The 438391-nt window shown below is 49.4% G+C and overlaps 15 protein-coding genes, 1 long non-coding RNA gene and 1 other non-coding gene across 48 annotated transcripts in view; 7 read left to right on the top strand and 10 right to left on the bottom strand.

Moving 5' to 3' along the window:
• Positions 1 to 11664, bottom strand: part of TPRN (taperin) — an 18051-nt gene extending 6387 nt beyond the window's left edge. The window contains exon 1 of the mRNA XM_075170478.1: positions 9511 to 11664. Coding sequence (XP_075026579.1) covers positions 9511 to 11664 — 2154 coding nt within the window. The remainder of the gene's footprint in view (positions 1 to 9510) is intronic.
• Positions 11665 to 20462: 8798 nt separating this feature from the next.
• NSMF (NMDA receptor synaptonuclear signaling and neuronal migration factor) lies at positions 20463 to 68424 on the bottom strand. 2 transcript variants are annotated; one of them, XM_075170484.1, is made up of 15 exons: positions 68318 to 68424; positions 59462 to 59523; positions 47716 to 48195; positions 43068 to 43143; positions 40303 to 40371; positions 35996 to 36048; positions 33844 to 33933; positions 32072 to 32193; positions 30352 to 30435; positions 29241 to 29274; positions 28623 to 28693; positions 27405 to 27484; positions 25663 to 25765; positions 25185 to 25260; positions 20463 to 23362 (listed from the first exon to the last, which is right to left on the bottom strand). In XM_075170484.1, exons 1-15 carry the CDS (start codon positions 68422 to 68424, stop codon positions 23265 to 23267), a joined length of 1605 nt encoding a protein of 534 aa, XP_075026585.1. In that variant the 3' UTR covers positions 20463 to 23264. The 2 variants fall into 2 exon arrangements, with proteins under 2 accessions (XP_075026585.1, XP_075026586.1); XM_075170485.1 differs by lacking the exon at positions 40303 to 40371.
• A 17097-nt stretch (positions 68425 to 85521) lies between these two features.
• PNPLA7 (patatin like domain 7, lysophospholipase) lies at positions 85522 to 202946 on the bottom strand. 7 transcript variants are annotated; one of them, XR_012676760.1, is made up of 37 exons: positions 202794 to 202946; positions 202060 to 202094; positions 199422 to 199487; positions 198911 to 198998; positions 198201 to 198283; positions 195359 to 195447; positions 194828 to 194968; positions 193274 to 193433; positions 192131 to 192211; positions 186917 to 187045; positions 185443 to 185523; positions 184699 to 184843; positions 184055 to 184147; positions 179356 to 179456; positions 178314 to 178460; positions 174019 to 174096; positions 172974 to 173179; positions 167615 to 167746; positions 166263 to 166386; positions 152994 to 153107; positions 141673 to 141733; positions 139319 to 139468; positions 131133 to 131196; positions 130450 to 130618; positions 129120 to 129302; positions 128395 to 128513; positions 111214 to 111370; positions 108027 to 108143; positions 104191 to 104260; positions 102083 to 102199; positions 99909 to 100057; positions 98365 to 98517; positions 95523 to 95630; positions 89845 to 89929; positions 86819 to 86922; positions 85808 to 86112; positions 85522 to 85686 (listed from the first exon to the last, which is right to left on the bottom strand). XR_012676760.1 is itself a non-coding variant. In XM_075170486.1 (36 exons), the coding sequence occupies exons 2-36, from the start codon at positions 202090 to 202092 to the stop codon at positions 85606 to 85608; spliced, it is 3978 nt and encodes a 1325-aa protein (XP_075026587.1). In that variant the 5' UTR covers positions 202093 to 202094; positions 202794 to 202946; the 3' UTR covers positions 85522 to 85605. The 7 variants fall into 7 exon arrangements, 6 of the variants coding, with proteins under 6 accessions (XP_075026587.1, XP_075026588.1, XP_075026591.1 ...); XM_075170486.1 differs by lacking the exon at positions 85808 to 86112; XM_075170487.1 differs by lacking the exon at positions 85808 to 86112 and having other exon boundaries at positions 202060 to 202097; positions 202806 to 202931.
• On the top strand, positions 129285 to 130453 carry LOC142091368 (uncharacterized). The gene is made up of 3 exons (XR_012676761.1): positions 129285 to 129342; positions 129772 to 129974; positions 130094 to 130453. It is a non-coding gene; the product is annotated as an uncharacterized LOC142091368 (long non-coding RNA).
• A 101-nt stretch (positions 202947 to 203047) lies between the features above and the next one.
• MRPL41 (mitochondrial ribosomal protein L41) lies at positions 203048 to 203721 on the top strand. The gene has a single exon (XM_075170497.1). The coding sequence runs from the start codon at positions 203179 to 203181 to the stop codon at positions 203584 to 203586; it is 408 nt and encodes a 135-aa protein (XP_075026598.1). The 5' UTR covers positions 203048 to 203178; the 3' UTR covers positions 203587 to 203721.
• Positions 203722 to 205609: 1888 nt separating this feature from the next.
• Positions 205610 to 218163, bottom strand: DPH7 (diphthamide biosynthesis 7). Of its 3 annotated transcripts, none has more exons than XM_075170495.1 (9): positions 218105 to 218163; positions 213779 to 213915; positions 213250 to 213337; positions 212407 to 212501; positions 210601 to 210767; positions 210015 to 210087; positions 209129 to 209194; positions 208757 to 208929; positions 205610 to 207686 (listed from the first exon to the last, which is right to left on the bottom strand). In XM_075170495.1, the coding sequence occupies exons 3-9, from the start codon at positions 213307 to 213309 to the stop codon at positions 207064 to 207066; spliced, it is 1257 nt and encodes a 418-aa protein (XP_075026596.1). In that variant the 5' UTR covers positions 213310 to 213337; positions 213779 to 213915; positions 218105 to 218163; the 3' UTR covers positions 205610 to 207063. The 3 variants fall into 3 exon arrangements, with proteins under 3 accessions (XP_075026596.1, XP_075026595.1, XP_075026594.1); XM_075170494.1 differs by lacking the exon at positions 218105 to 218163 and adding an exon at positions 216660 to 216751; XM_075170493.1 differs by lacking the exon at positions 218105 to 218163 and adding an exon at positions 214459 to 214679.
• A 1082-nt stretch (positions 218164 to 219245) lies between these two features.
• Positions 219246 to 228988, bottom strand: ZMYND19 (zinc finger MYND-type containing 19). Its single transcript, XM_075170496.1, has 6 exons — positions 228853 to 228988; positions 228524 to 228583; positions 226959 to 227065; positions 221682 to 221822; positions 220534 to 220714; positions 219246 to 219454 (listed from the first exon to the last, which is right to left on the bottom strand). The coding sequence occupies exons 1-6, from the start codon at positions 228901 to 228903 to the stop codon at positions 219311 to 219313; spliced, it is 684 nt and encodes a 227-aa protein (XP_075026597.1). The 5' UTR covers positions 228904 to 228988; the 3' UTR covers positions 219246 to 219310.
• Positions 228989 to 236826: 7838 nt separating this feature from the next.
• On the bottom strand, positions 236827 to 239731 carry RPL12 (ribosomal protein L12). The gene is made up of 7 exons (XM_075170512.1): positions 239576 to 239731; positions 239372 to 239445; positions 238893 to 238991; positions 238116 to 238197; positions 237562 to 237648; positions 237010 to 237122; positions 236827 to 236920 (listed from the first exon to the last, which is right to left on the bottom strand). Exons 1-7 carry the CDS (start codon positions 239610 to 239612, stop codon positions 236915 to 236917), a joined length of 498 nt encoding a protein of 165 aa, XP_075026613.1. The 5' UTR covers positions 239613 to 239731; the 3' UTR covers positions 236827 to 236914.
• Positions 238347 to 238475, bottom strand: LOC142091578 (small nucleolar RNA SNORA65). The gene has a single exon (XR_012676846.1). It is a non-coding gene; the product is annotated as a small nucleolar RNA SNORA65 (small nucleolar RNA).
• An 84-nt stretch (positions 239732 to 239815) lies between the features above and the next one.
• LRSAM1 (leucine rich repeat and sterile alpha motif containing 1) lies at positions 239816 to 268402 on the top strand. 9 transcript variants are annotated; one of them, XM_075170507.1, is made up of 27 exons: positions 239816 to 239951; positions 240320 to 240676; positions 243312 to 243490; positions 244371 to 244554; positions 246111 to 246167; positions 247827 to 247871; positions 248333 to 248410; positions 249278 to 249346; positions 250089 to 250173; positions 251422 to 251543; positions 252705 to 252795; positions 253754 to 253884; positions 254542 to 254571; positions 255628 to 255750; positions 255835 to 255974; positions 256433 to 256477; positions 257513 to 257583; positions 258367 to 258466; positions 259389 to 259476; positions 260214 to 260288; positions 261792 to 261872; positions 264161 to 264256; positions 264745 to 264843; positions 265661 to 265792; positions 266221 to 266302; positions 266607 to 266755; positions 267288 to 268402. In XM_075170507.1, exons 4-27 carry the CDS (start codon positions 244483 to 244485, stop codon positions 267411 to 267413), a joined length of 2187 nt encoding a protein of 728 aa, XP_075026608.1. In that variant the 5' UTR covers positions 239816 to 239951; positions 240320 to 240676; positions 243312 to 243490; positions 244371 to 244482; the 3' UTR covers positions 267414 to 268402. The 9 variants fall into 9 exon arrangements, 7 of the variants coding, with proteins under 7 accessions (XP_075026608.1, XP_075026606.1, XP_075026610.1 ...); XR_012676762.1 differs by lacking the exon at positions 239816 to 239951 and having other exon boundaries at positions 239958 to 240676; positions 267288 to 267873; positions 268073 to 268402; XM_075170509.1 differs by lacking the exon at positions 239816 to 239951 and adding an exon at positions 245146 to 245245 and having other exon boundaries at positions 239958 to 240676.
• A 2749-nt stretch (positions 268403 to 271151) lies between these two features.
• Positions 271152 to 300027, bottom strand: FKBP15 (FKBP prolyl isomerase family member 15). Of its 6 annotated transcripts, XM_075170499.1 has the most exons (30): positions 299841 to 300026; positions 298197 to 298306; positions 297792 to 297882; positions 297091 to 297160; positions 295743 to 295817; positions 294516 to 294614; positions 293890 to 294039; positions 292814 to 292882; positions 291297 to 291440; positions 290695 to 290840; positions 290166 to 290214; positions 289381 to 289500; positions 289019 to 289118; positions 288172 to 288275; positions 286510 to 286603; positions 285583 to 285692; positions 285079 to 285189; positions 284312 to 284406; positions 283523 to 283625; positions 279937 to 280108; positions 279295 to 279431; positions 278811 to 278966; positions 277957 to 278109; positions 277501 to 277593; positions 276930 to 277040; positions 276320 to 276427; positions 275342 to 276111; positions 274768 to 274858; positions 274205 to 274290; positions 271152 to 271342 (listed from the first exon to the last, which is right to left on the bottom strand). In XM_075170499.1, the coding sequence occupies exons 1-29, from the start codon at positions 299894 to 299896 to the stop codon at positions 274216 to 274218; spliced, it is 3762 nt and encodes a 1253-aa protein (XP_075026600.1). In that variant the 5' UTR covers positions 299897 to 300026; the 3' UTR covers positions 271152 to 271342; positions 274205 to 274215. The 6 variants fall into 6 exon arrangements, with proteins under 6 accessions (XP_075026600.1, XP_075026599.1, XP_075026601.1 ...); XM_075170498.1 differs by lacking the exon at positions 271152 to 271342 and having other exon boundaries at positions 272847 to 274290; XM_075170500.1 differs by lacking the exons at positions 271152 to 271342; positions 289381 to 289500 and having other exon boundaries at positions 272847 to 274290; positions 299841 to 300027.
• A 78-nt stretch (positions 300028 to 300105) lies between these two features.
• Positions 300106 to 328923, top strand: SLC31A1 (solute carrier family 31 member 1). Of its 7 annotated transcripts, none has more exons than XM_075170520.1 (7): positions 316508 to 316547; positions 316769 to 316830; positions 317696 to 317841; positions 321334 to 321492; positions 323686 to 323758; positions 324151 to 324319; positions 324988 to 328923. In XM_075170520.1, exons 4-7 carry the CDS (start codon positions 321379 to 321381, stop codon positions 325187 to 325189), a joined length of 558 nt encoding a protein of 185 aa, XP_075026621.1. In that variant the 5' UTR covers positions 316508 to 316547; positions 316769 to 316830; positions 317696 to 317841; positions 321334 to 321378; the 3' UTR covers positions 325190 to 328923. The 7 variants fall into 7 exon arrangements, with proteins under 7 accessions (XP_075026617.1, XP_075026616.1, XP_075026620.1 ...); XM_075170518.1 differs by having other exon boundaries at positions 316517 to 316547; positions 317696 to 317811; XM_075170516.1 differs by lacking the exons at positions 316508 to 316547; positions 316769 to 316830 and adding an exon at positions 300106 to 300185 and having other exon boundaries at positions 317696 to 317811.
• A 1965-nt stretch (positions 328924 to 330888) lies between these two features.
• On the bottom strand, positions 330889 to 331562 carry CDC26 (cell division cycle 26). Its single transcript, XM_075170522.1, has 2 exons — positions 331376 to 331562; positions 330889 to 331298 (listed from the first exon to the last, which is right to left on the bottom strand). Exons 1-2 carry the CDS (start codon positions 331454 to 331456, stop codon positions 331122 to 331124), a joined length of 258 nt encoding a protein of 85 aa, XP_075026623.1. The 5' UTR covers positions 331457 to 331562; the 3' UTR covers positions 330889 to 331121.
• A 299-nt stretch (positions 331563 to 331861) lies between these two features.
• PRPF4 (pre-mRNA splicing tri-snRNP complex factor PRPF4) lies at positions 331862 to 340216 on the top strand. Its single transcript, XM_075170513.1, has 14 exons — positions 331862 to 332014; positions 332757 to 332934; positions 333130 to 333316; positions 333535 to 333622; positions 334417 to 334496; positions 334763 to 334856; positions 335795 to 335889; positions 336203 to 336261; positions 336891 to 337014; positions 338046 to 338135; positions 338432 to 338554; positions 338709 to 338816; positions 338903 to 339021; positions 339193 to 340216. Exons 1-14 carry the CDS (start codon positions 331943 to 331945, stop codon positions 339384 to 339386), a joined length of 1611 nt encoding a protein of 536 aa, XP_075026614.1. The 5' UTR covers positions 331862 to 331942; the 3' UTR covers positions 339387 to 340216.
• Positions 340154 to 353566, bottom strand: WDR31 (WD repeat domain 31). The gene is made up of 12 exons (XM_075171005.1): positions 353550 to 353566; positions 352771 to 353061; positions 349750 to 349784; positions 347346 to 347418; positions 346438 to 346567; positions 345903 to 345977; positions 344679 to 344823; positions 344493 to 344593; positions 343813 to 343880; positions 343165 to 343306; positions 342431 to 342593; positions 340154 to 340948 (listed from the first exon to the last, which is right to left on the bottom strand). Exons 1-12 carry the CDS (start codon positions 353564 to 353566, stop codon positions 340788 to 340790), a joined length of 1401 nt encoding a protein of 466 aa, XP_075027106.1. The 3' UTR covers positions 340154 to 340787.
• A 5719-nt stretch (positions 353567 to 359285) lies between these two features.
• On the top strand, positions 359286 to 396354 carry HMCN2 (hemicentin 2). The gene is given in 79 exon segments (XM_075170980.1): positions 359286 to 359572; positions 360455 to 360525; positions 361512 to 361670; positions 361901 to 362023; positions 362376 to 362547; positions 362892 to 362998; positions 363195 to 363315; positions 363413 to 363676; positions 363847 to 363991; positions 364282 to 364403; positions 364498 to 364770; positions 364878 to 365019; positions 365638 to 365765; positions 366024 to 366137; positions 366292 to 366441; positions 367139 to 367333; positions 367714 to 367809; positions 368187 to 368311; positions 368606 to 368750; positions 368894 to 369006; positions 369260 to 369416; positions 369626 to 369788; positions 371308 to 371435; positions 371572 to 371680; positions 372047 to 372216; positions 372807 to 372902; positions 373021 to 373197; positions 376014 to 376133; positions 376304 to 376465; positions 376825 to 377106; positions 377719 to 377886; positions 378054 to 378167; positions 378364 to 378450; positions 378949 to 379140; positions 379594 to 379767; positions 380165 to 380278; positions 380582 to 380724; positions 380900 to 381050; positions 381280 to 381498; positions 381762 to 381875; positions 381939 to 382126; positions 382321 to 382417; positions 382679 to 382840; positions 383246 to 383359; positions 383478 to 383609; positions 384097 to 384240; positions 384343 to 384502; positions 384857 to 384981; positions 385065 to 385248; positions 385433 to 385530; positions 385841 to 386113; positions 386211 to 386401; positions 386480 to 386561; positions 386846 to 386982; positions 387109 to 387250; positions 387490 to 387637; positions 387898 to 388025; positions 388156 to 388312; positions 388419 to 388540; positions 388763 to 388927; positions 389016 to 389123; positions 389212 to 389346; positions 389649 to 389783; positions 389904 to 390094; positions 390464 to 390677; positions 390847 to 390981; positions 391052 to 391242; positions 391330 to 391411; positions 391559 to 391807; positions 392601 to 392750; positions 392956 to 393093; positions 393280 to 393401; positions 393499 to 393736; positions 393859 to 393921; positions 394008 to 394136; positions 394263 to 394580; positions 394834 to 394953; positions 395204 to 395330; positions 395458 to 396354. Coding segments are annotated over 79 exon segments (12177 nt in total). The 5' UTR covers positions 359286 to 359337; the 3' UTR covers positions 395801 to 396354.
• Positions 396355 to 397392: 1038 nt separating this feature from the next.
• Positions 397393 to 426028, top strand: ASS1 (argininosuccinate synthase 1). 4 transcript variants are annotated; one of them, XM_075170523.1, is made up of 16 exons: positions 397393 to 397442; positions 399554 to 399716; positions 400435 to 400546; positions 400998 to 401066; positions 401320 to 401508; positions 403894 to 403950; positions 404410 to 404484; positions 407792 to 407862; positions 408227 to 408257; positions 411998 to 412088; positions 413922 to 414006; positions 415106 to 415170; positions 419299 to 419430; positions 423441 to 423597; positions 425141 to 425206; positions 425733 to 426028. In XM_075170523.1, the coding sequence occupies exons 1-16, from the start codon at positions 397397 to 397399 to the stop codon at positions 425785 to 425787; spliced, it is 1464 nt and encodes a 487-aa protein (XP_075026624.1). In that variant the 5' UTR covers positions 397393 to 397396; the 3' UTR covers positions 425788 to 426028. The 4 variants fall into 4 exon arrangements, with proteins under 4 accessions (XP_075026624.1, XP_075026627.1, XP_075026626.1 ...); XM_075170526.1 differs by having other exon boundaries at positions 397414 to 397442; positions 399652 to 399716; XM_075170525.1 differs by lacking the exon at positions 397393 to 397442 and adding an exon at positions 399159 to 399317 and having other exon boundaries at positions 399652 to 399716.
• The last annotated feature ends 12363 nt before the right edge of the window (positions 426029 to 438391 follow it).

Consider the following 438391-nt stretch of genomic DNA (forward strand, 5'->3'; position numbering starts at 1 on the left):
CAGATTCTTGTTGCCATAGCAAAAATTATTATTTATTGGCTAGGATTTGAACAGTAACAAGTAATAGAGTACCCAGGAAAGAGAAACCAGGGTAAACATTGCCCAACAAGCGTAAATTTGGGTAGTCATACAGGGCTCACTTAGAAAAGAAAAAAAAAGACGCCCTTGTTTCAGGGGAATCACCCTTTAACTATATTCCAGCAAGGAGAGTCAGAGTCAGCATATTGATCCCCATCCCTGCGTGGTGACAAGAGGGACATAGCAATTTTTCGGTAACGCGCTTATGCTACCCAAGTACTTCACAAGATCCAAACAGCTGAGTAGCACCAGGGATCAAGATTTGCTCTTTTCAGGTACTAGTTTTTCTCTAATCATCCTCTCTTTCCCAAGCAATATAATCCTGAAGTGACGAAGTTAGGGACTGCACTGACGTCCCTGCCAATGTGCTGCTGGGTGTGATGTAAAGCAGCTTTTCACACCTGGTCAATCAAACGCCTCCTCCTTTCTCAGCAACAGCAGCAGGAGGGTTTCAGCTGATATCTGCAGGAAGGGTGGACAACTATTCAGCATGAATACAAAAGAGCGAGTGATTAATATCTCTGAGAGAACAAGCATGAACAAAATCAGTGTTTTGAGGAATCTTGTGCTTCTGTGCAGTCTAACATAGAGCTTTGCTACATTTGCTGCTGCACTGGTTGTCTAAAGATTTGGTCGACGAGACGAAAGCACGAGACATCACACCAGATACCTGAAAACTGCAGCAGCAGACAGCTGGGAGTGCGTCAGGAAGCCTGTTGATATAGGCATCCCATAGAGGTTTGCAAGAAACAGCCCCCCAAGCTGGGCAGGAAAACTCCCCAAGCACCAAAACCCATTTGGTGGAGGCTCTGCCCAACAGAGCTCAGGATCAGTGTGAAGAGGAAGGTCTCCTCACAGAACAACCTCCCAGCTCCACGCTGCCGTGGGGTGAGAGGGAAGGTCCCTGCACAGACAAATAACTGCTTGTGAGACTGGAAACAGAGGGTAGAAGCAGGTATTTTATGGTGGACAAAGATCCCCAAAGGGTTTACCCTGGTCTTTCCATCTGACCCAGTCTGACCATTCTCACTGATCAGCAGATTTAGTAAAAGGAGGTGGAGGAGCAGTTCATAAATGGTCCCTCTGCGGCATCCTTCATTTTTTCATTACAACCTGCAGTCAATGATCTAGAAAACCCCCGTGCGATGCAGTTTTCTCTCTGAAACTTTTAGATAAAGGATTTTGGGGAAAATGAGCCATTTCATAGGAGTTAGCCATGAGCTTATCTACATGCCTGTACTCGTCCTGAAAATATGGTCATGTGTCAGCCCAAACTTTTTAATAACTCCAGGCACAATCTCTATGTGCAGCAGCCTGGAATAGTACCCTGGGGGCTGCAGTAGCATTAGCATATTACCAAGGCATTTGCTATCATTTGGGAGAAGATAAGGAGCTTTTGTACCTCTAAAGCCTTTTCTTGACACAGAAAGAAAGGGTTTTTCCCTGACAGATACCCCTAGGAATGGAGGGGACTTGAGGCATAGTTCCTGGATCAGATTAACCCTGTACTGCTATGGCTGAAGCAGCCTAAATATGCTCAGAAAACTGCAGATGACACTTCAGAAATGTACATTTCTGTCATTCTGTACAAAAAGATGATGTTTGGGGCACAGGAGTTGGCTGCTCCACCATAGGCTCACTTGGTCATGCTTTTCCAAGAAGTGTTTCCTAAGAGTAACGCTGAGTTTTGCTCAACTATTAACTGCATCACAGAGTTAGTTACTAAAGATTTACAGCAGTAGCGTGTCAAGGAAGCACTGTGTGGCTGGCAAAGGAGAGATTGCCTCCAGGATCGCATCCCAGCTCCCAAGGCACATGGCAAAACAAGAAAGTCTCCATTTACAAGGCAACCCACAAAGCCAGCTCTGTGTAATCAATATGCTGAAGCACATGGTAGATAGGAGCAATGCATGGAGATTTGAAATATTAAATTCCTTGTACAAGACGTGGGGAAGTTTCAAATTCCTGATGAGAAGTGACAGGGCAGGGACAGTCCCGGAGAACACTGCAGGGCAGGCAGCTTTGTTAACTCTTCCCTTGACCGTGTCGGATAAGAAGAGATTCCAGTGCCCAAACAACCACAGGGCAGTTGGAGTCCCAGTCTGACACGGTACAAAGCAGCTATTCACCCAAGGATCCCTTCATTCCTTCGCACAACTACAGACAGAGGAGCCAGAGCCTTCCACAGTTTAACAGGCAATTCAAATATTACTTACTTGGCCCATAAGGATTGGACAAATCTCCCTACCTATATGAAACAAATCTCATCTGAATACACAAAGAGAGCAGGCATAAACAAGATACAATCAGTGTCAAGACTTGGTATCTGCATAAACAACGCACAAAACTCCTAAACAGCAGAGGATTCTGCTTTACAGGCAACCCTGAGCATACAATTTGTGGCTACAAGGCGGTGCAGCGCTGGGAGATGCCACCCACAAATATTTCTGTGCAACTGAGACTGACCAGAGCGATCCAAACAAATACCTCGGTTTGGTGCAAATGAAGTCTCCAGCTGGAATGGGACAGATGGAGCATCGTTTCCCAGGAAATATGGGGAGGTTGGGAATAGAATTACTTCCCACCCTGGCAAGAAGCTCATTCTAGACGTCAGGACCAAAAGGCTTCAGTGATGTGAACAGTATCAGCTGCACGACAGAGTTCACGTCTCTCTTGCCCTTCTTCTGTACTACTAATATGCAAAAGATACTTCCTCGAAGAGAAGTGGCTAAGTGCAGCAAGTTCACCATGAGGCTTACGGATATGCCCTCAGACCTGCATTTTCAGGTCTGCAAGCTATACATTTCCCTAAGCACGCAAGTCTTTTGCTCTCATAATGTCTGAGATATTTTCTTCAGCTTGCCTATAGTCCTTCAAATGCCTACAAAACAGCAGCTCCGTCCTGCCAAGTTCCCAAGCTCACTGAAGGGCACTTCTCAGAAAATACCAGCACCAAGTTCCTTCAGTCCAGATTTTCCCAGGATGTCTGTGAAGTTTCTGTGTGATGCAGATGCTTCATGTGATTCTTCCTACACAAACTGTCCAAACAGGGGTATCGTTAGAGCTGTAGGGCACACCCACGTCCCACTGCAGTCACTAGGAAGAGTCTGGGTTTGTAAATAGATTTTAAATCGCCCGGGTTTCACTCAGGAGGGGAGCGAGCACAACCCCAGAGGTGAAGGAGATGCTGCTGCAGCAGCTCTGACCGAGATTTCCTTTATTGCCACTGAACCTGGAAACAAAATGTTTTAGTTTTTCTTACCATTTCCCACGTACAACCCAGACAAGCAGGACTTCTGCCCTAGCCAGCCTGAGTGTGTACTTCCCCAGCTCTTCTCAGGAACACTGTGACCACGTTCTGGAACAAACAGAGTGGGGAGGAAAACCCAAAACAAGCTGAGTACTTGAGATGGAGGGAAATTATAAACCATCTCCAATCTGGTCCACAGATTAAGGAAACCAATTAACATAACGTTAACTGTAATCCAAGTGATCGGAATTCAGAGCACAAAGAACTCCAAATCTCCTCTCAAGCTCTGGGGCAGGCTGAGCCCTGGGCACGTCCTAACCAGCTTCAAACGCAGGCTGGTCTCTTATTTGCGTAAGCGTTTCTATTTTAGCTCTTCTGTCCCGTTCCCCGTGCTGCTGACAGCGTTAGGCAAGCAGGGGACAGGAGGAAGAGAACCGGGGGGAATTTGGGAGCAGCTCAGACTGTCGCCGCAGCACGAGGCGAAGCATGGGAGCGGCAAGGCCATGGAGAATCTCAGTCACAGAAAATGTCCCACTATGGAGATGAGATAAATATGACTCATCTGCTCTGCCAGGGGTTTAGTACAACAACGTACCAGTGCTTCAAGGAGCTGGCAGGCAGCGGGGAAACAAAAACCAACCCACTTCCCCACCGATAGCCTCAGGTGCAGCTTGTGAGGTGGTTTAAAAACTATAACCGCAACAAGATCCTGATTTCTAGAGTCTTCAGCCATCAACATCATAGGCTAAAAATCAGCAGAATTAGAAAAGGGCAGGGAAATTGCACTGTCTGGGTGAAGCAGCCTGCTCACATCTGACAGCTAGTGGAAATCACCTCCGCAGGGAGGGACCATGCCTGATCATCCAAGACACGTATTTTCTGAGCAGGGCTTGTCACTGCTGACCTCATCTACCAAAAATTCAATACATCCATGTCAGATACATACTACAGCCCCTCCCTTAAAGGTGGCAGATGTATTTGCTCCAGCAGAGCACAGCCACAAGACAGAAAATAGAACAGGAACACGAAGCTCTCCGAGAGCTAAATAACACAAATCTTTGCCCTGACCCCTCCAAAACACAGAGATGAGGGAATCTAAGTAATTTTTGCAGAGGGATTTTTGCTTCTACCACCAGGTTAATTTACTTGTGTTATGGTTAATTTACATATGTTATACATTGCAAAAAAGTACTTCAGGCAGTCACCGGTATTTAGATTCCACACTGTGCAGACTTGCTCCAAACAGGTCTGGGCAATAGTTGGATGTGTTCATCCCTGCCAACATCTCGAGCCTACACCTGGTTCTCACAGGAGACCATCTCCAGCAGAAGTGAACAGATGGAAAGCTACAGAGCAAGAAGTTCAGCAGGTTAGACCAACAAAACTGCTGTCCAATCCTGCCCATGATGAAAAGCTGCGGGATGTTTAGAATAATTTTTTAACAGACATTTAAGTGGGCATTTGGAAGCCATATTCAGGCATTATGCAGCTCAAAACGTTAGAAAATGGACCATGCTAAAGTCCACGTAAGCCGGAACTTTTTGAAGTTCAGCTGAAGCTGAACATCTTTGAAGACAATTTTGCAAAGAAGTAGGAAAGCATTAGACTCCAACGGTTTGGATCCCACCAACTTTATTCTTGTAAGCCCTGTTCACAGAAGGCTGCAGCTCACCTTCCAGCACTCAGCAAACTGCCAACTGTAACAATTAAAAAACATTAAAACCATCAACAATCTGTTGTCTGTTGGCTCTCAAGTCCTGTTATTTACAGGACTTTGGGTGGCCTGGCCGGAAGGATCCCCAAGAAGTACCAGGTCCTGGAGAGGACAAACATACGGTGACTTGGGATGAACTGCAGGAGTGACAAGACATAAGGAAGGAGCACAATTCTATACACACAGGACCTTCACAGCAGAGTCCAGCTCTAACAAGATAAGAACATGACGCCTAAAGACAGACGACTACTTCTCAGGACCCCAGCTGGCTCGGCAGTTTGCAGTCCTTCCCAATCACTCGCTCCAACATGCCAGTCACACGTTTTACAGAAACCTAGATTTCTATCTTGCTGACAACATTATTGTACGTTATTCTGGCAGGTAACCAAACCAAGATTGATTCTTGTCAGCTCAGCCAAGCTAGATTTTATCCTCCAAGATCCCAAAGATCCACATCCTGCAGCAAAGCCTTCCCTTCCTCCTGGGGCTGCTATCAGGCTGAAGCGTCTTTACTTCTTCTGTGGTAATAGAATACAAAGATGAGCAGTGGACAGAGGTCACCAACAGTGCTCTGCATCCTCTCCCCGACTCCCCGTTTAGAATAAAGGTCAGTAGGTCTCCTTCTGCTCCTGCGCACGTATCCTGTCCTCACCGTCAGAGCGGACAGCTCAGCCAGCCTCTTCCAGCAGCCGCCCCGCGCTCCGCTTGAAACCCAGCACATCCGTTCCAAGCTGCAAACGTTCACTTAGTTTTCAAACTGAAGTCACACCCCCACTGCTTTATCTGAACTAACCGTGATATCGCTTGGAGAGGTCTCAAAACAGCCACGGAGTAGATGAACAGTCCTGAAGGGCATCTTAACATCTCTAGGAGGACAAGAGCTCAAACTCCCTGCCCACACGGGCAGCCAGGTCCCTGGGACGAGCACGGCTGGAGCTCTGCCCTCCACCTGCAGATCTTGACCGTGTCCCATCGCACACAACCCCATGTTCACCTTCACAGAACGGTCCCAGCGCAGCAGCTCTAGTTGCACAAGAGAGCTGGGAACCCATTTTTTTATTCTGACACAGGAACGGCATTTCTCTCTCTCCCCTCATCAGCTCAAGATCCAGCTCCAACCCCAAAACAAACAGATGCTTCACATATTTGAAGTGTCTGGAAGGAGCAATAAAGCTATTTTTCCTGAAAGGCCTTGAACACCAGTCCCTCAGGCCACAGCAAAGCCACAAGTCCTGCAGCCGCCGTCAGCAGCCGTGCAGCCAAAAGCAGGGGGCTGGAGCTCCCTCCACGCAGGCCAGAGCAGCGCTGGGACCCACTCCCACCCTGTCCCAGCCACCCTCCCACTCCAAAAAGCTACAGAGGACGTGGACTGGAGGACGTGGACTGAGTCGGCTCCATTTTGCTGGCATCTCTACCATAGCCAGGCCATCAGTGGCCAGACACGGGGACAGAAAAGGGAGGACGAATTTCCACATTTGAAGAAAAACACAATTTGCATCTCACGGAACAGTCTAACTGCCACGACCGCCTCTCTCCCTCCTAATAAATCATTAGCTCCGACTGTAAGCACAGACACCTGCTGATCTGCAGGAACGCGGCATTTCCAGGCCGTGCTAGACCTGCTATTTCTCCCCCCCAGATTCCTGCTGGGCATCAGCAAGCGGATGAAGTTTTCCAAGTCATTGAAGTTTCACTAAACACCACTTTTTTGAGCCTGGAGCATACTTAAAGACCTTTCAGCAAATCCAAGGCAAGGTTTGGAAAGGAAGACGCTCAGCAGGAGGTGGGCTCATCCAGCAGGTCTGCCTGGAGAGAATCATCCCAAAAGGCCCAGGTAGCTGCTCACTGAAACCAGCATCAGGTTTAATTTTGATACCCCCAAAAGAGAAAGGGAGATTGGTTTTACCAAAGAACTGCAGCTTCCAGCTCACACGAAACGTCTGTTTCTGCCCAGTTCAGGCCAAAATCAAGTTTCTGAAAACCCTGACATATCTACAGATCAGAACCCTTGTTTTTGGCCGGTTGCCTTGGCAACACGCAGCGATCTCTTGGGAAGAAACCAAGGAATGCGTCCTAATACTAGCTCCTTCCTTTTCAGGCATCAACATTCAGCCTTACTACCCAGAGTAAAAGCCACAAACATCCTCTAAGTTAAGAGTAAACAGAAATCTTTCCATTTGCTACAGCACCAGCATCTTCTAAACCCTGGCTACGAAGTCAAACTCCATGCTTGCCACCCCTGGCAGGAAGGGAACTGAAAGAAAACCTGCTGTTTCTCCCATTACATTGCCACATTTAACTGTATCCAGAAACTTGTGTCTCTACTACTTCTCCTTAAGCTGGATCTTATTTTCTGAAGGCTCCCCATTTGTTTCAGCCTCCTGAGCTCTGCAATGTAACAGGCAGTTCCTCCTTTGCCTTTTAATCTCTCTCTTCTCAGAAACTAGATCTTCATGCAAGTTCTCATGCAGGACATCCCCCACATGAATTCTTAGCGAACGCCATTACAGATACACACGCACCTCGCAGTATTTAGCCTACTTCATCTTCAGAGTGCCTGCAGAGTGGGATAGTTAATGCTGTTAAGCTGATAAGAACACAAGCAGAGAAGCTACACGACCTGCCCAATGTCACACAAATCCAACACTGAACAGACACAACAGTTGTCAACCAATTCCAAAGAATCATATGGTATTTTAGGTTGGGAAAGGACCTCTGGAGGTCTCTAGCCCAGACTCCCGCTCCAAGCAGGTCTGACCTGATCCATTGCTCAAGGTTCTTCCCAGGCAAGTTTCAAATACCAGGATGGAGATGCCACCACTTCTCTGGGTTCCTGTTCCAGCGTTCGACCAACCTTTAAACAATTCAGTCGCTGCACTAGCCTTGATCTCATCTCCCGTCCTCCTTTTTGTACTGTTTAAGGACAGCTTCCGTCGTGTACCACTTAATTGTTTTTGCTTACTTGAGGCTTTATTCTTTTACCAGCAAGGCTGCTGCCCCAACAGCACCGCCCTGCACAGCAAAATCAGCTCCACTGGCTGCACCAGAAGCCGGGCTTATCTAGGAAAGTCTGTCCCACAAGGTTTCATGTGTATTTTCTGCTCCATTCTAAGATTCCCCATAGCTGTAACATGTCTTCTTGATATTTTTGCCATTTATACCACACAGCTGATTTGGTGTAAATCCAATTAATACCCCAAACTGCACAGAGGCAAAAAAACAGCTGTAATGAGCGCCATCCAGCAGGTATTTAAACAGCAGAACAAATCCAGTCTGCTTAAGCATTTCCTTGTAGGAGGACAAGAAAAAAAAACACTACAGGAGCACTGAGCGAGAATCAACACTCCTGTTTATTTGCTTATTCTGGATCTCCTGGCGCTCATGCTCCAGATCTGCTACCTGCATTAGTCATGATCAAATTAACACAGACTGTATGCTCTTATGAAGGAATCTAACAACGTTAAGCCACGAGAAACAGCACTCCCTGCCTCCCTTCTAAATGAGATGCACCCTATTCAAAGGATTTCCTCAAATTATAATGCTCAGTGCCTCAGGCACCCATGTGGATTCAGTCCATCAAATATTTAGTCCAATTTAGGTAACGGAACGTCAAACAACTCTTCCCGCTATGGAGAAACATGTCACGTCGCAGACCTAGAAATCGGGATTTGTCACCTCAGCGTGCTGCTTTCAGAGCCGAACAATTCACGCCTACTCCTCCGGCACAGCAAAATAACTCGCTCTTTCAGCATGACTGTGTCTTTATCACACCCAGATGCGTTTCACCACGCCATACAAAGATTAATTCTCAATTTAAGGCTCACAAGGATCTAAGTTAGATCCCAAGCAGTGAGAAAACCTGGCATTCGCTCCAAAGACACTTGGAGCAATCGATATCTTGCGGATCTTCAGAGATGTAGCTGCACATCCCGAACGAGCAGCCAGGTGGTATAATCCTATCAAGGGGAGTTAAATTGTTGCTGATCTCTTTCTGCCTAATAGAGACCTAATTCTTGAGCCTCTATCAATAGGTCACTAATGCGGGGAAGATGCCAACTCCACACTGTACTGTGTCACAAGCCGGGCAGTGACCATGGGGAGCTCAACATGTCCAACACGCGCCAGACACAGCGAGCAGAGCTAGAGAGGGGGCAAGTCCACAGCCATTCAAACCACGCGACCCGCCTCAATTTTCTAAATACCTGAAATATTTTACTTTCCGTTATCATACCCCCAAGAAGTGACTGTGGGAGAGGCCCTGCAGTTATGACAGGTCATATCCCACCCTCACCTCCTTGGTAGAACAGCACCCAGTGCCCCCTCCCTGAAGGCAAGCCTCTGGCTCTCAAAAGGACCAGAAAAACGCTGCCCATCTTCCCAGCCAGTGCCTCATGGAAAGACAAGCCAAAAGCAGTACCAAGCTACTTTCAGCCTGGCTGTTCAGCGCAGAGGCACCCCAGGCAGTTACCTTCTTGCGGCGGGAGCCCGTCTTGCTCATGCAGGACCTCTCCAGGGACAGGTACCCCCCGATCACTTCGATCTCGTTCACCGTGGGGTAGCGCTTTTTATGGGACATCCCCGCTTGGGGCCCATCGGCGCTCTCCACGGCTTTGCCTTTTCCTTTGCCCTCCTCCTCCTCCTCCTCCTCTTCCTCCCGCTGCAGCCTTCCACTGGCATCACTGAGAGTCTGCAGCCCCGAGGCAACGGGCTTCCTTTTGGGCACAACAGTGAAGGTGCTGCCTCCCCTCTGGGGGGGGGCAGAGTGTGGTCTGTAGAGGGGCACGGAGGAAAACTCCATTTCCAGGTCAGGGCCAGCTCCTCCAGGCTGATTCACCAAGCTTCCCGTCCTCGCAGCTGAGACGGCCCTGGGAGAAAGCTCCCCGCTGTCCGGCTCCACAATGTCATCGATGTAAGTCACTGGTACCAACGGATCCAGAGGCACCAGTGGGGAAGCAACAGGCTCTTCCCGCTCTGGGGCGGAATCCCTCGGGGGCTCCTTTGGTGCCTTCTCTGAGGGCGGTGGCCCCGGCCTGGCGCTCTGGGCTGGGGGCAGAGCCGGGCCACCCTCCCGGCGGGGCACGAAGAGGAAGGAATTGCGCGAATTCAGGCGCAGCTTGGCCAGGGCCTGGGCCTGCAGGTCGTGGGCTGGGATGGCGGCCAAGTCGGGCTTGGGGGCCGGGTGGATTTCGAAGGAGTCCCCAGCCCGGGGGGCAGAGGCGGAGAGCGGCTGCGTAGAGCTGGTGGCACTGGGGGCCAGACTGGCACTGGGTGGGGGTGACACGGCCGCTTCGGCCTCCTCCGGCTTTGGCCTCCTGGCGTTGGCTCTGGCATGGGAAGCGCTGGCGGATGGCACTGGTGGCCCCTTGGGTGGCGCGGGACGGCCGGAGGGGACAGCGCTGGGCTCAGGGACACGGCTGCCGGGGGGCAGGCCCCGGGGAGTGACAGTGAAGGAGTTGGAGCCGATCTTGTGGAGAAAGCAGTTGACCTGGGGGGCTGCGGCCTTGGGGGCGGCTGGGACCACCTGGGGGGCTGCAGCCTGGGGGGGAGCCGGGGCTGCCTGGGGGGCCGTGGGTTGGAGGGTGACAGCCCGGGGGCGAGCCGGGGCTGCCTGGGGGGCCGTGGGTTGGGGGGTGACAGCCCGGGGGGGAGCCGGGACCGACTGAGGGGCCGCGGGCTGAGGGGGGGCAACCCGGGGGGGAGCCGGGACTGGCTGAGGGGCCGCAGGCTGAGGGGGGGCGGCCCGCGGGGGAGCCGGCTGCAGGACAACAGGCTGGGGGGTGGCCGGCACCGCTGGCGGGGTGGCAGCCCGGGGGGGAGCCGGCAGCGGCTGGGGGGCGGTGGGCACTGCCTGCGGAGATCCCGGTCCCGCCTTTGGGGCCGAGGCCCGGGGGGAGCCGGGTACCACCTGCGGAGGGGGCGGCCCGGCCCGGGGGGAGCCCGGTCCCACCTGCGGAGGAGCAGCGGCCCCGCCCGGCACGGCGCCGGGCCCGGGCCCGGTCAGCGCCTCCCCGCCGCGGCGTCGGCGGCCCCGCGGCCGCTGCCCGAACTTCTCCAGGAGGCGGCTGACGGTGCCCGGCTCGGCCGCCTCGGGCGGCTCCGGCGGCTCGGCCACCTCGTAGATGACGACCTGGTCAGCGCGGATCTCGGCGAGGGCGGCGCCCCGGCGGGCCAGCAGCTCCCGCAGCGGGTCGGGGCGCCGCGGCGGGGAGGAGGAGGCGGCGGCGGCCGGCTCCCGGCGGCGGCCGGGCAGCGCGTCCCCCTCGGCGAAGCAGGCGGCGGCGTCGGGCTGGGACTCGATGATGAGGATGTTGTCGGCGCGGATGGTGCGGATGCCGGGCATGGCGCTGTACAGCTCCAGCAGCTGCTGCAGCGGCCGCGCCGCCCCGGGGCCGTGCCCGGGCAGCCCCTGCCGCAGCCGCCGCCGCTCGCTCTCCAGCCGCATGAAGGGGTTCTCGCGGAGCGGGCCCAGGCTCTCCGCCACCACCAGCCGCTCCCCCGCCGGGGGCTCCGGCTCGGCGCCGGCCGCCCCGGCCAGCTTGGCCCGCTTCCGCTCCAGGATCTCCCGCTTCCAGGCGGGCTGCGCCCGCGGCCCGGCCCCGAGCGGCGGCTCCGCGCTGCTCATGGCGGCGGCACTGCGAGCTGCCGCCGCCCGCCGCACCTGAGCAGGCCCCGCCGTCGGCCGCGGCACCGCCCCCGGGCCGCCCTCCGCGGGGCGGTGGGAGCGGGGCGGGGCGGCCCCAGGCGGGGCGGGCGCCGTGGCAGGGCCTGCGGCCGGGGGCGGCCTCGGGGCGGTGCGCAGCTCGCAGGCGGCTCCCTGAGGCGCTGGCGGGGGCCGTGCGGCCGCCCCGCTCCCCGCCAGCTTTGGGGCCGGTGTCAAAGAGATCCGCCGCTGCGGGGCCGTGGCAGACGCTGTCCGGCGGGGAGAGCCCCTCGGGGCCGCCTGGAAGCGGTTGGGCTTTGGTACGGGCGGCATTACCCGCTTGGAGGGGCAGGGAACATGGCTGGCCCTGCCCCCGGGGCTGGAGACCCACCGGCCTCCCTGCTGCCCACGCCGCCCTCCCCTCGCACACGGAGCCCCCAGGCACTGGGCTGCCGGGGTCGGGGGCACAGCTGGGGCAGGACCCCGGGGGTCTCCAGCCTGCCGGGAGCCACGGTGACCAACCCTACCCAAAAAACCGTAATCTGCTCTTTCCGCCCATCCTGGGCTGGCCCGCGTGGCGCCAGCCAAGGAGGACAGGAGCAAGAAACACCTTTCGGGGTGACCCCACATCAGCTCGGCTGCAGTGCGAGGAAGAGCTGGTGTCTGGACAGGAGCGGGCATGGCGGGCAAGGAACAAGCCATTGGCAGCAGCGGAGCGTGTTAAGGAGTGCTCTGGAGGAGACAAGTGGGGGTTTCCATGGCACATGGCAGTGGAGTGGGAAGGCTTTTTTCCCACCAGCTTCGCTCTTTGGCGATGGCTGCTTGTTGGGCACAAAAGCACAGGGAAAAGTGCTGCCGCAGCGTTATTTCCAGGCAATGCCTGTTATCAACCGCCAGCAGGTTTCTTTGGGAAGCCTGTGCAATCAGGAAACAATCGCACAACAGCTCAGGACTTTCCACACCTCCGATAACGCTGTGTGCCAAAATCCTCGGCCCAGGAGGCGCGGGGGACGCGGCACGCCGTGACGTAAATAACCTTTGGCCAGAACTTGCTGAAGTCCCAGCCTGCCCGGGAGCTGCAGAGCCGCACCCCGCCATGCCAGGCTGCTTCAACGTGAGCGAGTTCACCCCGCTCCAGCCGGGCTGCTGAAAACACAGGTGTGTTTACGGGAAGGAGCACCGTATCCTGCTGATAAGGCTCTTACCTTTGCACTCCCGAGCCAGAACAGAGCAATTGCACCTTCTTCAAATGATACCTGGAAACGATCCTACTGAAAATAGTATTTTGTTGCCAAAGCTGCGCGCGTGCCGGGAGCCGTGCGATGCCCAGATGTGCTGTGTGCCCCGAGGAGCTGCTCAGCTGCGAGCCAGCAAACCAGAGCTAAATGGAAGGAGGCAGCTCTCTGCAATTCAGCTTAAATAACACAAGGGCAGTTTAAGGTTTACACATGACCTGCTGTACTCGGCTAAAGCACAGGTCCACGATGCACCATCCCGTGTCCTGGACCTCACCAGTGCCCACAGTGGGTGCCCAGGGTTGAGGATAAAGACCGGGCAAGCGCGTAGTGACATTTCCCCGCCTCTGGTGACTCATGGCTCAGGCACGTACAGAGCCAACAATGTGCCTTTGTACTCAGGAGATCTCAATGGATTTCTCTTTCGTGGTCTTGTCTGGTTGGCTTTTGAGTCCCTGTAAAGCCCATAAATCCTGAAATAATGAATCCCACAGTTTATCTGCACCTGGTGCAAAGAAAACGCCTCCCTTTGTGGGGATTGAACCTGACATCTGCTAGTTTCGCTGCATGCCTGCCTGCCTTTGTAACAAAAAAAATAAATCCAGCATTATTCATCTCCTCCCCTGCCAGTCAAGATTTGAGAGCCTTCTATCATTTCTGTCAACTGTTTCTTTCCTAGGCTGAGTCAGTGAAACAGCGTTAAGGACTGGACAGTGAAACTTGACTGGCAAGCGAGCGCTTTGGAGCTAATCCCCGGCGTCACTGTATTTACACCCACGGCTCACTCGAGTACTGCCCGAGTGCTGTTACTAAGAGGTTCCTGTGAACCCCGCTTAGCTCTCGTATTTTGGCACAAAAACTAATGCTCGATTACAAAACCCAAGTGTGACGATGGCAGGGGACAGGACCCGGAGGATGTGATGGCAGAGTGCCACCGTGTAGCAGAGGCGTGAGTTCCCAGTGCCCCGGCAGCGTGGCTCCGCGGTAGCGCCAGGGCACAGCTGATGTGGCTGCAGAGCCGGCAGCGGGATGCGGCGTGTACGACACGTCAGTACCAGACGTGGCACACGCCGCTTACAAAGGAGGTGAGGCTGGCAATGGTAGGATCTGCTGGGACAACCCCAAGTACAGCCAAGTGACCAGGGAACAGGGAAAAAGGAGGGCCCAGCAGGACTCAGAGACACGTGAATTCACCTTAAACGCCCACAGGACATCTCAGTTCCTTGCCCTTTTACAGGGCAGAGTTAAACTCTGCCTGCACAGCTCCCGCTCTGGGTTTGTGTCCATCACACCACCATACGTCACAGAGCACGAAGGGAGAGGGAAGAAGGCGAGAGGTAAAAATAATCCGTTTTAACTGGGCTTCTGCAACAAATTTGACTTTGTACCCTATGACACTGATTTAAAACCAGGAGAGCGCCAACATGGAATGGTTCCAGGATAAAGAATAAAAACTGTCTTTCGGGGCACCAATGACTCTGCGAAGGCCTCGAGAAGAAGAGCGGCCAGGTCTCTGGCCAGAAGCTGTCTGCGCAGGTGGTGGTAAGGGGGTAAAAGTGATTTCTGTCATCTGGCACACTGCTGAGATGGATACTGCACGTCCCACCCCATTGTGGAGGATACAGAAACAAAGGCTGAGAGATCCCAGTCCTGAAGAAAAATGCCTTAAATGAGAGAGTTGTCCAGCCGGTTTTGCTCTGCCTCTGCTCAGAGGGGCTGCAGTTACCACATTTAACTGAACAGGCAGGCGACTGTCAGCCTTGGAGATAAAGGGGAAAATTGCAGCTGGGAGTTCAAGCCAAACCTGCTCACTCTGGAAATTAAGTCAAACAGACCTGTGACAAAGAAAGTGGTTTATGGGAATTCGGTGCCTTCTGCCCTCCTGAGAATGTGCTTTATTTTGGAGCTGGTCTGTTTTCCCCAGAGGGATTATCAGGCCTTTAGCCTCCCTTGAATTTCTCCAGGGCTGTTTCCCTGTTTGTAGGATGGTGCTCAGGGATTGGCCTTGCTCCCAGGAAAAGGTGTAATGCTTAATGCTCCGTAAGTTCCTTAGCAATCCAGTCCATACTCGCTAAGCTGCAGATAGTGCTGGAACTGTGAATCACCCCATACTATCCCCACCACTGGATTTGCCTCTCTCAGATGGTCCCTTGTTTAAAGCATCAAGAGTTTTTACCTTTCTCCCCTTTTAACTGCCCTGTGCCATGCTGATTGCCGGGGCACGGCCCTCATCCAGGCCTCTCGCACCTCTGGAGCTCTGCTCTTGAGTTTTCAGCATTTCCCTGGCTGCTGCCATTCAGAGATGCCCAGCGCCTGTACCTCCCTCGCCTGCCAGCGCAGGAAAGCATCTGCCAAGTGGCATTTCCTGGGTCTATAAACTGAGCCAGAGAACAACAACAACACCACCACAACAAACGAGAGAAAACCTGCTTTCCCAGAAACGTCTCTTTTTATTAAATCATGTCTTAAAACCTAGAAACATTCATGTATTTGAAACCTGGTTATCATACACGAAGCAGCAGATAAGTCTCAGAGAAACATGTTAACGTAGGCAGCAGAGGTGGCAGAGGTCTCCTGCGTCACGGCCAGGGTTGCCCCACGCCTGGGCAGCAGGCAGCCACCCAGAAACCACCTCGAAGCCCGGGGGGAGTGCTTTGGAGTAACTTTCTCCTGACTTTTCCAAGGAGCCAGCCTGCTGGTCCAGGGCCTGCTGAGCACTCGGAGCTTACAATCTTTGTTTTCAAAACTCTCTGTTAACTTTAAGACAGTTTTGGCCCCAAACCAGCATGTCTCAGGTTGAGCTCGCTAACCCAGAGGGTCTCCTGGGGCCAACGTTTCAAGCTCCTTATGCATCTGCCTTCAGCTTCCCGATGGGATGGGACGAGTGGAAGAGGGACCCGACTGCTCGGACACACGGCGGGTGGGTACGTGCAGACGCAGCCTCGCCTGAGCTGCGCAGATGGATGTGGCGAGGTCACCCTGCACTTGAGTTTGATTTTGGAAGGAGCAGGATGCTGTCAACTCCCTCTGAACACAGCTGAGAGTAAAGGCAGAATCAGACCACAGAGTGTTTTATCTTCACATGGTTTGTCAAATGGTTGATTACTATTCACACTGGGGTGGTTTGGGGTTTTTTCCCCCATTACTTTGACAACTATGCTTATTTCTTTCTGTTTCTCATTTGGATGAAATAAACTTGCTGAGATATCTCAGAGCTTAGGAGCATTACCGGATATATAACCTGTCCTTCCCCACATTACCAGATCCATTTTCAAAGCCTGCACCGTTACCTTTTCCACTTGTCACTCACGCATTTGGTTTTCTTTTCAGAAAACCGATGATGCCCCCCTCGCTAGCGGCTCTGCAGCAGCAAAAGGAGGGCTCGCAGCTGAGCAAAGGAGCTGGAAATGAAAACTGGTGCCTGAACTTGGAGGAGAAACAGTAAAGACTCTAAAAGCGCACTGACTCCCAGCCCTGTGAGATCTTGTTTTTTGCTGCGGCTGTTGCTTGATACCAGAGCTGAAGTCACCCCAGTTCCAGGAAAAGTGTTGTTAAAGAACAACAGGAAACACACAGCGGAAAAACTACAGCCCCTTCTTGCTCATTCGGGTACGACTCCAGCCTGGTTTCCTGGGATGGGGAACACCAAATTCACTCGGTTTCCTCAGTCATCCCTGTCTTAACACCTAGCAAAATAATGTCTCATTTAGCATAGGGGGTATAGCCAGCGCAGGGGAGCAGGATCCATGCTCAAAGGGCCTTGCTTGGCTGTACTTATTTGCAATGTTTTTGGGGCATTTCAAATGTAAGGGCAAAGATACCTGTCCTTGAATTTCCAGCTCTGCACCAGCTCCAAGTTAACAGGACCTTGTAGTGGGGACTATATCGCTACAATTGAGTTTTAGCACTAAAATAATAAATTAAAAAAAAAAAAAAATCTAATAACCCCACACTTTCTACTGAAGCTTTTTGAATACCACCACTGTGCCTCTGTGCTGGTCCTGAGCCAGAGGCCAGGGTGACTGTGGCAGTGACCAGTCCCTGGCCGGCTGCGGCAGCCTCCTCAGCACCCAGTCTCCCCAGGTACGAAACGTTCCCCAAGTACCCCTCAACACGTCCCCTGCCCCACCACGGGAGGAAAGCGCCACTCAGACACACAGAAACCCCACGGACACCAGGGAGCCCGGCAGGGGCTGCGCCCGCAGGTTATTGCCGTACGTACTCGGTGAATCACAGGAGGGGCCACCCCGTGATCGGGTGAAGGCTTGGCTTGGCTCCACCGGCTGCTTGAGGGTCTCTGCGAATACGTTCGCTTTGCCCAAGGCTTAGCAATGCAGGTGAGAGGCTCCTCTGGCTAAAGGTTTATAGGGCCATTACTGCTGTGATTAATCACCAGTTCATTTGGATGCGGAGATAAGGAAGAAAGACTGCAGTGCCCAATTAACTAACTAAATATAGCCTGTCTCCCCACTATCGTGAGGTGAGAAACCCTAGATGGGTCTTACCTGTCCTTAAGTATGTCAGTTTTAAGGATACTCTAAAAGCAAAACAATAATGTGAAAAATTATTAGATTGTATTAGTTCTTTAAAATTTACTAAACATTTATGGAAAAATGTAATTTAGTTTCCCTTCAGGATTCTTTACATTTAATGTCCACAATGTTTATTTGTTCCAGTTTTTAAGTTTTTCACACTGACTGGCAGTATGACGGGCTGAATTTATTTCTGAATCAAGGCAGCTATGGGTTCCTATCACTCTTTGATAGCTCATGCACAACGTTGGCAAGAGATTGCGCACTGGCATTTTAGGCAGAGACAGCAAACTGGTATCTTGCTACTAATTCTGCCGATTACACAGCAGGGGAGTAACAATGATCACAGTCAGGTTCACGGTCATTAAACCACTCATTTACTCACTCAGCTCGAGTATAGGATATTGTTAGCAGGCTGACTTGTCATCAAGACCGTAACAGTTTCCAGTTGACTTTGGTTTGTGTTTCCACAACTGAGAATTAAAAAAGACTCCCATGGAAGATGCAGAAAGCCACGGATACTCTGATCAGTGCGACAAAATACAGGATCACAAACAACTTTTTACAAATGGTGTGGAAAATTATATTGCCGCTCGATATCCCTCGGGAGGGTATCTACGTGGCATCCTTCAGGAAGGGCTGTCTGTATCATCAGCTCCAGGGAATGTCACGGCAAAGCCCAGAGTACAGAGCGATTCAGCTTAACGTGTACCTGCAAATCTGCGTCCTGGTACTGGCAGCGTGGCCCGATCGCTCGAGGAAGGATGACACAACCCAGCACATCCTCTGATGCACGGTTCCGGCAACACACGCCAATTCCCAAGGGCCCTGGAAGGATTTTTTTAGTCATACAGTAACATACCTTATCCCGGACCAATACATTAATAATATATAAGTGTGACTCCTAAACTGGGTTTTGATGGGTTGAATGTTTACACTTACACCAAGAGAGCAGAGCCAGCCTGTCGTTCCACCTCCTGTCTGGGCCGGGATTAAGGACACACTCCCATTTCCAGATCCTGCCAGGCTGGCTATTTAAAATCGGCATTTTCCATTCTTTCAACTAACCCCACTTATGTTGCCTGAAGGTGACGAAGCAGCGTTTGCGGTCACTCTGCCAGCAGAGCCTTGGGAACAGGAACTCCCAGCCACAGGTCACTAAGGCAGTCACGTCCCGAAACAACAGCAGCTATTTGTGAAACGGATGCATGCCAGGAGAGATGCTAACACAGCACGGACAACAACAGTAACGCTGCCGGGGCTATCGAGGGGGAGCATCTCCCCCAGACCACGGGAAAGAGCCTGTGTGCGGAGAGACGACGTGAACACACATACATGTGTGCTCCAGAAGCTGCTGGAGCACGAAACCTGTGCCGAGCTCCAGGCAACAAGTCCAGGCTGAGAAACGAAGAACAGATTCATTTCCAGAGTCCCCTCCGCAGAGGCAGCGCAGAGCCCCGCCACGGGCTGTGGCTCGGGCGGCTCTAGAGGCACTCGGAGGCAGAAGCGCGGGGGGTCCCGTGGGTGCGCGCAGCAGAGTCCTTGCACGCGGCAGGATGACTTGGCTGGTTGCCTTTTGCAGTCAGATGTTTTGCTAGAGCTACAAGGATTTTTCTGGTTTTGGTTTGTTTGGGTTTTTTTTTTAAATGCAGGAAGGGATTACCTGCTAACTCATCCGTTTCCCACCCCAGGCCTGGAGGTCAGCTGCAAAGGGAAGTTGGCAGCTGCAGCATGAGGAGAGGTACAAAAAGCTGTCTCTCAGTTTTTTACCTATTTCTATGTCCCTCAGGTAACTGAATTTTCTTCTTCCCTTTCCTTCCCAGCAAATGAGAGGAAAAGAGAAAACCCTCTCTGGAAAACCCTGTAAAAGGCAAGCGCCACATCCAAAAATGCCACACACACCCCCCCGACACCTCCCCAGGCCTCTACAGCTGACTGAATACGCTCTGCAGGCACCAAGCTGTCGGGGGCTGCTCCCAGCGCGTGAGCCAGGCTGAGGAGCATCAGACGGGACAGCTGATGCACTTGCTGCCCACCCTTCTTCTCTCCTGGAGGTGACAGTCCCAGCCCAGGCCATAATGCAACCAGCAGAGCCTCTCTGCTGACATTCATCGGGCCAGGGAAGGGGTTTGAGGGCACCTCCAATGCTGCCTCATAGCAAGAGCACCAGAAACTCCCATGCGTGGGTGGGGTGAACAGCCAGGGTTGGCACCCAATTTAGCTATCCCAGTTTAAGTTGCTTCTCTCCAGGGTTAACCAGGTGCCCACGTTTCTCCTGCCCTTGCTAAAAGCAAATTCAGACCACACAGGAGCTGCAGTAGCCGTTCCCCGTGCTGGGGCTGAGTGTAACGGTGCGACAGGGCTGCTGATCCTTTAACAGAGCAGACGGGGACAGGAGCTCAACCGCACCGTAAACTGCTCACTTGAATTACCCTCATTAGAGGTGAGCTCCACCAAGCCAATTCAGACAGCAATTACCAACCGCGCGTGAACAAACTGGTTTCAGGGCTTCAGCCAGACACACCCCAAGAGCAGGTAGTTGAGAGCTGGAAGGAGCAGGCAGAAGTGGAACGACAAATTGTCCTGTGTACTCAGCAGCCACCGCTCCCCCCGGCAGAGCCCTGCCGGCGAGCCGTGCCCCGAGGCGCTGCCCGGGCCTGTCCTCGACATCCCCGGAGAAGATGCTGCCGAGGCGCTCGGGGTGCGGGGAACGGGCGCTCGGCCTCTGCGGAGGGGATGTCCTGGCTGTGACCGTGCTACGCGCTGGCGACGAGCACTACCCAGAGGTCATCCTTTACAGGCTGCTCCCACTGAGGAAGTTACAGGTTCTATTTTTAACTCTAAAGTTTAAATAATTACAATTTTTTTTTGTTGTTTGCATCCTATCCTCTGCTGATCCCTTCCTTTCCCAGCAGCCACTTGAAAAATTCAACCAGTTAAAAAGGGGAAGAAATTTGTTTTCCTCTTTCAGAAATGGTTAACTTCAATGACGCTATTCGCAACAAAGGACTTTAAACATCAAAACTCTATTGTCTTTCCAGTCACCGCTTTTAGAGTATTTCATCTCTTTAGTCAAATGAACGCTACAAAGGAAATAATATGCTCATGTCATAAACATCACAAACTTTGAGGAATATAGATCTTTGGAAAAGAGAGAAATGCATTCATCGTTTGTCATTATACTGTACTATAGTCAACTGCACCAGTAAAACAGTCCGTAATGTTCATTCAAACATACATCTTCCTACAGAAATTATGCAACTGTACAATCTACCTTTCTACTTCGCACCCCTAGTTCTACAAGTGGTCAATGAGGATAGATATACAATAGTTCTACAGAGAAATCACTGAAGTGGATACATAAACGGGCCCTTTCGGAGTTAAGTAAGATTTTCAATAGTTCCACAATGCTACATTCATGCTACCAAGTTCACTGAATTGGGATTTTACTTTAGAAAAGAGAAAGGAAGAAGTGTTTGTCTCCAGTTAGGAGCATAACCATAGGAGGTAAAAGGGTCAGAAAGGGAGAGAGTTTTGTGTCAGCATTTTAATCCTGCCACTACCATTTCCTTCTCCAAATAACACATGACCTCGTGCTTTCATCGCATCTACAGCTCCCACCTCTCACAAGCACAGCTGGCGGAAGCTACCATCCTAAATAATAGATAATTGGCATAAATTTTGTTTTCTTTTTTATATCTCGCATTTTCTTCCAAAAGCTACAGACCGGCACCTATTATCCCCTTCACTACACGTCTGGAAAACATGACCGAGTCAAGAGGACAAGAGTCCAGCCAGGATGAGACGTAGCCACCGAACCTCCCGAGGTCAGGTCAGCTCAGCAGGGCGGCTTCCCAACAGCTCCGAACCAGAGGGGGAGGCAACAGCCCACACCTATTTGATTCAGTATCTTGCTTTCAATGACTTTAAACCGTCTCTCTCCACCTATTCCTCTCCTTACTTACTGTATGTACATTATTTCTTCAAAAGTTTTGCTATAAAACTGCTACAAATGTACAGGGTTCAGCAGTTCTAGCCAGAGGCCTGCTGCCCAAAATTACAACCACAGATATGTCACGGGGGAAGGAGTACTCTACAGATCAGAACAACCAGTTCTTTTTGTAAGTATTTAAAAGAAGATTTGTACATATATTTTCCTTCACTTCACAATCAACTAATTTTAGATACCAGGAAATTGGGAAACCAAGGTAATCCTTCCCTGTTACTTCTCCAGTATATTTTACTTATAAAAGAAATAACTCGTATCATCTCCCAGAATTGCCAGAGTGACCTACACAGACTGTAAGTAGTATTTATCCTCTGAACAGGAGAGTAGAAGATGAAAAAAACCCTTCCCAAAACAAAAAGCAACCCCCTGACCTAAACAAACAAAAAGTAAATATATTCCAAAATATATTCTCAAACATCAAGTACAAATCTGGTTTCTCAAACCACGGCTGCTCTGACAAAGCTCTGGGTTTTCTCTGTCCTACACAGGAAGGGACGTGAGCAGCTCAGACCAATAAACAGGTCTTTTTAGCACTGGAAAAGAGATGGTTTATGCACAAACAACTGGCAATCGAGTGAACATAGGGAAGATTCAAACTCATGCTACAAACTCGTGCTATATTCCTCCAGAAGCATTTCTTCCAAACGCCTCAGTGAACAGTCTCCTTGGAGGGTTTCCGATAGTCGTGTAACCGCGCTGCTCCACACAGCAGACTAGAGAGAGAACTCGTCTCTCAACACATAGCAACACACTGGCATGAACAAGTAATTACCATGGCTATTAATTTCTAATTCATTTTTATACCATAGTGAACCTGACGGAGGTTTCTCAGCCAGGTACCATATTTCTAACCTAAAGTATTTCAGCAAAACTAAAGTCCCATAGTTTTGCAAGCAGCAAAATAGAAAGTAACAAAGTTGTGTCTAATTGGAGGAGAAATATACATTCGTGAGAGCACACACAATTAGTGCAGCAGAGCTACTCTGAAAGTAACGAACCAAACCAGATTAATCAATGCAGCAGACATGCAGGGTCTGCTAAGTTATGTTAAAATCATGTTTGCTGGTGATTAAATATGTCTACAGAAGATATATTACCATTTTGAATATATTTTCAAGCAGACCAAAAATACCTCATCTATTGGTTACTGGTGTGTTATTTTTAACTAATTAAATATTGGGAGGGATTTTACCCCCCTCACTATAAAAATTGCACTTACTTTCTATTAAACGAAACAAAACAAAAGTTAGATTTCAATTCTATATTCCAGTATATATTCACATTGAAACTGGATCGTCTTGACCTAAGCTTGCAGGAGTGGGTGTAGCAGTCCTTGCTCTCCAAGACCCCCAGCACAGAAGGTCCCATCAGTACAAACCCCTCCTTCCTCTGTGCTCTGGTCACTTCTTCATTGTAGTGCACGGGTAATTGATTTTATTTTTGTAAGAAAACCTGAGCTTCAAAAGTCTTTAAAAGGACCTGGAATCAAATCTGGCCCATTCTGACCCAAAACAGCTCAGTTCTGCAAGGAACTCCATCCTGTCCTCGTTTCACTCAGCTCCTCCTGAGACACCACGGCTCTGACCTGAGGCGAGCGAGGTGTCAAACCCTTTCCCTCCAGTCTCTCTTGACCCAGGAGACTTTCCTCCCGACACACTTCTGAGGGCTCCTTCTTCCCTCCCTTTAGCACTGCTGCCTCCTGTAGGGCTTTGAAGGGCTCCCCGTGCCAATAAAAAAGTCTCTCTGCAATAAGCATGACTTCTTGGACACCGGTGATTAACTTCCTCTCGCAAAGTCTTCTCCAGCTCATAAAATGTCATCGTAATCCAATAGTTTAGAGTGCTGGCGGGTCTTCCAGAGGCGGTAAAGGCGGAAGTCAAAGTAAGTCTCAATCATTTGCTTACCTAGAAGTGAAAGGAAGCAGAGGGGTTGCACCCTGCAGCACACGGGACAGATGGAGAGGCCGCAGCAGCAAAAAGACCCCAACCCACTTACAGGCAGGGGCACAGCAGAACCCGTCCAGATGCCTCATTTGGAAAATACCGACATTCAGCCAGGGCACGTGAAGGTGCCCGTGAGAAGCAAACGTCTTTTTAGATCTCCTGAAACCATGAAAGGCTCCTTAATAATGCCCTGGCAGGGTTTGTCCATGGGGGCGGGAACTGAACACAAAGTCTGTCTCCAGACTTTGACCTCTCTGCACTGACCGCAGCGGGGGGGCCAGGGGTGTAGAGTATCAGACAACAGCTCCAACAGCCTGCACGAGGCAACCTAGCGCAGGGACTTCAGAAAATTACAAATCAAGAGTAAACTCATTGTAAAGATTTGTGGGAAACATTAAAAATAATTAACATGGAAAATTCAAAATAGTTTGGTTTTTGTTTTTTTTTTAAATTAACGTGAACAGGCTGTCTCCGTCCTGCAGAGCTGTCTCTTCTCACAGCAATGACCTCAACAGGACACACCAGTGCAAGTTCTGCACCGCTGGTGCCTCTAATTGAAGGTGGGGGGGGTCTCACAAGGCAGTCCCAGACTGAAAGCCATGGACAGGGCTGGTGCTGGAGGCAGCGAGTGCATTTGAAAACACAAGGGCGAACAACCCTGGATTCTGAGACAGGGCTCAAGGAGGGGATTTTCGCTCTTGAGGCCTGATTAAGATTAGTTTCAGATGACTTTGTAAGGATTAGAGAGGGTACACTATTAGTGCGTCCCAGATTGCTCAAGGGGATAAATTCAGACGTATTCTTCAGCCCAGCTTCCTGAAAGATCAACTGCTTAAATGCAGGCGCACAGAACCCGCTGCCTTGCCTGCCAAGCTGCGTATAAACCCAGGAATTTCCCTGCAAGTTGCTTCTTGGCACACATGTACGAGCATGTTCGCTGTAGGATCTGTGCAAGCACTGCATAAAGCTGGGTCCAAACCTCGACAGGACATGCACAGAGAACTCTGCACAGCACGAATATGCTCAACTCCCATACATTGCTATGACAGTAAGTGGGAGTTAAGAATAACCCATCAGTGCTGATGCCAGCTGTGAGCAGCAGAGGAAGTATCCACAGTGCTTATAGCCTAATGCCACATGTTTTTATCTTCCAAGAGAACAAAGTACCAACAGCAAAGATAAAACAAGGGCAACTTCAGAATAAGTTGACTATATGTCGCTCATGCAACTGCACCCATAATTACTTAGATTGACCAAAGAACAGGAAAAATTCTACAGCCCTTTGAAATATCTTGAGCTACAGGCAGAAAAAAGCAAAGCAGACTGAGATATAGAATGGCTATAATGGGCTGCATCCCAGTCACTTGTTAATGACACAATTCACTTGGTACCAGTAAGAGATCCCTGCACACTTGGTTACAGAAAAGGTTCTGCTCCCATGCGCATCTCCCCCATGGACTTCATATGCTCTAGTAATGTGACGAATCTCCTAAACTCAGCCTGGAAAGCAGCCTATTATTCAGGCTACTTTGCCACCGCCAGTATCCTGAGAGAGGAGGGCTCTGCAGCTTCAGGCACAACAGACAGGATAGCTGAAATATGAACGTGGAGGACTGCAAGGGAAGACCCAGGTTCAGCAAGCGAACTACACAAGGTGCTTACAAGCAAAAGGATGACCATGGCAGGGCTTAAGGGAGCTCAAAATTGCTTTTTCATGAAGATGCCCACTGAAGGAGGCAGGCTGATCAAGACGACATGTGTCTTTGTACAGAAAATAAATTACCTTGAGCTGATAGTTCAAGTGGAGACTCAAAGGCAACCCTATAAGGATTCATTAAGTTTTTCAGATTCTGAAATAGCTGAAAGGAAAACATATCGAGAGTTAGCAGCTGAAAACAAAGATGAACTCCAGGGCACCCAGAATTGCCCATCCTTGTTCCCTACCTCTAAAAAACCTTCCACTACATGTCCTTTAAAACATCCGGCTCATCAGTAAATTAAGCGCTTTGAATGACTGTTCCCCCCAAAGGTTTCAGTATCTGTCCCTTCCTGCACGTCACTTATTGTTCCTCCCGTGCTCTCTGGGGAAGGCACAATCCATAGGGTGCTTCACCCATTCACAGCCACTCATGGGACAGGATGGCAGCATGTTTCCACGCAGCAGAAGAGGAAGGTTTGGACTTCACCATCTGACTATTGACTCCCTGGGCTTGGTGCTACTCAGCAGACATTCCCAGAGAGGTGACCCAGGAAGCTCTTACCTTCTCCCCATTGGGGTTTCCAAGAACATAGCAGCCCATGATGTGAATGATATTTGGTTCAGGATTGACTTTACTCATCAGCCGGCTCAACCTCTTCCAGAAGCTGGAAGAAACAGGAAAAAACAGAATAGATAATTTAAAAAAAATCTATCTCCTCATATGCATGAGTAATCACAAGGATGTGTGTGCAGACACTGCTCAGAAGGGGCCTGAGGCTTGTAGCCTGAGGAGCAAGCTGCTCAGGAAGAGCCACTCGTTCTTAGAGCAGGGGCAGAGCAAGGACCGAAGGAGCAGGTCCAGGTCATGTCCTAGAGAAGGAGGAGTGGCCCATTGAGCCAAGGGAGCTCCAAGGTGAAGAGAAGGGAGCAAAGTCCACCAGGAGGGCTTTTAGACTGACAGTTTTACTAAGCATTCTCTTTCTGTAGCAGTTTCCTCCAATTTCCTCCCTCCCACTTCTGCCAACAATTGCCCTTTCTAAATACGAGTATTATCAGTGCACTGATTCATTTCCAGGGCATGAAATCAGCAGAGAACAGCTGGAGAAGTTGTTCTTCTACATAGCCGGAGAAACAACACCAAACCAGGCTGTTCCATGCTAGCCAGTGCTTGGTGCTGCTCACCAGTCAGACCTGCTTTACATTTTGTGACTACTGACCAGGCACGCTGTGCCTAAGGGACATGAAACACAACCACCTCCCCTGTGCAGTGGGTTAGAGCAGACTTCTGGTGGGCTCTAAAGCCCAGCAGTTCCCCTGTGGGGTCTGCGATCAGATTGCAGCGTAAGCTTTTCTCAGGACTCCCTCCCAGGCACGTACAGGTTGGATGGAGATGTTCACTTCCAAGCGTCCAAGTTTTCAGCTATGTGTTCACAGCTTTCTGAAAGTTCCTGAATTACCAACTTTGGACCAGCCATGCCTGGAAGGCGTTCAGAAGCGTGTATGTGCACACGTGCCTAAGAATTTTATTGACAGTGTGTGTGCGAGAGCATGAGAGCGCAGAACAGATGTTGATTTTAATACTCATTTCTCATGCCAACAAAAAGTTGTGTAGGAACAGGTTGGTATACATCCTCTCCCCCACAACGAAGCACTGTTAGCCAAGTAAGTTTGAGCACAAGCGAGCAGGCAGCAAAACAGGCAAAGCTTAACTCTCTGCAAAGAGAAGCAAAATTGCCTCAGCAACCCTGGCTGACAGGCTGGCATGTTAGCAAAAACCCTCCTCAGTAACGTGCTGGACTTTGAGCAGGCTTTGCAGAGATAAATTCCATTTTCCCCTGCAATTAGAAGGGCAGTTACCGGAGACTGTGGGGGGAATGGTTTGGATTTCTGCCACTAGCCGCCTGCTTAGAAATGCTATCTCAGCCACTTCTGAGCAACAGAGGCACGAGGTGCATGTTCTGCTTTCTGGGCAGCAAAGCCTTTGTTAGGAGAGGAAATTTTTTTTTTTTTTTCCTCTTTTGATAGTCTGTAGTCCAGAGAGACACTAAACAGCAGATAAAAGCATAAATCTCCTGGTGACGTGTCACAGGGCCACACCACCCCAGGGACGAGCTCGGCTCCGTCATCTTTGCAACTCCCCCTGAAGGAGCTGTAAGCTGCTATTAGGTCCTCCTTCAGGCTCCTCTTCCCCTGATCCCCCACCCCAGCTCCCTCCACCTCTTCTTCCAGGCCATGTGCTACAAACGTTGAGCAAACTCAGCAGAAAAATGCTACGCGCGTCCAGAACACAACGCAGCCACTCACAGGATCATATCTTCCTCCTTCTCCACTTTGGCGAAAGTGGCAACTTTGTTCTTTAACAAGTATAAGTGACCGGGACCTCCCTGCAAGAGAGAGACAGACAAATGCAAACCACTTTGCACAGGCCCTGAAGAAACAAACCCTGGATGTTTCTTGTCCTGCACAGCCGTATCCAGAAGTGCCACAAGGGAGCAGAGCAGACATGGCTGCTACAACCTCCGTGGCAGGCACCGCAGGCACTTGCTCAGGAAATATTCACATATGGGGAGTACGTTGGGGGTTGGATTCTCCGTTTTTTACTGTTATATGCCCACCTCACTCTAGAAAAGCACAATAATAGACAAAAATCTTCATTGTGGGTGGCTGGAGAGGAATAGGGAAGACAAGAAAGTCCCTTTCATTTGGGGATGCTAGGGGACTTGCCGTGGTGGGCAGACGAGAAGCTGAGCAAAGCAGGGACAAGCAGGCAAGATGTCACTGTAGAAGAACTGGACTTTGGCAGTAGCAGGCACAAAAAGATTGAGCACAACATCAGGAAAATTAAGAGTCGCAATCTCCGGGTCAGTGTGCTGCAAACCCTGCTATTTTGCAGCATTAGGCACGTGGGAGGGAGTTCAAGTTAGGTTACCTTCCTAACTTCTCACTTCAAGGTTCCTTGCACAGCTGCCAGGGGAGTCCGAAGCTGACCACCCTGAGGAACAAGAGACTTGGGAAGGAAATCCCGAGGAAGCCCCAGATCCAGCAGGGCCTGAATCTGTCCCACCCACAGCTCAGCAAGCCTGTACCCTGACCCTTCTCCCGCGTATGCTGGCCTCCAGCTCCGAGCTGTGCCATCTGCCGGTCTGATCCACAACACCCACCACTGTCACTGTCATGCTGAAGCTGTATGAAAACTATAACCGTCACACTGCAAATGCTTGTCCCTTTCTCCAAAATCCTCCTTTTGAGGTCTGCACTAATGCTGGTTTGCCTGGGTTTCCTTGAAAGCAGCTGAGAAGCAGCCCAGCTCGGGAGCTGGCCACACTAAATCAGATTTTATTTCCTGCTGTCACAGCAACTTGAGACTGCTCAGAGTCTGGGGAAACGAGAAGTGAAAGCTGTACACATGCAGTTACTTTAACAGAACCTGACTTTGGAATATCGGTTCCTCTATGTAATTTTCCCTGTAGAAAAAGACAAATTTGTAACAAACCACCCAAGCATTTAACAACTTTCATGTACCTGGCAAAATATCAGCATCTTCCAGATTTTGCAGCCTTTCCGATAAATGTTAAGCTTCTTCTCTATTTCCTCTGCAAAAAATGTGTTGGAAAAGATGAACCATGGAGGAAGTTAAAAATTAATCTTATTTCTTCTCACTTTAGTCCTGAAGGCAGGAGGCTGAGCTGTGAGAGGTGCTCAGCACCTACATTCCCACTGATGTCAAAGCAAACCTTTAGCTTTCGTGCGGTGGAAAGCAGGAAAGCCCAGCATATCACAGGGCAGACAAGGTACGGTGCAGCGCCAGACACTGCTCTATAGTTAGTGACCAGCTGTCCTGACCCTCTGTTAATGCTCCTACTCACCTACAATGTACGACGAACTGGTGTCTTTGCTGCCCTGTGCCTCAGCTTCCCTTTCATAAACCGGGAACTTGGCATAGAAAATGGGCTACAGAAGTGAAGTTTTATTACTGCAGCACATCCAACAGCAGCTGACTGACTGTCAGGTGTCACTGGGCTGATAAAAACACCTTTCTGAGTGGCAGCTGAGGCACAGGGCACTGGAGTGACTTTAACATATTGATCAGTTACATTTGCAACAGGCAGGAGTTCAGAAAAGGAAATAACACTCACGTACCAAGGATGTCATCAAAGGTGGCGTGTTCATGGTCCTGGAAACCAAGAGAGAAGACATATCATGGTTCGCTGTCAGTACACCAGCTCCCATAACATTATTAAAGTCTCTAATATTGCACACGATCACATTCCCAGGCAAACACATGCTCTAGAGCACGATTATACCAACTGATGGCTTCTAGACACATCACAGTAATTACCACCCTAAAACACGTCGCAGCAAAGAAGCTGAAGACTGAATGGTCCATGAAGACCAAATTCATCCAAAGGCTTGAAGATGAATCCTGCAGACTAGTCCAAAGCACAAACCATCAGATGTAGTCAGCATCAGCAATGCATATTTGCCTCTTGACCCATGTTTTGTAGCCAGCCTCTGGCTTTACACATGTCCAAGCTGGCTAACAAACAGCCACACTCCCAACACATCTGCCTCTGGCCCAGCAGGGTCAGCAGGACAACAGTACAGCTCTCAAAAGGAAGAGAGAGGCAGCAAAGCTAAACCCCCCAGCAGCAGTGCCTGCTGCACATGGAGACTGGGTTTTCTGGGCTGTCAGTCCAACCCTTCCCTTTCAAATTAAGTGAATATATTAGGAAAAAGAGACCCATGACTCCTTGCTGGTGTTTCAGACACCGGCTCAGGCAGGACTGCTAGTGAAAAATCAAGGTTAAATTAATGACTGACAGGGATGCACCACTGTACATAGGGCGATGGGGTTCATGGTCCGCTGCAGAGCTCATCAAGTCTAAGGGTGAGCATAAGGAGGAGCCCTAAGCCCGGCAACACACAGCTCTGCTTGTGTGCTCAGGCCTGCCCTGCCTTCCCTTGTTAATCTTCCCATGCTGCCCAGCTGTGCCTGCACAGTCTGGCAGCCCACATGTGCAATTTTCACTCCGCCTTCCTCTTCCACCTAGACCTGAGCCCCCACAAGCCACCCCAGACCCCAAATCTGGGTTCAGCACAACCCGTAGCCCTTTCCTGACAGCTTTTCCAAATCACATCAGTGTTTCAGAATCACTGTAACAGGAACTAGGGATAGGGACAAAAAAAAAAAAATTTTTCTGTATGAAGCCTGCTCCCACACATCCAGACATAACAGAAGTGATATACTTACGTAGAGAATGGGGATGATAGAGGGATCGTCCCTGCGGATAATTGTCGGGACATACTCTGCTTTGGGCACCTTGGAAGAAATGAGCTGGAAGGGGAAAGAAGAAGTGCAACAGCGTGAGAAGAAGCCAGTAGCGTCTGGGCAGAAGCCCAAAGACCATGATAACAGCGCCCTGTTCAGCTGCTCTCAGGCGTTACCCAAAATAGCAGCTAATCCAGCCTATCTGCATCCCTGTGGAAGGTCCTCCAAGCCTTTGGTCCACTAAGGAGCACCCCCAGGCCTGCCAAGTACCCCCATGTGTCGCAGTTTCCTCGACCCCCAACAAATGAGCACACAGCTCTGCCTAAAAGGCAGGACTGAGTCCGAGATAAGAGTTTGTAAAGGGGAGACCCGTGTGCACAGAGGATGAAGCAGCTTGTGCGTCAGCAGGAATGGCTGTATCCCTGTAAAGATCACTTCCGAACAGCCTTCCTCTGTGCGAGGGTCTGAGCTTCTGGCTGTAGAGGATTGTTTAAACTGGCACACGTAGCTGGTGGTGGGACGGCTGCATGCCTGAACAGGAACCAGCCAAGGGATGAAATGGCATCAGGAACAAGCAGGCACACAGCCGTAGGATGTCAGGCAGATGCAGGTTGCCTGGCACCTTTGGCTGAAGCTTCAGCACGACAGCCTGAGAGGATGGGCCTGCACCAGCACAAGCCAAAGGGCTATGGGAACAGGGGCAATTTGGCTGTGCTGTGATTTCAGGCACCTCTGCTCATCACTGTGAGAGTGGAGCACGCAGCCGTGCTGGTGGGCCTCTAAGCGCAGCCTGGATTCCAGCTTGGGCTGCCTTCAACGCCCTCCCTCCTGGCAGGCAGCATGTCCTGCTTCGGCCGCACGGGAGTTAATGTAAAGTTTCTGAAGAGGCACAATGTACAGACTCCAGGGATGGACACTCCTCACATACATCACACTGGAGGTGACAAGGGCTGAGCAAACCCAGGTGTTGGGTTCCTCGTGTTTGGGTCTCACCTTGTCTCTTTGCCCTGAGAGTGCTTCAGGGCTGAAACTGCAGACAGCCTGGGAACACATACAAAAGCAGACTGCCTCCATGTCCTTCACTCTTCCCAAGTCTTAACAGGACCCATTCGAACACAGTGCTGCTGGGCTGGACTGGCAATGCTGCCCTGAGAACAAACTGGAAGCTTGAGACCCCATTTTGCCTGAGTACTTGTGCATGTGGCCAAAGAAGGCATGTGTCAGAACCCGGTCCTGTCTGCCAAACCCCAGAGCAGAGCAGGGGGGAGCACGGGGGAAGCCTTGCATCAAGGAATGATAAAAGAGCAGAAAGCATCTCAAGGGATGACATTCGGGTCCAAAGCAAATCAGGCAAGTGACAACAGGAGGGAGGGACTGCTGGGACTGGTGACTCAGGCCTCTATTGTCAGGGTTGTCGAGACTCAGGCTAACTTGATTCGGTGTTTGTGACAGTCCTGCTCTGATTTGGGGTTGGACTACAGGTCCTTCCACTTCTAGTTTTCTTTCAACACATTATCCCCAGCAGTAACAGATGCTGAATACCATCTCATGTCTTGGCTGATCTCTGAGTGACCCTCATACACACATGAAGAGTTGCCTATACAAAAGACTTGCCTCTTCCCATGAAGATCCTAAATTTAGCAGCTCTGAAAGGACAGACAGAGCCTAACTAGATACAGGTAGCTGAGTTGGAAACCCTCACCATTATTTTTGGTGGAATAAAGTCTTCTCCGTCACATGCCATGGCTTCAAGTTCCTTTTCTGCTTCCCAGTTAAAGTCAAAGTCGCCATCCAAAGTGCCGCAGGAATCCTGAAGGTCATGGCCTGCCAGAACACATTGTGCATTACAAGGGCAGAACAGCTTGCCTTCCCCACTGGATCCTGTCTGGCAGCTACCTCGCAAGAGGTAGCACAAGCCATGAGACTTATGTCCTCCTTGCTTCCACAGAGTGACAGACATCACACTTTGGGGCTGGCGTCTCTAAACAGACAAACACTTAACGAATGAAGAGCACACACATAGAACCTGGTATCACATATCACATAACTTTTCATCACTCTCGCAGTCACCAAGCTTAGCTTTCAAATGCTAATTCACAACAGTCACCCTGTCATTTCAAAAATGGAGAAGGAGACAGAACACAGGCAGACTCTCTACACTTTAACATAGCCAAGCTGATGAGCAAAAGTCCAAAGACTTCAAAGCCGGTCCCCTTGTAATAATTACTGCTCTGACTACATCTTCTGAGTGATTATAAAGAAACTCTGCCTTCTTGGTCAAACTGATCCTGGCAGAGAGGTCCCAGAGCGTGAGCACAGCCGTAGCAAACACAGTAGTATTACAACACTATACTTGAATTTGCTCTCCAAATTGACCTTACCTGTTGGCCTTCAATGCCTCCTGGGGAAAAAAACATCTGAAAGGAATATAATTGACCATTAAAGGTTAAAAATAGAGATGGTTCCCTGAAGCCAGGGACTGAGGAAAGAGAACTGAGATGCCTCTATTTGTGCCTTTTGGGATGTCCGAGTGTCACTGGGCAGTGCCTGGAGCCTGTCTGAACCATGTCTTTTCCATTCGCCTCTGAGTTAGCTGAGGGAGCGGGGAGGAATCAGACTGCAAAGGAACAATCGGGTCATGTTTTGAACTTGGCCTTTCATACGCCTCCCCCTACAACCTGGTACGGTGTCTTCTACAGCTAGCAGGGCTGGATCTCGTGCTTACCTGGTAGGTCAGTTCATCTCATTAGTGAAATTCGTTTACAATACAACCCATTTCAACATGGGCAAACTCATATCCACCAAGTCCCCTGCCTACAGGATTTCAATAAAATCTGGGTAAAACAGTCGTTCCCTTTATAAAAAGACAGTGGGAAGATGCTGGCATTTCCTCCTGTAAATTAACACAGCAGCATCTCAGTCCCCACCAGCAGAACATCGCAGCATTACTGGGGATTCCCAGAGGAAGATCAGACTGCCCCAGGCTATCAACTGTGCAGCCAGCACGGCCAGGAAATCAAAGCTACATCTCATGGAGCACTGCAGCTGTGCTCTCGAGCTATTCTAGCCTAGGAAAGAGCTCAGAAGGGGCTCTTGCACGGGAAGCCAGGCAGGTTAGCTCCACTATGGTGAATGTAGCCTTGGACTGGTGTGCTTCCAGGTAGGTTGTTTTAGTCCCAAGCGAATAAGGGATGATGGGAACAGAGGGCTGTAAGAGAGCTGTACCACTGCGTATCCTTCTTTGGCAACGGCACAATAACATGAGGTTAGATGCGTTGTGCTCTACAAATAAATATAGGTACACACAGATGAACAGGTGCATATACCTGGAGTGTTATTTGCTCAGACCTCGTGAAACTAAAAGAATCACAGATGGGACAAAAGGGCACAGAGGAGTTACTCCAGTGGGACTCCAGTCAACACCTCAGCTGGAGGGTTTGGCCACAGGAGAAGCTCAAAGGACTCAGAACTCACTTTCTCGAGAGTCATGGAAGGAATCAGCTTTGATGGGAGTCGGGTCACTCCAGGACCTGCTGAAGCTCCTCTCACGCCGTTCGGCAAATGCTAGGATAAAACCAAAGCATGACATTAACAGACTCCAAAGCCACCTCTGTTGCTGCCAGCAAAACAAAACATCCAGTAGATTTCCACCAAAGCTACACATCACGGACTCCCCTGTGCTTGTTCTTCCACTTGCCAAATGTGAGTCCTTTCCACACAGGAAACAAGGGTCTCTCCTCTAGACAGGAGAAGACAAAGCGCCCACTTTCTGAGCAGGACCATTATGGAGTACGTAAGACAGAAAAAGGAGGACACTTGATGGTCTCTCCTTAAATGCACACTGCTCAAACCTCAACTTAATCAAAGCTATTTCAGTGTCCCACTGTAAATGCTCTGACTCAAAGGCCTCACAGGAAGATGTACTCAACAGCTAACGACACAGACATGACCAGAAGGCGGCAGCAGTTCTCCAGTCAGTTCTCCCTTCACATCTGTTTTTGGGCTCTCTTCATGTTCTACTGACATCCCAATCACAGCTGGACCAAACAGAGGGGAGCCTCTGGAAAGCTCATGCTTTCTAAATTTTGTTCCAAAAGAAGAAATCCTTCAGTTTTTGCTTGCCCGCACTCTTGTGAGCACACCCCCCTGCTTTTTTTTTTCTGCCCCAAAGGGGCATTATATTGTTTGTACTGGCATTTCCCAAGCGGAATCCAGGGAGCTTGGCCCAGCTGGCTGCACTGCCAGCAAATTCCTGGGAACTGCCGACCACAATGTCTGACTTGGCTCTCACAGGGGCTTGCCATTACACCTAGATTAATAGCCACTTATAGCCACTAATACCTATTTCTGGTAGCAGACAGAGCAAGTTTGCTGCAGTGTATCTAGTAACAGCACCTCATGTCAGCGGCACAGGAATTCACTGCAGATCTGCATTACAAGAGCTGAGACGTAACCTGTCCTCTGCTGCAGTGTGTCCAAGCGTGGGTGTCCAGGGAGACAAATCACATAGGAAGTTCTTCAGGTGATCTCCATCCTCAGGTTTCATTTAAAACCAGGCATTTAGCTATTGTGCACATGAAGAAAGCTTTGAAAACATGACCCGAGAGTTACCAAGGCAGAGAGGCATGCCTGAACTTCCAGACAGCTCTAGGGGGAGGTGAGCCCTGTTCATTTCAGGCAGTGCTAACTCAGATGCCAATAAAGACACTTTAAAGGGCAATGCTGTTTGCTGTTCACTTCCCACAGCATATGAGAAAGGAGAGGAAAGAATGCAAATTCAACTCGGCAATGTTTTGCTGTGGGCAGTCTGTACACGATGCCTGGCCAGGGGGTGGGAAGAACAAGCTGTTTCCTCTTCTGGAGCAATCCTCAGCTCTCGGGAGCCAGTTACACCATTCGCAGCCCATTTCACAGCAATAAGGGAGCTGCCCCAACCAAGTCATGGAGGAATGTCGCCTTCCTCAGGAAAGGGAACTGCCGTTTCCCAGGCCTAAGAGGTGATTTCTTCCCCAGTGAGGCATAACACTCCCTTATTTCCCCCTTGCTCCAATCTCTTCCCTGTTCCTCTTCTCTCTCCCTTCTACCGTCCTCTCAGCTCCCACCGGACAACTTTCCACCACGTCCTGCTGCAGAGATGGTGGTGAGATAGGGGAGGAGAAAAGAGAAAGCCACCAGTCCATGTGGCACATGACTGTCCCCAGGGAGCCAGCTGGTCCACAGCTTCAGTAAGAGGCCAGGCAGCCCTCGTCAGCTCTGCTGAACTCTCAGCTCTGATTCTTCTCACAAGCGTCTATGCTGGTGATAACCGAAAACCACACACGTGGGACAAGGACGCTGCAGCTCTCCTTCCACTCCTCGCACTGAGGCCACAGAGATCTCCAACAGCCAAGGCAGACGGTCCTCGAAAATAGCTTAAAGGCTGCTTGCAGACATCCGTGTGTCCTGGAGACTTGCAACAACCTGGCCTTCTTTTTTGTAGGGTAAAAAGGCATCAGCAGGTCAAACCCTTTCTCCAGCCCAATGCTAGGTCCTTTCTACCCGCATCTGCACGCAACATAGGGTTCCCTGTGTCCCACCAGCACAAACCCCAACTCCTCACAGCCACGTCTTACAGGTGCTCACTTACTTTGTGCTTTAACCCTTCGGCTCCCCACCATGCGGAGGTGCTTCCGAAAATTCCTGAAAGAAAGGCCAAACAAAACCTCTGAGAAAGGTAATATGAAGCAACACCTGGGCCCAGCAGGACAGAAAAAATGAGGAGGAAAAAAAAAAAATTGGGGAAGACAGCGTATTTCCTTCTGGGCATTCAAAAGCTGGAGACCAGGTTGCCAGCCTGCACCTACTCAGTGCTGGGGATGGTTATGTTTGTCAAGAGTGTGGCTGTTTCTTCTGAACTCCCTGGGCTGGTGGTACAGGGCAAGTGAGGTCCTACAAGGCAGTCCCCTTCTCATGGCCTGCTTTCACTTTCTTACAGCTAAGGCAGCTGTGCTGCAACTTTGCTGAAGACACTGCCCCTGCCCATGCTGGCAATGCTCCCTCTTCTCCTGGTAAGCAGCAGTAACTGCTCCCCTCTCTCCTTTTTCCACATATGCTTCAGCAGGGAAGTGGGGTGCCCAGGCTCTGCCCTGCTAGGCAGCATGCACACACCGTGCTCATGGCTGTGCTCATTCCCAAACACATTCATAGCAGCTGCTAAAATCCCACCCATGCTGTTAGCAACCATGCAGCCCGTACTGCTCTCCAGGGCAAAGAGCTGGGAAAGACTGAAGCAGCATCTTCCTCCTTGGATAGCACTGTTCAGCAAGGCTGACCGTCCTCACGGGCCTGCTCTCTGCTAATGCGCCTGCCTAACCACGTGCTTCCCTGCCCAGGACTCACAGGCAGAGCTCAGTGGGGCTGCAGAGTACACAGCGCCAGAGGAAAGCCCACCAGAGGGTAAGGTTCGGGGAGCAGTTACACTCTGCAGTCAGGTCTGTGTAAGACAGACCATCCTGGCCGCTCCTGAGAGACCATGGCAAAGGGACTCTTCGTCCAGCCCCTCCCAGTGCAAGGGACCTGTTTCCCTTAGTTTCTCATCACTCACCTAGACAGGAACCAAGCAGGACAGGAACCAAACAGGACACCAGAAGAGACACAGCGAAGAAGCAGCACGTGGATTATCAAGAAAAGTGTCACCCCTTCATGAACCCTACTTATTCAGGGTGACTACACCCTGCCGTGCATCCCCATGGCCCCCAGGGATGTCAGGGAGCCCGTGTACCAGCAGCCTGCATGGAGCGAGGGAGCCTTCCTAGATTCCCTTCTGCCCCACCAACACACACCACAGACATCAAGCAACAGAGACTACTGCTGGTGAAACAGGTAAAATGACAAGTCGTCTGGCTCACACACAAATTAGTGGGATGAGTAAGGACATGTTACAACCATGCAGATGCTTTAGCAAACTAATTGGACTAGAAGACACTTCCAGCACTGACATGAAGTTGTTCAGAGAAAGTCAGATACGTCTACTCCTGTACAGAGAGATCAACACAAACACAGCCCTCGTGGGAGAACACTTAACCCACGCCACCTTCTGCACTGTCCCCCACTTTGGCCTTGGATCCCATGTTGTCATCAGGATCCAAATTCAGCAGCTCAAGAAGGAAAACGAGCAGCTGGGTAGTGAAGCTGGGAGCAACATTATTCCGTAACAAATTTCCATCTGCACTTGGGCTATTAATGTTATTTTCCAAAGATTTATTTTAGCTCTGCTTGGGTACGTGAAGATTCACTGCTGTGGATCAGACAACTGCCCCCTTTAGACAAGTAACTAGAACAATTTGCTTCGCTAACACATGCTGGACTGGCTCCATGTACAAAGCCTTCTGGGGTGCATGATGACTGATAACATGGGCCGTCTTACTGTGCATTAGATTCAAATCCAAATAAATACAATATTTTAAGGAGCCAGGGTCGTTCTTTACACAGAAAGGTCTTAGACATATGTTGTAACACATCAGAATGAAAATCTTTATTGTCCATTGTGAGACCGAGATCATATCAGACGCTGAGCACCAATGTTAATTGCCAAGGCCACTGTTACATCCTTTGGGCTTTTGGCATTTTGGAGTAAAATCAATTTTTCTGTTAAATGCTCAGTTGTCCTCTCCGCAGAGGAGCTCCGCAGGGGGGTAAAGCAATCTTTGCTATAGAAGAGTGATGCTCCCAGCTGCCTAGACAGCTTGGTCTCTCCCATGAGTGTGGGTTGAGGGCAGCTGTCTGGATACATCTCCTAAATACTGCTGAGAGCAGCTCCAGGGAGAATCCAGTTGTTCAAGGTAACCATCGCACTGATGCTCAGAGAATGGGACAAAGGCCTTTTTTCCCCCCTCAGCTCTTCTAGAAAAAAAGCATTTTGGAAAAGAGGTGCGAGCTTGGGACTGCCTCTTATTGTGGGCGTCCTGTGGCCATCTAGATCCTTCTGAGGGCTTTTTGCAGCTGTACTGGTCCTCAGGCCCCTCTGTGCTTGCATGTTAGCACAAAAGGACTGGCACAGCACCTCTGGGGGAGCCACAATCTGCTCTGAGACCTGCCCAGTCTTCCTGTCTGGCTCCTGCAATCGCACCCAGAAAACCCAGTGTTATTTGATCACTAGCAAGATCTCTTCATCAAAATTCAACAAGCATCCCTCAAGTTACAGTGATAAAATCTCCTTATTACTCCCTTTTCTGCACAGCCCTCCTCCTGACAGGCTCCAGCTTGCCATGCAGTCCGCACGACCCTATGCCACCTCCACGGTATCCATCCCAGCCAAAGGGTCTCCACGACACAGCAGCCCCACTCCGCAGCTCTGACTGCAGCGGTTCATTCGCACGCTGCAGAAAAGCCTTTTCATTATTCGAACAGAGCTCAACCACAGAATTACTGATGTGTATCAATACTCTGCAAAACTCCCAACAGCACCTCTCACGTTCTCCTCCCCAGCTCCTCCCTGCAGCCGTTACAAGGTTCAGCAAACCACCGGGCGTCACTCACTCTCGAGGCAACATCCATCGCACCAGCACGTGCCATGCCACACAAACCAGCCTCCTGTGCGCCAGGCACACAGGGCCAAGCACTGAAGGGGCTGTGCGATAACAACTGAACTTCCGAAACACCTGAGGCCATGAAGGGCTGCCCAACAAGCATCCAAAACTGCGGAGAGGCTGGGGCCCTCCTCGCTCCCTGGAGAAGAGAGCAGAACACTAACTGCCAGCAATCCTTACAGCTGGCCGGGGTCTGCTTGCATGGCACAGCCAAAAATATTGACAAAAGCCCATCGTTGCTATCCTGTCTCCTCTCTATCACAAGACGAATGCAGATGGGCTCCCACTGTACAATCCTGCCTAGACCTTCAGTGTCCGCAGGAGGTGAGGGGACGTGCTGGCTGCTTAACACAAGGATGACATGACTCTGTCCTCTATCCTGACTACTCAGCATCACCGAGGTACACAACTCCTACTCCTGTATTTGTAAGCCATGTGAACAAGCTGTTTTCTAACAAAGGTTTGCCGCTGCCTAAAAAATTCTGAGAAATCTCTTTCTTTTTAAAGATACACTGTCTATTTATTTACGGCATCTTTAGTTTTGATTCTTATTTCTCTTCATTATTGATGAAAGAAACCATCACCCTGAAGTTGCTCAAAAAAAAAAAATTCTTCCTGGCAATTTCCCAGTTAAGAAAACCTGATGTTTTTCTCCCACTGTGTTTTGAACAGCGCTGAAGTGATTATGGCAGTTTTTAACCAATGACACAAATGCTGTGTTATCCTTCTTAGTAGGCTGCCAAAATACATGAGCCTCAGCTCATTTAAAAAACCAGAACTGTTCTGATTAAAACAGTGGCTAAGTGATGTGCCTTGTGAGGCCAGCAGAGGGAAACCAGGACACTTCTGTAATACCTGGACAAGGAATCAGTCCCCATCCCCTTCTCCTTCCTTTCTGTTCTTTAAAAAAAGATTAAAGAAATAGACTTCTGGTCACTAGAGATGTTAATTTTGCCTAGGTCTCAGATTTCCGAGGTGCATTTCTAGATGCAGCAATAGCACATAAAAGTATTCAGTTAACCTCAAACAAATTCCAAATATTTGGGAGAGGGCTGGGGAAATTGCATCTTTAGGCTTTTTTATATATATTATATATTTTTCTGCCTGAGACACAGATCCTGTATATTATATTTGGAAGCTTAAAAGAAACTTGACAGTGTTCCTTTAAGAAGACGGAGATCAGCTATCTTGAGCACTGCAGCATCGTTCACCTCCACATTTCCAACACAGCCACGGCTCGTGTCCCTACGAAGAACAACACAGACAGGGACAACCACGTTCAACGTCATCAAGCGTCACTAATGACACCCGAAGGGCCCATGCAACACCAGGTAAGGTTACGGCTGTGGGAGAAAACGGGCCCTACCTCTGTATAACAGCTGCAGAATCATTCTCTCGTTTCCGTCTCTTCCTCTCTGCGTAGCCCCTGAACGCCCTGGGAAACCATTTTAAGCCATTAACCAACTACACAGCTTTGAACTGGAGAGGACATGAAACACAGACAGGAAAGCTCTCACCAGACAACAGAGAGAGAGAGGCTGACCGAGGAAGACAGCCAGCCCTTGCAGGACTGCGTGCGAGTCAGGGGCTAGGCAAAAGACTCACCAAACCAAAGGTCCTCACTCTCTAGGGTAGGTGGCTGGACAAGCAGTTATTCCTAAAGCAAACATAAGAGTGGCCAGAGCACGGCCCAAAGAATGGGGGCAAGCAGCCATCATCCTTGCTACGGAGGAATGGACCTAGGAGACTGCAGACACAAAACCTCTGTATCCCAGCATCAAGAGGGACAAAGCATGCTAGCAACTGTAGTCGCCATTTCGAAGATGAGGAAGGTTGCGGTGTGATCCACGTAGGCCTACCAGGTGCAGCCATCTAACCTCTTGCCAGCTGACAAACAGCCCTACCATAGGGAAAGCAGAAGTGAATATGATGGACAGGAGAGGAGAGGAGAGTTTATCCAGGACACCAACAAACAAGGAAATTAAAAAATGAAGATTATACTTACGAGATGCTAGAGATTCCAGGAGATGCAGGGGAAAAGAAAGAGAAGAGGAATTCATTAGTGCTCAGCCCTGGCCAGCGTTCTGAGGGAATTCTCACTCCAGAAGGAATATTTCTTGTTAGGTGGAAGGAAATTGCTTTTTAAATTAAACATTTCTCAGTGGTGAGACTCCTACTTGACCGAGCTAAATCCTCCCTGGGGCAGCGTTGGCATGTGGCTTGGATGCACATTAAGCTCTGTGTAGACCCAGAGAACATGCAGATGTACAACTGACAGCTGAACGTGGCCCGTCAAGCTACGACGGGAGCTCAGCATCATCTCCCTTCTGGAGCAGGGAGACCTTCTCCCACAGTGACAAAGACTTGTGAAGTCAGCTCACGCTGTCTGTCTATGAAGCAAGCACGGTGCGCTGAAAACACTAGAGCAGAGGCCAGGAGGACAGAGGCACCTGGGGGAGCCATTCCAACCAGCTCAGGGAAGTGCCCTGAACTTTTGGAGATGTTTCTGTGCCATTTCTAGAGGCAGCACAGAATCTCCAGAAACGTTACACAGGGAGCTACATGAACCAAGGGGGCTGTGCTCCTCAAGGGTTTCCTTACGGCACCATTCCCCAAACCAACCTCACTTTGGCCTCCAACAGCTTCAAGCCTTGTAAGCCCTGTCATGGGCCACCATCTTGCAACAAACCTTGTGCACGGCAAAGATGACTTCAGATAGCAAAGGATGTGCCTGAAGGCAAAGGAAATGTCCTGATTTTGGCACGGTTTGGTGTGTCAGATCAGAACTGTAAAATACCATTCGCTGTTACCAGCCAACATTTCTAAAGAGCAAAGCATCTGTCAAATTGCCCTCGGACTGCCCACAGGCCCTGTCAGCCTGGTGCCCAGGAGCATTAACCAGCTGGGATGCCACTGGACTTACAGCTCCTGAAGAGGAGGCAGAGGGACATAGAGGTCAGGTAAGAGAGGCAGTGCCAGGGCGATACAGAGAGAGCAGAAGCCCATGGAGACTCCTCACTCCCACTGTCAGGGTGGGATTAGCATCCCACCACCATGCATCAGATTCCACAGACTGGCACCAGGCAAATGTCCCCCCCCTCCGTGCTGTTCCCTGTGCTGGGCAGGTGGGTCACACCTCCAGGTGAGCTGGAGGGAAAGGGCATGAAGATAACTGTTTTTTCTGGGGGATGCAGATCCCTTCCAATATCTCAGCAGCCACCCCTCTCCCCAACGCTGGATCCAGCCCTCACTGCATCAGTCCTTACAGGTCTGATCCAGTCTGGGTTATCCCAACATCAACAATCAACCTCTTTTTGGGATTTGGGAAGGGAAAGGTACATGGGAAAGAAAAAAGAGCAGAGAAACAGATTACAAAAAGGACACCAGATAGGACAAGGAGAAATAAAGAGAGCAGTAGAACTGAAGGTGACACAGACATTGGAAGAAGGACACAGGAAAAAGGTGACAAGGCTGGCGAAGGGTCTTAGAAGGCAGAACAGCATCTCATTTCCCTCATTGCTTGCCTTGGCTTTCCAGCCAGGTAGGAAATACTTGAAACCAGGAAGATGGTATTTCCTGACAAGCTCGGTACAACCTGGAAATGAGGCTTCCCTTATTCTCTTCAGTCCTTTGAGAACTGCCTCCTCCCAACGCACAGCAACCAGGGACGTGGAGTGTGGAGGGACAGGCTGTTCCTAACTCAGATCCCTTCACATTTTGCACTCCTCTGGAGTGACGGACGGAGGGCAAGCCTGGAATAACGCTCTCTCGGGGCAGTGGCTGCAGCAGAAGCAAGTGGTGGAGGGTCTCAACTGGTGCTCCCACAGGACCCTCGCTCTGCAGAGGCAGCCAGGGACAGGGCACAGCATCACAGAGAAAATAAGGGAAGCAGAGAAGAGCTGGGTAGCCCAAGGAGTTAAAGAAGGTAAAACCTAACCAGTGGGAGTAATAGGACAGAGAACTAATAAGTGCAAAAAAGAAGTTAATAAGAAACAAGGTTTTCTCGCTCTCTCACCCCCAGACTGCAGTGCCAAACTTATAACTCAATTGCTCCAGGCTCTCAGATACAGCTTTGAGTGGGCTGCGAACTTCAAGATACACGATAAAAGCTACAGCAGTAGTTTCACTTACGCTTGCATAGTTGTGGTAGCAGTTTGAAAACTGAAGAGGTTCTCTTTTGGGAACCAGGTTCGTATGGGGACATCATCTGGAAGAGACAGAGCAAAACCTGAGAATCCAGCGGGCAGAGACATCATCCAAACAGCAAGACTTCCCAAGATCTTTCTCATAGTACTTTTCTTCAGCATCCTGCCCTGCACTAAACAGGAGAGTCTCCTCCTCCTCGTATATATGCACACTACCACCGAGTGTTTTGTAAATTTGTGCTAAGCCTTTTTATCAGGCTACTAATGAAGAATGAAAGCTCTGTCCTAAGCGTGGAAGATTAGAATAATCCAGGAATTACAGAAGAGACATTTAACAAGAAAAAAAATGGGAAAGAAACATTTTTCATTAAAAGCATTTTCCAGCCTCTGCCTTTTCCTTAGTACCATTAGTTTGAAATGTCCCATTCATCCAGTTCTTTCTGACATGGCCTCCCGTGGAAGACGAAAAGCATTCACCTTCCTCTCTTCACAACTGTAAGCCTGAGATAGACTCTCTTTTTCTACCATTGAAGTTTCAATAAAGCCCTCACACACCTGCTCCTGATGAACCGGCCTTCATGAGTTTTTCTGGTTTTAGAAGTCAAACCGCACATCAGCTATACAATCTGCAGATAACTCTGTCCTTACTTGGTCCCTTATGTTTGTAAACTGCCCCGCCTGAACCAACTGCGGATTATTTCCTAATTCCATTGCATTAGGACATCGCATCATCTTCACATAATGACCACTAAGACAAAAAGCAGGCAGCAAAGTCAGTCACTAATTATGTGTGTGGGATAGTGGTGACCAGAAGGAGGAATCTGACCAAGAAGCAGCTCTTACTGAGAACTCTCAGGCTGGAGTCAGTCAGGTGGGGAATCAGAGGCGTATTAAAATCCACTGACACAACACGTGTGAGATCTCAGTGGACTGGATCCCTGGGATTTGGGGCTACCTGATTTTTCATCTTGCTTCACTCCCAATTTGTGGCTTCTTTGCTTAATGCCTTGCCACATGTTGCTAATCATGTGTCTTGCTTCACTCATTCAAGTTTTAAGATCATTAGCAACTACATCTTAGCTGTATCTTAGTCATTAATATTCTGGCATTGTCAAGAGTATTTTTCTTATTCACTTTCATTGGCCAAAACCAAATCAAACCCTGCATGCCTACTGCAGACATAATTACTACGGATCAGACATCTTACCAAATGTTTTGTACAGATCATCATCTACTACAGACTGATCCTGCTGTTCCCTGAAAGTACAAGAAGTGGCTGCAATTACAGACCCAAAAAATGCTAAATGCATCTGGGGAGGCTTCCTTTGAAGTGAAGCTTCCAAGAAATCATACAGAAAGCTGTAACAGACACTCCTTCTCAGCTAACAGTTTATGTCAAGCCTTGTATAAAGGCACCCTAAAGAAATACGTATGTTAAATGAAAACTGCATTCTAGTATGCAAAATACTTATTATGAAGTTCCTATGTCTGCTCTCCTCCAAAAAACAGATAGAGAAGAAATGCAAAACAGCTCAGACTGTAAATGAATTACTTGTTTGAAGTCTCAAACCCACAAAAGTGGTGAAGGAGAAGTTGTACAAATTCCTTTTTAGCCAACAATTCTGTACAGACTTCTCAAGGACTATGCATCTCAAAGGACCGACAATCTCTATTTTACAGCTTTTAAGCCACTAGCTTTGATTCAAAGCAGAGCTTATGAACAACAGCTAATACCTTTATGAGGCTTTGCCTGGACAGTTGCTGGAAGCCTTCCCTCCTTTTCTCACAGACAGGAGTCCACATAGGAAAGATGTCACCCCCCTACCCACAGCACTCAATGGAGAATAAAGGATTTGTGATCCTTCAGAGGCGCCTCCTTACCAGCCAGAGGTAGAACAGTAGCAGAGAAGCACACAGCTGTGGACAAGGGAGCACAGCTCAGCTTCAGAGCTCATCCAGCTAATTAAAATTCAAATTATGAGTATGGCTATTTTGCTTCCGGAAGCAGGTAGCACGCCCCTTTTTGGCCAGGCAGAGCATCTTGTTCTCCTTTCTTGTTACCATCAACCGTGATGAAATAGTCAAGGAACCATGGGCCTGGGTAAGAGTGGAGGAACACCACCACCACGTTCAGCATCTCCAGCCACTTGCCAGGCTGCATGCAAATCTCAGCACCTCTGTCCATGAGTGGATGTGTTTGTATCAGATGCCAGGAGCAGCACAGGAGACAACAGCTTGTGCTTCTCTGAAATGGTGTTAGGCATCATAAACTCAGCATAAAAATCCATATTAAATTATGCCAATCTGGCCTAACTGCCGTGAGTATTGGGTTTGCAGCAATAACATGTCATGTAAATCCAAACAGAGAAAGCAGCACTGTAAAGTGAACTTCTGGGGAAATTAGTCTCTCTCTCTCGCCTCCATTCATCTCTGCTCTGTTTTCTCTCCTAGCCATGCATGAAGGACATTCCAAGAAATACTTCTTGCAACCGGCAGCAGTTGTGCCATTCAATTCTCGGTTTTTCTCTGAGTAACAACGCTTGCATAAAGAGCGCAAACGAGACCAAGCTGAGAAAACTTTCATTCCATGATGCCAGTGCTATGATGGGATTTGGTCTCAGAGGCGCAGCGCTGCTGTGCAGCCACACGTGCAAGCACTCCGAAGCTTGAGACAAGCACCGAGGGTAGCTGCTGCCTGCTTGTACGAAACACGAAATACCCATGGAGGCATCTGCAGGTTCAGCGCTGTCCACTTAGTTTCCATTTAAATAACTACTCCAATATATTTTCAGAAGGGCAATCTCCATTTCACATTGATAACTGTCCCTAACAAAAATTGCTGCCTACTTGAAAATACATATTATAAATCCCAAGGCCCAGAAACGGAATGTGGCATCTCTCTATAGCATTTGCTAGGACATGTTTACCAGCAGAGACGTTTAGCTCCAGCTATGAGGAGTTAAACTCTTCCATTAGTGATCTGGAGCTTTCCTTTGGTTTCTGTATCAAGGAACCTGCTTCAGTCCCACAGCGCAGAGCACAATTTTGATTTGTTAGGAAAGCTTTTAACATAGAACAGGAAATCTTCACTTTCTAAATTCAGTACACATCATGAGGCTGCAGCTGATTCAACTCAGCACCCTGATCTCCACAAGACTAAGCCCCTGGGGTTGGTGATCGCCATTCCTGAAAGGCTGGGACTGAAATGGCTTTCTTTTTCTCTCTTCCCACATATGGGTGTCATCATATGCAGAGCCATCATTTAGCAGGTAAAACACCGTTAATCATAAAACCATAAAAGGTTTCCATACAGGAAAACTTTTCTTGCTCCTTTTCTTGCATTTAAGCAATAAAAACAATAAAGTCTAAATTTGCACATGTAGTGTTTGATGCGAAGGCCAAAAATCACAGGGAGCAAACAGAGAAACAATGCTTAAAAACTATGTACAGGAATTAGCGGGACTGTAGGTGTTCTGCACACTTGATAGTCAATTATTTTCTAATTATTATTCTTTAGTATTAGTCCACGTATTAATTTAGTCACAGGATTTCAAGCATCTAGGCATGAAAACATGGTCGAGAACTCAACCTTTCTGTGATTTTGCCTCCAGTAAATATCACTATGGTATTTACTAGAAAACTATGAACCCAGGAAAGATGTACAGTTTGATCTCTACAGTCCTTATACTCAATTTATTTTCAAGGAGAAAACCTTGGCCTTTCCTGGCTGGACACTCTGTTCTAAAAGCCTTGATGTGTATTTACAAAAAAAATCAGACAAATTAGGTCAGACTCTCTGCCAGCCACACATAGAGCTGACAGGCAAAGATGGACTGCGTACTAGCTTATAATTCAAAGCACAGAGATTGTGACATCTATTTGATTAATAGTTAAGTTTTTAAAGACAATCAGGAATTTTTTAATGCAATTGAATAATTACAAGCCCTATTCCCTGAAAACATTGAGCAAATCGATAGCGAGTGGGGAATAAAGTCCAATATCATGTTATTTGCTAGTATTTATGGAAAGACCGTGAGGTGGCACTACATGAGGGACCCTGCTATGCTGCTTCCAGCCACACAGACAAGCATTTCAGGGATGCACCAACGTACAGAACACGGAACCTGAGCTGAGCTGAGGCTCCCTCTGAGCACCCCGGTACGTTCACAAAGACTTCCCCTGCCTCAGCCCCAGAATGAGGCAGAGGGGGTCCCGCTCTGAACTGCCTCCTGGATGAGCATAAATGCAGGTGCTTTGACACAGCCCCTCCTCTCTTGCTCTTCCTTCAACAGAAAGGGAGCCCACAGAGATCACCCTCACTAAGCTACGTGAAGCTGTCATGAAAACCACCCAGGTCATCTGCTGCTTATACGCTAGAAACGGAGACAATGGAGCTTGGACGAGCTGGCCTCAAACTGAGCTCAGCTTATTTCAAACTCCTCCTTTGACAATCCCTTTCCACGGACGCTAGCGCAAGGTACCAGCAAGGCGCCGAAGGGGAAACACTACGGGGCCCAACTTGAGGCACACGGCAACGAAACGTCCATGCTGGGATGAGATGGGTGTCACCCTTCACCCCTGTGTCAATGAGTCCCTTTGTGTCCTTCCAGCACCCAGCACTCACCCTTACTTACCAGACACTCGATCGACACTATACATCCTCTCCAGCCTTTTTCTGTGCCACCCAGTCTCACCGGATTGATGCTGCTCCAGGTCAAAGGAATGCTGGGAAGGGGCAGCCAGACGGGTGCAGTTTGAGCACTCCTTGGAGCCCTGCCGGCTGCCTGGCCAGCCCTTGCAATGCCTGCTAACTCCGTGAGAGCCGCCAGCGCTGTGCACTTGGTGGCCGTGGTGGCATTCCTCTTGGGCAGCCCCCTTCATCACCACCAGTTCCATACTTTCATTCTCATGGTCCGACAGCATCGGCCTCTCGCCGGAGATAGTGTAGACTCGTGGCTTCGGTCCCTCGCTTGGCATCTTTTCTGCCTGCTCCTCGGAGAAGCTCCTCTCAAACTTGCCGTCTGAGATGACGGAGAGCCTGCGCTTGTTCTGTGCCGCCTGCTGCATCTCAGGGGAGTCCTCCTGTCCAATGTAGGAGTCTGCTAACAGGTGATCTGAAACAAATGGCACACTTTCCTTAAAACCAGAGCACCCCAGACACCAACAAATTCAGGAGACTCTTTGTTACTGCTGCAGAAAGGGGAAGGGGGAGAGAGATACAGAAGGTTCCCCCAGGAACCTTTTCAGATGAATGCATGCCCATAGCCTTCTAAACCTCCAGAGCTGGTACTGAAATGAGAGATATTTCTCACAAATGCACCCAATATTTTAAGCATGTGTGGCCACCAACCAAGGCTAGAAGCAAATGCAGGTCTCACTGCACAGCCTGAAAACGCTTACGTGCAAAACAGCCCTTGTCCAGCTGCGCAGTTCTGTCTGCTTCAGCGGCTTTAGCCACGCAAGGGCTACTGAGCTGGCGAAAGTCTGCAGGACAAGGACCAGCACCAACTTCTCTAAGAAGGGACAAACTCTGAATGTTTTGTGCACCAAGTTACTACTTTTTAGAAAAAAGGAAAAGGGGAAAACCACCACGGTTTGGTTCCCCCCCACGCCCGATTTTCTGCCAATTGGTTCGACATGAAAGAAATGCAAAAAGACTGCAGCTGACAGCTGCAACCCAGCGTCCCGCTCTCTGCGGCACCGCTGGCTAGCAGGCCTCATCATGTGTGCAGATGGCCGCAGCACAGCCTGCGGAAGCTGTCCTGAAGGAAAATGCAGCCGCTCCCTTTGTAGGGTAGGAAGATCGAAAGGAGAGAGGCCCATGAGTGCAACTATCTTTGGAGCCCACACGCTGGATGAAGTGCCAGGAAATCTCAGCATTTCCATGGCAATTCCATGCATGAACCCAACAGTAGCTCCCACCCACCTGCTAATCCTTTTTTCAAGTGGCTGTTAATTACCTCTTACGCTTCCCATCTGAAGGGAAGCAGCTAGGGGACTGCTAAAAAGGCTCAGCAGGGAATGCATTATTCATGTGACTACTACCCCAGAAAAAATAAAATCATTAGTGTCCAGCACAGGCAGCACATTTTAAACAGAGGCAGAAAGCAAAGCCAAGCCTTTACTTCACTAGATACTTAATGAACATCTTTCCTTTAGCTACTGAGCCATGGCCTGGAAGAACTCAGCAACAATCTGAGGCTTGGCTACCCTTTAGCTGGCCATGAACAGAGGAAGGAGGAAGAGACCTATCGCAGGACGAGTCTGATGTTGTATGTGTGCAACATGGACCTTTCACTGCTGCCACATTCTGCTTCCCATGAAGTGCTCTTGCGCCCCTCTTCCTTGTGCCCTTGGGAAGAGCCTTCCCAAGCTGAGGACGTACACTTTCAGCTTCTGAATCTGAAGCCCATCCTGGATTGTGCTCACATTGCCAAGGGCCTCTCCCCTTGCTCTGTTTGCAGCCGAGACTGAACTGAATTTAGCTGGTACTGGTACAGTGTGTCACCCTTATCTCATTTTGCTGCTTCAGATACAACGTCCTCCAGCACCAGTAGGAGATAAATACATCTCTGGCCGCTCTGCTCAAGAAGTGACTGTCAGGACCGTTCAGGCTGACACAACTCAGGTTCGTTTCACTTGTCTCCTAATGAGACCTCACAGTCTCCAGATACTGTAGCTGGCAGTGTGTGACTCCTTGAGCTGACCAGGAGAAGAAGCCTGTAGGAGTCCTAAAGAAAGAGCTATGTCTCTTGAATCTACAGCTGATGCTGTCTTTCCAGACTTCACATGAAGTCCAAAATGCATGCCTAGGTGTAGCGAGGAGTCCTGCACCTCACTGATACTGTCCAGGTAAAATATGAAAAGTGGGCAGTGGTCTACTTCACCCATGGTCTCCTGCATATCGGCACCTCCCTCCAGGAGGAGAGCCTGATGGACTACAAGGGCCACCACCAGAACAACTGCAAGCCATTCAAGTGGAAGAAGCTGCTCCACCAGCTGTCATTCAACAGCTTGTCCACTGAGTCCTACCAGCTGCAGGATACGGTGTCATGGACCAACCAGTGCCAAAAGTGTTCACAGGCTCCAAATTCTCTCCAACCACTTGTCACCCCTCAAGAGGCAACAGGCCACCACATTTGTTCTCCAGCAACTCAGACTCCCTCCAGTTCCAAGACTAACTCTAGAGTGGGCAGGTCTTGGGAAAACACCACCAAATGACTCTTCAAGATCGGCCAAGAGCTGTGCTGGCTAGTAGTGCCAAGCACACCATTTTTTAAATTAAAAACAAAGGCCAGTTCTAAGTACTCGTCTCAACTTGTCAAACTTACTAATCTGTGTGGGCACAATGATGCTACATATTTCTTAAGACACCACAAAATAGTGGCTGACAGCTGCCCCTGTTCCTCCTGAAATGAATATTTCTATGGAAGACGTATAGCCTCAACAGAGCAAACACACAGGATTGTGCACCTTTACCCACACACTGACAGCACCGCAATTCAGAGATCTGAGAAATTCTGAGCTCTGGTATCTGTGGATAAATGGAAAAATGAAGTGCCCAAAGTATAGTATGTCTGAAAATGCTGATGATCACAAGTGCAGAGAGACCAATTCCAGTCTCTGTTTTATAAGCATTGAGGTCTGTTCAGCCCCATAAAATTTACAGACATGTAAGTGGGACATGACTGGTTTCAAGTAAGAGTCAATTTTTTACTGAAATCATGGCAGAGTTACAATTCTCGACTGGATATATCTGACATATACTACCTGTTTGATCTAGCATGCAAAATGCAAGGATAATCCTTTCTTCCTACCTTACTCGTCCCTTACTCAAGGTATCTAGGAGTTTTCATGGTCTACACTACAAAGGCCTGTCACCACACCAATATGCTTTCTCTTTGTCAAACAATTGGATAATCATTTCTTTTCATTCAATTTAGCACCTTCAGTAACTACACATTGGAGAAGCAACTTCATATGCAAACCGAATGTGAAGCTTTATTCAAGTCTTCTAGTTAGTAAAGAATTTATCTACAGAAAAAAATTAGTATGGAAGGAAAAGAGATTCAAACATCCTTCATAATGAATTATTGGCGCCTAAAAACGAACCTGCACCATTTCAGGGAGCAAGTCTGCGCTAGCATTCACACACGTGTTCACGTACACCAGCAGCCCGTTACCAGTTGACCAGTTCCCTTGTCTGTGCTTGCAGTGAAGTGGATTCAGGTGCCAAAGCACTGCACCTGCTTCCACTATGGCATTTTAGGTTAATAGTTTGCTTCTGTTAGGAAAGAAGCTGGTCCAGAAATCAATGCTGAATTAAATCTGAGCCACAGGGATGTTCAGTGAAGAGAACCAAGAAAGAGTAACAGGGGACTTCAGCAGTAACTGGATTTGCCTTCTAAGAGTCAGCTGAAGCAGACTGCTGTTAACACCCTCTGCCTGGTTACTGCTGCTCCATTTCATTTCGTTTTCACATGGCTCTTGCCACCTCTCCCACAACCAGCTGCTCCATCAAACCGCCACGCCAGCCCAGGACAGCGTGACTTGGGAAGCCTGGCACAGCGCCATCCTCTCCAGCCATCCTCTCCATCCTCTCCATGAAGCTGACCAGGTAACAATTCTGCTCTCCCACTTGCTTTCATCAGCAACACCTTTGTCTCACACAGCTGCAAAGCTACCTTGGAGCAGACAAATCAGGTTCCTCAAACGGATTTCTTTCCATCTAGGTTTGTGCTCTACATGGATTTATTGTGCCTGAGATACTGAACAGCAAGATGAAGGGAAGAGGACCAATGTGTAGATCGTGTGTCTGTTGGTAACAGAAACATCCCAATCATGTCTTCATCACTGCCCTGTCTACCTGGGCTAAGTCTAACAGCCTGTCCTGAGCCTGGGGGCTCGACAGGCCAGTCCCAAGGGCCGATCCACTTCTCACTCCCCTTCTTATTTACTTGAACACGTCTCTGGCTTCACTTGCTCCTCTCTGATACTTCTTTCTTCACCTTCCATGCAACACTGCCCAACACAGTCATTAAGGAATGCGTATCACCAAAGGCATGACCACCGACAGCAATGATAATCTGTACCGGTTAATTTGACGTATCTTGGGAAAGAAAGAATCCACGTTCTCAGTACATGTAGTTCCTGGTAATTAGGCACTTACTACTATTAGATACTTACAATAATCCTTTCTCATCCAGTAACTAACTTGAGCACTAGCTCTGACCCAGGTAACTAAGGAAAGGACTTTCACATTTTCTTCCGCTGTCATGAAGTTTCTCGAGAGGAGGTAACATGCTGGGATAAGCCTCAGCTGACTGATGCCCATTCACAGCAGTGGAGGGACTCACCGAGCCAAAATCTTATCTGATGCAGACTGCCTTGTAACCCCATGGGATGAGAAGTTTATAAATCAAAGCAGAATATAGCCACAAGGCATAGAAAGAAGCTTAAAAAAAAAGAAGTCCCAAATTTATTATTGTATTTAGCAGCCAAACTGATGATTAAAGCACCTTAGATTTAAAACCTCAGCTCCAGCATCAGAAGCAAAGTGGCAAAGGGCAATCCAGATAAACCCTATTAAAAAACGATCTGTCATCTCAGAAAAATAAATTTCAGAAAAAGAGTTCTCTCTGTCCTGCTCCATCTCAGCTGGACCTCTCTGGACCTGATGTTTATGGTACCAACTTTAAATGAAAGAACTGTCTCGGCCACTGAAGATGAATGGAAAGACTTTAGGTTTACATTATACGGACTTAGAGCATTGTTCGTAGTAGGAGGAATGAAGTTAATGCTTTTTTTACTTTACACCAGGAGGAGTCCAGGTGATATCCTCAATGACGACAGCAGACAGGTCACTGGTTACAGCCCAGGGCATTCCGAAAACAGTAACATCTTTTCAAACAGCACAGCTGAACAGTTTCTCTTGCAATTTCAGTTCTGAGATGTCCCGTATGCCTGCCACTGACCCTCAGGTGTGCTAAGAGGCCATCAGGTCCTGTTCTCCTCTGCTCCTTCTCTGAGCATGCATCGGAGCCATAATGCCAAGCTCCCTACCATGTCAGCTCTGTCCTTCCCAATGCCAACGTACCGCAACGTGACCCCGCCAGCACAGGGCTCCTGCCTCCAGAGACAGGCTGGCAGCCGACCTCGCAGGTCTGCAGGGTTGAAACGTAGTCAAGAAATAGGCATGGTAAAACCCAGGAAATTTGTTCAAAATATTGAAGCATGAGGAAGGAAGATAAGAATGGAGATACAACAATTGAAAAAAGGTCACAGTGGCATTTCAGCCGCGCAGCTGCTTCAGAGTCAAGCGAGCGAATGACATGCACAACGCTCGCTATGGGATTACCCGAAGCCTGACCAAGCCAGCCCCGCCGTGACTTTATCGGGCACCCTGACCCTACCGCTCCCGAGGAAGGAACGTCACACGCTTCTCTGCTCAGCCACAGAGAAAAGGCAAGGGCCGCTTCAGTAAGGGAGCTGCTCTGCTCACTTAACTACGACAAAATGGTTCCAATTAGTCTCCTGCGCTGAAATGGGCCTAACAACAAACAAACGGAAGACACTGTCAACATTATGCCTCACAGATGAGTAACCTTTTAGTCTGGCCTGTAACATTAATGTGAATAGATGAAATTGTTACTGTGAGACACGACCCAAAGGAGCAAGTGGCAGCTCCACCATGGGCCTTAGCATTTCCATGGTAACACTGTGACCTACGTTTTTATTCACTTTACAAGCAAACAATATATTCCATGGCAAGTTTTAAGATACACCCACACCATACCTGTGCTGGCCGATCCTGGAAGCAGCCTGAAACCCTCGGAGATGAGATTTCACATCCCTGCTCTGCCCTGAACTCAGGCTGCCAACAAACCCCTCCGGAGCATGGGCTCTTTCTACAAAGGCCACCTCCACTGCTCAAGGCCAGCCACACCACGTCAGCACCGGGATACAGCGAGAGCTGGGCCAGATGCGCTGCTGGGGACCATCCTAGGGACAGGGAAACATCCTCCAGGGAAAAAGGCAGACTCGCTGCTTACCCTGAATCAGGCTCCACTGGCAGCTCCACAGTTTGAACATCGGCAAATCGAAGGTTCCTCTTAAAGCATTGTATAGCTGCAGCCTTACTTCATGGCTTCATAAAAACCACAGCTTGCAGGCCACTTGCTTGGACTGAAGCACCTGCAAACCTCACGCTGGAGTTTCTCAAGCCCCATGTCAGTTCCTGGCAGTGTCAGGAACCTCCTCTGTTGCATGGCTGCTGCCCTCCACACGCACTCACACCCCTTCTTCTGAAGTGGCAGAAGCCCAGGGTGCAAACACAAGTAGTTGCGTCAGTGCAGTCTCTGCACGTGGCACAGGAGCTTCAGCAAACGCGTTTGCTACCCATTGCTGTTTGGCTTGGGGAAGCTCACAGGTGCCCTCCTCTCTTTACACACTCAGTGTTTTCACTGATGGCTGAAACGTCATGCAAAAACAAAGGAAAAAAAGTGAAGATGACTTCTTTTGAGCTTAAAAAGAAGCTTCTTCCAGTTTTAGGTAACTATCCCCTTTGGTTTGTACTGATGCAAGCCAGTCAAAGTAGCCTTCCTGTTTCTGCAATAACCACAGACCTGCTAGGCAGCTCTGGCCCAAGGCTCATCATCCCTGCAGCACCAAGCACACCTTATATACTTGCGAGGATCTTTCCCTCTCTCGTTTCCAGAGCCTTTCACACGCAGCTTGCCCAGAGCAGCCAGCCTGCAGCAGGCAGATCGGCACCGCACCCTACAGCGACAGCCCCAGCACTCCAGCAGCAGCAGTAGCTGCCCTCCAAATAACCGAGCAAAACAGAAACTGCCTGATAAAGAAGTATCAGGAAAAAATCCAGCATAACCCCCTTCCTCTCCTCAGCACAGGATCCTTGTGTCTGAATCCCATCTCACCGGGATGCATCACTGCTCCCCCAGAGAGGAGGAAGTTTCTCAAGCGCTCCACTTGCTGTCATTTTTAATTTCACTGCCCCATGCCCTCGGTATCTTTTTCCTCTCATAGTTCCAGTACATGCAGATAAAGAAATCTAAAGCAGCATCTCAGTGTGGGGCCTCTGACATCTAAAGCTGGGAGAAAGGGACTGTGGGAATGTCCAAAACTCTATCCCACAAGCACTGGTGAGACTCTAAGTGATTCTTTCTTCTACATTTTGCTCTCTGCAGCCTTTTTACACTTCCTTTTCACAACATTTCAATCCTTTTCCCTGTCTTTCTTCTAGGTCTGTCCCAAGGGACACCCACTCCTACACTAAAACCATGCCACAGACAAGATGGAAAGTCTTTGGAAGGTACCAGAAAGCTACAAGAGTCAGCCAGGACTCTGGCAACAGCCTTGTAATCAGAATGAATGCTGAACATGGGAGAGTGCCCTTCTTGGGAACCTTCCCAGACCTTCAGCCTGCGTGAATAAGCCAGCAAGGAACAGAGGCAGGAAGAGAGCAGGAGATGCATTACCACCTCAGCACCAGCTCCTTTAACAGATCCATGTCCTGCCAGCTGCAGCAGACTCCAACCCTCCCTTTTCTCTAATTCTTCAGAATATCTTAAAGATCAGGAGAAAAAAATCTGAGTGATCCCAAGGGGACAATCCCTTCATTCTCTGCCAACAACTCATACCCCGTCAGCAGGCAGCTTCCCTGTTCCAAAAGGGAAACAAAGAGAAGAAAAATCTGTATTGCCATTCACCCCTCCTGTAACCTCGCAGAACATGGTCAGACCACTCTGAGCCAAGAAATAGAGGAGAGATAAACGCACCCGCCAAGTCACCTGTAAAAACCTTCCCCAGAATAAGACATCAAAGAGTTGCATAGGGATAGTGACACAATATTTCTAAGCCACGAAATTCTCAGGTCTCGCATCAGGAAGAATCTCCCTCCCCTCACCTTTTTCTCACTACATTACACCCTGCAGTACCCCGCAATCGCCTTTACCTCTTACTGATGTTCAATTCCATACCCATTGCCCTAGCGAAGGAAGCGAAGCATGGACAGACTGCAATTTTATTGAAAACAGAAGGTGAACAAAGCCTTGCAAATAATTCACCCCTCATTAAAATGCTCAGTCATGGCAGCTGGCTCATCCTGCCGATATACAACGCCTCTGTAGTTCTTCATTACCACTCCCCAGTTTCTCAAAGCCATTCTGCCACACACACACACAAGCTCTCCAGAGGAGCCACCAGAAATAGACTCCGGGGTGTAAAAGTTACCACCAAAGAATAAGCTCTTTGATCAGTTGTGGAATGTGAAGTAAGAGGTGGGATGCAAAAGCCGTTATACCACCTCCTTTCCTTGGAGTCCAGGGACTCTAAAGATAAAAAAGTCAAACCAAAATGGACGATCCTCAGAGAACAAAGTGCAGCAGAAATGGAGTAAGTTGGGACAGTCCCTGCACACTTGGCATCTCCGTCCAGATGGTGGGTCTCCTGCGTCTGCCTGGGGACTTACAGAGCTCCACCCTTCTGCCGAGGAGTTGAATTAGCAGGTAAAGCAGCAAAAGAACCAGCATCCCAAGGATTCACACCCACCTCATTTTCTGCATGAGGATTGTTCTCTGCAGGGAGAGAGGAGGATTCTAGCTCCTGGATCCACAGAAGAGGAGGATCCTGCCCTTCCCTCCTCCATTTACGCCTCCACTGTCCCACTGATGGCTCTGCCACCTTCCTGCTCCTCAAAGACCACAACCCTTTTCCCTCACTGCATTCATCAATGACTTTAAACCTTTCTTAAACCTTTTTTTTCTGGACTGTAAACTATTGAAGTCAAGGCCTGCCTCCTTCCATTCACATTTAGGCTAGAGCCTTAATCCCAGCTGCAGTCTGCTGGCAGTGCAGGGAGCACCCACATGTACAGCTGGGGTTATTACAGCGGAAAGCAGGCCTATCCCACCAGGTAAAGACACGCATGGTGAAAGCCCAGAGTGCTATGAACAGAGACATACATGCGCCGAGGACTCAACTCTTCAGTGTGCTGGGCTTTCTGGAACTAAGCCACCAACACACGCAAGTAGGAATTTAACTACAGGATATGGTGGGCTTGTACAGCCGTAACACGGCCTCTCCCTGCTCTCTTCAGCCAAGCTGATGAGTTGGAGCAGATTCAGGTACTTCTATATATGTGCCACATCTTCAACTTATGTAGAAGAGACCCTTCATTTGTTTCACTGGAGTCACTGGATGAAAGCTAATCATACAGCTTAAGCGCTCTGCTGAGCCAAAGGTGAAGCGTTCAGAAAGCTGCAAAAGCGGTACTGAGATACACAGAATTTCTGCAGGAAGTAAGGAGTTATTGGACTCTATTATTGGACTACTGGGACAAACAAAAGGGAGCCAAATTTTCTACTCTCAATATTTTTATAGGATAGGAACCTTCCTACCACAGTTATTTATAAAGAAATGTTACAGATTGTGTTAAATTATACACTGCAGAATTTCAAAAGATGACTTAAAAAATGATGATTCTTTTTTTCCCTCTTCTATAAACATTTAGAGTAATTTCTAGGGAACTTTATTTATTTCCAAGTCAATATTTAAGGATCCCATAAGGATTGTGGTATATCCATGTGTACCTCTCGCTGCTTGATTCTTACCTGCGGCAACTAAATTCACCTGGATTCAAATACGATCTCAAGCCTGATACACCAAGGGGGCAGCGGGTATGAGAAGGCTTCCCTGGAGAGCTTACTGATATGTTACAAGCACAGGGAGGGCTTAAGCGCTGGTCTGGGGAGCCTGACAGTGGCGCATTATCCAGAAGTCACATCAGCTCCATTCCCGTGTTCTCCTCATCTACAGTCAGAGAGAGGAACGAGCAACGAGGAGCACCCATAAGGCCAAGTAAAACAACAGCTTTGTAACTGCGCATCAGAGAGGCTCCTACTCCTTGGCTTTGACCAGGGCTCCCCAGGTCTCAGGCACCCAAACAGATCTGCCGTTTCTCCTCACCTCCATCAGAGATTCTCTCTCTGGCCTGAATGTGACCCCACAGGCACTACGAGGGCAATACAAAGTGAGCAGGAGACAACACTTCTCCCTGTTGGAAACTACTGCAGAAAAGGACCAGCAAACAGAAGCAGCTGTAAAAGTGATCATGATAAAGGATGCTTTTGCCATCCCGGGAAGCCTCCTCAGACCTGCCCGGCCTGTCTCTGCACTGTCTGTCCAACCCCTTCCTTCCCTCTGCCTCACAGACGCTTCGTCTCAGCTGCATTAAACCCCAGCCGTCTTCTATCCTTCCCTTCCTACCACCATGGGTTGTTCTTAGAGCAAATATTGTAAGTAATGTGTCACTGGAGTTTCTCATGCCTGAAAAAAATCAAAGAAAACTGCAGTGCATTGTTTTAAAGCCCTTCCATTCACAAAGTTAGCACAATTCAGCCAAGGACGACTTGAAGGTCATTAGAACAGATCCGAGAAGAAAGGCAGGGACTTATTCAGCTGGCTGTCAAAGACTAGTGTGATTGGGCTTGCTCTTTAAGCAAGAGGCATTTTCTGCCTGTACAGGTTTAAACACACACACTTACAGTTTACATACATCACTCTACATTACATTCTATTTAATAACTTTATCCCCTGCAAAACAGTTCAACGCTACCCAACAATCTGCTACTTGTTCACACAAGATTTTCTGTGGATTCCACAGGATTTTCTACAGGTTTTGTAATGAATTTATTGTCTGCAAAATGTTTTCTTTCCTCAGCGAGAAGACACAGCCCTGTTAGAAGTCAAGTGAGCTGCTCTTGTGCTCTCTTGCCCATCAAGCAGAACTTGTCATAAGCTGACAGGGACAATATCTGCATCTAAAAAAATTAACACATTAGCTAGCACATGCTGGTGTCCTCCACTAGACAAAGCAATTCTCATTTTAACCCCTGTTGAAGCAAACCCTGGGAATAAATCCAGAGGTTACCTTTGCCAGCAAAGACAGATTGCTGCACATTCACTTAAGCACTTAACACACTGTAACTCACCCTTTTTTATTCCCCAGTGAAAGCAAGACCTAGGAGTGACAAACCAGTGCAGAAGCCTTGTGCAGTACAGTCTTTCACTTCCCAGCTGAAACTTCTTCCAAGGACATCAGCTCTATGGGTGAATTTATGACAGGGCACTTGTCCACTAACACTGAACTTGTCCCCACAGCCCACCCAACCCCTGAGTCACCACACTGCCTTTTCTCCTCAAGGGCTTCACAGATCTAGAGGGCGACTCCTCCTGCCTCTCTGCTGCTGAGATCTCACACTAACCCTTTAGATGATAAATAAATGCACTTTTATTCTAAGGCCTATTAATAAATAGGTGCATGCACACACAGATATAAACAAGGTATGTCAATTCTCTTACCTGAGCCGTTTCTACCTTCGGGATGGTTTTGTGAAAGATATTCTCCAAAAGCCCTTGCCGCTCTGCATATCCAAGCATCACAGAAAGCAGCGCAGGAGAGAAAGAAAGAGATGAGTAATGGTTAAAGGCCAAGGAAAGAAGGATCAGTTCAATACACTGCTGTTTTGCTGCAGCTGCCCTTCCCTCATCTTCAGGTGACACCAATTTAAACATGCTGCAATAGCAGTGGGGGCTTCTTGGTTAACACACCTCAGTTTTCCCCAGCCAAAGGGGAAAAGTGAGTTGGACTACAAGCCCAGGTCTATTTTAGTCTTTAGCTTCTCTGTTAAAACTGAAAAAAATTGAAATGCACCTGCATTAAACTTGTTTCTGTGATGCACATAGGAACTGGATCACTGTCTCTAACCACCCTGACCTAAACCCCTTCCGGCAGCCCAGGGAAGAAGGTATCTCCACCCCAGTCCCAACCACCACCCCAGCCTTCTACTCTGGTTCTGAATGCTCCTATCTGTGAGCTATCACAGCTTAGACGTTAATGCTAATACCCATTTTACCCACCTTAACCCTAAGTTCTCAAGCACCACCTATGTCAGCATTTGGATTACTGGACAACCTTATTTGAGAGACCCCCACAACACGCCACAAAAGCAGTTCCTGGTTCTCTGATGGATTCAGGTCCCGTGGATGACTGAGATTTTCCTGAAATATATTGAGAATCAAGCAGGCAGGGTGAGCTCAACCCTTATCACACATCAAGGCCTACATACGAGAGCAAATCTATGAATATTCCAACCACGGAAAAGCTTTCTGCTTTCAACCCACTCAGGAAAGGAACCCTTGGTCAAGGCGTGCATTCCCTGGTATATAGTAAATACAATCTCCAGTCTCCTATTGCCAGGACATTTGTAACATCCTGCTGCTGTGCTTGTTCTCCTGCACCCAACAGACCTGTGACTGAAGAGAGCTAATCCCAGCTTTTCCCCAGCCATCCATTTTCCCCAGGTTTGTAGAACAATCTCTCCAAGGTCTGCAGCATCACAATCAGGCTGATATTTGCTAATGGACAGTCTAGGGTGGAGGCTCACAAACAATGAGATGAAACAACCACCTACCTCCTGGCCAGCCAAGGCAACAAAACCCAGCAGCCAAGCACTCTCAGCCTGCAAGCACACCAGCATCTCTTGGGGGAGGAGACGAAGACTTGCTGCAATAGGGAAGACTCTCCATACCAAAGCATCACATCCACTGTCCTCTTCCTTCAGAGGTGCTCAACCTCAGAACACCCCTCTCCAGTTCAAGCTGCCACAAAAGGCCACGCTCATAACAGCCATTAATCATCTAAATGGAAAATGGCTTTGACCTCCAGAACGACCTTCTGCTTTGCTTCGCGATAGAGCAGCATATCCCAACCTGTGTAGCCAGGATTTTCCCCCACTGCTTTTATACACCTCCTCCCAAAAGGGAGAAGATTAACAAAGCTACAATATACCTCCCAGAGCGACTAGAGCTGGAAGGAGTGGGAAGTCCATTTGTCATCCACAGCCAGCAACAGGGGATAGATATGAACGATGAAGAAAGAGTAATTTAATCTCCCTGGAACTAAATTTCAGCACAGCCAAATGCAAAATGCTTTGGAGCAGCACAGCTGGAGCTGTGCAAGAAGCAAGGTTTAACCTTCTGCATCATTCCAGGTTAACATACAGTGCTGAGGTTTTTTTCTGTTTCCAGATTCTTGCCTGTCGAGTGCCAGGCTGTACCTTTAGACACTAGCATGGGATGGCAGTTGCCCAAACTGTCTTCCTCGATGCCTAAGCACCCCCAGAGATGGTCACGCAGAGGCTCTGTCACATGGGGGAGCTGTACAATTAGCACGCAATCCCCACTATGAAGAACAAAGGGATGACCATCATGGTCCACCCATTCAGGAGGACAAGCGGCTCATGGATGTTCCTTGCACCCACTACCTTTCTGCAAAAAGCAGGACTTGGTCCTAGGGCAACACACACATGTAAAGTTGGGAGCTGGAGTGTGGCAACTTCAGGGAAGTGGTTGAGTCACCATCCCTGGAGGTGTTTAAAAGACATGCAGATGTGGTGCTTAGGGACATGGTTTAGTGGTGGACTTGGCAGTATTAGGTGGACAGTTAGACTCGATAATCTTAAGGGTCTTTTCCAATCTAAATGATTCTATGATTCTAACATCAGGCTATGCAGTTGCAAGAGCACTCCTGAGCTACTGCTGCACTCCACCTTAGAGGTGGTTAAGGCACAACCAAAGCCACAGCTGATCTCACGTAGCACTGGCAACAGCCCCGCTTTGAGCAGTTGGCTGGGCTCGAGACTTCCAAGATCTCTTCCACCAAGACTTCTGGGACTCCAAGGTTTCCCATGGAAATGTCTGTCCTTGCAAGGCATCATCAACACCATTCACAAACAGGGCACTTACACCCTTGGGAAAGGCTTTGAAGCTTCTCTTGTGCATCAGCAGTCATTCTATGTAGAAAAAATAACGAGTATGTTCTTAGGTAAATTATCAGTGAGAGAACATGGTGATTTACACAAAAAATGATGAAATACAATGATAAAATTTAGTCTGTAACTAGTTCAAAAGCTCCAAGAGCATGTTAGTCCATCTATCATTCTCTCCATTCAACTCGCTGCCAATGCCCAAAGCTGATCTGTCTGCCTTAAAATCTGAACCAACGCTTCACCCTTAGCTTGCAAACCACAGGCTCAAAAAATTAGTACCAAGCACTTCCCAAGACCCAAACTGCAAATGGCTAACATGGAGCCAGAGAGAAGCACTGCCACCCTCCACCCCACCTTGCTCCACGGTCAAAATAGTGTCACGTAGAATAAGAGCCTGAGTTTAAAGGTGCTCTTTAAACTCTCCTGTTTCCCCAAGCAGATGAGGCAGGATGGTAAAATCCCAAGTGCCAGAGCTCGCAGAGAACAGGCGATACCCAGACCTCTCCTCGCAGGTCAGAAGCACGGTCAAGAAGCACAGAGCTATTCGAAAACATTGCTGCCCGGCCCAGGCTGAACTTGCAGTTCTGTCACTACTCTTCCGCTTCCACTGCTCTCAGACACCGCAGGCCAACCTAAGAGCAAATGAATGCGGATGCTTGATCACAGTTATCTAGCGACAGCTAATAAGGCAATGATGCCTGCACAGTACAATGTGCATCGGGGGTTTTCCAGCCAATTACACTGCAAACTTCAGACTAATTTTTTTGCCTATTATCTCAGTGGTTCCCTTCTACATTCCTGCTCCCAAGTGCCACCGGCTTCTCGTTGGCTGTGCCTCAGCTGATCTCCCACAGATGTCTGCATGTGCCCTTTGCCAAGGGGACTCTGCTAGCTCCTTATGCCTCGTCTCCCCTTGCCAAGCCTTTTGTGTTCCTTCGCTGCCCTCACTGTGCTCACTGTCACCACAGTTTACCAGCATCTGCCCATACCGTTAACATGCCATTTACCCCCACTCCTTGGCTACCCACTGACTCGATCAAAATAAAGTCAGAGCAAAATTCAAACAGATGGTAGCTGCTCTGTTCATCCCATTCTTTTCTATTTCTTTTATGAACACGCTGTATTAATACAAGTCACACAATCGTACTTTTCTCTCAGCTCAGTTTTGCCTCCACTATCACAGCCAACGTAGTTCAAGTCCCATCAAGCCTTCTGATGGCATTGGACAGAAAACCCTTCAGCTGGGCTCAGAGTAGAGACAACTCAGGATAATTTAACCGGCAAGAGATAAAAAAGGAAACTTGTTTCACATAAATGAGATGAAGTACAAGGTGCCTTACAGATACATGGGCCAATGAGCTATAACCCTGAGTGTATGAAACTGCAAAAGCTGCATACAAATGAGCAGGTAGTACTGAGAGGTAATCAGCTGATGACATGACAAGTTTAGCCCTGACTCATCTAGAGAGAGGTTTTCATTTTAGTAGCAGATCAGACCTGCATGTTACGCAGTCAGCACAGCTTGATCTAACAAAAGGACATCAACCAGGGACCATAACCTTGGTACGCTGCGCTACTGAGTCTAACCAGTAAAGACAAGACTGCCATTGCCTCAGAGAAAACATCGCCATCTTCTCCGGCTTCTTCTCCATCAGAATGACTTCAAGAGCGCGGAGGGTGGGATGGGGTAGCACAACACAGGCAGCAAATGCAGCTGCCCTTCTGAGGGCATTTTTCAGTACTTGCTGTGCATTAGATGTCAAAGCTGGACTCAGGTCTGGAAGAGAAACTGACTGAGATTTTGTGAAGAAGCATAGATTGTCTAGACATACATTTGCTAGGAGGAAAGCCGCCAAATAACAAAGATCTCAATTACAACGTAATGAGCATGCCTCTGAAATAATCACATCAACAGGATAAAAAGGGCCATGATGCATACTAGCAGCTATGAGAAATTGATGCACACAAATTTATGCAATCCACCAAACTGACACTGAACTGAGTGAAGAAGTGTGTATTGAAACATTCAAGACCTGAGATAACTCCATTTAGAGCATAGCAGCAAGCTAAGCAAAACCTGGACTATTCAGGAGTATTACATAGAAAAATAAAGAACACCCACCACCTTCTCATGTTCCTTCAGAAGTAAAGCCCAGAGGAACTGCAGCAGGAATCTGTTGTGACAGCATCTCACAGTGCTGCATCTCGGAAAAACTGGAGAGAAGAGACCTCCTGCACCATCAGGACCTACGCCCTCCTACAGCAGCAATCCTGCTCTTGTCACTAAGCAGAGAGAGGAACACCGCCAGCACATCCATAGTTAACAGCTCAGTCACTAAAGACTGTTGACACCTACGTTGTTTAAACCTAATAGTAACAATACCCTGAAAAAAATTAGTTTTCCAAAATATCTATGTAGGGAGATGGTAGCTAGAAAATTTTAATTTTAAAATTTTAAATTCTCACTCTCAAGAAAGGGAAACAGGATGTCAGCGATGGATCTTAAAGTCAAAGACCCCATAGTCCTGGAGGAATTTATAGTCAGAAAGCTTGGACAAGAGGAGAGAGAACAGAGCAGGAAGAAGTTAAAACAATAAGGTAATCAAAGCATGAGAGAGTTCATACCACTCACAGGAAAATTCACAAGCAGAAAAAAGGAATCTAGACTCCATGAAGAACCCCGATCTAAGCCAAAAATGGCTCACACAGTAAGAAACCTGGGATAAGGAACGCATTCAAGTACCTCAGCATTTTGTCAGTGCAAGATTTACCCTTTCACAGCAACTAACGCTTCGTGGCCTTGTTTAAACCTACTCTCTAGCCCTCTCTAGTCAGTAGAGAGAGTGAGATCAAATTCTTATCTCTCTGTGGGGTATCTTGGACCAGACGCCAAAGTCCTGAAATTGGGTAAGATGAACCACACGCTCGACTCAAACATTCCTTGTGCTAACTATAGCAAGGAGAGATGGTTCTGGAACACCCAACAAAGTCTCACGTCTGTTTGCTTGCACTATCACACGCTCCCAAAGAAAAGCTGTAGGCAGAGTATACAAAGCAGAGCTGCAGGAAAAGACTTACTTTATTGCCACATTTGGGGTGCCAGTATTGTTCTGTAGGCATCAAGTCAGCAAGGACAAAGAGAGCTCATTTCTAAAGACTTTGGTTCATCTATGCCCTTGAAAGTGTGCTGAGGAAGCCAAGGAGCGCAGGCCAGGACGCTGAAGAGAACCTGCACAAGCCCAAACCGCAGCAGCCGGGGAGCTGTCAGCGGAGGGGCAGCACCAAGGTCATGACACAAGGACAACTGCGTCATCCCTGCCTTCAGCACTGGTGCCCCAGGAGCTGCAAGGCAAAAAAGCACACACAGGAAGGAAAACACAGTACGACAATGAGATCTCACATACAAGCACTTCAAATTTGATCAAAGCACTAAGCCACAGCCACTTTCCGGGTGCCCTACACAGAATCAGTGCACAGTTTGCTGCAACTCTCTCAGGAGAGGACAAGACTACAGAGACCAAAGTTGGCAGCATCGCAGGTGCTCTCAACAATGCTAGCACAGAGCAACTATGCCATTATTTTGTAAGAAGCTGTTTAAAAGACCTAGCACACAACAAACTGCATGGAGCTTAATTAATTCTCCTGGGACAGGAGACTCCCCTGAGTCGCTCTGCAGATATTTTAATTCAAGAATCTAGGGAGCTTGCACCTTCTGCTTAGATCACATTACTCACAACAGCAAACAAACGATGCTCCCTGCTCAGTAAAATGGTCAAATGCACGCACACACTCTCCAGCCACGCATAATAAATGTACATCAGCAGCCACTTGGACTTGCAGCGAATTTCAGGAGATGATTTTTCTCTCAAAAAGTCAGGAGAAGTATGAACAGGGCAGAGCACAGGAGGTGCAGAGAAACAATCCCAGGGCATCTCCTCCTGCAGCACAAGAAGAGGATCCCACAGCTGCCTACACAAAACCGCAGGGGACCTGATCATTGCAGCAGTGCTACCCACATAGGTGAGCCAAGTCCCCAACCCTCTTGGGAAGGACAGAATAGTCTATCTTTGTAGACTTATCTGCTGTCCTGCAGAGCCTCCTTGCTGTACGTAAGGAAGATAAGGACACGAGGGATACATGGAGGAGGACCCAGGACAGAGCAGAGGAGCTGTGTGCGATGTGCTCCGGGAAGCCCGGAGGAAAGGGGGCTTTCAGCAGGTGGGTCATCAGCACTGTAGAAATTCTGAGGGTGGCAGAGCCCTCACGAGGCAGGGACTGAGACGTGCCTGGAGTGGTAGGATGGAGGCACACCACCAGCACCTTCTCCATGCAAAGAGGCAATACAGGGAGCTCCTCAACAAGTTCTCTGCCCTCCCCAAAGGCTTTTTCAACAAGGCATTTCTAGAGCAGAGCATAAACAGGGAGACACATAAGAGCACCTGTTCCGGGCCATAGTCTACATGACCAGATATTCCTCGAGGACTTTATGTTCCCCAGCCCAAGTCCACTCAGCTAACTTTTCCGGTCAAACCACCACAATTCACACGGCCAAGAGAGACCTCAGAGCTCCCACATAACAGTAGCAGCAGCTTGTCAGTAGTTACAGCGGGTATGTAGCAAACCAGAATCCCAGAGACGCCTCCCGGACTCTACAGAGTTGATACTACTTGAGTAGCATCTGACCATCCTGGTGTGAGCTAAAAGGCCGTTGTGCTCAAAATATGTTAGTTGGTCTCAAACACCCAAACTACCATTTGAAATCTTACTGATTACCAAATATGTTGTTTGTGTGACTGGCTCTCTAATCCTACACCCAGAATCCCATTCCAACAGTTATGGTGCATTTTGTGTCATTTCTGTATATCCATGGGGCTGCCATCTGCCGAAAAGAATCCCACTTCCAGAGCCGTTGAAAGCGCTCACGTCTTCGTTACTGGCTATGAACAGGGTGCATCATAACAAGGGGAAAAGTTCCAGGTTCTGCCCAGACAGCTTTCTCCAGAGGCACTCCAGACTTTGAAGGATGGATTTCTTTACAATGCAAACACACAGCAATATATAGACATCTTTGGATCTCTTCACTTCAAGCCGTAAGACTATCTTCCCTCCTGGCACAGCAGAGATGCCGTAATGCTGAGTTACAGTCACAGAGAGGTGACTGAGATCTCTCAGCAGCACGGATCGAGTCCTACACATGACTCCGGGTTATTCGAATGCAATTTTGTCTAACACAAAGGAGGTGTTATATAATGCAGCTGAAAAGTTTATTTCTTCCTATTTTTTTCAGCAGCAAAGAGCTAGTCTAGATGTAGCAGAGACACTGACAGACCTACCCCTTTGCACAGTTGTGCTGTAGGAGCATCCAAAAAGCTGCGCCAATGCCCCCAAAGAGTCACCGGATGATTGCTGTGACACTTGCACTGCAGCGTGGGAGAAGGGTCGTTTCTGGGCAAAGGGCACTGTAGCAAAGCTCATCTGCGATAGCTTTTTAAACTTAAGTACAATCAAGCAACATATACATTTTCTAAGATGTCCCATGCTTGATACTAGAAAGCACTAGGACCAGACAGTAAGTGAAATTCTACACTGTAAGACAAAATCTAAAAACATAACAGGCAGAATATAGAACCCAAATCTTTTAACTGGTCAATGTAGTGGCTTGGGACACTGACGGAGAGGGCAGATGTGGTGGATCCAGATTTTCATGCAATAGGTTTTCCACTCAAAGGAGCGAGACCCCTTGAAGAAAGCTGCTGACTTTGCCCTCGGACACGCAGATGGCATTTCAGGTGATGAGAAACCACCGAGCAAACCGACTGTGCTTCCAGCTCCCAAAGATTAGAAAGATCCAGCCCTGACAAATCCACTTCTGACCTGCTGCTTGCCAACCTAGCAAATAAAACCTGCGGATGATGTTAGCCGGGCCGGCAGCAAGAAGCAGAGACACCTTTGGAGACAAATCACCTCTCCCAAGGCCGAGGGTCCGCTGCGTGCGGGGGGAGCGCGGTCGCCCACAGTCACCAGCCAGCTGCAAGCGGGTGGCTGCTTTTGGGGGGCCCCGCAGCAGCCAGCGAGGGGGACTTGCCAGTCGTGTCCTGCAGCTGCATGCCGGCGGCCCTCCAAGCTCTCCTACCCCCGGCTGCCATTCCCCAGCCCCGGGGGGAGAGCACCCCGCCCCGGTGGCCTTGCACAGCCGCCACGCCGGCCCTGGGGGACAACACCCGGGGTCGTGACCCGCAGGCGGCCGCCTCGGCTCGTCCTGAGGGCCTCGGCGCCTTCCCCCGACCTCGGCGCCCCGCGGGCCGGGCGCCCAACACGGCCGGGGGCGGGCAGGGTCCCCGGCACCCCGGGCCGGCGGGGCCCGCTTCCCCGCTCCGCCGGCACCCACCTCACTTTGGCCGCCACCGACGACATGGCCTCGTTCCTCAGCGTCTTCCTTTTGGACACGGCTGTGCCCATATTCGCGCAGGGGGGAGCCGCCGGGGGAGCGCTCATCGCACGACCCCGCGGCTGCCCATGCCGCGGCGGGGCAGGGTGCCGGGCCGCGCCGCCGCCCCTCGCTGCCGCGCTCCCTCAGCGCCCCGCCATGCCGCGGCGCCCCCCGCCCCGCCCCGCCGCGCTACCCCCGGCGAGTGCGGCCCTCCGCCGCGGCCGCTGCCTCCTCATTGACTGCGGCAGGAGGGAGGGCCCGGGCGCGGCCCGCCGCCCAGGAAGCGCCGCTATATTTGGCCGGCGGCTCCCTCCTCCGCCCCCGCCTCCTCCCGGCTGACATCATGGCGGGCCGGCCGGGAGGGGGGCGCCGGCCCCGCCTGAGGGGCCGCGGCAGGCGGTTACCTCGGCCCGGTCACCGCGGCGAAGGGCGGCTGTCCCCCGCCCCGGCGGCGCAGCCATCGGAGTCCCGCGTTCACCGCGGTCCTGCCCTCCTCCGCCCGCACCTGGGGTGGATGTCCAGCCGTGTGCCGGCAGACACGGCCGGTGGCGAGGGGAGGCCGGGGGGGATGCGCCCTCCGGGCTCCCGTCAGGAAACAGACCTGCAACCTGCAAAAAAAGCAGTCATTTTGACATAAAACTACAGCCTGCCTGTGTCGGAACCGGTGAAAGGGTTTAGGCACAGTTTATTTTCCACAGCTGGGTGCTGTGGCGGCGGCGGGGGCAGTAGGTGGGCGCCCCGGGGTCCCACTGCTCGCGGGGTGGATGCGGTCACAAAGGTGGGGCCGTCGGGTTTTCAACACGACGCCTCTGGAGGGATTGACACAAATGCCCGTTCTCCTCCACTGGTTTTGTCCCTTGTCCCCTCAGCCCGTCGCTGCTCACCACCATCATGCCAGAGCGGGCCCCAGGGAGCTCCCCTGGAGGCAGCAGAGCCGTGAGGCAGAGCTGGGCGTCCAGACACCTCCTCGTCCCCAGTGTCACCCGCCAGAGCAAACGCCTTCCTCGGGGTCATCGCTTGAAAACGAACCCAGCGCAAGGTGCTGGTCGGCCACTCAGTCAGCCAAGCCTCAGAGAATTTTCAATTCATAGAACCGCAGAACTGCTTGGGCTGGAAGGGACCTTCAAAGATCACCTAGCCCAACGCCCCTGCCATGGGCAGGGACTTCTTTCACTAGATCAGGTTGCTCCAAGCCCTGTCCAACCTGACCTTGAACTTGCCAATGATGGGGCATCCATAACTTCTCTGGGCAACATGTTCCAGGGTCTCACCGCCCTCATCGTAAAACATTTCTTCTTTATGTGCAATCTAAATCTACCCTCTTTCGGTTTAAAACCGTTGCCCCTTGTCCTGTCACTACAGGCTCTGGTAAAATGTCTTTCTCCATCTTTCCTATAAGCCCCCTTTATATATTGAAAGGCTGCAAGAAGATCTCCCTGGAGCCTTCTCTTCTCCATCTGAACAATCCCAACTCCTTCAGCCTTTCTTCACAGTAGAGGGGTTCCAGCCCTCAGATCAATTTCATGGATGTAGGTTTTGATCCCTAGGAGGGTTTGGAAAAGTGCTTTTCCTTGAGAAAATATTTTATAAATCTGCTTTCAGGGCACCTGAGTGAGTGGGGGCAGCAAGTTTTTAAATGTAATTCACAATACCTACAGAAAAAGCGCTTGGGTGGTCCCCCTGGCTCTGCGAGAGCACGAATCCCAGGAATTCAGAGCCAACACATTCAATAATATTTGACAGAGGGGTAGAAGTTTTATAGATAAACTTCCTACAAGCTTTGTGAAAAGAGGCAGCTGAAGGAGGGAGTGACAGACAGACAGACAGACACACCTTGTCTTGTCTGTACCTGGAGAAAGGCTGCAGCATAAGCTCAGGTTTCACTGTGCTTCAGAGACCCTGCATGGAAGACACCGAAAGTTTGGGAAAAGCTTCAGTCCTCTCTCTCCATAGACGCCAAAGTCAAATCTGCAAGAAAACAGCTGAGGATTTGAACAAATTAAGCCTAACTATTTGGTCTATTAATCTACAAATTGAAGAACAAGGTAATTTGTGTAGAGAGCAGAAAAAAAGATGAATAAGGTACCCAACTACCCTGGTGTGTGTGGACACAAGGAGCAGGATGTAAATACCTCATTAGCTGGAATTTTATCATACACTGGGGAATTCACTGTGAATAACAAACTTTCAGAAATGGATCTTTGCTTAGACCCAAGCTGTGAGCAGAAAAAGTGCCATGTGTGTAAAATAAAGACATCACCCTGCTTTTTAGCTTAGACCAGCTGACCGAAGGAGAGGTGCTAAGTGACATTGGCTGCTCCATCGCTGCCACCGAGTGAGCTGGCCTCCGTGTCCCGCTCGCTCCGCAGAGCTGCTCTTGCGGATGAGTCGCTCCTCTTCCCGTGGGGTTTTGTATCTCAAGCAGGATGAACGCAGCTCTGCTGTTACACAGCGCTGAACCGAGTGATAAGACTTCTTTAAACATTACAGTCTCGATCCCATGTGCTAATATTGGGGAACAGATTTTAGGGCAGGTGCGCCTCAGTCCTGTGTGTTGGAAGCGCGTGTGGCAGAGCCGATGCACGCTCGTTTAGCCTTGCTTTGATGCCTAGTCTTGCTTCATGCCACTAGAAACACAGAGACACAGAGATCTGAAGGTGCGCGCACAGCCAAAAGAAGGGAGAAAAGAGAAATACGTGGGAATACTTTAAAAATAAGGTCTGCCTGAGCCTTTTGACTGTGCTTCCCCCCCTTTTTTTCCTGCATAATTAGAGGGGAAAAAAAATTATTTCTGTGTTTAAATATTTTGTCAGTTGTGGCAAATGCTATTCCTTAAAAATGCAAACAAAAAAACCAAAACAAAACTAACAGACAGGTCTACTCTATCCCCGACATAATCTGCACCAGATCTACCTGCAAACACCCCAAAGTTGCTCACACTGACATTTTTTCAGATACAAAACAAAACGCAGCATCACTGCATTGGATTTCTTCCCACAGAAGATGACTGCCATTAAACTTCTACTCATGACTATCCCCTCCTCCCCCCATGTTTTGTGGTACAGTCATGTCACCAAAGAGTTTCTACAACAGAAAATGAGAGAAAATCCATCTTTTTAGGGATGCACCTTAAAAAAACTGTAGAGAACTTGAGCCATGTAAGCAGTGACAGTCTGAGTGAAGCACTGTCCAGTACTGTCAATTCCCAAAATTAGAAAGCAGGGATGCCTCCATCTTCATCCTGCTTTCAGACCACACTCTGCCACATTTGTGCCTCTTGGAGCTCTCTCAAACTCTCCCTTGTCCGTTCCATGGCAAGGTCTCGCTCTCTGAGGCTGGGAGGGTCCAGCCCAGTGTAGGGCTCACTTCAAAGGCACGTTGGCTGCTCAGGGCTTGGCCGGATGGCTTGTGAAGACCTCCAAGGATGGAGATGCCACCACCGCTTCGGTCCATGTCCCAGGGCTGCACCACTCTCACAGGGAAAGATTTTTTCCATATATCTAACGGGAATTTCCCTTGTTGCAACAGGTGCCCACTGCCTCTTGTCTGTGCTCCATCGCTCCATAGCATTCCACGAGCACTGGTCCATCTCCCTGCAGTTTCCCCTCTTGCTCTCTGCTCCTTCCCTACCGTCATTTAGGGTTTCCTCCCTGCCTTTGGGTTTCTCCCAAAAGAGAATTTTGGGTATTTTGGGGGTCTGGGTTACTCCAGTGCAACCCAGAAGAGGAGGCAGCAGGCCTCCGGCTCATTACAGCTGGAGACATGCCTTTGCTTCGTGCTAGGAAAAAAGTCAGGCGAGCCAGGCAGACTGTTCCCCATCGCTTCTCCATGGCAACAGGGCTTCCAGACGCACGCACGTAGGCAAACGGGCCGAGGAGGCAGGGAGCAGCACGGTCCCTCTGCCCGAGCCCCAAACCTCCACTCGTGGGGCTCTCTCTGCTGCACTCACGTCATCCTGGGGGAGCACACCCCAAAACAGCTTCCAAAATAATCATAGCTGGTCAGAGAAATGCTTCCCTCCTTCCACCGGTGAAGGTGCAATATCCTGAAGCCCAAGCCAGGCAAAATTCATCCTGGCCAGTGCTGATTTTTGTCCATATAAACGTGTCACACTTCAAAAATCTGGTATCTCAGCATCCTGTGAAACCAAACAGCGCATCTCTGCCTAGTGGGAAACCCAGAGCCTTAGACCTGGTCAGGTCTAGGTCTTAGATCAGAGGTGAGATGGCCCGATGATTCTCAGACTTCAGGGATACAGCCTTTTTCATATTTAGAAAAGCCGCTTTTGTCTAAACAAGCAAAAGAATGTATATCCTGACAATTTAAATGCAAAAAGAGATATAAGGCAAGCCAAAACCAGTCACAGGAACAACCTGCAAAAGGTAAAGCCAAACAATAATAAATGCTTCTTCAAACACCTCAAGCACAGGAGGCCTGTTGGAGTCTGGACAGAGTCAGAAGTTGGCCACAGTGCAAGAGGAGCATTCGTAGGAGATAAGGTCAGAACAGAAGAACAATGAATATTTTGCATCTGTAGTCAGTGAGGAAAAGCTCAGAGAAGTTCCTGTGCCAAAAGTCATCTTCATATGGACGTGGCATTGGATTTGGCTCATATTCAAGTGTCAGCAGAAGAAGTTGAGGAATAAATAGCCGAACTAAAGAGTGCAAATTCACCATGCTGAGATGGTTCACCTCAGTGCTCAGGAACTCAGAGATTAAACAGTTTAATTACTTAATTGTAGCATGTAATCACTGTGCCTAACGTAGCCTTGGTGTCTGAGAGCTTCAAGGTGACAAATGGGAAGGGTTTGGGGTTATTACAGACCATGAAGTCTGAGGTCCCTCCTGGGCAAACTGATAGAAATTGTAATAAAGAATATGATTAGTGCATAGTTGAATACATCTGAAATACTGGGAGGAAAAAAAAAAAAGGTGATTTTCCTTGAATAAAGGAATGCCTCATAAATCCATTACAGTTCTTTAAAGGAGTCAATAAGCCTGTGGTATAGTCTGCCTGGATTCCCAAAAGGTTTGTCACAGGAGTTTCTTACAGAAACGCAGCTATCATGGGATTAACAGAAAAGGCTTGAAATAGATAAATAACTGGTTAAAGGAATCTCAAAAAGTAGCTATCAATAGTCAGGCTCCTAAATGGCCTGGGCTGAGCTCTTGCACGAGGGGGTTTCCCGGGCACAGACGTTGCTGTGGCTGCCGTTCAGAGAGACGGGAAGGTGATGAGGCTGCGGGATTTATTTTGCTACCTTCTTGCCGAGAGCAGTGCAGGAGCCTTAGCAGCTTTCTCTGAGCAGACATTAGAGATGGGGAGGATGGGCTTCAGCCGGGCACCGTCGTGCAACAGCCCCTCTGGCCGGGCAATGCCTTTCCCTGCTCCCGCTGCACTGCAGCACCAGTGCTGGCACAGCCCGTCCCTAGTGGGAGGCATCACACTACTTAAAGAAAATTATGTTGCTGGCCTTTTCATTACGTTGCCCAGCAAACGTTCCCATGAAATACAGGCCTAATTATCTACCCACATTCAGATTACTCTAAGATGCAATTTCCTTCTACTCTGTGGAGTTTGCTTTCCTTCTGTGGATTTCATGATTGAAATACACTCAATTAGCTATTACTCTGCTGACTGAGATCTTGAGCTGCCTTCCCAACAAGGCTGCTCCGTCCAGGTCTCGCTGGCATTACAACAGCCAGGTGACACAAGCTCACACGCGCGCCACAGAGATGTCTCACCGCTCAGCCACGCCTGTTATTTATTACATTTGCACTGCAAGACGCTGGGAAGCCCAGTCAAGACTGAGGGCTCGCAACGTGAAGCCTTGAACAAACCTGCCTTAAAACGTGGCCCCAGAAGGCTAAAAACATTTTCTAAAATGCAAGACATGGCTGGCACCAGGTAGATTGGAGCCAGGCAGACTCAGTCCCGTGCATAGCCTTGTTAATATGCATGTGCACCAATTAATAAAGTAATAACAGTAATAGTAATAGTAGTAGTAGTAGTAGTAGTAGTAGTAGTAGTAGTAGTAATAATAATAATAATAATAATAATAATAATAATAATAATAATACAGTTCAGACACTTAAGGCAGGACAAGAGCATATCCAACCCCACCAACCATGTAGACCTTTCCATCCTTTCCCAAATCCCTCTGTCCTTTCCCAAACTCCACCTTGAACACAGCCAGAATGTTTCCCATCGCTCCTTCCCACCCCCTGCATTCCCGGCAGTCCCCACGCTCTGTCTCGTACCAGCAGAAAACCTTTGCTCCTTGCTGCCAAGTCAGTTTTCTGGCCATTTACTGAGCCCAAGAGCTCCTGACACCGATATTGGGCAATGATGTAATGTTCAAAAACAGGCAAGCGGAGCTGCCAGAGAGCCCAAACAAAGGAAACGGCACCAGCACGGGAGATTGCTGCCGCCTGTGTCCGTCCCTTGGGTGGGATCATTTCAAAAGCGTGCTCCTAAACCCCTGCGAGGGAAGTCACTCTGCCCAGGAGAGGAAGAGGCTGGATGAGACACCACGTTTCTGAGTCAGGAGAGCTGACAGGAGAGTGGGCATTTCTAGGGCAGCATAATATTGTATTTCCTCTTTTTTTCTGGCAATGATACAGCAGGTAGAGAGAAACAAAAGGAACGAGCATTGGCTATAGCAGGAGGGAGGATTTGAGCAGGACGGTAACATCATTTCATTCCTGTTGGCTAAATTAGTGGCATCAAATAAGCCAGTCCCACAGAATAAACTACAATAAATAAAACCAATCGCTATAACAAAAGAAACAACAACGTGAATATTTCATACAGGGAAAAGATTCCTTAACTTCTCCACAGGAACGTGGAAGCACTGGTGCGAAGGCTCTCTGGAGGTCTCTGGTCCTGCTGCCTGCTCGAAGCAGGACGTCGCCTACGCTAGAGCAACTCTGCTTGGCCAAGTTGTGACGCTCTTGCTGGACGGGGATCCCCCTCCCCAGGGTGATGTGTTCCTGTACTGCACCACCCTCCTGGTGAAGGGAAGCTGATTTTGCACCTACCAGAGACAGGTTTTCCTCCCAGGGTCCTCCAGCACCGGCAGGGACCGTTCAGCAGCTGTGGAGGTGCAGGACTTGGCCCTTACAATGAGGTTCCTCAAGGTCGGGATTCCCGAAACAGCTCCAGGAACAGATCTGATGGTAATTGATTGCTTAATGATTCAGTGATTACTCAGTTTTTGCTCCAGCCACATCTCAGTATTTCATTGTTTGGCAAAATAACAGTTTGACTTTATCCTGACATTGGTACCAGGAGAAAAGCTGATGTTGTTTGATGCGTTATATTTAAGATGGAAGAAAAAATGTTGCTACTAAAGGAAAGTTTGTGTGACTGTGTCCCTATAAACACCTCTCTCCTGAAGCTCCGCTCCAACCCTACCCCGCACCATGTCCAACCCTTGCCGTATCTCCAGGTGCTGGGCACAGAAATGAAACCATTTCCAGCCGTCTGGCACATTTACCATTACTCTTGGCGAAAGGGCTCAGGCAGAGCCGAAAAGGCAGCACCCTCGCTCTGCGCAGCCCGGGGCACGGCCGGGCCAGCTCCCTCCGACACGGCGCTTCTGCCCGTCGCGAGGCTGCGCCAGGGAGCGGCCGTCCTGCGCGTGGGACGGATCCTGCGTGGAGCGAGGCCGAGGAGCAAGGAGAGAAGCGGGTAGGAATATAAAGGGAGGATGACTCAGAAGGCTCAGCTGGAGGATGAGGAGGGATGCATTTAGCCTTTCCCTCTTGGTGGGCGGAAGGAAACTATTTGCGATGGTTGTGGCAGAAGGAGTGAGAAGCTGAAAGGGAGGTGAGGAAAAGGGGAGAGCTGGGCTTTGCTATATCGTGTGCATCGCAGGGCTTTCCACGGCTCCTCTCTCTGGCCTGCAGTACATACCCGCGTCTGCGCTAATGACAAGAGCGGCTCTGGGCGGCGCGGGGAGGTTCACGCAGGGCTGGTTCATCGGCAGCTCCTGGCCATGGCGAGGGTGGAGCAAAATAGGTGCCATCCGCTTCAGCTGGGGCATCGCACAAAGGCGCAGGCGGTGAAGAGCCTCTGTCGGCAAGGACAACAAATTCCACAATTGCAATTAAAATAGCCCAAGGCACCGGAAAGGAGAGGCTACGGTGTGTGCGTGTGGTAGGAGGGGGTTATCTGTCCTGCTGTCCCTGCCCATGTCCCACTTCCCAGCTGTCCTGCAGGGAGGAAGAAGAGCAGCCCCCAAAAGTTCGTAGTGAAGTCAGATGGGTGCTGAGTGAGATTTGGCAGGAGGCTTGGGATGGGCAGCAGCTGAAGCGTCACCGTTCTGCAGGGAAGGACCTGGATGCTGCTGCAAATCTTCAGCTGAACCGGAGCCAACAGCGTTGTGCTCGTGCGGAAAAGGTGAACGTCACAGCACGAGAAATAATTCGGAAATGTGCCATCGTGCGCAGGCTGCGCAGGTCTGGTACGACGCCATTCGGAGGACCCGGCCTAGCTCCGGCTGCGGCGTTTCGGGGTGAATCGGGCTGGATGGAGAGAGGTCAGAGGGAGCACCGCGAGGGGTCGGGTGGTGCAAAAGTGCAGCCTGTGAGCAAAGGCTGAAAGCGGGACCGATTCACCCCAAAAACTTAAAGACTTGGGGAACCCACAGCAACACCCTCCAGTTATGTACAAGGCTGAAGGCAGGACAGGGCAAGAAGCAATGGGATTAAACTGTGGTGGGGAAATTCAGGTTAGACCTAAAGAAAAACTGTTTAAGGATAGTGACGCCGTGGAACAGACGGGGTGCTCCAGTGCGGGAAGAGCCGCTCAGGTGCTATCGGGTGCGACCAGCCGGAGCAGAGCCTCCCTCGGGCACCGGGTCAGACGGGATGATCTCGGCTCCAGCCTGCTTTGCCAACGTGCCACGGAGTCACGTAACTCTCCCGTGGACTGGTATCTTCATCACTCATGGAACCAGCAGCTTCATAAAATTCATGGAGATGGTGACAATTATGAGGAAAATTGAAGGGGGAAAAAACCAAACCCTGTGGAGTGGGAAATCAGAAGTTCCTTGCGTAGAGCTTGCAACAGGGCAGAAAAGCTACTATTGCAGAGTCAAGAAAATATAACTTTGGCTGAAAGCCCATCCTGTAAGTTGGTAACCTGAAAACAGCAACTGGAAGCAAAATGACAATATATATGAAGAGGAAGAAAGCAATAGATACCAATCAACGTGCAGCAATCACCACAATGAGCTATGGGGCGGAGATATTGATAGAGGAGGGTAAATGGACAGAGGAAAATCCATGCCTGGCAAAGCCACAACCAGTAAGAAGTTGTTCACTAGATATATTAGAAACAAAAGAAACGTTAATGATGTTGCAGGTTCGTTTCATAGACTTGGAGAAGCATAAAAAGATTTTGGTGAGGAGCAACCTTGGGTGTCTCTGGTCCAATCTCCTGCTCGGAGCAGGACCGATGTCAAAGCAACACCACCTTGCCCAGCGATCGCCCAGTTGAATTTTGAAAACCTCCAAGCACGGAGAAGTCATGGCGTTTCTAGCTGTGGAGGTGCATTGCTAGTGACGAGGCCCTCAGGGTGTCTCTTCGGCGTTGAGAAAGGATGGGAATGTAAGACATGAAGATGATGAAATGCTCTGTGGTCTACTAACAACCGAGAGCATCGCGGGTGACATCTGTGGGGTTTCTAAATCAGCAGATCCACGTGATCTGCACCTGGGGGTCCTCAAGCAGCGTGCCGAGCTGAGCTGCGTTCACTCGCTGCTGGAAAGTTGGAAGCCTGGGGAGACGCCAAGTTTGGCAGGATGCTAACGTGGTGCCCTGGTTAACAGTCGGTTGGTCCAGCGTGACATTCAGATTGAAAAATGGAGAGAACACAGAGGATTCAATTAATACAGAATTCAAGGATTAAAAATACACCCATCAGTGCGGCGTAATGGAAAATGTCTTGTCGAATGAGCCTCATTTCATCCTTTGAGAAAATTACAAGTTTGTAGATAAAGGTTACCATGTAGCCATTATTTGCTTAGCTTTTGGCAACGTATTTGACTTAATATCATATGACACCCTAATTACAAATTTAGCGCTATACAATCTCAATAAAGCCCACATTAAATGGATGGAGAGCTGCAAGCCCATCTCCAAAACAAGGAGTCATCAGTGAACAGAGATGATTTAGAGGGATTCTGCAGGAGTCGGCCCCAGCCTGACACTAATCAATGTTTTCATCATTGATTGAGAAATGAGCACAAAACACAGCTGATAAATTATACAGCTGCTGGAAGCAGGAGGACTGGCAGTGAATAATTACGACAGAGAAGTTATACCGAGCAACTGGGATCTTTTCTGTGCACAAACCCATTTTCACTTGGCAGTATTAAAATAGGCCAGCTTTCAAACAGGAACGAAGGAAATGTTTCATCCAAAAAAGATGGGATGGAAAGAATCTAGACATCATCAGGGGAAGAAAAGTCAGAGCCGATTGCTTCTGCAGCACTCCAGCGGCGCGGCGCTGGTCCCAGGTGCAGAAATTGGAGGCGGAGGATGAGAAAAGCAGGACTGTCCTGCCTGTGCTCTTCTGCAGTGCGAGGAGCTGTGGTCAGAGAGGGGATGGCTGAAGTCCCAAAGGAGACAGACGAAGTCCCAAGAGGGGACAGACAAAGCCACCAAGCTGCAGGGAGCAGCCACATGGGCTCGGTACAAGCCGTGGGGCTGGGGACGGGCTCCAGCCCCCAACCTACACCAGCTCTACCTTACAGCAGGGCAGGGACCCGGCCACGCTCGTCCCAGCAGCCACTCGTCCCCATCCTCTTGGTGTCCTCTTCAAGTGTGACTCTAAAATGAAAGCACTCTAGTTCCCAAGAGAAAAAAAATTGGTTTCCCGAGTTCTTGCCTCAGGCTTGGGTTACATCCGCCCCCCTCGCCATTACTTTCTGCCACTAATTGTTAACACATCTATAATAAAGGGAAGCTGAGATGGTTTTCCGAGGAAGCAGATGAGGAGGCTGGAGATGAGACATCCAAGGCTCGCGGGAAGGTCTCTGCAAGCAGCAGGGGCCCGGTTGCAAGTTGCCTTACGATGACTTATTTACACCACCACCAGTAACACATTTTCTTTGGCAAATTCTGGACCTGCAGCCCCAGAGGGGCTTTTCCATCACCTGCTCCTAAATCACCCCTGGCCCCGGCAGCCCAAGGGCCCTGGTGACCCTCCTGGATGGGGCCAGGATCGGGGCATCTCATGGCCAAAGTCTGACCCGGCGAGGCCATGGCCTTTCACAGCTGCTGGAGTAAACGCTGGGCTCTGCCGGTATTTTTAGCTCCGTCTGCCGCATCGCTCGAGTTCACGGCGTGACCTAGTTTGGCAAGGCAAAGCGCTCGCCCCGCTGGGCCCTCGCTCGGCCGCGTGCTGGGGAGGACGCCGGCAGCCCCGGGAACGGCTCCCCCGGCGCACGGTGCTTTGCATCCCTGCGGATCGGCACAGCCAAGGCAGGGGCAGATTTTGGGGAGGAGGAAGAGGGTCCCGCGGGGGCCAGGGCTGCCTGCGGCAGGGACACGTGCAGGGCCCCCAGGCGGGCGCTGCTCTGCGGGGACTTGACAGGCTTTTTGTTGGGGCTCTCTGCTTCCACTTTGTGCTTGCCTCATGCAAAACCAGCAGCTCCCAGACCGACGCAGATGCAGCCTGGATTTGGGTCCCCAAGGGAGCTGCCTTCAACAACTCAGCTTCCCAGCCAGCCAAACTGTTTAGCCGGCCCGGCGGGTCCCCTGCGGAGCCCCATCCAGCTTGACTCTGGTGATGGGGAGCGGAGCTGCTGCGATGCCCGGTCCATGCCCAGGCTCTGGTGTCCCCCCCGCCCGCAGCTCCGGCAGGGACCGGGCTCAGCCCCAGCATCGCGCGGCAGCTGATGCATCCGCCTTGACCTTCTGCAGAGCCTCCCCCGGCAGCCGCTGTGCTGCCATCCCGGCACTTGAGTGGGTGCTACCAACCACACCAGCCAGGTACTATTTGAAGTCACCCATCCCCTGCCAACACTTCGAAATCCCCTCTCGCCATCCCGGCTTCACTGCGAGGGACAGGAGTGGAAGCGCTCTTCTCCTGCCACCCGTTTCGCACCGAGGAACGGCCACAGCGCAGACACCATCTCCATCAATTGTGGCAGCTCTTGGGCATTTAGAAAACCTCTTTCCTGACACTTGGAGTGCACCGAAAGCTTCATCGCTCGCAGAAGAGGAGCCCCAGAAAGAGGCACGCTCACCCCAGTGAACTCTGCAAGGCTCAGCTCTCCCCTCTGCTTTCAGGGACCAAAATCTCCTTCACCACCGGGTACGTGTCCCAACAGGAGCTTCAAAGGTGGCCGCTGCTGGCTGGGCCGGGCAGCCCCGCACCGGCGCTCTTGGCCGTGGCCCGGGCACCGATCCACGAGGCCGGCACAAAACCTCCTCCTCGCCAGCTCTTTCCCACCTCATTACCCCCGAAATCCCACAGGTGCACCGCTTTGCCAGCCCTGCTCTAAAAGCTTTTCCGATCTTTGCTTCGTTAAAAGCTTTCTATTTCCAGCGAGGAAGCAAGCGGAGGGGAGGAATTTTACAGTCACCAGGTGACTTAGTGCTGTGGCTGAGCCACGGGGCAGCAGTTTAAGGGATGTCCCGACCCGGGCTGGCATCCCCCAGCTCTGCAGTGGGGAGAGAAGTCGCCCACCAGCCACGTCCAGCTGATTCAGCACCTAATTCAGGAGAGGGACAGCAGCAACAGCCTGCTCACATGCTGGAGGAACAGACCCACACCAGCTGGAGAGGGAAAAGCACCAAGACAGGACTGAGAATGATGAAGCCAAGGACGACAGAGCCGGCACACACGTCCTTCCCTGCCACATCAACCACACGAGAGCCAACATGCCGCGCGGCCCCGGCAAATTCTCACTCAGAGCAGAAACAACCCTTCTGGCAACGGCAGTGACCGGCTGAAAACTGCCACCGAGTGCCTCTGCCTCGAGGCAGCCGTTAGTCACTGCGAGGAAATTCAGTTTTGCAACTCAGCCCATGGCCAGGGCGCACACGCAGCCGAGACGGAGCGAAAAAAATTATATTGCAAGTGCAGCTGCAGGCACGTGCAGTGCCAAAAAGCACCCCGCGGTGCCTCCCGGAGCCTGGCGGGTGCAGGGCACCCTGGCAGCCAACACCAAGAGCAGGCGGGGCATTTGGGGCCCCCCGTGACTGCCCATAGTGGTCCACGCAGCGGCAACGCGCTCAAGCACGCGGCCAGAGGTAGAGCACAGAGCTCACCCCGTCCTGCCCAGGGACGCGTGGGCAGGTCAGGGCTGCTCAAGCGAGGCACCAGCCTTATTCGACATATTCCTCCAGGGCTGTGCATCACATCTGATGTGCCTTCTTCAAAAAAAAAAAAAAAAAAAAAAAAAAAAAAAAAGTGTCATTTATGGTACATTTAAAATCAAGGCGCATTTGATCCCAAATTATACACCGCTTGAGTGCTGCAACGCAGAGCTGTGCTCATCCCTGCGAGGCCAGCGTCACCCGCCGGCACTGCTAAGCCTGCCCTCCCTGACAGATACCCCAGCTAAAGACACGATTTCCAAAAGTAAGTATTTCCAGCAGTATCATGAGCGTTTGCACCTCGTGGGTACCAGTCCCGGGGTGTCCCACGCCATCCCGGGGGCCTCAGGCTCAGCACGGCGCGGTTCTGTATTGAGGCCACATCGGACCAAAACGTCACCGCTCCCCGATAAACTCGACTGCGTTTCCAGAGCTGGAGGCCCGGCTGCTTTCTGACGGGAAGCGCATTGCTGTCCGTAACCCCCCAACGGAGCGAGGCTTAATTAAGAGCCGTCCCTGCTGGTGCCGGCTGCGGCGGAGAGCCGTGACGGTGGCTCTGCCAATTACCTGTGAAAATGCCACGTCTGCGCTAAGTAACGCTCAGGCCCCTGGTGCATTCCCAGGGCTTGAAACGCTGCTCAGGGCTGCTCCTGCAGCGTGCAACGTGTCTCCAGGAACAATCCCAACACAAAATTAAATAGATTTATGGTCTATTCACTTCTCAAACCAGGATGAGCATTAATAACACTTTGATTTTGCTTTTCCTTATTATTTTTTTAAACAACAGGCAAATGCTTTTATTGCAATTGCTAGTGCCACAGTTTTCCCTAAAAGCCTTGATTTCGGTAAGGGAAGGGGGTTTGGCAGAGCTGACTTGCCCAGCATGGATGTCCCCCGGCTGCGGCGAGCTGGCCACGCCGGCATTTCCCAGCTTTCGCACCCGGAGCAGCTGTGCCCCATCCCTATTTCCCCAGGCAGCTCCCAGGCATGGGGTGCCGGCGCAGGCGTGGATGCCCTGCCAGCTCCCGGCACCTTTCAGCACTATTTATACCAAAACCCAAATTAAGGCCGTTGGGGAAAAACAGGGTCAGACCCACCATGACCCGAGGAGGGGATGGGGACAAGGAGCGCGGACACAAACCCCACCAGCCCCAACGGGAGAGGAATCAGCCATCGGCCGGGAAGGGACTGCTAATGGGAGTCTGCCCCTGGTGCCAGCAAAAGCCACATCACAAAATCACGTTCATCAAACAAGCAATGTCTTAATAACCCTCACGCCTCCTGCCCCGGCTCCTCCGGGAGGCCACGGTCCTGCGGCATCCCGTGGCCGCGTTTCGGCAGGGCTCTCAGCATGGTGGGCAGCCGTGGGTGCCGGCCCGGCCTCGCAGAGCCTCTGCAGGAGAGGAAAATATTTGCTGTATTTCTCTTTTTTTGATTTTATTACTGGCTCTTACTCACAGCAACAGTAAATTAAACCCAGAGGCGCAGTAAAGCCCCTGCATCTTGACAGCTTAAACACAGTCCTCAGGCGGCACGCAAGGAAAATCACACGTCGGAGGAGGTCAGGGGAGCACGAGTAAATAAGATGAGATTAATTTTGGAACAACACGCAGCGAGAATGACGTCTGCCAGGGAAGGAGCATCGCAGGGTCCCACTGCAGCCCCGGCCGTTCCTGCCCCTGGAGCAAAGCCCGGAGGGGCTGCAGAACACAACCGGCTCCGCACAGGGCAAGAAACCCGAGAAGCCGCAGCAGGAGCCATCGCAAACAGCCGTGCATGAGCCAGAGCCGCACAGCACGAGATCAAAGCTCTCCCCCTGCCCAGGAAATGCTTCCCAGAGATTTTGGACAGGTGCTTCCAGCCGCTACGTGGGCGAGAGGAGTTCGTTTTTCTTCCCAAATCCCACTGGAGCTGTCTTTAAGAGCTGAACAGCTCATGACGCCGCGTTAACGAAGCGACTAAGTAAGTTCGTGCCTTGCGCCGATGCATTTGCAGTAGGTCAGCCCCAGGGCGCTGCCCCATGGGGACAGGAGTGCCACCGCTCACCGGCGTGGGAGGTCGGGACAGCCCAGCCATGGCGTCTCTTCGCCAGGCGTGGATGGCGGCTGCGCTGTCGGCCCTTCCCCTGCAGGGACTGGGGCCAGAGTTGGAGTCCGGGAAACAAATTTCCCCAAAACGCCCTCCCTCCTCCATGGCTTCCCCTTCCAGCGGGTGCCTGCTTCTCAAATCACCGACTCGGGACACGTCTGTCCCCTCAGCGCAGCAGCCACGGTCACTGGCAGAGCCCGTGGGCAGCACAGGCTGCGCCCGTGGGCATTTCTCACCCCGGTTCTCCACGCTGGCTGCTTGGATGAGCTCAGCCCAGGCCACCGAGCGGGACTGGTGCTTGACCTGCTGCAAATCCATCACGGGGACAGGTTTCTGAAAGCTCGTTCAAGGTTTTACCCCCAGCAATCAGCAACCACCAGACGTATCAAGTCAAAAGCTTTGAGGAGAACCTTTCCCATCGCAGCTACCACTCACGGCCACGGTTCCTCAGGACCTTGCTGCGATCCTGCTACTTCATGATGGCTGGCGTCAGGCTTGTTGTGGGAGCAGGCTCCGTGTCCTCTTCACCTGAGATGAAACCTTCAGGCCTCAGCAGCTGTTTTGTCTCCTTCAGCAAGGCCAAATTCATCCAGCTTCTGGTCAGACTTTACCTTTTGGGGGATGTAACACACCCGTGAAGAAATTGCAGAGAGAGCAGGCGGTTTCCAGCCAAAGCCAGCACCCCCGGGCCGGCCAAGACTGGGAGGAGAGTGGCCCGGGCTAGGACAGCGGAGACAGGCAGAGTCGGGGCTCTTCTAAATCGACCTTCTCCTGCTGCATTTCTAGCAAAGCAGAGGGGCTGTCGCTGTAGAGCCTGGGGTATGAAGGGGTGATCCAGCCCCAACTCCAAGCGGGCAGGGACTCTTTAAAACCTCCAAACACGGAATTGCACACCCAAGAGCAGGGTCATTAGGATGCAGCTGGGTGTAAGAGCAGGATGGGGCTGAACCACCGATAGGACCCGGCATTGCCTGACCGGGCAGCTGGGCCGACCACAGCCAGCAGCAAAGCCAGCTGGAAAAACAATTTTGCTTTTAAAGTTGTACCGTAATTGTCTTACATTCCTCTACGCAGAAGGAAAGATTGTTTTAATGCCCAGGGCTCAGCTAGGGAGAACGCAGCTAGGGAGGAAAGTTGTGATCAATTATTTAGAAGAGACTTTCAGTCTCACATCAAAGGTTTATTTTCTGTCTTCGTACGTCTGAACTAAGTGCCATTTCCCCGTAAAACAGAGCACAAAGCAAATACAGCGACTCTAATTAGCACTCCCAGTATTTTTCTGTTTTCTGCGACTCCTTCAACCTATGCAACCACGAGCCCCGCGGCTCACACTCAGGCTCCAGGAGAAAGTCTGGCTGCCGGGAAGTTTAGAATTAGCATACAACTCTCGTAAATTAATTACCTGTTGGAAGAGAGGGGAAGAGCACACAGCAGGATAATATCCCGTCATTCTTTGGGCCTTCACAGTAAAAACGGCGACTAGAGCATACAGCAGCAAAAATCACGGCAGCATTTAACTGCACGTTCCCAGCACGTTTCGCCTCTGCCAGTCTGAGAGGGATTAATAACCGGCTCATACTGGCACCTGTACGGGGGAGTATGGCACACGTCAGCCCTTCACGGGAGGTCCAAAGGGGCTGGGGCGTGATGCAGATATTTGTGCTTAGTGCTGGCAGCTGAATGCCCCATACCCTGTCTGGAGAAGGACGAAAGCTTGCTTAATTTGAACTAGACACCGTTTTGGTTTTTTAAAATATTTAATAAATAATCACAGCTGATGTAGGCAGCAATGGGATTTAGCAAGGTCAGAATCTTCGCAGAGCTAGCCTGGTTCTCCCGTGCTGCTTGCTTGGCCCTCCACATCGGGGACATTCCTGCGCTTTCTTATCTGCATGTCTTCATCCTGAAGAAGAAAAAATAAATAAATAGAAGTGCACAAATTCATTCTTCAGCATCCTCTCTGAGCTGCATAAAATCTGTCCTCTTCCCCTCCACCTCTTCTTTGTCCACCGACCATTACCCACCGGAGATCAGCCCAGCACACAAAATCTTTATGCCATCGCTCCAGCTCCTCGCTCAAAGCACCGAAGCCATCTCACATCCTCAGGTGGGCAGCGACCCAGGCCAGGCACCTTCCCAAATTGCTCATGTGCTCCCACTGAGAAACTGTTCATGTCCAACACAACGGGCAGCTTCACCTTTTAAACCTGCCGCCCACTCTAGCCGGAGTAAGAGCGGCAGGGATACGACCCTTCCGAGGTTTGCTTCTCAGGCTGTGGGCCGCATCGTGCGAAGTCTGGCCTCAGTGCAGGTTTTCCTCAGGGTGGACCTGATGTCCCACAGAATCAAACAACTTTGGTTGGAAGGGACCTCTGGAGGGTATAATACGATTTTCTGCTCCAAGCAGGGCTAACTCTAATGCTAGATCTGGTTCTTCAGGGCGTCTATTTGGTTTTCAAGTATCTGCAAGGATGGAGTTTCCAGCACCTCCCTGCACAGCCCGTTGCAGTTCTCAGCCATGCTTACTGGGAAACATTTCCCCCTGTACCCAGTGAGGATTTCCTATAGCACAAGTTGTGTCTGTCACCTCTTGTCTTTTTGCAGCGCATCTCTGCTGCTGTCTTCTCCGTAACCACCCAGCAGGCAGCTGCAGACAGCAGTCAGATTCTCTCATCATCTCCTCTCCTCTGAGCTGGAGAAAGCAGCTCCCTCAGCCTCCCCTCATCCCTCAGCCCTCCAGCCCTGACCCACCTCGCGAGCAAGCCCACGGAGCTGCGTCGCCAGGTTTTAACCATGGCCAGGTTTTGCCACAGACAGCACCACTGTGGATGACTGACCTGAACAGGGTGAGCAGGTGTCGTTTAGGGTCTGTACTACACGAAAAGCAAACTTATTTCTGCACAGTCCTCCGCAAGTCCCTTCCAGGTGCTTCTCTCAAGGACCCTGCCTGACACCTCCACCCACACCCACCGCACGCCATTCGCACGGGGCTCAGCAACAACACAGGCATTGCCTGGTTCCAGGGCAGTTCGTACCGAGTCAGAGTCTTCTTCAACCTGGTTGCTTATGAAATTGATATAATCATCCTTCTGGTTGTCCAGAATTTCTTCCTCGTACTCAGTCTGGTAATCTGACTCATCTAAAGAGAAAGGAGAGAAGAAACACGGGTTTTAACTAGCATTCACAGAGCAGAGAAAATTGGAAAAGGAATGATAGCTATCTCCGTCGAGCACCGGTGCAGGGCAGGGTGACTGCTGGCCAACTCTCCGCAGCCCAGGGAACTGGGACTACGCAAACACAGGTATCGGCTGTCCAGCCAGATCACAAAATAAACCGTATCCTGGATGTGAATTGGTGTCCTGGAGCCCGCTAGAATCTAAAGAGCCTGGAGCAAGAGCAGCGAGATACAAACCCTCCATGTTACTCTGGTGGGTGCCAGCTGCCCAGCCCAACGGGACGCAAACGCTGGCAATGGGGAGATGCTCCCTGCTGAACGCTCTTCACAGAATAGCTGCCGTCTCCCACCCGTCAGTCCAGACAAGACCTATAGAACACCTTCAGAAGACATGCCTACGAGCTACCAATCCAAACTCCCCTGCACACTGCGGTCACAGACTCACTGGAAACAGGGTCTTCCAGGCACAGGGCGAGCTCTTCCTGCTGTGGAGATGATAATTACGTGTCTCACATCTCTGGTCCACAGGGGACAGTGACATTTACACTCCCCTCCTCTGCACCGGGGACAATCACCTGCTCTCGCTGGTAATCCAGCAGATTACCATAATGTAGGGAAGCTCAGGAGCTGTGCACCCTGAGGCACAGCAGTCAGCAGCAGGACACGCCACCAAGCCCCCAGCCCCGAAGCCTGCTCCCAAGGAACGAGATACATCAGTGCAGAGTCAATGCCTCTTCCAGCACCTGGAGATCCCTTCAGGGTCTGTAAAACAGACAGCAGGAGAGTCACCCGCTGACAGGACTGACCCTCTCCCACATCAACTCCACACTCGACAAACGGGCCAGGGCAGACGCCTGTCACCAGCCCCAGTACATCACCCAGCGCGCCAGCCGCCGCTGTGAGCCCCATCCCGACCAAGCGTGAAACCAAGGCACGCGGGCGGCGAAACGAAGCAAGCGGCAGTTGGCCACCTTCCTTTTGCACGGTTTCTGGCACGCAGTTTTTCAGAAGGCAAGCTAAGGCGTTAAAATGGCAGAAAGTCATTTTTGTGTGACGCTAGTTTTTCCGCCACTTTCGTGAGTTAATTCAAGTGTGCTTTGAGTTGCTGAAGCAATACCTGTTTTTCAGCCCACTAGTGAAGAAAGTGGCTCGTGTTTAAACCGGATTCTTGATTAAGTATTTCTTTTGGGAACAGTCAATAGCATCTGCTCCACGCTGAAGACAACAGCACAGTCTGTTCCACAGCATCTTCTTCTAGCACGATAACTACAACCAACTGCTAGAACATGAGGATTAAAGACATTTGGTCTTATTTTTTATTTTTTAGTATTTTTTTTACTGTGGATCAGAGAATTAGCTTTAGTTTATATTAAAAACACTACTGATAATCTTTGATAAAACACACCAGAGAAACTGGAAACTCATCTGAACAGCATCAGACAGCACAAACCATAGTTTGAAGTTTACAGCTCCACTAAAACTGACTACCATCAAAACCAAACTCCTTGATTTTCCAAGCACTATTCGCAAGGCCACCGCCAGGGAGATGTCACCCTCCATCTGAGCTCGCCTCGGTGCGGACCGCTTCCCCCGTAGCTCCAGATACCTCTTTAGCAAAAGCGATGCCATCCCGGAGGCACCGAGGCGATGCCACGTTCAGAGGAATGCCTTTACAGCCACTGCCCACCAAAAAACGGGCAAGGTCCCTGCAGGCAGCGCTCGGAGTCACCCACAACACGAATATAAAGGGTCCTTCAAGACACGGCGCCCACATGTGCGACTCTCTCTCCTGCCATCCTCCCCCTCCTCTGGAGCCTCTACAACCAACAGCTTTCAGCACCCGCGAGGAGCACGCGGCACCTGCCCGTCCTGTCCCGGGCAGCCCCCGCACAGGCCCTCTTAGCCCAAAATCTGCCACTTCGACTTCCTGAAAGACGTGTCCCTTCGTTACACTCGTGTTCATGGCCTCACCCAGCAGAAAGCAGGTCTTCCTAATGGGGGCGAATGATCAGAAACGATATAAAGGAGGAAGATCGGTCCCAGTACACCGGTTAGATCTTAGCAGGTCTCAATGCCTGTGCCTTAAATAACCATGTTACATGAACTCTTCATTCTTATTCACAATGGCTGTTTCAACCACATTTGATTAATAATTTCTTCATAAGGCATATGATTGCAATTAGCATTTCAAATTACCACAGGGACATCTCTACAAACAGTCACAGATGGGAGGACTGCTAACTTTAGATTTCCCTCTGCAAGAACAAGAATCGGGAGGAGGGGGAGAGACTGTTTATAAAGAGCTCTACCACCGGTAAACGCTCGGAGATTTCGGGCCTGCAAAGCTCTGATCCTTTTTGTTAAGTGAGCTTCACTTATGGCACGTACAGCGAACTGCTGCACAGCGCACGGCCGAGGCGCAAGGCACTCCAGGGCCTTTGTGTAAAGATGCGGGAGCCGCTACCTGTTCCTCATTACTTCACTAGTGCTCCCCGTAACAGGAGAGTACAAAAAGCGATGGAGCCGGTGAGTCACTCCAGATCCTACTCATAACAGCAGGGAAAGCTTTAAATCAGCCTCCTCCCGTCTCAAAAGGACGCGGACCAAAGAGCGAAGCCATCGCGAGGACACGGACCAGCACAAGGGGAACGAAAGCCTGTTTTTGCAGGAGTTGCCACACGTGTTACTTCACTCAGGCTAGGCTAACTTGAGCAGGGATTACTACCACCAGGAAGCCACGCTGGACCCCACCGGTACCGGGCTGGCAGCAGATGTCTCGCCGCGGCAGGAACATCCGACTCCCACCCTCTCCCGGAGGAGGCAGCGGGAGGGGGCACGCCGCCCTTCCCAACGCTTCCGCAGCGCCAGCCCGATCACCCGACTCACCGTCTGCCACGGGTGCTTTCACGGGCTCGATCCGGGACACAATTTCTGCCAGGTCCGTAAAAGAGGTGGTGGGACAGGTCACATTCTGAAACACAGCATTAATTTTTAGGTATGTTAACAAATATACACAAAAAATCCGAACATTTTTATTATATGAAAATTATATTGAACAGACAGAAAGCTCAGACACCTAAATTCTCCACAATTGCCCCCTCAAAAGCCATTACTGATCAGTGAGTAGTTCACAGAACAACTCCCCTGATGCAGGTCTGGTGGCAGAGACAGGATTCCCAAGTGCAAACAGTGGGACAACCTCTAATGGCTCCTTCTCCATCCATGCAACAAGAAGCCTTATTAAAAATTCAGCAGACTATAGAAAACACCACAAAGACAAGAACCAGAGGGGCTGGACTCGTGACAGACAGTGCTTGTTTGACTTGTTTGTTCTCCATCACTGTTACCCCCCGCTATAAGTGGGACCGGCTGGGCCCGATGCAGCCCCCAGGGAGCTTTCGCCTTCCCTGGGGAGAAGAAGAAGAGGCCCCAGTGCCCAGGTGGGACACAGCACGTGGCCCAGCCCTGAGCCCGCAGAGCCACGCCGTGGGACGCTGCACGGGCAGGCGGGCAGCGGCCCGGGCGCTGGGGTGACCGGGACCCCCCCAGGGACCCCGGCAAGCCGTGGAGCTGGAGGTGCTGCAGCAAGAGCCTGAGGGACATGGTCCACCCGCAAGGAGAAGTATCTCCCACTGTAATTCCTCTTTTTAATAAACCCTTTCTATTTTTATTCTGTCTCACCCAAGCAGTGGGTTGAATGTTCTCTATTTTGAGAAGTTGCCTGCTCCAGTTTCTCCTCTAATAAAACCGAACTTTGGCATTTAAGAACCATTTTGGTCTTCCCACATGCCATGCTGGGAGCAGCCCTACCTAACCCCTCGGGGCCAGGCACAAGGTCACCAGATGGAAACCTAAACACCTCTCACCTTTTTTTAAAACCAGTGATTTTAATTAGTACAATAGCAACCCCCACCCCCGAGGAGAGAGTCAGGGAATTGCTGGCAGGGGACATGTTATCGGCACTGCGCTGCCGGGAATTGCTGCGACAGCCGTCTTTCTAAACGCCCAGACCTGCCCACGTGCTTCCAGACAGGGCAGTTTCCTAACACAGGGTTTTTATGAGCAATTATTTGCTCTTCTGGCAAGAGCACTGATACTATGAATCATACAATCCCCGTGGGGGTCACAGCAGAAGCCCGTTACAGCTGCAGCAGATTGCTCTCAGTTGACCTTTAATCCGTAACTAACTTTTGATGTAATTTAGTACAGCTAAAGCAAGGTGCTGATCCAGGACAAACAGCTGGTGGGGAGCGGTGGACAGAGAAAAGCCCAGAGGGAATTAAAAAATACCTGTATGAAATGAAACAGCAGTAGCTTAGGACACACACTTTAAAATACACAGAAGTCAGGAAGCTCAGAAGCTCAGTTTGACCATTAAGGAACCATCAAGAAGGGTGAGTCAGTCCAGTCTCATTTTGAACATCCGACCTGAATGGTCCCAGTGAAGCGTTTGCAGAAGGCTGTTCCCCAGGATAGGGACAAAAAGAATCTACATCTTCATTTTGTGCCATATGACTAAGCGAGGGATATGTGCAAACTCTGGCCACCGAGCAGACACAGCAATGTTCGAGGCCGTTGCCTGTACTCTAAAAACGTGGACTCTTACCAGGCGGACAAAGGGGCTGCACCCCGCGCTCAGGCAGACAGCGCCAGGCTGTCCTTGGGAGCACGGAGCAGACAGGGACTGACTTTGGAGGCGACGAAAGTCCGGGGGCTACATGAACAGCTGAACAAAATCCTGCAGCGACCGTCACCAAAAGGTGCTTCGGGAAAACCACCATCAGCTCACGTGCTCCCGCAGACAAGTCGTGAGGACAGACGAGTATGAAGGCAATCGTTAGTGCGACCGTACCCGTGGGAGCATCTGTTTCGGTCGCTGACATACAGCCGATCCCGCGTAAGCCGGTTAGAGGACGCTTGCTGAGGCAGCTGCACCCCAAAGTCTTAGCACTGAGACTGGAACACCACTTGTGGGAAACCAGGTGCCTTCCCACGCTCGTCTGATGCTTTGCAAACAGGAATTTAATGTTTAAATACTTCCTCTTACTACTTTTAAGGACAAAACCACATTCCCATCAGTTAACACGAGGCAAAGAAGCGTCTCAGATTCATTTGAAACCACTCTAAAACCTTTCTGCTTACAGGTTTTTTTTTTCCCAAGGAGGAAAGTATTCTCTTTGGCACAATCTTTATTAAATAAATTAGAGGAGAAAGACAGTTACTATTGTAGTCTGCTAGATTATATTTAGCTTTGACTATGAATAACACTTCAGTAGACAAAACTTCCCCGAGGAGATCCAATTAACGGTACTGCATTATTCTGTGCTGGGGAAGAGTAAGGGTTGTTCAAGTGAAGTTTATGTAAGGTTCCTGTTGTCTCAAAAATGCTGAAGACACAAACAAGATAAACAGTGACTGAATGATGAAAGCAAAAGAAAAGTATCTAAATGATTAAATATCTGGAATTTTTAAGTAAAAATTCAGTGCTTACAACATGGAAACAAGATGATAAGAAACCACGCTCAGCTCTCAGACATTGAGCACTCCAGAAATAGCTGAAGAACAAAAACATCAAAACCTTCGCTAATGAAAGGCAAGTTAAAATATCAGCTGTTATCCCTGGAAGACAGCAGAGCTAAAGGACTTAAGCGACTCTAATGGACTAAGAAAAAAACAAAAGACAAACACCCTAGTGGAAGCCTGCAATACTTGTTATTTTATAGAAATAAATCTACTGAAACAAGAAGTCAGATGAAAAAAATCTTGGTTTTTACTGGACTCCAGAGTTTTCAGAGGAAGAGCAGATGATCTCCTAGGTTCTCGGGAGTACAGCCTGGAACGGAGCCGTAGCGTCAGTTTGGGGGAATGCACAAAGCTGCATGGTTCCCGCTCCGTAAGTTTGTTGACTCACTCTCCTGAGTGACCCACTAGTTTCATACTCTTGGCGTCTCAGCAATCAGCACTCTCTCCTTGTTATCAAGTGCATACCCAGAAATTCAATGACAGGCTATGCCTACAATGAGTACGTGACATATTTGATCTCCAGGACAGTTGAAGGGCCATAAAAACCAGGGTAGATTGTGATAAATGTTCAACATGCTGCTTGGTGCACAGCTGTAATATCATGATTTAACTGAAATATTAGCCGGAATTACTATATCCCATATAATGGCCAATTTTAAAGAAGTCTTCTTTAAAAGAAGCATTTGTTACAGCAATGAATATATTGGAGCTTGTTACCCGCTGGTGATAAAAGTCAGAGGATGAAATAGGACATATAACCATTTCTGAGACACACACATTTTCTCTCCCTTGACTTCTCCTTATGACTATTAACACACATAACAAACACATACCAGCTTATAACTCGTCTGAGCAGAAGGTGTCAGAGGCAGAATGGGGACCCGCCTTCCGCAGCTCAGACTAATGTATCTCCTAGTCCAGGTCATGTTCCCAGGAAGAACCAGCTGATGAGTTCTGGGGCTCCTCAGGCTACTCAGCTCCCCAGCTCAGTCCCTCTGTGCTCCTCCCATAGCCACTCACCCTGCCAGGCAGCTTGGGTGGGATTCATCTGACGATAGGAAGTCATCAGCGCTAGTCCCCCTCGGCTCCCTTCACGCGGACGGAGCCGAGGGTGCCATTCATCTTATCCCAGTGGAGCCGTGTCATCAAGTGACTCACACCCTACAGAGGCTCATCTCTCTCCGGTGATAAATGGGGGTGTAGGGCAACTAGCTCAGATGTGGGTGTCATCCACCCGGCGTTGCTGGACTAATGCCCGTGCCTGCAAGTACTGCCCTTCCTCTCCCTTGCTCACGCCATCTCCCTCCTAGTGAAAGTGCTCTACCTCCCACCTCTGACAGAGCTGCAAATCCTCAATGTCATTTTTCACCTCTACTGACTTCCTTTAGTGAGGCTCCCTACAGTTATGATACATTTCGGCCATCACTTAAAATATTACTGCTCATTTCCCTATCTCTAAAAGACAATAAAGATGAATTACTGGGTAAAACATGAAGCCTTTCGTAGCACTTGGGTTTTAAATCAGAGGAACTCAAAGGAGGGTAAGGATAATAAGCCAATATATTATAATATTGTACCCAAGTCCTCAAAAAGGTGATAACGGTTTAAAAACAACTGAAACTTCCCTGCCAAGAAATTCAGTCAGCCCACTGAGTTATGAACCAACTCTAGAAGCTGACCTCAATCCTTAAACTGTAAAACCATGAGAATTTTATGCTACTTTTAAGTAGAAATCTTACCGGCACTGTAACCACACAGCAACACTGCGTAGCCTGTAGATTTACCATAATCAGGCATTTACCAAACCGTACATTAACTGCTCAGATGTGCTGAAGCGAGCAGAACAAGGTGCATGAAACCCAGTACCTCGACAGCGCTGCAAGCTTCTGCAGAGCCTTAATGACGGCTCTACAAAATGCCTTTTCTAATAGGAGTGAGGAAGGAAAGCAACAAAGCAAGAAATCTACGGCTTTGGAAGGACTTTAACTCTTGGCTAAAAACACATCTGTAGCAAGGGTTTAATTCAGGTTTTCTGGAAGCGTCTGAGAACTGTTTGAGTCACATCCTGAAAGCCAGCAATGGCAGAGATCAATGCCAGCGATCCCAGTTCACGTCCTCTGTGACGAGCATTGGGCAGCTGGTGGCAGAGAGCCATGCCCTGGCAGACCAGTTTCTACTAGCAAGAACAATATCCAGGTACTACCTAAAGTTTGTGGCACAAGAATAAATGAAAAATAACTCTTAAAAGGTTACTTGTGCCTACCCAGCATTACTCAAGGAGGCAGTCCACGTGTGCATTCAAGCGAGGGGAACAAATGTGGCCCATCACCTGAAACCACAGACCATCCTCTCTCACAGGACCTGTGGGGGCACAGTCACAGCCCCCCCCCAGCGCTCGGTGCAGAAGGCAGCTCAGCCAGCAGCATTTAGTGCCCTCAGGACTGCTGACGCGCACAGGGAAGGAGAAGAGAAAGGTGGGCATATAAACACATACGCATCAGCTACGCGTCTCAGAAAACGCTGGTTACTGGTGAGCATCCTGCCCTCCTTCAAGGACATTTGTGTGGTGAACGATTGCAGGTTACAAATATGGTATCAATAACCTGCTAGAATGAAACAGCAACAGGAGAGCCGCCCTACAGAGCGCTACATCGGTTCCTGGGGTTTCAGAGACCTCGTCCTACTTGCTGAGGAAACGGATGGATCTCTGCACAGGCATGCATCAGGTATTGGGGATGGACAGGCAGACACCAGGGCTTGGGTTCTGGCAGAGCACACTGTGGCCACACTTCTACCTCACGATCAAAGAAGTGCAGGACCTCATTCATCCAGGCTATGGTTCAAGGAAAGAAGTTTCTGAAAAACTGATCATACCTTTTCTTGCCTAAAATACAGTTTTAACTAATACATGCATGCTCACAATAAGGACTTGAGCCAATCGATCATTCTCCTTCATACCCCTGCCCAGTTTCTGGGCAGTACACAATCTGGTGTGCACCAAGTAGCTCGTGCAGAATAGTGCATTTAAACTGAACACTTACGTCAGTTTTGGATTTGCAAGTCTCTTGCCTGTCTCTTAGCATCTTGTCACGGACTCCACTCCTGCACCAGACATTAAATACTGTTTTCCCATGCTGATATCCCACTTCCTGGAAAAAAGAGAGTGAGGGGAAAAAAGGTAATTAATAGCTGAAAAACTATTATGTCACATCTTTTACAAACCAGTAGGAAATCTAGAGGTCTCCCCAAAGCCAGGATGTACTCCTGCTACCTTCCAGCCTCAGCTACATAAGCTGTTCAGCCGAAGAATTAGGGGAACGATTAAGCAAACAAGGTGCTATTTTAAGTCCAAATGCTAACTTGACTTTTGACCCCACAGTATGCAATGAAAAGTGCCACCTGACACAACTATTTTTACAGCAGTGGCTTCAAGCAGGCTATTCACAGAATAATGCCATATAAAGAGAAGCTTAGGACGCATACGTATACGCCCTTCCAGTACTGACTCTTTCTTTGGAAGAAGGTAACACCACAAATTAATTTGTGTCTTCTCCCCTCTTGGCTCAAGAATAGCTAAGAAAAGAAAACTTTTCTAGCAAAGAAAGGTTACCGTAGGGTACCCGGTTCCAAAATCTCTTGCAATGAGTTAAGCCAGACAGCACTGAACAAGCAAGCATCAGTTCGCTGGAGCAGAAATGATGGCACAGGGACACCACCAAACCCACAAACTCCATGTTCCTCTAATTTATAAGTATAAAGTAATTTGTGCTTGGAATAATAACATGGCACTGCGTCACGAGCATGGAAACAACTGGAAAAAATAAACCGATTGCTCCAAGTTTTACTCTTTTTCTAACAAGACAGTAGAAATGGTGTTGAAAAATCAAATTGAAAGGACAGGGCAACAGGGGTCAGGAGTCCTGGATCCTAGGTCTGGCTCTCGCACTGGCAGCATGCACTAAACCGCAGGCTTCCGAGTGCTGGAAGCAGCCCTGGCTGAGCTGATATTGTCTCTCCTCTGGTTTTTGGACCAGGGTTCAAAGCACGGGAGGCACTCAGGCTGGAATTCACCTCTCATAATCTATCGTAGCTCCTCAGCCCCGGGTGGATGTGATTACTCAGGAGGAAAAGGGACCTGACAGATCTACAGCTAACTGGGTCAGATTGATCCAAAATAACTGCGAGAACCTGAGCTTCGGGAAATGACATGCAGCTGACTTACCACTCTAGGCTGATACAGAAGAGGGGTTTTGACAAGAAGAGGGGATTTTTGTTCTTTTGAATGTGCTGAGTGGTTATATGGTACCTATTTCTATTTTCTGTAAAATCCAGGTACAGAGCTGAAAAAAAACCCCACTACTTCATAGCCTACAATGGTAAAGGAATCCCTTTCCTTTAAGGTCAGCACAGTTTAAAGCTTTCCTGTGGACAAAAGTTATTTAGCTACACTGCAGGGAATGAAAATGCAGGAGGGTGCTGCCCCTCCATACCTGCAGTGTCTCGTGCCAAGAACTTGCTCACAGAAAGTGACATCTTTGAGAAACCACACTTTTCTCAAGTTTTATTCCACTGAGAAAAATTTGCCTGGCATCTTTAAATCTCTTTAATGACACCAAATGAGACAGAACAATGATGTGACAGCTTACATGAACTACCGGACCCGTTCATCAAGGTTTTCCAAATGGCCAGGGCACTACATCTAGCGAATAGTATTATTTATCGGCAAAGTCTTAGATCCACCATTGACAGACAGCACTGTTTGTCCAGGAGCTAAGAGACACCAAATATCCTTGAGAAAATATTTACATCGGGGAAATCAGCTGGTGGTTTGGAATAGCTGCTGTTTGGTCCTAAAGAGTCTCTCAAATGAGAATCTGCAGGGCTTAATGGTATTACTGGTTTTGTTTAGTATTTATAAGACAGCATTAGAGGAAATCAACCTGCAGCCTAATGAGTACTGTAGGTTCTCATTATATCTATAAAGGAGATCAATTTAAAGGAAAATTGGTGGTGGTTTTTTTTTTTCCACCCTAGGAGAAGAGCAAAGCTACGCAGAAACACCTGGAGATGGAAGGTACTTGCATGGCTGAAGCAGGCAAAGAATGGAAAGAGACAGTAAAATAACTTCTTGACAAGAGACAATGAGCCAGAATTGCTATCATTACCTCAACCTGGGCAGAGACGTTTTTGTTGTCAATGCTGAATTATGGCACTAAGACAATTCAACTGCACATCTGGAGTTCTGATACATAGACATAGTTCTGATACTCCCATGCTGGTTTCTGATACATAGACAAACAAAACTAAATCCCAGAGCCCTGTAACCTGGCACTACCCTTTTTACAACGTCCTTCCACTGACATTGGTGCCATTTTCCTGATACTCTATCAGGTGCAGAGGAATTGTAGATTACATGTTTTATTAATAGAAGTGTTGAAACGTTAACTGAGCCAGATACTTTAGCACGTTGCCCTCCATTTCAGTGATTCACAGCCTCCCCTACAGACTTCTTCAACTCTTTCATGTGACAACGAGCTACATAACGAAGGGAGAGAAGTGACACCATTTGACAAACCCCAACTGCCCAAAGCAGCTCAGACAGCCAAGAGTTTTTACCAAGCAGCTGAGCAAGAATTGTCATGAAAAGGAGTGAGGCAGCTGATCCATTCACAGGTCATTATATAATCAAGATTACTAACTCTGCTGTTAATCCCATCTCACGGTCATGATATCATTCCACAGCACTATTTAGCATCAGTTATTCATCTGTGCCAACTGACTTCTCTTACTCTCCAACAGCTGAGGCACTAATTAGCACCACAAACCAGCAGATTTCTGTGGAACGGCAATACGGGGGAACTGCCTTCCCCAGGATGCACTTACACAGATTTCATCGAATTTCCCGAAGTCCAGGGTTCCGTATCGGTCAATGGGGGGCCGGATATACTCGCAGTAATCACTGTTCTTCACCATCTCCAGCTGCCGCACGCAGCACACATATGCAAGCCGTGTCTGGATCTCTGCCATATTCAGCACCTGCCAACCAGGCCAGGCACACCAATCATGATTAATTCAGAAATTTTACTTCAGAATATATTCTGTTTTCATAATGGAGAAAAAGCAAGTTATCTATCAATTTTTTTTTTTTCCCAAGAGCGCACAGAAGCCTGCTGAAGCCTTCACACATCAGCACCTCCATCTGTCTCCCAGGCAGTGTGGACAGCTAGCCAATGAGTCTCCATAATCCACAGCAGAAAGGGAATTGCCTTTAAACATATTTCTGCAGTTCAAGGTTGAACTGAGTCTTTCATTCCAGGATATAGTGGTACCTTAAGAGAGAGATCGGTGCGGAGGTGAGAGGGGCACAGTGATCCTTCAAGGCAGAAATCAGTGACGATCTCTGCAGTACCAGGGCAGAGATTTCGCAGAATGGTTGAGGTTGGCAGGGACCTCTCGAGATTGTCTCGTCCAACCCTCCTGGCTCAAGCAGGGCGCAGGTTGTCCAGGACCACGTCCAGCTGAGTTTTGAATATCTCCACAGATGGAGACTACAATCTCTCTGGTTGGCCAGTGTTTCACCACCCCCAGTAAAAAAAGTGTTTTCTGGTGTTCAGAAGGAGTCCCATGTTTTCATGTGTGCCTATTGCCATTTGGGCAGTTGTAATATTTCACTGGGCACTACTGGGAAAAGTCAGAGTCTTCCATTTTCCCCCACCAAACACACCCACTACATGCTGGGAGCAGCACGGCCCACTCTGCCAAGGCACAGCAGGGCACTCCACAGCTGCACCAACTCCCGAAGGCCACTTTGCAGGGACATGAGACCTTTTCAGGGAAGGGAGTTATTACAGAGGAAAAAATTTAGATTACAGAGCAGTACCCACAGCTTGTAGTATTTTCCCTAACTTTGGGAAGAACAAACAAGTATTTTACTTCCAATTCCAACAGGGAAACACATTAATTGTAGTTGGGACAGCAGAAGAATAAGTAACAGAGTTGCCCTGACTGCATGCAACAAGAAAAAAAAAAAAATCATACTCTGCAGCCCAGTGTTTAACAGTAGTAATAATGTTAATTACTGCCTAGTGCCAATATCTCCCTAAATCAATAGGAGACAGAAACACTGAATTACTTTTATTGGTAAAATTCGTAAATTCTGACTTTATTAAAACTTACTGCACCTCTAAGAAAAGGTTTCATTGCTCTAACAATTCTACCATCCCCTTCCCAGACTTCCCTCTCCCCTCTCCCATCTCACTGCCTTCCCTTTGGTGTCAGGGCATTGCCCAGCTTGTTTTGTCCATAAGTAAGAGCTCAAACCAAAGAAACAAGACGGTCTGTCACCACGCTTGCTCCCTGAATGAACAAGGGGAAGCTTCCAGCTCTGTACATAAAAACAGCTGCCATTTTAATATAGTTTGCAATACCTTGACTTTCTCGGCCAGTGGATTCCACCTCTTCCAGAGCAGCCACCAGCCAGACAAGCAGTCACCGTAGTTGGTGAGGTCTGTCTCATCCTGGCTCCCCACATCGATCGCAATCACCACCTTTGCGCCCATGGACCTCGCAACATCAGCTGGTGGGAAAGAAGGTCGTATCAGTACCAGGGCTGCCAACCCTGGTGCTGCTCAACCAAAGCTGACGTACATACTGCTAGGGAGTATATAACCTGACATTGCACTTGCCACGAGTGTCCCTGAACAGCCTCAGATATAAACATTTGCAGCAACTCTGCCGAGAGACCATTTCCCCAGGGAGGCTCCTACCCCACCTGCTCCATTTTAACGGAGAGATCCCAGCGTGCTGCCTGCTCCGCACCGACCGAGCCCCTACGTAACCTCAGGGTGAGTTCCCATTGCTGAACTGCTAGGAAACACCATTTACGGGGTAGGTTTTCCCCCAGATCGGCAGGATGACCTGACTCTCTCTGAGGCCATGCTGTCACCAGGACCAACGTGAAGGCAGCAGCAAAACTGTACAGCAGAGAGCCGGGGAGAGGAGGTGGGACACACACAGCTCCGGTCCACAGTTACACCACATCAGGTGTAATGTGAAAGAGCACATTAAACCCACGTTAATTCTACCTCGTGCAGCATTTCTCATGAGAACAAAAGATCTGGGAGGCCTCTGGAGAGAGCAAGTGGCAGCAGCCTTTAAGAGGAGAGTCAGCAGTGCAGGTGCCAACCCCGCAGATAAAAAGTAATAAAGGGAAGGAGCAGCACAGGAACCAGACAGCAAGGAGAGGCTGGGAGGACTTCAGTCGAAGAAAAGCTTTGGGATCCAAGAGAAAGATTCATATTTGGAAGTGGGAGAGCAATGAGGCAACACTTCCTACTTCAAGGTCAGTAAAAGGATTAGCTGCAGCCTTTGGATACGGGCAAGGATTTAGGGAAGTGCCAAGGGAGGGAAGAGAAGGACACGTACCTCACAGAATGAATTTGTATTGCTTCCACACCCCCAGAGTCCAAGATAGTTGCAGTTTCCAGAATAGTTATGCGTAGGAAAACCACAACTCTGAAGAGCCAATTTAGATGCTTAATTTAGACACTTGTTTAAATCAGATCTGTCCTGTTGGATCTATATTCCCGGGCTCCTTCAGTCTATTGTATCTTTTCCACCCAGTGTCACCTGCGTGTGTGCTCTTTGCCCTCTCCAATATGCGCAGGTGGAAAAGGTGCCTTGGCTTGCAATTCATACTTTTGCTTACAGACACAGAGAACGTCAGATGCAGATTTTGGGGGTCTATTTTGTGTTATTTCCATTTCTGGTTTTTAGGCAAATACAACCCCGATGGAAAAATACACTCTGGGTTTATCTTGAACATGTAAATGATTTAGGTTGCTCAGATGCAGAGTCTCTAGCTTAGATTCCTTCCTCTTTATTTGTACAGAATTATAGTCACAAACTGCAGTGACACCACATGTCTCTCTTCTATCTTGGCCACCCTCCTGAGCCACCCACCTTCCAACGCTTTCTGACTACGATGACAACCCTGACATAAAACACATCCCAAACACACACGAGTGAATTCACACACCGTGGACCCTTTTGGGTTCAGTCCTCAGAACACCCCAAACTCCACATCACTCTTTTGAACGCCACATGATTCCACCTCTGCCATGCGCTAGCAGCTAACCAAGACACTGATGCCTGTCAGCTGAACCCTTCAGGCGCTGGGTGACACCAGTCTGAACAATGAAGAGTTAATGCTGTTGCTTTCTCAGAATTATTTCTTATTCAACTGATACTTTTTGAAGAGAAACTCAAAGATAGATAGAATATATGTTTGCAGTTTAATTTCTGCTCTCTCCTTTCAGTGAGCACTAACATAAATTCAAAATTACCTTGGAATTATATGTTCATAATATGTCTATTAGAAAATACTTCATAACAAAAAATAGTCTTAATAAAGGCATGATAAAACAAACACCTAGGAAACTGAGAACAATGACTCCTGGTAACCATCATGAGATTAAAGGTATCTGCAATATTTCTCCTTGTTTCCTTTTTTGGGGAAAAAAAAAAAAGAGGACAAAGTTTTGCAGGCTGTTTGATGGGCTGTGTTCTCGGTAACTTCTTCCTAACTGATCTGTGCACCTACCAGGAAGATTGTTGATATAACCTCCATCCATCAAGAGATGCCCATCCTTTGGGTCGCAGAGAGGAGGCATATACCCAGAGAGGGACATGCTGGCACGGACATACCTCCACAGAGAGCCTGCAGGAATGAGAGGGAGGGAATGGCAACAGCATTAATTACTGCACTCATTAAAATAATCGGGAGATAGAGGCTCTCCTGAGAATACCATTGGAAAGTTATTAAAGCAGTTTATTATTTTCTATACCACAATCCTGGCTAGGGGGAAAAAAAAAAAAAGAAACAAAAAAAAGGCTATTCAGACACACTATCAGTCAAATGCCTTAGAAACCACAGTTTTGAGCCCATGCCTCATATTTATTGCTTTCAAGGAGATTTCAGCGTATGTCTGACTGTGGGAATCATCTTTAGTGCTTTGTTGAGCTTACAGTGATAAGAAAAGGAAAAGGCTTCTCCTGGGGACAAAGGGATAGAAGGAATAAGCAGGCTGAAGTGCAACTAAAGCCATTATGTTCTACAGAGACCCACAAAAACCAGGCTTGTAGCAGGAGCTGAACATGAAAAATATATGCTGTAGAAGCCCAAAAATTCTGTTTTCCCTTGCTCTAATAAGCAAACATTCTCACTTGTAAAACCAGTGAGTACATGGTGGTGATCTTAACTCTTCTTAGGACGCTTCTGTTAATAGTGCTGTAAGGAAGAAAGTTATTATCTTTTAAGCTGTTAGAAACAGAAAGTTTAATCAAGTAGAAATTGATTGGATCTATTTCCTGTAAAACATTCTGCTTTAAGGCCCTTATTTACTGATTTCTCTCCTAACATTTGCATCAGCTGAATTGAGGAGATACTGCATTTCCAAAGAGGCCAAGAGTCTCGTCTGAGAAGTGAATCTTCTCAATAATTAACTACTTGGTGCTTCAAACAGCAACTCTTTCCAGCAAACTGGGAATTGATTTTTTTCTTTTCTATTTAAAATATATAACAGTTCTGTTCCTAATTATAACCTATGCACTCCTACTGTTTAGCACAGGACAATACTGGCAGATTTGGGTTTTATTATTAATAGTTTTAGTTGAGTTGGAACTTCCATCCAAGAAAAATGCTGACTTCTGGTGTTACACCCTGCAGATGAAACCAAGATGGGCAACTGCAGCAGCTGGGAACTTCTTTCCCCTCCTTTCAGTGAATTCTGGAGACAACCATAACCATTCTCCAGCTGATTGCTATCCTTAAATTAAATTTCCACAGGGACAAGCAGCTGGATGGAGTGAGTTTCCTGACTTAAGTTGGCTTAACCTGCTGCAGAATGGGAATACAAAACCTCTAAGAAAGGTTAATCCTTTGTCTGCTTGTTTGAGCTCCCTTGGTTGTCCGCGGTCAACAAAGCCCCGGTGTCAGTATAATTTAGCGGTTCTGTAACCCCCACCCTAAGGGCAGGAATGGAGAGTCCTACCTGCGCCAGCTCAAAGGACAAAACATCAGAGACGTGGCAGCAGAGGCTTCAGCCACCCTCGGGGTAGCTGGTAAGCTTCTACTTTCTTCACTGCAGCCTGAGTCACTGCACCGTTACCCCAAATAGACAAAAGATAAAGCAAGTGTCCCACAGGGCTGCCACCACGTCCTGACAGCAGAGCAGACAGCTCGGATCTTTCTCCTCTGGTCAGTCAGTAAAGTACGTTACAGTTTTCTACCAGAGAAATAAAGAGGACTGGACACAAATGAGAACCTAACCCAGCTTCTGCTTCAGGCACAGGAGTCTTTTATTGGGGAAACTGCTTCATTTACGGGGAATTTGAATCTTAAAATGTTTTGGATGCATTAGTTATGATTTATGGCTAAAACACCTGCACTTCATGGGAAACAGAATGGTGTCAATGGACCCATTTTCTCTCTGAACAGTGAATACAGCATCTCATTAAATTTCTTCCCAACAGCTCTGTTCCTTGTGATCTGCGTACCACCACAGTTTGGTGCTCAGCAAATAACAGAGAAGGGAGAAACAAAAGGAAAGACAAATTCAAAGGCGAGGAAAATTCCAGGAACAAGCGGTAACACAAAGTCTCGCATCATTACTTATGACCTGCCGCCCGAAAGGCTGCCTACACACTTACCATCCGTGTGGACCCTCATTGCTGAGGCAGTGATGTCGGTTGTGATCGTGAAGTAAGGAATCCACAGATCCTGCAACAAAGGAGGTCCCAATTTTACTAAATCCATAACCTTGCACTTAAACTAAAACCCCTGTCTAACACAAACCAAAGCAACAACCTCTGTAGAAAGAACTGTAGACACAAACGCCTGCATGGATGGAGAAAAACCCGTCAGTCCTGTATTTAAGTTCATAAATTTCTTTCTTATGCAAACATTTCATGCAGAACCAAGGCAGACAAAAATCCTTCCTTCCTTTTTTTAATAGCAAGAAATGTCCAGCGTATACAGCAGCACAGAAACCTCATCACTCAAACCAGGAGTTCACCTGCTTTCTGATATCTGTTGTTCTTTCAGATGAAGTGTGGGGGTCTGATGACAACTCTTATATAAAGAGATCCCTAGGCTGTTTGGCTCGCCTTTGATGTATTTGGCTTTTACCTAGTTCACTAAATACCTGCTGCTTTTGGCCTCCCCTGGAGACATGGCATTAAGTTAGAAAGACCTTTGATCTCGCCCAGTACGGTCATTCTTGCATTTCACCCAACTGTTTCCACTCAAAGTGGTGTTCATCCACTACACAGAGCAAGTCTTCCACAACCGTATTCACATGGATGAGCATGCAACTACTTAGTTCCCCGTGAACCCAACTTAAGACTGTAGCGGGCAGCATCTTCCTTGCCTCAGTTCCTGAGAACCAGAGCCCAAGACAAAGAGAGGGAAGAACATGAGTCATGGCCTCTTGACTAAATGACTTTCAATTTGTACCTTGTGGTTATGAAGCTAGTCATTTCAGCAGGAGATGGAGCGCAATGCTGCTGAGACCCAAAGCTGCCTGGAGTCAAAGAGAACACCACAAAGCTTTGCAGCATTACCTACAGGAACAAAGGATCCTGCAAGGTAGATCTTCAAGAAGATCCCAGAGGTTACCTGAGACACTGCAGGGTAAAATAGCAGCGAGGAGTGTGGTACATAACCTACCTAAGAAGAAGGATGATATACAAAAAGAATGGCCTTGCTGAGTCCTTTACAAGTTTATTCAACAGGGGCTAAACCAAACCAACAAGCCCTGCTCCTGGCAAGGGAAGTTCTCATTTTTGTTTCAGCCATGTCTGTACTCCCATCCCACTAGCTGGAAAAATGAATGGGAAGGTGGCCTTCCAAAATGAATGGCCGTCCAAAAGCATTGGAGTTTGCTGAAGAGAGGATAGTTTTGGAAAGTCTCCATGGTGTCTAATGAAAGGGTTGCCTGCAAAGGGGAAGGAGGAGGACTTGTTTGAATTGAACTTATGCCCAGAGAACAACAGCTGATAGTTCTCTGTCAATCACACAAAGCTGAAAGAAGACTGAAGAGGTAAACCTGCTTTCCCATCCATCCAGCCTCTTTGCTCATGGACAAGGTGTCTGGGCCTTCAACTCAAGCCAAACAAGAGTCTGGACCCCAGCTATCAGTATGAGCTGAGAAGCACTCCCTCTCTGGTCAGTCTGTATTTTTGGTATAAGTTTCTGTGCTGTTCAATACAAAATTCTGAACTGCCAAGAAGGAGGTTTTTTTCCTAGTGAGTTTAATCTCTTAAGCAGCTCTGCAAAGATGGTGGAATTGGGGAGGACTAACAGATGCTGCACAAGTACTACAACCCATCTGGTATAAATGCCATAGGAGGGCGGATGAATAAAGTGTGACTACGAGAGTATTAGGGGTGCCTTTCCTTGCTAAAGATATTCTCATGATTGCAGATCTCAGTGCATCGACGACATTTTAAGTAAAAATAGGGGAACGGGGAAAGAAGTCTATCTGACACTTCCTTTCATATTCATGCAAACACATGCACGAAGGAAACTAAACCAAGACCTATCACGCAGTAATAAAGACTGCATTTCTCAGATATCGTTTCATTTATTTTGGAGACAGAGCATTATTTAAGTCTGAAACAGGACTTGATACGACTTTCTTAATTCCTCACACCTGAACCTTCAGCTGAGATGACTTGCAAGGCACTTTGTGCTCTGGCATGGGAGATAAAAATTCCAGAGCCTGGTGCTCTCCCAGAAGGATGGGTAATTTCAGAGGTGCAATTAACTATTTCTTAAGAAATATTGGATTTCTGCATGCTTTGCCGGAGGAACTTGCGCAGGCTGATTTCTTCTGGCGGACCGCCTTTGGCTGACATCTGTAGCAGCAATCACGGGGGTTGCTGGTAACCAGGGCTACCCCACAAACAGCACTGCTGCGAATCAGGAGACACCTACGTTACAAGGGTTGTTAGAGAGCAAATTTAAGAGAAAACGGAAACCTCCCTTTCAATGCCAGAAATAACGGTTCTACGTAAGTGCTTCTGCTCCCTGGCTCTGATGCAGAAGAGGGATGAGGGCACATGTGAGAAGTGCAGGAGTGCCACCTCACAGCTCTGGGTAGTAAAACAGACGATCTGGCCCAGTGCTTCCTAATTTTAAGCTTTAAGTACCCACCCCAGCCCCTCGGGTAGGAAGTTCTCAGGTTCTGCTACCGTCACTGTGGATCCTCCCAGGAAGGAGCAGTTGTGGCCAAGTATCCAAACACAACCTATGTCTGTAAGGCTATAATTAACTCTTGTTAATTTGTATTTCCAGTTGGAAATCATTGCTACCCACCCCACTCCAAAAACACTCCAACTACTGAGAAAAGATGGATGTTTGCAGTTCGGATGCTTTGAAATAATGCTTTAAGAAAACATTTGTTCAAGGCTTAATGTGTCTTAGTTCAGCTTCTGGTACTTTATAAGCTACCCTTTACACTTTGGCAGCTTTCAATTTCCGTGTGTCTAGTGACATGACTGGTTAACTTGTGCTGATAACATGAATTGCAACGAAGGGGTAACTGCCTCTTTCCTTGCAGAGCTACACAACATTTCTCCTTATTTATCTGATGGAAGTCTTCCAACGTGAGGAAATCCTCAGGCACAGACTGAAGGGTTTAGCCTATGACACTCAGCACGCACGCACAACGATGCCGTTGTATGCCTCAGACCTGGATTTCTCTTGGACAAAACCTTCCTGTGACTGCAAGGTTAGAACGGATCATACAATTACAGCTGTTAAAAATCATAAAGAACTGCTGCTGCCCAAATAACAAATAAAAATAATTCCAGTCTCAGAAGGACTGAGGTAAGATTGCAAGACTACCCAAACACTCTCTAAGTTTGGTGATCTAGAAGACAACCACTGACAATGTGCTTTATAAATTGCTACTGCTGAGGGTCGGAGGATAGGTGGGATTCTGAATGTGGCTCTCAGTTCAGGTAGACCATACAACATCTAGCAATTACAAAAGGTCACCATATGCAAACAGGAAACAATACACTTGGACGTTATTGCAGTTTTCAATAGGCTGTTCATAAAAACACACTCTAGCTTCAAAAATAAAATTAAAAAAACCCAAGCCCATTGCTATCCTCTTCGAGACCTTCTTCTGGTGTGCCCTAAGGGTCTCTTAGACCTGATTTGCAGAAAAGTAATGATAAAACAGTCCCAGCAACTCTACTTCAGTGACACAATTTTAACTTCTTCTCTCAGACAACGGGATCCCTTTGTCAAACAGAACAGAAGTAGCTACAAATAAGCTACTCCTTGTGTTTTCTAAATCCACCAAAATGAAAGAATAGGCTTCTTCTTATATTCATGTAACATCACATTCACAGTTTTAACATGTTTTCAGTCATCCCACATCTCCGCATCTCATATTAGCATGGAAGAAAGCTATTTCTGCTACAAAGAATACAGTGACTTCATTTACTACACATAAAGTGAATTAGCAACTTACCTCTATCTGCTTATCTTTGAAGATGCTATTGATGCTGTTGTTAAAAGCTGCTCCAGAGAACATAGAGGTTATTGGATATGTCAAGTCTAGAATAGTCTTAAACACTGAGTTCATAACCTAAAAAGAAAGGGGAAAAAAAAAAAAAGCATTTCAAAGGTAACTATATGCAAGAATCCATATGAAATGTATGCATTAATGTATGCAATTCCAGATTCTACATCCAACACAATGGAAGCACTGCTATTGTAAGTACAAAAGTTGTCAAGGGGACAAAAATACAACTACAAAAACTACAACCAGTAACTCCTTGTATGGTGTCATACATTTAAAACGAAAAGCAGCAAACTTTGTAGCCAGTTTGCAATAAGGCTATGAAAGAATGTACATTTGCACTGCTTCCCTTCTACCCGTAAGTCAAAATGTCCCTCTAAAGCAGTGTGCACGGGCACAGGTTTCTGCTGTAACAAATGCATGTGAATGGTACAGTTTAATTCTTGATTATTTTTCTTTTAATAACAGAAAGATATTATTAGTGATCTCCCTCTTCATTATCCTTTTGAGTTGAAACTTCAGCTTGTTTAAAGTTTTCCACAGTGCATGTGCAGTTCACCTGTGTGCACTTCACTTAATTTTTCTTCCAGTCTGAAGTTTTTGATAATAAGTGTAAGCACTTACAAAAACGTGTACGTGATTTTCTGGGACTGCAACGAGGTTAACTCAGTCACACTTTAAAGAGCTTTAAACACACTTTCTATGTATTAGTGTCAATTATTTTTCATTCCGAAGTGAGTTATTGTGCTCTTCACCTGCTGCTTGGTAGCCAGCATTTAGATACTACTATGGGCACTCATAAGCTAGAGAAACCAAATCACATTAGATTTCCTAAAGCACTACAGATACCTACTGTATGACATAACAGCGGCAGGCACTGTCAAATGTGTCTCTTCTAAACACACGTATACCATAATTAAGCTTTCATGGATTCTTCCCCCCCCCCCCCTCCATTTCAAGTGCATTACATCTGTGTGCTAACCTACAAGATAAAATGATGAAAATAGAATCATAGAATAGTTTGGGTTGGAAAGGACCTTTAAAGGTCATCCAGTCCAATCCCCTGCCATGGGCAGGGACATCTTCAACTAGATCAGGTTGCTCAGAGCCCCGTCCCACCTGACCTTGAATGTTCCCAGGGATGGGGCATCTGCCACCTCTCTGGGCAACCTGTGCCAGTGTTTTGCCACCCTCATTGTAAAAAATTTCTTCCTTATATCTAATCTAAATCTACCCTCTTTTAGTTTAAAACCATTCCCTCTTGTCCTGTTGCAACAGGCCTTGCTAAAAAGTTTGCGGCCATCTTTCTTATAAGCCCCCTTAAATACCTAAATTATATGGCATTATGGCCACTGTATTTGTCCTATAACCATGCTATTGGTCTCAAATTCTAATAAATCCTAACAAAATTCAATGTCTAATATATTACATCATACTCAGTTAAAATGCAATAGAAGACCAAAAAAGCCCAATGAACTCATTTGCAATTAAGAAGGGTTTCACTGGACGAAATATTTCTATTACATGAAGTATCTTCTCTCCACATGTTCTCTATAATGTAACACACAACTTAACAGACAATATAGCATTGTACCCAGGCAGAGACCTACAGCATGAAACAGCCTCTAAACCTGCAGCCTATTAAAGGATCTGTGATCAACATCTGGCATTTGCTTTACTCTAGCAATGATTTAGAGAAGAGCAGGATTAGGCTACATTGTCATGTCCAGCTGCTTTTAAATATACATTAGGTATCTGCCCAGAGAATACATATCCAACTATTAAAAAAAAAAAAAAAAAAAAGAAAAAAAGATCCTTAAAAACAAGTATATAAACAGGAAAGGTGGGAGAACGTAAAAGCCTTAGCACAAAACCAATTATGAAGCTGTCACCTTCATTCACATCCTCATTTTAGGTTCTGATGGGGTGAGGACAGTGTGCCAACCTAACTATAGACATGCTACCCACAGATTCAGAGTTAAATGGAATTAGTTTTGTACTTAAAATAGGGATTTGGTCTCTGACATTACTTAGAATGATTAAATCAAGGAAAGAGGCATTTACAGAAAGTCCCTTATTTAATACTGAAGAAAAATCTCTCCAACTCAGCACCAAACATTGGGCTATCCTTGTTGTGAATGATATTTATAATGCCGAGCCTCTACATTTTCCCTACAATTAATGCTCTGAGTAATCTTGTACATGAACAAAATACTTCTAATTAATAGTTATTTCTTAATATTCTCATTTCTCATAACTAGAAGATGCCCTTTTAGCAGACGCTGATGGCCAACAGCCTCCCTCAGCCTTCCACTTACCATTCTCAAGATAAATTAAGTTAAAGATCACTCTTTGGAAAGGCAGCCAGAGCCTTCTGACTCTTCTCCACTTCATACTTCTCTACTAACCAACAGCACAAGGGCCAACACCAGTGTCTCCAAGAACGACGCAGCTTCAGTTCCCTACAGCACAGTGATGGGAGGCACAGCCTTAAGGCATCTCTACCAATTCTCTTAGGAGAGAGCAGGTATTTTAGAATTCTTCATTAACTTCTCACGAACTTTCATTTCTACAGCTCTGCTGCAAGATGAGCTTTCTTAAAAAGACCTTCAACCCTAAAATTATTTTTAAAAGCTACCCCATGGTATAAGGCAACTTCAACAAGGAAGTATTTAGTTTAGAGAAGGATTACCTCTGTCAATCAGTTCCACTGAAAAATGACAGCATGTGAGAACGAAAGAGAGAAAATTATACAAAAGAGAAACATTTGTTGAGTTGGAAAGGAAACAGATTCCAGCACATAAAAAGAGAAGATAAAACAAAGATAAACACAGGCTAACACACTTAGACAACATCACTCTACGTTTATAGTGTGACCAGAATTTGTGCAGAGCAAAGTCAAGCATTTGACTCCAGCCTCCTTGGGTGCTCGCATCGCCTGCCAGCGTGACAGCGAGCAGCTTTCCCAGTTCACTCCCTCGCTGCCGGCCAGGGGCCCTTTTTGTCATACAGACACTGAGGTGCAGATGGCTGCACCCTCCTTGGGTGGCTGCTTGTGCACTGCTGCCTGCTAAGGCTTGTGGTTAAGCTCTTGCGCTCCATCTGAGAAGAGAAGTGCAATATTTCCAATGCTTACCATGGCCCACTGCCTAGCTTTGATCCTCATCTGACTGTAGCTGCGTTCTTCGGCGTACAAGGCACTCATAAAAGCACCAATAGATGTTCCTCCAATCATATCTACGGGGATGCCAGCTTCAGTCAGCGCTCTGATAACTCCCACTTGGGAGCATCCCCTGTGCCAAGAAAAGGAAAAAAAAAAAAAAAAGAAAAGACAAGACATTATCAGTCAAACAGCCATTGAAAGAGCATAAAAACATGAATGCCACCTTCTAAGGGAATGTGAGTGTGCACTAGCTAAACTGCCAATCTATTGCTAAACAAGCTTCAATGCCAGAAACAAACATTATGAATGCAGAAATATTCAAACAGACTCCCTGCGGATCCTAGGAAATACAGACCACCCAGCCTGACTTCAGTATGAAAGGCAGCGATACGAAAACAACAGCCAAGAATCAAGCCAGTGGATATGCAAGGGAAAAGTCAACATGGCTTTAAGGGAGCAATGCATCAAAAAATCTAATAGGGTTCTTCCAAAGCAGCCAAGAACGGCTGGATTTCAGAGACCTTTCCACAAGTTTCTTTTCCAGTGATTCTTCAAAGAAACTCAGCCAGCCTGGGATCACGGAATGGGTCACCACATGGATTAATAATGAATTTCAAGATGGAAAACAAAGAGCAAGAAGAGACAAACAGTGATGAGAAGGCAGAAGTTTCGTCTGCACACAGACCCAGGAAAGGGGCAGATGAGGAGGCGACATCTGAGGATGATGCAAGTTCCTTCAGGACAGTAAATGTATTCCCTGATTTACAGAAGTGCAGAAAGAACTCGGAGCAATGATGGAGTCACGTGATAAACAACAGATGAACCTCAGTACTGATGGGACAAGAGGGAAACAGAAGTAGCAATGCCACCACAGCAATAAGCTTTTAACTACCTCCGCTCACACACCGAGATTTTGGAACCACTGTGGATATTCTCTGAAAAATATTAACCTAGTGTTCAGTGCAAATCCAAAAGCCAAGTCAGAGAAACCGGAATAAAACAGTAAACATAAGAATATACATCCATGATGCACCAGGATTTTGAAAACTGCAAGCAAGCTCAGACTTCTCACAAAAAAAAAAAAAAAAAAAAGCAGAACTAGAAAATGACAAAGAGAAGCACAAAACATGACCAGAATATGGAAAGGACTTCACGTGAGAAGAAACTAGGCTCAAATCTGTGACTGGGGAAGATCATGACTAAGGGGAGACACACAGGGCCAGCCAATGATACCACCATGCAGAAAGTTTAATGTAAAGGAAAGAATTTGCACACAGACACGTGTATGTAAAGCACAAATTAAGGAAACCATTGTTACACATGCTGAAGAGGTCAAATCACAGATGGATTTAAATGCGGACTGGAGGAATCAAAGGTATCAGGCTGTCAGTGGCTACTAAACATGAAAAATCAGAGGTGCAACCTCGCGTTCAGGAAGCTCACAAGCTGCTAATTGTTGCAAATACTTGTTTCTGAAGCAATCGCTACTACCTACCATCAGAAAAGGTAGGTGGAACATTTGATCTGATCTTATGAAAAGCAATCCCCTAATGGGAGAGGGATCCCTGTCCGCTCTGCAGAACCATTACAGAAGCAGAAAAATTACCAGCGGAGGCTGATTGCCTTCTTATCAGTACAAAATTATGGCCTCCAGTTTCAAATGCTTTGTCCAATTAATATCAGGTAAGTCAATAACTTCATTCCACCTGGATGGATGCTTTGCAGTCTAACCCATACAGCTGTAAAATCCTCCTTTTCCCATTTTCATCCCATTTTTCTGTTCCCCCACGGTTTGCTCTATTTCCATCCTCTTTCCCCTTGCTGTTTACATCCTATAAATACTTGCTAACAGCTGCCAAGTCCATCGTAGGTGTCATTTGGCCAAGCTATGCTGAACACATTCTTTCCATCTAAATAAATCCCTTCCAGCTGCTGAAATGCTTTGAGACAGGTTCTCGGTTATACTGGTGTAAATGACTTCAATGACAGATCTGCGCTGGTGTAATCCAAGAGCAGAAAGTGGCTTGTTCGGCTTTCCTCTCCAAATTCTCCTTCCCCTGCTTTACTATTGCTTCTTCTCATAAGATGCTCTAAGTTAAAATAATTCTATTTTCATCCCTGCCAGAGCAGCCCATTGTTTTTAGGCTTTTAGATCGCAGCTATTTTTGCAATCTGCTTCTTGTGCCTGGCACTTACGGCTGCCTTATCCCTGCGTGTAAGTCACGAGCTGACACTGATGTTTCGCTGAGGAACCGACCTTACACTATCCAACCTGCTTTCTGGAAAAAGCCTACATCATGTGGATTTGTTAAGACATGTCAAGTACTGTAAAGCATTTCCTGCTTGGAGGGCAATTTTAAACTGGCCAGGACTAGCTCCAGACTGGACTGTCTCCCTTTAACCTCTTCCGAAACTGGATCCCATTCATGCGTTCATGCGTCCATAAAACACAAGGGATTTGATGTGATCACTCTGGATTTGCTTTTACTTTGCTCTGTGATGTCCATGAATAAATAACAAAAGATTATTATTACTTCTGTTGGCAAGCCTCTGTGTCTTGCATTGCAGAGTCCCTGGCAATAATACAATCTTCCAGCTAAATGTGTAACAGCCAATTATCTCCAACAGATGCATCGATTTCAAAGCACTGACCTGCAAGATAGCAATGAAAGTACTTTTCTTGCTCAGAAAGGGACCTCCTACTGACTGCCAGACTAAGTCATGTTTCATTTATACACGACTACAAAGCTGATTCTTCCAGTTCCAGCATCCTGAACAGCTTCATGGTTGAATCCATTTGTGCAAACTAAAATCCCGAGGAAAGGCAAATGTGCCTGAACCCACCTAATTTCTCCACGCACCACCCAGCCTCCTAAAGATATTCCTTCTTCTTAACAGTTTTTTCCCCTCCTTACAGCTTTAGGCCATCATTACCCCAGCAATGCTACTACATGAAACTTCTCAACAACTCCTCGCAGGTGGTTCTCTCTTGGCCACTTCTCCGCAGCTCTCCGCGTACGTAAACACGGGCAGGCTGCCAAGGGAAGCCGTGTGCCGGAGCCGGCGCTCTGCCAGGCAGCAGGCATCCCGCTCGCTGACAACTTGCCGGCGCGTCAGGATAGCCGGTGTGGGCAGCTCTCATACTACAACTAAAGAGGGAAAGAAATTGAAGCCAGGAGCTACATCCCTGTTAACAGTCAGAGAACTAGCGCAAAAAAAAAAACCACAAACAGGGATCATGCGCTTCATGTAATACCAGGCGCAATTTCACAGGAGATCTGTCCCATTTTAGGGCAATACGTGAAAATACAAGTGTTTGGCAAGAGAAGTACAAAGGACAATTGCTTGTGGCAACGCTGTATGTACATGTCCGTGCCAGAGCACTTGTGTGGAGCGGAGGAAGGGAAGGGGAAATCTCCGGTTACCTGGCTGACACCGAGCTGAATGTCACTTACTCCGGAGGTAAGGAGGAACAGGGGAAGCCATCCAGATACGGGGAATGAGCTTCTCAGATGCACAGTATGTTGCTGGAGCTGCACATGCAGCTGTCCTTTGCCTTAAAGCCGCCTGACGGTGCAGCTGGATGGAGCATTTCCCCTGCCAGGATTAACGCCTGTCCCCAGGACAGTGACAGGGACTCCTGGCACCAAGGACAAATGACTTTCAAATAATTTGTACCAGAACCCAAAGACTTGCCCAAGAAGTGCAGAGTCTATATATTAACAAAAACTCTTTTCCATCATGTATCACTCCCTAGTTCAGGCCTGATTAATGAGTGCCCTTTGCAGAGAGAGAGGAAACAGCACCAACCAGTTTGAGGAAGAACTGGAAATAAGAGCCACGCTCCGTTTTCACCCCTGCCACTGCCTCGCAATCTGATCTGAGCCAGGCAAGTCGCGGGCTGCTCTGTGCATCAGCTGCCCTGCAGTGCCGCTTCCTGCACTACTTACCAAGCTTGTGCTTGCAATATGCTTCAAAAGCCTCCAAAAGCAGTGCCGTGCTTCCTAAATTTCAAGCGCCATCTCTTCTTTGTACTAATGATCACAAATAAGTGACCAGGAAGCAGGGAGAGGAATTACGGGGTTGAAGACGTGCTTCCTTGAAATAACACGGCACAGCAAGCAGAGAGCACAGACTTTCTGCCAGAAGGTCTCGCAGGAAAATTCCTGCTCCTGAAACAAGCCCGTGCTTTCATCCCTCGGGGAAATGCCACTGGCATGTGACTGTAATGCACGAAGGCCAGAGCACAACTGATAAAAGAAAAATTCTTCTGCGAGACGTGCATGTGTCTGCTCCACACGTGCCTGCCAGAGCTCAGATTAGATATGACTCTCGGGAAGAAGCGAGCAAACGCAGCAGGACAGTTCAGATTAAAGCGTCAGCAGGAATACAAGCTGTTCTCTGTGCTCAGGTCAGGGGGCTGAAGAAAATACAATTAATACAAAAACAGAGACTGTGCACCAATATTTTCTCCACAAGCCACGCTTAACATATCAATAGGATGTTGTCTGTCAGCGCTAGGAAGAATAAACATGATACCGTGAGCACACAGAGAGGGGACGCTCGTTTTTCAGACCGTGACTAATGGAGCAGCAAGGCAAGGCTGCAGCTTGAACATGCTGCACACCTCCGAAGTCCACTTCAGTTTCAGAAAGGAAGAGAAAATACAGCTCAGGTATTCAGCCTCCCCAGCACCTTCATCAGGATGAAGATCTCTCTGAATGCACTGAAGAGATGTTATTTCCTTTGGTTAAAAGCAGGATTAAGGTCATGGCTGCTGCAGAGCTCTACCGTGTCTCTAACGAAAGCCTCCCTGGAGCAAGACACACGGTTTGCTGCACCACCTTCCTGACGTAATTAAGTGGCAAAGTAGGTAGAAAAACAGAGAAATTGCCAAGGGGACTTTACTGAGCTCCACTAGAGCCTAACAAACCTGAATGAAGGCTCCCTCATAACCTTAGAACTCCTAAAGAAATAAAGCTATACAAATAAAAACAGCTTTTCCTTCATATAACAGTTTTAAATCAAAGCACGTTATGAGCAGTTGTTAGATCACCCAGTTTACGGGGTAAGCACAGATGAATATGTATTTACGAATCCATTTCAGAGACGTGCATAAGCGGTGCATCGGACAACGATTCCCCCAACAATTTGAAAGTGCTAGAAATAAACTGAAGCTGACTGAGCTTCCAGCCCGCGGGAACGGACAGCACGTCCCGAAACACCACCAGGTACGGCACGCGGGCTCACCTGCACTTCTCAGACCGGGATCCCAAAACTGGGGCTGGTTACCGAATTAGTGGGTCTCAGCCTAACACATCCAGCTACATCCACTACAGAACTGCTATCTGAATAACATCTTTTGTGGTGGTGGTGTTAGATACCTTCTCAGAGCTATGCTGGAGGTGCTCATTGTATTGGGGCAGGGGGGAAGATTAGATGTTATTTAAATGAAGGGCTATATAAAGCAGTATCTGGAAATGTGAGATAAAGAGAAGTTTCTTCTTCATATAAAAATAAGCATTTTTTGGTACATGTTTTGTTGTTAATCCTGACGTTGAGTGGCACGGTCACTGACTTCGAAATCAAGCAAGTCGTCTACAAGTTGCAACCGTATTATCTCCAATTTGGCACCTTCAGTCTTTTGCAGCTGCAACAATACATACAAACATCACTTTGAGAACTAATCATACTTGTATCTTTCCAATTATTTCCCAGCTTTTCCGACCATAAAACTTCTCGGTATCATAAATTTGCCAGAATACTTACAGTGATTGAGCTGTCACCTCAAAAAGATAACAGAAACCAGACCACTGCATTTCTGCTCCTGCTGTACTACTTGCACACTTATGAGGAAGTTTCCAATCAGGACAACATTAATTAATTAATTAAGCCCCATTTCTAAGCTAAATAGAGGCAATAATCCCACATTACCTGGTTCTCACCCCAACATCCAGCTACTAACAAGATCCTTCCCAGCAGCTGCCCTGAAGGAAGCTTTCTCCCTTCCACTGCTCATTTAAAACTGTCCCCAGTTACACACGTATTGATCCAGCGACCTGAATTCTTCCTCTCTTCCCCTCCATTAGCAACAGCCTCGTTTCATCCTCCCACTTAGCTTTGCCCTCAGATTCCCACCATCTCCTTAACTCAGAGATAAGGAGCCGTCTTCCCCTTCGCCTTGCCATGCTATAGAGATTGCACATTAACCCTGCGCGCTCAGGGCTACGCAGGCATGTTCGGCAGAAAAAGCAACTCCTATTTATCACAACAGTGAAACTACCTTCCTGCAAGAAAAGCCAAATACAATGTCCTTTCACTACTGACCTTGTTTCTGCTTTATATACCAGCTTTAGAACAAGCTTTAAACAGAGAGATTTGTGCCTGACAGAAATAAATGAGCAAAAATTGTTCAGTCCTTCCCGGAGGGCTGTCAGGTCTACCCACTCCTGGGGTGTGAAGGGATACATGAGTAAGCCATCGGAGGGGAGAAAAAACACAAAATAAAGCCAAAAGTAAATCAGAAAATGCACCAGGGTTTTTGTTTTCTGATCCCACCTGCCAGCAGCTCTGGCAGGCGCATGCAGGAGGAGGAAGGAGGGAAGAGAGGCTGAATGGCAAACTGCACCCCCCATCACTCTCTACTTGGGAATGCCAAACAAAATCCTGTCTCTTACTCTGAGCCAAGAAACAATTCAGTTATCTGCAAAGATAGATAATTTTATTTGGAAAACAAATATATCCTCCTTCCCCCATCCCTTTGAGACTTATTTGTGAAAAGTCTTAGAAGAACCCATTTTGAGCACAATGGAAGCTGCAGAAATAACACAAAAGAATAGCACTTTAAAGATTTTAACTGTGATTTTATTTACAACTTCTCCAATCTCCTCTTTCTTAACAGGAAAGCTCATTGCCCAGATAAGGTTAGACAGAGATTCCTAAAAATCACAGCAATTGCAAGAGCTTTACCATCTTCCTGAGAGCACGTGGACTTGCCAACAGAGCATTACAACTGCTACATGGAAAGCATTCCCTCAAACTTGCAGCTCTGTAACACAGCACATGTCTTTTCAGCTGAGAAAAAGAGGTGCAAAACTAGTAACAAGAGTTAAACCACAACGCCACTATCTCCTTGTTTAATTTCATCTGTATATCAAAGTACTGCTATGAATAAATGAGTTTGGTGGGTTGAAGACTGGAGATCAGGACAGGACAGTCCAAATAAACCATATGCAATTAATTTTTATTTTTTTAAGTCATAACCTTGAAGTAGATGGCTCCCGAGCTCCCGCTGCTTGGAGGATTTAATAGAAGCCATTAAAATCTTCAACCTCCATGGCAAATGGGAGCAAATGAGCAATTACATAGCTGCTACAGATGGGAAAAAGAAAAATCAGATCATTAAGCATTACGTGGGTGCCAAGTCACATGAACACGGCTTTTATGTGCATGTGATGACCCAACACAACTCACCGAGCAATTAACATTCAGATCTGGTAATAGCCACATGGTTCTCTCTCTGTTTAAGACAACCGCACTCTGAGGCAGAATTTTGAACTGATGCATAAACACGATTAATATGGCTGAGCTCTCGGGCAATACACAAGATGGTCCGTCCCTGAAGAAAACAAAGCAAAGCCTCTTAGGAGCAATTACGCTGCAGTCTGTTACCAACCATTTGCAAACAGAAACTCTGAGGCCTTCAGTACAAGTTCACAGCCATGTCTCATGAGGTTTTCTCAACAAAAGCAAATACTCAGAACTTACCATTTTATTTTTAGGACTTGCGTTTTGTTTGTTCAAACAATATACTCTAGGGCTGACCTGGATAAGACTCAAATTAGGTATCCAACATAAGTTATCATCTTTTCCAAGGAAGAGCCCACATTGCTTATCTTTCTCCTTCAGCCTCTACAAAACTGCACCAAAAGTAAAACACCAAGTCAAAGGTGTAATTTTATCTTTAAGGATAAAGTGTTTAGACTCTTCTCTGTTATTTTAGCTCCTGGATATTGCCCTGAAATCAAATCTGCTTTTTGAAAGACACAGGGAATCCAGAAGCCTGACTGCGTGGCTGACACTGGAATTCAGATTTCGGTCTCGTTTATCCGCACGTGGCAATGGATGCTCTTCTCATGACAAAAGCACAAACACGCAGGGCACAGGCCACTTCTCCAAACACCTCTATGAATAATCACAAGCTCTGAAGCCCCCACACATCAATCTGAGCTTCAAAAAGGGATATAATAAAGAAAAATTAGAACTCCACTGTGCACTGAGATACAGATATCTATCTACACACACAAAAACGTATTACAGGTCATCAAATAGCTTCCCTTCCTCTGAAATACACCTACCACAGCAGCAAGCTAACCGTACGTGAAGGAGGGGGAAGACTGCAGGCTGACTAATGCAAAGGTCACGAGGATTAACCTCGGGGCTGCCAACTTTCTGCCCTTCCAAATGTCAAAAGACAGATTTGGCCTGGTGTACAAAGGGATTACTTTGAAGAAAGGGAACTGGAGGAAGGATATTTCAAAATATCATGACACAAAGCAGATTCAGCCTCTTCTGTATCATTTTGATACTTCCATACTGCAGAAATCTTGCTTCATCAGCTGTTAGTGGCCACTGACAGACTGCAGATGCTGGATGGTAAGATTCATTCTTCCATTTAAAAGAAGAGAAGAAGCATTTTTCAAGTTTCTTTCATATTTCAGTTCCATTTCCTGACGCCCTTTACAGCAATATCAGGATGAGGAATGGGATCCTTTTAGCGGTGCATACTTCAAGACCTGTCTTGCTATAGAAAAGGAAAGCAGAGTCCTTACATGCCATCTCAGTATCTTGAGCAAGCAATTGGAAATGAAGCATGAATTTCATGGATGCTGCCTGACCGTATCAGGGGGAGAGAAAAGGAAAAAACAGAAATTGCAAAAAATCCTCATTCTGATCTTGCATAAGTAGAAATTAGGGAACAGCGTGAACTGAGTGCAGAAGGACCCAATCTGAGCCAGACTGGCTCCTAACAGGACTGCCAGAAACCAAGCTGGAGACAGGGATCTTGGCCAAACTCAAGCAGAGCCCAGCACCGCTGACCGCCGCTCTCCACACCACCAAGGCTGCTTACCTGCCTGAGGACATTAGCTCCACGAGATCACACATCACCACGTCCAGCCATTAACCTTCCCACGATACCAGGAAACCAAACGCACACCCCCCAGCTGATTAGGACCCGGCACATCCTACAGACTCCGTTTCAGAGGCAGCTACGCAGGAACCTGTTGGCTTCCATCAGAGCCCCTCTCCCACAGCATCTCTGCACTGTGGGAGAAGACACCAGAGCTGGCGCTGCCCAGAATTGGCCAGGGACTACAGGGTTTGCTTGTGTGGGATCTCTGCTGCCCAAAACAGGCAAGGGTACTCTCAAATCTCAGCAGCCCCTGCAAAAATGCTGACCATGTCTTGGCACTGTACCCAGACAACACAAACAGGGTTACCAGCAGCCTGGTTATTCCTCAGCCACTGCGCACTGGAATAAAGAGTTAACTTTATAATACTAATTGGGCTGGATAGCAGGTTTCAAGCAAATTCCCCAGACACATCCAACCCATGAGACGAGAGCACAAATCCATACACACTTAGAGATAACAATACCTTCCTAGAACCCCAAACAATTCCTAGTGGTAATGGTTTATACTTCTCTTCCATTTAAGTGCTTCAGAGCAATTTATAAAGGGTGACCTGCACAGATGCCAAAGCTGAGATGGCAAATGCCTCGTTTTACAAAAGGAGAACACAAGTTATAAGCTTTTAAGCCATTTGCTCAAGCCCATGCAACATCAGGAGCTGAACACCAGCGAAGTGAAATCCTGCCTGCCCATTCCTCACTTCAGTGATTTAACCCTCAATAGTTGCAGTAACTCATGACACCACGAGCACCTCGGAGAGGCTGTTACTGCTCTTTCAGAACTATCCTAGCCAAGGTCAGATTGTTTCAGCAAGAATTTTGTTTCATAATTTACTTCAGAACAAGTGTTTTAACAGACTATGTTTTTTGAATACTGCAAAGAATTAGAATCTAGTTTTTACACATTTTTCAAGCTGTCAGTCCTCCATTTACTGTGAATTTTAAGCACTGTGAGATAGAGATAACAAATGAAGGGGATACCTGTACTCCATTATAAGCCACTGAGAACAACCTTAAACATTGCTATCAATAATCTATTTGCAAAACGCAGTGTGAAGCTCACACTGAAGCTCGCTGCATGATCTAAGAATTAATTCAAAGCCAAGAGCATTTCTGTTAAGTTGAGAAGTAAAGACACCCCCCGGTATGGTAGAAGCAGTTGGCAAACTACATTTTTTGCAATAGGTCCTTTGAGAGAGGACTTGAAAGCAAAGACTGAGAAAGGAACTAATGGACGGATATAAAGAAGACAAGCAGGAATGACAGTGGAATGAAAAGGGTGTGAAGAAACTGGGTAATCTTAGGGCTTGGATGTGTCAGAAAGGGAAAACGGAGACCTACAGAGTAACAGAGACATGGCCAGGTGGAAAAAGAAAAAGGATAAATAGATTATATATGAACTAGATAGGAATGGAAGCATGGAGAAGACATCATTAAGCAAGATCTCAAGATGAGCATTACTTTTATTCTCCAGCACAAGGAACTGGTAAAACCAGCACATTTGGGCTCCACAGATCCCTATCCCTCATACCTTGGGGTGCCCCTCATTAGACTCAGTCTATGCAAAGTTTTGAACCCAGCAAAGGAGCTGAAAGACATTTACTGTGAGGAACAAGAAGAGTCCAGGAAATTCCCATGGGATTTTCTTTCATCCCTTCTGTAATCTCTATATTGAGTATGTTTCGGATCCCATAGGGAAAAAACACTGCTTTGTGTTCTTTATGACAGTATTTTCAGTGCACGCCTCTGGAGGTAGCTTCTGAATTCAGGCAGCCAATTCCTTCCCTCTCCCGCCACACATTCTTTTACCAGCACATTGCCTGGGTGCTTGCGGTCAAGTTTAACAGTTAAAAAAGCAACTCCCCTCATGTTTGCAGTTACTACCCTGTATTTGAGGTACAGTAATTGATCTTACGAGCCCACCATCTCCATTTCAAGTACTGCAGCTCTGCAGTGGTAGTTTAAGACAACATCCACGCATACACGTCGCCTACTGATAGAAGTAAAAAGCCTCATATCATTAGTTATCTGTCTTAGTTGAGGAATAAGAATTAATCTTCCTTAACTGCTGGAACTGAATCCAAAGCACCTGCACCATAAAACTTCACGCAGTCTCCCCAGGAGATTCTGTTATTGCCCAAGACTGAACATCAGGGTTTCATAACCATAACGCTGCTATCACCTGCATCGCAGGAAAAGAAGCTACAGCATGGGAAGTGCATTGTCTGCACCATGTAAGCAAACCGTCCATCCCAAGGACAGCACTTCGTCATTGGAACATCGTTTCCACCTCAAATTTCATCACACACTGAAAGCTGGGCTATGAGATGTCAGCTCCACCACTGCACTACCAGCCAACCTGCTCTACCCCATGGTGTCCAAACCTCAGTCCTGACTTAGGAGCCTTCACTTTTATTACGCCCTAGAAGACTCACTAAGCTTAGACATCTTCTGTGCAGTCTTTCCTATTTTCAGGGAACAGACATGCTTCTCTCTGCTTTTGTGGACTATGGAGCAAAAGATGACAGTCCAGAAGGGATCTCAGTCACTACATAACTTGCACAGCTGCAGCTCCAATGCTCTCCTCCACGGCAGCAGCACTGGAAATCAGACCTTCCTGTGCTGGCGTTTGACCTTGGTCTTTGGTAGAGCTAACGACAGCCCCCCAAAAGAAAAGGTTTTATTTCTAACATCCCTTCCTTGCAGCACATTGCCCCAGTAAGTCCAACTGTTGCGTTACCATGTTATGCTGCTGAGGATTTGCATATCCATTAATTTTGGCAGCTTGTCAACTTTTCCTTAACCAATTCAAGCAAGGGAAAGAAAACAGTGACTTCATAGCTTCTCTCAGAAAAAAGCTGATGAGAATTTCACAGGAGGTGAAAGCATAATTTCTGTTGCCTGCAGTGTATCCTCTTGCCAAACACTGAAGATCTGCATCGTCCAATGAAGAAGCAAAAGTTTCTCAGAGTTAAGATGGCAAAATCCAATTAAGTAGGAAGCATCAAACAACTAAATAACAGGGTAACCACAAAACACCTCCTGTCCTCAATTATCATGGGAAAAAGACAGAATGAAGAATCAGCTTGCCCTCACCTGGGATGAGACCACAAGATTTTTGTACATTTTAAGGCTCCTCTCCAAGTTAGAATAACAAACGAGACAGGAAAACAAAACAAACCCTAAAACGTACTAGTATCTTCATTAATCATTTCTGACTCCTCACATGAGCATACTGCAAATTCAGCCTCTGCACTTATGCCAAGTCTGATACCACTTAATTGCTGAGACTGTAATTCAAGTACTGCGTTAAGGCCATGGAACATCAGCGACACGTCCCTTCGGCTGCTAAAGGCAGTTGGGAGCTCCCCAGAAGGCTCTCGGCCCCAGAGGAGAGTGATGGGCAAAGACACTATGGTAGGAATACAGTATCTTACAGCACAGCATATACTTGCTTTCAAGTGTTTTCCATGGATAGGCCAGGTCATCAATACCCAAATTCAATTCCTTTTTAAACAAGATGGAGCAGGGGGAGCACTATAGGGTTTGTTCATATGCAAGGGCTCCTCACCTCCTAGCCAAACTTGCATGCTAAAAGCATGCATTAACATTCAGAAAAGGAATATGATCTTCTAAAGTTCTCAAAATGACTGTTTCAAGTTTTTCCTTATGTTATGTTGGGAGCTTTTCATCAATCCTTCTCTACCATGATTGCTCAGAAACACGAAGGGGCACAGTGACAGCTGGGAAATCTCTCAACGTGCTGTCACATTAGACCCAGCCTTCAAATAAGGGTTCCTTGTACCTGCACTGGGAGATGCACGTGTGCATCCACCACATCCTACAGTGGGTGTGGGCGTGCCCTACCTTCTCCTTGCTTGACCCACGTATATAGGACAACCTGAGCTGTATGTCTCTCGGTTCTTTCCAACTGCAGAATGCGGTTTTGCCCAACCTGACTATGCTAGGGATTACTCATAAGCTGCAAGTCTTTGTCCCAGTGCAGACTAAGCATAAACCAATTCTGTCTTTGCACCTTCTGGATGAACAGCAGTGCCAAGGGATCGGTGTTTGGTGGCAGAGAAGGTAAGCAAGACTGATAAGCAGGTTTTTACTCAGACTTGCCTGAATGAACTGGAGTTGCAGCCAAACGTAATGGATGCAGCGACAGTAAAACCTCCTTGTTTCATTCCTCGTGCTATCAGTGGTCTTGGAGTCAAACACCGAGGGTGCAGAAGGCAAATGTGATTTCCTGAGAGTAGAATAATTATGAGTTCTACCTCTTGGGCACTCTTCTAGTCTTTTCATCCTTGGGTAAAGCCATCAAATCGGAAGATAAAGCCAGGCTTTAAGGAGCACAGAGACCCAAGTCAGGCTCAGCGCAGCAGTGAGTCAACAAGTGACCAGGGGGTAGATGGACCTGCACATTTGGCCTTCTCTAAAAGCACAGAGTGTGAACGCCCTGCGTATGGCACAGGCTTCAGGAGCACAGGCAGACAGACAAGGCAACAAGTGGGCTCATCAGACACAAATATCTCCGTAACAAGAAAGGCATAACTTGCTTCTCCTACGCTGCTGCTTTTATCCTCCCTTTTCAAAGGACCAGAGCTGAAAATAAAGAAGAAAAGGCAGAAGGAACAAATTGATGAAGCAGGCCAACTGCCCAAAATGAAAAGGCGTGAGCCTGAGTCAAATCCTTAGAGTCAGCATGAAAGCGCTGTGGAAAAAAACTACTTAACATATCCAGAGCTGAGGTGAAATAATAAGCTAGAGGAAAAAACTAAATGGAAAAATGAGAAAAGAAAAGATGCCCTGATGAAATATCTACAAATATCCTTCAACAGCAGCTCCTCAGGGAAGGGTTAAAAGCTCTGCCTGAAGGAAAGGGCACAGTGTGCTGCAGAGCCCCGTCCACCCGTGCGTCACGTAGCAGGGAGATGGTGCAGACTCCACGAGTACCCGCTGGTAAGGGTCTCTGGCACCACCTGCGTTCATTCCCAGCATGAACGTGCAGCTGATTATTATGCCTTATTTTACATAGCGCATCCAAAAAAGGCAAGTAACTTCTTTTAACAATAGCTCTTTCCTTCTTAACAAGCATATCTTAGGCACATCATGTATCTGTATCATGCGCGTTACTGCAAATACAGCTTCTCATCAAAATAACCAAACTGGAAGAGGGCTAACGCTTTGTATTTTCCCATTGTGCCTATGTGGAATAGGCACGTTGGACCAAATTCACTCCTAGAATAATGACATTACAGTCAACAAAGCTTGTCATCACAATTTTGCTTAAGTCAGTCTTCTGAAACAGCATGATCCGTTTTTTTTTTTCCAAAGCCCTAGGGATTCCCAGATACTTCTGTATTAATTATTTACTCCCCATAAATTTCAGTTTTCAAACAGCTTTACTAAGACAACTATAGAAAACCAAAGAAAGGGTGGGCTGTGCGTGGGATGGCTAAAGGTCATGAGCACGATTTATGGGAGGGTTTGTGCCCTTGTCGCAGGGTTTGATGTGTCATTATTCTTGTAACTGCATTTCAAAGGTATTATTTTTCTAAACGCAAATCCCCTTTCCTTCCCTCAAACTCCACAATGTTTATAACTGAAATTAAGTTAGCACTTAACAAAAGCAAAACACTGTAATTTTAGGACTGTATCACTTCGATTTGTTTTATTTTTATACTCACCAGAGAAAGAAAACCTTTAGTTCCTATGCGCCTTTTGTCATGACAAACCACAAAGATAATTACTAGGAAGCTGCTCTGGTAAAACCTCCCAAACTAACTGTCACTGGGAAGCCAGACAAACATTCCCAAAATAACACCTAAATAATGGATATTATTGGAGTCATAGAACACAATATCTTTAACAGAAATAACAACCAGCCAGCACCCTGTAACTATTAGCTCTCTCTGTTTTTTGTGACCAGTATGATTCATGCTTCTAGAACAAGGTAGGAGGTTTGTGTAGTATATTATCCCAAAGCTACGTTAACTATCAAGAGTCTGTGCAGCGACCCATCAAGATGTTTTTAGCCAGAATGGGCTTTAATCACAGGATGTTTTTAGGTACCCCCTGCATAATCTCTTGAAGTTCCCTTGTTAGTAGAGATAGGGACCTAAGAACTTACTTTGACCTGTGCACCTTCCAAAGGCAGATTTTTACAGAGTTCAGAGTAACTTCATGTTTTCCCCAGAGTTTTAATTATATTCTTACTTCACAACCAATCTTTCGCCTAACCACAATTTAATGACAATTCAATTACAGAAATAGCATACAAGCACCTTTCCACTGGAAGCGCAATGCTGACACCATCCACACGCCAGCCTGAACCCCCAGAAAAAGCATTTTAGACCATGATATAAATAGGGTTTCAGAGAAAGAAGAAATCATCATATTTATCCATTCTGCCATTTAATCCTCTTAAAGTCCTCCATATTGCAGAAATGAGCAAATTAATGGCTAATGGGACACGTTCACATGGCTGAATGGGTGGTGCGCATCCAGAAATCCTGAAGTCAACACAACAGCAGTGCAGCGGTGCGGATTTGCGGAGGAGGACAACACAGGACCAACAAACAGGCTCAATAATCCTGCTCTTTCTTACCTCTGCTCTTGAAAACCAGCAGGTGGTAGCGTGCAAATTAAGTAGTAGAACAAAAAAATAAATAGTTTGGCAAAAATTACAGCAGTGTTTACAGAAGGAAGAAAGGAAAGGAATGAGCAAAATGTGCTGCCAGAAATATAGAAGTGCACATATTTTAGCATGATACAGGCTTCAGTAAAAACAGAGATATCAGATAGCTTGTAACAAAAAAAAACACCACCAGGAGTGCTTTGCATCAGTGGATTAGAAGCCTCCTGAGATACCCAGATTAAGTAGCAGCTCCCCTCCTCTGCTTTACTTTGTGTCTCTACAGGATAGTGTTTATCTCAGAAATGAAATACTGAAATCATCTTAGGTGAGGAAACTGTGAAAGCAAGCAGGATAAAGGTATCTTTGCAGACACTCACAGAAACAGGCAAAGCAAAGGCTGTCTCAGCATCAAGTGACTAATCTTAACAAGCTGTCACAAAGGAGCTCTAACCTTTACCGTAGGAAATGCTCCCCCCAAAGCACGCACTGGCCCAAAGACAAAAATGTGATATTTCCATGGCTTTAAATAGACAGACTATATGCACATTATATTTTTTATTTTTGAGAGCAGTATTTCAAAGCACTGTTTTAAAGAAAGGCTTCAAGAACACGGTGATGAAGACAACAAAGACGGTGCTCTCTTGAGACAAAGGGCTACTAAATTCTGTCTCAACATAAAATTCTCAAAGTAAAAAGGGATTCCAAAGAAAAATATCAGTAATAATTTATTTCCAAAGCTCACCAGGAATTCAGATGGAATTCTAATAGAGTGTTCAGCACACACCTTGCCCCCATGTCTGCAAAAATACAATCTTTCTGTAAAATAAGGCTGTCAGAAGTGTATTGGTACCTGGGGTTTTGAGTGATTATAAAGAAGAGAACATTTGTCCATTAGAGGACATTATTCCTCTTGCTGCGCAAGCTTTGAAGAGCTTTGGGGGCCTTTGAAATATTGTGAGCCATTTTCTAACATAAGAATCCATAGGGGAAAAAAAAAAAATCCATAATGTAGGCCAACAAAAGAAAGAAGAGTCATATTTAGTGCCCTGGTCATGTCCTGGTATTAAGCCCAACTTATGAGAGGTCTCAAGAGGTCAGAAACACTCGTGTTCCTTCTGCAGAAATCCAAGCACAAATCCACACAGCAGGTTAAGTTTGCATACGAAAAGCAACTCCCCAGTGTCTTCCCCAAATGCGGCTTACAGAACAGTGCTAATTTTACAGGATGCCTGTTAGCCTGGAGAATCTGTCGCAGCCCAGTGACAGTGGTGCTCTAGGATCTGGTAGCAGTGCACCAGCGTGCCCTGGACAAGCCACCTACCTTGCTCCTCCGCCCCCAAGGACCAGCGCAATGGCGTTTCCAGTCAGAACACGAGCCAGGCGAGAAAAGTCAGAGTGACGGTCTGGTGGTTTCTGGCATACGCGTTCGTACATCTCTATCTGCAGAAGAGAGGCAGAAGATGGTAATTCTAAAGGCACAGAGCCTACACTACCAGCCAACAAGATACTGTTAAAAAGTGGATAGCTGTTCTTCAAGCGAAAAGAGGGTTAATGAACTACCCAAACAGTTCTAGGGATCATATGCATCTCTCATACTTTCATAGCAGCTGGGAGAATTTCATCGTAGTACAGTATTTTCTTTGTAGCTATTTCTTTTTCTTGACAAAGATTTGAAGTTACTGGGAAGCATCCCAAGTCTGCCTCTGCTTTACCTTTAGCATGATTTTCACGAGTATGGGGATCATCCCAATGAAAAGGACTCTACCACATGTACACACCTATCAATATGACTTTGAGATTGTATTTTACTGTCTTCAGCCAAGCCAAGTATGCATCCATAGAGAAGATATGGAAGATAAGCCCCTTATCGCTATGTTTCCTATAGTAAATTCAGGCAAAACAGATTTAAGAGAACGCTATCTGTGTAACAGTCAGTTGCACATCAGAATATCATGTAATAACATTATATCAGATTACCTTTGATGCATGGAATGCAAGTAAGGTACTACAGCTAAAGGACCAGCCACCAAAGCAGGAATCTCTTACCAGCTTGGGCAGGCTTCTTTTGGAAAAGACTCTGCGTGGACAGCGGAGATGAAGATGAGCAGAACACCAGCTCCGCATGTTGAGCCATTCCACAGTTCGGGAAGGGAGAGGCCCATCCTCCTTATGGAGCAGGATGAGCTGCTTCTGGGCTCGGACCGCGGTGTTCTCCAGCATCCTCTCCAGCTACAGCACATTATACGCACCAAAGGAATGGGGGCGTCAGGTATTTACTGCTCCAGTACCAGTTTAACAGAATACTGTATTGTGAAATACATATCTATATATACACACACACACATATATATACACACACATCTGACCCCTATTCCTATCTGAATCTGCAGGCAACTATGCACACTAAGAACCCTCAAACAAGATTGATTTAGACAACTACGCTGTTAGCTGTGGGCTTACGTGGCACACAGAACTCAAAGTCAGACAAGGACTCAAATCTGACTACTTAAAAATGAATGCTTTTCACCTAAAACATAAACCATTAAATGCACAGCACAGACACACACTGTTCATGCAAAATGAGATTGCTTCCCAAGTCATACTTAAGCCTAAAAATGTTCAGCATGTTTTGTTCTTTCACTTCCAATCAGATCGCTTTTTACTCCTTGCATTCCTTATTTTTTTTTGGTTGTTTTAGGCAACTGATGGTGACTGGGTTTTACTGTGCTTCCTGCCTCCCACATATAGTCATGAAGAACCAACACAAAGTGACACACAAGAACGCTGCAGATGGTACCAGTCCCAGGCTCTCTGGAGGTCAGACTCAGCACTTCACAATCCTAAAAAACCCACTTGTGACCTCATTCTTGCACAATTTATGTGCCTGGACAAACAACTTCGGTAATAAAATATCAAAAATAAAAATAGAGAGCAAGGGGGAAAAAAAATACAGCTTACAAGCTGTAATAAAATATATTAAATTATTCATACAATACAATTATTTATCTATTTTTTCCTAGGCACACACCATGAATTCCACCCAGGCAGAAAAGAATTTCTCTCTCTATCTGGATATCCCGCAAAGAAATTCTGGACAGAAATGCAAAGCTTCAAAGCAATTTGACTTTTGAGTTACCACTGGCCAAAACGACTCTTCAGAGGATAAGAACTTAGCTGGAAATACTTCTACGTAAGACTTGCCGTTTCAGAGGATCGTCATTCAATTCTTTTTCTATTTATAATACACGTTTCTCAGGAATATTTCATTATTTATGCTTCACTGGGTATTAAACCCAGGAAAATTCATGAGTATGAAACAACCTTCTTCGATCTGGACTGTTAAGACTGCAAATATGAGAAGCAGCTATTTCCACACCTCTCCAACAGTAGGCTCCTGGTCTCCCAGTCCGACGATCAAGATGCAGTCAGCCTGCCGGATGCAGCGCTGAGTCCAGGGAGTAAGGGTGCTGTCTGCCTGGTAGAGTACGATACGGTGAATATCCTCCTGCTGTCCCAGCCAGCTAGTTAGTCGGTATTCACGGATACTGGGGACAGAAAAGAAAAAAACCAAATTCAAAGGGGTTTATATCATAACTCCTAATGTAGACAGAAATCTTACATGTCAAGCACAAAATCCGAAGGGCGTCAGAGACCTGCATCTCTTGCTCGTCCAGTCTAAGAACCTTATCTGCCCACATTTCAAGGCTCATGTTTTCTTTATTTCTCCATTATTTATACCATTAGATATATACACAGAGGAAAGAGGATGCAGTGATGCCTAACTTCAGTAAGACTTCCATGGCACCCCTAAGAATGAGGGCAAATACCCACTTGGAGCAATTCAGCTTTTCCAATTTCACAACTGAGAAAGTAAGTATGGAAAAAAAACACCCACATTTGAACTAAATACTCTCAAAACATTGTTGTCTCAAATACCTTGATGAGAAAGCACAATATGTATTAGAACACAGGATTTTATTCCCAAACACTGTATATTTATATACAGACCAGCACAGTATCCTTCTGCATTTTTTCATAAGTAATAATGAGGGCAGGTACCTATCCAGCGCGGCAGAACCAAGTCGCTGTTTGATGTTATCACTGGTGAGCAGCAAAGCAGGACCTGGAAGAACGAGAAGTTTCACGTGTGAACACCTGCCATTCAGCTCCTGACAAACTGTATTGAGAAAATGTAGCTATAACAAATGCAGTTCTGTGAATTTGCTTTGAAGATCATGATGGAGCTGTGCATTGACCAGAGCTGTTGTAGAAGAAAGAGCCAGCACAAAGCCTTCACAAAAATTTTCACGCTTATGTACAGCAACATCTTCCCATTCTCCATATTCCCAGAGCTCTGTTGCTGCATTAGTGGCAACCTACCAGCTCTCTTTTATCGCGTTCCTCAGTGTCATGTAGGATGACAGTTTCTGCTGCAGCTGCATTTTCACAAACACAACGTTCAGAATACCACGTACCTTTTGCAACCATAGAAAGCCCAGGAATCTGGTTTCAAAGAAAAAAAGCTATTTCACGAACCTATTGAAGTACAGAAGTTGTTCATCCTGCACTGAACCAACTCCCCAGATGAATCCTAAAGCTCTCTATAGTGGTACTACTACTTATTCAGGAACCTATACCACTACCAACCCCAAGGAGAAAGAGACTTCCATATCTGCAGGGCACAGTCCGATTCACGCTACTTCCACTGTAGAGATAGGTATACGCACACATCTGGCAACAACATTGTATCTGAGATGAATTTTGGTGCACATAAAGTTTCTTGCAGGCACTTTAGTTTATTTTTCTTATTAGCAATTCTAATTGCTAATCAGCAATACCTGCCATATGTGGTGGAGGTTGCAGAATAACTGCAGCTAAATACAAAAAAGCAAAGAAAACTTAAGGGATTAACCTCATACCTAAAGAAAAGATTATCTGTCTCATATTGAGAGGGAAATTCACATTTACAAAACATAAAAGAGCAGTCGCTTTGTATTAAAGTTTTCATAATGTAATCCTTCATTTTTTCATTAATAAAAGAACTGAAATTTATGTACGAAATAACAAAACACTTAATTATGTGAGGTCTCTCAAGGCTTTAATAAAACAGCATGGCTTAATGTGTTTAGTAAAAATCAAGGAACCACAAATGAACAACATGGTAAAAGGTCGCAATTTCACACTTTTATAGCTCAAAAAGCAAAACCCACAAGTACAGTACCTGGAGCTGGCCATCCTGACCTTCAGGGCCCACCCATTTACCCCACAATGCTCAATTCCTCCTTCAAAGACTTCACTCTGTTTTAACATACTTTAGTGTTAGACTAAAAAAACTCAAAAGTATGATTTTTCATCTTGTATTTTCAAACATCCAAATAATGTTTGCTCTTTGTTACACTGCCAATGAAGGAAGAGCAAACAAAAATGGACAAAAATATCCCGTAAGTGGAGACCAAAAGATAAAAAGTAAAAGCTGGTAAGAAAGCACAGAAAGGAGGATGACTTGAGAGTACAATTTAATTTCCTCATCCTCCAATAAAGTTTATGGTAGTTGGTTCCCATGAAAGGAACAAGTCCAAAGCAGAGGGAATTAGTTCATAATCATGTCAAGACCTGAACTGGTTTAACCTGCCCTTCACTCCTGCATCTGTGCTGCTCCTCCGTTTGTGCTCATTGAACCGCCTGTTTGCAGGGAACAGACCCAGTGCTCGTGGGGGTTTTTACCACTTAATATTTTGAGAGTGTAGATTCTTTGATCTGGTTCACCATTCAGCCTCACAAACAGTTGGGCTAGCACAGCTCTGGATGAGGTAATGGGATTAAGAGAGGTCTCCCAGAAGAAATACTCCTGACATTGCATGCTATGAAGACAGCAAGGGAGAGAGGGCAGGTAAATTCTGAAAAAGCATTCAACAGCAGAGTTACCATTTGTGTTCATTAATATGTCAAAGTCCTCAGCAAAATAGAAATGATATGTAGACCAAATATTCTTCCAGGATATGTGACTTACAAAGCTTTATGACAGCGCTGGAAGTTTACTAGGTGCAGACGAACAGCCAGGAATGTACAATGAGCTGAGGAATACAGTAAAAATGTCAAGTAAGAGACTAACGACAAGGAGGGCACAGAGTGCTCCACCTCCGCATTTGCCTGTTACCTCCCTGCACACAGTCACTGAGATCCACGAACATCAGCAAAGGCGCTTGAATTGCACCGTACTGATCTGATGCACGGGGGGCACGTGCCCTAAGGGGAAACCATTAAACCCAGCGACCCAGCCAGCCAGAACACCCTTTATACAAGGCGAGAGGCAGACTTTGTAGAGCTGGGCTGCATCTTTATGTTAGTCAAGGTGATGGTTACTTGACCCACAGGTATCTTGAATGGGAACAACACATCCTCATCAAGCATCAAAAGAGCCTTGGAGAGGCATATGACTTCAGAAATCATGTCCGCTCACCTCACTTTTGTATTTGGAAAAGAAGCAGTTCACAGTATATGACACAAATACGAGCGTACAGACAGACACACAGCTGTGCCGGCTCAGGAGGAGTCTGCCCAGCATCTCCTCTGCACACTGGCAGCGCGGGATGAAGATGCCCAGACCTTTATTCATCTCCAGCACAGAACGTGGCGATGCTTCCAACAGAACCAACTCCGTTTTGCTTCAGAAATAACAGCCATCTGCTCTACACTTCCAATTTCTAGCAAACTCCCAATTAATCAACCATTAAATAACCCTCCATTAATGTGATCAAGAACACCAACATCTGCGTTCTCAAACGCATAAAACAGAATGACCAAAAGTGTTATTTAAACTAAGCTGCTGAGAGCAACAAAGTAATAAAAATCATTCTCAAGTACATACCCCTCAAACAGCCACACCGGCAGGCAGGAATGGCCAAGATGACGTGTTACCGCATCCTCAACGCGCGTTATCATAGTTACACACCATCATCTAGTGACGCCCTCTCCACACCTGACATCAGCCTCGCAGTCAATTTACAGCTGCAGTTGGCATCATGAAAACGTCCCGCCACCCTCCAGCACCCTTCAGGGACTGTTCTCTTCCAGTAGGACTAGACACGGGGTGAATAGCTCGAAGTTAAGAACACAGGAGAGGTGATATGAGGTAACATTAAATATTTAGCTAAGCCCAATAGTGTCTCTCTGACTGCAACCAGCAGCAGATTGCTGGGGAAGAGTATTAGAGCAAGGAACACTTAATGACATTCTCCGAGCCTCCAGCAATTCGCAGTTTATGAATTTCTCAAGCCAGAGGTGGCGACTTTTTAATAGCCCCTGGGGGGTTTTCTTTCAGCCAACCCACTGAGATTCTGAATCCCGGCTTTTATGCGCTTCAGGTGAGAAAACTGCATGGCAGCAGTGTTACCCCCAGGCACAGAGGATCATAATTCATGGGGAAACCTCGAATTCAGGTGGATGGAGCATCTGAATTGGTACTCCAGAGTCATCTGTTTTTCAGCACAGAACTACGATTCTGTGAAAGAGAAGTGAGGAGAAAAAAATGCTGGCAAGTATCAGAGGTTTAGTTCATTTTATCTTTTAAGAATAAAAGACACTCAAGAAAAGGGTTGAGACAGCCCTTCAGCAAGGCTTCCAAGCTCAAATCCTGCCCCAGTAAGGAGACATAAGCACCACACATGAGACACAAAACTCTTCCTTTCTTTCCAAAGATGAGCATGGTACTCACTTTGGTAATTTTTTTCCACATACTACCAATTTCGTAAGATATGCAGGAGTGGGAATACAGATATCCTAGTTCTAAATCTAATAAAACATGGTCAAAAAGTTGCCCAGAGAAATCAGAGGTCCAGAGATCAAGAACTGATCACTGGTGGTTAGAAATGGTTGCAAATCCACTCACCTGGAAAAAATACTCGCACAAAAAGATACATCCAAAACGCACTGTGGAAAACTTTTAGCACAGCAAACTTACTTGCCTGGACTTCATCAAAAGAGAATTTATATTTGGCCTAATAAAAGTCTACAAAATTATGTGTTAAAGAGACAGAACTGAAAAATGAGTTTGATGTCCCAATGCCAGAAGATCTCGCCCAGCAAAAAATACCAAGTTGTGCCAGGGTCCAGGCACCACATTAAACACTTAACATTTAAATCTAATCTGTGTGTAAAGAAAGGAAATTCAGGCAGAACTACAATTAAAAACTCCAATAAATTTTTCGTAAAGATATTTCAGTGAGCTTTCCAATACATTATACATTTTTAGAAATTAAAAGAAAGCTTATCTTTAAAGAGCAGAAAGGAAGGAGAGAGACACATATGTTGGGTTTGAATCCCTCTCTATTTCAGTTTGAAATTATATACTATCAGCCATGTGGTATCATTTAGCTGGTCTCAGTAAAAGAACAAAAAAATAGTTAGGCAAATACTTTTTAAAAATCTGAAAACTGCAGAAGACCTTTTTCATAAGAGATACTCTCAGCTCTAGCAGGATTAAGGGGAAAAAATATTAATAATAAAAAGAGACATCACAGACCTTGACCAGAATTCATCAGTGTCGTTATCCTAACCTGAAACTTTGCACAGCAGTAAAACTTGCCCACCTTCATGTCACTCCAGTTCAGAAGTGGAAAATACTGTCCCTGCTTTTTGCAAGTTTTATACTCTACACCCTTTTCTTTGGAGACCCAAAGACCAACATTCAAAGAAAGGGCTTTTACACTGAAGCATACAAGCAAAGCGAGTGAGGACGCATGCCTCCAGTTCACCCTGCAGGACTTTCCCGCTCTCTCCTCAATGCTCAGGTCATATTTTACGTTTATAATGTCTCAAGATGAAGGCTCATGCAGAGTTACTGCCGCCAGATACCAAGTAACCGCTTCACCGTCCAGCTTTTAACAGAACGAACGCCATGGAAACATGAACATCCCTCAGTATTTAATTGGGACACAATCACACTGTCCAGAAACAATATCTGAATTACCATAAACCACAGAAACACCGAACTTCCAAGAAACCAGCACAAATTGGTTGGATAAAGCTGTGAGTGGTACCATGCGTTGATGTTCCCTGCGTGCAGAATGCAGCATAACCTGGCCAGCCAGGCCAGCACGCTCTGGGACCCATTAAGCCCAGTATGGAGAGCAGTCTGGTCATGTGAGGTGTTCCCATTGCAAATTAAAAAAAAAAAAAAAAAAAATTGGAAAAAAAAAAATTAAACCCCCACAACAGAATCAAGCAACCAAACCAGTAAGTCTGCCTCATTACAGGCAAAGTGTTTTGGGGGGTAGGGGGGAAAGGTTCTGAATACATTTCCAGTTCTTGTGGATAATGTATATTAATTCATGGTGTTATGAAGCTTCCACTATCAGACTGAGATATTCTATTTGTCATTATTTTTATACTCCTTTAATAAGATGGAAGCAGTTAAAAATTACCAAAAAAAAATCCTGTTAAATAGATTAATCTGCAACCAGCTCAAACTCATAGCACTGCCAATAGCCTCCTAATGCTAGTTCCAGGAAAAGAAAAACCATCCTCTAATCTAATTTTACAGGCTGTGGTACAACCCAGTCTGCACCCCGACCACTCTCCCCAGGATGAGGGGCAGCCTCCTGTTACTGCCTGCATCCTCCTAATTTCTTCTATTCTCTTGTCTCCAACCTGCAGCAAGGGGACTCGAGGCATCACTGCAATATTCATCTAAGTTAATATTAACAGGAAGAGTAAGGAATTTTCTAAAATAATATATTAAGTTGCAAAAGAAAGCTAAAACCAACTGCTTTCACCCCACATATTAAGGCTACCCTCCACTGCTCTGGAACATATTTCAAGCCCTGAGCAATGAAACAATATGGACCAAATGTTAAGTCAAGTGTTAAATGGCAACATCTGATTACAATTTACAACTAAACAAAAAGTTTGTTCTAGAAAAACCAAAAGGATAAACAAAAAAATATGCCAATAGCAGCAAATCTATACTGTGAAACCCCTTATTTTCAAAATTAGGAACACAGGCACTGAAAAAGACTTCCTTATGAGAAAGATTTTCAATTAAGCCTTCTCAAGCATATTAAGTAACACCTCTCACTTCCATAAATAGTTTAACATCTAATGGCAGTTCACACCCAAACCCCAAGTGCCAAGCAGCCAATTTCAAAGTTAGAAGCAGGTAAGTGCTCCGGTGGCAGGGGCTCCAAGCTCCCACGCACCAGCTGCTCACCAAGGCCCTAACGCAGGTCTTTTCACATAAGGTTTCAATTTCCTCACGTGTAAAACAGACACAGTTCTAATGGTCAGGCGAATACCAAGACAATCTAAAAATAAACCAAAATTTTGCTTCACAACACTGACTACTCATTTCAGTTTTTGATGTAAGAAGTCAGAAGAAAAATCATTCCAGCCCCTTTCCTCATAGCAATGCACCATCTGGCACATCACTCAGAGCACTTTATCACGCACCGATAAGAAATACCCAAACAATTTATAGCCATAGGATAAAGGAGAAAATACAAAAGCTACCATTAAGGAAAAAAAAAAAAAACCAACAAAACAAACAGAGAGAGAGAGAGAATGCTGTTTCTCCTAAAATAAAACCAAAAATACAGCTTGCATGAAAAAACCCTCAGCACTGTACAGTATGTAAACACGCACAGTAAGGCACTGGCAGAAGGTTAACCACTGTCTCCAAGTGTTGTGGGGCTGAATAAGCACTAGGCTGACCCGACGAGCAGAGGCTATCAAGGCCAGGGAGCTTGGTCTACCAGCTGTGTTTTGAACCATATGGCTAGCTGTGTTTTCACACAACACTTTCCTCTTCCCACTGCAGCCGTCTGCTCCATTTTGGCAAGAACTTCAGATGCCAAGGTTGTATAGTACCATCTATAGCTGCCAAGCACTACACAGGCGTCAGTTTAGGAAAAGAAAAAAAAAAAAAAAAAAAAAAGAAGGGTGAACGAGGAAAGACCAAGTGATCATAACAAAACTCCTCATTTGTTACGTTCTAGTTGCTTTCAACTAGAATGGTTATTTTTATTCCAAACAGTCCATCTATGTACTTAAGTTTTTGTTTGTTTTATTTACAGGCTCTTAGCACTGTCACACATCAAAACAAGCTGGCAGCAATCCATAAGAAGTACCCATTAGCAATATAGCTACGGCTGAGATCTGCGCTCCGTTATGGATGTAAAATTTTTCTGCCATCTCAAAATAAGAGTAATCTTCAAACGCCCACAAATCAGTACTCACTGTAACACATCTCCACCATAAGCTGCATACAAATTCATACTTCAAAAGGTGAAAGAGTTCAAGCATCAACAGCTTTCTCCTGTGCCTGCTCACCTAGAAGATTTTTTAAGCAGAATAATAAGGGCCAGCTCCAGATACCCATAAGGTCAAAAAGGAAATAACCAATAAATATAAGTGGTTGTACCTCAAGCACTTGTACTTTTCAAAGTAATAAGCTGTGAGATAGGAGACTAACAATTCTTCAAAGGACTATGGGAGATTTACTCAAGAGATCTGCAATAGTGTACAGGAATGAGAAGAGGATGTTCAGGAAATGTCAAACTGTAGTACAGAGCGTGAACTGAATTATGAATTGAATACATGGTTTTGTGAGCAACTGGAACTTGCACACACAACTTCACCAATGAATAAAGCAATTAATGACTCAACTGTGAGCTGAATACATGGTTTTGTGAGCACAAGACAGACAAAAAAGCTGGCAACAAATGGAACAATCATTTAAGACTTAAGTTTGGACTTCCAGTGCCAACCTGGATCTCCTCCACAAGCCTCTTCCATCAAGTCTTATGCTTACCACTCACTGCGCTACCTCAACAAAAGAAAACTGCGTAAGAAATCCTTTGCTAGATGGAACTGTACAATTGAGGAAGCCTGAAAGACTCTCACATGAGAGAGAAAGAGAGAGAGAGGAGAATTGGACTCTCAGACAGGCACTGGTGGTGGGATTTGCCCACTGGAGTGTCTGCAGCCTTAGGAGTGAGGGCAGCCAAGGCGAGAGGCCAGACAGATTGGCTGGTATTTCTGAGTTGTTTTCCACTAAAATTAAATGCACATTAGGGATGGGAACAGAGAAGCAAGAGATCATGAAAAAGACTGATCCTGAGCACTGCTGTACTGCTACCACCCCTAATGCAGCATGAATCCACCTTTGACTAATGACAGGTACCTGGCCGTACCTCTCTAAAAAGACGAAGCATTTTCCTATGATGCAGTAAGATGTAAACACTTCTTACCCACAGCACTGAGAGCATGCTTGAGCTCCAGAGTAAAAGCCGTAAGCGGCACCTCTTCAGACACTGGCATAATTGCTACTGTGGAGAGATTGCTGGCAGGATTTCCGGCATCCCACTTGCTACTCGAGCTGTGTAATCCAAGAGGATGACCTGTTCGAAAAGAAAAAACTTGCCATCAGCCAACCCAGAAAGCGAGGTGTCATTTCATTGTTTTCAACTGTCAGGCAGCAAAGAAAGTGTCACTGAATTGCTTAACCTAAGATAAATGTAACGTCCTCCATATCACAAAAAAGGAAAGAGTTCTCACATATTTCATCCATAAGAGGATGAAGATCAATCTCCATCATTTTTGGCTGCTGACATAGCATGCATGGATAAAAGTCAGGCAATGTTAAAAATATCTGGATGCCAGGAATAGGTTAAAAACAATGTGCATTTACCTGACCTGTTAAGAAAAAGATAAAAAGGCACTCTGAATCACTTTGAAGGGCCACAACTTTGGAACAGGCATTGATTTAGCCCACAAGAGGAATTAGCCTAACTAACAAAATCCCAAAACCTGTTGTCAGTATCAAAATATTCCAAAAATTAACATTCACTTTTTATGGTATTCCTGATCAAGGAAATAAGTACTTGTTTTCAACAAACAAAGTTCCTACGGGGAATGTGTATCTCCACCTATTTTCACTTCTCTCCAAGATGGGAAAATGTGGAGCTTTACAGATACGTGCTTAGGCATACTAAAATAAAATATGGAACCTATGAAGTAGCTGCAAAGTAACCGTGGAAGTATCTCCAATATAATATGGTAAGCTGAGTAAGGACAAAGAGTATGGGCAGAGGAAAGCATTTTTTGACAGACACATGCAATGCATGTGACAAACATCTTCCTAGATAGCTTAGAACAGGAAAAGATCAATGATAGGGGTGTTCTACAAACTGTTCTTTTCATTTTGATACTATTTCTTTTCTCTTTAACTAAGCCTTCCAGACAACCTTACTTTGCTGCTAATGCCTATCCACCCAGCTCCAAGTACACAATAAACTTAGTCATCTCAGTTAGGATTTAACGTCCTGCTTATCTCATTTCACCCAGAAAAGGCCTAAGATGCACCATTAAGATGAATTCTTGACATGGACATGTGGAAGTATTTGATATACCATATGAAAACTCACTCAAAGTCTATATGCAAGATCAACAGAACCCTGCAGGACACACAGAAATATCAGATAAACTTTTTTCAAATATATTCAGTGACTGAGTTATTCATTTCAAGTCTTCTAAAATAGCTCTGCACAGAACATTAAATAGTTTTTCCACTCTTTTTGGCAATCTTCAAGAAGATATTTGTAGGTTCAAACGAGTTCATCATTGCTCAACTCCTTCATCTCCACCAGTCCTTTCCTCCTCCAGACTTCAATGGTGATTCTCTGATTGAACTCTTATTACTGTCACTAATTTTCCTCCCATTTTCTGCAGAGCGCATATTGCCCTATTTCCCAAGCAGTGCGGACTCTGCCCTAGGCCACAAAGGCATTTCAGTGTGCTCAAAAGTTTAAGTACAATTATCACTAGAGATTCGTACACAACTGATTGTGTACAGAAAGCTGAGCACGTAAAGAAAGAGCGGACTTCAAGATTCACTCCCCAAGACTGCTCCAAAACATGACAGTTGGCTACCTCATTTTCAGTCTCCTTGGAATACCACAAAAACAGCAATAAAAGGAATTAAAAAAACCCAACCAAACAAAAACCAAACAACTCACCCCACAACAACCCCACAATACCCTCAGTAGTTAATGTGCATCTGTTTCCTTTTAAAAGCTGCTCAAAATTTGGAAAATTTCCTCCTACTCACTTCAATCAGTAAATATACTTTGTTTTGCCTCTGCCACATACACAAAGCTTAAGAACCAATCCAGAGCAGACCATTTCCTCTCAGACAATTCATTAAGATAATGCAAATACAGACATATTAAGTCAGTCTACAATGCAGATGCCACTCAGCACGACTATCTGATTCAAGTCTGTTACAGCTGCTATTTCCAATGCTCCCTTTGAGCTCTTCTCTTGCAAGAAATTTCAAGGAAATTTCACTGCACATATGCAGCAGTACTTTTCTATCTCAATTGCAAATCATTCCATTCCCATACTTAATTAGCCATGCTCCGCCAAAAAAAAATGTGTACACACATATATCTCAAAAATCACCATTCACTTATGACAACAGCTAAAATATTTAGCGACGAATTCTCTTTTCAAGTATGCACTTTCTGTCTCCAGATTTAACGATGTAAATCTAGCTCCAAGGAAGCACCAGCATCAATGAGCGTAGTCCAGGAATGAGTCTTACCTCCCTGCTGAAGGCTGCCAAGAATCTTCTCGCCCAGCAAGTGAATAAGTCTAGTCACAACCTAGCAATGGGAAAGAAAGAAAAAAGAAAAGAAACAAACATTCAGGAAGAATGTACTAAAACCAGTGCATCTAAATGGATACTTTCAAACTTCTGTAAGTTGCTATCTCAAGTTGAACCATACAGAGACAAGGTTTTATAACCATAGCTTCTTTCCTGGCTGTAACATATGGTGACTGATCATTTGTCTTGATTTCTTATACCTTATTTTACTCTAATCTGGAAAAAGAAGAAAACAAAACAAAACAAAAAAAAGGCAGTATTTAACTTGCTGTGGGAACAGAAGAAAAAAATCCAATTATTTTGGGAAACGTATCAAATTGCATTTTCAGCAATCCTCTTATCTCTCTGCAGTGTGCTTGCACAGTCACTCTGCCTATCCCATGGCTGTTGCACACCTCCGCCTTCTGCAGGTACTAAAGGCTCAAAAAGGTTCAAGTCTGTACTCAGATACCCCACACGATCTTGCTTCCACTTGACCCCCTGTGAATTAGTCACTGTTCACAGTAATCAATTTAAGACATCTTGAATAAAAGAGATAAATACACAATCTAAACACCTGCACAATCAGAACAAACTATCTAAGAAGTTGCTTTTTCCCCCTCAAATCGTGTTTGCGTTGTACCTTTGAAGGGACAGATTTTTCTTCCCCAGCTTTTTTTCAACAGGACTTACATTGATATAAACCAATATTCAAATAGCCAAGCATATCTGAAAACTGACAAGCTTATCTCCAACATTAACAATTAATAATTCCCAACAGTGGTGCAGCAGAAGACTAATAATTGCAATACCAAGGAGTGATAGACTTGGAAAATGCATCGTTTAATCTGAAAAGCTATGCGCAAATGTTTTACCAAATAAGGAAAAGAGATATTTAAATGCATTAAAAATTAATAGAGCAATCATTAGATACTGTCCCCCAGACAAATAATTCAAGGTCAAAATAACTCTAATCTTCAGGAGGACATAAAAACACCCAAAACCCACACAACAGAAGTTGTCCAAACTCTTAACAAGCTAAACAAGCAGCAGCAAATGGCTACCTTGGATTTTGGACAAAGACACACTGTTCCCCTAAGAACAGGCACTTCAGGATGCATCTTTCAAATAAAAGACCATGTAAGCATCACGACAGGTCAGCATGCCCATCAGAATCATTTATATATCCTGCTTTAAAAAAAAAATACCATAAATTGTCCTAGACTATGAAACTCCACAGCTTTACTAAGCGCCAGTATTTTTTAAGCATCTGAAGGAGGAAGGGAGAAGAGCAAACAGGTAGCTTCCAACACAGTGCAACTTACAGTGGAGCAAGGAGTAAGAGCTAAACAAAGTTATTTGAGCGCTTTCTATCCCATAGCCATAACTGCAAGTCCTTAAAGATGCCACATCAACCATCTCCTCAGTGATCCAAGATCAACTTCTTTAATGTTTCTCTTATTTGCACCAATAGTGGACACAATTGTCCATACCCGCTTCGCTGAGAGCACCGATGCAGCACGACCGCTGCTCCTAACGAGGGCAGCTCCCGACGGCAGGCGAGCTCTCAGCCTCCTTCCTTATCCTGGAATCTCAAACAGGATCTAAAATGCTTCCATTTGTCCAAAGTACAACAAGACCTGATGATCATCCAGCCACCCAGCCAACTCGTTACCACTTTAATAACGCCAAGATCTGCAGTTCTGGGATTCCATTAATGGTGCTGGGCGTAGCTACGGAAAATTGCCCCAACTTCGGGGAGCAGGGAGGGAAAGAGGGAATTCTTAATAAAAATTATGAGACTGATTGCCCTTCCTAAGGGAGATAACCCGCCTCACAAGAGCGTTCGCTATTCCCAGCTCACATGCATTCACCTAACAACCTGTATCTGCACACTAGGACTTTCCTTAAGCAGTTTTGGAAGGCGTTATGAACATTTTACACTTCTGAACCACTTTAAAAATCAGAATTTTAATTACTTACTGAAACCACCTCCTGTATTTATAACTTTTTCTGCTTTACAGACAGCTAAGGAGAGCTCCAGCTAAGGTAAAGAAAATGTCCAAGGTTAATGACGGAACTAAGAATAGAATCTATTGGTCTCATTTTCCAGTTGGCTGCTCCTATTACCAGGAAATATTATTTGTCTTGTTTGCTAAAGCAAACCTTACAGCCTTGGTACGTATAGATATGGAAAAATTATTTCCCCGGTGACTTTGTAAGACAAGCAAATTGCTAACCATAACGGGATGAGTCACTCTGCCGCAGTCATGGCAACGTCGAAGGAACATCAATTTGGGATCGGAGCAAAGAACTGGCCTGAAATTTCTTTGGCGTTTTATATTACATACACTAAATTCTCGTTCACAAAAAGGCAATGTGTACCTTTAAAAGAGACTTGTCCATCCGTCTGAGGGAGAAGTCAATATAAATCACATCTCTTCATCAACAACAGACCCAAGCTTCAATGACTGACCTGCACCCATTACTGTGCAGAGCAGCTCTCACCAAATCCAGTACAACTGGGAGAATTAAAAAAAAGATCACCCTTCAGGTTTCCAAACCCCTTTATTCTAACCCCTCCAGTAACATGGCACAAGAAGAAGGAGCAGCACAGCTAGATACAGCCCAAGAGACTATGACAAGGAAGCCAGGGAACCCAGGGAAGGACCTGGGGTGGGCATGGAGGGGGCTGGTTTAGCCGGGGGAGAGGAGGAGGAGGAAGCAAGCAGAAATTAGCCCTCGGGCTGGGAGGTCATGCACAGGGAGTGCAGGGAAACAGAGTTATTCCAAGCATGCCCGGCGGAGACAGAGGCAGGAGAAAGGCTCTGGCAGGCAGGCACCTGAGCAGTGATTCAGCAGTCGCTTATTCCCACCCTACCTATTTAGCTGTATTTCGTAGGAAAAGCTCTGGGACTTGGAAGTGAGGGTTTGGGCAGAGGGGGAAGGCAGGACCTCTGGCAGCACTGCTAGGAAAACCTGACTGACCTGGAAGAAACACTGAGTTTTCAATCCTCTGGAGGTGCCACAGAGCCTCCACCGCTGCCCCCAGCACAGTTGAGCCAGTGATGGACTCAGGTACTGTTTTTCCAAAAGTAGGCAAGACTTCTACCCCCTCTCCCATGCCAACGCCCGTCTTTCCCAAGCACGGTGCCAGAAGAGCGCAGAGCACTTCCCAGACATCTGTACATGCAAAATCGTCTCGTTTCCGGAGTGTCACTGTCACCCAGGGCTAGACAGCCTTCACAGCACAGTCGGCAGCGTCTGGTGTGCTCATCCCTACGGCGCATCCTGGATTTTACAGTCTCTTCTAGCACCCATCTGCCCAGCCCTGCAAACACATACCCCGCGCTCCACAGACACCGAGTCGCAGCCCAATCCACTGGCACAGAATCCACAAATTTGGATTTAAGGTTTGAAGAAAAATCTGCACTGCAAAAAGGCAACGGGTTGGAGTGCAGACTTATCCGAGAACACCAGAAGGTTTCTAAATTAGGTGAGAAACATTAATTGCCTGCAAAGTAAATGCAACTTTTTGACCCCTTGTTAGAGCCAAACTTGTTCCAGTTTGTGAGGAAGTTGAATTTATCATTCCTCACAATTAGAAACTGCGCTAGCAGTGAGCGGATCCCGCTCAGTTAATCACAGTTAATCACTTAAAACAGTAACGAGAAGCAGAGACATCGATGAGGCACTTCTGTTGTAGGCCAGGCGCGAACAGAGCGGCATCGCTGAAATTGCCACACGCAGGTTAAACTTGTCCTGGTGACACGGAACGCGCTTTCCTACCCACTGCTGCCACCTCAAGCTGCAAAATGACTCAGAAAGCTCACAAGGCTTTGCCAGCAACCTAAACATACACCTATAAGGTCTCACAGCGGGAGTCTGGACTCTGGAGCCATGGAGCCTGCCTGGGTCGTAAAGACAACTAGGTTAACTTTCAAAAAAAAAAAAACAACCAAACAACCAAAAAACCTGAAGCAAACAAATATTCACTCTCCTGAGCTTATGCAAAAGGCTTTTCAGGCCAGAAGGAAGAAAACTAACCTTACAGGGCTAAAAAACTGAGTATTTCTCTATCTCAAAAGCTACTTGGGATTCCAGGTGCATCAGTACCATTCTCCAAAAGTCCCGAAACTTCTCCTGCTCTCGCAGACCCTACTGCAACTGTAAATTCGTAAAACCTGTGCCAGGACATTCGAGACACGCATTTTGCAAGGGAAATAAAATGTTGTTCCTCCTCCTTCCACCTACTCACCTTTTCAGATTAACTCGCCAAGAACACTTTTGTGCAGGGCAAAACAGGATAAAGAGTATTTCTCTCTCTCAAATGGCGTTGGAGAGCACTTTCCTCAGCACAATTCCACCTCTCTGACCCAGCTTACCACTTACCACCTCATCTACCTAGAAACATGCTGTCTTCCTGGCTGTTTCTGAATCAACTCCATCCCCAGTAAGACCCACTCGAGCTCTCTTAGCAGCCTCCAATCCCCCCAGCTCCCTCGTACCGAACGTGAAAGTCTGCATCTGCTACAAAGAAGGCGCTGGGAAACTGTTAATTCTCCCTCTGCTTAACTACTGTTAAATTACTCAACAGACCTGCAGCCTCTGCATTGCAGGGCAAGGACTAAACTCACATTCCCAAGGGGACTGTATTTGCCTATTTTAGGATGACTAATTTCATTTTCAAAACAAACATCCTTCAGCAATGGGGCCAGGCAGTATTACAGCTCTGCATCACCTGCTAGCGATGGTGCAAACGCGCAGCGACTACTCCATCCATCTCAGGTCTTTGGTGTTATCCTGAGCACCACTTGCTTCACAGCTACTATAATTCCCACACCAAGTCGTTACGGTCACTCTGCAGCGTTGTATTTCCTATAATCCTTTTAAATATTTCAACCTATTATCCACACCTAGCTAATCTTCCAAGGCTGGGTTCTAGTTAAAGTTTTTGTTCCTATTCAACTGTGAAACTTAAGAGTTGCGTTTCAATAAACCCTTTTGAAAGTGATTTTCATGAGAATTCAGTTGTAAAATACTTTCCGATGGATATTTATTTCATTCTGCGAATAGTACAGATTGCCTGGCAAATTGACTATCTGCCAATAGAAAACGATGGTACCAAACAAAGCTTTTTCCCATCTTAGCTAACTTTCAACAAAGCTGACTTAGAGAAATCATGGGAAAATTCCACAAAATCTACACCAATATCCAAATTCACAGTAACAAGTAATTGATGTAAAAGGTACTGTGTAGTAGAAATCCGTCTTTCTCAGAAGAGAAAAAATAAAATTAAGAACAAAAACGAAACAATACATTCATCAACTCTGCTCCACGCTGCACTAAGGCTCAGGTTTAATTGTACGCTATTTTAAATCTAAGCCACAAAGTTCCTGTGCAAGAAAGCAAAGGGCCAGTCCCTAGGAAGGGCAGCACCATCCCCTGTCAGTGGTGTCTTCTTGCGGGTCCCTGGTTTAGGAAACCAGCCTTGGCTGAAGTAGGGAGCAAGCCTGACATGCCAGTCTGGATCCTGTACAACCAACAGATATACAGCCCTACAAATCGGAATGCGGTTTTCCTTCCAAGTCTGTTCCGAGCCTTTCTAGTGGATCCTCTACCATCACCCAGATCCAAAAGACCAGTATTCTCGCAGTGAACAAGACGGCTTGCAGGTGAGCTAAGGACTTTCTCTGGTGACTTCAAAGTTTGAAAATGAGATACTTAATAGTTAAGCCTTTAAAACTTCAAATCAGTCACCCAATAGGCCACCTCTAAATTAAATATGTTAAATAACAATTTATCGGTACCTTCATAGCAAGGTATTATAGACCTTCACACACATCTGTGATTTAGTTAAAGGACACGTAAAAGGGCTTTCTACCACACAGAGACCCAACGTGAATAAGCTAGCACGGAAAACAGGGATGCCAAGGGTTTTCTATTCTACAGAGTAAATGCAGTTGGGGTAAAATAGTAATAACAGCCATTTTATCTATACAAAATCACATAATAGCAGGTTCATTTCTGTGGAGCTGTTTCCAGGAGCTGAGATTATTCTCTACCAGCTTTCTTAAGGGCTTTTTTTGGGGGACAAGGGAGGAGGAGAGGTAAATTAGATCAACTTGAATAAAACCGTGGCGTTCTTGAAGCTTTAAATACACTCTGCTTGTCACAGAATCAGGGAGCTTAGCAAGGGGTCTCCGATTAAAACTTCCAACAGTTTGAGAAACGCTGTGACAAAGCAAATCTTAAATGCTCACTTGCAACAATTTCTGGCACCTTTACAAATGCCATTAAAGCATACAGAAGAAATGAAGCTTTATCCTGGGGCTGTTTGAGCTTCTAATGCTTGTGATCAATTGTGTCTTGAAGAAAAATGTCAGTCCCGCATCACTGCTATGACTAAGCACTCACTCTGGCCCGCCTCATGTCGGGCAGCTACAGTTGGTGACCACGCTTCCATGGAACATTTTTCGTCTCTCCTTTTCACATCCACTTCTCCTACAGTCAAGGAAAACTTACTTTAATGGGCCATGAGAACAAATAGAGAAAAATCTAGAAGCACGGCCTCTCCTGACCTATTCCACAGTGCCACATCAAGCTTAAATAACGTGATGCACAACATACACAATGCCTGAGGGAAGCGTTTTGAAAAGAGGGCACATTACCGAACTCACTTTTAAGGCAGATAACGCTAGGGAAGGCTTCATTCACTTCAGAAAAGCTCTGGTTAAAATACGCATACAAAGACAGCAGAACTCGCTGTTCAAGATGGATGATGGGTTCTGAATATATTTAAACCCCAAGGGCAGACTTAGAGAATTACAAGAAAGATGCAGAAAAACTCCGTATTTTCTAGCATGCATTTCTAGCATGCAAAAGGTCTTGCATTTCACCCCCCCACAGCTCCTAAGCGATTTCTCAGTGCAATTTCCATCAGCTACAGCAGGTCTAAATTTCAAGTTAGAATTACAAAAACAATTGCAGCTCAGTAGAGGCAAAGATAATCTATGAAATGTGATCCAAGTTATACACTGATGTTAGAACATCTCTGTAATCTGTTCAGAAATTCTGCGCTCTCGCTACTGCTTCAAAACTGCTTTGCGGTGCCAAAAATCGTGAGCTGATTCTCTGTCCTACTTTTCAGAACTGAAAGCAGTGATGAAAATAGAAAGCATCAATTCCCTTTCACTCCTGCAACGCTGAACAGCTTCAAGCAGCACCAGAAGCAAGCACCGAGGCTGTCAGAGGAGCAAATGCTCTCGCTGGCCGAGTGCCCTGATGGCTACGCTGGAGCGCTGTGGCCCTCGGGCATCAGTCCCGAGAAAACAAAGAAGTTTTGCACTGTGGACCACTTTCAATTGGGAATGTCTAAGATGCCATATGCAGAGTGACTCAAGGTTGGGATGCTTTCCTGAGAAGCTAGAAGATGCAGATTCGACTTCTGCAGGCTGAGCAGGACCTAGAAGTCAACATCTGTCATTTCTGGGCACATACTCTGAAATTTTGGCTGTTACTTAGAACTGAGATTAGATTGCCCGTGCTCACCCATCTGTTTCATCCCTCAGAGTAACAGGAGCTATAATGGGCCACACCAAAGATCCCAGCAGACCAGCATCCTGTCTCTGACAGGACCAAAGCAGATGCCCAGGGGAGAAGACAAAACAGCGGGCAAGCATACGGTGCTTCCCCAAGGATCAGCTGTGCGATTTTTCCAGATTGTACATCACAGCTCAAGGAACTTGAATCACTGTACGGACTAATAGAGCATGATATCCCTCATTTCACGTTGTTCTCATTGTCAAGCACCACCCACGTTTACAATTTTCTTACCCATCTTACCCAGGTAATATTTTCTTACAATGCATTCCATGACTGGTGAAAAGTATGCAGGATGAAGTCCCTCCACTAACTCCTAGGATTAAAGGGTTCTTCACCCTTGACAGGAAATAGTAAAGCTCAAGGGCAACTAATTGAAAGGGTAATTCAATCTCAGGAATTGCCCAGTTCTTGGCTGTTAAGATACACACTATTTAGGCTCTACGAAAGCTGCCAAGAGGAACACCAAAGCAAAAGCAGTTCTCCCTGGTGTGGGATTCCTCTGAACTAAGAGAACATTTCACCTGACTCAGGGGACAAGCACACATGTTTGATCACTATTCCACAAGTGAGACTCAGGTTAACTTAACCTTACCAGTCGGTTGGGGAGCATGTGTTTGACAGAGGCAGAGTTGCTTTTTTGTTTCCTAAAAGATGGTTTTCTGATTTGCAGAGGACTAAGAGGGAAACCCTCCACCACACTGCTGAATCACAAGCTAGCTCTTTCTACCTACTCAATTATTTCAAAACTATTGCACCTGCTATCCCTTCATTACTTTATTACTTTTGGTTGGATGGGGAAAACAACATCATAAATCCTGTGTATAAATCACTCTACTAGAATAACGGGAGAGAAAATATGACAGAGAGAATTCATTTCGTTCATCCCTCTGCTCAGCACTAAGCACTACCTCAAAAGATAATTTTTTAAGAGGTTATAAAGACAAGTAACAATCTTTTAGCCTTTCTAGGGAGTAGAATCAGCTTTTTCTTAATATCCAACTGCTGCAATTTCAGTACACTACCATTTGCTCTATTCCAATATGGCGAGTATCTTATGCCCTTTCTATCAGAAGACAACTTTATACATTTGAAAATAGCTACCAGGTCTACCTTTAACCTTTCACAGTCTTTTTGCCTTTATAGGTTAATATTTCTAAACACCAGTCAGCCGCCTTTCTGTCCTCTAGACTATCTTCATTTGGTCTGCCTCTTCCTTCAAATGTCCTGCCACAGGCTGGTACTGAAGCTTTTCCAGTATCGCAAAGAATGCAAGCATTTCTTCACTCCAAAAAGCATTCTGTTAATATAGATATTTTTTTCGCAACTGCATGACATTGTTCAGGCATGGTCAGCTTTTGATCCACCAATGCCTGAATTCTTTTTCAAAGAAACGGCCACCCAGACCCTTTTTCTCTGTATGCAATTTATTAGTTTCCAGGTCAAAAACTTCTCCCCAGTATTTTAACTTTAAAGTTGACTTTGTACTTTCTACCTGACTTCAAACTTTCCACCCTCTTGTTTTCCTCCATCACTTCAATTCCCTCTCACTTCTGTCCTTCCTCTCTTATCTGATGGACCTAACAGACAAAAAAGATACAAGAACTTTGAGATCATATATAAAAATATTTTACCTTAGGTTCTCAAGGCAGTCTGAAGGCATTAGCTGCATAAATCACCAACTTCAAAGTCTATCTTACACTCCTATTTCTAATGCTTGTTCTAAAATAATCCAATAGTAAAAATGTAAGCTTTCACATTTTTGATACCAGTTTAACATCTATTTAGAATTTGGAGATCTCAAACGGCAGCAATAATGTCTTTTTCTAACAACCTTTTTTGCAACACATTTCCTTAAAAGATCTATTTTAGCATTTTGTTTCATTGCAACTAGTTAGCCAAACTATACGCAAGTCTAGAGAAAACGAATTCCATATTCAAAAAGGTCAGGAATTTGAGGCTGATAGGCTGCACTCTTTAGACATGGGAAGACATTTGAATTCTATTACAAATAAATGTTTTGAATTGTACTATAAATGTAACAATCAAGCTCAACTTTAACTGCAAAGCAAAAAGATTCACATCTCCACAGAGAGCACTCTTTAGGGGAAAATGATTCTGCCGACTGATAGAATAGGCAAAGGGAAGAGAGAGAGAGAAGAGACACTGAAATCAATTCTTGCCCTGAACAAAAGGGCAGAATTAGAACACAGCCTTTGTGCAGATCAGCATTCAAGGCATTACTAAATATTACATGTTCAGTGCTTACTAGTAATTTACCGTTTAAATGTTTACTCGTAACATTTAAAAGCATCCATCCATTATGTAAGGAGAAAGACGCATTTAAATTCCACCCGGCTCATTTCCTCACTTCCTGATCAGTGATATTTAAATATTAAATATCTAAATATCACTATTTAGATACTAAATATCTTGAGAGTGATATTTAAAAGGGCAGCTCAAGACAGGATGCCATGCTGTCGTTACGCGGTTTGTGGCTAGTTATGTACAGAAGCTGCACACTGCTACCAGTTCATAAATCTGGGCAGGAAATCTGTTCCATTAAATAGAGGACAGCAGAATCAGAGAATTATTCAAGAGAGATCCAGAGAACAGGAGTGCCTTAACAACCCACAACAGAAGTTCAGAAGGCATTATCCTTACAGGGAAACCAGGAAGATTATTTTTTATTGACATAACTTCTGAACACTTACTGCAATGATGAAATTATCCTAGCAATAATACAGACAAAAACCCCACAGTTTTTGTAACATGAGAATGCATGAATACTTTATATTATACAGTTTAAAAAAAAAATAAATAAATCAAAAACATTATGGGTCCTAGGAAAGCAAAAGAACACAAGTATTTTGATTGGATTTATTACTTTTGCAGTTTTTTTTTAAGAAATCTGGTAAAATAAGTTTATATCTTAAAGACAGCAAAAAGAAAGATCAGAAATAATTTGAAGTAACAGCATTAAAGAATTGCCTTTAAGGCTAGTGCAATGATTTAGTGCTTAGTATAATGTCCCTGATGCACTTAGGGACAAAAAAATTAAATTTCAAGTCCGTCAGTCTCCAGATTTTCAGGAGAGAGTTCAATGTCAAGTGAATTAAAGAAGATGGATGAGTTGATTGATTCAAAGGGAGCAATCACAGTCTTCAGGACACAGACAGATCTGGCAGATGCAGAATGAGGACCGATAGCCTAAAATGCAAGGAAGAGGAAAACCAACCCCCAAGTATCAATGCTCTGGAAGTAAAGATACACATAACCAAGTGCTGACTTTGAGTCCCAGTGAGCAAGACAAATGCATAACAACATTTTAAAGTGATTTTAGAAGTCAAACTTTCATTTACTATGAATATATGAAGCACTAAGTGATTTCCACTTTGCATTTAGCAAATGCTTTTCCACTTTCCTGCATTTAGCATTAACTTCTTCCAGATATACAAAACAGCCCGGCAATAAAACACGCTAAAATTGACTAGAAGATAAACGAAGAGAAGCTGGTGAAAGTCTGCTATAGATCAGATCAGGCAGATAAAGAGAACATCATGTTTTCTCAGTATTCATCAATCATACAAAAAACCCAGAGGACTTGGTGCTAATGGAGAGTTTTAGCTCCTCAGACATCTTTTGAGATAGACAGAAAATACTTTTAATTTTCTTACCTGGGGGAATTTGCGTTTGATAGATGTCAGTGCTCCCTCTGGGAGTTTGGCAAGTTCTGAATCTCTGACTGCGTGTACTGTCGTGGCTCTAGGTTGATGGGTTAATGCCTCTACCTGAAAAAGCGCATAGCCAAAACATTAAAGATAATTCACAACATGTTGCAAAAATCAAATGTCAGGATGAAGAAACTGAACAATTCCCAAGAACCAGACTGTTATACTTGTTGCTCACACGCATTCGAAACAGAAGGCTATTTCCCCCCAAGGCACATCCATCTGCAAGAAGTATTAGCACCTATTTAATCCAAATCTCTCGGGTGCACACTCTGCTGTTGGCAAGTCACAGTTTTTCACAGAATTAGAACCCATAGCACCAGACAGACAGCATTACAAGAGAAAGTTTTGTTTGATTTTTTGCAAGCTCTCACACACTGTACATCTCCAAAGTGAGGATCAGAACTGCTTTTAACGCTTGCCAGAACAACAACCAGAGGCACACAACGGACTCACCATCACACCACCACTTATATCTTTTAATCCATCATTTTTAATTGTGATAAAGCCAACTAAGAGAAAGGAAAACCCCACTTCTCTACTGCTCTTTCTTCTTTCCTCAATACCACCCTGAAATACTTTCATTTTACTTTCAGAAGCTGAATGCCGACAACCTTGAAATAATCAAGACTTCCTAAAAATAAAAGAATCAAGACTTCCCAAAAATTAAGAAAGGGATGAGAAGCAAATCAGCACATTTTGGCCAGAAGTGAGCTTTGCTTTTCCAGGTTTGGGGTGGTTTTTACATATGCATGTGTATCTGTGCCATGTAAACAGGAAAACGTGTGACAGTACGCACCTACCCAAATAGCACCCAATTATTTCACCCAGAAACATTTATTTTATTGACAGTGAAGTTTAAAGGAGAAAATGATCACGCAATGAAAATTAATGCAGAGATATTCTCCTTTACGGGGAGAATCTGACACAATATAAACAAAACCGGGTTCTAAAAGCTCCGCAAAATGCAGCTGTTCCCCAAATCCCCAACTGCACCATCTGCAAAGCCCTGGATCCGCCACCAGCTCTTATTTTGTTTTGAAATGCAGAAATCAAATTCCCTGGTGAAATATCTTCACATGCTTAATGAGATAGCCTGCTAGGCGAGATGGCATCATTCAGAGCTCAGGCGTGAGCAACAGGCAGTGTTTACTGGGTTTAAAATCCATAGATCAGTCGTTTTGGAAAAAAAATTGTTGTCACTGTAGTAGCTGTAATTACTAAGGTTAAAACACAAGCAAAAACATTCCTCAGTCTAACTGCAACTTAGAATAAAAACAAACATGACTTTTCATTTTAAGTTTTCCAGTAGAAAAAGAAACAGAAAATATATCAGCTTATAATTGTTTTGTTTTGGGGTTGGGGGGTTTGATGTGCGTTTTTTGTTTGGTTTTGGGTTTGTTTTCAGAATTAGTTCCAAAGCTTATGTTTACAGCAAATTCCAACACAAGCAATGCTTTTATTATAGAACTAGGGGATCAGACACACAAAAAGTTAGTGCAATGTATATAATGCCCCATACAATAGCTGAGCTGTGCCAAGTGCCCAGACATGTACTTCTGCCCACAGTACAAGAAAATTAATTTAAAACACGCAACTCCATGACCCCACTTCCAACAACAGTGCCTTCTTGGAAGACTACATGTGCACAAAATGGACAATTCAGACAGCCAGAACATCTACCTCTCAAAAACTTGCAGTTAGTCCAGAAAGCTGAGATCAGCCTGTTAACATTAACTCTAGCTAGTACAGACGAGTTTAATCAACACCAATTGCTATGCATAAAAAACTGCACACGTAAATTTAAAGTAACTACATTTTGCAAGACCTAGCCTTTGTTTTTTGTTCAGATGCCAGGGATGTTTTGTTACATAATCACATTTTAAACTAATTATATAGAAGGGGAAAAAAGGTCATGCCATCTTTGTACACACATTTACGGAGAACCAAGTCCCCTTTAGGTTCCCCAAATGGTTGTATAACATCTTCTGTTTTATCTCTCTCCCCTATTACCAGCTTTTTATCACAGCTTTTGGCTCTGTAATTTAGCTTCCTTATCCTGAAAGCAGGTTAAGGCTTTCAATTGTTAAAATAAAACCTTTCCTCTCAGCCAGTCATTACCTGATTGAGTCTAATTTGTAAAAAGAAGAAAAACACTCAAGGTGGCTAATATAATTTTCCACTCTTTTTGTGATATATGAGTGCATAAAATTAACTCCAAAGGGCTCACAAGTCTTTCAGAAAAGATGAGATTTGTAAAAAAGGGAATTAAATTTTAACTTTAAGACAAAGCCTCAGGGTTGTTTATTTTTTCTCCGAATTGTGACTTTGCCTTTCCAAATGGAACCGCACCTCGTCCCTAGGCAGATCAGAGGGGAGATGGAGATCTTTTTCAAACGTCCTTTACAAGGAGCCATTCAGATCTTCAGAGCAAGTGGCATTTGCAACACCACCAGTGTTACAGACCCCCGCAATTGCAGGGAATTTGTTGAATGTAATTCCCAACTGATTACTGAAGTTGGATCTTGTACTACTCTTACATACAGCTACTATATAAGTCTTGCCATTAGCTTTGATATTTTCATGCAAATACACCCTGGTATTCTAGCATGGTCCCAGACACCGTACACCAAGAAATTCAAATTTTGCTTTACCCTGGATATTATCATGTCAGTTCCCAATCTCTAATTTTATTAGTTATCCCAAACTATTCATAAAATACTTCCTCTTCACTGGAAGTGAGAGGGCTCTCATTCAACGTTTGGACCATCTGTAGGATTAATCTCAATCTTCACTACATTCTCACCTCTCCCTCTTTACACGCTGTGGTTATAGAGCCTTCTTTGCACTAGTTTTAGATTTTCTGCACATGGGAATCTGCCACATCAAATAGGTATTTGGCTATTCTCACCTTTTTTGGAGATTAAAAACATATTCTAACATTGAGCGTAGTTCTCCCCTGTAAATGATACTTTCCTTCTTTGTATTTATTCTTAATAAACCATTTGAGATGTCATCTATTCAGAGTTTTTTCTTCTTGCTTAGAAAAAAGAGAAGTTTTATACAATGTGAGTACTTAAAATCATTTCAGTCTTAAGCCACATTCAAATACTTGAGCTCCTCTGTCCAGCGAGCCTTTTGAACAAGTTTTCTTATTTTTCCAGGTTTGTAAATAGTACAAGACTTAGGGATCTAGTTTGAACTTAAATGTGAATAAAATCCACCTGTGATCAGAAAATCAACCCCGTAAGATTATTTCCTTGGACATAAAAAAGAAATTTAACATTTTGATCACCCACCACAGCTGCAGCAAACAACACAAAGACACCTCCATAATAACATTAATAATACTATTTCTTGAAACATTTGGTTATTATTATCTTCCAGTCTTATTCAACCTGACCAGGGCTTATATTTGTACATCTGTATGTATAATCACCCAAGGCTCTCTTTTGAGCTCCTTCCCAGACTACCGTTATCATCATTTACCCACGCCAGCATGAATACAGCTACAACATTTGCTACAGTGCAAGGAAGAATCAGTGGACTCTTTCCCGCTGCTTTTCAAATTCAAGTCAACATGCTATATTTTGCTTGAGGCAATAGTACAGCTCTGGTTCTTCCCCCGTAACATCCATTCCCTCTCCTTAGTAACAAGCCTCTAAACAAGTCCTTTCCTCTTCTCTTCCAATTTTTAATTCACCCATATGCCATCCTTGCTCCTCCCCTCTCTCTCAAACAATCCTCCAGTTTTCCTGGAGTTCATTGAAGGCTTGAGCCCATCACCTCTTCTGCTCTATCTGGACTGGCTATTCTTCTCTTTGCCATCTTATTATCTAGTGTGGTTTGCTTTTCCCACGTTGTAAACTCAGCAAACCTACATTACACTTTGAAATCTGTCTCTTTTTGAAATCCAACTGCTATGCCTTATTTTAGCAGTCATGCAAAAATGCTAAATGTTCCATCCATCACGGACCTGTCTCCGAGGTCTTCCCCTTGGCTCCTGGTATACAGCAAGCATCAATGTCTCCTCTCCACCTCCATCCTACCTCCTCTCTACCACTCTACATCCTCGAGAATCTGTCCATCCATCATTGCCTTTACTTCCATTTCCTCTAAGAGCTACATGAAGCAATGTCTCGAATGCTATTAATAATTTGCATCAAGGAGCACATATCAATTTAGAGTGTTACATACTTTGTGGTTCTTGTAATTGATCATGGATATTACCATAGGTGATGGTCCCTCCTGCACTGTTGTAGTTCTGTTGCTCCTAACATTAACAAAAAGAAAAAAAAAACCAACACCCAACTATAAATAGACCTATGCTCTTTTTAGTGTTTCAGTTAATTCTGACATATCATTTCTCATATCTTCTCCTAGTTCAGTATTAAATAGTGACAAAAACATGTACTATGCATCCATCGCGTACAATGCACATGATTCACAACCCTAGCTTACATGTCCTTTACAAAGAAAAAGTGTTATTGTAAATCTTTTAAAAGGAGGGGAAAAAGCAATTTATATTCTCATGACCTCTTTTGACTTCATTTTCAACAGTCATCCCTGACAGTTCTTCTTACAGCTTTCCAAATTACACAGTTGGAAAGTAAAATCTAGAAAGCGTCGTCTTCTGCAAGTTGGTCTAATTATTCCAAATCCCTTTTTGAGCTACATCCAACACATCACTTTGAATATTTGCTTAAGTGTGTGCATAGCCCCAGTGCAATAAGCACAGCTATTCTCATGCTTAGCCTTAAGCATCTCTGAGACTTCACGGAGGATTTGCCCAAAACTAGGGCTGTTTTATGTTAGTCTCTTTGTTGGCAATAAAACATTCCTTCTCCATACAAATTCAGCCTCACTTTAACAAATTATTGGGTGACTTTTCTAGTAGTCAGCAAACAGTAAAATGCAAATAATTTCAAAATACAGTTTCTTCTGTAGATTATTTCTTTCCAAGTGAGTTTTCAAGTCTGCCCATAGTACATAGGTCCAGTCTGAGTTAGTGACACAAGTCAACAGGACCGTGTTTGTAGTCACTGGTCCATTCTTCCTGACCTTCAACCACTGGCACATTTACACGCTCTTGTAGCTCTTTCTGTGCATTCCCTTCCCATCCACGTTTCTTTTCATAATGTGCTGCTTTCAGTTTCTCTTCCTTCATAGCTACTATTCCACCCCAGAATTTTTTATTCTCTCATACATTTCCTTCTCTCCTATCTATCTTTTCCTTGCTATCAGCTCACAAAGAGCAGAAATCTTTCCACAGCAAGGGTACCCTGCATTTCGGCCCTTGCACTGATACCCCCTGGACACGATGCAGTAAGAGAGAGCAGCAGCCACAGAAATGAAAGCATCAGTTATAACGAGACCCTGGGAAGCAGGTTAGAACCCCACAAATTATTAAATTATGTAGCTTAAACTCTTCATCTTCCAAATCCTCATTCATGAAAGCCACAATCACCACCTGTCAATTAGCCTGGTACTTGCAGGCTCAAGTTTTCATGTTCCCACAAGACGCTTTGGCAAGACCCAGCAGCCCACAGACGAGCGTGCCAGGGAGATCGGTCAGGACACATCCAGCCATGCTTCAACAAAAGCAGCATCACGTCTTACAAAACAAAGCGAGAACTCTGATAACAGTCAAAATAGCCAAAAGGCATTTTCTTCTGTTCAACACAGGCATAGTTTCCAGCAGCACCAGCGGAGGGCACTGACTATCCTGAGCAGGGGTGCAGCAATTCAGACAGACGCTTCCCAGCACGACTGCAGTGCCGCTGCCAGTACGCACCCTGCACAGACACCCCGGGTGCCCACTGACACGACAAACGGCTCGGAGGTCTGTCTGCCAAAACTGCCTCCTCGCCCTCTCCTGACACAAGGTCCACCCCGAGCCGCGCCAGGCGCTACGCAAAACCAACAGCTCACCCGAAGGCACTGGGGAAGGACCACTGCAAGACAGCGGCAAACACAAGGGACAGGGATGAAACACACTGTGGAAGGAAGCGTAGATGCACCCGTGGAGGCATAAAAAGAAGAAATATCAACACTGACATCTGCTGATAGTTTAGGAGGCTCAAGGAAAGGGATAGGCAACAAGTCAGAGGCACAGGGACCAGGTAGCACACCCGTAGCTCAACGGCCAACACAAGCACTGGAACAGCACAGGCACAAAACAGACACACGCGCGCGGATCTTCACAGCAGTGTTTTTGCTAGACCAGGACAGGAGATGATGCTGCTGCAACTGAAGACAGCAATGTAATACATCAATGTTACATGAAGGGCAACCAAACGCTACGCGGAACAATTTTTTTTCTGGTTTAAACAAGCTGCTCTCAGATCCTTCTGCAGCTCATTTGCATTTGAAGCAGCAGAGGATGCTAATCTCCAAGGTGCTTCCTCCAGCCATCCGTTCGGAAGGATCTGAAACATGAACTTGTTTGTATCAGAAAAGGACAGAAGAGGAGACACTGCTGGAAGCAATGAATGAGTGGGAAGAGCAACCAGACAAGCTGCAAATCGATGCTATTTGTGGGAGCAGTGCCAGCGGATGCATGCAGTACACCATGTACTCTTGAAAGTTGTTCTAACAACCACCTTCTGCAATATTTTGTGTGCCAAGTTAACCCTGTGACTGAGGACATCCAGCACTTGGGCTGTGCAGAAAGAAGAATCCAAACCTCCCTCTCTCATTTTTTTATATATAGATATAAAAAAAAGACTTAGATACACATATGCACAGTCATACATGGAAGTCTTACTTTGTATATCTAGATGTGTATGTGTAAGTATATATATAAAAATTAAATAAGACTGAGCTTGTACCTTTTGTAATTAAAGCAGTGGGAGTCATGCTACAGGTTTTCCCGAAAGGGCTGAGCCTGCATTTTGTAGTACTGCAATGACAGTCCTGTTGCAGTAGTGAACGTCATTAAGGGACAGAAAAGGGAAAGATTTTAGCTGGGGAAGGGAATTGATAACAGTCCTACCTAGTGTATTTAAGTTTCACTCCTTATATACATGTGGCTATAGAAAAGATGGGAAGTTGCATGCACATTCTGCTCCCCTAATCCAACATCACAGTCAAAACAACACCAAAAAACATACCAAAAGCTATCTGAAACACACACACAAAACACCCAACAAACCCATCAAATTTATCCAGGTTGTTTGAAGAGTATCTGCAAGTGCAATGCCACTTACAGGCATGCAGCGTGCTCCTCTTATGGTGAAATTACACCTGAATGTCAACAGTGGAAGAAGAGATAACAGAACACGATGACCTGCTCGAATACTTTCCAACAAGGGAGAGATCTGATTGCCTTTGAATCAGCTTCACACCACAAGAATACCAAACCTGGCTGGAACTTTAGCAATATCCTTTCCCCATCCTTCACTGCTGACTCTTCCCCCATAAATACTTTCTGTCGCCTCTGCTGGACTCTGCTTCCCGCTACTCACTGGCCTCCAAGCATTTTCACGATGAAGGGGATCACACTTACCCAATGACTCTTACTTAATGATGCTTGCCAAAAAGAAAAGTTCTCATCAAGAAAAAAAAGTCTCTTTTACTAACAACTTGCTTATGCATTTTGCAAAGGTTAAAGGGGATGCAGTATTAACTCTTGCCATTCACAAGCCAGTCTAGTGCGATGCAGCATTTCTCAAAATGGAAGGGAGAAAGGAGCAGAAGGCAAGGAAAGTGCAAGACTGTCCTGAAGGCGGATCAGAAGTTGTATCAAGAGTTAGTTGATAGCTGGACACTAGCAATGATATTATCATAAGGGAGTTCAGCTGGAAGCAGGAGGGAGACACAAAATAGCTTAAGGAATGACAGTTTGATGTATTAAATCACCTGTCTGAAACCCAGCAGGTCACAACTTCTATCACCATCTGTCATCAAAGATCGTAATACTCTCTAAAAAGAATTTGGCTAAGGAGATAAAGCTTTCTGCAGTTTTATCTGTGGCAGCTACAAAGCCAAATGACTTACCCACACAACATTAATGCCAGATAATTTAACGCCCAGATCCTGTCAAAACTGTGCCTGTGGTTTTCCCACCCAGTGATGAGACCACTGAACTGTACCACACCAATGTTCAGTTACGAATGGTCTCTTACCTTCATCAGCTGTTAGAACTTGAGGCAAATTGTTGTGGATAAAAGAAAAAATTGTTGTGGAGAAAAACAGACAGTACTCAGCAGCTCACACCGTAAGTGAAGATGCTCGTAGGAAACCGAGGTTCAGATGGCTCAGATCAGTGACTTCAATTCAGCCAAGAACACCCTCAAGACGGGTTTGGAAATCAGGATATCGAGCTTCTAATTTCAGTATGACGCTAATTCAGCTGTGCAAATGTGAACTCATTTCTCAGAGCTTCCTCTGTCTCACTTCGCTGCTGGTAAATACTGGGGGTTTTGTTGTAGTCTGGTTTGTGTTTTGGTTTGGTGTTTGTTTGTTTGTTTGGGGTTTTTGTTTGGTTGGCTTTGGGTTTTGGTTTGTTTTGGGTTTTTTTTAAATAAAATTTCACACCTAAGATGCTGCTAGGCAAATAATGATTTTTAGTAAAGTATTACCAAGACCGATGGTGGAAGAGATGGCAACAGAACACCTCCTTTCAGAACTACGTCTTACAGCTCAGTTCTTGAACCTCATCTGCCTCCAATTTCCACAGATACGGGCTGTGCAGAGAGAGTGCCTGAGGCGCCACTAACCTGAAATCTGTTTTTTTTAGTGACTTAAAGCTTTAGAAACGAAAGAATTCACAGTCTAAAAAAATTACATGCAACTAATCACTAATCGGCAAAAAACATCCACACAGTTAAAAATGACAAAGTAAACCAGCCTTAACATAGTAGAACTTGCCCAGTTTTAGCGTGGTTGTCAAGGGTACAATGATACTCAGCTGGCTTTGGTAGTGTCAAAAGACAATGATAACATTAATCCTGATAAAGAACAAAAGCCTGACAAGCGTAATCCTGATGCTGGTGTGTTTCCTTTGAGGATTACTCAGCAATTAAAGATTTCTAACAGTTAGTGTTACGTTTCAAAAGGACAATGCTCCAAATCCCTAAGGAAATCAAAAGCCATTTACAGATTCTTCTTGGGTTTCACCTTTTTAGAGAGAAAAAAAGCCATGCACATTTAACTGTATTAATGAGATGAACAGCTTAACATCTAAAAACACTTAAAAGAGACATTATTTCTAGAATGTAAAGCATGATTTCTTCCACAGCAGAACTGGTATGCCGCAGCACTGGCAGATAAGGATTCCTTTTCTGCAATTTATCACTTGTGCTGCCCTGCATTAAAAGAAAGCGTTAGTGCACAAATGCCTTTCTGCACTCCTTTTACTGTTTTGCTACCCAGAAACAACTGGGTATAATCCTACTAATAAGAAGGGGTATTCCGGTTGTTAAAAAGAAGCAGAAAGGATCTTGAATTAACCAAAACGTTGCTGCAACTTTCCCTGCTCAGTAGGGCATTTTTGAAAGCCGACTGGTTTGCTGGTAAGATGCTGCAGACAATATCAGGCAGGTGGCTACCAGTAAGTCTAACTATAAACTATGTAAGAGCCCAGCTTTTAAAAATATTGTAAGTTCAGCAGCTGTCACTGAGGCCCCTATGAACTGCCTGGCATTTAGGCATCTTACCAACACTGCAGCCATTCTTCAGGAACCCACTTAAGACGAAGTGTTGACTTGCATAAAAAGCTAATTGCATAGAAGATTGTATCACATCCAGATACTTGAAGGGAGCAGGCAGTATACTTTTATTCAGCAGAAGATTATTCTACAAGACAGCGCTGTTGGTTTTTTTCCCTTCTCCTCACCCACTAATGTCCTTCCAACAATACAAAAAGCAAAGAACACCCATCTCAACAGATGCTTGGGGTTGTGATCCTGCAACTCATCTGGGACAACCTATTTTGCAGGTTGTAAAAAAAAAATACTGAATAACTGCCCCAGTTTCATCAGCAGTGCTAGGCAAAACACTAAATGTCAAAGCCTGGGCCAGTTTGTCTGATATCGATAGGCATAACAAATAAACGAATGAAAAGGCATCCTCTTTCTCAAACAACAATGTGTTAATGAGATCAAGGTAACAAGAGTAAAAACTACAATTTGCAGCAGTTAACCAAGATCAGAACTAAAGCAGCTACATCAGGAGAAAAAAAAAAATGAGACCCCAATATAAGCATTTTAAACAAATAACTTAGTAAAGAGAAGCCCTTTCACTCTATCAACACACAGTGGGCTTTTCTGATTTCCTCTGGGGTCACCTGGGCATGGTAGAAGTGACTCTAGAAGAGTTAACTTGCATTTTACCCTTCAGCTCGCATAATGGTTTAATAAAATTAACATTTCAACATTTTTCCATAAGTGCATCTGTAGCAAATGGCACCAACAAATTAAAAGATTCCCCCCAAAATGGGTCATATCATAGTCTCTAGACAACAGGACTTCTGTCAACTCTATTTCAAGTGGTCAACTGTATTTCAAATGGGAGGGATTTCTCCAACAGATTCATCATTGTCCTTTAAAAACTACCTGGAAGGCCTTCAATCAAATTTTGACTTGTGCTTGAAAATTAACATCTTGTCTGAAACCTTCATTTTTCAGTGCTTTTCTTCTGAAAGCAGATACTCATCTCTTAGGCATATGACACACAGCATTTATAAAGTTCTGAGATAAAGGCAATAAACAAAAATACATCAACTACAAGACTCTTGTATTTAGTTAGTGCCCACAGTTCAGAATGACATGGGGAGTCTTGGAGAGGGTTCAGGGAGGAACATGCCATCAGTTGACCAAAATACCAATTACAAATACCAACTACTAATTTCATTCCCTGCAAGCACCCAGAACCCTCCAATTACCTTACTTCCAGGGAAAAAAACCCCAACCCTACAGCAGGCTTTTAAAGGTTTATAACAGATCCTGCAGAATAGGATAAACAAATCTTTTTAAAAGAAAAAAAGTCATTCTACTAATGCCCTCTGCAAAGAACGGCTACATTAATCTTGGCAATCTTTACAAATCCTCCCCCATGTTTTCGAAAGACAGCCAGAGCATCGAGATTCGTTCAACAAATGGCAGCATGAGTCAGTGGGCCTGGGAGCTCTGGGTAGGAAGGAGCAGATGACGTCCACGGAGTCACAGAAGTCTTCAAATGATTCATGTCATAACATGGATCCAGAAAAGCGACTTATGGTTGAGACATAAACTATGGGTAAACTGGGTAATTCTGTATCCGTGCCTAGGGACTCACCAGCAAACGTGGCACTGTTAGAGCAAACACAGCCCAGTCCATCCCCCAAATCAACCTCTCTCCTCTCACCAGATAAGCGGTTGAGCCAGACGAAACATTATGCCAAAACCAGCACTAGTGCTCGTACAGGACGTAGCGTTTAGACCGTACGCTCCACTCAAACCTGCTTTCAGAAAGTAGAACAGCAGCTCTGTTGTTTTAACCTAGAAAACTCCAGAAGGTTGACAGTGGAGCTGCAGATCACCGCTGGTGAAAGAAAGCCAGGAAATGAGCAGGAAAACGCTTGTACGTGTCAAAACTGACAAACCCTTATTCACACACTAAAAGGCCTCATACCAGCATGATTAGTCACGAAAGACCTCAGCTTTTGTTCCTATCAAACCATGTCATTTTACCTTTAATGAGGTATCCCAAGGAGGTAGCTCAAAAAAGAAAAACCAAGAAAGAAAATTTAAGAGTGTGCCTAGCAGCGAAAATAGACCTGCTTCTCCAAATGCAGTCCCAAGCCAACAAAACTCCTCAGCCAGAAGTAGACTGATCCTGGGAAGATATCCTTAAATACTGTCCACATACAACTCAATGAATATGGTGCAGTCACCGGTCCCGACTACCTTTGTCTTCTGCTGGGAGTATCACCAGAATTGCCTCTTATAGGCTACTGCAGACACTTCTGAATGATACACAAATTATTTTAAAGCTACTGGACAAGTGAAAGCGAGCTGTGAATACACATTGAAGAGGCCCAGAGACTTCACCCTCCTTACAAGAAAACTTTTTACTTCCCTCAGGAAAAACAACTCAGATGTTAGGTCAGCTCCCAGCCTCACACCGTACACCAGATCTCCGCCACAAACACTTGACAATACAGATACCAGTCTGTGACCCACTTGCCATCAGAGACAACTGGGTCTCACATGCTGATGTTGTTCTCCAGCTCCAGCTCCAGAGAGAGAGTCCTCCGTTATAAACGGAGCCAGTGATCAAGAAAAAGAGGCAAGGTAGCAGCGGAGAACGTCTTACACCAGTGGGTAACAGTCAACTGCTGGGTCATGCCACTTTCAAAAACCTTTTGCAACCAGCACAATCTTGAATCAGCCCTCTAGAGGAAACCAGCCTTGTACTCCTCCTTCCTCTTCCTCTTGATCTATATAAACAAGGATTTCTTCCCATACTACTAATAGCAACTCTCGTGCTTTCTTTATTCAGAGGTATGCTAAATCTGGCTATAAACAGATACACATTAAACGTTTAGTTTTCAGCTCAGAAAGCAGAAGAGGATCTGAACAACAATCTCAGAACTTCAGAAACCTTCTAATTTTAAATATAACAAGCCATGCATATTTTATGACGTAGGACTCCCATTTCAGTTTTTCAACTATGTCTGAGAAACAACAAATGAACATGGGAGAGAAATTAAATATGGATAAATACTACAATTTTGAAATCAAAAGTTGCTTTAATACCTTTTAATAACTGCGCATTCCCTGACCAACCTGATGCAGCTCTGAAGTTAGCTCTGCTAACTCGGAGGGTGTTGGACTAGACACTTCCAGGGGCCCCAGCCAAACTCAATCTTTCTATAATACTAAATTTACTCAAATCACTCTTTAGTGCACACCCCTGCAATTCTTCCTGAACTATTCTAACAGGCTGCTCTCCTCTCAATGTGAAAAAAAGTAACCCGTATCACAAAAGAGCATTGCGCAGGGCTTTTTGGTTTGTTTGTAACTTTTTTTTATGTGTCTTTAAACTACACCTAATAATCCCATTCATGTATTATTAGATGAAGCTTCCAAGTAGAAGGGATTTTCCATCTTTTCAACTTGTGAAAGCCCTTAACTAAGATTAACAATTGATCAGAGCAAGATTTTGTTTGTTTAGTGTGGAGTCAATACCAATTTCTCAGCCGAACAATTCATTTTTGAAACTGGCTCTTACCACTCCAATTAAGTCTCCTCGGCCATATTCACCCGTCAGGTGCTTTTTTCCATCATCCATCCGTATGACTGAGCGAAGTCGACCATTCAACACAATGTACGTGCAGTCTGACTTGTCACCCTGCCTGCAGAAAGAATAACCAGTAATGAGGAGTAGTGAACCATCTTTGCTCAGCAAATGCATCTAGAGTCTTTCAATAAGTTGATCATCTTCCCCACCTGGCTTAGAGGACATAGGAAAATGTTTAACCAACAGTTAAACATAACAAGCAAACAAGAAACTGAACAGGCATCTGTTAAAAGGTGACTTGGAAATACATTCAGTGTTTAAATATGGACAACTGGTTAATGTTAGGTCTGGAAGCAGATGACCAGAATGCAAGTGGTCTCTAGGGGAGACAACAGGCTCGTTACTGGTTACAGCAGGAGCTTGTTGTCATTGGAAGGTCAATATGGATGCATAGAGAAATTCTGCAGGTCAAAGAGAAAAAACCCCGAGTGGCTCAGGACTTGGATTCTTTTTAGTGCACACATCTTAGTCTATCAGGAAGGTTTTGCTATATCAAATTTGCATGGTTAAGAGTGCTGTTTGGCATGCAGATTTCCAGCATAACCTAGTACACGGATGAAATGCCATACTTTTGGTAGCGGAGTTAAAACCAATGCAAGGAATTATAAAAGATTTTGACAGCTATGACTGCTTTGATGCACAAAGTAATCCAAAACTTCCATTAGCATTAGTGCTGCAGGTATAGTTATAAAAATTAAAATTACAATTATATAGAACAGGTACTAAATTAGACCTTTATTCTCCTACCACTGCAGCGACAATATAATGGCTCAAATGTATCCTAGTACAAAAATCAAAAAAACTCAGTTTTCCCAAGGATAACTTTTGCCCCTTAAATATAAAGTGCAGTGCCTAATTTCAATTTACTATTGAATAAGCCTAACTGAATCACCTTTGAGTTTTGTTGTTTATTTTAGAAAGGCTGAAAAACTCTTTAAGCAATAGACGTTCACTCTCTTAACAATGCAGAAACTACCACCAGAACATACAACTGTGTCTTGATCCATTATGTCACTTTAAAAGCTTTCTGAGAAAATATAAAGGATGAGGAATAATATGAAAGAATTTTAATAACACCTGGAGACAAGACACTGAAGCAATGTTGACGGGTATTGCACAAAGAAAATAATCTCAAAATAGGCAAACAGATAAACCTGATGGAATGGTTGATAAATTTAGTCCAATGAGCTTCTTATTCTATATAATCACCAAGGGAGCACAGCTCCTTAACTATGAAAACTTAAATATTCAACAGACAACATACAATTTTGTCCACATCCCACCTGTAAACAGCTCGTCCAGCCTCAACCTCCATCCAATCCAGGGCAAAGTCAATTTGCCTAACAAATGGGGACATTCTCTTCACAACAGTGTGGGCCACACCGAGAATTACGCTTGGCTGCTCCCGCATTATCCTAGGGAAAAAAAAAGTAATAATGTTATTCAAGTACTTCCCCAGAATAGGAATAGATACACACAGGCACGATACCCCAATGCAGCTGTTGCCAATGCAACTGGGCAGTTACATAGGCACTAATTCAGAAGTTAGTACATACCCATATATACACTCCACTCTCGCCACAACCACGCTACATCAGTGATAATTTGACAAAGTATGAGGCTGGCCAGCCTGCCAACCTAGCCCAAATTAAACGTCACTCAAAGTTGACACTGTCCTAGTAGCAGTAGGACTATGCTAGTAGAGTGCTAGCTAGTCCTGCAGCCTGGCCCAATTCCCGTCTTTAAGTGAGCAGCGGGATGGATAGGAGCTGTGCTAACTCTTGTTTATGAGCCACCCTCCAAACCTCCACTTCTCCAAGGTCTCTTATAACTCAGGACAATGTTTATACTGACCGGAAGATTGTCCCTCCCGGCCGTTCTGCACCTCTCAGTCTCTCACACGTGCACGTGCTCGCAGTTTCCCCTAGATTTTATTTCAGGTCAGAACCTTATATGTGAAGTCTGATGCTCTTAAAAATAAGAGACCTGCTCTGTATTAGAAATGTTCCCTTTTCCCTGTTGCAAAGGCCACAAAGAACTGAAACATCTCCTAATAAAGCTTCTGATCTTCATTCTGAATCTTTTGAGTGATGCTTAAAATCTTTAGTAGTAGAGCTACCATGTAATTCAATACTTTTCCCAAACTGAAAAACTTTGAGAATGTTCTGCCAGTGATAACTGCAAACTCGACACTGACTGCGAGGCCTGAGGGAAATCACTCTCACAGACACCTGATAACTGCTCATGAATGTCTTATTTCTCATTCTTTTTAGCCTAAAGATCACTGCATCCTGTTACCTTGCGAGTAAGCATTCAAATTCTTCCTGAAGCACTATTCCACAGGAGTGAACTGATCACGCACATCTCTAAGCGGTGTACCTGTTAGGACATCTTATCTTTTCTGTTCCTGCACAGCATCAAGAGCAATTGATGGCAGACTACTAAAAAATAGTTATTTCACAAGAGGCAGCACAATTCAGAAAGAAGTAGGTAAGTGTATGCAGACCCGGTACGTGAAGTGCACGCAGATAGAGATGAGGGAGCTACATTAACGCCACACATGGGCAGAAACAAAGAAGAGAAAACAATAAATACTTAGTATGTTTTCTGCATCAATGTTCCATCAATCAATGAAGATACCGGACTGCCATAAGACAATCTTCTTAGGAGACCCTGCGTACGCAGGAACTCTCACTAAGCACAAAACGTGAGCTTCATATCCAACCTCGCACCCTAAAAAATAGGGAGGAGGAGAGAAAGGCGTGGAAAGAGCACTGTCAGTCTTTGTTCCCTAACTGAAATACAGTTCCTTGTGGACCACTGTAACTTGGCAGAAATGAGAGAAAGCCTGAGTAGAGATCCATAATCCTAGAACGTGGTAATAAAAGCAAACTTAGCAGGAGCCTGGATGAAGCACAGAAACTGCCCTGAAGTTTCTAAAACATCAGATCTCTCATTCATGAGTCCTACAGCTGCAGCAAGAGACCCAGAGCTAACAGCGACTACGGGTCAAGGGCAGCACACAGGGCTCTTCAGGGAGCTTTCATGTTTATCTCCTCTCCTTACCCAATGCCTCAAATTACTACTTTTCGCAATAATGAAGCTTATAATTTCTTCGGCAGAAATCCCTGAATTTGAAACGGAAGAGATTCGTAGGCGTATATCCCTATTCCGTATTGAGCTCATCACACTCACACCTCTGCACTCATATGTGCTACCAGGCAAATTAAACTGAACACCAACTCTTGCATTTAGCACAGTTTAAAATCCAGCCCTCAAAACAGGACTACAAAAGAGCAGAACACCCTTCCTCTCCTGCTCCTCTTCTCTTGCCCTGAGGTTTCCATGCCCCCTCGCCCCCATCTCCAACCCAAGATGCCTACAGACCACCTTGGTTTTGATAAGCTATTATTGCACGTGAAAACAACATATTATCTTACAGAAGCTTTAGCACACTAATGTAACTTGGAGCAAAGGACAAAGGAGCTGGAAAAGGCACCCCAGGATAAGCACTAATAAACAGACAGCCCTAATCCCCCAACGCACACAAAACACCCAGCCCTATCCCCCTCCTCAGCTGATCTAAAAGTTAAATAAACCCCCTGAAAACTCCTGAATGGTTTAGCTCCTTGTTTTTACACTACTTGCTTATTTAGCCCTCAAAGTCTCCTCCCACACAGGCTGTCTGCTATGATCAATAAAAGCCATTTACTCCTCTACCTCCCTCAAGATATGTATCCTAATACATAATGCCTTCAAAATGTAAACTACTAACAGGCTGCTTTTACTTCCATCTGGAGCTCTCGGCTATTTCACTGAGTGCTATACAGCTGCTAGAAGAGTATTAGCCATGGAAGGTAAAAGCCTGCCCTTACGCACAAGAAGAGAAAAGCAGGGGTTTTTCCCCCATTATCAGCCAGGTTTCCTTCCTTTCACCTGGGTGTTTTCCTCTTTGCTCTTCTGCTTTGCACATGCCTGACACTGGGAAAATTAAAAGCCAAAGCTCTGTATTACAGAAACATGGTCCTGAAAGGATCCTCAGGGTTCTTTATTAGAAAGCTCACCAAATACAGTGATGAAAAGGCTAAACTACTGTCTGTGAAAGCCTGGGACTTATGCAGATATTTTTCTGGATGCGGATGCAATTTGATATTCAGCTTGGCTGGCAATACAAAATAAAAATCAAAGCATTCCTGCTAATCTGGCAAGCGCACATGATTAAGACTCTAAACTGTGAAATTTACTGAACCAGAAAATGTGGCAGAGTCCCTGGTACTGCAGAGCCTGAACATAGTCCCTCAGGAGAGTCTGGTGACAACTTGATTACACCGTTCATCAGGAGACACCAACAGTTGCAGCGTAGGCACTGCACACTTACTACATCAGTTCAGCAAAACAGCAAAGCATTTAAGGTATATACTATATAATTAGCTTGTGTCACCCCTATACTTAAACTCTTCATTTACAGATAGTTATTTAGTCATGTTAGTACCACGTAAAAGGCTCCTGCCCCGAAGTTTCAGTGAAAAGGATTTAACCTGTTGTCCAACATCCAACATGCAATTCTAAACCCCGAGCTACTTCCATTACTGTGCTCTTTGCCTAATGGCAACTATTGACCATGTTCTTTCTGCTTCGCCCTCTCATTAATTATTGAGAAAAAACACATATAGTGTTCCAGAGCAGCTCAAAGAAAGAGTACAATATTTGACAAGAAAGGAAGAAAGGAATTTTGGAGAATAACGGAGGTTCTTGTCAAATTTCTTCTGGTCGGTAAGTAAGATAAGAGCAAAAAAAAAAAATTAAAAAAAAAAAAATCATTCCCGTGAGATTCCGAGCAAAGGAGAAAGCCTCACATTGTAGGACTATGAGCACAGAATTTGGCACAAAAAGTGGAAAATAAATTTATTTCTAATTTTATCAACAAGTTTTTCTTTCTCATAGAGTTCAAAGCAAATATGAACAAACTTGAAGAAACCTCATGCTTTTCAAAGACTTTCTACAATGACACTTTTAAATACGGGAACAGGAGTTAGAAGTGATACAGAATGTGAGTTTCAGGAGAAATTGTGAAGGTGGAATGCTGGAAGATCACAGAGACCGTAAAATGCAGAGAACTGGCAATACACTTTTTAAAGGAGAAAAAGAAAGATTTGCAAAGGTCCCAAAAATGATGAAGAGGTGATACAGTGATGGGTTTGAGATCACTGACTGGTAAGGAGTTAATGGAAGCAAAAAGATAAGTTGGAATAAACAAGAAACAACTCGATTCTCCAGAGAAAAGAGAAAACTCAGGAAAATGAGCTTAAGCAAATGAGTCAATCCAGGACTGAATATCAAAACTGAAAAAGAGGAGGAAAAGGTAGAATCTGACTGGTTGGCTGAGACAACAAAATGAAATTTAAAGTAAAAAACAAATGAGAAAACAACAGTAGAAAAAGAAAGAAAGAAAGAAAAAGCAGGAGTTTAGAAAAAATAGATCCAATAGTGCATGGAATGGTACAAGTGGGGAGCATCTATCAGAAATTAGGTCAAAGAGTTGACATCCACCGCACAAACCTGCAAGAGAACAGCTAATCAACCAAGCACACTGCTGAGAACAGTGTGTTCAGTTTTATTGCATGCAGCCTCTTGCCTGAGGTGAGAAACCAAAATCATAGAATAAGATTCTGTGGTAGAGTTGATTAGGAATACAAACAATTATAATTATTTAGAAAGTAAGAAGTACACAGAAATGTACAACATAATAGTGGCCTAGAAAACACGACCTCAGAAAGTCCTACACATAACACAGGAGTGATGGCACATTCCAGCAGAAGTTGAAAAAGGAGATCAGAAAAGGAAATAGAGATATTTGACACAAATTATGTGTGTGAACTAATAGTAAGTCTTAACAATAGGATCACGGAATAAATCAAGAGCATTAATCATTAATATTGGACAACGAGGCTAACCACAGTCATCATATCAGGTTTGGGTGCGTGTCTTCTAATTAAGAAATACCTATAATACCTTTATAAGAAATACCTATAATACCCTTTAAGCATTAAGTCACAAGTCATGTACTACTTCCAAGGTCCAGAAAGAAACCTGTCTTGCACAGGGGCATTATTCTTTGACGTATTCTATTAGAGAGCATTGAAAACCTACAGTTACACCAAGACCAATCATTCGTAACACATCCACCAGCCTGGGCTGTGTTTGGAAACAGAACTGGGGTGGTTCTCCAGCAAAAAGGAATAATGAATCTAAGAGAAAGGGCCTGGCAAAGAAGCACTTAACCCAGCAAAGCACAGGCTCTGGCCAGACTTTCTTGTTTGGATTATGAAGTATATGGGTCTTGGGTCATAAATCACATCCCATTGGGTTAAGTGCTTTATAAACCTGGCGCAAAGGAGATACCACCATTTAATATTACCATGTTCCCTGCATTACCACTTGCTGGAGAGAAAGCTACCCGATAGATGGGTCAGAGCTGATCTGAGCACTTAAAACTCTCACATAAGCTATCCGGTTTGCTACAGGATGTATTGTAGCAGTACTATGCCACACATAAATCCACCACTCCCATTTGTTCAAAAAGGCCATAAAAAATTAAAAAAAAAAAAAAAAGTCAATATATGTTTTCATGGCAGAACTCACTCATAGAAATGGGACTTGGAAATAGACAGGAAGCTGCAGTCTCGATTGGCCTTGATGGTGAAAATCAGTGGTTCCCCAGTCAGGACAGCGAGCTGGCCTACGAGTTCTCCTGGATGGGTAATGAACAGACAGGTGTCCTCTTCCGAGTCTATCTTCCATTGGTACACGTGAAGCATCCCCGAGACCACAAAGCGAACGTTAACATCCTGGAGAAAATGGAAAAAGAGCTCAAAAAAATCCCCAAAGATTTTAAAAGCAATTATCACAGTGACAGAACTATCATGACCAATCTGTTTTCCAGAAAGCTCCTTATAGTTTTTGAACAATTAGGTGATAAAATAAGACACAATAGTGAATTATTAAAAGCAGGTTATGAATATTTAAAACTAAGCAGCCACAATGTTGAAAAATGTGTTTCTCTTGGTATGGTTATGAAAAACGAAGTCTGCATCTCTAAGATCTCAAGAAATAACAACAGAATTGAGAATGGAGATAATGGGGTAATCACAACAGCAGCATGAGGGACATCGCAGTTCAGCAGAGCAGACTACAGCAGTACCATAACTGGAGCTGCCCCTCATCTGCTTTGCATAAGCTTGTCTATTTACACAGTAGTATTATAAATTAATCTCGTTATATCCTAAATATACTTTGCTATACACAGTAACACTGGATTTCTACTGTACGGGGGGAAAAAATACCTTACTGCAACTGAGTGACGTCACCGAAAGCCTGCATGGAAAAGGGCTGCCCAGCCTCCATACCTGCTCAGGAAGGATGGTCGTATGATACCCCATACCTTCTCAGAAGGTACGTAAGAGCTGAAAAACAGGTACCAGATTTCCACTCTGGCTCTGGCTACACTGCTACTCTGTGTGGACAGAAAGGCTGAGAGCTGGGATTGTTTCACCTCAAGAAGAGAAGGTTTGGGAGGGGTCAAAGGGGTATTTTTTTATTTATCATCGATGTGTAGAAATACTTTATGGTGGGGGCAAAGACCGAGCCAGACTTACATTCTCTCTACTCTCAGATGACACTCGCTCACCTGATCTCCTTGCCTCGACAGCACAGTCCCAGCAGTAACCTGATGCAGCGTCACTTTGCCATTCAACAACGAAGGATCCTGGAGAAGAAAGAGGCGGAGGGTACAATTTACTTGTCGGTGCACATGTAAAGATCTGAGAATGTGAGGAAGCATTGAAATAAAGCCAATAAGAATAATAATTACTAAAGACAATGTAATAAGTACTTGAATCTCCCTATTTTAAAAATAGGGTGCATGATTTTTATATTTTTCTACCCAACAAATGTTTCTTCCAGAAGAAAAAAGGTTTCATTCATTTCCATTGATCACAGACTTAGATTCTTAAGTATTTTATATTTGTCAGTTTTGCCCCCAGACTCTTTTAAAGGTCTACAACAAAAAGAGACCTATATCAGCTGGCATGAAAATCATGAAATATGAAGTTATTTTCAAAGGAAGGTGAAATCAGACAAGACTGTTTACATCATGGAGGAATCAGACAAGAAGATCTAATGCTCGCTTTATCACAGCCCTTTCCTGGTCACACAGCTCAGCTGTGCTGTGCATGCATAGCAGATTTTCATACACATTGTAGATCAAAAGCTTCCCCAAAGTAATGAATTCTTATGTGCATACACGTTTGCACAGGAGAGTGGGAATTTTCCTCCCGACCGAAGAGCATGCGGGAGGGAGGGTCTTTCGAAAAGCCTGCCCGCAGTTTGGACCCAACCCCAAACCCTTGCAATGGCAAGGAGCTGATCTGGTTAAGTGCATCAGCTGATCAGAAGATTCCTTCCCAGCTCCAAAGCTGGTCACCACCATAATCCTGAGTACGTAACGCAGACAACCACCGCGCACAGAGAGAATTTCCTTTCACCCCAAAGAACTGCCCATTCAATTTGGTGTCCCATGTGCAGTCAGTATCAAATCCTAATGCTTCAGGCCACTTTTGCTTCAGCAAAACTTTCACCCAAACCAGCAAATCTTCAAAAGCTCAACGTTTTATTATCATCATCCAAATGGGTAGGGGCAAAAATGTAGGCTCAGTTAGGCGATTCTTGCTTTATGCTAAAGAGTGACAGTGCAGTCCTGGCGTCTCGCAGCTTAACCTCTGCAAGGCAAAGCTGGACACTACTGTGTCCGGTACTTTGCCACAGAGGTAGAACCACTAAAACCAAGAGAGCTGCATGCACAGTAAGATACAATTCAGTGCAAGCAGCATAGCAGAATCTGCCCATAGTCATTAACCTTATTGCCGTGGGATAACGGTATAAAAGGGATGTAAACATTTTACCATTGTAATTGTTATGCCAGGTTTATCTCTTTTCATTTTCAGTTGAAAAAAAAATAGAGCAAGTGAAATAATCAGAATTATTCTTTACACCTACAGCTGATAAACAGAACAGATTTTCATCAAAAAATACGTTTATTCAAACCAATCTGTTTCATGGGAACATATCCAATGCAAAGAACCTGACAAGCACCTGTCAAAATATTTCAGTTCAGCAATATCAACTCAACTAATTTCTATGATGTTTTTTCTATATTTATACATTTATGGTTGTATAGTATTACCTATACTTAAAGACAAACTTTTAACTGCAAAAGTATCTCACAGAAAGGGAATGCAAACTCCCTAATGAGCTCTACTTACCAATGGCTGGTTTTGGCTGCATTGGCTCTAACAAAAATTGTTGCAAAGATTTTCTTCATGTCTAAGACTACTTAAGTATTGGAATAGATTGCACACAAAGCTGTGAAGTCCTCATCATTGGAGATCTTTCAGAACAGGTTAGACAAAAACCTGCCAGAAATGACTTAGCAATATTTGATTCTGCCTTGGGCATGAAAAGAGACTGAATGACCTCCCAGCAGTCCTTGAAATCCTGCTTTTCTAGTGCAGGGTAGTGCTATTACTACCCTGATTAAGCAACAAAGGAGTTGACAAACAAGATCACAGACAAGATCCATCCTGTCTAGTATCTTCTCTCTTGAATGGGCAAGACCAGCAAACCCAAATTCAGCATTGCATAGTTACAGGGTTTGAGCTAAATGACTTTGCACTGATCTCCTCCAGCCTCCTCCAGCCACTAGCTTTTAGAAAAAGAAGTTGCTAGCACAACAAAATCCATTTGACAGAAAGTTTCTTTCTTTATGTTACTACAGTAAGTTAGCAGAGGTTTATGATGCAGAAGTGAAAGCACAAACCACTTATAAACAATACACAAAAGCAGTAATTAACTGGGACAGACAAATAATTTTTTTGTCAAAGGAAGCGATGCAATTCCTTTATAACGCATGCAGAAGATATGCCCTGCAACATTGTTTGACTCTCATAATAAAACTGCAGATAAAGCTGAAAACATGTAAAAATTGTATGAGAGAGAAAACCACTCATAACAGAGACCCAAGGAATTCAAGTTATTTAAAACAAAAGAAAAAAAAAGAAAATCTTAGTTCTTAAATCAGATACCTAAGGGTCTTTGAAATAATACTGCCTCTCTCCTATAGTAAATTATCCCCTCCTCTCTCTCTCTTACAGTCTCATGAAAAAAAAACAACCACCAAACAACCAAAGAACAAAACACCACCATCTGTCATCAAAACATCTAGATTTTATTCACACTGACTGGCTGCTCTGAAAAATGACATCTTAAAATGCCTCCAGCCAGCTAAGAAGTAAAAGATCTGGGCTAATGTATTAAGAGAAGAGCTTACAGAATTCATCTTCTTCCTTAATGTAAGTAGTATGGGACACAAATATTTTAAATACAGTAAGATTTTTCATCCATTGCCTGTAGAAGAATCAACTTCTGCTATCCTCAGAGAAAAAATAAACATTGACCTCTAAGTGAGATTTCTAGCATTTGGCTACATTCCATGAGATTCTTATTTGCTTGTGAAAAACTGAGTTGTTATAATATTGAAGTTTGAAAAGCCTACCTTATTTCATTATTATTTAGATCTTCATGTTAAAAATGCTGCTTATTAGATGCTGCATTTTAAGGATACTGTTCCAATTAACTTCAACTCTAATCTGTTTACTTGCTAATTACTGAGAAATTTATTCTAGATTGGGGAAAAAAAAAAAAAGGGCTGTAATCGGTAGCTTCAGTGATCTTGGAATTTTTGCTTGTGATCCAATAGGTCTAAAAAGGAAGACATTGGCTGTGTATTGGACACAAACTTTTGTCACAAGAGGCGTCTGAGGCCAGTCCTATCAAGAATAGAAGGCTGAGGAGAACAGATGAAAGTCCTACTTTACTCTATCTGTAACAAGAATTTCTTCTAAAATAGTTTGCAGCCTTTCAGGAAGATATAAATGCCTGAAAAAAATGAAAATTAACGTAACAAGACAGTTAAGACTCCTGCAGACTATCAGCCAGTACTGCACCCCTTAGGCAAATTGGCGACAACATAAAGCACGTATGTCGAGACTCACTACTGGTAGCTGAAAGATCATGACCAAGATTTTGAAGTTGCAGGGGGAATAATTTGGAAGTCAGCAGGGAATGTTAAAATCCAAAAGTAAAATCTTTTAAGTTCTAGCAAGCGTCGCTTGGTGAGAGCTCTTAAGGCAGAGGAGGCTGCAGCAGCTGTGCCCAGGCCTCTGGCAGCATCCACAGACTTGAGGTATTGAAATACATGCTGTAATAAAACCAGGATATCTGTAACTGATTTAGACAGATGTACAATTTTCCCAAATTGTCTGATTAGCTGCACGAACAGATACACCTCTGTAATGAAATGTAGCTGGAATCATAGGAACAATGAAAACAAACATTTTCATTCCTTCTTACAACAAGAAGGTGGTAAGCAGGGGCTGAGCTCAATAATGATGACTGCGAGGGCACCAAGCATTTAACTTGGACTGGGCATGGCACAGTCACTCAGCTGTGAAATGCACTCATAGCCAATGGCCAAATACAGAGATTCAATTCCAAAAATCAAACGAGGCACTCAGATGCTATGCCAACAGGATTAATAGATTCAGCAATCACTTGAACACCTTTACATAACTTCTTCACGCAGTATGTGAGAGCGTGAAATTACAAGGCAGCAGAAATTGCACGTTTACTTCTCAGAGGGATAAATCCGTACACAGTGAGAAAAGATTCATGCAGTGCATTTCAGCATGGTCTTTTCAAATGGCAGAATAATTCAGATTTATTTCAGTCCTCCTAATAATTTCAACAGACTAGAGAATAAAACATTCAGATAGTCTACAGTGTACTAGGGAGACAATTTACTTTTTAGTGCCTGGCAGAATGAGATGAAAAGCAAAACCAAAGCCATTTCTTCCTGCAATAACTTACATCGAGTTTCATCAAGGTTGAAAGGTCTTTCTTTGCTGCTTCAATGATGGCATCCGTATATTTGCTACTACAGGAATCTTGCACAGCACTGTAATGGAAAACTGCTGAAGGAGTTTCTGTCACCGTCACAGTCTTCTTCAATATCGACTGCAAAGAACAGAGGTACACAACAAGTATCAGTTTAGATGTTATAATTGGCACCCACCCAGCAAAAACTTGCCGTATCATCTGTATTCTCTATCCACCACAACGGGTGGCCTGAAAAAAAAAAAAGTGAGGTTTCCAACAAAGCAACAGCTTGCTAACTTCATTATCCTTGTATTTTTCTGCAAAGCTTGACAAGTCAAACAAAGTTACTCATCACAGCTTGCAAAAGGGAAGAATAAGAGACTTTTCAGAAACTGGGCAGCTGCCAGTTCGATAGAACTAAAACTTGATCAACACCATATACAAAGATGGAGGAAAAGATAAAGTGTCTGTCAAGGTCACGCTGAGCCATAGTTTCTCTTCAGATTTTGGTTTGCAGTTTTATAATTCAGGAGCATTTTTGTGCTCTTAACTTCCAAGTCACTATTCATAAAAAAGCAGACCACAAAAAGAAAAACAGATTTATAAACATGACTGAAAACCCACAGGAAGTTCACAGGCTGATACAATTTTTTAATTCCTTGCTGCAAAGTAGTTCTCACAAATAAAGCATGGTCTGACAAATTCACCTTTCCAAATAATCCTTTTCATGAGTCAGAGGAAGGCAATACCTAAAGTCAAGAAGTTGCAGCAGTGCTTTCCCATTACTTGCCAAGGGAATCTCCACAGAGTTTCAAGATCTGCACTAAAAAGCCTGAACAGTCACCAAAATCTACTGAAACAACTCTAAGTTAAAATACACCAACACAAGACACCAAATATCACATCTTCTACAGAGTTGCAAGGGCAGCGTTTCGAAGTAAAGGAGAAAACATTTAAATTACTCAAAGAATAATAATGAGTAAGGAAGTGCAACGCCAGAAACATGCTGGAGTCTCCAAAGGAGAAGACCTACCTTGCCCACAACAGGACTGCTGGCGGTGTCCTCCAAGCCAAAGTGCACTCTGGCTCTTTCATATGCCATGTCCATGTCTGACTTTGCACCGCTGGAATTATCTATGAGCAATATAAAAATCTTTTTTTAAGCATCTCCTTTATTACAGTTTCTCAGAAATAGAAGTAGCAGATAGCACACAACATTGAGCAACTTTTTGTCTGTTTGTTTGTTTGTTTCTGAAGCTGAGGATAAAATAGAAACTGGCATCCTCATATTCTTATTTATTTCCTAGTTCCTTTTGACCTGGAAGATCTGATGGGAACTTTAAATCTTCTCATCTGAGCTCATGTATACAATATGTCCCAAAATCCCCACATCCACTCTTGTACAAAGTACAATAATTATTTCAGGGTAGACAAAACAGAGTCATTCGGATCTGAAGATTATCAGGAAGAAGCAAATCCATCAAACAGATTTTCCTCATTGTTTTCAGGAAATTATTTTTATTAACCTTTTCCCCACTAAACCAATGAACTTTTCTTGTACCCGCTATATTGCAAGAGCTTTCATAGGGACAATATTATGATCAGCAACTTCTTAAAGTCTCTCCATAGAAAGCATTGCCCCCTGATGCCTAAAATAATTTCAGATCTTTTCTACGACTTGTCCAAACTTTCAATGCATGTCATGTGCTGAGAGATACATAAGGAATTCCCTTACAGGTCTCGCTTATTTAATTCATTAATTTCAAGTCCCTAACAACTTCTATTCCTTACTTCCCAATTTTAATACATCTTAATTATACTAGCTCCTTGGCTGTCCCATCCACCTTCCAGGAACTTATCTGAGATAATCAATAATGCAAACGTAACTGGGAAACACTTCCTATTTAATTACCTTGAACAGAATACCCACATATCAGCCTGATGATTTACAGATGAGTTTAAGAATCAGCAGAGATTGCAATTTCCTTTAACAAATAAACATATAATAATTTCTATCATATTTCTATGCCTAATATATCTCAAAAATATACTGTATTCAGAAAAGTTTAAGTTTTCTCCCTTACGCCTTTTTCCTTCTGTTACGACATTGTTCCTATACTTCCGCTTTTTTAAATACAAATTGCTGCTCAAAAATAAGATGGGCCATTAGGAAAAGCAGTTGTCTTTCCTGACTGTTGAATTTTGTTCCCTAATAAACTCTGAAAGGGCTCAAATTTTTAATTCTGAATTCCTCCCCCATCCCCCCTCCTACACACACACACACTTGAGTTTGCCCAGGATTGCCCTGATCTTTGGAAAATTGGCTTTTAGGAACATGGAGCCGCCCTACATTAACACCCTTGTTACATACGATCATGTGAAAATATTACCCTCCCATGAACAGCTGTCTACAAATTTAATTTTAAAAATACAATTATTTTACTTCTGAAGGAGCTTGACTCCTACCTCCACCCCAGCTAGGACAAGGAGAGAATCCTACTGTCCCAAGGATTCCGATCTACCTCAGAGTACTCTTTCCCATGTTATCTACAAATATGAACAAAGCTTTGCATGCAGTAAATCCACATCTGCCACTGGGGTCATAACATCATTTAATGATCAGCCTCCAAACAAGAAACCCGACAAGTTGACGCAAAGATTGTCATCAGCAAAACTTACAAACCATAAGACAAAAAAAAAAAAAAAAAGAAAAAAAAGAAGAAAAAAAAGAGGGAAAAGCTGTTGATGCTACTAACTGAGTTTCATACACACTGCAACATTAAAGACCCTAAATTAGTTACAAACAAAAAAAGCTGGGATAGTAGAAATAGCAGCATGGAACTCCATATGGGCTGATTTGACTACCTGTCAATTATACTGCCCCACAAATCACAGTGTCAGCATAATTACTAAGCCCCAATACACCAAGTGCCTTCTAAATCTAAACACACACTTCTCAGGTTAAACCTAAATAATCTGATAATGGGCACGTAGGCATGAAAAGCATCCTCTACATAGCTTTGCATATAAAAAATCGGAGAGAGGAAAAAGAGGAGGCATGCTAGGAGTGAAAGCTTATGTCTACTAGACTTCTGTTCAAAGTAGGTCTTCATCTCAGTCGTAGGTATAAGCTTCCCACACCATGATTAATTAAACTGTCTTGTTGCTCAAATGGGAGTTAGAAGGGATACAGCAGAACAAGCTTTAACTAGAACCATTGAGTCAAAAGAACAGAAGGCAGTGGGAAACTCAAGAGTGGAATGCAATCCTGTTTGATGAACACATGCTCGCTGTATCCCACACACTGCTGGTATGGAAGTCACTGCAAAAACAACAGCAACTGACATAGTTCCTGGCAGTATTTGAGCTGCCTCTTTCCTTCCAAGTACTCGCTCACTGAACTACCTGCTTTTCCTAATGCAGGTGGTCCTACGCTCCTGCATGTACGCTGTAGCGTCACGGCTTCAGTTTTGAAGAAGGAAAAGCAGCTTCTCTTCACTCTTGATAAAAAATCCCCAATGAACAAATCAATAAAAGATAACTGCTATTTAACCTTAAAAAAATTAAGTTGGGAACACTTACTTCCAGGAACAATAAAACTGATGAAGTTATCACATACAAAAGATCCCATTGTTTTATTTCGTTCATCTAATTCTTCTGTCCACCAGCCCAGATACTCCACATGACTTAATTACATCTTTCTCCACATAAAGGGTTAGTGTACTTAAAAAGTAGACTAGCCTAAGTTGGCAGGATTGTATTTCCTCATCTACACAACTGCTATGTTTCAAATTAGATAGCTATACAAAAACAGGAAGAACGAATTACACCCCAACCCCAGGAGCTACTGAGGCAAAAATGTTCTCCCCAAAGTCATTTTTAGCAGTTTTTGTTAATTCTAATGAGCCAAGCAAATCAAAGAGATGCTGGGATAATAGCACCTGTATAACGCTAATAACAGACAGTTCTCTTTTTTCTGAATCAATAATAAACATAATCAATATTCCCATGGAGTCTGAACACACAGTAGGTAGTGGAACAGAATCTGAAGCAAGATCTTAATCTTTTCATTACAGACATCAAGATACTTTCTGTGCAAGCTAAACAGTGACTGTAACCTCAGTGCAGTGAACAGAAATCAGCTCCATTAATTGGGGCAAATCATAATTACCCAATTAGATAGGCTCCTTCTGTCAGTAAAAATTAATTTTCTCTCTCTGCTAAGCTCTGTGTACCCTGACATAACTCTTATGACACATGAAAGGAGAAAGGAAGGACAAATGGACATATTCGCTGTTAAGTATGCAGGGATCCTTCCACATAAAAGCTTCTAAGAACATGCATGGACTCTACCTTAAAAGTGTTACAGGGCTGCATAGGCCTGTTCTCACTGAACTACTTTATTTAGCTGGAGGAAAAAAGGCTCTGTTCAGAGTAAGCATTACTGAATTCACCACTGAACCAAGCCTGCTGGTACACTTTATAATGCATAGTGCAAAACAACCTAACGCATATGAAAATAAAGCCAAGTCTTGCATGGGTCACTTCAATATTTTCTCTTCATTTGTTTCCCGGTTCAGGAAGATGATGTACTTATCACTAGCGAAAATCCTCCTTCTCTGCCACATCCATCCCTCTGGACAGTAACACAGAAGTTATGAAAAACTGGGACATTGTACATTTGCATAGCAGCAACTGAAGGGAAAGTGAATCAACTCTCTATTGTTGAAAATGAAGCAAGTTGTAAGAAACCCTACTACCTGTTCTTCTCTTCTCTACATACACCAACTTAACTCGATAGCAACAAGGGTTAGAAACCTTACATTGGGAACAGCCCTCAACACTGAGGGCTCCCTCAGCCTGTCTCCCTCCTCCCTCCTTGTCTCCATATTCTCGAACCCCTCATAGTATGTTCTTATCTCCTAAACCATTTAATAGTCAATGTAAGCAATACATGTACCTTCTAATGTATCCAGGGTACCTTTATTCCACAGATTAAACTCTATATGAGTTTCTCTATTAGCAATATCTCCATAATGACTACAGTATCTAAGCATGACCTTACAACTACCTCAAGATGGGTTAGTTTGGTACTCGGCTAACGGAAAGAGATTCCTTCCTTTTATGTTTCACCCAAGAAGTTCCAGTGTCTCTACCTTTGACATAAAGCTAACCTAAACAACTGGCTCACAGGAAGATGTCTACAGTGGAGATGACTGAAGTTCACTGAAATGAATACTGCAGCATCAAAACAGCTCAGCCTCATAAATGTCTCATCAGAGCATTCAATGATAAATCACCTTTATTAGCCACTCAAAAAACATTCCTCTAAAAGCAATAAAGCCATGTAATGTGCTCTTTGGGACAATCAGCCAAGCAAGAATCGAGTGTCATCTTTTGCATGAAAAATGATACCATATCATCATAACTCACTTTGTTTCAGTTATATCAATTAATAAGGCTCTTCATTTGCAGGTCTCTCAGCAGCCAAATTACTGTATGTTCCCCATGGCTAATAAAGACAGCAAGGGAATGCTCTCTTAGATAATAGTCCATTTGTTACTTCAGAAAATAAATTTTTGACAAATGAGTTAGGAAGCAGTACTACTGCAAGATGATTATCCAACATAAACAGGAAGATTACCTAACCCAATGCTCCAGAGGGCATGTGTCTTCCCCCATATGATTAGATACATTACATATTTCCCACAATTTTGCCAAGCACTACTTACTAGAAGCCTCTGCAGACCCTGCACAGGGAGGTGCAGAAAGGCTTCTTCTGAAAACATGCTCAGAGTTTTCTGTACCAGAAATCTTCAACGTATCTGAAATTTAGAAACAAGTTACGCGAATGTGAACACATGATACTCCCTAGTAAAATAAATTTCACTAACAGCAAGAACCTCTCCCTACCCACTTTCAAAACTTAAAAGGCTGTGTTAAAGGTTTTGAAACACCAATGTTAAACATTGTTTAAACCTGCTTCCCGCTTTTGATTTAATTAAAAAAATTTTTCAGGTTCAGAGGCAAAATTCAACTCAATCTATTTTCCTAAGTTCAGCTTCCATACTGACACTTCAACCCAAAAGCCTAGACATATCCAGCAATTCTTCTGCTACTAGAGTGCAGAATTTTCACAGCTCCCCCATGAAGTCAACATTAGGAGCCACTTCTTTTTCCCTCCCCCTCACCCCTTGATATCATTAACAACACAGTAATAATTTCCTATTAAAGCTAAGGACTATCCAAAAACATCAAACCTGAAACTGGATTAAGATAAACCCCAACTACTCTAATCAAATAAAAAACCTCTGATGAATAGTACAATTAAAGAACATCACAAAGGACAGTTACTACACATTTCCAGAAACATTACCTATTTCCAGTGCTTCCCCAGCCTTTTCAAACTTTTCTGCACGATCTTCCTCTGATACATTAGACACTTGTCTTTTTACTGCTTTGCTCGCACTTCCTCCAGATGTTACACTTGCCACAGAGATGAGTGGGATGGCTTGGCTCTGCTGCAAGCAGCAAGGTGAAAAGGCAAACATAAACCACACACCCACGCATGTTAAACAGGACTGGAGCCTGTATTGACCCCTGGGGTACTTCTCCCAGTCGCGGTTATCAATCAAAAACTACCAAGGGTGGCCTTGCAATGATATCTGCCAGCTCCCTCAGCACTCCTAGGTGCATCCCCATCATGGCCCATGGACTTACATATGTCCATTTTGCTTAAGTATTCCCTGACCTGATCCTCTCCTACCAAGCGTACATCATCCTTTGCACTGTTATAGGCACAAGTGACTCAGTATCATTAACACATCAGGACTTGCTGGAACATATGCATGTGCACAGTGATGCACATACACCAGTTTGAAGCGATGCACTTCTTCAAACTGAAATTTAAGCTTGTCCCCTTCCCCCCAGTTCCCCAGGCATCAGCACAGGCTGGACTTTATGGGCTGGTTACAGCAAGTACCTTACTTCTCAAGTACTGTCATCATTAAATCAATATGTAACATTTACTTTACGATCTTCTGAAAAAGGGAAAACCTCTCTGTGCCAAGTCACAGATAGGCTGCATAGTAAGAGCAGACAAAATGTACCCCAAACTTACACAGTTGAAGAGCTCAGTAGTCAGACCAAGGTAGTTGTGCAAAGCGAGGAATGTCACTCTCTGCAGCCTTACCATGATGATCTAGAAATGGCAAATCAAGAAACAACAGGAATGGATTTAGCATTCTCCCACACTCGTTCTTGCATTTAGATACAGTTATGTACTAGAGTACCTAAAGGCACTTCATAAAATACGGACTGTACCCTAAACTGAAATTCCTTTTTAGCAGTTGATAAATTGAGGCAAAGATAGATCCAATCATTTTGATTTACCGAAGACTTCATAATCATTTGATGGCACAAGAATCCAAAGCCTTACTTCCAAACACCAAATATATGCTTTTTGCTTTCTGTAAACATTAATAATGAATATGCCTTGAAATAAATGCATTTGCTTCCATTTTTCCCCCCGCTCATTAAAAAAATTATTTCAGCTTTCCCCATACAGAGCCTGTGCTACTGCTCTACAAACACTCTAAATTAGCACAAGACATCACTGCCACCTGACCTTCCTCTGCCCTGGCAGCTTATTCCCACTCTTAAGCCATCCTCTCTTTTGTATCAGCTCTCACACAGCAAATTAAATTGGTATAATGATCTGTTCTCCTCAACCATCAGTATTAGGAGGTTCATGTGTCACTCATAAGTCATCCAAATAGCAGAACAGTTTGCAAGGACAAAAAAGATTTAGAAGGGATAGTAAAACAAAAGGACAGACCAGAATGACTGATCAGGTCACGTGCACCCATTTGACTATTACACCTGTGGGACAACGCGCCACTTGGCAAACTCTCCAAACTGAAATCAATACACTAGGCCCTGCACTAGCTTCCACTTGCAGGATGTACAAGACATACTTGCAGCGCTCACTTGAAAACTGTCTAAGCTCCTGCAAAGCAAGGGAAGGTGAACTTAAAGCTAATACAAAGCACAGCTCTTTCCTCAGGTTCTGACAATTGCTTCTGAAGTGGAAATTCACATGTCAGTCTGAATTTAGTGAATTTTACAACGCATCACCCTTCAACAAACAGCTTCTGAGGGTACATCAGTCCTTTTTCAGAATATGCAGCTGTCTTCTCCATGGCTTCTAAGCCATTTTGAAGCCTTGTTGGTGCATAATCATAATGCAGAGCCCATGCCAGCACATTCTAGTCCACCAGGACCCATGAGCTTACAGTGCAGGTCAGGCTGATTCGAGAGGTTATCACATGCGAAACTGATTCAATGTGTGTGTGTGTGTATATATCTAAAAATTGTTTCTTCCTGTACGTGATTAATGCTGACATCATTAAGTCTAGTGCTCTAAGAGCGAGAGGAATAGCAGAACTAGTGCAAATCTTGAAAAGAAGCTATACTGAACAGTTCCATATCTGCAAAAGGATGATGAGCTTGCTGAATTTCAAAATGTCTTCCTTGTAACTTTGAAATTAGAGTGATTTCCCACCCCCCCAATTCTACTTAACAACGAAGCTTACCTGTACCACTCTAACAAGAGTTTCAGGATATTTCTGAAAGACATCTTGAAAGGCACTTGCTGGAAGTCGCAATATAGTGGACGGAATGGCTGCTCGGGCTGAGACCGTTTTATAAGGAGCAGGGTGACCCTAATAGAAAGTTTCAGAGACACAAAGTTAATCCACCAATTGTCTGACCCAATCCTTGCCAATCGCTTCACAAATTTCTACTTTGATATTGTATATGCTTCATCCGACCACAAAAAGCCTTGAACTCGTGCTCCATGACCTACCGGCGGTGTAATGAGGGCAGCACGGTCAGGTGAATTCACACCAACAATTTCACTAGCGTGAAACAAAGACAGAGGTAAAGAAATAAGAGTTACAAGAAGGTATATCAGGTAAGGGGAACTGGCTAGTTTGTCAACTCTGTTGCAGTTCTATGACAGACAAAGCCAGGCTTCAGAAGTATTTCAACTTCCAACTATTCAAGACTGCAGAGAAAAGAGGTTTTGTTGATTTCATTACCTGTACTGGTGACCAAGCTATTTGCTGCAATAACAATCATAGACTCACACAATCAACAAAAAATGTATAGTAATTACATACGTAATGGAATAAGACAAAAACCAGGCTGACTTCTTGTGTTCTAAGATATATATATGTACCTTCATATATATTCATAGATATATTTATGAAATATTCCAAATGACAAAGCCAAACAGCTTCTCTTTACTTGAGATAAACTGGGTCTAGCCCATCCTGAGTTGCTCAAAGAACAGATGGAGAATTAACAAACCAATGAAAGATAAAACTGTAAATGGGTAGAATACAGAAATTTTTACACTGGAAGGCAAGCCTCTGGTTTAGGATTTTCCCCTTAAACCAATTTTAACAAAAATCTACTGCCAAACACTTGGATAAAAAATGCCAGACAACATCCCTTCTACCCCACCAGTAAATGCTGAAAAGAGTATCTATAGGTCATGAATTCATTTACTAATATATGAAACACTGATTTATCCAATATTTCTAAGATAAAACGAGTCCTTTTGTGGTATGAAGCAAGAACTAAGGAAGAAATGGAGTTTCTACTTGAACACAGTCACCTTACAGCTTCTGAAGCTTTCATTCCTCCTGAGCAGCAGAAGGCAAATTTTTCCAAACACTAAACACACAGATGCTAAATGCTGATTACAAACGGAAAAACTTGCAAGTCTTCCAGAGCATCAGACAACTAAACACAATCACTGCGAAAGAATTTCTGCCTAAAAAACACAGCAAAACCAAACCAGATACATTCTGTACAACTACAACCACTCTGGAAAATAAAGCTACAGCTCTGTCTGCCTTGCTGGTCTGGCAGTCACGATGAAGCAGGTTCTAAAATTAAATTGAATTAATTGGAACCAATTTCTTAATTATACCAACTTCAGCTGACCTTTTTACAAAATCTGGGGATGATATTAATAGCTTTGATTTTCAAGTTCCTAAGGGATTTGAAATTTTAAACATCTCTTTGACCTACAGTGCAAAGCTACCAGGCGTCCTCAGTTTTCCTGAGTTTCTTTTAATTAAGTAGAGAAATCAACAAATTACATTTCTGTGCCTTTTGCTCTACCAAAAATAAATGCAACAGGCCAGTTTAAAGCCTGGCTTCAGACGAAGAAGTTTGGAATTCTCCTTATACTCAAATGTGAAAGAAACTTTATATAGTCTGCTTTTAAGTACATACATTGCTATACTTGCCATCAACTGTATTTCCTACCAATTTCTATACCAAATACATAATAAAAAACTAAAGAAATCTATTACATCTTTAAATGCTTATCCTTTGTCCAGCAACAACTTTAACAGTGTTCCATAACAGTTATTCAAAAGGGCAAAATAAGCACTGTATATCACATCTATATGGTCTACATTCTACCCAATAAAGCGTTTGGTGTTTTTTTCTGAACAGTGCTTGTTTGAGGACAGATCAATGCTGACAGTCTCTCAGAAAACCAGTTTAAGGATAATAACGAAGAGTGATGCAGCAGCCTTTTTCTCCACAGAACAGCCTATCCCTCCAGTTTTTCAGCATATAATGTTTGCTTTTCAAAATCCCTGCATGAGAGCAGCCTGCTTTTGAAAGGGCCAACCACCACGTCTAATTGGTCTGGAACACGCTAAAAGCTGTCAGAGGAACGTGAACAGGAAACGTTCCCATAATTGTCATTCTCTCAAATATAATGTAATCAGCCGCACACAAAGAATACCATGTTTAAATTATAATATTTTACAATCACACACTGAGGTCACAAGGAACAGTTAAGTTATAATCAGTAGTGAAGTAGGGGTTTTTCAACAGAGAACTTTTTGTTCTCAATTCGGATAACTATTTACTTCTGTCTTGCTCTAAGAGCTGTGGAGCAATTAAATATTGTAGGTGACAAATGTCACAGCTAAAGTCGTAGCTGAATCCAGATGACAGCCAATGGCCAAATCCAAATGAATTTGGATAAGAAATCTGCTACGAGAGACACAGGTGCCTTACATTCTCCCACTTTGAGTGGTGACTCCTTTTTGTACCCAAAAATCTGACATATTCTCCCTATTCCCATTGCTTGGATTTCACCTTCCTCCACACTACACCGACACTGCTGCAACCCAAAGTTCTTGTAGCAATCGCAGCAATCAATTGCTTCTTTATAACCTCATCTATCTTGTCCGCTGTCATTAAAACAGACTTGAGCCCTGCAGGCTCACCTTTATCCAAGTGTTTTTTCAGCTTCTTTTAATCCTCAGACTTTCATTTTTTTTCTCCTCGGTCACTGGCAATTGATCAATATTCCTCCCAGTCTCTTCTTTTTCATTCCAGCTATGCCACCTGCTCACCGTTTTCCAAATACCATCTCCACATGGAGGACGAAGAGTAAAACCCAAAGCTCTAGCAATCAGCATCAAACGCCATCTCTATTTGTCCCATTTAACTCTCAATGAAAATTCACCACTCAGGAAACAGATCTGACTGCACATCGGGTCGAGTGAGCACTCAGCAACAGCTTCTGAAAACACTCGCATGGATATCACCAATGTTCAGTTCAGAGACTTCTTTAACATTTGAAGCAGTATCAATTCAGAGTCAGATTAACTACAACACAGAATTGTTCCAAAATATCAGGAAAGGGCTAGCATCCACCTGGATTCAAAGCCTCCGATTTCTCCTTTGAGTTTTGAGAAAGCAGCATTTATCTGTTCTCAGAATAAATGAAACACAGAACAAGTTCTGCCTCTCATGTCACAGCTGGTATCTTTTTATTTAGTAGATCTAAGGGGACTTTTCAATTTAAAAAATCGGAAAATTAAATTAGAAAAGTACCTCTTGCGTGACCTTTATTCTAGATCCAACAAGAAGAGGTTGTCACTTCTTGCAGCAACCTCAATTTTCTTGTACAACTCTCAACCAAGTGGGGGACCAGCCTGACGTCACGTGTTACAAAATCAGTCAAAGGAATCACAAATTCAGCTCAGACAACTCAAATCCTCTCTGAATACATTTCTTTCCTCAAATCAGCTCCGTGTGCTTGGTGATACAGTGAAACTTAATTAAGGTTATGGTATCTGCAGGAAGCTCTAAGACTCATTCGCTAATTTGGAATGCCACTGAGAAGTCTCCTCTGTTTTGATCAATGCTACTTTCTCTCTCCTTGCCCATTTTCATGCTACTCCTACACCTAAAGTCAGCAAGAAGCATAAGGAAGAGGAAAAACAGAAATCAAATAACCAGTTCACAGAGCTGGGAAACAAGGGAGAAAAGAGAGAGTTGTAAAAAAAAAATTTGCAAGGTTTTTGGTTATATACTCCTCTACATGCTGATAACTCTTTTCAACACACTTTCAATAATTTTTATTTTCTGGTTTACCAGTGGTATAACTAATGAGAAAGAGAAAAAAAAAAGATAGAATGAGAAATTAAAAAAAAAAAAAAACACAAAAAACACAACACAAAATGAATGGCAACCACCCTTTAAATAAACAAATCCACAAACCATTGTTATACAATAAGGATTTCTCCTTGTTTATTCAAAAAGAATATAGAAAAAGAACATGAACATGACTAGTATTCATGTTCCCATACAATGGTCCTGCTCTTTAGAATATTAAGAAAATTTACTGGTGGAAGTAACAAGGGCAAAGATACCTCTAAATCTGCTATTAATACGGATTTGACAGCAAGAACTAGACTTGTACAGTCCAAATTATTCACGTGCCATTACTTTCTACAGAAGAAAGTATGACCAAGCTTAAAAATTGTTTCTCACTTTTGGTAGGTTTTATGGAAATTAGATAGATAGATAGATAGATAGATAGAAAGATGCTTGCATCTAAAAGTGACAAAGAACACTTTACAAAATCATTAAAACTACTTACACAGAATAACAGTACCTTTTAATGAAAGGAGACAGCCAAGCACAAGAGAAACATGATACAAGGTCAAACATGAACAACTTATTGATTAGATTATCTTCATCCTCCTAACTATCAAAATTCTTCAAGCAAGCACTTTAAGTGCTTGCGTATTATCGAAGATGATGAATTCGCCACCTACAATTTAGGTATTCCTAAATAGATGCACTGTGACAATTTCAGCAAAACCATCATTGTAATTCCAACTGAAACAAAATCGATGCCACTAATTTGTGCAATTAATACGACCAGCTAGCATTTAGCTCATCTTGTCGCCTGCCGAAGAGCACAACATTCAGATGGTCATCAGCAACATTAACATATTAGGAAAAAATTAAATCCATCAACTGGTTTCACAGTATAATTACAATAATTACAACTGTCAGATTTATTTTCATTAGACTAAATAAAAATAAATTCAGTAAGTAACAAATCAAACAGTGTAAAACCCTGGACTTCTGGGCCCTAACCTGGTCCTCCTCCTGACTGCTTTGTGACCTTGAGCAAATCAAACCATACCTCACTTTTCCAGCCATAAAAGAATAATTCAAATCCTACTGCTTATCAGAAATAGCCAGTGTTACACTGTCAAGCGTACATATTTCGCAACCAACTTACATACCGCAGAGCTAAGTTTACAGCTGTGAAGGCCTGGGAGGAGGCAAAGAATTGGTCAAAGAAACTTTCCACTCCGATTCTTTCCTAGCAATATTCAAAGTCTACTTCCCCCGACAGGCTCCGTGACATAAAGCAGCACTGCAGAAAACCTGCACGTTCAAGAACTTACCGTGATAACATCAAGAATGCTGAGAAGGCTGTGGACACTGTCTCCTGCCAGCACCTCCTTAACAACCACTTCTGTTCCATCCTGCAAGTGTAGGATAGAAGATTACTGCAGGCTCAGAGTTACATATTTGGCATATATGGAGCATTTCAGAAGGCTTAACTTGCTCTCATTCTCCCAGATAGTCTGAACAGCCCTAACAGAAATGGTCCCCCATTATAACCTTGATGCTTGTTTTCTCTCTACTCTGATGGAAATGTGCTAATTCAAACCACCAAAGTTTGAAACTACCATTCTAAAAGTGATAAATTAAAAGAAATTAAAAGCCAGTTTTATCTAGGGGGAGATGTGACCTGCTTGTCTTTGCTATGTAACAACAACAACAACAACAACAAAAGCTTCCTTCACTCTGAGACAGAATTAGCTCCCCTTATTGAGGGATTACATGTCAAGAGGTGCTACAGAACAAAGAACAGCAAAATGCAAAAATATACAGAAGTCGGCAAATTTGGGATAATATACAAGCACAAAACCCCTGCATTTTCAACCATCAGAAAACTGTTCACATGTTAAAGCTAAACTTAAAGTTCAGTCAGGAAGAAGGAGAAAAAAAAAACAAACTAAATTGGCAGAAGGGATCGCAAGGGCTAGCACTCAGCATTTTAAGACTCACCTATCACACAAGCCATCATTTCTTTTCCCTCTCTACCCAAAAGTGAATCTGAATCTTCCATCTCCCAGGCAAACCCACTAACTACCATGCTAGAATATTATGGAGTGAAGCGTACTTGGTCTCGCCTGATCTGTACACCTAACTATTTTATATAACTACCATCCAAAAGGAGAATGTTTCTAATGCAATGCAAAGCCAGTCTTGCACCCTGTCTTCCCTCAATAACTATGCAACTAGAGTATGTGAGGACATTTCAGAATGCCTGATCAGCATTGCGTTTCACTCTCTCATCTAAGACGACAGCTCAAAACCTTGATCTTTATAAATATCATAGCCTTGAAGGGTTGGAAGTAATCCTTTCTAAATCACTACAATTCAAATGTCTAAGCTTAATCAATACTTAATGATGCATGCCAACCTATATGCTATGTCGACAGATTGATCTCAAGAACCATGGATCAGTTTATTCTTACACTTTCTTGAATGCAAACTTCCAGCTTGCCATCCTGCACAACGTAGATGCTGTTATCCAGCTGCCCAGGACGAAAGATGTATTCACCTTCATGCAATTGCACAAAAACCATGTGCCTGCACAGTTCCAGGAAAAGAGGTTTCTCAAAGTGGCCAAGGACCCTGCAGGAAAGAAAATGAGATATTAGCCTTTTTCCCTTTTCTGCAAAGGGGAACTTAAAATCGTCACTGCCTTTGGAAAATTCTTCCTAAATTAGCAAAGCCCCCAAGCACGAATAGCAGAGGAACCCCAGAGGCAGTTGTTGCATGGCAGTTCAACAGCATGGCAGAAGGAGCAGAGCTCCCCAAGACAGAAGTGCAAGAGCACTGGGAAACATTGAAAACTGTAAATACTGGAGTTCCTTTTTGAGTAGCACTCCGAGCAATGCTCAGAAGGAAGTATATCCAGTCTTCCTCAAGCAAATGCCAGCATGAAGAGGTGTTCGTTTGAAGGGGAAGAAATATAAAAACATGCAAGATTCACACATTGCATGAGAAAAGTTACCCTATGGAACTTCTCCTTTTCACACAGCTACCCTGTCCACATAACCAGAACACATGAGAAATACTGAAAACAAAGGGAAAAATTCCTGTCATCTGTACGTATTTGTAAGTTTGGAATATTCCATCTCCTGCAGGTAACATGCAACTGGACCCCTGCGATACTGAAACTAGTCAGCCACTACCAGGCAGACAGAAATACATGTCTTAAACCTGATCATTCTGTGCACGGCACCAGGAGGGCCCTTCATACAGCTCCATTAGCTCACATTTAACAGGATCAATCAATCACATTCTACTGCAACATCAATTAGTCATAGGAGATCACAATTCCACAGTAGAAAGTTTAGATCATTTAAATAGCAGTTTTATTACAGTATGTATGACCTTCAGAACTAAACTATATCATAATTGGGAGAAAAATGAACATACACAAACAAAACCAAAGTTACAGGTCTGAAGACCTCTCCTCTTTGCAGTGTCAGCAATATAAACACTTGACTGAATGGGCACAAAGACCATCCTTTCCTCTCAACCCGCCAAAGAGTTGTGGGGATTAAGTTGACTTTGATTCTGTTTGCAACCTCTTTAGCCAGAGAAATAAGAGATTCTGCAGTTTAGAGAGTTGTCAATATGGTATCCAATCAACATTTACTAATTATGATGTCTTTCTCTACCAAAAAATTGGCTGATATAGTCTAAAAGGAAATTTTTAAAACGTACTAACAGAAATCTGTTCATGTTAGAAAAGCTTTATTATAATTATCCCCAAATTTAGGCCACTAATCTACGTCCTTTTTTTTTTTCTTTCTTTTTTTTTTTTCCTTTTACACACACTCAATTATTTTCTTAATGTTTCTAGAAAATTAGAAGTCATTTATTCTTTCCTCATGCTCAGATGAACTTTCAGTCAACTGCTTAAAGATTCTGACCATGCATAAAATTTAAGACTTGACATGAACTGCCAAATATCCGTCAAAACCAAAATCCAAACTTATCTTTCCATTTAACATTACCTAACATTTTTAAGCATGTATAGGACTTCCGATGGCAAATTGGAATTCTTTACATCAAATTCAGTCAGATCTGCCTCTAGCAAAGAAGGAGGTGGCTCTTTTGGCTGTAGAGTTGGACGCTCCTTCTTAATACGCAGAATCCTACAAGGAAAAAGACAAGTCAAAGTTCAGGAAGTCTCCTTATTTGTCTTAAGTATGGGCTGTATACTGACACCATAAGTTGACTGCAATGCACACCATGCCAAGTTACACATTATCAAGTAGATAAAACAATAGCATTCCAAATAAAACAATAGCATTCCACCCTCCAACTGCTCCTTTCCCACCTTTCTTCAGCAACACTAGAGACAGTGCTTTGTGCATAAACTGCTCCAATTCAGCAAACTTCCCAGCAAAATGCAAGGCTGACGCACAGCTGACAGGACTGTGAAAAAACAGCAGCTATGGAAAAGCGCTATGCTAGGGATAGGTTCCACGCCACAAACAAAAAAAACCGCAAAACCAGCCTCCCCTTCCCAAAAGCCCAAGTACCTTTTAGCCAAAGATAAAACTTTTGCCCGCTTCCGCATCCTTTGGCGAGGCATAGTGTTCCCAACCAGAGAGTCTGGAAGAGTTGTAACCTAGGAGGAAATAATGAAAACAAAAGCATTTACTAAAAATACCAAAACAAACCAAAAAAAATCCCAACCCACTAGTTCCCACGCTGCAAAGGCTCCAACTTAGCTAGCAAGTCATCAGAACATGAGCAGAGTGAAGCACTCGTATAAGACCTTAGAGGATTGGAACAACACCTACTCCAGGATCACTTTCTTTCTAGAAAGCAAGGGGACTATACTTTGATTTTAATAAGCAACGACTACAGTGGTAATGGATGGTAGAGGGAAAAAAACTCTTAACTATACAGTTCTCACTCAGCAACACTCAACATCAGGCAGAGAAGTAACATTCAAAGCTCCAGTACTCCTACGGAAGTCTGTGATGCTGACAAATCAGAGCCTGGTTCATTTTTGAGCTGGCGACAAACAGCAACACAGACATACAGCAAGGCTTTTACTTGTTTTTAACAGTTCCTAAGTGCCACCTTCTGGAGAAATGCAACAACTGCAAGACCAAGAAAAAAAATCTCACTAGTTACTTTGAAAACATTACTAGTTCTCTGTTTGTTTCTCAGGGAGTTTAATCCCAGGAAAAAGTTTCTCTCACACACAGAAAAAAAAAATTAGTTTGGAGACTCACTTTTGGGGGTTTTTTTAGAAAGCAAAATCTTGGTATTTTATCAAAAAGTACATGAAGTACAATCAACAGTAGTTAGTTTGTAATATTCTATGTATTATTCAGGCCTAAAGGCAAAAAGCAAGGTCTAAAACCCCAAACCAAAAAGTACCAGAAATGATTTTACCATGTGGAATTCTAAGCATTCTTAGAATGCTTAGAAGCATTCTGTGTGTTACATACAAACAACTGCGTTAAAGAACATTAAAATCAAGAAGTTGCTGGCAACACACACAATTTCTTTTCATTGGGGGCTTTTTTGACCAAGTTCTACATGAAGCCTGTTCTGCAATGCAAAAGCAAGGTTCAGGGAGTAATCTCCTCCTTCCACAATGAACCGCAGCCCCAGAACCAAATATTAAAAACAGCACAGTGTCTAATTATTAAGTCCAAGTATTTGAATTCACCTCAGCGAAGTTTAGCAGTGTGTGAGCCAGAGGCTGCAGTTCACAAGAGGAAGTGTTCTTCAACAAGCAGTGACTGACAAAGCAAGGTTACTTACCTGTACCTTATTTTTTCTACAGATGTTGTTTTTAAGTGCCCTAGCAAGGTGAATGCACACCTGGACTCGAGCAGGTCATCCCACAGGGCACAGCTAGGACATCCCACGTTCTGCCTTCGGTCCCAAAAGGGGCCAGTCCCAATCCTGCCTCGCAGCTCCCCTGGGTTGGAGAGTCCACCAGACCCGCACCCTGGTTCTGAATCTACAGGACAGTGGGCAGGGAGCACTTATCGCAGTCAGAATTAAATAGCCTTCTCCTTCTTCAACCATTTCTATCTACAGATACAAGCAAGCAATAACCATTTGCTACTCTGAAAAGGGGTCAGAGTCCCCACCTGAGTAAGAGGCAGCTTTCCAGAGTCAGGCTTTATCAACATCATATATACTAAAACTGCGCATGGAGTTCCAAGAAGTTGCTACATAGATTTTGGTATGGGAAGTCCTGAGTAAGGAAGTCACCTTGAACTCCAGGACATATTACACAAGCTTGTAATGAAACTAAATGCATAATCTCTGCACTCACACAGCCACTCATGGCACCTCTGAAAAGATGAGTTCTTTTGACCATGGTGGTATTGTCAATAAGAAAAAAAAACGAATCTCACATTCCACATACACTAAGTAGCTTCAAGGGAAGCATGTATTTTGAGGAGAAAGACAGGAAGATTAATCTCCTCTGTTAAATGAAATCCAGGCAATCAGTGGTGAACACCTGGCATGCCTACTAAGATTAACCTAATCCAGTAAAGCAAATATCTGTCTTCAGATTTCCTCAAGCCTTCTTGTTGCAATTTCCCAAGAAAAGCCACTTGCAAAGACAAAAGTAAAAAACAAACAAACAAAAAATGGAACTAAATATCAAACAGGCAGCCATAGACTTGAAGGATTTAACCAACTGATGCAGAAACAGATTCCCGACTGATAGAAAATTCTTGAGGAAACCTTTCAGAGTAATAGGACAGGAACCTGAGGGCACCGGTGGTATTCCTTGTGACAATCCAAGGCAAAGAGGTCAATCTTGAGATAAACCCCTCTTGAACAGTCTCTAATGAGTCAGTTTGACAAGTCCTACTTGCAATTCATAACAAGAAAACAAGGGCTCATATGCCAAAGTGCTTAGTGCTCTTCACAGGTAGACTGCAGAAAGGTAAATTCGAGTATCTGCTCCGCAGATAGACTCACATGGGAAAGAAGGTGTCAGCTTTGAATGTAATGGCAGTACTGGAAGTCATTATCTGAAAGGGACAATCCTGAGGCACTAAATATCTTGAATACAATCCTAAATACTGAGAAAGACAGATTACTATAGATATATAAAAAACCATCAACTCTATAGTGGAGTTAGATTTACCCCTACCCTCAATGTCTGCAAATATTCTTGAAAGAGGTAAGGTCTGGCCAGAAAGAGAAGCTATTGCTGTTCCATCAGCAATTCAGGCAGAATTCCAAGAGCTCTGAAACATCCCCAAAATTCCAGTGAAATTTTACAGGTTGAAGGCCTTGGGCCAGGCTAAGCAAGTGAAGCATTTCAAAGTTTACAACACCTCCCAAACTGGATTTTAGTCTTTACTTCCCTCCCACCGTGGCAGATGCACTTACCTTTCTCATGATCTTCCGCCCATAGAACATCACTTTGTCTCGCTTGCGAAATCTGTACTGAGGCACACGTGGCTGAAGTTGTTCTGAAGAAGAGAACCATCACATCAGAAACCATCTGCAGCTCTACGCTAAGGGGAACAAAACTGAGCACAGGCTGCCAGTTTTGCTACCTACATAACAGCTGCGGCTCTGTCTACTAAGCAGCAAGCTCTTGTGGCCAGCGTTTGAAATTTAAACCCACACAAGATGCCTCATTATCCACCTCTGGTTAGCCACGCCAGACTAGGGAAGAGCTGGCTTGAGGCTCTACCTAATCACTGAAGGAGATAAAAAGGCTCTCTAAACAGATACAGGGATCAGGTAATTTTAATCTCACAAAGGAAACCTCTAATTCACCCGTTTCTCATTATTATAACAGTGAAATCACAGTAGGGTTGAAATTATTTGCATGCCAACTGATACTAAGGCTACCATACACGAGAGAAATAAAAACCTCCAGCATCCTGCATGTGACAGTCATGAATTCTATGTTCAGACCTGGGTAAGCGAAGCAACAGAAGTTCTCCATCCTTTTAAAGCTGTTTTCCTGCAAGAACCACTACCTTCACAGCAAGCAATTATTACAAATAGGCACAGAATCTACCACATATTGTTACAAAAATACCGAAGATAACTGAGAAAACTGCTTTTAAAAATACACAGTTACTTACTAGATTGTTTCACTCTTCTGTAGACGACAAACACAACAACCGCTATAAGTAATAATGCGACTGCAGCTCCAATTGCAATTCCCGTCAGCTGTAAGAGGAATTTAGGGGGGAAGGAACTTAGTAACTTCTAAAGTTGAAAAATAAAGTACTTTTTGGAGGGCTAAAGAACACTCAGCTCATCAAGATGTGTGTAAGTCAACCACATTCATAAATACCTAATTTTTAATTAAAACATCACACATGCAAGAAGTTTAAACTACATCAGTGTCTCACTCATAAGCTCACATGCAAAATATTTAGCATTTTCCTCCCCAAAGATCTGTGAGTTGATCAACTCAATGTATGTGGGATGAAATAAAGGAATTAATTCCTGCCTCATGCACAGCGACAGCAAAGAAACGAACACTCAGACTTTGACTGTGACTTAGTAGAGTTCCTAGAACTTACGAGAAGCTACACACTATTTATGCACACACAATCTTTCATCCAGTTGATTAAAGCTATACATTACCATAGTAGTCTGTATTCTGTCTTCTACAAACTGAAGAATTCGTGTTCCACCTGCTGGTAACACAGCCTAGCACCAAAAGGAAGGCGAAATTAGTTTCCCACAACTGGCAAAAAGCCTCCATAAAAACATCTCAGTGCCTGGTCTGGGATGTACAATGCAACTTGATTGTATTTTCCAACATCTTTCTTTCAACTATAGCCGACTTTGCAAACACAAGACATTCAGCGGAGAGGGGTCATTAGTGGAGTTCTACATTGGTGTCAGTTCAACGCATTCCTAAATAGTCCTCAAAGAGTAAGGTGATAACTTTTTTTGATGATTCTATGTTATTCAGAGCAACAAGGACTAGAACTGAATGTAAAGGACTTTATGAGACTGAGAAAATAACTCATAAAACAGCAGATGAAATTCACCATAAAAAGAAAATTATGCACATGGGAAAAGCTCCAACCTCAGGTATACAGTCCTAGGACCTGTGCCGACTATTGTTATTCAGGAAAAAAATCTGGTAGTTACAATAGTCTCACAAATACCAGCTCAAAACTTAGCAGAATCGGGGGAAAAAAGCAAACCAAATATTAGGAACAAGTAGGAAACAAACCAAGTACAAGGATAGATATGTCCCCGTGTAAGTCTTGAACCTTACAAGTACCTGAATCTTAAGTACTACACGCAGTTCTGGTCCCAGTTTTTGCTCTCAGTTCCAGATCTGGATAACCTCTTAATTTAGCTTTGCCACCAAGAGAAAAATGAAGCGCACGCCGAGGGTCACCAAACGAGCCTCTCTCATGGAATTCGTTCCAGTTCTACAGAGCAAATAAAACTCCTGCCTAACCACTCAACTCAAACGGATTGCTGTCTTAAGTTTGTCTTCTTAGCTTGCTTTAACACAGCCTATCGACAATTTATCTTCCCAACGTTAAAACTAACTCTATCACTAAATCAAACTAACTCTATCCCTACTATTATCAGACTATTATTAGTGGGATTGTAGTGGAAAGTCACAAGAATTTGAAAAAAAAAAAAAAGTTGAAAATTTGTTAGCAACAAATACAACACATTCTGGTAAAATGCAGCAAGTTCTTGGTGTAAGTCTATTGTGGTCACTTAATTTATTTCTCCTTGACAGTGGCAGGGACACGCACAGTTCTGCTACGACCCAGGCCTGTATGATCTCAAATAACATCAAAACCAGTAGTTGCCAACTAACAGTCACGTTGCTGCTACATGAGGAAAAGAAACAAATTCATGAGCAAAAGAATTAAAACATACATGCACACATGGAGCCCTCATGCGTCAATACAGAAAAACAATGAGGGAAAGGAGAACTTCAGACCTCCAAGGAAAACTGAGAGGTTCTTGCGAGGTTTCTCACAAACACCGGTGAAAACTTGATATTCCCCCCACATACTCTGCAGGGTATCTTTTCAAGCACTGACAATCCTTCCGGAAAAGCAGAGAAGGCAAGCAGGCAGGTTGCAACCGTACAGACTCTTGAGACACAAAAGCAGTTATCGTTACATGACAGCATCTGAGATAGGTATGAGGTCACGGTGAAGTCATGAGTTCTATAAGGGCCCTCCCATCAGTCCAAGACTGCAGGACCTCTCTTAGGAGGGCTACAGCCAGCACCGAAATTCAAGGACTTCATGCGTGGCTCACACACCCTCAAACAATTCCTGGAGACAAAACACATGTGGAACAACCCTGGAAAGACCCTCGCTTCATCAGAAAATGGAGCAATGATATGCTGGGAGTATCTATTAGCATAAATAGCATTTGCCTGCTTTTTCCAATGATGTTGAAATTTCATTAAGAAAATGAGAATTAACAAAAATACACAGCTACATAAATAACGCTCACGCTCATCCAGAGTACCAAGCACAGAACAAGCAGCCCTGCTGAAAGTTCAACAACTTCACACTGCAATCAAAGGCAAACAGTGAGACATATCCCACCTAGGGAGGGGTGGAAAACGCTTATCAGCGCCGAAAGCAAGGCCTTAAAATCAGGATTGCCCAAAACATCAGACTTCCTTGTAGCTCATAACTACACGGGTCCACATGCCTACGTCTTGACTACAGATACTGGATCTTCACAAAACAGTTTTTAACTGCATACGGGTAGATTATATGTATTTTTTAGTTCTGAGAACAACTATTTCCTGCCATGGGCCTTGCCTTTACTATGAAAAGCACCACGTGCCTTGTTGGACTATGAGTTTCGTATTTATGATTAAGAACAAATACAAGAAGAGCTAGCTGCCTCAGAATTCTGCAATTCTTCCACCTTTAGGTGAAAAACGTACTGTTGAAGCAAAAGGTACTTAAATTGTTTCATTCTGCTAACAGCTTTGAATATGAAGCAGCGTGTGAATGGTTTGCAGTAAAAAAAAAAACCACAACACTTTTAAAAAAAGTAGTAATAAAAACGTGCGCATAAAAACATAAAAGAATGGGACCAATCTTCAAATTTTTGGAAGGATAAAACTCTTAGCAGGAAAGGATCTTTCAAAGTAAAAGCACTGCATCTAAAGATACTACCCAAATGTTATCAAACTAGGTACAGTAGCTCTCAGCTTCTGGAAATAATAACAAGGAAATAAATACGTCCAAAATAACAGTAAAGCATATTGTACCTCAAGGCTGGTGCTGTTGCCTTCTTCATCCATGTCTGGAGGTACAGCAGGAGCAGAAATAAAGAAAAGAAAAGACCGAGTTAAGAGATGACCGCACTTTCTAATCCAAAGTCTTTTTAACTCTGCAACGCAAAGCGTACCAGCACTGCTCTTCCAGTTTGGCAGAGCAAGACAATTCAGGGGGAACAACTTTTTTTTTTTACTTCATTCTCCCTTTTTCTCTGTGTTGAGCAACACAAACCAGCAAGTCTCCAAGGAAAAGCAGAGCTACAGCAAGGACAGCTACTGCAGTCCTCTGGGGAGCGGCACGACAGGACTTCACTCGAACGCCCAGGGCGCCCACATCCCAGAGGCACACACAGAGCGATCGCGGGCTTACATTTCTTTAAGGAAAATGCAAATACTGGGTTTCAACCGCACGTCACTCGCTGACACGGGGACACTCGACGCTTCTGTTCCGGGGGAAAAGCCCTGCAGACACAGCGGGTGGGGACAGACCCCGGCCCAGCGCCGGGCCCCCCGCCGTTGCTGCCGCCCCAGCCAGGCCGCGCCCTCGGCCCCCGCCCGGCTCCGCTTCCCTCCTCTCGTTAAAATACACCACGGAACACCGACGTTAAAAAACCGCCTCCCGCCCATGCCACAGGGCCTGCAAGGCCCGGCCCCCCGCCGCCGCCCCCCACCGACCCACGGGCACCTCGCGGCGGGAGCGGCCGGGCCGGCCCGGGTCCCCTCACCTGCCACCGCCACCGCCGCCGCGCTCGGGACCGCCCAGGCCGGGGCGGTCACCCCGCGGGCCGGGGGCGAAGGTCGCGGAGCGAAGACCCCACCCGCCGCCCTCCGCGGAGGGGGAGCGGCAGGCCGCGCCCTCGCCTCGGGCTCCTCGCTGCTGATTGGCGGGAAAGTCCCCACCCCCGCGCCGAATGGCCAGTGCCCTTCGCAGGTTACGAGAGGCGCTGCGGATTGGCTGGCGCGTTTCGGCCAATGGGAGCGGGCGGTGTTGGCGTGTGCCGAAGCGAGGCCGCAGCGCGCCGAAGTGAGCTGCGCGGGGCGGCTGCCGGTGCGTGAGGGGGGCGCGGGACCGGCGCGACCCCGGCTTCGCTGAGCCTTCGGGTGCCCGGCATGGGGCTGCTGACCGAGCTGGCCCGCGGGCTGGTGCGGGGCGCCGACCGCATGTCCCCGTTCACCAGCAAGCGCGGCCCCCGGAGCTACAACAAGGGCCGAGGGGCCAAGAAGCTGGGCGCGCTCACCTCCAACAAGAAGTTCATCCTCATCAAGGAGATGGTGCCCCAGTTCATCGTCCCCGACCTGGAGGGCTTCAAGCTCAAGCCGTACGTCTCGTACCGTGCCCCCGAGGGCTCCGAGCCGCCTATGACGGCCAAGCAGCTCTTCACTGAGGTGGTGGCTCCCCACATCGAGAAGGACGTGAAGGAAGGAACTTTTGACCTCAACAACCTGGAGAAGTACGGCTTCGAGCCGACACAGGAGGGCAAGCTCTTCCAGCTCTTCCCCAAGAACTATGTGCGGTAGGGAGCAAGCAGCGGGGCTCCCGGGGCTGCTGCGCCGCGCTGGAGAGCGTCGCCATGGCGTGAGACACGACCTGCACCAGCAAATAGGGGACAGGCTCTGTCACTGGCTATTAAAAGCAAATCCTTCCACTTTGTCTTTCTGCAATGTCTGATTTAAATTGCTGTGGAGAAACTGGCGGTTAATTTCCCATCCCTGATTAAGGAAAGCATTGCTTGGGTCTTGCACTGTGTATATAGTTGTGTTGTGTAAGCGTGCGGGTGTCCTGCTCTCAGACAAGAGCTGATTGACCAGGCGCTGATAATTAGCAGGAGGCAGTTTCTCTCTGGGCTGCTGAAACATCATTCCTTCCCCTTCTTTCTGGGAACAGAGGAGGACAGCTCTCATCTCCTGGGGAGTCTGGAGTTCCGTGGCTGCAGAAGCCAAATGGCGTACCCCAGTCGGAGAGCGCTGCCACCACTCGCACCGAGTGGCAGTTGCAGCCCAAGAGGGAACACTTCGACGGATTTAGCCCCAGCTCAGTGAAGTGTTCCACTAAACCAGGAGTGAGACCTCCAACAGGCAAATCCAAATCCGTACCCTAAACTCTCTCGCTGAGAACTGTAGCTTATATCGAATGCCACAATTATTCCAGACTTTCTCTAACACTTTCTGTTAGCGTAAATCAAGGTACAGTTAACAGGTACTGTTCCTTAGCAGCACAGCTGCCTGAAGTTGCAAGATAACTGCTTAAATTTGAAACGTATGTCAAGAATTGTTATTTTTGGACATATATTCTTACAAGAGCAGTGTCTTTGCTGTTCATCAAATTAAATGGATACAAGTGACATTTGCATAGACAGTTGTCTGCAACTGTTCAAAGTAGAAACTGCTGAATTTTAAATGTCTTTGGAAATAACATGTTTTCTTCTGACACCCAAGTACTGGAGTCTTTGAGCAAATGATTCTTCCGTGCGACAGTTCTGTGTCTGGGGACTGTAGCCCTCCCAAGAAGTACTCTGTTTTTTTTTTTTCCATGAGGTTTTCCAAATATGAAGTAGGGCAAAGCTTAAGCATTAGAGAATTAAATCATAATTAAAATATTCACTTTTGGAGAAAGGAAGCATGTTTACCATGCTCTCAGTGAGCATCCAGTCTGTAATGAAGACTGACAGATGAGTCCTTGAAGTTTTAAAAAACACGTATTTTCAGGGCTGGATAGGGCTGTGATGGCGAGGAGGGCATGCTGCGCTGGCTTCCACTCCTTAGTGCTGCAGCCCCAACCAACCGCAAATGAAGTCGGTAGCACACTTTGGCACAGAAGGTTCGAGAATCACATCCATAGTGGGAGTGAGGGAAGGCGCAGTTTTTCTAATTAATTAAGCCCGACCTTCATTTTTCACTTATTTTTAAGCTCATCAGAGTAACGGTTATACGCAAGTGGTTGTTTTCTGCCTTCAGCATTGGATGCTGTTGCTGTTGGCAGCGGCGGTGCTTTGCCCCTTCCTTTCAGCAATGTCACTTTCTTGGGCTCTGCCTCACACCTTCCAGAAAGGACAACTGTTTGCAGTTGGTTGGAGGAGAGGTGAACGCAAGGCTGGGGAGCTGGAGATCCTGTACCCTTTGATGCTAATACCAGCTTGAACGAGTTGCTTGCCTTGCCTTCCCTACGTGAAGGCAGATTATAATAGGAGACTCCTCATGTCTCGGGGCAAAGCAAGGACTAACGTAATGCATAGATCAAGTGCCTCAATCTGGTCACGTTCTGCGACACTGCTCCAGCCTCGCTAACCTCAGACTGTTTCCTCTTAATCTCACATTACAGCCTTTTAAGACAGAGTCATAGTCAAAAGCCATGTCGCTACAGGGATACACCCTCGGTGTTCTCACTGAGCTGGGAGGAAACTGGATTGTCTGACTCCCAAAGAACACTCAACACCACCAAACGCCCTCAAAGAGACTGAGCCATCACGGGACAAGGTGGAAGGTCCTCACAAGGACTAACTGTGAAGGATCTTTTAAAATCAAAATGACCGAGAAAGATAAATCACTTGTATTGATTTTATTTTAGAAACATCCAAAAATAGGGTGGTTTTTTTTTTAACAAAAGCTCTCATTCACAATACTAATATGAATCTTCATGTAACAGTGCTCAATGTTTTCTAAAATACACCCTCACCCTTGAAAAAGGAGTTTCAAAGCAGTAAAATTCTGATCTGCTGTACCTCATTTTAGATGCAGCACTGTTACAGATCAATAGATACCTGTTGCTGGTGTTTCTTTCCCTCCAGGCAACTAATTCTTTAGGACCCTCAAAGAGAAACCATGCAAGCTAGAACTTACTTACCTAGTTTAAGCTGGTTTTTTGTTTCTAGGAAGATAACAGAGAAAGCATTCCAGAAACAGTGTTTTGCTGATATTTCACAGTGAAAAAGAAAGCTAATGGAGCAACCATGAGAAATTCTGCAGCCATCCCTGGAGGTAGTTAGGGCAATGTTGTTAAGATTTTGGTTTCTGTACTTACTTATTTTGAACTTAGAAGACATCAGGAAACACTGCTTGTACTTTTTGGAGGTTTTGATCTTAAAGCTGTTCACCTTTACAAAACTGAAATATCTTGACTTTGGACCTAAATGTATGTCTCACTATGGAGAGCAGAAAACATGGGTTTGATACCAAGAGGCTTTCGGGGGTGGTTAAGTATGGCACTAAAACATAGCGGGGCTCGCTACACAATTCAGGCTAAACCAGATTGTGCTTAGCTTGGGGAGTGATAAAGTGAGATTGCAATCAGGTGATGAGTCTGGTGTAAAATTAGGCTGTGCAGATACACCAGAATCCTTCCAAGAAAGGCCCTGCTCAGAACAAAGCTTCCCGTCACTAACTGCTGTCTGTCATACCGGTCAGTCTGGATTTCCTTCTAAAAAAGAATTTCTCTCTACTGAAGATCACTATGAGCACATTGCACTGTCAGTATCTGGACTGTCTTTGACCATCTTCTCAAGGTATATACTAGTTTACAGATCACGCGGCAAGCTACACACACAGCTAAGCCTCTACTCGTGGGCTTTTCTGAGACATTCAGGAAACCCCTGACCATGTACTGTGTGTTTGTCTACATGTAGCAGCGCAGACAAGTTTGGTTTGTGATGGAAGGAGGAGAACGGGCTTAACGGATCAATCATACAAATGCCAACCAGCCTTGAAGGGATTCAAATACAAGGTACAAACAAGCAGCCTTTGAGAGGAAGGCTGTCCTACTTTGAACTAGTACATTAAGGGAAAACTAAATAAATGTGTCTGTGCTTGACCACACACCTCAAAGCAAAGGCCTTCCTCAGTGCTGAAAATAAAACACCAATAATTCCATCAGTATCGGCCTTAAAAGACTCACAGGCTCAACAATAGAACTGGAAAAGCCCAATGGAAATTAGACAGGGCATTAAGCTCAGATGTCACTCTCAGTGCAGGAGTTTTCCCACCCCTCTCCCTTGGGACTGGTCAATGCAAATTTTCAACTGTTCTTTCAGACGGAGATCTAGTACTTGGCATCTCCGAAGGGGTCACCAGGCTCATCTCCCACTTCCAGACATGGAGGATATTGTCATAGAAAGAACAAGTTGCTACAATGCTCATTTCTTTTGGATTGTCTAGAGACCTGGTTGAATCACTGCGTCTGTCCAGGCCCATTCCGCTGGGTCTCTTCGCTCCTGAGTCAGAACCGCTGGCTGACTCAGGATCTCCCCCTCGGTCAGGACCCCCAGCCAAATCTAAACTCCCCTTTAAATCAGAGCCCCTAACCAGGTCAGGATCCCCAGACAGCTTAGGACTCCCTTCTGCTTTGAGCAGCAAGGCAGGGCCTTCACTCTCCTCATCCAATATTACATCAAAAGTAGCTGTAGGAGACTCATAAATTATCTTCAGGTTTTGGACCTGCAAATTTAGTCTCTCGTCTCCTTCCTCTGATCTTCCCACAAGCTCCTCCGAAGACTGGCACGCAGCAGCAGAGACCTGTGTTGCAGTCAAGGAATCCCTCGGACAGAGCCTTGACCAGTCAGCCCCGTAGGCCAAGGAATTGTGCAAGACATAGGATGACAGGATGATACATTCCTCCATGTTTTCCGCTTTAAAAAAATAAAAATACAAAATGAGCAGAAATGAAGTTGTGAAAAGGTTTGTTGCAGACTGCTCAGAAGCCATTCTAGCATTGGCTGTGTCCTACAGGAAGAGTTCTCTGGTTATTGCCTTATTTGTAACAGAGCTAAGCATTCTAGGAGAAATGAGGTTCTGGCTCTCCTGACAATTTTTTGGCCACTTCTCATTTGCCTTGATTTTCTCTGGTTCAGTAAGCAGATAGGAGATGATTTAATGTGCATTAATGTGCATCATTATTCAAAATACCTAAAAAGGCTCAAGAAAGACAAGGCAGATCACACAGTGATCCCCACTGAGCCATGCATACAACTGCTAAGATTGCCAGACCAGGTTCTGGTTATTCATAAATTGCAGATGTGTTCTTCCCATGAGCTTTCAGCATTTGACTCTGATATTGAATGGACATCAAGTTCCTCCCTTCCCTATACAGCAGAAATGTTATCCTCATTTCGCAAGCTGTGGATCTGCCCAAGGCCTGAAGAAACCTAGGAAGGCAACCATTTTATGCACGATTGTATTTGTAATGTAAATGCAAACAGGTTTTAAATCATGTAAATACCTTCTGATTCACACAGAGAACTTATTCGTGTTATTCTAGATTAACCAGACTGCACAGCACTTCCTTTCTGAGGCAATAACCAACTCACCAGCAGGTCAGTCACTTCTGCTGGCAGTAGAGCATCACCTGACATTCAGAAGAACCTCTTTGAACCATCAAGATGAATACAAACTGGAATGGTCACATCATCAGGTAATGCCTTTACACTGAGACAAACAGGCTTTCTTCCCATGAAGAGGAGTTACGAGAGATTTACACATGAATAATGACAGTGCCTTTGCACAACCGAACAGGCCAACAGCGAGGATAGGTTTGGGAAAGCTGGAAGAGTTACCTCAAGTTGGAATAAAAGTTGATGGCTATTAGCAACATCTAGATCTTTCTAGCAAGCTCAGAGCTGGAGTTCCCCCATTAACCGGGAGGTAGGAAAGGAGAGCGGCAGAGCCGCGCAAGAGCATCTCTTTTCCACTGAACACTCACCCATGCTTCCGCGGCAGTCAAGGATTTTGAATCCACTCTGCATGCAGGCTGCTAACAGCACAAAATCACAGGTTGGGTGCCACTTCAACCTCCAAACTCCACCTTCAACATGGGTGTCTGCCAGCGGCTGCTTCATGTTCCTGGTGTCCCACAACAGCACGTGCTCGTCATAGCTGGAGGCGTATCACAAATAAATATGCACGCAAGCAGCAAAGCTGATTCAGCGCAGCAAGTACAGAAGAAAATTAGGAAAGTTGCATGCTCTTCACCACACTGAATGTCTGAAGAGACCACACCTTGAGCAGCAGTAGCGCATTCAAAAGAACAAAGGAGGCTGGTCACACTAGTGAAGAGCAGCTAGAAGGGATTTACCTGCCAGTAGCCAGAAGATTCTCCCGGTGGGGGCTGCACTGAATGCTGCACACACCCATTGAGTGTCTGCAAAAGAGTAACATACAGCAGAGGGAAGAGACAGCAATGTATGGTTTGAGAAGGGATTCTTCCTTGAATTTCAAGGATTTGGGGTCCACATAACTACATCAAGGTGTCTCAGGAAAGAAGAGCAAGGTGAACTCAAATTTCATCCCAGTGAAACACACAGGCAGAGTTCCATCTACACAGTCCAACAGCCTTTCCAGGGCAAAACTCACATAGCCTCTCAGCACAAATATTTTCTAGCAATAGTTGTACCATAAACTGCTGTTCAGAGCCCGTAAGAATTTCAGCACAACTCCATTCCCACAAGACTCTACTCCCTATATTAGTATTTCCATAGCAATAATCCCCAGTGTATTTTAAGGTTACACATAAAATTTCACTGGAGAATTGTGTATATAGTCATATTCTAAAAGATATGTTATGCCACCAGAAAAAAGAGATTACTTCAAATGAGTGAACAGTGGAGAATAAAATATTTTCTAAAAAACATTCCATAAGATAACCAAACTTAGCAAACACAAAAATTCCCAAAATAGAAGTGTAAATCAGGATCCTTCTTTTAGAAAGAAGCTACCACCATCTTCATGTATGGAAGCAAGCTGTTGGTTTATTATATTGAAGGACACAGAGAAGAAAGTTTCAACCTGAAATTGTCCTGATGAAAAAATCTAACAGAAGTCTCCATTTCCCACGGGAGGCAGAAACAGGTCTCCACTGTCACTGCATGTCTCTGAATTCAGTGGCTTGGGAAGGGACATGGTAGCACCATATGTTCATACACGATAGCTTTAGGGTCCAGCTGCAGACACGGCTTGCTTACCTCCTGCTGGTGAAGACAGGAGTCTCTGGACTGCACCTGGTGTCCCAGCCCTTCAGCAGGCTGTCATCTCCTCCTGCACAAAGACAAAACATTGTCACCCTGAACACCACCCAAATGACCAGTGTAGGGCACTGAGGCAACGCAGTTAACACCGCACTGATGCTTTTCAGCCCTAGGATCACAGCATTTAACAGACATACCAAACATCAGTTGAGGTTCACATACTCGGCACCACAGAAGAGACATGCATTAACAATACCCTCACTTTGCTAAGCAAAAAAATTTAGACGAAAAAAAGACTGGACTCTAGAAGTTCTCTGCTCTCTTTTGCACACCGCAAGAGATTAACATCTTTTTTGCCAACAGCCAGCCAAAGTACAGTTTAAAAGGCACAGCTTCTCCTCATTAACTTCAACTGCTTCCACAATCAAGAAACCTTTTACCCCTAGCAGAGGCCCCAACTCTTACAAGCGGTGTGATGCAAGCAGCGTACCCAACCCTGGAAAGTAAAATCCCAAGGAACACATCCCTAAACAAAGGGCCCCCTCCCCAATACCCCCAAACGAGATTCCCAGCCCTTACAGACCTGAATACACAATATCGGTGTCCCAGTAATTAAAAGCAGCAATCCAGGCCTCAAATTTGTGAGCTTCCCACTGGTTCAGGACATGCACAGAAGGAGCAGATTCATCTATGGAGAAAAGATTCAGCTTCCCCTCTGAATCACTGCTGATCACTCTCAAAGGACATCCACTACAGTGGAACACGGAGAAAACATTAGCAATTACTGAAACTCGTGTCCTAAGAAGCTGTTAAAAAATAGCAGCCAAAGTATAGACAGATAATGTAACATAATAGTCTATATGTTTGATTTAACTAAACATTTATAGAAACTGGTAGTACAGTGAAAGGAATGCACACATTTATACAGTTCTTTTTAGCTTCAGCCCATCACATCTTAAAATCATCTACATCAATGATCCCCATTCCCTAATCTCACAGGAGGAGCAAACCCTCATACTCATGTGAGGGAAAGAAAACCAGCCTTGGGTCTTTCTTTCTCCTAGATGCATAACTTGACTTCGCACATGCTTGGTATTACATCAATAAACAAATTCTATGTGAAGAGGGATTTTTTTCCCTCCAAGTCAGACTGACAAGGACCTCTCAGAGTCTTTTCTCTCTTCTGGAGCATGAAGAAATGTTTCATTTCCCTGCTATCACGGGTGTCTGAAGCACTGGCTAATCCTGACCTTTCCTGCTCTCTTCCTGTGGCACAGTATGGTTGCAGTTGGTGGACACAGTGTACTTCGAGCACTGGCAAAAGTTTTGCAGCTCACAATGCACAGATTTTCTGACGTTCCTTGACATGAACTAGGTACCTTCTCTTTGATTACCTGCAACTGTAGGCACTGATTTCGTGACTCGGGGCTTCCTTCCAATTCTACATCATATGCCAGTTACTAAATCGTACTGAACTTCCCAAATTTCCTCACAAGAGAGACAGGGTCACCCCCTCCCTACAGAGACGTGAAGGCTGCACATTCGGCTTCTAGAAGGGGTTATTTGTCTCTCAAGTGACAACAGTGACAGGCTTTAAAGGGACTTTTCATCATGGCAACAATCATTTATCTTGAAGGGCAGAGGCAAGGGGAAGAAGGAATTTAAGGAAGAAGAAAGTAGAACTGGGAATTCTACTTATTCGTTAAACAGCTTGAATTAGCAAAAGCTACTAAATATTTGCCCTATAGCATTAAGCACATGACTACTTGATTCCCTCAGTTTCCAGCCTCACACCAAAGGCACTACTCTGTTTTGCACTTAACTTGCAGAAAACATATACCCTACCTCTTCCAGGGTACAGCTAATTCATGTTATTTCATGCAGTGATGCCATTTCTGAAATCAAATGTATGAGCATTTGAGAGAGGAAGGAGCCACTTCCAAACCAATTCTCTCCCATTTCTCATTAACACGTTTAAACTTCCTACACTTGCTATTATTAGCGCTTCTTAAACAGAACTTCACACTAAAATTTCAACCGTTCTAAGAGCAGAGTTGGATCCAGTGGATTCATCTGCATCCCATTCTGGTCTTTCTTTTAGCAATGTCCCTGGCTCACCTGCTGCCATTCACCATAGCACAACCTCACATTTGTTCTTAGTTTAGGCTCTGTTACAGTGGCCACGGTATGTGTTCCTGTTCCTTTGTTACCCTTGCTCTGGAAATAGCAACTTCCAGAGAAGGTGCAGGGAGACAGCTGGGACCAGGAAAGTCTTAAGCCACTTCACAAAAAGCCACCAAAGATTCATTCATCAAAGTCCTCAACTTATGCCTGAAAACTGTCGCACACACAATGACCTTCACTACCAGCCTTTATCTCCCATCCTCACCATTGCTCTCGTCCTGTGGACCAGTCTAAAGACAAGGCCAGACGCTGTGCACCGAGATCGACCCTGAAGCATGGCTCCAACATGCAGCTCTTCTTCTACTGGAAAGAAAAGGAATGGGCTAAGGCTGTGAAGACAACAGTTATATTGCACTTGTACTGCTTACTCCTACAGGTGTTTTCCAGAGACTGATGAGCATATTAGGGTCCCACACTAAAGAAAGACGAAACATCCCATAGCAACGTACAATCGCTTAGTACTAGCTGAAGGGCAAGCATATGCATACACAGAATCCCCACCCTTCCACTACCCGTCTCCCACCAAATCGCTCTTAAACTTTGCTTCCTCTCAGTGAGTGATGAAGTGCAGGAGAAGTGATGCCCGGACAGTTGAACTCCCTCATAGACGGGCTTCTGCTTTCTTTGCTTTGTGGGAACGGCTCTCTTGATTACTCCCTTCTCTCACCAACTGAAAGAAACCCCTCTCTAAAATTCTTCCCTGTTTTTAACAACTTTGCATCTTCTGCTGTGTTTACCAGTTAGTCCATGCTTATTCTCAGGTGACAGTTTCCACAGTTTGCTTCTGTTCCCCTCATGCCTCTCATCTCCTACACTCTGCAGGTGGGTAGAGCCTAGCCAGTCTCTCTGGTGCTATGAACAAATTTGTGGGATTTATAAGAAACATTATCGGAGGACAAAAGAAGTCTTTAAAAAGCTACGCATACGGAGGAAACCATGGAAACCATACAGCTTTCCTACATATCTCCAACACCGCTAATAAATCCAGAGATGTATTAAATCTGGCTTAAACATAGCTTCAACAGCAGCAGGTGTTACAGCCACCTACCTCGCTTCCAGTCAGGCGGCAAAACTCCACGGCGCCTGTCGAGTTTGCAATGCCAACCATGGGATGTTCTGCAACGGGAACGTGGCACCTAAAAGATCAAGTTAAACAAGTCTTGAATGTCCGTCTTTCTTGTATTTAAGGAGAAGAGCAAAGTCATAACTTTTATTCCAGGATGCACAAGGAGAAGATACTTGACAAAAAAAACTCATGAAGAAAAACTAAGGCTCCTCAAGTTCCCACAAACCTGCATAGAGGGGATTATATATAGGGGAAATCTACTATATATTATTATATAAATAGAAGAAGTCCACAGTCACTGACCAGCTGTTAATAAATAAGCAGAAGAGCATAACAGAAATGAGTGCAGCCTTTGCTCACTGGAGCAAACTGGAGAATACTTCCCTCCAAGAAGCCAGGGACAGTTTAGTTAGTAAATATTACTGGTGCTGCCATAGCAACATCCAAAACAGGACCCCAGAGGGGCAGAGCACGCTGCTGTGAGCTCCAGGCCTCGATGGGCCAGCATTACCATTTGATGTCCAGGATGGCGGCAGTGTCAATCCTCTGGATTTCGGTCAGTGGGATGTAAGGCTGATCCTCGTTGTAGTGATACAGGTAGAGGCGCCCAGTCCGGTCACAGGCCCCATTGCTTCCTCGGGAGTCAGTCTACATCAAAAATTGGGAAGAAAAGGGTAGGCTTAGCAGTGATTCTACCTCCCCCAAACATCTCCCCATCCGAGATCTTGCCAGGAGCGGCCGGGCTTCCCCCCAGGGCAGAGGGCTCCCACTTTTCAAGTCCCTCCCTGAAGGTATCAAAGCTGCCACAGCTCCCTCAGAGCCAGCCATGCTCACTGGCGGGGCCCACTCAGCCCCACATGCTGCAGCCACCTCAAGCCAACCCAGCTGGGACAAGGCACGGCCCCACAGCGCGGGGACTGACAGGGCCAGGGCCGGGCGCAGGGCTGAGGCAGCCGCGGGGCACCCGAGGCGCCGCTGAGGCACCCGGCAGCCGGCGGAGGTGGCCCGCGAAGGGCGGGAAACCACCCCGGCTCCGGCTGAGATAGCTGAGGCGGCCGGAGGGACCCCCGGGCCCGGCTGAGATTGCCCGCGAAGGGCGGGAAACACCCGCCGAGCCCGGGCGCGGTGGCTGAGGCGGCCGGGGGGTGAAAGCGAGTCCCGGCGCGGTGCCGGGCGGGCGGGCGGGCTCACCGCGGCGGGCGGCCGGAGGTGGTAGGTGCCGCAGGCCAGGATGCTGTGCCAGCCCTCCACCGGGCACCACTCCACCGCGTCCGCGCTGAACTCCGTGTCCACCACCTGCAGCGTCCGCGTCCGGCACGGCGCCGCCATCTCAGGGCGGGCTCATGCTGCGCGGGGCGGCGGGACGGCTCCGGGGACACCGCGCCGCCGCGCAGCGGAACCTCCGCCCGTCTGCTTCCCGGTCAGGGGCGGCGCGGGGCGGGCCCGGCTCGGCCCGCCGGCGGCTCCGCGGGCGGTGCTGTCCCCGCCCGCGCCGCCGAGCCCGGCCCCGCCGAGCCCGCCCCGCTCTCGGGGCTGCGCCGAAGCCGCGCCGCTGCCCAGCCTGGCAGAGGAGCCCTGTGGCCCAAGCCGGGCTTGTTGGCACGAGCAGCTTAACCGCCCTGGGATGAGGCTTTTTCCCATGAACTCGTCCAAGCTCTTTCCAAAGGCAGTCTTCTGGCACCCACCGCATCCTGCGGAAAGGGGTCTGCAGCTCAAACGCATGGTAGGTGAAGGACTGCTGCTCAGTTTTAACCAGCAGCTGCTAGTTAGAAGATCAGCGTTAGTATTCCTTGGCATCCTCCCTCTGCCACTCTTAAAGACCTTCCTCATATGCCTGTCACTCATCTCTCTTCCAGAGTAGAGACGCAGTCAACGTAGCTGTGCCTTCGCAGAAGCTGTTCCAGACCACGGAGGGATCCTGTTCCCTGCCCTGAGCCCTTCCCCTTTCCTTGCAGTCCTCCCCGAGACGGAGGGCGAGAACTGCACGCCCAGGACGCGGCACGCAGCCAATTTATGCCGTGGTGCCGGTCTCTGCTCTCCCGTTCTTTCCTTGAGCCTGGTTTGCTGCTGCCATTGCTGCTGTTCCCCAAGCAGAAATTTCTGCAGGACTGTGTTTCACAATGCAAAGGTCTCATTGCTAAGTGAAAAGAGTCAGCTAAGGACTCGTCTTTTGATATTTTCACATAAGCAACACTGTATTTATTGACACTGAATATCGTCTACCAATCTGACTCATAAGGTCCTTCTGCAATTCTTCACTCAACCTTTATTATATTATTATTACACTGAATAACCACATCAGTGGATGTTGTCACCTTCCTGATTCATTACTTTTTCCCAATTATTTTTTAATATATTGGGCATCTAGCTGTCGACTTCCCTCCACCAAAAAAAAAACCCTCCCTTTAACTCTTCCTTTCCTGTCTTTTAAACAGTTGTTTGTCCATGTGACATTCCCCCTTTTCCCACATCAGCTTTTTTTCTTTAAGTGCTTTGAGCAAAGTCATGATCAAGCACATTTTGGAAGTGCAAATATTGTGTTGACTCCTCCCCAATATTAGACATCGATGCTGCATCATAGCATCTATGAATCTAAGTGCAAGTGCTATGTTCACCCAGCTGCACGTTCCTGACATGAGCTGGATTTGCCACTTTGCAGCTGTGACAGAAATCTTTCTCCAGACTCTCCCAAAGGGTCTGGAAGCCCATAGGATCCTCCTGGAGCTGGCTTACACCAGGCAGATGTTCACCCACTCCTGGTGACTCAAGATCAACCAGTGTGACCCAGCAGCAGGAACTTTTTCAGGCCCAGCATCCCCATCAGCTGCACAAGATGCCACGTGCATTCACAAAGTCATGGCAGCACGGCTGGTGGCAAGGCCAAGCCAGCAGGGCTGCACTGGCCTGAACAGCCAAATTCTGTCTCCCAAAAGCAGACGAACCCTCAGATCCTCAAGCAGCTTGACGGGCATCACAGCTTAGAGATACATGGCTGTACAACAGGCTGTGGAGGTGCAGAATACTCTGATGCCAATCCACTGCACTCATTCTCTCTCCATACTCTTCATAGCCCAGCAAGTCTTTTCCCCCAGAAATCTTTTGGAGCTCCTCTTCCAAACAGATGTTCCTGTCTAGGAAACCTAACTCATTAAGCCTTGTTTCGGTCCACGGGTGAATCAGGGGTGTGTACAAAGAAAGAATACTCCATGCTTCAGAGAACCAAGGAATACAAGATACAGATGCATGGGTTTTTCCCCTGCAGGAAACATCTTAGATGGAGAGTATCCCCATCAGGACAAGTCCTTGAAAAGTCAGCTCATTTACCAGTAATGCATAGGCCTGCTCCAAGATAAATGACCACGTCCTCTAACCCTGTGCTTTTAAATACTTGCCCATATGAGGATATCCATGTCAGCCTGGTTTCTTTAAGAGAGGAAAAGAGGTCCTTTACAAGAGCTTCATCCTCTGAAAAGCCATATAGGCTATATGAAGCAGAGCTGCCATGTTCAAGTGGAACTGGTTCCTTTCTGACACACCTTACAAAAAGGGAAGATCTCTGTAAGTTACAAAGATCTTCTGCCAGAACCGTTGATCACACAACTCCCCACACCAATCAGGAAAAACTGTTCTGCAGGCAGTGACATGCTTACTGCAGCCCCCTTGGGACCCAAGAGTCAAAATCCCTGTAGCCACTTCCCTCCTCTGGCACAAGGACAGTCTGGAATCAGAGGTTACACACTGAAGTCAGAACCTGTGTTATTTCACCAAGCCCTTTCAGGATGTCCAGGCAACTTGTTACTTTTCATTCGGTTGATGGTCTAACAGATACCTAATCTAGTGGGCATCTTCCCTCCCCACCTGCTTCACCCCTTCCTCCCGTCCCCTTTCCTCCCCATTCACTGGTATCAGGATTGCCCTGAGCACCCACCTATTTTTGCAGACTCTTTAGCTCGAGTCTCACCCTTCCGTCATCTGCTGCTCAAGAGGAATCTACCCATTGCCCCATCAGGGCTTCCTCTGCAGTCTACCTTTGTCCTTGTTTCTCCTTGCAGCAATATTACAAACATTAGGACTAACCATGGCCATTTTCCCTGCTCAGTGCTGCAGAAGTGTTTAAATGCTCTAAGACTGCACTTCAGTTTGCTAAACATGATTACTGGTAATGCAACAGAAAATTGGCATGACAAATAGCAGCCTTTTGAAAAGGCAAGGAAAAAACAGTCCATACTTCTGCCCTTTTCAATGGATTACCTCGAATAAAAAAAAAATATATTCCTTATGTCCCATTTTATATTCACCAAAAACTGTACAGTTCATTTAAAGCAAATAATTGAATGTTTCCTTAAAAAAAGTATTACCCATTACAGGAAAATTTCATTAGGTCCTGCTTGATTTCTTCATACTTAAGGGCATTTTAGGCTGCCTGAACAGAAAAGTTAACAGTATAACCATGAACTAAGAGTTGCGGGTTGACAGTGTGCCTACCAAGTGAACTTCCAGCAGGAAGCTTCAGAAGTTCTTTGTTATTTCCCAAGATGTTTAAAGCCAAAGTATGAAAACCTACCTAAATACTAATAATTAAGAACTTCCTGTGCAGATATTATAAACATAATACAATATTGGAAGTCCACAGCAGTTCAATTTTTCTAACAAACTGAATACAAGCAAGACCAACATTGCAACATGAAGTGGCAAAGTGAATCCTGATTGAAAATTTAAATTCTTAATGGCTTTTACAAAAAAATTTTAAATACCTATTTCACTAAGCACTCCGAGAAAGGCTCTGCATTAAGCATTCAGCAGCTCACATTCTTCTACTGTGAAGTAAGACTAATACCTGGCACTAAATTATCCATTTAGTTCTTCAGGAAACTCAGTTGATATTCCTTATGTTTCTAAGGCAAAAATGAAAAAGAAAAAACTTTCAGATTATACATGACAAAACGTCTGAAAAGAAAAACAGGCATGTACTCTGCAAGTCAAATCCTCCTCCCTTATTATTTTTACTCATTACTACATAAAAAAAATCAAAAAGTGATTCTTTGATTGATGGCATCTCTTTAAAAAATGAATAAATAACTCAAATTACCAAATATTAGATCATTTAAACATATCTGCACATGACTATAATATTTGCTATGCTTACAGGGAAGCCACAAGGGCAACCACATCCACACACAGCTGACTACCTGAGCTTCCCTACAACTACTTTATATACAAACGTTTCATAACAAGAAAGCTAATTCAGCTTTCTAAAAATACTGGTTGCTTAAATCAGAATCTCCAGCAGCCCTTTGCTGAAGGCAGCGACACGCTATAGCTTGCCTGTATGCACAGATGCACAGATCCCAGATGGTCCCCTACACTCCGCTCCAGTTCCCGGTGCACTGGTTCCTACTGAGTAGGTATTTCCAACGTCCAAGTGTGAGTGTGCTCTGAAAGCAGCTGGAAGGGAACGGGAGAAAGCTAGAGAGTAGACAATGATTCATTCCAACCTTTACTTTGTGTGCCTTTTTTTTTTTTTTTTTAAATGTAACTTCCATGCAGAGTTCTCCAGAGTAACTGCTGATGTCGGAGCCTGCCTTCTGGCCTTGGCACAGCCACAGACACTTCTAGCCACATGGGAGGAAAAGCTTTTGCTACATGACTTTTTTTTTTTCTTTTTTTTTTTTTTTAAACTCTTAGGCCAACAACGTGTTCTCATCTGAACATTACAGTTAATGAGTCCTATCAAGAATTTCTAACAAAAACTGTACATGAGTTTACAAACGTATTAACATATAAATAATGAGAAGCTTCCTGCCTGGAGCCTCCACAGTAGTCTTTTTGCTTGAGAATATAATACTGGAAGGGTAGACCCAATCCCTTTCCACAGCACCAGTCAGAGCTGGCTTAGCCCAGTCAGCCGTTCTGCTCAAGCATCACAGGGTTTTTCTTCTTCAGTGCCTCTGGCTTCAATAAGCAGTCTGTCATTACTGTGCAAAAGCAAGAGTCCAATGCCTTTGAGAAGGAATCCTGCTGCTAAGAGGCCTGTGCCACCCGGTCATCGTTCTGGTCCGAGCTCTTGCTGGAAGGTCCGTTTCTTCTCCCGACAGTGTTTCTTGTGAGCAGGCCAGTCTTTTTGCTGGCATTGTGACCCACAGTACCTTGCTACCTGGCATCGGCCACAAATGTTGAATTCACGTAACTAGGAAGAACACAAGACAGCGTTAGGGAGCCTGCTCGGTGCCAAGGAGCACCCCTACATCATTTCCCAAGTAGGCTTATGATCAAGTCTTTTGCACCTATCACAAATATGAACATCCCACCATGAGTGTCAGAGTATTTTGAAGCAATTGCATTTGTTGATTTTGCAGTTGCTCTTGCAGAATCATATTACGGGCTTAATAGACAAAATATTTGAGCACTTCACATTTATTCTCACACTGCTACTGTTTTGCCAACTTAAGTTCTGTTTACAACTACAAACATCTTAAATTCAGAAATGATTAGGAGGGCTGCACAAGCTCAGCCAGTGCCAAACTTATGGTTATCCAGGAAGCTTTCGTATCCAGACCCAAATAAAAGGTAAAGCTCACTCTTTTTCAAATGGAGGGCATTTAAGACCATTTTTGCAAACGTTCCCTTCCCCAAAGAAAAAAGTGGAACACAATGATTTTACCCTACTCAGCATTTGTTATCACAAGAAAAGCCCTTCCTATTCATAGATAAAGACATCTGTCTGACAAAGAGGCACAAGCCCTTGGACATCTCATCCTCTGCCATTCTCTGACTATGTACGCTGCTTCATTTCATCTACCTACAGCAAAGAACTAGAACCAGCTTTCCTCCCAGTTCTCCCCTGAATAAAGGCCACTCAAATCCACCCTCTTCTCACGAAAGGTCAAGCATGTTATTTTTTTATTCCACTACTGCCCAAAACCTCTTACAATGCTTCCTCCTCGTCTTATACAGCTGCTTGCTCACTCCAGCTCTGGGTTCCTAGAGGAATGCTTCCACCTGTCTTTTCATACACTCAGCAGAAATTACACTCCTCCCAGTAAACCACTAGGTCACTTATTGTCCCAAGTCAAAACTATATTCTCTCAAACTGAAAATTATCGTAGGGTCTGAAGATTCATGCGAAAGAAAACCTGAGTTAAAAAGAATTATTGCTTTTAGCAACTGAATGGCACATGTAAAGCTTTACATTTTAAGGGACAAATCCCTGGACGCACGTGGTAGTCCGAGTCATTACGTGCTTACTTTCACCTCTGCTGAACACACCTGTTTTTCAATCATTGTGCATGGGGGGTAGTGACATTCATAATATGTGCATGAGTTCTCTTCCTCCTCCACAACATCCCCGTTAGCGTTGTAATATCGTGTTACATTCAGTACAGGAAACTGCTCTTCTATAGGATCTGTAGGAAGCTGTTGGATTGCCAGCCAATACAGACTTTGTTCCCTGTAAAAAACAAGTAGAAGTTCATAATAAGCATACGGGGAAACCGATTCTGAATTCATTAACAAAGTAGGTAGGGTTAACATTGTATTTAGCCTGTTAAGCCTCACACTACATAGACTTCTCAAATCTTTTTAGCGTTATTTTAGCCTAAATGCAAAAAAGTTAGAAAGTATCTATCAAGAAACATCTACATCCAGCAAAATTATTTCTGTGTAAATGGCTTGAAGTCTGTTTCTTGTTCTTGAACTCCCAGAAACATGCTAGGATAGCATCATTGCCATTCATTACATCTCCTCAAAATCAGTTTAATAAGCTCTGAACATACCTATCTTACGGATGCTGCAGAAAAGTGTCTAGTGTGATGTTAAGTCTGTAAGTCTCCCACCAAAAATGAACACACCTGCATTACATCATAAATTAAACAAATCCATCCTGACATTAAGAGTTTAATGTAACATTAGTGCAACATGGCATGTAGGAAGTTCCCACAACCTACTAAGTGAAAGGTGATAGAGGCTGATCCCAGGACCTCATTTTGTTTTCAACCCAAATATACGATTACAAGTGTAAGCATTTTGCAGCTGCTGGCTTCTACAGGTTGTGTTAGAATTTCAGTGCCTGAGGACAAGAGCCACAAGCCAGTAAAATCTGCAGACTGAATTTGGCGTGCCCAGATGCCATCACTCAAGCAGAAAGGCTTACTGTTATACCGCGGTGATAACGTCTGGCACAGCAGGATCTCTGCATAATACCACGGGCTTAGATGGTCCCTTCACAGCTAGCATGAACAGTGAGCATTAACTCTGTTCCCCAGGTGAGGAAGCTAAGACGTATAGCGATGTGTAAGTAGCCCAAGGTCAAATAAAAAAGGCTCTGCCAAGATGAAAATCACTAAAGGAAGGAGACACAACAATTTAAGATATTTTCAAGTTTTTTGATGGCAACCCCCTGCCAAATACTGACGTACCTTTGTTTACTAGAGATTTCTTCAGCTTTGGGTTTCCAACCCCAAGGAACTAGGCGCAGATTGTCTAAGCGGTTGTCCACTGTCACTGAATTAAGATGTACCACCTGAAATCCAGGAGCAATCCCTCCCCGGTGTCTTTCCCTGGAGGAGACAAAAACAACTTGAAGGTCAGTGATGAACAAGACGCCATAGCTAAAAAGCAAAGGATCATACTAATTCCAGAAGATACGCTGCATTCTAGCCTGCTGTCTGGCATCACTGAAACAGTCGCAGTAAAACTTGGGTTGCCAACAGACTACAGTGGCTACTTCAGATATATCAACTCCCAGAAGAAGAGACTTGTTCCAGGAGGTTATTTCCATTATAAATGAGTTGAATCAAAAGACAATCATGGTATATTTTAATTGTAAGCATATTGCAAAGAAAGTTCCAGAGACTACTACTCCAGTTACTGCAAGAGCATCTATGTAATTATTGTGTTCAACAAAGCAGACTTGAAAGGTGCCAATACTGGTTTATTATTTTAATAGGAAATTCTATTAGACACATTTATGCAAGTTTGGCACTGATGTGAAGTCACAGAATTTGTTATTTATGAAGAAATGTCTCTTAACAAGCAACAGGACAGAGGTTTCACCAAGTATACAAATGGTTTTTAGACTCTAATTGTGCATAACACATAGAAAGCCTGCAATGACTCCACAATTGACCAAGAGACATCTACTGAAACTTGCTCAAAACCAAAGCAGGACTATTAGCAAGGAGGATGGCTGCACATTAAGTCCTACTGCGATTCTTCCCTATTGCCTTCTAACAGTTTTCATTTCCCATTCCACCTTCTTCTCATCTCTCCTTTCTCTATTTTACGAAGTATCAAGTTCACTGTCAAGCCCCCTTGCCTGGATGAGTTTCCGTATCACTTCTTGCAGGAATCCCCATCCCACCTGAAGTCTAAGGCTTGGACAGAAATTGTGTATGTCTGCTATGCCATGATTAATTTCACAGCACAGAGAACATACTGGCAACAATCAAGAAGGACAACGTAAAATTGACCGCTCTGTACGAGGGTTACCCAGCATTTCCTTCTAGGAGACTGTTCCAACAGCTACTTACAACTTTACCCGAGTCTAGTTTGGATGCTGCTTCCAACTTAGTGTTTACTGAACATTTCAGTTCAAATGGCTCATTCAATTTTGAAGAGATACGATTTGCTCAAGTTAAAAAATTCCCACTTTTTTTTTTCCCTTTACAAAGCCCTAGCATTATCCAGCAGAACAGGGAAATTCATTTCAATGTGACTGACAATGAAAAATGTAGTCTTTTGTTTTCTTTGTCAAAATCCATCCAGATATGGTTAAATCACACACCTTGGGGGAAAGAAAAACACTTGCAATTCGCATATGCCCCCAAACTTCCTAGAATTTAATTTAAGGAATTAAAGTAAAATTTGGAGAGGCTACATGCAGCACCCGCACACGGCTCGTGCTCCAACTCATAGGCAAAGCAATTCTTCCTGTAACGGCAGCTCTGCACGAGAACAGAGCATGGAGCCTCCTGCTAGGGAGTCTTTTGGGCCTCCGCAGAACAGGGAGAAGCTCTCCCCTTTGAAGGTGAAAAGAATAAAATCCTTCTTGGGGAGAAAGGGGGAACCAACCACACAAAAGCAAACAAACTATGGAAAGGAGTCTGCTGAAACGCCCTAAAGGAGGAAAAGCTACTTTTGAGTTGTTGAAGGCTACCGGAGGGTCTGGCACGGAAATCAGGAATCCTGAGGGCTACAAGTGGGAACCCAGAAGGTACATGGACCCAAACAGACGGAGGTGAGCATCAGTTGGATACGGAGTCAGGGAAGGAGTTAAGGTTCTTAGACTGAGACTAGGACAAAGTGCCAAAAGAGAGATGGGATAGATATGAACAAGGAATCTGGGAGGAGGAGACAGAAGTTCAGAGCAAGAGCAAACTGTGCAGGGGGGGAAAAGGGAGGAGGGGAGTCTAAGACCAAGCTAAGAAATATTTTTGAAATGGATTAGATAACGAGACTTTAAGAAAGGCTGGACTTGGGGAAAGAGAGAGGATTACGAGAGACTGTTCGTGACACCAGGAAGCCACAGCAGAGTGGCACATGCCTACCACTGCTCCTACAAAGTCTAGGTCTGCACCCACAACCCTCCATAAGCAAGTATTGGTAAAATTCACTAGCACAGCAAGCCCACTTTCCTCGATTTGTATAAACCCACATTTGTCTACATTGCTGTCAGTTTTTCTATTACCTCAACTGACAAAGGTCTTCAAGTAAATGTGGAAATGGGTATTGCTGATGACCGGTAAAAGTGTTAACACAAGACCCCTTGACTGAGATGCCAGAATTAGCACTAGCAAATTCAGGATGGTCCCTTTTCTCCATACGTAATCAAGCAACCTTTGAATGCACAAGCATGTACTACTTCTCTCCCTAGACCTGTGCTTCAAAAGTGTGCAGCATGGATCATCTCCAGAAGTTAATCAGAAATGTGCAGTGAAGGACAGGCTCATGGAAGAACCTGCCTTCTCCTTGCAGAAGGAGACAGAGAAGAAACAGCCTCAGTAACACAGCCAACTCTTCTGCAGAGCTGTAGCTTCTACCTCCGCCACCACACCTGAGTTCCTACAACATGCCAGGCAAAACACTTAAACCAAAAGTTTTCAGAGAGTTAACTGGATACTGTTCTTTTTGTATTTCAGCAGCTAACTTGAGAAGTGAGGCCCGTAATAAAAGTGCCAAGTACAGACAACAGCAAATCGAGTCAACAGGAGCCGTAACTGAGTAGGTTATAGGCAGTATGATGGTAAGTGCTCTAAAAAAAAAAAGAAATCAGGTTTTAGATGTCTTTTTGAACACACAGTTAGTGATACTTATGACTAATCTCCTGATGCTGCTGTTCCCCAGGGAATATCACTACACCCAGCCAAAATACAGCAAGCTGGGATTTCTATACAGGGAACAGGGCGAGAAGATGACAGACTTATTCTGCAGGTCCCTAGCAAGAGACATTCAAATCCTGCTTTGCAGGAGCTAACAGTCCACCCTGGAAACACAGCAAGCACAAGAGAAGCTGCATGAAGTTCTTCCTGAAAGAATATTTGCAGCAAACGTGGGTATTTTTCAGATCTTGGTTCCCATTTAGTAGTGCAGTTCACTCTCCGCAGAGGTCAGCAGGAGGGCTTTGGGTGAAAAGTGGGAGAAGGTCCCTGTCATTGCTGCAGCTTCAGTAGCTACCAACTTCCTCTTTTGAGGGCCATACTATGTGAACAATGATACCTGCTTAACGAAATTAAAAAAAAAAAAAACAAACTTACAAAATTTAAAATCTGCTTTGCTTGCAATAGCGTCCAACACATGTCTACTCACTTTGTCTTAAACAGAAGCACACAATCAGGTTAGTTTTTTCAGAGTGAGCTGATTTTTGGGGGTATGTTTGGGAGAGAACAGTTAAATTACACTCCTATACCTGCAGTAATTCAAGTTCTTTGCTTTTCATTTACCCAAGAAGTAAGGCTGGCACTGAAGTAATGACTGCTACTGCCCATCTCTCCCGTCTTTCAAAGACTCCTAAACCTTCAGCATTACTCCTTCTCGCAAAGGAAAGGACCTGCCACTAAAATACATTTCTGTTTTGTTTTCAACACAGTCCCCAGTGCAGGTAAGTAAAACTGAACAATGCGCCTGTTCTGTTCAGGAGGAACACATACATAGAACCTGTAGCCAAAAGGCTTTCTAAAGACATTAGGAGACTCAGTCACAAAGGTATACCAGCCTGCATTGTGTTAGTTTGTAATTAAAGATCACAGCAAAACGTACACCCTCAAAGGGATCAAACTGAATTTACAGAAACAGCTGAAATATCTCCTATTTTCTAGTCAAAGAATTTGGTTTTGCAACTTCAGAACCGTAGCTCCACTTGCCTGACAGTTTACGCCCCACCTTTGTGACTTTCAAAAATCCCTATTACACACGCAATCTCAGATTTTTTAACACCAGTGTGTTAAACATGCTAGAGTGACACAATTTAAATTACTTAACTGAATATGTTAGAATTATCTCCTAATTTAAGTAAAACAAACCAGAAGACGCAATGACTGGGCTGTGTAATAAGCAAACAGCTGGACTGTCATCATCTATACAGCCTTCAACAGTCAGCTGGAATAACTTTAAGGTGCTGTTTAGTGCTACTTAGAGACGACAATTATTACTGTATGAGGTTCACAGTTAGCAGTAGCTGACAGTGATTTACCCCACATACTGTAGCCAACTTCGTAATAATTTTCAAAGTTATATGTGCAACAAGATTAAACATTAACAGATGCAGGTTAAAATCCATAGTTAATTAGCAGATTGAAAATAATAATAACGGTCTCTGATATTCTTCCTTTCTTCCTCCTCTTGTACAGAGACTAGTCTGGGGAATAAAAAGTAACCTGGAACAACAAAGAAAGCACAGCTGTATCTTGGGCACTGTGACTACTAAGTATAGTTTATGGAACTGAGTAGAAAACATGCTTAATTTCTCAAAAAAGGCTTTTAAAAGAAATAACAGTTTTCTTTAGCATATCCTATCTTTTCTACAAACCCATGAGCATAACTGGAAAGAGCAATGTATTAGCTCACCAGATGAACTAATCCCTCACAATTGAGTAAGTTGGCCCCTGAATAATCTCAACTGGCAGCTACAAAGGATATCAAGCAATGACTTTTAGAATATGGAAAATAAGACGTAGCAGCTGATATGAAGCACCATCAGCACCACTTGAGGCAGCTTTCCAGAAGGCCAAACAAAAAAACCTGAAGTTTTAAGTTATCAGAGGTTCTCTCTCTCGCCAGTGCTCTGCCAATTCTCACTGGTGCCAGTAAGACATACCTGATTAAAACACCACCACTCAAAAGGTTAGTCTTCACCTATTAAATGGAGCCAGGCCCCTGCTCCCCCACCCCTGAACTGAAGTTTTAGTAGCATTTCTCAGATTTAAACAGTCTCTACTGGAATAATACTCACCTATCACTGTTTTCCCTGGGAATAACGTTTTTACAGATACTCAGCTGTTTGAAGGCTCAGTGCAAAACCAAACCATAATAAGATCTATCAGCACTCCCTGTGCGGGGTTTCCAACTGAGTGTAGCTGCAAGCCTCCTAAGAAGACTTAAAATACTACAGGCAGAGAAATAAACAACATACAAGCTGGTGGCAGCAAACTCCACCTTAGCGAGCCCTTGAAGTATTTAGTTCTCCTTACGATACCTACCAAAGCAGCTCATGCAGGAGACGGCCAGATCCCCTTCCACGATTTTTGTCAAACGCGTAAGCAAATATTTTAGCACCATTTCCATCAGCATCTACCTCCATCCGAGCCTAGAGAAAAGGGAAAGGCTTTGAGAACATCCAACACCGAGTAGCAGAGCACATGCTCCACTGGGATACGGGAAGGACCCAATATTTAACACTTGTCTCCTAGAGGTCACTTGACCTTAATGGAATTTGAGTTCTTTCAAACCTCCAAGGAGAACCAACCCGCTCTGCTATTGTAGTTTATGAAGATGGGAAAGGGAAGAAAGGAGGCTGCACACAGCAGGAGTCCCACTTGGACAAAGAACAGCAACAATCCAGTTGTGAGCCTGTAGGGCCAGGATCCATTCTCCGCTCTGGCGCAGATTTTCTGTACAGCCATCAGCAAGCCACCAAGGCTTTGTTTTCAGTGTTGCTTTACACCAATCTAATTAGGGGTTGCTAGTGAAAGGAGTGGTCCTGCCCTCTTTTCTCCACTCCATAACTTTGTGTTGGCGCTAATGCTCACGAACTGTAGTAAGGATGAGACAAATTTAGGATACTCGCAGTGTATTACCACTCTCAGTGATGGTACACGTTTACAGTGAGCTACCACAGAAGAGGAATGGGCAAACACGGTGTTTTCTGGTAGCAGCATTGCCACAGCACTTCAAACTCCTAAGAGCAGCTCTGAAGCTGCACTACAGGCACTAAGCAAAAGATTGTCCCTCCTCCAAAAAAGCCTTAGTTGTAGAAGATTTTGTAATCAAGAATTCTTTCCCTTTCAAAGCCTTGGTAGAATCCACTTATCCTCTTTCAGTAGATGTTAAAACATTTTTTCTGGTCCCATAGTAAGTTACAATAAAAGAAGTTTTTTCTCATCCCAGACTATGTACAGAGTGAAAATTTTTAAAGTTTGCCAAACCAAATAAGGGAAGACAAATTATCGGTTCTCAAAAAGTATACAAATAGAAAGCTGAAAACAAAAAACTACATAATAAATTAATTTGTTTTAAACTAATGCTCGTTTAAAAGGAAAAAACAGAGCTTTTCCTGCTTGAAAGCATTCACGTTGGTATTTCAATGACTTCAAACTTTTTTTTTCCCCAAAGCAGGAAAGTTGTGGGGCTGAGAACTCCCATCAGCAGTTTTATTTAAGCATGTCACACAGAAAGAAAAAAAAAAAAAAAAAACTTCAGCAACAGATTGCAATTACCTCCACCCCCAGGAACACTGCAAACCGGTCCCACAGCACAGTCCTCGCAGGCACCGTTGGCCCGAGAGGCGACGGCAGAGGGGCCCCGGCGCCCGCAGAAGGCGGCGGGAGGAAGGGGGGGCTGACGGCCGGTTCAAGGGGTGCAGCGAACTCGCGGTACCGCGAATAAAGAAATACGCAAAATACAGCAGCTAACGCGGAGCAGCGGCAGAGCGCGGGCAGCGCAGGCGGGACGGGGCCGGCGAGAAGCGGCACCGGGGGGACGGGGGGAGCTGTGCGGGGGTGGGGGGGGCACCGGCGGGGGAGAAGCGAGGGGAGCGACGGCTCACCTCGAAGGAGTAGCTCTCCACCAGCGGGATGTCCTGCTCGTCGATCAGCGTGTACTTGGTCTGAAACACACCGCGGCCGCCCGCCGTCAGCGCGGCCGCCCGGCCCGGCCCTCCCCTGCCGGCGGCACCGCCGGCACCGGCCGGACTGCCCCGGCCTCCCGCCCCCCGCGCCGGCCACGGCGGCAGCGCGGCCCGTCAGCACCGCTCCCGGCCGGACCCCGAGCCCCGGCCCCGCCGCCCCCCGCTCCGCCCGGCGCGGCCGAGCCCGGCCCGCAGCGCCCGGCCGCGCCCCCCCCGGCGCCCTCAGGCCGCGGCCGCGGCGCGCTCACCTTGCCGGCCACCCGGCCGAGCCGCACGATCCCCAGCTTGAAGTCGGTCATGGCGGGGCCGGGCCGGGCCGGGGTCGCCGCCGCCCGCGCTCACCCCTCAGAGCCCGCCGGCGGGAGCCGCCGCCGCCGCTGCCACGCGCCGCCGCCTCGCGCACACCCGGGGGGGCGGGGCGCCGCACCACCTCCCACCCGTCGCCGTCCGGCCAATGGCGGACCGCGCCGGCGGCGCGTCGCTCCTACTACGCCGCCGGGTCGTCCAATCGACTAGCGGCGCGGCGCGAGGTCACGTGGGGGAAGGGGGGGGGACACGACGGCGCGCGGGCGCGGGCTCCGGGCGGGAGGGGGCGGGGGGCGTGGGGAGGTGCGGGCGGTGACGTCACGTTCGCGGGAAGCTTTGTGCCGCCAACACTGGAGAGCGCGAGCGGGGGGGGCAGGGCTTAAGGGGGCCGCTCGCGCCCGCCGCCCGCTTCCCGCCTCCCCCACGGCCTCTGAGGGGACGGGCAGCCCGGGGCTGCGGTCCCCCACGGCCGGGGCCCAGCCGCAGGCCGCCCGGCCCTGCCTTTCCCCTCAGCGGCCGGCTCCCGCAGGAAGTTGAGGCCCCTCCGCAGCGCCCGGCCTGCCGCCACCTCCTCCTCCGCCGGCGGGGGATCGCTGCCCGGTGGCACATGGGGCGGTGCTGCTCGCCGTGGCGATCCGCAGCCGCTCGGGGAAAGAAGGGGGCTGGGGAAGGAGCCCTGCTCCACCCGTCGTTGCGGCGAGGGGGCTCCAAGGAGGTTTTGCTCTTGGTTCGTCCGCGGTCCTCGCGTGAGCGGGATGAGCGTGCTGTTATTTATATCCGTGATCCAATTGTGACCAACATCTAAACCACAATAAAAATCGCCAGCACCGAAAAGTTAATCCTTATTTCACAAAACTCAGGGCAAGGGGTTTGCAGAGCTTTCCCTCCCGAAAGCTGCAGCCGGAGCCGAGCGCCTGGGAGCCGCCGTGTTTTCCTGATGTCGGCTTCTTCAGCCAACGCTTGAAAGATCTCACGGAGGGAATTCAAAGTGCAAATAAACGGATAAAGCAGCCGAGGAGGGCTGATAAAGCAGCTTCTTACGTACAAATTTACAAATCTCTAAGGCAGAATAGGACGACTGTGTCCTGAACAACATGAATAACAAGGAAAGTGGGTTTAAACTGGTGCTAGGAGCATCTAAACGAGACAAATGTTAAATCTAAAAGTGAATCTTGGAAAACTTTTCTGAATCTTTCATCCCTGAGATGGAGCAGCCCCACAGAAGAGAGGTACACCTTAAGGCTGTAATGGTAGACCGGGGGAATTAAACACATGGAGCTATTTGGAGCAGCCCGTCATTTGCTCGTTGAGCCACAAGATCTAGGGAGTACCTAATTCTGCAAGCGCTGCATCCACAGTTTGAGCACAAACTTGATCTCTTTAGACACGACAGCGAACCAGACAGGTGAAACTTCGCAACAGGATAGGCAAAAATAATTGTGTTTAATGAAAAAGCCAATCAAGTCATTGAATTCGAAACAAAATACCTACGTGGTAAAAAGAATGTTTTGCTTTTTAAAGAATTTGTAAGGGAAAAAAATAAATAAAATCTGTAACAAATTGTTAATTGGAAAGAAAAGGAACGTGTAGCGAATTAATGAATGTGCGCATTGGTTTATCATGGGGATCACTTCATGCGTTATGATTGTGGGTTGTGATGATTGTGGCCATACCTTTGAAAGAGAAAAAACCAAGAGCCCATGGTAGCGCTGTTGCCAAAAGCTAGGTGTTTGCTGTTCAGCACACAGGGCCTTCACGTGGGGTGGAAGGAGCTCTGGTTCTCCATGGCACCGCTCTTCCACGTGGTTTGGAGACACACTGAGCAGGAATCGGGGGTTTCTCATTCAGCGGGTGGGGAGAAGAAACGGTCTGGGCCAGGGGGAAAATCAGAGCGGTGCTGGTGATGCCGACGTGCTTTGAGGTTTGCCTCGGGGTGGTTAATGAGACCCCAGGGCCGCAGTGCCCAAACTCGCCGTGCCCTGGCTGGGGAAGGCAACCAGCCCCAGCTGCGGTGGGAGACCTGGAGGACTGTGGACCTCACAAAACGCCGCTGTGAGGTCGCCCCACGATGAAGGGCTCCCCATGGGACCAGTTTACCGTCAGCCCTTCCAGCACTGAGGGTTATTTCGGGCTGTGCATGGGCATGCAAGGGCATCACAGCAATTTGGGTTCACGATTTCAGCACGGAAAAATACTCTGCATCTTCCTTCCCCCAAAAATCCCCGCAGGATTTGTGGCATTAGCTCCCTTTTGGAAGTTTGCTGTCAGTGCTACTTGCATGTAGCCCCTGCGGGGACACCAGCCTGCCCGACTCCTAGGGAGGGCGATAAGCACTGTGTGCTGCCCTGCTCGGACGTCCACAGTGGAGGTGAGCCACAGGTGTGTGCTGCCTGAGCCCCATTTCCAGCCAGGGTTTCTGCCTGCAGCTCCTCCAGAAAGCAGGCTCCTCCCTTCCTTTATGCCAGAAAAAGCTCTCTTTCCTATTTGGTCCTTTTTTCCCTTCCTTTTGATACCTTCTGTACTTCCCATGTTGCCCCCTCAGAGCGGTTCCCTGCCCTCGGGGACGTTGCAGAAGGGCACAGCCTCCCCGAGGCCACAGGAGATGTGGCAGGAGGTGATGGATGGAGACCACCTCCCCTCCCTTGCGAAGAGCAGGGTATCTCCCCAGCACTCTGGTCTTCTGCTAGCCATGGAGGGGGCCACGGAGTCAAATTCCCCACATCCATCGTGGGGATGGATGTACTTGCCAGCTGGCTGAGCACCATGGCATAGGGCTGGGCGGCAGCGAGAGCCAGCGTTCGGCCCCAGTGGCACAGCCACGCTCCGCCTGCCCGCCGCCACATCGGCTGATCCACCCTGGGTCAGAAACAGCAGAGCCAAGAGGAGCCCCTCTAGGGAATGGTTCACACCCCGCCGTGCTGCTCGCGAGCTTGGACGGGACCCGCACCCCCCAGGAGGCAATGGCTCCCACCCGCCGGGCGATGCTGGATCCAGCCCTCCCTTTCCCACTGTGCCCACGGTAAATAGCGCTTCGCTTTACCGCATCCACCATTACGGCATGTGTCGCAGGCGGGTGGGGGAAGCTGGCCCCACGGGCCTTCGGTACCCTACACCAAGCTATAACAAAATTCAAATTTTCTATCCGAACGTTTAATAACGCAGGAAGACACGAATCCCAAAGATTTGGCTTTTCAGGGCCTGTTTTGTCCCAGGGAAGTGAGAAAGCTAATTCTTAAAGCGCACAAATCCCTTATGCCACCAGAGCGAAGGTCTCCTGGGAAGGGCTCAGCGCTTCTCAATGTCCCTTTCCCTCTTTTCTCCTGAAGGTGCAGGTCGCCAGAGTGGGAAGAAATCCTGTCTTTGGAGCACAAACACAGTTATGAAGAGGATGAATTTTAAATGTGAAGTTAATGTAGGTTGTTACTATCTTTATCAAGCCCTTTGCCTCCTTTCTAGGAAGCCTGGTTTGGAAAAGATGAATTATTGGCAGGGTAGTACCCTCCTTCCAAGCACTACGTTGCTTCTGCCCGAGCACGTGCCCTAAGGTAGCATGGGAAAGGTTATGTATCCTGCCCCAAGAGAATTTCCCTTAAGCAAAAGAAATCCTTTTTCCAATTATTTCCAGCACTGCCAAGTGGCGGAAAACCCACAGCGAGTGTGTGTACTGGTACAGAGACAGCCCCGGGCACCCACGAGGCTGACGGCTCCTGAGACTCTCGGGGTTCACACCAAAGCAAGGGGTCAACAAACACTTTAAACCTCTTTAAACTAAAATTGCTGCTGAAAGGGGTGCTGCAGTCCTCTGCCAGGCTGTCCTACCTCAGGCAATGTAAGCATTCGTGCAGCTTTGTCGTGGAATCGCTGCATAACTTCAGCTGGAAGGGACCCAACCATCCGCCCAACAGGCAGCCAGGCCAGCGTCAGGCTGAGCTTTGTGTATCTCCAAGGATGGAGACCCCACCGCATCCCCATTGCAGCCTGTGACTGCTTGTCACAGAAGGTTTTTTCCCCCCTATACCTTGTCAGAATTTGTTGCAACTCATGTCCTTTGAGAGGTGGGGAACGTGCCAGGTCACAGAGCGTGAGGAACCACACCTGACCCTGGTTCAGAGAGCATCCAAGCACTGTTCCTAGCTTGAAACGTGGTCAGCTCCAAGCCAAAGAATTAAAGATGGCAAGTGTCTGGGATTTCAGCCTTGTTTCTGTTTTATTCCCCGGTTGCCTCAGAAAAAGGCCCTACAAACAGCAGGAGAAAAAGCAAACGAAAGAGCAAAGCCACAAACTCTCCTGCTTTCTGCTTCTATCAGCTGAAGAGGCTGCACAAAATCCTGCACTGCCTGCAGAGGCTGGGGCAGGCGGGGAGCCGAGAGAGGCCAGCAAGGGCCTGGACCATAGGCAAAGCTGCCCAAGATATAGCCCATGCTATAAAGGAACGGACAGACCCGTAACAGTTTGTGGGCAAAACCTTGTGGGTTCTGCAGGGAACCACAATTTCTGGGCCAGGCTTTGGTTACTTTTGCTTTAGGAATAAGTGTCCAGCTCCTCCCTCCACCCTGACACTCATGGTTTGGGATGTATTGTAAAATTGGTGTCTGCCATGGCTGTTTCATCTGATAAAAGCTAATTTTTTTTTTTTTGTCATGCTTTTCCCTATTTCACTACAGGCAGTCTTCAACCTCTGTGGCCCCCAAGTCACCGGAGCAATGTACCCGCATTTCATCAGGGAACAAAGGACAAAACTGGATCTTCTCAGAAATCATAAATGCACCGGTCAGCCCGAATTCCTCCACCCGCACATCCCCTCTCCAGCAGTCACTCACCTTCCGCTAAACTGCCAGCCCGGCCTTTCTCCAAAGATCCTGGCAACTCCTTTGGTGCCGTCCTGCATGTCCCTCCTGCCCATGAGCTCAATGCAAAATTACAGAGTTGTTACATCATTAAACGTTTCAGACAGCAGGACCATGGTGGAAAACGGATGTGATTTGCCATTTCTTCTGGCTGGCCTTGACACTGACCTGGCATTTTGGATCTTGCAAGGACAGGCTAGGAGACTTCTGCTTTCCCAGTGTCCACCTTTGTGAAGTTTTACCTGCTCCACTAGCAGGTACTTTAACAGAAGCAGAGCAGATATGAAATTGAAGTCTTGTCAAAGCAGCAGTTTCTTGTTAAATCATGTGCCGATACAGGCGATTTCTGAAGATCCCACTGCTAACACAATGTACTTTTTATGCTTCACAAGCAGTACCAGATACATTCCCAGGGCATGACTCTGCTGTGTGCCGAGAGGCAGCACTGAAGACTCAGCCCAAGCCATGCTCCTGGCTTAAGCCAGAGCAAACACCAAGGCTTAGTTTCACCAAACCAGCTCACAATTGCTCTGCATCCAAGTAGCCTTCAACTACAGCTGCTTAGGAATTGCAGTGCCTTGTATACTAGAAAATATCACATTACTTGTATATACCTTAGAAGTAAACATTACTACAGGTGCACACCTCCTCCCATTCAGTTTGGGATGGAATTTATTTGGAGACTTAAGTTTTCCTCTTTACAGAGGCTCCAGCTCATTCAGCACCTGGTGTGTCTGACACAGCAGCAGAGGATTCCCCACTACAGCCAACTTTACCCTCCTGCTGCACTGGCTTCTTCCTACAGAAGGATTCAGGCAGATCCTGGTAAATAATCCAGATCCCTTTCAATGAATTTTAGCAGCCCAGCCAGCACATATACCATACTCTCCCCTACACACCCCTGGAAGTAATAGCAGAACTATTTTTTTTCCTCCCCCAATTCTTGCAATGCACACTGCTTGAGAGTCCTGCTCGCTATAGTAAAGTTCCAGCGAGGAAGTTTTCCTCCGGGGCTGTAAGTACCCTATAAGAATAGCTTTGAGAGTTACTGGCAAGAAAAAAGTTGATCAAGTACTGTCACCACCTTGCAGAGGAGGAAAACATACCTTGCAGCACATTTTTCTGAGACCAAGGCTCATACAACTCAGCATCTTGGGAAGAATTTGATCCCCTTTCCCTTCGGAAAAATGGATCTAAATTAACATTCATGACTTTTTTTTCCAGGATGCTCTGCTAGGGCTGAAGTAAACTGCAATCACAATGTCATTGTTAATAGGGCTTCTAGTAATACCTCAGAGTCGGCTAAAGCATTCTTATTAGCAGGATAATTTCACTTCACTTCTAATAGAGCTTTCAACAGCCTGAAAGACCACGTCATCCCTTGCGCTGTGCCTCCCCAAGGGAAAATCCAGCCTTCGCTGGAAATAGAACAAGGCTTCCCCAGGATCTTTGGAGAACTTTGGTTCTATCCACACACCCCCCAGTTGTACCACTGTAACAGCTAGACAGAGCTTTCAGGTGTGAGAACCAAGTGCCAAATACTGTGAAGTACGATTTTCACCATCTAGCCCAAAACACACAGGAACCTCTCCCGAGGTTAAATGTGCTATAGGTGAGCTTAGAAGAGGTTCCTTACATCCTCATTGGATGAGATCCCTAAGATGGTGTTTGCAAGGCCCTCCTTAAGAGTTTTGCCAAAAAAAAAAGCTCATTTGGAATAAGCAAAGATAAACCTTTTGCTCTCTCCTCACCTTGCTTTCCAATAGCTGTACTTAACATCCCTACCCCAATCCATACGTTAATGGGCAGGGACACCTCTGACAGATTTGCTATCCCAAGTGAGTGAGTTGCCTTTCCTTCCAGAAGATGCTATTAGCAGGGCAAACTCCTTTTGCCCCTGAGCAGCAGCTCTTCATCACCAGGTTAAGCCGGCGCTCCTGCAGGGTGCAGTTACTACCAGAAACAGCCGCAATATTCACTGCTGAACACAAGTTTTGTGGCTCAGCAGGTTTTAGGATCAGTTTCTTGAAAAGCAGTAGCACTTGATTTACAGAATGCCCATGCAAAGGGAAATACCAACACTTAAACTGCTGCTTTTTCTTTCAGAGAATACACCAGGACCTGGAGCATACGATGTAGAGAGAGGCTATCGCGCTTGCTTACCCCGCTCCCCCAGTATCACCATTCAAGGAATCAGGAGACCGAAGAAACATGAGACCGGGCCCTTTACAACTCTCTGAAACAGAGAGGACCACAGGATTTCACCCATAATCAAGGGACTTGCTCCTCTTCAGTGATGAAAAAAGCACAAAAGAAATTCAGCTCAAGAACTAGAGTGTGTGTGCTTGTCCTGGTCACCAGAAGAAAATCCACAATCTCTGCTTGAAGGCAGGAGAAAAAACTGAGTGAAGAATCTGGTCCATTCTACAATAGAAGCCCCAAAATGCCACCAAGGCCAGAGGTTCCTCCCAATAATGACGGGCTAGAGGCAAGGCCAAGCTACATACTGCCAGGCACATGAAGCGCCTCTCCCCTGGCTCCTGCGGTCCCTGGGAATGCTGACTGGACAGCCACACCTTGGATTTCATTTCAGACAGGGACTAGTCAGAGCCCTTCCATCCCACAAGCACATGCAGCTACACCAGCACAGGGTTATGAGGCAGGCAGCCTGCCAAGTTATTTTCAAGCTTCAGTGTGTGTTTGTGTCCTGGCTGTAGTGGTTCAGGGGAAGCTGGACCTGTTACTACAGCACTCACCCTAACAACAGGCAACACCCGCTGCTCTGAGCTGCACATTTGGCACTGGCAAGAACAGAGCTCACAGAAAGCAAAGGCCACAAGTGAGTGATTGCTCTTTACTGGAGTGCTGGCTTGTGGCAACTCCACTTCTCCGAACTCAGTGTTGCTGCAAGCAAATGATTTCAGGGCAGCAAATAGGAAATGAGCATCTTCTAGCTGAAAAGTTTGTATAAGGACCATCACTTTGGTTGATGCAGAGGGCAGGTGGTCCCCAGCCAAAGCCCACTCTTCATGCAGCGTGGGACAAGGACAAATTAAGCCAGCAACACTGTTAGCAGATAACTGGGTCTTTTATTGAGTTTTTAAGGTGCTACAGAAGACTTAAGGAGCCTTCATATGGCAACTTCTTTTCTGCAGTCTCAGCTCTGTTGAAAGAAGCAAATACAGCTCATTAGTAGAGAGCCTTTTAGTAAATAGCCTAATATAGCAGTTTCAGTCAGAGATGGATACCTACAGCTGGGCACTCAATTGCACCGTTATTGATGTCATCAATGATATCATGTGGGTGCCTGCCATCGATGCTGCAGCCCACAGACTGGGCAGTTCCAAGAATCTCCTTGATCGTCCCTGCAGTGGGAAGATACAGCTTGTCAGTGCTTCAGCACAGGAAAAGCTTTGAAGAACACAGAGAATGCAACTCCTCACAACCCTCAGCCATCTCTCCTTCCCTTTGGAGTTCACAGGCCGTAGCCACGGGGCTCACAAGCAGGACAGCAAGCCCCTTTAGCCACACCTCGCATACTTGTTTCCAGGGAACGCACCAGAAAGCGCATCTGTTGCCATGTACCTTTCGCCATCCTGTACCACCTTTACCAGAAGGCGTGAGGCTGGCTCACACAACCAGCACAAGGCTGTGCCTGTGGTGCTCAGTGCCTGAGCAGCCAAGCTGCATGAAGAGCTCCACCACCACACCACAGCTACGGGGCCCTCCCAGGAATCAGACCAGAACCTGGCTCAGGCACTCAGAGCAATCAGAGGGAGGACTCAGTGCAACCCCAACACTTACCCGAGAGCTCTCGAGCCAGGGATCTGTGCCGCATCTGCCGCGCAATGTTCACTATCTCGTCAAAGCTGACGCTGCCACTGTGCTTAACTGTGAAGGAAAGCAACACCACCAGTAAGTTCATGTAAACACAGGGCACCTCCAGTCCCCCATGCTTCGTTAGAGAAGCACCATTCCCAGCACTCAGGCCACAGGGAAACCAGAGCTTTAACAACTGCAGTGGGGCTGCAATTAGCCCGCCTGTTCCCAGACAAAGTTACACACAAGAAGAGTAACTCTAAGTTGGCGTTTTCTGTCAACTCACCTCTGGACTGTACTAGACAATGCATTACAAGACGGGTACAGTGGCAGGTGGCTGTTCTACCCCATCTTCCAAGAAACTGAACTGCTGGCGTACAAACTGTGTCTGTACTCCGACATCTAAGGAATTCCCACGGCCCAAGATACAGCCCCACGGCACGTGTTTGCCAGCTTACGCTGAATAATCTAAGAGGCAGGTACCTGTTCCCCTCTTAGCACCAAGCCACATTCAGAACTAAAGCTAGATGAAAACTTACTGTTTTTCTGCTTCTTTCTGTCACGAGGAGGCTCCTTCAGAGCTTTGATAATCAGAGCAGAGGCAGAAGGAACAACTTCAATCTAAATGAAAAGAGATTAGTTCTACCCCCCCTCCAAGCAGAATTAGGTAGTCTATGAAAAGACTCAACGAAGCAGTCAGTGCCTGGAAAGCTACTGCCAGAGCACTGCGGTTTTGGTTAGTTCACAAGGCTTTTTTGTGCGACGCAGAAACTTGTTCCCAGCCTTTCGGCACAGGCCTCCCCACAACCAGAAGAGGACTGCTTCCTGGACTGGGGCTTCCTCTCAGCTCACCACTGGAATATACCAGCCATGGAATTCAGGACAGGTATAGTGGCAGGTGGCTACAGGACTAGGTAAGGAGGGTTTTTTTCATTTCTATGTTGCTTGAAATAGTTTTTCCCTGGTCAGATATTCTGTAGAAAGAACAATTTATCAAGATAAAACATCAACTTCTGCACGCGGGCAGATCTCTTCCCATTGCTCACAGGCTGGGAACCTTCAGCCTGGCAAGCCCCAGCACTCAGACAACCACCGCCAGATTCGAGCCAGAGGTGCTCAGAAGGCTGATGCAGGTGTTTTAAGGTCTTTCCCAGAAGACCCCCACACAATTCACTGTGTGGAACTCATTTTATCCACCTCGGAAGGATGAAGGGCTGAGTCGACCCTGCCGGGATTTAAGCTCGTGGTTCAAGCAAGCAGAGCTCATTTGTGCTTGACGCTTGCACCACTAAGCCGTCCCTTCTGGCGTTTAGTACCTGAGCTTGCCTGTTCTGGATGGTGAGCTTCACCGTGATCCTCAGCCCCTTCCAGTCCCCCGTGGCCTTGGCGATGTCATCACCAACCTTTTTGGGAGACTGAGGAAAAAAAGACACATTACAGACACAAAAAAATATCGCCTGGATCACAGCAGAGCACCCCCGTACTACACCGTACCCCGCACACGCCAGAGTTTCTTCTGCTGCGCTGCCATATCGCTAAAAATCTTCTTTTCTCCCGGGCCGAACGGCGGGGCAGCCGCCCAGCAGCGGGCGCGCACCGGGACACGCTTCACCCCCCGCGGCCGCCTCACGCCTGCGGTCCCACCTCTCTGCCCCGTCCCTCGCCCAAGCGACCGCGCTCCGGGAGCGGGGGAAGCGCCGCCGCCCTCCGCCTCAGCCCCACGAGGCCTCCCCCCGCCCCGGGAGCCGCCCACGGCCCCGTCTCCCCCCGCCCCGCCCGGTGCCGCGGTACGTACCAGACCGAGCGGGCCGATCTTGGGGGCCAGAGCGGAGGTGGCGCCGACCTCCCCGCCGGTGCAGCGCAGGTACACTGCGGGCACAGCAACGCGCGTCAGCCCCGCTCCGCCGGGCCCGGCCCGCCCTCACGGCCCGGGCCCGGCCGCTTCCCACCCCCCCTCCCTCCTCCCGCCGCATCCCGCCGCCCCCGGCCCGGCACGTACCGACTTTGATCTCGTTGGGGTCGAACTTGGGCGGCATGGCGGCGGCGCGGGGCGCGGATGGCGGCGGATGGGACGCGCTGCTGCCTGGCGCGGCGGCGGAAAGGCGGCGGGTGCCGCGTGGGCACCGGATATAGCCGCCGAGATCTCGCGAGAGGGCGGGGGGGCGCGGGCCCCGCCTCCGCCGCCGTGCCGCCGGTGTGGGCGGTGGGCGGGGCGGGCGGCCTTCCCCTCTGGGGGCGTACGAGCGCTGCGCAGAACTCTATGGTTGGAGCGAGGCGCTCTGGCCGCTTTTCTCGATGGTTCCCCGTGGCCGGGAGGTCACATGACCCCTGCAGGGGGCGGGCGGGGAGGTGTCGCATCATGGCGGCGGGGAGCGGTGAGCGAGGCCGGGCCGGGCCGGAGGGCGGGGGGATCGGCCCCCGGGGCCTCGGCAGCGTGTGCGTGGCCCTTCTCCCCTCAGCGCGGAGACGCGGGGCCTGGCGGGGCCGGGTTTCGCGGCGGATCGGCGGGCGACCTCTGCCCCTCCCGAGGGTCCGAAGCTCCGTGTGGGTGTGAGATCCCTCAGGCAGCGCGCCGGCTCCTCAGAGGGGCGAGGGCGAGGGAAGGCACAGAGCACCGTGCAGGCGCTTCTGCTGCCTCCGCAGAGGCGACCGGGGGTTTGGGAGCAGGTGGTGCCCGAAGCTGCGGGTGTGTTTGTCGCAGGAGGAGAACGCTGCCCTTGCTCATTGTTGCTGCTTTCCGCAGGTGCCGGGGCCGGTGCTGGCAGCGCTCAGGCCTTCAGGCACAGATCGGCTCCATTCTGGCTGATAAAGGAGTAAAGAAGAGGAGGAGCGAGAAAGATAGACTATGGAAGATATGTGAAACCTGGGAGGGGGACACTGCAGGGAATCCCTAAAGAGAAGAAGAAGAAGAGAATAGTGATAATAAGGGAAAGAAAGGACTGAGAGGCAGAGCTGGAGCTGGTGAAGAAGAGAGGAGATTTGTTTCAGGAATTGCCAGGGGAGGACCTTGACAGGATCGAGCAGAGCCTGGTTATTACAGGGGTGTGGTACAACTCTCATGACAGCTCCCCAGCACAAAAAGCAAACGTGCTGTGGGAGAGTAAGTTACAAAGCTGCAGTTCACCTTCTGTCTCCTTCCTGAATCTTGTTCCAGTGCATGTGGGGCTGGAGGGCTTGCTGCTACCACTGCTAGTCGCTTGATAACCTTCCTCTCGGTGAGCAGGACCTGCTGCCTGGTGACAGCTCTGTCCTTCATGACTAGGCGGCATCTCTGCAGGAGTCCCACTCAGATCCCGACACTGACTCACTGCTGCATTGCTGTGCTCCTGAGCATGTTTTCCTAGGGAAAATAAAATCTCTCTTTCTTCCAGACCCCCATCTCGTCTGTTACAGTGCCATGTCATATTTATGATGTCCAAAATGTTTCAGAAATTGGGCTTTGGTTTGGGTCTTTTTATGTAGCCATGTTGCTGTTTCGCTTTGATTACATTTTTTTGTAAAATTAGTGTTTTGTTTTTATTTCACTCTTGGTATCCAAACAGCTGCAGACTGTTAAACACACAGTGGACATTCCCTTGCTTTTTCTTGCCCTGTGTGTGTGTGGCTGCTGCTTAGGCAGGCAGAGCGGGTGCCTGCAAAGACCAGCCACTGGCTGAGAGAGTTGGGGTTGTTCAGCCTGGAGAAGAGAAGGCTTTGGGGAGACCTTATTGCAGCCTTTCGGTACTTAAAGGGGGCTTATAAGAAAGACGAGGACAGACTTTCCAGCAGGGCCTGTTGCAACAGGACAAGGGGGAATGGTTTTAAACTAAAAGAGGGTAGATTTAGACTAGATATAAGGAAGAAATTTTTTACAATGCGGGTGGTGAAACACTGGCACAGGTTGCCCGGAGAGGTGGTAGATGCCCTTGGAAACGTTCAAGGTCAGGTTGGATGGGGCTCTGAGCAACCTGGTCTAGTTGAAGATGTCCCTGCCCACAGCAGGGGGCTGGACTAGATGGCCTTTAGAGGTCCCTTCCAACCCAAACTATTCTATGATTCTATGGTCTGTAGGGATGTGGGATTTGCAATTCATGGGTGCTCACTTAACTGCAGGGTGGGTGCTGTCACACATAGTTCTTTCAATAACTTAATAAATAAAAATTGCATCATATAAAATGGGGTCACATGGCAAAGGCCCTTCTCGTTATTGACTGCTCAGCGCTAGTCTCACTTAAAATTGATGATGGTCAGCAGAGCACACAAAGCCAATGTCACAGAGGGAGACACAGCTTTACTGGTGCAGATTTGATATGTCTTTTGACTAAGGCAATTTTTGACATTTAAAGGCTCTTCAATCCATTTAACAAGTCTCTGATCCTTCATCTTTTGACCCTGATACGATTTTTTCCCTGTTCAACTGTCTGTCCTTCAGCCTTCATGTCTTTATGTATTTTCTTGAGTGAAATTTTAATGATTTTCCATTATCCGCATGATTAATAAAAGCTGTAATAGAGACAGGTAAGACATGACAAGGGAATGCATAAGTCCTCAGTGAAGAGTTGAACGTGTTCAGCAAAGTTACGGATATCTTGCTGCAGGCACCCTTGTCCTTCTGGTTTCTCATCTTTAAATTTCCTTCTTTTGTTCCTGTCTGTGATGGCTGACCCTTGCTTATGGCTCTTGATTGCTTTTCTGCATTTCCAAACTGTAGCTCCTGACAATGAACTTCCCTTCTTGCTTAATCTTCTGAATTTTTGCTCTTCCCTCCCCTCCTAGGGGGAGGTGAGTCCGAGGGGCATTTCAGTAGCCTGGACTTGTTGAAAAGAGAGCAAGGTGGGATGGCAGGGAAAGACCCATGAAACTGTTAGGGTTTGATTCTAATGCACAGAGCGAGTTTGTTTGTAGCCGCCTTTTGCTGTGTCTCTTGGCTTGTTCCCGCAGAGCGGTATGACAGCAGTACAGCGAAACAGGGGACGTCTTTGCTTCCTTGCTTCTGGAGTGAAATGAAGGGTAGTTGCTTGGATGCATTTAGGCTGAAGTTGTATTTTGCTTTTATACTAAGGATTTATCTACATAAAGCTCTGTTTAGTTTTTGGCAGATGTCCATGCGTGTGGAACATCTCTGGCTGTATCCTGTGGCTACATGCTTTTCAGTATAGTTTGAGACCAATTTGTAGACACCGAGCTGGCAGAGAACCATCTTTTTTATGTACAAGACATGAGCTTCACTGAGCACTAAATTAACTGCATTGTATAGCTGTGCTATTTACTGGTGAACTTGCTGGTGAACTGGTGAAGTATCGACTCTTTTGTTTTGTTTTTAAAATTAAAACAATGTTTAAAAAAGTCATTGCAAAGTGAAATTTCCAATACAAGCTCTCAAGCAGCCTCAGATGAAACCCTTTTCCTCTGTGATTTTATTGCTCAGCTGGTCCCCATCCCTCTTTTCCCCGCATCCCAGCTGGTACCCATCTAATTACCAGCTGGTCTCCCCATTTAAAGACTGGCCTTAGCTTTCTGCCCTTCCCACAAAATCCGCCAACACACTCCCTTTTTCTCCCCTGCTGGTTCAGTCCTCTTCCAGAACTGACTCCGGTTTCTGCTACCCCTTCACCCACCTCCCGTTCTGATTTCACGAGGCATCTTACTGAGATCCACTCTTTCCTCTTTCCCGTTCAACTTCTCTTCCTTTTACACGTGAATCGGCTGGTGTCTTTGCATACAGTCCAGCTGAATTACAAAAAAACATTCTCCAGCTCTCAGTCCTGTAGTGACCCAGAACAACCATTTTGGGGAAGATCCGGCTGCCCTGTAAGCCCGGGATGGAGTACAGCAATCCGACCTGGAGACACACAGCCTGGGAGAAGCTCCTAAGTGCTCGGGAAGGCAGACAGCTCACCCCGGCACCTGGCTGGGGCAGCAGCAATCGGTTCTGGTTTGTAGTCAGAGTTTTTTTGAAGTTAGGTTCTTTTACCTTTGCGGGCAGTTATTAGACTATTGGAAATTGATTTGGCTTTATTTTATTAAAAATCTGACTTTAAGCTATTAGGTGTTTAAGGAGAATCTTTTCATCTCACTGTGTGACTAAAATGGGGAAAGTATTCCTGTGCGACTCTGCTTCTGCCTAGAAAGCAAATGTCAAGTGTTTTGTTCACTTGAGACAGCCACTAAAGCTGAGAAGCAAAGTTGAGCTTGGGCGTCCTGATTCCGGTGTCTGGGGTCCCCGTGACGTCCTGGGAAGCTGGGATGGGCTGTGTGATGTGACAGAGGAGGCTCTGCTGTACTCAGTAGTCATCAAGTCCCTTGCAAACAGTTAGCTGTATTTTGAACTGTACTGGGGTCTTGTTTATTCTCACCTGCCCTGGAAGGGGAAGGCAGCTGTGTTGCTCTTGGGATCAGGAGTGTTTCACATTTCTAGACTAGCTTTATTCTAGAACATTTTACAGTTGCTTGTTATTGTGCCAGAATTGACTTTGAGTTTAAATAGTTTGGTTTTTGTCCCTGTGGCTTGATCTTTTGATGCAGTTAAAGCTTTTTTTAGTTCCTATCCTAGAGGGGACCCTGCATTTTCGTGATCACTCAATAGCCTTTCTCTCTACATGTTCCAGCTTGACTTAATTTATCTCGCACAGGGATGACCAAGACAATCAACCCGTCTCAGAGACATAGCAGTGTTTTTGCGGCTCGTGTTAACACTTCCACCATGGGGGTGTGCTGGAATCTGCCTGTTTGATCAAGCCAGAGAAGGGCTTAAATAAAGACAATTGCTGAGACAGTGTTTTTTTCTTTCTTCTTTGTTTTCCCCCACTTATTAGAGCCCAGTACTGTAGTCCAAGCTCCCCAGCAAATGCATACTCCAGGAGCCCTCTGCCTTTATTTACGCTGATCATTTGTACCACTGAGACGGAGCTATAGTCAAAACTAAAGATGCCACTCTTCTTCCGTAAGAAGAAACCCAGCGATGATGCTCGGAAGCGCCTTGAATACCAAATGTGCCTGGTAAGCAATTCTGAGGTCTTTTCTGTTCTCTGTGTCTAGTCCTGGGTGCCAGGTGAATCGGTACGTCCCCTGCATTACCAGTAATCGTGTTACTGATCTCGCCGAGACAGCAGGTTGTCTTCCTAATGTACATCAGAGAATTCCTGCTTTCCCGGTCTCCCTTTGCCCTCCCATGCACAGGTCCCCTTCGTGCCATCTCCGTCCCTCTCTGCTGCTGTGGTTCCACGTAACATCCTCCACCCCACCCCACCTGCCAGCCGGCATATGGGACCCCATCCCTCCTTTCTCCTCCATGCCCCTTCACTCTTGCAGATCTCCCAGTTTGCTTTTCCTACCAAGGAACCTGTGACATCCCCTTTCCCATCATAATTGGCTTTCCTTGTGCCCCTCTTTTGCTTCTTATTATTATTTCCTTTATTCCTATCATTCAGAGGATTAACTTTTTGGATGCTGCTGTTTGTTTTCCTGGACTAGGATTTGGCCAGGATCCCCTGGGGTAGATCCTCACATGCCAGCGAGGTTGGCTGCAGATTTAAAGCTGGCTTTCTGAAAGCAATCTTCTTTTGAGTTATTTCACCTATTCTGCTGTAGGAGCTGTGGACCAGTGCTGGCATAGGGGATCTGCTCTGCTCTACCCCAGAGGCACCTGCATTTAAAAGTGACAAAATTATGCCTGTTGGATGTCTGTAAGGTATTTTGGAAAGGAAGGCTTTGTTATGTACCAATAATGAAACCTGTTTTACTGAATTTATTCAGTTGGAGGGTTTCTTTTCAGCTCCTGTGGGGCTGGGGAGGGATAGCTTAATCTGTGCGTTCTAGGATTAATTCTGTATTGCATGTGCTTAGTTTAGGGTCAGATATCCAGTTCTGAAGACTTAACAGAGGCACTAACAGCAGGTTTTATGGCCTTGTGCAGTACCTTTTATTTAAGAAAATAATTCCAGAGATGCAGTGCTGCTCACCGTGAGGTTTGTCCAGTTTCATTGCTGTTAGCAACTGCATTGGATCTAGTTGATTTGAACATGGAAAACCACTTTTGTACATAAGCAGTGAGTCCTTGCTCCTTCTTACACAGCAGAGCTGGCTCTGCAGGTCCATGGAAGCAAAAAGGCAATAGCAGGTTATTTTGGTTTCTGTGTACAGTTCAGAAGAAGGTCGGTCTGCTGGGTGAGACGTGCCAATGACGCAGCAGGCTCTTTACAGGCTAGGATGGCACTGCTGTTGTTCCTAGGAAGTGCCTCTCTTGAGAACCCATTGTTTCCTTTCCATATCCTTTCAGTTAAAATTGCAGAATTAGAATGTGCTTTGGTTCTTTCTGCAGAAATTCATTTATTGTACCAAAAGAGCTTTTCTGCAGTTTGGTTTCCCAGTTGCTTTTGCTTGCTGCAGTTGTAGCAGCACACCCTTTGCTTCTAGCATCGTCATTGAATTACATAGCCGTGGCAGAGAACTGTAATTGCATTTTCTAGGGAGGGGACAGTTGAGTAGTTTAGCCAATACGCAGCAAGAGGCCACGTATTTCTATAATTCTCTGGGTGCGTATCTTCTCTCTCCAGGCAAAAGAAGCTGGTGCTGATGACATTCTTGACATATCCAAATGTGAACTCTCAGAGGTATGTTCTCCACAACTTCCAGTATTAGCTCACAGGTCTGACTTCCCTGTCGGCTTCTTGTTACCAACTGTCAGATTTAGTATCATGTCTATGAGCCTTGAGACAGAAATGGCCTTTTTAGCGTCTGCTTCTTCCTATGTCTGCTGAGCGCTGGCTTTCAGCTGAGGGCTGCTTCTGTTTTTTTTGTGGGAGATTGCCTGTCCTACCTGATGCTTCCACAACATTTCTGTCCTGAAGAGGGAATCCTTTTTCATTTAACAAGATGGGAAGGGCAGAGTGGTCTCATATTCTCCACCAGTACGTTGGTAGGAACCTGGTTTGGGACCTCATGCCCTAATTTTGCAAGTCATAAGGGAATTTGTTTGCCAAAGGCTGACAGTTTCTAATCTTAGAGCTACAAAGTCTGCCACCTGCGCTTATTTTTCTGTATAAGTGAAAATCCCTGGTTCCAAGCTGCTGGTTAAGGATGCAAATCTCACTTCCAGTTTGGCTTCTTTTATGGCAGCCAACAAAATTAGAAACAAGCTGTCTGCTGGAGTGTGAGCGGTTAGTGACAGATTGCCAGGATTTCAGAGGAGACACAGCTTTTCATTCTGGCAGCCAGGCAATTCTGTTAAGTAGAAGCCCATTTCTATTTCACTTTCAGTTTTTGTTCATTGTCCTGTGTTTCTAAAACACGTTGGTACCTGTGTAACCGTTTGTCACAGGATGCCTTTGCCAAACCAGCTAACAGATATTGCGCTGCTCTTTGGGGAGAGATTTGGGACCATCCTGGAGAGGATAGCTGTCTGCTGTGCAGTATGAAATGGCTTTGCTGAGACTTTGGGATGTTTTGTTCCAAGATCAGAAGCCAACAGCATCTTGTGTGTAGGTTTGCGAGCTGTGTGGGACAGTCTGCGAGCCAGTCTGGGTAAAAGGGTGGCAGACAGAAGATGCACACTGAGCCAGCTCCATTCACAGCTGCAGCTGGTCTTGGATCCCCAGTGGCTCCTTTTGGATTGGTACCATAAAACTCTGCCTTGCTTGTTTTCTTTTTAGCCTTTGTCGTTTCAATAAATAAAGTGAGCCATCAGTTTGGTCTTAAAATTAACTCTGGACAAGAGTTTGGCCGATGCCAGTTCCATGCTGCAGAGCAGGTCATGGTGCTCAGAGCCTTGGCTGGCAGGGGCTGAATTTGCTGGAATGTCCCTTTTCTGACTGCCCCTCTCCTGCAGAGCCCAGCACTTACGAGGACACTCAGTCCTGCCTGTTGCTCACCTTTCTCACTCAGCCCACTGCAGCGTGTTTGCCAAGGTTGCAAAACCATAGAATACATTTGTATGATGACTAACTGAAAATATGCCTGAACTCTTGAGTCACCCGCACATTGAATATTAAATCGCGCAAGACTTGGACTTCTGCCTAAACCTCAGTCTGTTCTGTCTGTGCACGACACTGTCGTATTGTGGAGAGACACTGTTTAAATGGAAGAGCGGTTTAAATAGAAGCTAACCGAGAAGTACTGGCATCCTGGGCCCAAACCAGGGGCCAGTAATTTTAAGTATCACTTGCGTTTTCATTAAAGTTAATTATTCACACTTCAGAGGTGGATACTGTAGAAGTGCTTACAAAGATAGTATCTTGAGAAGTCTGACACGACTATTTTTTAATTGTTTTTAGGTTCCTTATGGGGCCTTTGCAACTTGTAAAGTCTTGCAAAAAAAGGTAATGTTGCAATCAGAAATTATTAGATAATTCTATTATTATGCTTGAGTATTATTGTTGCATTTGAAGTGACTGTATGGGGTTGTTTATATGTTGCTTCAGAAGAAGTTTGCTTGTAATGAATTTGGCCACTTGTATGATACTACACAGAGAGCAATTTGGGTAGGACTAATCCTGTCTGTGTGCTTTAGAGCTAACTTCTGTCATGAAAGATGAGGTGATTGTTTCTATCTTAGCCTATCTAATGATATTTCTAATGCAAGAAACTGGGCTCTTGTTTAGATCTCATGTTAAATGTTTGACCTTCTGTGAAAATCCACTTATTATTTTAGTATTTTATATGATACTGAATAAGATATTAAGCTCTTATACAGCCTACGCAATTAAATCTCAACAAATGTGCTTGTTCTAGACAGCAGTGTCTCTTGTATTCATGTTTCAATGGGATTTTTCCTCCCCAGGTGCTGATTATTCATACGAATAATCTGACATCTTTAGTTCCAAAGTCCTGCAGCCTTCTGAGTCTCGTAACTGTGAAGGTAATCGTGATTCTTAACAGTTAATCTGCAGCCTGTTTTCCTTGCGTTCTAGCTGCATTAAAACACACTAGCCCAAATAAATCCTTTCTGTCTGACTGTCTTTGCCAAGAATCGGTAACAAGGTGTGAAACCTGCCTTTCCTAGGTTTACCTCCCAGGTAGACAGGTAGCAGTCACTGAGCGGTTTGTATAAAATCATAATCAGTCCCAGGACTCATTTGTCCTTTTCATAATCCCACACTTCCCCCCTCAACAGCCTCTCACGGTGGTCGTCAGTCAGAGCTGAGTGTGTTACGGGGTAGATCCATCTCTCTTCTGCACTGGTGGGTCATTTGAATGTGAATGAAACTGGTGATGGGTGACCATGTGTGATGGGGCTGTACCTGTCATATAAATGCTGAGGGCTTTCAGCTCCACCACCCTTGTGCTGTCTTTCCACGAGAGGCAGAGTCGCTCCCGCAGCTCACCTCTCCCCGAGGAGGAAGGTCTCCAGGCATAGTCCTGCCCTCTCCCTGTGCAGCGCTGCTGTTGGAGCAGTTCAGCTCACTGACCCTGCAGAAAATGTCTTTTTCTGCCAGGCTGGCTCCATGGAGATGATTTATCCAGTTGGCTCATCCAGTTTTGTGGAACAGCTCCTTTGGTGTCACTCCTCTCCCTAGTCTTTTGTTTGTTTATCAATGTATAGAGGCTTGAGTTTTCAAAAGACCTACAAGAATTAAGTGCCTATGTCTCCTTGAAAACTTAAACCGCTTTTCAAAGCCCCATTGGAAAGGAAGTAATTTTCATTGCTAGATAATTCATGACCTTTCCTTCTTGCACCATGACTTCTTTTCCCAACCTTGTTTGGTGAAATCATCTACTCTTCCAGGTTCTAGACCTGCATGACAACCAGCTGGCATCGCTTCCTGCTGATATTGGTCAGCTGACATCTCTTCAGGTAAAAGATTTGCAGCTGCACCCCAAGTATCTGTAAAGGGCATGTTACAGGACAGCAAGAATATGGGGTTACCGCTATTTCTTTTATAATTAATCACAACTTAAATGATGGTGCTCATATTGTCAGATCTATCTCGTTGACTGTCGCTGTTGAACTGGCTTGTTGGAGAGGGAGAGCAGGAGAAGAGCAGAAGGGCAGGCATGCTGAATTATATAGTCCCAGCTTAGTGCAAGGGCTGCCAGTCCAAATGGCTCACACTGCCAAGCGCGTGCTATAAGCAGCAGAGCTGGGGCTTCCAGTCCCATTGATTTCCCAAAATATTCAGGTTTTACCATTCTCCCTGGTGTGATTATGTTGAGAATGCAGTGCAGCGTGTCGTAGTGCACGCTGAGGGTCCCCTCTGCTCGGGGTGCAGCTTTAGGTTCAGTCACTGCTCCCCTGTGGGAGCCGGGTGGGGGAGCGCTGCCCTGGAGGGGAGGACACTCTGCTTCCCAGCTCCTGCATCTGCTTCAGCTGCTGTTGGTTGTCAATAGGGTTTCTCATTGCTTGTGGTAGCTAGACATACCTTGTATCCAGGGCTTCTGGAAAACAATTTTTTTTTTTTTTAACCCAGAAAGTATTGTCTAAAACCAATTTCAAGTTGTCCTTCTGGGCCTGAAAGTAGTCCCAACAGCATAGATGTGTAGAAGACCTGAGACTTGTATAAAGAATATCTTGAATATCTTTTCTGTTAATACCTTAGGTCCTAAACCTTGAAAGGAATCTTTTAAAATGTCTTCCACAATCTATAGGAGACCTTGCCCAGCTCCAGATGCTCAATGTGAAAGGTATGGCATATGTTTCTTGTCGGTGCCCTGGGCAAAGCACCATTTATGATCTGGGTCATGTTGAGCTGCATTAGTAATTATTCCTTTCAACCAAGGCAAGCACCAAATGGTTTACACTGTGAGTGCTAAGGAAGAACACCAGAAAGATTTGAATTCAAATAGTTGGCAAGGCAGGAGAAATCACCTAAGCAGAAAATGGGTCAAACTTGATCCATATGATGTTTTCGTTCAGCCCTTTCTCAAAGGAGAGGTCGTTGATCATTGTGCCCGATCTCAGCAGCTGAAAGCTTACTTGTGTTCCTGCACGTGGCCAGATGTCCGAGCCCCAGCTGCCTCATTCCCGCAGCAAGGAGTGCCGAGAGGGCTGGAGGCACGCGTCTTCCTCCGGGAGCACGAGACCCACCTCGAGCTGGGAGCGCTGCGTGTGCCCTGCAAGAGGAGTCCCAGGCCAGGGTTTGTCCCCCTGTGGAAAATGGTTTAGACCAACCCAAGAAATCTGTCTGTGCAGATTCAAGTGTAAGAAAAATAGGAGGTCTTTGGCAGAAGCAATTCGGTAAAGCAAGTAGAGCAGTCAGCCTGCGTGCACTGAATTACAGAGCAAGTCCACTGACACCCGGGGCTCGGTCCTGGCAGCCAGTGTAACCTCACCAGGTTTGCACAGCCCTAACACACATACCATACCTCTTTTCAAGACTCCTGGGCATTTTCCAGTTACACAGTGCCATAAATTTGGGAGGAAAAGGAGACTTTCTTACAGGGAGCTGTTGCTGAAACAGGGAAGAAAATGGAGGGCGAGGAACTTGGAAGTGCAGCTCAGTTCATTGCCCTATCCGTCTGCAGCACCTGGCCTGTGACCCCTAGATGTGCGGTCCCACACTCAGTCCCGTTTCTCGCGTCTCTGGTACTTGCACCGACGGGAAGAAGATTCCATGTTACAAATATTCTCCTGATAAAGAGCACAGATCCAGCCTGCAGCAGTGACCTCAGCTGAGCAGGTCGTTTTGGCATGAGGAACCACTGCTGGACCTGTGGAATTGGGCTGTGTGCAAGTAGATGTTGATCCCCATTTGCCCTGGTTGGCAATGGCAGTCTTTGGAGTCCTCCTGTGACCCTTGCCAGCCCCGTCCCTGTACTAGAGTACAGAAAATGAGTCATACGTATGATTATGGTTTGGTGTTCCAGCAGATGAACTTGCTGGGTCCTGCTTTGGAAAGGTTACGTGGTACTAAATGGCTTTTCTCTCTCTAGGTAACAAGCTGAAGGAGCTGCCCGCTACTGTGAGCGGCTTGCGGAGTTTGCGCACTCTGGATATCAGTGAGAACACGCTGCAGGAACTGCCGCGGGTGCTGGCTCACATCCGCACGCTGGAGGTACCCACCCAGCCAACCGTGTCTGTCTCTCCCCTTCGCAGGTTGCAGGCTGCTTCCCTTCCTCCTTGCTCAATACGATAATACATTTAGCATAGAAAGTGAATTTTTAGGGCTTGGGCAGGACCCGCTGTGGGGGGTTGTAACAGGGCTATATATAGTTTGTGGTGTCCAAAATAGCTTTTTCGTACCCTTCCTGCTTTGATCTTTTCTGATCACTTTTTGCTGTGGCTTAATAATGACAAAAAATCCACCGGGAGTGAACCCCCAGGTATTTTCTGCTTTGAGAGCACGACTGTGCCTGTGGGCTCAGGTTGACTCAGCTGCTTTCCACCAAGGCTGATTCTAAATGAGCAGATGGGATATTTCTGATGAGTTTTTTGCCTCCGTTGCTGGGACTGATCTCTGACTCATTGTCAGCCTCTGTAGGTTTCTGGCTCCCTGGAGTGCACATCCAAAATGGGACAAGCGTCAAGATTTTTCTGGATGCGTTACCTTCTGGCTGCCAAACTTGTCAGTACTAAACTGTGCAAATGTCAGGCAACAGGGCTGACTCAGACACCAGCATGGAGGATGCGAATAAATGCTCTGCTGTCTCGAACACACGACATTCTCTTGTGGGCAGTCTCTGAGATGAGGGATCTGTGCAGCTTGCTCCCCTGTACTTGACAAAATCATTCCTTTCTGGGCCTTCCTGCTAAGCCCTTCTCTACAGGAGGCAACATTAGGTCCTTTTGGTGGCCACAGAAGGACAAATGAGCAAATGGTCCTTCCACTTGTTCTTACCATGTATCACCATCCCTTCCATGCATCATGCTTAAGGGCTCCAGCATACAGAAATGAGTAGAAAATTTCTGTAATGGAGAAGTGCCATGCCCTCTTGTACTTAAACACAAAGTAGATATGTCTGCATGAGGGAGATGTTCCACTGAAGGACCAGCTCAGATGTTCCACTGAAGGACCAGAAGAGACAGTGGAATGACCTCTGAAAGTTGTCAAACACCCAGCAGAAATTCAATACAAACTCGTATTTATGTCAGAATTTAGGGTAACATGAAATTATCACTCCATAAGTGAAGTTTTGGGGAGCTGCAAGGATAACTGCAGTTGGACTCTGGCTGGGCCACCAGAATAACCTGCAGCTCTGTGTGTTCTCTTTTGGAGACGCTGACCTTGGATGCTTCTTCCATGACCTACCCATCACCTGATATTTGCAGTGCAGGTACAGAGTCCATTCAGCAGTTCCTCTGCAAAGGTAAGCAAGAAGAGTCTGTGGATGGTAGTGAGAACTTGGGGGACTGCGCTGTGCTCTCATTAGGTGCTGTGGCGTGTTCAAAGATTGCATTAATGAAGGACAAACATGGGGTTGGCTCTGCTTGGGGTGGTTTCTGATGCTCTGCACACGTGGCAGGCAGGTCAGTGAGTTATGTGTCTTTGCTGGCAGACAGCAAAACAGGAGTCCTTCCTTGAGACTTGCTTCTTACTGTCACACTGAAATTTATAATGGTTTTCTTAAAACACCAGAATAGCTAAGTCAGAGACTGTCTGAGTGACCATAAGAAGTCATTGCATCTCCCTGTGATTTTATTTTCTCGTGTGTATTTTCTCAAGGGGGAGGATTAGGCATTGTCCATGTCCCCTTGTCCCCATGCCTTGGGACAAGGAGGTAGACTCAATAGTCACTCAAGGTCCCTTCTACCCTCATTTTTTATGAGAAAGGACTTGGGGCTGCAGACTGATTGTTTGTCAAGAGAAAGATGAAACAAGATAGAAACTCAGGGGACAAAGATAATGTACTGTGAGTTTGTAAACACTGAGTTTAATACAGACAGGAAGGTTGGGAAGAGGTTTTATGCAGGGGAAGTGCCTTGCCAGACGTTGTGCTAATTCCTGAAATAAAAGGACAGACAGAACTTATTTTAATATGGGCAGTAACGTTTGCAGCCCTGCAGAAGTCAACGTGCCTGTACCTGTGTGAAGGAGCAGGTTAGCTTTGATCGTCGTCCTGGTGGGAATGGGGTGGCACTATCTCCTCTCAGATCTTCTTGACGTTAAGGCTGCCTGAGCTAACTGAGCTCTTTTGGACACCCGTCTGTATTTCGGGAGAGGGAGCACAGTTGGAAGCAGTCTCACACACCAGCCAGCCCTCAGCTATGCTGCCAAGGAGGTTTTTAAGCACCAAATGTTCTTGTTTTGTGTCTGATACCTTCCAGAGTGTGGAATTGCATACTACCCTCCCTCGCAGTATCTGCTCCCTGCGCTGGAGAGTGATGGAGGAGGAACATCAGTGGATGGGGTGGACAGGGCGGTGCATAAGTACTTGGAGGAGGAGAGCGAGTGGCAGGTGAGGCTCCACTGCCTGTGAAGTTGTGCAGGAGGGTGTTGGATTTGTCTCTCTGCTCCATCAGTGGATCTCACAGCACTTTGCACATCATCCCTCATCACCTCCCCCGCCACGAGATGTGTCTTTTAGGATCAAGAGAGCATCAGTGCCCAGAAGCAGGCACAGCACTGTGGGGGCGGTTGGCTCATCTCGTCCCTGACAGTTGGGGATGGTGTTACCACTGCTGACTCCTGGAACACACATCGTAAAGAACTGTCTCTGTCCTTGAAAGCAATGGTGCAATCAAGGGACAGGGGTGGCAACGTGACATGGTGTATGCAGCATGGTAATGTGTGGTTTTTTGGGGGGACAGCAAACTGCAGAAGAACCTTGTGATTCCCAGCCAAGTGCTAGGCATGTCCAGACCTACCTGGGAAAGGTGAGGCTAGGCATCTAATTATGATAAGCTGTGCTAATTCCTGTGCTGTTTAGCAAGTACAGAGTAAATTTCTTTGACCTTGGAGAAGCATGAATGACTGGACTTTGTGGCTATGTTAATCTTCTTGTGCCTTTTTTTGATGTCTTTACTCAATTAGGGGAATATATGATGTGGGCTAATAATATCTAAAAAAAATTGCTCCTGGGAGTAAATGTCTGCTGATATTGCTTATTTTTCAGAACAAATTCTTGGATTACGAGAAGAGGAAGGTAAGGATGAACCCCTGCAAATGTTTTGTCTGCAGAATAGCTCCACTTTTTTTCCTTGTTTTCCCTCCCTTTATCGAGTTTCTCAGCCAAAACTGAATGTTTTGAGAACTGAGTTCTTGCAGAAACCCCCCAGATCTGCTCACTCCTCACTGCAGAAGACAGGTGGGAGTGTGGGGGAATCTGTGGCTGACTCGTCTGACGCACACAGCCGATGAGCTGCAGTCTCTCTCGTGCGAGCAGTTCCAGTTTAAATCAGTCCATGTTTGCAGAGTTGGATCTGGGGGCTTTCACACCAGGTGCCTTTTTTCTTGCCTGTCTGTGCTGAAAGCTCGGTCTGTTTTTCACGTGAGGTGGGCAGACGTGTGTGAGCAGTCCATGCACAGGCTGCTCAGTACGTCCCTGCCCCGAACTCCAGCCCCTCTGTGACTCCTACCTTGGCCCTTTGGCTCATAGTGCCACCATTCCTGCTCTCTCCTAGCGTTCCTTGTTTCTATCCTCCATTTCCCTCACCTGGCTGCATTTTTAGTTTGCTTTTCTTTTTTTTTCACTGGTCTTTGTCTCTTCCTCCATGCAAGGCTCACTTTGAAATAATCAGAAGCTCCTGTCACGCAGTTCACCTCTCCCCTTGGCTAGAGCTGCTCGTAGCTGGCTGCTGCCTTCCGTCTGTTGTCTTCAGACAGGGAATCCCCTTGCCATCTGGAATTGAACACAACCTTAATTTTGGGCTTCCCTCTGGGTGTTTGTATTGGCTGTTTCAGTTGTGTGTGTTGATGCCCATGGACTTCGGCTTTGTGACTTTGAAATGAGTTGTGGGGAGTTTGGAGACTGTCATAAAGACAGCAGCAGCTTCTGCTTCACAATTTTTCGGTTCCTAAGGAGAGAATATTTCCATCCCCTAGTCAAGCCTCCTGTTTGCCATTTGGCTTGCTTTCTTGTAGTCGAGGGGATTACTGTGCCTCGTTTTACGTTTTTGCCAGAATTTGTTCTTGCTTGGGAAGGAACAGAGCCAGCACTCTACTGATTTCTGGCATTCATCTTTCTTCTTGCTCCTCTCAGGAAAAAAAAATGCAGGAGAAGCTGGAATTTGAGCGGCGCCTGAACATGGGGCAAAGAGAACATGCTCTGCTTGTTCAGCAGATCAACAGTCAGAAGGATGAGATACTGCAGACAGTGAGAGAGGTAGGTCTCCTCTGGGCAGGCCAAAGACACTGCTTTTCCTAAACTGACCACTTTCTCCTTTGGTTCTCTCTTGCTTTGGCCTAGGACCAGATGAGGCTGGAGGAGGGTCTGACGAAGCACCAGCGCTATTTGGAGGAGGAGCGCCTGAAGCTGCTGCAGCAGTTGAAGCAAGCGGAGCAAGGCATTGCCAGCCGTATCCAGAAGCTGCTAGAGGACAACCAGAGGTAGAGTCCCAGGGTGTCTTGCAGTGATCCCTGTCCTTCGGGGCGCGTGTTATTTTGTCCCATTCTGAGCAGTTCATTTTGTCCGTTCTGAGAGTTAGGGAACTGGTCGGGATCCATGTCTGTAGGTGGTGCCTTAGCTGTTGAACTGCCAAAGTCCCATTTAAAGGAAGTGGAATTTGACACCTTAAAAAATGGTGTTTCACACATACGTGTGCTGTTGGAGTTTTGCAGTGCTGTGAAAAAAATTTGAATTCCTTATGGAAGGTGCATATTTGAAGTATTTGAAGGTACCACTGCCTAGATCTGCTGGATCTCCTGCTGGGCTGTGCTGACGCAAGGTTACCAGCCTGTTTAAAGCTGCTCTTCTGTGCATGAGAAACAAAGTCGTTTTCTGCCCTCTGAGGGAGTAGGATGTCCTGCTCAGCTTGATGAAAACCTCTTGGTTTATCTTTTTTTAGGCAAAACCAAAGTTCAGACATTCTGAAATCCTTGGAGAATGAGAGGTGAGTCTCTTGAAATAAGCTCTTTGGAAAAGGGGCAAGAAGCTGGGAAGAGGGCTGGGACCTTCCTTTCAGAGCCACCAGTCTGAATCCACCTTAAGTCAGGGGAGGTTCACCTCATGCCTGCAGCTGGTCCTGGTCACTGTTGGAGGCAAGACACTGGACTAGATGTGCCTGGTCTTACCCAGTCTGGCAAACCCAATGGGATGGTGATTTTACCTCTTTTTCATCTCAGAATGGTCCTAGCTAAGGAGTTGGGGAACAAGACCCTGTATTCCACTATCAAGCACCAACAGAAATCCTACATCTGTTGCAAAGACAGGCATTTATGAAGATGGTCCAGTAATGTGTGCAGGCTGGGAGGAATATGTTGAAAGCAATGCTGCCATTCAGCCAACTCTCTGAGCTAGCTTTGCCACCAAAAGTGGTTGTCCCCAACTCTCCCCTGCTGATATGCTGCCCCCTCCCTTCAGCCAACTCTTTGTGCTGTGGCGCAGTAAACTGGATGGGGACACTGACCTGGCTGAAAATATTCCCTTTGTATGTCAGATAGTTTTCCAGCCACACCAGTTCCTGATCTGTTAAGTGGCGTTGTGTGTGTTTATGCTGGGACAAGGACAGGGGAGGTGGGAATGGAGGCCAGGCTGCTGCTTTCAGTGGCACTGCTCACTTAGGTCAGCTTTAAAGTGCTTGTCAAGCCTCAAGAGAAAGGAAAGCAAAAAAAGGGACTGGCACCGTGTTTGGTGAGAGTGTATGTACGTTGCACAGATGTTCTGTTTCTCAGAAAGATCAGCCTTCCAGTCTAAGAAGCAATTGTCCCCATGGTTTTGAGCAAAATTTATGTTGTCTCCCATAGACTTAGAGGTTCCTTCCCAAGAAATCACTGAGACTTTTCTGTCTCTGATAAGCACATGGCTTTCCTGAGCAGGTGGCAGGGTGAATTTGCCCAACCTTTAGGCTCTGAGCTGGGTGGGTGGAGGAGAAGTGAGATAGTGCTTGTTTGAAGGAGTGGCTGAATTGTTCGTGTTTGTTCGGCAGAATAAGGATGGAACAGCTGATGGCAATAACACAGGAGGAGTCGGAGCATCTACGCAAAAGGGAAGTGGCCTGTAAGTCCGGACAACTCTTCGGGGTGGTAAGGTGCAAGAAAGACCTGGTTCCTCTGGAGATGCACTGGATAGGTGACAACCACGTTGGAGATGCTCTGTCACACATGCATTCTTGCTGTGTTGCTTGGTGCAGTGGGGCAGAGCTGCAGGGCGTAGTGTTGCACGTGTACTATAGCTGACCCACTGCTTCCACCTGCAGCTCACTGCCAGTTCTCCCTGAGGTGCAAGCCAGGCTCCCTGTGTAGCTACAGCATGTCGCATGAGGAGTTTGCGAGACTGGATATAAGCACACAAAGTGCCTCAATTTCAGAGGTACCAAACAGATGTTAACTGATCAGGTTCGTGAGGCAGGAGGCATATGGTAAACAAGAATGGTGCTAGGGAGCCTTTTCTGCTCACGATGACCATGAACAGATCTGCTGGGGTTGCAAGGGAAATGATGTGTGCGTTGTCACCCCAAAGACGCTGGGTTACTCGCAGTGGGACAGGCAGAGCTGCAGCCCATCTGAGGGTTGGTAGGCAGTGACTGGGCTCCTCCGAGCGCTGACGAGACGCAAGCACAGGCAGAGTGGAGTTTGCTCAGCTAATTTCCCAATAAATAGCTATGATTCTTGCAGCTGAATGAGTCTGCTCTGAAATGAATGAAATGGAAAAAAGCAAGAACAGGTTGAAAATGAGAGAGAAGGCACTGTTAATTGCAAGTGATTGTAGCAGCAATGGTAGATGAGCGCCTGTTCTAGACACCTGCTTCTGACGCAGACTGACAGCACTTCTGTCTCCCAGCTGCCATGCAACAAATGCTGGCCGAGAGCTACAAGAACAAGCTCATCCAAATGACCTACGAGTCTCGTCGGCAAGACCTTGTCAACCAGGCCTGCTCCAGGTACAGTGGGAGATGTCTGGGGCTAGAGGTACTGTTGTAAAGTCCCTTTCTTTCCAGCAGTCCCCTGTGTAATTCCCATATATACACCCAGGAACTCCTGCAGCCACTGGAATGCAGCAGGACAGCTGTGTAAGGGCAGGTGACAATGCAATTTAAAGAAACTGTCAAACTTAATTAAATGAGCCACCTTCTAACCACAAGAATATGCATGTTAATCGTACTTTAGATGAACTATCACTTTTTTTACACTGTTTATTTTACTTTATACATTCTGCTAAATATGGAGGATGAAATTAGACTGGTGGTCTTCCTGTTTTGTTAGCCAGTTCAGTGTCAAACTCTAGCACAGAACTCATTTTCTCACCTCCCAGGGTTGTCTCAAGGATGCTGTCTGTATATACGTAGGACTTGTTGCATTGCTATAGGTACAGAGAGCATTCTGGCTCACTCTGTTTACAAGAAGGTGAGAAATTTCAATTTGGCAGTGTCTGGCACTGAACAGAAACAACCTTGTGTGCCTGTGACCTGCCCAACAGACGGCCGTGGGCAGGCAATTTGCAATTGCAAGTGCAGGCAATATATGGCCGCATTGTCTGGATCTCCTTCATCAGCAGAATACCAACGTGCAAATTCTTCACCTGAGCAGCTTGCTGGGGCGGCAGCAGCCCCTGTTTGGAGTTCAAGCTGTTGCAGATGCAGGCAGCGGTGCTTCTGCTCTGGCTTGGTCTGTGGTGCAGGTTTGGTTTGGTTGTAGGGAAGGAGATTTTAAATCTGCCTTCAGCTGTGCAGTGCCATGGCTCTTCACCCTTGTTTAGTAACAAATTTCTCCATTCCTGGATTCCCTGTTGCCTGCTTTTCCTCTTGTTTGCATCAAAAGTCTCAGATCCAGCAGTAACTCCATGGCAAATCCATCTTCTTACAGCCTAGCTGAGATGGATCAGAAGTTCCAACAAATCCTGGCTTGGCAACAGTTGGATCAGAGCAAAGCTGTTAGTCAGATCTTGCAGGAGGTAGGCAAGGGAGCAAACTGCTTGCGGGGGGGATCAAGGGAAAGCAACTGCACGCGAAAGCAGGATCGAGAGCGGATCACCGGAGCACAGGAGCAACGGTGGCTGGGCTGGGCTGCATGCAAAAGTTGTTTTATTTAACACTGTGTGCTAAACTTTGAGAATCTCTGGTATTCTAACAAACTGACTTAGGTGGTTGAATGCAAAAAGTATTTTTTAACTGGACAGAAAATTTTCAGAAAAGACAGCAGCACAGACCGTGGGAAGCAAAACTGGTCTGATGATTAATAGAGAGGATTTTGAGACAGAAGTCCTGTCTCTTTGGCAGGCTTCCTGGGTGACTTGGGGCAAGCTGCCTACAGGAAGCATTTACAAAGCCTCTGCTCCTTTTGAATACCTCATTTTGAACCTGAGACCTCTGCAGCTCATTTTTCAGAAGTGCTGGGCAGCCATGCCCTATGGCACAGCCTGGGTGCTGCTGAAAATGAGAGGTGGGGTTCATACAGAGCATTCAAAATGTGTGTTTGAAGAACATGAATATAACTTCTGTGTCTGTCTGTAAAGTGGGTTTTACCTTTTGGGACTGTGGGATCTAAGTCTTGATGTAATCAGGACACTGTTGCCCAGAGTGAGCGCTGCTCAGGTGCTTGTACATGAGTCACTGCAAGGTAACAGGGTTTCTTAGCCCATTTGCAGCTGCATCAGCAACCTCACTAAGCAGGATTTTGCCTGTCCCTTAGATTGAGATGCAGAAAGCTGCCTTTGAAGCTCTCCAAGTGAAGAAGGATCTTATGCACAGGCAGATCAGGAACCAGGTGAGTCAGCAACAGAAGAAGGAGCAACCAGCTACTCAGCTCATACCGTCATTTGATGAGACACTTCTGAGGAAGATCAAAGCACTATGAGCATAGAGCAGGGTCTGGAGGAAATGAAGAGCTCTTGTATTGCGAAGAGCTCTGTAACAAAGCTTTGGGCAGTGTTGGTTAAACTACAGTCTCCCAGCTCCATAGGAGGGAGTGTCAATGCAGGTTTTAGATTCACAGAAGTAGTGGAATTGCCATTGCTTCAGTCATCTCAGCACTGATGTGGATGAAGTGCTGGAGAGCGGTCACTAGAGGACAGACCTGCTTTGGCTCTGTGGGGGTGATCTGCAATTGCAACTACGATTTCCTTCAGGTTGTGTACTCAGCAGGGCTGCTGTTTCCACATGAGTCCACTGCATCTCCATCCAGCACATCAGAACTGCACCCTGAGCCATAAGTTCACCTTTTCTTTCGCATTCTCAACCTGCCTTTCTGAGCTCCATTCTGCAGAAGGTGCAATGCAATAGTCGGGGGGAAGAGCAAGAGCTGGTGGAGAAAATAGCGGTGGTTGATGCACGAAGATGGGTGGCTGGTTTCTGACACAGTGCTCCAGAATCTTCCCTATCCTGATCTGACACTAGCAGAAAAGTCTCAGGTCAGGAGTTGGTGGATAAGCTTAAGAGCTTGGATATATTGAGTCACTCAGTGACCAATCTCTGCTAGAAGCCAATAGATTGCGCATGGACAATCCAGGAGATGAGTCTACAACTCTCCATTGCTTGAGTTCAACCCTGCAGTTTGCTCGCACTTGCTCTGTAAACAAGGGGAGTTTGTTCCTTGATACCATGGCTGGACCTTTTACTATTGAAATCCAGCCCACCCCACCAGCATCCTGCGCAGGCAGTGAACGGGCAGGACCCGTGGGTACCGCCTGCTGCAGAGCCCTGGTGTCGGCAGGAATTTCGTGGTCGGTGGCACACATGAAGCAGCGTGGCCTGGGGATGGTAGATGGCCTGGCAGATAGGTGAGCTGGGCTCTCATCTTGGCTTTGCTGTGGGATCTTGGGCAACTCACTTCACCTCTCTGTGTCTCAGTTGCCCTGTCTGAAAGAGCACGTATCGTTATGGGATTTGCTGGAGCATCTAGAAACCAGGACCCTGCCCCAGTTAATCCGCAGTTTGAGCAGTGGTGCTAGGAGGACCTTGACAATCAGTTGCTGCCTTCCAGAGTGGCTGCAAAAGGTTTGGCTGAACAAACTGATTGCAATGTTCTTCTAGACTTGAACAGGTGGTGTTTAGAGTAGAGAGACAGAGAGCAGGGGACACAGCTCCTCACGCAAAAGACAGAGAGCAACCCTAAGAGCATGCATCACAGAAGGGCATTAGCAGGTTTCCCAAACTTCTGGGCAGCTTTGCAGTGCCATCCCTCCCGGGGCAGCAGTTAGACCTCATTTTAAAAGAGCATAAATTACAGTCATTTCAAATGTCAGTAAAAAATGTTTCATCTTCTGTTTAGATTAAATTAATAGAAACAGAGTTATTGCAGTTGACACAGCTGGAGTTAAAGAGGCAAGAACTGGACACAGAGACGCTGCAGGTATGTAGGGCTCTGGGGCTGCCCCACCACCCTCTCTCTGCTCTGGGATCGCAAAAGCTCCACTTGCTTCTTTTGCTCCTTGCAGTTTCCAGGTGGTTTTATGCTTAGTCAGAAGGGATGTCCTTACCCACAGGACACCACAAAACCCTCTTTGTCGTGGTAACGTGGGAGCATTACTGCTGCTCCTAAACATCTCGATGCATTTTCAGGGGAGAGACAAACGAGCCGGCCCTGATAGCAATGCAGCAGTTCCAGGTTTGCTGGGTGGGGAAGGACTTTGCGATCCAGTTGTTGGCTGTCCCAGAAACACCTGCCTGCCGCGCATCGCATGTCTTCTTACATTGTTGTGTTGCGTTTTGGTTTTAAATACCTGCCAGTGATGGCTGTCGGACCTCCCCCTTCATTTCTAAGCCTCGTCTCCCAGGCTGCTCTGCCCCACCATCCCACCATTCGATGGGCTGACTTCATCAGCAGTCACACATTGAGGAATATCAAGTTTGGCTTAGGCAGCTTGGCTTTAAATTTTGTTATTATGCCTTTGCATCAGTTGTTTTCTGGTGTGCGCTATTTGCCAGGTTAGGTCACCTGTTTAGTCAGCCCAAAATCGGTAGCAAGCACCGTATACTTTCCAAGAGTAGTGCACCCAGCAGGCTGGTCAGCGCTGACTTAAGACAGGATTGTCTCTAAGCCCTGTGCCGGACACCTTGAAGTTTAAGATTTGGGTTATGTTACCTTAACTCATGCAGCTCCTCCGTATAACGCTGCAGTGTTGGAGGCCTGATGGTGCGGGATTGCCCAAAGTTCGTGCAGGGAAGACCAAGGAACCCCAGGCAGATGTAGTTCAAATGACACAGGACTTGGGTGATTCCTGTAAGGTGACCACAGGAGTTCCAGAGGAATGCAGAAAATGGGGCTCTGCCCTAAGTATCCATCTGCAGCCCAGCGGGCAGCACAGTTTGCAACTTCAGCCCTAGGAAACAAGGTGTAAGACAGCTTCATCTCTCTGGATGCCCCCCTGCTGTTTGGCAGGCTACGGCCCAAAGGTTCCCTGCTGGGATTGAACCCCCAGTGCACGGGCAGTGCCCACAAAGTGCTTCGGCAGAAGCTTTTCTGCAATCGTGCTTGATACCTCCCGTGCAGCAGACAGTTGCTTCCTCCCCCAATACACAGGTGCTTTAGTAATGAACTCGGTAAATCGGGAAAAGCAGGAAGAACCAAAAACACCCTGAGAAAGGGAGGCATTTGCACAGGTCTCTTGCAAGGTCAGTTTGGGAGAGAGCGATCCCAGTGGGGTGTCCGCAGTGCGGGTGGGCAGGAGAGCTCATCTCCGGGTTAGCTGAAGCTGCCTGAGTTTCTCGTCTGGAGCAGCTCCCACGTGTCGTTAGTTGTCCCTCTGACCTCTGTGGAGGTCCTGATGCAGAAGAGCTTTCCTGCCTCCACCAGGGCAAAGCATCTCTGATCTGCTAATGGTGGGTTTTGCCTGTGAGAGGCAGGCGTTCCTGTCACCTGCTTAAACAGAGGACCTTGTCCCTGTGTAGGGTCCAGGAGCGAATCAATGAAGGTTTCCCCACAGCTCTTCTTTAGGAGGTCAGCCCTTTAACAACATGTTGTCCCTTTGTCCATGGACATCTGCAGTCCTTGTGGCCAATGACTACTGGCCTCTGCTCAGTTAATGATCCTCCCAGCAGGTATGAGCTAGCTGGGACTGAACCATGCAGAGATGCCACATGGTCTGATGTTCCTGAGACAATTAACCTCTCATTTCCCAGCGGTGTGGCTGCAGCGATGACTTGCCTTGCCCTGGTACCCGGTGGCGCTTGGTGTGAGACCCCGATGAAAGCAAGCTTCCCAAAGGCATGGGGAGGTTGCTGCCTTACCTGTCCTGCATACCTGCAGGCTTCTAGACCTAGTTTCAGGTGGTCTTTCTCAGTTAAGGAGGAGGACCGTGAACACTTACAATGCCATTGCCTGGACTTCTGATGGAGTGGTGAAGAGCTGCTGCAGGCCAGCGCGGTCTGGGGCTGCCCGGGGTGTGCTGGGGGTTGGCACCGCCGGATAATGGTCAGTGCAGGACTGAAAGAAATGGGTGCAGCTTGGGTTTGCCGTGCCAGCTGCTAGGAGAGGATTCAGGCTGTCTGCTCAGCTGGGCGAGAGCCTGTGGAGCACAGGGCGTCCACATCTGCTGGGACTGTTTTGGGTATGGTAAGTGCTTTGCTGGAAATCGGGCAGGGTGATTGCTTGCACCTACACGGTACGGAGATGTGGATGCCAGAGTCCTTCTGTTGCAGGGGGTGATCACAGAGCAACGCCAAGCACTCGGCTACCTGCTGCAGCAGCTGCTCAAAGAAAAGAAGCAAAGGGAAGAAGAACTGCGACAAATACTGGTAACAAAGTCCCCTAATTAGGTGCTGTAGATGAGGAAGCGCATGGGCTAATGTAAGCTCTTGGGGGCACAGTTAGTGCCACTCCCTGGTGCAGCATGAGGCACCATCATCATCATCAATCTCTCCCGTCAGGAAAGGGAGTTGTAGGAGGGGATGAGCACAATCCCACAAGGGCCCTGCGTGTGGTCTTGTAATCCTGAAGACCTCCAGAGTCTCCTGAGCTTCAGGAGACCAGGCTCCAGTGTCTGGGGCAAAGGGAGCGGAGGGGACGCACAACCCTAGACCGGCTGTGGGGGGTCAAAGTGGGACCCGCCTGCAGAGGGCCAGAAATGCCCACCTTGCCACAGCTGTGCCCATTGCAGTGCTCTGAACTGGCTCTGCACAGCCCAGGCTGTTGGTTTCCCCTCCTGCACGTCCAACACAAGCTTCTCTAAATACTGCTTGGCAACGTTATCTGGGGCTGTTGAATGAATGAGTTTGTTTTTCAGCTGGAAATGGAGGCAAAGAGCGAAACCAAACAGGAGAACTACTGGCTGATCCAGTACCAGCGCCTGCTGAACCAGAAGCCCATCTCCCTGAAACTCCAGGTCGCTGCTGCAGTTAATGCTTTCACTGTAGCTGTGCTCTGCTCTGCAGAGCGTTGGGGGAGCGAAGGCAGCCCTGGCTGGACCACAGGTTCCGCTAAGGCAGGGAGCAGGGCACAGACCCCTCGCACAGGCTGACAAGCCAGGAGAGCCCCCAGGCTGCCCTGCATTTAGCCATCGTGCTCTGAGCGGGGCTGCCCAGCAGCCCTCTCTCATTCCTGTACGTTGGAGGTTATGGGGCTGCCCGGATCTGTAAGGAGCCAACACCTCAGCTGTCTGCAGCGGGAGCTGCCATCCCACCGTCAAACTGCTTGCCAGGAGCAGGGGACTCAGTACCTTCCAGGCAGGGCTTTTTGTTCCAGCTGAACACCCAAACAGCTCTGCTTGGCTCCCCAAATTCCCCTGCAAATCTGTCTGAATGCAGCAAATCCTGTCCATTCCTGCCCTAACGTATTGAGCCAGGGACTTCGTGGTGTTAAAACACCCATGGGGCTGGGCACAGAGGGATGGATCTGAGCTCTGCCTGTGCTGCATATTGGCTTGAGTTTGCAAAGCAGGCACTGTTGCAGACACCGGCTGCCATCGGTTATGTTTCATTCTTCCCAAAACACAGCGTTTTGAATTGTACTCATAAAACACCTAGGGCCAGAGCTGCTCCGGCTGTTGGGCTTTTGAGCTTTAGTGTCTCTGGGGATGCAAAATGCTTCGAGCAGGACAGAGGGCAGGAATGAGCACGCTGCCTGCCCTTGCTGCCAGCCTTGCTGCTGCCTGTCCCCGTGCCTTGAGAGCGAAGTCTGGGAGCTTGCCTTGTGTTTTGCAGGAGGAGGGCTTGGAGCAGCAGCTGGTGAACCTTTTAATTGAGCTGTCGGCTGAACAGTACGTGCCAGTCTTTGCACACCATCGAATATCCTTGCAAGCGCTCAGCACCATGACCGCCAGTGACCTGGAAAAGGTACGAGACAGCAGATACACAGTGCAGGACAACACCGACTGAACCTGCCCTTGCTCCGAGCCTGGCTGTGCTCGTGGCTGTGCCCGCGGCAGGTCTGGCAGGAGGGAGTGTTGGTGCTCCTGGTGTGTCACCTCCCGGCAAGGAGAGGTGCCAGTGCTGCTCTGTGCCCCGTCCCAGTGAGCGACAGCTCTCCCAGAGCACTTGCAGGGTGAGCTGTAGCTTGGCTCTGTCTTTCAACATCCTTCAGATGCTCTTTGCAGTAGAAATGGCCCCAGGGAATTCCCTTATCTGCCTTGGATGCCTGATGGCGGTGCTTCCCTCGGCATGGCTGGGACTTGCCAGCGAGGCCCAAGAGTTTGCAGCGTCCCCTTCGGGACGTAAGTCTCCTTTCGCCTCCAAGAGCTAACAGCCCTCCTCTTGCACCGCAGATCGGCGTGGTGGAGGCTGGTCTGCAGCGTGCCATCCTCAAGCGAACTCAGGAGATCCTGGCTGTGGCCAAGACAATCCCAGGTACCACCAATTCTTTTCTGCCTGGTCTTTGGCACATTGTACACTCACAGCAAGCACCTGAGCCCTGAATGGGGGGATCTGCAGGGCCAGATGCCGCCCTTTGGGGAGCGGAGCCATGCGAGTAGGAGAGGCAGGGCAGGGAGTGCTGGCAGAGCTTGGGCTGCACTGTCAAGCTGGTCCCATCCACTTTCCTATTTATCGGAGCCCCGAGCTCCCATCTGCCTGCAGCCATCCCCATGCGTGCCGGGTGGGTGGGAGATGGGCAGCTCTCCTGGTGCTCAGACCTCCTGCTTTGTGGTTGCAGAGCTGCTGAGGACGGTGGACGCTGAGGTCCCTGCAGCCCCAGAACCCAGCGCTCCCTTCGAGGAGCCCGCGAGCCCTGTGGTCCCGATGGCTCCGCCGCTGCAGTGGAATGAGAAGTCGTCGGAGTGCGTTGTCTGCATGGAGCAGGAGGTGAGATCGCGGCACACGCGTGATGCTGGAGCAGGGGGTGGAGTGGGGGCAGCATCCGGCACATCCCCCCATATCTGTGTCCCCAGCCTGGCCCTGGGCAATGCCTGGATGCTCATCCTTCAGCTCCCGAGGCTTAGGCATCGCAGCGGGGAGGGAGGCAGGGCAGGGCAGGGCTCCTTGCGGGCTTGGGAAGGAGCTTGCTGAACTCCTGTGCCGGTCTGTCCGCACAGCAGCCGTGGGAAGTGTTCACGGGGCTGCTCCGTCCAGCCCTGACCCGTGTCCTTCCCTCAGGCCCATTGCCCTCGCGCTCTGCACAGCCCCTTGTGCACACACAGCACTGGGCTGTGCCCGGGGATGGAGATCGGGGTGCGGGGCTCTGCCTCCCACGCTGTGATCCTGCTGGGAGGATCCCCATCTGGGTGATCCCCATCTCCTCCAGCCCCATTTCCTCCTGTGCTGGAGTACGGTGGTGCTGGGATGGGTGTTACGGGACAGCAACACTCTGCGTCCTCTCCTCTGTCTCTTCCTGCAGACCCAGATGATTTTCCTGCCCTGTGGCCATGTCTGCTGCTGCCAGACCTGCTGCGAGCGGCTGCACACTTGTCCCCTGTGCCGCAAGGACATCACACAGTGCATCCGCATCTTCCACAGCGGCTAGGCAGGGCGCAGGACGGCGAGGCTGCCCGTCTCCGCCTCCGTCACCCCTTCCTGGGGCAATGTCCCCCTTCTACTCCATGTCAGTATTAAACAGACACTCGCACAGCATGACCAGCACTGCCCTCCCCGTGCACGGCCCTGGGCTGGCTGCTGGCTGCACCCAGGAGTCTCAGCACCCTCCACGTTCCCCGATGGCTTCTCAGCCTCTGCCTTGGGTTCCCTCTTTATCTGTGTCCCCTCCTCCTGCCTGCCTGCCCAGTGTCCTCTTGCCTGGGAGCACTGGGTGACGGAACTGGGGGCACCTGTGGCCCCTCCTCTCCGGCTAGTGTATTTGCCTTAAGAAATGCCCCTCGCTCAGCAGGGACACAGTTAGTGCCGTCTCTGAAGCCACCGTGACCTTGCAGCTCCACCGCCGTGGCTGGGCACTGCCGTGCTCCTGCATCAAGCACTGTTGCCTGGAGGTGGGTGAATCTCGTGGGAGGTTGCGATGCTCTGGGGTGCTGACGGTGCCTTGCACCTATGTCATGCCAAAGGTCTGGGGCTTCTGCTCTGGAGACCCACGGGAGCGTCTCTGGGGCACGGGTGGGCTGCAGCCACGGGCAGCGGGTGCCAGGGCAGAGCGAGGAGCTCCCCGACCCCTAATTTGCCCTCCTGTTGTAGGGGAGAGTCTGCAGCAGCCCCAGATCCAGGACTTGAGGGACCCGCTCTGGCCAGAGGAGCACAGTGGGATCCCTTATCCAAAAAACATGTTGGGAGCAGAAAGCGTTGCTGCCACCCGACAGCCAGCACAAGTGGGTGGGCTGGGGCTGCGCCCGGCGCAGCTCTGCATGGCTCCGTGCATTGGCATGCGGGTAGTTCTCCATTGTCATTAATAAGTAACGATCCCAGTCAGTCTTCTGTCTCTTGACCTTGAAGAATAAAATGCAGAGCTAAGCCCAGTCCCACCGCAGCCCTTCCCCCAGGAGAAGCTATTGAAACGCAGCTGGTTTCTGCTGGTGATTGTTTGCTGCCTTTTTCCTTCTGGAAGGGGGAGGACGCTTGAAAGCCGGGGGCTGCGGAGCAGTGGCAGAACCGCCACATTCCTGGCTGTCCTGACGTCACCTCCTCCTCTCCCACATCAAACCGGGAACAACTTGAGGATCTTGGACTTCTCCGAGGGCATTGCTCGCTGCAGGGCACCCCTGGGCACTTCCAGGCAGGGCCAGACCTCGGCCCCTCTGCTGGGGCCACCTCACGTGTGCTGTGCCCGTGCAGAGCGTCCCCGCGGGAGGTGGCCGGGCGACCGGTGCGCAGCGCTGTGTGCCACCAGAAACCCCGGGGGACCTGCCGCAGCGGCAGAGCCGGGCCGGGTCTGCGTGGCCCTGGCTGAGCCCTTTGGGGTCAGCCCTGGGGACGTTTCCCTGCTGCTGCACGTAGGAGGCTGCAGGTCCCACCCAGGGACTTGCTGGGTGCTTGGGTGGGGACCTGGCAAGAGGGGACACACGGGAGCAGCTGGCGATTGGGGAACAGCGAGGGGAGCCCTGGCAGGGACGTCTGGATGAGGGCAGGGAGGCTCTCGGAGGGGCTCACCCGCCCGCACCCCTCCCTGCTCCCCCTCGCCCAGCTGGGGTGCAGGCAGCGGAGGTGCTCAGCATTCCCCAGGATCAGGGAGTCGGATGCCGACCTGCCAGGCCATGAAGCGTGGCGAGGCAGCAGGGTGGGTGGCAGGTCCCAGCCATCCTCTCCAGAGCCCCAGGCCCACAGGGAGCCTCCCCCGCACACCCAGGGACCACCCTGGGACCCCCAGTGTCCAGCTGGGGAGGGAGGCGAGACACCCTGGTTCTGCCAGCTGCCCCAAAACCTGCTCAGCAGTAGCGATGCTGCAAACTGTCCCCTCCATCCCATCCCATCCCATCCCATCCCATCCCATCCCATCCCATCCCATCCCATCCCATCCCATCCCATCGCTGCAGCAGTGCCGCGGGTCAGTGATTGCCAATTGCCTTTGTGCCCCTGGGCCATGCTGGGGGGGTGGTAATGAGTGACAGGAGCTCAAGGTCTGCTGCCTGCCCGTAAATAAGTGCCAGCTTTTACCGGAGCATGGGCAGTGCCAGGCTGCCCCTCGACCCCAGGGCCACCGCAGCCCCACGTAGCTGCAGGGCCATCCCTGCTCAGCCATGTAAGGGGACACCACAACAGCTGGAGCATCACCTGCAGCCTGGGGACTGCCACCTTGTCCCCACCAAGCATCACCCCGGGGCTGTGCTCAGGTGTTTTCAGTGATTGGGAGGGGAAAAATAAAAAATAAATTTAAAAAAAAAAAAAACATCCCTGCCCTTCGCCAACATCCAACCCCAAGCCGTGCAGGGGCTGTGGTGGTCGGCAGCCGCTCTTCGCTCAGCGCAACCATCTCGGGGTTCAGGCTGACCTGAACCCCAAGATGGTTGTACCGGTTGCTGGCCAGGACCATCCTCTGTGCCGGGTGACAAATATGCCCTGGGTTTGGTGTGAAATGAGGCTGAGCATGAACGGATGCATGGGGGGAGGGCTGGCATCCCCCACTAGTGTGCTCATCCTAAACTAAAATAATAATTAAAAACCCCTCACATTGTGTTTGGGAAATAAGAATATAATGGGTTTGTAAAGAGAAACTGGGGAAAAAGAAAAGCAGAGGTTTTTTTGGGGCAGCACCTTTCCTAGAGTGGCCGAGGAGGAGCGTGCCGGTCCAGTGCCTGCCGAGTGCCCCAGGGCCGGACTGAAGTTCAGCGGGGGGCGGCCACCCTCGCCCCCCCCCACACCTCCCAGGGCACGGCCGTCACCCGCCTCCCCTCTTCAAAAGCTGCGGCAGCCGGGCTGTGCTCCCCGGAGCGCCATGGCAGTGGGGCCAGAGACCAGCGGGGAGTGCGGGATCTGCTACGAGGCTTACCGGGGTGCTGGGGGGGGCCGAGCCCCCCAGCAGCTGCCCTGCCGCCATTCCCTCTGCCTGAGCTGCCTGCGCAAGCTGGTGTGCCGCGCCGCCACCGTCGCCTTCGTCAGCTGCCCCTTCTGCAGGATGGTGACGCTGGTGCCCGAGCTGGCTCCGGCTGGTCCCGGGGTGACGCTGGCCTCGGGGACCCTGCGTGGGGAGGAGGAGGAGGAAGAGGAAGGCAGCGGTGTCTCCCCGGCTGCTCAGCAAGCCTCGGCACGCTCCGTAGCCTTGGAGGTGGCGTGCGCGGCTCATGCCCCCGTCTTCGCGGTGAGCGGCATGGTGTCCTCCTGCGGCCTCCGCCGCGGCTCTGAGGCACCGGGCGCCTTCGTGCTGGGGCTGCCGGGGCGGGGGCTGCTGCTGGACACGCAGCCCCCCCTCGCCTCCATGGAGAACCTGCGCCTTGGCTTCGCCGCCGGCATCCTCGTCCTCATCGTCTCCACCTTCTTCCTGCTCGTCTTTCTCAAGTAGGTCCGGATGGGGGAGAGGGGCTCCCGTCCCGCACCACAGCCCCCCGCTACCTCCCCTGGGGCAGCCAGGATGGACCCAGCGGTGGGTCAGGGACTTCTCAGGCCACGGACAGCTCGGCCCCAGCGAGGCGGGCAGGGAGAGGGCTGAGGACAGGGCTGGGGGCTCAGCACCTCCCAGGATCCAGCCCGGGCACGTGGGGGGCCACAGGACGCTCGGCTGCCCAGCACACAAGCCCCGGGGCATCAGACTCTTTTAAAAATTAACTTATTGCAGAGCTTTCCTTCACCCCCCGGGGTCTGGCTGTACTCGCGTTGTGTTCATAATGCTCCCAGCACCGCCAGGCGCCCCGGCAGCAGCTTGGCAGGAGTCACGCACGGGGCGGTGCACGCTTCCCGGTGTCGCAGTCGCCGAGGCTGGAAAATTCCCCCGGCTGTACTTCAGTCCGTCTCATCAGGCAGCAAGGACGGGGTGAAAGGGGATGGGAAGGGTCCCATATTGCTTTTCTGTGGGTGAAACTGTTCAGAAGCAATTAAAAAGCCATTTCCCCTTGAGAAGAGAGCCCGGTGTGGTGCACACAGAGGGACGTGGCAGCTGGGGAAGGGCACTGCCCGTGAAGACATAAGATATTAAAGACAGACGCCGTCTCCGGTTGTTTTTTCTGCGTACCCAAGGCAGGCAGAGATTTGCGCAGAGAACAATGTGCCGCCTTCGCTCTCAGCAGGCAGCGCAGGGGATGGAGGTGATAACCTGGGTCCCCAGCCCTGGTGGAAGCGGGTGTTGAGCCCCAACTCCACCCAGCAACACCCTCAGCAAGGTCCCTCCCTCCATGGTACACCTACCTCCTGGCCACAAACAGCACCCAGAAGCAGGACCAGCCCCTTCGCAGTCCCCCGTGATGGTATCTGCCCCCTCCTCAGGACTCCCAGGGCCCCTGAGCCTGCTGTCCCCCTAGGGAACCCAGAGCTTTCTCATGTTCACCCTTCCTGCACCCAAGGCAGGCGGGCACACAGGACAAACGTGGTTTATTTTAGGTCCCGAGTGAGAAAACCCTGCGAGCCACAGGCTTAGGTAGGGGGAGATGCCAACATGGGGAAATGGTTGTGTTACCTGCTGTGCCTACATTTTAGAGGGACAAGTTTCAAAGCTCAACTCCCGCAGCCCAAACATGTCCAGAGCAAACGGGCACAGCTATTAGCTAGGACGTCTGCTGAGCAGGCACCCTCCTGCATCCACAGAGCCAGCTTAGGAGAGACCAGGCTGCTGCAAAGCCTTGCAGGATGCCCGAGGGCCCTCTCCCCTCAAGCCTGATGGAAATCCAAGTGAGTGATCCCCGTGTACATCTCGATTATCTTTTGTACTTCAGCTTCTTACACCAACGCACTGCAAGGTGATGGCCTCACAGGAGCTGCAGTCAGAGCACAAAGGGACCGTCTCTTCTCTCCCAGGAGAGGGGTTTAACAGCAAGAATGCTCCCAGAAGAGTTTCTACATCAAATTAGTCCTGATTTGAGTCAGAACTAAGTCAGTTTTCAAGTGCATGGAGATAGATCAAGCCAGACTAAAGTAAAACCTATGCAAGCAAAAAATACAGGTTTAATTGCACTTTATTTTTCAAGAAGTGAAATGCAAATCCCTCAGGTTGTCTATTTTAACAGGAAACAAGAAGTGGAATTTGTTAGTATTAGCAACAACCTCCACTAGGACACTGCCACAGACAGGGGGTCCAGGGGCCACATCAGGGTACCTACGCTCAGGGCAGCACAAGGAAGGGAGCCTCAGAAGACCCAGGTTTCACACACCGTCATGTTTAGCACTTAGTGCTTTGACTTCTGGAGCAGCTCCCCAGGAAACCCCAGCTAAGTCCACCCTGCGAGACAAGCGTTCGCATGGCAGCAGGTCAGCTATTTCACAGGCTTTGGTCTCTTCCACAATTTTAGCTGCATCGGTGTGCAGCGCAGGGGCAGGGACTTGCCACACTGCTACACTCCAGAACAGGAATGCCCAGAGCTTTTTTTTTCCCCCCCCTCCTCCCAAGAAATTGCATTTAGGAGGACACAAATCAAATTCAATTCAGAGATGATAACAGGCAGTTCTAGAAACTAAACTGTAGTAGAATTATTTTAAGCGCTTCCATTTTATTAAGTGAAGGGGGGTTTATTTGTTTTAAAGACACAAAGACCTGCTCCTAATTTTACGTTGCATCAGTGCCAATGAGTGTAGAAGTAAAAGTGCTGTGAGAAACCCAAAGTGTTTGCCCAGCTGTCTATCCTCACTGCCTTCCCCTCTTGGTCCACTTAGACTGAAAAGTTACACCCCAAGCTCCTGGCTGCCCGGCAGAGCCAGGTGAGGTTGGGTTACAGCTTTCGTCCCACCATCACCAAGTTTTAACTTGTCACACTTTCAACAGCAGCAGAGAAAAAGGCACAGGGGATGGGCTTGGCTGCCTACAGGAACTCTCCCTAGACAAGAAGCACTTACACATCTGTGTTGCTGCTGTCACTGCCTGCGAAACACAACCCAGAAAAAAAACAAATCTCACCTCTGGCCACAGAGAAGAGAGGAGTGGCTGCACAGTGAATCATTTTTGTGAGGCCTCTGTGAGCCTCAGGCTCCTCCATAAAACACCGCTGGGGATTTGGCTTCTCACAACAGCAATTACCGATGCTACATCTGCGCTTGGAGCGTCGGTCTGACAGAGCCCTGACTTTCAGTGCCGCCACCGGGTGCCCTGCCCAGCAGGCTGTGGGTCAGCGAGCACCACGTGTGCCGCAGCCCCCAACGTACAACAGCGCTGACCCGAACCGCCTCAGCCCCTGGGGTTTCCACTGTGCAGAGCCGGTGGCTCACAGAAAACGCCTGCCTGGGGTCTCTCGGCCAAATCTCCCGCTGCACATTGCTGATAGGTGGTGATGAGATGGTGTACAGTCCCTGGGAGCCACCCTGGGGACTAAGAGAAATATTCCAAGATGATCTTCTCTGGGGAAGGAGAGATTTTAGTCTGTTTTTTTAAAAAGTAGTTACCTACTCCAGGGTCCTGCCAGACTTGTTCATCTGAAGCACTTTACAAAGTTCATATTTGCATAAAGTTTCAGATTAATGAATCAACGGTTCACAGAAGTAGGACAGCAATACAAACGTGCAGTAAGACTGGTTGGTTCCTTCAGCTCGTCCCCAAGCTCTGCGTGTGTTTGTCAGCTCAGAGCGATGGGTCTGAGCACCCGTGAGTGCAAAAAGAGCCATTTGCTCTCAGGCCCCATCAGTCTGCAGTACAAGAGCCTGGGAAGTCCCTGGTTGTCCAAACTGTCCCACGTAAGCAGCTCGTGAAGTGCTAAGTGCACAGGAAGAGGCCTTGCCTAGAGGAGAGGGCTCATAACTCACCAGCCGGCTCTTCATCCCAGCCAGTCCAGATCATCATCGTCGTCATCACCAAAGAGCGGAGCTGGAGGGGGACGCCCCTTCATGCTCTGGAAGTAAAACCAGAGGAAAACTTGTCAGTCGTAACAGCTTCCCAGTATTTAGTAATTGCTACACAGTTCTGGCTCCGAAATCGCCATCAGCTTTAGGGAGATGATATCAAGAAGCCTCGTTACTGATGTTTTTATACTTTTCATATAATGGCTTAGTATTCCAGGAGAATGCTTACAGGCTAAAAGGGATACGAGAGGGGCAAGACACTGAAACCCTTCAATTAACCTGGCAAGTCTTGCTAACTTCATGCCAGCAGGAGTTCGTCATCACTATCTCAGCCCAGGCAACCCCTCCAACCTCAACAAGAAACAAACCCAGATACTCTTGATTTATTCAGAGAACGTATGGGAAGCTCTGAGCTCAGCTGGCAGGAGCCACACAGTCCCCCCCACTGCCATGGGAAGGATTTCACAATAAGCTACAGGTTAACACCTGAACCAGTTTAGTAGGAGTGGAAAGATACAAACACATACCACTTCCTCCTCATCCTCCTCTTCAGAGGGAACTCGAGGCTTCAGTGGTTTATGAGATGCTGTTTCAAAGAAGTTGTCATCCTCAAAGAGGCTAGGAGAAGATAAAGAATTAATAGTTCGCTTGCAGATGATGGGATCTTGATTTTACAAGTTGTGTTAAAGAATGATGGCAAAGTTTTGACGCTGAGGCAAACTTAAGGCACACACTATTCACCAGTGCAAAACGACATTGGGACCTGGCAGCCTCCAATATCAGATCCTAGAGAAACCGCACCCTCCCCTCTGCGCTCAGCCAGGAACCATTCACCAGGGATAACGGCACCACTGTCTCCACCCAAACACGAGCCTGTTCTGCAGCCGCCCTCCCAGCAGAGCGTGCCCTGGACAGCCTGGTCTCCGCCAGTGCCTGGCTCGTGCCACCCAGGGCTAGCACCGTGAGGGTGCTTCAGCCCTACCGCGTGTGCTGCCCTGCAGCAGCAGCACAGCTGTACCAGCCTCTGGGTGTGCTGCCGAACCAGACTGAGCGGATCAGCAGGAAAGTGGGACTGTGGCTACCCCAGCAGTCACACCTTACCTGGAATCTTTCCTCCTGGGGCTGGAGCCCAGTTCCGGCTGTCCTGGGGTGTCTCTGATGATACCTGAGCTCGGCTCTGCTGTGTTGGATACTGAAGCGGGCTCCTCCCTGGAGCTAGCTCTACCTGATGGGTCTGTGCAGTTCCCTCCCTCACCGTTTAAGGGGGGGGGCTCTAAACCTTCGACAGGCTCCTCTGCCTTCTGCTCCGCAGCTGGCTTTTCTGGAAGCACTGCCACATCTGCTTCTCCTGGCTTGGCTTCTAGAACAGAAGCTTCTGCAGCTTCTGCCTGCAAAGATACTCTGGAGGGACTGCGTTCAGCCTCAGCTTTCCCGACAGGACTGCTCTCCTGCCTTTGCTCAGCTGGGACGAAGTCCTCATCCACCTCAGGAACAGGCTGTCCTGCAGCCACAGGCCCCTTATCAGGATCCAGGCAGGATTCAGCTCCAGAAGAGAGATGCTCTTCCTGGACCTTCTCATCTTCTGACACCACACTGCTCTGTGTCACCTGCTCTTGCTCAGGAGTTCTGGGCCTGGCAGACAGAGGAGCAGTCTCGCCTTCCTGGTCAGACACCGTGGAGCCTGTGGTCGCTTCCCCAGGAGCAGCTGGGAAAGCAACACTCTGTGCTGGGCTATGCTGCATGGGCTCTTCGTGGTCTTCCTTTGCTCCAAGTGATCCCTCCTGTCTCACTGCTCCTGTTCCAGGTTCTTCCTTTTCACTGTCATGATCTGGTCTCTCCTGCTGCCTGTTGAGTAGTTGCAGTGTTACAGTCTAAAAAATTGAGTAGAGAGAATGTAGGTTATACTCTAAACACAAACCACCACAGATCCCTGTATCTTCTTCTACTACTGGGCTGCTTTGCCACCCACAGCAAATTTCTGCTTCACAGTTATTTCAGACTCACAATGCAAATTTGTGTTTTTAGCCCAAGGCTTATTCTCTCACATTGATCACCTTTTATCTCTTATCACCCTTGTACCTTAATAGTGTTCATGACCACACCCAGAACTGTCCTGCCACTGTATGTCTCTTCCAGCTCAAATTCACCCCGAAGAGACTGAAATACACCATTCATTATCTTCTTTACCTGGGAACGAGCAAGACAGGAAACAAAGATAGGATTCATTAACACGTGAAGCATTGGACTCAAGATCAGATGCTTCTCCAGGTGAAGGAACAATAAACCCAAAACATACAGTTTTCAAATAATCCACTTTTCAGATCAGAAATTCCAGTATTGAAACAGAATACATCATACCATTGTAATTCAGAACCATTACATATGCACCAAACCCATCCCTCCAAAAATGAGGCAGGTTGCACAAACCCAAAGCAGACTACACTTATTTCTTGTTATTCTTTCAGTTTATAAATCCAAACTTCAAATCTTAAGTTTTAACCTAAAACTCAAGCAATAAAGTGGGCAGCAGGAAGATCATCCTTTCTTCTTCTATAGACCCTGCTACTAGAAACACAGTGCTTCTGTGGAGAAAATAATGTTTTTCCTTGTCTCTGCTCAAAGAGAAATAATTCAAGGCGAATAGAATAGATTTGCTTAGTAAGGAGAAATATTGGATAGTCAAGCTCACTTCTTCCGTGAAGTCTGCAGGTGAATATCCATCCTGATCCTTCTCCAGGTCTCGGATGCGTTCTTCATAGCGAGCCTTCAGCACCACAATATCAGACTGCAAGGCTGAATACTGCCAAAGGGAAACAGAAAGTTAGAACAGCTCCAGGGACACCACCACAACGAACATTGCAACGGATGGGTTATCTGTAAACAGTTTTTTAGTGAGGGGTAAACTGCTGAGTGGAGTTCTAAGCAGGGCTTTGACAGAGAGTTGCAAAAGACTGGGCTGAAAGTAACAGCACCAAAATAAAGACGTCCAACCAAGCCAAAACCTTGGAGATTCACAACTGTGTCATTAGCTCTTTGAGTTCAAGTAACACCAAGAATGGGCATAGCATTACTGAGATCCCAGTGAAATGAGGGCTGGGTCTCATCATTGAACCTGTTCTGGTTTGCTGGAAGCAACGTGAAGTTATTCCTTCCCTCTCATATTCTGGAACTCATGTTCTTGTTATTCTGGACGTAGGTAGCCTGAGGCTAGTGATTACTGCACTCCAGTTCATATACAGCTGCTGTGTTATTCCCTTTACCTTCTCTTTGATAGGCTCTAGTTGCTCCAAACGTTGCTGAAACTCAGACAATTTTTGCTCCTCTGCTTTTTTCGAATGTTTTAGAGCTGCAAGCTGAAAGACAAGAACTAGAGCCCATCAGTTTACAGACCTTTCAGTGTCACGCACTTCAAAACAGTTTCTACTCAAAAACAGTCACTCAGAACAGTGCAGATAAGCAGAAAAGATTGTAGCCGTTGCTTCAGTCTGAGACTGACATCATCTTGGCTCTCCCTCATTAAGAACTGCAGTAGTAAATTCACTAGCCCACCAACCCAACGTAACAGATGCAAGTACAGACACATCCCACAGACAAGAACAAATTCTGTAACAGTCAAGAAATTAAAAAGTCAAGCCACAGTTAGGTGGGAGAGGACTGTTAGTTACAGTTACTGGTTATTTGGCATTACATTTCAGCAATAAGGAACAGCCCTTTACCTTCTCTTCCAGCTGGGACAACTGCTGCTGCAGGGAATCTCTCTGCTCACACACCTCCTGGTACTGTCTAACGTGCTGCTCCTTGGCCGAGGCCAGCGTACGTTCACATCTGGCTTCCCACTGGGATTCCAGCTCTGCCTGGATGAGCGATAGCTGCCCATCATGTAAGAGAGATCATTAGGAACACACACACACAATCTGTATTTGCACAACAAGTGGCTGAAAGCTTGGGTTGGACAAAATCTCCTGCCCTGGGCTGGAATACCTACGTGCAGATGGCAGCCCTGCAGCCGTCACCAGCTCCTGCCCACGCCTCTCAGAGTTCAATTCCGGCCACAATCCCTCAGGCTGGCCTGAAGGTCTGGCTCAGATTTCAGATCTCTTGGCGTATTTCTAAGCAGTCTTTCACTCATCAGCAGTCCTGTATTCTTCTTTCTACTATGAATTCAATTTGGTGCCTCTCCTTTCCTCAGTTTCACACTCTTTAACAGTCTAAATCTGATGCTGCATGCCAGCCTGCACCAATGCTGCACCAAATCTCTGCAGCCACGTCAGTACCCTGTGATTTGAGTCAGAGAACGACTGGGACCCAGCAGCCTTCCTGCCTACTCAAACCATGCACTTCCTTAGAGAGACTTCAGTGTAAATCCTGAAGTCGGAAGCAGGGCCAACAAACACCAGCAAAGGTATTTTAGAAAGACAACAAAGTGACCCTGTGTTAAAGTTAACCCCTAAAATCAAGCAGATAACGTTTTCATTCTTCCACTACCTGAGCATTTTCACAACTATTTCCTACCTGTAGGTTCCTACAAGCCTTCCAGACACTTGTTGGAGAAGCTCCCACAATTCCTCACCTGCTCTGCTGCTGCTTGGTCAGTCGAAGTCCGTGCCTTTTTCAGCAACTGTCGAAGCTTGTCCAGTTCCTGCTGATATGATCTGCGTACTTCTTCCATCTCTTCCTCTGCCTGAGCTCTCTCCGAGAGGGATTTCTTCTTCCTCTCTGCAAGATTCTGCAATACAGAACAGAACTTAGAATACACCAGACTGCACCAAAGTAGCTTTTCTTCCTCACGTACAAAAAGCCTCCTTGAGCAGAGAATCTTATCACTCTACAATCAAGCTGAGATTTATTTTATAGGTAGAAAGGTTAGCATATTACTGCTTAAGATATTAAAAAAAAAAATTCAGATAAGCACAAAGGATCCGCCAGCACAAGGATCCTTGCCTGCAGATGAGTCAAGATTCACCTAACTTCCATATTTACAAGCATGTTGGGTTAGATTTTAGCAAACAGCTGAAACTTGCAGCATCTCTCCGCAATGCTAGCACTGGACATACCCTTTCAAGAGTCTCCTTTTCTACTCTTAGGTCTGTTAGCTCTTCTTCCAATGCTGTAATCTTCATGTCCAGCTGTTTGCGGCTCTGCTTCTCAGCTTTGAATCTAGTCTGAGTGTCCTCAGAGGATTCTTGGAGCTCTGCAAAAATACACTTCACTGTGGGTTTCAGCGCTACAGATATTTCAGGTTAGCTCATTTAGGGGCTGATGGGAAGGAACAGTGTCTCTTGCACAATGAAATCAACAACATGGCTTGCACCTACAGTGGGAACTAGAATTTATCAAGAGCTGCTTCTGTGAAATGGCAATGCTAATACCTCAGCTTTTATATTAACTTTTCAACCACTTAACTTTTCAATCTCTGGTTCCCCTACAAGATGTTAGACAGTAACGCCAAGAGATTGCTTGTACAGAAGACATTCCTGTGACAGGATGATTTTGTTCATTGATTCAGCCCTTTTACTGGTAACAAGGATGCACATACCCTTCAGACATTTCAGTGCATCAATATCCTTTCTGATACCCTTTGGTCCAAGGGAAAGCAGGAATAGATACCCCAGAAGAAAGGAAAAACCTATGACTTATAAAAGAAGAAAAAGAATGACATAAAGGAGCTCTCGTGGAACAGGCGCAAGAAGTCTTACCTGCTAACTGTGCTTGCAGTTTGTTGAGCTGCATCTCATGTCGCTCTGCCTCCTGCAGGGCAGCAGACAGCTGCTTCCGCAGGTCCATCTCCTTCTTCTGGTGGGCAGTCAGCTCCAGCTGCAGCTGGGAAACCTGTGCTGTGGCAGCTGCTAACTCCTCTGCAACTTTGGCCTGTATCATAAAATGGAGCAGGGAAAAGGGAGAAAAAGAAGGATATGTGAGCGTGAGGAGGCACCAGAACTGTTCTCACAGGAAGAACTGATAAGGTACTGGAGACCTTATCGGGGGAGTGCTGGAATCCAGCACCTCACAGACATTTCCCAATTGAAGAGGTAATGATAACTTTTTTGCCATGTTACTGTGAGTCGTTTGGCTGTAACCTGTCCAGACTGACTAGAAAGTTGCACAAGGCCACCAACAACCTCATCACATTAGTTCAACTCGGTGAGTTTTCCTGAAAAGCTTAATCATGTTTTTAAGATAAGTACCAGTGCCTGCTAGCTCTGCTCAAAGCTTTCAGGCTATGACAAAATCTATTCAAGTAAAAGCCTGGGCTCCAACATCTAATTATCTTCAATAAACTTACAAATCGCTGAAAAACCACAAAAAACATAGGCTTGTTGCAGCCAAAAGAGCACCCTCCCTCCAGAGCACACAGCACACAGTCACCTTGAGATGCCCGCACGGGCAAGGCTGTCATTTTGGAGCATAGTTCTCACAGTAATTTGTTGACCTGTTTATATTTAGTATTGCTCAAAGTCAGTGACTCATGTAAAACCAGGTACTAATACAGCTTGTTAGACAACTTGCAAACAATATGCTAGGAGAGGCTCAAGGCATCAAGACAAAGGCACAACGTCACATTCCCAATCTTGTTGCATGACACACAAAATTCAGAGGATGCTCTGCAAAGACAGAACTGCATCCATCAGAAAGCCTCACTTGCTGCCGGGAATACCTAAACAGCTTCTATATCAATGCCTACATTCAGATGCCCAAAAGGCTTTCACGTTCTTGTAACTGATAAGTTCAGGAGAACCAGAGTTTCTCTCTGCTCTATCCCCATAAGAGAACTGAAGCATTTCTCTTCAGACTAGGACCACCACCTTCTGGCAGAGAAGAGCTGTGAGCAAAATTGTTCCAACTATGATGAGGATGAATATGTGCTGACCTTGAGGGTCACCATTAATTTTAAAGAGGAGGCAGCATTTCAACAGAAACTGGCTAAAGTCAGATCTGCTTTCCTCTTAGGTTTCCATAAATGTCTCACTGCAGTTCAAGATACTAACTCTTAGCAAGCTAAAACCAAAACAAAACCCCATGGCATACCTGAAGGTTATTTTAACACTTGCCTTTGTCTTTAATAGCAAATAAAGAAAATTAAAAAGGAAATCCTATGCCAGGAACTGTTACTAGACTTAAGTTTCTGCAGTGAATGCTTCATATCTATACTAGCTCAGCTCCAGCCTCCAGCTTTCAGGTACCAAGAATCTTATGTGATCTGTATCTGCTCTGACAATTATATGATCATGTCCTATTTTTCCCACGGGGGAGGTGAAATGAGCAGCAATGTGACAAAGTTCTTTGAAAGGGCTCCCCAAGAAAGAGGGGGCCAGTGACTACACTGCCAGTTGTAAAGGTCTTTTTCAAGTTGAAGATCCGTGCTAATTCAAGATCTGAAGCAATTCTTTTAATGCCAATCAGCTTCTCGCTAGTTCAAGAGGAAGCTGGGCTGGCACTGCCTAGGGCACAATTATCTATCACCTGCACAGTCAGCAGACACACTGCCTCACCTGGTCCCAGCCCCGATCCACTGGCAGCATGTGCTAGGAAGAGAAAGCAGCGACAGGAAACAGGAAGAGTTAAGAACACAACTTGAAAGACAGAGGCATTAATTATCATCAGAAAAGCAAAATGCTTCATTACAGGAGCCTAAGGCATGCCAGAGAAGTCTTTAAATTATTCCAAGAACCGTAAAAGCTTAGACAGAAAAAGGTAGTGAAGGCTGGCTTAAAAAGAAAGAAGCTAAGGGTATACATTACACACCACAGATGCAGGAGCGGTCCTACAGGTGACTACTGTTTCGCTGCGCTGGAGAGCGTGGGCTATTACTTATCATTAGGGTACACGAAGCCTTCATCTAAAGCTGTGATGTGCTCTGCCAGGGTCGAAGATCTATAACCCAAAAGCAGCAAGCTACTAATACCTCTTCTCGGTGATCCTGGGTACAGATGCCTAGCCTGTATCACAAAATAAATGGCGAGTCCCTATTTTTAAGTAAAGAATAGATAAAATAGCTTAAAATTCTCTTCCCTAACTCTGTCTGTCCATAGTGATCTCAGCAATTGCAGTCACAAAGCACGTTAGATTAGATAAAAGGAAGAGGAAGGAATACCAGCCTTCATATTTACAGTCAATACTCTCACAAAACTAGGGGAAATCTTCTCCAGTGCAAGTCATGGCTTTTCTGGTCTGAGCCTGAGGTTTATTCATGTAATAGTGTCATCACCTAGGCAGCGTCTGCTGAAATCAAGTGGAGTCCTGTTGAAGATGAGGCCCAAAAGATTCCTGAAGATCATATCTTATACTTCCAAAAGATGCTTCCTCCCCTAATTAGTTATTACACAGGCTGGATTCTCAGTGGAGAAATACAGCTCTCCTTCTTTGTCTGCTCATATAATTATCAGCCATATATCGCTCTATTCTTTAGCATACTTGCTACCATACTTTGGAAAGCTGCAGTTTCTGTCATTTTTAGGTGCATCGAGTTATGGTTCTCATGTAGAGCAAGCATTTATCATCTCACATTTGAATTGGAGAGATACACAACTCAGCAGGGGACCATGGTGCAAGACTGAAATTGGTGTAATTTAAGAGGCCAGTGCTTGAGAAAGCATAGAAGAGACCATGCAATTACAGACCTCAAAGCTAGCCTACCTAGGCTAGGCTGTCATGAGTGGACATTACAGGATATGCAGCCATGCATAAGTGCATTTAACTGGTTTGAAAGCTATTTCCCAACAGCCCCTTTCAGAAAAGCACAATACATTATTGGTAGAAGCAACCAGCTCTTGATGAGTATGAAAAAACCTGTAAAAAAAGGGCAATGAAGAAACTCTAGTAGGAAATAATTTTTCTCATAGCTACATTCACTCTATGTCAGTTAAATAGAAGGAATAAAAAAAACTTCTGAAACTGTCAGTGCAACTAGACGAACAAAGTACATTTTCAACCTGACAAAGCCCTGTGATACACACAATTCCTCAACATGTTGGCCATATACCTACAAAGTTAAGAATACATCAGACACTTTCCTGTAAGATACGAATATTCAAACTATGACAGCATAAAGATCTATCTATCTATCGTTTATATCCTCTGGGCTGCTTTTGTTACGAAAGCCATGAAAATATTCAAACTACTTCTCAAAACAGCTTTCAGAACTTAAGTTCAGAACTGCAGTTGTCTTGTAAGAGAACTGACTTAAGCCTTGACTAACAAGGCTTCAGCATGTTTTAGTGCAACAACAAGCCCCTTTCCTGGCTGCAGCCAGAGGTCTATGGCTCTGCTCATTGTCACCATTACCTTCTCCTGTTCTGCATGCAACACTCTTGCCTGTGTGTTTTCATTTGTTGTTTGCAGTGAATGGTTCCTCTGCTCCATTAACAAGTTACTTTGCTCGACGTATCTGTGAACAGGGGAAGACTGCATGAGCATTTATGTAAATACATGACTTGGAGCAAAAGGCTCAAACAGAAAAAGTGATACTTCAAAGCAGTTTTCTTCATGACAAGCCCAGACAATTTTGCATGATGTCCTGCCCTAGGAAGAGCCTGATCTCAAAAGGGTGGAATGGGTGTGCCTGGCACAGCAGAGATTGTATCAGTTTGGAAAAGTGCTTTACCTCTTTGCAACTAGTTTTCCTACCACATAGTCAAGAGTTTTGATAACCTGATATCCCCTGACCTCTGCCATTTCCTTAAACAAGTTATTCCCTTTCTTAAACTGAATGGAACACACACCCAACAGTGGAATTAGGGACACCACATCCCCTACAATTTCTTCCACCTTACTAAAAAGCTAGCAAAAGTAAAGTAACTCCCAGAAGCAGAGCAACTGTGCTCAAAAGAAGATAGCATGAAGGCTTTTTCCCCCTTTCACAGTAAACGTGAATGTGTAAACCACAGTTTTCGAGATATACCCTGCAGAGAGAGAGAGGAGAAACCCCCCACATTTTTAATGCCTTAAAAAAAAAAATTAAAAATATCAGTACGTGTCTCTATCCTAAAGAACACCCCTCCTAGTTATGCCTAACCGAGTGTAAGCTAGAAAGTCTTTGCAGATGCAGAGAGGCTGTACCCTCCCACTCCTTACCTCTGATTCCGTTCAATCAACTCGCTGATCTTCTCATTCTGCTCCTCAATCCGACTGCTCTTCTCAAATATCTCTTGCTTCAGTCTCTCATTCTCCTAAAGCATAGCCCAGCATGAATATTCATCTTACTCGGACTTCCTTGCAGTACCTAAACCTTTGTTTTGTACAGATGCAGTACAGTGATGACACTTATCACCTTCTGCGGTAACATCACAGGAAGGTGCCATGCCACATTTAGCAAGAATCCTGGCATGGGACAGTGGTTGCCAAACCTCATTCTAGAGAATATTGTGTCTGGTTGACTTTTTCACCCACAAACCGCAAGATTGTAAGGTTGCTGCCTAGAAAAACTACAAAGCATAAGACTGAGTGAAAAACAGAAGTACGTGGTTCTTGCAACGCGATACTTCAGCTGTGAAACTCCGTTCTGCAGGATGCTGTGGGTTAAGTCCATAACAGTTTAAGAAGAGGCTGAAATTTCTCTCACGTGAACCTTTTGCCAAGGCCTATTAAATACCAATATATCAGCTCTGGCTCAGAAAGTACCCAAACCACAAACTGTTGAGAAGAGCTTTTCTCAGGGGGAAAGGGGTGGAAGTCATTGTGTATCTCACGCTCTTACCTAGGCAGCTATTTTTGGCCACACAAAAATAGAACACATGGGTGGATGGACATTTGGGTCAAGCCAGTACAGCTATCCTCATTAGGAATAACACAGCGGGCTCAGTTCCTTGTGGAAGTAGTCAGATCAGGCTGGCCACGCTCACCTGGATTATGCGTTGGATATTGCTCATGATCATGGAGGCTTCCATAGTAACAGAGGAGATACCAGGCAGTAGTGAGCTGTTACCAGTGTTTTGTTTCTTCAACTCCTCCACCTGCAAGGATAAGCCATTCTTAAGTCAGATGAAATGAATTTATGGGTGTAGGTCAGAGTCAGAAACCTGCAAAGATCCATTCACTGTTCCACTGTAGGGTATACGCTACTGTATCAACTGTGACACCTCCTGTAGGGCAGTGGATCTCTCCAAACACAATGCATCGCATGATATTTAAGGCAGTAAGAGACAGCACCTTCCCCCAAGCCTAGTCTTAGCTTTTTCATAGTAGCTGAATTGCTACCACTTCAAGGTCTGATAATATCAGAATTCCCACCAAGTTAGTACATCACTTACAAACTTACTGCAGGTATTTAAATAAAGCCAACTCCTCAAACTACATTTGGAGAGCAAATAGCAGTAACGTCATTAACAAGCCTGTCTATGCATTACCTTGGCAGCCAGATGATCCATTTTATCTACTACTTTGCTAACAGCCAGTCGGATTTCAGTGTTATGCTGCCGAGCTTCTGTCATCAAAAAGGAAGTAACATCCCCAGGTGCTTGAAGGGAAAGGAGAGAGATCTATAGTCACAAGGGGAAAATGCCTGCATACAGACATATCAAAAGCTAAGCCTGCCAGATAGGACAGCCACTCTCTTCCCAAAAATAGAAGTGACATGGTATCTCGAAAACTAATAATGTAGGTATTTTCCAAATAACATGAATAGGCAGGTTTATGACTACAGGAAATTCTTGAGCCACGTGACAGCACTTATGTCAACAAGAGGGAAGCCCCCAGACGCGCTAGAACAGTACACGAAGAGGTACAATCAAACAATAGGAATGAAGATTGGCTTCTGAAACTTTGAACTGAAAAACCGTGCTCCAAGAAAGGTTCAGCTATACTCAAGTCTTCACCAACAGGGATTACCTAAATGGTTCTTTAAATGCCTTTAGTCCTTCTTGGGTTGCGCTTTTTTTTGGGCTATGTCCTCTCACTTAGTAAAGGCCCCTATATGTACACTTAAATTCTTTCCCTGGCTGGTAGGATAGCTGTTTACTACTACAGTTATATTTATAACTGGAAGCACCAGCTATAAAATACCTTTAGTAATACACAGCCTTGGGAATACACCTAGAAATTCCCTCCCCTTTCACACTTCACGAAGTTCCTTAAGGTAAGAAAAAGCTGGATATTTATTGGGAAATGTTTGCCCCTATTTGCTATCAAAAAATAAGAATTTGTGAAACAGCACGGCATTACAGACAGGATGAATATGTATGTGTATGCTACCATTGCTACCTAAATCATCATTATAAACAGTTTACTGCAGGTATTGCAGCCTGCTGAAAAGCATGTACTTTTTTTAAACATACCTTGGTAAGGTGTGGGATACATCTGTCCTACAGGCTGGAGTTGAGAAGCAGATGCAGCAGTTTGGGTGTAAGCAAATGCCATTCCTGGATATGCCTTGCAGAACAAGTTCAATAGATTAGAATATGTTTTGATATTTCTCCCCCTCACACTTAAGTGGTTTTCAATTTTTTTTAAGCCCCAGAGCAATGATGATATTTGGAAAGAAAAAAAAACAGAATTAGGGAGCAGGAAGTCAAATTACACAAACAGTCATAGTAAAGGGAAAAAACCCAAAGCTGCTCTTCTTTCAAGGCTTACCTATGTAACTTAGGTAAGTTACCTTCTTCACTGAAATTTAAGCTAGAGTATGTTACCTTACATTTTGAGAGGCAAAGATCAGCTCACTGCAGCTTAGTGGATGCGCAGTAATCTGAAGTTATGCTAACTTGAACAGAAGGCTATTCCTAGGAAAGGTTCAAACAGTGCAACACAACTTGACTGCAACTTTACTGCTCAGTGCTCATCAGAAGCAGCTAAACAGACTGAAGAAGGCATTAAATGCTAGGAGTATCTCTTTCATATTAATTTACTCTCTCAGGCAAGGAAAAAAAAATTACAGTACAACCTGGGCCAAGTTTCTACAAGAATTCAGGACATCAGGGTCAAACTTTCAAAACAATACATTAAAATCACTGTCAGATTAAAACTTCACTTTAATGACTAGTTTCTATTTCATCAAACAGAAAAGCCTATCTTTTTTATCTTGTAACTTGCCACAACTTCCTGTATTGGAAACTTGCATTTTCCAATACAAGGAAAATGCAATGCCAAAGCAATGCACCAGGGTTGTGGTTTGGTTTTTGGTTGGGTTTTTTTGTTTGTTTGGGGATTTTTTTGGTTGGTGTTTGGTTTTTGGTTTTGGTTTTTGTTTGTTTGTTTGTTTTTTTAAACATATAGTGTTTGTATTCATTATCAAGTATTTTCTTCCTCAACCCTTTAAAAATAAAAATGCTTCTATGTGGCATAGGCCACTATTTGATTCCCAAACGCTCCAGAAAATAGGTTAAGTGAACATAACTAGAAGCCATAGGGTTATAAGCTTGGTTTTAGACTTCATAGAATTGTTTGTACGATATCTCTGTACTAAGTCTTCACTCCTGATGTGGCAAATACATTGTGCGTTAAGCCCCCAAAGTTTCCTTGTTAGCAAGCAGATTGCGTCTCTTTACAGCAGCAGCACCACAAGCCTTTTAAAAAGATTATTCTTTTGCTGGATGAAAAACCATGACCCATAAACATGTTAAGTGTGCAAATGAGCTCTCACAGAAAAACAGACCATGACCAAGAAAAATTTCAACTAAAATGCTTTTGTTTTCATCTGCTCTACAAGTACTTGGAAGTTTTTGTTTTATCCACTACAAAAGCAGATATTAAACCAAGTCTGGTTAATTCTTAGTTCAATTTTAAGAAGCCATCAGCAGGCAGAAAATTAGCCCTTTTTGATTAAATTCGAAGAAGCATGTGATGGAAGCCTGAGAATGCCAAAGCAGAGTCACAAGAAGCAGCCTGGGATTCCCAACCTTACATGCTGCTATATTCTCTGCTCCCAGCAATGGCGAAGAGAGTAAGACTTAATAGAAAGGAGAGAAGTGCCAAGATTCTCCTTGATTTCATTTTGGTACCTGAAAAGCCTGTGCTCCTCCAGGCAGGGCTGAATGGGGCTGGATCGTTGCAGGTATTAAAGCAGCAGAAGATACCGGGGGTGTAGAACCAGATGTTTGAGGTACTGAAAGGGAAGAAAGAAATTCAGCATGCCATAAAGTAGCTAGAAATAATTTGACTCACCCAGTGTGAAATGGCCAAAAAAGTCACTAAATAGACAAAAATTTAGCCTCGTGAAAATTAAATCCAGTCAAACAAGTGATAAAAGGTCAAGAAGAGAGTAATCTTTCACAGAAATTTCACTTCTAGCTACATTTAGACAACCTCTTTTCATTCAAACAAAGGTGGCTCTGAAGTTTACCGACGCAAGATGTTACTCAGGCTGACTCTAAAGACTGCTCAGCTGACCAGCAGCTGACATTACTATTCCATCATGGGAAGGGAGGTCAAGCCCACTCCAGAGCGGCCAGCCCTCTGATACCCGTCGCTATTATTTCCATCATTTTCAAACAAAAAAATTTCTGTTCACTGGGAAAGGATTTGTAACAGTTCCGTTTACAAATCACGTATTCTAGAAATCTCAGTGCCACTCCAGCACACACGATGACAGAGCAGCTCGTGCACTGTGGCTGCTCTTCCTCAAGCAGTAATGTGTGCACAAGATCACAATGAAGACATACTCCAAGGACTTCAGTCTTGTGCTTTATGAATTAGTCTACCTTCGGATCAGCAAGCGTTTTTAGAAGCTATCTATCAGTTCTTGTTTCAGTTCCTGAAAGGAATCCTCTATTCGTACAGACCTTGTACTTGAAGCCTGCAAAGAAGTGAAATTTCTCTATACCAACCCCAGGCTTACCAGCACATTACCTTGTGTTGACACTGTGGGCAGTACCGCATGAGCTGGCTGTGATGGTCTCATGGAAGAGGAAGCCACTGGTTGCGTTGTTCCTCTCAGTGTATTTGGATCCTAAAAAAAATTTCTGCATATTACAACAAATGCTAAAGAATGAGTGAACAGTTTGAACCCAAGATCACTTGAGACTAGGTGTTATCCAGTTAACTCAATTGAACTAGATAAGAACAGTGGAATCATTAAACCCTTTTGCCACAGAAACAGAGTATGCTTTCCCTGTACAAAGGGAGAGCTATTGCTATGGACTCCACTTTAAGGAATTCACACTGTAGAAAAAACATCAAAAAAAGTCACACTTAAGTGATTGGTGATGTACCTCTATTTCCGAGTCACTGGAGTCAAGTTGACTACCTGCTGTCCCCGCAAGAAAAGGCAGCATGGGCTGTCCCATTTTAGCCATCCGGGAAATTAGCTTTGCCTTTGCTACATCTGGATTCTAAAAGAAATATTTGCAGTTACTCTTTCTTTGTCTCTCAGCCCAGGCTTTTCAGATATTACAGAGACATCTATCAGGATCAGACTCTTCTAAACCATTGACTTAGTAATTCTGGTTCTTCCAATTTTTCAATGACTGTGTGAAAAACTAATTTTAAAGCACACAAGATAACATGTGGATTTGTAAATTTGGCTTGCTTTATATACTCTCCTTCTGGGATGACACTGCTGTCATTACATAGAGTATCTATCACTGCACAAAACACAGCAACAAGAAGAAAATGTGTGAATTAAGGAAGCTGCTTAGCAGCACACACAAAAAGTCTTCTCATGTAGCTATATAAACTTCTACTGAATGTCCCAATTACTCTTTGTTATCCATTTTAAATTTGTTCATTTATCTGAGAAGTCAACTAGCCTTGTGAGTATCCACATGGTCAAGGTAACTTTGCATTTAAGAGTAGGAACTGGGACTGAGGTTCCTCATGTTCTGCTAATCCCTGCAAAAACAAGGCCCTAATCTGCTGTTAGTAAGGTGAACATTTGAGAGTGCCTTGCTTGCATAAAGTTCACTTTATCTTCAGCAACACTGAATGCAGAGGTGAAACCAACCAAGCTTCCGTACTTAAGGCTTCAAATTAGTTAGGAAAAAACACCACCACTTACTGCTAGCTGTTCACTGATGGAGTTTGACTTGGCCCGAACAGCTGGCTCCCTGAAAAGCCAAACAGGGGTATGTTGATATTGGACATTAACAAAGATGAAATTGAACTCCCTAGAAAGTATGACTGATCCATTTGATTAATTTAAGCAACAAATGACAATGTGAAATTTGCAATTAAACAAATCAGTCATTACCCAAGACCAACTTATGACTATACGGCCGCCTGAAATGAGAAAGCTGTTGTAGCAGTACCCATACAGCTTAATCACACTAGATCTCAGTAATGCTGTAGAAGAATGACTTTTCATCTGCGCCTATTTCAATTTCTTTAAATCTGAAAGTCAGCATTCAAGCAGAAAATTTCCTGCAAGTCTTGTTAGCAAGCATTCCTCTGCCACACTGATGGCACTAAGTTGGCACACAGAGGACCCACATTTGCCAAATGATGTGTTAATGCAGCGTTGTGCCAGAAGTTTATGAGCGTTGCCATGTTTTAATACAGCAAGTTGTTTTAACTGTGCTGCTTCTTACCCAGGCTTTGGAGGTATTGTAGATGGAGGCAATAAACCAGTGTCTGCAGAGAAGCCATCTGAATTGGGTACCGGAGAAGGTGCAGGAGAATCCCTTGAACTAACACTCTGTCCATCCGAACCAGAGCATTCCTTTACCAACTTCACCTTCAAAAGCATGTAACAAAAACCATGTTTTTCTGGGTTCCCAAAAAAGTTTTCAGCTTTGTTTACTTCTGATGACTACTCCTTTGTCGAGCTCATGCACTTCAAGTAAAAGCATACAACTGATTCAGAACTGGAGAAGCTGAGTCTTTAGATCCTGTCATTCCTCACTATGAGTATTTCGTTTTCCCAAGTGACTCACAAATAAAACAATGAAAAGATCCCAAGACAGTTAGAACAGACATGTCTTAGTAAACAGCCTAGAGGGATTTTTTGGGTTTAGGGTTTTGTGGGTGTTTTTTTTTTTAATTAAAGATACAGAACTTCCTGAAGTATTTGGTTTATAACAGTTCCTGAGCTGTAGTTCTCATGCCAACAGCAGGTTTTCACCTTGCAGACAGACGCTGCCACCCAACAGCCACAAAGCAGTAAAATAAAGGCTTGGCAGGAGATACTCACCCGCCTAACCTCCACCTCAAAAACTAAAGTTGAGTCTGGAGGGACACGGCCAGCCACTCCCTGAGCCCCATAGGCCCATGCCGGAGGAATAATGAGATACCTTCGTCCTCCTTTCTTCATCCCCATCATTCCTTCTTCCCAGCCCTTTTGTTTTCAGAGACACAACAAAAGAGAAAGCGAACAGTTCGATCGGCGACATTAGTTTCTTTTAATTACACTGATTAGGACTGCTTCAGGCACCAGTTATAGAAGCTTCCAGAACACATATAGAGAGATTCTTGTAAAATCCCATTCATTTTCAGTCTGCAGCACTAGACCTTTGTCTTACAACACGTCATAATGGCCAATTATAAATTGCAATATTAACTTAAGAATAAAGATGCAGCTCCCGACATGTTCATAATGAAATCAAACAGATACAGCAATCTCTAGCATGAAGGCCAGAGGCTTCCAGGACTCTGTATGGTTACAAATACCTGGTTCAAGATTTAGATTAAGCAGTTATCACAGATCACACTGATATCCTGGAGAAAAGAACTGCATGCTGTGCTGTCTGCACAAATTCTGCAGTTTCAGGTGGCTTGCAAGGCACACATGTGGCAACCTCTCTCAGCATTCTGGGAAAGATCAGGACTCCATGTCATTGAGAGATCATTTCCAAACTGCTATGGTTGGATTTCCAAAGCACCCACAGAAAACAGTTGTAGCGAAGGAGATTTAGAAATCAGAGCAATGCAAACTGTCAAATGGATGCCAGTATAACAGGATGACTACTACACCCAGCAACATTAATAAGATACACGTTAAAAAAAATGAAGTAGAAAAATAGTGCATCTAAAGGACAACTTTACGCACAATAGTGCATGTAAAGGACAACTTGTAACTGGTCACATGAGAATTACTCAGGTAATGGAAGTGGAAGCATCTCCGATTCACAATCTTATTTTACGGAATAACATAAGGGATTACCACACCACCTGGACTGAAAAATTATTACAGTCAAAACCCTCAGGATTTGACTTAGAGGGTAAAACCACTCTAGGCAGTATCTTCTACTAGACCATCCTAAAACTTGTCAATTGTGTTCACCCTCCCATGCCCTTCTCCCAGGTATTGTATCAGAGCTATCTGATCCTCTGCTTCTGAGGCACAATGAGTGGGGAGGAATCCGAAGTTCTTCTCAAATTGAAATCTTCCCTTAGAGATAGGGTTCCCTGAGAACAAGGTAATGGATTAAGTGACTTCTAGAAAAACAAAGACAAAAAATCCAAAAAACTCAGCTCTTGAAAACAGGAAGCTTCCTTTTTACCAAACAGGACAACTTCTTTCTAACACTGCCATTGAGAAGGAGACTTAGCTATACTGTGCAATTTAAGAAGAAAATAAAGTTTGAGTGAGTCACTGTTTTCTTTCAAATGAAAGATGTAACAGAAATAGCATATATGAATCCTGAAGATCTTTAGTAATTCAAAGCTCTGAGAGTTCAATTATTACAATGAAAGTGCCAGAAGTTCTACCTTGATGACCCTTCCAGATCCCAGCTTTAGCCGCAACAGCTTGTCTTTGTTAACATTTGAGTCAAACACCTAGAGAGTTGAACAAAAACACAAAATACATGGATTTCCCAACTGTTTCAAGATTCCGAATGCTACTTTACACGTTCCATAAATGCTTACAATCTCTTATGTGCTATTTCCCATTCTGCTACTTCCAAAATTAATTCTCAACAGACACAAGACAGAGCATGGCCAGAGCTTCTAGTCCATTGCACAGTACAATTTCTTAAAGTGAATAATAGCTGGAGACTCAGACTTTAAAACTGCTTTGAGCTTGATGGTCAGGACAGGATTGGGCCAATTAAAACACTACAAAACAGGCTTATATCAAGCAGCAAACAACTGTCTAGAAGTTTTTTACATAAAACTAAGACATACGCAGCTGAACAACACTTTCAGGAGATTAGAAGTAAGCTCTGCTATGTACCATTGGTACATAGAGAGAAGGATCCCAGACAGACCAAGAAAAACAAAAAATCCCCTAAAGATGAAAAACAGAAAGCCCTCTTTTACAGCAAAAAGATTCAACTGCAGATGGATGCAAATGCAAAACCTTTTGTCGTGAATTTTGCTAATAGTAAAACCAGCAGAAGTGTTTTAAAGGTAATGCTTTGAAACATCAAAGCATTTCTTTTACTTATTAGCAAGCTGGATTGGACACAGCTGTAGAGAATGTAAAAGCAATCTCAATCTGTTAACATTTGGAGACGTGCTTTGTGTCAGACAAGACCCTTCTTATCACTTCCTCAAGCCATTTCCAAAGGAGGATAGCTAGCTTCATTGTCCCTTCTCACCATTTTCATTAATATTAATGTGTGAGAATGCCTATGAAAGTTAAAAGCATCTCAATCACCTCCTCCTGAACAGTAAAGGAATCCCTTATTATTCTACAGGTAATACATGACCTCACTTATGGTGCCATAAGTGACTGAAAAAATACCTTTAACATCAGCACCAATACTATGCTAGATGTGGCAGGTTCCTTCCAGGGACTATCACCCTCACTTAGTATTAAGAGGTAGCAGAAATGTCTTTACCTGTCCAAGCCCGTTGTTCTGGAACAGCCAACCCGTATAGGCAATCTCCAGAGAGTCTCCTCCTTCTGCTCCCTGCCCTTCTCCAAGAGAGAGGTCCTGGTAGAGGACTGAATCGAGCACTGGGGAGCTGTTGCATTTGGCAATGCATACCTGCAGAAGGAAAGCCTATCAATGTCTCTGGCCATTAAAAGAGTGGCAAGTTCCACTATGACTCATTACAGATCTGATCCATTTCTTACTGTACTGATCAAGTCCACGTTACAGATGCATTTATGGGCATTCCATCTTTCCCTGTGCTGAATTTTGCTGAGCTATATAAGTAAATACCCTCTGCTCTACAGAACCATTGGTGTTACTATACTTGAGAATCTCGATTAGAAATCCCATCAGAAGTAACAGGCTCCCTGCCTCAAAGAGGCCTGTATCTAATGAACAAAACTCAGCCAGGCTCACTGCAGATCTGCCTCAATCACAGTCATGCAGATACTCAAAGCTAAACATCAATGAAAAAGGACAACTATGACTTAGAACCTAAGAGCAATAAGGGGCTCTCAGAGATACATCTTGATTTGCCTGTTGTTCTAAACAGGCCAGCAAGTCCTACCTCGCACAGGGTAAATAGTTACCTGTTTACTGAAATCCATTGCTGCCTTTTCTGACTCAAACATGATGGACCAGTTTTGTCTCTGATCATCATAGAAAGTACTGTAATTGTTGGGTTGAACCTGTGGGAAAGGAAATCAGTCCTATGTTATACATGAAAAGATGTATTCAACTAAAATAAAAAAAAAAAACACATCGAAAAGAAGCTTAAAGTAAGAGCTACTGAAATTAAGTAGAGGGAGAATCCTGCTGTATTACCACCCAAGTTCAGAATGCACAAATTAGCTTTTATTTATGTGCTATTATTGTGAAAGAATTATTTAACTCAAATACTGGAAAAATATGAAGTTCTTCATAGATGCTGTAGCTTTCACAAGATGGTGAAAGCTTTCACAAGCTTCTTTGAAGCTACGTTCTATAAAATATACTGAGACTTTTAAGTATAAGTAATCTCCTTTTCATAAGTATTGATTATATTTAGACTTCCAGAATCAATTGGAGGAGTCCTCTTTCCTCACTTCTAAAAATCCATGTCACCACGAGCTGAGTACATGACCCATTAATGTTTCAAAATGCACTTATAAAACTAAAGAGCAAACTAGCATCTTAGTCAGAAATTTGGACTGAAATTCTATTTCAGAGTAGAGTTTCTATCTATCAAATCAAGAAATTTTATGTCACCTGATGACAAGCTAAGAGCAGCAAATCAACACACCGATTTTCTGCAAATCTGGCACAAAACAGAACTTCCTGAGAGATCCCATTTTAGGACTTACAATGCTCCAAATTGTTCTTATCAGCAGGAAAATGCTGAGTGTCAAATTTCTGAGAGAACACATTTCCTTGCTATAATTTCCTTCTGCTTGCTCAGTTGTATTCTCAGTCACTTAACTACAAATTATTAGCAAGAGGAATTTTGTTCTGTTTCTATCCATTGTAGGACTGCAAAACTCAAAACATCTCCTCTGTGCTCTAGAGGTAATAATATACCTCCTACAGTGTACGAACTTGCGTTATGAAATCTGCTGATGAAGTGCTCTGCAAAAGGCAGACGTAACAGTCTCTTGTGCAATACACATTAGGAGGGGGAGCAGAACAGCGCTTCCAGTCTCTGTGACACCTCTTGCTGTGTCAGCCAGATGTTTGATCTCTAAAGCTATAAACCAAGACTTAAGAAAGCATTTCAGAGTCAACTCCTGTTTGCTGTGAACAATACAGATCATTGGAGGCTTTCTCATCCAAAGTCTCACCGTGAGTATGAAGCCTGGATGGATCCTTGCAGTTGCGATCTGTTGCTGCTGACTGATGTAAAGGAGGATCCTGTACTGGATTCCACAACGAATTGGGCAGGGAAGAAGAACAAACAGCAGAAACTCAAAACATCTTCAATTCTAATGTGCTTTGTCAAATTCTGAGCCTAAGGCTACAGTATTTATTTGCCAAATACACCCTGCAGCAGCATTTTTCACACTTGACACCATTTTGTAACCTATTAAAAACCCTTGAAAATATGCAAGCTTTATTTAGCTACAGGAATCAAGTGATTCAAAACAATTATTTTGCAATAAGCAAGATGCTTTAACTAATTCCACATTTTTCACATGTGTAAAAAGATGGTGCACTAACCCTTCAATACATAAAACTCATAATACGTGGTATACAGGCATAAAGCAATGTAAAAGATTGAGTAATAAGTTGGAGGGAACTTTCCAAGTACTAAGTAATGCAGATACATTTTACTGACATATTTGGCTCAAAAGTGCTTTTCTTTATGCGCCTGTAGCAATGGCTTCTTCAGCCAACACAGCTAGGTAGTGAATTGGGAGTAATCCGCTAACTGTTCCCAGCTGTGCAGGTTGCAATATTACAAAGGCAGCCTGAGAAAGGCCGCATTAGCTTCCTTCTGCTAGCCCTGTCCTTCCCAGCTCCCCCACGAATGCCACACCTGAATGCTTCTCAGATCAGTGACTCAGGAATTAGTTTACTAAACTACTGGGTTTTTTTTGTTCTTGCCAAAGCAGAAGCAACTTAGTGAGACAACATGAATTAAGAACTGGGAGATAGGAAACACCATAAATACTAAGATCAAGGACAGATCAGAGTATTCAACGTATCTTTTAAACACACCAATTTACTGGGCACCCCAGTGCTGTGTTCCTAGATGAGTACTTGGGAAGAAAGGATTGGGGAGGAGAGATGCTTTTGATACTGAAATAACAAAACTTAAGCAAAGCATCTCTGTACTTTTGGACAAAATTTTGCTTTATATTGATTTCCACATGCACAGATGTCAAACAGATTCTGAATAAATACCAAAATAACTTCCGCAAACATTAGAAAAGGTACAGTGCCTGAAACATTGCAAAATAAGGTGTAAGAGATCTTACAAACAAACTTGTGGATTGCAGAAAAGAAAGATGTCACCAAGGTAAATGGCTGAACCATAAGAAAACCCAGGAGGGCAGGGCGGCATAAGCAGCAGTGGAACTAAGACCTCCAACATGAAAAGCAAAGCCATTCTGTTGAGCTCAGAGAAACACTGCCTCATACCAGCGCACTCTTGGCATGAAAATGTTCAAGTAGTGAAGTGTTTCTCACCTCTTTAGTAGCATGGTTCCCCACTACAGCTGCTCCATACTTGCCTTGCTTCAAGTACTGCCCATTTGTACTGGAAGACAAGCGAGAGATTCAGCTGCAGAACTGCCCCTGCCTGCCTCAGATTTCTCTCTACTGTTGCTGAGCTCTTTAGAGTTCAGGTCTCTTTCCTCATGCCTAAAACGTTAGGCAGTCTTTCTTAGCTTAAAGACACTACAACTTTCTTGCTTGCCCACAGATTACAGACCATACATTATGGAGTTTGAGTTGAAAACTGCTCTTTTCACAGATCCAGGGCAAATGAGTTTTTACATGATGGCAGTGTGAAATGGACAGAGAATTTTACTGCTGTCACTCTATGCTCATGCCTCAGTTCTCCATGAGGGAACGTATGACACATAAGCATCTGACAGAGCTGCCTGGAAACAGTGCAAATGTCAGGCCAGCACCCCAGGATGCAGTTCCCTGTAACTGCCAAATCCAGAACTTGCTATCTGACAACTGCGTAACTCCAAACTGTAGCACAATAACTGAAAGCTTTTTTGAGCAGAAACTTGCATCAACTTGTAGCATTTCTACCATGCAGACACGTATCTATAAGCTCTTCCTACTCATCCAAAAACAACTTCCCTTTACGGTTAGGTCTTAATCTCTCAGAGACACAGACTCTAAATGGTCACACAGGAAACCACTGCTGCACTTACTATCGATAAGCATGAACCGCAGTGGCCATGAACACTGATGGTGCTCCTGAAGCTGCTGGGGCCACAGGAGCCTTCTGGGCTGCCTGACCTGCTGAAGAATAAAAAGGAATACCTGTCAGGAATACAGAATTGCCACATTCGCTGGCGAGTGACAATGCCATGACACATTCCTTCCCTCAAGGAAAAAATAATTCCAGAAGAGAGTGAAAAAACAAAGAGTGCTATTCCAAAGTCACCAAAGGCCACTAGAGTAACCAGGTAGAGAAAGGGTAATAAAAGAAGAGAATATCATTAAAGAAAAGCTAAGTGAATTATTTGCACTGCTGTTCTTCACAAAGGCCCTCATTCTCCCAGCAAGACATATGCTGCTAAGTTTTTTCCCCACGCTCAAGCCCAGTTACTTACCAGTTGCCGTCTGACCCTTCTTAGGCTGCTTTGGTGCAGTGTACTGGAAGAATTCATTTCCATGGCTTGAGACCGTTTGATCCAGACCAAAGAGAGAGGCCAATCTAGCACTAGAAAGAGAAACAAATTAATTCACCTTATTTAACATGGGCTTTACAGATAAGGAACACCATTACTTATAAGTTATATAAAATATAAAGTGTTTACCATCACTTTAGAGATAAACAAAGGGATGTATGTTAAGCAGCTCTATACTAATTAGCCTTTTAATTTTGAATAAGCAGAACTTTTAGATGAAGAGGCTAGGGTAAGTAGTACAACTGTGTTTCATTTCCTCAAAAGCTACTGTAAGGAACAAACAAGGACTGAAGCTACACCAAAAAAGATGTTACTTTAAAGCAATGACTAGGACTACCCTCATATGAAAAAACTGCTGAAAAAACTGCGTGGAAATAGAGAAGCCTCCATTCAGCACAATTTTTCTTCTTGAAATGTGCAGGAAACTATTCTTCCATTAAGTTTTGCAACAGTAGATGCTCTCCCGTCAAAGGGCTGAAGGTTTAATGCCGCAGGCAAGCAGGTTATTCGTACAAGACACGTCGCTTGCAGTTTTACTGCTTTAAGTCCATTTAAGTTCACCTACTCCTGGTATCACAGGGTAAGTGAATAACTTAAACTACGAAGCAGAATCCACAAAGGACAACACCACTGCCAGGGGACCTGCAGCATTTTACATGAGATGCTTTAAAAAAAATCACCATTTACTAAAAAGAGAGAGGATTAGTTTACAAGACTTGTTAAACAGAAGTACCTCGAAGAGCTGTGTTAGGACAGCTGAAATTACAACTGCTGAGGAATTACAAGGAATCTTTAAGTGGCAAAAAGTTACACAATGTAAGAAAAAGTGAATGTGCCACATATTAAAATGATATCCACAAAAGCTGAAAACTGCTGAACACACCTGAAATAGCCATCCCTGTTTAAAAGTCCCCCTAACCTGGCATTTTCAGGACCTCCCGCTTATACCGTTATTTAAGTGAAACATCCGATTTCTTTCACTCATCCCCTCCATCACCGGCAGCAAGCCCCGAGCTCCTCCTCCTGGCACGGCTCACGAAGAAAACCCTGCCGGGGTCTCCAGGGAGGCGGGTTCGGACCCCGGAGCCCCCCGTCCCCAGGCTGCCACACGTCTGCCTGCCTCCCGCCCCACCGGGCCCGCACCGAGCCCGCTCCGCCGACCAGCCCCTTCCCGGGGGCACCGGGCTCCCCCTCCGCCCCCACCGAAGCGGGACAGGAGAGGAGGGCACAGACCAGTCACGGGAGGACAGCTCCGCACCTCGGGTCCGACCCCGCCGGGTGGCTTTCGCCCACCGGAGAAGACCCCGCGGAGCGGCCCGGCCGGCAGAGGGGAGGGCTCCGCAGAGCCCCGCAGGCCGTGGGCCCGCCCGCCGCTCACCGGGCCGGGCAGGAGCGAGGCCCAGCCCCGGGCTGCGCAGGGAGCGGCAGCCCCGGCCCCGCAGGGCCCGACCCTCACCGCTAAGGTACTTCACCGGGGCCGCTGCCCCGCGGCCTGCCCGGGCCGCCGCTCCCTCACGGCAGCGGGGAAGGGAAGGGTGGCCCGGCTGCGCCTCGCCGGCCGCTCACCCGCTGGCAGGGGATAGGAAGTCCGCGTCGTCCTCCTCCGCCGCCGCCCCGAACATGGTCGCGGACCCGCCGCCGCCGTCCCGCGATGTCGTAAACGCGTTGCCCAGCAGCGAAGCGCTTTCCGGCCGCGGCGGGACGGGACCGGCGCGGGGAGGGGAGGGGGAAGGGGGAAGGAGGAAGAAGGAAGGAGAGAGGAAGGGAAGCCGCGCGGGGGCGGGGCTTAGCGGACACGTCGAAGGGGGCGGAGTTTGTGGGTCGGGGCGGGGGGGGCGGGGCTGACAGCGCGAGGCTGACAGCGCGGGGTTTGGCGGGGCAGAGGAGCCGCGTTCTCGTGGCGGTCGCGTGGTGAGTGACGTGCAGGGGTCAGGGTGGCCTCGTGCCCCGCCGCCCCCGCGCGCCCCCCTCTCCCCCCCGCCACCGCCTGAGGGGACCCGCGGCTGCCGCCCCCCGGGCGCCCTTGGCGGGATGCGGGGGCCTCGGGCCGGGCCGGGCGTAAGGCGGCAGCGGGGCGGGCTGTCAGCAGTGGGGTCACCGCGGGGGCGCCTGAGGGGGCAGGCAGCCGCGGGCCGGCCCGCGGCCTCGGCGGGATCTTTCCGGGGCCTGCAGGCGGCCTGCCGCGCTGGCCGGGCTCGCTGAGGTGCGGAGGGAGCCCGGCGACCGTGCGGAAAGCGGGTCCCCGGGGCGCAGGGAGAGGCTCCCGGTGGAGCTGCCGGCCTGGCCGTGCGAGCGGGAGTCCCCAGACCCGAGGGGAAGCCGTAACCCCTCCGGGACTCGGTGACCGGCCTGTCTCCAGGGCATGGTTTGGCTTTGCCAAAGGGTGGTTTCATTGCTCTGCTTGTGCGGCTCCGTAGCGACCCTGCAGATCTGCGGTACGGTGCGGGAAGGTTAGGGACACATGGGCGCTGTTATGCTCCAGATTTGGTTCTCGTACTTCTAAGTTACCGAGGGGTGACAACTGTTGTTCTTCTTACGCTTTCTTCTTAGCATCAGAATAGCTTCTTAGTTTTAAAAACATCTGAGCTGGCCCTCGTTAAGCAATTTTCCACCTTTGCCTCGTAGCTTGAGAAATATGCCTCTTTTGTTGTTTTTTTTCCTCTTGAAAAGCTGGTTTCTCTAGGTGCTTTGTGAGACCCACTGCCTTGTCTTTAAATTCAGCGCTTCAGAACTGGATGGTGTTGAAATGCAGCAAAACTGAATGCAGGGGAGAGCGAAATGGCAATAAGGGTTGAATAATTTCCTGGCTTTGGATGTTTTCTGGCACTGATTGGAAATTTGTAATAATAGTTACTTTTAGGATGTTTGAGTCTGAGCACAAAGTTGCCAGGTCTGTTGTAGCACTGCGTTTGCAGTAATTTGGGGCTTTTATTGCAATGAGAACACAGCATGATTGGGACATCTGTGATTTCAATTCTAAAGGGAAAATACATGGTGAAGTATTAAGTTGCTTTTTCGTTTTAGCATGTGTGATTGTTTTAGAATGAAACCTCTGAAGGGTCAAAAGCCTTGTTTCTGTTTAAAAAAAAAACCTACAAAAGTGCACACAGACGATAGTTATACAGTAATTTGATGTAAATTCTAATGGGAGCAGATTGTTCCTATCTTGATATGGCAGGTGGACATGAACTTCAAATAGCAGATGTGGTTCCTATGTTCCTTAGATGAAGAGATAGTTTGTTGCTTTGCCTCCTTCCGTCTTTCTACCAAGTTAGCACTCAAGATATATTTTTTAAACAGTGAAGACCTGTGTGGCTAAGTCCTAGTGTTGCACTTGAATTTATTTTTTTTTAGGTACAGGTAATGTTATGTCTGTACCCAACTTTTTTTTGTTTGTTTGGTTTTTTTGTTTGTTTGTTTTTTTTTAGTACAAAGTTTAACTTGGGCTGTTGGAAGCAGAAACATAACAGTTCTGGTACAATCAAGGATTCCCATCCTGTGAACAGCCTCTTAGCTGAGAACCCGATGTGCTTTCCCACACTGGGATTCAGCACTGGCAAGTCTTAATGTCAGTGGTAGGTAGCTGGTAGGAGTATGTACTGCCGCACTATGGCAAGCATCACATCTAAGCCCTGTCTTAGCCACTTCTCATTTTTTTTATTTAAGCTTTGTTCATAGCCCTCTTCTGCGTTTGAGTTTGCAGTGGGCTTGTGGCTCCACATGAGTTCACAGTCATAGACCAATTTTTCCTGTTTGTGCTCAAATTCCAAGCTTCAGAATGCTTACTAGTATGGCATTTTGTGCAAAGGTGGATTAAACTCTCTTCACAAGTATTTATTAAATTTACTTTTAATCCGTTTGATCTTGCCTCTGCTTGACCCTGGGGTAAATAAAGCTTTTGCAGTATTTTTCATGACTAACAATATGTGATCTTAAAGGGTAAGTTAGCATTCAATTTAATGGTCCCAATTCATATAATTGATGATGTAATATTTCCTGAGGCTTTCATCAAGCTTTGGATTACGCATTACTTTTTTCCCATCCTTCATTAAAAAGGGGGCACTGGAAATAATGTGTAAATATTGCTATTTAAATGCATGTTGGCTTCATAACTGTAGATGTATTGGTGAAGCTGACTGTGACTGCCCTGACAATACAAAATTAAAGTGATGCTTTTTGCTATGAACACAAAAATTTTTGCAGCAAGCAGGTTTTTTCTTCTTTTGCTCCCTCCCCCACCCCAAAAAAAAAAAAAAGGATTGAAAAGAATAAAACTAGCAGGAGCTGCAGGTTCCCACACAACCTTGTATTGAGAACTGAGAAATTTTATATGGCTGTTTTCTACTGTAAGTTTGCTGCTTATTGAAAGTTACAGAGAATTATTTTAATTTCTTATCAGCTTTCTAATCTAGAGCAGCTTTTTAACTAGGCTGAGAATTAGAATAATTTCTGCCAGTAGAGAGGAAGAATTAAATAAGCTTTCCAAGTCACTTTTCATGTTTGCTTTTTTGTTTTAAAGGTATAGTCCCTGCCACTTACTCTGACTTGCGTTGGTGCAAAGACAAGAAAGTTTGTGTTTTCTTTTTTTTTGCTTCTTAGAAAAGAGGTTTGGGAGGTTTCTTCTCTCGCTTACCCCTTTACAGTGTAACTTCAAGTTTTGGATTAGTGAGACACTCTATCCCTGAACAAAAGCTTAATGCTTGAGAGGGGAAGGCGTTGAGAATACTGATCTTTAACAGTCTTCTAGTATAAATAGATGAGATCTACTATATTCACACAGTGAGTTTTGAGTCAGGGCCCTAAGGAGCTTCCTTTCAGCTGTCTGGTTTTCCAGTCAGACATTAGGTCAGAGAGAAGACAGAATTTTTTGTTCTTTGAACTAAAATGTAATATTTTCTCCTTTCCTTTTTGGTTTGTGTATTTGCTATAAAGACCCTCTACCCAACAGGAAAATTTCATGCCTCTGCAGACCTGCCTTCTCCACACTTGGCTGAAGGTGACCCTGAAAGTTAGCAGTAATCTGCATCAGAATTTTGTGAAGCTGAGCTGAAGCAGACTGCCAGCGTGAACTTCTCCAAAAGTCTGCCAGGAAATCACTGGGAGTCTTGGCAATTTTTTCTTAGGGAAGGATGAAAAAGACTCAATCTAGTTTATGTTGCTTTTCTCTGGGAAATCCAATCTTAGTTAATCTACTTCATTGCCTTTTGTTTCAATCTTAATTTTCTGGAAATGTTCCCAATCAAGTCCCAGGGGAATCGAGACCAATGATTTTTAGATTAACCTTTTTTTCAGCTGAAAGCTGGAATCTGCTAACGCAGAGAATAATGGGACTAGTTATTGTAAACAAATTAAATTCCTATTTTGCTGCACTACAAATTAACTTTCTAAAGCCTTTCATTTGTTGGTCCCGGAATTAGACTTTTCTGCTTTAGAAGCCAATCTAGAAGCAGGAGGCTGTGATGAAATACCTCCTTTTTGTCCTTCCTTCTCTGTTTCTACAATCTTTAATGTCCTCTTAGCAACGTAGGTTTCACAACGTCTTTTCTTCCCTCTGTCTCACCAGTTCATATCTGCAGGGGTCCTGTTGATTTCCAGCGGCACTTGAACAACCGTGATTGCTAGCTAGAACAGTTGCTTCTGTGGAAAATATTTTAAAATTTTCTTTTTGCTCTTTCGCTCTGCACGTATATAATGCTAGAAAATCCCACAGTCGTCATTGTACCACAGATGTGAATGTCATTTATAATCTGTTTAAAAAGTTGTACATGCATATAACCTGTTCACTCCGATGTTTATCTAAATTAATACAGCAGACCATGGTAGCTCTAGATCACGGGCCAAAATGTTGTAAGTGATTGAGCATCTTCTATTCTCACTGGATGCTCAGCACATCCTGATATCAAGCCTGAGAAGCCGGGAGAAAACTAGGAAAAGATTACAGCTGTTCTGCCATGAAACAAACAGCGAGTGCAGCAAGTTCTCTCCTGAGACTTTGTGAGTGCTACTTCACTTTAACAAAGTCGTCTTTTCCCACACACACTCATTAGTTATCAAGGACTCAAATCTCATTCCTCTGATGAAGGTACATGAGTTTGGAATATGAGCTTTGTGATATATTTAGCTGATCTTTTGGCTAACCCAGATAAGAGAAAACTTGCCAGTTGGCTTTTTTTTTCTTTTTTTAAACACTTAATGCGTCTCTTCTTGGGGGAAGGAGCATGTATGGTAAATACACTTTGAGGCTTTTTCTCATGTTAGAGATCATTTAATTGGACTTGGATCTGTAGGATTAAAAAATACTTTCAGGCCAAGATGCAGTGCGCTTCTGAGCTTACAAGCTAATGCCTGTTAGCCAACCGGCTAGCCTGCTCTTTTGTGAGCTTGGAAAAGCAGCAATTTGAAAGGCATATGGCTGCAGCCTCCTGATGGAGATGCTTGTCCCTGTGACCCAACCTGCTCCTTGTCTGATTTCTTTCAAATGGTGAATGAACTCTGCATGGGAAAACCGGAGCAGCTCTGTGCCATCCCGGTGCAGGCTGTGTGCCTGGCTGCTGTGCAGCTCAGCAGCTCCCTGCAGCTCCTGGCTGGGTTTCCTCCATCTTGTGTCTGCATGGAGGCTGCACTGAGAGCCAGGGATCCGATTAATCAGTTACTGCCTCAGTTAAGTTTTCCTGCTCTGAAAGGCATTGTACTAAAGAGACTTGGCGATGTATTGTCACAGCTTGACTGCGTTTTCAAGCTTGCATCCTTCACTTGGGAAAGAAAAACACTAACAAACGTGGAGCAGACTCAAAGCCAGTGCTCCCAGCAGGAAGGTGATCCCAGTTCATTCTTCTCCAGCCCTCAGGAAGTGACCGCAGTGGCTGCTGTCAGTGTAGCGCTCCACGGGAAAGCAGCGAGATACTGTGCGCCTTTCCGATATGGTCAGTAAACCGTTGTACATCAAAGTGATAAGGGACGAGGAAGCGCAAGCTGAGGAACACGCTCAGCCTTGTAATACTATGGAAGTGAAATGCAACCCACAGTGTTGGTGTGGTTTTCTCAGTTGCCTCTTTTATGGTCCCCTTGTTTATTTGAGCTCCAGGTCTAATGGATTTGACAAGAGACTGAGTCATGATTTCTGGGTTCTCTGCCAGGAGAGTTGTATACAAATCAAGTTACCATTGGCTTTGGTGCCCTTCATTAACTTGGGATAAGACATTATCTCACAAAGACATACTGAACCTTAATGTTTAAGGTGGTGTCAGGTGAGACTGAAGGATGCTGGAGGAAGATATTACAAGTACTGTCAAATTGAAGCATAAACAATTTAAAAGAAGGATAGCTGGGAGTTCTACAGCTGCCCTCATGTTCCTGCTACAGGTTTGGCTGTACTTGTAAAGCCTTTTTTTGTGCTGCTCTCTTCATACAGGGCATAAACACAGAGTAGTGTTCTTGGCTATAAGATGTCCTGCTATATGGATAGTAAAGCCTAATATGCTTTATTCTGACTGTTTTGCTTCTTTGGTAAGATGTAATAGTTTAAAAAACCTTTTGGCAGTAGCATGACTTTCCTTAATTTGCTGAATTCCTTAAGTAAAACCCTCCAGTACATCACGATAGTAGGATCATGTGCACTGCTTGCCAGTTGATCCCTTTTTGTGCAACTCTTGCTTTTGATCTTGCTTGAAACCACTGCCCCTACAATAAGGCACTTGTATTGCAGAGCACAGTACAGCTATACTTCTTGCACTTTTTCTCCTTTGTCACATTTTTTCTTCCGTAGCAATTGCTGACGCCAGGTTTCCGATCAGAGAGATCAGAGAGCCAGCTACCCTGACAGGATTTGTCTTGTACACATTGTTGAAGAATTTCTGCACTGTTTATGATGTATCTGCCTTGTTATTTTTTACCACTCCCCCAAGCTCCTGAAAACTGGCCTGTAGCTTTGAAAACGTCGCATTTCTTCATTATGGGGTAGATACTAAAGGAAGGTAAGCTTGCTTTGTTACAATATTCAAAAGCAAGCAAAACACTAATTTCTCCGACAAAAAAAATAATGTTTGAAATGTGTTTTGTGTAATGTGTTTGAAAGTCATCTCTGCAACACATTTAATCTGGTCAGGGAGTTCTAAAATCTCTGCATTTTTGCAAAGATCTTGTGAGGAAGACTCAGGACTTACTTTCGCTATTACAAGGAGTTTTATGTGAGCATCCCAGTCCTTGATCTGGTCCTAACATGATTGGCTTATGCCTTCAGTGAGCTGCATAGTCCGAGCAGTAAATATTTATCTTGGGTCATATGAAATCTTTGGCTGTAACAATAGGGATTGTCAATATTTTGTGAGGGATGGTTTCGCCCCGAATAGAATGTAGCAGAAATCCCTGCTGCTTCAGCCCTTACACCCATTTTGCACAGCTAGGAGAAGCTGAATATAAATATTTCCCACTGACCATATTGCAAGTCTGGTTTGAAATAAGCTGCAGGTCGGGGAATAAATAAGCTTAAAGCGGAGTAAAAGTGATCATAGCTAAATCCGAGCAGTAGTTAATGATTAGCCTTTGATATAGATAATGATATGCGTTCTGCTTGTCAGCATTATCTGAAAGTTTAGAAACTTTGATCTGTCTCAGACTTGTTGCCTGTTTGGAGAAGACTGCTGTCCTGGAGGCGGTAGATGGAAAACCTGTCTCTCGAATAGTAAGTACTCAGCTTTTTTTAGCGCTGAATCATTTCTGCTTTGGATTAACAGCTCTGCAGCAGTCCAAGGGTTTGAAAGCTAGATGAAAAAGGCAATGTTCGAAACTTTTTCTCAGAGTGGTTTACTGTCACTCATAACTAAAATAAAAAATTTGTTGATCGCTATTTGTTCTAGCTTTCCATGCCCTAGAGGTAGTCCTGTCAGAAGAGTGTCATGAGGCCAAGGCTCTTCCAAAGGCAAGTTCCTTCCCAGAGGATGGCTTGATTTGATTGCCCTTTCCCTCTTCTTGATATCGCAGGAGATCTTCTACCTTGCTGAGTTGACAAAGAGTGAAGGTGGGATTGTATTTTTGCATTTCCAAAAGTGAAAATGTAGAGGTGCTCTGTTTTATGGACTAGGGCTATGAATTTGTTCTCCAAACTTTTACAAGTATTTGCGTTACTACCTGGAAGCTATTTGTATGTCACATGTTCCATCCTCTTCCCGTTATTTGAGATCACAGAGCAAGAGTAGGAAAGTGCCTCTGGTGATGTATATTTTGGTCTTACCCGTCTGCCGAAACAGAGATCAACTTCCTGGGCTTAATTAAAAACACAGTGGAATGGATTTTGCTGATAATGACCTATGTTATACCTTGCATTTTGCTCAGAAACAGCTTCAGGCTTCTCAAAACAACAGATGTTTTGAACAATTGAAGCACAAAAGAATTTGATTCTTGGCTGTGGTAAAACAAGGTTTTGTTTTGAGGGAGAGTCATAGATGGTGATGCAAAGTGAGATGAACATGCCTTCATTTCCTTTCTGCAAGCAGGTAAAACATAAGTATTTTTCTAAAAGTCAGTCTTGTGAACTATTAGGTCTTTAGTGAAAAGCCTGCGTTTAAAAGGTGACCCTGACACACCAGAGTAGGAGTTGGAAGTCCCAGCATATTCCTGTAGGAGCTGACATCAACAACGCGTGGCTATTGCGGCAATGTCTGGCATAGACTGGAACGTGACAGCTCCAGGGAAGGTGACTGTTTGAGTGGCCACCTTAAAATGCTGCATCTGCACATGGACACACATCTAAGGAGTAATTGTAGACAAACAGCTATTTAAATATGAAAAGGAGAGAAATGTGCTCCTGGGCTTGTTATTCAAGGAAGCTTTCACATGTGGTGGAAGCTGATGCACAATGAAGGTGTTTCTCTGTCATGAGTGTGTGGCAGTACTGGACACAGAAAAACATATATGAATTGCTTAAACTAATATGTCTCATCTCATATATGTGTGGAATGGATTCCTGAAACTTAATTAACAAGGAGTTCTGAAGGGTGATTTTCTTCTTGTCCAGATTCTCAAACCATACCTGAAAGCCAGTTCAGAACTTGTACAAATGTTGCCTTTTCTGGGCTAAGTCTGGTCATGATATTGAAAAACAGCCAGAGGGGAAAAATGAGCTTATTTTCCGCATGTGCAGGTTTGTGTAAATGGCTAGGTTGTTATCAGCTGATCTATTAACTTAAAACTATCTTTGTTACCGCTGCGCTGCAGTGCCTCAGGCATTGCCTGAGTTCACTGGAGGGAAGATTTTTCTGCCAAAGGATTCGCAGGATGTTCAAGAACAGGAGCTTTTTAGTTCAACTGCAGGATCTGTATCTGGGTCCATAAATGACGGCCTTGCTCTCCAGAGCACAGAGCAGCTCCTCACCATCTGTGCAAGAACTGGTAAGTCCTTGATGTGTACAGGTTATCAAACTGCATGTGCAATCATGCTCAGGGGTGCTGAGTGGGCAACCTGCTCCAACTGAGCCTGCTTGAGCAGGGAAGTTGGACTAGATGATCTCAGGAGGTCTCCTAAACCTCAGTGGTTCTGTGACTGAAAATCTTAACTGCGAGTTCTCCTGCTGTGACTTGTGGATCAAGGGCAAGTGGGGTAAGACCTGAGAATCTTCTGTGAGTCTTCTGAATCAGCTGTGTTGATGGACTTTAGGCTCCCTTTTATGAGGCCTGTAATAAACCAATGCCATCCATTTTATTACCCTCAGCATTAGTTTTATCTACGTGAAACAAAGGTATTTATGATGTTGCTAGATAGCATCTGTAATCTTGCACCTGTATTAAAGGCCAGGTAACGCACTTCTAGGGCACATTGAGTCACATTGCATTTTTGCAGCTGAGGAAGCTTTTGCTTACTTACTTGGGAATGCACTTGCTGACTCCTGATTTCATTTTGTGTCTCCTGAGATTATTTTACAGTCTTACAGGGCTTAAGGCTAGAAGGCACCATTTAAAAAAAATCTGGTCAGAGCTGTTTATACCGTTTAGCCTGGTGTGTGCCCTTTCCACTTCCGCAAACCACGTAGCAATGGTTTATCAAGTATTAACTTGCAAATAGTACCCTGTCTTGCATTCTGACATATCTAGCGTTCCTTACAGATTGAATGCTTCTGCATGTGGCCACTGAATGGTCACAAACAATAATACAACTCTGGACAGAGACACGCTTTTTGTGTGAGACAGGCAGGCTCCTTTTCATACATACCAATGCTGAGGGTGGCGTGAACCTGCAGGAATCTGGATGATGAATTAGTGAGCACGATGGCGAATCTTGTGCACAAAAGGTTTTTTTTTTCCATTTTAAGATTTAAGTTATCCCTTCATTTAAAAAAAGTCTGTTGTAGGTAGAAGAATACATGCTGGAAGCTGTTCTTGATTAGGGCATATAAAATAGGAAGAGAAATTCTTCACTAGGCCTGGGTTTTCTAAGGAAGCAGAAGATACAGTTCCAAATACTAATTTTTTTTAGTTTAAAAAGTTTTTGAAGAGTATTGCAAGGCTCAGGACTCTGACCCACTTGTTCCTCAGCATACGGTGAGGCAGCAGGATGTTTCCTGCTCTCTGGCCATGTGGATCGCATCTCCCTGGTCACTGTTCCAGTGCTCGGTTGTGTAACGTCTCTGCAGAAACCACCGCAGAGGATAAGGAAGTAACTATTTATTCAAGAAGTTAAGTAATCTTGGAAAATATGGGTCACATGGCACTTCTTTTCTGTCTCCTCTTCCCCACTGCTGTCCTGTTTCTCTCCACCGGTAACAAGGAGGGTTAGGCAGCTTTCTTCAGCTGACAAGTAAGCGCTAAGTGGTTTTTAGCAAGAGGGTCCGCAGGTGATTTCTGGCCGAACATCACGCACAGTAAGCAGACCGCACTCAGCTGTTCTGGCATCCCAACAAGGCCTGTTAAGCCACTGAGATTTAAGACATTTTGCCTTATCTCTGCTTAAACACAGCATGGTCCCTGGGGGGGAAGGAGAAGCCTTCAAGTTTCTCCTCCCTGGATGCTGAATACTGGGTATTTTGTGACATGGGTACGTATTACTCTGTTACTGTTTCATACCCTTGATGATCTGAGGAAGAGAGATGAAGCTATGATAAAGTGGCCTGCCAGGCTGCGGTCCTGGGATAATTGCTTCAGAAGTCTTTGACGTGCATAGGGAGTGCTGAAGAGGTTCTTCTGTAGATGCCTCCTGGGAATTGCCTTTGATGGAAACTTGTTAGTACTAGCTCTGAATTCACGCTGGCGTTGGCTATGAGGAATTCTGGTGTCTGAAATGCTTTTGTAGGTGCGCTTTAGCCTGGAAGTTTTAAAAAGAAATTGTAACGTAGCATCCTCTGTCAGTTTTGGCATCTCTAACACCATGTTTCTTGGTCCAGATGGGTGCTTGAGTCAGCTTTTATATGGCATCTTCTCTGCTTTGGGAGCTGTGGGACTGGCATTCACTCCTCAGCTCTTGCGTGTTCTGAGGTGCCTCAGTTCTGCTGCTCTCCAGAAACTTCTATGCTCTTGGGTGTCAGAAAAGGGGGACGGCTGCCTCATCTGGCTAGACGGGAAGGAGAACAATAAACAGTGCAGAGCAAATACAAGATGTGAAAGGCAGGTGGTGGAAGAAATAGAGAAATGAAAACGAGGGGGGAGATACTGCACATGTACAGAACGGAAGAAATTGTGTTCGTGATGGGCTTGAGCATGGCAAGTCGCCCCTTCTGAGTGCAAAAGTCACAGGCCTGCTGCAAAACTGATCTGCTCAGGCTTTGGCACCCGATATGACACTTGCATGTCCTTGTTTTCTGTGCCCAGCGAGAAGAGCTGGCTGGAGGGGGGTGCTGTTCTGTTGGAGCTGGAGCAGTAACGTGAAAAAGGGGAAAGTTTTGTGACACTCAGAGATGAACAGGCAAACTTTGAACTATTGAAGAGATCCTAATTGCCTTTTAATTGGTACCACCTTTGTCACCATTCGAGTTCACTGCCTGCTGATGTAGTGTGTCACCTTTCTGAATAACCACGATAATGGTTATTGGCATTTGTTAGCAGTAAAAAAAACAACTTGCGGTTGACATGTCTTCCTGGCCTTCTGCTTCTGGTCAGTGGGTGGGCGGCTCTGGGCCAAGCGAGCTGTCCTTTGTTCCCTGAACTGCACTTTTGATTTGCTCAGCTTATAATAATCCCTCCGGCTGGGGTAGCCAAAGGTGGAATATGCTCAGGCAGCCAAGGGTGGAATATGCTCAGATCCTTTGAAAGTGTCCCACTGGGGACTTCAGGTTAATTTGGGCTCACTCGGGTTGAAAGTACTCGTGTTTTATCAGGATGGTAACAGGTTATTGCTGGTGTAGTAGAATACTTCATGTCATTTCTGACATCTGTTTCTCCAAAACTTGTTTGCTGTGTCCTGCCTGGCTGTCCTTTTTGTGAATAAGAGCCATACACACCCAGTTCACCAATAGTCCTCAGCCGTGTGACAGCTTTCAGCATCTGTCCATCACCCAAAAATAAATCCTTGAGCTATGCTTTTGTGACAGATGTGCGCTCAGCAATGTCTGCAAAACAGACAAGCACTAGGCTGCATTTTGCAAGCCTGTAGCCTGTGGTGTTCACAGGAGCTGCCAGATCTGACTCCAGTGTCATTCCTAGTATCATGGCCTTCCTACTGTTTTGCATTTGTCAGGGCAAGGACTGTGTTGTATTTGCAATGGCGTGAAAACGATCTAGTCAGATGTACCCACTGCTGTATTCTGACTCCAAAAGCCTATTGCGCATCTTCAAAAACGTTTTCACTTTTAGCACTGTATAGGGGACTGTAAGAAGCAGCTTGTTGCTGCTGTGCTGAAGAGATGGTGTTATTGTCTCATGTCCTGCCAAGAGTGGGGCAGCCTGGAGAGCATGTGTAGGCGGTGACCCCAAGATTTGGCCCAACAGTTGGAGGCATGGATCGGTCTCTAAGATTGCAGTTCTTCTTTCAAAGGAAATCTTAATGTTTACTAGTCTGCGCGGGAATGTGTCCAGGATTCTCTTGTAGAGGAGGGGGATTTCTACTGATTTGTGTGCTGATGTAGTCCCCCCTTTATTGCTGACCTAGAATTTGTGAGAAAAAGAGACAAACCAAGGAGCGATGGCATTGGTTCTGTCACCTCTTGCTAAAGGTCGATGTGGTCATTGTGGAAGTAACCTTACCTGCTCTACTGAGGCAAGGATCGAGAAGTGGCCAGCACAAGCGGAGGAGCTGTTGTAGAATAGAATAGGATAGAATAGAATAAAATCATAGAATGGTTTGGGTTGGAAGGGGCCTTAAAGATCACCTAGTTCCAACTCCCTTGCCATGGGCAAGGACACCTTCCACTAGACCAGGTTGCTCAAAGCCCCATTCAACCTGGCCTTGAATGCTTCCAGGGATGGGACATCCACAACTTCTCTGGGCAACCTGTTCCAGTGCCTCACCACCCTCACAGTGAAAAGTTTCTTCCTTATATCTAATCTAAGTCTACCCTCTTTCAGTTTAAAGCCATTACCCCTTGTCCTATCACTACATGCCCTTGTAAAAAGTCCTTCTCCAGCCTACTGGAAGGCTGCTATAAGGTCTCCCTGGAGCCTTCTCTTCTCCAGGCTGAACAACCCCAAGTCTCTCAGCCTGTCTTCGTAGGAGAGGTGCTCCAGCCCTCTGATCATCTTCACGGCCCTCCTCTGGACTCACTCCAACAGGTCCATGTCCTTGTTATGTTGGGGGCCCCAAAGCTGAACGCAGTACTCCAGGTGGGGTCTCACAAAAGCGGAGTAGAGTAGAGGGGGAGAATCACCTCCCTCGACCTGCTGGTCACTCTTCTTTTGGTGCAGCCCAGGATATTGGCTTTCTGGGCTGCAAGCGCACATTGCTGGGTCATATTGAGCTTCTCATCAACCAACACCCCTAAGTCCTTCTCCTCAGGGCTGCTCTCTATCCATTCTCCACCCAGCCTGTATTTGTGCTTGGGATTGCCCTGACTCATGTGCAGGACCTTGCACTTGGCCTTGTTGAACTTCATGAGGTTCTCACGGGCCCACCTCTCAAGCCTGTCAAGCTCCCTTCCCTCCAGCGTGTCGACCGCACCACACAGCTTGGTGTCGTTGGCAAACTGGCTGAGGGTGCAATTGATCCCCCGTGTCGCCGGCAAAGACGTCAAACAGCGCCGGTCCCAATACCAACCCCTGAAGAACAGCACTTGTCAGAATAGGATAGGATAGTTACGTTGGAAGGGACCTACAATAATCATCTAGTCTAACTGCCAGGTTGTAGCTTGATGGAATTTGGGACCCTTTGTGAGACAGCAGAGGATCATTCTTGAATCTCGATGCAAAGCTTTGTGTCTATTCCAGGTGCTTGAACCTGGGCCGTAAGTGGCAGACTTCTCTAGCAGAAATGAGGTTACAGCCAGGAAAACATTGGCAAGGACTCCTCAGTTTTGCCATGCTTCTCAGGAGTATCCTTCATTTTATTGCTTTTCCGTCTCCTGTAGTTTCAGTATGGCTGAGCAAAAAGCTTGTCCAGAGAGGAGTCTGTCTGTTGCTCACCATTATTTTCTCCATCTGTACACATTTCTTGCCAGCATTTCTCAGCCTTTCCTCCGATGTTATCAGTCTTACAGTCTTAGGTTTTTTGCTTTGCAGGATTGTTTTTTGCTGCCTTTCACTTCATTGGGCCCTTTAGTAATGACATGGGCTGGCCTGATGCTCCGCTTCATGAAGTTCAGTGCATTGTCCTGTAAAGAACAGTCTGTCCTTAGGTTTTTTTTTTCCTTGTTCAAAGATGTAGAGATTTCCTGAGGAGTCTGCAGAAGCTGGAAGATTAGGAATGACCGTCCCCTTCTAGGGAAGCAGATCAAGCAGGGCCTCTAACAGAAGGTGACCAGACAAGTTTGCTATGAAAATAAACTCCATCAAAGGGACGTGATTGTAGCCAGGCTGAGAGGAAGAGCTTTGGCCCCTCCTCTAGTAACGGGGCTTGTGCTAAGTGAACGCGACCAGCTTTGCTTTAGTTGTATGGCTGAGCGTTGCTTTGGTTCAGAGCAAAGGACAGGACCTTAAGGGTTGAACCAATGCTGATACTTTATCAACTTTTTTAATCTTAATTTTAATTAACCAACTTTTAATGTATATAACTGCGCCGAGCTGCCAAATAATGTTATGCAACTCCAGGAAGCCTGTGTGAGCCAGCATCTCAACTGGAATCCGTAGTCTGAAATTGGACCACGTTTTGTTGGGTTGGTTTTTTTTTTGCAACGTCCATGCTATGCGATAGTTACATGTGGAGGGTGCAACCTGTCTCTTGGGGACAGAGCAGCCCTATAATGAGAGGGACAAACGTGTATTGGTACAAGTGTGGAATGTGGGAAAGAAACACAAGGATTTGGTAAGAATAAAATAAGCAAACAGTGGCAGCCAGGAGCCCTGAAGGATAGAGGTTTGCAGCTCGGGTAAGTGTGAGAAAACAGAAAAATGACTCCACTTGGCAAGGCTCCATTGTGATCTTTGCAAAGACCTGCAGACCCCCCGTGAGTTCCCCCAGGTACTGAGGAAGGGGAATGTATTCTCAGAGCGTGATTATTGGCCCGAACCGTGTGATCTGGCAGTGCAGAGAACCTGAACTGAACTCTGGCTTAATCCTTCACCCCTAAACCTCCCTGCGTGGGTGGCATGAGGCTTTGCTCCACTCTCTCCCCATATCCTAGGGTTTGTTAGGGTCACCTTAGGGAAGAGTCTATCTCAGCCAGGGCAAATAGCATCAGTCGTGGGCATGGCTCATGAGCATTTTTGGTATGCCATGTTCTCTGCCGTCACCTTCAGCATCCACGACTGTGCTGTAACGGTTCCAGCCTGGGATCCTTGATGGAGGTGATGACAGAGGATCAGTTCTCCTGCGTGGCTTTCTCCCCTCATGAAAAACTAACAGCCCTGTAGGTTATTTTTAAAAGCCCATTCTTCTGCTTGTATTGCGTATGATAGCTGCCAAAGAGCTGGTCTTTACATGCTACCAGCTTGGCTGTGTCTCCCTTCTAACCTCCCTGCTGACTGCTTCCATCTCTGCATGTCACAGTCTGCCCAGACATCGTCCTCTTTCGAAGCTGAACACAAGATGTTGTCTGTAGCCCTGCTCAGCTCTTTTTTTGCCCATCGTTCTCCACTCCCTGCACTCCACCCTCTGGCATCTCAAGCTGGACATCCTCCAGAGTACCTGTCTTCTTCCTTCAAAAGCTTCTGAAACCCACCTGTATAAAGATCTCAGCTGAGTCCCTTCTGCTTACAGGTGGAGAGGGAGAATGTGCCCTCTGTCACACAGTGTGTTTTTCTGCTTGACTCCGCTGATCTGGCTTGAATCAATTTGCAAGCTTCTCTGGTCATGGACAAAACCCAGGAAATACAAATTAATGCAGCCTGCCAACCTAACCCTCAAAATGTATCAGAGCTCCTCTCCCGAGCCGTTCCCTTCTCTTTCTTGCTCTTTATCTGAACCCCTTCTAGTGTTGAGCTTTTAGGAAGCCTTAAACTTCTGGTAGAGGCTTTTGGTTGGGACTCTAAGGTGGTGACACAGTACCGGGCCAAGCCACATAGTTCTGCTGTGACCTTGCAAACCTCCCTTAAATTCTTAATATAGCACTAAGAGCTCCTTCTTCAGGAGTTGCGCAAGGGAAAAACGGAGGTGTGCAATTAAGAGGTGTGCTGGGCACAGCACAGTCCCTCCCTGTGTGTCCGAGTTCCAGCCTGGGATTGCTGAAGCTGCTTGGGAGAGCTCCATGGGGAATTTTGGCATTGGAGAACAACAGTGTGTATCTGTAAAACACATTCTTTATATTACTGAAGAATGATCTGTTTGTTCCCCATATCTTTAAAGGGTGTCTATATAGCTTGACCAAGGAGGGCTCTGGCTGCCGTTGCTGGATATTCCTACAGTACGAACAGGTAGAATTGGTCTGTTCCTCAGCTGTGCCTTTAAGCAGCTCTGGAGCTAAACCTGGGATCCTGGAGGAGTCACAGCAAGTCCACCCATTTGGAAAGGAAGCGGTTAAAGTTGTCAAGTTTGCCAGGAAATTGAATAAACTAGAAGCAGTGCTTAAGTCTCATGATGACTAGCTCAGACCATTCAGTGGAGACCACAGTTAGAGCCAGTGAACAGTGCTGTAGTGTCTGCAGGCTCCCTGCTTCCCCTCCCACCTCCATTTACAGCACTTTAAAAAAAAAAAAAAAAGGATTGGGCTTGAGACCACAAGCTCAGAGCCAGTGGAGCTCAAATAGTCTGCCAGCCGGACTGCTGTAAGTAGAGCACTGATAACTTTTGGTTGCCTTTTCCATTACTTATGTGTTTTATATGTAGCATTCCTTTGTGTCATGCGGGACTGAGGTGTACATAATGTGCAAGCAAGAGATCTTTGCCTTTCTAGCTTACTGTTTTTAATCTTTTTCCCTTGGATTTCTCTCAGGAGCTTTCATTTTAATTCTTAGTAAAACTTACCAAGTCTTTTTCACCTCTTCAGGAGAAGACAGGGACTTCCTGACCCTGTTCTTGCTACCAAAAGCGTTGGTGGAGAGACCCTAGGTAAGAATCACTCCAGCTGTGTTGAGACAGAAGTCTGGAGGCTTCTGTGCAGGAGCCAGCCCGTTGGCATGGCTGGCGTGCTTGCTGCGCTGCACACTGGGCCACTGCAGCAAGCACCATCTCTGTTGAACAAGTAACTAGTGTAAAGGAGACTGAAGAGGTGTTTTTAAATCTCCAATCCTTTTGGGCAGAGCCAGTGGAAGTAGTTTTATTTCTTGCTTTTTCAGGACTGGCATGGGAAAGGTGAGGCACTGTTTTGAAGTGAAGAGTTTCCTGCTCTAAAGGGCATTGATTTAGGGCTCTGTTGTTAATCCTGTTAGACTTCTGATTTGGAAAGGGGCTTCATTCCTTTTGAATGTGACTTTAAGGAAGCTCTGTTTGCACACCATGTTTCAGACCGAGCTGATTTGTAAAGTGCTTTCTGGGAGCTTGGCAGATCCTTCCCATAGTCTGTCCTGTTTCTGCATGTCCTGTGTTTCTGCATTAAAAGGTGTATCTCCCTTGGGTATCTGGAAGGAAAAACTCTGTGATTTACTGTGGAGTGGCAGGATTCTGGATTAACAGGGCAGAAGCAATAGATTAGGAAACCATGATGGAGATTATGTATAATGGCAGTCATCTTATGGCTGAGACCTGCTTGAGAAGACTGCTTTGTGTTTGGCATCTCACCAGGTCCAGCTTGTTTACCCGTTGTTTCTGTTGTGCAGTGACATAAGATACCTGTCTTTCCTCCCCTTCTCTGTGCCGTGGAGTTGTGAATGTGGCTTCTTTGTATGCGTGAGATGAGGCAGCGCTGGTTAAATGTTGGTGGAGGGTGAAAGTAAATCCTAATGCTGAACTTGAGCTAACAGTTTGTTGTTGTCAGATCCTGCTCCTGGCTGCACATCTCCCCGAACCAGCTTGGTTTGCTGAGCTGCCAAGGTCACGTTGCAGCGGAGGGATAGAAATCTCTATCTGAACAGAGCCTACCTATGTGCTGAGGTCAGTCCGGCTCCAAAGTGATGGCTTAAAGTAAGAGAAGTCCTATGAGTAGCTCTGAGTCTTGCTGTTTTCCTTAAGAATTTGAGGGGTGGTGAAATGGAGGCTGTGGCTCCTCTGACCTGGGGTGACAGCACCGAGAGGGAAAGAAATAAGCCCTGGAGAGGATTTCCTCATTCCTCTCTCCTGTCTCACCATTTGTTTTCTTATGCAGTAGGCTACTGCAGAGTACAAAAAACCCCTTGTGTGTGTGCGTCCCTGATAACAGTGCAGCATGAAGGCAAGTGCACCATGATGTCTGTGCCCTTCAGGTGTGCAAATGCTTTGAAATACCTGAGCCTGCTGCAGCCACAGTCTGTTCCAGATCCCCTCTCCAAGGCGTGCTGAGAAATCCACTCCAATGCCTCTCTCTCTCTGTGCAAACATGTGGAGCAGGCAGCAGTCGAGAGATCAAGTCACCCATTCAGACAAAAATACCTGCTGCTGAAATGCTGGGTTTGTACAAGACTAAACCTATTTAAAGAATTTGCTATAATGGAAACCTATGTGTGTGGATTTTTTCCTCCAGCTATGGAGTCAGACTTGTTAAAAACAGCACCCTTCTTTTCGTGATACGCACAGCTCCATGTCAGTCAGCTTGTCTCTTAAGAGTCTGAGCAAGCAAATCAGAGATTTGCAGCTTGAAATATTACACAGCCATTAACCTGTTGCTGCTGCTGCCCTAGATATTGTTTTTTACCCCAAGGCACAGGTGGAGACCTCCTAAGTTGTAACTCAGAGACTGATTGTACTGGGGTGTTCCACTGGAAGTCATTTATTTTTAAACAGAAATTTATCCATGTGTTGGTTACCTTTAGTAACAGAAAAGACAGCTGAAGTGGCTCAGTCTAGGTTATTTGTTCTTATGCTACTTAATATCCCATCCTTTTCAGGATCTCATAAAATGTCTTTCAGTGTCGGGTAACTGCAGTAGGGGGTTGGATTTGGCGTTGGAGCACTAGTGTAACAGGGTGGGAAGGAGCTACATAGGTGAACATCAAGCATACTCTTTGTAACCTGTACCAAGACCCTGCCCATCCACATGCAGCCACTTGTGAATACTTGACCTTGTTGTTTGTTAATACACTGTATATATCCAGAGAACACATTCCCTATTTCTCCCTTTCTGAAGACCAGTGGTGGTAAATTAGTGAGAAGTTGGACACAGCCCAATCACGAAGGGAGTTTTTAATCTGGTAAACAGCCAGGGCTTCTGTGGAGCGTACTGGAACCCACAGAGTTTGGTGGGAGCGTGAAATCCTAAGATGAATAGAATTGGACAGTAGTCACTAGTGAGAATGTTGCATCCAAAGAAAAAGCAATGTATCCGTCAAGTGAAAGAAGAGGGAGGGGGTGAGATTTGGGCTGGGGGAGAGGGGAGGTTCTTACATTACTTCTTTCCTCTTGCGGCACGCTTATCTTTGATCCCTTGGTGTAAAGCACTTTGGCTGTTCTTCTTTCTTCCCTGCTGCAAAAGACGATTTGAAGTTTGTATGTCATGGCAGAGGATTCCTCTCCCAAGTGATTGTATTTTGGGACTTCAGTTCTAGCGCTTGAACACTTCATCTCTGGAACAGTATAATCTTCAAAGCTATGCTATAAGAAAATCACACCATTTGTTCTGCAGGTATCCTTTAGTAATGCTTCTCTGTGTCAGGTGAGCTGCTTCTAGCATGAGTCTCTTTCTTTTTTTCCTCCCCCTGAACATTTTTCTGAGCTGTTTTTCTGGTCTTAATATTTAAGCACAAATCAGGGGTGGAGTGAACTAAAAAATATTAGCAGAAATACGAACAGGGAATACATTCTGCTTTTAACCAGTGCCATTAGATTATATTACAAGTTAACTTTCCAGGGGAGTTATTGTAAAGTTGTCTAATGCAATAAGAGATTGGCTACAAACTTCATCTGCACAGAGATGCAGAAAATACCTGAGCTGCATACTGCTGGTGTAGCTTATACAGGTGCATACAGGTGCTTACTTGCATTATTTAATTTCAGTGTTTGCAGGGTGTATTAATTCTTTCTCTTGAGTTCTTCCCCAGCACTGCTGACTTAGTTTCCTTATCTTCCCCAAATCTTTAACTTCTCTCATTGCTCTTTTTAATTTAGCACCAAAGCCTTTTGAGATCACCCCGTCACTGATGCTCTGCAAGGCTGCACTGGCAGTCGTGTTCGGGGCCACTGGTGACTCCTGCACAGCTGTGTCATAAGGTCACTGTCACAAACTGAACCAGCTCCACCATCAGCTCGTTACCATTTGGGGTTTTGTTTGCTAGTGCTGCTTTCAGTTTAGAAAGCTTTTCTAGAGTTCCATTTCCCCTTTCCAATCGAAATATATTCATACCTATCTGTTCAAACACCATATTGTCTTTTAGCTTAAAAAGCTCTTTTTTCCCCAGTTGTAAACACTCCTGATGATTTATCTGGAAGGAAGTACGTCTCCTCTCATTTTTTTTTTAAGCTTTAATTTGACAAAGTGTCTGGTTTTTATTTCACTTGGTTTTACTTGAGTGCTGGAATAGACTGGGAGGGTACACAGTATTCCAGACAGGGTCTAGTACAGCAGTGTTGGTACTTACTTATCTTTCATGGTATCTCACCTGGACTATGCTAGGGTTGCCTTTGCCTGGATCTGTCACGCTGACAGATGCTGTCATTTCAGGACTGACTGGTATTCCCAGGTTGTTTTCTCTCCTGTTGCTGTTTCCACCTGGAGACTTTTTATTTCACACCAGAAATTGCGCCTGGTTCCATCCCAAGTTGTGCTGGGTGCAGAAGCCATGTCCACATCTAATTTTTTTATATTTAGCGTTGTGTGTCCAGACATACCTGATTTGCAGTAACCAGATTAGGGATTTGGACCGGCAGCCTTTTGAGTGTTTCTCTCATTGTGTGTAATGTGATTAGAGGGGAGATGTGACAATGTAAAGCTCATGGAAATGAAATTGGGTTGCCTGTGGCTATTGCAGACCTTTGCCTGGTAATAGGTCTTGTACCACCTAACATAATTTCTTTGTTAAACATGTTCCCAATAAAATGCATAACTGTCAATTAAGAGAAATATTGTAATCTGATCCTTTAGTATATGCAATTTAAAATGGCGTTTGAGACATTTTTGCCTCTTGCATGACTGCAATTGAGAAGAGACTTGGGTTTTTCCTCTTACAGATAAGAAATGTTCCTTTATGCTGAGCACTTGTCCCCATGTGCTACCTCAATCAGATTAGGCTGCCTTTCTGGTAAGAATGTTTTGGATGGTGCAGCAATATGATGATGTAAAGCTCAGAGGGACACACCTCCTTTAAATTGTCCTGCTTGCTTTGCTGTGTGTTCTATGTAGTCAGAGTGCAGGATCATGAGGATGCTCCAGAAGTTTATCCAGAGGCAGTAGTTCTCAGTGGCTTAGAGTATTTTCTCTTGCAGTAGCAAGAGACCATATTCTGTTTAGAAAAGTGCTTCTTATTAATTTTTTTATTTGTTTTTCAGGGTCCTACTTTTCTACGTGCCTTTTTTAATATCTCTGTCGTAAAGATGTCTCACGATCACCACATGAACAGCTCCATGTTGCCAACCACACATCCTCCTGAACATCACCACTCAATGGCAGCCCCAGGACATGGTCATGGATCTGACATGATGATGATGGTAAGTGAAAAAGTCATAATTAACCAGAGAGCTTTTCCTTGTCTGTGGTTCAGATTAACTTGTAATCTAAAGACTACATTTTTGAGAATTGGAAATTAAACTTAGCTTTGCAAGGCATGAATCAATCCAGTTAAAACACAGATCCTATTGTGGCTCTTTTGGAGTGAAGGAGTGGCATGAGGTGATATGCAACACAAACTGTATTTCAGAGCTGGAGATCCTTTGGCAAAATGGTCTTTTCCTGCAAAAACCTTTCTAGCAGCCAGCCTGGTGTCTGCTCTTTAGCCAGCTGAAGGCAGAAATGCAAAGTAAGCATTCTCCTGCAAGAAACGGAGATGGATGGAGTTCTCCAGGCTGTTAGTGTTAGCAAAAGCCTTAACCAGTACTGAGAAGATTGCACACTAGTATGATGGATTGTGCTGACCTGCAGGCGACCAACCTCTGTGCTCTTTTCCTCCTGAACTTTAAGTACGCACTTGTTTTGGGGAGCAAAGTGCTACCAGGGCTCTTTGCCACGTTGGCGTTAAGGCTGTGTTGGTCCTGAATCCTGCTGCTCTAGCTAACTTTGATTTAAACAAGTTCAGACTTGTGCATGCTGGCATCACTGAAGCTTTGCAGAGATCCTGGCCAGAGTTTCCATGGAGATGACCGTAGGATCTGTTTGTGTGTGTAGCCAGTTCTAGGGACTTTTTAAACTTTTTCTCCCTTTTCTTAACACTTTTGAGGTGAGTTTCAGATTATTAAAACATGACTCTTTATGGTTAAACTTTGAAAGGAGGGGAGAGAAAAAAGCCTTCCCTTTTGCGAACATCGCCCAGTACAAAGCCCAGTAGTGCTGGTGGAACTTGCAGTCCAGCATTGTCACTAATGTCCTTGTGAAGCTCTTCATATAATCTAACAGCTAAATACTGGCATTCTCTGATCCATTACTTTCCATATACATGCTGTTTCTTTACAAGTGTCGAGTGCTCTTATCTTCAATAGATACAGGACCCTGCCTTACCCTGCAACTGAAAACTGTGATTAATTGCACAAGATTTTGAATTAACATGGTCCGTAAAACTGTCAGAGAAGGAAGTAAATAGGTACAGCATCCTAGATAATACACTGAACACATTTTAATGTATGCATATTCCCATTCCTCACTTGCACCAAGTAACAGGCTCTGTTTCAGTTGTGGTTTATGGAACTAGGCTGTAACGCTCTTTGGTTTGTGTGGTTTTTGTTTTAAATGTAAAAATGTTAAATTCATTGAAGAAATGGAAGTACTCTCTAAAAGATGTTTTATAGTGATTTCTGCTCTGGGAGTAATGGATGTCTGCTGATTCTTATGGATGCTGAAATTAATCATAATTCTGATCTTCAGCAAATAACCTTAATTAAGCAATAAGGGGAGTTCAAAGAGAAGTTCCTCTAGCTTAGTGAGTACTTTACATGTGAAAACACCGTATGCAGCTATGGTCAAGACATGCTAAACTGCAATGTATTTACCTGGATGGGAAGATTATATGAACCCCAGCTGGCCGGGGGATCATTGATGTCTCCCCTTCCCACAGCATTCACTATGCAGGTTCAGGAGCCCTTATTTTCACCCAGGGGAAGCTGTGGTCCTGCTTTATATATAATACTCCTTGTTGTACCTGTATTTAGGCCTCTGTTTCCCATAGGATATTAGGAGGTTCTGTAGGGAGACAATAGTCTGCTGGCACAGTGCAGGATGGGACCCGAGGATTCAGCTATACAAGCCCTTATCCATAGGAGCTCATATGAGGTCAAGGTGGGGAGAAGAAAGTGCCCTGTACCCCAGCCCATGAGTAGTCATGAGGAGGCAAGGATGAGCTCCACAGAGACATCCCCAACCCCTGACTACTGATGCTGTGGAGAAAAGGAGCTCCAAAAGCAAGAAGATGGCACTTTTCTGTAGCAGGTACTGTGAAGGACAATGCCGTCTGCCCAGGGGCACTGCCTAAAAGAGTTGCCCACTATAATTGGAACCTGGAGCATCTTTAGCCATGTCTCACTTGTGTGTGTTACACTAGATTTACTGAAGAGTTTCTTCGAGTCTATCTGGGGATGAACTGAAATGATCTAAGTTCTTGTCATAATACAAAAACCTTTGCTAAATCTTGTTGTGAGCTCCATCTCAGGATGAGCTATTCAGGCTCATCTTGATGTTCTTTATGTTTTGGGCAGGCAATGACTTTCCACTTCAGCTATGAGAATGTGCCATTGCTGTTTTCTGGACTTGTAATCAATACTCCTGGAGGTTAGTAAAACTGTCTTGTCCAGTCCAAACAAGAAGTTTGCAATTGATTAATGTTTCAGGAATGACCTTACTATTTATGCCAAAAATATGCAGGCACACTGCGTTGAGTCTGTTTTAAATGGCATCTATGGGATGAAAGAAAAAGGGAGGTGTTTGTATAGTTTGAGAATTTGACTGGTCTTATTAGCAAAAGTGATTGCTGGTTTCACTTCCTGGGTGAAATTCCAAGTAGTGTATGGATGAAATTCACGTTTACCATCTGTACATGCCTGCACACAGTGCCCAGCCATAGCCTGTGACGCAGTTGTTGAATCACACAGTGTCTCTTCTGACATGTTTTGAAGCAAAAGTCTTCTGTGGCACAGATGCAATAATGTTTACTCTTTTGTCAGAAATGGCTGGTGCTTTTGTGGCTGTCTTCTTCCTGGCCATGTTTTATGAAGGCCTTAAGATTGCCCGAGAGTGTCTGCTCCGTAAATCCCAAGTCAGCATTCGCTACAACTCCATGCCAGTGCCAGGTCCGAATGGCACTATCTTGATGGAGACGCACAAAACTGTTGGGTAAGAATTTCACTTTGTTTTAAGACAAATTTCTTCAGCAGCTGACAAAGGTGAAAACTGGGACAGAAAAAACTTTATGCAGCCAGTATTACTCTCTGCAAAGTATATTGACTCCAGGTTGGGACGCTGCTTGACACTGGAGGACGCCGTGCTTGAGTCACTTGGACACCCTTTAGGATGGGGGACAAAAGGAGGAAAGCAGCAAGGAGTTGGATAAGTCTGGTTTTTTTTCCAGAGCAGTAACGAACACATTTAGGGTGTTCCCAGGAACAGAAGTTGGGTGTTATAGCCAGCAACCCTGACAGAGAATATTTAGGATCCTTCTGTTGACAGGTAGTCAAAGCCTCTACTTGGAAAAGAAGCCATTCTGCTTACTGAATGTGGGGGTAAAGTAAGCTTGTAGAAGTCTGTTTCTCAGCTAAAAGTTTTGTCCTCCCAGCAAGTACCATGCTTTCTTTGTTATCAGTCAGGTCTGTGGGCAAAAACACAGTTAAAGTGACAGATGCATGCAGAAGTCTTATGTACAGCCTGCTTTGTTACCTTCTCTGCCATTTCATGCCCACCTTGGCATCCTGTCATCCTAAGAGCTAAGTTTGCTCTTTGGGGATGTGCATTTTCCCGCCTGTGTCTCATGGATGCTGACTGTTCTTTGGGTTTTGTCTTCTCAGACAGCAGATGCTGAGCTTCCCTCACCTCCTGCAGACTGTACTGCACATCATTCAAGTCGTGGTCAGTTACTTCCTCATGCTGATCTTCATGACATACAACGGATACCTCTGCATAGCTGTGGCAGCAGGGGCAGGGACAGGCTATTTCTTCTTCAGCTGGAAAAAGGCAGTTGTTGTGGATATCACGGAGCACTGCCATTAACACTGGATGCTGCCCAGAAGCCTCTCCACCCCACTGCTCTCTTAAAGTGCAGCCTTCACAAGGACTGGATCATTCCTAAGCTGAAAGAGAAACAATATAAAGAAAATCAACTGGAGTTCATCACAAGTTCCTAGCTAGGGTGCAGGGATGTGAGGAGCTGGGGTATGCTGCTCCCCCTTGCTGCAGGCTGGCAGCAGGGTTGACTCTTGAGGGTCCCATGATAGCCATTCTTGGCTAGGATTTGCTTTATTCTTAGATTATGCCGTGATTGAAATTAGTTGGCTGACAGAAATGTAGAAATTATTCTTTTAAAAACAAAACAAAACATTTTATTTTTAAATTTAAATGCTCATCTGTGAGGGTTTTATGAACTGTAGGTAAAGATCAAAGTTGCCAATGGAGTCTATGTGTGTGAATGGCTATTTTAATTTTACTTTTACTTTTTTTCAATATGTACATAATGCCAGGGGAGGAGATCTCCCTGGCATTGTGGCTTTTGGGGCCAATGACACCTTCTGTTGCAGAAGGACTCAGCCTCTGAGGAAGATTTGGTGCTGCACATCAGACACGCTCAGGTGTGTCCTGGCAAGGGAGTACTTTGACATAAGTATGTGACTCGTGCTTCAGGATGAGTCTGTCCTCCGAGCCCATCAGAGTATGATGAGTGTTGTTAATCTTCTGATGTATCCAGCAGCTTTACTCAGCCTCAAGTGATAACATTTGGATTTGGCTGCTTTCATTTCCCGATCATGGAAATATATGGAGTAGACGCAGGACAACAATTGCATATTTACAGGGCAAAAAGATTTTAAATAAATCGCTGAACCCGCATTTACTTCATGTTGAATTGCACCTGGATGGATCTAGAGCTAGACTTTTGGTTTACTAAAACTAGTTCTGTAAACGAGGCAAGAGCTAAATAATGATTTCACGACACTAAAGGTTAAAATGTCTGAAGAGGGCATTCCTTGATTGAGATGCAGGAAGTAAAACAACCATGTTCCTGTAAAGGAGAGATTTGGGGAAGAGAAGAAAGAAAAGATAAGACTACATCAGCCTTCGGTCTCAGGTGAAATTTGAAGCAGCTTGGGCTGATAAAAAGTATTCCTGACCCAGATGACTCCTCTTTGTCTTAATAATCGTGCTGCGACCATGTTAGCTTGGAGATGCAAGAGTTATCAGTGCTAGTGATGGACAAGTGTTGTAGTGCAGTAAAGAACTTCCCGTTCGGTGCTGTGAGCTCTACACATTTCACAGGCAAGACAGGCTGTGACACAGGCAAAAACAGCTTACTGCATGTGTGATGCCCAGAACAGGCTTTGGGTTTTCTAGGGAGCGGTTTTGGTTTAGCACTTTGTTATTAAACTGCTTCTTGTTGTAGGGAGTGTTGTGCAGAGTATGGTGCAAAGCTGGAGTCTTCGTTCTACTCAGGATGCCCAATTTGTGCTAGTAACTGGCTGAAAGGGAAGACGGTGGGATTTTCAGAAAGGCACTGAAAAACAGGCACCACTTTCACACTGGAACTGATGTCTGGGATGTGCCATGAGAACAGGGAATCCTTTTGAGATTAAAGTATCTGGGCACATGCGGTAGCGGTTTTTTCTCTGCAGATGCTACTAGTCGCACAGTTAGCAGTAGCTGTGTAAGGAGAGCTGATCTTTGAAGAGGCATTACATTTCTTGAGCTCATAAGCCTTACAGGGCGAGGCTTGTCCCTGTGTATGTGGGTTCTTCAGTGTGCTGATGCTACTACATCAGCACAGAGCCCACCCTCGCCCCACCACCTTCTTTGAAAGGCAGCGGGAGATCTGTTACTGCCGCTACCAGGATCTTGAATTGGAACACTAAAGTCAACCGTCTTGGGTTGATGCCAGGTTGTTCTCTTTGGGCAGTGCAAATACAGAATAACAGGAGATGAGTTAAAAGCAGGCTCACGTTTCTAAGGAGCTTCTTTTTGTAGCAAAGTTGCATCTGGATGAAAGAGGCAAAGTTATTTTCATGGAAAAATTCTAGCCACCTCCTGATGAGAGATAGGAAAAGCTCTTCCCCAGTCTGATCTTTGAAGGGAGTTATGTCTGTAGCAGCCTGAAGAAGTACATACTGGTGCCCTCTCTCTGCATCTATCATGAAGGTAAAAAACTGTGCCCTCTGCAGTCATGCCTCTTTGGGAGAGCGGAAAACAGACCCTTCCGATTCCTGTGTGAAAGCTGTGAGGAAATCGTAGTGCTTGTCAGAGAAAATTGAAGCAGTTAAGTGCTGGAGATGGTTGTTCATGTTTTGAAAGCTTTACGCTGCAGGGGCTTGATCCCTGAAGGAGTTCAGAGCCGATGTTGCGAACACCGCTCTGATTGATTTCTCTTGAATGGGATGGAGTTGTTGCCATTGCAGGATGTCTGATTACAGGGTATAGTCACGAGTGACTTCACATGATGACACTAGCAACTTCACAGACCTCTTGCTGTGTCTTTCTCTAAAATGGAACCTCTGCTTGGCCTGATCTTCTGGGTGTCACCTTTTAGCCACCTTTGCATATATTCAAGTGACCAGACTTGAAATCTCTGATTCAGCTGATCAGAGATGAATGACTTGAAGATTAGGCAATAGCTGTGGCTTTTACAATATAAATTCGGTTCTCGTTAGCTTTTCTGCCTCATTCTGCGTGTAGCACCTGTGCCCTTGAAATTGTTTCCCCCCCGAGGATGAGTACTTCTGTCTTCAAAGGGTCGTCTCCTGCCCACGCTCACACAAGAGAGGGCAGACAGCTTTTTCCAGTGTGCAGAGAGGGAAGTGACGCTGACCTAGCAGTGGTCGCTTGGGGAGCAGGAACCTGGGCAGAAGTCTCCCAAGTGTCTAGCAAGCGCCCCAGCTACCTTCCAGCAGCCAGTGGGAATGCTGGTGTGAGCACTGGGCAGTACCCGAGTTAGAAATGGGAGCCCGGGCTGGGCTTTGGGGAAGGTCTGACGGGAAGGTGATCAAGGAGAGAAGATGAAGGGCTGTGTCCTCCCTGCTCCTGAGCTCGCTGATACAGCGAGGCACAACTGAGAAAGGAATGTTTCCAGTCCCTGTCTCCCTGCCAGCTTTGGCCATGCTTTCTTTCGGTTCAATGTTGACAATCCAGAGAAGCCACCTACCTCCCTGTGTCCCAGCCTCCCCTGGTCCATCAGATGCCACTGGCTGCCACGTTCTTGGCCCAGGTTGCTGTTCGCTTTGCCAGAGTCTGAGCAAAACCTGGGCTCTCTACTGATGCCTTGTACTGACTGCTTTTGGTGCCATCACAGCCTTTCTGCTGGCTGTATTTAAAGTTGTCCTGATAACACTAAACTCGCATTAAGTAGTGCTTGGAGGGAGATGAGGACTCTAATGATAACAAGACTTGAGTAAATTAAACTCGTATGTCAACACACGTGTAGCATGCTCGGAATGTGATGTCCTGCGTCTGTCTTTGTACCCTGATGTTTGGTCTCCACACGCTGTGCCTCTGGATTATCATCTTGGAAGAAGTGCACAAAGTATCCGGGCTGTGTTCGTCAGCTGGCTTTTGTTGTTTTTCTTCGAGTGCCTTTTCAGTTTGTCTGGAGCCAGTCCCACCAAATCAGCAGGATTTCTAGTTCTGTTTACAGTGGACTGTCATTTTTGTTTTTACTCTTGCTCTTTGTGGAGGTAACTTGTCTAATGTTACTGTGAATATCAAGAATCTCCTGTATATAATTAACCAATAAAATAGATTGCATTTTACTGTGGTGGATGTGTGTTTTGGAAACAATCCTCAATGCAGAGACTGCAGCTGAAGTGGAGGCTGGCAGCTTTTACTGCAGCATTCAGAAAGTGACTCCAAGAGTAAGTGCCCGCTTTTATTAGCAAGAGGCCCCGCAGCCAGGCAACTCCAGCCTGGCCTTTCTTTTCTCTGGCACGACTCTTCCGTGCCTGCTGTGATGGCGCGAGTGAGCGGCAGGGGCTGAGCATCCATCTTCAGGTGGTTGAGGATGGGAGCGAGGAGCAGTGTCCCCTGGGCCCGCCCCAGCCACGAGCAATAAGCCCTGAAGCTGCTGGAATGGGAATGCGGGAAGTCACCGACGCACGAGTCGCCGTTTCAGTCCAGTTACACTTTGCGGAGTGTGGGGAAAGCTGAGACAGAAAGAGGAATTGGTGCCTCCCAGATCTGCTTTCCCCTACAGAGGGAGTTGAAGGACAAGAGTTTTAGGGAGCTGTAATAATGAGCCCCCTCAGTGCATGGAAGGTGCCTGTGTACAGGAATACCATTCTCATCACAGAGTTTTACTCTAGGTTGTATTCATCCATACAAGAGAAATGAGGGGCTGTGAGGGGCTGGGTTGTTTTTTCTTCCCCTGTGCAACCAAAGGATGTCTGGAACCTCCTCTGAGATGTTTCCCTGTCAGACCTGGGCCACGCTGGGAATGCTGGGTCAGCAGTACAATCCCTGATAATTTTATGTGGTGTTAGACTGGAAAAGTAGTTCTGCCCTAGGCCAGACTGTGACTCTTTCCAGTTTGAAAATTAATTAATTGGTGTACATTTCCCCAGCCTGACCTGAAATTTGATGCACCTACAACACCTGAAGCATGAATTTAACAAGTGTGGTTTGGGGCATTGCTTGAGACACTGAAAAAATGTAACTGATCACTGCGCTGGAAGATGGTAGGAAACGGTCCCAGCCAGGAGCAGAGAGAGCCCCAGTCCCGTCTCTGAATTCCCTGCAGGTGCCCTGGAGCAGGCCCCAGGGCTGCTGGCAGCCTGCTCTGCCTCCCTCCCCGGGTTGGAGGGAGCAGAGTTTATCTTAAACACCAACAAGCTGCTTCAGTTTTTATAACTTGCTTCCTCCAGGTCACCTGCCTGCATGCTGGACTCCTCCTTTTTGGGGCTGTCTGTGCATTATCTCACCTTTCACTACGTGCCCAGCCAGCTGACAGTGGCACAATTGCTGTTGTAAATCCAGGTAGGTGCTGGTTAGTCTGTCAGAAATCAATCCACCTTTCTGCTTTTTATGTGACACCATCTATAAGGAAATAGTTGGTGACCTTTGATCCAAGCAACAAACGTCGCTGGCAGCTACCTGAAGCTCCGTCACCTGATGACAAACCAGTGCAGCTGGGGTGACGCACACCCCACGGCTGAATGGAAGTGGGTAAGTGTAAAGGAAAAAAAACACTCAATCAGAAAATACTGTTCCACATCTGTGTGCCCAGTGCGTTCTACTGCATCCAGGTGTGCAGCGTTCCCTGCTAAGGGCCCGACCTGCATCCCAGGTGTGGTTCCGATTGTGACGCTGCTGTACAGCCATCTCTGTGAAATGTGCCTGGGCCTACCTGATTTTAATAGGCGTGGGGGCTTCTTTCCTGACCTCAGAAAATGAGGAAGTATTGCCTGTTGCACCCGGAGTCGGGACACCCGCTGCCTTTATTCACGCAGGCTTGTAAAACACTAATCAGATGCTCTTCAGCATCTTCTCCTTAGGGGGATCACCGGCTTGTAGGGCTAAAGGTTTAAATGAACACGTTCCCCTGGCTCAACTTTTAAGATTACTAAATCAAAAGATCCTGCTGCAGAGGCAGCGTTTAACCTCCTCGCTGTATCGGGGTGCACACAGGTGAAGGAAACACCCGTGGTCTTGGTGTTTCCATCCCTGCCTGCATGGTCTTGTGGCGGCTCTTGTGGAGCCGTCATTTAAAGCGGCTCGTGTGATTATTTCGTTTTTTTAAAAAGACGTATTTATTTAAAACAAAACAATCGGCCAAGGGGCATTCACAGGCGTGTTAGCCAGACACACTTAAAAAAATCCCCAACAAAACAGCAAAAAGGAGGGAGGGAGAGGCCCGTCCCGCCGGCCGCGGGGGCCCTCCCAGCTGGCGCGGGGGGCTGCCAGCTCCCCAGGCGCCGTGTCCCGGTCAGCCGGGGCCGCCGGGCCGCCCCCGCCGCTAGAACTCGAAGGTGCCGAAGTGGGCGGCGCGGCCGCCGGCCTTGGGCTGCGGCTTGTAGCCGATACGGTCGTTGATGATCTGCTCCCGGCTCTTGTGGTCGGCGCCCAGCGCGATGGCCGCCGCCTCCTCGCCGGCCGCTGCCACCTCCGCGTCCTCCCGCTGCTTCTTGCGGCTCTGCGGAGCAAAGGGGCCGCGTCAGGGCGCTCCCGGGCGGGGGCAGACAGACCCGCCGCGGGGGGCCGCGCTCGCACCTCCAGGTCCTTCCGGATGCTCTCGAACTCCTCGATGTCGTCCAGCTTCAGCTCCAGCCGCGTCGGCTTCCGCCGCAGCATCGCGACCCGCCGCCGCCGCCGCTCCGCCTCAGCCGCCGCCGGTGCGGGCCGAGCGCGCCCGGGCCGCACCTCCCGGCCTGCCCCGCTCACCGAGCCACACCTCCCGGCGTGCCCCGCGCGTCCCGCCACCAACGGGCACAGCGCATCCCAGCGTGCCCCGCTCACCGAGCCACACCTCCCGGCGTGCCCCGCGCGTCCCGCCACCAACGGGCACAGCGCATCCCAGCGTGCCCCGCTCACCGAGCCACACCTCCCGGCGTGCCCCGCGCGTCCCGCCACCAACGGGCACAGCGCATCCCAGCGTGCCCCGCTCACCGAGCCACACCTCCCGGCGTGCCCCGCGCGTCCCGCCGCCAACGGGCACCGCGCCTCCCGGCGTGCCCCGCGCCTCCCGGTGTGCCCCGCGTTCTCCGGAAGTGGTTGTGAGGCGCCGGGGTCTGTGCGCGGCGCGTTGCGGCTCCTCTCGGCTCCCGGTGCGCGGCCGCCATGGCCTCCGTGCGGGCTCCGGCGGCGCGCGGCGGCGCCCGCCCCCCCGTGCGGGCCCCTGCACCTGCGGAGGTGGGCATCGGGGGGGGAGGAGGGGGGTGGCTTCGGGCCCGTTACCCGCACGGGAGTGGTACCGACCCATGGGCCTGGAGGAGCGGGGGGAGGCCGCAGGCAGAGCCGGGGGCTCGCGTTTGCTTTTGGGCGTGTGGGGTTTGCGGTGGCGGAGAGGCCCCGGTGTGAGAGGCACCCCCGTGCCGTCGGTGACACCAGAGCTCTTCAGAGAGCCGCGACCGGAGCGCTCACGCGTTTTCAGGCGTTTTTACAGAATGCGTTCTCTTTTCTTGGAAAGTTTGTTGTAACGCTCCTCTTCGGGGAGGAAGGAGCTGTTCACCTTTCATCTCCCCCTGCGTCCCAGTGAGGGCACCGGGAGCTGGCGGTCGGCATCGCTCCTGCCTGTTCTGGGGCTCGTTCAGCAAGAATTAGGAAAAGCTTCATCTCTGAAGTTTTTTTTTTTTAAATTAAAAAAAAAAAAAGAGTCAGAGCCTTAAAACTGAGGTCCAAGCAGATAATAAAGAAACAGAAAACAACACAGTCTAATTTAAGCAAATTATTTAATGTGGCATTTTACTTTTGATCTTTTCACTTGGGGCATAGCCTTATTGTCCAAAATTAACACCTCACATAAAATCTCAGGGTTTTTTCGTGATGCACATACTAAGTTTCTGTAGCAGAGCAGTGCTTTCTTGCACAAACAAGCTGTTTGTTGTCTCCTTTTTAGCCAAAACGCACTTAAAATTCTGCCTTTACCTTCCAGGCCACAAAGAGCAAGCCCGCAGAAGACAGCGATGCTCCTCCAGCCAAGAGAGCCCCCATCTTTTATGGCAGTTTGGAAGAGAAGGAAAGGGAGCGTCTGGCAAAAGGAGAATCGGGGTTGTTGGGAAAAGAAGGGATGAAAGCTGCGATCGAGGCTGGCAACATCAACATAAGCAGTGGTGAGAATGTTTACCCGCCTTTTTTTTCCCTCTCACTCTGGAATGTGACACTTTCAAAAGTCTCTGATGAACTTTTGAACATAATTTTAAAATCAAAACCACGAGACCCTTGCCTGGCTCTTTGGATCTTTCTGTTTGAGAGGGATCTCTTGTCCAACTGTTGTTTTCAATCTGATGGTTTCATTTTTTGTTCAGGTGAGGTCTTCGATCTCGAAGACCACATGAGCGAGCGGCAGGCGGAAGTGCTGGCTGAGTTTGAGCGCAGGAAGAGAGCCCGGCAGATCAACGTGTCCACTGACGACTCTGAAGTGAAAGCCTGTTTGCGAGCACTCGGCGAGCCCATCACGCTCTTTGGAGAAGGTCCTGCAGAAAGGAGGGAGAGGTGCTGTGTCTGCCCCGAGTGTTGCAAACAGGGAACTCTCAGTTTATCGAATTCCTGACGTTTTCCTGGTATTTGGGGTGCAATGAGTGCTGCCAGTCAGTAATGCTTCACTACAATGCAGCAAGAATGCTGAAGAAGAAAGAATGGCAGACAGTGATTATTTGTCACGTTAGCTGATAATTCACTGAGTGAATACGACTTAATGTGTTTCTTTCCAGATTAAGAAATATCCTTTCGGTGGTTGGCACAGATGCATTAAAAAAGACCAGGAAAGATGATGACAGGTCTAAAAAATCCAAAGAAGAGGTAATGGTTTCTCTTGTTTTCTCAGTGCTGAGGCAGATAGGTACGATACCCTTTGAGATGCCTTATTTTGACGGTCTCTTCGATGTCCCAGACTCCTGGTTTTGGTCAGTCTGTGGATTCTCACGTCACCCCTTTGTGCTCCTTCTGTGTTGCCCATTTTAGCAAAACTGTGGCAGTGTGTTGTCTAAATCAGGAGCGTTAAGTCTGGTTTGTGCTGCAGGCCAAATTCCATGCTGCGTACAGCATATAAAGCAGGAGATCAGACGTTTCGACTGTTACTTAGTATAGTGAGTCCTGTTTGTCTTCATGCTCGGGAAGAAAAAAATACGTTCCTGCTACTGCACCTGTTTCTGCCTTTGATTCTTTTTTCTTTCTGCTCCTCTCTCTTTTCTGAGTCCATTTTTTCCTTTTTTTTTTTTTTGTGGGTTGCTGTAAGAAGTAAGGACAATTTCTGCAGCTCTGGGCTTTCTTTTTGCTGGGTGATGTGTAGGGAAGGAGGGAGCTGTACGTCATTAACTAAAAATGAGTTAGTGTTCAATTGGAATATTCTTGAGTGAAATGGCAGCACGTCAGGATCTGATCTGTAGGGCAGAGAGTTTGACTTGTTTCTTTTAATCCCTTTTTCTAGGGCTTATAGTTATGCAAAATGCCCTTAAAAAGAGGCCTTAACATACAAGATTTAAGAGCAGATGCTGTGGTAGCACTTACGTACTAAGAGGAGGTCATCTAAGGTAACTGAGTGGAGGAGCAGTATGACATTAGCTTTTTCTTCACTTTTGTTCTTTTTCTTACAGTATCAGCAAACCTGGTACCACGAAGGACCACGCAGTCTGAAAACAGCAAGGCTGTGGCTTGCTAACTACTCACTCCCCAGGTGAGGAAAAATGGCACAAATGAGGAGGGAGATGCAACCTTTTGTAAAATTTAGCCACTAAACCCACTGCGGGTAGTGCCAGAAATTTGAGATCAAACGAATGGGGAACATACACCAGTAGACAAGTCCAGTGAGCTTAGAGCTCGAGTTCTCAGTGACTGACTGTAGCATTAGCCTGGTTTGGGGGAAGAAGAGAGAAGGGCCTATTTCCAGCAGCAGGGCAGGGGAAATATGGGGACTTGTTACTCTACCTTTCCTCTTCACAGGGCAGCGAAGCGGCTAGAAGAAGCCCGGCTGCTCAAAGAGATTCCGGAGGCAACCAGGACATCGCAGAGACAGGAGCTACACAAATCCCTGCGAGTAGGTTTGGCACCTGCTCAGCTGCTGTGTTTAAAATTTTTTGCTGATTTTGTGAAAGAGATCAGAAAGAGATCAGCTCCCTGGAGGTGCTGTCCAGATGCATGTCGTTTTTTTGTGCTGTGCCTGTCACCTGTTGCAAAGCTCTGCTTTTTCTCTCTTTCCCTATGATATGCATAAAGCATGTTCTAACTCTTTCTTCAGTGATTCAGAGAGATGTACTTTAGTAGAGACATCCCTGCATTGCCTTGCTGCTTGCCTGTGAAGCTAAAGGAATTTATTCCTGGCTTTGTCAGAGGTTTAGCTGGCTAGGAAAGGGCTGCTCACTTTCCTCTTCCTGTACAATGGTCACTAGTGCATAAAACCAAGGGAAATAATAACCAACACAGTAATGCAAAACATGTTTTAGACGACTCTAGATGCCCTTTTCGAGCATGTTAAGTCAAATTCCCAGCTTAACCGAAAAAAAATGGCTCAAGCACACAATGTGCTGCCACTCTAATCCTGTTTACACCCAGAGGCATTAGCTGCCAGAGGATTTGCTTCTCCCCTAAGTGCACCACACCGCTTGCCCTAGTCTTTCTGGTTGTATTCATTGGACGAGTTGTAGAAAGAGGCCAAAACTACAGTAAGTTCTCTGTCAAAACGTAGTTGCACCTTCAGGGTTATTGGTGGCAGGTACCATGGGTGGCACATTGAGAGCTGAGCTGTGCCCCAGGGCCGTGCTAGCTTACAGTGGTCAGGCTGGCTCGGTGGCCCTCCTGCTTGGAGCTGGAGTGGCTCCAAGGTAGCTGCTCCCTTTGAAAGTGACTTTCCAAAGGCCTCTGCCTCCTCCTGTGTACATTTGCCTCCTTCACCTCAGTCTTTGGCCAGGGCTTCTTTCTTTGGCCTAGGTCGTTTGTACTTTACTCATTTATTGTTTTCTTTGTATTTGGTTACAGTCCTTGAATAACTTCTGCAGTCAGATTGGAGATGATCGCCCACTGTCCTACTGCCACTTCAGCCCCAATTCCAAACTCCTGGCTACGGCCTGTTGGTAAGTTTTCTTTTGCAGCACTTGCTGTAGGGGCTGGGAGAGCACAGCAGGAGTGACGGAGAGGGATGTTATTGGAGGCCTGTGAATTGTGAGAGTTCAGAAATGCTTTTTCTTCCTACTCTGGACTCTCTCTTCACCGCGTTTTAGAGCTTAGCAGAGATTTGAATCTGAGTCCATTAGTCCCTGTGGTTGGTTGCCCAAAGCGTATTGGTATTTTAGCCATTGCAGAACCCCCCAGGGTGGTTTTGCAGCGCTGTGTTTGAGCTCTTCGACGTTCCTGTCTACACTGACGTCTATTTTTTGTGTTCCACAGGAGCGGATTGTGCAAGCTCTGGTCCGCGCCTGACTGCAACCTTGTTCACACCTTACGAGGTAGAGAACGACTTTGACTGAGACTCTTTGCTTAGTTCGTTTGTTCCTCTCTAGGTTCCCGTATCTGAATTACTTTGTGACTCAAAACGTAGTGTTCTTTGGGCAGATTTTATTCTAATGAGAGCATCACTCAGCCTTGCAGAGCATGGGCATGTATCTCATCATCAAGAGGAAGTCCTGGCCTTTCTCTTAGAGCCAAGATCCGAGTTTGTTGTTTCAGTTTCTGAATGATGTTCTTGTTTTGTTTCAAAACCTGGTTTGAGGTATTTTGAGCCCAATACCAGCATTTTTGGCCAGGCCACTTACAGAGTGAGGTTCTTTGAACAGTGGTCACAACTTTGACTAAATACAAATGTGAGGACAAATCTCTTGATTCGTATGTTGAATTTTCACTGCATTTTGAGGGTTACAAACCTTGACATTTGATACTCTTAAGTGGGTGCTACTGGAGTTGCAGTTCAGCTGTTTGCAGGACAGATGTGTCTGGTAGTTACAATGCAACTTCACCCAACATGGGAGGAGACAGTGAAAGTGTTCACTGACTAATTAGTAACAGAAATGCTGTTTTTCTGAAGATCTGGCCAAGATCACGTGGCAGATTATGAATTTTGATTTTCCTTTCTCTTAAGGACATAACACCAACGTAGGAGCAATAGTCTTCCATCCCAAAGCCACTGTCTCCCTAGACAAGAAGGACGTTAACCTGGCCTCGTGTGCGGCCGATGGGTCTGTCAAACTCTGGAGCCTTGAAAGGTCAGAATGGCACCAGACATGCACAGCTGCAGCATTGCTGTTTTGGGGTTTATTTTGTCTTATTAAACATTGGACATTTACCATCCTCCTGCAAATATAACCTTTTCTTGTAGTTATACCAGTGCAATTCCTGGCCTCAGTATGTGCCATCTTCTTCAGCAGGAAAAGAAATCACCCTGATTAGGGGAATCAAGGTGAGGGGAAATCGTCTGAAAAGAATCAAGTCAGAATTGCTGCTGGGTATCGGTAAACTGCTTTGGGTGACGGATGGAAGATTTGGAGGTTGTTTCATTCTAACCTTTCATTTAGGAGAAAATTTCCCCTTTTGGATATTAAGAAATGAACTTTTGAGTTATTGGGAAGCACCAGTATTCAGAGAGGGACTAACCAAATACATGACCGTGCACCATAGCTTCATCCAGTAATAAAAACAAGTGGCTCTATCATTGCACAGGGTAGTTTTGGAAGAAGCACAGCATCTGTCTCAAGCCTGTGAAGAAGAGAGCGGTGTAGATACCGAGCCCTAGCATCTGCTGTGACCACGTCTCTTTAGTTGGTTTGTTGGAAGGAAACTTTGAATGCTGTTCAGGTCTTCTGCTGAAGGCTACTGACCTGCTGCCTGTAATTCTGGGAGAATAAATATTCACTCTATCCTGCCTGCCCTGCGATTCCTCAGAATAGCTGGATTTGCTGTAGTTCAGGATGTGTTCTGTGTAGTCACAGTAAAACGCCCTGCTGTCCAGGGAGTCCGCGTTTTCTTTCTGCTGTTACTACTTTGAAAGTGCTATTAACAAGGGCCTTGTTAATTTTCAGGAAATAATTATCCCAGGAGAACTTTATAACCAACATGAGTGTGGATAGAGGGGTTTCACTTAGAGCTTTAGCTGTGTGAACAAAAGGCAGAATTCAGTCATTAGTTAAAACTCTGGTTTTCCTGTAGCTGTCTTGCTGTGATCATAATGTTTGCAAGGGCCTGGCTAGAGCCAGCCTCCTCTGACCAGTGTCTGATGATTTTTGTTTCTGTTTTTCAGCGATGAACCAGTGGCAGATATTGAAGGACACAGCATGAGAGTGGCACGTGTGATGTGGCACCCATCTGGGAGGTTCCTGGGTACTACCTGGTATGGAGATTTGGTTATTTGCTTTAAGACATTACCATTAGCTGCCTAGCTGGTAGCCCAGTGGGTACCACTGCTTGTCCGCGGAGGAGCCCAGCATGGGCAAGGGTTGGCCATTCTTGACAACGGCTAGGCTGCTGCAATGTAAATAACAGCGAGTCACTGGGATTCCTTTCTCTGCCCCTCATATGAGACCCTGTTGGTCTCCAGCTGGAAATAAAATGCCCACAGAGTTTGTGAAATATCCTGTTATTCTCCTTGGAGATGCATTTAGTTGGACAAATGCTTTGTTTTTACAGCTATGATCACTCGTGGCGCTTGTGGGACTTGGAAGCTCAGGAAGAGATTCTCCATCAGGAGGGGCACAGCAAAGGGGTCTATGACATTGCTTTTCACACGGACGGGTCTCTCGCTGGGACTGGGTGAGTTTACTTTGTGTCAGGACTGGATGTGAAATATTATCAAGGTTTTGTTGCTGACTGCCAAGCGCCCCAGCGATTTCTGCTGGTGAGGCTGAGCGTACTCTGGCAGTCGCTGAAGTCTCTGATGGGTAACGCTCGGGTTCTCTCTTCCTAGTGGACTGGATGCTTTTGGCCGGGTGTGGGACTTGCGCACGGGACGCTGTATCATGTTTCTAGAAGGCCACCTAAAGGAGATCTACGGGGTTAACTTCTCCCCAAATGGGTAAGACAAGAACTTGCGTGGTTTACATGGGAGCTCTGAGTACAAACCCCAGCTCCCAACAACGTTCTTCCTCCACCCTTTGGCAGATACCACGTCGCAACTGGCAGTGGTGACAATACTTGCAAGGTGTGGGACCTCCGCCAGAGGAAGTGCATCTACACCATTCCTGCCCATCAGAACCTGGTGACCGGGGTGAAATTTGAACGTAAGTGCCTCCTGTCTGATGTTCTTTATCCCTGCCTCTCCTGAGCTGAGGTGGCAGGGGATGGGGAACTCAGAAACATATCTTCAGGTCAAGGAGGCCTGTAGCAGAGAAGATTTGTTGTGTTTTTATTTGCAAATCTCACTTCTCCCTTTTTCTCATCCTCTACTGCAGCCAATCACGGTAACTTCCTGCTCACAGGCGCTTACGACAACACCGCAAAGATCTGGACCCACCCCGGCTGGTCCCCTTTGAAGACGCTGGCGGGTCATGAGGGAAAGGTGATGGGACTGGATATCTCCCTCGACGGCCAGCTGATAGCGACCTGCTCCTACGACAGAACCTTCAAGTTGTGGGCAGCGGAGTAGCTCAGAGGTGCTGCTGATGAACTGGAATGGGGACGTTAACGGCTTTCAACTAAGACTTGCTTTTTTTATATTAAAGAAAAAAAAGGAATCGGCTATTGCAACATGCATTACTGCAGCTGTAGTCACTGGCTGGTCTTGGGTTGAGGTGTTTTTGAAGTACCTCTGTTTGCCAGGGCTTGGTTGGAGTAAAATCCTGATGTTTTTCCACTTTTTAGGACTTTGTTTTTATACTGCAGATACAGCTTTCTGCTGTCATTTCAAGATGATGCATCTGCTTCCACCCTCCCTTCCAAGTTAGGCTCACAGGTTTTTTAGAGTCTCTTGTTGTAGGTAGGCACACAACACCTCCGGTATGGTGTTTTGTTCAGCTTCTGTTAATACCCTTCTTTCTGTGCATTTTCCAGGAGCCTTTGGTAGGAGTCTGTGGCTTCAAACTTGATTTGCATTTAAAGAAGGAACAACTGGCTATCAGAGTTACGGGAAGATGGTACCCTGCTTCCCCTGCCTCTGCAAAGGTAGTCTCTGAATGCGGAGGTCTGCGTCCCCATTGTATTCACTCACAGTAGATGTCAAAGGCCAGGGAGATTTTTTTTTCCCTTGTACCATCTCATGTCCTAGCTCCTTGAGTGGCCTCGTTTCAAATCCATGTAGGCATCTCCTGTTTAAGTCCTGTGTCTCACCTGAGATGATACAAAGAATGCTATTTCAGTGTAGGATTGTCTTGTTCTAACTTACTCTGTGGGGAGCTTTCTTATTTGTTGTTTATTGCTTAAATTGAGGTTTTGTAAATGTTGTGTTCTGAAAAAATCAAAACATGTTTTGAATGTGCACCCTAGCCTCTGGGTCTGACTAAGGAATGGAGAAATTAAGGTACTTCACAACACACAGTTTGATTTCTCTCTGCTATCGTAAAAAACCTTCAGGAGAAAAGAGAAGACCGATTCATCTCTCCATTGCCCGCTGGAGAGCAGCTGTCCATGTTCCTTGGGAGTGAGCACAGTTCTGTTCTCAACACTTGCAGTGCAGTTGGAGATCGTGTTTTAAGAAAAAAAAAACCAAACCCACTCACAAGTTACTTTTCTTGGCCGTTGCTCCTTGGCTTCTCACAGCTCAGCTCCTCCTCCCTTAGCCCCCATCACGTGCAGCTAGCCTGCATGGAGGTTTTGTAAATAAAATGCACAAGGCTCTTTTTAGGAGTGAGAACTTGGCCTGAACCCATCCATGATTTGGCTTTTCTTCTAGACAGCTCTGGTGCCTTCCCGCCACCCACAAACTGAAACAATAAATCCCCCTGCCCCGCTGATCACACATCGCTGCTCTACAGGCACAAGGTCTCCTGGTGCTTGCTGTCGAGGAATCGCATCCCTTGCAGGACAGTCGCTGTCGGAAAGGTTACTGTGGTCAAAACACTGCCACCTCCTCCAGCACCAGGTCTGCGTGGTCACTCAGCTGGAGTACGTGAATTCCCGAGTTAAAACTGGCACAGAGCAGCGTGGAGCTGTCGCAGACGGCCAGCGAGGCCAGCGGTCCCGATCCCTCGAGGCACAAGGTGGCCAGGCAGGCTGGGGAAGGAAGAGAGAAGTCACTTGGGACCCTTGGTTTGCTGAGGTGCGACATGACCACACCAACCTCCCACCTCCTGGCTCTGCCCGTGTGCGTGCGTCTGCTCACCCGTCAGCACCCTCGCTGTCCCAGGTCCCCACGTCCAAAGCCATCGGGACGTGCCCTCTGGAAGAGAGACCCTCCGCCCCCGTAATCCCCACAGGGGATCTGTGCATTGCCCAGCTAACGTGGATCCAGGCTGAGGTGGGGCTCTGCCCCTTCCCTGGAGAGGAAGCAGGGATGGACAGACAGAGCCCACTGGGCAGAGCTGCAGGGCTCGCGTGGAAGTGTTCCCAGCATGCCTTTTTCTCCCAAATTCCTTACGGTCCAGAAAAATTCTTCCTAAGGGCTGTGCTACACTCAACATGCAGTTTTGATAAATCACCAAAAGAGAAAGGGAAATAGGATTTACAATATCCAGCACCACATCAGCCCTTCTGTTTGTATCTATCACTAAAAACTACCCTATTTGTGCAGAGACACCAACCCCACGCTGAGCTGCTAACAGAGCCGCATTTGGCACGGACGTACAGGCAACTCATGGTGACTTACACCCTTCCAAGAGCACCTGAATTAAGGCTGATGGCTGTGAAGGTCACCCAGTTGTGAAGGCAACAACAGGATCAAAACAAAGCTGCCGCCAATGCCGCGGCTGTCTCGGCGTGCACAGGCACCAGGGTGAAAGAAGAGGTAAGTGAAACAGAAGGTGAGAGCTTTTCTGTGGGAGATCATCAGGTTTCTATTTTCACCCTCTGTTAAATAAGTGCATTTGGAGAGGTGCTTAGCCACGGGGAGCGTCTAATGCTGATGACTTCTACTGCGTTCGGTGCCCGTCTGTGAACCTGAACCGCTTCCCAAGAGGCCTCTGCCTTCTGCGCAAGGCGTTACTAACAAGCCTGCTGCTATGGCAGGGCTTGGCAGGTAACAGCCTTTGCGTCCAGCTCAGGTGAGGACTCAGCCCTCACCCAGTACTCCAGCAGGGTTAACCCCGAAACGCCCACGATTCCCCTTCAAGAGGATGATCAAAGTGAGGGCAGCTGCTGACCAGCCCTCTATGCTCCAGCACAACTCCTACTCTTCACAACTTTCCACTCATATTTGCGGAAAGCCCTGGAGTTCCTCTGTTCTTTTTGATTTTTATCATTTGTCCTTTCATTGCTGAACTTGGACGTAGCTTTAAAAGCCATCTTGTCATTACTTCCTTTTAGTTTAGGAAGGACACCCATCACCTCCAACGTTACGCACCCAAACACACCAGAGGACAAGCAGAAGCCTCTGGGTTCGCTCTGGGGCATATCTCCAGCCTGCCCTGCAGCTGGATTAGAGTAAAACCCAGAGATTTCAGGCTTCATCGTGCCCATTAGCACCGGGAGACAGAAACGAAGGAAGCAGTTTTGCTATCCCAGGGTAAGGTACGCGGAGTGGGCAGGACCCTCCCTTACCTCCAGTGTCTCGGTCCCAGACCTTCACTGTGCTGTCGTACGAGGACGTGGCAATGCTGGGGGCAAGAGCTGGGCCCCGTGGAAGGAAAACGCATGAGGTCGTGGTCTGGAAATGCCCTTTGTACTCGCGCACTTGGTTCCTCGTCTGCCGTAGGTCCCACAGCTGCAAGGCAACAGGCAGCATTTAGAGCTCAGGCTCTGTTACTGTCACTTGCCAACATGGAGCTGTTTTACAAAGAAAAAGATAAAGAGCCCCTTGACAATCCTCAGAGTACAGCGTCTACTGCCTTTGTCCCCTGCTCATGCTCACAGTCCTAGAGAACTTCAAACCCCAAAGGATTTTCAGCGTTGGTGACTATTTGAGCACGTGCCCGCACCCATTAGACGGTGCGGGCAGATAACCACGTCTCCAGCCTGCTCCCGTCCTCAGTCCTGCTCTCCCTGGGATGGGATGGTCTCATCCTCTTGATGCTCACACACGGGGCTGAGAACCTGCAGGACTGAATCCCTGGTTTGGAAACACCTCGAGCAAGGGGTCTCTTACAGGCTTCCTGCAAGATCCTCGATGCCGTTACTGAAACAAAATCCCAGACTTACCAAAGGGACACCAGCATAAGGCCAACGCCAATGGGAGCAAGCAGATCCTTGGAGCACTGATCTGCTGCCCTCCGCTGTACGCCATGGACGTTGGAGGAAAAACAGAAAAAGCAGGACTTGCTGCCCAGCAAACTCACGGTGGCCTCGCCGCCCTCCCCAGCGGAGCCGCTGCTGCTGCTGAGGCAGTACCGCCCGTCCTGGCTCACGTCGCAGCACGTCTGAATGTGCCGCTTGGCTGGAAACGCGTGTGCCACCTGCAGCTCCCGGCTGTCCCAGATCCTGGAAGGAGGAGGAGCGGGGATGGGGGACTCTGACGCATCAGTGCCACGATGGGCTTCCCTCCATGCCCTCCCGCACACCCTCGCTGCGCCCTCACGCTTTGCCCTTGCTGCTGTCCCCCACGGGGCAGTCCCCCTCCCTCCTCCCAGCAAGCCCAGCTCCCAAAGCTCTCACTGCGTCCTTGCATTTATCTGTCCTGGATCAATCTTTAGCCACAGCAGCTGTGCTGAGTTTTCTGCTTTATAAATTCTCCTTTTTACCCGCAGTTGCCACCCAGTGCTGCTTAGAGCCACGGGTGTCCCCATACTGTCCTCCCCTGGCAAGAGACCACGCTCCAAGACGCAGGTGAACTGGAAGGTGGCTTCTAGCCACCGCAGCAGGGTATGGGAGACCAGGTGGTCATGACAAACAACCAGAGAAACAGCCCCTTGTGCACTGACGTCTTCCATAATCCCCCCGTGCCCCAGGCTGTAATTCCCTTCTCTGTGGCCACACGTAGAATTTACCTGATCGTTTTATCCTCTGAGGTCTGGATGACGTAAGGCTCCCCAGGAACCCAGCACAGATGTGTGACCTGTGGAGAAGAAAGGATGAGCGGAAGCCCGCCTCTGCGTGCAGCCCAGGCTGGTGTCCGCCTGTAGATACACAGCCACCGAGCTCCCATCCTCTCCCTCCTCGTGCTGGGTTGTGAGCAGGAAACGTTGGATGAAGTTTTTTTCTGCTTCCCACCAATGCCGCTTCCCTACCAGGTTCAATCCCAGCGTGGTTACTGGGGGTTATTTGCAGGCAGGGAGGTGCCAACAGCTCAAGAGGACACAGAGCCATGGGAATAGGGGTACCATGGGCACCAGAAGATGGTACCCATACCAGCTCCACTGCTGGGCTGGTACAGAAGGGAATGCGGCCCCCACTGCACAATGTGCTTCCTAACAGCCCTGAGTTAGAGCATTAATAAATTGCCGTACGTCTCCTGGTATCTTTGTGCTCCTGGATTTGTTGTTACCTGGAGGATGGAGTAACCAGCCTAGAGCTTTGGTCTCCCCAGGTGCACAACCAATCCGTGCAGCGCCTCAAGGGCTTCTCGTAGCACCAAGCTCAGAGCGAATTTGCTCTACATGGCTTCATGTGCAAAATAACCTAAGCAGCGAGGTGCCATGATGGAATGCAAGGAACCAGCGGCTCCTACCAGATTCCTGGAGATAGCGGCTCTGCCCAGACACTCTCCGGTCTCTGTGTCCCACTTGCACACAGTGTTGTCTCGTGAACCCGTGCACAGCTGGGAGGCATCTGCAACCACAAGTTAACATAAAAAAAAGAAGTCAAGAAAAGTTGTCAAGAAATCCCTGGGGAATGGGAGCGGGTTGTCCCTCACCCGGGCTCACAGCCAGTCCGGTAACAACCAGGTCATGTCCTGGGAAGTGCTGGCTTGGCCCCGAAGTCCCGTGAAGCTCCCACATCATCACCGTCTTGTCCCGGGATGCACTGAAGACTCTGTTTGAGTCAAGGGCAGAGGTGACCTGCCAAGGACAAGAGGAGAGAAGCGGTTAGCCTCCGCACCCAGCCCAGCTGCGCGCGGGGAGGGCACAACACTCCCGCTGTCGCGTCAAAGCCCAAGATGTGCAGAAACATGGCTGGGGAGAGCCTGACCTTCAAACTCTGTTTTGTCCGTGCTGGATGTGCACATGCCAGGCTGCCCGACACTCACGCTGCGACTCCCGCTTGCTTCCGCTCTGCTGGATCCCGGCCACAGGCAAACCCCAACGCAGTGGGGCCGGGGGAGATCGCTCAGCCTGAGGGTGATTGCTGCAGCCCCTACTGCGGCCGTGCGTGTCGTGACAGGGAATGTCGGGCAGCTAGGGTGTGCGACCCGCTAGCGGGACCTACGTCCTCTCAGAACCAGGGAGCTGGATGGTGGATGGGTGTTCTCAGATCTTGTTCTCAGAAACCATTAATTTTATGGGAAAAAACCTCCTTAAAAACCCAAATGAGCCCAACGCACGGTTGCTTTGAGCACTGGGATGAACAAAGCCCCCTTCACCCCTCCAATACCCACAGCAGAGGGGACCCTCTGGGGCTGTCCCCAGCTGGAGGTGCACCCGCCACACCATGCACACATGTACACACCCTGCACGTTTGCTCTCCAAGTAGGGTGTTTAGCTTTGTAATCAGGATGCCAGAAGGAAAATTAAAGCCCCGCTGTTCCTAGGCATGGCTGATTTGTAGAATAACGATGACTCCAGTGGAACGAGACTTGAAGAAAAGTGAACGGCATCTCTGAATCAAAAACTTGACCTAGTAATTCATTCCGAGTTTTTGCTACACAGTCTCTTGGAGGGGAAGATAAGCACACGTCCAAGCCTCGTGGAGCCCTGTGTGGTCTGGATGCAACCACTCCGTGCTGCTTCCCTGGACAGCAAAGTATCAGTTGGGACCTTGGGAAAAACCTAACACCTTCTGATACCCCGGTCCCTCTTTCTGACAGAGCAAAGTGAGCCCTCTGTGGACGACAAACCGTCGCTCCATCATTCCTGGTCCCCCAGTTTCTCACAGGTAACAGTACCGGAGACCCCCCTGCACTCGATGAGTTGTCGCTCACCTTGGTGACCTCCCGCTGGTGCCCGATGAACCGCCGCAGCGCAGCCCCGGATCTCCAGCTGCAAACAGCCACGCTCTGCGGAGAGCAGGGAGAGGCCATCAGCAGCGGCAGCAGGAGAGCAAGTGAAGGAGGATTATGCACGTTCCTGGTTACGTTATACCGAGACCCGTGCACGGTCCGAGCTTGGAGAGGGAACCGGTTCTTCTGGTTTTGAGCTCCTACAGCATCTACAACTGTCTTTAGAGCCCGTCCATTGCTAGGTAACATAAGAGAAGGGCCGGTCCAGTGATTCCAAGCCTGGGTGAGAGCATTTGATGTGATCTGAGCTCTGGAGAGGTTATAAAATTTGATTGAATGTGTTTCAGTGTGTGTCCTCACTCTAAGCTCATCTTTTCTTTCTGAATTCAGGAACTGAAAAGTTGTTACTATTCACAGAAATGTTTAAAGCTCACATTTAAACCTTATTTTCCTAACCTGTCAATACATTTTCCTGCCTGTGACCGTGCTTTGTGCCCCGCGGCGGGGGGTACCTCACCTTATCCCTTCCTCCAGACACACACAGGTCTGGTTTGAGAGCAGCCACAGAAGTGACGGCATCGGTGTGCACGGGGCCGTGCTGCCGAACGGCTCGAACGGGTCTTGTCTCTTCCACGGAGCCATCGGCCCTGCAGCAGGCAGAGAAACCGCGGTGGGAGCTGCAGGGTGCTTTAAGGCAAAGTCAGGGTGCTGCTCCCCAATGAGACCGAGGTCTGGGAGATGGCACCACTGGCTGGGCTGGAGAGCGACGACATCTGCCTTTAGAAAGCTGAAGAGAAGCTGTGAATGGACAAATGCTTCTCCTGAACTACGTGAGACGGAGTAGACCTATTCCACCTCTAGAGCTGCTAAACATTTAGATGTTTACTCACTCCATGCTGGTGCAAAGAAGAAAAGAAATTTTGATCTTACCAGCCTCCACTTCCACTAACACCTTTCAGGCTCTGCTGCTCCGACAGCAGCCTTGCCAAGCGCGTCGAGTCCCCCCTGTGCCACCCTGCGCTCTCAGCTGATCTCCAGGCAGAGATCGCCCACCTTGCTGCCAGATACCGAATTATTTCACCTTGCCGATGAAAGCTGATGACAGTCTCGGAAGAGACAATGAAGCAGTGTGGATATTTGGGCCAAATAGCCACCCCTGGAGCTGTCAGCCTTCAGCTCTGCCTTAGCCATCACAGAGCACGACCACCAGCCACATTTACATGCTTGGCTACATTTTGGATTTCAGTCCCCCAAAGAGGCTGAGCAGACTTCAGAAGCGAGGGTCAAAAATGAAAATCTGATTCATACCTTCAATAATGAAACAAAAACCACGTGCTTGCTATATTCTCTGTTCATTTGCTGTTCTCTATTCACTCTCATAACTGGTTTATTAACTTAAGACATGATCATCTGGGGTTGTTTTACCTGTATTTGGCGGTGTGGAAGCTGATTTTACTCTGCAGTTTCCCCATAGCCCTGCCAAGGAGCACGGCTCCCACTACGGCCAGCAGCGGTGAGCATCAACATCTCAGGCACCTGCTGCTGGGACATGACCTGCGGGTGAGGAGACGCAGCGTTACTGGGAATCCAGAGAGGTTTCTGCTTGTTACATATATGGGATAAGGTGCTGATAACATGTTATCTACATCTGGACTTAATTTAGAATAAGAGGAAAAACCTCAGAGGAGAGGACCTCTGGAGCTCCCTAGTCAAACCTTTTGGTTAGAGCAGAGCCAGCTTCAGAGGTGAGGTTACTGGGACCTTACAGCTGAGTTCAAAAATATCCGAGCTTGGTGAGGCCACGATAGAGATGGAGCTGCTGCCTCGAGTTCTTCTAGTGCCTTACGCCTCCTCTTACTCCAGTGTCTGCTCTTGACTTCCATATTTCCTGGAGATCCCAATCTCTAGACTGGTGAACGCAAACACCTTCAGACTGAAGTTTGTACAGCCAGCTGGTGGGACTCTGTCCTCAGACCAAGATAACTGCAGTCACAGGCAGCCCAAACTTAACTGGACCAGCCTGACTTAATGTAAAGCTTGAAGTGGTCTTTCCATAGGCTGAGGAACACTTTGGGAACAGCAGCTTCTATGTCCAAACTCCAACGCCAGGTCCAGGCTAGACAAGACCATCTTGATAACCCAGATGCATTCACCAAAAAAATGCTTGCTGTCCAGGCTGAGACCAGCCTGCCCCCTCCCCGGGCATCCCTCACAAGCGGCATCACGACAGCCAGTCCCCGCACGGGCATCCGTCCGGGGAGAGGAGCCTTTGGCGGAGCAGGGCCGAGGCAGCACCTCTCCCTCTTACCCTCACGGGTCACAGACCGAGCAGAAACCAGTTTCAATGACAGTGAATGACGACTTCTTAGCTCAAGACACACTAATCGGATTTAGTCTGTGCTAGGTGTACACTAGCATTCCCACCTTCTGGGTCAGTAGTATTTTGCTAAGAGAAATCAGAAAAAAAAAAAACCACCTGCTTGTTCCAGCAAAGAAAAAACGTGCTTCAAGGCTTTGCCCACAAAAACTTGAAAACCAAATACTGGAAGCACTAAGCAAGAAGGGTTGGGTTTCTACAAAACATCCCCTTTCTAATTTTACCCTGACAGCTTTTCTGATTAGCAATTAGTAATACCCAGTTAATCTCCGCCTGTTCTATCCATGAGTTAGCAGGTTCGAAAGATGTGAAGAATGATAAATCTCACAGTTGAGGGGCAGTGATAATATGGCAATTTACTTCTTTCCATCAGTCTGAGCCTCCAAATCATTTCAGTACGTTAGGAACAAACATGATTTGCCTTTGACAACAGGAGAACTCTGGAAGTTGCTTCTCCTGCAAAACAGATTCTAGGAGAAAGCCAAGACGTAAATTCTGATTTTTTAATTACGATGATTACTCTGTTTCCCAACCAGCAGTTAGTTTCCCCACTCGTGGTTAATGTACACGTGCAATCGTCCCTCCCCGCACATCAGCTCAAACCAAGCTGGATCAAGGCAGAGAGCTGCCGGCGACCGTGGCAGGCTGTGAGGGAAGCGGGAGGTCTATCTTGTCTCTAACTGCCTTCTGCTGCCTCTTGCCCACTGCAAAAAAGAGTAGATTTTTCTGAATCCTGAACGAGAACAGTAGTTGCTCGGGCAGGATGTTCATCTGAGGTTTTACTATCCGGCAGGCTTCCCTACACATGTTTATGAACCTGGTCGATCACAAAGCTCTCTTAATACTGGGATCCTGCAGCAACTGATCCATACAAAGCTACACCTCCAGAAGACTGAATTTCATGCTGGAGAATCTCCTGTCCTCCCTTCCCCCCAAGATGCATTGCTTAACAGAAATAAAAACCATTTTTTTACTGAATTGTTTTAAAAAATAACCCACGCTGCTGCCTAAGCCTGTTCAGGCACTGCAGTGAAATCCATACCGTGGAATAAGGAGATGACAACATCCACAGCAGCGGGCACAGAAGTCATAGCAGAGCCCTCTCCCCATTTGCATGGGGTGTTAAATATCCTTTAAAAAAGGGACGTTAAACAGTCTTTGGGGAGGACACAGGGGCAGCCCTGAGTCCCTATAGCCAGGGGTGACCCCACGGCAACGATGCAGGGCCCTACAGCCGGGGGTGGCCCCGCGGCAACGATGCAGGGCCCTACAGCCGGGGGTGGCCCCGCGGCAACGATGCAGGGCCCTACAGCCGGGGGTGGCCCCGCGGCAACGATGCAGGGCCCTACAGCCGGGGGTGGCCCCGTGGGTGGTAAATGGGTGCATGCCGGGTCCCTGTAGATGCGGGGAGCCCCACAAGTAGGACGTGGGGCAGCCTGGCGGGTGCAATACGGGTGCTGTCCAGGTCCCTATAGCCGGGGCAGCCCCTGGGAAGGGTATGGGGACAACACAGGCCCCTATAGCTGGGGCAACCCCACAGGGAGGCTATGGGGCAGCCCCTGGTAAGGGTATGGGACAATATGGGTCCCTATAGCTGGGCCAGCCCCACGGCAAGGATATGGGGCAGCCAGCCCAGCCCCGGGAACCCGCCGTGCGGAGCCGCCCCCGCCGCGCACTCACCGGGGGCCGAGCCGGGCCCCGCCGTCCCCTCCCGTCCCGTCCCGTCCGCGCCGCCGGGCTCCCCCGCCGGCGGCCGGGGCGGAGCGGTGTGCGCGGCCCGGGCGGGGCCGCCTCCGCCCCCGCGGCAGGTGCCGGGGCACGGCACGGCCCAGCGGGGCGGGGGGCCGCGGCGGCGGGCGGAGCGGGCGGCGGAGCTGCGGGTGAGCGGCGGCGGCGGGGACCCGGCCCCTTCCCCAGGGGCGCCTCAGCCTCGGGCCGGGGTCTTCCCCCGGTGCCCGCCGGGGCCGAGGGGAGCCCGGGGCGTGTGGGGCTGCCTGCGGCGGGGGGGCGGGATTTGGGGGAGAGAGGGACCTAGCGTGGGTCTGGGGTCGTCTGGGGAGTGCCGGTGGCATCTTAGCTGGCTGGGCTGTGGAGAGAGTAGAGGTTGGAAAGCAAGATCCACCAGATACCTGCGGCAGAAAACAGCGAGACCCTCAATTTCTCCTTTTGCCACGTCGTGGGGGGGAAATAGGGTTCATACGTTCTCCGCCTTGGATCATTGGTGTTGGTATTTGTGTCTATCGGGAATCGATACGTGTCATGTCACAAGAAAGTGAAAGGCACGTAGAGCACCCTGCAGCTCGTATTTGAGCAGGAATCAAATATTTTCCTATCACTTTGCTAATCGGGCTGTACCTTGAGAACGCCCCATTGCCAGCGGGTACAGAAACAAGTGGGACTGATTACGAGGTTATCTGACTCTTGGCTTAAGTCCTCTGCAGCTTCACCCCTTATTGAAAGCTTTGGAGGTTGTGTGCTCCAAGCACGGGATGTTCTTGCAGCGTGCCCTAACGGGGTGGAGGAGGAGGGGGGACCTCAGGGCTGGGGTTTTCACACTCTGGGCAAGGCAGGGTGCAGCGGTAAGAGCTCCCAGATGCCGACAGGCTGGTGTCTTCCAGAGGGTGTGGAGTCAGAGCTGAGTTTTTTGTGGGTCCGAGACTTTCCACCTGCCTCAGCTCTCCCATGTGTTTCCTTGCGCCAGACGACCCAGCCGTACTTGCGGTCTTCTGCTCTCACACCACTTGCACGCACACAGAGCAGTGGCAGGCTCTGTCTGGATGCTCCCACGCCCTTCTCGAGCTATTTGTCACCCAGCCACCCAGTCCCACTGGTGCAGCAGACATTACCCCTAGCTAGATGTAGAAGATGTATCACCCTCAGCCATTCCCACTCATTTTCTGCGTTAGGGAGTGGAAAGTGCTGCAGCTGAAGAAACTGGATGTTGGACGCTCCCTCTGCTCCCCAGGGCCAGCATTGGGGCGAGGAGTGGTTCCTCTGGGTCAGGAAGGAGAACAGTGCTCCCTGGGTCCCAGGTTTGCTGTGCCCCAACCTGTATTTGGGATTTTATCTGTGAGGATTTCAGCTGTGATGACTCTTTCTCTCCTTGTCCCCAGCGTGCAGAACAAGAGATCTTCGAGAGGTTAGTACATGGCTGCTCCTGGTCCTTTCCCTGACCCCTGCTCCAAGCTTGCCTCCGTGGCTCCCATTGTGAGCAGCATGCCATTGCTCAGGCAGCAGGTGACACCCCCTCTTTCCTCCCTCGTGCTGCTTGTTGAGGACAAGGACAGAGCACAGAGATGCCAGCGTGGCCTCTTGTCTCTGCTTCATGTGCTGCGCTGCAGCTCAAGATGGAGAAGTCTTGGCACCTAGAAATGCTCCACGTGCAATGTCTCCCCAGAGGCATTGCCAGATGCGCTGGCCCTTGCTTACAGGAGACCTTCTCCAGCTCCTTAGTGAACTCCACAGGGCTCCCTGGGAGATGGAGCAAGCCTGTCCCTGGCCAATTGGCAGGAGGCAGGGTTGTCCACCTGGAAAGCTGGTATGCTCCGTGCCTGGGGGGCTGCTGGCACAGCATTGCCCGGAGGGGCAGGGCGCCCAAGCTCCGCACTCGCGCTGCCTCCTTCCCCAACAGAGAGGTTGCCCGGAGGGGAGAACCACGTGCAGGTGTCAGCATTTCTGACGGTCATCATCAGTAACGTTGGGCTGCCCTTCCTTGAGAAGGCAGCTTGGTGGCTGCATTTTTACAGGCATTTAGTTCCTTGGCTGCGGCAAGGGTCCTAGCTAGCCCTGGTGGGGCTCTGCTACCCAGAGGACTTTCAGGAGCATTTTTGCCTGGAGCCTGCCTGCAGAGAGTAAGAAATCAGCCACAGCACATCACCGGCAGCCAGTGCCAGAGCCTTTACTCACAACCATGAGTTCACGTGTGTGCTGCAGGCCACAGGAACCCAGCAAATCCTCAATCTCCTTGCTGTGCTGCATGAAACCTGGAGTCCCGGTTGCTCTCCTGTTGTATCCCCCCTTGCTCTGACAGCAGGGCTTCATCCATAAAGAGGGAAATCTGATTATCTCACTGCAGCCTGTTCGTTGTGCCCCTCTTGTGCCTTGATGGCCACCCTCAGACGCATTTAATCTGTGTCTGTTGGGTGAGGAGGCTGTTGACTCAGGCTGCTGGGATTGTATTTTGAAACACAAAGGCCCTTTCAGAAGGGACTGTAATCAAAGCCAACTGAAAGTATCGCTTGGGAGGACAGTTTGTCCAGAAACCCCCGGTGCAGTTTCTCTGCAGCAAGTGCTCCTCTTGCAACTGCTCCAGCTCGTATTTCTCTCATACTTCTTAATGATCTTAAACACCTCCCAGCGCTGGTCAATAAATCATTGTATTTCAAAATAACTCTTGTGTTCCTTTGCTAGGACAGAGGTGGCGGAGGGAATCTTAGAGCCACAGGAGTCCCCGAAGCTAAACTTTAATCCGACCTGTGTTCAGAGTCCACTGCTGCATCGACTATGGGCCTCTGCTGTTCTCTGCCGCATCGCAGGTCAGTGTCTCGCTCAGGTCTCACGCTCTCTGGGGATTCCTGCTCATTTATGTTGTGCCTAAAGAAACCTCCTGGTGCTGTGTCAAAATATCCTGATGCTGTGTCCTGCCCAGGACACGGGGCATCTGTCCCAGCCCCTGCTAGTTGCTCGGAGCCCCCCAGCCAGGCGGGCAGCAGCAGCTGTAGGAGGTTTGGGAGGGGAACAGTGGCTCGAAGCAGCTGGTTGTGGCTAAGAGGAGAACAGGGGTGTGAAAAGACCGTGTCTTTTATCAGCTCTGTTGATTCACCTCACTTGGTTTCTGAGTCACTTGGTGACAGCAGTGAAGCTGATGCTGCCGTAGGAATCTCTGTCACAGAAATTCCTCTTCCCCGTGTTTAGCATTGGCCTGCTGGTGATTTTAAAAGAGGGTGAACTCACCCGCGTGGCGTCTGTGAGATGCTCTGGTGTGCTGGAATGAGAAATGAGTAAATGCTGTAGCTTGCTGATCATAAGCTGAGATTGTGGCTGTGCACGAGCTGGTGGTTTGTTAGAGACGTTTGTGATCTGGCTCAGCCCTCGCTGTAGAGCTGAGGTTGCGTGGGAGGCGTTTGTCAGGCCAGTGACGTGCTCTGGGTACGGTTTTGTCAGGTTGGTGTTGGCTCTGTTGAGCAGGGAGAGACCTTCTTCTTCTGGCTGTGGTCTGCTTGAATTGCTGATTGTGAAATGTTTGCTTTTACTCTTGCTTCCAGGCCATCGTTAGAGCGTTTCAAATATATTTTTTGTTCCTCAAAGCTGGCAATGTCCTTCACAATTTGAAAACATTTGTCCCACGTGCCACCTCATGAACAATCCCTGGGGTCATCTTCCCAAAGCTTTTGCATTAACCTTTGATTTTTGCTCATCTCGCTCTTGATGCTGATGAGCGGTTCACAGTTTTTCCCTGTTTCCAGGTCCCTCTCCAAGGTGTGCGCTTCTGGCTTTTATTGCTCTTGTGTTTTCTAGTGTCAGCTTGAGAATCTGTGCGTACCAGACAACAGCATCATTTGTTTCTTCTACTGCAAACTCTGGTGGTGTTCTCCTTTGTGATGAATTTCCGTCTGTTCTGAGTCTTTGAGTGCTGGCAGTCATGCAAACTCCTGCAGTTGTACATTGGCAGAGGCGAGCGGGTTCTCAGCAGACGTTCAGAGCTGTCAAGTCATGCAGGAAACCTTTCCCTAATTCTTTTTGTTGTGACATGTTTTTTTTTACGGATTCCTTGCCCAAGAGCACCTTTGTCAAATGTAATGACTCTAAGGCATTCGATCCTAGTAGTGGGTCTGTTGGTGCTATTATTACACTCTTGTTTGGGTTTTTGGGGTTTTTTTTGTGGTTACATTTAACATGTCGTTATTGGATGCTGAGGATGCTTGCCATATCCTTGCTTATCTCACTAGTCCATAGTCCACCCAGGTCCTAGCCTTAGAGATTTAATATTAACTGCAGTAGTCCTAGCTTTCGCTAAGACACAGTAATGTTATGTTTCACTTGGTGGTCCCTCCTCCCAAAGGCAGTTGAAGAGGTGGCAGTCTTGTTTATTTGCTTGAAAAAAGTAAATTCCTAGCCTTGGTGGTTTGCTCCTGTTGCATCTCAAAAACTTGGAATCATAGAATCGTAGAATGGTTTGGGCTGGAAGGACCTCTAAAGGCCATCCAGTCCAACCCCCTGCCGTGAGCAGGGACATCTTCAACTAGACCAGGTTGCTCAGAGCCCCGTCCAACCTGACCTTGAATGTTCCCAGGGATGGGGCATCTACCACCTCTCTGGGAAACCTCTGCCAGCGTTTCACCACCCTCATTGTAGAAAATTTCTTCCTTATATCTAGTCTAAATTTACCCTCTTTTAGTTTAAAGCCATTCCCCCTTGTCCTGTTGCAACAGGCCCTGCTAAAAGTTTGTCCCCATATTGGTTTCCAAGTTGTCAGCGGGCAAAAGAACCTCCCTTTCACTCTCAAAAATAAACATGATTCCTTCCACGTCTTTACTTGGCATCCAGGCTTCTATTTCGCTTGCGTTTGGGGTTGGCAGCTTCTTCCTTAAACCAAGAGATAATGTAAATCTCCTGGCACTGTTCTGGGAGGGATCTGGGAGGGTTCACGGCCACCCTTGTTAGTCCTGCTGGGGGGCAGGTAAGTGGGGATGCTGGCTGGGGACCCGATGGAGGACGCTGCAGAGGTGACACAGACTGGAGCCATCCCAGCTGGCTGAGACTTTGGGCTGCCGCACGGTGACCTTCTGCCCCAGGGACCAGGCTGGGTCTGGATTCCACCTTGGTGCCTAAGTCTAGCTACGAGGATTTTCATTTCAGATGTGTGAGTTTGGAAATGGAAACTTGGATTTTTAAAAGTAGTAAAATGTGCTGCAGCTAACACATACGTACTTGACAGAGATGTTAACCATGTTAACTTACTGACTCAGCCTCCCTCGTCTCTCTGAAGTGGCAAGGCCACTCCGACGGGTACTGTACACAGAGAAAATAGATTTTGGGGTGAGATGAATTCCCGGTGGAATTGTTCATCAGAATATAAGGGAATATCTGGAGGGCAGATTTAATCATGACAAAACACTTGTCTGCGTGGGAAAATTTGCTGATCTGAATTACTCTGCTGTTACTCTGCCAGTGCTTCCCCTCCTCCAGTTGCTCCCCTGGAATCATAATTTCACAACAAAGTTACGTGGGTGTCATCGGGGTGGTATTTCCTCGTGCAGATGATCTCTGTACATGCAGAGCAGAATGCAACCCCGTACCTAGGTTAGATGCGTGTTGCATCTATGAGATTTAGTGCCCTTCTTCTGTCAGAGGAAGATAAAGTCTCCTACTGCTCCGTTTTCTATGAATTCATAGCAGTGTTTGGCTTCCTGGAAAGTCAACCTACAAATAGGCAGCGTGAGCCAATACAGCTGCGGAGACCTATGGAGGGCACAGCGTGGCAGGCAGGCACGCGGCAAAGCATTTGGCTGCTGCTAAGTGAAATAAATAAATCATCAAGCGAATTAGGTTGTCTGCTTCAGCTGGAAGGGGATGCTGTCTTCAGCTCCTCTTTCTGCTCGCTGTTGCCCACAATAGCTTCCACCTAACGTTGCAAGCGTGCGTGGCACTTCCACGTTGTGCAAACTGGTAATTCAGCCTCGGTTCGTCTCCTGCCAGGGAGCACCAGGGCAGGTGCAGCCCTAGGAAACCCCTTGACCAGCGCTGCTGCTGTTCGGTGCTCGCTGGTCGGAGGGATGCTGACCTGGGATGCGGGTTAATCCTCCCCATGTGCCCCCAGGTGCTGAAGTGGGTGGAAGAGGCCATCCAGGCCTCCAAGGTCCACCTGCTGTCCACGGACCATGAGGACGGCGGGGAGCACACGTGGGCCGTCCCCTTGGACCCTAGCCTGGAGCAGGTCACCATCTCGCTGAGCGGCCCTGCCCCGGGGATCGAGGTCCGGGATCCGGCAGGTAGGAGCCCAGGGGAGGGGAACGGGCCGGGGGTGGTGCTTTGCCGCCCGGAGAGCCCTCACGTCGGGACGAACGGGAGGCTGCAGGCAGGGGGATCGCCAAACCCTGCGCTGAAAACTTAAATAAAAAAGCAACGAGCTGCAAAGCCCTCATTAAGCAGCGAGTGCCTCTGCTCTGCTCCCCTCGCGGGTTGGCTTTGCTGCTGGTTTTCGGAGGGTTTTCTCTGCTGCCCCGGCTGCGAGAGCTGTGTGATGGGTGCTGCGCCAGGGTGAGCCCCGAGGGGGGGCTCCTGGCCGGCCGCAGGGACGAGGGGATGGAGCCGGGTTGCCCATCCCTGTTGCAGGAAAGGTCCTCGAGAAAGGCCAAGGTCTGAAGGAACTGCTCAGCATCCCCAACTCGGCCGTGGTGGTGGCCGTGGAGCCCCAGGAGCCAGGGACGTGGTCGGTCAGGGTAGGCTGGTGGCAGACCCCGCACGTTGTCCCATCTGGTGGCTGTTTAGCCGGCTGGGCGCGGGCTTTCCCCCATCCACCTGCAGCCGGGCAGAGGACGTGTGGGCAGGCTGGAAGGGGCTGGCGGCCGCCTCCTCCCCTCCCCATCGCCTCCCCCTTCGCCTGCCCTCGGCACGCACCTCTCGCTCCGCTTGCAGGCCCAGAGCAGCGGCCGCCACTCGCTGAGGATCACGGGCATCAGCAACATTAATTTTCAAGCCAGGTTCTTCACCCAGCCGGACTTTGACGCCAGCCAGGCCGGGGAGCGGCCGGTGCAGGGTGAGGCTGGTGCTGCCCGGGGGGGCACGGATGCTGCGTCTGGGCTTCTTGCAGGTGGGAGCGTGGCTGGGTTGTGTTTTCCCTTCCCTCCCTCCAGGTCTGCCCATCTCCGTGGTGGTGAACTGCACTGGCCTGAAGCCGCCTGGGCACTTGCAGGAGATGGAGCTCTTCAACACCTCCGGCCATGCCCTGCTCTCGCTGCCCGCGCGGCCCCTCTCCAACAGCTCCTCGGGGCAGCTCTGGCTGAGCTCGCTGCTCCATGTCCCCCCGGGTGACTTTGACAGGCAATGGCTGCTGAGGAAGCTTGATATTAATATCGTGTAATTGTACCTCATAGCCCATAACGGAGGTGCCCCTCGGCAGCCCCCCCTGCCGCTGGCTGGGCGAGCAGGGGGCTCGCAGCCTGGATTAGGCTTTTCACGTGCCGTGGGACCGCATTTGCTGTTCTGCCCTGCCAGGTCTTCTGGAAACAAGTGCTGCGAGGCTTCCCTGCCAGCCCATCTTCGTTTGTTTGCTCTCCTAACGAGGCTGATTAATTATTTTTGGGATGCCAGAGGAGATGCCCTAACAGTCTAAACAAGGAGGCTGTGTTTGCACAGGGGGTTTTGTTCAGAGGTGCCTTGTGCCAGCACATGGTGGGGGGCACCCAGGGATTTATCTCCCATGCCGGGGAGCAGGCAAGGACAGGCGCAGGCTCCAAGTGGCGGTGGTTACCCAGAGGCCGTGCCTGGCTTTGCTGTGCTTTAACCCCCAGCAAGGAAGGGGTTAAAGCCCAGCTAGTGCAGGTGCTCCTGGGACTGGGAGCACTGGTGGGTGTGGGAAGGGCTGGCTGGGATTAATTTGTTGATGGGGAGAAGCTGTTGGGTTTTCTTGGTGCCAGCAGCGCTGGAGAGAGGTGCTCCCTGCCGGGGTGCAGGATGGAGTTGGGGTGCAGCGTTAGTGGCTGGGGATGCTCTGCGGTAGCTTTGGTGACACTGTGGGGTGGGGGACCCCCCCCGCCCCGAGCTTGCAGTGAGTGTGGGGCTGGGGGTGCGAAGCCTGGGGGGGACAAGGGGCTGCAGGTGAGTGGCTGCATGCAAGCCTACAGCCCTGGCTGTGGGGCAGGAGGGGGACAGGCCACCGGCACAGCTCACGGCTCAGCCCCGTGGGGCAGAGGTGCCCTGTGCCCCTGCAAGCGGGTGTCCTTGCCCACCCTGGGACTGGGCTGAGCCCAGGCTTGCAGGGACATGTGGGACAGAGGGATGCACAAGAGGGTCCCACTGTCCCGTGTGTGGGGATGTGGGATGGGTGGTCCCTAATGCCCCCCCAGCCCCTGTGTCTGGGAGGAGCGGGGCTGACAGCAGTGGGGCGCTGGGGGCCGGCGGAGAGGTGCTCAGCCCGGGGCAGGATTCGGCCCTTGGTGCGCAGCTTCACCTGGAGCCGGCCCTTGGCCGTGGCCTCTCCCTGGGTCCCGCTGGGGGGGAGTTGAGCAAGAGCAGAGCATCCCTCCGGGGCGGCCATGAGCTCAGCGCTCCGCTTCGAGGGGAGCCAGGAAAAGCTCCGCAGCCCCCGGCCAGCGCTCCCGGCCAAAGGCTGCCTTTCCCGGCCAAGGGCTGCCTTTCCCAGCCCTTGTCCTGGCGCTGGCTTTGTCTATTCTTTGCGTGGCTGTTTGCTCCCCGTTCCCAGGGCGGCTGTGCTGGGGAGCACCCCCAGAGCCCCTTGTCCCCCCCAGCCCCATTGCAGACCCCTATTCCGGGGAGAGCCCTTTGCCTGGCAGACGGGGGGTTGCTTCCTCGGGGTCTCTTTCACAGCTGGCTCTCCTCCCCCCTGCCGTGGGTTTGGCAGGGTTTCCCCGCAGGCGCTCAGCTGCGAGCCCCCGTGTCCTCCCCTAACCCCCGGCTCCCCCCGGCAGAGCGGGGGGCTCTCTGAGCTAGGGGGGTCAGGGCCGGGGAGGGGGCCTGGGCAGCGTTTCTGACAATCCTATGGGCTGCAGGACCTGCTTCCCAATCCCCGCATCCCCATCCCGGCTTCCTCCCTCTCCCACCCACCTCCCTGCCACGCCACTCGCTCCAAAAGTCCCGTTTTCCCTCCCTCCCTCCCAGAAGTTGAAGGCTGGAGGAGCAGGTCCGCAGCTGCGGGCGGCTGGGCGTCCCCCGACCGGGGTCCCTGCCCTGGCCCCACTGCGCGTGTCCGCTTGCACCCCGTGTCCCTCCCTGGTGCGGGGACGGTGCCCAGGGGATCTGGGGGAAGGAGCGGGGCGAGGACAGAAGGGGTGTCCCTGGCACCCGAAGGTCTCCCCCACGATGCCAACCCACGGAGGGGTATTTGTGGGTCTCTGGCTACTGCTGGCCCCCAGTCTCGCCGAGTCCCCCCCCAGCACAGGGGGGGCCACCCTGGCCTTCGTCTTCGACATCACCGGCTCCATGTACGACGACCTGGTGCAGGTGATGGACGGGGCCTCGCGCATCCTGGAGCGGACGCTCAGCAGGAGCACGAAGCCCATCAGCAACTACGCTCTGGTCCCCTTCCACGATCCAGGTACAGCTGGGACAGGGTGAGGGCACGTGTCCCGCATGGGGACGGAGCTGCGGGGGGCTGGGGTGCGGTTCTGGATGGGTTTGGGGCTGAAGCGTGCACTTCCCACGTACCTGCACTGTCCCTTCTCCACCTTTTTAATGCCCCAGTGACAGCTGCGATGGGAACGCCAGCACAGGATGAGCCACAGCTCGAGGGCACGGTGCTGGGCAGGGGCTTCCATCCCCAAGCCGCCCTGCGGGCATGGGGCAATTCGTTTCTCACCGGATTAATCTCAGTGATGCTGGCACCTGCTTGTGGGTGGCTTTTCTACTACCAGCGTGTCCCAGTCTCATCATGGGGGGAGCATTTCTGTACAAGTCCACAGCGTGCTTTCAGGTTGCCTCAATAAAAGCACCGCTTGCTAAGAGGTTTTGGTAATTTACTGCGATATCAGAATGGTTTTTGTCTGTCCCAGTCTTTGCCTTGGGATTTTTGTGCACACCCATACATAGCAGCTGCTCTCCAAAAGAGCCCCGACCCCCTACATGGAAGCTTTATTTTCAGCAGAAACACTGAGTTTGAATGAAAATCGCCGGAACCGGACAGGGAAGGAGGCAGAGGCAGTAAATGGGTTTCTGCATCGCTTTGCTGGGAGCCTCCCCCAGCAGAAAAGGGTGCCGGGTTTGCAGCTCCCCCTAACCGAGAGCTTCCCCGGGGCAGGCTGTGCCCCTGGGCACGGTGCTGGTCTGCCCAAACCCACGTCTCGCTTGGTGCCAAGCCAGGGTAGATGCTTAACCCCAAGTCTCGCAGGTCCCGTAAGGGTGATGAAGCCGGGGCGGGTGCTTGGGAGCGCCGGTGCCGGCGGTCGGGGAGGCTGAGGCGGTGGTGCCGGTGTGCTTGCAGAGGTGGGACCGGCCACCCTCACGGCGGACCCCCGGCTCTTCCAGCGGCGCTTGCGGGAGCTCCATGTCCAGGTAGGCGTCCTCAGCCCCGCAGCGCTGCTCCACGGCTGGCTCCGTGCGTGGCCTTTGGCACTCGGTGGGAAGCCCAGCCCTGCGTTCCTGCATGGTGGTGGGTCCTGGGAGCCATCCCTGCTCCCCTCCGGGCCTGGCGTCCCCCGGGAGCGTGGTGGGGGTTCGGGGTTGAGCTGGGCTTGCTGGGGGCTGACCCCACCGGGGTGGGAGCGGAGAGGGTGGGTAGCGCTGGCGCTGTGCCCCTGACTCCTGCAACGGGGCAGAGCCCTCTCGATTCACAGCTCTTGCCCCAAAGTGGGAACGCTTTCCCGGGGGGAGTTTGCACAAACTGTCAGTGGAACCAAAAATCTCTTCTTCTAGAAGTGCTATTTGAAAATTGTTTGAGGTTTTGTTTTTTGTTTTTTTTTTTTTTAAACGGTTTCAGCTGCATTCTGCCAACTGAAATGCTCTCCGCGAGTTTAATCATGCTTTATCCATCCCTGCTCCTGCCCTGCCTCCCGTGCATTGCTAAATCCCTGTGGCGTTTCCCTTTGGATGCAGCTGTGTTTTGGCGGGACGTGTAAAGCTGCGGCTGCAAATTGTTTCACAGCCCTCCGGATCGCAAAGCCCCGTGGAAGCGGGGGCTGGTCCTCGCTGTGCCTCTGCACTTGCCTGGGGTGGCCGGTTCTGCTGCCATGTGGGGGGTGACGGGCTGGGGTGGGCACGAATGTGCCCGCTAAAGGCATTCATGGGAAGCCAGCGGCTTCTGTGAGTCTGGATCCCCAAATGGGTGGTTTAATCATCATTAGCGATGTGACAGAGACTGGTCCGTGTGTCCCTGTGGTACCATCACCCTGCCCTGGCTGTGCTTGGGCTGGCTCCAGTGAACTGATGCAATTCTTCCCCATGAGCAGACCTTGGGTGGGATCCTGCCAGGAGCCCAGCAGGGAAGGGCTGAGCACCGGGTGGCTTGGTGCCTGTGCCACGTCCCTCGCTGTGTGCCGCAGGGCGGAGGGGACTGCCCGGAGATGAGCGTGGGAGCCATCAGGCTGGCCGTGGAGGTCTCGCACCCCGGCTCCTTTGTCTACGTCTTCTCGGATGCTCGGGCCAAGGACTACGAGCAGCAGGAGGAGCTGCTGCGGCTGCTGCAGCACAAGCAGACCCAGGTGAGCCGCCTCCTGCAACAGCCAGCTTGGGTGGGTGCTGCAGCAGCACAACGGCGGCTCCTGGCAATGAGCCGCAGCAATAAACCCCCCTACGCTGCCCGTTAGTGGGGTAAATTTTGCATCCCCCGGGCTGGCTCGATGTACTGGGGGATGCTGGCTGTGTCCCCTCCCTGGGATGGACAGACACCCCGTGGCTGTGCGTGGTGCTACGGGGAGCGTTGCTGTGGCAGGTGGTGTTCGTGCTGACGGGGGACTGCGGGGACAGGAGCCACCCTGGGTACCGCGTGTACGAGCGCATCGCTGCCATCAGCTCCGGGCAGATCTTCCACCTGGACAAGCAGCAGGTGACAGAGGTGAGCGAGGAGACCTGCAGGAGCAGGGTCGGGGTGGCCGAGGTGCGTGTGGTAATAACACGCCTGCTCCGAGTGGCTGAGCAGGAGTCACCTGGCAAGAACAACTGCACCAAATTACTCAATTCCTTTTGGACCTGCTCGTAGCAAGGGGGGCTCAGCCAGGGCTGTCACCTCCTGCCCACCCGTCCTCGTGCTGACACCCGCCAGACCCGGCTGGGGCTGGTCCCTCGCCCGGGCACTGTTTTGCAGCCGTGCCTGAGGCTTTGACCCAGTGCAATACAGCCCTGCTCCCGAAATGGCCGTGCTTGGTGGTGAGGGGGGATGCGGGTTAATCCTCCCCATGTGCCCCCAGGTGCTGAAGTGGGTGGAAGAGGCCATCCAGGCCTCCAAGGTCCACCTGCTGTCCACGGACCACGAGGACGGCGGGGAGCACACGTGGGCCGTCCCCTTGGACCCTAGCCTGGAGCAGGTCACCATCTCGCTGAGCGGCCCTGCCCCGGGGATCGAGGTCCGGGATCCGGCAGGTAGGAGCCCAGGGGAGGGGAACGGGCCGGGGGTGGTGCTTTGCCGCCCGGAGAGCCCTCACGTCGGGACGAACGGGAGGCTGCAGGCGTGGGGATCGCCAAACCCTGCGCTGAAAACTTAAATAAAAAAGCAACGAGCTGCAAAAGCCCTCATTAAGCAGCGAGTGCCTCTGCTCCGCTCCCCTCACGGGTTGGCTTTGCCGCTGGTTTTCGGAGGGTTTTCTCTGCTGCCCCGGCTGTGAGAGCTGTGCGATGGGCGCTGCACCGGGGTGAGCCCCGAGGGGGGGCTCCTGGCTGGCCGCAGGGACGAGGGGATGGAGCCGGGTTGCCCATCCCTGTTGCAGGAAAGGTCCTCGAGCAAGGCCAAGGTCTGAAGGAACTGCTCAGCATCCCCAACTCGGCCGTGGTGGTGGCCGTGGAGCCCCAGGAGCCAGGGACGTGGTCGGTCAGGGTAGGCTGGTGGCAGACCCCGCACGTTGTCCCATCTGGTGGCTGTTTAGCCGGCTGGGCGCGGGCTTTCCCCCATCCACCTGCAGCCGGGCAGAGGACGTGTGGGCAGGCTGGAAGGGGCTGGCGGCCGCCTCCTCCCCTCCCCATCGCCTCCCCCTTCGCCTGCCCTCGGCACGCACCTCTCGCTCCGCTTGCAGGCCCAGAGCAGCGGCCGCCACTCGCTGAGGATCACGGGCATCAGCAACATTAATTTTCAAGCCAGGTTCTTCACCCAGCCGGACTTTGACGCCAGCCAGGCCGGGGAGCGGCCGGTGCAGGGTGAGGCTGGTGCTGCCCGGGGGGGCACGGATGCTGCGTCTGGGCTTCTTGCAGGTGGGAGCGTGGCTGGGTTGTGTTTTCCCTTCCCTCCCTCCAGGTCTGCCCATCTCCGTGGTGGTGAACTGCACTGGCCTGAAGCCGCCTGGGCACTTGCAGGAGATGGAGCTCTTCAACACCTCCGGCCATGCCCTGCTCTCGCTGCCCGCGCGGCCCCTCTCCAACAGCTCCTCGGGGCAGCTCTGGCTGAGCTCGCTGCTCCATGTCCCCCCGGGTGACTTTCTGCTGAAGGTGAAGGGGGAAGACGCCCAGGGCCACCCCTTGCACCGCCTCTCCAGTGTCACCTACACCAGCATGGTCCCCGGTGAGTGGACCCCATGCTCCCCAAGGGTGCCGAGAAGGGACGAGAGGCTCCTTCCAGCACTGCCTCTGCTTTGGTTTCTGGTTGGGTATTTTTTTATCCTGATTCCCAGCGCAGCTCTTGGTGAGCTCCCGAGGAGTGTTATATGTGTGCGTGTCCACAACCACTTCCAGGCCTACCCAAAGTGAACATCTCCAGCAAGATCCAGGCTTACAACCGCGAGCCGCAGCTGATCTCCTGCTCTGTGTGGAGCGAGGTCCCTTTCCGCCTGCAGCTCAGCCGGGGTAGGATGAAGCTCGGGGAAGAGCGGCTCTTCAGGTGAGCCTCCAATTTGTCCCAGTGGGCTCTATGATGGACCCATGTGGGCAGCAACAAGCCCCCTGAATTTTGCCGGCCAGGGGGATGCTGTGTGCTGGCTGGGTGCCTGCAAGTTCTGAGCATCGCAAGCAGAGGAAAATCCCGAGGGATGTGTTTGCGTGATGCTGTGGGGGGTGGGGGTACATCCATTTGCCTGACTGGGAAAAGAGTCCTAGGGATTTGTGGCAGGGTGGTGGCGCCAGCTCTGGTGCCCTGAGGAGGGGGTGACCCTGTAATCTCCCTTTTCATAGGGGTTGGGGGAACATCAGCTGGTTGATCCCTGCGGTGTCCAAGAGCGACGAAGGGTTTTACGAGTGCACAGCCACGAGCAAGGTCGGGGCGACGCGGGCTCGTGCCTATGTCTCTGTCTCAGGTGGGGACTGCTCGTGCCAAGCCTTGGTGCCTGTGGGTCTCTGGGTCTGCAGCTGGGCATGGGCTCATTCCACCCCGGCGTGCCGTGTTTGCAGAGCCACCGCCGCGTCTCATAGCCCCGGGCAACATCACGGCTTCACCGGGCCAAGATGTGGTCATGTCCTGCCCGGTCCTGAGCAACGTGCCCTACAACCTGACGTGGAGCTGGGATGGGAAGGCGGCACAGCCGGAGGACGGCCGGACCAGGCTGCTGCAGAACCGCTCGCTGGAGATCAGCCGCGTGCAGCCGGGGGACGGGGGCCTGTACGAGTGCGTGGCACGCAGCGCCCACGGCACCGCCGCCGCCTCCCTCTGGCTCCTCGTCCAGGGTAGGCTCTGCCCCGTGCGGGACCCTGGCCCGGGTGATGCCTTGCCCCGTGGGAGGGAGGGTGGCTGATGGCACCCGGGGGCTGAGCCCTTCTCCAACCCCCTGCAGAGGCGCCGTGGGTGAAAGTCGATGCCAGCCCCCAGCGTTTCCGCAGGGGACAGGAGCTGCGGCTGAACTGCACGGCTGGGGGCCACCCCCCGCCCCACACTGCCTGGAAGCACTGGGGCTGGGTGCTGGAGCAGGACGAGAGGTAACCCGTGGGGACCTGGGTGCTTTCATCCCCCCTGTCCCGCCAGGGGATGGTGCTCCCCTTGCAGGGATGCACGGGCTGAGGGAGAGGGGCTTGGGGTTGCCTGTAGCTCTGGAGAGAGGAAAGCATCGCAATAGCCCCAACCCGTGCACCTGAGATGGTTGGCATGCTGCTAGCCTTAATCTCATATATTTATTTTTAAGCCATCCTGCCTTATCCGGGTCACCGTCCCCACCAAGGGGGATTCGAGGTGCTTTGCACGCCCGGTGTGCCCTCAAGTCTCAAAATACTCCTTGTGTTTCCCCTTAATTTCTTCTGCTTTTTGGCTTCCACCTCCCTGCCCATGTCAGGCTGTGAGTGCTGGGGTGGACTTTAGGGAAGGTTTTTTTACCTAGGGGATGAAAAAGCCCAATTCTTAATGTTTTTCCCTGGTTCAAAGCAACATCCTTCCCTGCAGCAGCTGATGTAGCTGGCTTTAAGTACTAACCCACATTTATCAAACGCCCAGCACTTGCCACATGTGCGGGATGGCCTTAAGCCCGCTCACTTATTTCATCACATTTTTCACCGGCTCCATTTTCACAAGGTCGTTTCTCCCTCTCTCCCCCTTCGCTGCAGGATTTTCACAGACGCACAGGGCACCCTGCACATCAGGGCTGCCATCCCAGAGGACGCGGGGAATTACAGCTGCTACGCCAGCAGCGCGCTGGGCTGGGACGAGCAAGTCATCACCCTGGAGTTCACCGGTACCCGCTCCCCGCCGGCCGGCAGCGTCCCGGGAAAAGCCTGGGCTCAGAGCTGCCGCAGGAGGGATTTATTATCCCTCCTTGCTGTCCCTTGGCTGCCGGCTGGGACCTTGCGGCGTGCAAGCTATGGGATGGGGGTGTCTGTGATGGAGGGTGTTGGGGGGCAGCTCCCAGGGCTCCAGGGTCCCCTCGGGGTGAATGGCAACGCACCCAGCGCTGCAGGGAGTCACCAAAGCTGCCTCTCTCCCCGTGGTGCAGAGCCTCCTGCCATCCTGGCGGTGACGCCCAGCCTGAAAGCGCTGGTGGGAGAAGACGTGACCCTGGAGTGCTGGGTTTCGGGGGTGCCCCCACCCCACATCACGTGGTACAAAGGTGAGACCGGGACGGACCTGGGGAGCAAACCCCCTCCATGCACCGGGGGCCCTCCGCCGCCCTGCAGGGCCATCACACGTGGGGTCCCCTGGACCCACGGCGGGAGGGACCCCCGGAGGCACCCAGGGTGCTGACGTGGGGGGTCTCGGGGCAGGCGAGCAGGCGGTGGTGGCGTTCCCACCCGGCACCCAGCGTGCCGTCCTGCGGCTGCAGGCGGTGCGGGAGGAGGACGCGGGGCGGTACATCTGCGAGGCTCTCGGCGAGGCCGGCGTCGCCTTTGATGGCACCGTGCTGGACGTGGGGTGTAAGTCTCTGCCTCTCCTTTTGGATTCCACCGAGCACTCAAGCTCCGCCGCCCTCCCTCCCGGCTCAGCTCCCGCTTGCTGCTTCCCAAGGCTCCTCTTGTCCCCAGCTCCCGGGTTTCCCAGCACGGGGATGTCGGTGCTCAGTACAAGCAGGCTGAAGCCTGGTGGGATTTCCAAGGGTCAGGAGGAGGGAAGAGGCTCAGGAAGTGGCAGAAGACCGGTGCAGATGCTATTGCATGGGACACGATGGCTTGGGGCAAGACTGGGAATTCAAAGTGCAATTAGTGGGATTAGGCAGAGATGGGGGCTGGCTTCTCTGTGTCTGAAAATGCAGGTACCCCAACCGATGCTCAGGGCTTCCCACCGGAGGCAGAAGGGATGGAGGAGCCTGAGGAGGAGGAGAGGAGGTTCTCGGTTGGAGGCAGTAAGGCTTGAAGCAGTTAAAGGTGGAAAAGTGCAAGAGGTTTTGCTGAACCAGGGGGGTGCTGAGTGTAACTGGAAGGGGTGGAAACTGCAATGGCAAGAACAGCTTTGGAAAAACACCAAACGCTTTAAGTCAATCTCATAACTTTTCAGAGCACCTGGCTCGTGGGTTTTGCAGCCCCGTCTCTTCTCCGGGCTCGGCTGTGCACAGAGCCTGCTATGGGAAAGCCGGGGTGTCGGACCTGAGCCCCTTCTCCGCTGCTCTCTCTCCAGCTGCCCCTCACTTTCCCGAGCCCCTGGGGGACGTGGCGGTCGAGGTCGGGGAGAGCGTGAGCCTGCTGTGCCGCGTCGAGGGCTCTCCCCCACCACGGATCGCCTGGTCCCGGCAGGACGGGAAGCCCGTGACGAGCTGGCATGGGACGCACGGTGTTTCCAGCCAGCTGGAGGCTGCCGAGCTCCTCATCGACAGTAAGAGCGCTGGGCGTGCAAGCGTGCGTTGGCGTGGCAGAGCGTGCGCGGGCATCCCGCCCGGGTGCATGCTTACACCGTGTCACCCTTGGGTGCTCTCCCCCCACCTGCTGCAGGCTGGTGTCCCAGCAGTCGGATTAGCCCCCCTGCCCACTCTTTTTGCAGTAGTAAAGCATTGATATAGTGGGTTTATTTGCACTTTTTTACTCATGCAAGCTTAGCTGTGCTGTAACAGCCTGCAAGCCTCCAGCGCTGCAGGGTCTCTCCCCCCTCGGAGGTGGTGGCAGGGCAGGGGGGGGTGGTGTCACCCCATCCTGGAGCTCGCTAGGGGTGCAGGCTCAGGCATTGCCAGGCTCAGGCTTCTCCCCACCATTCCCCAGGCGCCTCGCTGGATGACCAAGCCGTCTATATCTGCGAAGCCCAGAACAAGTTTGGGAAAATCCAAGCGGAGGTCAAGCTTGCGGTCACCGGACACGGTTTGCTTTTATGTGCTTTTGTTGGTGTATTGATCCCGGCTGCTACCAGCACCGGCTGTGCCGGCGGTGAGCGAGCGGCAGAGCTGTGCAGCCACGTCTGCTCCCGAGCCGGCCACGGTGAATGGTCAGCAAAGCCCTCCCAGCGCAGGGTTTGATTAATGCCCTTCCACCTCTTTGGCTTAATGCACTGACACGCGCTTGAACACAAACTGTAGACAAATATCCCCAAATTCTTGGGGGAGCTGAATGTCGGAGCCGGCCTGTGCCAAGCCAAGGTCTGGACCTTGGAAGAAAGGCCATCCAGATCTGTTCTCCTGAATGTTCCTTGCCAGTTTATCTCCAATTAATATTGTTTCCCTTTCCTCTCTTTCAAGCAGCTCCAGAAATAGCTCTTGCATCCCCTGTGGTCCGTGCGCTCCCAGGCCAGCCCGTGTCGCTGCCCTGCGTGATCCTGGCTGGGAGGCCGTTCCCAGCCCGACGCTGGTTGAAGGATGGGCAGCCGGTGAGGCTTCCGTGCCCGCCGGGATGGGGGTGGGTGAGTGGGTGGGCGACCACGAGCACGGCCCTGTGGCAGGGGCTTTGCTGCAGGACAGGTGCCCCAACCTTCTGGGGCCAAAGCTGCTGGTGGAAGATGCCAGGGGAGCCTTTGGGTTGGGAGGGTAATGTGGGTTCATCACTGCGTCAGGATGTTCCTACTGCTCAAGGACTGGTTTCTAGATATGCCCCAAAGACACAGTGATATGGTGATGTTTGACCACCCCGTCTGTCCTGCTTTCTGCTCTCTGCCCGTGCCCAGGTAGCCCCGAGCGGCCGCTACTCCGTCCGGGCTGACGGGAGCCTGCACGTGGACCAGGCATCGCAGGGGGACACGGGGAGGTACACCTGCGAGGTGACCAACGCCCTCGGCTCGCACAGGCAGGACGTGTCCCTGGTCATCCATGGTGAGTGGCAGGGCGCTGGGCGTCCCCACACTGCAGTAAATGGGGGCGGGTGCCCTCCGCACTTCTTAAGCTGCAAAGCACTGCTCTCTTTTTGGTGATGTGGCCCCAGCCATGCAGGCTGAGGTGCTTCTCTTCCTTCCCAGTTCCTCCCAGCATTGAGCTTGGCCCTGTCCTCATCACTGCCACTGAGGGAGTGGCCGTCACCCTGCGGTGCAATGCCACTGGCGTCCCCCCCCCTACTGTCACCTGGGCAAAGGTAGGTGACAGGGACGGGCAGGCTGCCATCCCGCTGCCAGCTGGCTATGGGTTACCCTCAGGTGTGGGGTAACGTGTTTGGAGGGGACGAAGCTCACCAGTGTGGCTGTGGCTGCCCAGGAAGGTGGCACCAAGTGCCCTGGGAAGCCGGGACCGGGAGGTAGCTTGCTCTGATGGGTCCGGAGCCCTCTTCTTGCCCTTGCTTATGGAAGAGTCTCTGCTGTCTTCCTTCCTCCCTTCCCTTTCTTCTGCAGGGCACGGAGCCCATCTCGCTGAGCCCACGCTACCACCTTGACCCCGACGGGAACCTCCTGATCCCTTCACCCTCCCTTGGGGATGCTGGGACCTACTTCTGCACAGCTACCAACGCAGCAGGCTTCTCCAGCCGGGAGATGCAGCTCTCCATCAGCAGTGAGTGCCCGGCACTGGCCCTGGCACCAGCTCCTAATAAAGCGGCTCCGGAGGGTGGCTGGCGGGGAGAGCGTGACCTGGGCACTCTCCTAGCTTCCTTGGGCCACCTAGCCAGGTGTTAGATGGGTTTGCGGGATGGGAAGAGCAGCAATGAGGGCTATGGGGTACCTTAAGTGTTCCTGCACCAGCTGCGCTCCCTCTCCACCCAGCGAAGCCCAGGATCAGCGTTAACGGATCACAGGCGTCGGACCCTGTAACCATCCTGGCTGTGCTTGGGCAGGAGACCACCCTGCCCTGCGAGGTTCAAGGCTATCCCCCTCCCTTGGTGGTGTGGACCCAGGAGTCCCAGCCGCTGCCTCTCGCCACGGCGAGGTAAGGAGGGCTGTGGGTGCCGGCACCATGATCTCTTGGTGTTGTGTGTCTCCCCGGAGGGATGTTGGGTCCGTGAAGGGTGGCAGCAGTGGGGAGATATGAAGGGCATCCCTGGTGCTGAGCAGCTGATGCTCAGTGCTCTGGCAGAAGCAAAGGCAGCTGAGCAGGACAGCATTAGTGCTGCTCTTCAAAGAGAGCAGAGCAAGAATTACCAGGCTTTTTTTCCATTGTACAAACATCTGCTGGGATGGAGCAGCTGCTCTCAACCCTTTGCACGCTCACCCTGGATGCAGGTTGGGAAGGGAAGGCGGCTCCAGCACAGCTCCCTGGCCCCGCTCGCCCGTCCGCCTTCGTGCACATTCCTGCCTCGTGCCGTCACGGTGCCGGAGGCGGTGAGGCCAAGGACGTGCCTGGGGATAATGGATCCCTGTGGGAGGTGTTGGACCAGGGCTTGACGCTGCTTCGCACCCAGGTGGCTGCAGGGCACCGAGGAGGAGGAGTTTTGAGGTCTGGAGGAGCAGGAGAGCCGCATGGAGAGGCGGACGGGCAGCTGGGGATGCTGAGGGTGCTGCAGCATCCCCTGTCCCTCGCAGCCCACGTGTTGGGGTGACTTTATGGGCTTTAGGCATCAAAATGCTCCTGGGCCAAGGTTTGGCAGAAACACAGTTGTGAGCCTGGCAGTGGCTTTGTCTATGTTGGAATGTGGGTTTGAAGGCCAGTTCTGTTCCAATGGGTGACTTCTGGAGGGCCAATTTCATTTGTTGATGGCATTGAGGCTGATGGCAGCCATGGGACAGTCATTTAAGGCCATTTGATGAGAGAAGATAACCTGGAGAGTGGTTGAATACATGTTTATCAGGTGCCTTGGTCTTCCCCCTTGGAAGCAGGACCTGCTTTTTAAGCACGCGAGCACCATGCTGGTAAGGGGCTCCTTAAAATTATGGGCCCCAATCTGGGGGTTAATCACTTCTTTCCCTGCACCTGAGGATTGCTGTGGGGAAGCAGGAAGGCATCTTGGTTTTGCTCTTCTTGAGGGACTGTGTTGCCTTGTCATTCTTGTCTGGTTTCCTATGGCTGCTCCTGGTTGACCACCATCCCACATCTCAGCTGGCTTGTCCTCATGTACCCGGGTGATTTATGGGACCACATGGGGAGGAATCTGCGGCCGTGGGCTGAGATGATGTTATGACTGTGGAGCACAGACAGTGCTGGGAGCGAGAGCACGGCCAGCTGCAGCTGCATGGGCCATGCTCCGCAGGGACCCCTGTCCCCCGTCATCCCCCTGGGTGGGTGGCTCACACTGCTGGCTTGCACTGAGCTCACGCAGGAGCTGAGCAAAGGGATTTTGCAGCCATGGACAGCTCTGCTGCCCTCCTTGTGCAGGAGGTGGCCCTGGGGACCTTTTCTTGGCTGTCTCAAGGTGATGGTGAGCGCTCAGCCCTTAGCTCCTGCCCAGAGGTAGGTGATGGAGGACATGGCTGTTCCTCCCATCCAGCTCTTCTGTTCCCTCTCTCCCAAGATACAGCGTCCTCCCTTCGGGGTCCCTCTGGCTGGCCGAGGCCCAGGTGACGGACACCGGCCGCTACACCTGCACGGCCACAAACGCCGCAGGGAACGTCTCGCTCAGCTACAGCCTGCAAGTCCAAGGTTCATGTCCGCTGATTAAAATGCTCTTCCCACGGGCTGCGGGTCTTAACCTGCACCCTCCAAGCCCCCGGCTGCTCCCACGTTCCTGTGCCAGGGTCTGAGGGTGGTCCCAGCCTGAGGTCCCCTTTCCCCCCAGCTCCCCCTCAGCTGCTGATCGGCGATGGAGAAAGCCACCTGACGGCCGTCGCCAACGACTCCCTGAGGATTCACTGTCGTGCCAGGGGCATCCCCACGCCCCAGATCCAGTGAGTACTGCGGAGTGGGGGGATCCTGCCCACGTCCCCCTGAGTTCCCTTAGGGGCTGTGTAACTCCCTGGGGGTGCTCTGCAGCCCAGCGTGCAAAGCTGTGGCAGCGATCGGGATGGGGGCTCAGGATGGGTGATGGAGACCCCAGCTTGGGGTGTCCCTTAGGATGGGAGGCATCAGTCCTGCTCCTTGCCCCTGGGATCCTGCTCTTCCTAGCAGTCTGGGCACTGCCAGCCCCTTTCCAGGTGACAAGGGGACAATCCTCACTGCCAGCACCCTGCTATTCACTCTTTCGGTGGACAGAAACGGGGGCCAGGGGGTGGTGGGACAGACCGAGGACTCGCCGCCCATCTCCCTCCTCGCAGGTGGCTGAAGGACGGGCGCCCGCTGGGCGAACGGGACGGTGCGGTGGTGTCCGAGGACGGTGGGACCCTGCTGATCGCTCGCGTGGGGCTCAGCCACGAAGGGCTCTACATCTGCCAGGGCAGCAGCCGGGCAGGGGTGGCCCAGGCGGAGGTGCAGGTTTCGGTGCAAGGTGAGTGCAGCATCTGGGGTGAGACCTGCCATCCATCCCATGTGTCAGGGAGGACACGGCTAGCCAAAGGAGCGGGTGTTCTTGGCCCTGCTTTTGGGGAGGTGTAGGGTCACTAGCTTGATCCGTTGGGATGTTGCCCTTCGCCAGTTGGGATGAGGCTGAGAGCTGATGGCCACCAACACAGTGGTAAACCATAGTATCCATCCTTGATGGGTGCTTCCCAGTGGAGGGTCTACTCCCAGTCCCTCTGGCCAGAGCACCCCTCGGTCAGCATCGCAGGATATTGTGCTGAAGGTGCCGGGTGAGAAACCAGGCAGGGAGCGGAGACCCCTGCCCCGGGAAGGATGAACATCTCATCCCAGTGGGCAACAAATCTGCCAGCTGACTTGGGGAGCAGCAGTGGCACCGTGTGGTGATGCGGTCCCCTCCCAGAGCAGGGAGTGAGCCCTGGCCCCTGGTCGCCGCTCTCCCAGGACTTGGTGCATGCCGAGAGCCGCCGGTGAGCCCGGCCATGCCCCTCGGCATTGCACTGTGTGGCTGCAGCTGGCTTGGGCCACGCAGCGCCAGTGACTGTGCGTGCTGGGTTGCAGTGCCTCCGAACATCGAACCCAGCGCGGTGGACCTGGCTGTCCTGGAGAACGGCATGGTGTCCCTCGAGTGCCTGGCCTCAGGGCTGCCTGCTCCCGGTGAGTCGGTCCTCTCCCTCGGCTCTTGCTCCTGCATCCCTGGGGCTTTCCCTGGGTCCCCTTGGTGAGAGGGGCAGCAGCATCGCTCCTTACAGCTCGGCTCCTTGCTTCCCTCCAGACATCGCCTGGTACAAGGGGCATGAGCAGCTCTCGGCCGGACCGGGCCGGACCCTGTCCAGGGATGGGAAGCACCTGGAGATCCAGCGTGCCCGGCTCTCCGACGCCGGCAGCTACCGCTGCGTGGCCTCCAACGTGGCCGGTGTCACTGAGCGCTGGTACAGCCTGCAGGTGACTGGTGAGTCTGCGGTGAGCAGGGGAAGGACTGTGGCTGCCTGAGAGCTGGGTGCTTCCCCCCCAGCACCTCTCGTGTGTGCGTGGGACCAACGGGGCTGTCCCAGCCCTTGGGACACGTCCCTGGAAGATGGCTTTAACAGAGCACCTGTCCTCTGCTCCGTTTGCAATTCCAGCTGTGTTCATCCCAAATAATGTCCTAGAAAACCGTAGCCCCATGGATGGGTATTGCCTGGTCCATACCGTGGTGTCTCCTACCCACCCTGTCCCTTTTGCACCCTGGTGACATTTCTCTGCCCCCCCCCAGTGCCCCCACGGATCACAGCTGGCCCCAGCCCCCTCACGGTGGTGGTGAACGAGCCGCTGACGCTGGAGTGCGATGCCACTGGGACCCCAGCTCCGGTGCTGCTGTGGCTGAAGGATGGCAATCCGGTGCCCAGCACGGTGGCGGGTGGCCCACAGGTGAGACAGCTCCTGATGGAGGGGGGGCTCACTGGGGACGTCCCTCCAGGAAGATGCTCTTTTTCCTTGTCCCGGCTTTTAAAAAAACAATTGCTGGAGCTGAGCAGGTTGCCCAGACCTGCTGCACATTTGGTCCGTGGGAGCATGGACCTGCTCAGCCCTGTGCTGGGCTTTCCTGCCACGAGGGGCATGGATGGGCAGAGGGTCCCGGGATGTGACGAGGACGGGCTCAAGGCAGGCTTACGCCCACCCGTCCCTGTTGCTGCCTGTGAGCTTGTGGCCCAGCTGCCTGCGAGTTTCTCTGGTTTCGTGCTCATCTGGGCTCTTTCTGCGTCTTGGGGAAGCACAGATCCTCTCCGGTGGGCGCATGCTGTCCCTGCCTGCCGCTCGCCTCCAGGACTCGGGGACATACACGTGTGTAGCCAGCAGCGCCGTGGGGGAGGACAGACATGAGGCTGCCCTCGAGGTGCGGTGTAAGTACCCCCGTGCATCCCCAGCCCCTTCCCACCAGCGTGGCTGTGGGGTTGGAGGTGATGCTCGGGACTATGGGGCTGCTCCGCCATCCCCTTGCAAGCGCACAGGGCTGTGGGGGACCAGCCCTGGGTAGGGGTACCAAAGGGGGTGGCTTGGGGAGGGTGTTGCCCTGTCGATCTGTTTTCCAGTGCCCCCCACCACCCTGGGTGAGGAGGAGAACATCTCTGTCATCGTCAACCAGCCGGTGACCCTGGAGTGCCCGGCTCCCGGGGTCCCCCCTCGGGGGTCCCGCTGGCTGAAGGACGGGAACTTGCTCACACCAAAGCTGGGCGTGCAGGTGTCTGCAGAGGGGACCGTGCTCCAGGTGACGTTTCGGAGTATTGCAGAGGATGGGAGGAGAAACGGGGCTGTGAAGACCCCTGTCTCCCCCACCCCACCCTTGGGAGAGAGTGGGTGCAGAGGGAGGGGGTGTCCCTCCCTCGCTCAGCACCAATCCCACCCCGCACGCTGATCCCATCCCCATGGCTTCTGCTGGCACAAAATCCCCCTGCGGAGGGGCTGCGGGGGTCCAGCTCTGCTGCAGAGCATCTTAGTGTCTCTGCTTGTGCCGGCAGATGGGGCGAGCCACCGCGCAGGATGCGGGCAGGTACACGTGCCAGGCGCCCGGCCGCCCGGAGAAACACTACAACCTCGCCGTGTGGGGTAAGGGCCACTGCGGCCGAAATAGGGGGCAAATCCATCGGGGGCAAATATAGTGTGTGTACACACACATGTATATATACTATATTATATACCATTTGTTTATATGTATAATATGTACCCGGGGTAGTTGACTGGCTTGGAAAACACTAAGCCCAAAATATTAAAGCTTTGCAAAATGATGCAGCTGGAGGTGGTAGGGAATCCCCACCAGAACGGGTGTCGGAGGAGAAAAAGCCGATGTTTGCATGAGTCTTGGGGGGGGATTTCAGTGACGGTGCAGAAGGAGGTGTCTGTCCAAAACTGGGCAGGAGGGCGAAGGGATTTCCTTGCCGTTGCCAGGGCTTCTCTGTCCTTTCTTTGCACTTAGCGTGGCTGCAGGTATCGTCCCCGTTCTCTCCCCCTGCCCGAGCCGGGAGGATGCCAGCGGTGGTTCCCAGGCTGCTGCCAGGATGAGCACCAGCCGCTTTCGCTCGCTCGATTCGCGCATCCTTGCAGCCCCCCGGCCCGTTCAGCACGTTCGCAGCGCCGGGGGCTGAGCCAGGGCCTGGCTTTTCTCGGGGATGCTCTAGGCCAGTTGGTGGAAGTCCTGCAGGCAGGCAGCCAGGGAGTGGAGAGAATCCAGTTCTTCTGATCCGGGCTTGTTCCTGCGATCCCTTCCCAGGGAAACGTTTGCACGTCTAGCGTCCTGGCTCGGGTGGATTGTTTGGGTTATGCTGTTTTTGTTTTTCAGGGGTTTCTGGGTGTTGGGGTTTTTCTTCTACAAATTGATATCCCTCATGGGAAGGAGTTACCATTTTCCATCCAGCTGTATTTATGAGCAACTGAGAACAGCATCTGATAATGGAAAGAGTTAGGTAACCCTCCCAGAGAGCAGTGCTACCTAATAAGGCTGTGTCTGGCCAACCTGGGCTTGGCCTGCCTGCGCGGCTGGCGCGGGATGCTCCATCGTCCTCTGCTGTAGGCCACGTGCAATTAAAAGCATCACTTGCTTAATAGCTGGAGAGTCAAGATTATTATTTCCACATGGAGCCAGTGCAGGGGAGGCTCGCCGGTTCTTTGTGCGAAGCCCAGCGGAGCTGCGGGTGGTGTGTAGCCAGCAGGACGGAGCTCCGGTGGGGAGCTGCCCCTCTCCTCTCGTCCGGTGCCATCAGCGAGCTGCTCCTCTCCTCTCGTCCCCTGCAGTGCCCCCGTCCTTCTCCTCGGCAGAGCCCGCTGCCGTGTCCGTGCTGGAGGGGCAGTCTGTCAGGCTGGCCTGCGAGTGCCACGGCATCCCCTTCCCCACCCTGAGCTGGCAGAAGGACGGTAGGGTCCTGCTCCTCAGCCTCATCCCTCCCCACACATGTGTTGACCCACCAGACAGATGTTGGTCTCCTCAGAGCAAGGAGCGCTTTATGCTGGGCAGTGTCCAGCTTCTGGGTGGGAACTGGTCCTGCTGGGAATCTGAGAGAGGCTGTTGTCTCCTTCCCCGGCAGGTGAGCCCCTCTCTGCCCAACCTGGGAGCCCAAAGCTGGTGTCCACGGGAGGGAGCATGCTGTACATCGAGAAGGTACGGCTGGTGGACAAGGGGACCTACACCTGCGAGTGCAGGAATGCCGCCGGCAGCAGCAGCAAGGAGCATCACCTGGAGGTGCACGGTGAGCCGCGGGGTTCCAGAGACACAGAGGACCTGTGGGGGTGGCTGAAGGTGCCATGATATCTCTCGGTGCGAGGTCCAGTTGGACCCAAAAGTTCCCAGCCATTGCCCGGTGCCTTGGGTGTTTGGGAAAGGATGCTGCAAGCTGGGTTAGCTTTGCCCCTCCAGGTTTCCTCTTGGCTCCAAGCTGATTGCAGCTGGTTTTCACTCCAGCAGCCCAATTGCACTGGTTGCACCCACTCACATTTGCTTCACCCTCCTGCTGACGCCACCCACACCGATGGCGTTTGTATATCCACTTGCATATGGCCAAGAGAGTTGCTAGAGCATCACCTCCACCCTGTGGCCCTCTGCCCGCAGTGCTGCCGAGGATCCAGGGCAGCAGCAAAGCCCCGAGGAAGGTTTCTGTCGTCAAGGCTGGCGAGACAGTTTTGGAGTGCGAAGCCGTGGGGATGCCACCACCCACAGTGACGTGGGTGAAGGACGGGCAGCCCGTGGCCGGCGGGGACGGGCTCCTGCTTACCGAGCAGGGGAGGCGGCTGCACATCATCAAGGCGGAGGTGGCCCACGCAGGACGCTACGTTTGCCTGGTGGCAAATGTGGCTGGGCAGGAGCAAAGGGAGTTTGACGTTGCGGTGCACGGTAAGGGTGTGGGACGGGCTGGTGGCTGGGGATGTGGATGCAAGCAGGCTCAGGAGGGCGGTCATGTCCCACTGCACGTTCGATGCAGCATAAGCACAGAGAACAGCCTGACGTGGAGCAGATCTTGGACAACCCAGCACATAGAAGGTCTTGGGTCAGAAGGGGGATGCTCCAGGCAACATAGCCGTAGAACTGGGTCCATCAGGCAGGAGACTTTCCAGGGTCATCACAGCAGACCATCTCACACTTTGTAAAGTCATCTACTTTCTAAGGACTTGGGGAAGCCTCATGGGTCAAGGTACCAAGCACTTGGGCTGGAAAAGGCCTGAGGTGGCTCAGAGCATGTGGCCAGCTTGGTGTCACACCTGTAAGCATGGGCTTAGGGGTGCAGGTAGGTGGCACATACTTCCTGTGGGTCACCTTTCCCATAATACCTTCAAAGTTGACAACTTCAGATGATGCTAATGGTCCTTCTGGGCTTGTGTCCGCAAACTGTATGAACAGGAGGGTGGGAACAAGCCGGGTTTACTCAGTTTGGCCCCTTTGCCTTGCTCTTCTGCTGTCTTGGTGGCTGCTTTGCAAATGGATGTCCATCCTTTTCTGTCTCCCCAGTTCCTCCTGAGTTCATTCAAGGATCAGGATCGACAACCAACGTCAGTGTGTCTCTGCACGAAGCCCTGATGCTGACCTGTGAGGCCACTGGTGTTCCCCTGCCCACAGTCACCTGGTCCTGGGACGGCTCTCCCGTCACCCCCAGCGAGAACACGCACATCCTTTCAGGTCAGGGACGAGGCATGGGTGCCGTGAGAGATGGGAGCTTTGGGAACACATTTTGCCCCAGGGCTCATGGGTTTAAATGCAGTGGAGCTCCAGCCCTGCAGGAGCATTGCTGGGATGGGCTGGTGCCTGGATCAGGGCCCTGAGACCTCTCTGCTCCGTGCTTCTAGGGGGCTGGCTGCTGAGGCTCACCCGTGCACGAGCCCAGGATGGTGGCCACTATTCCTGCCTGGCCAGCAATGTAGCTGGGGAGGCCAGGAGGCATTTCCACGTGGAGGTCCTAGGTAAGGACGAGAGTCCTCCATCTGCTGCAGGGTTCCTGGTGGGATTTCAGAGCTTCACCCTTGCAGGGACAGTCATGAGTTAAGACTGGGTATGGTGGGAGCTGCAGTGCCGGAGTTCTTCGTGCCTTAGCGTGTGAGCTCAGAGGCTCGGTGAAGCTGGCCAGCTGCTGAGGTCCCCGGTGGCTTGTGTTCCTAGTTCCTCCCCACATCGAGAACACAGATGAAGAAGAGACGGTCAAAGTGCCCCAGGGCCACCCTGTCACCTGGTCCTGCCTGGCTGCGGGTGAGCATCATGTGGGGAGCAGAGGTGGTGTGAGCAGGTGGGAGAATGGGGCTCAGGGACCTAAGTCTCCCTTTGGGGCATGGAGCAAATGGACGGCGTCAGTCGATGACATGGAAATAGCTGAAATGGTCTGAAGAGGTTTTTTGGGATAGTTCCTGGCTTTGCAGTTGAGCTGTCCAGGAAGCGCTGGGCCCACGCGGGGAGCTTGTTCCATGGCGTAAGCTCCAATCTTTCCCAAATGGACCTAAAATTCCTCTAATCTGGTTTCTCCTTTAGTGATGGGAATAATTAATCACCTCCTACTCAGGACAGTTTTCTTTCTTCTTGCTGGCTCATCCAGCAGTCTGTAAAAACCTGATCCAGATCATGATAATTTTGGATTTGCGCTGATATCCCTGCTTCCCAGAAAAGCTCCGGCACAGTGACCCCGGTCAGGCTGTGCGCACAAATGGAAAAAACTTTGCACGAAGGCCAAAACCTGCTTTCCACCCCGCATAGGCAATCCCCAGCCTAAGATCACCTGGCTGAAAGACGGCCACCCTCTGCCCGGCAGAGACACCTTCTCCATCTCCCCTGATGGCTCCGTGCTCCACATCCCCCGAGCCTCCCTGTCTGATGCTGGCCGCTACTCCTGCGTGGCCTCCAGCTCTGTGGCGAGTCAAACCAAGCACTACCTGCTAGATGTTTCAGGTATGAGATGCCTTTGGATGGAGCCAGTCTCTCAGGTGTGAGCAGGGAACATGGTCTTGGAGGGCTTTTTACTTGCCTGCCCCAGGTTGGTGATGAGGATCCCTTAACCCTACAGCCAGCAGCGTGGTGTGATGTCCTGGACCTGCCAGAAAGCCCTTCTGAGACCTCTTGAAGGAACCTAAAGGGCTCATCTAGTGCAGGATCCATCTCTGATGGGGCAGAATCCATCTCTGATGATGGCTCTTGGGAAGGGGGAGAATGTCTTCTGTGTCCCCTGTGCTTTTGGAGGGCAGAGGCTAAAGCTGGGCTTGTGCTGTATGTACTGCGCATTTCACGTGCGGTGGTTAAGTCCAACTCCCTGAACTTGGATCATGCTCTGTGGTCGGGGGATGAAGCATCAGGAATCCTAAGTGGGTGCTAATGCTGATCTGCCATGCAAACACGTCTCTGCAGCCAGTCCCACATTTGCTGGAGATGCCCGCGATGCTGCTGCAGAAGAAGTGACAGTGATCATCAACAACCCCATCTCCCTGGTCTGTGAGGCTCTGGCATACCCATCTCCCAACATCATCTGGCTCAAGGACGAGGTTCCCCTCAAAGCGTCTAGAAACGTTCAGCTGCTCCCTGGTACTGTGGTGGTGTCCGCAGGCTCTGCATGACTGTGGTGTGGCCCCTTGCGCCATGCCCGGGGGAGTGGGGCCCTTTCTGGGTCTGGCTGTGGTCCAGGGCAGTGGGATGGTGAGAAGTCATCGTCCTGCGGGACCTTTGGGGCTCAGGCCATCAGGTGGATGCTGCTCCTCCATGTGCCGCATCGTCTGATAATAGCTAGGGCCTCCTTGGCAGCATCAGTGAGACAGCACTGGTTTTTATAAGCCTGGAAACTGGGCTCTAGAAGAGCACTAGACCCCCTCAAGTCAGGCTTGCAGGTGATCAGCAGGTTCCTTAAGATGTCTTCTTGTGCTGCATGGGGTTAGACAGCTGTGGCTGTGAGCGGCGACCCTCTCAGGAGACCCCCTTTGCCCAGGTGGCCACGGGCTGCAGATCCTGAATGCCCAGGAGGAGGACGCGGGCACATACAGCTGCATCGTGGCCAATGAAGCCGGGGAGGCCATGAAGAACTACTCCGTGAAGGTCCTGGGTGCGGGAGCTCTCCATGTCCTTCCTAATTCCCGCAGCGATCCCATCACTGTAACCGGGCCAGTGCCCGTTCCTTCCCTTCCCGTGCCTTCACCCTGGGGGGCTGCACCTCTTGCAGCTGGTGCTCGGTCACACACGTATCAGCACGTGGCCCCAAAAAGCCTCTGGTATACCCTTGGGAGGGCAAAGGGGTCTGTCTGAGGGTGTCAGCAGCACCCCAAGGTGCTGCCTGTCGCTGATTAGGGCAGAGCAAGAGCTCTGGGGGCTCTTCTCTCATCCCAGCTGTGTCGTCTCTCCCCACTAGTTCCTCCTTCGATTGCCAGAGATGAGCCTTTGGGGGAATTTGCCATGAAAGAAGTAAAAGCCAGGGTCAACAGCACGGTGACGCTGGAGTGCGAGACCTGGGCTGTGCCCGAGCCGACCATCCGGTGGTACAAGGACAAGCAGGTGAGGTCCTAACTGCAACCAGGGAGGAGCTGCTGGTTTTGGGGACCCTCCCAGGTGGATGGAGTGAGAAGATACCTTTTATATGGCTGGCTGGGCTCTGTCCCACTCCTGGGCGTGTAATCCTCCTCCTGTCCTTCTGTTTCTTCCCTGCCTTGGGGCTGGGGTCCCCATGCAGCTCCTGGAGAGCACTGGCCACCTCCAGATCCTCAGCGAGGGGCAGGTCCTTCAGATCAAACCAGCTGGCATCTCTGATTCGGGGCACTACACCTGCGTGGCCACCAACGCCGTGGGTGAAGATGACAAGGACTTCATTGTGCATGTCCAAGGTGCGCCCTGGGCAGCTGGCCAGTGCCTGGAGCAGTGGGTGTCTCAGCAAGAGGAGGGGTCCTTAGTGGGGTCCCTCGTGGGAGCAGAGCAGAGTGAGCAGGAAGAGGGTTTGTATCTGCTGGAAAACGGACATCTCCTTGGCCCTGGTCAGGCCTGGGCAGATGCTCTGGTCGCACCTGGGGGTGCGAGTCCCCATTCCCCACAGCTGACCATAGCCTGTCCCCGCAGTGCCGCCCCTCTTCCAGCAGCAGACGAGCCCCAACGAAGCCCTTGAAATCTTCTACCGGGTGGAAGACCAGGACGGGGAGGTGACGGAGCACCGGCAGGCCATCCTCGACCAGCCCACTGCGCTCTACTGCGACACCAGTGCCATCCCACCCCCCCAGCTCACCTGGTACAAGGATGGGGAGCCCCTCTCCCCCGGCCCAGGGGTGCTGATGCTGCTAGGTAATGGGCATGGACCCTCACTGTGGGGTTTGGGGGGGGTTTCCTGCAGCAGCTCTGTGGTTTGAGAGCATCCGTAGCATGTGGGGGTTGGATTCTGTCCCCTTGTTCCTGCCAGCATGCACAGCACCCGTGGGACCCGCAGGAGCGGGACCGTGTCACTGGGGCTGCATGGGGGTCTGTGCACAGCAAGGTGGGAGGGGGAGGTTGGAGGGGAGCCTCCGGCCCCCCGCGGAGCCCACCCCATCCCTTGCGCCGCGCCGCAGGGGGCCGGGTGCTGCAGCTGCCCGCGGTGCGGGAGGAGGACGCGGGCAGGTACACCTGCGAGGCTGCCAACGCGGCGGGACGGGATCGCCTGCACTACGAGCTGGAGGTGCTGAGTGAGTACAGGGCTGGGGCCGGGGCCGGAGGTGCGCGGCAGCCCCGTAACCGCCTGCTTCCAGCCGCCCCGGCCATCCACGGTGGCACGGAAGACCTGGCTGAGGAGGTGACGGCCACCATCAATGGCACCGTCCGCTTCAAGTGCGAAGCCACCGGGCACCCAGTGCCCGCGGTGTCCTGGCTCTGGAACGATGTCCCCATTGTGGTCAGCCCACGGCACCAGCTCTTGGAGGGCGGCACGGTCCTGCAGGTTGGTGTCCCCCTGGGCAGGGTGGCTCTGCCGGGGGGACAACACGGCAGACACCGGGCGGAGGGGATGGGACACTCTTCCCTCCCCAAGGGGGAGGCTGCCCTGGTCTTGCCAGGTGCCGAGGTCCCCGTGGGAGCCCCAGCAGCTCCCCGGCTCGGCGCAGCCCTCAGCGGGGCTCTGCTCCCCCTTTGCAGGTGGCTGTGGTGGAGGCGGGTGACACCGGCAGCTACACGTGCGTGGCCGAGAACCTGGCCGGGTCAGCCGAGAAGCACTTTGCCCTCGCCGTGCAGGGTAAGGCATCCCCAGCGACCCTTCCCGGGTGGCTGATTTATTTCTCCCCCTCCCCGCCAGCTGGAGTCTCCCGTGGCTCCTGAACTGCGTGGCTGCCTCTGTCCCCCCCGTGCTTGTCGTGCTCGCCCCGCGCGAGGAGGTCGAGGTGCCGGCATGCTCCAAGCAGGCGAGGTGCTCGGTGCGCGTTTCCTCCTGGGGGGACCTTGGCTTCCGCAGTGACGGTTCCCCTCTGGCACTTTCTTTTGGGGTGTGCTGGAGCAGAAGCACCCCAGATCATGGGCGCAAACCCTGAAAGCATCGACGGCATCGTCAATGGCAACGTCTCGTTGGCGTGTAACGTCCAATCCCACCCCGCTGCGGAGATCACCTGGTACAAGGATGGCCATGTCCTGCAGCTCGGTGAGGAGGTGACCGTCACCCCAGGTACATTGGGATGAGCAAGGATGACAGCCTGTCCCCCAGGGCTTGGCACGGCCTCTGGCTCTCGGTGGGGGGCTCTAACTCCCCTAACCTGCCCTTCTGGATGCCGCATGCGGGACTCGAGCTCGGGCCGTAACCACACACTAACAGCTTACTGCCCAGTGATCCCTTCTGGAAAGGACCAAGGTTGCATCCGGCAAACTCTGTGCTGCTGCTCCCCAGGAGCTCAGCACCCTTCTCTGCTGTGCACAGTGAGGCCTTGGACCTCGAAGAGAGACTTTGATGGCCAGGCACCTCTCGCATGGGGCTTGGCTGGCTGCTGGGGGACGGGTCAGCTTGCCGGCACGGTGGCCCAGACTCAGTCCCGGCTCGAGCCTGCCCTGACTCCCTACTCCCTGCTTCTTCCAGACTCACAGGAGCTGCAGCTCCCTCGCCTGCAGCTTTCCAGCTCGGGCACGTACACGTGCGTGGCACTGAATGCAGCCGGCCGGGACGAGAAGCGCTTCATCCTCACCGTCCATGGTAAGCGGCGAGGGCTCGGCCGGGAGCTCTGCCCTCCGAGCGCGCACCAAGGAGCTGACAGCAAACCCTGGTCCGCGCGTTCCTGCTCACACACCCCATCGCCGCTCCTCCTCCCCAGGGCCCCCGGGCATCGAGGAGCCACGGCAGGAGACGCTGGACGCCGACATGGGGAGCCCCCTCGTCCTGACCTGCCAAGTCACCGGTGTGCCCGCGCCCGCCGTCACCTGGCTGAAGGACGGGAGCCTGCTGGGTATGTGCACAGGGGGATGCCGTGCCAGGCTGCCATCCCGAGCCTCGCCACCGCCCGGCCTGAAGCAGTCCTGCCTCAGTTTCCCCCTTTCTAATCCTGCTGTGAGAGAACTGCAGGGCCCCACAGGGGAGGAGGCAGAGCGCAAAGGGGCGGGTATTTTCCCTGCACGTTTTTAAGAGGCCTCAGATTCGTTCCTGAGGCTGAAACAATGGGATGTGGGCATGGGATATGATGGAGAGCTGTGGGGGTGAGCTCTCCGGGTACCAGCCCTTGGGCTACCCGCTGCGTCGGGGGTTTACCCCCAGACCAGTGGCTCTTTTCTCCTGCAAACCTCCAGCTACGCACGGTCCAAACACCCTGCTCTCCGCTTTAACCAAGTCCCCAAACCTGGGTCCTGGAGATGGGAAGGGGGGAGTGTGACAACGTGCGTGGGGAGGGCTTGGCAGAGGAGCACCGCTGCAGCCCCCTTCGCCCCGTCTCCTCGCAGAGAGCAGCCCGGAGCGGGGCCTGGTGTCTGGGGGGGGGCAGCTCCAGCTCAGCCCCCTGCAGCCCTTCCACCAGGGCCGATACACTTGCCTGGCGCGGGGCCCGGGCGCCGAGACGCGCAAGGACTTCATGGTGCTGGTGCGAGGTAGGGCTTCCCCGGCATGGCAGGGGTCCCTGCAGACTCTCTCTCGGAGGGGAGCCTTCCTCCCCCCTCCTCTTCCTCAGCCTCCCTCTCTTCTCGGTGCAGTGGCACCCCGGATCACCAGTGCGGGGGTCCCCAGTGAGCACAGCGTGCTGGAGGGCAGAGGGGTGAGGCTGGAGTGCCGGGCGGAGGGACAGCCCACCCCCCAGATCTCCTGGCTGAAGGATGGGCAGCCTCTGGGGCTGCAGCCCCCTTCGGGCGCCCGGTGAGTCTGGGGTGGGGGGGGACCACCTCACGGGCTAGCCATGGCACTGCCCCGTCTGTGCCTCAGTTTCCCCATATGCAAAAGAGCAGGGCAAGGCAGGCTGAGCTCTGCTTCTCCCCGCTCTCCCTGCTTGAGCTGGGATGAGCATAGCCCAGCCGTTTGCTGACGACCATCCTGGACGGTGCTGCAGCCTGGCATGGTCACCATCACCTTGGCAGGGTCCCAACTGCTGTCCTGGCCTTGCAGCGCACCCCAAAACCTGCAGCCTGGGTTGCAACCAAGCACAGAGCATCTCTGCCCCATGAGCACGTTAGGGATGGACACACAGGTCACTGTCCCATTCTCCCTGCCCAGGATGTCCCCGGACGGCAGCTCCCTGCTCCTTGAGGGGCTCCAAGCCGCCGACGCGGGGGTGTACACCTGCCTGGCCCGAAACAGCGCGGGTGAAGACACACGGCTGCACACGCTGAGCGTGCTGGGTGAGTGGGGCCGGGATCCCCGGGGCAGCGCCAGGGCCACCCGTCCCTGATGGCCCCGTCAGCCCCTTTGTCCCCTTGTCCAGTTCCCCCTGCCATCGAGAGAGGCACCGATGACTCGGAGGTGGTCCGCGGCGTCCTGTTCACGGCGGTGACGCTGGAGTGCCGAGCACGGGGGTCCCCTCCCCTGCACGTGAGCTGGCTGAAGGACGGGCTGCCCCTGCGCCTGTCCCCCCGTGTCACCCTGCTCTCAGCTGGGCATGTCCTCCGGTAAGAAGTGACCCTGGAGCGATGCTTGGCCACAGGCTTTGGGGCTGGTACCCAGGTTTGCATGCCGGGCCAGCCATGGCTGCACCCTGGAGGTGGCTACACGTCAGCGTGGAGACCTTGGGGGACAGGGGGGACCCGGAGCTGATGTCTTGTCCCCGTCCTTGTGCCCTGCTCCATGGGGTAGGATCTCCCAGGCACAGGTCTCCGACACCGGGCTCTACACCTGCATCGCTTCCAGCCAGGCGGGGGTGGCCGATCGCAGCTTCGTCCTGCAGATACGGGGTACGGGGCGGCGGGGGGTTTGGGGTGAGCAGAGCAGAGGGCACCCAAGCACCAATTTTGCTGGCAGAGCCCGTCATGGTTTGCAGCTCTGTTTCTAAGCAGGGTCCTGAGCCGGCCCTGGGCCACCGGGGGTGGGCTCAGGGAGAACAGAGCAAGGCAGGACCAGCCTGAAAGCAGTCCCAGAGCACCCTGCAGGGAGGCTGAGCCACCTCTGGGTGCCCACAGGACATCGGGGAACTGCCAAACCCATCCCCAGTGGGACCTGGCTTTGCTCCTATGGCTCCGCTAAGGGGGACCGCTCCTTCCCCAGTGCCCCCTGTCCTGGAGAGCCCAGAGAGCAGCGAGGAGCAGATGGTGGCTGAGGGCTCCGATGTCACCTTCACCTGCGAAGCCACCGGGTCCCCAGCACCGGCAGTGACCTGGCTGAAGGACGGCAAGCCCCTGGGGCAGCAGAGCAACCGCGTGCCCGGCGGCCCGTGGCTGAGCCTGGGGGCCGTGGGGCCAGCCGACGCGGGGGTGTACTCCTGCCTGGTGGCGAACGAGGTGGGGGAGGCCAGCAAAGCCTTCCACCTCCTGGTGATGGGTGCGTGTCTGCCCCCGGGGATTTGGGAGGGACAGCCGGCCAATTTTTTGGGAGCCATGAGGGGATGAGCCCACCCACCTCACTGTGCGCCTTGTAGAGCCACCCCGCATCGAGGCTGCGTCCCATCCCACCGAGATGTCCGTCGCCGTGGGCACCCCACTAGAGCTGACGTGTGTGGTGACGGGTGTCCCCATGCCCACTGTCACCTGGGAGAAGGACGGGCAGCTGCTGGCAGGGCCCTGGCTCATGTCGGGGAATGAGAGCACCCTGCACATCGAAAGCACTAAGGTAGGGGCTCCTCTTTCTTCTCCCTACCTGCATTTTCTTTTCATGCCTTAATTTTTTTCCTCTTCTGGCTTTGTGTAGGTGGCCGACGCTGGCTTGTACACCTGCCTAGCCGCTAGCCCTGCCGGGGAGGACAGCAGGAGCTTCCACGTCAGCACCCAAGGTAGCGTGGCCCCAGCGGTGCAGTGAGGAGGGTGCTAGCAGGGGGTGCTGCAGGGTGGTCAGAGCTCTGGGGGACCAGAGAGCCGGAGCAACCCCTGCATCCCTCCTTGGGATCGCTGCGGGGTGGATGGGGAGAGCGGTGGGAGCTGTAAACCTCCGAACGGGGGTCTGGAGCACAGCGTGATGGTCCTGCAGAGTGGGGGGCTATACATGACTTATGGGGACAGGTATGGGGGTGCCCAACCCACCTGGCACCCCCTGACCCACCTGGCATGCATCCCGCAGCACCTCTCAGCATCGCGAGCGTTGGAGAGACCCACAGCATCACTGCTGTGGCAGGGGGGCAGCTCATCCTGGAGTGCCCTGGCGATGCTGTGCCACCCCCCCGTATCGAGTGGCACTGGGAGGGGTCCCCGCTGCGGGTACGTCTGATGGGACCTGGGACGGTGCACGGGCAGGGGCTGGGATGTACCTTCACCAGCCCCATCATGCTCGTGGTGGGGATGGTGGGGGGAGAGCTGCTGACGGGGGCTCCCTGGGGGGGTTAGGAGGATGCCCGCAGGCAGGTCCTGGCCGAGGGACGCTTCCTGCAGATCCGGGCCGTGGGGGCGGCGGACGGCGGGGAGTACAGCTGCGGGGCCACCAGCGCGCGGGGGGACACCAGCCTGCGCGTCCAGGTGGAGGTTCACGGTGAGCGGTGATGCCCCGCCACGGGGCTTTGCTGGCAGCAAATGCTAGCTCCGTCCCTGTTAATTCAGGGATATGCAATATTATGGGGTGTCCTCAATATTATGGGGTGTTCTAAGGTTGGGGTAATAGGAAGGGAGGGTTGGATGGTGCCCAACCCCCTGTGCTGGTCTGGGCTGACGTTCCCCATCCCCTGAGCCCTGTCTCCGTCTTTCTCCGGTGCCGGCTGGGCGCTGCTGCAGTGGCCCCGGAGATCCAGCCAGGTCCCGAGGAGGCGAGGGCTCTGCTGAATGGCTCGGCGGTACTGCCGTGCCGGGCGGAGGGGTGGCCCGTGCCCCAGGTGACGTGGCGGAAGGACGGCCGGCTCCTGCCCCTTCACGGGAGCAACAGGTATGAGGCTCTGCAGGTCGGTGGCATCAAGAGCTGGCTCTCAGATCGTGCCACCCTTCACATCAGTAGGCATTTTGGCATGCCTGGAGCAGAGACAGCACTGTCACCCTGCGAAGGGCTGTGCTCTGTCCCCACGCCAGCTCAGTGGACACGTGCCACATCTGGCTGCAACGTCACATGCCACCTTCCCAGCCGCGTGTCCCCGCGCATTGCCTGGCCGTGCAGAACCCCCACAGGGCTCCCTTGCTCTCCCTCCCCAGGCTGCAGCTCCTGCCAGGCGGCTCCCTGCAAATTGACGCCATTCAGGTCCAGGATTCGGGCTATTACCTCTGCATGGCATCCAGCCCCGCTGGCTCCGACCGGCGAGGCCTGGACCTCCGCGTCCTGGGTAAGTGGAAAAACCAAGCCGGATCCCTCCTGGGCTCATCCCCTCCTTCAACCCACCGCTGCTGGGCTGCTTTCATCAGTACAACGATGTGCTGCTGTTCTCTGCTCATCACTGCCGTGCCCTTCCGCAGTCCCTCCCGCCATCGCCCCCGGGCCCTCCAATCTCACCCTGCTGGCTCAGCACCCGGCTGCGCTGGACTGCGACGCCTGGGGATCCCCAGAGCCCCACGTCAGGTGGGAGAAGGACGGCCACCCTCTGAACCCGCACCTCCCGCCCGGCGCCTACAGGTACCGCCTCGCCTGCCAAAGGGTCCCGCCATAGGGTGGGGTTTGCCCCCTGTCGCTGCTCCCCGTGGGGCAGGGGCTGACCCTGACGCATGCTCTGCCCATGCAGTTTGCAGTCCTCGGGGTCGCTGCTCATCACCAGCCCCGGTCCCCGGGACGAGGGGCGGTTTGAGTGCATTGCCACCAACGCCGCCGGAGAGGCACGCAAGGTCTTCCTCGTGTCCATCCACGGTGAGCTCCTGGGGGCTGTGGGTCTTGCCAAGAGCGGCTTTCCCCATGTCAGTCACCACCTCGGGCGTGATGTGGGATGTGCTCCAGCCCCCCTCTCTAGATGACTGGATACGGGGGTGGGCAAGGGGGGAAATAGAAATACCTGCGCCCACGTGCCTGGGGATGGGATCCCCTTCAGCATTTCTATGCAGCCCCGTTCACCTCCCTCCTTCACCTCTCCAGTGCCCCCTACCATTGCTGATGACCTTACGGATGTGGTTGTCACCTGGCTGTCCCCTGCGGTCCTTACCTGCTACGCCTCCGGTGTGCCCCTACCCACGGTGTCATGGAGCAAGGAGGGGGCTCAGCTGGGCAGCCGAGGAGGGGGCTACCGCGTCCTGCCCACAGGTACGGGCACGGGGCAGTGCAGCCCCGGTGGGGCGATGGGTCCCTGCCAGCCCGCCCGCTGCCTCCCCTCTGCCCGCTGTCTTCCCAGGGGCCCTGGAGATCAGGCGGGCGCTGCCTGCACATGCTGGTCGCTACACCTGCACGGCGAGGAGCGCTGCTGGCACAGCCCGAAAACACCTCCGGCTCACGGTGCACGGTACACACGGCTCCCGGGGGTCCCGCTCCCTGTGCCTTGGCCCACCTTGGGGGAGCCCTGGTGGACAACACTTCCCTGCCGCTCGTAGAGCCCCCCACCTTGAAGCCCCTGCCCGGCATGGTGATGGTGATGGTCAACACCAGCGCGGTGCTGTCCTGCGAGGCGACCGGGGTCCCCTGGCCGGAGGTCACCTGGCAGAGGGATGGTGTTGGCATTGCCAGAGGTGAGTGGGAGCCCGCTGGAGGCTGGCAGAGCCCGCGCTGCCTGCCAGCCTTTGTCCGGGGGGAGATTTGGGTGCCCGCAGGTTGTAGGTGTCCCAGCAAGGTGCTGGGTGGCACTGTGCATGGGTCCTCCTGGATCCCGGCTGCCGTCCAAGGTGGGTGCAGCGGCCGCTGGAGCCATTCCCTGGGGACTCCCCAGGGAGGGGCACTTCTGTAGGCAAAGCAGTCCCTGCACACCATCCATCCGCGCCCCAGCATGGCTGCGCTGCCCCGTCCTGCCCTTCACTCCTGCCCATCCCCACAGGGCCCGGGCTGAAGGTGCTCCCCAATGGGCAGCTGCACCTCCTCCGGGCCTCCCCGGGGGACGCAGGCACCTACCTGTGCGTGGCTCGCAACCCCTCGGGCACCGCTGCGGGGAGGACCAGGCTGATCGTGCAAGGTAAGGCAGGAGCAGGGCCCCAGCGCTCGCCCCCTCCTCTGCTTGGCTCCTTCCCTGGCACCTTGCAGTGAAACGTGGCTGTCAAGGTATGAGCAACTCCTGCCCTCCTGCCCCATCCAGTGCCCCCCGTCATCGCAGCCGGCCCGGCAGAGCTGGCTGTCCTGGAGGGGCTGGAGGTGCTGCTGCCCTGCGCTGCCCACGGTGTCCCCGAGCCTCGCGTGTCCTGGAGCCGGGAGGGAACCCCGGTGCGGGGCGGTGGGGGGAAGGCCACTGTCCTGCCCTCCGGGGAGCTGCTGCTCCGGGACGTCCAGGTGAGCACCATCCCCTCCTGCAGCCGAGCTAGCTGTAAGGTCGCCGAGCAGGAAAACGAGTGTCTCTTGCTGCTGAAAAGAAAACCTAGGTTGTTCTGCACCCTGCCATGTCCCTGGGCTGGGGCTGGCAGGACAAGGTGTCACTTAACCAAGCCGCATCCTGGTGGCTTTCAAAAATATTTGGTGGAGGGAGAGCCCTGTTCAGTCCTTTGCAACAGGCCGGCGGGTCGGGGCAGTATGAGTTTGCTAACAAGGGCTGGAAAAAGTGGCGGTGGCCGAGCCATGGCTTTTTGGGTACACAACAGGCAGCAGGGATGCAGCCCAGTGAGCCAGGGCTCACCCCCTGTCCTCCCCCCTTTCCCGGTGCAGGAAAGGGATGCCGGGAGCTATTCCTGCACCGCCGTGAACTCAGCCGGGAGGGCTGTCCGCTGGCTCTCCCTCTCCGTCCACACCCAGCCCTCCTTCACCCGCCTGCCCGGAGATGTCACCCTGAGCCGGGGGCAGAGGCTGGAGCTGGTGTGTGGTGCTGCGGGCAGCCCCCAGCCCCGCATCTCCTGGACGGCCAACGGGCAGCTCATCACCGGTGCGTGGGCAGCCCTGTGCCCTCCTCCTTGGGGGCAGGATGTGATCCTGGCTCCATACCTGTCCTTCTTCCACCTTTCGGGGTCCCTGGGGTGCTGGCACGGCTGGCTGTGTGGGGTTATAACCCGCTGGTCCTTGTCTGTGCTTTTTGGGGGGTTTGCACCCCGCAGATGGCGTGTCAGGGCAGAGCGGCCGGAGCACCCTGCGGCGGGAGGCAGCCACTCGCGCCGACGGTGGGACCTATGTCTGCCGTGCCGAGAACAGTGCCGGTGCCATCAGGGCCACCGCCTTCGTCTCTATCAGAGGTAGGTGCTGGTGGGGAAACTGGGCTGTCCGGCCAGCCCCCCTCCTCTGCCACCCCTCTCCCTTCCCTAGAGGCACCCATCATACAGGGGGACCCCAGCACCTACCAGGTGGAGCCCCCCGGGGACGATGCCCTCCTCGACTGCGATGCCCGGGGCCACCCTGCGCCCCTCGTCCGCTGGAGCAAGGACGGGGTGCCAGTGGCAGCCAGCGGGCGCCTGCGCCAGCTGCAGAACGGCTCCCTGGCCATCCGCGCCGTGCGGGTGAGTGGGGTCTGGGGGGTGCCGATGTCTTTTGGGGGGCTTTCATGGCAAAGCCAACTGCTGTGTTAACGCTATTGGTACTGCTAGAGCACGGACGTGGGGCACTACCGGTGCGTGGCGGAGAATGATGCGGGTACGGCGGCGAAGGTTGTCACCCTGGCCCTGCAGAGTGAGTGTTGCCCCTCTTTGCACCCTCCTTTTCAGGGACTGCAAATCATGTCACCCCCTAGCCCCCCGGACCACCCCCAACCCCTGGGGAATGGCCCCAGCACCACTGGGATGCTGCGGCACTGCCCGCATCCCTCTCCCTGCCCAGGTGCCCCCGCGGTGGCGGTGACACTGTGAGTGGTGGCAGTGCACCCCGGGCAGCGGGTGCTGCCGCACTGCGCCGTGTTGGGGGAGCCCACCCCCTCTGTGGAGTGGCGGCAGGACGGGGAGCCGCTGCCCCAGGGTCCCCGTGTCCTGCCCAACGCCACGCTGCTCCTGCCCGCCGCCACCCCCAGCGATGCCGGCAGCCACTCCTGCCTAGCTCGCAACACCCTGGGGTCCGCCATCGCCCACGCTGGCTGTCCAAGGTGGGTGTCTGCCCCGGGGCTTGCAGGGCTTCTGGCTGGCTCGGGGGGCTGCCCACAGCACTGTTACGCCCTGGGGTAAGACCTCCTACGCAGTGGTTTGGAGGGATATTACCTTCCCTTGCTCACTCTAAACCCCTTGGTTCGTACCCTGGTTTGCCCTCTCCTGTCTCTTCTGTTGCTCATCTGAAGGTCTGAACCCAGACAAACCCTCACCCGAGCCGCCACCGTGTGCCAGCCCGTGCCCCGCCTCGTCTCTCCCCAACCTTCCTGCATTTGCTGCCCGTGATTAAATTCCCGTTTCCCAGGGGCTCTGTTAAACGCACAGGCACGTCCTCTCCCGCTGCCTCTCGGGGAGCAGAGGGCCGGGCTGACCGGCAGCGTGGGGGCAGAGCTGGGTGCCTGGGTGCCCTCTGCACGGCTGCTGGCGTTCTGCTGCCAGGTGCGCCGGAGGAGAGGCAAATAAAAGCTTGGGGCTGGGACCGTGGGGGTTGATACAGAGCAGGGGCTTGGGCGGTTTTGGTGCACTTTGGTGAGCAAAAGGCACGGGGCCACGCTTGCAGCATCCCCAGCCGATGCAGCACCGTGCTGCCCGGACCCGCGGGGTCTTTGGGGGCTGAGCTTGCAGCCAGGTAGGGATGCTGCCCGCCTTGCTCTGCCTGCTGTCACCTCCAGAAAATGAGGTTTTCTTGACACACAAATTATGGAGATGGGAGACAGGCAAGCACCCCGCTTTCCCACGAGAGAGTAGCCCCAACGCCACTGCCCCTATCCCTTTTGCCCCAGGGGAGCCGCACCGGGTGCAGGGCAGCCTGGTTGGCGTCATCAACGCCCATGAGCTCGGCATCGCCACCCTTGATGCCAGCGTGCTGGATGACCCGCACTCCGGCACCACCACCGTCCGGAGCAGCATCGGCAGCATCCCACCCGCTATAGGTAGGTGGTCGCCCCTGTCCTCCCCCCGGGGAGGATGAAGATCAGGTGAAAATCCTAGGGGAAAGATTTTTTCCCCAAAAAGCAGCAGCCCCTGTCTGTGCTGTGCCCCATGGGCTAAAGGGGGCCGGGAATAATTGGGGAGGGCTGGGTGCCCCCTTAGGAGGGTGCTAGCTCCGCGGTGACACCCTTTCTCCCCCACCCCCAGGGCCGCTGATGCGGGTGCTGGTTGCCATCATCGCCCCTGTTTACTGGTCCTTGACGCTCGCCGGTGGAGACGCCCGGAGCGGGTTCCTGCTCACCCGGGGCACCTTCCGGCACGAGTCGCAGCTGGAGTTTGCCACAGGTGAGGGATGCCAGGGGCCCCAGGCGTGTCGGGGGCTGCGGAGCCTGGTCCTGCCCTGCTCCGCCTCCACCCCCCCCATGCACCGTCCCCGGGGGCTCAGCCCACCGCTGGGCTGAGCTTCACAGCTGGAGATGGAGCTGCATTTGGGGGTGCTGCGAGCTGCCACTCACCGCTCCCCCCTGGCAGGGGAGCTCCTGTGGGTCACCCACCTTGCCCGGGGCACGGATGCTGCCGGCGCCCTGTTGCTGGACAGCGTGATCAGCGGCTCCGTGCCAGAGAACATCGGCAAGGCCGCCGTGCTGCTGCAGGTGCTGGTGCTGCCCGTCCTCCCCGCGGGGCCACGACTCCCATGCTGGGAGCCCGGGGGGGGTCCATGGCCTGATCCCCCTCCCTGCCTCTCCCCAGGACTTCAGTGAGCACTATGTGCAGACGGGCGCGGGGCGGCTCTCGGGGGGCTCGGTGCAGAGCTTCCTGCGGGACGGGCGCATCATCCGTGCCCGCTGCAATCACACCATCGCGTACGATCCCGCCACGGGCCCGCAGCCCCCCCGGGTGCAGCACGTCCGGGCCAGCGCCGTTGAAGCCTCTTTCGACCCAGCCTCGGAGGAGCTCCGCTTCCAGCTCCATGCCTCGCTTGATGCGGGTAACAAGGGGATTCCCAGGAATGGCGATGGAGATGCCAGGATCCTGGGTGGCTGTGAGGGTGCAAAGGCCACCTCCCTGCAGTGACACGTCCCTTCTCAGCCACGTCTGCTTGATTCCCAGGGGCCGACAGAGACCAGTGCCCACCGGGATTCGTCCTGGGCCCGCAGCAGCTGTACTGCCTTGGTACGGACCCTCCTGAGGGGGGCATGAGGATGGCGAGGGGCACCAGCTGCATGGTGCCACCTCCCTGTCCCCTCTCTGCTCCCCAGATATTGATGAATGTGCCGAGGGGTCCCACACCTGCCGATACAACCAGCTCTGCCGGAACGCCGCGGGGACGTATCGCTGCGCCTGCCCTCCCGGGTACCGCTCGCTGGGTGCTGGCTGGCCATGCTTGGGTACGAGCTGGGGTCTCGGGGGACACTACCTCGGGCACAGGGTGCGGGGCCACGGACACTCCCCTACCCTGCTCCAGCCTCAGTTTCCCTATCCAGCTGCAACTCCCCAGCTCTTTCCTCCATCAGATGTAAACGAGTGCCTGCAGTCTCCTCCGCCGTGCGCCTTTGAGTGTCGCAACCTGCGGGGCTCCTACGAGTGCCTGTGCCCCCCCGGCAGGACCCTGCCACCGGGCAGCGAGTGTGGCACAGCAGGGGTGGATGGAGGGGGCATGACGGGCAGCACCCCCCAGGACCCCCCCCTGCACTGGCTGAGGCCGAGCAGCCCACGGGGAGCGTCCTTCTACACCCAGCTCGCCCTCCGCCGGGTGGCAAAGGCTGCGGGGCTGGGTGCCCGGGGCCCCCCCTGCCCCATGGGCTTCGTCAAGAGGAACGGCACCTGCACCGGTGAGTGTGCATGGGGGGAATGTTGGGGAAGGGCTTTGCAAGGAGTTTGGAGGCCACTTTGTGCCCAAAAGGCAGCTCCTGTGCCCGTTGCTGCCCCGTTTCCCATTTTGTTTGCACCCCTGTTTGTGGGGTCAGGGTCTCCCTGGGCTTGGCTGTGCTGGGAAGGGGAGGCGAGAGCCAGGCTGCCCCAGGGCAGCGGGCACCGGAGGGAACCGACGCTTCCTCGCTTGGCTTCACCCCTCTTGTCCCGCAGACCTTGACGAGTGCCAGATGCTGAACCAGTGCCAGCACGAGTGCAGGAACAGCCTGGGCAGCTACCGCTGCATCTGCCCCCCCGGCTACCGGCTGCTGCCCGACGGGAAGACCTGCCACGGTCAGTGTGGGGGTGATGCCCTGCCCTGGTGGGATGCCTGCGTCCCTCGGGGTGTGAACCCAGTCCCCACGGTGCCCTGGATGTCGTCCCTTTGGGGCTGCAAGCCTGGGTGCTTCAGTCTCACTGCCCCAGTGTCTGAGACCCCAGGCTGGGGGTGGGAAGGTGTCGGAGCTGGGGTTTGAATCCCCATCTCCGCCTGGGACACATGGGCACCCCAGCACCCTCAGAGCTGTCCCCTCTCTGCCCGCAGACATGGATGAGTGCGCAGAGGGCACAATCCAGTGTGGCTCGAGCCAGATGTGCTTCAACACCCGCGGAGCTGCCCAGTGCGTGGATGTGCCGTGCCCAGCTGGGTACCGGAGGGGCTCCAGGGCTGGGTGAGTCATGCTGCGGGGTCAGGGGTGCCCGTCCCACACTCATTCTTGTGGCACCGTGGACCTAGGGTGTCCTAGCTGCTCCTGACACCCCACCGCGTCCCGCATCCCCCCCCCGGCTCTCGTGCAGGGTGTGTGTTGGGCGCTGTACCCCAGACTGCGGCTCGGCTGGCCCCCCCACGCTGCAGTACCAGCTGCTCACCCTGCCCCTCGGCATCGCCGCCGGCCGTGACGTGGTGCACCTCGCCCCGGGCACTGCCCTCCACCACCGCCCCGTCTTCACGCTGCTGGAGCGGGAGCCCGGCAGCCCCTTCGCCCTCCGCACCGAGCGGGGCCGCGGCATCGTCTTTACCCTGCGCCCGCTGCGGGACCCCAGCACCCACCGCCTCAAGGTGCAGGCGCTGGCCCCGGGCGGACAGCGGGCACCCAGCATCTTCCTCCTCATCATCTCTGTCTCGCCCTACCCCTACTGACACAGCCGAGGGACAGGAGGGGACGCGGGGTCACATCTCCTCCTGTCCCTCGCCACCGAGGTGGGGGCACATGGCTCAGGGACAGCTGAGCTTGCACCTTTCCTCTCCCACCCTGGACACCCCCTTGCTTTCCCCTGCCCCCCAGCAGCCCCTGCCTGCGTTGCCTTCACCCGGGGCCAGTCCCTGACTCAGCAGGGTCCTGGGGGGGGGACAAGATGTCCCGCCAGCCTCTTGCAAACAGCAGGTTTTGTTGCAACCCCGCAACTCGCACCGGCGGCCCCGGAGCAAACACAGCTCTAGACGGCCTTGGCCGCGATCAGCCCCCAGATAGAGGTGGGGGGGAAACGAGTTGGGTGACAGCCGCTGGTGAGGGCCCTGCTGGGGTACAGGGCGGGGTCCCCTGGGCTGGGGAGGACGCAGAGCACCCCGGCATTAAGCACGTATTAAATTGAAATAGCCTTGTGTTCAATTTTTTTTTAATCCACTTGGTTTCTATGCACACTTATTTATTTATGGTTTTGTTCCAAATAAAGGTGTTTTGTGGATAAATATCAGCTGTGCCTGAAGAAAGCAGCTTCCTTCAGCGTGCGGGAGGGGGCTGCCCTAGCAGCAGCCCTGACTTCCCGGAGCTTTGGGCACCTCCCTGGGTGACCTTGGACCGTAGAAGGGAGATTGTCTGGATGTGGCAACGCCAAAGGGCCAATGTCCAGCACCTGAAGGTCTGATCCTGCCCCAGCCTCGGGTCCCTTGGTCAGCGAGAGCAGGATGTGGCCTTTGTGCACGTAGTGCAGGCGGAGGTTGTTCCCAAAAATGCCATTTCAGTGCTATTCCGTGGTGCTGGCTGGAGGGATGGGGGGTGCTGGCCCTGAGGACCTGAGTCCACGCGTCCCCAGGTTTGGGCCATCGGTTCTGATGATAGCTGTGCACCCAGGTGAGGGTGCTGCGGTCAGGTCCCGTCACTGGCGCTCGCTCTTGCTGCGCCCGTGTGGGGGCACTGAGATTCCCCCAAAAGGCCCTGTCCTTTGGGTTAGGGGTTTCCTGTCCCCCAAGGCCACATCTGCTGCTGGTCTGGGGTCCCCTGGGCCCGTGCAAGGGGGAAAGGTGGTTTTGCCCCGTGCACAGCCCCCTGCCCCATCCCCTCCTGCCCACCCGGGCTCTCGCTTCTCCTTCTGATGGAGTTTCAAATAAATTCAACCTTCCTCTGGCACACCGTGCCGGTGAGGAAAGCCGGGCGGTCACAGAGCAGCTGGGCACCGGCTCCCCTCTGCCCCCCCATTTTCCCACCCCCCGTGGCAGGTGGCTCTGTGGGGTCCCCGAAGGCTGGGTACCCCCTCGGTGCTCTGTGGAGGCTGCTGAGGAGCTCAGGCCTGGGGGGACACGGGTGACAGCACCTAGAGCAGCGGTGCAGCGGGCTGGGGCCGGTGCAGAATCTCCATCCCAGCTCGGGGTGCAAGCTGCCCCCCCATTTCTACCCGTGCGCCCTGCGGGCAGGCGGAGGGCAGGGCCTCGCCTGGGGATGGTGCCCACGGAGGGGACAGTCCTGGAGCGGCTCCGCCTGCCCACGCCCGGCTATAAGGGAGGAGGAGGAGGCGGAGGATGCTCCAGGCACCGGACCGGAGCGCCGAGGGCAGCCGGGGAGTGGGTAAGTGCGGACATGGCATGGGGGGAGCAAGGGGACAGGGGGTCCTTTGCCTTGGGGACCTGGCCTCCTGTCCCTGGCTGTTCCCCCTCCACCCACCCCAGGGCCTCCCCCACCCCTAGGTGCTGGAGAAGGGCTCGCTGGTCCCTGCAGGAGCAGGGCAGGGGGGTCCCAGCCCCTTCCCAGCCCCTTCCCAGAACTGGGAGGTGCAGGCTGCAGTCAAGCCCCTTCTAGCTCAGTTTTGGAAGCGGCGGGTGGGGGTGGCAAGTGAGTTCCATCTCCCCGATGGGGACCCTGGGCTTGGCCACCCCCAGGGAGGGGAGCTGGAACCTCGGCTGGCAGCACCTCCCCACTCTGCTCTGGGGATGCTGGGGGGCCAGGATGGGACCCCCACGAGGTGGAGGAATGATGCTGAGGCAAACCCCAGCACCAGCGAGCACATCCCCGCATGCCTCTGCTGCAGGGACCCCCGGGGAGCCTGCCCGGGCTGCCTGCCCCATCCCAGCCCGCAGGCAGCGCTCGCCGGGGCAGAGGCTGCTCTTCCAGCCCGGCTGGCGAAGGCAGTTCCTCTCTTTACCAAAGTTTTAAGCTTTTTATTCCTCTCCACTTTTTTTTTTTTCCCTCCCTTGGTTTTAAAAACAAAAGCATAGTGTTCCTGCGGAGCAGAGCAGCCGGAGTCGCTCTGGTAAAAACCCTGCCCCAACTCACACGGAAATGGCTACAGAATAATAATCAGGGCTGAGAAAGTCCCACCACATTTCCCCTTCGCTGAGCTTTGTTTGCTCTGCTTTATTACCACCTAACGCCAAAACTTCGGGGCTCTCCCTTCCTGGGCAGGCGGGCTTGGCACGAGCCCTGTTTCCAGAACTGGAAACGCTGGTAGCCCTGCACCGTTCCTAGGATGCAGGATGCGTCCCCAGGGCAAGATGCCCCGGATCTCTCGGGCATTGCGTGGGCAACATAACATGTCTGAGCAGGCAAGAGTTGGAGGCGTTTCCTCTACACGCTGCCAGGCCACTCGTGAAGCGAGCGTGCCCGGTCTCAGAGGTGCTTAGTCAGGCTGGTAGTGGCGATGGCGATACTGGCGGCTGCAGCGGGGATGAGTTTTGGGGGTAAAGAAGGGAATTTTCCCAGCGAGGAGCTGCGGGTGCAGCGTCATGCTTGGGCTGGGCCCTTTCGGGAACTGTGACTGCCTTCCTGTAAATGCCCCGGTGAGGAAGGGAATGGCTGAGCCTCCCCGGGCAGGGGCCCAGCTCGGCACACCCACGGGGCCCCGAGGATAGGGAAACGCTGGTTGCACAAGTCTGGGCGCTGGGTGCTGCCCGCACCGCCTGCGCAGGCAGCCCGACGGGCGCGGGCAGGCTCAGGGAGCCGAGTCGCGGTTACAGGGCTGCCAGACCCCTTTGCTCTTCAGCACGAAACCGGCAGCAGCAGGCCAGATCCTGCACCTGAGCCCGCTCCAAGCCATGCCCCGTGGGACGCTGGCCCCACACCACACTGGCAGGACCGGGCTGCTGGGGCGGCGTAACCGCATCCCGCTGTGAAAGGTGCTGGGTGGGCCAGCCTGGAGGAGCTCGGCGTGGCGCCGTCCCTGCCCGCAAAAGCAGGAGCAGGATTGTGCTGACTTGGCAGTGGCAGCATGGAAGTTGCTCAGGCTGGGATTTGGCCGGCTCTGCCGCCCGCCTTCCCCGGCCAAGGGTCAGCTGGCATCGCCTCTTCACGGAGCCCTGGGATTCACAGTCCGGCCCGGGGACCGCAGGGACGGCCCCGAGCCCCTTCCCACGGTGGGATCCCCGTCCCTCCCACTGAGCTCCAGGCTGCCACGTTCTTCACCATCTCCTGTTGTTGGATGAAGTCCTGGATATCCTCGGCCGAAGGGTGAGGGGCATCGAATCCCCACGTAGGTGTTTCACGCGGGCAGGAAACACGGGGCAGTGTAATTAGGACGAACGCCCAATAAGCATTAATTAGACTTGAGGCTGGGCTCTGGGAGATGCTGCCGAGCATCCCAGCCCTGCAGCTATCGCACACCCGGCAGTACCGGTGGGTGCTCGGGGCTGAGCCGGTGGGTGGCTGCGCCCGTCTGCCACGGCAGCTCCTCTGTGCTGGCACAGGGCTGCAACGTACCGGGTCATGCCCGAGCAAGGCATCGAGCTGCATCTCTGCTGCGGCTGGGCGCCTGCATCTGAGACCTGGCCCCCCGGCATTGCAGGGTGCTTGCAGAGCGTGGGGCAGGCTGTGCAGGGGTTGCCACAGTGAGAGTTGCGTGGAGCAAAGGTAAGAGTAAAGCGGCCCCGGTTGTTCCTCCATCACCCATCTGCCACTGGATTCACTGGCTGGCACGCGGGCAGCGTGCCCTCCCTGGACGTGGCTGCGGTGCCATGGCTTTTCCTCCTGCCCCCAGCCCTCCCCCCTGCTCCTTGCAGCCCCAGAGGGCTCTTGGTCCAACTGATCCCTCCCAACGTCGCAGCGAGTCCCCTTCCGCGCTGCCTGCTGCTCGCTGCCCCCAGCCTGGTGCCCCTGGCAGACCCGGGCTGAGCGCGCCCCGGCGCGGTGTGCTGCCCGTGGCCCTGCGCCCGGGGGAGCACCTGGCACCCGATGACAGCAGCTCTCCCTGCCTGTGAGTGAGAGCAATCCTGGGAGCCCGTGTTTTAATTGGGGAGCTTGTCCCAGCACCGGCGGCTCTACCACACACTCCCCCAAGCCACTGCCGGTGCCGAGTGTTTAGTTTGCCGTGGGCTTTGCTTCTTGCCTCCTGGTTATTCATCCCCTGGATAACGTTTGTTTTGCCCAGAATATTCCATCCCTGGGAGACCCCTCACCCTTGGCTGCCCTCAGCGCCCGGCTGGACCGTGACGGCCCCGTGGCCAGTTCAGGGACACCGGGGAGGGTGTCACGGCTGGTGGCTGCAGCATCCCTGCGCCGAGCAAGAACAGGCTGACATTCAGGGGAGGGTTTGGAGCCATCGTGAACCCCTTTCCCTTTGCTTTGCCAGCGCCATGGCTCAGCCCAAGGGCACAGTGGTCCTCGCCTACAGCGGTGGCCTCGACACCTCCTGCATCCTGGTGTGGCTGAAGGAGCAGGGCTACGACGTCATCGCCTACCTGGTGAGCCCCGCGCCGAGCCCTGCCACATGGACCCTGTCCCCGGGGGCTGGGGGTGAAGGGGGCGCTGGGGCATAGGTCTGGGGACCTGGGGTGGGTGACGGGGCGTGGCCGTGGCGGTGACCCCGCTCTAGCTGGTTAACCATCGCCCAGCCCGGGTGCTGCTCTGCTGAGCTGCCAGCCCTGTGTGGCACAGCCTGTGCCTGCCAGCAAATGACCCTCTGCTAATGAGGGCAGCGCATCGGGGCAGAGCTAAGGGCTTGGCAGGGGAAAGTATGGCCCCGAGGTACGCTGTTTCAGGGGGCAACCCCCCTCCTGCCCATCCTGGGTGGCCTCAAGCCCAGCCAGCTCAGGCTCTGCCATGCCTTGCATGATGCCATACGCCGGGCTGGGCTTGTACTGGGTTTTGTGGTCTCCTTTCAAACTTAGTCTTGTTTTTCTCCCCCCCTTCCAGGCCAACATCGGGCAGAAGGAAGATTTTGAGGCAGCACGAAAGAAAGCGCTGGCGCTGGGGGCCAAGAAGGTAACAGGGTGCCCAGGGAGCTCTGAGCCCCCCCTGCTCCCTGCTGTGGGGCTGAGTCCTGGGGCTGGTGCCACCGTGGTGGGGGGGACAGTGCCAGTGATGAATCCCTTTTCCAGAGGTTTTGCACCAAAGCCTTTTAGCAGCATCTAGGAAAAGGGAGACCCCAAAGCCCCTATGCCATCCCCAAAGACCCAGAGGAGCGGGATCCCCCCCCAGCCACCCTCCCATCATGGGGCTCCCTCCATCCCGGCAGGTTTACATCGAGGACATCAGCAGGGAGTTCGTGGAGGAGTTCATCTGGCCGGCGGTGCAGGCCAACGCTCTCTACGAGGACCGGTACCTGCTGGGCACCGCGCTGGCACGGCCCTGCATCGCCCGCAAGCTGGTGGAGATCGCCCAAGGGGAGGGAGCCCAGTACGTCGCCCATGGGGCCACCGGCAAGGTGAGGGAGGATGGCGGCACCGGAGTGGGGATGGCATGGGGTGCTTGGACGGGGGGACGCAGACAGTCTCTTGGCCAAGCTGTGGGTGCCAGGAGGGGTGCACAGGGCATTTTGTGGGTGCTCTGCGGGGAAGCGTTTCAACATTTCCTTCTCGCTTCTGGGATTTCTGTGCCCGATTTCGGTTCCCTCTCCCTGTCGGGAAGGCTCGGGTCACAGCCGAACCCCCCACTTTCGGCAGGAGCTTTCTAAAAGCTGTTACGGGCAGGGGCTGGCCGGGCCAGGACCCGGCTGGGGCTGAGCCAGCACCGCCCGGGGCGTTTCGGGGCACCTCGGGCAGGATGCGGCTGTCCCGGTCCCTGTCCCCAACCCTGTCCCCACCCCGGCTGTCCCCGTCGCCGCCGGCCGCAGGGAGGACCCTTTGCCGCTAGAGGCAGCCAGAGACCGTGGAAAGGATGCTCGGGGCCAGCCCCTGCCCGGAGAGGGGGGAATCCTCCACGGGGAGCGTGAGACCCGCGTGATGTGACCGAGGGCCACCCGCTGGCACCTCCAGCCCCTGCCCGCACGCTGCCCAGCCCACTGCGGGGACACCCGGGACAGGATGACACTGTCGCCAGAGGCCATAAGGCCAGCCGGTCCCAGCTGCATCTGTGGGGCCATTGGGTGCTGTGCATGCACCCAGGATCTGCCGGATGCCTCCTCCTCCCCGTCCCACCAGGACCCAAAGCGTAGATCGTGCCCGTCTTGGCCCAGGGGCAAAGGCAAGGTGCCCACCTGGAGGGGGTCTCAGTGCGAGGGGCTGGGTTTGGGGGGCTGGGTTTGGGGGTCCCCAGCTATGGCAGAGGACCCTGCTAGAAGGGGGATGTTGGATGCAGCCAGGGGATAGCGGAGGGACGTGCCGGCGCCAGGGAGATGGGGCAGAGGGGCAGCTGGGGGGGCTGTGGGGCTTTGTGGCTGAAATAACTCTTGCTCCTGCTGCGATGGCTTCCCCGCACCCCTTCCGCAGCAGCCCCCTCTTGAGAGCACCCACTCAAGGGTGCCCTGGAGTAACGCAACCCTGGCACAATGATGTCCTGTCCGCTCCTGGGTGCCACCAGCACCAGCCGGCCCCGCTCGCAGGGGCACCCTCGGCTGCTCCCCAGGCTCTGCCCGCTCCCCAAGCCATTAAGCCGCAGGCGCAGGCAGGGACCGACCGTGGGTAACTCGACCCGGCTGCGCCCCGTCCCTGGCTGCGGTGACTTAAATGCGGGCCATCTGCGGTGTCCCCGCTGCCGGAGCAGATGGACTTGTTTTGGGCTGTAAGGGAAATGAGTGCTCTGGTGGATGTGCTCGCCTGCGTGTAATAGTCCTCAGGGATTTCCCAGCCCGGCTGTAAATGTATCCTCCAGGCCGGGGCCAAGAGGAGGGGAGGGGGGGTCCTTACGCCCCTTGGTGCTGGTGGAAAATAGGCTTTGGTGAGCGCTATTCCCTTGGAAGTGCTAATAACTCCCAGGCTCGCTCCTCGCCCCTTCCCGACTACCTGGCCTCATTAGCGGGACCTCATCAGCACGGGCCAATTAAGATAAAGGGAGGTTCAGAGCTATTTAATTATGAGCTGCTGCATCCTCCTGGACATCGTGGTCTTCCTCCCCCCTCACCTTCTCCCTCCATGTGTCCTCTGATTCCTGCAGAAGGAAAAATACCCAAATCTGGGTTTCCACTAGTTCTGTTTTTAGGAGTGCCAGCCCAGGGGAGAGCATGGCTCTTGGCTGGCCCGGGGTCAGTCGGGCTCCCGCGGAGCCGGGTGGATGAGCTGCATCGGGGTTTTGATCACTCGGTGCCCAGTTCTATCAGGAGCACCAGGAAAGACCGTTTTGGGTTCAAACCAGCCATGGAGAGGGACCAGGAATGACTTCATGGGACAGACCCGGCCCAGGTCCTGCCATCCATTACCCTCCCCTGCCGCCCTCCGTGCGGGGGGAATGGAGGGGATAGGGGGGTCCTCAGCCTCAGGCCTTGCTTTTCCAGTGAAAATAGCCAGCAATCCCATCCCAGTGTCGTTACTGGGAGAATAGGTGTGACCCCCCTCTTGCACACAGAGCCTCGGTCTATGAAGTCCCTGGTAGCACCAGCTGGACGTCCCTCCTGGCTGCTGGCTCTCGCAGGGATTTGCAAACGCCCGCTCAGCCGAGGGTCTCCCGAGCCATGGGCTGGGAGGTTTTTCCCATGAAGTGGCTTGTCCCATGTGCTGGCCAGAGCCGAGTCCCCGAGAGGTGTCCCCTCCAGCTCCCAGCTGGGGGATTTTGGTCCCATCCCTGCGCAGGGAGAGCAGCCGGGAGCAGGGAAACGGCAGGTCCTCACCTGCCCCGGTGCGGGGTGAGCCCTCAGCATCTCCCCTTCGTGTTTCAGGGCAACGACCAGGTTCGGTTTGAGCTCACCTGCTACGCCCTGTGTCCTAACATCAAGGTAAGGCACCCAAAATTGTCCCCTGGGGCCCCACCGCCGGGCTCCTGGCCCCCTCCCCAGCTGGTGGGGAATTTTACTTTAACACCGATGCGAGCGGCCGTGCCTCGCTTTAACAAGCTGCCAGCTGCACAAAGCGACGTTTTGGCATTTGAGGGGGCTGTAATGATCCTTAATTGACCTATTTTTACCCCAAATGCTACGAGGCCACAGAGGAAACAGTACCAAGGCAACTGCCAGATAATCGATGCTGCATCCAGGGTCAGGGGTTTGGGTTACTCCTCCCTTGGGTGGGGAGATTAAATTTCGGCTGGGGGACCAGCACCCTGTGGGTCCCAGCTCCCTGGGGCTGCCCGGAGCCCTCTCCCGTGGGGAGCCTGGGATGGTGCCAAGGGGCAAAAGGGGGTCAGGGGCTGAAGGGGGCTGGGTGCTTCTTGTCTCACACTCCTGCCCTCCTGCCAGGTCGTCGCACCGTGGAGGCTGCCTGAGTTTTACCAGCGCTTCCCCGGGCGCCGCGAGCTGATGGACTACGCCAAGGTAGGAGCCAGCTCGGGGTGGCCGCAGGATGCTCGGGGTGGCCGCGGGATGCTCGGGGTGGCCGCGGGATGCTCACCATGGCTTGGCTGGTGACAGCAGCGACCCTGCACGACATCCCCGCAGCACCATGCTGGAGCCTTCTGGTCAGGGTTTTTTTTCCCCTCTGTATGTTTTTTTTCTCTCCTTCCTTTTAAAAGCCCCGTAATTACCTGGCTATTAATTGTAACCCGTTTTCCAAGGAAACAGGTCCCAGTTCCCTGACTTGCCTAACAGACAAAGCAAATACATTCGCCTTTGTTGTCCTTTCCTTTTTGAAGTACAAGTTGCAATAAAACATATTAGAAGTTTTGCATCAGGTTTTTACGTGCCCACCAGGGTACCTTTCTTTTTTAGCGACTTCATGGAAATGCTTGACAACTCAGCTCAATCAATCAAAAGGGAAAAGGCAGCTCTGTGCATAAACCAGAAAATTGCTTCAGTTTTTAAATAGCTGCCGTCGAAGCTGCCTGGGTAATCTCTGGGAAGGCGAGGTGCAGAGCCGGAGGGATGCAGAGCCGGAGGGATGCAGAGCCGGAGGGATGCAGAGCGGGGCGAGGAGCCCTCCGAGCCCATTAGGGCCGCCGAGAGCGGCGTGTTGAGGATTGTGTTTGCCATCTGCCGTTGTATTATGAAGGGGCGAGTTTACGAGAGCTTTCCATATGTTGCCAAACAAATTGTCAAATAGGGGAGTTATTAAGAGTGCCGCGGTTTTATTATATGGAAAATGGAACATGTGTTTTGGGTTTGGGGGTTTTGTTTGGGTGGGTTTTTTTTGTTTGGAAAGGGGGAAAAAAGGGAAATGAAATGGATTGGGGCCCCATTCAAAGAGGAAAGGTTGGGGCTGAGGGTTTGTTGTGCCTCTCGGTCTCTGGTTATGTTAGGCATTAAGAAAAAGTGGGTTTCCCTTCTTTTGCACGCTCAGGAGAGGGAGATGCGTGGCCAGGTCCTTTCAGCCCTTGGATGTGGTGGCCTTGGTGCTCAGGGAGTTATAACGTGGTGATGTTTGGGGCTCGGTTGCTGCCAGGGAAAGTGGGGATCTGTGCCAGCACGGCACAGCTCTTGATGTAGATTTGCTGCTGGAGCCAGCCTTGCTCTGGCACTAAGCCGCCCCAGCACCTCCTTCGTCCCCACAACCAGCTGAGGCTGAAACACCTTGATGAGCAAGGTGAAGCTCTCCTGGATGCTGCTCCAGGATGAACCATCGCCTTGGGCAGAGCCGGGCAGGATGGAGCTCATCAGGGCTGTGCTCTGAAAGCAAGATCTCTCCTCGGTCACGGCACGTTTGGCCCCGTTGGAGGCTGCCTGGGCTCGGCGGTTGTTGGGACGTGGGTCTGGACTTGGAGGATGCCCTTTGCAGTGATAACGTGGGGCGAGGATGGGCTGGGGAGCACGGGCTTCCCCACTGCCAGGAGGAGGCAGAGGAGGAAAGGGCTGCCCGGGAAAATAAATCAACTGGGGCTCACGGCTCGCGATCGGTGGGTGTTCGGGTCTGAAGGACGCGTTTATACATCCCGGGTGAGATGGGTGTGACCGATGGCACGGGGAGAGCCCGTCAGAGGGCACGGCCCCCCCAGCCCCATGCTGCTGAGTGCGGCCCATCGGGGTAAACAGCACTCAGCATTAATTGCTTGGCTTTAATTAACTAAAGTGAAACCTGCTCTGCCAACATCCATGAGGGCACTGGGATGAGGACATGGGGATGGGTGCTGATGGGAGCGTGGTCTGACCCCAGGCGGGGCTGAGGTCTGTCCCCCAGCCCTCGGTCTCCCCTGGCATTATTCGGGGGGGGTTAGGAGGCACCTGCAGCTCCACCCGTCCGAGGGACGGGATGGGGAGAGGCATCTTCTTGCTCTTTCCTGGAGAAGCCGGGTGCTCCCCAGCACTTGCACCCAGCAGGCAGCATTTTGCCCTCCCAGCAAGCCCAATCTTGTGTTTTGAAGCCTGTGTGAAGCGCAGACGTGCCCTGCCAGCTCTGCCCCAAGGTCTGCGGGCAGGAGAGGCTGCAGAGGGGCCTGGGTTGAGGAGGAGAAGGCTGCCCAGCGCCCGCTTCCAAAGCCTGGGATGGAGGTCCTGGGGGGGTCCCACACTGGAAGCGTGCTTTGGGACCAGTGAACTAGGACCCATGAGCTTGGGGCAATGTTCCCCCAGGAGCAGGGCTGAGTTAGTCCTCCTGCAGCCTTAGGAGGTATCTCAGGACCTTGCTGCAATCTCAGGTGATGGGTTGAGGACGGTGATTTAGCAAGCACAAGTGTTTCCTTCCCTTCTTCCCGGCAAACAAGGAGCCTCTGCTCAGCCCCTGCTCCTCTCCTCCTGGCCAAGCCTGAGGTCCCTGCTGTGGTGACACTGAAATGGCAGGGCCGCTTGCCGATGTATAGGCTATACGAACACACCGAGGCACGGTGGGAACCCGCAGCCACCGCCGCCTCCAGCCCTGGCTCGCCGAGGCTGTCCTGCAGCTGGGACATCGTGGCTCGGCATGCCGGCAGGGTGGGTGACGTCCTCGCTGGCTCTGGTTGTTAGCTTGCCGCCGTCGCCTCTCCCGCTAATTCCCCCGCGTATTCACCTCGCCTTCACAGGCAATTTCCCCCATTGAAATGTCAGCGGATAATTGAGCGCGCCGGTGACCTTGTTAGGGAGCTGGGCTCGGCGCCGTGCGCTGCGCCGGGGAGGCAGCCGGTGCGGGGCCGTGCGTCCCCGGGCAGGGCGCGCTCGGGATGCCTGGGCTCAGGGGAACGCCTGCCGCCCCGTGGGCCGCGTGTCTGCATCACCACGTGTTTGCACGAGGCTGTGGGGACGCCCGTGCTGTCCCCTCGCAGCAGAGCATCAGTCCTGTTTAGGCTGGAGAGCAGCCTGTGGTTTTGGGGATCTCTGTCCCTGTGTCACCTCCCCTCGATGAGGAGCTAAGCTGGGGGAATGCACCGTCCTGGACCTGGACCTAGAAAAAGCACACAACGTCCGTGCCGGCGTCTCCATCGCTTGGGTTCATGGGGTGCTCGGGGGCTCCCTCTCAGCTCGTGGCAGGGCTGGGGTGACCGTTCTCCTCCCAGCCGCACCGTGTCCCTGACGTCCCCATCAAGGTGGCCCTCGTGGTGGGAGCTGATGTTGCTCAGGGTCAGGGACACGGATGTCCACCTTGCTCCGTGCCACCTTGCTGGTGGCCATGGGTTGTGCCTTTGCGCCGTTGGGGCTGATCCCAGCAGGAGCCGGTGCCGGCGGGGGCTGGCTGTCCCCGTGGGCTCGCTCAGCACCACTCCCCTTCTCTCGGCAGAAACACGGGATCCCGGTGCCCGTGACGCCCCAGACGCCCTGGAGCATGGATGAAAACCTCATGCACATCAGGTGAGAGGCCGGGCGGGCAGGGAGCTCCTGTGGGGTAAGGACCCAGAGCCTGGGGCCCCGATCCCCCCTCAGTCCTTCCCATCTCCAGAGTCCCAGGCTGCCCCACCACATGCTGGCCAAGGGTGACCCCCAAACCTCCAGCCTCCCTTTCTGCCCAGTTGTCCACGTCCCACGTCCCAGCATCCATCTCCTGGGCTCTCCCAAGCCCGACGCTCCTTGCAGGGTTGCTGCTAAAAGCCCTTGGAATCCATAACACGTATTCATGCCCATCCTCATGGGGTGGTGGGAGTGGGGGGGTCGTCCCGGCGGGTTTTGGGGTTGCAGGTGCTGCAGTGACTTCTCTCTCCTTCCCTGCCTGCCACAGCTACGAAGCCGGGATCCTGGAGAACCCCAAGGTAATCGATCACGGCCGCCCGGCCGGCGTGGCAGCCACAGGGCCGAGGGCGTCTCGTGTATTTGCAGCCTAATTGGAAATTTCACGGCAGGCCGTGTGCGACGGGGAGGCCCTGCCGCCCGCCCCGGCCCCTCCGCCTCTCCCGGCACGTTAATTGCCGCCGGCATGAATAGGGGAAGGGACCGTTTCAGGGTGACACCGGAGGGGACAATGTCACGGGGCAGCAATAAAGGAGCAATTAGACAGATGAGGCGCTGGTGGGAGAGCAGGGGCTGGTGGCAGGTGATGGAGGTCCGGGCTGGCCCCTGCAGCTTGGGTCCCCTGCAGCTCGCCCAGCCCTCCTCCCATTCCCATCCCCACTATCCGGGGGGAAACCGGGTAAAACCTCCCCTTGCGTGGGGTGGTGCTTGGAGACCCCAAGGGCACCCATGGCACCACCGGCTCCCAGGCGGCTCTGGTTGCCGATGGGGCCCAGAGCCCGGTGGCGGCGGGTGCTGCGGCCAGGCGCTGCCGGTGAGCGCGGCACATCGCTCTGGAGGCGTGGGTCCGGCCCCGGCTGCCTCCGAATAGTGCTCGTGGTCCGGCTGCCATGCCGGCCCCTGCCTGCACTGTTCATGCCCCAGCAGGTCTCGAGGCTCGGTGGCTACTTAAACTATCCATCAGTGCTAATTAGACAATCCGGGGAGAGGAGGGGGAGGCAGGCGGAGAGGGAGAGGAGCCGGCTGGAGCTCAGCGGCCCGCGGCCGGCTCACTGCGGCTGGGCTGGCACGTGCCTCCGGCGGGGGCGTGAGGAAGAGGAAGGTGGAGAGGGGGTCCCGCTCCCCCTTTGGTGCCCTCCGGAGGGGTGTCTGCGGGTCGGGCTTTGCAAAGCCGGGTCCTCTGGGGGGTCTCCTCCTCCAGGAGAGCGGTTGGCACAGGGATGGGTGTTCATGCCTCTAGCTGGAGCTAGCAAGAGACAGACCCGCGCCCTTCCCGGTGCACCCATCCTGACCCACCCCTCCGCACCCAGCGGGAAGATCCCCGGTCCCGAGGCTCTGCCAAGCCCTCTTCCTTCCCAAAGCCAGCTCGGAAAATGGGGCCAGTTTAGCAGAGAACAGAGCAGCGACCCCATCCCCGAGCATCCTCCGCTCGCACCTCTCCCTCCGCCAGCGCCGGGAGGTGGCTTCCCGGAGCGCGGTGTCACCACTGTCCCCTTCCCCAGCCCGGATGGCAGGATCCGGGGTGCCAGGCACGGCGGGGTCCCCTCCCCAAACCCCCGGGACCTGCCAAACGCAGGGATTTGAAAGCAGATGGTTGAGCTATTTTCTGCCTCTGTGAGGCCCGATTGAAGGGCAATGAGGCAGCTAATGCGGAGAAAGATAGAAATTTACTTGCTTTAACTTCATATGGCACTCTGAAAGAGTTCATTCAGTCCCGGGCACAACAATATCAGCCGGATGAATAAACCATTTGCGGCATCGATAGCTCTGCATCATGGTTTACTTCATGGACCATTTGCTTCCAATTTCTTCTCTTCTTGCCCCGTTTTTCTTGCTTCTTTCTGCCCCCCTCCCTCTCTCCCTTTCCACACACTCTTCCTTTCCTCCCCCCCCTTTTTTTCCTTTTTTTTTTTTTTTCTCCCCCCCTCTCTCCCCTTTAAAGATGACATTGCAGGACCAGCCCCCCTGCGGGGAGGGATAAATAGGAGGCATTGATACACTGCAACAAACTATTTGTCATTTGAACTGTGCTTTTAGGAGAGAGAATAAAAAGAGGACAGACTCGCACCGTAATGATGGAATGCAAGCCAAATGTCACTTTTATTTCTATTTAGTTATTTTATTTAATAGGGGTTTTCATAGTTGGCTCGGAAAATTGGAAACTACCTGACTTTGACTTCCAATGTTTAGTAAAGAGTTTTTAATACTTTCCAGTATTTTTTCCCCTCCCGCCCCCCCATCTTTCCTTTTGAACTCAAAGTTTTTCATCATCTCTCGCGGGTTCATCTAGTTAATAAGTGTGATCAGGGCTAGGAAAGGCCAGACGATGTAAAATTGAAATCCGCAGCCCGTGTAATTTGTGCGTGCGCGGGGGGCACGGGGGAGGCGCGTGCGTGAGCGCCTCTTGTTTAAAACAAGGAAAAGGGGCAAAAATGAGATAAAATGGGAACCTGAGGGTGGTTTTGCTAGAGCATGTGCCGGGGTAGTTATGTCTGTATTCCCAGGGCTTGGCTGCGGTTGCTGCCGGGACGTGCGCCCGGGGTTTGGGGTGAGGCGAGGGGGGTCCCCGGTGTGGAGGGGGCGGCAGGGGTGCTCACAGCTGCCCTCGGGTGCTGGCAGTGATTGGGCTTTGCTGTTTATTGGACCAAAAAAAAAACAAGAGGAAGTTTTCACTAAAAGGCTTATTTCCCATCTTTAAAAATTTTAGATGAAAACTTCTGCAGAGAAATTAATTTTCCCTTAAAAAAAGCTTAAAATTTTTTTTAAAGCAATCCCTTTTGCTTTTTTTTTTTTTTTTTTTTAAACTTGCTTTCTACCTTGTCCTTTTTTCCTCGCTGGAAAGAAGGAGGGAGGAAAAGTGAGAAGGAGAAAAGTTGTTCTTTAAAAAGGAGAGGAGAAGCAGGGGGAGCGCGGGCCAGGCTGCGGGTGGGTGGTGCAGGCAGGGCCCCGGGTGCAGGCAGGGCCCCGCCGCCCAGGGATGCCCAGAGCTCCAGCTCTCACCAGCCGGGTTTTGTGGGGAAATACCTGTTTATCACCCCTTAAAACATTTCCAGGAGCAACTTCACCCGAGCTGCTTGCAGACGGGGTTTGAGGTTGGGGTTTTAGGGGACCCCTCAGCTGGAGGCTCCTTTGCAACGTTCCCTCCGATGTCGGCCAAGGAGAGCTTTGGCCCAGCCTTGCCCTGCGGTTCGCTTGCTTGGCGCTGCCTTTCCGCCACTCTGTGCCTCAGTTTCCCTCCTCTCCGCCTCCTGGAGCTGTGGCTGGGGGAGGAGGGGGGCGTCCCTTAGAGACAGGATTTTGCAAACACCGGTCCGAAAGCATTTTGGGGCCAGTGCACGCAGCCGCGTCGTGCGTGAGTGCCGAGGGGGCACGCAAAATTGCAAAGCATTTGCTCTCTGGGACGGAAAGCTTTTTTTTTTTTTTTTTATTATATTTTTTTTCCCCCGTCTTTTGGTACACGCTTCAATTGCGGCAATTCATTGTCGGCACCCGAGCCTCCGGTGGCCCAGCTCAGCCGGAGATAAGATGCCTCTTTCCTATAAATCTAGGAAAAAAAAAAAAAAATATACATAAAGGTTGATGTGCTCTGAAATGGGTTTTTGCTTTGTTCCTCTATTTTCCCCCGTGTGTATTAACCCCGGGGACACCATGAAAGAGCCGGTGCGCCTGGAGCACCTGCTGGGGTCAGGCCTCCTCATTAGTTTTTTCGGTCAGCGCCAAATAAGCCTGGCCGTGGCGCGGGGACGTGCGGGCGCCCGCCCTGCCGCTCGCTGCCATCGTCCCGCTTTTCCCTGCCTGACTTGCTTCTCCGCAGCCATCCCGCCTCCAGCTGCGGGGGCGTCGGAGGAAAAGATGAGATCAAGTTGAGGGGAAAAATTGGCTGATTCTTCCAACCCCTTTGTTCCTGGGGCCCCGGTAAGCGCCGGTGCTGTGCCGGCCCCGCGCTTTGGGATGGGGGATGCGCACCGGGGTCGGGGCTGCCGGCGGGGTTGGCAGTGCCAACGCCACTGACTTTCCCTCTTCTCTCCCTCTGCCCTGGCAGAATCAGGCTCCCCCCGGGCTCTACACGAAGACCCGCGATCCGGCCACCTCTCCCGACACCCCAGACGTGCTGGAGATCGAGTTTGAGCGGGGTAAGCGTCTCCTCGCACCTCTGCCCCTCGAAGCCAAACCCCGCTCCCCGGCCAGCACCCGGGGCCACCGGCAGCCGGGAGCATCCCCGGGGCGGGGGCAGGCGGGGTGAGCCCCGACTCGTGGCATCAGGGCTTGGGACGGTGCCTGCAGCGTGTTGGGGTGATTCGAGGTGTGCAGAGGGTCCGGGCACGTCTCGGGGGGCTTGCGGGGACCCCCCTGAGAGCAGAAAGGGAGCCCCAGCCATTAAGGTGCAGCGGGCACAGGGTCCCTCTCCTGCAGGGTGGCACGCAGGTGGCCCTGGGGACACGCAAGTGGCCCTGGGGACACGCAGGTGGCCCTAGCCAGTGTCACAGCCGGGGAGATGCTCCAGCAGGATTTGGCCAGCGGTGCTATCAGCATCACATGGAGGAGACAGGGACGCCCTGTCCCATCCCAGGGGACGCAGGGCAGGGCCCAGCCCCGAAGCCGTCACCTGATGAGGGGACACGGGGCAGCATCTCCCACCTCCGCCAGCCATGGGCATCCCCGTGCCACCATCCATCCTGGCAGCAGCAGCGAGCCCAGCCCGGGCTGGGGAGACCCTGCTCCGAGGGGGCACCCCCTCCCCACCGCCAGCATCCCTGCTCCATTATAATGATCCCCCTGCAAGGAGCAGCCCCCCTCCCAGCAGCCCATTCAGTCCCTAGTTAATTTATTTGAAGTTTTAATCTAATTATTAACTATTTTAAAGGCTAAGCAGCTTTCGCCAACAACGGCCCCGACAACGTCGGCTCTCCGCCGAGCGGACCCCGGCCAATACCCCGGCGGAGGATGCGAATAGAAAGAGCCGGGGCGAGGGGAGGGCGCGAAGGGGGGGGGGCCCGCATCGAGAAGCAGCTTAAGGTTCATTATTGCCGCGAGTTACATTTAATAGCAATTTACAACTGAGTTTATAAACCCCTGGAAAATAGGGGGTTTAGGTGGGGGGTGTGGGGGGGGAGCTGACAGCCCCCATCACTAGCCAGGGCTCTCGCGGGCGCCTCCGTAATAAAGACTAGAAAGGGAGGCATTGAGGCTGATTGGCAACTGATAGTGCGTTAAATGGTAATGAGGAGGGCAGATGGAGGGGGGATTAGCCTCCAACTCCGCACCGCTTTTCTTTGTGGGCCCCGCAGCCCCCTTGTCAGCTTCCTAATACATTTATTGCTCATTTCACACCGCTAAAGAAAAATGCCTCTTTCTATTCAGCATCCCCCCCCCCCTCTCCCCGTGCTTCGCTCCTGCCCAGCGCCCTTAAAAAAAAAAAAAATTTAAGGGAAAAAGAGGAGGCGGGGGGGGGGGGGAAGGTGCAATAATTAATTCATGGCGGGGAGCGCCCCGCCGCGGGGTGCGTGTGTGTGCGTGTGCGAGCAGCCGTGCCCCGGTGCGGGGGTCCCCCCCAGACACCCCCCCCCCCCATGCTGGCAGGGTGGGGGACACATTTGTCAGCCCCCCCCCTCGGCAGGGGCTGGTGGGACAGAAGGTGCTGTGCCGTAAGACAATTGCCGAGCGTGAAATTCAATTAGTTAAGGGCCTGGTTGCAATTTCACAGGCCCTAAAAAAGAGAGAGGGAGAGGAGAGGGGAAAAGGGGGGGGACGGACATTTTTATGGCCTTTTTTATTTATTTATTTCACTTCTCTCCCGAGGTGGGTCCCCCTCCCCTCGCCTCCCCCCCGCCCCAGCTTGGATATGCCTTTTTAAGAAGTTATTTAGAGTTCATATCTGTCACATCTATTTAACGCCCGGGGGGTGATGTTCTGGGGGGATCCTGACACCGGCTGATCCTGCCCGTCCTCCCTCCCTGCCTCCGCAGGTGTCCCCGTGAAGGTCACCAACGCGGGGGACGGAGCCACTCGTTGCTCGGCCCTGGAGCTCTTCGTGTACCTGAACGACATCGCGTGAGTGCCGCGCTGGCCCCTGCCCCCTGCCCGCCGGCTGGCAGCGGGGACCAGGGCAGGGTCCCCAGGGTGGGGTGGAAGCGGGATGCTCGCAGCAGGCACGTCCCTATGCTCAGGGATGGTGGTCAGCAGCCTGAGGGTGGGATGGTCCCAGTTGGGTGCCATTCATGCCAGCAAGCAGAGCCGGGCACCGAGGCCAGGAGCACGGGGAGTATTTAAGGTTTGTGCTCCCTGTGCATAAGAAGGGCTAAGGACTCCCATTACACCCTGTGCATTTACCCTCTGCTCCGGCCGCACCGTTGGGTGAGGGCTGCCCTGCCCGCCGCGGGGGGCTCAGCCCTGGGGCATCCCTTGCCTGCAGGGCCCCCTTTGCCTCTGCTCCCAGCTCAGTCCCGGACCCCCAGCTCCTGCATCCCAGGGCGCGTTGCCTCGCCCTGCCTGCCCGAGGGGGCTCGGTGTCCCTTTTGGGTGGAGAGTTGGCTTTTTTGGGGCACGGAGATGTGCTGGCTGGGTCCATTGCCCTGTCCTCCCCCTGCCTCTCCAGCAGCAGCACCCCTTCAGGGTTTTCTGCCCTGTGCCACCCCTTGCCCAGTTTCTACTGCCACTGGGGCAGAGCCATCCCCAGGGGCTTGCCCAAAAATACAGCAGCACCCATGAGGGCACCCACTCCTCCTACCCTGTGCGAAGTGCCACCCGGTCACTGGCCATCCTCCTTTGTGCCTTGCCTTTTTCTCCCCGGTGCTGGATGGGAATGAACTTTTCCATGTAGTTCTCTATTTACACGTTAATTAAGTCGTTTTAAAATGACTTTGGGAATACAGCTGCGGTGTGTCCTGTCCCCATGCCCCGTTTATTTTCCAGCAGCAAGCGAGGATGGAGAGGCTGGTGGCACAGCAAAGATGGGAAAAGGAGAGAAAATCCATCTCCTTGTCACCCATGTCCTATCTGGGGGTCACTACCAAGGGTCACCAGTGCTGCTCAGGGGCTGGCCACGCTGTTATTTGGGGTGTGCCCCCCCATTGTCCCCCACTTCTTGCAGCCGCCTGTGTCCCACTGCATGGCTGGGGCTGCTGCAACCTCCCTCCCTTCTCCTCTGCAGGGGCAAGCACGGCGTCGGGCGCATCGACATCGTGGAGAACCGCTTCGTCGGGATGAAGTCCAGAGGTGAGTGGCCACCGGCCGGCAGTGCTGTCCCTACCCTAAAAACAGAAAAAAAAACAGAAAACCCCGGTGGGACGTGGTGGGCGCTCAGCATCGCCGGGGTGCTCTGGCTCAGGCCATGCCAGCAGCCCTCAACCGCTCCCTTCCCGTCAGCTTTTGACTGAGATTTCCCTGTGACAGGTTGTTCTCACTGGTCTCTAATGAAGGCAGCTGCCAGCTCGCTGCCAGTGCCACTGTTTGCACCAGCCCTGGGGTCCCGGTGCCACTGGAGACCCCAGGTCTCAGGCGAAACCTGTCCCCAGTGCGAAAAAATGCCAAGCTGTGGGCTTGCGTGGGAGGATGCTCATGGCAGGTCCGGGAGAGCGCAGGGCTGTATGGTGCAGGTACCAAGCGCCGGAGGCTGATTCAAGTCACTGAGGGTTTTTTTTAAAGCCAATTCTTTGATTTATCTATGTGTTTTTAAGGCTGTGACTCTTGGTATTGATCATCCATTAGGATCAGCTTCATTGGAAATCTCTGGAGGCAGCGAGCTGTCCCGTGCAGAACTAAGTAACGAGAGGGCTCATAATCATTTCCCATCTCCTTGCCCCCCCTCTTTTGTTTTAAATCTCGTTAATACCTAATTAGATGCTCCCTTTCTTTAAACTTGCCTTTCGTGCAGGGCATCAGCAAATATTTTGATAAGACTCAGCCCGCTGCAGGGCACCGGCCCCTTTGCAAGAGCAAGAGCATCAGCCACGAAAGGCGAGAAACAAAACCCCAAATCATTTGATCTGAGTTTGAATAATCGAATTAAAACCGAAAGAAGGAAAAAAAAAAACCACCCCCAATCCCAAACCGCACGCACCAGCCTGCGCATTTGCATGCAGGATGCTGAGTAATTTGTCAAAATCTATTTTATTTTTTTTAAGAGCCACTGACACGCTCTAGTGACCCTTCCAGCATTTAATAATTTCTCTAAACCCCATTTAACTGTCACGTCTGTCTCCTGCGTGACATTGCCAAGCAATCGCTGCCGTGTTTGTGTGCCGGCAGGCGCGGGAGGACCGGGCTTTCTGGGGACAGCGGGGGTGCACACGCCTCGGGGACAAGACCTTGGCGGCGGGTTTTCCCCCTTGCTTTCAGCAGGATCCTGCCCCCGGTTTTGCTCTTTGGGATTAGCAGAAACCTCTCCGAAATCTGCTCCGAGGGATGCTCTGCAGGGGAGATGGAGAGCTGGCACCGGAGGGGGCTGGAGCAGGAGGGTGCTGCTGGTACCTGCCTCCCCCTGGGGGTTTTGGGGTGCAGGGCAGTTCGGGGTGGCCCCACCATTGCTCTGCAGGAGCATTTTGGACCCCAAACGGAGTCAGGGTCGACAGGGCAGGAGACGGGACCTGGGCTCGCAGGTGGGAGGAGATGATCCCTTAAATCCCAGTGGTGCGCAGTGGTCCCAGGGGCTCTTTGCTCCCACCGCCTCGGGGCTCCTCGGGGCAGCACAGGGACCCCTTCTCCCCAGGGAACCCCGCTCTGCAGGGGAAACTGAGGCACGGGCAGTCAGCAGCACAGCAAGAGCCCTCCACGGCCACGGCGGTGGCAGCGAAGGCTCCCGCCAGGTGCCTCCTCTCCCTCACCTCCTGCACCCGGGGAGTCAGGGAAGAGAAAAATTCATTTGCATTGATTTTTACTAAGCTCCTAATTGAACTTCGTTAAGGCCTAATGGGCGAGGGGCGAGCTGAGCGTGCCCGTGCCAGACTTTTAAGCCCTATTAACTCGATTTTGCCATATTTGTTTTAGTGGGAGGAGGGTGGGTAATTACGGGATGCCGAGGGGGGGGGGGCACGGCTCGGCTGGGGGCTCTTGGCTGCGAGCAGGAGCCCAGCCCTGCCTCTCCCGCCTTTTCATGTCCTCATTATCAAATTATCTTTTTAACTCCGAAGGGGGGCTAATTAAGTGAAGTAAATGAAATCAGTAGGGAGGAAGCGTGAAGGAGGGGATGGCTGCTGCCAAAAGAGCCGAGCACTGCCTTCGGCTGGGGCTTTTCCTCCTTCCTTTTCCCCTTTCCTCCCCTCGATGACCTGGGCAGATGGAAGAGGAGAGCAGAAGACCCCTTCCCTGTGATGAATCCGTACGAGGCCAGGCTCAGCCTCAGCCCTGGACCAGCAGTGGAAATTTGGGCAGCATCTTGCCATGGGCAGCATCGCTCTCCCCTTCCCCTCGGGAAGCCACCGCATCCCGTCCTGTCCCGCGGATGCTGTCGGGAGTGACAGCCCGCACTCAGCAAAATTGCTCGGATGGAGGTGAATTGACAGCCGAGGTTACAAATTAGAAAATTTTAAGTAGCGGCAGCTGTCTCCTTGGCTGCCCCCCCACCCAGCCCCTTCCCACTCTGGTGCCCCCCTTCCCCAGCAGTAATTACGGGGTGATTGAAGCTTCGCCAGGCTGCAGTGCTGACACCTCTGTCTTTTTCCTGTAAACACGGGGAGATGAAAATAGACACTTGGAGACGCTGCGAGTGTCACTTTGAAGGTGTCTCTTGTCTCCTCGGTGGCGAGGCTGGGAGCGGGGCTGTCAGCTCCCCTCCGCTCCGCCCCGGCTGTCATGCTCTTGTCCCCGGTTCTGTAGCATCAGGTCCAACGGGATGGGAAGGGGTACAGGCAGACAGGCAGGAGTTGGGCGTCAAGATGTGAACTCAAACCTTTGGTCAGCCCAAATTGGCTTTAACACCTCCCAAGGGGAAGGAGAGGGAATATTAATTGTGTTAGTGTTGCGGTCGGGGTCTGGGGGGGGCATACAGCAGCCCTCTGTGCCACCGCCGTGCCCCTGGGGATGGCTGGTTTTTGGTGTTATCTCGTCTGTCTCCTCCTACAGCCCTGTGGGGATGGGTGCTCAGTGAGCCCCCCGTGACCTGCCCCCAGGGACCAGGCTGCAACATCGCTGGGGTGGCCTGAGAGGAGGGGGTGGCTGTACTTTGGCACGGAGACCTGTCCCGTGCCTGTAGGATGCTAAGATCATGGTAGGGATGAGGTTTGATGGAAGTGGCTTGGGCTGCCATGGTAGATAGGCCTCCTGCCGTGTCCATGGGATCCGTGGCCACCCCGGGATGGGACCCCGCTTGAGCCTGTGCCACTCTCCAGGACACTGAGTGGGCAGAGCCTGGTGTGGGTTTGAGCCCCCGTGACAGCCCCATGGGCTCCCCTCACCCCCTCTCGGGGCTGGGCACACATCCCCTTCAGCGGGGACGGTTTCCTATGGGGTTTCTTTGTGTGCCAGCAACCCCAACGTGTGGGTGCCCTTTGCCATTCCTACGGCCGTGCCACAGCACAGATGCCTGGCGTTGGGAGGGGACCGTCCCCAGGGGTAGGCAGGGGCCAGGGACGTGCTGGTGGAGCAGCCCTGGCCACGGGCAGGTTACAGCCCTGCCCGCCGCACGTTCGCTGCTGGACTGGCTCAGCGTTTCCCCCACCAGTTTTCCAGCTGCATCCAACCTGGAGCGGAGCATCGCATGGCCACCCTCATATTTAAACACCAAGTAAACACGTTATGCGGCAAATAAGCCCCGAGCGGCTGGAACAAAGGCAGCAGCTCGCCCGCAGCGTTAGCCCCCATCGCCAAAATAATGAAGCATCCTTCCATCCCCAGGCCTTGTGCAATGGGGGGGACAGGCGGGAAGGGACCGGAGGGACCTGCCAAACCAAATGAGGTTGCCCTCCCAGCCCCTAGGTAGCCTCATTGCTTCGCAGCGGACGCGCGGGGCTCTTTCTCGCCAGCCGAGGGGAGAGGAGGGTATTTCAGGCCCTCCGCTCCCCGTGCCTGTGCCCCGCGTCGTTCCTTTAATTACAGGTTTTCAGCCGCAGACCGTTGGGCACGGATCGGTGGGGGGATCGGTTCCCAAACCCTGTCATTTAGCCTCGTCAGAGTGCCTCTTCAAAGAGGGGAATCTAGAAATTTTCTCCGCAAGGTGCGGAGTGGACTGTCTCGGCCCCAGCATGAATATAATGACAGATGCATTTTACAGCAAGCTGGGACTGAATGCGCTCGACCACAGCTCCTTCTGTCAGCCAAATCATTATTTTTTGTCATTTGCTGACAGTTTTGGTCTCATTCGTTTCTCTCTCTTTTTCTGCTTTTCCCCCTGCCTGGAAAAATGGCTAGGTATCTATGAGACCCCAGCGGGAACGATCCTATACCATGCGCATTTAGATATCGAGGCCTTCACCATGGACCGGGAAGTACGGAAAATCAAGCAGGGGCTCGCCTTGAAATTCTCCGAGCTGGTGTACAACGGTACGTACGGTCCTTCGGCCCGGCCCTGCTGCCGCAGCATCCTCCCAGCCCTCCTCATCCTCCTCCCTCGTTGCTACTGGAGGCTGCAGGTCCTGCTGGTACGTGCGCTCAGGGCTGTAAAATTCAGGTGTGGAGTTTGAGGCTACTCACAGGGGAAAAGATGGGTTTGCTCGTGCCGAAGGCTGAGCTCGACCCCGCACTCTGCCTGCTTTCGTGCCGGAGGGGCTCCACGCCTGTCTTTGGGAGGCAACGCCTTGCACGAGGGCTTGCTGGTGGGGGATGCTCCCGGCATCTCTCCCAGCCCGGTGCTGCCGCTGCGTCCCATCCAACACGTTCAGATGTATGACAGGCTGTGACTCGTCCTTCATCCCCCCAGACACGGCCTTTCCCCGGCTCTCCCCTCTGCCCCTCCATCTTCCGCCTGCCCTCGCCCACGGGGACCGGAGCACACCGGGATATGGGGCACATGAGCACCCGGCACGGCCATCCCCGCGGTGGGGTCTGAAGCCAGAGACCTCTGCCCGTGCACTGGCGAGGGGAAGCGCAGGGGCGCGTGGCACGGGGGGCTCTCGAGGTGCCGTGGCCCTGGCTGCGGGGGTCCGGGGGGCTGCGGGAGGGTCGGGGCCGTGCTATGCGGTGTGCAGCCCACACAGGGGCACTGCGGGTTGGGGCTTTGCCGGGGGCTGCAGGAGGGGCTTCCAGCTGCTCCCAGCGCAGCCGGGCCTGGATGAGGGCAGCACTGCCCAGGGTGGGCTGGGAGCCCTAAGGGACAAGGGGACGCTGGCTTGCACCCACAGTTAGGGACAGACATAAAGCCCTTTGTCTTTCCTCCTGTGATGCACCCAGCGGCTCCAGCTCGGGTCTGCTCAGCCACCTACATAGGCTGAGTTTGAGGGGTCTCAGCTCAGTCCCCCTGCGCTGCCGGGGTGGGTGCTGCAGGGAACAGCCTGCCACGGCCATGAGGCTGCTGCCCCTGGGGCGGCCGGGAATGGCAGCCCTGGGAGGGGACGCCAGCACTGCCCCGGGGTCTGCTCTGTGGATGAACCCCAACTCGGTCGCTGGTGCTAAGTTGAAGGAAGCAGGATTAGTCCAAAATGACATAGGTGTGCTCAAAACCCCGCTACCCACAGCTGGGCGCCCGCTACGCAGCTCCAAGCACAGCGCTGTGTCCCCGTGCCCTGGCTCTTCCTCCATCCCCTGCCCGGTTCACAACTGACGTCCCTGGAGACCCCACACCAGGGAGATTTCCTGCCCCTCGGCCAAACAACACTTTTTTTTTTTATATGTCCTGATTTCTCAAGCCTCCCAGTTTCACCTCCCATCCCTTTTCAGGCATTGCTCTCTAAATGCAAGGGCTGGGATGATCCCCTGGAAATAACCTGACTCCAGGAGCTCAGGCTTTGGGCAGCAGCAGATCCAGCGGGACTGGGTCGGGCTGTCTTCTCCCCTGCAGTTTTTGATGCCTTGCTCATCCACGGCACCTTCCCCTCCGAGGACGTTCCCTCCTGCGTCTTCCTCGGCAAATGGCATTTAATGCCCGAGCCCCTTTGCTGCTTAAACTGTATTTTAGGGCCCCAGCAGGGCGAAGGCTTCTGGGGCCACAGAAGTCTCAATTACCTTCCCCTTGAATCACAGCCCCTGCCTTAATTCACCCTCTGATGCCGCTCCTGCGTCTGGCTATTTTTATCAGACTTTGTCCTGGGCTGCCTTTAGTTTGACTTTTTTTTTAGCTTGAGCATAAACCTGTTTATTTCTAACCACTCGCTTGTTGTGAAACCACCAGATTCAAAAGCCACTCGGGGAATCGGGGTCTCGCTTCTCCCTCCCCACCTCTGCCAGGTGAAAGCTGCTGTTCCCTTGCCTCCAGATGCTGAATCCCTAGGGATTTTCAACCTGGCCCTGGGCTTTCCTGGCAGCTGAGCCCAAACCCAAGGAACAACCCCAACGGGGCGCAAACAGCACCCGCGGGTCCCCGGCCAGAGGCCAGGCTTTCAAGCTCACCTTCCTTTAACACCTCATTATTGCAACTAGTCCCTGATTTTAGGAGAATTAGTGTTTATCTTCCCCCGTCCCCATTGATCCCATTGTGGAGGGGTGGCTTTGAAGCCGGCAGGTACGGCCAGGTGCGGAAATGCCATTGTCCCCCTGCCCGCGCCGTGATTAGGGCAGGATCCTGGTTACGGGGCGGGAAGGTCATTAAGGGGGATCGCTTCCAGTGGGGAATGTGTCTGCAGTGGGGGGCGAGGAGGGGGGGATGCTTCCTCGCACCTGGAGCTGTCAGAGTCGGGATTTAAGTAGCTGGTTATTATTTTAATGTGTCTCGGGTTTATTTTTACGGGGATACAACAGCCCTACATCAATCCTGATGTTTGAAAAGTTGTACCTGGAGGGTGGTTACCAAAAAGAGAGGTGTATTTGCCCAGAGCTGGGGTCCCTGCCTGCATGGCAGTGCCAATTGTGGGGAAGGGGTCCCCGAACCCCCCGGCCGTGCCGTGGTGGGGTGGCCGAGGGTGTCTGGGTCAGGGAGACGGTTTTGGTACTGGGAGGTTGCAGGGCTTTGATGCCATGGCTGAGAGCAGATCCCAGGGACAAGGCTGCAGGATTCAGCCCTGCTCGGGGCCGGCGAGGCCAAAAAACAAAAGCAATTGTTTGTTTCTTTGATGGCTTCGGCCCGGGAGCCCAGCTGGGCAGGGAAAGGTGAGAGGGCACCGGTGTGCGAGAGGGCGATGGGGAGATAAAACCTGGGGATGACCGGAGGGCGGTGAATGGGCTCTTTCTCTCTCCTCCTCTATCTCCCTCTCCATCTCCCAGGTTTTATTCCAGGTTTCCCCGGCTAATTACCCCGCTTAGGGACAGGAGGGGGGGACATGGGGACACGGAGGCAGGGCCCCGGCCCCTCCGTGCACCTGCGGTGGCCTCGGTGGATGGCAATGCCGACGGCTGCTCCCGCAGGATGCGTTTTGGGGGGCCGCAGTGCGAATGCACATCACCCCAGTGCCCAGCCCGGGCTTCAGCCCGGCTGCCGGGGGCTTGGGGTGCCAAGGGGCCGCCGTGCCGGCCGGAGCTGGGGCAGGAGAGGGAGGCACTTGCCATGGTCATGGTTAGATGGAGCTTTGGGTGGGTGCTGGCACTCCGCGTCCCGCCAGCCCCTCGCTCCCAGGGTGCGGGGGGAACAAGTTAAACCGCAAGTGGTGAAGGGGGGAGCGCGGCGGCGGGGGAAAGCGGAGCCCCGCTGCCCTAGGAGGGGCCGGGGAGGTGAGCCCACCCGGGGCTGCCGAGACATCTGCGCCCCGATGCGCAGCCCGATCCTGCCCCGGGGTCAGCCCCGGCTGTGTTACCTGGGGGGAGCGCTCTGCTCCGCATCCCGCCGGGATGGGGCGTGGGAGCGGGCTGGGGGGGCCGCCCCGCTGGGACCTCCATTGCCGGGGGGAGTTTCCCTTCCCAGGGCTGCCCGGGGGTGAAGCGTTGCTGCGGGGGCTGCGTCCCCCCGAGCAGAGCCCGCGGTCGGGGTTGACCCTTCAGGGCCTATCCCTGCCCTGCCTGTCCCAGGAGAGAGCAGCTCGTCCCCATCCCGGGGGGCTGGGAGCTGGTCCCCCCCCAGATTCTGTGTCCGTCTGTCTGTCTCCACCTGACCCTCCCGAGATGCTGGTTTTTGAGTGGCAGTTTCATAATAACTTAACGAAGTTTTTAATTTCCATGAGGGCCCCCTACTCAGAGGAGCTGGAAGGAAAACGGCCCCGCTGCCTCTTCTCCAGCAGCTGGTTCCAGCCTCCTCTCCCGGGTGGGGACCCGAGGGCCACCAAGGGGAAGGGACACACGTGGGGTCTCCATCACTCAGAGCTGAACCTGGGTGTCCTGGCACCTCTCCCAATCCTGTGACCGCATCCCTTCCCTTGTAAATAATTAGGGTCTGCCTTGCAGGATTTAGCTTGGGGGGACCACCCTGCATGGGCACCCCGGGGCACCCCAGCCTCCCCCGCGCCCCCGCTGACGCTGCCTCCTGCCCGCAGGCTTCTGGCACAGCCCCGAGTGCGAGTTCCTCCGGCAGTGCATCGGGCGCTCGCAGGAGGCGGTGGCGGGCACCGTGCGCCTCTCCGTCTTCAAGGGCCAGGTCTACGTCCTGGGCAGGGAGTCCCCGCGGTCGCTGTACAACGAGGAGCTGGTGAGGTGAGTGGGGTTTGGGGGGCTAGGGTGGGCAGGGGTGGTGGCAGAGAGCATCCCATCCCACCCCACCCCATCCCGCTCCATCCCGTCCCATCCCATTCCACCCCATCCCACTCCATCCCGTCCCATCCCTCCCCGTCCTGTCCCATCCCTGGTGACACCAGGGACAGTGTCCTCCCAGCCGAGCGCCCGGCCGAAGCACGAGCCCTGTTTTCAAGTCAGTATTTTTTTTTTCCTCCGGCTTTTCCTTTTTCTTCACATTGTTTTCTCTCTCGCTCGCTCCCCCCCAGCCGTCCCTCAACCCCTTTCAATCTCTCTAAACACTTTATAAGCCATAAATACACCCGAATGAGTTTAGATCAGTCGGAGTAAATGTCAAATTATCTTCTCTCTTTCTCTTCTCTGGCTTTTTTTCCCCTCTTCCCTCCCCCTCAAAATCAACAGCTCCTAATAATCCGTCCCAACCCTTCATTATGCTTCGCGCTCTCACTTGGAGAGATTAAATGAATAAAGTATAAAAAAAATAAATAAAAAAAAAGAGGGAAGAAAAAAAAAGGAGGATGGAGGGGGGTGGGACAGAGGAAAAAGAGAGAGGGAGAGAAAAGCAGGGGCACTTATTCTCCCTGCGTCTCCAACCATTTTCCTTTTCTTTTTGATTTCTACATCGCTGGTTTGAAAGCCTTTGAGTGACGGCGTCACAGGAACCCGAGAGAAAGCTGTGAGAGGCAGAGCTGTGTGGAAATGCCTCTGCACAGTAGGTAGAAAGTAACGTAATTATAGAGCAGGTCAGAACCACTCGAATGAGCAAAAATAAAAGCACAGAGGTTTTTCTGTAGCCCGTCAGGGGAGGTAAAATCATTGTAAACTCTTTCTTTTTCTTTTTTTTTTTCTTCTTTATTTCCCCCCCCTTTTCCTCCTTTAAGGTTTGCGGTTTCTGGGAAATGAGCCGTGTGTTTTGGGGATGTAGGAAACCAGCGGAGTTGGGATTCGGTGGGTGGCTGCCGCCTTTGGGGAGGGGGATGCGCTCGGTGGTGTACCGAGCCACCGGCCGCCGCGGCCATAAACCCCGTCGGTGCCGGGGTGTCCTCCAGCACCGCTGCCCTGCCTGGGGCAATGTCCCCTGCCCGGGACCCGGGACAATGACCCTGCCTGGCACGGGACAGCCGTACCAGGGGACAGCTCTGGGGCAGGGTGAGCACCCCTGCTTGATGCAGGAGCGCTGGGAGGAAGGGTGATGATGCCCACGAGGGACCACGGAGGGAAATTTGGGGCTGTGTCTCCAGCAGCATCCTGGGGAGCCCGGGGACGGCCATCGGGGTGGCCCTGGGGTTCTGCTGCTCCCAAGGCCATGTGCCCTTTCCTGGGGGCTGGCGGGGACCCTGCCCCGAGTCCCCGCAGCTGCCGGTAGCTGATGAGGGGTGGCAGCGGGCACCGGCCCAGGGGAGCAGCCAGCTCCGGGGTCACCACATCCTCTTCCTTCCCAAAAGGCAGCCCCAAGCCACCCCCAGCACCCCCCATCCCGGTGACGGTGCCTTTCTCTCTGCAGCATGAACGTGCAAGGGGACTACGAGCCCGCCGACGCCACTGGCTTCATCAACATCAACTCGCTGAGGTCTGCGGGGTCGAGGCGGGACCCTCCCCAGCACCCTGGGGCTCACCCCTGGCCGGCAGGATGCGGCCCCTTTCCCTGCTTGGGCTCTGGGTGGGCACCGAGGCCTCCCCCGAGCCTCCCCCGACCGTCGGGTGCAAGCAGCCCCCCCAGCCCCAGCCCTGTCTAATTACAGCCTTCCCCAGCGCAGCCGGTCTCCTTATTTTACTTACTTCTCAGACCCCACCATACTCCCCCCCCCCAAATCCAGGGCTGTAAAACACGCCACATTTACATAATGGGCTCTTAATTTTTCCATTGCCTGTTAACTGCTTTGTTCTCCCCAATCCGCCATGTCCCCCCAGCTCTCTAAGATAAATTAATTACATTATCTCATGGAAAAAAAAAAAACCACAATTAAACTGTACAGGCCTTAACAAACGCCTGCTCTTCACGCCCCCTCATTCTGCTTAAATTAATTGAAAGGAAATGTGTGTTATTACTGTTAATTTACAATTAATTTTTTTTTTTTTTTAAATCTGGTTTCCAGGCTGAAGGAATATCATCGTCTGCAGAGCAAGGTCACCGTAAAGCAGGATGAATAGCAATCAATCGCACGCGAGCCTCCTGCTCCCCTTTCTAATTTCTCTAAGAACTAGCACTAATTGTGGTGGTAATTTGTAATTGTAACTCGTCTCCCCGGAGTCACGGCGGAGGTGATGGCTTTGTTACCGGGCACCAAGTGAAATGCAATCATTAAAAAAAGGTGGTCAGCCAGAGGAGAAGTGGGGAAAGAAATAAAAACCCAGCCACGCGCTGGGTCCGCTCATTGAGAGCCGGGCTTTATTCCTGCCTTGTTTGTTTGCTCTTCTGGCCCAGCGCTTCCCCGAGCCGGGCTTTGTGAAATTTGTAATGGATTAAGTGCCTCTGAAGGACGTGGGGGGTTGTCGGTACCTTGTTGTGAAGGTGGGGAGCGGGGGACATCGCCCCGCACGGTGCCGGTCCGGAGGGGCGAGCTGGGTGGCGGGGATGGGTTAAGAGGATTTGAGCCTTCCTCTTTTGTCTTTGTTTTAGTGCGTTTTAAGAGCACACTTGGGGCTTGTTGAAAAGGAGAAAACAAGGGAAATATCCTCCAACGGTGTTGCGGGAGGCAAGGAGCAGAGGAGTGCTTGCTCCGGGCTGGGTTTCTCTGCCATGGCGCCTGGGTGGGTTGCGGGTCCCTCCGGCCCCAGGGCTCGGGCTGCAGCGCTCGGCCGGGATGCAGGGATGGCTTGGCGAGGGAGACCTGCTCCAAAACGTACGGTGCAAGCAGGAGGAAAGAAAGAAAACACTTTCTAACCCATGCAAACGCCTGGGATGCGCTGCTGCTCCGCACTGCTAAGGATGGGGAAGGACGCGGTTTGGGATGTCCCCATGGTGGGTGTCCCCAGGCCGGGAGCAGAGATGCTCTCCAGGGGCTGGGAGCGATGCACCTCGATGCTGCATCCTGCGGTGCCCGGCACGGCTGCGGGGCACCAGGCAGCCCCACCCCGGCGGCAGGGACGTGCTGCTTTCCCACCCATTTGGGGAACAAAAGCAGAGCTGCCACCAAAAAGGAGAACGTTTTTGCAGCCCCTGGGGGGACAGCCAGGCCCGGTGGCCATTTGGGGATGTCCAGGCGTGCCCTGCCCACCCCGCTGCCGAGCCGGCGAGCGTGACAAGCTCTGACATCACAGCTGGGAAAATAACATGTTATTTTCCCAGCTTGGATGTGACTTTCCCTGCTATTACTGGCAGCGACCATCTTGGGAGGAGAAAGCAGTGGAGGGTTGTCAGGCGAAGGGAGAGAAATGCTTTTCTGGGCTGGAGGAGCTTGTCTGACCCCCGTGGGGTGCGGGGAGGAGGGATGCTGCGTGGGGCCGCCCCGTTCCCTACATCCCATTGCTTTCAGGAGCAAGTCCATGCAGAAAGTGCAGCTACACGTGGGGGTCCTGCATGAGCAGCATCCCGGAGCCCCGCAGCGGTGGTGGTGGTCAGCAGGGTTGTGCTGCTGAGCCCACCCTGGCATGGGTGCCCGATGTCGAGCCAGCCCTGTTCCTCCCACAGCCACCCGATCTCAGGTGGGGGAAAGGGTTTGAAACCTCATCAGGAGCCATCTCCTGGGGGGATCATCCAAAAACCAAGATGGGAGCAGAGCTGCTGCCCTGCCACACGCTGGGGAAGGACGCTGTGCTGGCCCATGGGACAACGGGCAGCCCCGTAAGCTGTGAGCGTTACCTCCCCTGCCCGCCCGTCCTCGGCAGCGACACGGCTTGGCCGTGGCAGAGGTCTCCATTGGCAAAGTGGAGTTTGAAAGAACTCGGTGCAATGAGGAGTTGATATCTCTTTTGGGGGAAAACAAAGAAAAAAAGTGTCACAGCAGAAGCTTCTTGTATCCAAATGCTTGGAAATGCCGGATGTATTCGGGAAGGGCTCATCCGACCAGCTGGGCCACCTCTCCCCAGGGTGCTTAAATCATCAGCTGGAAAAAGCCATTTCACCCCGAGGCCTCGAATCTCCTCCAGCACTCGCGCTGCAGCACTTCGGAGCGTGGACCCGAGGGTGCCCCGGTTGCCCATACCTCACCGCACCCGCTGGGATGCGCAACGCGGTTGTCGGCTGAGGGTAGAGGATGCCGCATACCATGGCAGCGCCGACTCCGCGGGCAGCGCAGGGTTGCTCTCGGAGGCGGCGGTGGACGTGGCTGTAGGCAGCCTTGGAGGAGCAGCGTCTGTCGGCTTCCAACTGGGCTGAAAGCGCATCCTGCTGGTAAAGCAGAGCTCGGTGTATTCGAAAAGTCAAACCCAGTGCGACTCTTGCAGGAGAAGAAAACCTCCTGAAAATCATGGGGTCGCAGGATAGAGAAGACCCAGCAAGTGCCTGCCCTTTCCCCTTGGTGCAGCTACTGGGGGCTGCAGCGATAGGATGCTGTGAGTCAAACACCACATGTTTAATTACTTTATTACTTTAATTACCATCAGCTCTTCCAGTTCCCCTGATTTGGTGGTTTCTCACTGCCCTCCTTGCAGTTTCCCAGCATTCTTCCACCCGCCGTGTGTCTCAGGGAGGTATTTCAGGGGCTGGGGCTGCCAGCCTCACATCGCAGCAGGAGGGAAAAGCAGTGGGCAAGCGGCATGGTGCGAGCAGCTCCTGAACCACCTGGTAACTCCCCGGCAGAGGCATTTTGGGGATATCATTTTGGGCTTTCAAGGTGGCAGGTTTGTTTTTACAACACCCACCCGGCTGTAAGGGCAGCGAGCGCGGGCTGGGGGCTCCCCGTCACCAGGGCAGAGCTGTGGCTGGGAAGAGCCCGGAGGGACCCCAGGAAGGGACCTGGGTCACTGCTGGGCTTTGAAGCTCTTCTGCACATCCCTCCGTAGCATCACCCATTGCTCAAGCTCCAGCCTGCTCCAAGGCAGCCCCTCACCGCTGTGGGGTTGGGGATCCCTGGGGATACCCTTGGGAAGCTGCACCCCCTCTTTGCACTGCAGGCCGTGCCGTGGGGCTGCTTTGCCACCCTCCCAGGCTCTGGGGAAGGGCTTGTCCGGGGTCACTGCAATCGATATCTCATCTACAGGCTCTCCTAGCGGAAGTGATGGTATATTGGAACATGGTAATGGGTCTTGTCTAGTGGAAAAGGCTAATCTTCCCCAGCTGTACAGGATCTCCGCAGGTGTCCTCTGGCTCTGCCCGCTGCCACCAGCCCTGCAGCCAGCCAAGGAGCAGACACGCTTCTTTAAAGCTGCAGCAGAACAATTTATTGCTGGTCTTGGCGAGGCAGAGCTGCCTCCAGCCTGGCCCCATGGGGTGCAGACCTGTGGTTGAGGCTTCCCGGCGCAGGACCGGCACCCAGGGTGGCACCACGCGGCACGGGCGGCCGCAGCAGCTCACGTTTGCTGGCTCAGAGCAGAGGTTATGTGTCCTTCAGCCTCGCTAACCCGGGGATGACATTTCCCAGGGAGAAGAGGAGGAGGATGTGGGGACGATGCCAGGAGGGATGAGGACCCCTCAGAGTGCCACCTGCAAGCGTAGGTGGGAGGCAAGCGTGTGCCACAGGGAAAAGCAGGGGGAAAAGCTCCTTGCTGTTAATTTGGCTTTTTTGGCAACATGCTCGCTGCCTGGCAGGGCTCATCGCACGGGGCTTGGCCTGTTTTGCCCATCCCTAGGGATTGCTAGCAGAGGCAGGTCTCCCCCTCCCCTGCCCGGCTTGGCTGTTGTGCCCAGGTGGGCTTTGTACATGCCCAGGGGGTCCCGGTTTTTATAAGCTGACCAGCCAACGCTGGCGACCACAGCCTGCTGCATCACTATGGCAAAATCAATTTTCCCGTTTCTCTGAAGGTAAAGGTAATTACCGGGTTTAAGGTTTAATACGCATGTGGATTTTTAGCGCAAGCGTTGCCAAGAACAACTCAGAACAATGCACAGGTTTGGGCAACGCGTCCTGGGGGTTTGGATATGACCACAGGGTGATGAGCGCCCAGATGTGGTCTGCAAAATGGGGGGCCCAGGGGCTTGGGGGGACCCCTCGGAGGCTGAGCCACCATCAGCTCCCACGAAGGTCGTGTCAAAATCCTGCTGTTTGGGGCAGGGACTGTTTCCTGCAAAAGACAGTAAGAATAGATGGGTGTTAAGAGAAAACTCCCAGGGGGACAGAGCAGCTGTAGGGCCACTGGGTTTTTGCTTAAACTTTATTTTATTGCTTGGAGAAAGGGAGCAAAAGGGGCGATGTTTTGCAGGAGGGAAGCAGGAAGGTCTTGGGTGGCTGCGCCCTGTGGGACTCTGTCCCCATCATGTCCCTTCCTGGGGCTCCATCTCCCCATCTGTGTGGGAGGGGACCCCAGCCCACCTCTCCCAAGGGAGGGGGAGAAAATCCTCTTGTGCTACCCAACGGCATGTAATTTGGGGCAGGCAGTGGTCCCTGGGTGCTGGTAATGGTCCAGCAGCGCCAAGGATGGCGTTCCCTCGGCAGGGACAGCGCTACCGGCAATGCACCCACGGGAAAACCACGGGACACCCCGCAATGAGCATTTGGTCCCCATTTTCCTTCGGAGACGCGGCTCCGAGCGGGTTCCTGGGAGCACGCGGGTCACGGGGCTGCAGCACAGCACGGCTATTAAGCGTTTCTATCTTTCCGAGGGAAAGCCATCCCCCCGGTGAGGTTGGGAGTCGCCGGCCGTGAGCTTCCCAGGCAAGGGGGAGATGGTCGCCTTTGTAAACCCCTTAACAAGGTGGCTTTGTCTCCCCATTTAACAAGAAGCTCCCTTCCTTCTTCCCCGGGAGTTTCCCAACGCCGGTTCCCTGAAAGCCAGCTTTATGCTCCGGCCGGGGACGCACTGCCATGGGGCCGGCGGGGATCAGAGGGACACAGGGGCCCTTCTGCACGCCCCTGACAAAAGGCTGCCCCGGGGGGACAGAGTGTCAAAGCTCAGCCGGCTGGGGGGGGGACAAGGGACCCACAGAGGAGGCTGCGGCGCGAGCCCGCCATCCATCTGGTCACTCGATCGCAGCAGGCAGCGACCCAGCGATGCTCGGGAAGGGCCTGGGGGGTCCTTCTGGTCCATCCCCCCAGAGAGGGGGCAGGGGGAGCGGCAGGGAAGGGACAGGTAGGTTTTGTTGGCCGCAGGTAACCGGATCCGCGGCCGTTGGTGCCTTCCTGCCCTCTCCTCTGGCTTCGGCGGGGGGTGAGAGATGGGAGGTGGGAACGAGGAGCCGACGGCTGGAAACCGAGACCTCCGTCTGGAGGGGATGCTTCCCCTCGGCTGGATGGAAATGGGTTTGGAGAAAGCCTCGGGGTGTCTCTGCTCAGGCACCCTACAGCCTTCCCAGCCCGACCAAGGCACGTGCGGCGGCAGGAGGAGCTGCTCGGGAGTGATGCTCGGCTACGAGAGGCATCCCGGTCACGGCAGAGGCATCACCCATCCTTGTGTCAGCATCCTCTCCCACCTCCTCTCCCTTCCCCGGGGCCTTGGCTCGGTTTGGGTGCTCTTGCCCTTGCCTCATCCCACCAGCAAGTGCCCCGTCTCGCCTCCCCACTCCAGCCATCTGCCTCCGAGCCCCCCGCCCAGATTTACTGTCAGGCGTTAAAACCACGGCTCAGCGCCAGGGTCAGCGTGTCACGGCGGCCCCTCATCGATTTGTTTTACCTCCCCTTGGCAAAAGCACTTTGGCCCTGGCCCCCTTGGCGGCGTAAGGGGCTTCCCGGGGCCCCCGGCGCTCCCCTTGCCCATCCCAGACCCCATGGGCACGGGGCAGCGGGCGGCCAGCTGAGCCGCTGATCTCCTGACCCCCCCGGGGCACCTAATGTGTCTCCCTGGTTTATCTGGATCAATATTTCCGCAAGAGCAAGGAAGACCCCTCTGGGGGTCCCACTTGTTTGCACAACCCCACGGCTGGTTTAGTGCTTGGCCAGGCTGGGGCCCTGCCGGGAGCTGGGAGGGGAGGGAGACCCCAAACTGGGGGGTGCCAGCTCAGAGTGGGGGTGTTCAGGGTCTCCTTCCAGCAAATGTTTGCGGGTCTTGAGCTCTGTGCCGGGGCGCGATGGCTGGGGTGCCTTTGGGTCCAAAACCCGAGGAGCTGGGGTGGCTTCAGCCTTCAAGCCCCCCACCCAGCAGGCGTGGGGCTGCCGTGGGCAGGGGGGCAGCAGTGGGTGGGGGCGCAGGGTGCTCACCGGGCTCTGGATGAACTGGGCAGAGGAACCGAGGGATGACGATGGCCGTGAGCAGGCGGCTGCAGGGAGAGCGCTCGGGGGGGGTCTGCTTCTGGCTCCCCGGCGTTCGGGGCTGGGTGAGGGATTTTTGAACTGTTTTATTTGGTGCTGGGGGTGTTTTTACAGGAGCCTGGAAGTGGAGGTGAAGGATGCACCTTGGCTTAATAAGCCCAAGGGGTGGACTGCCGGGAGACACGGCCGGGACGGCAGCCTGCAGCCCTTCCCAACACGCGCTGGGGATGCTCGCGGCACGGGGGCTCCGGCTCTAACAGCTTGGCTAAGGGAATCAAGACAGAAAACATAGATAACCCTCAAACGCCACGCAGGCTGCAACCGCCCCTGCTGAAGGCTCCGTGCCTCCAAAACCCCTCCTGCCCCCAGCCCCGTCCCACGGCATCGCTCCCAGCCCCGTCATCGCCGTGCCCACGCGTCCCCGCGCCGGCGGCCAGGGCAGATGCGCGGCAGCGCGGGCAGCCCGAGGAGAAAGCGGGGGCTCTTGGCAACTCTGCCTTTTGCTTTCAGCCTCGCCCTCTCGCTATTTATCGGTGACTTTTGTCCTTGGCCAGCTTAGCGGCTGAAAGGGGCTGTATTATATCACATGTAGGCAGCTCCTGGGGGGAGAGGGCCGCGCTTTCTGCTGGAACAAAGCGCGGGTTGGCTAATTCCCCTCTCCTCCCGCGGCACCCGGGTCCCATCTGGTTGACACAGTTTGCTCCAGTGTCTCCTGCTATTAAGCTCCCACTTGCCTGCTTGAATCGTTCGCCTTCCCCCCGCCCCTGTACCCTTGGCCCCTTTTTCTTGCTTTATTTTTCATTTTCCCCAAAGCCGGGCAGAACTTGCTCCGCGGAGTGATGTCAGATGTGCGCGAAGCAGACCAATAAAACCTAATGCATCCCCCTCTTTGTCTGCCGGCCTCTCCAGCGCCTCACATTTTCCACTCAGAAAGCCACTTAAAACACATCAGCAACAATCCCTCACAAAACAGCCACTTGTTGGCTAATTGTGCCGAGGACCTGCGCGCGCTGCATTGCGCTTTCCTGCCGGGGAGGGTCCAAGGCTGCCGGGGACTGAGGGTCCCTGCTGAGCAGAGGGTGATGGGGACCCTCAGCATCCACCAGGATCGGTCCTGGGGTCTCAGCTGCTTCCCAGGGGTTGGTGGGGCAGGGATGCGGGATGGAGATGTTTCTATTCCCTCTGGCCCCAGGTAGGTCCGGATCGGCTGGAGAGGATGGTTGCAGAGCCAGGAACGGGGCTCAGCTCAGGACCCCCCTTTGCACCAGGATGGACGAGCAGATGGAGCCAGCAGAGCTGCCTGGAGCTCTCTGTCCTGCCTGCTAACTCCTGCCCGGGCAGGAAAGCAGGCAGGCACGCTGCCGGTGGGATGGGAGGTTGGGGGGGAGATGAGGAGGGTGCTGGGACCCCACCGGGCTGGTGACTTTTTGCTCGGTGCCTGTGACCCCGGGGTGATGGCTCTGTGTCTGGAGGCTGAGAAGCGCTGGCTTCGCCGTGCTGATGGGAGAGAGCTCCCTGGCAGCTTGGAAGGATGCCGGGGGGTTTCACCGGAGGGGATGGAGACCCAGACGCGCGTAGGAGGGCAGATAGGATGAGAGATGCTCCATGCTGGGAAGGAGGCAGAGGGACTTGGACCTTTGCTTAACGGAGAAGCATCCAAAAATCCCTCCCCAGGGATCCTTTGGGCCCTTTGGGATGAGGGAGAAGAGATCAGCAGGCGGTTAATCTCTATCCCTTTGCATCCCAAGGGCGAGAGCATCCCTCTGCCCATCCCTGTGCCGCAGAGGGTCCCCCAGCACTCCCAGCCTTCCCCCCAGCAGACAGACAAGTGGGTGGAGTAGCTGCATTTATTTTTCTGCAGAAAAACTCCAGCAGCTTTTCCCGCTGCCACCCCCGGCGTCCCAGGGAGCAGGACCGGAGCTGCACGTAGTCAAGACAGCCTGGTCTTGGCGGGGGGAACTGTCACACCTCTTAGCTTAAAACTGTCTAATCCTACCCTGGTTTGGGGCTAATTTGAGGCAGGCAAGGAGGTTCGGTGCCAGAGCCGGCAGCCAGCGGTAGCGGGAGGCTCCCAGCGGGTGCTGTGCCGGGCAGGCAGCCCAGAGCCCTCCCGGCGGGCGCCGTGCCGCAGAGCACACCTGCCCGCGCTCACCTGCCCGCTGAAATGTCACACGGGCAGAGCGGCACGGGGAACCCGGCCAGAGCGGGGTCCGGTTTTTTGCTTTCCCCGCAGGGAGCCGCGCTGCCGCCTGCTCCGGCTCGGTTTGGTGACGCACGGCCCCGGCCAGCAGCGGCCGAGCGATGCGGAGGGAGCTGCAGGCAGCTGCCTCCTCTTCCCAGCGCCTTGCTTCGCTGCCAGACCCGGCACACCGCAGCGGGTCGATGGGGGACCACGGGGGCAGGACGGACCCCACGCCAGCCACACACCTGGGCAGCGAGCCGGTGCCGGGGGATGAAGGGGTTAAGCTGAGCCAGCGGCAGAAATCAGAGGATTACAGGTTTGTTGCCGGACTGTCCCATCTGTCACCAGCACAAAGACGAGCCCTGTCTCGGGCTGGGCTGTCAGCAAAGAGCCCACCACTACATTAGGACTCCATTAGGGGAGACTGGCAGTGGGAAATGGCAGCTGTCAGGGCACTATCATTTCTCCTGTAATTCTTCCCGCTCGCTTCTCAACTGCACTTAAATAGCAGGTCTACCCACTGGGCCAATTTTGCATTTTCTTCCTCCCGCTGCTCCTCTTCTTTCTTTAAAGCTGCAGCTCCCTGGGCCCCTTCCCCGGCAGCCTGCCGCAGCCGGTGCCGGTGCTGCCCGTGCCTGCCCACGGCGTCTCCGCAAGGAGAAGGGCTCAGTTGGCAGCATCCTCCTGACTGCCGGGGCGGCTACGGAGCTGTGGCGATGCCAGCCTGGCCTGCAACGGCACCAGTGGGCTCAGCGATGGGACTCGCTGGCTCCTGACCGTGGCACAGGGAAGAGGGGAGGTAGGTTATGACCTCCAAGGACAGGCAGCGTCCTGCCCGTCTCCCATCGTCTGGGACTATCTCTGAGCTGGTGAATGTTCCCCAGTTTGCGTTGCCCTTGCCCAAAAGCCCGGCTGCCCGTGCAGGGCTGGCACCGCTCTGCAAAGGGGGACGAGGTGGGCAGGACAGCAGCCGGCGAGCAGGGCTGGGGACCGTGTCTGGGGACCGTGGGCTGGAGCAGGGTTTTTTCCCTCCAGCCACCAAATCTGCCCGGTTTTTCAGTGCCTCCTGGGTTGCACTCCCTGGTGCAGCCATGGCCACCTTGGGGTGGGATGCTCCCCCGGCGCCATGAGGTGTCGGGATCCATCTCACCATGGCATGGCTGATCTAGGGATAAAACCACGGACAACCAGGTTTCCTGATGGGACATCACCTGGAAACTCTCAGGACCTGCAGAGAGCATCTGCTCCAGGAGCAGCCTCGGGGAAACATCTCAGCGTGGTGGGGACCCCTCTCACGAGCCACATGTTTGCTGGGGGTCTCCATGCTCACACCTCTCCCGGGAGCCCCCGGGGCTGCCCGCACCCTGCCCTGCCCTCACCGCGTCTCCTGCCGGGCCCGGCGCTGCCGCCGTGCCGCGCTCCCTGCGGAGCCTCCTTTTCCAGCGGGGGATCAAAACAAACACTTCTGCGGGGAAGTGCATTGCAGTGGTGCTCGAAATAAATAACTAATTTCTCCCTACATGATCTCAAGGAGCAGGAGAAGCGTGAATAGCAGGGCCCGGTGTCGGACTGACTGGACTCCCCGGTGCGGTAATTCAGAGGATGACAAACATAAGCCAAAGAAAAATGTTGAAAAATGGGCACTTCCCGCAGCCCCGAGCAAAGGAGCTATTGCAGGGTTTGGAAATAACTAAGGCAAAAAGAGGGAGAGGGGGGAATTTTCTCATTGAGACCAAGTGAAGTGCCAAACAAGCTGCTATTATGGTGGCTTTGAGAGGCACAGGGAGGGGGTGACGGGGAGGAGGGCAGGGGGAAGGAGAGGAGGGAGGTGGGGAAGAAGAGAGGGAGAGAGGGCTGGAGGAAGGGAGAAGGGTGGGGGACGCGGGGACGAGGGGGACGCGAGGAGCCAAAGGTGCGAGGTGACACGGGGGAGATGGAGAGAGGACAAAGTTGTGTGATGGTGGCAGGGCCACCGCGCGCCAGCGCCCCGTCCCTCGCCTTGGGTCCCCCGCATCTCCCCATCCATCCTCCATCCTGGTCCCCAGCCACCTTCCACCCCCCGCACCCACCACCACCAAAAGGGGGGAAAAAAAAAAAAAAAGAGATGGAAAGAAGGAAAACAAAATATCTACAGTTGTCGAGACAAGGGGAGAAAAATAGAGGCAAACATCCATAATTTTCTCTGTGGGGCTTTGCAGTAATTGAGCCATTTGGATAAAAATAAAGGCAGCAGGCCCTTTAGGTAAGAGGAGCTTTTGCAATCCAAGAAGCCTGAATTATGCGCCTCGTATCACTTGAAACCCCGCACCCCATCACCCCCCTCCGCCTCCCCCACGCGACACCAAACCACTTTCCCTTTTCTTCTTCTTCTCCTTTTTTTTTTTTTTTCCTCCTCCTTTTTTAAGTACCCTGTCAAACGGCGTCGGACGAGAGGAGAATTTCAGCTGTCACAACTAATTTCAGCGCGTGTGTGTGTGAAGGTGTGTGTGTCTCGGGCGGGGGGAGGCGGGTGATGGAGGCGTAGAATCACTCCTTTCTTTTTTTTCCCTTTTTTTTTTTTTTTTCCCCCTCAAAAGGAAGATTTACATCAGAAATTTGTTTCTGGAAGTGTTTAAGGCCTGTAATTTCCTTCTTTTCAATTGCTGTCTGATGTCGTCTTCTTGCCGGGCTCCCTCCCAGCCGTCCCTGTCCACCCAGCGCCGGGGCTTGCCGTCACCCTCCTGGCAGCCTGGTCCCTCGGCCCCAGTCTTGCCCAGCACCGAGGAGGCTCCTCCATCTCTTGCCAGGGCTTGAGACTGCCGAAACTCGGCTCTCAAGCCCCGGGCACCGCGCTGGGTCTGGCAGCGGAGCCTACGGCTTCTCTCTGCCGGCGTCCCAGCGCCGGGGGCATTAGGCTTCAGATTTGGCCACCTTTTTTTGCAGCCACTTTGAGGTTGGCGTTAGCTGGGGGGTCGCAGGGCGAATTCTGCTCAGGGCAGGGTATCCCCAAGAGCCGAATGGGGCTGTCGTGGGGATCCCCCCACCCGGACCTGCCCGGGGAAAGGGGTAGCTGGTGCTGAGCCTGTGGGGTCTTCCCGGCCAGGGCTAGGACGGGAAAAAGTCCTTGAATCCAGCAAAGTCTCCGGGCTGTTTGCAAGAGAGGAAGAAGCAAAGCCCTGGGCACTCTCTGGCGTGGCTGGAGAAGTTGCCTCCACCATGGTCGGAAGATGATGGGGAAGCTGCGGTGATACAGATCATCTTAAAATCCTTCCCTCATGGGCTGTGTTCCTTTCGCCTAAAATAAATAGGTGTTTTGCTTAAGAAAATGATCCAGACTTCTGAAAGGAGGAAAGGCTGGTGATCAGCAGGCCCACTGGTGTGACGTAGGTGACCGGCAGCAGACTGTGCATCCCAGTGAAGAAGCATGTTCCCTGCTCTTGGAAAGCCACCAGATAATTTCATCGTCCTCAGCAATTCCCGCCTACTCATGTAGGCGCAAATGAGATGCATGAAACTGGAAAGAGCAAGAAACAGCTGAGAAGGAACACAACACAACTCGGGTCATAGTTTAAATTTTGAATTTAATACTGGGTGGCTTTGGGAAAGGGGGTCTGGGATTAAACTTGGACTATTGCAGGTTGCAGCGGCAGTGCCGGGTAGGAAACCCAGCGGACACAAACCCTCCTGACCCGCGGCTCCGTCCCCGTCACAGCAGAAGAATAAAGGCGCAAAGGACATCAGGGGCTGCAGCACCCGATCCTGCAGCCAGCCGAGGGCTGCTCTTCCAGGCTCAGCGTGCAAACCCAGCCGCGCCAGGAGCTGGCTGCGGGCTGCAATTTGGGAGATAATATCTCCCACCCATTCATGCGGCTTCACCGGGGTGGGGGGGTTTAGGCCAAGGCCCCCCATGTTGCCCGGCTGGCGGGACCAATCGCCGGACCTGGGATCCCACAACTGACCCCCTCCTTTTTGCTCTGGGGACCCAACCGGCAGAGCTGACACCCGCTGCCCCTTGCCCCCCCCATGCCGTGCCACCATCCCACAGCAAGGCGTTGCTCTCATATCCTGGAGGATAGGTGAACGCTCAACCCCACAGCGGGCGTGCACCCCCACCTGAAAGGGTCAGTGCCCGGGCAGCAGGTTGGGTGGCAGCCCTTGTGGAACACCCCCCAAAAAGCACCGCCATCACCCAGATGTCCCGGGCTGTAAGGTCTGGGCAGGGGCCCTCCAGCAGCGCCCTGCTTGAGGAATAAGCTTTGCATGTCCTTTGCATTAATCCTTGACTAACTGGTCCTTGCATCATCCCAGAGTC

Source organism: Calonectris borealis, chromosome 21 (genome assembly GCF_964195595.1).
Source record: "Calonectris borealis chromosome 21, bCalBor7.hap1.2, whole genome shotgun sequence".
Classification (NCBI taxonomy): domain Eukaryota; kingdom Metazoa; phylum Chordata; class Aves; order Procellariiformes; family Procellariidae; genus Calonectris; species Calonectris borealis.

Excerpts from the sequence above, each read along its gene's own strand:
- NSMF (XM_075170484.1), bottom strand. The coding sequence starts at position 68,424 with ATGAGCGCTCCCCCGGCGGCTCCCCCCTGCGCGAATATGGGCACAGCC. Across the intron at positions 43,144-47,715 it reads TAGTGTCGATCGAGTGTCTG|ATGATGTCCCCATACGAACC; the intron begins GTAAGTAAGGGT and ends TGTCTCTTCCAG. Across the intron at positions 28,694-29,240 it reads CACCTTTGATGACATCCTTG|AGGAAATAGAGAAGAAGCTT; the intron begins GTACGTGAGTGT and ends CATTTTTTGCAG.
- PNPLA7 (XM_075170486.1), bottom strand. The coding sequence starts at position 202,092 with ATGGATGAAGAAGGCAACAGCACCAGCCTTGAG. Across the intron at positions 173,180-174,018 it reads TGTCGAGGCAAGGAGATCAG|GATGTTAACGTTCGCTTTGT; the intron begins GTGAGCGAGTGT and ends CATTTTCTCCAG. Across the intron at positions 102,200-104,190 it reads AATGAGGGTCCACACGGATG|GCTCTCTGTGGAGGTATGTC; the intron begins GTAAGTGTGTAG and ends TCATTCCTGCAG.
- MRPL41 (XM_075170497.1), top strand. The coding sequence starts at position 203,179 with ATGGGGCTGCTGACCGAGCTGGCCCGCGGGCTGGTGCGGGGCGCCGAC.
- DPH7 (XM_075170493.1), bottom strand. The coding sequence starts at position 214,596 with ATGGCGGCGCCGTGCCGGACGCGGACGCTGCAGGTGGTGGACACGGAG. Across the intron at positions 208,930-209,128 it reads AATCTTCTGGCTACTGGCAG|CTATGACGAGCACGTGCTGT; the intron begins GTAAATCCCTTC and ends ATACGCCTCCAG. Across the intron at positions 207,687-208,756 it reads TGACTGCCGCGGAAGCATGG|CGGAAAACATGGAGGAATGT; the intron begins GTGAGTGTTCAG and ends ATTTTTTTAAAG.
- ZMYND19 (XM_075170496.1), bottom strand. The coding sequence starts at position 228,903 with ATGACCGACTTCAAGCTGGGGATCGTGCGGCTCGGCCGGGTGGCCGGC. Across the intron at positions 228,584-228,852 it reads TCGGCCGGGTGGCCGGCAAG|ACCAAGTACACGCTGATCGA; the intron begins GTGAGCGCGCCG and ends GGTGTGTTTCAG. Across the intron at positions 219,455-220,533 it reads GCACAATGATTGAAAAACAG|TTACGTGAATTCAACATTTG; the intron begins GTGTGTTCAGCA and ends TGTTCTTCCTAG.
- RPL12 (XM_075170512.1), bottom strand. The coding sequence starts at position 239,612 with ATGCCGCCCAAGTTCGACCCCAACGAGATCAAAGTCG. Across the intron at positions 238,992-239,371 it reads AGATCGGCCCGCTCGGTCTG|TCTCCCAAAAAGGTTGGTGA; the intron begins GTACGTACCGCG and ends TTTTTTCCTCAG. Across the intron at positions 238,198-238,892 it reads TCCAGAACAGGCAAGCTCAG|ATTGAAGTTGTTCCTTCTGC; the intron begins GTACTAAACGCC and ends CTTTTCATTTAG.
- LRSAM1 (XM_075170507.1), top strand. The coding sequence starts at position 244,483 with ATGCCACTCTTCTTCCGTAAGAAGAAACCCAGCGATGATGCTCGGAAG. Across the intron at positions 252,796-253,753 it reads TCAGCAGTTCCTCTGCAAAG|AGTGTGGAATTGCATACTAC; the intron begins GTAAGCAAGAAG and ends GATACCTTCCAG. Across the intron at positions 261,873-264,160 it reads TGGACACAGAGACGCTGCAG|GGGGTGATCACAGAGCAACG; the intron begins GTATGTAGGGCT and ends CTTCTGTTGCAG.
- FKBP15 (XM_075170499.1), bottom strand. The coding sequence starts at position 299,896 with ATGTTCGGGGCGGCGGCGGAGGAGGACGACGCGGACTTCCTATCCCCT. Across the intron at positions 297,883-298,196 it reads GAAGGGTCAGACGGCAACTG|CAGGTCAGGCAGCCCAGAAG; the intron begins GTAAGTAACTGG and ends TTTATTCTTCAG. Across the intron at positions 290,841-291,296 it reads TTGAGGTGGAGGTTAGGCGG|GTGAAGTTGGTAAAGGAATG; the intron begins GTGAGTATCTCC and ends ATGCTTTTGAAG.
- SLC31A1 (XM_075170514.1), top strand. The coding sequence starts at position 308,604 with ATGACGGCCTTGCTCTCCAGAGCACAGAGCAGCTCCTCACCATCTGTG. Across the intron at positions 321,493-323,685 it reads GATCTGACATGATGATGATG|GCAATGACTTTCCACTTCAG; the intron begins GTAAGTGAAAAA and ends TGTTTTGGGCAG. Across the intron at positions 324,320-324,987 it reads GAGACGCACAAAACTGTTGG|ACAGCAGATGCTGAGCTTCC; the intron begins GTAAGAATTTCA and ends TTGTCTTCTCAG.
- CDC26 (XM_075170522.1), bottom strand. The coding sequence starts at position 331,456 with ATGCTGCGGCGGAAGCCGACGCGGCTGGAGCTGAAGCTGGACGACATC. Across the intron at positions 331,299-331,375 it reads GCATCCGGAAGGACCTGGAG|AGCCGCAAGAAGCAGCGGGA; the intron begins GTGCGAGCGCGG and ends TTTGCTCCGCAG.
- PRPF4 (XM_075170513.1), top strand. The coding sequence starts at position 331,943 with ATGGCCTCCGTGCGGGCTCCGGCGGCGCGCGGCGGCGCCCGCCCCCCC. Across the intron at positions 334,497-334,762 it reads GCTAACTACTCACTCCCCAG|GGCAGCGAAGCGGCTAGAAG; the intron begins GTGAGGAAAAAT and ends TCCTCTTCACAG. Across the intron at positions 338,555-338,708 it reads GGGTCTCTCGCTGGGACTGG|TGGACTGGATGCTTTTGGCC; the intron begins GTGAGTTTACTT and ends CTCTCTTCCTAG.
- WDR31 (XM_075171005.1), bottom strand. Across the intron at positions 349,785-352,770 it reads GCAGTGGACTCTGAACACAG|GGGCTGCCCCGGCTATAGGG; the intron begins GTCGGATTAAAG and ends TACCCTTCCCAG. Across the intron at positions 346,568-347,345 it reads TTCCACACCGCCAAATACAG|GGCCGATGGCTCCGTGGAAG; the intron begins GTAAAACAACCC and ends TGCCTGCTGCAG.
- ASS1 (XM_075170523.1), top strand. The coding sequence starts at position 397,397 with ATGCTCCAGGCACCGGACCGGAGCGCCGAGGGCAGCCGGGGAGTGG. Across the intron at positions 412,089-413,921 it reads GGAGATCGAGTTTGAGCGGG|GTGTCCCCGTGAAGGTCACC; the intron begins GTAAGCGTCTCC and ends CTGCCTCCGCAG. Across the intron at positions 415,171-419,298 it reads CGTCGGGATGAAGTCCAGAG|GTATCTATGAGACCCCAGCG; the intron begins GTGAGTGGCCAC and ends AAAAATGGCTAG.